At 46.5% G+C, this 576716-nt stretch overlaps 1 protein-coding gene and 1 pseudogene across 1 annotated transcript; both read left to right on the top strand.

The window, feature by feature from the left end:
- The first annotated feature begins 229878 nt into the window (after positions 1 to 229878).
- LOC123191662 (uncharacterized) lies at positions 229879 to 232231 on the top strand (annotated as a pseudogene).
- Positions 232232 to 240278: 8047 nt separating this feature from the next.
- On the top strand, positions 240279 to 247217 carry LOC100270658 (zeta-carotene desaturase, chloroplastic/chromoplastic). The gene is made up of 14 exons (XM_044600786.1): positions 240279 to 240585; positions 241994 to 242118; positions 242218 to 242352; positions 242673 to 242745; positions 243050 to 243123; positions 243960 to 244064; positions 244299 to 244543; positions 244638 to 244725; positions 245177 to 245219; positions 245307 to 245463; positions 245639 to 245767; positions 245952 to 246024; positions 246394 to 246558; positions 246740 to 247217. Exons 1-14 carry the CDS (start codon positions 240450 to 240452, stop codon positions 246896 to 246898), a joined length of 1707 nt encoding a protein of 568 aa, XP_044456721.1. The 5' UTR covers positions 240279 to 240449; the 3' UTR covers positions 246899 to 247217.
- The last annotated feature ends 329499 nt before the right edge of the window (positions 247218 to 576716 follow it).

Below are 576716 nucleotides of genomic sequence, written 5' to 3'. Positions count from 1 at the left end.
AAGTTAGCCATTGCAACTTCATGTACTTTGTTTGTGTTCAACGATCAGACCAAGATCGCTTTCGGATCCCCACATTTATCAATACTTCAACTATATTCGCAATATTCAGATTGCATTATCATATTCTTGCTTGTTCTTCGATTGCGTGCAGGAATAGACCTTCGTGGTCAGGCTGATTGTGCTTCCAACATCATCAGTAACCTCGGGAGATTAGTTTAGCAATTGCTAAGGCGCAACGTCGTGCACGTTTGTAGTCGGATTGTCAAAGTCGACTCCACCAAATCGATAGTTATCATCTAATCGAAAGATTGGGACCCTCGCCCTATCATTCGTCCTCCTAGCAAGAGGAGGAAGACGAAAGGGGAGGTGGAGATGGGCTGGGCCGGCTTCAGCAGCAGGCCAAACAGGTAGGCGCCAGGTAGGTTTTCTCTCTCTTTGGTTTTTCTATTTATTTGTGTTTTCTATTTTCTGCAATTGGTTTTGATTTGATTTAAATACCAGACCATTTCATAAACTTCTGAAAATTATTATGTGGCCTGTTAAAAAGTATTCAAGGCCACTCGCAAACTTCCAGAGTTATTGGAGTTATATTTAATATATAACAAATACATATCCAATGTAAATAATTACTGAATTGACTCAAATGTCCAAAATAAATATTTTTGTGATTCCAAAAATATTGGTCTGATTTTTACTTCTTGCCATTATTTTCAGAGATTAAGAGGAACATTTTCTGGGGCTCATTTGAAGAAATTTTTAACTTGCTCAATTTTTTAAAGATTTCTGAGATTGTGGAAATCTCCCTCATTTCAAATTTCTTCAATTTAAACATGATGCAACAACCAAGCTTGTCCAAGGGCAGGGTAAAGCTAGGGATGTGACAACTGGACCTCTAAGTAGTGCCTCATCAGGTAGATGAACAGTCAAATGTGCCATCACATCAAAGAAGGATGGAGGATATATCTTCTCAAGGTCGCATAGGATAGTTGGTATCTTGTCTCTAAGACGCTCCAAAGCTTCTATCCTGATATTTCTACTTCAGAGTTCCCTGAGAATTGTCCCAACTCTGCAACTGCTCTGTAAAAGTCAGGGCCGCCCAATCCTCGAAGGATAACAGGTAAAACCCTTTGAAGTAGGACGTGCCAGTCATGAGTTTTCAACCCTTGTACCTTGTTTCCATCTGCACTGACTCTCCTTTCAGGGTTGGAAGTAAATCCATGTGATAATCTCACACGTGATATGACCTTGCAGAATTCTTTTCTTTTTACCTTCTCCAAGACGTACACAGCTGGTACTTCATATTCCACCTACAAATACTTTCTGATACCCAGGTGTGTCAAATCAGTCCTAGATTTTAAAGTATCTTTTGTCTTGCCTTCAATATTAAGAAGTGTGCCGATAATGATGTCACATATATTTTTCTCGATGTGCATCACATCAAGATTATGCCGCAGATCCAAATCTTTCCAATACTCTGAGTCCCACAAGTGGACCTGCGGGTAAAAAATAATCTCTCTTCTGCCCTGCCACGCTTCCTTTTGCCGCTATCATTATCAGGAAGATTTCCTGGTGTCATATGCCTGACCTTCTCTAATTTAACTGGCAACTCACCCCCGGGGAGCCTCTTTGGCGCATCACAGTTTTCATGCTTTGCATTGAACACATGTCTTCGATATTTTGTAGGACACAGCTTGTCCTTGGCAAGGAAACGGTGGTGTCCAATGTAATAGATCTTGCCAAGTATTGCGTATGACAGCGGATTCTTGTCACAGCGAACACATGCATTGTAACCATATGTCGTTCGCCCTGACATAGTGCCCAAAGTCGGATAATCATGGATGCACCAAATTATAACAGCACGCAGAAAGAAATCAGCTGGTGGGCTGCTATATAGGTCTCGAGTGAGAACACCCCTCCATAGCTGTTGAAGTTCCTCCACAAGAGGCTCCATGAATAAATCAAAATCCTTTCCAGGACTTTTTGGACCTGGGATGAGGAAGGACATCATCTAGTTTGATTCTTTGGTGCAGACATTTGGAGGCATGATGTAAGGGATAACAAGCACTAGCCACATGCTATAGGTGGCCCTCTAGTGGCCAAATGGGTTAAATCCATCTGAAGCTAAGCCAAGTCTAATGTTTCTCGGGTCAACAGAAAACTTTTTGTGTTTCCGATTGAAGCTTTTCCAGTCGCTACCATGAGATGGATGGCTCATTACATTCTAATATCTGTACTCCTGGTTCCTAGAATTCCACAGTACATCCTCTCTTGTTTCAGCATCATGAAACAACTTGTACAATCTTGGTATAATTGGAAAACGTCTCAGAACATTATGAGGAATCCTCTTCACAGCATCGCCATCTTTCCATCTTGATGATTTGCATTTTGGGCATTCACTTAAGATGGCATAATCCTTTTGGAACAGAACACAATTATTCTCACAAATATGGATCATATCATATCCAATTCCAACTGCACGAAGGAAATTCTTCATTTTACTATAGGTGTGTGGCAGCTCAGATGCATCTAGGAAAGATTTGCAGAAAGCAACCAACGTCGCATCGAATGATTTGTTGGTCATCCGCTCAAATGTCTTCACCTGAAGAAAGGTGACCATAGCTGAGAATACCGATAGTTCATTTTCTTGGGTGACAGCCATGTTGCATTGTTCCAACATGCGGGCCCACCATTTTTCTTCTGCAGGGGAAAGTTCACGAACTACACGAGCATTTCTTAGCATTGTTTCAATGTTGTTCAAACTCACTGGCTCCGCCACCACCACCTCCTCCTCCTCTTCCACCTGAGCATCAGGCAGATCAAGATGGTGATCTGCTCCTTCCACATAGTGAGTAACATTGACGTTCATAGCTTCACCATGATGAACCCACCTAGTATATGTGACCAACATCCCATACAAGTGTCGATGATTTTGCATAGTTGATTGGAGTCTTGTAACTGAATTCATACAACTGCTACACAGGCAGAGCACATCTAATTTTGGACCACCATACTCAGCTATGATAAAGTTCATGAAGTTTTCAACCCCCTCGACATATGCAGTGGCGAATCTTTGAGCTAAAGTTATCCAAGTCATGTCCATCTGTTAGACATACAAATTAGTTCTTCTACTAGATATTACAGGAAAAACATATATGCTTTTTTATGAAGTCTAGAAAAAATACCTAGGTCGATGTCTAAAGCTATGGCAAGATATTTGGACAAGCAGATCTAAGTAACAAAATATATGTAACACTAATTCAGCAAACATATTTGAGTGCTAAATTATGGCAGGCTGTTTCAGCAGTCAATGAGGCCGAGCACACAACCATCAAACTATCGAAAGCCATCTCAGCAACAAAGATCATGTATAAAACGATGTAGAGCTATTCACCTAACAGATTGGCTACTAGACCATGGCAATCTACGTCACAATAGATATATGGCAGGATATGTTAGCAACTAATCGGGCTTGGCATGCCTTCTCAACTAAGCCGATTGAGTGCAGAATAGGGCAAAGAAGCTTCTTACGCAGAGCATATTGACTATAAACTACTTCGGCAAATAGTGAGATTATCAGCGTCTATCAGCTAACATTCAGCGCTACACCGACATGCACGGGGCCTCAGTCTAGAATACGCATACCGTGGGAGAAGCTGACTGCCATGCGTCTCCACATGAACATTGCCAGCGTTGGCGACGCTGACCATCGTGCGTCTCCACAAGAACGTCGCCAGTGGTGGCGACATTGCTAGAGTGATGTAGGGTGGAACCCTAGTTGGCCGATCTTTCATGAAAGGAGTGGATCCCGCAAAGGACACGAAGAACACGAAGAGGGAAACGAGGGAAATCACAAGGGGAAACACAAGAGGAACACTCAAACTAACAACAACAAGTCACACAAGTGCTAGATCCTCGAATACATAAGAGAAGATACACGATCCACGGACAACTAAGGACGATACAAGGGTAGCCGGTCTTCTCTGTGAGGAGGTCTTGAGTTCTTCCCTAAAGAAGGGTCTTGAATCCGCATGGTGGATCTTCTCCGGTGGAGGCTGGAATCTCCGGGGAGAAGGTAACCAAGTGGATGAGCAAAGCTCTCACACAAACATGAGCTAAACCTTTGCTAACCCTAGAAAGTTCGGCAAGGTGGAGTATATATAGTCTGGGGGAGAAGGGATACACGAGCCTCGGCCCTTCACTGTGCAGACAGGGGAGGCCGGATGCCCGGGCTGGTCAGGCCGGATGTCCGGGCTTTCAGGCAACGCCGGATGTCTGGGCTGGAGTGGTGGCATTTGTTGCTCTCGGGTTCGGAGGGGGCGGATTTCCGGGCTGGCAGCCGGATGTCCGGGGGCTCTGGGGAGGCCGGATGTCCGGGCTGTCACGGTCGGATGTCCGGGGCCTGTAGTTTCTGGCGGCTGAGCTGCTGTAGTGGACGACGCTCCAGGGGCCGGAAGTCCGGGGTCATGGCCGGATGTCCGGGGCCTGGGAGATGTTCTTCGCTCCTTCCGTTGGTTCTCCTCATCCGTGGACTTGGGGTCTTGTACATCTTCATGCGCATCTTCGAGAGGGCCCTCTTGGTGCCTAATCATGCACAACACCTCGGACTTAGGTAGTAGCCATGTCTCATGCATAGAAAGTGGAAGTTCGGAGAGGAGTGAGTTCACCTTATCTTCGATAGCCTTGGCTCAGCTCGTGTCATTAGTCCAAGTGGTGTCGTTGGAGGTGTAGGTGCGTCCATGGGGATGATCTTGCGATGCTCCGCATCATCTCCCCTCCCTTGGGGAAGATCCGTCCTCGGATCAAATTCTTCATCACCATGGTATGGAGCAAGGTTTTGTCATTGAAGGCGTCGCTCACGGAGTACTTGTCACGAGGGATGTCGATCTTGTATGCATTGTTGTTGTAGCATGCAATCACCTTGAAGGGTCCATCCACGCGTGGTCGAAGTTTGGACTTGCGTTCTTGGGGAAAGCGGTCCTTGCGAAGGTGTAGCCACACGAGGTCTCCAATGTTGAATATCATAGGGTGCTTGTTGAGCTTGGTCGCAAGGCATTGTACTTGGTGCTCGATGGTGTTTCTTGTATCTTCATGCAGCTTCTTGATATGGGTCGCTCGTGCACTTGCATCCAAATTGATGCGCTCTTGGAGTGGTAGAGGCAGAATGTCCAATGGTGACAATGGGTTGAATCCGTAGACGACCTCGAAGGGGGACTTGCCGGTTGTTGAGTGTCTTGCTCGGTTGTAGGCGAACTCGGCGATAGGTAGGCACTCCTCCCACTCCTTGATGTTCTTCTTGATGAGTACTCGAAGTAGAGTGGAGAGTGTGCGGTTGGTCACCTCCGTTTGGCTGTCGGTTTGAGGATGGTAAGTTGTGGAGAAGAGTAGCTTGATTCCGAGCTTGGCGCATAGGGCCTTCCAAAAAAAGCTTAGGAACTTGACGTCATGGTCCGAGACAATTGTCTTTCTCACTCCATTTAGACGCAATATTTCCCTACAAAAGTGATTAGCAACATGTGAAGCATCGTCGATCTTGTTGCAAGGAATAAAATGTGCCATTTTGGAGAAACGGTCCACAACGACAAATATGGAATCTTTCCCATTTCGAGTCCTAGGCAAACCAAGTACAAAGTCCATGCTAATGTCTTCCCATGGTTGGTATGGAATTGGTAGAGGCATATAAAGGCCATGAGATTAAGCTTTGGACTTAGCTTTGCGACATGTAGAGCATCGGTTGGTGAAATGATTGACGTCCCGAAACATCTTCGAGAGCGTGGCGAACGTCTTGTCATGTCCGAAATGTCCCATGAAGCCTCCTCCATGAGATTCCTGCAAAAGCAACAAACGAAGAGAAGACTCAGGGATGCAAAGTTTGTTAGCTCGCATAAGATATCCATCCTTGATGTAATAGCGTTCCCAAGATGTATGCGACAAACACTTGGCATAAGGAGTATCAAAAGTTACATCATGCTCATACAAGTTGATGCGGAGCATCCCAAGGTCATCCCCATGGACCTACCATTGTCTCATCAAGTGCCTAGTGGACCCATGACTCGATCACGTGCAAGAGCTCTCGAGACCGAGGTGACATCTCTCATCTCACAATTCCACTTCGATGATCATGAGACATGACTACTACCTCAAACGGAGACATTGTGCATACTCAGGTATCAAGGAGTTAGCCATGGAGACGCAAAGGAGCAAGGAGAATCCGAAGAGCAAGATGGACGTGAAGACGAAGAAGGAAAAGGGCTAAGTCAGCAGAAGCCCGGACGTTCCGGACGACATCCTCAGCCCGGATGATCCGGACCCCGGCCCGGATGATCCAGATAATATGCCCAACGACACCCAAAGCGTCAACATGAAGCTGGGTCATCCGGACCCAGGCCTGGTTCGTCCGGCCACACCCGGACGTCCGGACCAGGTCCCGGACATCCGGCCCTCCCGCAGCTGCTCCAACACAACTGGATCATCCGGACCCCTGAAGCCCGAATCATCCGGACCAACTTCCGGATCAACCGGCCACCGCCTACGTGCGTGACTTGGGCTGAGGCCCGTGTACCCGTTTCATCCCCTCACTTACCCTTTCGCCACTTGGGCTATAAATAGACCTTCTCCTCCCCATTTTTAGGGTTCGCAAAGGTTTAGCTCATGTTTGTGTGCGAGCTTTACTCATCCACTTGGTTGCCTTCTCCATGGAGATTCGAGCCTCCACCGGAGAAGATCCCCCAAGCGGATTCAAGACCCCTTTTAGGGAAGAACTCAAGACCTCCTCGCGGGGAAGACCAGCTACCCTTGTATCGTCCCTAGTTTTCCGTGGATCGTGTATCTTTCCTTATGTACTCGAGGGTCTAGAACATGTGTGACTTATTCGTGTCGGTTTAGTGTTTCCTCTCGTGTTTCTCATTGTGATTTCTCTCCGTTCTTCCCTCTGTTCTTCGTGATTTTCACGGGATCCGCTCCTTTCATGAAAGATCGGGTGATTAGGGCCTCTACCCTACATCATCTTCGTATCATGAGCAAGGTTGATCACGATTTCGGAGCCTCCCCTCTTTGTTTTCTAGCTTGATTTTGTTGTTTTTCGTCCTATTCCAAAAATACCCACAAAAATAGCCCCAAAAATTTTTCTTGTGATTTGTGAGTTTTGATGATGTTTTGTTGGTTTTGATCCGTGAGTTTGTTGTGTTGCAAGTGTATCTAGCCTTCCCCACCATCTCCACCTCGAAATCCCTCCAAAATTCGCGAAATCCCCGAATTTGTGGCAGTTTTCGAGTTCATCCCGAGCCATCCCCGAGCGAGATTGACCCACCCGGATCATCCGGCTGTTCGCCCGGATCATACAGCTCCTAGCCCGGATCATCCGGCTTCCAGTGACCAAACTGCATTTCCTGCAGTTTTTGACCACCGCCGCCTACGCCTCCGCATACCCAATTCGACCACCACCACCTAACTTCCGCAAACCCCTTCGCAAACCTTTCCAATACCCCAACCCACACCACCACTTGACCACTACCTACTCCGACACTTTTTGTCGCACTTGGTTTTGAGAATTTGAGTTGTGGCTCACCGTTTCCTTTCGTGTTTCGGCTACCTAGGGACGGTTCGACATCATCATCACCACCGCTCATTTTCGCCAAGGACTACTACGAACGACTACACCCTTGTGGTATCAACTTCCCATTGGTATCATCTTGGTATTGTGATATCATCATACTCTCTTCCATTTGCATTGATAACCCCATAGCCTTACTTTTGCATAGCTTACCCATCGAGACTAGCCTTTGAGTATTACCAGCAACGTGACTTGTGCACATTAGTGATCATACATCCAATAGCATACATACTATCATCGTGTTGCATATCTTGGAATCATCTCTTGTGTCACAAAATTGCCATCGCATACACAATTGCTATCTTGGTTCATGAAGCATCGCATGAGAAAAGAGCTCAAACATCAAAGAGCCAAACAAGTTTTTAAGCAAAGAGAAAAGATAAGCAAAGATCTTAAAAGCGAGAACCATAGCATCACACACCATATCATTTTGGATCATATCTTCGGAACATCATACTTGGGATAGAAGTCGTTGCATTTTTGCTTAGTAGGTTGTGCACAAGTTCGTATCCGCCTATTGTGCAATCTTGCTAGCGTCTCTCTAGTGTTGTGCAACAAGAGCATTTTCATGGATCCCACATTTTGGCTCACCCTTGGTTGCACGACCCCATTTATCTTTCCGTGTGTTGTGTTTCCACGTACCATATCTTGCTATTGGTCTACTTGTTGCATTTACAAGTCGTGAATCTTCTCCAATAGTATTGAATCTTGCTTATATTCACACCAAAAATTGTGCCACCATCCTAACCAAGCTCCACCATAAGCTTTTACTTGTGTAGGTGTGACAAACTGACAAGAATTCGTACCAATTGTGCTATTCCCTTGTCCTACATTGTAGTGATCATCGATCCACTTCAACTTCGGTCAAGGTACATTTGGTATTCGTTCTTCTCTTTCTACCACTCAGATTTGTCTTGGAATGATGGATAGGCCAAGTACTTCTACCAACCCACTCGTCATGGAGCAAGACGATGATGTGAACACCTTCGTCACCAATAGCCACCTCTTTGGTGCACAACGTGCTTTGCATCAAGAACAACAAGCCATGAGTGACCGCATAGACAACCTCGCCACGGACTTGCGACTCTCCGAGCAACGTACAAGGGACTTCTTCGACCACAAGCTCTACGATCACAAGCAAGAGAATGACGCAAGGATGGATGAGATTCGCGCTTTGTTGCTCAACCGCTCTTCTTCCACTTCAAGAAGGAGCCGTTCAAGTCGCCACTCCGACTTTACCCTCTCAGACTCAAGTACACCATCATTGAACACTCTTCGTCGTGCCACGCGCAACGAGCATCAAGCAAGCCTCAATCCTCTACACGACACCGACTCGCAAGACCACCGACGACGTCAAACCCAAGAAGCCTTTGCTCTAGCACGAGAACGGCAACGACAATGCCCACATGAAGAGGCAGAATGCGCGCGTCTACACCAAAATGCACAAGATGACGAGGCACAATGTCAAGAACAACAACTCCGTGACACACAAGCACTTGAGGCACAACAAGCTCTACGCGATTCAAGTCGAGCCGTAGCCGACCGAGGCCGACAAGCTCGTGAACATGACGAAGCACTTCGCGAAGAAGTCCGCGAGAGGATATATCAAGCTCGCGTCCACCGTCAAGTTCCTCCTCGAGCTCGAGAAGCTCCTCCACAAGCTCGCCAAGACCATCAAGTTCATCGAGAGCATGAAGACAATGGAAATCCTCCTCGCCAAGAGCCACATGAGGAAGACAATCCTCCTCGCCAAGAGCAACATGAGGTTGCCAATCCTCACCGACATGGGCGTCATCATCCCCAACCCCAATACAACGAAGAGCAACGATACGTCAAGCTAAAGTTCACCATTCCCAAGTTCACCGGTAGCAACGACCCCGAAGAGTACATCTCATGGGCATTGAAGGTTGACAAAATCTTCCACTTGCAAAACTATGAAGAAGAGAAGAAGATCGCAATGGCATCCCTTGAATTCCAAGACTACGTCCTCATTTGGTGGGAACAAGTCGTTGAGCGCCGAGCGCCAAGAGGTGAACCACCCATCACTACTTGGGCGCAAATGAAGGATGTCATGAGAGCACAATTCGTGCCAAATTACTACAACCAGGACCTCTTCAAGAAACTCCAACAACTCAAGCAAGGAACCAAGAGTATTGAAGAATACTACAAGGAGATGGAGATTGCAATGATAAGAGCCAATGTCATGGATGATGAGGAACAAACAATGGCACACTTCTTGAATGGACTCAATCCTCCCATCAAGAAGATCGCCGACTTCCAACCATACTCAAATCTCATCGAGCTAGTGCACCAAGCTACCAAAGCAGAACGCCAAGTGCAAGATGATTTCAACTATGCCAAGTTCTCATCCAAGTCCTACGACTTCTCCAACAACCAAGCTTCAACGACTCCAACACCGACTACAAATCCTTCTGGTACCAACATCGACAAGTCGACTTCCAAGAAAGCTTCATCAACTACAAGCCATCCTACTATGAGCAACTTCAAGCCGAGAGCTTCATCATGATCAACCCCAACCGATGAGACCGTCAAGACGAGTTCCTTCAAGTGTTTCACTTGCGGAGGCCGAGGCCACAAGTCCTATGAGTGCACCAACAAGCGAAGCATGGTCTTCAACGACGATGGCACTTATGACTCCATGAGTGAAGGCGAAATGGAAGCCCTTGAGCAAGTCGCCATGCACCGTCAAGTGAACAATGAAGAAGAACAAGTCTTTTGTGATGAAGACTCAAGTCCCGCACTTGTTGTCTCCAAAGTCTTGACCCTCCAACATCACCAAGAAGAAGACCAAAGATGCAACATATTCCACACCAAGGCCGGCATCAATGGACGATCTGTCAAGGTCATCATCGATGGAGGAAATTGTCATAATCTCACAAGTGAAGAACTTTTCTCCAAGCACCAATTGCCCAAGACGAAGCATCCACATCCATACAAAGTGCAATGGATTAGTGACTCCGGCACCATCCAAGTCGAGCACCGAGTACAAGTCTCCTTCAAAATTGGTGCCTACGAAGACACCTTGGAGTGCGACGTCGTTCCAATGTACGTTTGTCATCTTCTCCTTGGACGGCCATGGCAATTCGATAGAGGAGTCGTCCACAACGGCCGAACGAACCACTACATCTTGCAGGAATTTCACGACATTTTACCCGACGAGCTACCTCCGAGACTACCTCCACTCTGAGGCATTGAGCACCGCATCGACCTCATCCCCGGAGCACCGCTTACGAACAAAGCTCCCTACCGCGTTAACTCCGAAGAAACCAAAGAAATACAAAGGCAAGTAAAGCATCTCATAGACCATGGACATGTGCATGAAAGTTTGAGCCCTTGTGCCGTACCGGTCATTCTTGTGCCAAAATGTGACGGTAGCTTTCGCATGTGCTCCAATTGTAGACCTATCAATGCTATCACCGTTCGCTATAGATATCTCATTCCACGCCTAGATGATATGCTAGAGGAACTTAGTGGTGCCACTATATTTTCCAAAATTGATCTTAAGAGTGGTTACTACCAAATCCGCATACAAGAAGGTAATGAATGGAAAACCACATTCAAAACCAAGTTTGGTTTCTATGAGTGGTTAGTCATGCCTATGGGTCTCTCGGAAGCACCGGGCAGTTTTATGCGCCTTATAAATCATGTCTTTCGCCCTTACATTGGTATATTTTTTGTGGTTTAGTTCGATGACATTCTTGTGTTTAGAAAATCTATCAAAGAGCATGTCACCCATGTCCGCACCGTTTTGCAAACTCTCAGAAAAGAGCGCCTCTATGCTAATATGGAGAAATGCCTTTTTGGTGTTGATAAGCTCGTTTTCTTGGGTTTTGTTGTTTCTTCTAAGGGTGTTCATGTTGATGAGTCCAAGATCAATGCTATTAAGACTTGGCCGCAACCAACCAACTTTCATCAAGTGCGTAGTTTCCTTGGCCTTGCGGGTTTCTATCGTCGCTTTGTGAAGGATTTTAGCACCATTGCTTCGCCTTTGAGCAAGAAGAATGCGCCTTTTGTTTGGGGACCATCCCAAGATATCGCTTTCAATGAGCTTAAGAAATTGCTTACTCATGCTCCCGTGCTTGCCTTACCCAACTTTGACAAACCTTTTGAGATTCATTGCGATGCTAGTGGTAATGGCATAGGGGGTGTGTTAATGCAAGAGAAGCGCCCCATAGCTTGCGTTAGTGAGAAACTTTCCGGAGCGCATCTCAATTACCCCATCTATGACAAAGAGCTATATGCTTTAGTCTGCGTTTTGCATGAATGGGAACATTACTTTCGTCCCCATGAGTTTATCATTCATACCGATCATGAGACTCTCAAGTATCTTAAGGGTCAAACCAAGTTGAACAAGCGTCATGCTAAATGGAGTGAATTTATCGAGTCTTTTCCCTATGTAATCAAGTACATCAAGGGTAAAGAAAACATAGTAGCGGATGCTCTTTCCCGCATATGCACGCTTGTCACACAACTTGAGTTAAATGTCATCGGATTTGAGCATATCAAAGACATGTATGAGCATGATGCAACTTTTGCTACTCCTTATGCCAAGTGTTCGTCGAATACATCTTGGCAACGCTATTACATTAAACACGGATATCTTATGAGAGCTAACAAACTTTGCATTCCCGAGTCCTCTCTTCATTGGTTGCTTTTGCAGGAATCTCATAGAGGAGGCTTAATGGGACACTTCGGATGCGACAAGACGTTCGCCATGCTCTCGAAGAGCTACTTTTCACCAAAGAAGTTTCGGGACGTCCAAATCTCAATCTCATGGTCTCTATATGCCCCTACCAATTCCTTACCAACCATGGGAAGTGATGAGGACATAAATACCATTGTTACACCCAGAACCCCTGCTGCTATACATACTGGACCAATTACTAGAGCTCGCGCACGCCAACTGAATTATCAGGTACTTTCGTTTCTTGGTAACGATTCTAATGTTCATGAGAATACGATTCTGCCTAAATTGGATACATTTGTTTTGCTTAAAAATGAAGGGCCAAGCATGGAGATGATGGCATGCGCAAGGGGAACAAGAACGGAGTTACAAGTGATGATTCCAGGACTCTGAAGCCACCATAATGAGTGCATGAAGCATGGGACAAAATATACAAGATGCCACTTCATAAATTTCGTCCAGAGGCTATTCTAGGTGCTCCGTCACCTTATTATTGGGCCCGGCCCATGTATTTTCGAAGTACTTAAGTATAGGCTGTTTTTAGAGTCCGTATGTGTGGGGAAACAAGAGTTAGGGTTGGTTCCGGACCCCTCCACCAAGGGCCATGAAATTCCCCCTCTCTCCTCCATATATACAACCCTTAGGGCATTGTTTAGACTTTGGGTTTTGTTCAGATTAAAAGTTCGCCATAGCTGCAACTTCGCGTACTTCGTTTGTGTCCAACGACCAGACCAAGACGTCGCAGAACCCCACCTTGATGAATAAAGCTTTCATCTTATATTCGCAATATCCAGATTGCAATCTTAGTTTCTTGCTTGTTCTTCGTTTGCTCGCAGGAAACAGACCCTCGAGGTCACGTCGATTGTGCTCCGGCGTGGTCAATAACCCCTCGGAAGTTGGTTTAGCGATTGCTAAGGCGCGACGTCTTGCACGTTCGTAGTCGGATCGTCAAGGTCGACTTCCACAGAAATGATAGCCACCATATCATCGGGACATCGGGACACCTTTGCCTCTATCAAGTGGTATCAGATATTCAGGTTGCTCGGTGAGATTTTACGGTTTTTCGTAGTTTAGATCGAGTCTGTTCTTCATACCTACATTCCATGAAAAAGCAAAAAAAATTAGGGTTAGTTCATCATATCTGAACCACTCTGGGCCATTGCATAATCTTTATAGGGTTTTACATTGTTGAGTTTGCGGTCGCATCGTCGTGTCTAGTTGCTGGTCTTCGTGCCTAGTCCTTTAGAGTTTCGAGTACTGTTCACAAGTAGTCACGCCGCCGCCGCATCATCATCATCACCGCAGCCATATACCACCATCATCGTCACCGCTGCCATATTACACCATCGTCATCACTGCTGCCATATACCACCATCATCATCGCCGCTGCCATATACCACATATCCACTGCCATCACATCAATCTGAGTCCACCTGCAACATATATACGCCACCAGTCCGAGTTCCACCAGATTCATCGCCGCCATCAGTCCGAGTTCCACAAGATTCATCTCCGCCACTAGCCCTAGTCCGAGTCCAGTATTTTGTTACTCTGCTTTGGATTTCCAGATCACACGGTACTCCAAGTCGTGACAGAGTAGGACTCCCGAACTTTCGTGCTACCCGCAGAAGAAAAATAGTTCCAAACTAAAAAAAACTAAGTCTGGAAAATTCTGGCTAGGCAGTTTTTAGACCATTTGTAGATTTTTTTTGAAAAAAATTTGTTGCGGAGCAAAAAAAAGGAAAAAAAGTGCAAAAAAAATCCAGAGCATGCTCCTCCCTTGTTTACGTGCAGCGTCGTGATTTTGTTAGTGTTCTAGGCTCGCGTCTGTAGCACGGTCTAGCCTAGGACCAGCACAGTACCATCGTTGAGCATTTATTCAACTTTGCATCTCTGAATTGATTATTGTTGACCCTTTTGCTACCATATTATAAGCCTTCCCAGCTCCATATACATCCACGTCGTGCGTTTGACTCTCCCTGGTAATCGCTCTATCCAAGCTTTGAGACTTTTGACTACGACGGTTGCCGATCACCGCCTGCTGCTGGGTAAGAACTGGTAAGAATTTGAGATTTGCTTGATGGATTTGTGACACCACCACCACCTCTTGTTAGTAGTCTGTAGGATCATATTCTTGTGTGTTCCTATTGTTGCTAACCATGGCAGGATCACAAGCCAAGGAGATGGACTGGGAGAACATGACGAATAAGGAGTTGCATGATAAATTTCAGCCAATGATGAGTGGATAGGTGCAAGATGTGCTAAACAGATTTGAAGAGGCCATGGAGAAGATAGATGGCATGGAGAAGACGTTCGAAACAAAGCTCGATAACAGGTTTAATGAATTGCTCCTGCGTCTTCCACCACCACCACTGGCTGCCCCTAACGCACCTCTACAACAACAACAACAACGTCGCTTTCCAAATCAAGTAGGACGAGCACAACGCGTTACCATTGACCCTAGGCAAAATTCTGGTGCCGCTGTTGATGCTTCTGCCACTCCCGCTGCTACTGCAAAGGTGGAGGACCATTACGAGGATGAGGTTGACCAAAATCAGAACTACATGCAACCACCACCACCACCACCAGGTCGTCCTCATGCATATCATCGCAACGGTAGGGCTGCACCACCACCTGAGGTACATGACCATCTTCCTAAACTAAGATTGAATATTTCACCATTTGAGGGTAGATATGTTCCTGATATATATCTTACTTGGGAGTTAAAAACTGAACAACGATTTACATGTTTACAATCTCCTGAAGAGAGACGTGTTCCTGCTGTTGTTTGTGCTTTCACTAGCTTTGCATGTGTTTGGTGGTCTGAACATTGTAGATTATATCCTATTCCAGCTACTTGGGCTGCTTTGAAAACTACTATGTGTACTCATTGGGTTCCACCATATTATGAACGTGAAGTACTTCAAAAATTGCAGCGCTTAAGACAAGGAAAGAATTCTGTAGAAGAATATTATCAGGAATTACAAACTGGCATGATTAGATGTGGTATTGTTGAGGAGAATGAAGCTATGCTTGCATGTTTTATGGGTGGACTAAATAGAGAGATTCAGACCATTCTAAATATAAGGAATATACTAATATCACCCGTTTATTCCATCTTGCTTGTAAAGCTGAACGTGAAGTGCAGGATCGACAGGCATTGGCGCGAACTAACTTTTCTGCAGGTCGATCTTCATCATGGACACCACGTGCATCCTCTACTTCCACTCCACCAGCACCTCCATTAGGTGCCACCTCCAGCCGTGATACAAGAAAGCAGGCACAACCACCACTATCTGCCAAGAGCACACCTGCCGGGCCTGCGTAGAGCTCTTATTCTTCCATGGCATCAACAGGGCACACAAGTGATATTATTTGTCGTCGTTGTAAGGGAAGAGGACATTTTGCGAGAGAACGCCAATCTCAGCGCGTGATGATTGCTATTGAGGATGGTGGGTATGAGTCCGCTAGTGACTATGATGAGGAGACTTTGGCTCTTATTACACATGAAGAACACGATGGAGAGGATTCTGATCATGAGACACAATACATGGCTGCTGAAGATGCTGACAGGTATGAATGTTTAGTTGCTCAATGTGTTTTGAGTGTGCAGGTTACACAAGCTGAGCAAAATCAGAGGAATAATTTGTTCCATACAAAGGGAGTTGTGAAGGAACGTTCTGTTCGCGTCATCATAGATGGAGGGAGCTGCAATAACTAGGCTAGCATGGATATGGTGGAGAAGCTATCTCTCACCACAAGACCACATCCACATCCTTACTACATCCAATGGTTCAACAATAGCGGCAAGGTTAAGGTAACACGTACTATTCGTGTGAATTTTAGTATCTCTACATATGCTGATTATGTTGATTGTGATGTGGTACCTATGCAAGCATGTTACTTATTACTTGGTAGACCACGGCAATTTGATAAAAAATATGTACACCATGGTAGAAACAATCAGTATACTCTTGTTCGTAAGGATAAAAATATTACTTTGCTTCCTATTGTCGGCGTTCTCGGAACGGGGGTCCCTAGACTTGCCTGCCTGCGGCCTGCGTTGTGGCTCAAAGGGGGGCCCAGCACGGCCCATCTTCACCAACACAGACCCAAGACCCTCGCGAGGCGCCAAGCCTCGTGGTGCGGACGATGCGGAGCTTCCTCAGGCACGGCCTCATCAGGCTGGCTCGCAAGGAGGCGGATAGATCAAGGAGGGGTACCTCATGAGGTGCCCGTGACGCAAGCCATGACGACCGAAGGCGCCAGGCGGGTGCCAGCCCGCGCAACGTCCTCCTTTCCTCTTTGGTGCAAAGGGAGCAAGCGCAGCCGCGCAGTACCGAGGCATCAGGCAAAGGTTGCCATTTCGGTGCAACAAGACCAAGACCAGGAGGACTGCAAGACGGAGGTCATTGTGGAGCCCAAGACGGCGTCACCACCAGAGCTTTGTGTAGGCGAAGACTACTTTTGTCAGGATAGCTAGTACTAGCTGTCCCCTTCAAATTAGCCCGCCATTGTTGGCTCCCTTCGCGCTCGATATTTGGGAAGAGGACCAGGGCCTCTATAAATAGGACCAACCACCCACAGAACAAGATGGACGGGGGAAGAGGAAAAAGACGAGAGAAGGAAAAGAGAAGGAAAGAGAGAGAGAGAAGGGTGACTGAACTCCTCCTAGCAGTTCATATCCCCAGCCAAGAGCAGACCCTCGCGAGGATGTTCTTCTTTGTATTGTTCATCATCATCAGCCCAAGAGGCAATCCACCACACCACACACTGGAGTAGGGTATTACACCACAACGGTGGCCCGAACCAGTATAAACCCTGTGTCATTCGTGTTGTTCTTTCCATTCCTTAGATCTTAGCGAGGCGGAGGGGTGCAGGTAGGTAGGAGGCGAAATCTCCGCGCGCACCCTAGTGTTCAAACCTCAAGGGTCTGCCAGAACCCGAAATCCGACATTTGGCGCGCCAGGTAGGGGTGCGCCAGAATTCGTCTTCCACCGCCCTGTTCTCTCCGACCATCGCGCCCATGTCTGACGCTCGCTGGGCCCGCACCGAGCGCCGGGCCGCTCTCGCTTTCCGCGTCGCCCAGACGGCTCCTGTCGGCGGGCGTCCTCGCCGTTCCCCGTCACCTGCCGTCAACGCCGCCACCGGCCCGGCGGGAGACGAGCAGCAAGCATCGTCTCAGCATCCGTCCGTGCGGCAAGACGGCCGCACCGCTACTCCCTCGCTCACCCCAGTTGGTTCTTCATCCCGCGTGCTCCGTGCACCCATGGAGGCTCGAGCTGCGCTCATCACGGCAAACAAGCTCCTGCGCTAGCGTCCCGTTGACGACGTCTATGGAGAATGGCTCGACCGCGTCGTCGAGCTCGTCCGCGCCGCAGGGGGCTCTCCTGCGCCGTCCGGTCCGCTGCACCGCACCCCGCCCCGCGTAGGCGACGAAGCTCCGGCGGCGCCCCGGCCGCCTTCTCCACAAGAAGGCGCCATGGCTCCAAGGCGCGTGGCCCCTGGGCGGAACCTGCTCCGTCAGGTGCCAGCGCGGCAAGAGCAGAGCTGCCAAGAAGTCCCTCGTCTGCAAGAAGCTGCCCGAGCGCTCCCTGCTCCAGCACGTCAAGACCCAGCTGCAGCGTGTGGGGACGTTCAAGACCAAGCTCTCCGTCACCCAAGGCCTCCCGTGGCCACAGCAGGCTGCCGTGCCTTCACCACCAAGCTACGCAGCGTCGCGTGGCCCGGCAAGTTCAAGCCGGACCTGCCTCCTCGTTACGACGGCACGGCTGACCCTGCGGACTTCCTCCAGCTCTACGAGCTGGGCATCGAAGCTGCCAACGGAGACGAGAAGGTCATGGCGAACTGGTTCCCATGGCGCTCAAGGACGGGGCCCGCACCTGGCTCCTGAACCTGGCTCCAGGCACGATCTCCTCCTGGGACGAGATGCGCACCCGCTTCATTGCCAACTTCCAAGGTACTCGTGACCGGCCACCCGGGGAGACCCTGCAGAAGTACATCCAGCGCTTCAACAACGCACGCCTCAAGATTCCCAAGGTGACTGAAGAGGCCATCATCCCAGCCTTCTCCGACGGCGTGCGCGATGTCAAGATGAAGGAGGAGCTGGCGATGCATGAAGACCCGTGCACTTCCTTGGAGCTGTTCAACTTGGCGACCAAGTGCGCCAGGGCTGAGGAAGGGCGTCTCTCCCTCCTCGAGCTGCTGGCCGCAGACCCAGAAGAGAAGAAGCCCAAGGCCAAGGACGTGAAGTGCAAGGGGGCTGTCATGCTCGCGGCAGAACCAGACACCAAGCAGGGAAGAGATCAGCCCGAACCTTCCAAGGGCAGCCGATACTGTGTGTACCACGACCTCCACACCCACAACACCAACGAATGTCAAGAGCTCCGAGCCGGGCGAGAAGGAAGGATCGGCCATCGCCCCGACCATGGTGACCGGGGCTACGGTCGAGGAGGAGGAAGGAACACAGGACGCTGGGAAGACCGTGGCCCGCGCCAAGGGTGGCCCACTCAAGTGGTCGGCGTGCGCCATCACGTTCATCTCAGCAGATCAGCTCAAGTGTGCGGCTACAGCCGGAGTCCTCCCGATGCTTTGTTCCCCAATCATCAGCAACGTGGTGGTCACCAGGACCCTCATCGATGGCAGGGTAGGGCTCAACGTCTTGTCCATGGAAACATTCAACAATCTCCAAGTGCCCTACAGCCAGCTTCAGCCAACCAAGCCCTTCTCCGGAATTACCGATGGCTTCACGGTGCCGATTGGGCAAGTCCGCCTCCCTGTCACCTTCGGGGCATGCAACAACTACCGCACCGAGCTCATTGACTTCGACGTCGCTCACGTTCGCCTGCCGTACAACGCCATCCTTGGGTACCCGGCGCTGGCCAAGTTCATGGCCGTAACTCACCACGGCTACAACGTCCTCAAGATGCCAGGAAGTGGCGAAGTCATGACGGTGCCCTGTGAAGAGAAGGACGTGGTGTGTTCCCACGAACGAGCCTTTCAGGCCGCGTCACTGGAGGACCCAGATCACGGAAGCAGGAGGCTTCCGGAGACCGCCCCCAAGAAGAAGAAGACATTGTCTGGCCCGGCTCCTCAGGAGGCAGGCCCCGATGGGCCCGTGCCTGCCTAGGGGGAACCTCCTTCCATCGCATAGGAAAGCGCGCCCGGCGCCCTCCTCAGGCAGGGCTCGGGGGCTCTCCCCTGGAGGGCCACCGACCTGGCTAGGGTCATGAGGGAGGCGCTTGGGCACCACATGGAGGTGTGCTTCGAAGCATGTTTCCCTCAAGATGGAGTAAGGCAAGGAGAGCCAGACCCTCGGGAGTTCGTTAGCAAGGCCATTCAGGAGCTACAGGAGTCAAGGGTCATGAAAGGCGGCCGCCGTCTACCAGAAGTGGTTCCCCATCCAGGAGAGGGTGGTGGGCTGAGCGTCTGCATCGACATACCAGGGCTCAACCGAGTCGCCTCTCTGGAGTGCCTCTGGCCCTCGCAAGTGGGGCGCTACGGAGGTCCACCCCACAGCTGCGTTTGCATGCCTTACGGCTTGCCGAACGCGGCTGTCACGTACCAGCGCCTCATGATGGGCATCATGGAGGCACAAGAGGCCAGGCGTTCCGCAGCCCTGGCGGAGATGGAGATGGCCCGCAGGGAGCCACCAGCGCCTCCGGAGCCTCCTGAGGCCCCTGGGCCTGGGGGCTCGTGAGGATCGGCTTCCGCAGCCCATCGAGTCTGCTACACCAACACCCCTTCGTCCTCAACGTCATCAGGTGACATCTTTCAAGTTTCACTTCCAGCTGGGAGCGCCCCCCAGGGCTGCATTATTCCCAGGCCGCGTGGGTCCGTCCCTGCGGCATGTATCCCTTTTATTTCATGTTGTTAGCTTACCTTGTTGGGGGAACCCCTCGGGCTGCATGATCCCCAAGTCGCTCGGGCCAGACCCAGCGGCGTGTATCTCATTTGCAGTTATTTCCGGTTATGCGGCATACCCGCCATGCTTGATTATTTGATGCCGGCCCACGACACCTCTTCTTCTCCATGCCGACCACTTGCACGTTAAAGGGGGGTACCTGAGCATCGCGACTCAGGGCTCCTACTGGCTCTCCAGCCCTCACCCTCTGGCCTTGTCCACGGCATCGCGACCTGGCATACCAGCGATGGCTGAGACCAGCTCGAGGGCCGGGACCCGAGGACGTAGAGTGCCGGCATCTAACCAAATTTGCAGGGACACATCACAAGATTAGGCCCAGTGCCAGGTGCAACCCGCCTAGAGGTAGGGCCCCGTGAGTCCTGCGCTGGCCCACGGGTGTCGAGATACACCTCGCCAGGCCCTACCATGCCAGCCACGTGTCAGGGCGGGGCTGTACACGCCCCGGGGGCTCCTCCCGGAGGGGGGCCCCCTCCCACGTACCAGTGGAAGCACCATGCTCCGCGCTGGCTGACAACACTACCGAGGAGCGGCTATGCCCGTACACATACGGAAGCGCTATGCTCCGCACTGGTGATAAACAACTAAGAGTGGCCCCCGGGCCGCATCAACCTCAGGGAGCCCAGAGCTCAGTGTCTAGCCTCATCGTAACGCCTCCCCTCGGGAGTGCCGCGCGAGGGGGCTGGGCACGGGGGCTGCGCCTGGGTCACGCCCAGACGCATGCCGCCTAGCCAGGCCCCCCCGGGCCTGGTTCGTCGCACGTCTCTCCTCGAGCAGAGCCAAGGTACAAAGGTCGTTTGAGCATCAAGGGGGACTCCTGAGCATCGCGACTCAGGAGCCTAACTGGTCACGTAGCCCCTCACTCCTTAGTTCCGAAAGGCTAACGCTGGGTGAGGTATGCGCGCTGCCGTGCTCTGCAGACATATAATGGTAGATCGACCCACATCACACCTCCCTACTTGTTGTTCGTGCGCCAAGGGGGACTCCTGAGCATCGCGACTCAGGAGCCTAACTTGTCATGTAGCCCCTCACTCCTTGGCCCCGTCCTGGTTTCCGCTCGGGACTAACGCTGGGTGAGGTATGCACGGGGCCGGGCTCTGCCGGCGTAGAACATAAGCAAGTAGGAAGGAAAAGCGCAAATTTCAAGGAATTTAAAAGAAAATATTACAGTCCACACTATTATCTCAATGCCAAACGCAAGTTTAAACGCCTCCCCGAGGCATGATACATGTGCAGGAATTAAAGGTAGGACAGGAGCCACAATGGAGTCATTTGTCGGCGGTGGAGCATTGCGGAGTGGGTGCGCCTCATGGAGCAGTGGGGTCAGCAGTGCCTTGCTTCGGCTTGGTGCTGAAAGCCCGGAACTTCCCCAGCAAAGCCTCCGCGTGACCCTTCACAGCCTCGGCAGCGGCAGCGGCACGCTCGCCGCTTACTGGCTCTAGCAGGCCGTCAAGGTCGACGTCGGGATCGCGAAGGTAGATGTGGGTGAGCACCCGCGTCAGTGCTGCAGAAGATAGGACACGCGCTTCGGCCTCCGCCGTGGGGCCAAGGCAAAGGGCGACATCTTCAAGAGCGCGAACCAGGAAGGGAAGCAGCTTGGCGGGGCCATCCTCGGCGCCAGCCAGCGGGCTCTCTAGGCCGCTGTCGTAAAGCGTCCTCAGCGAGGAGCGAGCCTTCGCCTCCATCTCCGTGAAGGAGCGAACCAGGGCCTTGTCTTCCAGCTCGGCCTTCCTCGCCCCCAACTCCTGCTCCAGCGCACCTAGGCGGTCGCGGCGCTTCCTGAGCTTGACCTCCCTCTCCTTGACGGCCGCCTCACGAGCCTTCACACCTTCTTCCTGCTCTTGGCGAAGGCGGACCTCTTTCGCGAGCTGGTCCCGCACGCCCTGCATCTTGTCCTCCAGCGCCTTGCAGCGACCACGGACGTCGACCACCTCCCCTAGGGCTGCGTCACGAGCAGCCTTCGCCTCAAGGACGGCCTGCTTCTCCTCATCACAAGCCGTCGAGGCCTGAACCAGCGCCGCCTGAATCGAAGCGTCGGAGCGAACCCATCCGGAAGCCAGCTCCAAGCGTCCGGCCACCAAGCGAGGGTCGACGCCAAGAAGATCCTGCCATAGTCGGTCCAGCTCAGCGACAGTACGATCCAGAACGGCAGAAGGAGTCGGAGAGAAAACAGCCGGTGGAGTAGGAGGAGAAGGCGGTTGCACGGCCACAACATCCTGAGGCGGAGTCTGCTGCGCCCCAACGGCTGTAGTGGCGGCGGCAGGCAAGGACACCTCAGGAGTCACTTGGGCCGTGGGGGCCGAGCTCACCCCAGCCGGCTCAGCTAGGCCTCGCGAGGACGACCGGGCAGGAGAAGCCCGTGCGTCGCGGTCACCCTCCTTCGCGGGCAGAGGCACTGCCACGGATGGAACCTCAGGAGCTCCCTTCGACTTCTTTGGTGCGGGCGCTAGCCTGTCCAAGAGATGCGGACGTCAAGCCTTAGAAGCAGAATAAGAAATAAAGACAAGAATCAAACGCTTACGGGTCGTCGCCAGTGAGCTTGAGCGGCCTCCGGCCAAATTTGAAGCCTGAAAGCCGGCTGGAAGGGTCAACATCGGGAAGCTTGGAAGCGGAAGATGCGGTCCGCCTCGAGGCTGGGGCAGACCCGCGTGAGATCAGCCCGGTCCTGTCCTTCTTCAGGATCGGGGGCAAGCTCCCGCCGTCCTGCTCGTCATCATCCACGTCATCATCGCTCGGAGAGAGGCGGAGAACGCGGGACCTGCGCTGGGGGAGGGGAGCCCTCGACTCTCCGTCAGTCACCTCGGAGTCAGGCCCTCTTTCCCGCTCCCCTCCTTCCTCCTCTTCGTTGGAGTCATCGGAGGGCACGTCCACCGGTTCCTCGGGAGTTTCCATGGGCACGGGCCCATCCCCGTTGAAGACGGGCATGGACTCCACTACCTGCTCCCAGTCGTCGCGGAGGAACAAGGGCGTAGGAGCACCCTCCAACCTCGCCACATCGCCCCCGACCAGAGATTGGAGGACCACAGCCAGATCTCCGTCGGCCAAGGCCGCGGGGCTCGAATGGGGACTCCATGGTGCAAGCAATTATGAGAATCATGCAAAGTATGGAATGCATCAAAATCTCCTAATATGTATGAGGAAACTATGGGGGTCTCCTCATGAGCATTAATGGAAACATCACATGGAGAATATTGACAACATTCAAAACAATGCATATTTGGAGCAATGTGATCATGGCATGGCATAGTAGATGAATTGTGCAAATCATGTAAAGGAAGCATGGCAATATCATCACATGAAAAACAAAAGCCAATGACCATCATCTCGTCATCTATGCCATAAGTGCAAATGGGATTGATTTTAATGGGGCATGCATAGCTACTATGTTGAGATTGAACTTGAGGCACAAGGGATTATATGATACCGATATGATATGGTGTGTATGCAATGGGAGGTGTAGATCACTAATGTGCACAAGTAACGTTGCCGGCAATACTCAAATGGCTAGTCTCGATAGGTAAGTGACGCAAAAAGGGCTAGGGTTATCAATGGTGTCATCGAGGTTACCATCCTTGAAGATGGTGAGTGGCGGTGTTCTTGATGTAGATACGAAGATGATGGAGACTCATCCCTAAGTAGCCGGAACACCTTAGGAAACGGAAAAACCGCGAACTCAAAATCTCAAGGACAAAAGTCAAATGGTGGTAGCGGAGATGGCAATGTGGAAGTGGTGGTGACCGATGATGAAGAAGCAGCCATCCCTAAGTAGCCGAAACACCTTAGGAGACTCAAGTCACCACTCAAACAACCACAAATGCTAAATGTAGCAAAATGTGTTAGGTTGCGAAAGGCTATGTTGGGTTTTGCGGATGATATGGTGGAAGGCCTAGTTAAAGAAGCCAAAATGTCAAAACTTTTATGGAGTCAAATGGTGTTGGAGCCTATATAGGTGGATGGGGGATGTCAATAGCTACTCAACGAGCTAAAGAACGCGAAAATTGGACTCTGGATGTCGAAGTTATGGGAAAAACGGTGAAGCACTCGCGGCTGTCCTGGGGGGTCGTGCGCACGGGGGTAGGATCCCGTGGGCACGGGGTCCCGTGCGCACGGTACATGTCCGTGGGCAATGGGTGTCCAGAGACTTTTCGGGGGCCCGTGCGCACGGGGTCTCGGGTCCGTGGGCACGGGGTGGGCAGAAAATGGAGATTTCTTGGGCAAAATTGGGGAGATTTTGGGGATGGGTGGTGGGGAAAAGATGGGGGGGGGGGGCTAGATCCACTTGAAACCAAGCAAATCCATGGATCAAATCCAACAAAACATCACTGAACTAACAAATAACAAAAATAATTGGGGCTATTTTTGGTGGGGATTTTTCGAATTTAGGACGAAATCAACAAAACTAGGCTAGAAAACAAAGAGGGGGGCTCCAATTTCGTGAGAAACCTTGGCTCATGATACCAAAATGGTGTAGGTGGAACCCTAAGTGGAGATCTTTCATGAATTGGAGGTGGAATCCCCAAGAACAAGATGAACACAAGAGGGAAAACACTCAATTGACTAGATCCAATCACACAAAGAGAGATACAATGATTCAAAGACAACAAAGGAAAGGTACAAGGTGCTAGTTCATCCCAATCCTATGAGGAATGAGGTCTTGGTGATCCTATGATGGGGATCTATCCACTAGGGATCTTCTCCATGGGAGGTCTTGATCTATCCACTAGGTATCTTCTCGATAGGAGGTCTTGACCTCCAAGGGAGATGTCTCTCTCTCTCTCTCTCTGAAGAGGAGGAGTGGTACAAGGAGCAAAGCTCTCATATGTCTATCATATCCTTTGCTAACCCTAACAAATGACCTAGGGAGGAAATATATAGGTGGCTGGAGGTGAGAGATGAGTGGAGGGGGCAAAAGGGGCATCTCCCGGCCAACTCGCAGGTAGGCCCATGCGCACGGGCTAAGTCAGCCCCGTGGGCACGGGGGTCCCGTGTGCACGGGGTCTTTTTGGGCCCGTGCACACGGGGTATCCAGAAACTCTCTGGATAGACCGTGTGCACGGGGTCTTTTGGGGCCCGTGCGCACGGGGTCCTCTGAACCGTGCTTCTTCTTCCATCTTCTCACCTCCGTCTTCCTTGCAGTCTTCCCGTCCTTCTCCTTGGACTCGGCGAGCTTCCTTCTTTCGTGTGTTCTCCTCGTGGATTGTATAGTTGTACTCTTCCGATTGGGTTCCTCCTCGAAGAACGTGTAGCTCCGCTCACACCTATGCATGCACACGAGAGAGGGGTCAAGTAGTATACCATCCTCGAAGGGTACAAGTGGACACGTGTAAAGGAGACGATTCACCTTTGTAAGCATGAAGTAGATGTCACACGTGTCACTTCACAAAGTGGCTCTTGACATGGTGATGTCCATAGGATGCTCCGCATCATCGTCTCCATGACCGAAGGGAAATTCCCATGCTCGACCATCTCCCTTGAGGGACTTCCGAAGATGGAAGTGTCTCCCTCGCTCGTAGCTTATCGCCTTGGACTTGATGGTGTCGAAGTAGGTGTACTCGTGGGAAGTAGGCGAAGATGTCATACGTCCAAAGGCGATGATGCCAAAGTTGTTGTCGAAGCCGCGACCTTGGGGTCGATGGTGCTGTTCTGTAGAGCCCGTGCGCACGGGGGTGTAGGAGGCCGTGGGCACGGGGTCCCGTGTGCACGGGGGTCCAAGGCCCGTGTGCATGGGGGTGGCAGAGAAGCCAACTCTCGTCCCGAAGGTTGCTCTTCATGGTCTTGGCGGTCGCCTCGAAGATGATGATGGTGCCGCGTGGTACTTGCATCGCATGGCCGTAACGAAGACTTGCGACTTGAGCGTCTCCTCCGTGAAGAGGACGAAGTTGTAGAAGAGCGATTGACCATCATGGTTCGGATATCGTCTTTGAGGGAACTCAATGATGTGTCGAAGTAACCCTTGTACGTTGCTCGGATTGTCGTAGGTCGGTGGCGAAATTGTCTATGCGATCGCCCAAAGCAAGTTGTTCTTGATGCAAAGCTCGATGTGCGCCAAAGAGTTGTGACTTGGTGACGAAGTTTGTCATGTCGCCATCTTGCTCTAGGAAGAGTGGATTGGTAGAAGAACTCGGCCTATCCATCATGAGAAAGTGGTGGTGAGTAGGAAAAATGAGAGAACAAAACCAAAGTTACCTTTTCCGAAGATTGCGGATGTAACAAGTACGATCTCACGATGCTATAATAGGGGAATTGGTACCGGGAATTGTTTCTCACACCTACAAGTAAAAGGCTTATGGAGGAGCTCGGTTAGGATGGTGGCAAAAATTTCAAGCAAATGTTAGTCAAGATTCACAAAAATGCAAGTAAAAACAAATAGATAAAATCCAATGATATCACTAGGAGCACATACACGGAAGATAGATGGGATCCGCACAACCAAGGGGTGAGCTCAAAATGTGCAACCACGGAAAATGCTCTTGTTGTGCGAATACTAGAGAGACACTAGCTCAATTGCTCAAATGGGCTAGATACGCATGTGCACCAACCTATAAGAGAAACGTGCCGTCTTCAATCCCAAATATGCTACGTATGAGGTGTCGAAGATGATATGCAAAATGGCTCGATGCTATTTCTTATGAGCTCTTTGTTGCTCCTCTATTGCTTAAAACCTTTTCTTGTTTTTTGAAGCTAGAGCAGATGAGGACATCAATACCATTGTTACACCCACAGCCCCTGCTTCTATACATACTGGACCAATTACTAGAGCTCGCGCACGCCAATTGAATTATCAGGTACTTTCGTTTCTTAGTAACGATTCTAATGTTCATGAGAATATGATGCTGCCTAAATTGGATACATTTGTTTTCCTTACAAATGAAGGGCCTAGCTTGGACAAGAAAGATGAAACTTGGAGCAAGTTCAAGCATGGAGATGATGGCATGCGCAAGGGGAACAAGAACGGAGTTACAAGTGATGACTCCAGGACTCTGAAGCCACCATAATGAGTGCATGAAGCATGGGACGAAATATACAAGATGACACTTCATAAATTTCGTCCAGAGACTATTCTAGGTGCTGCGTCACCTTATTATTGGGCCAGGCCCATGTATTTTCAAAGTACTTAAGTATAGGCTGTTTGTAGAGTCCGTATGTGTGGGGAAACAAGAGTTAGGGTTGGTTTCGGACCCCTCCACCAAGGGCCACGAAATTCCCCCTCTCTCCTCCATATATACAGCCCTTAGGGCATCGTTTAGACTTTGGGTTTTGTTTAGATTAAAAGTTCGCCATAGCTGCAACTTCGCGTACTTCGTTTATGTCCAACGACCAGACCAAGACTTCACAGAACCCCACCTTGATCAATAAAGCTTTCATCTTATATTTGCAATATCCAGATTGCAATCTCAGTTTCTTGCTTGTTCTTCATTTGCTCGCAGGAAACAGACCCTCGTGGTCAGGTTGATCGTGCTCCGGCATGGTCAATAACCCCTCGGAAGTTGGTTTAGCGATTGCTAAGGCGCGACGTCTCACACGTTCGTAGTCGGATCGTCAAGGTCGACTCCCACAGAAACGATAGCCACCATCTCATCGAAACATCGGGACACCTTAGCCTCTATCAAGTGGTATTAGATTTCCAGGTTGCTTGGTGAGATTTTACAGTTTTTCGTAGTTTAGATCGAGTCTTTTCTTCATACCTATAGTCCACGAAAAAGCCAAAAAAAAATTAGGGTTAGTTCATCCTATCCGAACCAATCTGAGCCTTTGCATAATCTTTTTATGTATTTGCTTTGTTGAATTTGCGGTTGTATCGTCGTGTCAAGTTGCTGGTCTTAGCATCTAGTCCTTTAGAGTTTCGAGTTCTGTTCATAGGTTGTCACGTCGCCGCTGCCATATATCACCACCGCATCATCATCGTTGCTGTCATATACCACCACCACAACAACTTCATCGTCGCTGCCATATTAACCACCAATCCGAGTCCATATACACCACCACATATCTGCCGCCATCACGCCAATCCGAGTCCACCTGCAGCATATATCCGCCACCAGTCCGATTTCCACCAGATTCATCGCCGCCACCAGTCCGAGATTCCACCAGATTCATCTCCGCCACCAGTCCAAGTCCAGTAATTGTTGCTTTGTTTTCGATTTCCAGATCACATGATACTTCGAGTCGTGACAGAGTAGGACTCCTAAGGTTCTGTGCTACCCGCAGTAGAAAAATAGTTCCAAACTCAAAAAAAATACTAAGTTTGGAAAATTCTGGCTAGGCAGTTTTTAGACCATTTGTAGACTTTTTCAAAAAAAATTGTTGCGGAGCAAAAAGAGGAAAAAAAGTGCAAAAAATTGACAAAAAAAGAAAAAATTCAGAGCGTGCTCCTCCCTTGTTTACGTGCAGCGCCGTGATTTAGTTAGTGTTCTAGGCTCGCGTCTCTAGTACGGTCTAGCCTAGGACCAGAACCGTACCGCCGTTGAGTGTTTATTCAACTTTGCATCTCTGAATTGATTATTGCTGACCCTTTTTGCTACCATATTATAAGCCTTCCCAGCTCCACATACATCTACGTCGTGCGTTTGACTCTCCCTGGTAATCGCTCTATCCAAGCTTTGAGAATTTTGACTACGACGGTTGCGGATCACCGCCTACTGCTGGGTAAGAACTGGTAAGAATTTGAGATTTGCTTGACGGATTTGTGACACTCCACCACCGCCATTTTCTAGTAGTCTGTAGGATCATATTCTTGTGTGTTTCTATTGCTGCTAAACATGGCAGGATCACAACCCGACGCGATTGACTGGGAGAACATGACGAACAAAGAGTTACATGATAAGTTTCAGCAAATGATGAGTGGACAGGTGGAAGATGTGCTAAACAGACTTGAAGAGGCCATGGAAAAGATAGATGGCATTGAGAAGGCATTCCAAACAAAGCTCGATAACAAGTTTAATGAATTGCTCACACGTCTTCCATCGCCCGCTGCACCTATCGCACCTCTACAACAACAACAACATCATCTTCCAAATCAAGTGGGACGAGCACAACGCGTTCCCATTGAGCCTGGTCAAACTTCGGGTGCTGCTGTACCTACTGTTGGTGTTTCTATCGCTCCTACTGCTATTGCAGAGGTGGAGGACCATTACAAGGATGAGGTTGATCAAAATCAGAACTACCTGCAACCACCAGCACCACCACCACCAGGTCATCCTCATGCATATCATCGCAATGGTAGGGTTGCACCACCAGCTGAGGTACATGACCATCTTCCTAAACTAAAATTGAATATTCCACCATTTGAGGGTAGATATGTTCCTGATATATATCTTACTTGGGAGTTAGAAACTGAGCAACGATTTACATGTTTACCATATCCCGAGGAGAGACGTGTTCCTGTTGCTGTTTGTGCTTTCACTAGCTTTGCATGTGTTTGGTGGTCTGAACATTGTAGATTATATCCTATTCCAACTACATGGGCTGCTTTGAAAACTGCTATGCGTACTCGTTGGGTTCCACCATATTATCAACGTGAATTACTTCAAAAATTGCAGCGCTTAAGACAAGGAAAAAATTCTGTAGAAGAATATTATCAGGAATTACTAACTGGCATGATTAGATGTGGTATTGTTGAGGTGAATGAAGCTATGCTTGCAAATTTTATGGGTGGATTAAATAGAGAGATTCAGACCATTCTAGAGTATAAGGAGTATACAAATATCACTCGTTTATTCCATCTTGCTTGTAAAGCTGAACGTGAAGTGCAGGATCGACAGGCATTGGCGCGAACTAACTTTTCTGCAGGTCGATCTTCATCATGGAAACCACATGCATCCTCTACTTCCACTCCACCAGCACCTCCATCAGGTGCCACCTCCAGCCGTGATACAAGAAAGCAGGCACAACCACCACTATCTGCCAAGAGCACACCTACCGGACCTGCGCAGAGCTCTTCTTCTTCCATGGCATCAACAGGGCACACAAGTGATCTTATTTGTCCTTGTTGTAAGGGAAGACGACATTTTGCGAGAGAATGCCAATCTCGGCATTTGTTGATTTCTACTGAGGATGGTGGGTATGAGTCCGCTAGTGACTATGATGAGGAGACTTTGGCTCTTATTACACATGAAGAACACGGTGGAGAGGATTCTGATCATGAGACGCAATACATGGCTGCTGAAGATGCTGACAGGTATGAATGTTTAGTTGCTCAATGTGGTTTGAGTGTGTAGGTTACACAAGCTGAGCAAAATCAAAGGCATAATTTGTTCCATACAAAGGGAGTTGTGAAGGAACGTTCTGTTCACGTCATCATAGATGGAGGGAGATGCAATAACTTGGCTAGCATGGAGATGGTGGAGAAGCTATCTCTCACCACAAGACCACATCCACATCCTTACTACATCCAATGGTTCAACAACAGTGGCAAGGTTAAGGTAACACGTACTGTTCGTGTGCATTTTAGTATCTCTACATATGCTGATTATGTTGATTGTGATGTGGTACCTATGCAAGCATGTTCCTGATTACTTGGTAGACCATGGCAATTTGATAAAAATTGTATACACCATGGTAGAAACAATCAATATACTCTTGTTCATAAGGATAAAAATATTACTTTGCTTCCTATGACTCCTGATTGCATTTTGAAAGATGATATTAATAGAGCTAATAAAGCAAAATAGGAGAAAAATAAAAGTGAAAATCAGATTGTGGCAAAAGAATTTGAGCAACAAATGTAGCCTAATAATAAACCATCTAGTGTTTCTTCTGAAAGTAAATTGAAAAGTGCATGTTTACTTGCCAGCAAATCTGATATTGATGATTTAGATTTTAGGAAATCTGTTTGCTATGCTTTTGTGTGCAAAGAGGCATTATTTTCATTTGAGGACGTGCCTTCCTCTTTGCCTCCTGCTGTCACTAACATTTTGCAGGAGTTCGCTGACGTCTTTCCACAAGACGTGCCACTGGGATTACCACCTATTCGAGGGATTGAGTATCAAATTGACTTAATTCCCGGTGCATCATTACCCAACCGTGCACCATACTATACCAATCCAGAGGAGACGAAGAATATTATGCGTCAAGTACAAGAACTGCTCGACAAAGGTTATATACGTGAATCCCTTAGTCCTTGTGCTGTTCCTATCATTTTAGTGCCAAAAAAGGATGGTATGTCGTGTATGTGCGTTGATTGTAGAGGCATTAATAATATTACTATTCGTTATTGTCATCCTATTCCTAGGCTAGATGATATGCTTGATGAATTGAGTGGCTCTACAATATTCTCCAAAGTTGATTTGCGTAGTGGATACCATCAAATTCGTTTGAAATCGGGAGATGAATGGAATACAACATTTAAAACTAAGTTTGGATTATATGAGTGGTTAGTCATGCCTTTTGGGTTAACTAATGCACCTAGTACTTTCATGAGGTTAATGAACAAAGTTTTACGTGCTTTCATTGGATGATTTGTGGTAGTTTACTTTGATGACATATTGATTTATAGCAAATCTTTGGAGGAACATTTGGAACATTTACGTGCTGTTTTTATTGCTCTACGTGATGCACGTTTGTTTGGTAACCTTGGAAAGTGCACCTTTTGCACAGACCGAGTATCTTTTCTTGGCTATGTTGTTACTCCACAGGGAATTGAAGTTGATAAAGCCAAGATTGAAGCTATTGAGAGTTGGCCGCAGCCCAAAACGGTCACATAAGTGAGGAGTTTCCTTGTCCTCGCTGGTTTCTATAGGCGTTTTGTGAGAGATTTCAGCACCATTGCTGCTCCTCTCAATGAGCTTACAAAGAAGGATGTGCCTATGTTTGGGCTACCGCACAGGAAGAAGCCTTCACGGTATTGAATGATAAGTTGACACATGCTCCTTTACTCCAACTTCCTGGAAACTAGGGCGGCAAGAGTGGAACAAAACACCAGGCATAAGGCCGAGCCTTCCACCCTTTACCAAGTATATAGATGCATTAATATGAATAAGAGATATTGTAATATCCCAACAAAATATCCATGTTCCAACATGGAACAAACTCCAATCTTCACCTGCAACTAACAACACTATAAGAGGGGCTGAGCAAAGCGGTAACATAGCCAAACAACGGTTTGCTAGGACAAGGTGGGTTAGAGGTTTGACATGGCAATATGGGAGGCATGATAAGCAAGTGGTAGGTATCGCAGCATAGGCATGGCAAAAGAGCGAGCAACTAGCAAGCAAAGATAGAAGTGATTTCGAGGGTATGGTCATCTTGCCTGAGATCCCGCAAGGAAGAAGAATGAGTCCATGAAGAAGACAAATGGACGTAGTCAAACGGGACCTCACAAACGCGACATAATCGGAACCAACCCAAAGAAGCAACACCGGAAAGAAGCACACAACATAGTAAACAACCAACACACGAACATGGTATGATATGCGGGATGCGGTATGTGATGCATATGCATGATTTGGGAAGGAATGATTGAACCTGGCCTCAACATGGAAAACCAAGAGTGCCACTGGACAGGTGAGGTGATTTCGGTCGAAATCGATATAAATATCACCGGAATCGGATGCACGGTTTGGAAATGGCAAGCAAAACAAATATGGCACCGGTCTACGATTAACTGCAAGTAGCCTTCTAAATGCATCAAGATAAATATGCTACAGCACTCAAACATGGCAACAAAATACATGTCAGGGATCCACTCATGATGCTTGATAAAAGATGAACACTGAGCTACGGCTAATTCACTCATTAGAAAGCTCAAACAAGCATGGCAAAAGTGCAAATGATTACTGGTTTCAGACTTAGTGAAATAACACAAGTCTGGAATTTATCAGCAGGAAGCAATCTTTAGAGCATGAAAACTACATGCTACAGGAACATATCATGGCAAAGCAAGGCATGGCAGGAAGCTACTCTAAGGATATGACAAAAGTCCCTTAGTGCCTTGAGCCAAAAGAGATCATAAAATACAATTGCAAGCATGTGAACATAGCAAAAACACAAACAGATTCAGACTTAGTGAAAAACTGGATCATCCAAAACAGTTAACGAGTAGGCATGTTTACGTGCTCGGTGCACTCACTACAGAGCATGGGATGAAAAACTAAGCATACACCCATCAAGAAGACATGACATAGAAGCTAGACATGGCAAGAACAACATCATAGCATCCACGGATCAATAGCAACAACCTCGGCAAAATCGCTAAACATGTTAACAAACTGTCAGGAACATTTATAGCAAAAGTAGAGCTCGATTGACTCAAGCTAGGGTGCTCAATAAATGCCAACAAAGACATGGATGGATAGAGCACCACAATATTAACAAAACATCCTTACTGATCATGCTCAAAAGAGGGACAGATCACTAGGAAACAACATGAACATATGGCATAACAACAAAATCAGGACAATGACTTAGTGAAATTCTAAGTCCCTGAAATCAGCATCATCGAGTAAGCTACTTTGCATGCTTGTGCTAGTCACCACAAAGATCACAAAAATACATGGCATACACCCCTGTAAAGATGGCATGGCATATAACAAAACACATGTAGAGCTTAGGATCATAGCATGCACACATTAATCATGGCAAAAATGACAAAAGGCCATTTGCTGAAACAGATCTGACATAATAAGCACATAGCCCTCTTCCAACAGCATTTCGGGCCTCAAGATGAGCTCAAATGAAAATAATGCAATGAGTTGAAATGATGTACTCGTCGAGACGAACATTTTGATATGCTACACGCGCGAATCGGAGCTACGATGATGAAGTTATGATGCGATGAAAAATGCAAAATAATACTGGGATCTGGGGAGTGGAGCTGGGAGACTGGGCCGGCTTGGCACTACGCTGGGCCAGGGAGCTGGGCCGGCCCATGCGGTGGGTCAACGGAGGCGTCGTCCTCCTCCCGATCGCCCGATCGGATCGAGGAGGCAGGACGCGGCGGGCGGCGCTCGCCGGCGACGGGGCGAGCCGCGGAGGAGGCTGGAGCGACGGGAGCTGCGTCGGGCGACGGATCCGGCCAAGGACGAGGTGCCGCGATGGGGAGACGGGCGGAGCAGGGCGAGGTCGGCGACTTCGGCGAGGACTGGGAGGCGAGGAAGGTGAGGCGAGGCGGTGGAGAAGGTCCAGCGAGGCGGCGGGACTCCGGCGATGCACGGGTGGCCGGCGGGAGCTTGAGCGGCGGCGGCGGAGCGCTCGGGCTCTCTGCGCGCGGCGGCGAACCCGGTCGGGCTCGCGTGGGCCCCGGATGGGCTCCGCGGGCCGCGGCACGGTGGGGAGGCCGGATGGACACATGGCGCGCCATGAGTGGAGGGGAGCGGCGGCGGGGGTGACGTGGCAGCGCGCCATTGGTCAGAGCGACGTGGCGGCGGCGGTGGACGCATCCGTTGATGGGCGGACATGTTCGGTGGCGCGGAGGGAGTTGGATCTAGGGTTTTGTCCGCGAAAATTTCGGGGGAGGCCACATATTTATAGGTAGAGAGAGCTAGGAGAGTCCAAATTGAGCACGGTTTGCGGCCACGCGATCATGATCGAACGACCGAGATGATGGAGGGGGTTTAGGTGGGTTTTGGGCCACTTTGGAGAGGTGTTGGGCTGCAACACACATGAGGCCTTTTCGGTCCCTCGGTTAACCGTTGGAGTATCAAACGAAGTCCAAATGATACGAAACTTGACAAGCGGTCTACCGGTAGTAAACCAAGGCCGCATGACAAGTGTCAGTCCAATCCGAAAATGTTTAACGCCCGCACACGAAAAGAGGTAGAAAGGGACACCGGGTGGCATAGGAGCGCCGGATTGCAAAACGGACAACGGGGAAAATGCTCGGATGCATGAGACGAACATGTATGCAAAATAAATGCACATGATGACATGATATGCAATGCATGACACGCAAGCAATGACAAGGCAACAACAGTGAATAACTGGAAGACACCTGGCACATCGGTCTCGGGGCGTTACACTATACATACTGGACCAATTAGTAGAGCTCGCGCATGCCAATTGAATTATCAGGTACTTTCGTTTCTTGGTAACAATTCTAATGTTCATGAGAATATGATGCTGCCTAAATTGGATACATTTGTTTTGCTTACAAATGAAGGGCCTAGCTTGGACAAGAAAGATGAACCTTGGAGCAAGTTCAAGCATGGAGATGATGGCATGCGCAAGGGGAACAAGAACGGAGTTACAAGTGATGACTCCAGGACTCTGAAGCCACCATAATGAGTGCATGAAGCATGGGACGAAGTATACAAGATGACACTTCATAAATTTCGTCCAGAGGCTATTCTAGGTGCTGCGTCACCTTATTATTGGGCCAGGCCCATGTATTTTCGAAGTACTTAAGTATAGGCTGTTTTTAGAGTCCGTATGTGTGGGGAAACAAGAGTTAGGGTTGGTTTTGGACCCCTCCACCAAGGGCCACGAAATTCCCCCTCTCTCCTCCATATATACAGCCCTTAGGGCAGCGTGTAGACTTTGGGTTTTGTTTGGATTAAAAGTTCGCCATAGCTGCAACTTCGCGTACTTTGTTTGTGTCCAACGACCAGACCAAGATGTCACAGAACTCCACCTTTATCAATAAATCTTTCATCTTATATTCGCAATATCCAGATTGCAATCTCAGTTTCTTGCTTGTTTTTCGTTTGCTCGCAGGAAACAGACCCTCGTGGTCAGGTTGATCGTGCTCCGGCGTGGTCAATAACCCCTCGGAAGTTGGTTTAACGATTGCTAAGGCGCGACGTCTCGCATGTTCGTAGTCAGATCGTCAAGGTCGACTCCCACAGAAACGATAGCCACCATCTCATCGAAACATCGGGACACCTTAGCCTCTATCAAGAGCCAAGTATGATATGAGACAAGTATGTAAGATATGCACGGGAGAGACTTATGGCACTAAGATGGTAACAAGATCACTACGGTGCACAATAGCATGGCCCGGCAATTCTCAACTTGCTAGTCTCGATGGGTAAGCTACGCGAAATGGCTATCAATGCAAAAGCAAGGGTGAGATGTCGTTGTGGTTACCATCCGATCGTATGGTAAGAATGAAGTCGTTGAAGCCGGTGTGGTGTCCGAGTTGATGATCGAGTGGCGGCAATGATGATGTCCAAATGCGCCTAAGTAGCCGAAACACCTTAGGACACAAGAGAAACCACGGTCCGAAACTCAAACAACCACGAGAAATAGTGCGGAAGAAGACGAGTGTTGGTATGGAAGCAAAATGGTGCAAACAAAAGATGGCCGAAAGTTCCTGGATGGTCCGTGCGCATGGGGTAAGTGAGGCCCGTGTGGACGGGGTCCCGTGTGCACGGGGTCTCAAGGGCCCGTGTGCACGGGGGGTTCTGGGAGCGGATGACAAGCTCCGGATCCATGGGGATTTTCCAAGATAAGGACAATTTTGAGGGTTTGGAAGGTGGGGAAGCATGAAGATGGGTAGATCCACTTGCCAAACTCCAAATTCGTGGATCAAAACAACCAAATCTCACAAGATCCAACAAATTGCAAGAATTTTTTTGGCTATTTTTGTGGGGATTTTCAAATTTGGGCGAAAAACAACAAAATCAAGCTAGCAAATGGGGGGATGGGACTCCAAGATGTGAATCAACCTTGCTCATGATACCAAAATGATATAGGATGAAATCCTAGAGGGGGATCTTTTCACACTTGGAGGGGGAAAAGGGCAAACTCTCAAGAACACAAAGAGGAAATCACTCAAACAATTCCCCAATTACACATCCACTATAATAGCAATACAAGATCCACAAGTCACAAACACAATCAAAGGAAAGGTACAATGTCAAAGTTCTTCCCACTCCTAGGAGATGAGGTCTTGAAGATAGTCTTCTCCTAGAGGAGGTCTTGAAATCCACTAGGATTCTTCCCAAAGGGGCCTTGATTCCACAAGTGGGAAGGTAGAAGGAGCAAAGCTCACAAATATCTCATCTCATACTTTGCTAACCCTAAACATAGCCCTAGGTACGGTTTATATAGTCTTGGGGTTGAAGTAGACGAAGAGGGGCTCGGATTGGGGATCACAGTCGTCCATCCTGGGAGGCCCGTGCGCACGGGGTAAGTTGGGCCCGTGCGCACGGGGGTCCCATGGGCACGGTACAAGCCCATGCGCACGGGGTGCTCCAGCGTCAACTTCTTGGGTAGTCCGTGGGCACGGGGTCTCGGGGGCCCGTGCGCACGGGGTCACCTGGGACTTCCAGTTTTGCTGTTGTTGCACTCCGTCTTGGTCCGCGCGGCCTTGGGGTGGTTCCTCTTCTCCTTCGGGGTGCTGCTGAGCCTCTTGGTGGTGTTCCTCTTCGTACCTAATGAGACATAGCGTATCTTGGTGAGGTAGCAACAATGTTCCATTCGTATCCATATGCAAGCTAAGTAGGAAGGAGTTCACCTTAAGTCCGGTAGGTCCACTTGGAGCTTGATGTGCTATGAAGATGTACATGGTGATGTGCGTAGGATGCTCCGCATCATACAACGCTCAAGACATGGAGCCGAGGGATGTATAAGAAGAGACATGCGTCAACACTCTGGACCGCCCGAAACCTCCGGCAATAGCCCAGAACTTCCGGCCCCCGGACCCTCCGGCCGACCCGGAGCTTCCGGCCTCCGACGTTTTTGACCAACCCAGGCGGGCCAACTCTCTGGTTAGCCCGGAACCCGTCCCTGACCTTCCGACAACCGGAACCTCCGGCCAGCCAAGACTTTCCGGCCCCCGGATGCCAACCCAGCTCCACCCGCGCCAACTATCGGGTTAGGCCGGACCCTCCCCGGAACCTCCGGTGTCGTGAACTTCCGGTCTCGCCCGGAACTTCCGGCCCTGCCTGAGCGCAGCGACTTGGGCCGAGGCCCGTGTACCCTTTCATCACCTAGACTATAAATACTCTTCTCCTACCTACATTTTAGGGTTAGCAAAGAGATAGCTCATGTTTGCGTGAGAGCTTTGCTCATCCACTTGGTTACCTTCTCCTCGGAGATCGCACCTCCTCGAAGAAGATTCCCCAAGCGGATTCAAGACCCCTCTTTAGGGAAGAACATCAAGACCTCCTCACGGAGAAGACCGGTTACTGTGTATCGTCCCTAGTTGATCGTGGATCGTGTATCTTACTTTATGTATTCGGGGATCTAGCACGTGTGTGACTATCTTGTTGGTTTGAGTGTTCCTCTCCATTTCCCTTGTGTTTCCCTCGTTTTCCCCTTTGTGTTACTTGTGTTCATCGTAGGATTCTGCTCCTTTCATGAAAGATCGAGCGATTAGGGTTCTACCCTACATCATCTTGGTATCTAGAGACACGTTGATCATGATTTCGGAGCCTCCCCGTTGTGTTTCTAGCCTAATTTTGTTGTTTTTCGTCCTAATCCGAAAATCCCCACCAAAAATAGCCCCAATTTTTTTTTGTTCGTGTGATGAAGTTTTGTTGGATTTGATCCATGAATTTTGTGTGTGGCTCATAAATGTAGCCTCCCCACCCTTCTTTTCGACCAATTTCCATGCTTTTCCCCAGCGGATTTGGGTTTTCCTCAAGTTTTTCCGCCCAAGTCCACGATCCCCAATTCTCTGTTCTTGCCAGTTTCGCGACCACCGGACCATCCGTCCACGCCCGAACCTTCCGGCCCCCGGACCTTCCGTCTTGCCCGAACCTTCCGGCTTAGACAGAAAGTTCGCACATCTTCGACGATTTCCACTACTTCGACAACTCCGTCCACGGTGCAGCGGCATCTTCGCCAACGTACTGAAGACCGTGCACTACGACAACGACTACAATCTCATCCTTTTGAAACCTTCAACCGTAAGCAAGAACGGTAACCTCATCTTGGTATTGGACACATCACTCTTGCCATTACATTGATAGCCATCATAGCCTTACTCCTTTGCGTTGCTTACCCATCGAGACTAGCCATTGAGTATTGCCGGCAACGAGACTTGTGAACATTAGTGATCATACTTCCCATAGCTTACATACATCATTGTTGCATATATTGCTATCATCCCTTGTGTCACAAAGTTGTTACCGCATACGCAACCGCTATCTTGGTTAGTAAAGCATTGCATGAAAAAAGAGCTCAAACATCAAAGAGCCAAACAAGCTGTTAAGCAAAAAGGAAAGATAAGCAAAGAACTTTTAAGCAAGAACCATAGCATCATACAACATTAAGATTATCATACTAGATCATCTTGGATCATATCATCGGAACACCTTGCATAGAACATACTTGGGATAAAAGTTGTTACATTTTTGCTAAGTAAGTTGTGCACAAGTTCTTGTATCCGCCTATTGGGCAATCGTGCTAGCGTCTTTCTAGTGTTGTGCAACAAGAGCGTTTTTGTGGATTCAACATTTTGGCTCATCCTTGGTTGCCCAACCCCACTTATCTATTTGCATGTGTGTTTCTGTGTACCTTATATGCTTGGTCTACTTGTTATATTGCATCTTGCGAATCTTTTCCAACATTATTGAAGCTCACTTACAAATTGCATCAAATTTTGTGCCACCATTGTAACCAAGCTCCACCATAAGCTTTTACTTGTGTAGGTGTGAGAAACCGACAACAATTGGTACCAATTGTGCTATTTCCTTGTCCTACATTGGAGTGATCATCGATCCACTTTCAACTTCGGTCAACGTACATTTGGTATTTGTTCTTCTCTTTCTACCACTCCCATTTGTCTTGGAATGATGAATAGGCCAAGTACTTCTACCAACCCACTCGTCACGGAGCAATACGATGACATGAACTCCTTCGTCACTAAGAGTCACCTCTTTGGTGCACAACGTGCTTTGCATCAAGAACAACAAGCCATGAGTGACCGCATCGACAACCTCGCCACCGACTTGCGACTCTCCTAGCAACGTACAAGGGACTTGTTGGGGATATTACTACTAGATGTAAACCGGCCTTGTGTAGCCAGGTTAACTCCTTGAAGATGCAAGCATGATGGCGCTTCACGAAGGCCCAAGGCCCAAACGGCGAGTTAAAGCCTGTAAATGTAAACCGACCTAGTCATGTAACTTGTATTATAAGATAGGAAGGATAGAGACCGAACATGATACGTTTATGATCCGGCTTCGGGACTCTGTAGCCCGGCGGGCGTCAACCTATGTATATAAAGGGACGACCCGGCCGCAGTTTAGGGACAGACAACAACTCAAGAGCCAGACAAAGCGGATTCGCTCCCTGGCCTTCGAAACCCTAGCAATACCAATCACAACTATACGTACGCATTTACCTTCCTTGAAGGGGCCGAACTAGTATAAAATCCCCGTGTCCCCTTGTCCGGTTTAACCCCTTTGAGCTAACCTGTAGCGATGGCTCCACAACTAAGTCCTTTCACAAGGACATCTGCCATGACAAACCCATGACAGTTGGCGCCCACCGTGGGGCTATCGCACGATGGTTTTGAGTTCTTGAAGGGAAGCTTTGAAGGACTTAAGTGATACAATGTGGGCTGGATGACGAAGAGTCGTCGCGGCAAGCTCTACATCGACAATGCAGGATGGGGTCCCAAGGACGATTCAATCGAGTATGGGTACCGGGTCCCCTTCGGTGGGATTCACGTCTTTATCAGCAAGATCGGCGAACCGGCCCCTGAGCCGGTCATCTGCACCGACATCATCGAAACGGCTCAGCGTGCAAGTTCTTCGTTGGTTCAGCCCGAGGCAAGGCATGTCTTCGTAGGTGTCATCCATGGATCGAGATACGAGGACGGGCCGGTGTCCGATGGAGAGACCGTGGTCTATTCTGATGAGAGTCTTCTGGAGAGACCGAATCGCTTTATCAGTAGCAGGACGCCCGGATTAATGGAGGATCCGAGGGCAACAGTATTACGGATTCCCCTGATCTACCAAACCGGGCCACCATCTTCATGGCCGGCACACAATCAGCACCTCATTCATCGACCGCCGCAGCAATACTCTCCGGTTCAACAACGGCTACACCGGCAGGGGCAGGAAGTTCTGCGCTGCCTCCAGCCCGAGTCATGTCTGATTTGTTCGACGCTTTGGCAACATTGATGGCCGCAGAGGTGGATGCAGCAGCCAGGGATCAAAACAATGCGGAGATTGCAAAGGTGAAAGATCAGATAGCTCAGGCTAAAGCGGACCTGGCGACAGAGAACACTTGGATGGCTACGGAGCGGGCTAAATTGGAATCACAGGCCTACCGGATTAGGGTGGATCAGAATGCTTCAGAGGAATTCATGAGAAGAAGGTATCGATCGCGTCTCCCATCGGTTTATGAGCCGCAGAATCTCTTCAACACACCAGGAGCAGGAGCTGGTAACCAACACATGCTAAACCAGGCGGAGGCATAGTATGTACCAACACCTCCCGGGCATTATTCCAACCCATTGGACAATATTGTGGCCGCCGCTTCACGCCTGGCAGCCCTCCCAACCGACGGCGAGTCAGCAGTTGCGGTGGAAGCATGTCGAGCCAGGGATCTCGTTCAACCAGCGCTAAATCAACAGCAGGCATATTCGCACAGTCGTGAGAGGATTCATTCCACTCCCCGTCCAAGCCGAAGCTATAGCAGACACGTGGAGGACAAACCGGCTATGTCCAGCAGTGCACGTCGCCGAAATTCACCGCGAGGAAACAACCCGGCAGGGGGAGGCGCTAATGCGCAGAATGTTGTGGACCACGGTCGTGCATGTCGGGAGGCCGAGTTGGCAGCTCGACACGGAGCACGAGAACATACTCCGGTTCACCCTACGGCTTCAATAGAGCCAGGTGTGGTGTTCAGTTCCTTAGGGGTGCCGTGTCTCACCCCCGCTTTGCGTAATGTGAGACTACCCAAGGACTTCAAGGGACCTCGTAAGGTACCAAATTACACTGCCGATTTGCAGCCAGAGGCATGGGTGGAGAGCTATGAGATGGCAATGGAGATGTTAGATGTGGATGAGGCAGTATGTGCTAAATATTTCACCATGATGTTGTAAGGAACATCTCGTACTTGGTTGAAGAGCTTGCCAACTAACTCTGTCGGATCATGGGCCGAATTGAAGCACCGGTTTATCCAGAATTTCAAAAGATACTTGTAAGCAGCCAATGTTAATCGTGGATCTGGCCGCTTGTGTCCAAGAGGAAGGGGAGTCCACGACCCATTGGGTTAAATGGGTCTCAGCAATTTTGCACTCATCAGATCATATCAATGCAGGCACCGCAGTGTTAACATTAGAGGGCAATTGCCGTTTCAAGCCACACAAACAGAAATTAGGAAGGCTCAAACGTCACTATGACGATATGTCAACGCTCATGGCCGCTTTGGTTAAATACGCCGATTCAGATAATACGAAGGACCCGGATTCAGAGGAGGACAAACCGGAGAAAAGGAAGAAGAACGGCAAAGCCAAGGGTCAGCAGCATAATCCGGCATGCCATGGGAACAATGGTAGGCGTAAGGCCGACAGCAGCTTGGACTTTGTGGCTAATACCAATGCTCAGGAGAATGGCCAGCACCGTAATGGCAAGCAGCCCTAGAGGGGTGGAGGTTCAGGCCCCAATTTGGAGCGCATGTCGAAAGCATGGATCAAAGGAGAAGCCAGCATCGCATCTTTGGAAGGACTGCTATATCATGCGGGATTTCAAGAATTCCAATATGTTCCAGTATGATAATGGCCTGCCCGGCGGTTCAGGAGGTGGTTTCCACGGGCTGGGTTACGGCAGTGGTGGTTCCGGTTCAGGGTTTCAAGGCAACCAAACCAGACACATCAATCAAGGGCACCAAGGCAACCAGGGAGGTTACAACCATCAGGCGAATCATCAGCAACAGCAACAGTCGGGTTACCAGAGCAATCCCAAGCAGCTAAATAGTGGGCAATATCATGTTTTCACTACTAGTTTGTGTAAGCATGATTAGAAGCTTCACAAAAGGACGGTAAACTCTGTTGAACCGGCAGTACCTTAGTATTTACGCTGGTCTGAGCAACCCATTTTATGGAGTAGAGAGGATCAGCCACCCTGGGTGGATAATCCGAGTCACTTGGCCCTGGTGGTAGCCCCGCAAGTTGGGGGTTACAAGTTTACTAAAGTGCTCATGGATGGGGGAAGCAGTATCAACATTCTATATTATGACACATTCCGCCGTATGGGGTTGACAGATAAGAATCTTAAACCGTCAAATACGGTCTTTCATGGGGTGGTGCCTGGTAAGTCCGCATATCCTGTTGGCAAGATAGCCTTAGAGGTAGCTTTTGGAGATGATTATGATTCAAGGTCAGAAACATTGATGTTGGAGGTGGTAAAGATCAAAAGTCCGTACCACGCCTTGTTTGGACGGCCAGCTTATGCTAAGTTCATGGCAAGGCCATGCTATGTTTATCTACAGCTTAAAATGCCAGGTCATAAGGGGACTATCACAGTACATGGAAGCAGAAAGATCGCTTTGGAATGTGAGGAAGGTGATGCGGCTTATGCTGAGTCGGTTTGTGCCATGGAGGAGCTGAAATTCTATAAGGAGCAAGTTGATCCGGCAGGCATGACTTCTTTGAAAAAGCCAACTACGGAACACGATCCAGCATTGAAGTTTAAATCGGCCACAGATACTAAGATGGTTGACTTTGTTCCTAGCGAATCATCCAAACAGTTCAGCATCAGCGCGAACCTGGATCCCAAATAGCACAGCGCGCTCATTGAGTTCATCCATGACAATCGGGACATCTTTGCATGGAAACCTTCTAACATGCCAGGTGTACCGAGGGAACTCGCTGAGCACACACTCAACATTGATCCTAAGTTTAAACCGGTTCGGTAGTTTCTCCGCCGCTTCAATGAAGAAGGACGTAAGGCTATAGGTGAAGAGGTAGCCCGTCTGTTGGCCGTAGGGTTTATTGTAGAGGTCTTTCATCCAGAGTGGTTGGCTAATCCGGTGCTGGTTCTTAAGAAAAACAGCACTTGGCATATGTGTGTGGATTACACAGATTTAAACAAAGCTTGCCCTGCAGACCCCTTTGCCCTCCCTCACATTGATCAGATAAATTGATGCGACTGCAGGTTGTGATTGTTTGTGTTTTCTGGATGCTTATTCTGGTTATCATCAGATCAAGATGGCAGTTAAGGAACAGGAGAAGACAACTTTCATAACTCCCTTTGGAGCCTTCTGCTATGTTTCCATGCCTTTTGGACTCAAGAGTGCCCAGGCAACTTACCAGCGATGTGTTTAGAATTTCCTTCATAAGCAAATTGGGCGCAATGTTCATGCATATGTGGATGATATTGTTGTAAAGTCTAGAAAGGAGGAGACATTGATAGATGATTTGAGAGAAACCTTTGACAATCTCCGGGTTTACAAGATGATGCTCAATCCGGAGAAGTGTGTCTTTGGTGTCCCGGCAGGCAAGCTCTTGGGTTTTCTGGTGTCAAAAAGAGGCATTGAGGCTAATCCGGAAAAGATTGCGGCAATTACATCCTTGGCTAAACCGGCGTGTATCAACGATGTTCAACGTATGGCCGGCCGGATTACAGCCTTGAGCCGATTTATCAGTCGCCTTGGAGAAAATCTCATCCCTTTATATTAGATGCTCAAGAAAACAGATAACTTTGTGTGGAACGAGGTAGCTGATAAAGCATTCGAGGATCTGAAGAGGGAGCTAACTGAACCGCCCGTGCTTGCAGCGCCGATCGATAAGGAGCCATTATTACTATATGTGGTTGCTAATGCTTGGGCTGTTAGCGTAGCTATTGTGGTAGAGCGCAAGGAGCTTGGCAAGGAATATCCGGTTCAACGACTGGTTTATTATATCAGCGAGGTGCTCATTGAGTCAAAGCAGAGGTATCCGCATTGGCAGAAGCTGGTGTACGGAGTGTTTATGGCAAGCCGGAAGCTTAAACATTATTTTCAGGGCCATCCCATCACAGTGGTCAGTTCAGCTCCTCTGAGCGATATCATTCAAAACAGAGAAGCAACTGGCCGGATTGCTAAGTGGGCTATTGAGCTTGGACCTCATGGGCTCAAATATATACCCCGCACAGCAATCAAATCCCAGGCACTCATGGACTTCATCAATGATTGGATGGAGTTACAGGCACCTGAAGAGAAACCAGACAATACATATTGGACTATTCATTTTGATGGATCCAGACAATTGGAGGGCTCAGGGGCTTGAGTCATACTAACTTCCCCACGAGGTGACATGTATTGTTATGTCCTTCGTTTATTGTTCCCTTGTACTAACAATGCAGCTGAATATGAGGCTTTGCTCTACGGTCTTCGGATGGCTAAGGAGATGAATTTGAGCCAGGTTAAGTGCTTTGGAGATTCAGATCTAGTGGCTCAGCAGGTGTCTGGCACTTGGGATTCTAAGGACCCACTCATGGCTGCATATCGGCGAGAGGTGGACAAAGTGGCTGGTCACTTTAAGGGTTATCAGGTGGACCATATAGACCGGCAGAAGAATGAAGCGGCGGACACTTTAAGTCGTCTTGGTTCCCAGCGTAAACCGGTCCCGCCCAATGTCTTTCTTGATGTGTTGCATAATCTGTCAGTCAAGATGCCAACCGAAGAAGATTTGGCTATTCCTGATCCGGAGGGTTAATTGGTGGCAGCTCTGCATGCCATACCGGATTGGACAATCCCATATCTGGCTTACATGAACCGGGGCGAGTTACCAGACGATGAAACATTGGCCCGACAGATAATCCGGCGTTCCAAGTCCATGACCATACTCAACGGGGAGTTACATCGCTACAACGTTTCAGGAGCAATTCAGCATTGTGTTTCTCCTCAAGAAGGTTGTGAGATTTTGCGAGAAATCCATGAAGGGGACTGCAGTCTCCACGCCGGTTCAAAGTCTTTGGTTGCTAAAGCTTTTCGCCACGGTTTTTACTGGTTGACGGTGCATGCTGATGCGGAAGATTTAGTCAAGAGGTGTGACTGGTGTCAAAAATTCGCCCACCGTGCGCACATTTCGGCTCAAGAGTTGCGGATGATTCCAATTACATGGCCGTTTGCAACTTGGGGGCTTGATATGGTTGGACCCTTCAAGCGATCTAAAGACAAAAAGACCCACCTGTTACTAGCAGTTGATAAATTCACCAAATAGGTGGAGGCAGAGCTAGTCAGCAAGTGTGATGCAGCCATGACGGTTCAATTCATCAAAAAGGTGATATTCCAGTTTGGTTTTCCACACAGCATTATAACAGATAAGGGGGAGATGGAAGAATTTTGTCAACGTGAGCACATCCAGCTCAATCTAGTGTCGGTGGCTCACCCCCAGTTTAATGGTCAAGCAGAAAGGGCAAATCAAGCAATTTTACGAGGTATCAAACCCAGGCTGATGGTTCCCTTGAAGCGGACATCGGGTTGTTGGGTTGAGGAGCTACCTTCTATGTTATGGAGCATCAACACCACACCCAATAGGTCTACGGGTTACACACCTTTCTTCATGGTTTATGGAGCGGAGGCTGTTCTTCCTAGTGACATCCGTCACGACTTGCCTCGTGTGACAGCTTGTGCTGAAGCTGAGAATGAGAAGCCATGTCAGGATTCTCTGGACCTATTGGATGAAGAGCATGATCTTGCAGCAGCACGATCGGCAATTTATTAACAAGATCTCCGACGTTATCACAGCCGCCGGGTTAAAACCAGAACTTTTCAAGAAGGCAATTTGGTGCTCCGGCTCATCCAGGATTAGACTGATATGCACAAGTTATCCCCACCTTGGGAAGGACCCTTTGTGGTCAGCAAAAATCTGCACAACGGATCTTACTACCTCATTGATGTTCGAGAGCATAAAGACTCAAGTCAATCGGAGGAGGAGACCAAGCGGCCATGGAACATAGCTCTCCTTCGGCCTTACTATACTTGAAGCCATAGGCTCTTCATCTATACATATTTATGACAGTGTATATATCATATAATAAATTGGAGCCTCCGTTATAAGCGGGGTATTTGTTCTTTTTACATCCTGTGTGTGTTATACAAGTAAACTGACAAAGCGGAGTTTTATTAATCCGGTCTTAGCAGTTGCACGGATATAAAGAATATCATTAGGGGGCTTGGTCATATTTGAACTACAGCTACACCTCTTGATCGGTTTTGAAGCCACGAAGGGATATCACTAGGGGGCTTGGTTGTTATCACACCATAGCTAAACCTCTTGATAGGCATTTAGGCCACAAAGGAAAAATATGTGGAGCCAAAGAGAGTGTCGCACAAAGCATAGACTCAAACATGGGTACACACTGAGCACAGCTCACAAAGTTACTTGGGGGCTCTTTTTGCAAAGCAACAAAGAGTTTGAAAGGCCCCTTGTAATTGGCTATCAAGCCACGGCTTGGAAGCCTGGTGTATTCACCTAAAAACACGGGTTAACCTGCCTTCATCAAGTAAGCCACTCCTGTCCAGATAATCCTGGTATGACCCATTGAACGTTTGACATGTCAATCTTTTATAGACCCTGAACTTGTCAAAGTTAAAATGATGATTGGTTAATTGGAGGCCCATCTTAAAAGGCTTTGTTAAATGGTTTAACTCAGTGGCCTGGCAGCCCATGAAAAGCCTCGATTTGGAGCCTGGCAACTCGTAAAAAGCCTTGCGTATTTTCCTCTTTGAGTTTTATTTGTTGAAGTTCATTAGTATTTTTTGATAAACCGGCGTCCTTGACCCGGCTTGCTTTTCAACTACAAGTTGTCGGCACATGATCAATTACAAACCGGTGTTTGTTGACCCGGTCTTGTTTGACTAGATCACCAGTGTTATAAAGAAAACCCGGTAGTTATCCCGGTCCGGTTTAGTATATAGACCGGCATTACAAGGATGGGGTTATCAACGTTCCGGATTGGTATTAACACCTTTGCCATATACACCGTTGGTCAGCCAATGAGGCATGTTATGTATATTGCTTTTTTGTACAAACACTTTGATTATTTCATCTATGTCTTATACACTTCCTGGACATTATGACCCGTCTAGCGGTAAACCGCTAGCTACTTTTGAGTTGTTGTACCCAGGAACACAATTCATCATGGGTTATGTATAAATATATCTCAAAAGGTGGAAAAAGTCGTCATGAGGCATTACAAAACATGCTCGATGGCATGGCAAATAACGGAGTTTTGGCTATCTTATTATAAGAAGTTTTCAAAGCGGCTCCAATGGCATAATTGTTTTTCACAAAGTCGGCACACAGTAGCCAGTAAACCGTCGACCGGTTTAAGACGCTTCATCTGGATGGTTTGATGGTTGAGGGTCAGTTGGTGTGGGCACTTCTTCATCCCTCCCCAGACGCTGGAAATCAACCGTCGACCAATCGAGTCCAGTTGAAGCTTGAAATACTGCTTCCTCATGGGTAAGATTGGAGGGGTTGATATCAGGGACATAAGTGTGCTTACGAATCGGAGGCACAAGTTGTTCAAGTTCATGGATGTCGGCCGGTTGTCTTTTCCCTTCAGCATCATAAATCGGTTGAAAATGGGATAAGTCTGTATCATCGGCCACTTTGTTGGCTACTGGCCGCATCTGTTTGGTCAGCCGCCGGAGGTCATCATTATCAAAGTTTGAACCGTCTTCCTTCACACCTGGATATCCTTTAATGATATCATCCGCTTCAAGGTCTGGAATCCAGGCTTTGGCTCGAATAAGTGCGGTTAAAGCTCCGGACCTGGCAGCTACCCTCTTCAATTCGGCAATACGGGCTGGTAACATGGCCAACTTCTCAAGTGTTTCTTTAATCAAATTTGGGGCCGGTTTGTTGTAAGCTGCCGTGCAAATAGCCCGCTGAGACCCAGAGTATAGTTGTTCAACCAACGTATATGCCGCTTTGAGCTTCATGCGCATATCTGTTCCAAGATGAGCAATCCGGGTGCCTGCCACGGTTTAACATCAGCATTCTGGTCAAAGGTAAGGTTCCACAAGTTATACCAAATAAATAAAGGACACACTTACCAAAGATTGCAGAAGTCATGGCGTTAATTTGCCGTTTCAAACCAGCCAGTTCCTCCGCAACCGGTTTCAAGGCAGCCTTGGTGTCTTCGGCACTCTTTATTAAACCGGATTTCTTGATCTCCCATTCACCACGATCTTTGTTGAAAGATTCTTTGAGTTTTTCCATGGCGGATAGGGCTTTTATCAGCTCCTCTTTGGTTTTGGTGGCTTCTTCTTGTTGGGACTTCACATTGTTTTGCAAATCAATGTTTCGGGCCTCTTTATTCCTCAGATTAGACTGCAAACATTGAAGATATATCAAATGACAGGATACGTACATATTTTAAGTGCAAATCACATAACAGGCTATGCACTTCGTACTTGGGGGCTAATGCCTATTTGCTCGAAATTGCTATAGTTTATACAAGTCTCCAGAACAATGTAAACATTATCCTTGACACTTGGGGGCTAATGTATGTTGATTCAAAAATGGATGCATGTATTAAAACACGGATTAACTTGCTAGAGTTAAACCGGCCTTTGGGGGATACGCGGCAGAAAGCTATATATTTGCTAAATGGTAAATCTAGTTCTTATCAATGGCTTAAAGTGCTACGAAGACCCAGGTTATGATTCACATTATAACCCAGCCCTTGGGGGCTATTGGGGCTAGCATTTTCAGACTATGAATCAAGATACAAACGAGGAAGAAGATACCTCATATCGCTCCTTCATCAAATTTACCAAACCGGCTTCATAATCCCGGTTTGCATGCAAGCGATTCAAGAAGCCAGAGTGAAGCTCCTCTGCGTTGAGATGAGCATAACTTGCCAAATCACTGCTCCATTTGCCTTTTTCTCTAGCAGCCTGCTCTTCTTTGGCACTATGTTGAGCCAAAACTACAGGATGGCCAGGAGAGCTATGGCCTATTCCAGTAATAATAACGTCATCACCTTGGCCTTCAGGGATTTTGGTTGGTGATATTGGAATTTCAGCATCTTTCACCGGACCAGCCCGGTTTGGTTCTATCGGTTCAGCATCGGGCGCGGCAGGCTCAGTGTCTGTTGGCTCATCAGTATTTTGCCCTTCAAGGGGCGGGTCATCAGAAGTAGCTTCAGGATGAGGGCCTTCCGGTTCACAAGTTTGTTCCGGTTCACCTCTTGGTTCTTCTTCTTCGGCGACCGGGTCTTCGGGCGGATTGGTGACCCGAGCTTTCTTACTAGGTCTGGCTTTGGCCCTGCAAACAGAATAAAAGAGGATTAACATCATATTCAAAGGATTTATGATGCATTGGAAGGAAAGGTTTTTACAACTTATTCAGCCACTGTTTTCAAAGGGGGGAGTTGAGTTGCTGTCGATTCACCAGAAGATGAAGGAGGTGTCACTTGATAATTTGAATCGGACGGATTAAGAGGCTGTCTGAAATAACCTGCCTTAGGGTAAGAATGGTCAGAAGTAGGAGAGACCTCAGACCGGCGCTTCCGAACCGGGGTATGAGGTAAACCGGCTGAAGTGACTTGCTGGCCACTGTGCCAGGTTGTCCGGTGAGCTTCATGCTGCTGAGTTTTCAAAATAAATGTTGGATCCAAGTGAGCAAGAGGATGAGAAAAGCTTACTTTCTGGACTGCTTGGCGAGTTTTTTGTGTTGGCATAGAGTCTGAACTGGAGGAAAGGGTAATTACCTCTACATCATCAGCTTGACTAGCTTCTGTGTCCTCCTGAGGAAGATCATTGTTAATGAGATGCATGAAAAGAGAGCCAAGTGAGTCAAGTTCTACCTCAACTTTTGGATCATCAGTGTCATCATCAAGCTCCATGTTGATCCGGTCAGCCATTTTCCGTTTTGACGTCCGTTTTACGGCTTTGGTTTTGGGGCGGGATGGCTTGACCACTTTATCCCCAGTCGGCTTTGCCACTTTCTCTATGGTTTTCCGTTTCCAGAAGGGGTCATCACCCTACATACACAGAATAAGGATTACAGGTTGCATAAGCTAAAAACATTAGAGATGAAAAGGAAGTATAATGCTTACAGCAGGCGGTTTGTTCTTTGCATAGAAGGGACTCAGACTGGTTTGACTACAGGCCAGTTCCGATTCATTCAGAATTTTCTTTACACCTTCAGTGACTTCTTCCTCAGATAATTGAAGGTTGCAACAGCGTTGAGGGTCGTCAACCTCACCGGTATATTCACACATTAAACTGGAACACCGGCTTAGTGGCAAGATACTCCAGGATATCCAACAGCGCACAAAGTCCACACCTGTTAAACCGTTCACCATAAAGGCCCAGAGTTTGGCGAGTTGAGGGGCATATTTCGCCCTTTCTGAAGAACTCAATCGTTGTGGCATTGGATGGGTGTTGGATAGTCTGTGATCACGAAAGCCGGGGAGGGGATTTTCATCTTTAGGGGATGTATCTCTGCAATAAAACCAAGTTTCGTTCCATTCCTTTGGATGGCTGTGCAATTTGGCATGAGGAAATTCAACCTCTTTTCGCTTTTGAATTGAGACAGACCCAAGTTCAGTGTTAGGGCCATTTACAAATTCTGTGCGCCGGTTTAAATGAAAGAAGTCCCGAAACAGCTCAGTGGTTGGTTCTTCTTGTAAATATACTTCACAGAAGACCTGGAAGTTGCATAAATTGGAGAACGAGTTGGGACCAATATCTTGAGGATGAAGTTGGAAGCTAGCAAGCTCATCTCGGTAAAACTTTGACCCTGGCGGTTTGAAGCCATGGCCTATGTGGTCAACAAAGACAACCACCTCACCCTGCCTTGGGGTTGGATGATTTTCTATTCCTGGAACTCGCCATTTGATTTCAGTTTTCTTAGCCAAAGTGCCAATGCTGACCATATCATTCAATTGTTCCTCTGTGACCGGGGAATGAGCCTAGTTGCAAGCGGTGAATTTCTTGGCCATCGTGGAACAAACGAGCTAGAAAGAAAAGGCCGGTTTATAAATCACACAGGATAACATACAAGATGCAAGGGGGTAAAATATGCACTGATAGGTGACATGGCATAAACCGGAGATCAATGCAACAATGCATAAAAGGTAGTACCACGACAGGGGTACTCAGACACTGTCAAACCGGAACATAATTATGGAGGTAAAAGGCTCTTCCGGTTTATCAGAGGGCTAATGGTATAGATTGCTTATACAAAATTAAATCGCATATGATGGTGTGAGGAGAAACAGATTTCACAGAGGTATGTAGAATTTTCGGATCTAAGATAAGATAGAAAAGTAAAAATAATTGGATCTAGAAAGGGTGAAGAACCGAAGCAACTTATGAAGGACTAGATCAGTTCTTTGCGCATAAGGGTTTGTGGTGATAGCAGAAGATTAGCTACGACAAGGAGTACGTCAGGTACAAAGTGTTCACCTAAAGGCCAAAGAAGAACAACACCGAAAGCTCTGATGAACCTCAAGAACAGCGAAGAGCAATGAAACCCTAATGGATCTAGGAAAGAAGGGGGAAAGGACTTATTGTCACCGTGGAAGCAGCGGAAGGGCGCTGTGGAACTCTGGTGCAAACAGGTTGATGCAGCGATCGACGGTGAAGAAGAGGCGAGGTCTGAAGATGACGGCGGCGCTCGAGTGCGGGGTCGTCGAGAGGAAGAAGAAGAGATGAATGGGTAGCGGAAAGAAAAGAAAGGGGTCCTCTGCCCCTATTTATAAGGCAAATCGATAAAACGGCAATTGCGAGAATCGAGGATCCCAAAAATGGATAAATTAATAAAAGTGTCACCTCGGTGACTGAATACACATTAAATGAAGGTAATCGTCGACATCAACAGATAGATGATGTCAGGGCGGTTTATCATAAACTGGAAGTATGACGTCACGGCAGTTTACAAGATCAAGGTGAAGATATGAGGGAAGAATTTTCTAAGTGTAGAAGATTGACATGAACAGGTTCAAACCAATCTGAGGCCTAATGTTGGGGATATTACTACTGGATGTAAACCGTCCTTGTGTAGTCGGGTTAACTCCTTGAAGATTAGAAGCCCGTGAAGATGCAAGGATGATGGCGCTTCATGAAGGACCAAGGCCCAAAAGGCTGGTTAAAGCTTGTAAATGTAAACCGACCTAGTCATGTAACTTGTATTATAAGATAGGAAGGATAGAGACCGAACCGGATACGTTTATGATCCATCTTCGGGACTCTGTAGCTCGGCGGGTGTCAACCTATGTATATAAAGGGACGACCCGGCCGTGGTTTAGGGACAGACAACAACTCGAGAGCCAGACAAAGCGGATTCGCTCCCTGGCCTTCGAAACCCTAGCAATACCAATTGCAACTAGACGTAGGCTTTTACCTTCCTTGAAGGGGCCGAACTAGTATAAAATCCCAGTGTCCCCTTGTTCGATTTAACCCCTTTGAGCTAACCCGTAGTGATGGCTCCACGACTAAGTCCTTTCACAAGGACATCTGCCGTGACAAACCCACGACAGGACTACTTCGACCACAAGCTCGATGATCACAAGCAAGAGAATGATGCAAGGATGGACGACATTCGCGCTTTGTTGCTCAACCGCTCTTCTTCCACTTCAAGAAGGAGCTGTTCAAGTCGCCACTCCGACATCACCCTCTCCGGCTCAAGTACACCGACATCGAACACTCTTTGCCGTGCCGTGCGCAACGAGCATCAAGCAAGCCTCAGTCCTCTATGAGACACCGACTCGCAAGAGCACCGACGACGTCAAACCCAAGAAGCCTTTGCGCTAGCATGAGAACGGCAACGACAACGACAACATGAATAAGAAGAGTGCGCGCGTCTACACCAAAATGCACAAGATGCCGAGGCACAACGTCAAGAACAACAACTCCGTGACACTCAAGCACTTGAGGCACAACGAGCTTTACGCGATTCAAGTCGAGCCGTAGCCGACTGAGGCCGACAAGCTTGTGAACATGCCGAAGCACTTCGCGAAGAAGTCTACGAGAGGATTTATCAAGCTCGCGTGCACCGTCAAGTTCCTCCTCGAGCTCGAGAAGCTCCTCCACAAGCACGCCAAGAACAACCAGTTCCTCAAGATCATGAAGACAATGGAGATCCCGCACGACAAGAGCAACACGTGGTTGACAACCCTCCGCGCCAAGAGCACCACGAGTTGAGCAATCATCAACAACATGGGCGTCATCATCCCCGACCCCAACACAATGAAGAGCAACGCTACGGCAAGCTCAAGTTCACCATGCCCAAGTTCAACGGAAGCAACGACCCCGAAGATTACCGTTCATGGGCATTGAAAGCTGACAAGATCTTCTGTTTGCACAATTATGAAGAAGAGAAGAAGATCGCAATGGCATCCCTTGAGTTCCAAGACTGTGTGATCATTTGGTGGGAACAAATCATAGAGCGCCGAGAGGCAAGAGGTGAACCACCCATCACTACTTGGGCACAAATGAAGGATGTCATGAGAGCACGCTTCGTACCTACCTACTACAACCGCGGCCTCTTCAAGAAACTCCAACAATTCAAGCAAGGAACCAAGAGCGTTGAAGAATACTAGAGGGAGATGGAGATTGCAATGATAAGAGCCAATGTCACGTAAGATGATGAGCAAACAATGGCACGCTTCTTGAATGGACTCAATCATCCCATCAAGAAGATCGCCGACTTCCAACCATACTCAAATCTCATCGAGCTAGTGCACCAAGCTACCAAAGCAGAATGCCAAGTTCTCATCCAAGTCCTACGGCTTCTCCAACAACCAAGCTTCAACGACTCCAACACCGACTACAAAGCCATCTTATACTAACATTGACAAGTCGACTTCCAAGAAAGCTATGTCAACTACAAGCCATCCTACTACAAGCAACTTCAAGTCGAGAACTTCATCATCATGAACCACAACCGATGAGTCCGTCAAGATGAGTTCCTTCAAGTGTTTCACTTGCGGAGGCCGAGGCCACAAGTCCTATGAGTGCACCAACATGCGAATCATGGTCTTCAACGACGATGGCACTTATGACTCCATCAGTGAAGGCGAATGGAAGCCCTTGAGCAAGTCGCCATGCACCACCAAGTGAATAAGGAAGAAGAACAAGTCTTCTGAGATGAAGAATCAAGTCCCGCACTTGTTGTCTCCAAAGTCTTGACCCTCCGACATCACCAAGAAGAAGACCAAAGATGCCACATATTCCACACCAAGGCCGGCATCAATGGACGATCCATCAAGGTCATCATCGATGGAGGAAGTTGTCATAATCTCGCAAGCGAAGAGCTTTTCTCCAAGCTTCAATTTCCCAAGACGAAGCATCCCCATCCATACAAAGTGTAATGGCTTAGCGACTCCAGCACCATCCAATTCGAGCACCGAGTACATGTCTCCTTCAAAATCGGCGCCTACGAAGACACCTTGGAGTGTGACATCGTTCCAATGTCCGTTTGTCATCTTCTACTTGGACGGCCATGGCAATTCGATAGAGGAGTCGTCCACAACGGCCGAATGAACCACTACATCTTCAAGCAAGCCACCCATCATGGAGAGAATAGTGAGAGAGCGAGGCACCAAAAAGAGAGTGTGCGCCACAAGCCCAAATCGAACACCTCCACGATGAGCGAAAAGAAGAACTTAGTCTTATTTGCCACCAAAAGTGAGATAAGAGGAGTGTGTGAGAACCCATCAAGTGTCCTACACTACGTCCTTGTGTGCAAGGACAATGCACCACAAACTAACACTTCTCACACTCTTCCTCTAGTGTTGTCTTCTGTTTTGTAGGAATTTCACGACGTTTTCCCCGACGAGCTACCTCCGGGACTACCTCCACTCTGAGGCATTGAGCACCGCATCGACCTCATCCCCGGAGCACCGCTTCCGAACAAAGCTCCCTACCGCATCAACCCCGAATAAACCAAACAAATACGAAGGCAAGTAAAGCATCTCATAGACCATGGACATGTGCGTGAAAGTTTGAGCCCTTGTGTCGTACCAGTCATTCTTGTGCCAAAACATGATGGTAGCTTTCGCATGTGCTCGATTGTAGACCTATCAATGTTATCACCATTCGCTATAGGTATCCCATTCCACGCCTAGATTATATTCTAGATGAACTTAGCGGCGCCAGTATGTTTTCAAAAATTGATCTTAAGAGTGGTTACTATCAAATCCGCATACAAGAAGGTGATGAATGGAAAACCGCCTTCAAAACCAAGTTTGGTTTGTATGAGTGGTTACATGCCTATGGGTCTCTCGGAAGCACCGGCCACTTTTATGCGCCTTATGAATCATGTCTTTCGCCCTTACATTAGTATATTTGTTGTGGTTTACTTTGATGACATTCTTGTGTTTAGCAAATCTATCAAAGAGCATGTCACCGATGTCCACACCATTTTGCAAACTCTTAGAAAAGAGCGCCTCTATGCTAATATGGAGAAATGCCTTTTTGGTGTTGATAAGCTCGTTTTCTTGGGTTTTGTTGTTTCTTCCAAGGGTGTTCATGTTGATGAGTCCAAGATCAATGCTATTAAGACTTGGCCGCAACCAACCAACCTTCATCAAGTGCGTAGTTTTCTTGGCCTTGCGGGTTTCTATCGTCACTTTGTGAAGGATTTTAGCACCATTGCTTCGCCTTTACATGCTTTGAGCAAGAAGAACGTGCCTTTTGTTTGGGGACCATCCCAAGATACCGCATTCAATGAGCTTAAGAATTTGCTTACTCATGCTCCCGTGCTTGCTTTACCCAACTTCGACAACACTTTTGAGATTCATTGCGATGCTAGTGGTAATGGCATAGGAGGTGTGTTAACACAAGTGAAGCGCCCCATAGCTTACTTTAGTGAGAAACTTTCTGAAGCGCAACTCAATTAACCCATCTATGACAAAGAGCTATATGCTTTAGTCCGCGTTTTGCATGAATGGGAACATTACCTTCGTCCTCGTGAGTTTATCATTCATACCGATCATGAGACTCTCAAGTATCTTAAGGGCCAAACCAAGTTGAACAAGCATCATGCTAAGTGGAGTGAATTAATTGAGTCTTTTCCTTATGTCATCAAGTACATTAAGGGTAAAGAAAACATCGTAGCGGATGCTCTTTCCCGCATATGCATGCTTCTTACACAACTTGAGTTAGATGTCACTGGCTTCGAGCATATCAAAGACTTGTATGAGCATGATGCAACTTTTGCTACTCCTTATGACAAGTGTTTGTCGCACACCTCTTGGTAACGCTATTACATCAAAAATGGATATCTTATGCGAGCTAACAAAGAATATCTTCGTTTGTTGCTTTTGCAGGAATCCCATGGAGGAGGCTTAATGGGACATTTCGGACGTGACAAGACGTTCACCACGCTCTCGAAGGACTACTTTTGGCCCAAGATGTTTTGGGACGTCAATCGTTTCACCAACCGATGCTCTACATGTCGCAAAGCTAAGTCCAAAGCTCAACCTCATGGCCTCTATATGCCTCTACAAATTCCATACCAACCATGGGAAGACATTAGCATGGACTTTGTACTTGGTTTGCCTAGGACTCGAAATGGAAAAGATTCCATATTTGTCGTCGTGGACCGTTTCTATAAAATGGCACATTTCATTCCTTACAACAAGACAGACGATGCTTCACATGTTGCTAATCTCTTTTACAGGGAAATATTGCATCTACATGGTGTGCCAAAGACTATCGTCTCGGACCGCAACGTCAAGTTCCTTAGCTACTTTTGGAAGACCCTATGCGCCAAGCTCGGAATCAAGCTACTCTTCTCCACGGCTTACCATCCTCAAACCGACGGCCAAAAGGAGGTGACCAACCGCACACTCTCTGCTCTACTTCGAGTACTAATCAAGAAGAACATCAAGGAGTGGGAGGAGTGTCTACCTATCGCCGAGTTCTCCTACAATCGGGCAAGACACTCAACAACCGGCAAGTCCCCTTTCGAGGTCGTCTACGGTTTCAACCCATTGTCACCATTGGACATTCTTCCCCTACCACTCCAAGAGCGCATTAATTTGGATGCAAGTGAACGAGCGACACATCTCAAGAAGGTGCATGAAGATACAAGAAACACCATCGAGCGCCAAGTACAACGCCTTGCGACCAAGCTCAACATCAACAAGCAACCTATGGTCTTCAACATTGGTGATCTCATGTGGCTACACCTTTGCAAGGACCGATTTCCACAAGAACACCAGTACAAGCTTTGACCACAAGCGGATGGACCCTTCAAGGTGCTCGCACGCTAGAACGACAACGCTTACAAGATCGACCTCCCGCGCAACAAGTACAACATGCGCGACATCTTCAACATCAAAGATCTCTCTCCCTTCCATGGTGATGAAGAATTCGATCCGAGGATGGATCTTCCCCAAGGGAGGGGAGATGATGCGGAGCATTCCACGATCATCCCCATGGACACCACCTCAACTATCCAAGCTCCAAGTGGGCCCATGACAAGATCTAGGGCGCGTGCTATTCAATCCGAGGTGACATCACTCCTACTTGAGTATCCCTCCTCTTCAAGTGAGACATGGCTACTGCCTAAGTCCGAGATGCTATGTGTGATCAGGTACAATGCTCAAGGCACGGAGCTGAGGGCTGTAGAACAAGAGACAGGCATTAACACTCTGGACCGCCCGGAACCTCCAGCTAGAGCCCGGAACTTCCGGCCCCCGGACCCTCCGGCCGACCCAGAGCTTTTGGCCTCTGACATTTTCGACCAGCCTAGGTGTGCCAACTCTCTGGTTAGCCCGGAACCCATCCCGGACCTTCCGACACCCGAAACCTCCGGCCAGCCCAGACCTTCCGTCCCCGGGATGCCAAACTAGCTCCACCCGCACCAACTCTCGGGTTAGGCCGGACCCTCCCCGGAACCTCCGGTGCCCGGAACTTTCGGCCCTGCCTGCACGCAGCGACTTGGGCCGAGGCCAGTGTACCCTTTCATCACCTAGACTATAAATACTCTTCTCCTACCTACGTTTTAGGGTTAGCAAAGAGATAGCTCATGTTTGTGTGAGAGCTTTGCTCATCCACTTGGTTACCTTCTCCTCGGAGATCGCACCTCCTTGGAGAAGATTCCCCAAGCGGATTCAAGCCCCATCTTTAGGGAAGAACATCAAGACCTCCTCACGGAGAAGACCGGTTACCGTGTATCGTCCCTAGTTGATCGTGGATCGTGTATCTTACTTTATGTATTCGGGGATCTGGCACGTATGTAACTATCTTGTTGGTTTGAGTGTTCCTCTCCATTTTCCCTTGTGTTTCCCTCGTTTTCCCATTTGTGTTCTTTGTGTTCATCGCGGGATTCCGCTCCTTTCATGAAAGATCGGGCGATTAGGGTTCTACCTTAAATCACAACCTGACCACGAAGGTCTATTTCTTGCAGGCAAACAAAGAACAAGCAAGAAACTAAGATTGCAATCTGGATAATGTGAATATAAGAGGAAAGCTCTATTGATCAAAGGTGGGGTTCTATGACGTCTTGGTCTGGTCGTTGGACACAAACGAAGTACGCGAAGTTGCAGCTATGGCGAACTTTTAATCTAAACAAAACCCAAAGTCTAAACGACGCCCTAAGGGCTATATATATGGAGGAAGAGGGGCGAATTTCGTGGCCCTTGGAGGAGGGGTCCGAAATCAACCCTAACTCTTGTTTCCCCACACATACGAACTCTAAAAACAGCCTATACTTAAATATTTCGAAAATACATGGGCCTGGCCCAGTAATAAGGTGACGTAGCACCTAGAATAGCCTCTCGACGAAATTTATGAAGTGGCATCTTGTATACTTCGTCCCATGCTTCATGCACTCATTATGGTGGCTTCAGAGTCCTGAAATCATCACTTGTAACTCCGTTCTTGATCCCCTTGCGCATGCCATCATCTCCATGCTTGGTCTTGCTCCAGTGTTCATCCCTCTTATCCGTGCCAGGCCCTTCATTTGTAAGCAAAACAAATGTGTCCAATTTAGGCAGCATCATATTCTCATGAACATTAGAATCATTACCAAGAAACGAAAGTACCTGATAATTTAATTGGCGTGCGCGAGCTCTAGTAATTGGTCCAGTATGTATAGCAGCAGGAGCTGTGGGTGTAACAATGGTATTGATGTCCTCATCATCCTCCCCTTTGTGAAATGAAGTCATCCTCGACGAAAGCTCATCTTCCTCACCCAAATAAGGCTTCAAATCTGCAATGTTAGAAGTGGGACTTACCCCAAAATCTGCAGGCAGCTCAAGTTTATATGCATTATCATTTATTTTCTCTAACACCTTAAAAGGACCATCATCACGTGGCATTATCTTTGATTTTTGCAAATTAGGAAATCTATCCTTACGCAAATGTAACAAAACAAGATCTCCAGGTGCAAACACAACATGTTTTCTACCCTTATCTCCAGCAAGTTTATATTTAGCATTCATACGCTAAATGTTTTCCTTAGTTAACTCATGCATTTTTATAATCAATTCAGCACGTTCTTTTGCATCAAAATTAACCTTCTCCGAAGATGGAAGAGGCAACAAATCAATAGGTGCAAGAGGTAGGAAACCATACACAATTTCAAAAGGGCACATCTTAGTAGTAGAATGCAATGAACGATTATAAGCAAATTCAATATGAGGCAAGCATTCTTCCCATATTTTCTTGTTATTCTTCAAAACAGCCCTAAGCATAGTAGACAATGTTCTATTGACTACTTCAGTTTGTCCATCAGTTTGGGGGTGACAAGTAGTACTAAAAGGAAGCTTAGTCCCCAACTTAGCCCATAAACATCTCCAAAAGTGGCTAAGAAATTTAGTATCACGATCTGAAACAATAGTGTTTGGCACACCATGCAAGCAAATAATTTCACGAAAGAACAAATCAGCACCATTAACAGCATCCTCGCTTTTATGACATGGTATAAAGTGTGCCATTTTCGAAAACCTATCCACGACAACAAATATGCTATCCCTCCCCTTCTTTGTTCGAGGTAAACCTAAAACAAAGTCCATAGATATATCCTCCCAAGGAACACTAGGTATAGGCAAGGGCATATATAAACCATGAGGATTGAGTCGTGACTTAGCTTTTTGACATGTAGTGCAGCGAGCAACAAAATGCTCAACATCCCGTCTCATCTTTGGCCAAAAGAAATGTGTAGCAAGTACATCCTCCGTCTTCTTCATGCCAAAGTGTCCCATTAGTCATCCTCCATGTGCCACCTGCAACAACAAAAAACAAACGGAGCTAGCTGGAATGCATAGCTTGTTAGCACGGAACACAAATCCATCATTAACAACGAACTTGTTCCACATTCTTCGTTCTTTACAATTCTGCATTACATCTTTAAAATCAGCATCAAGCACATATTGATCTTTGATGATCTCCAAACCAAATATTTTGAAGTCAAGTTGTGAAAGCATAGTATAGGGACGAGACAATGCATCAGCATTAACATTTTCTTTACCCTTCTTGTTCTTAATAACATAAGGGAAAGTCTCAATGAATTCAACCCATTTAGCATGTCTATGATTCAGTTTAGCTTGACTTTTAATATGTTTCAAAGATTCATGATCAGAATGTATAACAAATTCTTTAGGCCATAAATAATGTTGCCATGTCTCTAAAGTTCAAACGAGAGCATATAATTCTTTATCATAAGTAGACTAATTCAGACTAGGCCCACTCAATTTTTCAGAAAAGTATGCAACAGATTTGCCATCTTGTAATAACACACCTCCTAATCCAATTCCACTAGCATCACATTCAAGCTCAAAAGTCTTATTAAAATCAGGAAGTTGGAGTAAAGGAGCATGTGTCAACTTATCTTTCAATACCGTGAAGGCTTCTTCCTGTGCGGTACTCCAAACAAAAGGCACATCCTTCTTTGTAAGTTCGTTGAGAGGTGCAGCAATGGTGCTGAAATCTCTCACAAAACGCCTATAGAAACCAGCGAGGCCAAGGAAACTCCTCACTTGTGTGACTGTTTGGGGTTGTGGCCAACTCTCAATAGCTTCAATCTTTGCTTTATCAACTTCAATTCCCTGTGGAGTAACAACATAGCCAATAAAAGATACTCGTTCGGTGCAAAAGGTGCACTTTCCAAGGTTACCAAACAAATGTGCATCACGTAGAGCAATAAAAATAGCACGTAAATGTTCCAATTGTTCCTCCAAAGATTTACTATAAATCAGTATATCATCAAAATAGACTACCACAAATCGTCCAATGAAAGCACGTAAAACTTCGTTCATTAACCTCATGATAGTACTAGGTGCATTAGTTAACCAAAAAGGCATGACTGACCACTCATATAATCCAAACTTAGTTTTAAATGTTGTTTTCCATTCATCTCCCAATTTCATACGAATTTGATGGTATCCACTACGCAAATCAACTTTGGAGAATACTGTAGAGCCACTCAATTCATCAAGCATGTCATCTAGCCTAGGTGATGCGGAGCATCCCAAGATCATCCCCATGGACGCACCCACACCTCCAACGCACCACTTGGACCAATGACACGAGCCCGAGCCAAAGCTATCGAAGGTAAGGTGAACTCACTCCTCTCCGTACTTCCACTTTCTATGGATGAGACATGGCTACTACCTAAGTCCGAGATGTTGTGCATGATTAGGTACCAAGAGGGTCCTCCCGAAGATGCGCATGAAGACGGACAAGTCCCCAAGTCCGCGGATGAGGAGAACCAATGGAAGGAGCCAAGAGCATCTCCTAGGCCCCGGACATCCGGCCCCTGGAGCACCTTCCTCTACAGCTGCTCAAAACCAAGTGCTTACAGGCCCCGGACATCCGGCCCTGCAAGCCCGGACATCCGACACTTCCCGAGGCCCCGGACATCCGGCCCCCTGCCTGGAAATCCAGATCCCCCCGAACCCGAGAGTAACATGGCCAGCTTCACCAGCACGAACATCCGGCCTCCACAGCCCAGACCTCTGGCCCTCCGCGAACGCCCGGACATCCGGCCCGACGCCCGGACGTCTGGCCTCCCTGTCTGGGCACAGTAAAGGGTCGAGGCCCGTGTACCCCTTCTACCCCCCTAGACTATATATACTCCATCCCGTACAACTTTCTAGGGTTAGCAAATGTTTAGCTCATATTTTTGAGAGAGCTTTGCTCATCCACTTGGTTACCTTCTCCTTGGAGATTCGAGCCTCCACCGGAGAAGATCCCCCAAGCGGATTCAAGACCCCTATTTAGGGAAGAACATCAAGACCTCCTCATGGATAAGAACCGGTTACCCTTTTGTATCATCCCTAGTTGTCCGTGGACCGTGTATCATTCTATGTATCCGAGGATCTAGCACATATGTGACTTGTTCTTGTTAGTTTGAGTGTTCCTCTTGTGTTTCCCCTTGTGATTTCCCCCGTTTCCCTCTTTGTGTTCCTCGTGTTCTTCGTGGGATCCGCTCCTTTCATGAAAGATCGGGCGATTAGGGTTCTACCCTACATCATCTTGGTATCTAGAGCCACGTTGATCACGATTTCGGAGCCTCCCCGTTGTGTTTCTAGCCTTGTTTTGTTGTTTTTCGTCCTAATTCGAAAATTCCCCACCAAAAATATCCCCAAATTTTTTTTGTGATTTGTTGGTGTGTTAAGATTTTGTTGGTTTGGATCCGTGGATTTGCTTTATTTTGAGTGGATCTAGCTTCCCATCCTTTCCCCCCCAATTTCCATCCACCAATTCCTCCGAATTTCGCCCGGATTTAACCTCCCCACGCGGTGTTCATCCCGTTCGTCCCCGGATCCAGAGCCCGGACATCCCGTCTGTAGAGCCCGGACATCCGGCCCCAACCGGAAATCCGGCCTTCCACCCAGACATCCGGCCCCTTGCAGCCACATATCCATCCACCGCCCCAATTTCCACCAAATTTTGTTCCGGTACTCACCATATACCATATATACTTCCGCATACCTCCACCACTTCCGCATAACACAACCATTTTTGGACCGTTTCGCTCTCCAACACAATTGCTACTTCGAGGTTTGAGAATTTGAGTTGCGGTACCGTATCCTTTTGTGTTTTGGCTATCTAGGTACGGTTCGACATCGACATCACCGCCACTCATCTTCGCCACGAACGCGTCATCAACAACGACCACCTTGACTATGACTTGGTTTTCGTGCCACCATTTTGACACCATACCGGAAGCAAGACCGGTAACCTCATCTTGGTATTGGACATAGCATTCTTGCCATTACATTGATAGCCATCATAGCCTTACTCCTTTGCGTTTCTTACCCATCGAGACTAGCCATTGAGTATTGCTGGCAATGAGACTTGTGCACATTAGTGGTCATACTTCCCATAGCATACATACATAATTGTTGCCTATATTGGTATCATCTCTTGTGTCACAAGGTTGTCATCGCATACTCATTTGCTATCTTGGTCCGTCAAGCATTGCATGAGAACAGAGCTCAAACATCAAAGAGCCAACCAAGCTTTTAAGCAAAGAGAAAAGATAAGCAAAGAGCTTTTAAGAACGAACCATAGCATCTTACAACATTAAGATTGTCATACTCGATCATCTTGGATCATATCATAGAAACACCTTGCATACAACATATTTGGGATAGAAGTCGTTACATTTTTGCTAAGTAGGTTGTGCACAAGTTCTTGTATCTGCCTATTGTGCAATCGTGCTAGCGTCTCTCTAGTGTTGTGCAACAAGAGCATTTTTGTGGATTCCACATTTTGGCACACCCTTGGTTGCACAACCCCACTTATCTTTTTGCGTGTGTGTTTCCGTGTACCTTATATGCTTGGTCTACTTGTTACATTGCATCTTGCGAATCTTTTCCAACATTATTGAAGCTCACTTACAATTGCATCAAATTTTGTGCCACCATCCTAACCAAGCTCCACCAAAAGCTTTTACTTGTGTAGGTGTGACAAACCGACAGGAACTCGTACCAATTGTGCTATTTCCTTGTCCTACATTGGAGTGATCCTCGATCCACTTTCAACTTCGGTCAAGGTACATTTGGTACTCGTTCTTCTCTTTCTACCACTCACATTTGTCTTGGAATGATGGATAGGCCAAGTACTTCTACCAACCCACTCTTCATGGAGCAAGACGACGACATGAACTCCTTCGTCACCAAGAGTCACCTCTTTGGTGCACAACGTGCTTTGCATCAAGAGCAACAAGCTATGAGTGAACGCATCGACAACCTTGCCGCCGACTTGCGACTTTCCGAGAAACATACAAGGGACTACTTCGACCACAAGCTCGACGATCACAAGCAAGAGAATGATGCAAGGATGGACGAAATTCGTGCTTTGTTGCTCAACCGCTCGTCTTCCACTTCAAGAAGGAGCCGTTCAAGCCGCCACTCTGATTTCACCCTCTCCGGCTCAAGTACACCGACATTGAACACTCTTCGTCGAGCCCCGTACACCGACCGTCAAGCAAGCCTCAATCCCCTATGAGACACCGACTCTCAAGAGCGCCGACAACGTCAAACTCAAGAGGCCTTTGCGCTAGCACGAGAACGACAACGACAACGCCAACATGAAGAGGAAGAGCAAGCGCGTCTACACCAAAATGCTCAAGATGCCAAGGCACAATGTCAAGAACAACGACACTGTGACGCTCAAGGACTTGCGGCGCAACAAACTCTACGCAATTCGAGATGAGCCGTTGCCCACCAAACCTGACAAACCCGTGAACAAGAGGAAGCACTTCACAAAGAAATTCAAGAACGAAGATTTCAAGCTCGCATGCATCGTCAAGTTCCTCCTCGAGCTCGACAAGTTCCTCCACAAGCTCGCCAAGAACAACCAGTCAATCAAGAGCATGAAGACAATGGAGATCCTCCACGACAAGAGCACCACGAGTTGCACAATCATCAACAACATGGGCGTCATCATCCCCGACCCCAACACAATGAAGAGCAATGTTATGGCAAACTCAAGTTCACCATGCCCAAGTTCAACGGAAGCAACGATCCCGAAGAGTACCTTTCATGGGCATTGAAGGTTGACAAGATCTTCCGTTTGCACAATTTTGAAGAAGAGAAGAAGATCGCAATGGCATCCCTTGAGTTCCAAGATTATGTCCTCATTTGGTGGGAACAAATCATAGAGCGCCGAGAGGCAAGAGGTGAACCACCCATCACTACTTGGGTGCAAATGAAGGATGTCATGAGATCACGCTTCGTACCTACCTACTACAACCGCGACCTCTTCAAGAAACTCCAACAACTCAAGCAAGGAACAAAGAGCGTTGAAGAATACTACAAGGAGATGGAGATTGCAATGATAAGAGCCAATGTCACGGAAGATGATGAGCAAACAATGGCACGTTTCTTGAACGGACTCAATCACCCTATCAAGAAGATCGCCGACTTCCAACCATACTCAAATCTCATCGAGCTAGTGCACCAATCTACCAAAGCGGAACGCCAAGTGCAAGATGATTTCAAGTACGCCAAGTTCTCATCCATGTCCTACGGCTTCTCCAATAACCAAGCTTCAACGACTCCAACACCGACTACAAGACCTTCTACTTCCAACATCGACAAGTCGACTTCCAAGAAAGCTTCATCACCTACAAGCCATCCTCCTACAAGAAACTTCAGGCCAAGAGCTTCATCATCATCAACTCCAACCGACGAGACTGTCAAGACGAGTTCCTTCAAGTGTTTCACTTGCGGATGCCGAGGCCACAAGTCCTACGAGGGCACCAACAAGCGAACCATGGTCTTCAACAACGATGGCACTTATGACTCCATGAGCGAAGGCGAAATGGAAGCCCTCGAGCAAGTCGCCATGCACCTCCAAGTGAACAATGAAGAAGATCAAGTCTTTTGTGATGAAGACTCAAGTCCCGCACTTGTTGTCTCCAAAGTCTTGACTCTCCAACATCACCAAGAAGAAGACCAACGATGCCACATATTCCACACCGAGGCCGGCATCAATGGACGATCCATCAAGGGCATCATCGATGGAGGGAGTTGTCATAATCTCGCAAGTGAAGAACTTTGCTCCAAGCTCCAATTGCCCAAGATGAAGCATCCACATCCATACAAAGTGCAATCACTTAGTGACTCCGGCACTATCCAACTCGAGCACCGAGTACAAGTCTCCTTCAAGATCGGCGCCTACGAAGACACCTTGGAGTGCGACATCGTTCCAATGACCGTTTGTCATCTTCCCCTTGGACGGCCATGGAAATTCGATAGAGGAGTCGTACACAACGGCCGAACGAACCACTACATCTCCAAGATGAAGGGCAAGGAGTACGTCCTCCGTCCAATGTCGCCAAGTCAAGTGATCACCGAAAAGCAAGCCACCCATCTTGGAGATCATAGTGAGAGAGCGAGCCACCAAAAAGATAGTAAGCGCCACAAGCAAAAATTGAGTGCCTCCACGATGAGCGAAAACAAAAACCTAGTTTTATTTGCCACCAAACGTGAGATGAGAGAAGTGTGTGAGAACCCATCTAGTCTCCTACACTACGTCCTTGTGTGCAAGGACAATGCACCACAAAGTAACACTTCTCACACTCTTCCTCTAGTGTTGTCTTCTCTTTTGCAGGAATTTCAAGATGTTTTCCCCCATGAGCTATCTCCGGGTCTACCTCCTCTACGAGGCATTGAGAACCGAATCGACCTCATCCCCGGAGCACCTCTTCCGAACAAAGATCCATACGTGTCAAACCCGATGAAACAAAAGAAATACAAAGGCAAGTAAAGCATCTCATAGACCATGGACATGTGCATGAAAGTTTGAGACATTGTGACGTTCCGGTCATTCTTGTGCCAAAACGTGATGGTAGTTTTCGCGTGTGCTCCGATTGTAGACCTATAAATGCTATCACCGTTCGCTATAGGTATCCCATTCCACGCCTAGATGATATGCTTGATGAGCTTAGCGGTGCAACTATATTTTCCAAAATTGATCTTAAGAGTGGTTACTATCAAATCCGCATACAAGAGGGTGATGAATGGAAAACCGCCTTCAAAACCAAGTTTGGTTTGTATGAGTGGTTAGTCATGCCTATGGGTCTTTCGGAAGCACCGGGCACTTTTTATGTGCCTCATGAATCATATCTTTCGCCCTTCCATTGGTATATTTGTTGTGGTCTACTTTGATGACATTCTTGTGTTTAGCAAATCTATCAAAGAGCATGTCACCCATGTCCGCACCGTTTTGCAAACTCTTAGAAAAGAGTGCCTCTATGCTAATATGGAGAAATGCCTTTTTGGTGTTGATAAGCTCGTTTTCTTGGGTTTTGTTGTTTCTTCTCAGGGTGTTCATGTTCATGAGTCCAAGATCAATGCTATTAAGACTTGGTCGCAACCAACCAACTTGCATCAAGTGCATAGTTTTCTTGGTCTTGCAGGTTTCTATCATCGCTTTGTGAAGGATTTTAGCACCATTGCTTCGCCTTTGCATGCTTTGAGCAAGAAGAATGCGCCTTTTGTTTGGGGACCATCCCAAGACACCGCATTCAATGAGCTTAAGAATTTGCTTACACATGCTCCCGTGCTTGCGTTACCCAACTTCGACAAGACTTTTGAAATTCATTGCGATGCTAGTGCTAATGGCATAGGAGGTGGGTTAACGCAAGAGAAGCGCCCCATAGCTTACTTTAGTGAGAAACTTTCTAGAGCGCAACTCAATTATCCCACCTATGACAAAGAGCTATATGCTTTAGTCCCTGTTTTGCATGAATGGGAACATTACCTTCGTCCCCATGAGTTTATCAATCATACCGATCATGAGACTGTTAAGTATCTTATGGGACAAACGAAGTTGAACAAGCATCATGCTAAATGGAGTGAATTTATTGAGTCTTTTCCCTGTGTCGTCAAGTACAACAAGGGTAAAGAAAACATCATAGCAGATGTTGTTTCCTGCATATGCATGCTTGTCACGCAACTTGAGTTAGATGTCATTGGCTTCGAGCATATCAAAGACTTGTATGAGCATGATGCAACTTTTGCTACTCCTTATGCCAAGTGTTTGTCGAATACATCTTGGGAACGCTATTACATCAAAGACGGCTATCTTATGGGAGCTAACAAACTTTGCATCCCCGAGTCGTCTCTTCGTTTGGTGCTTTTGCAGGAATCGCATGGAGGAGGCTTAATGGGACACTTCGGACGCGACAAGACGTTCGCCACGCTCTCGAAGAGCTACTTTTGGCCAAAGATGTTTTGGGACGTCAATTGTTTCACCAACCGGTGTTCTACATGTCGCAAAGCTAAGTCCAAAGCTCAATCTCATGGTCTCTATATGCCTTTACCAATTCCTTACCAACCATGGGAAGACATTAGCATGGACTTTGTACTTGGTTTGCCTATGACTCGAAATGGGAAAGATTCCATATTTGTCGTTGTGGACTGTTTCTCAAAAATGGCACATTTTATTCCTTGCCACAAGATAGATGATGCTTCTGATGTTGCTAATCTCTTTTGTAGGGAAATTTTGTGTCTCCATGGTGTGCCAAAAACCATCGTCTCAGACCGCAACGTCAAGTTCCTTAGCTACTTTTGGAACACCCTATGCGCCAAGCTCGGAATCAAGCTACTCTTCTCCACGGCGTACCATCCTCAGTCCGACGGCCAAACGGGGATGACAAACCGCACACTCTCCGCTCTACTTCGAGTACTCATCAAGAAGAACATCAAGGAGTGGGAGGAGTGTCTACCCATCGCCGAGTTCGCCTACAACCGAGCAAGACACTCAATAACCGGCAAGTCCCCTTTCGAGGTCGTCTACGGGCTCAACCCTTTGTCACCATTGGATATTCTACCTCTACCACTCCAAGAGCGAATCAATTTGGACGCAAGTGCACGAGCGACCCATTTCTAGAAGGTGCATGAAGATACAAGAAACACCATCGAGCGCCAAGTACAACGCCTTGCGACCAAGCTAAACGTCAATAAGCACCCTATGATATTCAACATTGGAGACCTCGTGTGGCTACACCTTCGCAACGACCACTTTCCCCAAGAACGCAAGTCCAAACTTCGACCACGCACGGATGGACCATTCAAGGTGCTTGCACGCTACAACAACAACACTTACAAGATCGACATTCCTCGTGACAAGTACTTCGTGAGCGACATCTTCAACATCAAAGATCTCTCGCCCTACCATGGTGATGAGGATTTCGATCCGAGGACGGATCATCCCCAAGCGAGGGGAGATGATGCGGAGCATCCCAAGATCATCCCCATGGACGCACCCACACCTCCAACGGCACCACTTGGACCAATGACACGAGCCCGAGCCAAAGCGATCTAAGATAAGGTGAACTCACTCCTCTCCGAACTTCCACTTTCTATGCATGAGACATGGCTACTACCTAAGTCCGAGATGTTGTGCATGATTAGGTACCAAGAGGGTCCTCCCAAAGATGCGCATGAAGACGGACAAGTCCCCAAGTCCACGGATGAGGAGAACCAATGGAAGGAGCCAAGAGCATCTCCCAGGCCCCGGACATTCGGCCAAGGCCCCGGACATCCGGCCCCTGGAGCGCCTTCCTCTACAGCTGCTCAACCACCAAGTGCTTACAGGCCCCGGACATCCGGCCCCGCAAGCCCGGACATCCGACACTTCCCGAGGTCCCGGACATCCGGCCCCCTGCCCGGAAATCCGGACTCCCCCCGAACCCGAGAGCAACATCGCCAGCTTCACCAGCCCAGACAACCGGCCTCCACAGCCCGGACATCCGACCCTCCGCGAATGCCCGAACATCCGGCCCGACGCCCGAACGTCCAGCCTCCCTATCTGCGCACAGTAATGGGCCTAGGCCCGTGTACCCCTTCGACCCCCTAGACTATATATATCCATCCCGTACAACTTTCTAGGGTTAGCAAATGTTTAGCTCATATTTGTGAGAGAGCTTTGCTCATCCACTTGGTTACCTTCTCCTCGGAGATTCGAGCCTCCACCGGAGAAGATCCCCGAAGCGGATTCAAGACCCCTCTTTAGGGAAGAACATCAAGACCTCCTCACGGAGAAGAACCGGTTACCCTTTTGTATCGTCTCTAGTTGTCCGTGGACCGTGTATCGTTCTATGTATCCAAGGATCTAGCACACGTGTGACTTGTTCTTGTTAGTTTGAGTGTTCCTCTTGTGTTTCCCCTTGTGATTTCCCCCGTTCCCCTCTTTGTGTTACTCGTGTTCTTTGCGGGACCCGCTCCTTTCGTGAAAGATCGGGCGATTAGGGTTCTACCCTACATCACTAGGAATAGGATGATGATAACGAATAGTAATATTATTAATGCCTCTATAATCAACACACATACGCGACGTACCATGCTTTTTCGGCACTAAAATTATAGGAACAACACAAAGACTAAGGGATTCGCGTATGTAACCTTTGTCGAGCAGCTCCTGTAATTGACGCATAATCTCCTTCGTCTCCTCTGGATTGGTACGGTATCGTGCATGGTGGGGTAATGATGCACCGGGAATTAAGTCAATTTGATGCTCAATCCCTCGGATAGGTGGTAATCCCTGTGGCACATCTTGTGAAAAGACATCAGTGAACTCATGTACCCCTCCCTGCCTGCGTGCAGTGCTTGTGGGCTGAGGCCCATGTACCCCTTCGCCCCTTAGACTATATATACTTCCCTTCCACCTACGTTTTAGGGTTAGCGTTGTGATAGATCATTTGAGAGATAGAGCTTCGCTCATCCATATTGGATCTACTCCACGAGAGAGGCCGCGGCCCCTCTACGGAGAAGATCCACCTTGGATTCAACACCCCTCACGGGAAGATCCCCTTGTGGATTCAAGACCTCCTCACGGAGAAGAACCGGTTGCCTCTTGTATCATCCGTTGTTGACTTTGGATCTTGTATCTTCCTTTGTGTTCATGGATCTAGTGCATGTGTGATCATTCTTGTTGGTTTGAGTGTTCTCTTGTGTTCCCCTCGTGATTTTCCCCTCGTTTTCCCCCTCGTGTTCTTCGTGTTCATCATGGGATCCGCTCCTTTCGTGAAAGATCGGGCCACTAGGGTTCTACCCTACATCATCGTGGATCAGAGCCAGCTTGTCTCTTGATACCATCATCTTGGTATCATGAGCCACGTTGATCACGATTTCGGAGCCTCCCCTCTTTGTTTTCTAGCCCCATTTTGTTGTGTTCTTCCCCAATTTTGAAAATCCCCACCAAAAATAGCCCCAATTTTTTTTGTGATTTGCTGGTTTGACGAAGTTTTCTTGATTTTGATCCATAGATTTGCTTGGTTTCAAGTGGATCTAGCATATCCCCACTTTTCCTCACTTTCCATCCACGAAATTAATCAAATTTTGCCTCCGAAATCATCAATTTCTGCCCCCAATTCGAAAATTTCCGTCCCAAACGAGATCTGGATTCGTCGGGTCGGACATCCGGGCCATCGGGCCGGACATCCGGCTCTTGAAGCACCAAATCTGCACGGTTCTGGACACTGACCCCCGGATATCCGGCCCCACCCCTGGATGTCCGCCCCCTGGGATTTCAGCCTCCCCCGTTTCACCGTTTTGTCCATAACTAATTCATCCGGAGTCTGTTTTTGACGTTCTTTAGCTCGTTGAAAAGCTCTTGACATCCCCCTTCCCACAAAAATACTACCATCATCATTTGACTCCATCAAATTTTGACAATTTTGGCATCTTTTCCTAGGGTTTCCACCACCTTACCCTCCACTTCCGCATTGCCTACTCGCAAAACCCATCATTGCATTCCCGTAATCCCATTGATCTTCCGCAACCACCACCGCATCCCGATACCACCATTTGACATTTGAGATTTTGAGTTCGTGGTTTTACCGTTTCCTAAGGTGTTTCGGCTACTTAGGGACGAGTCACCATCATCTTGATATCTCCATCAAGATCACCGCCACTCATCATCGCCAAGGACGGTAACCTCCATATCATCTCGGTATCGTGGTATCCCTCCATTGTATATTCCCTTGCCATTGCATTGTTAACCCCTAGCCCATTTTGCGTTACTTTCCTATCGAGACTAGCCATTTGAGTATTACCGGCAATGTTACTTGTTCACATTAGTGATCTACACCATACATTTGCATACATACCATATCATATCGGTATCATATCATCCCTTGTGCCTCAAGTTTGTTCCCGCATATACACAATCTCTATCTTGGTTTGTGCATTTCACAAAGTGGCCATACACAAAAAAAAAGAATAAATCTTTTAAGCAAAGAAAAAGAGTGAACAAAGACCTTGTAAGCAAGTGCCATAGCACCATACTCCATCGCATAAGATTGTCATATCCGATCATCTTGGATCATACCACCGGAACATCATACATATATAGCATACTTGGGATAGAAAGTTCATACATTTTGCATCTCATAGGTTGTGCACAAGTGTCGTATCCGCCTATAGAGCAATCGTGCTAGCGTCTCTCTTGAGTTGTGCAACACGAGCATTTTCTGTGGATTCCACATTTTGTGCTCATCCTTGGTTGCACGACCCCAATTATCTATCTGTGTGTGCGTTTCCGTGTGCCACCCATATTGCTATTGGTCTACTTGTTACACTTGCGAATTTGTGAATATCTTTCAACTTTATTTACTCTTGCTAACATTTTGCATCAAATTTTTGTGCCACTATCCTCACCGAGCTCCACCATAAGCCTTATTTGTGTAGGTGGGAGAAACCGACAAGAATTGGTACCAATTGTGCTATTTCCTTGTCCACATTGGAGTGATCATTGATCCACTTTCAACTTCGGTCAAGGTACATTTATTTGTTCTTCTCTTTCTACCACTCACATTTTTCTCTTGGAGTGATGGATAGGCAAGGCATTTCATCTTCGGTCTACAACAACAACGACGAGTTCGATGCCATGCAAAACTCCACCGACGCCAAGATGCAAGCTCAAATGGAGGAGATCAAAGCCCTCATCAAGTCCTACAAGCGGTCTTCCTCATCTTCGAGAAGACGCTCAAGAGCACATGCCTCCGAGCTACCATCTCCGGCAAGATCACATCGGCATCGACACCATCACCAACAAAGACGTGAAGGTCAAGAGCTCAACACCAACAACCGCTCAATGACTTCACCATCTCCCTTGGCATCTTTGCCAAGCGACTTCAAGGAATCTTCGCCTTCGGATATACGGAATCTTCGCCAACAGGCACCTCAAGACTACGCTCAAGAGAAGCTCCCCAAGCTCAAGTCCACATATTCCACGAGCTACTACGACCTCTACATCGACCATGCAATTCCTTTTTATGGGACTCAAGAACCTGAGGAGTATCTCGAGTGGGAGCGTTTGATGGACGACTAACTCAAGCTACACCAAGTTCCTCCCGAAGATCAAGTGAAGTGCGCCACAATGAACTTCCACGACTACGCGTCCACATGGTGGCTTCACGCACCTTCGGAGCCCTACGATATGAGTTGGCCCAAGATGAAGAGATCTTTGCGGCGAGAGTTCGTACCTCCAACCTACACGGAACAACTTCAACGCAAATTGGAGAACACCATCCAAGGATCCAAGTCCATCAACAAGTACTTCAAGGAGATGAAGATTGCCTTGCGATGAGCCGGCGTGGACGACCTCATTTCGATGAAGTTCCACTTCATGATGGGATTGCACAACGACATCTCCAAGACGATCTTCCTCGAGAACTACAAGTCCCTCGACGACAACTACATTGGTCCTCTCAAGGCGGAACAAGAACTCATGAAGGCCAAAGCTTCTCCACCCCAAGCTCACTTCACGACGACCAAGCTCCATGAGAACGAGCATGAGGCTAGTACCACCATGATGTCCAAGCCCGACGAGCTCCAAGACGATGCTCCCAAGTTCGACTTCACCGCCATCCCTCTTTGTGGAAATGATGATGCCGAGTCCTCCATGACTCTTTTTCAAGACAGTGCGGCGATGAGTACGACTACGGAGATCCTCAAGGACCATGCTTTGGAGGCGAGCGACAAGGTGGCAAGCAAGGATGATGCTTCCATCTTAGGAGGCGCGAGTTATGATGTGCCATCTTCGGCCTTCATCCACGATGACGACATCGAGATGGTTGAGCATGGGATTTTCTCCTCGACCACGGCGGCGTATGATGACTTGAGTGACTTGTGCCACCATATTGAGAGTGAGAGTGACTTCACCACTAGCCCCACAATTCCCATGTGAGGAGAGCCACCACCCCCACCACTTGAGTGAGATGAGTGACTGCACCATATGTGAGTTTGAGTGCACCTATTTTGAGGGAGTGAGTGAACCACCACCTAGAGAGAGTGAGATAGTTGATAGGTCATGTGAGGCCACTTTCAACACTAACAACTTGACCTCTACCTCTATTGTGTCTATCTATCTTCTCCATGGACTCTTCAAATCTGTTTAGCACATCTTGCACCTGTCCACTCATCATTTGCTGAAATTTATCATGTAGCTCTTTGTTCATCATGTTCTCCCAATCTGTCTCATCGGCTTGTGATCTTGCCATGGTTAGCAGCAATAGAAACATAAAAGAATATGATCCTACAGACTACTAGGAAGTGGTGGTGGTGGTGGTTTATCACAAATCCGGCAAGCGAATCTCAAATTCTTACCAGTTCTTACACAACAGCAGGTGGTGATTGCAACCATCGTAGTCAAAACTCTCAAAGATTGTATAGGGTGATTGCCAGGTGGTGTCAAATGCACGATGTAGATGTATGTGGAGCTGGGAAGGCTTAGCAAAAATGTCAGCAATAATCAATTCAGAGATGCAAAGTTGAATAAATGCTCAACGACAGTACTGTGCTGGTCCTAGGCTAGACCGTGCTAGAGACGCGAGCCTAGAACACTAACAAAATCACGGCGCTGCACGTAAACAAGGGAAAAGCACACTCTGGAACTTTTTTTCGCTCTGTTTTTTTGGCGCTCCTTTTTTTGTGCTCCTCTTTTTTTTGGTGCGAAAAAACACTATAATGGAGAGTGTCTCAAAACTCTTCCCTTGTCAAACTGACAGGATGGGATGGTGGCTATCGTTTTGGAGGAAGTCCACTTTGCCGATCCGACTACGAACGTGCGAGGACGTCGCGCCTTAGAAATCGCTAAACCAACTCCGAGAGGTTATTGACCACACCGGAGCACGATCAACCTGACAACGAAGGCCTATTTCCTGCAAGAACAAGCAAGAAACTAAGATTGCAATATGGATATTGCGAATATTAGAGGAAAGCTTTATTGATCAAAGGTGGGGTTCTATGACGTCTTGGTCTAGTCGTTGGACACAAACGAAGTACGCGAAGTTGCAGCTATGGCGAACTTTTAATCTAAACAAAACCCAAAGTCTAAACGACGCCCTAAGGGTTGTATATATGGAGGAATAGGAGGGAATTTTGTGGCCCTTGGAGGAGCGGTCCGAAATCAACCCTAACTCTTGTTCCCCCCCCCCCCCACATACGGACTCTAAAAACAGCCTATACTTAAGTATTTCGAAAATACATGGGCCTGGCCCAATAATAACATGACGCAACACCTAGAATAGCCTCCGGAAGAAATTTATGAAGTGGCATCTTGTATATTTCGTCCAAGGCTTCATGCACTCCTTATGGTGGCTTCAAAGTCCTGAAATCATCACTTGTAACTCTGTTCTTGATCCCCTTGCGCATGCCATCATCTCCATGCTTGGTCTTGCTTCAGTGTTCATCCCTCTTATCCATGCCAGGCCTTTCATTTGTAAGCAAAACAAATGTATCCAATTTAGGCAGCATCATATTCTCATGAACATTAGAATCATTACCAAGAAACGAAAGTACCTGATAATTTAATTGGCGTGCGCGAGCTCTAGTAATTGGTCCAGTATGTATAGCAGCAGGGGCTGTGGGTGTAACAATCGTATTGATGTCCTCATCACACCCGTTGTATGCGAATGTTAGAATCTATCGCACCCGATCATCACATGGTGCTTCGAAACAACAAACCTTCGCAACGGCGCACACTATGGGAACACATTTCTTGAAATTTTAGTGAGGGGTCAGCTTATTTATGCTACGGTCGTTCTAAGAAAATAAGATATAAACATGATAAACATCACATGCAAATCATAAAGTGACATGATATTGCAAATATCATCTTGCGCCTTTGAGCTCCATCTTCGAGGCGCGACATGATCAACATCTCACCAGCATGACACCATGATCTCCATCATCACGATCTCCATCATCGTGTCTTCATGAAGTTGTCTCGCCAACTATTACTTCTACTACTATGGCTAACAGTTAGCAATAAAGTAAAGTAATTACATGGTGTTTATATTGACTCGTAGGTCATACAATAAATTAAGACAACTCCTATGGCTCCTGCCAGTTGTCATACTCATCGACATGCAAGTCGTGATTCCTACTACAAGAACATGATCAATCTGATACATCACATATATAATTCATCACATCCTTTTGGCCATATCACATCACATAGCATACCCTGCAAAAACAAGTTAGACGTCCTCTAATTGTTGTTGCATGTTTTATGTGGCTGCTTTGGGTTTCTAGCAAGAATGTTTCTTACCAACAAAAAAGCCACAACAATGATATGCCAATTTCTATTTACCCTTCATAAGGACCTTGTTCATCGAATCCGATCCGACTAAAGTGGCAGAGACAGACACCTGCTAGCCACCTTATGCAACAAGTGCATGTCAGTTGGTGGAACTTGTCTCACGTAAGCGTACGTGTAAGGTCGGTCCAGGCCGCTTCATCCCACAATGTCGTCGAATCAAAATAGGACTAGTAACAACAAGCGAATTGACCAAATCATGTCCCACAACTACTTGTGTTCTACTCATGCATAGAATCTACGCATAGACCTAGATCGTGATGCTACTGTTGGGGAACATAGTAATAATTCAAAAAAAATTCTACATGTCACCAAGATCAATCTAGGAGATGCTAGCAACGAGAGTGAGGGAGTGAATCTTTGTACCCTTGAAGATCGCTAAGAGGAACCGTTGCAAGGAGTGCAGTTGATGGAGTCGTACTTGCGGCGATTCAAATCGCGGAAGATCTCTTTGTACCACATCTCCTCCTTCTTGATCCAGCAAGGGGAGAGGAGAAGTTGAGGGAGAACTCCGGCAGCACGACGGTGTGGTGGTGGAGCTCGTGGTTCTCCGACAGAGCTTCGCTAAGCTCTACGGAGGAGGAGGAGTTGGAGGGGGGGAAGGGCCGTGCCAGGGGAAGGGTGCGGCTGCCCTCCCACCCCCTCACTATATATAGGGGGAAGGGGAGTGGGGGTCGGCCCCTCCTACATGCGCCTTATGCCCTTTGGGCGGGTGCACCAGCCCACTAGGGGGGCTGGTTCCCACCCATATCCAGCCAACTTGGTCACCCGGGGTAGGTGGCCCCACCCGGTGGACCCTCGAACACCTTTTGGTGGTCCCGGTACAATACCGATAACCCCCGAAACTTTGGATGAACCACGATGTCGGGGATTCAATCAATCTCGTATACAATTCCCTTTGTCCATTGGTATGTTACTTGCTCGAGATTCGATCATCGGTATACCCATACCTTGTTCAATCTCGTCACCGGCAAGTCTCTTTACTCGTTTCGTAACATATGATCCCATGGATAACTCCTTAGTCACATCGAGCTCATTATGATGATGCAATACCGAGTGGGCCCAGAGATACCTCTCCGTCATATGGAGTGACAAATCCCAGTCTCGATTAGTGCCAACCCAACAGACCCTTTCGGAGATACCTGTAGTGCACCTTTATAGTCACTCAATTACGTTGTGACGTTTGATACACCCAAAGCATTCCTACGGTATACGGGAGTTGTATAATCTCATGGTCTATGGAAATGATACATGAAAAGCTTTAGCAAACGAACTACACAATCTTGTGCTATGCTTAGTATTGGGTCTTGTCCATCACATCATTATCCTAATGATGTGATCCTGTTATCAACGACATCCAATGTCCATGGCCAGGAAACCACAACCATCTATTTATGAACGAGCTAGTCAACTAGAGGCTCACCAGGGACATGTTGTGGTCTATGTATTCACACATGTATTGCGGTTTCCGATTAATACAATTATAGAATGAACAATAGACAATTATCATGAACAAGGAAATATAATAATAACCATTCTATTATTGCCTCTAGGTCATATTTGCAACAACTAGCGCAAGCTAGCCCTCATGTTTGGATACTTTAGAGTTATTTGAGGCCAAACTAGCTCAAAAAGGGATTCTCGACTGAACAATCAAAAAGGGGTGTGTTACATTACTGTTCATATAGTTGCATGCGCACAACATCATTTTTTATCATCATATCTTCCTACACTAGCAACAAGATTCTAGTACTGATGTATGAACCAGTTCACATGCCTAGTAGTAGGAGTACTATGTAAGTTCAAGTGGCTGTCATGTTTCGCACTCCTCTGTCATAAGAGTGGAAACGCTTGCTGTAATCAATTTTTTCTAGAAACTGTTGACACGGTCTACCATGCGGATCCTCCTCGACGGTCGTCGGGAACCTTGCTACTCACTTTCGCCGACGTGTGGGATAGCCACATCGGGGTACACTTTACATGCACCAAATTACTCCGTACTAGAGTGCACAACTGCACGGTAGACTACACTGTCAGATTTCGGGTTCCACAGACCCTTAAGAGGTTCGGACTCTGGGGTGCGTGCAAAGAACTCAACCTCCCTAGTCTGCTAACTCGCCAATCTCGCGGCCTAGCTCTACGAGCAGGAAGGAAATGGGACATAGTAGTTTACCCATTTTCAAGCCACCATGCGGTGTAAAACCCTACTCCTGCTTTGGGGTGGATTGTCCTCGAAGGGCTGAGGATGAACGAGTATAGTGGGAAACAACCTCGGGAGGAGGTGTGTTCTTGTGCTCGAGTGAGCTGGTGGGTGTGAGAATGATCTCAATCATCCCCCTCTCACGGTGGTGGTGTTGCTCTACTTATAGTGGCCTTGGTCATCTTCCCAAATGAAGGCAGGAAGGGATCCCACAACTGCCAAATTTGGAGGGAGACAACTAGTATAGGTTATCCTGAGAAAAGTAGTCTTCTCCTAGAAAAGCCTGTGGTCGTGACATCGTGGTGGGCTCGGTGATGACCTCCATCCTGGCGGTCTTGGTCTTGTTGCACGGGAATGGAAACCTTTGGATGATTCCTCAGGACTCCGCGCCTGTGCTTGCCTCTTTAGCACCAAAGATGAAACTGGTGCCCTACGCCCGCTGGCGCCCGCCTGACTTGGTCGTCATGGCTCACGTCATCCGAACCTCGTGAGGTGGGGCTTTCATAAAAATCTCCGCTCCTCAGGAGCCAGCCTGAGGAGGACGCTCCTCGTGGAGGTCCTGGTGTCATCTGCCTCACGAGGGTCTTGAGTTGTTGATGCTGAATGTGGGCCGTACCAGGTCATCGATGAAGCCAGACCATGGGCCGCAGGAAGGCAAGTCTAGGTACCCCCGTTCACAGAATGCTGACAGTAGCCCCGGGCCTAAGGCGCGCTCGAACTTGGCTTCGAGGCGAAGCCAAAGGGCAAGTGCAGAGCACCGCGGGCCCTAACCGCCTGTGGCCTTGGTCGACGTGTGGCTCTTGAAGGGACGTGGGCGTCTCCGCTTCCCCACACAGCCTCAGCAACTGCCCCGGCTTACAAAAGGCTGGCGCCTGCCGCTGAGCCTTCATTGCCCTTCCTTCATCTTGCTCCAGATCCCGTTCGCTCCCTGCTCCATGCGCCCCCGGATCTGCTGAATCTTTCCCTAAGCTCACCGCCGACAGCCACCGACATGGCAAAGTTGTCAGCCCCTGCCGCGCACTCGGCCTCCTAGTGTGAGCCTACCCTGAGCGCGCCCATCATTGCCAAGGAGAAGCACCTCGCCACCGTGCTCCCGCTGATGGCGGGCAGTGGCAATGAGGGGTGGGTGGGGACACGACGCTTCGGGCTAGCTTAGCCAATTCGGAGACCTTGGGGGAGACATTTTACCCTTTCTTTCTGCACAACGTCTTCGCGGGGCTCGTCCCCCTTTCTCCAATTTCTCATTCGCCTTTCTCGACCAGCACAAAATCCATGCACTAGTACGCGTCGGTGCTATACAAACGGTTTTTAACCCCTTTCCACGATGGCATTTGGAACCGTCGCCTAGTGAGTGACGGTGATAGGGAGGTCCCTCCCACACGACCCAGAAACCGTCAGGGATATGCCCTCCAGGCACACACGCTCGGCAAAATGAGTTTGTGTGCGACCGGCGAGCGCTCAAATACGGAAATACGTACAATAGAGCTAAAAATACAATTATACAGGTGAAATTGTTTCCGGTCGCAAGTACATCCCACACATGCAGTCCCTGCTAAACATTTCCGTTCATATGTACATCCCACATAGTAGCTCCAAGGAAAACCTTTCCGTTCACAGGTACATCACACACAATTTTTCCCGTTAAATCGTTTGTGATAGTGTTGCCATTGTAGACGATATTAACAATTTTATCGTTTGCGTCACTGAATGCATCACACACGGTCCGTAGAAGAAACTGTGTGGTGAAGGCTATTCATCACACACAATTTGTATGTGGTAAACGTTTGCGCAAGGTGGCCTAACGCAAATAGTTTTCAAGAGAAAGTCATGTGTGACTGTTCATTGATCCAACACGGTTTATTCCTAGAAACTCTATGCGTTGCCTAAGGTCATCGCCCGAATTGTTTGCAATTGCAAAACCCAATTAGCAGGCTAATTTCCCTATTATTAATAATCCATTTATTAATCTAATTGGCATTCATATTAAGCACATAATATATTTCATTTCCATATTAAGCAAGCAGAATTTCATAATTGAAATACAACAGAGTACAACATGATATAGCTTCAGCACTCAGCTACCCCATTACACAACTGCACCAGCACCAAGTTTCACATGAAACATGTAGAAACTTTCAAAATTAGCATCATAGATGGTATATAGACACATGCATCTCATCTGGAAAACTGTTGAAGCGGAAGGCGAATATTGATCCTTCATTCATTGTGAAGGTCTTTGCAACTTTAGGCTAGTGCATGTGGATGATTGACCGTTCGTCCTTTGTCCTCTTCAGAAACACTTCAATATTGAATAGTGGGTGTTGTATGAAAACCTTCCTCGCCGCCTGACCATAGTGGTTTGAAAGGTAATCATCAGTGAACTGCTTTGGAAAGGCCTGAAAACAAGGATGTGCATAAATATCTTCTCTATATTGGAAATGGGGCAAAGGAATTAAAAAAGGCAAGGTATAATAGTTAGTACCATCTTGTAGTGAACTGATGTCTTCTTCATTGTGCAGACAAAGATCTTACTGTTTTTTGTCGCTAATTTCATTATCCTAACAATCTTTCTGAGTTTCTTGACTTGATTGATATTCATGGACAACTCATTTCCCCATATGCAAAAAGGGTCGAACAGTGGGTCAAAACCTCTGACAGCAGGACCTACATGTGCAAGACCAAATTGTTAAAAACCTAAATATTAGAATGGTTCCTGAGATTGCACAATAATGTGCTATTAGACAACAGACCATGCACGTGCAGTTAACTAAACACCACAACAAATGAACTAAACATTAACGAAGCACCACATTGCACAATATAACATACTCCTAATAGAAGATCAGACAGTTAACCAAACCAAGCATGCTAGACAACTTGGAAAATTGCACCCTGAAGAATTGAACATCACATTTGCAGAATTGACCCAAACAGTTAACTGAACACCATATTGCACGACATATAGAACATATACTCTAGAGCAGAAGATTGCATGGTAAAAGTAAATAGCACAATTCACTAGAATTTGTTAAGGAAAGGCAGTAGCTAGCAAATTGAACATGGGTCCTTATAGTGATCTAATAAGACAAGCTACTCCTCATTTTCGGAGATATCGATGACGATTGGATCCTTAGACATGGAAGAGGGCAAGGCCTCCACTTCGTTTGTGCCCTCGTCGTAGTGGTGAGTTGCCTGAGCCGCTCCAGGCACCAACCTGTTGGCTCTCGAGATGAGGTAAGCACGTGCCCACTGAGAAAACACCTCGTTGTCTTCATCGAAGGCACTGGCAGTGGCCTCGAGAAAACGCCACGAACTGTCGTTCAAAGCAGCCAACCGCGTCGCGGCGTCGGAGCGTGAGGCATTGAAAATGGCCTCGACGGTGAGGTGCTACTCCAAGATATGGGGGTCGGCACGAATGGCAGCCATCGCGACCTCATCGACGCGCGCGGTCGCGATTTGCTTCTCCACTGCCAAATGCTTCTTGAGATCCTGGCTATACTGCGTGCACCATGGCTTAGGGTGGCGCTTATTTGGTGGAGGGGTCGGTGATTTGCGTGGAAGGTGTCGCGCTCGCGCCGGCGGTCGGGGCATGTGGGATGTGGAAGGAGGAGGAGGATGGGGGTCGGGTGTGGATTACCTACCTGGATAGGTGAGGCCGAGCGGCGTGAAGGAGGATCGCCGGTGACGAGGTGGTGCTGCAAGCAAGGAGTGAAGGTTTCAACTTGGAAAGGAAGGCGGAAACATGGGAAATGTGGCTTTTGGTAAGGGGGAGGGGCGGGGAGGTAAATATTTCCGTGGAAGCAGAAAATTTGGAATCGCTTCAGCGAAAAAATTAGCGCAAAGTTTCATCATACATGGTCCCTTATTTAGAACTATGTATGATATGTGAACATCACAAACGATTCAGATAGCTTAACCCGTGTGTGTTGAGTTTGACCGTCAAAAATTTTGGTTCGAATTTCCCTGGTTACAGTGGTCATCCACATCATTGCATAATTTGGGTACACAAAGGATACTACAGCACACCCACACTTCTTAAACCGGCAAGTTCAGCAATTAAACAGAGCTACCTGACCAAAACATTACTCTAACAAATTAAAGACCGGTGCTCTTTATTAAAAAGAACAAAGAGTACTACTATGACTGGTGCTCGACGATCGCCGCCTCCGCCTCCATGTCCAACTCGCGCCTGAACTCCTAGGGTACGGGCTCCATGGCATCCATCGCACCATACTCCACAAGCATCTTGCCATCCGCGTCCACCATCTGCTTGGAAAAGGCGGCCACGAGCTGGGCGTGGGCGGCCACGATCTGGGCTTGGACGGGCTCCTTCGTCACAAGGTATGCAGCGGAGGAACGGACGGCTGCTCGAATGCTCTCGCCGATTGCCAGCTCTTCAGCCATAGGTTCCCGACCATTGTCGAAGAAGCTTCGATCGATTTGTGTGGTGATCGCCAGGAGCAGGGCTTGGGCGGCGACGACATGGTCGTGGGCAGCCTCCATCAGGGCTAAGGCCGCCGCTGCGAAATGGACAGCTGTTGTGTTGCTCTCGCCAGTTGCTATCCTTGAGGCAGATGTTGCTGCCGCCACCTGAGAAGCAACAGCGGCCGTTTGGGCTGCCTTTGCCGGCTGGTCGCAGATTGCGGCCGCGCTCATGCACCTTCTTAACACGCGCCTGGCGGCTGCGGTCGTGCCCTCACCGGAATGGGCCACCGAAGTTGCCCTCACGACGCGGGTCCACGTGCCCATATTTCACCGGTGACGATTGAATAGTGAAATGATATTTGGGGAGCGAGCTAGTGTGCTTGAGACGCCGGCTGTGGACTGTAGCCGATGCACCTTCTCGCACAAGCTATAGGCGTACTATACACCAACGGTGTTCCAGGATATTTTGTGCTGCATCTCACATGGTTGGTGATAATAAACTGTGTGTGATATACTTGATTTTTCATCTTGATGTGAATTACATAATGGGGTCACAGCGGCAATGGAGGGTGTTTGAATTCCTAGACCTTTTATCTGCAGTGAACATGCAACTATATGTGTGTCATGAATGAATTGGAATTAACTTAGTTTTCTATGCATTCATGTGCAAAATTCAAATTTGAACTACATCCACAGCTCTAATGCATATAAATTGGTTGAAAATTAAAATATGTGTCCATGGTTGCATGCTTAGGTCCCAAGCAAGAAATGGGAAAGAATGTCAGACACCCTGCCACGGTTACTCGGCCGCAAACATTGAGATACCTGGTTTTTAAATTCTAGTAAATCCAAAGCTCATCTGAAATTCATGAAACTTGGCATGCTATCATGGAGCGGCATCAACATGCCGTGGTAAATTTTTTGTCCCATTTTGGGCAGGCTTGGGCATATGCTTCTCACAAACCAGAGCTTCTCACAACAAGCATGATGGTTTCGGTAGGGAACGTCCCACCTTTGGGGACGAAACAATATCCATTGCCTCTTATTGCTTTCAAAAATTTTCTCGTGTCAACATAGAACAACAGGAGTGTTGTGTCAATTTTTGGGATTTTTCGGGGTTCGTTTGGACATTTTTATGCATTAACTGAGTTTTCATTGCATTTATGTGCATAATTCAAATTTGAACTACATGCACATGATCTAATGCATATAAATTGGTTGAAAATTCAAATCTGCGTCCTTGGTTGCGTGCTTAGGTCCCATGCAAGAAATGGGAATGAATGTCAAACACCCTGCCATGGTTACTCGGCCGCAAACATTGACATACCTGGTTTTTAAATTCTAGTAAATCCAAAGCTCGTCCGAAATTCTTGATACTTGGCATGCTATCATGGAGCGGCATTAACATGTTGTGGTAATTTTTTTCCCATTCGGGGCAGGTTTGGGGATATGCTTCTCACAAACCAGAGCTTCTCACAACAAGCCTCATGGTTTCGGTAGGGAACGTCCCACCTTTAGGGACGAAACGATATCCATTGCCTCTTATTGCTTTCAATTTTTTTCTCGTGCCAACATAGAACAACAGGAGTGTTGTGTCAATTTTTGGGATTTTCGAGGTCCGTTTGGACATTTTTATGCATTAACCGAGTTTTCAATGCATTTCTGTGCATAATTCAAATTTGAACTACATACACATGCTCCAATGCATATAAATTGGTTGAAAATTCAAATATGTGTCTTTGGTTGCATGCTTAGGTCCCATGCAAGAAATGGAAATGAATGTCAAAAATCGTGCCACGGTTACTCGGCTGCAAACATTGATATACCTGGTTTTTAAATTCTAGTAAATCCAAAGCTCAGCCGAAATTCATGAAACTTGGCATCCTACCATGGAGCGGCATCAACATGCCATGGTAAATTTTTTGTCCCATTTGGCGCAGGTTTGGGGATAAGCTTCTCACAAACAAGAGCTTCTCACAAGAAGCGTGATGGTTTCGGTAGGGAACGTCCCACCTTTGGGGACGAAACAATATCAATTGCCTCTTATTGCTTTCAAATTTTTTTCTCATGTCAACATAGAACAATAGGAGTGTTGTATTAATTTTTGGGATTTTTCGGGGTTCGTTTGGACATTATTATGCATCAACTAAGCTTTCAGTGCATTTATGTGCACAATTCAAATTTTAACTACATGCACATGATCTAATGCATATAAATTGGTTGAAAATTCAAATCGGTGTCCTTGGTTGCTTCCTTAGGTCACATGCAAGAAATGTGAATGAATGTCAAACACCATGCCACGGTCACTCGGTTGGAAACATTGTGATACCTGGTTTTTAAATTCTAGAAAATCCAAACCTCGTCTGAAATTCATGAAACTTGGCATGCTATCATGGAGCAGCATCAACATGCCGTGGTAAATTTTTTGTCCCATTTGGGGCAGGTTTGGGGATATGCTTCTCACAAACCAGAGCTTCTCAAAACAAGCCTGATGGTTTCGGTAGGGAACGTCCCACCTTTGGGGACGAAACGATATCCATTGCCTCTTATTGATCTCAAAATTTTTCTCGTGTCAACATAGAACAACAGGAGTGTTGTGTCAATTTTTGGGATTTTTTGGGGTTCGTTTGGACATTTTTTATGCATTAATTGAGTTTTCAATGCATTTTATGTGCATAATTCAAATTTGAACTACACGCACATGCTCTAATGCTTATAAAAGGGTTTAAAAATCAAATATGTGTCCTTGGGTGCATGCTTAGGTCCCATGCAAGAAATGGGAATGAATGTCAAACACCCTGCCACGGTCACTCGGCCGCAAACAATGAGATACCTGGTTTTGAAATTCTAGTAAATCCAAAGCTCGTCCAAAATTCATGAAACTTGGCATGCTATCATGGAGTGGCATCAACATGTCATGGTAATTCTCTTGTCCCATTTGGGGCAGGTTTGGGGATATGCTTCTCACAAACCAGAGCTTCTCACAACAAGCGTGCTGGTTTCGGTAGGGAACGTCCCACCTTTGGGGACGAAATGATATTCATTGCCTATTATTGCTTTCAAAAAATTTCTCGTGTCAACATAGAACAATAGGAGTGTTGTGCCAATTTATTGGATTTTTCAGGGTTCGTTTGGACATTTTTATGCATTAATTGAGTTTTCAATGTATCTATGTGCATAATTCAAATTTGAACTACATGCACATGCTCTAATGCATATAAGTTGGTTGAAAAATCAAATATGTGTACTTGGGTGCATGCTTTAGTCCCATGTAAGAAATGGGAATGAATGTCAAACACCCTACCACGGTCACTCGGCAGCAAACATTGAGGTACCTGGTTTTTAAATTCTAGTAAATCCAAAGCTCGTCCGAAATTCATGAAACTTGGCATGCTATCATGGAGTAGCATCAACATGCCGTGGTAATTTTTTTTCCCATTTGGGGCAGGTTTGGGGATAAGCTTCTTACAAACCAGAGCTTCTCACAACAACCGTGATTGTTTCGGTAGGGTACATCCCACCTTTGGGGATGAAACGATATACATTGCCTCTTATTGCTTTAAAAAAAATCTCGTGTCAACGTAGAACAACAGGAGTGTTGTGTCAATTTTTGGGATTTTTGGGTTTCGTTTGGAAATTTTTATGCATTAATTGAGTTTTCAATACATTTATGTGCATAATTCAAATTTGAACTACATGCACATGTTCTAATGCATATAAATTGGTTGAAAAATGAAATATGTGTCCTTGGGTGCATGCTTAGGTCCCATGTGAAAATGGGAATGAATTTCAAACACCAGGGCGCTGTTGATTGCAGGCAAAACGTTGAGATACTTTGTTTTTAAATTCTAGTAAATCCAAAACTCGTTTGAAATTCATGACACTTGGCATGCTTTCATGGAATGGCACCCGACATGCTGTGGTATTTTTCATGTCCATTTTGGGAGAAGGCGCACTCGAATAACGGCCAACAAAGGCATTTTGAAAAAATAGCTGCCACATTAATATCTCAAACGGTTGTATAATTCAAACCGTGTGTGTTTTGTTAACCATTCACGTGATGTCATGTGTCTTCGTTTTAATGGTAGTAGGAGGTGCCGTGCGGACAGCTGCTTGACCTTGACTGAATGGGAGGTGTGCAAGCGGTGTGCTGTGCGCAGACTGACCGAGAGGCAGGCAAACTGTCCTCCAATGCGCAGGCTCACCGGGAAGCTGATACCTCTCCAACGTATCTATAATTTATGAAGCATTCATGCTGTTATTTTATCATTCTTGGGTGTTTTACAATAATTTTATAGCAACTTTATATCAATTTTTGGGACTAACCTATTGACCCAGTGCCCAGTGTCAGTTGCTTTTTTTGCTTATTTTTTACATCACAGAAAATTAATACTAAACGGAGTCCAAGCACCGCAAAACTTTTTGTGCATTTTTTATGGGCCAGAAGACTCCTGACGGGCCAAAGAAGCACCTGGGGGTGCCCCGAGGGGGGCACAACCCACCTAGGCGCGCCCAGGTGGGTTGTGCCCACCTCGGTGGCCTCCCGCACCCCTTCTTTGCACTATAAATTCCCAAATAATCTGAAACCCCTCAGGGTTAACCTATGATAGAGGCGAGGGTGTCCCGATCTTTCGATGAGATGATGACTATCGATTTGGTGGAGACGACTTTGACGGTCCGACTACAAATGTGCACGACGTTGCGCCTTAGCAATCGCTAAACCAATCTCCTGATGTTACTGACGATGCCAGAAGCACGGTCAGCCTGACCACGAAGGTCTATTCCTGCAAGAAATCGAAGAACGAGCAAAAATATGATAAAGCAATCTGAATATTGCAAATATATATGAAGTATTGATAACGGTGGGGATCCGTAAGCGGTCTTGGTCTGGTCGTTGGACACAAACGAAGTACACGAAGTTGCAATGGCTAACATTTAACTAAACAAATCCCAAGGAAAAGCTACTAGATGGATCTACTTATATAGGAGCAAGGGGTGGCGGCCAAGGAGGTGGAAGGACATCCCAAGGCAGCCTAAAACTAACCCTAGGTCGTACAAGGCTCATGGGCCCAAGTGGAGGTGGTGCAACACCTTTGGACTTGTTGTTTGACTCGGATTCTGCTGCAGCGTCAGATTGTTTCGTCGATATCTTAATGCTCCGGACGAATTTCAAGGTGATTCCAATTGGGTTGGAAAGAGCATGAAATATACTTTCCAGAAAAAAGAATCACCCAATTCGGAGTCCGTATGAAAAAGTTTTTGACGTTTTGAGTCAGGTATGTCTGTGTAGTCCGAATCTGAACACGTGAGAGACTTGGACTCTATCTTCTCTTGGCCCAAAAGTGACGTGAGAGGACTTTTTGAACATAACCTAAACTTCTCCTTTTCCCTTATCTTCATATGTGGATTGTACAAATGTCCCATACACCTACAATTAGACAAAACACAAAAGTTTGTGAAGTACTTTTGTTCTAGATAACATAAATAGATTATTGAATAGTTTGCACTAGAAATCACCTGACAAATATGCATGTATGCAATATTTTTGTCGTATTCAAGGTAGTCATGTCCACATCAACCTAGATCAGAAGTTTCGCTGTCGCGGAGCTCCATAGCCACCGAAAACCAATCTAGACCCGTTCCGGCACCCTGCTGGAAGGGTGGAATCATCTCCGGTGGCCATCTTCATCATCCCGGCGGCCACCATGATGAGGAGGGAGTAGTCCACCCTCGGGGCTGAGGGTTTGTACCAGTAGCTATGTATTTAATCTCTCTCTCTCTCTCTCTCTCTCTCTCTCGTGTTCTTGAGTGTCACGATCTTGATGTATCGCGAGCTTTGTTAATATAGTCGGATTATATGGTGTTTTCCCCTCTCTATCTTGTTCTGATAAATTGAGTTTTTCCCTTTGAGATTTCATTGTTATCGGATTGAATACTTTTATATATTTTAGAACACTTGATATATGTCTTGCAATTGAATACTCGTGGTGACCATGGAGTATCGTATTGATTCACTTGATATATGTTTTGGCACTCAACTCCCGGATTCCCGAGGTGACATTGGGGAAATCTATGCATAGGGGTTGATGCACGTTCTTGTCTTTGTTTCTCCAGTAGAAATCCTAGGGCACTCTTTGTAGTTCTTTGTGTGGATTGAGTATTATGAATATGAATATGCTATGGCGTTATTCTAGTACGAACTCTAGGATAGATCGAACCGAAAAAAACTTTGTGTTATTTTAGTACGAACTCTTGAATACATCGAGCAGAAAGAATAGCTTTGAGGTGGTATCATACCAACAAAATTCTATCTTTTGTTCTCCGCTAATAGGAACTCGGGAGTGATTCTTTGTTGCACTTTGAGGGATAATTATATGATCCAACTATGTTAGCACTGTTGAGAGATTGCACTAGTGAAAGTACGGACCCTAGGCCTCATTTTTAAGCATTGCAATACCGTTTTTGTGCTTGTTTACTATTTTCTACCTTGCTGTTTTTATTTATTCAGATTATAAAATTATATTTCTACCATCCATATTACACTTCTATCACCATCTCTTCGCCAAACTAGTGCACCTATACAATTTTCCATTGTATTGGGTGTGTTGGGGACACAAGAGATTTCTTGTATTTGGTTGCAAAGTCGTTTGAGAGAGACCATCTTCATCCTACACCTCTCACGGATTGATAAACCTTAGGTCATCCACTTGAGGGAAAATTGCTACTGTCCTACAAAACTCTACGCTTGGAGGCCCAACACGTGTCTACATGAATAAAGTTGTGTAGTAGACATCAAGCTCTTTTCTGGCACCGTTTCCGGGGAGGTGAGTGCTTGATGGTATATCATTAGATCTTGCAATTGAATCTTTTAGTTTCTTATTTTATCACTAGTTGATTTATAAAATAAAACTACAAAAAAATAGAATTGAGGTTACATCATATTATTCATCTTTATAATGTATTTCGTGAAAATGATGGAAAGGAAAATTGTGCTCACTTGATAGAAGAAGAATTCAATAGAATGTTTGGTATAAATGATGAGGATGATTGCAATGTTTTTAGTATGAATTCTTTGAATATCCATGATGCTAATGATATGCAAAGCCATAAGCTTGGGGATGCTATGTTTGATTAAGATGATATTTTTAGCCCCCGAAGATTTGATGTGCAAATTTGTTATAATGATTGCATGCCTCCTATTTATGATGATTATAATGATGAAAGTATATTTGGAGATGTCTTGACTTTATTTAATGATGAATCCACTACTTTGGAGGAGGTTTCAATTGATTATGATAGCAAAGTTGCTATCTATGATGATTATGGTGGTGACATGTATGCTATAAAGAATAATGATAACCATGAAACTTGTCATCATGATTTTAATTGTCACTCTCATGATAGTTATTTTGTTGAGTTTACTCCCACTATTATTGATGAGAATAAATTTGCTTATGTGGAGAGTAACAAAATTTCTATGCTTATGCATCATGAAATGAATGATTTATGTGATAGTTATATTGTTGAATTTCTTCATGATGCTACTGAAAATTACTATGAGGGGGGAACATATGCTTCTACATATTGCAATAATATCAAGTTTCCTCTCTTTGTGTTGAAAATCTTGAAGTTGCACTTGTTTTGCCTTCCTATGCTAGTTCATTCTTGCTCCCGTGAATTATTTGCTAAAAAATCCCTATGCATAGGAAGTGGGTTAGGCTTAAATGTGCTTGCCATGTGTTTTATGATGCTCTTGTTATGTTTCAATTCTTTACTTTTATGCGAGCACCATTGAAATCATCATGCCTAGCTAAAAGGCATTAAAGAAAAGCGCTTGTTGGGAGACAACCCAACACTTTGACCTACTGTTTTTATGTGTTCACATGATTATGCTGATGTATTGATCATGTTTTATTGCTTTTGTTTCAATAAATTGCCAAGTAAGACCTTTGGGATGGCTTACGGTGATAGTTGATTTGATCTTGCTGAAAAACAGAAACTTTTGCACTCACGAAAATAATTCTAGTTTTTAACTGAATAGTGCTTTTGAGTTGATTCTTTTTTAAGAAGATTAATATACAAATTGCTTAGGTTGTCCTAAAATTTCAGAATTTTTGGATTAGCATAAGTATGGTTTGAGTACAGATTACTATAGACTGTTCTGTTTTTGACAGATTCTGTTTTCAATGCATAGTTTGCTTGTTTTCTAGTTTCTATGGCTTATGTTGCTCAATGTAAATTGTAGAAATGATATGCTGCAGTAGACTTTGTGTGTAAACAATTACTAATCTTGTCTTTGACAGTACCAAAAGTGAAAAGGTTTGCTCTTTATCATACTAACCTATCTCACAAAGTTCCGTTAAGTTTTGTGTGATTGAACTTTTCAAGTTTTGAGTGAGATGTCGATATGAGTAGAATGAAGAATGACAATACCCTAAGCTTGGGGATGCGCAAGGCACCCCCAAGGAAATATTCCAGGAAGATCCAAGCAACTAATCTCGGTAACCTCACTTGGAGCTATGTTTTCATTCATCACATGATATGTCTTTTTCTTGGAGCGTCAATTTATTTTGTTAGGATTTGCTTGCTGTTATTTAGAATAATGTTTTGCATCTTTAATTTAAATAAAAGTGACAATGATATCTTTTGCCATGCTTATTTTACAAGTCTACATGTTGCTGTTTGAAAACAGAAAGTTTACCGTTGTGTTCTATTGACTACTTCAGTTTATCCATCAGTTTGGGGTGACAAGTAGTACTAAAAAGCAGTTTAATCCCCAACTTAGCCCATAAACATCTCCAAAAGTGGTTAAGAAATTTAGTATCATGATCTGAAACAATAGTATTTGGCACACCATGCAAGCGAATAATTTCACGAAAGAACAAATCAGCAACATTAACAGCATCATCGCTTTTATCACATGGTATAAAGTGTGCCATTTTCGAGAACCTATCCACGACAAAAAATATGCTATCGCTCCCCTTCTTTGTTCGAGGTAAACCTAAAACAAAGCCCATAGATATATCCTCCCAAGGAACACTAGGTACAGGCAAATGCATATATAAACCATGAGGATTGAGTAGTGACTTAGCTTTTTGACATGTAGTGCAGCGAGCAACAAATATGTAGCAAGTATATCATCCGTATTCTTGACGCCAAAGTGTCCCATTAATCCTCCTCCGATAGAGGCGGGGTGTCCCGATCTTTCGATGAGATGATAACTGTCAATTTGGTGGAGACGACTTTGACGATCCGACTACAAATGTGCATGACGTTGCACCTTAGCAATCGCTAAACCAATCTCCCGAGGTTACTGACGATACTGGAAACACGATCAGCCTGACCATGAAGGTCTATTCTTGCACGCAATCGAAGAACAAGCAAGAATACGATAATGCAATCTGAATATTGCGAATCTCTACTCCTAATGGAGCAGTTGGTAGTCACCGCCGGTCAATTTTCGTCCCACCTCCCCTGGGTTTTTTGGTACCTCCTCCCACCTCAGACTTAGCCACCATAAACCGACAAAACCTTGTGCTGAGGTCCCAACCCGCACCCATGCACGTACGACTGAAAAAAGATCTACAATGGTTAACCAATGAAAAAAGACCTACAAAAACTAACCAGCGACAAAAAAACCTAAACCTATTGCCCGCACGTACAATCGACGACTCCTGCCCTAGAGCGAGGTCTCCCTTCGCCGCCGCCCTTCATCCCTTCGCCACGGCCGCTCCACCCAGAGCCGCCGTCTTCCTCGCTGTCACCACCCTCTTCCCTCCCACCCCGAGCCGCCGTCTTCCCCGCCCGCGCCGCTCTCTTCCCCGTCGGTGCTGCCCTCCACTCACCTTCTGTTCTTCAAGCGGGGACGCCCCAGATCGAGTCAAGCAAGCCACATCTCCTTGATGTTGTTGTCCTCAATAGGCTAATGACTCGAGGCATGCTGCTAGCACAATTACAGAAGGCCATACAGTCAGCGGCAAAGTGCTCGCCATCGCTAATGATTAACTGCTGAGTATCTCCATTGGGGGGTACGTATTCCTCTCTCTCTCTCATCCTCCCCTTTTCTCTTAATTTCTTTTGTGCTTCATTTTTTGATCTAGTTTTTCCATGCTTATATTCGATAGATTTAGCTACCTGCTCAAATAAGATGGTCAATAGTTGTTCCTGTGATCCATTCTATGGATGAAGAAGGAGAAGACGAAGGAACACAATAATTTCTGTGTCATATTATTTGTTTCTGATGTGGCTACTCTAGAATACAATTTTTGGGCGAGAGATCAGACTTTCAGGTTGGGTGCGGTATTATATCTCATCAGATTCAGTAACCAGCATGGAATTAATTTTAATTTTGTTCTTCATCAGATAAGTAGAGCCATGCTTTACCCCAATCTTCATTTTATGAATCTCAACTTCAAAAATCATGATAGTTGCACTGTATTTTGTTGAGTCCAACATAAAGCTGAGAGCAGAGTACCTACTTTGTCTTGGTATATCAAAATAATAAGGAATATGTGAGATTAGGTAAGCCAAATAATTGGTACTTGCTGAGGCTACAAAATTATCTTAATTCTTCCATTTAGTAGTTCACTGAATATTAAACAATGATGTATCTTCCACTGGGGAGTTGTTTTATGTAGCCCGAACAACAAACAGCCTATGAACTTCTAAACCAATTCTTTTTTTATTAGGACCCTGCTCTTTTAACTGAAAAACTGGGAGCACTAGTAGTTCTTCACAAGGTAATCACCTCCTATGAATGTTTGGTGGTGCTGCTCCAATTTCTATTGCATTTCTTCTGATGTATGAATGGATTATTTTCCTCATTTGCTAATTAACACAACTGGCCTAATTCTTGAGAATAGATATTTTTGTAGTGCACAGTATGATTTTTTAGTTACCCTCCTTATGAATAGATTTTTTGTAGTGTACAGTACAATATTTTTTCAGGGTTGCATGTTGCTTGCTACTGCTACTGCTTGTACAATTGTGTTGTTTTGTAATATTTCTTAACTTATAAGAGATATGGCCATACTGAGATTTTGCTATGGGCAGGAAAGTGGATTGGACAATGCCGCTAGCTCGGATGGTGCCCCATATGGATGTCGATCATGGGCGACGTGAAGAGGGACAAGGTAGAGAAAGGGTCTGGTTGGCGCCGCATTAGAGGTGAGAGAGGGGGCCGGGGTTGCGTCGCCGCCGAGATGCGCGAGGGGATCGGAGCTGTGCCAAGCGGATTCATCAAAGCACTTCGCTCCTGCTGCCTTTGGCTTGATGCTTAGATGGATTGATGCGTAAGTTTGAATCCTTTCATTTTTCACTTCTCTAATGGGTGGCTGATGGCCTGATGCTTTGATGGATCGATGCATGCTAGAACTGGCTGATATGTGCGTGTGTGTGCACATTTTTTTCTTGTGATTTTTGTAGAGATTGGCTCATGCTTCTCTGCTTATGGATATCTTCTTTCTTCTGTACGTGTTTCTCACTCTGTTGCTGAATGATCTGGTGAGTTTTTCTTTGTGGGCTTATCTGATGAAATTTACTGCTACTTAGATCATGCACTGACGCTGCCACCAGAAGATAGCTCATAGATGCATGTGTTTGCTTTTGAACATGGTGCGTAATCTTGTGGTTTGCCAACTGTCACCTTCAGCAATTTCAGTTCAACATGTCTTGGTTTCTGCATTCTAAGTTCAGAGTTCTACATGGTGGAATGGTTAGTATATGGGAGTTTGCATCTACAGTTGCATACTGTAGTTCCATTCCGTCCTTCCTTATTCGGAGATGAACTGAACCTCTCATTTTTCATGTACTTTTGGGAGATTGTGGGGGCGGGGGGGAATCAAATGATACCACATTAGTATAGTAGAACGTACCACTTCCTCTTAAGATTTCAGAAATGACATGTCAAGGACAAGGTATAGAGCTCCGAAGAGTATTCTCCTTCCATCATCGGTTGCTAAATCAGTAATGCCCAGCGTTGTGTGCAATGGAGCCCTTACTGCTATTCACAACTGAACTATTTATTATATTTTAATCCTTCAGATTTGTTGGGTCAGGGATCCTTCAGATTTGTCGGGTCAGGGATCCTTCAGTTTTGTTGGATCAGAAGAAAGAGCATCGGGACTTCAAGGACGATGTAGATTGTCGAAGGCTAAGTTACAGAGTGCGTGGGCAGCAGTACCAGAGCAAGAACCTCGCGCGTGACGGAGTTGCTGTGGTAAAGAAGCAAAACTCAATGACTAACTCTAGAAGCTCTGGTCACTCTCTTAAACATCACTAATGTAATCATATCTCACTCCATTATGCAAATCTTATTTCTGATTTTTTTTATTCCATTTCATTTCTTGTACCTTTTTACAATGTGTTTAGTGCATATGAATGAAGTATATTGATTTATCTTCTACCTATGGTTTGCTGTGCTTTATTGGTGCTCAACGTTTTTAACAGGTTGGCATGCATATTACTAAATTTGGTCAAGCAACCCGCCAACAGATACAAAGAAGGTGAGTTTATAATGTGTAATACCCGTTTCCTTTTTCTTTATATCATGCAATGTGCAATATTTAAGTGGAATTCAGTTATTGATGTTTGTTTTATGCGGTTGAAAAAACAATCTCAAATTTGGTGACCCTATGTTGCTGGTTTGGTTATGATAAATGCTTGTTGAAATGAGCCAACTGATTTTTTTTTCTGCTGTATGTCACCCTTGCGTGATGAAAGTTATATTGTCTAAGCGACGACTTAATTGATTATAGTTCTCTTTATCCCAGAAAGGTGCTATGCAACAATACAAAATTGCTTTTGTTTGCAGGGTTATATGTCTTATGATCATCTTGATGGCATATATGAGGACCTGCAATACCGAACCTGGAAGTTAGTCGTTGAGGCAGTGGTCATGGTAGTGATATCTACTGCCAGAACATAAACATTCGGCCCTCCTTTTTGCCACGAAGGATTATGATCAACTGGACTTGCAGAACCAGTTAATGGCATGATGCTGGCAGTAGTAATGGAGGGTTGTTATTTCGGGATGGTAAATTCTGAATTGGAAATGATATTTTCTAATGTATTCATACAGTTAGATAATATCATATAGATTTTCTTCTCTTACCTAGAACGTCTGCCATGTAAAGCATGCTTCCCTTTGATTTGCTGTTGTGCTAGGAATAGGACGGATTGGCGTCCTCTTTTCATGAAAAACACTGACACAAAGTTTTTGGTTTCTGACGTACAAGGATTATTTACTATGAACAAATATTGCAATGTTCATTGGTAGTACTGTTTGTTGAGGCGATGCCTCTGCCACAGGTATGCAATTATCATTGGGCCTTCAACTATTTTTATTTGATGTATATGCTTCCAAACACTACTTGTTCCAGTACTACATACTAAACAAAAACATTTTCCTTATATGCTAGAACACGGCATGGCTAATTTAGTAATTGCACTACATTCCTAATAACTTCTAAACTTTTGGGAGGCATGGCAATGTTCTTTGACGTCGTTGTAAGGGACGAGGACATTTTGTGAGAGAATGCCAATCTCAGCGTGTGATGATTTCTACTGAGGATGGTGGGTATGAGTCCGCTAGTGACTATGATGAGGAGACTTTGGCTCTTATTACACATGAAGAACACGGTGGAGAGGATTCTGATCATGAGACACAATACATGGCTGCTGAAGATGCTGACAGGTATGAATATTTAGTTGCTCAACGTGTTTTGAGTGTGCAGGTTACACAAGCTGAGCAAAATCAGAGGCATAATTTGTTCCATACAAAGGGAGTTGTGAAGGAACATTTTGTTCGCGTCATCATAGATGGAGGGAGCTGCAATAACTTGGCTAGCATGGAGATGGTGGAGAAGCTATCTCTCACCACAAGACCACATTCACATTCTTACTACATCCAATGGTTCAACAACAGCGGCAAGGTTAATGTAACATGTACTGTTCGTGTGCATTTTAGTATCTCTACATATGATGATTATGTTGATTGTGATGTGGTACCTCTGCAAGCATGTTCCTTATTACTTGGTAGACCATGGCAATTTGATAAAAAAATTGTACACCATGGTAGAAACAATCACTATACTCTTGTTCATAAGGATAAAAATATTACTTTGCTTCCTATGACTTCTGATTCCATTTTGAAAGATGATATTAATAGAGATAATAAAGCAAAACAGGAGAAAAATAAGAGTGAAAATCAGATTGTGGCAAAAGAATTTCAGAAACAAATGAAGCCTAATAATAAACCATCTAATGTTGTTTCTGAAATTAAATCGAAAAGTGCATGTTTACTTGCCACCAAATCTGATATTGATGATCTAGATTTTAGCAAATCTGTTTGCTATGCTTTTGTGTGCAAAGAGGCATTATTTTCATTCGAGGATGTGCCTTCCTCTTTGCCTCCTGTTGTCACTAAAATTTGCAGGAGTTCGCTGACGTCTTTGCACAAGACGTGCCAGAGGGATTACCACCTATTCGAGGGATTGAGCATCAAATTGACTTAATTCCCGGTGCATCATTACCCAACCGTGCACCATACCGTACCAATCCAGAGGGGACGAAGGAGATTATGCGTCAAGTATAAGAACTGCTCGACAAAGGTTATATACGTGAATCCCTTAGTCCTTGTGCTGTTCCTATCATTTTACTGCCGAAAAAGGATGGTACGTCGCGTATGTGCGTTGATTGTAGAGGCATTAATAATATTACTATTCGTTATCGTCATCCTATTCCTAGGCTAGATGATATGCTTGATGAATTGAGTGGCTCTACAATATTCTCCAAAGTTGATTTGCGTAGTGGATACCGTCAAATTCGTATGAAATTGGGAGATGAATGGAAAACAGCATTTAAAACTAAGTTTGGATTATATGAGTGGTTAGTCATGCCTTTTGGGTTAACTAATGGACCTAGTACTTTCATGAGATTAAGGAATGAAGTTTTATGTGCTTTCATTGGACGATTTGTGGTAGTTTACTTTGATGACATATTGATTTATAGCAAATCTTTGGAGGAACATTTGGAACATTTACGTGTTGTTTTTATTGCTCTACGTGATGCACGTTTGTTTGGTAACCTTGGAAAGTGCACCTTTTGCACCAACCGAGTATCTTTTCTTGGCTTTGTTGTTACTCCGCAGGGAATTGAAGTTGATAAAGCCAAGATAGAAGCTATTGAGCGTTGGCCGCAGCCCCAAACGGTCACACAAGTGAGGAGTTTCCTTGGCCTTGCTGGATTCTTGATGCGGAGCATCCTATGGACATCACCATGTCAAGAGTCCATTTGGAAAGTGACACATGCCACATCTACTTCATGCATACAAAGGTGAATCATCTCCTTTACACATGTCCCCTTGTACCTTTTGAGGATGGTATACTACTTGACCCCTCTCTCATGTGCATATATAGGTGTGAGCGGAGCTACACATTCATCGAGGAGGAGTTGAATAAGAAGAGAACATCTACACCATTCAAGAGGCAAACCTGGAAGCGGAGAAGGAAGCGCCAAGAAGAAGGCAGCAGCTCCCAGGCGACCCCATGCGCACGGGCCCCTCCGACCCCGTGCCCACGGGCCTCCCAGGCTGGCGGTCCTGAAGACCCCGCGCGCACGGTCGTGTACCGTGCCCATGGTGATGCAGAGCATCCTTCCATCATCCCCATGGACTCTACACCGACATATCAAGCCCCACGTGGACCTATGACAAGAGCTAGAGCATGTGCTTTGGAAACCGAGGTGAACTCCTTCCTACTTAGCTTGCATATGGATACGAATGGAACATTGTTGCTACCTCACCAAGATACGCTATGTCTCATTAGGTACGAAGAGGAACACCACCAAGAGGCTCAGGAGCACCCCCAAGGAAAAGAGGAACCACCCCAAGGCCACGCAAACCAAGACGGAGTGCAACATCAGCAAAACTGGAAGTCCCAGGTGACCCCGTGCGCACGGGCCCCCGAGACCCCGTGCCCACGGACTATCTAGGGAGTTGACGTTGGAGCACCCCGTGCGCACGGTCCTGTACCGTGCCCACGGACCCCCATACGCACGGGCCCAACTTACCCCGTGTGCACGGGCCTCCCAGGATGGACGGCTGAGATCCCCAAACCAAGCCCCTCTTCATCTCTTTCGACCCCAAGACTATATAAATCGTACCTAGGGCTATGTTTAGGGTTAGCAAAGTATGAGATGAGATATTTCTGATCTTTGCTCCTTCTACCTTCCCACTTGTGGAATCAAGGCCCCTTTTGGGAAGAATTCTAGTGGATTTCAAGACCTCCTCTAGGAGAAGACTATCTTCAAGACCTCCTCTCCTAGGAGTGAGAAGAACTTTCCCATTGTATCTTTCCTTTGATTGTGTTTGTGACTTGTGGATCTTGTATTGCTATTCTAGTGGATGTGTAATTGGGGAATTGTTTGAGTGATTTCCTCTTTGTGTTCTTGAGAGTTTACCCTTTCCCCCTTCCAAGTGTGAAAAGATCCCCCTCTAGGATTTCATCCTATATCATTTTGGTATCATGAGCAAGGTTGATTCACATCTTGGACTCCCATCCCCCCATTGCTAGCTTGATTTTGTTTTTTTCGTCCAAATTCGAAAATCCCCACAAAAATAGCCCAATTTTTTTTTCTTGCTATTTGTTGGATCTTGTGAGATTTGGTTGTTTTGATCCACGAATTTGGAGTTTGGCAAGTGGATCTACCCATATTCCTGCTTCCCCACCTTCCAAATCCTCCAAATTGTCCTTATCTTGGAAAATCCCCACGGATCTGGAGCTTGTCATCCGCTCCCAGCACACCCCGTGCACACGGGCCCTCGAGACCCCGTGCACACAGGCCTCACTTACCCCGTGCGCACGGACCATCCAGGAACTTTCGGCCATCTTTTGTTTGCTCCATTTTGCTTCCATACCAACACTCGTGTTCTTCCACACTATTTCTCATGGTTGTTTGAGTTTCGGACTGCGGTTTCTCTTGTGTCCTAAGGTGTTTCGGATACTTAGGCACATTTGGACATCATCATCGCCGCCACTCGATCATCAACTCGGACACCACACCAGTTTCAACGACTTCATTCTTACCGTACGATCGGATGGTAACCGCGACGACATCTCACCCATGCTTTTGCATTGATAACTCGAGCCATTTCGCGTAGCTTACCTATCGAGACTAGCAAGGTGAGAATTGTCGGGCCACGCTATTGTGCACCATAGTCATCTTGTTACCATCTTAGTGCCATAAGTCTCTCCCGTGCATATCTTACATACTTGTCTCATATCATACTTGGCTCTCGCTTCAAAAAAACAAGAAAAGCTTTTAAGCAAAAGAGGAGCAACAAAGAGCTCGTAAACAATAGCATCGAGCCATTTTGCATATCATCTTCGACACCTCATACGTAGCATAGTTGGGATTGAAGATGGCATGTTTCTCTTATAGGTTGGTGCACATGTGTATCTAGCCCATTTGAGCAATCGAGCTAGCGTCTCAACAAGAGCATTTTCCATGGTTGAACATTTTGAGCTCACCCCTTGGTTGTGTGGATCCCATCTATCTTCCGTGTGTGTGTTCCTAGTGATATCATTGGGTTTGATCTACTTGTTTTTACTTGCATTTTTGTGAATCTTCTCAACCTTATCGATATCTTGACTAACATTTGCTTGAAATTTTTGCCACCATCCTAACCGAGCTCCTCCATAAGCCTTTTACTTGTAGGTGTGAGAAACAATTCCCGGTACCAATTCCCCTATTATAGCATCGTGAGATCGTACTTGTTACATCCACAATCTTCGGAAAAGGTAACTTTGGTTTTGTTCTCTCATTTTTCCTACTCACCACCACTTTCTCATGATGGATAGGCCAAGTACTTCTACCAACCCACTCTTCATGGAGCAAGATGACGACATGAACTCCTTCGTCACCAAGAGTCACCTCTTGGGTGCACAACGTGCTTTGCATCAAGAGCAACAAGCTATGAGTGAACACATCGACAACCTTGCCGCCGACTTGCGACTTTCCGAGAACGTACAAGGGACTACTTCGACCACAAGCTCGACGATCACAAGCAAGAAAATGACGCAAGGATGGACGAATTCATGCTTTGTTGCTCAACCGCTCGTCTTCCACTTCAAGAAGGAGCCGTTCAAGCCGCCACTCCGACTTCACCCTCTTCGGCTCAAGTACACCAACATCAAACACTCTTCGTCGAGCCGCACACACCGACCGTCAAGCAAGCCTCAATCCCCTACGAGACACCGACTCTCAAGAGCGCCGACAACGTCAAAATCAAGAGGCCTTTGCGCTAGCACGAGAACGGCAACGACAACGCCAACATGAAGAGGAAGAACGTGCGCGTCTACACCAACATGCACAAGATGACGAGACACAACATCAAGAACAACATCTCGTGACGAGCAAGCACTTGCGGCACAACAAGCTCTACGCGATTCGAGTTGAGCCGTTGCCGACCGAGGACGTCAAGCCCGTGAACAAGAGGAAGCACTTCACGAAGAAATTCAAGAACAAAGATTTCAAGCTCGCGTGCATCGTCAAGTTCCTCCTCGAGCTCGCGAAGCTCCCCCACAAGCTCGCCAACACCATCAAGTTCATCGAGAGCATGAAGACAATGGAAATCCTCCATGACAAGAGCAACATGAGGTTGAAAACCCTCCACGTCAAGAGCACTTGATGAGGACATCAAATACCCTTGTTACACCCACAGCCCCTACTGCTATACATACTGGACCAATTACTAGAGCTCGCGCACGCCAATTGAATTATCAGGTACTTTCGTTTCTTGGTAACGATTCTAATGTTCATGAGAATATGATGCTGCCTAAATTGGATACATTTGTTTTGCTTACAAATGAAGGGCCTGGCTTGGACAAGAAAGATGAACCTTGGAACAAGTTCAAGCATGGAGATGATGGCATGCGCAAGGGGATCCAAAACGGAGTTACAAGTGATGATTTCAGGACTTTGAAGCCACCATAAGGAGTCCATGAAGCCTTGGACGAAATATACAAGATGCCACTTCATAAATTTCGTCCAAAGACTATTTTAGGTGTTGCGTCACCTTATTATTGGGCTAGGCCCATGTATTTTCGAAATACTTAAGTATAGGCTGTTTTTAGAGTTCGTATGTGTGGGGAAACAAGAGTTAGGGTTGGTTTAGGACCCCTCCTCCAAGGGCCACGAAATCCCCCCCTCTTCCTCCATATATACAGCCCTTAGGGCGTCGTTTAGACTTTGGGTTTTGTTTAGATTAAAAGTACACCATAGCTGCAACTTCGCGTACTTCGTTTGTGTCCAACGACCAGACCAAGACGTCACAGAACCCCACCTTGATCAATAAAGCTTTCATCTTATATTCACAATATCCAGATTGCAATCTTAGTTTGTTGCTTGTTCTTCATTTGCTCGCAAGAAACAGACCTCGTGGTCAGGTTGATCGTGCTCCAGCGTGGTCAATAACCCCTCGGAAGTTGGTTTAGCGATTGCTAAGGCGCGACGTCTTGCACGTTCGTAGTCGGATCGTCAAGGTCGACTCCCACAGAAACGATAGCCACTATCTCATCGAAACATTGGGACACCTTTGCCTCTATCAAGTGGTATCAGATTTTCAGGTTGCTCGGTGAGATTTTACAGTTTTTCGTAGTTTAGATCGAGTCTGTTCTTCATACCTACAGTCCATGAAAAAGCCAAAAAAATAGGGTTAGTTCATCATATTCGAACCAATCTGATCCTTTGCATAATCTTTTTAGGGTTTTGCATTATTGAGTTTGTGGTTGCACCATCGTGTCTAGTTGCTGGTCTTAGTGTCTAGTCCTTTAGAGTTTCGAGTTCTGTTCACAAGTAGTCACACCGCCGCCGCATCATCATCATCACTGCTGCCATATACCACCATCATCATCGCCGCTGCCATATACCACATATCCACCGCCATCACGCTAATCCGAGTGCACCTGCAACATATATACGCCACCAGTCCGAGTTCCACCAGATTCATCGCCGCCATCAGTCCGAGTTCCACCAGATTCGTCTCTGTCACCAGTCCGAGTCCAATATTTTGTTACTCTGTTTTGGATTTCCATATCACACGATACTCCGAGTCGTGACAGAGTAGGACTCCTGAACTTTCGTGCTATCCGCAGAGGAAAAATAGTTCCAAACTCAAAAAAACTAAGTCTGGAAAATTCTGGCTAGGCAGTTCTTAGACCATTTGTAGACTTTTTCGAAAAAAAATTGTTGCGGAGCAAAAAAAAGAGGAAAAAAAGTGCAAAAAAGTGAAAAAAAATTAAAAAAAATTCAGAGAGTGCTCCTCCCTTGTTTACGTGTCGCGTTGTGATTTTGTTCGTGTTCTAGGCTCGCGTCTCTAGTACGGTCTAGCCTAGGACTAGCACAGTACCGTCGTTGAGCGTTTATTCAACTTTGCATCTCTGAATTGATTATTGTTGACCCTTTTTTCAACCATATTATAAGCCTTCCCAGCTCCACATACATCTATGTTGTGCGTTTGACTCTCCTTGGTAATCGCTCTATCCAAGCTTTGAGAGTTTTGACTACGACGGTTGCCGATCACCGCCTGCTGCTGGGTAAGAACTAGTAAGAATTTGAGATTTGCTTGACGGATTTGTGACATCCACCACCACCTCTTGTTAGTAGTATGTAGGATCATATTCTTGTGTGTTTCTATTGCTGCTAACCATGGCAGGATCACAAGCCGATGAGACTGACTGGGAGAACATGACAAATAAGGAGTTGCATGATAAATTTCAGCAAATGATGAGTGGACAGGTGCAAGATGTGCTAAACGGATTTGAAGAGGCCATGGAGAAGATAGATGGCATGGAGAAGACGTTCGAAACAAAGCTCGATAACAAGTTTAATGAATTGCTCGCACGTCTTCCACCACCACCACCGGCTTCCCCTAACGCACCTCTACAACGACAACAACAATGTCGCTTTCCAAATCAAGTGGGATGAGCACAGCGCGTTCCCATTGACCCTGGGCAAAATTTTGGTGCAGCTGTTGATGCTTCTGCCGCTCCTGCTGCTACTGTAGAGGTGGAGGACCATTACGAGGATGAGGTTGACCAAAATCAGAACTATGTGCAACCACCAACACCACCACCACCAGGTCGTCCTCATGCATATCATCGCAACGGTAGGGCTGCACCACCACCTAAGGTACATGACCATCTTCCTAAACTAAAATTGAATATTTCACCATTAGAGGGTAGATATGTTCCTGATATATATCTTACTTGGGAGTTAGAAACTGAACAACGATTTACATGTTTACAATATCCTGAAGAGAGACGTGTTCCTACTGCTGTTTGTGCTTTCACTAGCTTTGCATGTGTTTGGTGGTCTGAACATTGTAGATTATATCCTATTCCAGCTACTTGGGCTGCTTTGAAAACTGCTATGCGTACTCGTTGGGTTCCACCATATTATCAACGTGAATTACTTCAAAAATTGCAGCGCTTAAGACAAGGGAAAAAATTATGTAGAAGAATATTATCAGGAATTAAATAGAAAAGTGCATGTTTACTTGCCACCAAATCTGATATTGATGAACTAGATTTTAGCAAATCTGTTTGCTATGCTTTTGTGTGCAAAGAGGCACTATTTTCATTCGAGGACGTGCCTTCCTCTTTGCCTCCTGCTGTCACTAACATTTTGCAGGAGTTCGCTGACGTCTTTCCACAAGACGTGCCATCAGGATTACCACCTATTCGAGGGATTGAACATCAAATTGACTTAATTCCCGGTCCATCATTACCCAGCCATGGACCATACTGTACCAATCCAGAGGAGACGAAGGAGATTATGCGTCAAGTACAAGAACTGCTCGAAAAGGTTATATACACGAATCCCTTAGTCCTTGTGCTGTTCCTATCATTTTAGTGCCGAAAAAGGATGGTACGTCGCGTATGTGCGTTGATTGTAGAGGCATTAATAATATTACTATTCGTTATCGTCATCCTATTCCTAGGCTAGATGATATGCTTGATGAATTGAGTGGCTCTACAATATTCTCCAAAGTTGATTTGCATAGTGGATACCATCAAGTTCGTATGAAATTGGCAGATGAATGGAAAACAACATTTAATAACTAAGTTTGGATTATATGAGTGGTTAGTCATGCCTTTTGGGTTAACTAATGCACCTAGTACTTTCATGAGGTTAATGAACGAAGTTTTACATGCTTTCATTGGACAATTTGTGGTAGTTTACTTTGATGACATATTGATTTATAGCAAATCTTTGGAGGAACATTTGGAACATTTACGTGATGTTTTTATTGCTCTACTTGATGCATGTTTGTTTGGTAACCTCGGAAAGTGCACCTTTTGCACCGACCGAGTATCTTTTCTTGGCTATGTTGTTACTCCACAGGGAATTGAAGTTGATAAAGCCAAGATTGAAGCTATTGAGAGTTGGCCGCAGCCCAAAACGGTCACACAAGTGAGGAGTTTCCTTGGCCTCACTGGTTTCTATAGGTGTTTTGTGAGAGATTTCAGCACCATTGCTGCACCTCTCAACGAGCTTACAAAGAAGGATGTGCCTTTTGTTTGGGGTACTGCACAAGAAGATGCCTTCACGTTATTGAAAGATAAGTTGACACATGCTCCTTTACTCCAACTTCCTGATTTTAATAAGACTTTTGATCTTGAATGTGATGCTAGTGGAATTGGATTAGGAGGTGTGTTATTAGAAGATGGCAAACCTGTTGCATACTTTTCTGAAAAATTGAGTGGGCCTAGTCTGAACTATTCTACTTATGATAAAGAATTATATGCTCTTGTTCGAACCTTAGAAACATGGCAACATTATTTATGGCCAAAAGAATTTGTTATACATTCTGATCATGAATCTTTGAAACACATTAAAAGTCAAGCAAAATTGAACCGTAGACATGCTAAATGGGTTTAACTCATTGAGACTTTTCCTTATGTCATTAAACACAAGAAGGGTAAAGAAAAAGTTATTGCTGATGCATTGTCTCGTCGTTATACTATGCTTTCACAACTTGACTTTAAAATATTTGGTTTGGAGACCATCAAAGATCAATATGTGCATGATGCTGAATTTAAAGATGTATTGCAGAATTGGAAGGAAGGGAGAACTTGGAACAAGTTCGTTCTTAACGATGGATTTGTGTTTCATGCTAACAAGCTATGCATTCCAGCTAGCTTCGTTCGTCTTTTGTTGTTGCAGGAGGCGCATGGAGGAGGATTAATGAGACACTTTGGCGTCAAGAAGATGGAGGATATACTTGCTACACATTTCTTTTGGCCAAAGATGAGACGGGATGTTGAGCGTTTTGTTGCTCGCTGCACTACACGTCAAAAAGCTAAGTCACGACTCAATCCTCATGGTTTATATATGCCTTTGCCTATACCTAGTGTTCCTTGGGAGGATATATCTATGGGCTTTTTTTTAGGTTTACCTCAAACAAACAAGGGGAGGGATAGCATATTTGTTGTCGTGGATAGGTTCTCGAAAATGGCACACTTTATACCATGTCATAAAAGCGATGATGCTGTTAATGTTGCTGATTTGTTCTTTCGTGAAATTATTCGCTTGCATGGTGTGCCAAATACTATTGTTTCAGATCGTGATACTAAATTTCTTAGCCACTTTTGGAGATGTTTATGGGCTAAGTCGGGGACTAAACTACTTTTTAGTACTACTTGTCACCCCCAAACTGATGGACAAACTGAAGTAGTCAATAGAACATTGTCTACTATGCTTAGGGCTGTTTTGAAGAATAACAAGAAAATGTGGGAAGAATGCTTGCCTCGTATTGAATTTGCTTATAATCGTTCATTGCATTCTACTACTAAGATGTGCCCTTTTGAAATTGTGTATGGTTTCCTACCTCGTGCACCTATTGATATGTTGCCTCTTCCATCTTCGGAGAAGGTTAATTTTTATGCTAAAGAACGTGATGATTTGATTTTTAAAATGCATGAGTTAACTAAGGAAAACATTGAGCGTATGAATGCTAAATATAAACTTGCTGGAGATAAGGGTAGAAAACATGTTGTGTTCGCACCTAGAGATCTTGTTTGGTTACATTTGTGTAAGGATAGATTTCCTACGCAAATCAAAGCTAATGCCACGTGCTGATGGTCCTTTTAAGGTGTTAGAGAAAATAAATGATAATGCATATAAACATGAGCTGCCTGCAGATTTTGGGGTTAGTCCCACTTTTAACATTGCAGATTTGAAGCCTTATTTGGGTGAGGACGATGAACTTTTGTCGAGGGCGACTTCATTTCAAGAAGGGAGGATGATGAGGACATCAATACCATTGCTACACCCACAGCCCCTACTGCTATACATATTGGACCAATTACTAGAGCTCGGGCACGCCAATTGAATTATCAGGTATTTTCGTTTCTTGGTAACAATTCTAATGTTCATGAGAATATGATGCTGCCTAAATTGGATACATTTGTTTTGCTTACAAATGAAGGGCCTAGCTTGGACAAGAAAGATGAACCTTGGAACAAGTACAAGCATGGAGATGATGGCATGCGCAACGGGATCCAGAATGGAGTTACAAGTGATGATTTCAGGACTTTGAAGCCACCATAATGAGTGCATGAAGCCTTGGACGAAATATACAAGATGCCACTTCATAAATTTCGTCCAAAGACTATTTTAGGTGCTGCGTCACCTTATTATTGGGCCAGGCCCATGTATTTTCGAAATACTTAAGTATAGGCTGTTTTTAGAGTCCGTATGTGTGGGAAAACAAGAGTTAGGGTTGGTTTGGGACCCCTCCTCCAAGGGCCACGAAATCCCCCCCCCCCTCTTCCTCCATATATACAGCCCTTAGGGCGTCGTTTAGACTTTGGGTTTTGTTTAGATTAAAAGTTCGCCATAGCTGCAACTTCGCGTACTTCGCTTGTGTCCAACGTCCAGACCAAGACGTCACAAAACCCCACCTTTATCAATAAAGCTTTCATCCTATATTCGCAATATCCAGATTGCAATCTCAGCTTCTTGCTTGTTCTTCGTTTGCTCGCAGGAAACAGACCCTCGTGGTCAGGTTGATCATGCTCCGGCATGGTCAATAACCCCTCGGAAGTTGGTTTAGCGATTGCTAAGGCGCGACGTCTCGCATGTTCGCAGTCGGATCGTCAAGGTCGACTCCCACAGAAATGATAGCCACCATCTCATCGAAACATAGGGACACCTTTGCCTCTATCAGCACCACGAGTTGAACAATCATCTACAACATGGGTGTCATCATCCCCGACCCCAATACAATAAAGAGCAACGCTACGGCAAGCTCAAGTCCACGATGCCCAAGTTCAACGGAAGCAACGATCCTGCAGAGTACCTTTCATGGGCATTGAAAGTTGACAAGATCTTCCATTTGCACAATTATGAAGAAGAGAAGAAGATCGCGATGGCATCCCTTGAGTTCCAAGACTATGTCCCTATTTTGTGGGAACAAGTCATTGAGCGCCGAGAGGCAAGAGGTGATCCACCCATCACTACTTGTGCACAAATGAAGGATGTCATGAGAGCACGCTTCGTTCCTACCTACTACAACCGCGACCTCTTCAAGAAACTCCAACAACTCAAGCAAGGAACCAAGAGTGTTGAAGAATATTACAAGGAGATGGATATTAGAATGATAAGAGCTAATGTCACGGAAGATGATGAGCAAACAATGTCACGCTTCTTGAATGGCCTCAACCATCCCATCAAGAAGATCGCCGACTTCCAACCATACTCAAATCTCATCGAGCTAGTGCACCAAGCCACCAAAGCGGAACGCCAAGTGCAAGATGATTTCAAATATGTCAAGTACTCGTCCAAGACCTATGGCTCCTCTTATCAAGCTCCCGCGACTTCGGCACCTCCTACCTCAACTAGAGAATCACCAAGTACCGGCGATAAGTCAAGTTCCAAGAAAGCTTCGTCAACTACAAGCCATCCTCCTACGAGAAACTTCAAGCCGAGAGCTTCATCATCATCAACCCCAACAGATGAGACCATCAAGACGAGTTCCTTCAAGTGTTTCACTTGCGGAGGCTGAGGCCACAAGTCCTACGAGTGCACCAACAAGCGACCCATGGTCTTCAACGACGATGGCACTTATGACTCCATAAGCAAAGGCGAAATGGAAGCCCTCGAGCAAGTCGCCATGCACCGCTAAGTGAACAATGAAGAAGAACAAGTCTTTTGTGATGAAGACTCAAGTCCCGCACTTGTTGTCTCCAAAGTCTTGACTCTCCAACATCACCAAGAAGAAGACCAACGATGCCACATATTCCACACCAAGGCCGGCATCAATGGCCGATCCGTCAAGGTCATCATCGATGGAGGGAGTTGTCATAATATCGCAAGTGAAGAACTTTGCTCCAAGCTCCAATTGCCCAAGACGAAGCATCCACATCCATACAAAGTGCAATGGCTTAGTGACTCTGGCACTATCCAAGTCGAGCACCGAGTACAAGTCTCCTTCAAGATTGGCGCCTACGAAGACACCTTGGAGTACGACGTCGTTCCAATGACCGTTTGTCATCTTCTCCTTGGACGGCCATGGAAATTCAATAGAGGAGTCGTACACAATGGCCGAACGAACCACTACATCTTCAAGATGAAGGGCAAGGAGTATGTCCTCCGTCCACTGTCGCTAAGTCAAGTGATCACCGACAAGCAAGCCACCCATCGTGGAGATCATAGTGAGAGAGCGAGCCTCCAAAAAGAGAGTGAGCGCCAGAAGCCCAAATCGAGTGCCTCCACGATGAGCGAAAACAAGAACCTAGTTCTATTTGCCACCAAATGTGAGATGAGAGAAGTGTGAGAACCCATCTAGTGTCCTACACTACGCCCTCGTGTGCAAGGACAATGCATCACAAACTAACACTTCTCACACTCTTCCTCTAGTGTTGTCTACTCTTTTGCAGGAATTTCAAGATGTTTTCCCCGATGAGCTACCTGCGGGACTACCTCCACTACGAGGCATTGAGCACCACATTGGCCTCATCCCCGGAGCACCGCTTCCGAACAAATCTCCCTACCGCGTCAAGTTCTTGAGTTACTTTTGGAAGACCTTATGCGCCAAGCTCGGAATCAAGTTACTCTTCTCCATGGCGTACCACCCTCAAACCGACGGCCAAACGGAGGTGACGAACCATACACTCTCCACTCTACTACGAGTCTTGATCAAGAAGAACAACAAGGAGTGGGAGGAGTGTCTCCCAATCGCCGAGTTCGCCTACCACTGCTACAAGTCATTCGACGACCGGCAAGTCCCCTTTCGAGGTCGTCTATGGATTCAACCCATTGTCCCCATTGGACATTCTTCCTCTACCACTACAAGAGCGCATCAACATGGACGCGAGCGACCAAGTGAACCACCTCAAGAAGATGCATGAAGATACAAGCCACACCATAGAGTGCCAAGTACAACGACTCGCGACCAAACGCGACACCAACAAGTCCACAATGGTGTTCCAACCAGGCGACCTAGTTTGGGTACATCTCCGCAAGGATCGTTTCCCAAGGAGCGCTAATCCAAGCTACTTCCAAGAGCCGATGGCCCATTCAAGGTACTCGCATGCTACAACGACAACGCCTACAAGGTCGACATCCCACGAGACAAGTACAATGTGAGCGACACATTCAACGTCAAAGACTTGGCCAAGTACCATGGTGATGAAGATCACGATCCGTGGACAGATCTCTCTCAAGGGGGGGGGAGATGATGCGGAGCATCCTTCCATCATCCCCATACACTCTACACCGACACATCAAGCCCCATGTGGACCTATGACAAGAGCTAGAGCACGTGCTTTGGAAACCGAGGTGAACTCCTTCCTACTTAGCTTGCATATGGATACGAATGGAACATTGTTGCTACCTCACCAAGATACGCTATGTCTCATTAGGTACGAAGAGTAACACCACCAAGAGGCTCAGGAGCACCCCCAAGGAGAAGAGGAACCACCCCAAGGCCACGTGAACCAAGACGGAGTGCAATAGTAGCAAAACTGGAAGTCCTAGGTGACCCCTTGCGCACGGGCCCCTGAGACCCCGTGACCACGGACTATCCAGGGAGATGACGCTGGAGCACCCCGTGCGCACGGGCCTGTACCGTGCCCACAGGACCTGATGCGGAGCATCCCAAGATCACCCCCATGGATGCACCCACACCTCCAACAACACCACTTGGACCAATGACACGAGCCCGAGCCAAAGCTATCGAAGACAAGGTGAACTCACTCCTCTCCGAAATTCCACTATCTATGCATGAGACATGGCTACTACCTAAGTCCGAGATGTTGTGCATTATTAGGTACCAAGAGGGTCCTCCCAAAGATGCACATAAAGACGGACAAGTCCCCAAGTCCACGAATGAGGAGAACCAACGGAAGGAGCCAAGAGCATCTCCCAGGCCCCGGACATCCGGCCAAGGCCCCGGACATCCGGCCAAGGCCCCGGACATCCGGCCCCTGGAGCGCCTTCCTCTACAGCTGCTCAACCACCAAGTGACTACAGGCCTCGGACGTCCAGCCCAACAAGCCCGGACATCCGGCACTTCCCGATGTCCCGGACATCCGGCCCCCTGCCGGAAATCTACACCCCCCCCCGAACCCGAGAGCAACATGGCCAGTTTCAGCAGCCCGGACATCCGGCCTCCACAGCCCGAACATCCGGCCCTCCGTGAAAACCCGGACATCCGGCCCGATGCCCGGACGTCCGGCCTCCCTGTCTGCGCACAGTAAAGGGCCGAGGCCCGTGTACCCCTTCTACCCCCCTAGACTATATATACTCCATCCCATACAACTTTCTAGGGTTAGCAAAGGATTAGCTCATATTTCATGTGAGAGCTTTGCTCATCCACATGGTTACCTTCTCCACGGATATCCGAGCCTCCACCGGAGAAGATCCCCCAAGCGGATTCAAGACCCCTCTTTAGGGAAGAACAACAAGACCTCCTCACGAAGAAGAACCGGTTACCCTTTTGTATCCCCTAGTTGATCGTGGATCGTGTATCTTACTTTATGTACTCGGGGATCTAGCCCATGTGTGACTTGTTCTTGTTAGTTTGAGTGTTCCTCTTGTGTTTTCCCTAGTTTTCCCCCTCGTGTTCCTCGTGTTCTTCACGGGATCCGCTCCTTTCGTGAAAGATCAGGCGATTAGGGTTCTACCCTACATCATCTTGGTATCTAGAGCCACGTTGATCATGATTTTGGAGCCTCCCCGTTGTGTTTCTAGCCTTGTTTTGTTGTTTTTCGTCCTAACTCGAAAATCAAAAATAGCCCCAATTTTTTTTGTGATTTGTTGGTGTGTTGAGATTTTGTTGCTTTGGATCCGTGGATTTGCTTTATTGTGAGTGGATCTAGCTTCCCATCCTTTTCCCCCCAATTTCCATCCACAAATTCCTCCGAATTTCGCCCGGATTTAAGCTCCCCACGCGGTGTTCATCACGTTCGTCCCCGGATCCAGAGCCTGGACATCCGGCCCCACCCGGACATCCGGCCTTCCACCCGGACATCCGGCCCCTGGCAGCCACATATCCATCCACCGCCCCAATTTCCACCAAATTTTGTTCCGGTGCCCACCATATACCATATATACTTCCGCATACCTCCACCACTTCCGCATAACCCAACCATTTTTGGAACATTTCGCTCTCCGACACAATTGCTACTTCGAGGTTTGAGAATTTGAGTTGTGGTACTGTATCCTTTTGTGTTTTGGCTATTTAGGTAAGGTTCGACATCGACATCACCGCCGCTCATCTTCGCCACGAACCCGTCATCAACAACGACCACCTCGACTATGACTTGGTATTCGTGCCTCCATTTTGACACCATACCGGAAGCAAGACCGGTAACCTCATCTTGGTATTGGACATATCATTCTTGCCATTACATTGATAGCCATCATAGCCTTACTCCTTTGCGTTGCATACCCATCGAGACTAGCCATTGAGTATTGCCGGCAATGAGACTTGTGCACATTAGTGATCATACTTCCCATAGCATACATAGATCATTGTTGCATATCTTGGTATCATCTCTTGTGTCACAAAGTTGACATCGCATACTCATTTTCTATCTTGGTTTGTCAAGCATTGCATGAGAAAAGAGCTCAAACATCAAAGAGCCAAGCAAGCTTTTAAGCAAAGAGGAAAGATAAGCAAAGAGCTTTTAAGCAAGAACCATAGCATCTTACAACATTACGTTTGTCATACTCGATCATCTTGGATCATATCATAGCAACACCTTGCATAGAACATATTTGGGATAGAAGTCGTTGCATTTTTGCTAAGTAGGTTGTGCACAAGTTCTTGTATCTGCCTATTGTGCAATCGTGCTAGCGTCTCTCTAGTGCTATGCAACAAGAGCATTTTTGTGGATTCCACATTTTGGCTCACCCTTGGTTGCAGAACCCCACTTATCTTTTTGCGCGTGTGTTTCCGTGTACCTTATATGCTTGGTCTACTTGTTACATTGCATCTTGCGAATCTTTTCCAACATTATTGAAGCTCACTTACAATTGCATCAAATATGTGCCACTATCCTGACCAAGCTCCACCAAAACCTTTTACTTGTGTAAGTGTGAGAAACCGACAAGAACTCGTACCAATTTTGCTATTTCCTTGTCCTACATTGGAGTGATCCTCGATCCACTTTCAACTTCGGTCAAGGTACATTTAGTACTCATTCTTCTTTTTCTACCACTCACATTTGTCTTGGAATGATGGATAGGCCATGTACTTCTACCAACCCACTCTTCATGGAGCAAGACGACGACATGAACTCCTTCGTCACCAAGAGTCACCTCTTTGGTGCACAACGTTCTTTGCATCAAGAGCAACAAGCTATGAGTGAACGCATCGACAACCTTGCCGCCGACTTGCGACTTTCCGAGCAACGTACAAGGGACTACTTCGACCACAAGCTCGACGATCACAAGCAAGAGAATGACGCAAGGATGGATGAAATTCATGCTTTGTTGCTCAACCGCTTGTCTTCCACTTCAAGAAGGAGCCGTTCAAGTCGCCACTACGACTTCACCCTCTCCGGCTCAACTACACCAACATCGAACACTCTTCGTCGAGCCGCGTGCACCGACCGTCAAGCAAGCCTCAATCCCATACGAGACACCAACTCTCAAGAGCACCGACAACGTAAAACTCAAGAGGCCTTTGTGCTAGCACGAGAACGGCAACGACAACACCAACATGAAGAGGAAGAGCGAGCGCGTCTACACCAAAATGCTCAAGATGCCGAGGCACAACGTCAAGAACAACAACTCCATGACACTCAAGCACTTGCGGTGCAACACGCTCTACGCAATTCGAGTCAAGTCATTGCCGACCGAAGCCGACAAGCCCATGAAAAAGAGGAAGCACTTCGCGAAGAAATTCAAGAACGAAGATTTCAAGCTCGCGTGCATCGTCAAGTTCCTCCTCGAGCTCGACAAGGTCCTCCACAAGCTCGCCAAGAACAACCAGTCAATCAAGAGCATGAAGACAATGGAGATCCTCCAAAACAAGAGCAACATGACGATAAAAATCCTCCACGCCAAGAGCACCACGAGTTGCACAATCATCAACAACATGGGCGTCATCATCCCCGACCCCAACACAATGAAGTGCAACGTTATGGCAAACTCAAGTTCACCATGCCCAAGTTCAACGGTAGCAAGGACCCCAAAGAGTACCTTTCATGAGCACTCTTCATACCTACCTACTACAACTGCGACCTCCTCAAGAAACTCCAACAATTCAAGCAAGGAACAAAGAGCGTCGAAGAATACTACAAGGAGATGGAGATTCCAATGATAAGAGCCAATGTCACGGAAGATGATGAGCAAACAATGGCACGTTTCTTGAATGGACTCAATCACCCTATCAAGAAGATTGCCGACGTCCAACCATACTCAAATCTCATCGAGCTAGTGCACCAAGCAAACAAAGCGGAACGCCAAGTGCAAGATGATTTCAAGTATACCAAGTTCTCATCCAAGTCCTACGGCTTCTCCAATAACCAAGCTTGAACGACTCCAACACCGACTACAAGACCTTCTACTTCCAACATCGACAAGTCGACTTCCAAGAAAGCTTCGTCACCTACAAGCCATCCTCCTACGAGCAACTTCAAGCCAAGGGCTTCATCATCATCAACTCCAACCGACGAGACCGTCAAGACGAGTTCCTTCAAGTGTTTCACTTGCGGAGGCCGAGGCCACAAGTCCTATGAGTGCACCAACAAGCGAACCATGGTCTTCAACGATGATGGCACTTATGACTCCATGAGCGAAGGCGAAATGGAAGCCCTCGAGCAAGTCACCATGCACCACCAAGTGAACAATGAAGAACAACAAGTCTTTTGTGATGAAGACTCAAGTCCCGCACTTGTTGTCTCCGAAGTCTTGACTCTCCAACATCACCAAGAAGAAGACCAATGATGCCACATATTTCACACCAAGGCCGGCATTAATGGACGATCCGTCAAGGTCATCATCGATGGAGGGAGTTGTCATAATCTCGCAAGTGAAGAACTTTGCTCCAAGCTCCAATTGCCCAAGACGAAGCATCCACATCCATACAAAGTGCAATGGCTTAGTGACTCCGGCACTATCCAAGTCGAGCACCGAGTACAAGTCTCCTTCAAGATCGGCGCCTACGAAGACACCTTGGAGTGCGACGTCGTTCCAATGACCATTTGTCATCTTCTCCTTGGACGGCCATGGCAATTTGATAGAGGAGTCGTAAACAATGGCCGAACAAACCACTACATCTTCAAGATGAAGGGCAAGGAGTACGTCCTCCGTCCAATGTCGCCAAGTCAAGTGATCGCCGACAAGCAAGCCACCCATCGTGGAGATCATAGTGAGAGAGCGAGCCACCAAAAAGAGAGTGAGCGCCACAAGACAAAATTGAGTGCCTCCATGATGAGTGAAAACAAGAACCTAGTTCTATTTGCCACCAAACAAGAGATGAGAGAAGTGTGTGAGAACCCATCTAGTGTCCTACACTACGTCCTGTGTGCAAGGACAATGCACCACAAACTAACACTTCTCACACTCTTCCTCTAGTGTTGTCTTCTCTTTTGTAGGAATTTCAAGATGTTTTTCCCGATGAGCTACCTCCGGGTCTACCTCCTCTACGAGGCATTGAGAACCGAATCGACCTCATCCCCGGAGCACCTCTTCCGAACAAAGCTCCTTACCGTGTCAACCCCGACGAAACAAAAGAAATACAAAGGCAAGTAAAGCATCTCATAGACCATGGACATGTGCGTGAAATTTTCAGCCCTTGTGTCGTTCCGGTCATTCTTGTGCCAAAACGTGATGGTAGTTTTCGCATGTGCTCTGATTGTAGACCTATCAATGCTATCACCGTTCGCTATAGGTATCCCGTTCCACGCCTAGATGATATGCTTGATGAGCTTAGCGGTGCTACTATATTTTCCAAAATTGATCTTAAGAGTGGTTACTATAAAATCCGCATACAAGAGGGTGATGAATGGAAAACCGCCTTCAAAACCAAGTTTGGTTTGTATGAGTGGTTAGTCATGCCTATGGGTCTTTCGGAAGCACCGGGCACTTTTATGCGCCTCATGAATCATGTCTTTCGCCCTTACATTGGTATATTTGTTGTGGTCTACTTTCATGACATTCTTGTGTTTAGCAAATCTATCAAAGAGCATGTAACCCATGTTTGCACCATTTTGCAAACTCTTAGAAAAGAGCGCCTCTATGATAATATGGAGAAATGCCTTTTTGTTGTTGATAAGCTCGTTTTCTTGGGTTTTGTTGTTTCTTCTAAGGGTGTTCATGTTGATGAGTCCAAGGTCAATGCTATTAAGACTTGGCCGCAACCAACCAACTTGCATGAAGTGCATAGTTTTCTTGGCCTTACGGGTTTCTATCGTCGCTTTGTGAAGGATTTTAGCACCATTGCTTCGCCTTTGCATGCTTTGAGCAAGAAGAATGTGCCTTTTGTTTGGGGACCATCCCAAGATACCGCATTCAATGAGCTTAAGAATTTTCTTACTCATGCTCCCGTGCTCGCTTTACCCAACTTCAACAAGCCTTTTGAATTTCATTGCAATGCTAGTGGTAATGGCATAGGAGGTGTGTTAACGCAAGAGAAGCGCCCCATAGCTTACTTTATTGAGAAACTTTCCGGAGCGCAACTCAATTATCCCATCTATGACAAAGAGCTATATGCTTTAGTCCGTGTTTTGCATGAATGGGAACATTACCTTCATGCCCATGAATTTATCATTCATACCGATCATGGGACTCTCAAGTATCTTCAGGGACAAACAAAGTTGAACAAGCGTCATGCTAAATGGAGTGAATTTATTGAGTCTTTTCCCTATGTCATCAAGTACATCAAGGGTAAAGAAAACATCATAGCGGATGCTCTTTCCCGCATATGCATGCTTGTCACGCAACTTGAGTTAGATGTCATCGGCTTTGAGCATATCAAAGACTTGTATGAGCATGATGCAACTTTTGCTACTCCTTATGCCAAGTGTTTGTTGAATACATCTTGGGAATGCTATTACATCAAAGACGGCTATCTTATGAGAGCTAACAAACTTTGCATCCCCGAGTCCTCTCTTCATTTGTTGCTTTTGCAGGAATCTCATGGAGGAGGCTTAATGGGACACTTCAGACGCGACAAGAGGTTCGCCATGCTCTTGAAGAGATACTTTTGGCCAAAGATGTTTTGAGACGTCAATCGTTTCACCAACCGGTGTTCTAGATGTCGCAAAGCTAAGTCCAAAGCTCAATCTCATGGTCTCTATATGCCTTTACCAATCCCATACCAACCATGGGAAGACATTAGCATAGACTTTGTACTTGGTTTTCCTAGAACTCGAAATGGGAAAGATTCCATATTTGTCGTTGTAGATCGTTTCTCAAAAATGGCACATTTTATTCCTTGCCACAAGATAGACGATGCTTCACATGTTGCTAATCTCTTTTGTAGGGAAATTTTGCGTCTCCATGGTGTGCCAAAGACCATCGTCTCGTACCTCAACGTTAAGTTATTAGCTACTTTTGGAAGACCCTATGCGCCAAGCTCGGAATCAAGCTACTCTTCTCCATGGCATACCATCCTCAAACCGACGGCCAAACGGAGGTGACAAACCGCACACTCTCCGCTCTACTTCGAGTACTCATCAAGAAGAACATCAAAGAGTGGGAGGAGTGTCTACCCATCGCCGAGTTCGCCTACAACCGAGCAAGACACTCAACAACCGGCAAGTCCCCTTTCGAGGTCGTCTACGGATTCAACCCTTTGTCACCATTGGATATTCTACCTCTACCACTCCAAGAGCGAATCAATTTGGATGCAAGTGCACGAGCGACCCATCTCAAGAAGGTGCATGAAGATACAAGAAACACCATCGAGCGTCAAGTACAACGCCTTGCGAACAAGCTCAACGTCAACAAGCACCCTATGATATTCAACATTGGAGACCTCGTGTGGCTACACCTTCGCAAGGACTGCTTTCCCCAAGAACGCAAGTCCAAACTTCGACCACGCGCAGATGGACCATTCAAGGTGCTTGCACGCTACAACAACAACTCTTACAAGATCGACATTCCTTGTGACAAGTACTCCGTGAGCAACATCTTCAACATCAAAGATCTCTCTCCCTACCATGGTGATGAGGATTTTGATCCGAGGATGGATCTTCCCCAAGGGAGGGGAGATGATGCGGAGCATCCCAAGATCATCCCCATGGACGCACCCACACCTCCAACGGCACCATTTGGACCAATGACACGAGCCCGAGCCAAAGCTATCGAAGACAAGGCGAACTCACTCCTCTCCGAAGTTCCACTTTCTATGCATGAGACATGGCTACTACTTAAGTCCGAGATGTTGTGCATGATTAGGTACCAAGAGGGTCCTTCCGAAGATGCGCATGAAGACGGACAAGTCCCCAAGTCCACGGATGAGGAGAACCAACGGAAGGAGCCAAGAGCATCTCCCAGGCCCCGGACATCCGGCCAAGGCCCCGGACATCCGACTCTGGAGCGCCTTCCTCTATAGCTTCTCAACCACCAAGTCCCTACAGGCCCTGGACATCCGGCCCCGCAAGCCCGGACATCCGGCACTTCCTGAGGTCCTGGACACCCGGCAACCTGCCCGGAAATCCGGACCCCCCCCCCCCGAACCCGAGAGCAACATGGCCAGTTTCACCAGCCCGGACATCTGGCCTCCACAGCCTGGACATCTGGCCCTCCGCGAACGCTCGGACATCCGGCCCGACGCCCGGACGTCCGGCCTCCCTGTCTGCGCATAGTAAAGGGCCGAGGCCGTGTACCCCTTCGACCCCCTAGACTATATATACTCCATCCCATACAACTTTCTAGGGTTAGCAAAGGATTAGCTCATATTTCGTGTGAGAGCTTTGCTCATCCACTAGGTTACCTTCTCCACGGAGATTCGAGCCTCCATCGGAGAAGATCCCCCAAGCGGATTCAAGACCCCTCTTTAGGGAAGAACATCAAGACCTCCTCACGGAGAAGAACCTGTTACCCTTTTGTATCGTCCCTAGTTGATCGTGGATTGTGTATCTTACTTTATGTACTCGAGGATCTAGCCCATGTGTGACTTGTTCTTGTTAGTTTGAGTGTTCCTCTTGTGTTTCCCCTTGTGTTTTCCCTCGTTTTCCCCCTCGTGTTCCTTGTGTTCTTCACGGGATCCACTCCTTTCGTGAAAGATGGGGCGATTAGGGTTCAACTGTAGCGACCAGACCTCGAACGGTCCAATCTCTGTGCCCAGGTGTCTCCCCTGGATCAGTAATGCTGACACCACACAGTACTTGAAGGATTTCTAACAGAGTAGCAATCACACACTTATTACATCGAGGGTCTCAAAAGAGAACTTATTACAATAAATATGGCTGAAGGCCATCTAATAACGATAACAGCGGAAGGCTTGGAAGATAAGTGAGTCCATCAACTCCAACGGCATCCCTGAGTATAGAACCACGACCTAAAAGCACCTTACTCGTCGTCTGAAAAGTCTGCAACATGAACGTTGCAGCCCGAAACGGGTTAGCACATGGAATATGCTGGCAAGGTAACACATAGAGAAAATGAAAGAATAAGTCTATTCTATATGTATATTTGGCTGGTGGAAAGCTCTATGGTTACAGTTTTGCGTAAAGCCAATTTTTCCCTACTACAAAGGAATAAATTTTATTTAACTATCATGGTAGTTGTTAAACATTGAGAATGGTTGACAACATTCTCAATCCCAATTAAGCATCATCATTAAAACCCAACAAAATTAATTAGAGTAACATGGTGAGATTCACATGATAATCCAAGTACTAGATACTCAAGATGTCCATAACCGGGGACACGGCTAACCATGATTAGTTTATACACTTGCAGAGGTTTGCGCACTTTTCCCCACAAGACTCGACCTCCTCCGTTGGATTTATCGCAATACATGGTGTTTGAGAAACGGATGACCAAGACATAGTCTTTCAGAAGCGCTAGCACCTTACGAACGGGTAGACCGTACCAACCTACATCCCCTACATCTGCTAGTCTACCACTTTAAGAGTTCGCACGACTTAGTCAACTATGCTAGAGCCCATAGTAGCTTGTGGCTGCACACGGAAGTTTCTAGCATGAATAATCTCATGATCCCTTTGAGCCTGGGTGGCGGTCCAAAAGAAAACAGGAAATCACTGGAATACACAGGTGCCTCAATCCACCCAGATGTGTATTTAAGTTGCCACCTTAGATAACCATTAATTTAACAATCTCACATCTATCATGGATTTCACTCACCCAATCCACGTCTACTAGCATAGCATGGCATAAAAGCAAACGTAGAAGTAACTCCCAAGGGTTTGATAATAAACAGGTAATAGGTACTACCTCAACTACTTCCCAAACCCACAATTTAATTGGATCCTAATCATGCAATGTGTGAGGGTTGCTCTAATGCGATAAAAACTGGGTAGTAGGAGGTATGAGCAAAGTGTTACTTGCCTTGCTGATGATCCGCAAAACCTAGCGATTCGAAGTAGCAAGCGGCGCAATCCGGGTATTCTATCGCAAACAAACAAGCATACAATAAGTCTCAACTAATGCACAGGTAAAACTCAAATAAGAGATCTAACCAGATAGTTCAACTTAAGAACTCCGGTTGGGAAAAAGAATCAAATCGAACGAAGCAACGAAAGACAAACGGCAAAATAAACAAGCTTCGTTTATTGTTTTGGATCTAGGGCAATTTTTACTGAGGCCAAAACTTGTTTAAGTAGGTTAAACGGAAAGAGGGTTTTGATACGAAACTCCAGGCACTTGAATCGCCTGATTCTGATAAACGAACGAAAAGTTAAACTAAAACGATCATCGGATTAGAAATCGCGATCAGAAAAATCACGGATTTAATCCGAGAAAAAGAAAAAAATGACGAACAGGTTAACGAACGAACGAACGTTCGTTAACCGGAACTAAATGATGAATGCGTTCGGTAAAATGAACGAACGAGTGAACGCTCGCTTAATAAACAAACCGGATGAAAACCGATCTATTTAAAAAAATGAAAACTAGGGTTTTCTAAAAAAATCGAAACGGCTTTTCTCAGAAAACCGGCGGCGGCGGCTACCTCGGCTCGGGGCTCGGGCGAAGCTCCAGCGGGGCTCCGGGCAGCGGCGGTTGGTGTGGGGAGGTGGGGTGGCTGCTTCGGGTGGTGGCAGGGGCGGCAAGCAGCGCGGGACGGCGGCAGGCGGCGCGGGGCGGCGGCTGCGGCGGCGCGAGCGGCGTGGGGAGGCGGCGGCGGTGTGGGGCTCCAGGGGGTCCGGCGGGTTATAAAGGGGGGTGAACTTGGGGAAGGGGGCAGCCTCGGGAGGCGTGTCCTCCCCGGACTTGGCGGCGGCGGTGATCGGGACTCCTGTCCCGATCTGGGCGGGAGGCGGCGGCGGCTGGGCCGGCCTGCTCGGCTAGGCCCTTGGCCCAGTCGGGTGCGGGTCTCTTTTTTAAAACAATTTTGCTGAAACTAAAAAAATTCTAGAAAAATAAATAAAAATCTAAAAATGCCAAAACAAATTTTCATCGTCTAAATAAAATATTTAGAATAGGATGAACATTTTCTTGGCCCTAAATGCAATTTTTGAAAACGTGCAATTTTTCCTAAATTCAAATAAAATAGCAAATAAAACCAAAATAAAATCTTATTTGATTCTTTTATTAAATCCTCAATATTTCTTTCTTTGGGAAAGTCATTTTATTCCCTCTCTCAGAATTTTATAATAGAAATAATTGAAGATTAAATAAATAAAATCAAATGATCCTATTTTCAAAATTTGAGAAAACTCAAATATGAAAATAACGAAATCCCCAACTCTCTCCGAGGGTCCTTGAGTTGCGTGAAATTTCTAGGATCAACCAAATAAAATATGATATGAAATGATGATCTATTGTATAACATTCCAAATCGAAAATTTGGGATGTTACAAACCTACCCCCCTAAAGATGAATCTCGCCCACGAGATTCGGGTTGGCTAGAAAATAGGTGAGGGTTGTCCTTCAACAGATCTTCCTCTTGTTCCCAGTTGGCTTCATCCTCCGTGTGGTGGCTCCACTGAACTTTGCAAAACTTGATAACCTTGTTGCGGGTGACTCGGCTGGCATACTCATGAATCTTGACTGGTTTCTCTTCATAGGTCAAATCATTGTCCAACCGAATCGCTTCCAGCGGCACGGTATCTCTTAGTGGTATATCAGCCATCTCTGCGTGGCACTTCTTCAACTGGGAAACGTGGAACACGTCATGAACTCCTGACAATCCTTCGGGCAATTCCAACTTGTAGGCTACTTCTCTCATACGCTCCAAAACTTTGTATGGTCCCACAAAACGTGGTGCTAACTTTCCCTTAACTCCAAAACACTTAACTCCTCGAAGTGGAGATACTCAAAGATAAACTCGGTCTCCGACTTTGTAAACTATCTCCTTGCATTTTGAATCTGCGTAGCTCTTCTGCCTAGACTGGGCTACCTTGAGCCTATCGCAAATCAATTTTACTTTCTGTTCAGACTCCTTAATCAGATCTGGTCCAAACAACTGACGGTCTCCAACTTCATCCCACGACAACAGGGTCCTGCACCTCCTTCCGTACAAGGCTTTGAAAGGGTCCATCTGCAAACTGGATTGATAGCTGTTGTTATAAGAGAACTCTACGTATGGAAAATTCTCGTCCCAACTAGATCCGTAATCTAGCGCACAAGCTCTCAGCATATCCTCCAAAATCTGATTGACTCTCTCGGTTTGTCCATCTGTCTGCGGATGGAAAGCTGTTCTGAACTCTAGCCTGGTACCCAAACTTTCATGCAACTAATTCCAGAACTTTGAGGTAAATTGGGTTCTTCTATCTGATACAATGCTCCTTGGAACTCCATGCAGACATACGATTCTGGTCATGTATATCTTTGCCAATTTGGCACTAGTATAGGTAGTCTTCACTGGAATGAAATGAGCTACCTTTGTCAAATGATTGACTACAACCCAAATCGAGTCATAGCCTGAACGAGTTCTGGGCAATCCTGTAATAAAATCCATGCCTAGCTTATCCCACTTCCATTCGAGTATCGGCAATGGTTGTAGCAATCCTGCTGGCTTCTGATGCTCTGCCTTTACTCTCTGACATACATCACAAACTGCTGCATATTCCGCAATATCTTTCTTCATTCCGGTCCACCAGAATGTATCCTTCAAATCCAAATACATCTTGGTATTTCCTGGGTGAATCGAATATGGTGAATCATGGGCCTCTTACAGAATCAATTTCCTAATCGCCAAATCATTAGGGACATAAACACGGTCTTCAAACCATATGGTATCGTGCTCATCCTCACGAAATCCTTTAGCTTCTCCTTTGCTTATTTTCCCCTTAATAGAAGCAATCTCCTTATCAGTCTTCTGAGCTTCTCTGATCTCCTTACATAGCCTCTCGGAACTATCTCCAAACATAGGTCACGAAGATTTTTGGCTAACTCCCTTGGTAAATCTCCCATCATTAGTGTCTTGACATGACTTTTACGGCTCAATGCGCCAGCTACTACGTTAGCCTTCCTAGGGTGATAATGCAATCTCATATCATAATCCTTGATGAGCTCCAACCATCTCCTTTGTCTGAGATTCAACTCCTTCTGCATGAAAATGTACTTCAAACTCTTGTGATCTGTGTTCACCTCACAATGATTTCCAATGAGAAAGTGTTTCCAGGTTTTCAATGCATGCACTGCGGCTGCTAACTCGAAATCATGCGTAGCATAATTCAACTCATGGGGCTTGAGCTGTCGTGAGGCATATGAAACAACTCTTCCTTCTTGCATAAGCACTGCTCCAAGTCCTCGACGTGAAGCGTCGCAATACACCTCATAATCCTTGGTCTGATCTGGGAAAATCAACACAGGTGATGTAACCAAACATTTCTTCAACTCCTGGAAACTGGCCTCACATTCCTCAGTCCATATGAACTTGGTATCCTTCTTCAACAACTCCGTCATAGTCTTTGCAATCTTCAAGAAATTTTCAATGAATCTCCGGTAGTATCCTGCGAGTCCAAGAAAACTCCGGATCTCTCCAACTGTTGTTGGTGCTTCCCAATTTGTCACAGTGTCAACCTTGGTGGCTTCTACTTCTATACCTTCTCCAGATATAACATGTCCGAGAAATCCAACTTCCTTTAACCAAAACTCACATTTGCTAAACTTGGCATATAACTGATGTTCTCTGAGCTTACCAAGTACCAAACGCAAATGCTCCTTATGCTCCTCTTTATTCTTCGAGTAAACTAGGATATCATCAATGAACACCACGACGAACTTATCCAAAAACTCCATAAACACTTTGTTCATCATGTTCATAAAATATGCAGGTGCGTTAGTCAGACCAAATGACATAACGATATACTCGTACAGCCCATACCTGGTGGTAAAAGTTGTCTTACGTATATCATGTTCTCGAATCTTCAACTGATGGTATCCTGATCGCAGATCGATCTTGGAAAATACCTTAGCTCCCTGCAATCGATCAAACAGATCATTGATCATCGGTAGTGGGTACTTGTTCTTGATAGTTACTTCATTCAGTTCTCGATAATCAACAACCATCCTTAACGATCCATCCTTCTTCTCCACTAGAAGTACTGGCGATCCCCAAGGTGAAGAACTTGGGCGAATATAACCTTTATCCAGTAACTCCTTAATATGTTTCTTAATCTCTTCCAAATCCTTTGCGAACATCCTATATGGTCTCTTAGATATTGGCCCTGTGCCTGGCAAAAGCTCAATCAAAAACTCAATATCTCTATCCGGTGGCATGCCTGGCAACTCTTCTGGAAATACATCAGGGAAATCCTTCACTACTGGTACTTCCTGTTGCACAACTCCTGTTAGGCAATTTACTTGAGTCCTTTTCGGCACATGTCGGGATACATACTTGATCCTTCTCCCTTCTGGGGTGGTAAGCAAAATTGACTTACTGGCACATTCAATGTTCCCTTCATACTTCGATAACCAATCCATGCCTAATATCACATCCAATCCTTGAGATTCCAATACTATTAGGTCTGAGGGAAATACGTAGTTACCAATCCTTAATGGTAACCGATCACACCATAGACTAGCCATATACTCTGCTCCAGGTGAGGTTACTAACATGGGTGACCTAAGGGCTTGGGTTGGCAGTTTATACTTATCCACAAATCCCCTTGATATGTATGAATGCGATGCACCAGTATCAAAAAGAACGAGTGCAGTAAATGACTTAACCAAAAACTTACCTATTACTGCATCGGGTTGGGCTTCAACCTCCTCCACATTTACGTGGTTCACCTGTCCCTTGTTGAAAGGGTTCGGCTTCTTCCCTGAGCTTCCATTGCCATTTCCATTCTGGGCTTCAGGACATTCATTGGCATAATGTCCGGTCTTCTGGCACTTAAAGCAAGTGACTTGGCTCAGGTCTCTCTTGGCTGGGGTTGATGGGTTTGTACGGTTCTGGTCGTTGCTTCCTCCATTCCCATTACCATTCTTGGTGCCGTTATGATTGTGCGAGCTACCTCCTCCATGGGTATGCTGGAAATGACCTCCCGGTCTAGGGGTAAAACATGGCTTCTGCTGAGCTCCAGAATTGTACTTCCCTTGTCCATACTTCCTCTTGCGGTTCTCAATTTGCTACTGCTTCCCTTCAATCATGAGAGCACGATCTACCAACTCCTGGTAGTTGTTGAAGGTTGCTACCATCAACTGCATGTTCAACTCATCATTCAGTCCTTCCAGAAAATTCTCCTGCTTAGCTGCATCCGTAGCAACGTCATCTGGGGCATAACGTGCTAGCTTACTAAAGTCCTCCACATACTGGCCAACTGTCCGTCCTCCTTGGCGCAAGTTGTGAAACTCACGCTTCTTCATGGCCATAGCTCCTGCTGAAACATGGGCAGCACGGAAAGCCTGCTAGAACTGGTCCCATGTGACAGTGTCGACAGGGAAAGTGGCTGTGAAATTCTCCCACCATGATGTTGCAGGTCCTTCAAGCTGATGTGCGGCAAACTTCACCTTTTCCGCATCTGTGCATCCTGCCGTGGTCAACTCCCTTGCTGTCTTGTGGAGCCAATCATCTGCTACTATTGGCTCGGTGCTACTGGAAAACACCGGCGGATTCAGCCTAAGAAAACGGGCTAAGTGGTCAACAGGTGGTGGTGGTGGTGGGTTGTTGTTGTTGTTCCCCTGATTCTGATTCTGGACTAGCAACTACATCAATGTGTTCTGCTGCTGGATCAACTGGGTGAGCTCCGGTGGAAAGGTAAATCCGGGGTCACGTCTCGGAGGCATCTGAGGGTTTAGAAAAGATGAGATTTAAGAATATAGAGGGGTCTAGAGAGAAAACACTACCCATACACACATGAGGCAAAAGCAAACAATTCACTTCATTCAATCAAACAAGGGCATACAATCGATCTAGCTATCGCAAAGTGCTTGGACTACTATATTTACATGGTGGACTACTACTACTGTTGGGGTGGTCTACTAGAAATATTCTTCGGTTGCAGACTCCATGATATCTGCTCCAGCTTCATCAACATAGTCATCATCACTATTATCTGGATCTGAATCGGTGTCGTCGATGATGATATAGTCTTCCGGGCGAATCTCCTTGGGTTCTTCTTCTTCTTCTGCTGGTGTAGGGCCTCCCATAAATATTCCAATCTTCTTGATCAGATCGTCATTCTTCTCCACTAATACTTCGATTTCCTCTTCATAATCTTCACGTGTAGCCTTGAGTTCTTCCTCCAGTTCCTTGATTCTTGTCCTTGCCTTCTTCAGATCTATCATGTCGACGCACATCTGGTTCTCCTGACGTTGAATGTGTTGGTTTAACTCTTGGATAAAAGCTTCAATTGATTTATCCTTCTTGGTGATGATCATCTCCCAATGCTCATCTTGGCACCCACAAATCTGGTAGATAGAATCCTTGAGATCATTGCGGTAAACTTCTCCAATGCGTCCCATGACAATGTGAGCTTCCATGCTCTTTCCTAGAATCCATGTTGGTGCATCAAAGGAAAACTCTATGGGTTCAGTGACTGGCATGAACGTCCTTCTTGGAACTTGAACTTGAATCATCCAGCGCTCTTCTTCAGGTAATGTGGCGTTGTAGGTCCCGGTGAAGCTTGGTATTCCTATGTTCAGATATCTAGTGACTTCCTTCAAGTGACGTCCAAAGGGTGTATGTTCATCCGGTTGCGTGAACTTGTTCCTTGCATCCGCCATCCTAAAAGAGTAGAAAATATGAGGGGTCAGAAATAGAAGAGAGTAGAAATCTAGGGCTTTAGCTTAATGGTCGTGTCCTACAGTCAGCGTGTGCTCTGATACCATCTTGTAGCGACCAGACCTCAAACGGTCCAATCTCTGTGCTCAGGTGTCATCCCTGGATCAGTAATGCTGACACCACACACTACTTGAAGGATTTATAACAGAGTAGCGATCACACACTTATTACATCGAGGGTCTCAAAAGAGAACTTATTACAATAAATATGGCTGAAGGCCATCTAATAACGATAACATTGGAAGTCTTGGAAGATAAGTGAGTCCATCAACTCCAACAACATCACTGAGTATAGAACCACGACCTAAAAGCACCTTACTCGTCATCTGAAAAGTCTGCAACATGAACGTTGCAGCCCGAAACGGGTCAGCACATGGAATATGCTGGCAAAGTAACACATAGAGAGCAATGAAAGAATAAGGCTATTCTATATGCATATTTGGCTGGTGGAAAGCTCTATGGTTATAGTTTTGCGTAAAGCCAATTTTTCCCTACTGCAAAGGAATAAATTTTATTTAACTATCATGGTAGTTGTTAAACATTGAGAATGGTTGACAGCATTCTCAATCCCAATTAAGCATCATCATTAAAACCCAACAAAATTAATTAGAGTAACATGATCAGATTCACATGATAATCCAAGTACTAGATACTCAAGATGTCCATAACTGGGGACACGGCTAACCATGATTAGTTTATACACTCTGTAGAGGTTTGCGCACTTTTCCCCACAATACTCGATCTCCTCCATTGGATTTCTCGCACTACATGGTGTTTGAGAAACGGATGACCGAGACATAGTCTTTCAGAAGCGCTAGCACCTTATGAACGGGTAGACCGTACCAACCTACATCCCCTACATCTGCTAGTCTACCACTGTAAGAGTTCGCACGACTTAGTCAACTATGCTAGAGCCTATAGTAGCTTGTGGTTGCACACGGAAGTTTCTAGCATGAATAATCTCATGATCCCTTTGAGCCTGGGTGGCGGTCCAAAAGAAAACAGGCAATCGCTGGAATACCCAGGTGCCTCGATCCACCCAGATGTGTATTTAAGTTGCCACCTTAGATAACCATTAATAACAATCTCACATCTATCATGGATTTCACTCACCGAATCCACGTCTACTAGCATAGCATGGCATAAAAGCAAACATAGAAGTAACTCCCAAGGGTTTGATAGTAAACAGGTAATAGGTACTACCTCAACTACTTCCCAAACCCACAATTTAATTGGATCCTAATCATGCAATGTGTGAGGGTTGCTCTAATGCAATATAAACTGGGTAGTAGGAGGTATGATCAAAGTGTTACTTGCCTTGCTGATGATCCGCAGAACCTAGCGATTCGAAGTAGCAAGCGGCGCAATCTGGGTATTCTATCGCAAACAAACAAGCATACAATAAGTCTCAACTAATGCATAGGTAAAACTCAAATAAGAGATCTAACCAGATTGTTCAACTTAAGAACTCCGGTTGGCAAAAAGAATCGAATCTAACGAAGCAACGAAAGACAAACGGCAAAAGAAACAATCTTCGTTTACTATTCTGGATCTAGGGCAATTTTTATTTAGGCAAAAACTTGTTTGAGTTGGTTAAACGGAAAGAGGGTTTCGAGACGAAACTCCAGGTTCTTGAATCACCTGATTCCGATAAACGAGCGAAAAGTTAAACTAAAATGAACATCGGATCAGAAATCGCGATAAAAAAATCGCGGATTTAATCCGAGAAAAAGAAAAAAAACGACGAACAGGTTAACGAGCGAACGAACGTTCATTAACAGGAACTAAACGATGAATGCGTTAGGTAAAACGAATGAACGAGCGAACGCTCACTTAATAAATAAACCGGAGAAAAACCGATGTATTTAAAAAAACAAAAACTAGGGTTTTCTAAAAAACCGAAACGGCTTTTCTCAGAAAACTGGCGGCGGCGGCTACCTCGGCTCGGGGCTCCGGCGAAGCTCCGGCGGGGGTCCGGGCGGTGGCGGTTGGTGCGGGGCGGCGGCACCGGGCGGCGGCAGGGGCGGCAAGCGGCGCGGGGCGGCGGCTGCGGCGTGCGACGGCGGCGGCGCAGGGCGGCGGCTGCGGCGGCGCGGGCGGCGTGGGTAGGCGGCGGCGGTGTGGGGCTCAGGGGGGGGGGTCCGTCGGGTTATAAAGTGGGGGTGGTGAACTTGGGGAAGGGGGCGGCCTCGGGAGGCGTGTCCTCCCCGGACTCGGCGACGGCGGCGATCGGGACTCCTGTCCCGATCCGGGCGGGAGGCGGCGGCGGCTGGGCCCTTGGCCCAGTCGGGCGCGGGTCTCTTTTTTTTAAACAATTTCGCTGAAACTAAAAAAAATTCTAGAAAAATAAATAAAAATCTAAAAATTCCAAAACAAATTTTCACCGTCTAAATAAAATATTTAGAACAGGATGAACATTTTCTTGGCCCTAAATGCAACTTTTGGAAACGTACAATTTTTCCTAAATTCAAATAAAATAGCAAATAAAACCAAAATAAAATCTTATTAGATTCTTTTATTAAATCCTCAATATGTCTTTATTTTGGGAAAGTCATTTTATTCCCTCTCTCAGAATTTTATAATAGAAATAATTGAAGATAAAATAAATAAAATCAAATGATCCTATTTTCAAAATTTGAGAAAACTCAAATATGAAAATAACGAAATCCCCAACTCTCTCCGACGGTCCTTGAATTGCGCGAAATATCTAGGATCAACCAAATAAAATATGATATGCAATGATGATCTATTGTATAACATTCCAAATTGAAAATTTGGGATGTTACATCTACCCTACATCAGGACCCCCATGCGCAAGGGGCCAACTTACGCCGTGCGCACGGGCCTCCTAGGATGGATGGCTGAGATCCCCAAATTGAGCCCCTCTTCATCTCTTTCAACCCCAAGACTATATAAACCGTACCTAGGGCTATGTTTAGGGTTAGCAAAGTATGAGATGAGATATTTGTGAGCTTTGCTCCTTCTACCTTCCCACTTGTGGAATCAAGGCCCCTTTTGGGAAGAATCCTAGTGGATTTCAAGTCCTCCTCTAGGAGAAGACTATCTTCAAGACCTCCTCTAGGAGAAGACTATCTCCAAGACCTCATCTCCTAGGAGTGGGAAGAACTTTGTCATTGTATCTTTCCTTTGATTGTGTTTGTGACTTGTGGATCTCGTATTGCTATTCTACTGGATGTGTAATTGGGGAATTGTTTGAGTGATTTCCTCTTTGTGTTCTTGAGAGTTTGCCCTTTTCCCCCTCCAAGTGTGAAAAGCCCCCCTCTAGGATTTCATCCTATATCACACGGGACCCCCGTGTCCATGGGCCCCATGGACCCCGTGCGCACGGGCTCATGCGTCAAGTCTCTGGATACCCCGTGTGCACGGGCTCCACTTACCCCGTGCACACGGGGCCCCCTGTGCGTGGCTGTTGGGCTTGGTCCTTGTATCCCCATCTCGTCCCTACTTACCCCTTCTTCCCTTGGACCTATATATACTCCCCTTCCTCCTCCATTTAGACTTAGCTAAGAATAGATCTAAACACTAGAGCTTAGCTCATGTATCTCCCCTTGTGGGATTCCTCTTGAGAGAGAGACACTCCATTGGAGTTCAAGGCCTCCATTGGAGAAGATCCCTAGTGGATTCAAGACCCCCTTGAAGGAAGGATCTATCTAGATCATCAAGCCCTCATCTCCTTCATAGGATTTGGGATGAACTCTACCATGTATCTTATTTCCCTTTGATTGTTCGTGTACCTTGTGGATCTTGTGTGTTTGATTGTCTAGTGGATGTGTGATTGGACTTGTTCTTGAGTGTTCCTCTTGTTTTCCCTCTTGTGTTCATCTTGTTCTTGGGGATTCCCCCTCCAATTCGTGAAAGATCTCCACTTAGGGTTCCACCCTACACCAATTTTGGTATCATGAGCCATGGTTTCTCACGAAGTTGGAGCCCCCCTCTTTGTTTTCTAGCCTAGTTTTGTTGATTTCGTCCTAAATTCGAAAATTCCCCACCAAAAATAGCCCCAAATTTTTTTGTGATTTGTTGGTTTTGATGATGTTTTGTTGGATTTGATCCATGGATTTTCTTGGTTTCAAGTGGATCTAGCTTCCCTCCACCTTCCCCTACCTTCCATCCTTCGATTTTGACCCCAATTTCAAATTTACCCACGGATCTGGAGTAGTCCGTCCGCTCACAGAGCACCCCGTGCACACGGGACCCCGTGCACACCGGCCAGACAGACCCCGTGCGCACGACCCTTGCAGTGCGCTTCGGCCGCTGTCCCTTCGACCTCCCACCCTCCCATACCACCCCCATACCCCCAGCTACACCAAAGCAAAGAGGTCCATCCATTTGGAGCCCATATCGGGAAGAAATCCGCCAAACCCGCGTGTCCCAGGTGACCCCGTGCCCACGGTGTGTGTACCGTGCGCACGGCCCCCCTACAGCAGCCGCGAGTACTTCACCATTTCGCCCATAACTTCCACATCCGGAGTCCGATTTCCCGTTCTTTAGCTCGATGAGTAGCTATGTACATCCCCCATCCACCTAGATAGGCTCCAACACCTTTTGACTCCATCAAAATTTTGATATTTTGGCATCTTTGCATAGGCCTTCCACCATACCATCTGCAAAATCCACAATGGCCTTCCGCAACCTAACCCATTTTGCTCCATTTAGCATTTGTGGTTGTTTGAGTGGTGACTTGAGTCTCCTAAGGTTTTTCGGCTACTTAGGGACGGTTGCTTCTTCATCATCCATCACCACCACTTCCACATTGCCATCTCCGCTACCACCATTTGACTTTTGTCCGTGAGATTTTGAGTTTGTGGTTTTTTACCGTTTCCTAAGGTGTTTCGGCTATTTAGGGACGAGTCTCCGTCATCTTGGTATCTACATCAAGAACACCGCCACTCACCATCTTCAAGGACGGTAACCTCGACGACACCATTGTACATTACGCTTGCAATTGCATTGATAACCCCTAGCCCCTTTTGCGTCACTTGCCTATTGAGACTAGCCATTTAAGTATTGCCGGCAACGTTACTTGTGCACATTAGTGATCTACACCTTCCATTGCATACATACCATATCATATTGGTATCATCATATCATCTCTTGTGTCACAAGATTGTTCCCGCATATACACAATTGCTATCTTGGTTTGTGCATTTCGCATAGTGGCCATATCAAAAAAATAGAGAATAAACTTTTAAGCAAAATAAAAGAGAGCAAAGAGCTTTTAAGTAAGTTCCATAGCATCATACCACATTGCGCATAAGATTGTCATATCCGATCATCTTGGATCACCTTGAGAAGAACAACGGGAACATCATACACGTAGCATACTTGGGATAGAAAGCTCATACATTTTGCATCTTATAGGTTCTGCACAAGTGTCGTATCAGCCTATTGAGCAATCGTGCTAGCGTCTCTCTTGAGTTGTGCAACACAAGCGTTTTCCGTGGATTCCACATTTTGTGCTCATTCCTTGGTTGCACGACCCCATTTATCTATATGTGTGTGTTTCCCTGTGCCACATATTGCTATTGGTCTCCTTGTTTCACTTGCGAATTTGTGAATCTTTTCCAACATTATTGACTCTTGCTAACATTTTGCATCAAGCTCCTCCTTAAGCTTTACTTGATAGGTGTGAGGGAACAAGTCTGGTACCAATTCCACTATTCTTTCATCTCACATTGAGTGATACGAGATACATCCTCAACTTTGGGAAAAGGTAGCTTGGTATTGTTTAACTCATTTCCTACTCACCTTTGCTCGAGTTTTGTGATGGATAGGCAAGGCATTTCACCTCCAGTCTACAACCACGATGACGAGTTCGATGCTATGAAGAACGTCATCGACGCCAAGATGGACAAACACATGGAGGAGCTCAAGGTCCTAATCAAGAACGGCAAGCGGTCTTCCTCATCTTTGAGAAGACGCTCAAGTGCAAAGACTTCTGTGCTACCATCTCCGGCAAGTACACACAAGCATCGACATCGACAAGACCATGAAGAGCGACCTACTGGACGAGAGTTGGCTTCTCTGCCACCCCCGTGCACACGGGCACTCGACCCTCGTGCACACGGGACCTCGTGCACACGGCCTCCAGCACCCCCGTGCGTACGGGCCATACAGTATAGCAACATCGACTACAAGGCTACGGCTTCTTCAACACCTTTGGCATCTTCGCCAAGTGACTTCACGGCATCTTCGCCTTCGGACGTATGACATCTTCGCCTACTCCACGAGCTCAAGTCCACTACTCCCTCGAGCTACTATGACCTCGACACCAACCATGAGATTCCTTTCTATGGGACTCTAGAACCCAAGGAGTATCTCGAGTGGGAGCGTTTGATGGACGACTACCTCAAGCTACATCAAGTCCCTCCCAAAGATCAAGTGAAGTGCGCCTCAAGAAACTTCCATGACTACGCGTCCACATGGTGGCTTCACACACCTTCGGAGAGCTACGGCATGAGTTGGCCCAAGACGAAGAGAGTTTTGTGGCGAGAGTTCGTGCCTCCAACCTACACGGAACAACTTCTACGCCAATTGGAGAACACCATCCAAGGATCCAAGTCCATCGACGAGTACTTCAAGGAGATGAAGCATGCCTTGCGACGTGCCAGCGTGGACGACCCCATGTCAATGAAGTTCCACTTCATGATGGGATTGAACAACGACATCTCTAAGCCTATCTTCCTCGAGAACTAAAATCCCTCGACGAAAACTTCATTGGTGCTCTCAAGGCGGAACAAGAACTCATGAAGGCCAAGGCTTCTCCACCCCAAGCACACTTCTCGAAGACCAAGCTCCAACACGACGAGCATGAGGCTAGTACCACCACGATGTCCAAGCCCGACGAGCTCCAAGATGATGCTCCCAAGTTTGACTTCACCGCCATCCCTCTTTGTGGCATTGATGATGCCGAGTCTCCTATGACTCTTTTTCAAGACGGTGCGGTGACGAGTTCAACTACGAGACCTTCAAAGACCAAGCTTTGGAGGCGAGCGACATAGTGGCAAGCGAGGAGGATGCTTCCATCTTAGGAGGCGAGAGTGATGATGTGCCATCTTCGGCCTTCATCCACGGCGAGAGTGATGGTGTGCCATCTTCGGCCTTCATCCACGACGACGACTACGAGACGGTTGAGCATGGGATTTTCCCTTCGGCCACGGTGATGTATGATGACTTGAGTGACTTTAGCCACCATATTGAGAGTGAGAGTGATTTCACCACTCGCCCCATATATGATGTGTTTCCACTATTCCCATGTGAGGAGAGCCACAACCCCCACCTCTTGAGTGAGATGAGTGACTCCACCATATGTGAGTTTGAGTGCACCTATTTTGAGGAAGTGAGTGAACCACCACATAGAGAGGGTGAGATAGTTGATAGGTCATGTGAGGCCACTTTCAACACTAACAACTTGACCTCTACCTCTATTGTGTCTTCTCATTTGGTGCTAGGTCCCATATATGATGACGCACCGATTCACGACGACTACGTCCTACCTTTGGACAAGACGATGGCCATAGTGGAATATGATGCACCGCCCACATAGTTCCATCAAGTTGATGATGATGACCACCATTTGGTCTTTACCACCTCACCTACACCACTTGAGTGGAATGACAAAGGTAACATAGGTGAAGGTGATGCTTTTGTCCCACTAGTGGACAATCATGACATTGATTGCTTGCATGATGTTGATCAACCTATTAGTTGTGATGCCATGTTACATAGGATTTCTTGTGCTAATTCTCTCGGTCACATCATGTTTGCCAATCCACTTGACTTGTCATATGCTATGCATGAGATTGACCACATGTCATATTTGCAATCTCTTCATAGTGACTATGCATATGCCATTAAGATTAACCCAATTTACACTTATGGCATAAATGACAAGCCCGTGGTTATTGGCATTAGTTTTTCTTGTGGTGATACTGATATGCTACCTTTTCATTATTTATCTCATATGCCATGCCATAACCATCTAGCTACGGATATGCATTGTTTTGGATGTTGTCCATTTTCTCCATATGACATTTACAACATTGCTCATGAGGAGACCCCCATAGTTTCCTCATACATTTTAGGAGATTTTGATTCATCCCATCCATTGCATGATCCTTATACTTGTATGCTCAATTTGCATCCCCATCGTGTTATACACAATAACTATTCTTTCATGATGGATGACATGTTCTTATACCATGCATCAAATTTCTTTGAGCGATGCTTATCTTGTGCTAACTCTCACGTGCACATACACATCGTGATGGATGATGTGTACATTTACCACACACACAATTTCTTTCGTTTGTGTCTCCTTTGTGTAGGTACCCATGAATTCTTGTCAACCTCGCAATCCCACGAGTTGACAAAACGAGCTCTAGAGAGCAACGATGACTTGGGATCCCATGGATTGTCTTTCCCACCGCTCTCTTCACGCAAAGACTTCGCGCATTTCTTCTACATGGCCCTCCCTTGGCTATGGGTTATTATCCATTACCTATTCTATGCCCATCTTGCCATGTTCACTTTGCATGATATGTTCATTACTATGCCTTTGCCATGCATTCGTGACCCATTCTTTGCATTACACATGATGATTTATTCTCATACTTGTATGTGTATTTGCAAGCTTGGTGGAGATATTGCTTGTTATTGCCATGTTTGCTTTGTGCCCCATACCTATGATTATACTTTCATCTTGCTTTGTGTTCGTGCTTGCGATATGTCATGTGCATTGCCCATGCCTATTATTTGCTCACATGACATGATTGCCATGATTTCCTCTAGTATGTTGCATCTTTGCACTACTAGCTTGCACGACTTGTTTCCTATGATTGCTTGCCTTGTTGCATCACCAATGACTCATACTTGCTCACTTCATGCGGTTGATGACAACCATCTACATGCTTATCACATGATTACTATTGCTTCTTGTCATATATCTCCACATGTTGCCTCCCTCATGCTAGATGATTTGCCATGTATTGAATGCAACTATGCCTTTAGTCTTGCTAATGAGATTGCCCCCATAGCATTCTCGCCTATATTTGCATATTCGGACATATTTCTTGTGAAGCATGCTTGTCTTACCCCTTTGCACCATATACCTAGTGCCATGAAAATTGCCATTGTTGCATCATATTATGCATGCACTTGTGCTTCTAATGGTTATGTGCAAAAGAAGAGAACCATCATGATGGATGATGTGTTTAACTACCATGTGCATGCATTCTTTCTTTTGTTGTGTGCATGTGTAGGATACTTGGACTTCGTGTCAACTTCCACGTCACATGAGTTGAGCATTCGAGCTCCTGAGAGCGAGCCTCATACATTCGACCACGACTCGCTTCTCCAACACCTTTGCTACCTCTTCGGCATTGTGAAGAATGCACAAGGACATGCCTTCAAGGTGACATCTTTCTTGAGCATGGCTATTGCAGATCATACTACTTGTGTTTCTTGCACCATGAGACTTATTGTTCATCATGATATATATGCCTTGTGTGTTGCATCCAATTCTTGGATTACTTGTTGCTCTCATATGTTTGGTTGCAACAATGTCATCATTTCACATATGCCATGTCCCATCGATTGCTACATGCTTGCCTTGATTGCCTCACACATGATGAACACTTGCTCTTTCTATTGTGTTGAGTTCCACACTATATTCACTACACCCCATGCACATTATGCTTGGATTGTCTTGCACTTGACCCATGTTTTTAGACACTTCATTTTATTTGGTGTTGTGAATGCTCCCTATGCCTACCATAGACCTTTCATTGAGCAATTTGTGAATTCTTGCTATGATCTTGAGGTTGATGCTTGTTCACTTGTCACACATATTTGCATCATTTCCTCACAATTGCATGCTTGTCCCCATGATATCTTTTCTTGTGCTCGATTGATATGCTTACATGCCATGTCACAATCCTTTGTCACACCATATGCTTTGCATGATGACGACACTTATTTGGTGACTCACCTCTTGAATTCTTGGTTTTGCTCTTACGCCAACCACATTTGTTTTTCCAAGTGCTTGTTATCTTTGCTCCTTTTGAAGGAATTACAAGACAGTGCGACATTGGAGAGTGCCCATTTGAAACTACAAGATGATGAATGCTTGGTAATCGTCAACTTCTACACGGCAACATCATCTCTTTCCCATGGTGATTTGGATTTTGATCCGAGGTCGGATGTTTCCAAAGGGGGAGGGGGCGATGCGGAGCATCCTATGGACATCACCATGTCAAGAGTCCATTTCGCAAGTGACACGTGCCACATCTACTTCATACATACAAAGGTGAATCATCTCCTTTACATGTGTCCCCTTGTACCTTTCAAGGATGGTATACTACTTGACCCCTCTCTCGTGTGCATACATAGGTGTGAGCGGAGCTACACATTCATCAAGGAGGAGTCGAAGAAGAAGAGAACATCTACACCATCCAAGAGGGAAGCCTGGAAGTGGAGAAGGAAGCGCCAAGAAGAAGGCAGCAGCTCCCAGGCAACCCCGTGCGCACGGGCCCCTCCGACCTCGTGCCCACGGGCCTCCCAGGCTGGCGGTCCTGAAGACCCCGTGCGCACGGGCATGTACCATGCCCACGGGACCCCCATGTCCACGGGCCCCATGGACCCCGTGCGCACGGGCTCATGCGTCAGGTCTCTGGATACCCCGTGCGCACGGGCTCCACTACCCCGTTGATGTAGGGTAGAACCCTAGTGGCCCGATCTTTCACGAAAGGAGTGGATACCGTGAAGAACACGATGAACGCGAAGAGGGGAACGAGGAAAAACGGGGGAAAACACAAGGGGAAACACAAGAGGAACATCAAACTAACAAGAACAAGTCACATATGTGCTAGATCCTTGGGTACATAGAATGATACACGAATCCACGGATAACTAAGGATGATACAAAAGGGTAGCCGGTTCTTCTCCGTGAGGAGGTCTTGAATCCACAAGGGCATCTTCCCGTAAAGGGGTCTTGAATCCAAGGTATATCTTCTCCGTAGAGGGGCCACGGTCTCTCTCATGGAGTAGATCCGATATGGATGAGCAATGCTCTCTCTCAATGAGCTAAACCAATGCTAACCCTAGGAAGGAGGAGGTGGAGGAGTATATATAGTCTAGGTCCACGAAGGGGTAAGTGAGGGGCGAAAGGGTACATGGGCTTCGACCCGAGTGTGTGTGCACAGGTAGGGCCGGAAGTTCCGGGGACGGCCGGAAGGTCCGGGCGCCAGATGTTCCGGGCGAAGGTCCGGGCAGGGTCGAGTTGGCACACTCTCGGACGGCTTCGGTGCAGCAGGTCCGGAAGCTCCGGGATGGCCGGAGGTCCCGGTGGCCGGATGGTCCGGGCAGCAGCCGGAAGTTCTGGGCTTTCCAGAAACTTGTACATGCTTCTTCTTCCTTCTCTTCCACGCTTCCCTCGCGGATGGTGTAGGTGAAACTTGGCGCTTGCACTCCTCCTCGTCATCCCTGAAGCTCCGACAATACCTATGCATGCACGATGAAGGGTCAAGTAGTATACCATCCTCGAAGGGGTCAAGTGAGAACGTGTAAAGGAGAGGATTCACCTTTATGTATGTGAAGTAGATGTCGCACGTGTCACTTGCCGAATGAACTCTTGACATAGTGATGTCCATAGGATGCTCCGCATCATCCCCTCCCCCTTGGGAAAGATCCGACCTCGGATCGAAATCCAAATCACCATGGGAAAGAGATGGCGTCGCCGTGTAGTAGTAGTCGATCACCAAGTTCTCGTCATCTTGAAGCTTGAAATGGGCGCTCTCCAATGTCGCACCGTCTCGTGATTCCTTCAAAAGGAGCAAGGAGAACAAACACTTGGAAAAACAAATGTAGTTAGCGTTAGTGCTAAACCAAGCATTCAAGAGGTGATTCACCCAACAAGTGTTGTCATCAAGCATAGCATATGGTGTGACAAAGGATTGTGACATGGCATGTAAGCACATAAATTGAGCACAAAGAATGACATCATGGAAACAAGCATGTAAATGTGAGGTAGTGATGCAAATATGTGTAACAAGAGAAGAAACATCTACCTCAAGTTCATAGCAAGCATTCACAAATTGCTCAATGTAAGGTCGATGGTAGGCATATGGATCATTCACAACACCAAGTAAAATGAAGTGTCTAAACACATGGGTCAAGTGCAAGACAATCCAAGCATAATGTGCATGGGGTGTAGTGAATATAGTGTGGCACTCAACACAATAGAAAGAGCAATAGTTCATCATGTGTGAGGCAATAAAGTCAAGCATAGTAATCAAGTCGTGCAAGCTAGTAGTGTGAAGATGCAACATACTAGAGTAAATCATGGCAATCATGTCATGAGAGCAAATAATAGGCATAAGCAATGCACATGACATATCGCAAGCACGAACACAAAGCAAGATGAAAGTATCATCATAGGCATGGGGTACAAAGCAAACATAGCAATAGCAAGCAATATCTCCACCAAGCTTGCAAATACACATACAAGTATGAGAATCAATCATCATGTGTAATGCAAAGCATGGGTCACGAATGCATGGCAAAAGCATAGTAATGAGCATAACATGCAAAGTGAACATGGCAAGATGGGCACAGAATATGTAGTGGACAATAACCCATAGCCAAGTGAGGGTCATGTAGAAGAAATGTGCGAAGACTTCGTGTGAAGAGAGTGGCGGGAAATGGGATCCCAAGTCATCCTTGCTCTCTAGATCTCATTTTGTCAACTCGTGGGATAGCGAGATTGACAAGAATTCATGGGTACCTACACAAAAGAGACACAAACCAAAGAAATTGTGCGCGTGGTAGATGTACACATCATCCATCATGATGTGTATGTGCATGTGTGAGTTAGCACAAGATAAGCATCCGTCAAAGAAATTTGATGCATGGTATAAGAACATGTCATCCATCATGAAAGAATAGTTATTGTGTATAACATGATGGGGATGCAAATTGAGCATACAAGTATATGGCACAGCAATAGCATGTTTATTCATGGGAAGCATATTGTGCACATAAGTATGAGGATCATGCAATGGATGGGAGTGATCAAAATCTCCTAAAATGTATGAGGAAACTATGGGGGTCTCCTCATATGGAGAAAATGGACAACATCCAAAACAATGCATATCCGAAGCTAGGTGGTCATGGCATGGCATATGAGATAAATGATGCAAAGGGAGCATATCAATATCATCAAAAAAGAAACAAATGCCAATAACCATGGGCTTGTCATCTATGCCATAAGTGCAAATTGGGTTAATTTGAATGGCATATGCATAGTCACTATGAAGAGATTGCAAATATGACATATGATTGATCTCATGCATAGCATAGGATAAGTCAAGCGGATTGGCAAACATGATGTGACCGAGAGAATTAGCACAAGAAATCCGATGTAACATGGCATCACAACTAATAGACTCCACATGGCAATCATCATACTCATCATAAATGGGTAAATCATCGCATGGGGAAATCATACTAGCATGAAGCATGTCAATAGGGGGATCAACATCATGCAAGCAATCAATGTCATGAATGTCCACTAGTGGGACTAGAGCATCACCTTCACATATGTTACCTTGTTCATTCCACTCAAGTGGTGTAGGTGAGGTAGGAAAGACCAAATGGTGGTCAAGATCATCATTGTGATGGAACCATGTGGGGGGTGCATCATATTCCACCATGGCCATCGTCTTGTCCAAAGGTAGGACGAAGTCGTCGAGAAGCGGCGCATCATCATATAAGGGACCTAGCACCAAATGAGAAGACACAATAGAGGTAGAGGTCAAGTCGTTAGTGTTAAAAGTGGCCTCACATGACCTATCAACTATCTCACTCTCTCTATGTGGTGGTTCACTCACTCCCTCAAAATAGGTGCACTCAAACTCACATATGGTGGAGTCACTCATCTCACTCAAGAGGTGGGGGTTGTGTCTCTCCTCACATGGGAATAGTGGAACACATCATATATGGGGCTAGTGGTGAAATCACTCTCACTCTCAATATGGTGGATAAAGTCACTCAAGTCATCACATGTCGCCGTGGTCGAAGGGAAAATCCCATGCTCAACCGCCTCGTAGTCGTCATCATGGATGAAGGCCGAAGATGGCACAACATCACTCTCACTGTGGATGAAGGCCGAAGATGGCACATCATCACTCTCGCCTCCTAAGATGGAAGCATCATCCTTGCTCGCCACCTTGTCGCTCGCCTTCAAAGCTTGGTCCTTGAGGGTCTCCGTAGTTGTACTCGTCGCTGCACCGTCTTGAAAAAGAGTCATGGAGGACTCGGCATCGTCAATGCCACAAAGAGGGATGGCGTCAAACTTGGGAGTAGCATCTTGGAGCTCGTCGGGCTTGGACATCATGGTGGTACTAACCTCATGCTCGTTCTCATGGAGCTTGGTCGTCGTGAAGTGAGCTTGGGGTAGAGAAACTTTGGCCTTCATGAGTTCTTTTTCCGCCTTGAGAGCACCAATGTAGTTGTCGTCGAGGGACTTGTAGTTCTCGAGGAAGATCGTCTTGGAGATGTCGTTGTGCAATCCCATCATGAAGTGGAACTTCATCATAATGGGGTCATCCACGCCGGCTCGTCGCAAGGCAATCTTCATCTCCTTGAAGTACTTGTCGATGGAATTGGATCCTTGGATGGTGTTCTCCAATTGGCGTTGAAGTTGTTCCGTGTAGGTTGGAGGCACAAACTCTTGCCGCAAAGCTCTCTTCGTCTTGGGCCAACTCATGTCGTAGCTCTCCGAAGGTGTGTGAAGCCACCATGTGGACGCGTAGTCGTGGAAGTTCCTTCTGGCGCACTTCACTTGATCTTCGGGAGGGACTTGATGTAGCTTGAGGTAGTCGTCCATCAAACGCTCCCACTCGAGATACTCCTCGGGTTCTTGAGTCCCATAAAAAGGAATCGTGTGGTCGATGTCGAGGTCGTAGTATCCCGTGGAAGTCACGGACTTGAGCTTGGGGAGCTTTTCTTGAGTGTAGTCTTGAGGCGCTTGTTGGCGAAGATGTCGTATATCCGAAGGCGAAGATGCCTTGAAGTCGCTTGGCGAAGATGCCAAAGTGGTTGGTGTAGCCGTCCCGTCTTGGTGGTGCTTGTCTCGCGGTCTTTTCTTGTGGTCATGAAGTTTGGACTTGGCGTGAAGTAGGGCTTGTTGCGACTTGTAGGTAGGCGCATCTCCAGCATCTTCATGATGATGTTGTCGTTGTCGTGCTTGAGCTTGATATAGATGTCGTTCATCGTCGTCGTGCACATGTTGCTTGGAGGTGACTTGCCCTTCATGACGATGTGGATCACGAACGTGATGGTGGTCGCCATGGAGATGTGGACGAGGACGACTTGCGCTTGCATCATTTTTGCGCTCCAAAGACTTGTGACTTGAACGTCGTCGCCTTGAGGATGATGAAGGGGAAGAACGGTTGATCAACAAGGTCCGAATCTCCTCCATCCTTGCATCTTGCTCCTCCTTTTGTGCGGAAAGCTTGTTGTTGATGTAGCTGTACACGTCGTCATTGTTGTGGAAGACCGGAGATGAAATGCCTTGCCTATCCATCACAAGATTCGAGCCAATATGAGTGGAGAAAGAGAAGAACGAATACCAAATGTACCTTGACCGAAGTTGAAAGTGGATCAATGATCACTCCAATGTGGACAAGGAAATAGCACAATTGGTACCAATTCTTGTCGATTTCTCACACCTACACAAATAAGGCTTATGGTGGAGCTCGGTTAGGATAGTGGCACAAAATTTTTTATGCAAAATGTTAGCAAGAGTCAATAATGTTTAAAGAGATTCACAAATTCGCAAGTGTAACAAGTAGACCAATAGCAATGAATGGCACACGGAAACACACACACGGATAGATAAATGGGGTCATGCAACCAAGGAATGAGCTCAAAATGTGGAATCCACGAAAAATGCTCTTGTGGCACAACTCTAGAGGGACGCTAGCACGATTGCTCAATAGGAGGATACGACACTTGTGCACAACCTATAGGACACAAAAATGCAACGACTTCTATCCCAAGTATGCTATGTATATGATGTTCCGGTGGTATGATCCAAGATGATCGGATATGACAATCTTAGGCAATGTGTATGATGCTATGGCACTTGCTTACAAGCTTCTTGCTCTCTCTTTTTCTTTGCTTAAAAGCTTATTCTTTTTTTTTGATATGTATGGCCACTTTGGCACAATGCACAAACCAAGATAGCAATTGTATATATGCAGGAACAAACTTGTGGCACAAAGGATGATATGATATCAAGATGATACCGATATGGTGTGGTATGTATGCAATGTATGGTGTAGATCACTAATGTGCACAAGTAACGTTGCCGGCAATACTCAAATGGCTAGTCTCGATAGGAAAGTGACGCAAAATGGGCCAGGGGTTAACAATGCAATGGCAAGGGAATATACAATGGAGGGATACCACGATACCATGATGATATGGAGGTTACCGTCCGTGTCGATGATGAGTGGTGGTGATCTTGATGGAGATACCAATATGATGGAGACTCGTCCCTAAGTAGCTGAAACACATTAGGAAACGGAAAAACCGTGAACTCAAAATCTCAAATGTCAAAATGGTGGTAGCGGGATGCGGTGGTGGTGTTGCGGAAGCTCAATGGGATTGCGACAATGCAATGATGGTTTATGCGAGTAGGCAATGCGGAAGTGGAGGGTTATTGGGTTATGTGAGTTGGAGTTGGAAGCACGGTCCCTAAGTAGCCGAAACACCTTAGGAGACACAACTCACAACACAAACAAAATTGGGTTAAGTTGGGGTGGCAGAAGTGTATAGTGATCAAGCCTATGCGGTAGTGGTGGTGGTGGTTGATGAAGAAGCAACCGTCCCTAAGTAGCCTAGACACCTTAGGAGACTCAAATCACTCCTCAAGCAACCACATATGCGATGGGGAACAAAATTGGTTAGGTTGCGGAAGTCGGTGGTGGTGTAGCGGATGATGTGGTGGAAGGCCTAGGCAAAGATGCCAAAATTCCAAATTTGATGGTGTAAAAAGGTGGTGAAACCAAGGTGAGGTCCTCGGCCACGTCGATAGCTTCAAAACGAGCCAAAAAACACTCAAATCGGAGTTCGGAGCGAAAAGTTGTGATGAAAACGGTGAAGAAGGCTGATGCTGAAATTCTGTGCAATGTTTCGGGTTAGGCCGGAAGTTCCGGGCCTAGGGCCGGAAGTTCCAGGCTCCGGAAGTTCCGGGGGGTGGCCGGAAGTTCCGGGGCTCGCGGAAAAAGTTTAGGGGAAGCCGGGGGATTTTGGGTAAACTCTCTGTTTAGCCCGGAAGTTCCGGGGTTAGGACGGAAGTTCCGGGGGACGCAAGTTCCAGGGCAGTCCGGAAGTTCTGGGGGTCGTGGAATTTCTTCCGGGACGAACCCTAAATTCTAGATCTGAGAATGGGGCGGAAAAACTCAATTTTCAGGGTCAAAATTGGGAAGATTTCATGGATAGAAATGGGGGAAAAGATGGGGAATGCTAGATCCACTTGAGACACAACGAATACATCGATCAAAATCAATAAAACATCATACAAACCAACAAATCACAAAAAAAAATTGGGGCTATTTTGGTGGCGATTTTCAAAATTGGGGAAGAACACAACAAAATTAGGCTAGAAAACGAAGAGGGGAGGCTCCGAAATCGTGATCAACGTGGCTCTAGATACCAAGATGATGTAGGGTAGATGTGACGCCCCGAGACTGATGTGCCAGGTGTCCTCCAGTTATTCGCTGTTGTTGCCTTGTCATTTGCTTGCGTGTTGCATCTTGCCATGTCATCATGTGCATTGCATCATCATGTTTTAAAACTTGCATTCGTCCGGGTTCTCCGAGTTCTCTCCGTTGTCCGTTCTGAGCCCAACCACACTTGCACGCGCCCGTGGCATGTTCGAAATATTATTTTATAAGTGTCCGGAAAATGTTCTGAGAATGGGATGAAAGTTGGCGTGCGGTGTTTTTATGTTGTAGGTAGGCTGCCTGTCAATTTTCGTCGCATTCGGAATTCATTTGACGCCCCAACGGTTAACTATAGCGGTAATATAGTCGGTCTAACGTCGGACGTTTTCGGTCTCCGGAAACAGTCGTCGGGCCTCCCTCTCTTCTCTTCTCTCAGCTCGAGACTGTCTACACAGCTCACTACCTACCGCCAGGTCCAACCTAACCTCTCTCGTCAGCCCGCAGCCCCCTCGCGCGCGTCCGAAAGTTGTCCCGAACCCGACCCGGACTGTCGCCACCGTTGTATCCGGATCATCCCCGAACATCTACGAAACGTCTCCGTTTTGTTAATTGGACTTCCTAGTCTATTTTTCTCGACCGCTCGATTTATTTGGAGGGACGGTTTAGCCCCTACCCAATCCCTATCTGTGATATATAAAGCAGATGAAACCCTAGACCACTAGGTTGTCCCATCCACCAAAATCCCCTCACCCGCCGCCGCCAGTCCTCACCTCTCTTTCTCGGGATCTTCCCCGATCCATCTGCAGCGCCACCCACCTCCCTCGTTTTCTTCACCGGACCAACCAGCACCCCTCTCGCTCGACCTCAAGCCAGCGTGCCTCCCAATCGAGCTGCATGATCTGCTGCACCCGAGCGCGTCTGCAATCCTCATGCTAACATGCCTCATCACTGGAGCTTGCCGCCGGCGACAGCAGCAACAACACTGACCTCCCCTGCTCTTTTCTTTTTTCCCTTTCCTCCTTGGTCTCCCTATCTCGCATGCCGGTCCTCCTCCCTCTCTCTCAGGTACCCTGGACCACTCGATGAACGCCAAGTCCACAGCTCATCGCCCCCGGGAACGAGTCCCTCCGCCCGGATCTGACGCGGCCTGTGTCCTCGGCCTCGTTCCCGCCTCCAGGGCGCCGCGCCGCCCACAGGAGACCTCCTGCGACGCCCGCCAAATCCTGGCTGCACCTGCATCCCCTGATACGAGCAGGAGCTCGTCCGATGCCACCTCGCCTCCCCGACCCGAATGGACATGTGTTGGTTGTGCATCATGCCATGGTCATGTGTTGGTTGTTTACTATGTTGTTTGCTCCTTTCCGGTGTTGTTTCTTCGGGTTGGTTCCGATAATGTCGCATTGTGAGGAACCGTTCGACTACGACCGTTTGACTTCTTCATGGACTCGTTCTTCTTCCTTGCGGGATCTCAGGCAAGATGACCATACCCTCAAAATCACTTCTATCTTTGCTTGCTTAGTTGCTCGCTCTTTTGCTATGCCTATGTTGCGATACCTACCACTTGCTTATCATGCCTCCCATATTGTTGAACCAAGCCTCTAACCCACCTTGTCCTAGCAAACCATTGTTTGGCTATGTTACGCTTTGCTCAGCCCCTCTTATAGCGTTGTTAGTTGCAGGTGAAGATTGAAGTTTGTTCCTTGTTGGAACATGGAGATGTTGTTCCTTGTTGGAACATGTTACCTGTTGGGATATCACAATATCTCTTATCTAATTAATGCATCTATATACTTGGTAAAGGGTGGAAGGCTCGGCCGTATGCCTAGTGTTTTGTTCCACTCTTGCCGCTCTAGTTTCCGTCATACCGGTGTTATGTTCCCGGATTTTGCGTTCCTTACGCGGTTGGGTTATAATGGGAACCCTTGGACAGTTCGCCTTGAATAAAACTCCTCCAGCAAGGCCCAACCTTGGTTTTACCATTTGCACTAACAACCTATAACCTTCCCTTGGGTTTTCGCAAGCCCGAGGGTCATCTTTATTTTAAACCACCCCCCCCCCCGGGCCAGTGCTCCTCTGAGTGTTGGTCCGAAACGGGCAGCCTGCGGGGCCACCTCGGGGCAACTCGAGGGTTGGTTTTACTCGTAGCTTGACCTATCCAGTGTGCCCTGAGAACGAGATATGTGCAGCTCCTATAGGGATTTGTCAGTGCATCGGGCAGCTTTGCTGGTCTTGTTTTACCTGTCGAAATGTCTTGTAACCGGGATTCCGAGTCTGATCGGGTCTTCCCGCTAGAAGGAATATCCTTCGTTGACCGTGAGAGCTTGTGATGGGCTAAGTTGGGACACCCCTGCAGGGATTTGAACTTTTGAAAGCCGTGCCTGCGGTTATGGGCAGATGGGAATTTGTTAATGTCCGGATGTAGAAAACCTGAAGTTGACCTTATTTAAAATGCATCAACCGCGTATGTAACCGTGATGGTCTCTTCTCGGCGGAGTCCGGGAAGTGAACATGGTGTTGGAGTTATGCTTGACGTGGGTTGTTCTAGGATCACTTCTTGATCATACTTTTATCGATCGTGCTTTGCCTTCTCTTCTCGCTCTCTTTTGCGTACATGTTAGCCACCATATATGCTAGTCGCTTGCTGTAGCTCCACCTCATACCTTTTACCTCACCTATAAGCTTAAATAGTCTTGATCGCGAGGGTGTGAGATTGCTGAGTCCCCGTGACTCACAAATACTTCCAAAACCAGCTTGCAGGTGCCGTTGAACCGTGCAGATGACGCAACCAAGCTCAAGGAGGAGATCAATGAAGATCTTGTCCTTTGTGTTGTTTCGTTCCAGTTGATCAGTAGTGGAGCCCAGTTGGGGTCGATCGGGGATCTATGTAGCATTTGGGGTAGTCTTCTTTTATTTTGGCTCCGTAGTCGGGCCCTGATTGTATTTGGATGATGTAATGCTTTATTCATGTATTTGTGTGAAGTGGCGATTGTAAGCCAACTATGTATCTTTTCCCTTATTATATTACATGGGTTGTTTGCGAAGATTACCTCACTTGCGACATTGCTTTCAATGCAGTTATGCCTCTAAGTCGTGCTTTGACACGTGGGAGATATAGCCGCATCGAGGGCGTTATAAGTTGGTAATCAGAGCCTTCCCCGACTTTAGGAGCCCCCTGCTTGATCGAATAGCTGGCGTTGTTGAGTCTAGAAAAATGTTTTGAGTCATTTAGGTTTATATATCAGAGAGTTAGGAATTATTTTTACTCCTCGGTCCCTTCGTCGCTCTGGTGAGGCATCCTGATGTAGAGTTTTGAGTCTTCTCTTATCAAATTTTCACAAAAAAAATTTAGGATCACGCGGGTATATTGGAATTGTTCCAATGGTTTTGTGACGAGAACATTGTTCTTGGTGCCTCCTGTCATTTAGGGGTTGTGGCAGTGTCCCGGGGAGTTGAGCTCCAAGGTGTTGTCGTCACAATTTTATCATTGCAGTTCTGGAATACCTGAGTTAGTTTCGCCGACATCGAAAATCTCTTTTATGCAGTTGTTGGTGAGATAACCTCGACGCCACCCAGTACTGGGGCGGGAGTTCGGGAGTATTGCCATAACTCGTATAACGGATGCTTTTCGAAGGTTGAGGTAGATGATTTCCGAAGGTTTCTTGGTTATGTGTTGAAGGATGGATACAGCTGGATGTAGGATTTGCTAGTTTGGGTGAGATATTATGCTTCCCCTGTATCCCCAACACCTGATTGCATAACCGGAAAATTTCGGGAGTTTATAAGTGGGAATTCAAGTAGCTCTTAGGATATCTTTCCGACAGATGTATGATATGAAATTGGGGTTCGACGTCTAGTGGTTCGCCTATCCACGGTCAGTTTTACAGTGGTCTCGTTGTGTCTTAAAGAGTCCTTGGCTATGCCGACTCGAGGACGCTTCGTATGTCATGTGCACTGCCTTGTACATGATGGTGCTGTACGATCGAGCCCGTGTAGGCCCGACCACGAAATCTTCGGACGAAATCTCTATCATATGTTTGTTCCGGCTTATTTTGCAAGCCAATCCTTTGTTTTGCTTTTGAGTTGTGGTATTCGAGTTGCTTCGAAGTCAAGTGTTGATTCCATACCTTTCTTAAGCGGTGTTCTCATACTCCGATTTGAATACTAATCCTTCTCGATCATCGAGTTTGTCATGACAATCCTTTTCAACCAGTGTGTTTCTCTTCAAGTGGATCCGATCATTTCAACATTAGCAAGATCAATTCTCAGTTCTTCTCAACGGTGTTGTTTCAGCCGTCTCCAAGTTTCCTTTGTTTTTTTGTTTTTTTCGCCCTCCCTCCCTTGTTTTTCTTCGAGGACTCAGAATTTTTTACTCAACTATCCTTTTATTGATGGGAAGTCTCTCCATTCCTTTTCCGTCAATGTTCCTACCCGGTGTTTCTCAATGAAGATTCTAGCGGAGCTTCAAGTTCGTCACTTTCACTCGTTTCTCCTCCGGTGGATTCAATTCAAGTTTTGTTGTTGATCATATCCTTTTTTTCTCCTTTCTAATACCTTCTTATGCGGTGCACTCTTAATCTTCCACTTCTTGATATTCTTTTGTTCCGGCGTGCTCAAGCTATCTCAGAAGGCTCGTCTTGTCATTCAAGATCCGTTCAACCTATTTTCGAGGTTGTTATCGTCATTCAAGCCATTTAATTCAACCGGTGCAAACTCTCTTTAAATCCTTCTATGGTGTATCTTTTGAGTGGGCCCTAACCCACAGGTCTTTTCCCAGGATCTTACCTGACTCTTCTAATTTTCTGGAGTAACTCCCAAATTCTTTTCCAAGTTTGACGTAAGAATGATTCATCATCAGTCATATGTCTTTCTCCAAGATCTTTCAAATTCTTCATCATTGGCTCAACCTTTCTAAATTTTCATTCCGGAGTGTCTCAACAATTGTTGGTGGTGTTTCTCGTCGTAATTCTCAGATTTTGAAGACTAAAGAAGAGTTTTTCCTCCATATCTTATCCGTTCTCTCAAAGATTCGTGATTCTAGCTTGTTGCCATCCTCTCATAATTATTTTCGATTGTGGGAATTTTTTTTTCACCCATACGGTGCAATTCAGGAGTCTTTCCAGTTTGATTTTCCGGAGGCCATCTTTTCAAATATTATTCATTGCAGCTCTCAGTTCTTTTTCTCCAATCTTACCAGTGCATCGTTCAAAGTGATCTCTAATCAGTCGTGATCCCTTCGTTCTCATATATCTAGATTGTCTCAAGTATCTTCATTCATTTCATAATTCTTACCCGGTGATTCATCCCTTTATTTCGTTCATTTCAAATTCTTACGGTGGTTTGTTCAAGAGTTCTTCTCCTTCGTTATCATACAGATTCATTCATTCTTTCATCCTTACCGGTGGATCATCGAAGACCTTCTCAAGTTGGCGCTATATCTATCTTAATCTTTTCTATGATAATAAGTAATATGCCAAATCCGTTGTTTGACATCAATTTAATTGCTGAAGGTTAAGCATAATATAATTCTTATTCTTGTTTCATCCATATGTTAATCTTTTCTTCCGGAGTTTGTTCACGATAAGTAAATTCTTGGTTTCAAGTGCTCGTCTTTCTTTCCCGGAGTTCTAAGCTCTCGCAATTATGTAACCACGAAGATCTATCTAAATCCTTACAAGGTTCCACCTTGTGTTTTCAACTACCCTTTCTTTCCGTTTGATCATTCTTTTGTTTAACAGAGTTCTTCATGGAGGTTCTACATGATGGGTCATCAAGGATTTAATTCCTTCATGAAGTTTTTTATATTCTTTTTAGAGGAGCTATACTTCAAGTATTCTTCATCTTGCATCCCGAAGTGCAATTCTTTCTACCGTATCATTGGAGGTGGTATTATGTCATTCTTGATAATTTGAGTTCATGTTTCATGATTCACATGTTGTAAGAATGAGATACTTTAAATCCATCAATCTCGTCATTGGAGTTATCTTGGGTTATATTTCACCTAAAGCCTTCCCTAAGGATTGTTGCTATCTATGGTGCTTATAAAGGACCCAAGTTCTTATTTATCCTCCCGGTGAAATAATCTTCTCGTCTCCTTGTTCATATCAATCCAATTTATTGTTTCCATTAATGGCAGAAGTTCACCTCGTAGTTTTGAGATGTTTTCCATAAGCCCACAACAAGCTTACTCTTTTTGTTGTTGGTTTGTCAACAACTCCGTTCGACCCTTCTCCTAAGGATGCCTTTTTTTCAAGCTCTTTTGTGGCAGAAGTTGTCTTTTCTTCTTCGTTCTTTTGTTCCGACGATCTACCTTTGATTCTTTCATCCGGAGGCATTGTGTTACTGCTCTCTTCAAACCTTCTTCTTGTTCTTGTGAGGATAGTCTTCTTTTCGTGCTTTTCCTTTTATCCAGAGTGTTGTGTCCTCTGCTCAAGTTCTTTTTCATTTTATCAAGTCTTTCATCTCTTTTCAACCGGAGTACTTAACAGATTCTTTCTTATTCCTCTTTCTTAATGGAGTGCTTTCAACTTCGTTCATCGCCATTGCTTTCTTTCTTTCAATTTGCTCAACCTCGCAAGGTTCTTTGGTTTCCATCGTTGTCAAAGAAGCAACTTAGTTTTACCTGTTCTCTTCCTCTTCGGTTTCCCTCCGGTGCCATCCTAAATCTCGGGACGAGATCCTCTCATAGTGGTGGAGTGTTGTGACGCCCCGAGACTGATGTGCCAGGTGTCCTCCAGTTATTCGCTATTGTTACCTTGTCATTTTCTTGTGTGTTGCATCTTGCCATGTCATCATGTGCATTGCATCATCATGTTTTAAAACTTGCATTCGTCCGGGTTCTCCGAGTTCTCTCCGTTGTCCGTTCTGAGCCCAACCACACTTGCACGCGCCCGCGGCATGTCCGTAATATTATTTTATAAGTGTCCGGAAAATGTTCTCAGAATGGGATGAAAGTTGGCGTGCGGTGTTTTTATGTTGTAGGTAGGCCACCTGTCAATTTTCGTCGCATTCGGAGTTCGTTTGAAGCCCCAACGATTAACTATAGCGGCAATATAGTCGGTCTAACGTCAGACATTTTTGGTCTCCGGAAACAGTCGCTGGGCCTCCCTCTCTTCTCTTCTCTCAGCTCGAGACCGTCTACACAGCTCACTACCTATCGCCAGGTCCAACCTAACCTCTCTCGTCAGCCTGCAGCCCCCCTCGCGCGCGTCTGAAAGTTGTCCCGAACCCGACCCGGACTATCGCCACCGTTGTGTCCGGATCATCCCCGAACATCTACGAAACGTCTCTGTTTTGTTAATTGGACATCCTAGTCTGTTTTTCTCGACCGCTCGATTTATTTGGAGGGACGGTTTAGCCCCTACCCAATCCCTATCTGCGATATATAAAGCAGATGAAACCCTAGACCACTAGGTTGTCCCATCGACCAAAATCCCCTCACCCGCCGCCGCCAGTCCTCACCTCTCTTTCTCGGGATCTTCCCTGATCAATCCGCAGCGTCACCCACCTCCCTCGTTTTCTTCACCGGACCAACCAGCACCCCTCTCGCTCCACCTCAAGCCAGCGCGCCTCCCAATCGAGCTGCATGATCTGCTGCACCCAAGCGCGCCTGCAATCCTCTTGCTAACATGCCTCATCACCGGAGCTTGCCGCTGGCGACAGCAGCAACAACACCGACCTCCCCTGCTCTTTTCCTTTTCCCTTTCCTCCTTGGTCTCCCTCTCTCTCATGCCGGTCCTCCTCCCTCTCTCTCAGGTACCCTGGACCACCCGATGAATGCCAAGTCCACAGCTCATCGCCCCCGGGAACGAGTCCCTCCGCCCGGATCTGACGCGGCCTGTGTCCTCGGCCTCGTTCCCGCCTCCAGGGCGCCGCGCCGCCCACAGGAGACCTCCTGCAACGCCCGCCAAATCCCGGCCGCCCCTGCATCCCCTGATACGAGCAGGAGCTCGTCCGATGCCACCTCGCCTCCCCGACCCGAATGGACACCAGATCCGGCCGGGGACCGCTGGATCTCGCCGCCTCCGCCATGGATTCCTCATCTCTGACCTCTTCTGCTGCTTCTGACGTCCCACCGCCGTCTTCCCGGAGCCCCAGGTTCCCTCGCCGTTCTCTGCATCGCGGTGTTTCCCTGTTTCTGTATGCGAGCACGCGGGGATGACGACAAGGGTCGAGTCCTCCTTCTCCCGTTGACCGCAGCGCGAGGCCCAGCTACCTGGCCTCCTCCTCGAATTGGGCCTAGGCCCAATGTGAGCTCACCCCGCCGACGCCCTCCTTTTTTTCCTGCTGTTGGGCTGCCCAGAGTCGGCCCATTTCTATTTTTTCCCTGCGCTGCGATTTTCTCTATTATCTAGAAAACTGCTGTTTTACAGAAAAGTTCCCTAGAGAACATGCATATAATAACTCACAAACCGTGCATCGGATTAAAACAAACTTAATACGAAACTTGCTTAGAATTTCATCTAGTTTCTCAATATCCAACTTTCATGCATGTTTGAGATGTTTAAAATGATGTTTTCTTTAACTTTGCTCCTATGCCATGTTAAAATGATTTAATTCATAACTAAATAACCGTACTCGGATTCTAATAAACTTTAGATGTAAATGGGGTAGAATTTTTCCTAGTTTAACATGGTGGCTTTACTTTGCATGCTTAATAACTATAAAATTTGGTTTAGGGCAGAACAGCACCAAACCTAATTTATGCATATGGGGATTTATCGGAATTGTTGTTCGTTGTTTCGGCCTCATTTAAACTTGCCTAGATAGGTAGTTTTGTTGTGCCTCACCCTTGCCATGTTAATCAACATTTTAATATTTTTGGGTACATAAACGAGATCGAACTAAATAACTTGATGTGGTGTTTCGTCAATATGCAACTCGTTGCATATTGAGCTCCACTTAATTTGTAGGATTGCTTGTGCACTTTGCCATGCCATGCTTCATTAAACCGGACATGCATCATACTTGATTGTGCATCATGCCATGATTATGTGTTGGTTGTTTACTATGTTGTTTGCTTCTTTCCGGTGTTGCTTCTTCGGGTTGGTTCCGATAACGTCGTGTTGTGAGGATCCGTTCGACTACGCCCGTTTGTCTTCTTCATGGACTCGTTCTTCTTCCTTGCGGGATCTCAGGCAAGATGACCATACCCTCGAAATCACTTCTATCTTTGCTTGCTAGTTGCTCGCTCTTTTGCTATGCCTATGCTGCGATACCTACCACTTGCTTATCATGCCTCCCATATTGTTGAACCAAGCCTCTAACCCACCTTGTCCTAGCAAACCGTTGTTTGGCTATGTTACCGCTTTGCTCAGCCCCTCTTATAGCGTTGTTAGTTGCAGGTGAAGATTGAAGTTTGTTCCTTGTTGGAACATGGAGATGTTGTTCCTTGTTGGAACATGTTTATTGTTGGGATATCACAATATCTCTTATTTAATTAATGCATCTATATACTTGGTAAAGGGTGGAAGGCTCGGCCTTATGCCTGGTGTTTTGTTCCACTCTTGCCGCCCTAGTTTCCGTCATATCGGTGTTATGTTCCCGGATTTTGCGTTCCTTACGCGGTTGGGTTATAATGGGAACCCCTTGACAGTTCGCCTTGAATAAAACTCCTCCAGCAAGGCCCAACCTTGGTTTTACCATTTGCACTAACAACCTATAACCTTCCCTTGGGTTTTCGCGAGCCCGAGGGTCATCTTTATTTTACCCCCCCCCCCCCGGGCCAGTGCTCCTCTGAGTGTTGGTCCGAAACGGGCAGCCTGCGGGGCCACCTCGGGGCAACTCGAGGGTTGGTTTTACTCGTAGCTTGACCTATCCGGTGTGCCCTGAGAACGAGATATGTGCAGCTCCTATCGGGATTTGTCGGTGCATCGGGCGGCTTTGCTGGTCTTGTTTTACCATTGTCGAAATGTCTTGTAACCGGGATTCCGAGTCTGATCGGGTCTTCCCGCTAGAAGGAATATCCTTCGTTGACCGTGAGAGCTTGTGATGGGCTAAGTTGGGACACCCCTGCAGGGATTTGAACTTTCGAAAGCCGTGCCCGCGGTTATGGGCAGATGGGAATTTGTTAATGTCTGGTTGTAGAAAACCTGAAGTTGACCTTAATTAAAATGCATCAACCGCGTGTGTAACCGTGATGGTCTCTTCTCGGTGGAGTCCGGGAAGTGAACATGGTGTTGGAGTTATGCTTGACGTGGGTTGTTCTAGGATCACTTCTTGATCATAGATTCTCGAACGTGCTTTGCCTTCTCTTCTCGCTCTCTTTGCGTATGTTAGCCACCATATATGCTAGTCGCTTGCTGCAGCTCCACCTCATACCTTTTACCTTACCTATAAGCTTAAATAGTCTTGATTGCGAGGGTGTGAGATTGCTGAGTCCCCGTGACTCACAGATACGTCCAAAACCAGCTTGCAGGTGCCGTTGAACCGTGCAGATGTAGCAACCAAGCTCAAGGAGGAACTCGATGAAGACCTTGTCCTTTGTGTTGTTTCGTTCCAGTTGATCAGTAGTGGAGCCCAGTTGGGGTCGATCGGGGATCTGTGTAGCATTTGGGGTAGTCTTCTTTTATTTTGGCTCCGTAGTCGGACCCTTGATTGTATTTGGATGATGTAATGCTTTATTCATGTATTTGTGTGAAGTGGCGATTGTAAGCCAACTATGTATCTTTTCCCTTATTGTATTACATAGGTTGTTTGCGAAGATTACCTCACTTGCGACATTGCTTTCAATGCGGTTATGCCTCTAAGTTGTGCTTCGACACGTGGGAGATATAGCCGCATCAAGGGCGTTATAGTAGAACCCTAGTGGCCCGATCTTTCACGAAAGGAGCAGATCCCGCGAAGAACACGATGGACACGAAGAGGGGAACAAGGAAAAACGGGGGAAAACACAAGGGGAAACACAAGAGGAACATCAAACTAACAAGAACAAGTCACACATGTGCTAGATCCTCGGGTACATAGAACGATACACGAATCCACGGACAACTAAGGACGATACAAAAGGGTAGCCGGTTCTTCTCCGTGAGGAGGTCTTGAATCCACAAGGGGATCTTCCCGTAAAGGGGTCTTGAATCCAAGGTGGATCTTCTCCGTAGAGGGGCCGCGGTCTCTCTCGTGGAGTAGATCCGATATGGATGAGCAATGCTCTCTCTCTCAATGAGCTAAACCAATGCTAACCCTAGGAAGGAGGAGGTGGAGGAGTATATATATAGTCTAGGTCCATGAAGGGGTAAGTGAGGGGTGAAAGGGTACATGGGCTTAGGCCCGAGTGTCTGCGCACAGGCAGGGCCGGAAGTTCCAGGGACGGCCGGAAGGTCCGGGCGCCGGAGGTTCCGAGCGAAGGTCCGGGCAGGGTCCGGGCTATCCAGAGAGTTGGTACACTCTCGGACGGCTTCGGTGCAGCAGGGCCGGAAGCTCCGGGATGGCCGGAGGTTCCGGTGGCCGGAAGTTCCGGGCATCGGCCGGAAGTTCTGGGCTTTCCAGAAACTTGTCCAGGCTTCTTCTTCCTTCTCTTCCACGCTTCCCTCGCGGATGGTGTAGGTGATCCTTGGCGCTTGCACTCCTCCTCGTCATCCGTGAAGCTCCGACAATACCTATGCATGCACGATGAAGGGTCAAGTAGTATACCATCCTCGAAGCGGTCAAGTGAGCACGTGTAAAGGAGATGATTCACCTTTATGTATGTGAAGTAGATGTCGCACGTGTCACTTGCCGAATGAACTCTTGACATGGTGATGTCCATAGGATGCTCTGCATCACCTGTGCACACGGGGCCCCCTGTGCGTGGTTGTTGGGCTTGGCCCTTGTATCCCCATCTCGTCCCTACTTACCCCTTCTTCCCTTGGACCTATATATACTCCCCTTCCTCCTCCATTTAGACTTAGCTAAGAATAGATCTAAACACTAGAGCTTAGCTCATGTATCTCCCCTTGTGGGATTCCTCTTGAGAGAGAGACACTCCATTGGAGTTCAAGGCCTCCATTGGAGAAGATCCCTAGTGTATTCAAGACCCCCTTGAGGGAAGGATCTATCTAGATCATCAAGCCCTCATCTCCTTCATAGGATTTGGGATGAACTCTACCATGTATCTTTTTCCCCTTTGATTGTTCGTGTACCTTGTGGATCTTGTGTGTTTGATTGTCTAGTGGATGTGTGATTGGACTTGTTCTTAAGTGTTCCTCTTGTTTTCCCTCTTGTGTTCATCTTGTTCTTGGGGATTCCCCCTCCAATTCGTGAAAGATCTCCACTTAGGGTTCCACCGTACACCAATTCTATAGGTGTTTTGTGAGAGATTTCAGCACCATTGCTGCACCTCTCAACGAGCTTACAAAGAAGGATGTGCCTTTTGTTTGGGTACTACACAGGAAGAAAGATAAGTTGACACATGCTACTTTACTCCAACTTCCTGATTTTAATAAGACTTTTGAGCTTGAATGTGATGCTAGTGGAATTGGATTAGGAGGTGTGTTATTACAAGATGGAAAACCTGTCGCATACTTTTCTGAAAAATTGAGTGGGCCTAGTCTGAACTATTCTACTTATGATAAAGAATTATATGCTCTTGTTCGGACCTTAGAAACATGGCAACATTATTTATGGCCCAAGGAATTTGTTATACATTCTGATCATGAATCTTTGAAACACACTAAAAGTCAAGAAAAACTGAACCGTAGACATGCTAAATGGGTTGAATTCATTGAGACTTTCCCTTATGTCATTAAACACAAGAAGGGTAAAGAAAATGTTATAGCTGATGCATTGTCTCATCGTTATACTATGCTTTCACAACTTGACATGAAAATATTTGGTTTGGAGACCATCAAAGATCAATATGTGCATGATGCTGAATTTAAAGATCTATTGCAGAATTGCAAGGAAGGTAGAACTTGGAAAAAGTTCGTTCTTAACGATGGATTTGTGTTTCGTGCTACCAAGCTATGCATTCCAGCTAGCTCTGTTCGTCTTTTGTTGTTGCAGGAGGCGCATGGAGGATGATTAATGGGACACTTTGGCGTCAAGAAGATGGAGGATATACTTGCTACACATTTCTTTTGGCCAAAGATGAGACGGGATGTTGAGCATTTTGTTGCTCGCTGCACTACATGTCAAAAAGCTAAGTCACGACTCAATCCTCATGGTTTATATATGCCTTTGCCTGTACCTAGTGTTCCTTGGGAGGATATATCTATGGACTATGTTTTAGGTTTACCTCGAACAAAGAAGGGGAGGGATAGCACATTTGTTGTCGTGGATAGGTTCTCGAAAATGGCACACTTTATACCATGTCATAAAAGTGATGATGTTGTTAATGTTGCTGATTTGTTCTTTCGTGAAATTATTCGCTTGCATGGTGTGCCAAATACTATTGTTTTAGATCGTGATACTAAATTTCTTAGCCACTTTTGGAGAGGTTTAGGGGCTAAGTTGGGGACTAAACTGCTTTTTGGTACTACTTGTCACCCCCAAACTGATGGACAAACTGAAGTAGTCAATAGAACATTGTCTACTATGCTTAGGGTTGTTTTGAAGTATAATAAGAAAATGTGGGAAGAATGCTTGCCTCATATTGAATTTTCTTATAATCATTCATTGCATTCTACTACTAAGATGTGCCCTTTTGAAATTGTGTATGGTTTCCTACCTCGTGCACCTATTGATTCGTTGCCTCTTCCATCTTCGGAGAAGGTTAATTTTGATGCTAAAGAACGTGTTGAATTGATTTTAAAAATGCATGAGTTAACTAAGGAAAACATTGAGCGTATGAATGCTAAATATAAACTTGCTGGAGATCAGGGTAGAAAACATGTTGTGTTGGCACCTGGAGATCTTGTTTGGTTACATTTGCGTAAGTATAGATTTCCTAATTTGCGCAAATCAAAGCTAATGCCACGTGCTGATGGTCCTTTTAAGGTGTTAGAGAAAATAAAGGATAATGCATATAAACTTGAGCTGCCTGCAGATTTTGGGTGAGTCCCACTTTTAACATTGCAGATTTGAAGCCTTATTTTGGTGAGGAAGATGAGCTTTCGTCGAGGACGACTTCATTTCAAGAAGGGGAGGATGATGAGGACATCAATACCATTGTTACACCCACAGCCCATGTTGTTATACATACTGGACCAATTACTAAAGCTCGCGCACGCCAATTGAATTATCAGGTACTTTCATTTCTTGGTAACGATTCTAATGTTCGTAAGAATATGATGCTGCCTAAATTGGATACATTTGTTTTGCTTACAAATGAAGGGCCTAGCTTGGACAAGAAAGATGAACCTTGGAGCAAGTTCAAGCATGGAGATGATGGCATGCGCAAGGGGAACAAGAACGGAGTTACAAGTGATGATTCCAGGAGTTTGAAGCCACCATAATGAGTGCATGAAGCCTTGGACAAAATATACAAGAAGCCACTTCATAAATTTCGTCTGGAGGCTATTCTAGGTGTTGCATCACCTTATTATTGGGCCACGCCCATGTATTTTCGAAGTACTTAAGTATAGGCTGTTTTTAGAGTCCGTATGTGTGGGGAAACAAGAGTTAGGGTTGGTTTCGGACCCCTCCACCAAGGGCCACGAAATTCCCCCTCTCTCCTCCATATATACTGCCCTTAGGGCATCGTTTAGACTTTGGGTTTTGTTTAGATTAAAGTTCGCCATAGCTGCAACTTCGCGTACTTCGTTTGTGTTCAACGACCAGACAAAGGCGTCACAGAACCCCACCTTGATCAATAAAACTTTCCTCTTTTATTCGCAATATCCAGATTGCAATCTCAGTTTCTTGCTTGTTCTTCGTTTGCTCGCAGGAAATAGACCCTCCTGGTCAGGTTGATCGTGCTCCGGCGTGGTCAATAACCCGCGGAAGTTGGTTTAGAGATTGCTAAGGCGCGACGCCTTCGCACGTTCGTAGTCGGATCATCAAAGTCGACTCCCACCGAAAACGATATCTATCTCATCGAAACATCGGGACACCTTCGCCTCTATCAGTCCTGAAAGAAATTCCATGACCCCCGGAACTTCTGGACTCCCCCGGAACTTCCGTCCTTACCCCGGAACTTCTAGGCTAAAAGAGAGTTTACCCAAAATCCCCCGGCTTCCCCGAGACTTTTTCCGCGACCCAAAAAACTTCCGGCCACCCCCCGGAACATCCGGCCCTGGGCCCGGAACTTCCGGCCTAACCAGAAACTTTCCCCGAAATTTCAGCATCACCCTCCTTCACCGTTTTCATCACAACTTTTCACTCCGAACTTCGATTTGAGTGTTCTTTGGCTCGTTTTGAAGCTATCGACGTGGCCGAGGACCTCACCTTGGTTTCACCAACTTTTGACCCCATTAAATTTTTGGAACTTTGGCATTTTTCCTAGGGCTTCCACCACATCATCCGCTACACCACCACTGACTTCCGCAACCTAACCAATTTTGTTCCCCATAGCATTAGCGGTTGTTTGAGTTGTGACTTGAGTATCCTAAGGTGTTTCGGCTACTTAGGGATGGTTGCTTCCTCATCAACCAGCACCACCACTTCCGCATAGGCTTACCCACCATACACTTCCGCCACCCCAACCTAACCCAATTTTGTTTGTGTTGTGAGTTGTGTCTCCTAAGGTATTTCAGCTACTTAGGGACCGTGCTTCCAACTCTGACACTGTGTATAGTCCACCACCTTACCCTCCATTTCCGCATTGCGTACTCCACAACCCATCATTGCCATTCCGCAATCCCATTGAGCTTCCGACACCACCACTGCATCCCGCAACCACCATTTTGACATTTGAGATTTTTTGAGTTCGTGGTTTTTCCATTTCCTAAGGTGTTTCGGCTACTTAGGGATGAGTCTCCACCATCTTGGTATCTCCATGAAGATCACCGCCACTCATCATCGCTATGGACGGTAACCTCCATATCATCTCGGCATCGTGGTATCCCTCCATTGTATGTTCCCTTGCCATTGCATTGATAACCCCTAGTCCATTTTGCTCACTTGCCTATTGAGACTAGCCATTTGAGTATTGCCGGCAATGTTACTTGTGAACATTAGTGATCTACACCATACATTGCATACATATCGGTATCATATTGGTATCATATCATCCTTTCCGCCACAAGTTTGTTCCCGCATATATACAATTGCTATCTTGGTTTGTGCATTGTGGCAAAGTGGCCATACAAAAAAAAGAAAAATAATAAGCTTTTAAGAAAAACAGAAAGAGCAAAGAAGCTTGTAAGAAAGTGCCATAGCATCATACCACATTGCATAAGATTGTCATAACCCATCATCTTGGATCATACCACCGGAACATCATATACATAGCATACTTGGGATAGAATTCGTTGCATGTTGTCTCCTATAGGTTGTGCACAAGTGTTGTATCCGCCTATTGAGAACTCGTGCTAGCATCTCTCTAGAGTTGTGCAACACGAGCATTTTCCATGGATTCCACATTTTGAGCTCATTCCTTGGTTGCATGACCCCATTTATCTATCAGTGTGTGTGTTTCCATGTGCCACATATTGCTATTGGTCTACGTATTTCACTTGCGAATTTGTGAATCTCTTCCAACATTATTGACTCTTGCTAACATTTCGCATCAAATTTTTGTGCCACTATCCTCATCGAGCTCCACCATAAGCCTTATTTGTGTAGGTGTGAGAAACCGACATGAATTGGTACCAATTGTGCTATTTCCTTGTCCACATTGGAGTGATCATTGATCCACTTTCAACTTCGGTCAAGGTACATTTGGTATTCGTTCTTCCCTTTCTCCACTCACATTTTTCTCTTGGAGTGATGGATAGGCAAGGCATTTCATCTCCGGTCTTCGACAACAACGATGGCGTGAACAACTACATCACCAAAGTGTCAATCTTTGATCTACAACGACAAATGCAAAGCACACAATCAAGATTGCGAGAGCGCATCGAGAACCTCTCCATTGACATTCGTCACTCTGAAGCAAGGAAAAGGGACTACATCTTCCATCTTCGGAAGCCCCTCAACAACGAGGCGACCACCTACGATCGAGGGCGACACTTCCATCTTCGGAAGCCCCTCAAGGAAGATGCCTGATAGAGGCAAAGGTGTCCTGATGTTTCGATGAGATAGATATCGTTTTCTGTGGGAGTCGACTTTGACGATCCGACTATGAACGTGCGAAGACGTCGCGCCTTAGCAATCGCTAAACCAACTTCCGAGGGTTATTGACCATGCCGGAGCACGATCAACCTGACCACGAGGGTCTATTTCCCGCGAGAAAATGAAGAACAAGCAAGAAACTGAGATTGCAATCTAGATATTTCAAATAAAATAGGAAAGCTTTATTAATGAAGGTGGGGTTCTGTGACGTCTTGGTCTGGTCATTGGACACAAACGAAGGACGCGAAGTTGCAGCTATGGTGAACTTTTAGTCTAAACAAAACCCAAAGTCTAAATGATGCCCTAAGGGCTGTATATATGGAGGAGAGAGGGGGAATTTCGTGGCCCTTGGAGGAGGGGTCCGAAACCAACCCTTCCTCTTGTTTCCCCACACATACGGACTCTAAAAACAGCCTATACTTAAGTATTTCAAAAATACATGGGCCTGGCCCAATAATAAGGTGACGCAACACCTAGAATAGCCTCTGGACGAAATTTATGAAGTGACATCTTGTATATTTCGTCCAAGGCTTCAGGCACTCCTTATGGTGGCTTCAAAGTCCTGAAATCATCACTTGTAACTCCGTTCTTTATCCCCCTGCGCATGCCACCATCTCCATGCTTGAACTTGCTCCAAGGTTCATCTTTCTTGTCCAAGCTAGGCCCTTCATTTGTAAGCAAAAAAAATGTATCCAATTTAGGTAGCAACATATTCTCATGAGCATTAGAATCGTTACCAAGAAACGAAAGTACCTGATAATTCAATTGGCGTGCATGAGCTTTAGTTATTGGTCCAGTATGTATAACAGCAGGGGCTGTGGATGTAACAATGGTATTGATGTCCTCATCATCCTACCCTTCTTGAAATGAAGTCGTCCTCGACGAAAGCTCATCTTCCTCACCCAAATAAGGCTTCAAATCTGCAATGTTAAAAGTGGGACTAACCCTAAAATCTGCAGGTAGCTCAAGTTTATATGCATTATCCTTTATTTTCTCTAAGACCTTAAAAGGACCATCAGCACGTGGCATTAGCTTTGATTTGCGCAAATTAGGAAGTCTATCCTTGTGCAAATGTAACCGAACAAGATCTCCAGGTGCAAACACAACATGTTTTCTACCCTTATCTCCATCAAGTTTATGTTTAGCATTCATACGCTCAATGTTTTCCTTAGTTAACTCGTGCATTTTTAAAATCAATTCAGCACGTTCTTTAGCATCAAAATGAACCTTCTCCGAAGATGGAAGAGGCAACAAATCAATAGGTGCACGAGGTAGGAAACCATACACAATTTCAAAAGGGCACATCTTAGTAGTAGAATGCAATGAACAATTATAAGCAAATTCAATATGAGGCAAGCATTCTTCCCACATTTTCTTATTATTCTTCAAAACAGCCCGAAGCATAGTAGACAATGGTCTATTTACTACTTCAGTTTGTCCATCAGTTTGGGGGTGACAAGTAGTACTAAAAACTAGTTTAGTCCCCAACTTAGCCCATAAACATCTCCAAAAGTGGCTAAGAAATTTAGTATCACGATCTGAAACAATAGTATTTGGCACACCATGCAAGCGAATAATTTCACGAAAGAACAAATCAGCAACATTAACAGCATCATCGCTTTTATGACATGGTATAAAGTGTGCCATTTTCGAGAACCTATCCACGACAACAAATATGCTATCCCTCCCCTTCTTTGTTCGAGGTAAACTTAAAACAAAGTCCATAGATATATCCTCCCAAGGAACACTAGGTACAGGCAAAGGCATATATAAACCATGAGGATTGAGTCGTGACTTAGCTTTTTGACATGTAGTGCAGCGAGCAACAAAACGCTCAACATCCCGTCTCATCTTTGGCCAAAAGAAATGTGTAGCAAGTATATCCTCCGTCTTCTTGATGCCAAAGTGTCCCATTAATCCTCCTCCATGCGCCTCCTGTAACAACAAAAGACGAACGGAGCTAGCTGGAATGCATAGCTTGTTAGCACGAAACACAAATCCATCATTAACAATGAACTTGTTCCAAGTTCTCCCTTCCATACAATTCTGCAATACATCTTTAAATTCAGCATCATGCATATATTGATCTTTGATGGTCTCCAAACCAAATATTTTAAAGTCAAGTTGTGAAAGCATAGTATAACAATGAGACAAAGCATCAGCAATAACATTTTCTTTACCCTTTTGGTGTTTAATGAAATAAGGGAAAGTCTCAATGAATTCAACCCATTTAGCATGTCTACGGTTCATTTTTGCTTGACTTTTAATGTGTTTCATAGATTCATGATCAGAATGTATAACAAATTCCTTGGGCCATAAATAATGTTGCCATGTTTCTAAGGTCCGAACAAGAGCATATAATTATTTATCATAAGTAGAATAGTTCAGACTAGGCCCACTCAATTTTTTAGAAAAGTATGCAACAGGTTTGCCATCCTGTAATAACACACCTCCTAATCCAATTCCACTAGTACCACATTCAAGCTCAAAAGTCTTATTAAAATCAGGAAGTTGGAGTAAAGGAGCATGTGTCAACTTATCTTTCAATACCGTGAAGGCTTCTTCCTGTGCGGTACCCCAAACAAAAGGCACATCCTTCTTTGTAAGCTCGTTGAGAGGTGCAGCAATGGTGCTGAAATATCTCACAAAACGCCTGTAGAAACCAGCGAGACCAAGGAAACTCCTCACTTGTGTGACCGTTTTGGGCTGCGGCCAACTCTCGATAGCTTCAATCTTGGCTTTATCAACTTCAATTCCCTGTGGAGTAACAACATAGCCAAGAAAAGATACCCGGTCGGTGCAAAAGGTGCACTTTCCAAGCTTACCAAACAAACGTGCATCACGTAGAGCAATAAAAAAACATGTAAATGCTCCAAATGTTCCTCCAAAGATTTACCATAAATCAGTATATCATCAAAATAGACTACCACAAATCATCCAATGAAAGCTAGTAAAACTTCGTTCATTAACCTCATGAAAGTACTAGGTGCATTAGTTAACCCAAAAGGCATGACTAACCACTCATATAATCCAAACTTAGTTTTAAATGTTGTTTTCCATTCATCTCCCAATTTCATACGAATTTGATGGTATCCACTACACAAATCAACTTTGGAGAATATTGTAGAGCCACTCAATTCATCAAGCATGTCGTCTAGCCTAGGAATAGGATGACGATAACGAATAGTAATATTATTAATGCCTCGACAATCAACACACATACGCGATGTACCATCCTTTTTCGGCACTAAAATGATAGGAACAACACAAGGATTAAGGGATTCACGTATATAACCTTTGTCGAGCAGCTCCTGTACTTGACGCATAATCTCCTTCGTCTCCTCTGGATTGGTACGGTATGGCACACGGTTGGGTAATGATGCACCGGGAATTAAGTCAATTTGATGCCCAATCCCTCGAATAGGTTGTAATCCCGGTGGCACGTCTTGTGGAAAGACGTCAGTGAACTCCTGCAAAATGTTAGTGACAGCAGGAGGCAAAGACGAAGGCACGTCCTCGAATGATAATAATGCCTCTTTGCACATAAAAGCATAGCAAACAGATTTGCTAAAATCTAGATCATCAATATCAGATTTGGTGGCAAGTAAACCTGCACTTTTCAATTTAATTTCAGAAGCAACAGTAGATGGTTTATTATTAGGCTTCATTTGTTGCTTAAATTCTTTTGCCACGATCTGATTTTCACTCTTATGTTTCTCCTATTTTGCTTTATTAGCTCTATTAATATCATCTTTCAAAATGGAATCAGGAGTCATAGGAAGCAAAGTAATATTTTTATCCTTATGAACAAGAGTATACTGATTGTTTCTACCATGGTGTACAGAATTTTTATCAAATTGCCATGGTCTACCAAGTAATAAGGAACATGCTTGCATAGGTACCACATCACAATCAACATATGTAGAGATACTAAAATGCACACGAACAGTACGTGTTACCTTAACCTTGCCGCTGTTGTTGAAGCATTGGATGTAGTAAGGATGTGGATGTGGTTTTGTGGTGAGAGATAGCTTCTCCACCATCTCCATGATAGCCAAGTTGTTGCAGCTCCCTCCATCTATGATGACGCGAACAGAACATTCCTTCACAACTCCCTTTGTATGGAGCAAATTATGCCTCTGATTTTGCTCAGCTTGTGTGACCTGCACACTCAAAACACGTTGAGCAACTAAACATTCATACATGTCAGCATCTTCAGGAGCCATGTATTGTGTCTCATGATCAGAATCATCTCCACCGTGTTCTTCACGTGTAATAAGAGCCAAAGTCTCCTCATCATAGTCACTAGCGGACTCATACCCACCATCCTCAGTACCAATCATCACACGCTAAGATTGGCATTCTCTCGCAAAATGTCCTCTTCCCTTACAACGACGACAAATAATATCACTTGTGTGCCATGTTGATGCCATGGAAGAAGAAGAGCTCTACGCAGGCCCGGCATGTGTGCTCTTGGCAGATAGTGGTGGTTGTGCCTGCTTTCTTGAATCACGGCTCGAAGTGGCACCTGATGGAGGTGCTGGTGTAGTGGAAGTAGTTCTGATTTTTATCAACCTCATCCTAGTAATGGTCCTCCACCTCTGCAGTAGCAGCAGGAGCAACAGAAGCACCAACAGTAGGTACAGCAGCACCGGAAGTTTGACCAGGCTCAATGGGAACACGTTGTGCTCGTCCCACTTGATTTGGAAAGCGACGTTGTTGTTGTTGTTGTTGTAGAGGTGCGACAGGCACAGCGGGCGGTGGAAGACGTGCGAGCAATTCATTAAACTTGTTATCGAGCTTTGTTTCAAACGCCTTCTCAATGCCATCTATCTTCTCCATGGCCTCTTCAAATCTGTTTAGCACATCTTCCACCTGTCCACTCATCATTTGCTGAAACATATCATGTAACTCTTTGTTCTTCATGTTCTCCCAGTCAATCGTGTCGGGTTGTGATCCTGCCATGGTTAGCAGCAATAGAAACACACAAGAATATGATCCAACAGACTACTAGAAAATGGCGGTGGTGGAGTGTCACAAATCCGTCAAGCAAATCTCAAATTCTTACCAGTTCTTACCCAGCAGCAGGCGGTGATCAGCAACCGTCGTAGTTAAAACTCTCAAAGCTTGGATACAGTGATTACCAGGAAGAGTCAAACGCACGACGTAGATGTTTGTGGAGCTAGGAAGGCTTATAATATGGTAGCAAAAAGGGTCAGCACTAATCAATTCAGAGATGCAAAGTTGAATAAACGCTCAACAACGGTACTGTGCTGGTCCTAGGCTAGAACACTAACAAAATCACGGCGCTGCACGTAAACAAGGGAGGAGCATGCTCTGAATTTTTTTTTCACTTTTTTTGCACTTTTTTCCTCTCTTTCTTTTGCTTTGCAACAAATTTTTTTCGAAAAAGTCTACAAATGGTCTAAAAACTGCCTAGCCAGAATTTTCCAGACTTAGTTTTTTTTCGAGTTTGGAACTATTTTTCTTCTGCGGATGGCTCTAAAGTTGGGGAGTCCTACTCTATCACGACTCCGAGTATCGCGTGATCTAGAACTCGAAAACAAAGCAACAAATACTAGACTCGGACTAGGACTGGTGGCGGAGATGAATCTGGTGGAAACTCAGACTGGTGGCGAACGGTGATGGAGGTGGACTCGGATTATCGTGATGGCGGTGGATATGTGGTATATGGCAGCGGTGATGACGATGGTGGTATATGGCAGCGGTGATAACGATGGTGGTATATGTCAGCGGTAATGATGATGATGCGGCGGTGGCGTGACTACTTGTGAACAGAACTCGAAACTCTAAAGGACTAGACACTAAGACCAGCAACCAGACACGGTGATGCAACTGCAAATTCAACATAGCAAATACAGAAAAGATTATGCAAAGTCTCAGATTGGTTCGGATAGGATGAACTAACCCTAATTTTTTTGGCTTTTTCGTGGATTATAGGTATGAAGAACAGACTTGATCTAAACTATGAAAAACTGTAAAATCTCACCGAGCAACCTGGAAATCTGATACCACTTGAGAGAGGCAAAGGTGTCCCGATGTTTCGATGAGATGGATATCGTTTTTTGTGGGAGTCGACTTTCACGATCCGACTACGAACGTGCGAAGACGTCGCGCCTTAGCAATCGCTAAACCAACTTCCGAGGGTTATTGACCACGCCGGAGCACGATCAACCTGACCACGAGGGTCTATTTCCCGCGAGCAAACGAAGAACAAGCAAGAAACTGAGATTGCAATCCGGATATTTCGAATAAAATAGGAAAGCTTTATTAATGAAGGTGGGGTTCTTTGACGTCTTGGTCTGGTCATTGGACACAAACGAAAGATGCGAAGTTGCAGCTATGGCAAACTTTTAGTCTAAACAAAACCCAAAGTCTAAATGATGCCCTAAGGGTTGTATATATGGAGGAGAGAGGGGGAATTTCGTGGCCCTTGGAGGAGGGGTCCGAAACCAACCCTTCCTCTTGTTTCCCCACACATACGGACTCTAAAAACAGCCTATACTTAAGTATTTCAAAAATACATGGGCCTGGCCCAATAATAAGGTGACGCAGCACCTAGAATAGCCTCTGGACGAAATTTATGAAGTGACATCTTGTATATTTCATCCAAGGCTTCAGGCACTCCTTATGGTGGCTTCAAAGTCCTGAAATCATCACTTGTAACTCCGTTCTTTATCCCCCTGCGCATGCCATCATCTCCATGCTTGAACTTGCTCCAAGGTTCATCTTTCTTGTCCAAGCTAGGCCCTTCATTTGTAAGCAAAATAAATGTATCCAATTTAGGCAGCAACATATTCTCATGAGCATTAGAATCGTTACCAAGAAACGAAAGTACCTGATAATTCAATTGGCGTGCGCGAGCTCTAGTAATTGGTCCAGTATGTATAGCAGCAGGGGTTGTGGGTGTAACAATGGTATTGATGTCCTCATCACTACCCGAGCATGGGAAATTCCATTCGGTCATGGAGATGAGCTATGAGGTGACACATCATATTGGCCTCCAACAACAACATGGCAACAAGAAGGTCAAGCAAGGGCCATCCCCTTCGACCACGGCGACGAGCATGAACCTCTTCAACAACATGAAGACGGCGCCCATATTGGACTCATCCTCCGAGTCAAGCTACGAGACCGCACATGAGACCTTATCTTTGGTCTTAGAGGAGAGTTATGATGTGCCATCTTCGGCCTTCATCCATGGCTACGACTACGACATGATTGAGCATGGAGACATTTGCACCTACATCTCTCCGACACCCACATATGACGAGATGCCCCAATTCCCATGTGAGGAGAGACACCCCACCATGAGTGATATGAGTGACTCCACCATATGTGACATTGAGAGCATTTCCTATGAGAGGATGAGTTGACCACCACTAGCCCCACACTTGAGAGCATGCCACACATCCTATGTGAGGTTGAGAGCCATTTGAGTGACTCTACCAACCATATGAGTGAGAGCGTCCAAGAGTGAGTAAGCCACAACACTTAGTGAGTGAGGTAGTTGAGACGGCATGTGAGGCCACTATGATTTCTAACAACTTAACCTCTACTCCAGTGTGTTTTATTTGGTGCTAGGTCTCCTACATGACGACACGCCTATCCTCGACGAGTCCATACCTCCAATGGAGATGACGATGGCCATGGTGGAAGATGATGCACCCCCCACATGGTTCCATCAAGATGAAGATGACAACGACTTGGTCTTCGACACCTCACCTACAACACATGAGCGATGCTCCAAAGGTAACATAGGTGATGGTGCTTCTCTTGTCCCACTAGCAGACTATTCTACAAATGATTGCTTGCATGATGTTGACACACCTATTCCCATGCTTCATGCTAGTGCGACTTCTTCATGTCATGACTTACCTATTTATGATGAATATGATGATGATCATGTTGATTTTCCTAGTTGTGATGCTATGCTCCATAGGATATCATGTGAAAATTCTATTGGTCACATCATGTTTGCCAATCCTATGAACTTGTCATATGCTATGAGTGAGATCTCCCAAATTGCATCATTTCAATCTCAACATAGTGACTATGCATGCCCCGTTACAATAAATCCCATTTGCACTTATGGCATAGATGACGAGATGATGGTCATTGGCTTTTGTTTTTCTTGTGATGATATTGTCATCTTCCTTTACATGATTTGCGCAATTCATCTACTATGCCATGCCATGATCACAATGTTCCACATATGCATTGTTTTGGATGTAGTCAATATTCTCTGTGTGATGTTTCCACTAATGATCATGAGGAGATCCCCATAGTTTCCTCATACGTATTAGGAGATTTTGATGCATTCCATACTTTGCATGATTCCCATAACTGCTTGCACCATATGCATTCCATGAATAACAATGCTCTACATATTTCTTGTGATGCATTACACAATTTGAGCCTCCATTATGCTATACATAACAACAAACCTATCAAGATGGATGATGTGTACATCTACCACGCACACACAATTTTCCCTTTGTCTTTGTTTTGTGTAGGTACTCACGTATACTCGTCAACCTCTCAATCCCAAGAGTTGACGAAACAAGCTCTTGAGATCATAGATGACTTGGGATCCCGTGAACTACCCTTCCCACCGTTCTCTTCGTGCAATGACTACGCGCATCTATTCTACTTGTCTCTCACACGGCTATGGGCTATATATCACCTGTTACATTATGCCCATTGTCGGTGTCAAAACCGGTGGATCTCGGGTAGGGGGTCCTGAACTGTGCGTCTAGGATCGATGGTAACAGCAGGTAGTAATCCTCAGGCCAATTTTGCAAATCAACCTGAGTCTCAGCGGCTACTGGAATTAGTGGTCTTACATCATCCTTCAAGTGCATCTCGGGTTTTAAACCGATACACACGCTGAGGGTTACTGGCTATATATCTCTGCAGAGAATAAATTGCACCAATCAAAAATATTGACAAAAAATTGGCCCACGGTCGGGGTGGTGCACCACCTCGGAAGCATTCTGACATAAAGCTCGGGCGCTAGTGGCTGGCTCCATAGAGGGCATTTCCAGGATTAACCTCGGCTAAACTCCTTCAAATTTTTTGGACCAAGATGATCTATGACATCTTGGATATAGTCCGGCGTTGGAGCTTGGGCACAGTCCGGCGTTGGAGCTCAGATACATTTCGACGTTGGAGCTCGGTAGCAGTCCGGCATTCGTGCTCGACTGCAAAAGATACCTCGAATGTAGTCCGGCGTTAGATCTCGGACACAAGAGGACACTACCTCCCGGGAACAATTTCAAACCCGAGGTGTGGCATAAAAATAACAAGGCATTGATAAAGGCCGGAAACTTAAAAGGGGCTCCTCGAATACCCGACGTATAAACTTGTCGAATGCATTTCGGCGATCCTCAAGATCGAAGATGAGAAGATTTGTTGAACCAGTTTTCAAGACCGACAACTAAAGATGAAGAATAGTTCGGAAGAATCGAGGAGCGTCCCTAACTTGAAGACTGGTTCAGGGGCCTACTGACTGTGTCCTGGACTAGGGGGTACTCACCACGTCATCTCCCGATCTGTTAGATTGGGCCGAGGATCCCCATGGCCGTATACTCATGGGCCAGTTTGGACAGCTGCCGCATACATGGAAGATTACACAAGACTTGGTGATCAAGACAAGAACTCCTCCCCACCGGCGTATTCGGCTAGGACTCTTGTTATCCTAGGCCTTTGGTGCATTATATAAACCGAGGCCAGGCTAGTCGATAGAGGATATACAACAATCATACCATAGGTTAGCTTCTAGGGTTTAGCCTCTCCGATCTTGTGGTAGATCAACTCTTGTAATACTCATATAATCAATATCAATCAAGCAGGACGTAGGGTATTACCTCCATCAAGAGGGCCCGAACCTGGGTAAACATCGTGTCCCCTGCCTCCTGTTACCATCGATCCTAGACGCACAGTTCGGGACCCCCTACCCGAGATCCGCCAGTTTTGATACCGACACCCATTTTCCCGTGTTCACTTTGCATGCCATGCTTGTTTCTATGTCTTTGCCATGCAATTGTGACCCTTTCTTGCATCTACACATGATTCACCATTATGCTAGTCCTATGTGTATTTGCATGCTTGTTGGAGATCATTGTTACTATTGCCATGTTTATCATGTGCCTCATGCTATTGATGCTATTTTGCTCATTCTTGCATTCATGCTTGTGATGTGTCTTGTGCATTATTCATGACTACCATTTGCACACATGACATACTTGACATGATTCCTTCTAGTACGTTGCATCTTTGCACTACTAGCTTGCTTGCCTTGATTCATATGATTGCTTTCTTGGTCGCATCACCCATGTTCCATCATTACTTGCTTTCTTGGGTTCATAACGTATATGCTCATGCCTCTGACGTGATATATTTTTTCCATTGTCGCTTGCCTCCAATTGTTGCATCTATGATTATTGATCTTGGAGACTTGGACACTTTAATTGTGATGCATGCTTGTTTACTTGAGCCTATTGTATTTGGTTGTTCTCGCATCATATGCCTCCATACTATGAAATGCTCCCTTGTCCTTTGTTATGATGAGCATGATGCATCCATTTGTTGGGTATTTTACCACACGAATGATAGGTTTTGCATCTCCGTTAACCTCATTTGTTTTTCCGAGTGTTTATCACGTTCTTTCATTTTGAAGGATTCACAAGGCGATACCGTCATGAGACAATTTGGTCATGTGAAGGCATACACGATGTGCAACACCAACATTTGCGAAAATCTCCTAAAGGTGAACTCCTTCCCTTTGAGCCATCCTCAATTACGCATATTGGATGGGTCACTCTTTCATTGTTGTCTCCTTCTTGTTGTCTACATGATACATCTCGTGAACGGAGGAGCGACATGCGAGATTGGCTCTATGGACCTTCAAGTTGAGGAGTGCTCGAACTTAGTGGATTCACCATCGGACCACCACTTCTACCACAACATTGAGCTATGGTACAACACCACCCATAACAAATTTTCATCTTATGCATGGATTGAATCACATTATGATTGCCTTGTTGCATCTATTTCCATGTCATCCATGATATATGAGCTTGTGCATTTCCTTAGCAAATTTTTGTGATCTTTCTTAATGGCATATTCATACATCAGGATCATATTGCCTACCATCAATTGCATCATAACTCATTCATATTGAGCATCCATTGCCATATTCATGTTATTGATAAACCGTCTCACTATGACATCATTTTGCACCGTGGTTGCATTGATCATATTCACAATACATATGTGTGCACAATGATTGAATTTACACCCATGAATGCTTTGCATATCTTTATAGATAATCTTTATAAGCTTCATGCACTTTGTCACAAATAATCTTGCCGCACGGACTCTTTCTTACTTGTTGGACACTTTGTGTGTGCTAACCATTGTATTTCCGAGTGTTGTTTGTGTTTGCTATTTTTGCATGTATACCACTCCGGCGACACCTTGGAGTACTTGGATTGCGCAATGTCTTCAACTCCATCCAACTACAAGTCCATCCACCACAACCGTTTCCATGGTGATGAGGATCACGATCCGAGGTCGGATCTTTCCCAAGGGAGGGGAGATGATGCGGAGCATCCTACGGTCATCCCCATGTACACTTCGACTACTCCCTAAGCCCCAAGAGGACATACGATGAGACCTCGACCATACGCCATTGGACACAAGGCAAACTCACTCCTCTTCGAACCGTCACTTTCCACATATGAGACATGGCTACTACCTCATGCATGAACCTTGCATATACTCAGGTACAACCGAGACGACCATGGAGGATCCAAGAACCAAGGCCAAGCATGGAATAGGAGAAGGAAGAAGAAGCAGGGACAAGCTTCTGGAAAGCCCGGAACTTCCGGCCCCCGGAACCTTCCGGCCTGTCCGGAACCTCCGACCCCCGGAGTCCAGACCAGCCCCGAGTGCGCCAACTCTCTGGATAGCCCGGAACCCGGCCGGAACCTGCCCGGAACTTCCGGAGCCCGGAACTTCTGGCCCCACCCGAAACTTCCGGCCTGCCTGCGTTCAAAGACTCGGGCCGAAGCCCATGTATTATCCCTTTCCCACTTACCCCTTCGTGGCTTAGACTATACATACTTCTCCACCTTCACCAGTTTAGGGTTAGCGTTGGTTTAGCTCATTTGAGAGATAGAGCTACGCTCATCCACTTGGATACCTTCTCCATGGAGATTCGAGCCTCCACCGGAGAAGATCCTTCAAGCGGATTCAAGACCCCTCTTTAGGGAAGAACATCAAGACCTCCTCACGGAGAAGACCTGATGTAGGGTAGAACCCTAGTGGCCCGATCTTTCACGAAAGCAGAGAATCCCGTGATGAACACGAAGAACACGAGGAGGGAAACGAATGGAAAATCACGAGGGGAACACAAGAGAACACTCAAACCAACAAGAATGATCACACATGCGCTAGATCCATGAACACAAAGGAGATATAAGATCCAAAGTCAACAACGGACGATACAAGAGGTAATCGGTTCTTCTCCGTAGAGGAGGTCTTGAATCCACAAGTGGATCTTCCCATGAGGGGTCTTGAATCCAAGGTGGATCTTCTCCGTAGAGGGGTCACGGTCTCTCTCGTGGAGTAGATCCGATATGGATGAGCAAAGCTCTATCTCTCAAATGAGCTATCACAATGCTAACCCTAGAAAGTTGGATGAGGTGGAGTATATATAGTCTAGGTGGGAGAAGGGATACACGGGCCTCGACCCTTCACTGTGCGCAGACAGGGGAGGCCGGATGTCCGGGCTGGTCGGGCTAGATGCCCGGGCTTTCAGGCGATGCCGGATGTCCGGGCTGGGGAGGCCGAATGTCCGGGCTGGAGTGGTGGAACTTGTTGCTCTCGGGTTTGGAGGGGCTGGATTTCCGGGCTGGGAGCCGGATTTCCGGGTGCTCGGGAACGGCCGGATGTCCGGACTAGCGAGGCCGGATGTCCGGGGCCTGGGAGCTGTTCTCCGTCTTCTTCTATCGTCGCTTCCATGCTTCCCTCGCGGATGGTGTAGTTGTTCCTTGGCGCTTGCACTCCTCCTCAACATCCGTGAAGCTCCTACAATACCTATGCATGCCCACGGGAGAAGTGTCAAGTAGTATACCATCCTCGAAGGGGTCAAGTGAGCACGTGTAAAGGAGATGATTCACCTTTATGTATGTGAAGTAGATGTCGCACGTGTCACTTGCCAAATGGACTCTTGACATGGTGATGTCCATAGGATGATCCACATCATATCCCCTTCCTTGGGAAAGATCCGACCTCGGATAGAAATCCAAATCACCATGGGAAAGAGATGGCGTCGCCGTGTAGGAGTGGTCGATCACCAAGTTCTCGTCATCTTGAAGCTCGAAATGGGCACTCTCCAATGTCGCACCATCTTGGGATTCCTTCAAAAGTAGCAAAGACAACAAACATTTGGAAAAACAAATGTGGTTAGCGTTAGTGCAAAACCAAGCATTCAAGAGGTGATTCACCAAACAAGTGTCGTCATCATGCAAAGCATATGGTGTGACAATGGATTGTGACATGATATGTAAGCATATCAATCGAGCACAAGCAAAGAAATCGTGGGGACAATCATGTGAATCTGAGGTAGTGATGCGCATATGTGTGACAAGAGAAGAAGCATCTACCTCAAGTTCATAGCAAGCATGGGAAAATTGCTCAATGAAAGGTCTATGGTAGGCATAGGAATCATTCACAACACCAAATAAAATGAAGTGTCTAAACACATGGGTCAAGTGCAAGACAATCCAAGCATAATGTGCATTGGGTGTAGTGAATATCGTGTGGCACTCAACACAATGGAAAGAGCAATTGTTCATCATGTGTGAGGCAAACAAGGCAAGCATGTAGCAATCAATGGGACATGGCATATGTGAAGTGATGACATTGTTGCAACCAAACATATGAGAGGAGCAAGTAATCCAAGAATTGGATGCAACACACAAGGCATATATATCATGATGCATGGAACGGTGAGAATGACAAGTCGAAGAAAGATCTCTAACATGTGTGCAATCAAGTGGTCCAATATGAACAAGAAGTCTCATGGTGCAAGCAACACAAGTAGTATGATCCGTCATATCGATGCTCAAGAAAGATGTCACCTTGAAGGTGTGTCCTTGTGTGTCCTTCACAATGCCGAAGTGGTATGAAAGGTGGTGTAGAAGTGAGTCATTGTCGAATGTATGCGGCTCGCTCTCAAGAGCTCGAATTGTCAACTCACGTGAAGCAGAAGTTGACACAAAGTCCAAGTATCCTACACATGCACACAACAAAAGAAAGAACGTATGCGCATGGTAGATAAACACATCATCCATCATGATGGTTCTCTTCTCTTGCACATAACCATTCGAAGCACAAGTGCATGAAGAATATGATGCAACAATGGCAATATTCATGGCACTAGGTATATGGTGCAAAGAGGTAAGACAAGCATGCTTCATAAGGAATATGTCAAAATCTCCAAATATATGTGAGAATGCTATGGGGGCAAACTCATTATCAAGACTAAAGGCATAATGGCACTCAATACATGGCAAATCATCTAGCATGAGAGAGGCAACATATGGAGAGATATGACAAGAAGCAATAACAATTATGCCATGCAAACTAGTGGAGCGAAGATGCAACACACTAGAGGAAATCATGGCAATGATGTCATGTGAGTAAATAATAGGCATAGGCAATGCACATGACATATCACAAGCACGAACACAAAGCAAGATCATAGTATAATCATAGGCACGGGGCACAAAGCAAACATGGCAATAATAAGTGATATCTCCACCAAGCTTGCAAATACACATAGAAGTACTAGAATCAATCATAATATGTAATGCAAAGCATGGGTCACAAATGCATGGAAAAGGCATAGGAATGAGCATATCATGCAAAGTGAACATGGCAAGATGGGCATATAATATGTAATGTGATAGAGGCAAAGGTGTCCCGATGTATCGATGAGATGGTGGCTATCGTTTCTGTGGGAGTCGACCTTGACGATCCGACTACGAACGTGCGAGACGTCGCACCTTAGCAATCGCTAAACCAACTTCCGAGGGGTTATTGACCACGCCGGAGCACGATCAACCTGACCACAAGGGTCAGTTTCCTGCGAGCAAAAGAAGAACAAGCAAGAAACTGAGATTGCAATCTGGATATTGCGAATATAAGATGAAAGCTTTATTGTTCAATGTGGGGTTCTGTGATGTCTTGGTCTGGTCGTTGGACACAAATGAAGTACGCGAAGTTGCAGCTATGGCGAACTTTTAATCTAAACAAAACAAAAAGTCTAAACGACACCCTAAGGGCTGTATATATGGAGGAAGAGGGGGGAATTTCGTGGCCCTTGGAGGAGGGGTCTGAAACCAACCTTAACTCTTGTTTCCCCTGACATACGGACTCTAAAAACAGCCTATACTTAAGTATTTCGAAAATACATGGGCCTGGCCCAATAATAAGGTGACACAGCACCTAAAATAGACTCTGGACGAAATTTATGAAGTGTCATCTTGTATATTTCGTCCAAGGCTTCATGCACTCCTTATGGTGGCTTCAAAGTCCCGAAATCATCACTTGTAACTCCGTTCTTGATTCCCTTGCGCATGCCATCATCTCCATGCTTGATCTTACTCCAAGGTTCATCTTTCTTGTCCAAGCTAGGCCCTTCATTTGTAAGCAAAACAAATGTATCCAATTTAGGCAGCATCATATTCTCATGAACATTAGAATCGTTACCAAGAAACAAAAGTACCTGATAATTCAATTGGCGTGCGCGAGCTCTAGTAATTGGTCCAGTATGTATAGCAGCAGGGGATGTGGGTGTAACAATGGTATTGATGTCCTCATCATCCTCCTCTTCTTGAAATGAAGTCGTCCTCGACGAAAGTTCATCGTCCTCACCCAAATAAGGCTTCAAATCTGCAATGTTAAAAGTGGGACTAACCCCAAAATCTGCAGGCAGCTCAAGTTTATATGCATTATCATTTATTTTCTCTAACACCTTAAAAGGACCATCAGCACGTGGCATTAGCTTTGATTTGCGCAAATTAGGAAATCTATCCTTACGCAAATGTAACCAAACAAGATCTGTAGGTGCAAACACAACATGTTTTCTACCCTTATCTCTGGCAAGTTTATATTTAGCATTCATACGCTCAATGTTTTCCTTAGTTAACTCATGCATTTTTAAAATCAAATCAGCATGTTCTTTAGCATCAAAATTAACCTTCTCCGAAGATGGAAGAGGCAACAAATCAATAGGTGCACGAGGTAGGAAACCATACACAATTTCAAAAGGGCACATCTTAGTAGTAGAATGCAATGAACGATTACAAGCAAATTCAATATGAGGCAAGCATTCTTCCCACATTTTCTTGTTATTCTTCAAAGCAGCCCTAAGCATAGTAGACAATGTTCTATTGACTACTTCAGTTTGTCCATCAGTTTGGGGGTGACAAGTAGTACTGAAAAGCAGTTTAGTCCCCAACTTAGCCCATAAACATCTCCAAAAGTGGCTAAGAAATTTAGTATCATGATCTGAAACAATAGTATTTGGCACACCATGCAAGCGAATAATTTCACGAAAGAACAAATCAGCAACATTAACAGCATCATCGCTTTTATGACATGGTATAAAGTGTGCCATTTTCGAGAACCTATCCACGACAACAAATATGCTATCACTCCCCTTCTTTGTTCGAGGTAAACCTAAAACAAAGTCCATAGACATATCCTCCCAAGGAACACTAGGTAGAGGCAAAGGCATATATAAACCATGAGGATTGAGTCGTGACTTAGTTTTTTGACATGTAGTGCAGCGAGCAACAAAACGCTCAACATCCCGACTCATCTTTGGCCAGAAGAAATGTGTAGCAAGTATATCCTCCGTCTTCATGACGCCAAAGTGTCCCATTAATCCTCCTCCATGCGCCTCCTAGAACAACAAAAGACGAACGGAGCTAGCTGGAATGCATAGCTTGTTAGCACGAAACACAAATCCATCGTTAAGAACGAACTTGTTCCAAGTTCTCCCTTCCTTACAATTCCGCAATACATCTTTAAATTCAGCATCATGCACATATTGATCTTTGATGGTCTCCAAACCAAATATTTTAAAGTCAAGTTGTGAAAGCATAGTATAACGACGAGACAATGCATCAGCAATAACATTTTCTTTACCCTTCTTGTGTTTAATGACATAAGGGAAAGTCTCAATGAATTCAACCCATTTAGCATGTATACGGTTCAGTTTTGCTTGACTTTTAATGTGTTTCAAAGATTCATGATCAGAATGTATAACAAATTCCTTTGGCCATAAATAATGTTGCCATGTTTCTAAGGTCCGAACAAGAGAATATAATTCTTTATCATAAGTAGAATAGTTCAGACTAGGCCCACCCAATTTTTCAGAAAAGTATGCAACAGGTTTGCCATCTTGTAATAACACACCTCCTAATCCAATTCCACTAGCATCACATTCAATCTCAAAAGTCTTATTGAAATCAGGAAGTTGGAGTAAAGGAGCATGTGTCAACTTATCAATACCGTGAAGGCTTCTTCCTATGCGGTACCCCAAACAAAAGGCACAACCTTCTTTGTAAGCTCGTTGAGAGGTGCAGCAATGTTGCTGAAATCTCTCACAAAACGCCTATAGAAACTAGTGAGGCCAAGGGAACTCCTCACTTGTGTGACCGTTTTGGGCTGCGGCCAACTCTCAATAGCTTCAATCTTATCTTTATCAACTTCAATTCCCTGTGGAGTAACAACATAGCCAAGAAAAGATACTCGGTCGGTGCAAAAGGTGCACTTTCCAAGGTTACCAAACAAACGTGCATCACGTAGAGCAATAAAAATAGCACGTAAATGTTCCAAATGTTCCTCCAAAGATTTTCTATAAATCAATATGTCATAAAAGTAAACTACCACAAATCGTCCAATGAAAGCACGTAAAACTTCGTTCATTAACCTCATGAAAGTACTAGGTGCATTACTTAACCCAAAAGGCATAACTAACCACTCATATAATCCCAACTTAGTTTTAAATGTTGTTTTCCATTCATCTCCCAATTTCATACGAATTTGATGGTATCCACTACGCAAATCAACTTTGGAGAATATTGTAGAGCCACTCAATTCATCAATCATATCATCTAGCCTAGGAATAGGATGACGATAACGAACAGTAATATTATTAATGCCTCTACAATCAATGCACATACGCGACGTACCATCCTTTTTCGGCACTAAAATGATAGGAATAGCACAAGGACTAAGGGATTCACGTATATTACCTCTGTCAAGCAGTTCCTGCACTTGACGCGTAATCTCCTTTGTCTCCTCTGGATTGGTACGGTATGGTGCATGGTTGGGTAATGATGCACCGGGAATTAAGTCAATTTGATGCTCAATCCCTCGAATAGGTGGTAATCCCGGTGGCACGTCTTCTGGAAAGACGTTAGCGAACTCCTGCAAAATGTTAGTGACAGCAGGAGGCAAAGAGGAAGGCACGTCCTTGAATGAAAATAATGCCTCTTTGCACACAAAAGCATAGCAAACAGATTTGCTGAAGTCTAGCTCATCAATATCAGATTTTGTGGCAAGTAAACATGCACTTTTCAATTTAATTTCAGAAGCAACACTAGATGGTTTATTATTAGGTTTCATTTGTTGCTCAATTTTTTTGCCACAATCTGATTTCCACTCTTATTTTTCTCCTGTTTTGCTTTATTAGCTCTATTAATGTCATCTTTCAAAATGGATTCAGGAGTCATAGGAAGCAAAGTAATATTTTTATCCTTATGAACAAGAGTATACTGATTGTTTCTACCATGGTGTACAGAATTTTTATCAAATTGCCATGGTCTACCAAGTAATAAGGAACATGCTTGCATAGGTACCACATCACAATCAACATAATCAGCATATGTAGAGATACTAAAATGCACATAACAGTACGTGTTACCTTAACCTTGCCGCTATTGTTGAACCATGGGATGTAGTAAGGATGTGGATGTGGTCTTGTCGTGAGAGATAGCTTCTCCACCATCTCCATGCTAGCCAAGTTATTGTAGCTCCCTCCATCTATGATGACGCAAACAGAACGTTCCTTCACAACTCCCTTTGTATGGAACAAATTATCCCTCTGATTTTGCTCAGCTTGTGTAACCTGCACACTCAAAACGCGTTGAGCAACTAAGCATTCATACCTGTCAGCATCTTCAGCAGCCATGTATTGTGTCTCATGATCAGAATCCTCTCCACCGTGTTCTTCATGTGCAATAAGAGCCAAAGTCTCCTCATCATAGTCACTAGCGGACTCATACCCACCATCCTCAGTAGCAATCATCACGCGCTGAGATTGGCATTCTCTCGCAAAATGTCCTCTTCCCTTACAACAACGACAAATAATATCACTTGTGTGCCCAGTTGATGCCATGGAAGAAGAAGAGCTCTGTGCAGGCCCGGTAGGTGTGCTCTTGGAAGATAGTGGTGGTTGTGCCTGCTTTCTTGTATCACGACTGGAGGTGGTACCTGATGGAGGTGCTGGTGGAGTGGAAGTAGAGGATGCACGTGGTGTCCATGATGAAGATCGACCTGCATAAAAGTTAGTTCGCGCCAATGCATGTCGATCCTGCACTTCACATTCAACTTTACAAGCAAGATAGAATAAACGAGTGATATTAGTATATTCCTTATACTCTAGAATGGTCTGAATCTCTCCATTTAATCCACCCATAAAACGTGCAAGCATAGCTTCATTCTCCTCAACAATACCACATCTAATCATGCCATTTTGTAATTCCTGATAATATTCTTCTACAGAATTTTTTCCTTGTCTTAAGCGCTGCAATTTTTGAAGTAATTCACGTTGATAATATGGTGGAACCCAACGAGTACACATAGCAGTTTTCAAAGCAGCACAAGTAGCTGGAATAGGATATAATCTACAATGTTCATACCACCAAACACATGCAAAGCTAGTGAAAGCACAAACAGCAGCAGGAACACGTCTCTCTTCAGGATATTGTAAACATGTAAATCGTTGTTCAGTTTCTAACTCCCAAGTAAGATATATAGGAGGAACATATCTACCCTCAAATGGTGAAATATTCAATTTTAGTTTAGGAAGATGGTCATGTACCTTAGGTGGTGGTGCAGCCGTACCATTGCGATGATATGCATGAGGACGACCTGGTGGTGGTGGTGTTGGTGGTTGCACGTAGTTCTGATTTGGGTCAACCTCATCCTCGTAATGGTCCTCCACCTCTATAGTAGCAGCAGGAGCGGCGGAAGCATCAACAGCGGCACCAGAATTTTTCCCAGGGTCAATGGGAAGGCATTGTGCTCGTCCCACTTGATTTGGAAAGCGACGTTGTTGTTGTTGTTGTTGTAGAGGTGCGTTAGGGGCAGCCGGTGGTGGTGGTGGAATACGCGCAAGGAATTCATTAAACTTGTTATCGAGCTTTGTTTCGAACGTCTTCTCCATGCCATCTATCTTCTCCATGGCCTCTTCAAATCTGTTTAGCACATCTTGCACCTGTCCACTCATCATTTGCTGAAATTTATCATGCAACTCCTTATTCGTCATGTTCTCCCAGTCAGTCTCGTCGGCTTCTGATCCTGCCATGGTTAGCAACAATAGAAACACACAAGAATATGATCCTACAGACTACTAACAAGAGGTGGTGGTGGTGTCACAAATCCGTCAAGCAAATCTCAAATTCTTACCAGTTCTTACCCAGCAGCAGGCGGTGACAGGCAACCGTCGTAGTCAAAACTCTCAAATCTTGGATAGAGCGATTACCAGGGAGAGTCAAACGCACGACGTGGATGTATGTGGAGCTGGGAAGGCTTATAATATGGTAGCAAAAAGGGTCAGCAATAATCAATTCAGAGATGCAAAGTTGAATAAACGCTCAACGACGGTACTGTGCTGGTCCTAGGCTAGACCGTGCTAGAGACGCGAGCCTAGAACACTAACAAAATCACGACATTGCACGTAAACAAGGGAGGAGCACGCTCTGAAAAAAATTGCACTTTTTTTCCTCTTTTTTTTGCTCCGCAACAAATTTTTATTCGAAAAAGTCTACAAATGGTCTAAAAACTGCCTAGCCAGAATTTTCCAGACTTAGTTTTTTTTTAGTTTGGAACTATTTTTGTTCCACGGGTAGCACGAAAGTTCGGGAGTCCTACTCTGTCACGACTCAGAGTATCACATGATCTGGAAATCCAAAACAGAGCAACAAATTACTGGACTCGGACTGGTGGCGGAGATGAATCTGGTGGAACTCGGACTGATGGCGGCGGTGAATCTGGTGGAACTCGGACTGGTGGCGTATATATGTTGCAGGTGGACTCGGATTGGTGTGATAGCGGTGGATATGTGGTATATGGCAGCGGAGATGATGATGGTGGTATATGGCAGCGGTGATGACGATGGTGGTATATGGCAGCGGTGACGATGATGGTGGTATATGGCAGCGGTGATGATGATGATGCGGCGGCGGCGTGACTACTTGTGAACAGAACTCAAAACTCTAAAGGACTAGACACTAAGACCAGCAACTAGACACGACGATGCAACCGCAAACTCAACAATGCAAAAACCCTAAAAAGATTATGCAATGGCTCAGATTGGTTCGGATATGATGAACTAACCCTAATTTTTTTGGCTTTTTCGTGGACTGTAGGTATGAAGAGCAGACTCGATCTCAACTATGAAAAACTGCAAAATCTCACCGAGCAACCTGAAAATCTGATACCACTTGATAGAGGCAAAGGTGTCCCGATGTTTCGATGAGATGGTGTCTATCGTTCCTGTGGGAGTCGACTTGACGATCTGACTACGAACGTGCGAGACATCGCGCTTTAGCAATCGCTAAACCAACTTCCGAGGGGTTATTGACCACGCCGGAGCATGATCAACCTGACCACGAGGGTCTGTTTCCTGCGAGTAAATGAAGAACAAGCAAGAAACTGAGATTGCAATCTGGATATTGCGAATATAAGATGAAAGCTTTTATTGATCAAGGTGGGGTTCTGTCACGTCTTGGTCTGGTCGTTGGACACAAACGACGTACGCGAAGTTGCAGCTATGGCGAACTTTTAATCTAAACAAAACCCAATGTCTAAACGACGCCCTAAGGGCTGTATATATGGAGGAAGAGGGGGGATTTCGTGGACCTTGGAGGAGGGGTCCGAAACCAACCCTAACTCTTGTTTCCCCACACGTACGGACTCTAAAAACAGACTTAAGTATTTTGAAAATACATGGCCTGGCCCAATAATAAGGTGACGCAGCACGTAAAATAGTCTCTGGACGAAATTTATGAAGTGGCATCTTGTATATTTCGTCCAAGGCTTCATGCACTCCTTATGGTGGCTTCAAAGTCCTGAAATCATCACTTGTAACTCCGTTCTGGATCCCCTTGCACATGCCATCATCGCCACGCTTCAACTTGTTCCAAGGTTCATCTTTCTTGTCCAAGCTAGGCCCTTCATTTGTAAGCAAAACAAATGTATCCAATTTAGGCAGCATCATATTCTCATGAGCATTAGAATCATTACCAAGAAACGAAAGTACCTGATAATTCAATTGGCGTGCGCGAGCTCTAGTAATTGGTACAGCATGTATAGCAGCAGGGGCTGTGGGTGTAACAATGGTATTGATGTCCTCATCATAATGGAAAATAACCAATAGCCAAGTGAGGGTCATGTAGAATAAATGCGCGAAGTCTTTGCGTGAAGAGAGCGGTGGGAAAGACACTCCATGGGATCCCAAGTCATCATTGCTCTCTAGAGCTCGTTTTGTCAACTCGTGGGATTGCGAGGTTGACAAGAATTCGTGGGTACCTACACAAAAGAGACAGAAACTAAAGAGATTGTGTGTGTGGTAAATGTACACGTCATCCATCATGATGTGTATGTGCACATGATAGTTAGAACAAGATAAGCATCGCTCAAAGAAATTTGATGCATGGTATAAGAACATGTCATCCATCATGAAAGAATAGTTATTGTGTATGACATGATGGGTACACAAATTGAGCTTGCAAGTATAAGGCACGTCAATAGCATGTTTATTCAGGGGGGCATATTGTGCACACAAGTATTGGGATCATGCAATGAATGGGATGAATCAAAATCTCCTAAAATGTATGAGGAAACTATGGGGGTCTCCTCATGTGCAATATTTGAAACATCATACGGAGAAAATGGCAATATCCAAAACAATGCATATCCGAAGCTAGGTGGTCATGGCATGGCATATGAGATAAATGATGCAAAGGGAGCATATCAATATCACCACAAGAAAAACAAATGCCAATAACCATGGGCTTGTCATCTATGCCATATGTGCAAATTGGGTTAATCTTAATGGCATATGCATAGTCACTATGAAGAGATTGCAAATATGACATGTGATTGATCTCATGCATAGCATATGACAAGTCAAGCGGATTGTCAAGCATGATGTGACCTAAAGAATTGTCACAAGAAATCCTATGTAACATGGCATCACAACTAAGAGACTCCACATGGCAATCATCATACTCATCATAAATGGGTAAATCATCGCATGGGGAAGTCACACTAGCATGAAGCATGGAAATAGGTTGATCAACATCATGCAAGCAATCAATGTCATGAATGTCCGCTAGTGGGACTAGAGCATCACCTTCACCTATGTTACCTTTGTCATTCCACTCATGTGGTGTAGGTGAGGTGGGAAAGACCAAATGGTGGTCATCTTCATCTTGATGGAACCATGTGGGGGGTGCATCATATTCCACCATGGCCATCGTCTTGTCCAAAGGGAGGACGAAGTCATCAAGAATCGGCGCGTCATCATAGATGGGACCTAGCACCAAATGAGAAGACACAATAGAGGTAGAGGTCAAGTTGTTAGAAATGCAAATGGCCTCAAGAGACCTATCAACTATCACACTCTCTCTATGTGGTGGTTCACTCACTCCCTCAAAGTAGGTGCACTCAATCTCACGTATGGTGGAGTCACTCATCTCACTCAAGAGGTGGGGGTTGTGGCTCTCCACACATGGGAATTGTGGAAACACATCATATATGGGTCTAGTGGTGAAGTCACTCTCACTCTCAATATGGTGGCAAAAGTCACTCAAGTCATCATACGTTGCCTTGGTCGAAGGGAAAATCCCATGCTCAACCATCACGTCGTCGTCGCCATGGATGAAGGCCGAAGATGGCACATCATCACTCTCACCTCCTAAGATAGAAGAATCATCCTTGCTCGCCACCTTGTCGCTCGCCTCCAAAGCTTGGTCCTTGAGGGTCTCCGTAGTCGTACTCGTCGCCGCACCGTCTTGAAAAAGAGTCATGGAGGACTCGGCATCATCAATGCCACAAAGAGGGATGGCGGTGAAGTCGAACTTAGGAGCATCATCTTGGAGCTCGTCGGGCTTGGACATCTTGGTGGTAATAGCCTCATGCTCGTTCTCATGGAGCTTGGTCGTCACGAAGTGAGCTTGGGGTGGACAAGCTTTGGCCTTCATGAGTTCTTGTTCCGCCTTGAGAGCACCAATGTAGTTGTCGTCGAGGGACTTGTAGTTCTCGAGGAAGATTGTCTTGGAGATGTCGTTGTGTAGTCCCATCATGAAGTGGAACTTCATCAAAATGGGGTTGTCCACGCCGGCTCGTCGCAAGGCTTTCTTCATCTCCTTGAAGTACTCGTCGATGGACTTGGATCCTTGGATGGTGTTCTCCAATTGGCGCTGAAGTTGTTCCGTGTAGGTTGGGGGCACGAACTCGCGCCGCAACGCTCTCTTCGTCTTGGGCCAACTCATGTTGTAGGTCTCCGAAGGTGCGTGAAGCCACCATGTGGATGCGTAGTCATGGAAGTTCCTTGTGGGGCACTTCACTTGAACTTCGGGAGGAACTTGGTGTAGCTTGAGGTAGTCGTCCATCAAATGCTCCCACTTGAGATACTCCTTAGGTTCTAGAGTCCCATAGAAATGAATCTCATGGTCGATGTCGAGGTCAATAGTAGCTCGTGGAAGTCGCGGACTTGAGCTTGGGGAGCTTCTCTTGAGGTGCTTGTGGGCGAAAATGTCGTATGTCCATAGGCGAAGATGCGTTGAAGTCGCTTGACGATGATGCCAAGGGAGAAGGTGAAGTCGTCGAGCGGTTGTTGGTGTTGAGCTCGTGACCTTCACGTTCATGGTGGTGATGGTGTCGATGCCGATGTGAACTTGCCGGAGATGGTAGCTCGGAGGCATGTGCTCTTGAGCGTCTTCTCGAAGATGAGAAGACCGCTTGTAGTACTTGATGAGGACCTTAATCTCCTCCATTTGAGCTTGCATCTTGGCGTCGGTGGAGTTTTGCGTGGCATCGAACTCGTCGTTGTTGTTGTAGACCGAAGAGAAAATGCCTTGCCTATCCATCACTCCAAGAGAAAAATGTGAGTGGTAGAAAGAGAAGAACGAATACCAAATGTACCTTGACCGAAGTTGAAAGTGGATCATTGATCACTCCAATGTGGACAAGGAAATAGCACAATTGGTACCAATTCTTGTCAGTTTCTCACACCTACACAAATAAGGCTTATGGTGGAGCTCGGTGAGGATAGTGGCACAAAACATTTGATGCAAAATGTTAGCAAGAGTCAATAATGTTGAAAGAGATTCACAAATTCGCAAGTGAAACAAGTAGACCAATAGCAATATGTGGCACACGGAAACACACACACAGATAGATAAATGGGGTCGTGCAACCAAGGATGAGCACAAAATGCGGAATCCATGGAAAAAGCTCATGTTGCACAACTCAAGAGAGACGCTAGCACGATTGCTCTATAGGCGGATACGACACTTGTGCACAACCTATGATATGCAAAATGTATTGACTTTCTATCCCAAGTATGCTATGTATATGATGTTTCGGTGGTATGATCCAAGATGATCGGATATGATAATCTTATATGCAATGTGGTATGGTGCTATGGCACTTGCTTAAAAGCTCTTTGTTCACTCTTTTTCTTTCCTTAAAAGCTTATTATTTCTTTGTTTTTTTGTATGGCCACATTTGCACATTGCACAAACCACGATAGCAATTGTGTATATGCAGGAACAAACTTGAGGCACAAGAGATGATATGATGATACCAATATGATATGGTATGTATGAAATGTATGGTGTACATCACTAGTGTGCACAAGTAACGTTGCCGGCAATACTCAAATGGCTAGTCTCGATAGGCAAGTGACGCAAAATAGGCTAGGGGTTAACAATGCAATGGCAAGGGAATATACAATGGAGGGATACCATGATACCAAGATGATATGGAGGTTACCATCTGTGTCGATGATGAGTGGCGGTAATCTTGATGGAGATACCAAGATGATTTAGACTCGTCCCTAAGTAGCCGAAACACCTTAGGAAACGGAAAAACCACAAACTCAAAATCTCAAATGTCAAATGGTGGTATCGGGATGCGGTGGTGGTTGCGGAAGATCAATGGGATTACAGGAATGCAATGATGGGTTTTGCGAGTAGGCAATGCGGAAGTGAAGGGTAAGGTGGTGGACTATACATGGTGTCGGAGTTGGAAGCACGGTCCCTAAGTAGCCTAAACACCTTAGGAGACACAACTCACAACACTAAAAAAATTGGATTAAGTTGGGATGGTGGAAGTGTATGGTGGTCAAGCCTATGCGGTAGTGGTGGTGGTAGTTGATGAAGAAGCAATTGTCCCTAAGTAGCCTAGACACCTTAGGAGACTCAAATCACTCCTCAAGCAACAACTAATGTGATGGGTAACAAAATTGGTTAGGTTGCGGAAGTCGGTGGTGGTTATGTGGAGGTTGTGGTGGAAGCCCTAGGCAAAGATGCCAAAGTTCCAAAACTTTGATGGAGTCAAAACATTTTGGTGGTATTTTTCGGAAGAGGGATGTCAAGAGCTTTTCAACGAGCTAAAGAATGTGAAAATCGGACTTCCGATGAATTAGTTATGGACAAAACGGTGAAACGGGGAAGCTAAAATGTACAGGGGCCGGACATCCGGGGGTGGGGCCGGATATCCGGGGGCTGATGTCTAGAACCGTGCGGGTTTTATGCTCCAGGAGCCGGATGTCCGGCTTGGGGCCCGGATGTCCGGCCCGATGGCCCGGATGACCGACCTTTGGCCCGGATGTCCGGCCCGACGAATCCAGATCTCGTTTGGGGCGGAAATTTTCGAATTGGGGGCGGAAATTGATGATTCCAAGGGGAAAATTTGATGGATTTTGTGGATGGAAAGTGGGGAAAATTGGGGATATGCTAGATCCACTCCAAACCAAGCAAATCCATGGATCAAAATCAACAAAACTTCGTCAAACCAACAAATCACAAAAAAAATTGGGGGTTATTTTTGGTGGGGATTTTTCGAATTTAGGACGAAATCAATCAAAAGAAGGCTAGAAAACAAGGGTATCAAAAGAATGTTTTCCCCTTTGTGTTCTTCGTGTTCATCGCGGGATCTCGCTCCTTTCGTAAAAGATCGGGCGATTAGGGTTCTACCCTACATTATCTTGGTATCAGAGCCACCTTGATCACGATTTTGGAGCCTCCCCGTTGTGTTTATAGCCTATTTTTGTTGTTTTTCGTCCTAATCCGAAATCCCCACCAAAAATAGCCCCAAATGTTTTTTGTGATTTGTTGGTGTGATGAAGTTTTGTTGGATTTGATCCGTGAACTTTGTGTGTGGCTCGTAGACCTAGCCTCCCCACCCTTCTTTTCCACCAATTTCCTTGGTTTTCCCCTACGGATTTTGGTTTTTCCTTAAGTTTTTCCGCCCTAGTCCACGATCCCCAATTCTCTCTTCTTGCCAGTTTCGCGACCACCGGGCCTTCCGCCCATGCCCGAACCTTACGGCCATCGGGCCTTCTGGCCACCCCGGAACCTCCGGACCCCGGACCTTCCGTCTTGCCCGGACCTTCCGGCTTAGATAGAAAGTTCGCACATCTTCGACGATTTCCGCTACTTCGACAACTCCGTCCATGGTGCAGCGGCATCTTCGCCAACGTACTAAAGACCGTGCACTACGACAACAACTACAATCTCATCCTTTTGAAACCTTCAACCGCAAGCAAGAACGGTAACCTCATCTTGGTATTGGACATATCACTCTTGCCATTACATTGATAGCCATCATAGCCTTACTCCTTTGCGTTGCTTACCCATCGATACTAGCCATTGAGTATTGCCGGCAACGAGACTTGTGCACATTAGTGATCATACTTCCCATAGCATGCATACATCATTGTTGCATATATTGGTATCATCCCTTGTGTCACAAAGTTGTTACCGCATACACAGTCGCTATCTTGGTTCGTCAAGCATTGCATGAGAAAAGAGCTCAAACATCAAAGAGCCAAACAAGCTTTTAAGCAAATAGGAAAGATAAGCAAAGAGCTTTTAAGCAAGAACCATAGCATCATACAACATTAAGATTGTCATACTAGATCATCTTGGACCATATCATCAGAACACCTTGCATAGAACATACTTGGGATAGAAGTCGTTGCATTTTTTGCTAAGTAGGTTGTGCACAAGTTCTTGTATCCGCCTATTGTGCAATCGTGCTAGCATCTCTCTAGTGTTGTGCAACACGATCATTTTTGTGGATTCCACATTTTGGCTCATCCTTGGTTGCCCAACCCCACTTATCTTTTTGCGTGTGTGTTTCCGTGTATCTTATATGCTTGGTCTACTTGTTACATTGCATCTTGCAAATCTTTTCCAACATTATTGAAGCTCACTTACAAATTGCATCAAATTTTGTGCCACCATCCTAACCAAACTCCACCATAAGCTTTTACTTGTGTAGGTGTGAGAAACCGATAAGAATTGGTACCAATTGTGCTATTTCCTTGTACTACATTGGAGTGATCATCGATCCACTTTGAACTTCGGTCAAGGTACATTTGGTATTAGTTCTTCTCTTTCTACCACTCACATTTGTCTTGGAATTATGGACAGGCCAAGTACTTCTACCAACCCACTAATCATGGAGCAAGACGATGACATGAACTCTTTCATCACCAAGAGTCACCTCTTTGGTGCACAACGTGCTTTGCATCAAGAACAACAAGCCATGAGTGACCGCATCGACAACCTCGCCACCGACTTGCGACTCTCTGAGCAACGTACAAGGGACTACTTCAACCACAAGCTCGACGATCACAAGCAAGAGAATGACGCAAGGATGGACGAGATTCATGCTTTGTTGCTCAACGGCTCTTCTTCCACTTCAAGAAGGAGCCGTTCAAGTCGCCACTCTGACTTCACCCTCTCCGGCTCAAGTAAACCGACATCGAACACTCTTCGTCGTGCCGCGCGCAATGAGCATCAAGCAAACCTCAATACTATATGCGACACCGACTCGCAAGAGCACCGACGACGTCAAACCCAAGAAGCCTTTGCGCTAGCACGAGAACGGCAATGACAATGCCAACATGAAGAGGAAGAACGTGCGCGTCTACACCAAAATGCACAAGATGCCGAGGCACAACGTCAAGAACAACAACTCCATGACACTCAAGCACTTGAGGCACAACGAGCTCTACGCGATTCAAGTCGAGCCGTAGCCGACTAAGGCCAACAAGCTCGTGAACATGCCGAAGAACTTCGCGAAGAAGTCCGCGAGAGGATTTATCAAGCTCGCGTGGACCGTCAAGTTCCTCCTCGAGCTCGAGAAGCTCCTACACAAGCACGCCAAGAACAACCAGTTCCTCAAGATCGTGAAGGCAATGGAGATCCCCCACGACAAGAGAAACACGTGGTTGACAATGCTCCACGCCAAGAGCACCACGAGTTGAACAATCATCAACAACATGGGCGTCATCATCCCCGACCCCAACACAATGAAGAGCAACACTACGGCAAGCTCAAGTTCACCATGCCCAAGTTCAACGGAAGCAACAATCCCGAAGAGTACCTTTCATGGGCATTTAAAGTTGACAAGATCTTCCGTTTACACAATTATGAAGAAGAGAAGAAGATCGCAATGGCATCCCTTGATTTCCAAGACTATGTGCTCATTTTGTGGGAACAAATCATAGAGCGCCGAGAGGCAAGAGGTGAACCACCCATCACTACTTGGGCGCAAATGAAGGATGTCATGAGAGCATGTTTCGTACCTACCTACTACAATCGCGACCTCTTCAAGAAACTCCAATAACTCAAACAAGGAGCCAAGAGCGTTGAAGAATACTACAAGGAGATGGAGATTGCAATGATAAGAGCCAATGTCACGGAAGATGATGAACAAACAATGGCACGCTTCTTGAATGGACTCAATCATCCCATCAAGAAGATCGCCGACTTCCAACCATACTCAAATCTCATCGAGCTAGTGCACCAAGCCACCAAAGCGAAACGCCAAGTGCAAGATGATTTCAAGTATGCCAAGTTCTCATCCAAGTCCTACGGCTTCTCCAACAACCAAGATTCAACGACACCAACACCGACTACAAAGCCTTCTTCTAGCAACATCGACAAGTCGACTTCCAAGAAAGCTTCGTCAACTACAAGCCATCCTACTACGAGCAACTTCAAGCCGAGAGCTTCATCATCATGAACCACAACCGATGAGACCGTCAAGACGAGTTCCTTCAAGTGTTTCACTTGCGGAGGCCGAGGCCACAAGTCCTATGAGTGCACCAACAAGCGAACCATGGTCTTCAACGACGATGGCACTTATGACTCCATGAGTGAAGGCGAAATGGAAGCCCTTGAGCAAGTTGCCATGCACCGCCAAGTGAACAATGAAGAAGAACAAGTCTTTTGCGATGAAGACTCAAGTCCCTCACTTGTTGTCTCCAAAGTCTTGACCCTCCAACATCACCAAGAAGAAGACCAAAGATGCAACATATTCCACACCAAGGCCGGCATCAATGGACGATCCGTCAAGGTCATCATCGATGGAGGAATTTTTCATAATCTCGCAAGCGAAGAGCTTTGCTCCAAGCTTCAATTGCCCAAGACGAAGCATCCACATCCATACAAAGTGCAATGGCTTAGCGACTCCAGCACCATCCAAGTGCAGCACCTAGTACAAGTCTCCTTCAAAATCGGCGCCTACGAAGACACCTTGGAGTGCGACGTCGTTCCAATGTCCGTTTGTCATCTTCTCCTTGGACGGCCATGGCAATTCGATAGAGGAGTCGTCCACAACGGCCGAACGAACCACTACATCTTCAAGATCAAGGGCAAGGATTATGTACTACGTCCCATGTCCCCAAGTCAAGTGATCGCCGACAAGCAAGCCACCCCATCGTGGAGAGAATAGTGAGAGAGCGAGCCACCAAAAAGAGAGTGAGCGCCACAAGCCCAAATCGAACACCTACACGATGAGAGAAAAGAAGAACTTAGTACTATTTGCCACCAAAAGTGAGATAAGAGGAGTGTGTGAGAACCCATCTAGTGTCCTACACTACGTCCTTGTGTGCAAGGACAATGCACCACAAACTAACACTTCTCACACTCTTCCTCTAGTGCTGTCTTCTCTTTTGCAGGAATTTCACAACGTTTTCCCCGACGAGCTACCTCCGGGACTACCTCCACTACGAGGCATTGAGCACCGCATCGACCTCATCCCGGAGCACCGCTTCCGAACAAAGCTCCCTACCGCGTCAACCCCGAAGAAACCAAAGAAATACAAAGGCAAGTAAAGCATCTCATAGACCATGGACATGTGCGTGAAAGTTTGAGCCCTTGTGCCGTACCAGTCATTCTTGTGCCAAAACGTGACGGTAGCTTTCTCATGTGCTCCGATTGTAGACCTATCAATGCTATCACCGTTCGCTATAGGTATCCCATCCCACACCTAGATGATATGCTAGATGAACTTAGTGGTGCCACTATGTTTTCAAAAATTGATCTTAAGAGTGGTTACTATCAAATCCGCATACAAGAAGGTGATGAATGGAAAACCGCCTTCAAAACCAAGTTTGGTTTGTATGAGTGGTCAGTCATGCCTATGGGTCTCTCGGAAGCACTGGGCACTTTTATGCGCCTTATGAATCATGTCTTTCGCCCTTACATTGGTATGTTTGTTGTGGTTTATTTCGATGACATTCTTGTGTTTAGCAAATCTATCAAAGAGCATGTCACCCATGTCCGTACCGTTTTGCAAACTCTTAGAAAAGAGCGCCTCTATGCTAATATGGAGAAATGCTTTTTTGGTGTTGATAAGCTCGTTTTCTTGGGGTTTGTTGCTTCTTATAAGGGAGTTTGTTGGTGTCAAAACCGGCGGATCTCGGGTAGGGGGTCCCGAACTGTGCGTATAAGGTGGATGGTAACAGGAGGCAGGGGACACGATGTTTTACCCAGGTTCGGGCCCTCTTGATGGAGGTAAAACCCTACGTCCTGCTTGATTTATTCTTGATGATACGAGTATTACAAGAGTTGATCTACCACGAGATCAGAGAGGCTAAACCCTAGAAGCTAGCCTATGGTATGATTGTATGTTGTCCTACGGACTAAAACCCTCCTGTTTATATAGACACTAGAGGGGGCTAGGGTTACACAAGGTCGGTTACAAAGGAGGAGATATACATATTCATATTGCCTAGCTTGCCTTCCACGCCAAGTAGAGTCCTATCCGGACATGGGACGAAGTCTTCAATCTTGTATCTTCATAGTCCAACAGTTCGGCCAAAGGATATAGTTCGGCTGTCCGGACACCCCCTAATCCAGGACTCCCTCAGTAGCCCCCGAACCAGGCTTCAATGACGATGAGTCCGGCGTGTAGTGTTGTCTTCGGCATTGCAAGGCAGGTTCTTCTCCATATTACGAACGTTCGTAAAGAAGTGTCCAGTCCCATAATTGTTTGGATCTCTTGGCTTCTGCGCCCAATAAGGGCTATCTCCCATGCGTCGAACGAATACGAGGCGCTAGGGCGTTTTTACATTCGGCCCCCTAGCCAGATAAATAAATTGTCTATTAAACGGATGGGGATTCTTAGATCTGATCCATACCATCCTCCCCCAGCGAGAATCCATCAGAGCGCGTTTTGGAAAGATCCATTCCAGCATGGCCGACCTCCGTAGCTCCTCCTCCCGCCCCCGTAGCCCTAAGCCCGATGATTGGGAGAGGTGTTCAGTCCCACACAGTCGATTAGTCCAACCACAGACTAAGGGATTTCTCCCTCCAGCGTATATGGTGCCCGTTCGAGCTGGGCTTGCCACCTATAATGGCGGGGAGCAAGCGGAGAGCTTTCCCTGTCCCTCTATGGGGGAGCGGGTCTGCCTTGTTCCTTATCTATTAAGGGGACTCGGATTTCCAATTCATCCGTTCCTCCGCGGGCTCCTGGAGTTCTACGGCCTCCAATTACACAATTTCACCCCTGCCTCCATTCTACACATCGCCGGCTATGTTGCTCTCTGCGAGTTGTTCCTGGGCTACGAGGCTCACTTCGAGCTGTGGAAAAGGCTATTTTTCCTCGTCCCTCGCACACAGAGGGGGTCACTTTATCAAGTGGGCGGAGCCGAAATATGGCGCATCGCCGAAACCGGATATCCAAAGTCTGACCTTTGCTTGAAACCATGTCAATGCTATCTCGAAGCATGTCTGTGGTAATCCAATCTCCAATAAGAACATTTGAAGCACAATACTAAATCTTCTTTATCAATTATCCAAACACCGTTGTATGGGTAATGTCATGAAATTTCTTTCCCCTTACCTAAATGGTTTTATACTTCTATCCTGTCATGGATACCATGCTCTGCTTGTCCTTGGGAAGGATATACCCCTAAAGTATGTGTTTAAACACATTTTCCTTTCCATTGTTCTGTTTAATCTGACAATTACATTTTCCTTTCCATTGGTTTGTTTAAACCTTATTGTGATATATATTATATAAGCGGTAATATTTCCCAGCTTATGTAAACACCTCGTTGTATCACTCTGTCAGTAAGACCCTGTTACTATTGTTGATGACATTCTGGTAGACACCGATGGACGAGAACTTTGCCTAATGGCCCGCCTCATTCAACAAGCAGGAAAATGGTTCTCTTCGTCCCTTGCCCTTGGTACCAACGTTGTTGGCAACATACCTAACAGTCTATCATCTGACATGCCTTGCTATCGGCCTCCTTTCTACTTTTAACCCACATAGTGGGCCCATAACCCACAATTCCACAGGATCGAAACCTGACTCCTGTACATCCCTGTTTTCCAAAGTTGTCCCTCACGCTTGGCTTCGTATGTAAATCACGAGCCACCTTCCGAGAGACGATCTATTCTGGTATCAGACACAATACTTATTCCCATAGCTCCGAACCTCTTTCACCCTCTATTTCAGGCAACGAATGATTGCCTACCAAGTTGAAGCTTCTTATTGCACCTTCTTACCTTGCTCTCGATGGCTTTCTTGGATTTCAACTCGAGAGATGCCTCTATACCACGTTCACCGAGATAGCCCCCAGATACCTATCTTGGGTTGAGCTCTGTCCTTCCTGAGACTTTCTCCCTTACTCCAGGTCTTAAATCTCGGGACGAGATTTCTTGTAGTGGAGGAGATTCGTAACACCCCGAGAATCATGCTACAGTAATCCCCTTCTAATGATGCCTTGTCATCATTGCTATAGTTGCTAATCTTCACTTGATCCAAATCACCAATTCAAATTCAAATCCAATCTAAAGTCAAGAACTCTTATTTGTCAGACACGAGATCTAAAATGTTCATCTTGTGGCAAATAGTCATTTGTTAATATTGGTGGTGAACCAACATTTTTGCAAGGTGTTTAAATGGCCTAAAGCAATTAAAGCAATGGCTAAAACAATAGTTTAAATGGCTTTTACTTTATAAAAATTTCAACCTATTTCAAAAGCCTCACAACCTTGTTATGGCAGTGCTAACTATTGCAATGTAATTATGTGGCCAAGTCCCACATTGTACAAAATCCTTTTGGCACCCCAAATTTTACCATGCTTTTTCTGTAAAAAGAAGAGAGCAAAAGTAAAAAGAAAAAGAAAAAACCCCTGACCCCCCTGGGCCTTAGTCATCTGGGCGGCCCAACCCAGCAGCCCACCTCCCTCGGTCGCCTCCCTCCTCTCTGTTCACCCGATCCAACGACCACGCTCGCCGGTCGCTACCGAACCCTGTCGCCGTCCCCGTCGGGGAAGGGATAAGGGCGACGTCCCCTCGACCCCACATGCTCCCCACACCCACTCACTCTCCCTGGATGCCCCCTCTCCCCTCTCTCCCTCTGGCCTCGCCCCCTTCTCCAGTTTCACCTTGCCCCGACGCACTGCCGCTGCCGCGTTGCTGCGCCATCGCGGCCACCGTGCCCTCCTCGCCGCACCGATGTGCCTGTGAGCCACATGACCGTCTTTTGCTTCGTCTGCACCGACGACCTCAAGGCGGGAGCCACCCCAGCGCCAGATCCCCTTCGTCTTCCTCCTCGACGGCCACCGCGCGACCACGTCGTCGATCTGCTCCACCGGTTCTCCTCGAGCCGCTGCATAGACCCCACCCTCCCACGGTGAGCTCCTGCGCCAAACGCGCCCTTCCCTACCCCCCTTTAGTCGCATGTAGCCCATGCTCCGGTGTTAGGCCGCACCCTACAACGCCTGGCCTCATCACCGGCGTAGCCACGGCGATCATAAGGTCCCGTGCGTGCCACCATTGCGCTCACCGCACCGCGTAGGCCTCATCTAGCCGCTTGGGTTGCCCGCAAACGCACCCCAGCCCCGATCCCGACGACGACCGAAGTCCGGCGTCCGCCTCGCCGCTCGCCGTCGACGTTCCCGACCACCGCAGCCTCTGCCATCACCCCAGATCGCCTCGTCGTCGTCTTCTCGTTTGAACCGGCCCAGCCGTGCTAGAAACGACGCCTTGTGCACGAAACCCGGCCACCTCCCAAACGCCACTGCCGCCTCTGCTCGCCGTCGGCGATGCTCCGGTCGTCCCCGATGCCGGTTGTCATCACCATCGTGTGTGCGGCGACGGGCTGTGCCCTTAGGTCCAAGCCGCAGGTCCTGAGGCCCCCTATAGTGTGGCCCCGGCCAACTCCGGCGAAGCGCCGCTGCGGTTTTGGTCGCCGGAGCTCCTCGGCGCCGCCGCTGACCTGGCAACAATGGGGCCCACCCCTGTGTGGCCGACTATGGGCCCCAGCGCCTCAGTTGACCGCGTTGACTACGGTCAACGCGGGCACTGTTCACCCCCTGCCACTGACTTGTGGGCCCTCGCGCTTAATTAAGATAATTAAGTTTTGAAACTAATCTGCTAAATAGAATGCTCACTAACACATGGGGCCCACACCCCTAATTAACCCTGTGTGAATAATTAATCCATTGTTAGCCCATAGATGCTGACATGTGGGTCCCTGTTGCCCCACTGGTCAGTTTGACCTGGTCAGCGAGTCTGTTAACTGCTGACATCATCTCCATGCAATGCTGACATCATAATTCGATTTCTGTTAATTTTAAACAATTTCAGAATATGCTTTAATCTTTGAAAATTCATAAAAAATAAACCGTACCTTGGATGAAAATGTTTTCTATATGAAAGTTGCTCAGAAAAATCCAACAAATCCGAATTCACGGTCCGTTCATCTGTCACATGCCCCTAGCATGCTGAACATGGGACATTCCCACTCCGGTCATCTGTCTCACACAGGTCCGAAACCGGGAAAACTTTCCCGGTTGAATCCCCCCTTCACCTATATCGTGTAGCCATACGTTAGGTCACTCCACGTTATGCTTTGCGATGCTATATTTGCTTTATATTTACTGTTTATTCCCCCTCTTCTCTCCGGTAGACCCCGAGACCGATGCCACCCCTGTGATCGACTACGTCGTCGACGACACTTCTTCTTTTTCAGCAGAGCTTCCAGGCAAGCAAACCCCCCTTGAGCATTCCGATATCGCCCATTTCTTTCCCTCTCATGCTTGCATTAGAACTGCTACTGCTTTCTGTATGATCCTATTATGACGCATAGCCTGTTGTTGTTACCTGCTTTCATACCTTACCTGCTTATCCTAAACTGCTTAGTATAGGTTGCTTAGAGATCCATCAATGACCCCCACCTTGTCCCAGTTGCCCTGATTTATGTTCGATGACTCGATCAACGTGATCGACGTCCAGGCCCCGACACTGCACATCACTTTCCCCTTTTTGTTGCTCGACTTTGCAGAGTTACCATCGAGTGCCGAGGGTGGAACCTCATACATCACTCCTGATGAGATCTCTGTAGTGTAGATATCCGGTCATGGTCATCGAGGGTGATTTCCTCCTTAACCACTTCCATTACAGCTCTGTCGTGCAACCCCTCAAGCGTGAACCTCGAGGGTGGATCCTCTTACGTTCACGTGGATGACAACATCGGGTGGAATTCACCAGGGGTGATTTCTCGGGTTTTCCCCTTGGTGTTAGACACATAGTTACTATGGTTACTATGACTTTGCACTGAGCCATGTTATTAAAGACGGGTCGGCCCTGAGGGGTTCCCGCGCAAGCTTAATAGCGAGTGATGTGGAGTCGGGTTGACCTGGAAGGTGCCCGCGAGATACTTACGAGGCGTGGTTGGGCATTCTTAGCCCTTGACGCAAGTACTCGAGACAGAGCGACGGGGTCACATCGATCGTGAGTCTCTGCTCATTACCGCGTGCTCCTAATCCACTATGGTTTGGATATTTGATTCGAGGGGCCTCTGGCCTGATAGCACTAACCATCACATGGGCATAGTATGGGCGTTCTGCAACGTATACATCAGCCGAAGTTTAATAGATGTCAGCGACTGAGCGGGGCGCGCCGGGTTGGACTGCGTAAGCTCCTGCCTTGTTGAAGGAGGTAGCTAGGTCTACTCACCGGCCGCGTACGCAACATGCAGGAGTTACTGGGGAGATGGCCCATGACCCCTGGGGGCATAGGTTTAGACCGGCGTGCTGGCCTCTCTATTAAGCCTAGGTCGGGTTGCGCGTATTGTTTGGCCGAGGCCGGGCATGACCGAGGAAAGTGTGTCCGGCCGGAGTTAATCGAGCGTGGTGGGTAAGTTGGTGCACCCCTGCAGGGAAGAAAACATCTATCGATAGCCTGTCCTATGGTAACGGACACTTGGAGTTGTATCCCGATCGATACAACTAGAACTGGATACTTGAGATGAGAAACGGATATGAGACATGGTTATGATGAATGGATAGTATGGCTCTGGGATTGCTTTCTCACAGGGAGTCGAGAAAGGATCTCTGGCCGAGGTTGATAACACTACTGCTACTTTACTTTATGCTACTCTACTCCCTCCTGTTGCTGCAAGATTGTGGTTTCCAGAAGATGCTAGCCATCCATAGGACTAAGCCTTTCCTTTATTCTGGCATTCTGCAGTTTAGTCCACAGATACAGCCCATTTCCTATGATACATATGCATACTTAGTTTAGATCTGATGTAAGTCTTGCGAGTACTTTGGATGAGTACTCACGGCTGCTTTGCTACCTCTTTTCCCCCATACCCGATTGTTGCGACCAGATGACGGATCTCGGGAGCCATATGACACCACTGATGACTACTGCTACCCCGAGGGTGACTATTACTACGTGACGGCCGCTGACGACTTGGAGTAGTTAGGAGGCTCCCAGGCAGGCGGCCTTGCCTTTTCGGCCTTTGTTGTTTTTGTGCTAGCCTTCTTAAGGCAAACTTGTTTAACTCATGTCTGTACTCAGATATTGTTGCTTCCGCTGAGTCTTGTGTTTTTTGAGCTTATGTATTCGAGCCCTCGAGGCCCCTGGCTTGTAATATGAAGCTTGTTTTATTTTAATTTGTGTCTAGAGTTGTGTTGTGGTATCTTCTCGTGAGTCCTTGATCTTGATCGTACACATTTGCGTGTATGATTAGTGTACGGTCAAATCAAGGGCGTCACAAGTTGGTATCAGAGCCGACTGCTTGTAGGAATCCCCCTTCCACACTCCTTGGCCGAAGTCGAGTCTAGACATTACGAAACTTTTACTAACATGGATGTGTGCCTTACGGGCCCACGTCGCCATTTGGGTGGTATTAGGATCTTTTACTCCTTGTCTATACTTTGGGACTCTGATCTCTCTTCTATTCGGGTTAAATGATTTTACTAAATCTTAACAGTAGGTTCTCGTAACTACTAAATCTGACACTATGATCGCCTACTGCACAAGAAGATTTTGAAGATACCCTTCGATCGTTCCCGAGACCCTTGTGACCTCTGCCTTTTCAATTCCCAACTATCGATATATCCATATGGATAATGACATACACTTGTTGTTCATACAATTACTCTGAGATTCTCTTGTTGTTACAAGATGCATCGAATTGCTCTCTGACATTTAAGAATCCCTTGTACCAGTGCCTTGTAGTTCCTGGCCGCAGAAATTCCCCTATGGATAATTCCTCGGAATTATCGAGTATCCACTCGCTCCTAGTTGTTCTTGTGTTCCACAAAAGACTTCGAAATACTATTTGATCTTTCGAAAATCCTCAACAGCCTATTATTCTTGGAATTCTTGCATACTTGCATTCCGGTTAATTCCATTGGTCTAGCAATTTACTTTAAAAACCTTTGTGATTGTCATTTTGATCCTTTTGATTCAACATGTGTGTGAATGCACACAATCATTAGTTGTTCCCTGGAATTTATCCTTCCGACTCAGACGTCATTCTAAACATGAGCTGGATCTTGACCAATCAAATTTTGCCATCGATTGTACCCCTAATTCTATTCAACTTATCCATCCATAATCAGAGCATTGCTTCTGATCCCTTGTCTTGGAATTGATAATTCCTTTGCATTTGAACTTTGAGTGAGTCAGTTGTTTCTATAAACTGATCTCCTTGCATTCCTTCGTCCTCTAGTTGAGTACCGATACTCATATGAAATCCCTTATGGACCACCAGATCCTTTGTTGGATTTTGTCCGACACCGTCCTTCATATTCATTAAACTTTGTGAGCCTTTCATCGGATACATGATGCCTTTGGTAAATTGTATCCCCTGCTTTTGTCAACCATGCTATTCTCCTGAGCTTGAGTTATTCGCTCCTGAAGTTTGTGGTATATGTTCCTAAGAGGCCCAGATGGGTTGAACCTATGCCTTTTCGAATCTGTGTGAACCTGGAAAACTACTACGGATCATACTCTACTGATGTTATGTCAGATAAAATGTCAATATTACCACTAATGTCATTTTTGAAATATGAGAGGTGAATGAAAGGTTATGCGTTGAACAAGTGGGAGTCGACCTTGAACCCTGTGTTCATGCCCATGGACACGATGTAGATCTTCTCATTAAAGCTTCTCTTAAATTAATTATTCCCTTGGTATAAGTTCATCTTATATCTGGGTTCTGGCCTTTTGCAATCATGGTTTCGACCATGTTCTCCTCTAAATACCATTTCTTGTGCAAGTTTAAGCACTTGTCTTCTGCAGAGCAATACCCTAGTCCGACCTCTTCTTTGATCTGTTGTCGAGTATTAAACCCTGGTATCTCGAGATTGTCATGGAACCGCATAACTTCTTTTGAGCTCTTCATTAAGTACTACATTCGCACTGATTCCAATTTTTCACGGGCTCTGAGTTATTAAACACTCAAAGACACCGATAATTGAACCGAGTCCGCACTACGGTTCAACAACTTTTAGTAATCTTATTCAAGTACGATTTTGTACCCGATCACGCCATTCCTAGCCTGATCGGCTATATCATTACCATGTTAAATTTTAACTGTGCTACCTTGTCCTTATGCCCAGAGCAACTTCCGACGATGAGCTAAGCTTACATCGATCTTCCTCATCTTATCATTTCACCTCGAACAACAAGCTTGACTTTGAGCTTGTGTCGAATCTGTCGTTCTCATAGCGTTTCACTTCATCCTCCCTTTTCTGCTCGAGGGCATCTTCATGGAGTCTCTCTACAAACCTTGTCTTGATCACCGTCACACTTTGGCGTCTTCAGATATGTCTATTGAATTCATGGCTAGAAATACCATCCTTGCCTCTCAATGATTTGTGTCAGCATCAACAACATTCTTGTCTCCCCCCCAACACAAACTTGTTCATATAATTTTGGAAATACGTCCTTTTTGGCATATCGATGGATTGTGGCTGAGCCCGTCGGCCACACCCTCATCTTCACCCTGCTAAAATTGTATGACTTATTTTCTTTGTTTCCGATGGATCCTTGGTGTATCGAAAGTCTGACCTTTGCTTGAAACCATGTCAATGCTATCTCGAAGCATGTCTGTGGTAATCCAATCTCCAATAAGAACATTTGAAGCACAATACTAAATCTTCTTTATCAATTATCCAAACACCGTTGTATGGGTAATGTCATGAAATTTCTTTCCCCTTACCTAAATGGTTTTATACTTCTATCCTGTCATGGATACCATGCTCTGCTTGTCCTTGGGAAGGATATACCCCTAAAGTATGTGTTTAAACACATTTTCCTTTCCATTGTTCTGTTTAATCTGACAATTACATTTTCCTTTCCATTGGTTTGTTTAAACCTTATTGTGATATATATTATATAAGCGGTAATATTTCCCAGCTTATGTAAACACCTCGTTGTATCACTCTGTCAGTAAGACCCTGTTACTATTGTTGATGACATTCTGGTAGACACCGATGGACGAGAACTTTGCCTAATGGCCCGCCTCATTCAACAAGCAGGAAAATGGTTCTCTTCGTCCCTTGCCCTTGGTACCAACGTTGTTGGCAACATACCTAACAGTCTATCATCTGACATGCCTTGCTATCGGCCTCCTTTCTACTTTTAACCCACATAGTGGGCCCATAACCCACAATTCCACAGGATCGAAACCTGACTCCTGTACATCCCTGTTTTCCAAAGTTGTCCCTCACGCTTGGCTTCGTATGTAAATCACGAGCCACCTTCCGAGAGACGATCTATTCTGGTATCAGACACAATACTTATTCCCATAGCTCCGAACCTCTTTCACCCTCTATTTCAGGCAACGAATGATTGCCTACCAAGTTGAAGCTTCTTATTGCACCTTCTTACCTTGCTCTCGATGGCTTTCTTGGATTTCAACTCGAGAGATGCCTCTATGCCACGTTCATCGAGATAGCCCCTAGGTACCTATCTTGGGTTGAGCTCCGTCCTTCCCGAGTCTTTCTCCCTTACTCCAGCTCTTAAATCTCGGGACGAGATTTCTTGTAGTGGAGAAGATTTGTAACACCCCGAGAAGCATGCTACAGTAATCCCCTTCTAATGATGCCTTGTCATCATTGTTACTGTTGCTAATCTTCACTTGATCCAGATCACCAATTCAAATTCAAATCCAATCTAAAGTCAAGAACTCTTATTAGTCAGACACGAGATCTAAAATGTTCATCTTGTGCCAAATAGTCATTTGTTAATATTGGTGGTGAACCAACATTTTTGCAAGGTGTTTAAATGGCCTAAAGCAATTAAAGCAGTGGCTAAAACAATAGTTTAAATGGCTTTTACTTTATAAAAATTTCAAACTATTTCAAAAGCCTCACAACCTTGTTATGGCAGTGCTAACTATTGCAATGTAATTATGTGGCCAAGTCCCACATTTTACAAAATCCTTTTGGCACCCCAAATATTACCATGCTTTTTCTATAAAAAGAAAAGAGCAAAAGTAAAAAAGAAAAAGAAAAACCCCCTGACCCCCCTGGGCCTTAGTCATCTTGGCGGCCCAACCCAGCAGCCCACCTCCCCCGGTCGCCTCCCTCCTCTCCGGTCACCCGACCCAGCAACCGCGCTCGCCGGTCGCCACCGAACCCTGTCGCCGTCCCCGTCGGGGAAGGGACAAGGGTGACGTCCCCTCGACCCCGCGGGCTCCCCGCACCCACTCACTCTCCCTGGACGCCCCCTCTCCCCTCTCTCCCTTTGGCCTCGCCCCCTTCTCCAGTTTCACCTCGCCCCGACGCATTGTCGCCGCCGCGTTGCTGCGCCATCGCGGCCACCATGCCCTTCTTGCTGCCCCGATGTGCCGCGAGCCCCACGACCATCTTCTGCTTCGTCTGCGTCGACGACCTCAAGGCGGGAGCCACTCCAGCGCCGGATCCCCTTCGTCTTCCTCCTCGATGGCCACCGCGCGACCACGTCGTCGATCTGCTCCACCGGTTCTCCTCGAGCCACTGCATAGACCCCACGCTCCCGCTGTGAGCTCCTGCGCCGAACGCGCCCTTCCATACCCCCCCCCCCTTTAGTCGCCCGTAGCCCGTGCTCCGGTGTTAGGACGCACCCTACACCACCTGGCCTCGTCGCCGGCGTAGCCACGGTGACCATAGGGTCCCGTGCGTGCCACCATCGCGCGCACCGCACCGCATAGGCCTCATATAGCCGCTTGGGTTGCCCGCAAACGCACCCCAGCCCCAATCCCGACGACGACCGAAGTCCGGCGTCCGCCTCGCCGCTCACCGTCGATGTTCCTGACCACCGCAGCCTCTGCCACCACCCCAGATCGCCTCGCCATTGTCTTCTCGTTCGAACGAGCCCAACCGCGCTAGAAACGACGCCCTGTGCGCGAAACCCGGCCACCTCCCGAATGTCATTGCCGCCTCTGCTCGCTGTCGGCGATGCTTCGGTCATCCCCGACGCTGGTCGTCATCACCATCGTGTGCGCGGTGCCGGGCTGCGCCCTTAGGTCCAAGCCACAGGTCTTGAGGCCCCCTATAGCGCGGCCCCGGCCAACTCCGGCGAAGCGCCACTGCGGTTTTGGTCACCGGAGCTCCTCCAGCGCCGCCGCTAACCTGGCAACCGTGGGGCCCACCCCTGTGTGGCTGACCATGGGCCACAGCGCCTCAGTTGATCGCGTTGACTACGGTCAACGCGGGCACTATTCACCCCCCTGCCACTAACTTGTGGGCCCTCGCGCTTAACTAAGATAATTAAGTTTTGAAACTAATCTGCTAAATAGAATGCTCACTAACACATGGGGCCCACACCCCTAATCTATACCTACTAATAAAGCAAGGTGCGTTTCTCCAAATTTTTCATCCGTTCACCCATATTATATTTTTTGAGAATTTTGAAAATCCGTGGTGGTACTAATTTTCTTATATGCTATCAAAACAAAAAATATTCGCGTAGCGGGTCAAGTAGTTGTTGCGCGCTACTGTTATGGGCCATCAGGCGCGCAAGTGGACCTACTACGGCAAAACAAAGAAAACGTTAATAGGCAAAGTGGAGAATCAAACTCAAGACCTCATGTAGTAGAAGTCGCTGCAGTTGCCAGCTAGGCTAAGCATCAATTCATGTTTTCATTGGAAAGCTTCGGGAAAATATATGATGGGTGATGGACGCACAGGTTCCATAATTTATTAATACCACCTCGACTTCTTACATCAAATTCTACCAATTCTTATGCATTCGCGAGTAGCCTGGCAACAAGAAAAATCAGGAATGAACCAGGACGGAGGAGGTGCCTCGCTGTGAATGACATTAAATGCAGGAATTGTGGGTTTCCTTTAATCACGAGCATGCATGGATATTAATTGGAATAATTTCTGGGATTAAAAGAGGCTATAGGAGGTGGCATGAGAATAAACGTGGATTAAAGGTGAGTCAATTGTGGGCATGCATGGATATTAATCGGAACAATTTGTGGGATTAAATATACAAGGGCATACACCCCTCTCTATGCATTTGACATTTAAACAGGATTGTGCCTTTGCGTACCCCCTGTTGCATGCATGACATCTAAACCGGCCTATGCTAATTTTATGGGATGACAAACAATAATATGAAAGGTGCCACGTTATGCTTTGTGATGCTATGTTTGCTTTATATTTACTCTTTCTTCCCCCTCTTCTCTCCGGTAGACCCCGAGACCGATGCCGCCCCTGTGATCGACTATGTCGTCGACGACACTTCTTCTTTTTCAGCAGAGCTTCTAGGCAAGCAAAGCCCCCTTGAGCATTCCGATATCGCCCATTTCTTTCACTCTCATGCTTGCATTAGAACTGCTACTGCTTTCTGTATGATCCTATTATGATGCATAGCCTGTTGTTGTTACCTGCTTTCATACCTTACCTGCTTATCCTAAACTGCTTAGTATAGGTTGCTTAGAGATCCATCAATGACCCCCACCTTGTCCCAGTTGCCCTGATTTATGTTCGATGACTCAATCAACGTGATCGACGTCCAGGCCCCGACACTGCACATCACTTTCCCCTTTTTGTTGCTCGACTTTGCAGAGTTACCATCGAGTGTCGAGGGTGGAACCTCATACATCACTCCTGATGAGATCTCTGTAGTGTAGATATCCGGTCATGGTCATCGAGGGTGATTTCCTCCTTAACCACTTCCATTATGGCTCTGTCGTGCAACCCCTCAAGCGTGAGCCTCGAGGGTGGATCCTCTTACGTTCATGTGGATGACAACATCGGGTGGAATTCACCAGGGGTGATTTCTCGGGTTTTCCCCTTGGTGTTAGACACACAGTTACTATGGTTACTATGACTTTGCACTAAGCCATGTTATTAAAGACGGGTCGGCCCTGAGGGGTTCCCGCGCAAGCTTAATAGCGAGTGATGTGGAGTCGGGTTGACCTGGAAGGTGCCCGCGAGATACTTACGAGGCGTGGTTGGGCATTCTTAGCCCTTGCCGCAAGTACTCGAGACAGAGCGACGGGGTCACATCGATCGTGAGTCTCTGCTCATTACCGCGTGCTCCTAATCCACTATGGTTTGGATATTTGATCCGAGGGGCCTCTGGCCTGATAGCACTAACCATCACATGGGCATAGTATGGGCGTTCTGCAACGTATACATCAGCCGAAGTTTAATAGATGTCAGCGACTGAGCGGGGCGCGCCGGGTTGGACTGCGTAAGCTCCTGCCTTGTTGAAGGAGGTAGCTAGGTCTGCTCACCGGCCGCGTACGCAACTTGCAGGAGTTCCCGGGGAGATGGCCCATGACCCCTGGGGGCATAGGTTTAGACCAGCGTGCTGGCCTCTCTATTAAGCCTAGGTCGGGTTGCGGTGTATTGTTTGGCCGAGGTCGGGCATGACCCAGGAAAGTGTGTCCGGCCGGAGTTAATCGAGCGTGGTGGGTAAGTTGGTGCACCCCTGCAGGGAAGAAAACATCTATCGATAGCCTGTCCTATGGTAACGGACACTTGGAGTTGTATCCCAATCGATACAACTAGAACTGGATACTTGAGATGAGAAATGGTTATGATGAATGGATAGTATTGCTCTGGGATTGCTTTCTCGTAGGGAGTCGAGAAAGGATCTCTGGCCGAGGTTGATAACACTACTGCTACTTTACTTTATGCTACTCTACTCCCTCCTGTTGCTGCAAGATGGTGGTTTCCAGAAGATGCTAGTCATCGATAGGACTAAGCCTTTCCTCTATTCTGGCATTATGCAGTTTCGTCCACAGATACATCCCATTTCCTTTGATACATATGCATACTTAGTTTAGATCTGATGTAAGTCTTGCGAGTACTTTGGATGAGTACTCACGGCTGCTTTGCTACCTCTTTTCCCCCATACCCGATTGTTGTGACCAGATGATGGATCTCAAGAGCCAGATGACACCACTGATGACTACTGCTACCCCGAGGGTGACTACTACTATGTGACGGCCGCTGACGACTTGGAGTAGTTAGGAGGCTCCCAGGCAGGAGGCCTTGCCTTTTCGATCGTTGTTGTTTTTGTGATAGCCTAATTAAGGCAAACTTGTTTAACTCATGTTTGTACTCGGATATTGTTGCTTCCGCTGAATCTTGTGTTTTTCGAGCTTATGTATTCGAGCCCTCGAGACGCCTAGCTTGTAATATAAAGCTTGTTTTATTTTAATTTGTGTCTAGAGTTGTGTTGTGATATCTTCCCATGAGTCCTTGATCTTGATCGTACACATTTGCGTGTATGATTAGTGTACGGTCAAATCGAGGGCGTCACACCCTCCGTGATTGAATCCCACTCCGGCAGATCGCCAGAAATGGCCCCAAGATGGGATCTCACGAGAACAGAAGGTTGCGGCGGTGGAAAAGTATTTCGGTGGATGCCTCTATGGTTTTGGGAATATATGTGAATTTATAGGCCAAGGAATGGGGTTAGGGAGTCCTCGAGGGACCCACAAGCCAAGGGGCGCCCCCCTAGAGCATGCCCGTGAGGCTTGTCACCTCCTCGAGGATCTTCTAACTTGGACTCCAAGTCCCCTGGGTGTCTTCTGGTCCAAGAAAAATCATCGAGAAAGTTTTATTCCGTTTGGACTCCTTTGGTATTCCTTTTCCGCGTAACTCAAAACAAGGAAAAATAGAAACTGGCACTGGGCTCTAGGTTAATAGGTTAGTCCCAAAATAATATATAATAGCCTATTAATGCATATAAAACATCCAAAATAGATAATATAATAGCATGGAACAATCAAAAATTATAGATACATTGGAGATGTATCAACCAGCAACTCGACACGATGATGCAACCGCAAATTCAACAAAGCAAAACCCGAAAAAGATTATGCAAAGGCTCAGATTGGTTCAGATATGATGAAGTAACCCTAATTTTTTATGGCTTTTTCGTGGACTGTAGGTATGAAGAATAGACTCAATGTAAACTATGAAAAACTAGAAAACCTCACCGAGCAACCTAGAAATCTGATAACACTTGATAGAGGCAAAGGTGTCATGTCCTTCAATGGTGATTATCATTTTCGGAGGAGTGGACTTTTACGATTCGACTACGAATGTCCAAGTACGTCACGCCTTAGCAATCGCTAAACCAACTCCAAGAGGTTATTGACCACACCAGAGCACGATCAACCTGACCATGAGGGTCTATTTCCTGCAAGCAAACGAAGAACAAGCAAGAAACTAATATTGCAATCTGGATATTGCAAATATAAGATGAAAGATTTATTGATCAAGGTGGGGTTCTGTGACGTCTTGGTATGGTCGATGAACACAAATGAAGTACGTGAGTCGCGAAGTTGCAGCTATGCGAACTTTAATCTAAACAAAACCCAAAGTATAAACAATGCCCTAAGGGCTGTATATATGGAGGAGTAGGAGGGAATGTCATGACACCTTGTAGGAGGGGTTCGAAACCAACCCTAACTTTGTTTCCCCACATACAAACTCTAAAAATAGCATATACTTAAGTATTTCGAAATTACATGGGCCTGACCCAATAATAAGGTGACGCAACACCTACATTAGCCTCTGGACGAAATTTGTGAAGTGGTATCTTGTATATTTCGTCCAAGCCTTCATGCACTCATTATGGTGGCTTCAAATTCCTGAAATAATCACTTGGAACTCCATTCTTGTTCCCCTTGCACATGCCATCATCTCCATGCTTGTTCTTGCTCCAATGTTCATCCTTCTTGTCCAAGCTAGGCCCTTCTTGTGTAAGCAAAACAAATGTATCCAATTTAGGCAGAATCGTTACCAAGAAACGAAAGTACCTGGTAATTTAATTGATGTGTGCGAGCTCTAGTAATTGGTCCAGTATGTATAGCAGTAGGGGCTGTGGGTGTAACAATAGTATTGGTGTCCTCATCAGTGTGCCAACATACGGATCCAGGGATGGCAAAGAAAGCACAGAGGCACCGATCCTTTTGGGTCGGGTCGCTACAGTTGGTGATGACTATGGCTTCGATTTCCCCTCCAGGAAGGAAGTTTCCACGACAGAATCGCTTCGTCGGAGCTCCAGATTGCTTCTGCCCAGATTTCGCCTCGAGACGGCAGCGCTTCATCCCAAAAGCATTCCTCTTGTTTTTTTCCAGGTCCCCTTCATATAGCAGAAGATGAGCACGGGAGGCTGTCTAGGGGGCCCACAAGCTCAGGGTGCATGCCCCAGCGGGTAGGGCGCGCTCGCCAGGCTTGTGGCCACCTGGTGGGTCCCCTTCTGGTACTTCTTCACCCAATATTTTTATATATTCCAAAACAATTCTCCGTAAAGTTTCAGGACATTTGGAGTTGTGCAGAATAGGTATCTCAGATTTGCTCCTTTCCGGTCCAGAATTCCAGCTGCCGGCATTCTCCCTCTTCATGTAAATCTTGTAAATTAAGAGAGAAAAGGCATAAGAATTGTATCATAAAGTGAAATAACAGTCCGTAATGCAATAAATGTGAACATAAAAACATGATGCAAAATGGACGTATCAGGCTACTGCATCCATCTTGGGCCTTCGCTGTTCTCGTGGTCATCTAAACGACAGCCCAAGGTTTCCGGCTCGAGTGCTGAGGTGGAATACTGGGCAGTGGCTAACACTGTCACTGAGCGCTCTTGGCTTTGCCAACTCCTTCAGGAGTTGCTTTGCGATGTCCATAAGGCCATGGTTGTGTACTGTGACAACATCTCTGCCGTCTACCTATCCGCCAACCCTGGTGATCATCGCCGAACGAAGCACATTGAGCTCGACATACACTTTGTTCCTAAGCAAGTTGCACTTGGGCGGATACAAGTTTTGCATGTTCCCACCGCTCAACAGTTCGTCGATGTTATTACTAAGGGACTTCCGACATCCACCTTCGAGGAGTTTCGGTCCAGTCTTTGTGTCGCCGACGACATTTCGACTGCGGGGTGTGTGAACATGACTGTACCTATAGGCTAGGCTCATGTATTGCCACGCAACCTTTCTCCTCTATACAGTGGATAGCTTGGGAGACAAGTCGAGGTCATGCACCCTTATACCTTTATATGTGCATGTGCACATGATCAAACATTGTGTCGCATGCAATCCAATCTTTCCTAACAACATGGCTGGGCCTGCCCTAGAGCAAACATACAGTCCCTATGAGAGTCCATAACAATTTTTTAGAACACAAACTGCTTCATTCAGTAAGAACGATAAAGATTTTACATAATTGACTTTGTAAGGCAGAAAAATAGCAACCCCTCACATCGATGAATCGCCGTTGATGAGTACCACCCACACCAAGAGGAGCATTGCTGCAACAAGTAACCATCTACGCCGCCATGAGGAATCCACCAAGGGAATCATCCTTGAGCCTTTTTAAGCTACCTTAGCCACCCGGGTTGTCCGAGATCTGAACCGACGAAGGCATCTTGGTTGTGACGTTAAAGTCCTTGGATAAGTGAGATCTCCATTTGCAACAAGGAAACCGTTGCCCGCAACTGGTGGGAAAGAATATCATTGATCATATTGGAAAAGAACCACACGCCAACTATCAAGATCTGAAGAGAGCCCACAAAGTCAGAGAAACAAAGTATCAAATGCCCTTCGTCGGCATCAGATCAGACGGTGTCGAGGTAGGGAGAAACCCGATAGACCTTATTCCACCACTCCACCGTTGCCACCACCTCGTCAATGTTGCTAGGGAAACAAAAGCCTATGGAGGGGATCCCTACTCCTCTTGCTGCCGACGACAAGGCTGCCGGACGGGGAAGAAGAGGGGGATCGATGCGGCAACATGGGGAGAGCTCTTTCGGCGGCGAATAGTGTTGGGATTTTACATGCATACTACCTAGTTGAGGGCTTTCTTCCTTCGTATGTAAGAGCATCTACAGCCGCATACCACAAAAATGACCCCTCATATGTCCATGGACACTTCTGGGCGCATACCCACAGAGAAGGCCCGCTCGCTCCTCATTCTTCGTCCGTTGGAACCACATACCTCAAATATCACACCCTAAATCCATATTGCATCACACAACATGAAAGATACGCATTACTGCATAAATAAAACTACCCTACTACGACTCGTCGTCGGAGATATAGATGACCTCCGTGCCAGTAGTACCGGACGAACCGACCTCCTGGTCCTCTGCCCGAAGCTTTGGCTCCTCGTCGGACTCCACGTCCATGAAGAGATTGTCGCGCTCCACCTTCGCCTCTACCTCCGAGTGGATAGAGTCAAGGATGGCATGCTGCTCCACCGCCTCCTCCGCTTGGGTGACCTCAAATTTGACCAGCGCGACGCTCATGCCGAATCCTACAGTCGGAGGCGCCAAATCCTCCTCGCCTTCCACCTCTTTCTCCTCCTATGGCTAGATGTCCATGTCTGGCACCTGCTGCTCTGCCTCCTCATCCTTCGCCTGCTCCGAAGAGTCCGGAGGCAGGTCAGCTGCAATCTGAGCGGCGCGTTGGGTATGGTCTCCGCTAGGAGATCGAAACGGCGCTCCAGAGTGAGCATGTCATAGGTGGCAATCCGATGGCTTGCCATGGTTTTTGGCGGACGGCGAGCTCGGAGGGATTGGAGTGGTGCAGAAGGAGAGGGTGAAAATGGGACTGACTAGGGTTGAGGGGCCGTTGTTGGCATAAATAACCAGATTTACCCCCTCGAACAATGTGCCTCTCCAGTATTCTCATCCTACCGATGGGTCTCGAACGTGTGTCCACGTGTGTCCCGCCCACCATCCGATGTGACGAACACAACCGGGCCTCCTTGTATACGCGTCAGTGTGTGCACCTAGCACAGAACGAAGATCCCCTGCTGGTAACGTTGTATAAGCATCACTTTTGGATCGGTAAACAATTAAGAAGCAGTATAACAAAGCCATCCATGAGCCTCCACATCCATTTGAGATCGATAGCCGGCGGATCTAGCAAACGAACGGACCAGGCCGTTCTGTTGTTCCACTGTGCCCCCCAACTACACTTCGTTCTGGTTGGCCCAACATGTATGGGCAGCTGCTCTAGAGATTGACCTGGGCTTCTTCTAATCAATGGGGCTAAAAAAACTACTAAATGGGCCTCAATTCTTTCTCTACACGTATAAATACCAACTGGCAACAACACCTCTTCTTTTTTTTGTCTAAAAACACCTTTTTTGGCAACAACAGCTTGCCAACGTAAAAGGCGCAAAATCATCGTTTCGCTCGTGCAAGAGAAGTGGTGACGGGTTGGCCAGTGGGCTATTGTCAATGACCGTAAGAGGCCTTACAGTCTTTCCGCCAAATAAAAGTGACACTTTATCTTTCCTTCAAAAAAAGTGCCATTTGTCAAGTATAAATACCTTGCTTTTCACCTTCTGTTGTGTCTGACCCTACCGTTATTTGTAATTCGCCTTTGGCATGACTGTTTGAGCTTGGCGGTTGACTTCTACAGTTTTAGGCACTATATATGAGCAATCAACTATAACACCCATGATGCGGCTATATCTCCCACGTGTCGAGGCACGACTTAGAGGCATAACCGCATAGTGGTTTAGTCACAAGTGGGGTAATCTTCACACAATCCCATGTACTGAATAAGAAAGGGATAAAGAGTTGGCTTACAATCACCACTTCACACAAATACAAGTTAAACATACATCATCCAGAGTACAATCAACGTCCGACTACGGAACCAAAATAAAAGAAGACAACCCCAAATGCTAGATCCCCGATCGTCCCAACTGGGCACCACTATTGATCAACCAGAAAAGACACAAAACAAAGATCAAGATCTTCATCAAGCTCCCACTTGAGCTCGGTTGCGTCACCTACACTGGTATCATCGGCACCTACAACTATTTGGAAGTATCTGTGAGTCACGAGGACTCAACAATCTCACACCCACGAGATCAATACTATTTAAGCTTATGGGTAGGATAGGGTAATGAGGTGGAGCTGCAGCCAGCACTAAGCATATATGGTGGCTAACATACGCAAATAAGAGCGAGAAGACAAGCAACGCATCGATCGTGAACTAGAAGTGATCAAGAAGTAATCCTCAAACTACTTACGTTCAAGCATAACACAAGAACCATGTTCACTTCCCGTACTCTGCCGGAAAGAGACCATCACGGCTACACACGCGGTTGATGCATTTTAATTAAGTCAAGTGTGAAGTTATCTACAACCGGACATTAACAAATTCCCATCTGCCACATAACCGCGGGCACGGCTCTCAAAAGTTTAAACCCTGCAGGGGTGTCCCAACTTAGCCCATCACAAGCTCTCACGGTCAACGAAGGATATTCCTTCTCCCGGGAAGACCCGATCAGGCTCAGAATCCCGGTTACAAGACATTTCGACAATGGTAAAACAAGACCAGCAAAGCCGCCCGATGTGCCCACAAATCCCAATAGGAGTCGCATGTATCTCGTTCTCACGGCACACCGGATAGGTCAAGCTACGAGTAAAACCAACCCTCAAGTTGCCCCGAGGTGGCCCCGCAGGCTACCCATTTCGGACCAACACTCAGAGGAGCACTGGCCCGGGGGGAGGGTTAAAATAAAGATGACCCTCGAGCTCCGAAAACCCAACGGAAAAAGGCTTAGGTTGTTAGGCAAATGTAAAGCCAAGGTTGGGCCTTATTAGAGGAGTTTTATTCAAAGCGAACTGTCAAGGGGTTCCCGTAACACCCAACCGTGTAAGGAACACAAAATCAAGGAACATAACACCGGTATGACGGAAACTAGGGCGGCATGAGTGGAACAAAACACCAGGCATAAGGCCGGGCCTTCCACCCTTTACCAAGTATATAGATGCATTAATTAAAATAAGAGATATTGTGATATCCCAACATATCCATGTTCCAACATGGAACAAACTTCAGCTTCACCTGCAACTAACAATGCTATAAGAGGGGCTGAGCAAAAGCGGCAACTTAGCCAAACAACGGTTTGCTAGGAAGGTGGGTTAGAGGCTTGACATGGCAATATGGGAGGCATGATAAACAAGTGGTAGGTAGCACGATAGAGCGAACAACTAGCAAGCAAAGATAGAAGTGATTTCGAGGGTATGATCATCTTGCTTGAGATCCCGCAAGGAAGAAGAACGAGTCCATGAAGAAGAGAAACGGACGTAGTCGGACGGATTGTCACAAACGCAACGTTACCGGAACTAACAAGAAGAAGCAACACTGGAAAGAAGCAAACAACATAGTAAACAACCATCACATAAACATGGCATGATGCACAATCAAGTATGATGCATGTCCGTTTTAAATATGCATGGCATGGCAAAGTGCACAGACAAAACTACAAGTTAAGTGGAGCTCAATATGCAACGAGTTGCATATTGACAAAACACCACATGACTTATTTAGTTCTCTCTCGGTTATGTACCCAACAGTATTAAATGTTGTTAAACATGGCAAGAGGTGAAACATAAGTAAACTACACAATCTAAGCAATTTAAATGGAGCCAGAAACATCAAACAACAATTCCGGTAAATCCCCATATGCATTTAGCAATTTAATGCAAACACCAAATGAAACATTTTAAAAAGTTGTTAGCATGATGCGGATGGTATACAAGTTTTATGCAATTTTATGAAAATGTTGACATGAGCATGTTATGAAGAATTTGTCATCGTGGCGGAAACTAAAGGGGTGCCACGGCAACGAATCCGAAAATGATGCCACGGCAACATATCGGTTCCGGTAGCTCATGGAGATACTGGTGCAAAAGGAAAAGTGACGGGAGCGTGTCATGCAAGGATGGTGAGGTGCTCCCGGATACAGGTGATGCGGAGCATCCTACGGACATCACCATGTACACCTTCATAGCACATCAAGCTCCAAGTGGACCTACCGGACTTAAGGTGAACCCGCTCCTCTTCAAGATTTACATGATCATCTATTGGACTTGGTCGCTACCTCACCTTCGATCATTGTGCATCACTAGGTACGAGGACGACCGCCACCAAGCAGTCGGGGAGCATCCCGGAGGCCAAGGAGAAGGACCCCAAGACCACAAGGAGGAAGAAGGAGTGCAACAAGACCAACTCTGCACCTCCCAGGCGACCCCATGCCCACGGGCCTCGAAGACCCCGTGCGCACGGACTACACAGGGAGCTGGCGCTGGAGCACCCTGTGCGCACGGGCTTGTACCGTGCCCACGGGACCCCCGTGCGCACGGGCCCAACTTACCCCGTGCGCATGGGCCTCCCAGGATGGATGACTGTGATCCCCAATCCGAGCCCCTCTTCATCTACTTCGACCCCAATACTATATAAACCGTACCTAGGGCTATGTTTAGGGTTAGCAAAGTATGAGATGAGATATTTGTGAGCTTTGCTCCTTCTACCTTCCCACTTGTGGAATCAAGGCCCCTTTGGGAAGAATCCTAGTGGATTTCAAGACCTCCTCTAGGAGAAGACTATCTTCAAGACCTCATCTCCTAGGAGTGGGAAGAACTTTGCCATTGTATCTTTCCTTTGATTGTGTTTGTGACTTGTGGATCTTATGTTGCTATCCTAGTGGATGTGTAATTTGGGAATTGTTTGAGTGATTTCCTCTTTGTGTTCTTGAGAGTTTGCCCTTTTCCCCCTCCAAGTGTGAAAAGATCCCCCTCTAGGATTTCATCCTATATCATTTTGGTATGATGAGCAAGGTTGATTCACATCTTGGTGTCCCATCCCCCCATTTGCTAGCTTGATTTTGTTGTTTGTCGTCGAAATTCGAAAATCCCCACAAAAATAGCCCCAAAAAAATTTCTTGCAATTTGTTGGATCCTATGAGATTTGGTTGTTTTGATCCACGAATTTGGAGTTTGGCAAGTGGATCTACCCATCTTCCTGCTTCCCCACCTTCCAAACCCTCGAAATTGCCTTACCTTGGAAAATCCCCATGAGAGCTTGTCATGGGCTAAGTTGGGACTCCCCTGCAGGGATTTGAACTTCTGAAAGCCGTGCCCGCGATTATGGGCAGATGGGAATTTGTTAATGTCCGGTTGTAGATAACTTGAACCTTAACTTAATTAAAATGAATCAACGGAGTGTGTCATCATGATGGCCTCTTCTCGGCGGAGTCCGGGAAGTGGACACGGTGTTGGAGTAATGCTTGCGCAGGTTGTTCTCTAGTTTTCTCGCTCGCGCTTTGCCTCCTCTTCTCGCTCTCTTTTGCGAATAGGATAGCCACCATATTTGCTAGTCGCTTGCTGCAGCTCCACATATTTTTAGCTTGCCTTACCTATAAGCTTAAATAGTCTTGATCGCGAGGGTGCGAGATTGTTGAGTCCCTGTGGCTCACAGATTACTATTACACCAGATGCAGGGCCTGATGATTCCGCTCCAGGTGATGCGCTTGAGCTCAAGTGGGAGTTCGACGAGGACTCTCAACGTTACTATGTTTCCTTTCCTGATGATCAGTAGTGGTGCCCAATTGGGGGTGATCGGGACCGTTTCGCATGTTGGGTTATCTTTTATTTTGGCGCCGTAGTCGGGCCATGAGTGTTTGGTTGATGTAATGTTATTTATGTACTTGATTGACGTGGCGAGTGTAAGCCAACTATGTTATCTCCCCTTTATGATTTATATTACATGGGATGTTGTGAAGATTGCCTAACTTGCGACATATGCCTTCAATGCGATTATGCCTCTAAGTCGTGCCTCGACACGTGGGAGATATAGTCGCATCGAGGGTGTTACAAGTTGGTAATCAGAGCCTTCCCCGACCTTAGGAGCCCCATTGCTTGATCGTTTTTAGCAGCCGAGTTGTGTCTAGAAAAATGTTTTGAGTCATTTAGGAATTATATATCGGAGATTTTAGGAATTCTTTTTACTTCCCAGTCTCCTCATCGCTCTGGTAAGGCATCCTGACGTAGAGTTTTGACTTTTCTCTCCTCAAATTTCACTAAAAAAATTTAGGATCACGCGGGTATCTTGGAATCGTTCCGATGGTTTTATGATGAGAACATTGTCTTGGTGCCTCCTGTCAGGGGATTTGTGGAAGTGTCCCGGGGAGTTGAGGTCTGAGGTGTTGTCGTCATAATTTTATCGTTGCAGTTCTGGAATACCTGAGTTTAGTACGCCGACATTGAAAATCTCTTTTATGCAGTTCGTTGGTGAGATAACCTCGACGCCACCCAGTACTGGGGCGGGAGTTCGGGAGTATCGCCATAACTTGTATAACGGATGCTTTTCGAAGGTTGAGGTAGATGGTTTTCAAAGGTTTCTTGGTTATGTGTTGAAGGATGGATACAGCTGGATGTAGGATTTGCTAGTTTGGGTGAGATATTATGCTTCCCCTGTATTCCCAACACCTGATTGCATAACCGGAAAGGTTCAGGAGTTTCATAGGTGGGAATTCTAGTAGCTCTAGTTCTTCTTCAATGGATATTGGTTTGAGATTGGGATTTCTTACCGATTATTCGTTCTTGATCCGTACCTTGTTGATTTATTTCTCTACCTTAATTCTACGTGGCTTCTCAATTTATGGATATGTGACCATTTCAAGAGGAATGCATTCGTTCATTTTGTTCGGATGTGAAGACTATATGTTGCAATTTTCATTTTGTTGGTTTCAGCTTCAATATTTGTCTATCAATGTGCTAATGGATGTTAACCTCTTCAGGATGGCTCCTCCAACGCGTGCGACTCCGAATCCTAATCCGCCACCACCTCCCCCTCCTCCAGAGGCATGGCAAGCTGTGATGGCCGCAACCAATGCAAACACACAGTTGATCATGCAAATTCTTCAAGAGCGCAATCAAGGCAACCAAGGGAATCAAGGCAACAATCAAAATCACTATGCTACACTCAACCAGTTCCTTGCTAACGGGCCAAAGACTTTCAGCAATTGTGTTGAGGAAACCGATGCTGACGATTGGCTTGTGGATCTGTGCAAGCATTTTGACTGCAGTAACGTCAGGCCTGAGGACTTTGTCAAGTTCGCTTCCTTCCAACTCAAAGATCAAGCTGCAGAATGGTTCCAGCAATACAAGGACTCCAGAGGTGGACGTGTTATCACTTGGGATGAATTTCTTCAAGATTTCCGAGCTCATCATATCCCTCAGAGCGTGGTTGAAAGCAAGCGTGAGGAATTCCACAACTTGAAGCAAGGCTCTTTGTCTGTGTATGACTACACAAGTTGTTTCAGAAGCTCGCCCGCTTTGCCAAGCAGGACGTCCCTGATGAGAAGAGCATGATATACCAGTTCAGGGGTGGTCTCAGAGAAGAAATTCAGCCAGCTCTTGTTCTCTTTGAACCCTTGAGATACGATGAGTTCTACAACATGGCATTGAAGCAAGAGGCTGCTCAGTTGAGGTGTGATGCTTCTAAGAAGAGAGTCAGAGATGTTACTCCTTCTTCCTCTACTCAATTGGTCCAGCAGCAGAAGTATTGGCTTCCTTCTCCTCCGTTTCGTCAGCCGTATCAGCAGAAGAGCAAAGGTGGCAGTGGATCTTCCCACCCACCCAACCCTGGCTTTCAGAACAAGACTTCGTCTCAAGCTCCAAGATCGAGTGCTCCGTATCACCATCCTCTTTCATAGGTCACGTGCAACAAGTTCCAACAGAAGGGTCACTATGCCAACAAGTGTTTCAACCAGAGGCGTCTTCCTCCTCCTCCTCCTGTCAGATCAGCAAGTACAGCTGTGGTCAAGCATAACACCAAGTCTGCCAAGGTCAACTTGCCGAATGCAGCTCAGGCAGAGGACTCACCAGATGTGATCATGGGTAACCTTCCTGTTAATGACATTCCCGCAAGAGTTCTTTTTGACACTGGTGCATCCTTATCATTTTTATCGTAGCCTTTTGCATCTATGCATGATGTGCATACTATTGATTTGCCTAAGCCGATAGCGGTTTCTTCTCCGGGTTTGTTCATGAACACCAAAATGATGGCTTCGGATGTTACTATCACGTTGGGCAATTACAAGTTTCTTTCTTCTCCAATGGTTCTTGGTAACTCGGATATTGATCTTATTCTCGGAATGGATTGGCTTTCTAAGCACAAGGCGCATCTTGATTGTGCAGCCAGGCAGATTCAATTGACTCATTCGTCTGAGGATGTAATTGTCTTTGCCGCTCGTGATGATACTATCCGTCTGTTTTCTCTCAATGAGAAGGGTGAACTCGATGCTATCTCGCAAATTCCAGTCGTTTGCGAATATCAAGACGTCTTTCCAGAAGAGCTTCCAGGAATGCCTCCGCACCGGCCAGTTGAATTCGTTATTGATCTTGAGCCCGGCACGGAACCTGTTTGCAAGCGTCCTTACAAGCTCGGACCTGAAGAGTTGAAGGAGCTGAAGAAGCAACTCGATATTCAAGAGAAAATGGGTCTCATCCAGCCTAGTTCTTCCCCGTGGGGTTGTGGTGTTCTTTTTGTGAAGAAGAAGGATGGAACGGACCGGCTTTGTGTTGATTACCGTCCATTGAACAACAAGAACATCAAGAACAAATACCCACTTCCCAACATCAATGAGTTGTTCGAACAACTCAAAGGTGCCCAAGTATTCTCCAAGCTTGATCTCCATATGGGTTATCATCAGATTCGAATCCGTGAGCAAGATATTCCCAAGACGGCTTTCAGGACAAGCTATGGTTCATATGAATACACTGTCATGTCTTTTGGCCTCGTCAATGCTCCTCCACGTTCTCTTGCATGATGAACTTCATCTTCAACGCCTACACCAATGACTTCGTTTTTGTCTATCTCAACGACATTCTGGTTTTCTCGAAGAACAAGGAAGATCATGCCAAGCACTTGTGTTTGGTACTCGATAAGCTCAGGGAACACCAGTTCTACGCCAAGTTCTCCAAGTGTGAATTTTGGCTCGATGAGGTTCTTTATCTTGGTCATATCATCTCTGCCAAGGGCATTGCCGTGAATCCTGAGAAGGTGTCTGCAATTGTGAATTGGGAACCTCCTCAGAACGTGAAGCAACTCCGTAGCTTCCTTGGTCTCGCAAGCTATTGCCGAAGATTCGTTGAAAACTTTTCTAAGATCGCGAAGCCTCTCTCTAATCTTCTCCAGAAACACGTCAAGTACGTTTGGTCTCCGGAGTGTGACATTGCTTTCAACACTTTGAAAGAGAAATTGATCACTGCTCCAGTTCTGACTCCGCCTGATGAATCCAAGCCGTACGAGGTCTTTTGTGATGCCTCTCTCCAAGGTCTTGGCGCAGTATTGATGCAAGAGAAGAAAGTTGTTGCTTATACTTCTCGCCAGTTGAAGCCTAATGAGAAGAATTACCCCACTCATGATCTCGAGTTGGCGATAGTTGTGCATGCTCTTTTGACTTGGAGACATCTTCTATTGGGAAGAAAAGTGGACATTTTCACTGATCACAAGAGTCTCAAGTACATCTTCACTCAGCCTAATCTCAACCTCAGGCAAACTCGATGGGTCGAAATGATTCAAGAGTATAATCCGAGTATCGAGTATACTCCAGGCAAGGCCAATGTGATTGCTGACGCATTGAGCAGGAAAGCTTACTACAACAGTCTGATACTTAAGTCTTATCAACCCGAGCTTTGTGAAGCTTTCCGCAAACTTAATCTGCAAGTTGTTCCTCAAGGTTTCCTCGCCAACCTTCAAGTCTCTCCTACCTTGGAAGACCAGATTCGCCAAGCCCAGCTTCTCGATGCTATGGTGAAAAAGGTGAAGATTGGGATTGCCAAGAGTCAACCCAAGTACAAGTGCTACCGCCTTGATGACAAGGACACTCTCTTCTTCGAGGATCATATTGTTGTACCCAAAGGTGAACTTCGTAAAGTGATCATGAACGAGGCTCACAATTCTCTCCTCTCCATCCACCCTGGGAGTACGAAGATGTATCAGGACCTCAAGCAGGCTTATTGGTGGACTCAAATGAAGCGCGAGATTGCTCAATTCGTGAATGAATGTGATGTCTGCAGAAGAGTGAAGGCAGAACACCAAAGGCCAGCAGGTCTCCTCCAACCTCTTGCCATTCCAGAATGGAAGTTTGACCACATTGAAATGGACTTCGTGACTGGGTTTCCAAAGTCCAAGCGTGGCAATGATGCTATATTCGTTGTCATCGACAAACTCACCAAAGTGGCTCACTTTCTGCCTATCAAAGAGTCCATCACTGCAGCTCAATTGGCGGAACTCTATACCTCTCGGATTGTCTCTCTGCACGGTATAGCACAAGTGATCTCTTCAGACCGTGGCAGCATCTTTACATCCAAGTTTTGGGATTCTTTTCAGAAGGCCATGGGCACGAACATCCGCTTTAGCACAGCTTTCCATCGTCAAACTAGCGGTCAAGTCGAGCATGTCAATCAGATTCTTGAAGATATGCTCAGGGCTTGTGTGATCTCCTTCGGCATGAAGTGGGAGGATTGTCTTCCTTATGCTGAATTCTCCTACAACAACAGTTTTCAAGCAAGTTCGGGCAAGGCCCCATTTGAAATTCTGTATGGCAGGAAGTGCCGTACCCCTCTCAACTGGTCTGAAACCGGTGAACGTCAGCTTTTGGGTAATGACTTAATCACAGAGGCAGAGGAAATGTGCAAAGTCATTCGTGACAACCTCAAAGCAGCCCAATCCCGTCAGAAGAGCTACTATGACAGTAAGCACCGTGATTTGGCTTTCGAGATCGGAGATCATGTTTACCTCCGCGTCTCTCCTATGAAAGGTACTCGTCGCTTCGGTATCAAAGGGAAGCTTGCCCCTAGATACATGGGACCTTTCAAGATTGTCAGCAAGAGAGCGACCTCGCCTATCAACTCGAGCTTCCTTCAAACTTTGCAAATGTTCATGACGTGTTCCATGTCTCTCAGCTTCGAAAGTGCTTCAAGACTCCTGACCGCACCGTCAACTTTGAGGACATTGAGCTCCAAGAAGATCTCTCCTATCGTGAGCACCCAGTTGCTATTCTTGAAGAGACTGAACGCAAGACTCGCAACAAGTCAAGCAAATTTCTCAAAGTCAAGTGGTCACACCATTCCGACCGTGAAGCTACCTGGGAACGCGAGGATCACCTCTATTCTGAGTACCCGGCGTTCTTTCAGTCCTAGATCTCGGGACGAGATCCTTTCGTAGTGGTGGAGTGTTGTAACACCCCGGATGTAACTTTCCCAATTTGTACTCCAACTCTTGCCGTTTCCGGCGTTAAGTTATTATATTTTCTCGGATTCGGGTCTTTGTCTCCGTGTGTTTTATCGTTGTCATGCATCTCATATCATGTCATCATGTGCATTGCATTTGCATACGTGTGCGTCTCATGCATTTGAGCATTTTCCCCGTTGTCCGTTTTGCATTCCGGCGCTTCGTTCTCCTCCGGTGGTCATTTCTACCTTTCTTTCGTGTGTGGGGATTAAACATTTCCGGATTGGACCGAGACTTGCCACGTGGCCTTGGTTTACTACCGGTAGACCGTCTGTCAAGTTCGTATCATTTGGACTTCGTTTGATACTCCAACGGTTAACCGAGGGACCGAAAAGGCCTCGTGTGTGTTGCAGCCCAACACCCCTCCAATTTGGCCGAAAACCCACCTAAACCTGCTCCATCGTCTAGAGCGTTCGATCACGATCGCGTGGCCGAAAACCGCACCTTATTTGGACTCTCCTAGCTCCATCTACCTCTATTTAAAGGCCTCTCCCCGAAAATCCGGATCCCCCTCGTCTGAAACCCTAAAAATCATCTCTGCACCGGCCGGACACGTCCGCCCTGGCCGGACACATCGCCGCCGCCCACTCCCGTCGCGTCAAGTGGCGCCGCCACCGCCTCCACCGCCGCGGCCGCCAGGCCCAGCGCCGGCCCCCGCGAGCCCGCGAGCCACTGCCCGCCTCCTTCGCCGCTCCGCCCCACGCCGCCGCCTCGACCGCGCCGCCCCGCCGCCGCCGCCTCGACCGCGCCGCCCCCGTCGACACCGCGCTCCACCGTCGCCGCCCCGCCGCCGGCCAGATCCGGCATCCCCATGCCCGGATCCGGCGCCGGCACCCCTCTCCGGCGAGCTCCGGGTCCTCCCCGACGAGCCGCGCCGCCACCTCGGTTCGCGCGCTGGATGAACCCTAGATCCGGAGGTCGAAAATTCTACTAAGTCCCTGATATTTTCCGTTTCAAGTGCCCATGTTCATCGTGTCGTAACTTTGCATCCGTAGCTCCGTTTTTGGTATACAACATATCAAAATGTTCATCTCAGAGAGTACATCATTTCATTCCATTGCGTCATTTTCATTTGAGTTTATATTGATGCCCGAAATGCTGTTAGAAGAGGGCTACTTGAGATTATTGTCAGATCTGCTACTCTATTTAGCCTTTTGTCATTTTTGCCATGATTAATGTGTGCATAATATGCCCTGATGTTCTACATATGTTTTGTTAAGGGTTTTGTCATCTTTCCAGAGGTGCAACCCATGTATTTTTGTGATGTGTGTGATGACTAGCACAAGCTTGCAAAGTGGTGCACTTGGTAATTCTGTTTTCAGGGACTTAGCATTTCTACAAAGTCCTTGATCTGTTATCTCATATTGCCATATGTTCGTGTTGTTTCCTAGTGATCCGTGCCTCTTTTGAGGATGATCAGTAAGGATGTTTTGTTAATCTTGTAGTGCTCTTTCCATCCATGTCTTTGTTTGCAATTATGGAGCACCCTAGCTTGAGTCAATCGAGCTCTACTTTTGCTACTTTGTGAATCTGGGCAGATTGTCAACTTGTTTGCAATTTTGCCGATGATGTTGTAGTTAATCCGTGCATGCTATGCTATTGTTCTTGCCATGTCTAGTTTGCATTTTGTGTAATCTTGATGGGTGTATGCTTAGATTATCATGACTTGCACTGTAGTGAGTGCATCGAGCTCATAAACATGCCTACTCGATATCTGTTTTCAGCATGCTCCAGTTTTCACCAAGTCTGAAAACTGATTATGTTTTTGCTATGTTCACATGCTTGCAATTGGATTTTCTGATCCCTTTTGGCTCAAGGTCACTAAGAGACTTTTGTTAAGCTCTTTGAGTAGCTCGATGCCATGCTTTACTTTGCCATATTTAGGTCCTGTAGCATATAGTTTTGTTGCTCCGAAGAGTGCTACCTGATCTGAAATTCCAGACAAGTGTTAATTTCACCAAGTCTGAGATCTGTTTGCCATATGCATTTTTGCCATGCTTGTTTGTACCTGTTAATGGATGAATTGGCCGTAGCTCAGTGCTAGACTTTTGTTAAGCATCTTGTATGAATCCCTGCCATGTATTTTGTTGTCATGTTTGGGTGCTGTAGCATGTTCATCTCATTGCATTTAGATGGCTACTTGTTGTAAACCGCAGACCGGTGTCATATTTGAATCGCTCGCCATTTCCAAACCGTAACTCCGATTCCGGCGTTCTTTATATCGTTTTCAAGCGATTTCATCTCTTCTTTCCAGTGGCACACTTGGATTTCCAAGTTGAGGCCAGATTCTTGCATTTCCTGTCACATCTTGCATATGCATCCTGCATCGCATCCCGCATAGCATATCATCATTGCATCATATTGTTTGAGATCTTGCACGTGGTTGATTGTGTACTTTTTGCTTGTTTGTCTTGTTTGGGTAGAGCCGGGAGACGAGTTCGCTAACGAGGAGCCCGTTGAGTTTGCTTTCGAGGATCCAGTCAACTCTGACAACTGTGCAGGCAAGATGATCATACCCTCGAAATCACTACTATCTTTTCTATGCTAGTTTGCTCGCTCTTTTGCTATGCCAATGCTACGATGCCTACCACTTGCTTTCAAGCCTCCCAAATTGCCATGTCAAACCTCTAACCCATCATGTCCTAGCAAACCATTGTTTGGCTATGTTACCGCTTTGCTCAGCCCCTCTTATAGCGTTGGTAGTTGCAGGTGAAGATTGAAGACCGTTCCTTGTTGGAATATTTATTTACTTGTTGGGTTATCATTATATTATCTTGTTATCTTAATGCATCTATATACTTGGTAAAGGGTGGAAGGCTCGGCCTCTTGCCTAGTGTTTTGTTCCACTCTTGCCACCCTAGCTTCCGTCATATCGGTGTTATGTTCCCGGATTTTGCGTTCCTTATGTGGTTGGGTTATAATGGGAACCCCTTGATAGTTCGCCTTGATTAAAGCTTTTCCAGCAATGCCCAACCTTGGTTTTACCATTTTCCACCTAGCCTCTTTTTTCCCTTGGGTTTCCGGAGCCCGAGGGTCATCTTATTTTAGCCCCCCTTCGGGCCAGTGCTCCTCTGAGTGTTGGTCCAACCGAGCGATGTCCGGGGCTACCAGGGGCAACTCTGGGCTGGCCTACCCGACGTCTTGCTCATCTGAGTATGTCCTGAGAACGAGATATGTGCAGCTCCTATTGGGATTTGTCGGCACATTCGGGCAGTGTTGCTGGTTTTGTTTTAACCTGTCGAAGTGTCTTGAAGAACCGAGATACCAAGTCTGATCGGAACATCTTGGGAGAAGGTCTATTCCTTCGTTGACCGTGAGAGCTTGTCATGGGCTAAGTTGGGACTCCCCTGCAGGGATTTGAACTTTCGAAAGCCGTGCCCGCGGTTATGGGCAGATGGGAATTTGTTAATGTCTGGTTGTAGATAACTTGAACCTTAACTTAATTAAAATTAATCAACGGAGTGTGTTATCGTGATGGCCTCTTCTCGGCGGAGTCCGGGAAGTGGACACGGTGTTGGAGTAATGCTTGCGCAGGTTGTTCTTTAGTTTTCTCGCTCGTGCTTTGCCTCCTCTTCTTGCTCTCTTTTGCGAACAGGATAGCCACCATATTTGCTAGTCGCTTGCTGCAGCTCCACATATTTTTACCTTGCCTTACCTATAAGCTTAAATAGTCTTGATCGCGAGGGTGCGAGATTGCTGAGTCCCTGTGGCTCACAGATTACTATTACACCAGATGTAGGGCCTGATGATTCCGCTCCAGGTGACGCGCTTGAGCTCAAGTGGGAGTTCGATGAGGACTCTCAACGTTAGTATGTTTCCTTTCCTGATGATCAGTAGTGGTGCTCAGTTGGGGGTGATCGGGACCGTGTCGCATGTTGGGTTATCTTTTATTTTGGCGCCGTAGTCGGGCCATGAGTGTTTGGTTGATGTAATGTTATTTATGTACTTGATTGACGTGGCGAGTGTAAGCCAACTATGTTATCTCCCCTTTATGATTTATATTACATGGGATGTTGTGAAGATTGCCTAACTTGCGACATATGCCTTCAATGCGATTATGCCTCTAAGTCGTGCCTCGACACGTGGGAGATATAGTCGCATCGAGGGTGTTACACTCCCGTCCACGCCGCCGCCATTGTCGATGTCGTCGCCCTCCGCCGCCGCAGCCATTGTCGATGCCCTCCTCTGCCTCCTCTGTCTCCTCCTTCATGTCGTCTTCCAGCTCCATCCACTCAGCGCTGCGTGGCCGCTCCGTTGTTGTACCACTAATCGGGTGCCCGGATTGCGGCGAGCAGGTGAGGTTCTACCGGTCTAGCACCGATGAGCACGATGGATGGATCTTCTACAAGTGCGCCAACCACCATATAAGTGCCAGTTCAGTAGATTCATGTCGTGTCAACTCACTGTAGTAATGAAGCAGAGCACTGATTAAATTGGTCTTTAGGTTGCAAAATCAGTTGGTTAACTAATGCAGTAGTTTAGAGAAATGCAATAGTTGGTTAACTAAGTTGCCATTGATTCATTCAATCTGTAATTTTGTGGAGTTGGTTAACATGGTTAACTAATTTTGCCACTGATTAATCAGGTCACTTGTGATTTCTGGCACTGGGAGCTTGAATATGTGCAGCATCTGGTTGAAACAAGGCGTTTGGTTGGTGATGCTGCTGTAGATGCAATTGGTGCAGCTGAGGACAGGAGGGAAGAGCTTGAGAGGCAAAGGACTGAATCAATGGCAGGCAGAGGCATAGCTAGAAGGGTCATGGCTGGGAGAGGCAGGGCTGGAAGAGATAATTATGGCAGCTCCAGTGAGAATAAGTATGCTACCAAGCAGCAAATTACTATGCTTTTAGGGTTAGGCAAAGAGATTCTGATGCTGCTGAAGCTGATGATTGGTTTTGTTATAGTGCTTTGTGTGATGTGTTTCACCTTAATTATGAAGAAGTGAAGTGTTGTTAATTAAGTAGGTGCAGGTGTGTAATTGAGCATACTTAAATGGTTGCTTTTGTTTGCTCAGTAATGCTTAGTTGTAATGCTTGTTGTAATGGATAATATGTCAGTAATGTGAAGCCTGCTTGACCTACTTGCTTTGAAATGCTAGACCTAATTGATTTGAAAAAACTGACAGATGTATTTCATGTCAGAAGTGTAGTTAAACTAATTCTGACAGAAAGTTTGCAGTTCACTAAATTTTTATGGTTAACTGAATTTAGTTTGTAGTTCACTGAATTTTTATAGTTAACTAAATTTAGTTTGCAAAGTTAACTGGATTGTACTTAACCTTATTGCTTTCAAATTACTGACAGAAATTCCTGTCAGAACTGAACTAACTTTGCAAACTAATTGTTGTACTAAATGAAGTAAGTTATTCTCAGCACAACTGAACTCAAAAGCAGGCATGTACTTGCACCTGCTGCAAACACCCACCCAGCAACTTGCACTCTACATGTAGCTTTGGTCCACCACCAGTCCACCACCACCACCAGATCCCCTTCTTCTTCCTCATCTTTCATCTTCAATTTCATGCACCACCAGATCCCTTCTCTCCTCTGTCCAATAGCCCCAACAGATCCCCTTGTCATCTTCAGCTAGCAGCAACCATGGTGTCCTGGGATGATCTTCCCAGTTCTTCTGAAGATGACTCTGTGACCAGTAAGGTTAGTGTGCTCCTCAATCTCACACAAATCCAGTCTAGGGTTTCTCAGCTAGGGTTTCTCTCTCAATTGATTCCAAATGTCTCTCTTTTGTTTAGCCACCTACCACAATATCCTGTGAGGAATGGAGTGGCTTGGCTATAGATCTGCCTAGCTTTAGATGTGGGCATGGATCTTTGTGTGAGAAGCATGTGGCATTTGAATCTGTTGATACTGGCAGAAGGTTTCTAGCTTGTGCACAAAAGGTTAGTAATTTTTTTGCATTTTTAGTAGTATGTTTTAAGTTCCATCATCATGCACAGTACTGAATACTGGCAGTTATCTGAATCTCTTTTTTGTATGTTCTAAATTGTTAGGAGGTACCTAAATGCAGATATGTTGAGTGGGTTGACCCTGAGTGGCCTGATGCTCTGAAGATGAGCCTAGCTAGTATATGGACCATGTATGAAGAGGAGAAAAAACAGAGGCTCAGACAGAATGTTGTGAGTGCTGAAGAAAACTTGAAGGTTCTTGAGAAGAAGATGGAGAATGAGTTGAGGCACTTCAAGCTTGATTTTGCTAAGATGGTGGCTGAGAAGGAGCAGGCAATGAGCCAACTAGGCAGCACACACCTTGCTCTAACTGATCTAAAGGAAGAACTTGTGAAGAAGAAGATGACAGACAAGTCAGTAACCAACATTCATCGGGTATTCAGGGTTAAAGCAGAGAAAGAGAGGGACCAAGCAGTGCAGGAGAGGGACCAAGTGATTCAAGAGAGGATGACTTGAAGCATGAGAAAAGGAAGCTTGAGTACATGATTGGTGACCTATTCAAACACAAAGAGGCCACCAAGCAGAAGATAAGGAAGCTGAAGAGCATGCTGAATGAATTTGATTGAATCTGTGTCATTGTAAAAAAATCACTTTGTATCTTTCCTCCTGGATTTGTGTCAGTTGTACTTTTGTCAAATGTTAACTAAATTGGGTTAAGATAAGAAATTGAAGTGGGTTAAGATAAGAAATTGAAGTTGGTTCAGATAAGAAAATGAAGTTAACTGTCTCTGTCTTATATGACTGAATTTGCCTGAATTTATATGCCTGCAGTTGCTGTTTTATATGACTGAATTTGCCTGAATTTATATGTCTGCAGTAGCTGTTTTATATGACTGAATTTATATGCCTGTACCAAATTTTTCTTAAAGAAAAAAAATTACACAAAAAGAGTTTTGCCTAGGTCTCAAACCTAGGACCTATGATATTGAACGTTGGTGGCAATGCCAGTGTGGTAAGTAGTAGTGCTTTGATCAAGGGTAGGTACTAACCTAGCTATTTAGCAGTTGCTAGTGGCCCAATGGCTCACGCCTCTTCCGTTTCCTTGTCTGCTCTTTAAGCCTACCCACCCACCGCTCCACTCTCCACTCTCCACTCAGTCCACCGCGTCGCCTCGGTTACCCCGCACCAAACCCCCACGCAACCGTCAAGAAAACCCTTGCCGCCGACCACCACACCGCCGCCGCGGACATGGAGAACTGTCCCGCCTGGAAGAGGGTCATCGATGACCTCGCAGGCGACGACAAGGCCATGCGCGTGGACCTGACGGAGATCGGGAAGTGGTTCCCCAGCTGTTCGATGCTGCGTCACCATGCGCGTGGCCTCTTGAAGGTCATGACCGACGACGAGATGGACCGCGCCTGCCCCGACCACGACAGGATCCACCATGCACTCGTCCTCCGCTTTGCGATGCAGGAGACACGCTCCAACGACCCGGGGCAACGAGCCCGGTGGTGGATGTACCGGTCCGCCACTGCACCGCGGCAGCCGAATCCGGTGCGCATCCGCCACAATGTCGACCTGGCCGTCCCCGCACCTGTCAACACTGCCTACTGGGACCACTACCAGCCTGACTACCTCGGGCGCGACGATGTCTCCGGGTACATCTCATCCGACTCAGAGTACGACTCCGGCTCCGACGACGACTCTGGCTACGCCGCCGACTCATCCTGGTCGACTGGCTGGGAGGAGCCGGAGGTGATTGTGCTCTCTGACAACGAGCCGGAGGTCAATGTGGTGGCGCCCGTCGTCCCCGAGCCGGAGGTCCACATGGTGGCGCCGGTCGCCAGGGAGGGTGACAAGCACCGCCCCATTGACATCGAGCTGCTTCCCGATGTTCCTAACATCGTCAAGCAGGAGGTGGAGGTGGTCTTGGCCCTGCAAGCACAGGACATCGCAGCACAGCCAAAGCCTCCAGAAGATGAAGAACTGAAGATGAAGAAGATGCAGTAGCAGGCATGAAGAAGATGTAGTTAGGTATGTTGAAATATCCAGATTTTCAGCATATAAGTTATAAAAATAGCAGTATGTTAGGTGTGCTTGTATATTAAGCACATAAGTTATTTGTAATTTCTGGCTGTTGAACTGGCTATATAAGTGTTGAACTGGCTGTGATGCTATATGAGATCTCATGCTATATATATGGGCTGAACTGTGTTGATGCTATATAAGTGGCAGTAATCCAAAAGTGTTTTGTTGGTATATAATGGTGTTGATGCAGTCTTGTTGCTATATAAGGCCAACAATCCAAAATTGTCTTGTTGCTATATAAGGCAATAATTCCAAAAGAAGTAGCTGCTAAGGTTTTGAATCTTAACTGAATTTTTGTCTGAATCTTTGTCTTAACTGAATTCTCTCTTAACTGAATTCTGTCTTAACTAAATTCAGACAATTGTTAAGATTCAGTTAACTGTAAAAAAATCAGTTAGCTTTTCAAACTAAATTCGGACAACTGTAAAAAAATCAGTTAGCTTTTCAAACTAAATTCAGATATCTTTGCAAACTACATTCAGACAACTGTAAAAAATCAGTTAACTTTGAATTCAGTGAACTGTAAAAATTCAATTAAGTAGGTTGGAGGGGAGTGGAAGAATAATAAATAGGTTGTCAAGTAACACTTGAGCAAAGCACCGTTCCTATCACACTGGCATTGCACGCAGTTTGTCACACCACATGTCTTAGGTTCGACACCTAGACCAACCTTTTTTGTTTTAATTTTTAATTTTTTAAAATTGTATGCATTTAATTATCTATACTCCAACAGTGAATAAAGCAATGAACTCCAACTGATTTTGATGCAGTTTTCAAATTAAATTAACTGAATAAAGCCACTGAACTCCAACAGTTTCATTTTGAACTCCAACAGTTTTCATTTTGAATGACAATATGAAGCCACTTAATGAGTACAAGTGCAACTACATTGAATCTTCATATTTCCAATAGTTCAAAGAGTCTCATTGTAGTTTTTTCCAAAATATTACAAGTGCAAAAGCACTGAATCATCCCAACTCCAACAGTTTCAAAGAGTCTCATTGAATTTTTTTGCCAAAAAATTACAAGTGCAAAAGCACGGAATCATCTAAACTCATCAAACATGTTCACTCTCTTCAGCTTCTTGGGCACATGTCCACTTGGTCCTGCCTACTTCCTCTGCTCAGCTCTTAATCTCTTGGCCTCTTCTTGCTGTTTCTTCTTTGCTTCTTGATCTTCTTTTCTCTTTAGTGCTGCCATAGCTCTGTTTGCTTCTTGATCTTCTTTTCTCTTCAGTGCTGCCTCTGCTTTAGCTGCCATTGCTTCAAGGGCTCTGGCCTCCTTCTCTTCTTGCAATGTAGCTTTTCTTGCTGCAGCAGCTTCCTGCCTTGCTGCCCAGAGCTTTCTTCTCTTGTGCTATTCTTCTTCTTCTTTGTGAAGACTCTGCTTTCCTCCTTGCAATTTCTTGCCTTTTTGCTTCTGTCTCCTCTGCTTTCTTCTTTGCCATCTCATTCATGGCCTCAAGTGTTGCATCTCTCCTGGCTGCCATCTGTCTTTCTTTGTCTCTCTTCATCTTCAGCAACTCCATGGTCAGGTTGCCTTCATTTGTAGCTGTTGTTGTCTGTGCTGCAGTGTGAGAACTGGTTGCATTTGAGATGAATGAAGAATCTGGCAAAATGTTTCAGTTTCTTCTCTAGGAACAGGTCTAGATTGTTGCATCCTATGAAGCATTGTAAATCCAAAGTCTTGCACCTGTACAAAACAAACATCACATGATAACATCAGCACAACAAAAATGACTGGATAAAAGAGCTCAAAATTAACAAAAGCAGAGAATTTGCCTGAAAAACAACTGGTGTATCTGCTCCATCATCTTGTGTGACAATGACCTCATCATCTTGTGTGACAATGACCTCCTCATGTGTATCATGGCCATCAACATGGGCCTCCTCATGTGTAACTTGGCCATCAACATGGACCTCCTCCTGTGTAAGTTGACCATCCTCTTGTGTGACCTGAACCTCCTCCTGTGTACCTTGGCCATCATCTTGTTGTGCCAAAACAATTCATCATCTGACACATCATCAGGAATGGCCCTTGACCCCTTCTTGTTGTTCTCTCTGCTAGATTTGGCAAAATGCCAGCCTTTTTTAGATTACATCCTTTGATGTTGTGGCCTGTTTCATGGCAGTATGAACATGTTATTGTGATTCCATGTCTGCTCATCACCTTGGTTCCATCTTTCTTTTCAATCTCATAAGCTGCTTTCTCCTACTCTTGTTTGAAGGCCTCCCTACTTTTTTTTCAAAGACAGGTGGCTTGATTTCACAGCCATTCATCTTCTGCCACTCACTCCTATCTCTGCAAGGCTTAATAATGGGTTTGTATGCTAGCTTGAATGCTTCTATACTGTAACAGGAGTGCACCAAACTCTCAGGATCAATCCTCTCATGTCTGCAGCATACAATTGCATGGTGACATGGAATTCCACTAAGATCCCACCTTTTGCATGTACAGCTTTCTTCCTTCAGGTCAACAATGTATGTCCTGTTCCTGTTGTCAACCTGAAAGATGCCATCACCAGCCCCTGAAACCATGCATGTAGCTGACAGCTCTATATTCTTCCCAATTCTTTTTCTAATTTTTGGGCATATTGAGCCAGGCTAGGTCTCTGCCTCTTTTCTTTTGTTGTAGAACCTGACCATGAGCTATGTTTTGATCTTGTCAATCATTGATCTGAGATGCATCTCCCTAGCCTCAAGAATATATTTGTTGAAAACCTCACAATTGTTGTTCAGAAGGATATCACACTTGACCAATTCTCTTTGGAAGCCCCTAACCCAAGTGTTGGGTGGTAGCTGCTCAAGCCACTTGTATGCTTCTAGGCTTATGACCTTCATTTCCTCCATGCTTGCAGCCCACAGTTCTGGTGGTGTGCTCCATGCACACTTCCATAACTGGTTTTTAAGAACATCTCCTTTGTGTGTTTGCTGAAAATTTTGCCATATATGCCTAACACAGTGTCTGTGCTCTGCATCAGGAAAGTGCTGCCTTACTCCCTTGATCAGGCCCTTTTGCTTGTCTGACATTATAGTCCATGGGTCTGTGTTTACAATTCCCAAGTCACTTTTTAGATTTGACAGAAACCATTTCCATGTGTCAGTGTTCTCTACCTCAACAACTGCAAAAACTGGAGGGTAAATGCAGTCATTAGGATCCATGCCAACAGCACACAGCATAACACCTCCATACTTTGTCTTCAGGTGGCATCCATCCAAACAAATGACAGGCCTACAAGCTTGCATGAAACCCCTTTTGCAGGCATCCAGAGAGAAATAACAACTTGCAAATATGCCATTACTGACACCCACATAGAAATAACTCCCTGGGTTTGATCTTCTGAATTCTTGTGCATAATCCCACATGCCGTTGTACTGCTCCAACTCATCTCCTTCAATAACTTTCTTCACTAACCTCTTAGCCCTTCTAAGCTTGCTTCTTGTTGCTGTCATGTTCCAATCTTTCTGAACCACCCTTGCAAAAAATTTCATGTTCATGTTTTCATCTGCTCTGAAAGAATCAAGATATTTTCCAGCCATAAAAGGAGCAGTGAATGACTTAACACACCATTTCTTTATGCATGTATGCTTTGGGTTGTATTTCTTGATCATGAAGCAGTTGATTCTCTCATTAAATGATGCAGACAAGGTCCAGGGGAACCCATCTTCACAAATGGCATTCAGTCTTTTCCTATCATTTCTAGGGCATTTAATGTCAACTCTCTCCTGACAGCTGTACTCTTTGATAGCTTTCCTCAGGAACTCAACAGATCCAAAGGTCTGGCCAACTTGAAACTGTGGTTTAGTCAGGTCTTCCTCTCTAAAACTTTTGAAATTCAGCTTCACCTTATCTTCATCAGAGGATGGCAGACAAATATCCACATCTTCAGTAGGATCATCAACTTCTTCTTGGACTGCTGGTCCTTTGCCCTTCTCACAATCAACATGTTTGGCAAACAAGTCATCATCATCCTGCAGATCAATGTCTGAATCAACAATTTGTGGAATATAATCTTCATATGAATCCTGCACTACTATGTCTGCTGCATCCATGTTCAAAAACCTACAGGATTTCCTTGCCCTAAACCCAAACTGAGATGAAAGGTAAGTAGTTCTAGGCTGGGGTGGACTTGGTATGAAATCATCTTCTTCTGACTCTGCTCCACTTTCTGACTCTGCTTCATCTTGCTCATGCTCTTGATCAGAATCATGCTCTTGATCATGCTGAGCCAGCTCCTATTCCACTTGAGGGAGCTCAGCCTGCTCCTGTTCCATTAGAGTGAGTTGATCCTGCTCCTCTTGCTGCTGTTGTGTCTGCTCTGCTTGTTGCTGGTGTGCATTCTCCTTCTTTGGCCTAATGCCACTGAACCTGACAATTGGAGGATCCTCATCATCAGAGTGGACTTGAACAACAGAAATATATGATCTCATGCTCTCATCATGATCAAGAAATATCTGTTGGAAGTGGTTGCCATTTAGAACACAATCCTTCATGTTTTCTGTCATAGTGTTGTACCCTATCTTGATCTCTCTTAATCCATTCTTATACACTGTCAACCCAGGAACACACCAATAAGCCCTGATCCTGCCCTCAAACTCATATCCAATTTCCTCCACTAGACTGGCAACAACATTAGGTGTCCAATTATCTATGTCATAGTAATCATACCAAATGGAGTGACCTTTGTGATAACCCCTATGCTTGCCAGCACACATAAAGTAGCCACCATGTATGACCTCAACAGAGAAGTGGTTGCTTAAGTGACCTGCAAAACAAACAAGTTGAAAAAGTTCAGACATTTCAGACTACAGAAAGTTTCAGACATTTCAGACTACAATTCAAACATTCAGACTTTTTTACCTTTTCAGAAAGAAAAACAGAGATTCATGGCTCCAATTAACAAATGTATGATCTTACAGGTCGAAAAGCAACCATCTTTGGTCAATCTGACACAATGTAATTGTAAATTACAACAATTTTTGGTCCAATAAACACTGTGACACTAAAAGCAAACTTTACTGCTTAAACCCTACACCCCTGGACCGATGAAAAATTGGGGGGAGAAAGAACCATAACCACTCCAGATCTCCGCAAACATGACCAAACCCTAGCTCCTACTGCAAACCCCCCATGATGCAGCCCTATTTTTGGCCTGTCAGAAAGATCTTCACAAACTGCTAAAACCCTACCACCCCACACCCAATCCGTTAGAGAGTAGAACGAACGGCCAAACCCTAGCTCCTACGCGCAATTGATGCGGCCAAGAACTCTTTACGGGAGCTAAATTGCACAGATCGAGCAAAGGAGCTGCTGGCGACGGCGACGTGCCGTACACAGGCGGCGAGGCATCATCACGGCGACGCGAAGGAGCAAGAGGCACGTCGCGCAGGCCCCTCCCGAACGGCGCAGACGGCGGCGGCTCAGCGTCTGACGACGTGCTCATGGAGCCGTCGTCGACGCCGGTGAGCAAACGCACTACCTCGGCAGCGACGACGAGCAGAGAGGGTGCGGGAGCAGAGAGGTTGCGGGAGCAGAGAGGTTGCGGGAGGGAGGAGACAGGCGTGGTCCGGTGCGGTCCGACCAGGTGCAGAACGTTTAATGACCAGGTGCGCGCATTTGCAAAAAACCCCTCCAACCATCTAGTATTAACCCCCCTCCCCTTGACCAGGTGCTGCACATGTGGCGGTCAAAGCATAGCTGGCAACGGCTGACTCGGCCAAGTCAGCAAATACGTAGCTCAATTCGTATATACAGACCAAAGTGAACCCCCTGCGCAAGTACATAGACTGTATTTCGGGTATTTCGAAGTAGTGGTACTTAAGTGTCAGCCGACTCAAGTTTTGTGACCTATAATGAATTTTTCTCTAGTTAGAATGACGCCCAACACTAGATTTGTGCCAAATCTGATAGCTCTCAAGGCGACGAATCTTTTAAAAGGATTCACCTCCGACATATAGCACTCCCCTAAAAATAATTTGCATTAGTGTTTTGGTGCACGCAAGGTTCATACCAAATCGGATAGCTATTGGCTCGGCTGTAAATGAATCAAAACAAGTACTCCCTTTATAAAGAAATACAAGAGCATTTAGATCACTAATAAACGCTTTTATATTTCTTTACAGAGAGAGTATCAATTTTTTCGTCAGCAGCAGCAACAAACTGTACGCTATGATCCCGTAAGACTGCGAAGACTGAACCCTTTAGTGCGTCACTGTTAAATCCCGCATCAATATTTAGTTTGACATAGTCATATCTTGGTTTTACCTAACCAGACACTTTCGGCACAGGTTTCCGACTACATGATATAATGAAGTTGGCTGCTGCATTTTGGGTATTTTCCCCATGGGTCAATTTCTTCTTTCGTAACAAAGATATCATGCAACTGTTGCCACTTATTGTTTTCTTTTAAAATATTTTTATTGTGTTAGAGTTAGTACAAAGTTGAGACATTTATTTTGCAACGGAGGAATATTTTAATATTTGTTTTCTGAGGTAAGGGCACGCGCGTCCACTCAAACCGCACCGGTGGACGATGGTGGCACGTCCACGAGGCTGTGGCCACACGACAAATCCCCAACTCGACGGCATCTTCGCCTTCCAAACAAATTTGTGCTTTCCCTTCCCATCTTCATCGGTTCCTCCTCTCCACGCTCACACAATTTATGCTATTCCTCGCCCAGTGGCTCCATCTTCCCGGCTCCGTCCCTCACTGCTCCTCGGGTTTTGTACTGCTTTTGCATCGACGAGGCCACGGCCATGGCCGCCACGTCGTGCGCGCTAGTCTCGGCCCTCGTAGTCGGCCGGCGCCGCGGGCCGTCCTGCCAGCGCGCGGCGGCCGCCGGTGTGGTTCGATGCTCGCTCGACAGCAAGGTCTCCGACATGGCCATCAACGGTGAGGACGTCTCTTTGAGTATTTAATCCCTGTTTTGGTATCGGAATGACACAGACAAGGCGAATTAGTTCATCCTTGTGAACTTTGAGCGCAGTAAAGTTTTTTTGGACTATCAGGAGGGCAGGGGCTCTGAATTTCCTTAGTGACCGGATCGGGGAGAGGGGCAGCTCCAGAGGGGTGATCTGGCTGAGTCCAGGTCTCCTTGGAGGTGGTGCTGGTGCCGAGATAGCTTCATCTATCCGAGAGGCACCTCCCAGTGATAGTTTGGTAAGTAGTGCTTGACTGAAAACACCCTCAGTGTTTCTGTCAGCATATCTTACTTCCACCTTCAGCTGGAAGGGGGCCTTGAGGATAAAAGAGATCATCTGAGCAAAGTCCTCCATATTCAACAGAGGCCCCTCCTTGAAAAGAATCATCCTTTTTTTTATCTTCACCAGAATAAGCCACCATATCTGTTTCATGTCGATCCATAGAGCATTATCAAAGACATGGGAATTTCTATATTTCCATATGCTCCATAATACACAGACACAAACAGAGTTCAGGGTGATATGGTTTTTATGCGAGTAATTCACAAGAAAAGAAACTGGAAATGTACCTCCAAATCTGTTTTACCACAGTACAATAAAAAAATGCTTAATAGATTCTTGCTATGCACAAAGAACACATTCTGGAGGTTTTTCAATCCCTCTCTTGCTAAGATTATTGTTAGTCATAAGTTTGTTGTGGGAGAGGGGCCACATGAAGATTTGAACCCTCGGAGGAACAACAATGGACCAAATAGAGGGAATAAAGATTGGCTAGATCCCTCTAAAGTTGATGATACTATATAATGATCTAGTGGTGTATTCCCCTTTAAATTCATACTGCCAAATCAGCGAGTCCCCACAGCACTGTAATTTTTGGGCGGAGTTGTGGATGGAATCGAGAATTGGGACTTGTCTGGCACCTAAATATTTGAATTCCTTCTGTATGTCGTTAGTTCCTCTTGGGTTCAATAGCTTTGACCCGGAGTGCCATATCCACTAAGGAACTTATTGGAGAACTGGTGTAGCCGAGGAATGAGTTAATTACTCCCTCCGTCCGAAAATACTTGTCATCAAAATGGATAAAAAGGGATGTATCTAGAACTAATATACGTCTAGATACATCCCCTTTTATTCATTTTGATGACAAGTATTTCCGGACGGAGGGAGTAAATCATTATGAGCTTTTACACAGCCTAATTTGGTCAGAGTTGTGGCTGCAATCGGCTATTAGCTAATCCTATATTGCTGAATTCATGGATCAGTTGTATGCAGACCATGTGTTTTTAGTTGGTCCCATTTCGGTTCTCAACAACCTCACCCTAGTGCCATTGACTGGAAGAAATCTTGATTTGCGTATTTTGCCTTTCTGTCTGCCGCAGCACCGAAAGGACTGTTCCCGCCGGAGCCTGAGCACTACAGGGGCCCGAAGCTCAAGGTCGCCATCATAGGTGCCGGCCTCGCCGGCATGTCCACCGCAGTAGAGCTCTTGGACCAGGGACATGAGGTTTGCTGATTTGATGCCTTCAGCAATGCGAAATTGTGTTCCTCCAGGAAAAGCAGTGTCATTGTAACACTGCCAAAATTGGTTTCTTGACTTTTGCAGGTTGATCTGTATGACTCCCGAACTTTTATTGGCGGCAAGGTTGGTTCTTTTGTCGACAAGCATGGGAACCATATCGAGATGGGGCTGCATGTCTTCTTTGGTTGTTACAGCAATCTTTTCCGCCTCATGAAGAAGGTACTATTTTTTTACTCTTGGATTGTTGGAGAAACAACCAGTGTGGAGTGTGTTTTTACTATTGACTACCTTGAGTAGCTATGGAGATTCCTTGCCAAAAAAAGCAGCTATGGACATGATTGAGATATTATAACCTGAAAAGTTTGGAATTGGGTCTGTATACTTCAGAGTTAAATAAATTTAGCCTATCGCATGGAGAATCCTTTTGTCTGTATGAAGCATGTAAATTTTGTTGTGCGGCTGTGTGATTGGTACATGTGCAATATTGTCCTCACTTAACAGTATTAATTGTTGGTGAAATTTGATATTTTGTATTTCAGGTTGGGGCTGATAATAATCTACTAGTCAAGGAACATACCCATACTTTTGTAAATAAAGGGGGCATTGTTGGTGGTATGTTTATTTATCATATACTGAAGTACCTAACTATCGTAGGAGGAAACATGGTCTTAGGGTGTAATGTTAAACTCATTCTTGACTACTTACGAGTTTTTGTAATATAATTGAAAACTATAATGTTCCAATTTGTTATTAGTATAGTTGAATTCTGAACTTCAAATGCAAATGCTGTATGTTTTGCTAGCTTTGTGCCATATTGTGTGCTTTATTGGCCAAACCAGCTGAACTCATATTTTCTATGCATATTCACATTTACTTAATTTTTGGAGGTTTTCATAGTGCTTGCTTTTCTGTGTAGAACTTGATTTTCGGTTCCCTGTGGGAGCTCCATTACATGGTATCCAAGCATTTCTAAGAACCAATCAACTCAAGGTAATCACTTCAGAATTTCATTTGCTACTACCACACAGAACAATAAAATCATATGAAGTAATTTGGCTTTGCAATTTGTTTCCCTTACAGTTTGTAATTACACATTGCAACTTATTGTAACATTTTTGCCTTGTACTTTATTAATATCGTGCCCATGATTCTTGCAGTATCTCTCTATTTGAATCTGCAACTTAACTGTAGTTTTGTATGTTATTCCCTCTAAACATCTTCTGAAGTTCATCTGAAAGCATATCTTTTCAGCCCATGCCACTATTGTGAAAGTAGTAATCGGGCACCTCAGCACTCCCTTTTTATTAGGTCACAATGCAATCAGCCGAACTATGGGCAAATATTTCTCGAAAGCAGTTACAGTTGATCACTCTGTTAACTGCAGCAAGCTATTCCCTTTGAAAATAAATAGCTTGCAGCTCATGCTAATTTCAGATACAGTACAGTTTGTTACTCCCTCTGTAACATATATAAGACGTTTTTGACACTACGACAGTGTCAAAAACGTCTTCTATTAAGTTACAGAGGGAGTACAATTTGTGCGTTCTGTTATTCTTCTGTCTTATGGATAATCAAAGCATCGCAAAGTCTTCACAACTGCCTATTTGTGTAAATACCTTAAATAGTATATACCTAATTCATGACCGCCCTATCTTCAGGTTTATTGAGATCTGAATTTTCTGTCTGAACTTGTAACAAGTGAAAGATTCTATAATCATGAGCGCAAAATAAGCACTGGAAGTCTTGTCAACTTTGCCCGTCACTTTAGTTTGCTGGATATTGCTTTGTCAGATGGTTTAATTGTATATATTTAAATTGTGTTGCAGGTTTATGATAAGGCAAGGAATGCAGTTGCTCTCGCCCTAAGCCCAGTTGTTCGAGCTCTTCTTGATCCAGACGGTGCATTGCAACAAGTACGGGACTTGGATGATGTAAGAATTCCTCTTCTTTTTGTCAGTGTCATTACTGTGCATATATGCTATATATTTTAAATTCGGATAGTGGGTTCCTTGTGGACTTGCTTTTATTTCATCTTCCTTGCAAACTGTTTAGTCTAGCATGCATGTATGGGGCTTCAGAACAATTCCTTTAAGTTTTTCCCCAGCATAACTCAGTTGTAGCTGATTCCTAAATCTAAATATAGAGTTGTATATACACTTTTTCAGGTAAGTTTCACTGATTGGTTCATGTCTAGAGGTGGTACTCGAGAGAGCATCACAAGAATGTGGGATCCTGTTGCTTATGCTCTTGGTTTTATCGACTGTGATAATATCAGTGCTCGATGCATGCTTACTATTTTCACCCTGTTTGCCACAAAGACAGAGGCATCTTTGTTGCGCATGCTAAAGGGCTCACCTGATGTTTACTTAAGTGGCCCAATAAAGAAGTACATAACAGACAGGGGTGGTAGGTATGTTAACGAGACCAATAATACTCTTCAATTGTCTATGTAATAAATATTGCAGTGCGACCATTTCTTTTTATATTATAAAAAAATCCTTCAGGTTTCACTTGAAGTGGGGATGCCGAGAGGTTCTCTACGATAAGTCACCCGATGGAGAGACCTATGTGAAAGGCTTTCTCATCTCTAAGGTTAGCTTTTCGTCTACGTAGCAAGATTACTGCTAGATCATCAAAGGTATTTATGCACTGTTCCGGAACTTCTGTTAGTTGGTAGGAACCGGATCCCTACCAGGGCGTGGTCTCGGGTTGTAGGGGTGGAAGGAGGGATGGCGTGGAGGAAGGCGTGGTCGCCGGCGCTGGGGCGCCGTCGTTGCGTGCGCGCGCGTGAGAGAGAGCAGGGGCGGCGGCTAGGGTTAGGTCTCCTGGCTCCCTAAGGAAGCCGAGCAAATATGATTGCTTCTTGCTTAATCCCAAAACGGGTCCTCACACGAGTTTATATAATCCTCCTAATAAGATAATTGGGCTAAGCCCCTAATAACGATAAGATAAACTGGGCCACAACTAACTGAGCTAAGCCCCTAATATGCCGGTCATAACATTAGTACTCTCACTAACATATTGCTACATCTGGGCATTGTAGGCTACAAGTAGTGAGATAATCAAAGCAGATGCATATGTTGCAGGTTATTTTTCTTCTCAGCATTTCTTTTGTTGATTGACTCCCAACCATTCAAGCATAAAATTGATGTTTCATCTTTTGTTGGGTGCAGCTTGTGATGTCCCAGGGATCAAAAGACTATTACCATCGGAATGGAGGGAATGGGATATGTTTGACAATATATACAAGTTAGATGGTGTTCCTGTAGTCACTGTTCAGCTTCGCTACAATGGATGGGTTACTGAAGTCCAAGACTTGGAGAAATCAAGGTAATTCCAACCCTGGGGCTCTTTGTTACTTCTTTGTTTTTAATTTATATTAGACCAATTAATATTTCTGGCACATCCCTGATGTTTTCAGGAAGAGTACATTTATCTCTGCTAAAATATGCTTGTGCAAAAGCAAATCCCTTGCCGAGTGATGCTTTTCTTATCTTTGATTTAGACAACTCCAAAAAGCAGTTGGCTTGGATAATCTACTCTATACTCCAGATGCAGACTTCTCCTGTTTTTCAGACCTTGCACTGTCATCTCCTGCTGACTACTACATTGAAGGACAAGGTTCCCTGATCCAGTAAGGCTACCATCCAGCACTCTTAACAAAGTTAACTGTTTGACGTTTTGAAACTCTGATTTATGTTTACATAATCTGGACAGTTTACTTGGTGATTTGTGCAGTATAACTTCTAAAATTCATGCATTGGACCGGCTTATCTTTCTGCAAATAAATTCACCTTGCGTGTTTGCTTTATTTGCAGAGCTGTGCTAACTCCAGGTGATCCGTACATGCCATTGCCAAATGAGGAGATTATTAGCAAGGTTGAAAAACAGGTGGGTTTGTACATAATTTGTTGGTGAAAGGATCGCTATAATTGGTTGATGCAGATGATTTCTATTACCAATATCTAAGCATGTCCTCATTTTAAAGCAGTTCCGTAGAATGTGATTTTATTGTGCTTCTTGTTATGGATGCAACTTATCTCTATTTCATAGCCCATGCACTTGGACCTAATACTCCTTAGCCATGAAAATTCAAAATCCGCGTCGGCTTGTCAGGACATGTGTCGTCTGTTGATTGGCCTGCACAGTAATGCGTTCAGGGATCCCTGCAGGAGAGCCGAACCCTAATACTAATACTCCTTAGCGCTTCTGTTGATTCTATTGTCCCCTCGATGCTAATGCATTTAAAATTTTGCGCAGGTCTTAGATTTGTTTCCATCAGCCCGAGGCTTGGAAGTTACATGGTCCAGTGTGGTAAAGATCGGACAATCCTTGTACCGTGAGGCTCCTGGAAATGATCCATTTAGACCTGACCAGAAGACACCAGTTAAAAATTTCTTCTTGTCTGGCTCTTACACGAAACAGGTACAGTACACCTGAAGCATTGACATAGTCCTGACCGCTAAAGCAGACAAGTTGCATTCAAATTCTTAGTAATTTGTGGAGTCAATTTTAAACAGAGGAATGCTTGCAACATTGGATGATACATGTCGTTAGGAAATAGTAAATGTGACCAAAATCATGACCTCCTTTATTGTTTTTGTAGGACTACATTGACAGCATGGAAGGAGCAACTCTTTCTGGCAGGCGAACAGCAGCCTACATCTGTGGTGCTGGAGAGGAGTTATTAGCCATTCGAAAGAAGCTCATTGTCGATCACAGCGAGAAGGCCTCCGGGATGGTTCAAATGTTGCAAACAAGTTAAACCTTGCAATCACCAAAGCCAGAATGCCAAACTATAGGTTTCAGGGTTATAGGCGATTGTCAACAGTGATTTCTATAAATCTTGTTTGCGCATTAGATTTGGTGCTGCCTTTTTTTTAGCCGTGACACATTTGCACATCGCATGTTCCTATCTTACAATTGGCAACCAGGTGTCTAAGTGGCATATAGGAATATATCAGGCAGCGTGTATGTTCAGTTAAACCTTAGCCCGTCATTCGAATGATTGATGTCATATTGCACATTTTCCACAATTATCCTGAGAAATGCATGAGTTTTTGTCTGGGAAGATACCCACACCATTACCAGTGATCTTATACTTTATGTGCCTATTATAGCCAGTTTTTTTATATGAACTCTTATGCTCCTTGTTGATGACGTTTGGTCTTAATTGCGATTGCGATATTTGGAGTATGTGGAATTTATAGTCGAGGGGATGTCACATCAGTAGATCTAGAACACAAATAAACAGGGACACACGATATAGTTTAGATTCCCAGGAAGGGTAAATGACATACTCTTTGCTTTACTACATGTGGAGAGTAAAAAGAATTGTAAGTGCATCTAGTGCCCTTGTGGCTTTCGAGGGCTAATAACAAAATACTCAAGGGATTAATGTTGTTAGAAGGGATAGAGAGGGATTGGTGGAATCGTTGTTGAATTGCTTGAGCCTCGTGGGTATATATATAGGAGTACAAAATTATCTTGGAGTACAAGGCAAGGTAGAATAAATCCTACGCTATTCAATATTTCTTAAATAACAATGATGCGGAGGATCCCACGTTCATCCCCATGTACATTCCGACTACTCTCCAAGTTCCAAAAGGACATATGACGAGACCTCGAACATACGTCATTGGACACAAGGTGAACTCGCTCCTCTCCGAACTTTCACTTTCTACATGTGAGACATGGCTACTACCTCCAACATGTGTGCTATGCATGATTAGGTACTTAGAGGAAAGCCACGGAGCCACCACATCCAACGGACGAGCTATCGAGGACGCCAAGTACAAGGACCAAGAGAAGAAGCTGCCAGAAATCTACAGCCACCGGACGACCGGTCTGGACCGGATGTCCGACGCCTGGAGACTTCACCAGCCAGCCCAAGTCCCAGCCAGCGAGACCTACAGCGGTCGGACGACCGACGCGACCGGACGTCCGACATCCTCCAGCGCCCGGACGACCGGCCCCGTCTGGAAATCTGATGATGGCTTTCCCAAGCCAAAACGCCGGACGTCCGACAAGTACCGGACGACCGGACCCTCGCGAGCCACCGGACGTCCGGTACCCGTCGGACGACCGGCGCATGTCTTTGCGCAGAGTATCGGGCCGAGGCCCATGTATCCCCCACTTACCCCTTTGTGTCCCTAGACTATATATACTCTTCCACCTCCTAGTTAGGGTTAGCGTTTGTTTAGCTCATTTTGAGAGATAGAGCTACGCTTATCCACATCAGATCTACTCCTCGTGAGAGACTGATGATGACATCAATACCATTATTACACCCACAACCCCTGCTGCTATACATATTGGACCAATTACTAGAGCTCGCGAACGCCAATTGAATTATCAGGTACTTTCGTTTCTTGGTAACGATTCTAATGTTCATGAGAATATGATGCTGCCCAAATTGGATACATTTGTTTTGCTTACAAATGAAGGGCCTAGCTTGGACAAGAAAGATGAACCTTGGATCAAGTTCAAGCATGAAGATGATGGCATGCGCAAGGGGGTCAAGAACGGAGTTACAAGTGATGATTTCAGGACTTTGAAGCCACCATAAGGAGTGCATGAAGCATTGGACGAAATATACAAGATGCCACTTCATAAATTTGGTCCAGAGCCTATTTTAGGTGCTGCGTCACCTTATTATTGGGCCAGGCCCATGTATTTTCGAAATACTTAAGTATAGGCTGTTTTTAGAGTCCATATGTGTGGGGAAACAAGAGTTAGGGTTGGTTTCGGACCCCTCCTCCAAGGGCCACGAAATCCCCCCCTTTTCCTCCATATATACAGCCCTTAGGGCGCCGTTTAGACTTTGGGTTTTGTTTAGATTAAAAGTTCGCCATAGCTGCAACTTCACGTACTTCGTTTGTGTCCAGCGACCAGACCAAGACGTCACAGAACCCCACCTTGATCAATAAAGCTTTCATCTTATATTCGCAATATCCATATTGCAATCTCAGTTTCTTGCTTGTTCTTCGTTTGCCTGCAGGAAACAGACCTTCGTGGTCAGGTTGATCGTGCTCCGGCGTGGTCAATAACCTCTCGGAGTTGGTTTAGCGATTGCTTAGTCGCGACGTCCTCGCACGTTCGTAGTCGGATCGTCAAAGTCGACTTCCTCCAAAACGATAGCCACCATCTCATCGAAAGACGGGACACCTTTGCTTCTATCAAAGACCGCGGCCTCTTCGGAGAAGATCCCTTTGGATTCAAGACCTCCTTGCGGAGAAGAATATCAAGACCTCCTCATGGAGAAGACCGTTACCCTTTTATCGTCCTTAGTTGATCGTGTACTGTGTATCCTAGGATCTATCACATGTGTGACTTTCTTGTGTTGGTTTAGTGATTCTCTTGTGTTTCTCTTGTGTTTCCCTTGTGTTTTCCCTCTCTTTCCCCTCACGTTCTTCGTGTTCTTCGTGGGATTCGCTCCTGTCGTGAAAGATCGGCCACATAGGGTTCTACCCTACGTCATCTTGGTATCATGAGCCACGTTGATCACGATTTCGGAGCCTTCCCTAGTTGTTTTCTAGCCTAATTTTGTTGTGTTCTTCCCCAATTTCGAATATCCCCACAAAAAATAGCCCCAATTTTTTTTGTGATTTGTTGGTTTCACGAAGTTTTGTTGATTTTGATCCATGGATTTGCTTGGTTTCAAGTGGATCTAGCATCTCCCCAAGTTTCCCCATCTTTCACCCACGAAGTCTCATCAATTTTGACCCCAAAATCATCATTTTTCGCCCAAAATCGCGCCCTGGATCTCGCATCTCGCGTTGACCCCGACCCCCGGACGACCGACCTTTTACGGACGTCCGGAGCCCCTGGAACGACCGAACGTCCGACCTTTTCTGGACGACCGGAACCCCTAACCCAAGCCAAATTTATGGATTTCCAAGCCTGCCCGGACGTCCGGCCACCGGTCGTCCGACCATCTTCGGACGTCCGTAACCTGTAGATATCACTTTCGCTCAAATATTGTTTCGGCCATAACTAATTCATCCAAACTCCGATTTTGACGTTCTTTTATCTCGTTGAAAAGCTCTTGACATCCTCCTTCCCACAAAAATACCACCAACATCATTTGACTCCATCAATTTTTTGAAATATTGGCATCTTTGCCTAGGGCTTCCACCACATCCTCCGCTACACCACCACCGACTTCCGCAACCTTACCCATCTTGATACCCATTGCATGTGTGGTTGCTTGAGTAGTGATTTGAGTCTCCTAAGGTGTTTCGACTACTTAGGGACGGTTTCTTCCTCATCAACCACCATCACCACTTCCGCATAGGCTTACCAACCATACACTTCTTCCACACCGACTTAACCCAATTTTGTTTGTGTTGTGAGTTGTGTCTCCTAAGGTGTTTCAGCTACTTAGGGACCGTGCTTCCAACTCCGACACCGTGTATAGTCCACCACCTTACCCTCCATTTCCGCATTGCGTACTCCACAACCCATCATTGCCATTCCGCAATTCCATTGAGCTGTCACAAAACCACCACCGCATTCCCGCTACCACCATTTGACATTTGACATTTGAGATTTTGAGTTCGCGGTTTTTCCATTTCCTAAGGTGTTTCGGCTACTTAGGGACGAGTCTCCATCATCTTGGTATCTCCATCAAGATCACTGCCACTCATCATCGACACGGACGGTAACCTCCATATCATCTTGGTATCGTGGTATCCCTCCATTGTATATTCCCTTGCCATTGCATTGATAACCCCTAGCCCATTTTGCGTCACTTGCCTATCGAGACTATCCATTTGAGTATTGCCGGCAATGTTACTTGTGCACATTAGTGATCTACACCATACATTGCATACATACCATACCATATCAGTATCATCTTGGTATCATATCATCTCTTGTGCCTCAAGTTTGTTCCCGCATATATACAATTGCTATCTTGGTTTGTGCATTGTGCCAAAGTGGCCATACAAAAAAACAAGAATAAGATTTTAAGCAAAAGAGTGAACAAAGAGCTCGTAAGCAATAGCCATAGCATCATACCACATTGCATATAAGATCATCTTGGATCACCTTGTGAGAAACACCGGGAACCATACATACATAGCATACTTGGGATAGAAAGTTATCCATTTTGCATCTTATAGGTTGTGCACAAGTGTCGTATCCGCCTGCTAGCGTATCTCTTGAGTTGTGCAACACGAGCGTTTTCCGTGGATTCCACATTTTGTGCTCATCATTGGTTCACGACCCCATTTATCTATCCGTGTGTGTGTTTCCGTGTGCCACATATTGCTATTGGTCTACTTGTTTCACTTGCAAATTTGTGAATCTCTTTCAACATTATTGACTCTTGCTAACATTTTGCATCAAATTTTTTGTGCCACTATCCTCACCGAGCTCCACCATAAGCCTTATTTGTGTAGGTGTGAGAAACCGACAAGAATTAGTACCAATTGTGCTATTTCCTTGTCCACATTGGAGTGATCATTGATCCACTTTCAACTTTGGTCAAGGTACATTTGGTATTCGTTCTTCTCTTTCTACCACTCACATTTTTCTCTTGGAGTGATGGATAGGCAAGGCATTTCATCTCCGGTCTTCCACAACAACGACGGCGTGAACAACTACATTACCAAAGCGTCAATCTTCGATCTACAATGACAAATACAAGGCACACAATCAATATTGCGCGAGCGCATCGAGAACCTCTCCATTGACATTCGCCACTCCGAAGCGAGGAAAAGGGACTACATCGACAACAAGATTTCCGCACAAAAGGAGGATCAGGATGCAAGGATGGAGGAGATTCGGACCTTGTTGATCAACCGTTCTTCCCCTTCATCATCCTCAAGGCGGCGATGTTCAAGTCACAAGTCTTCGGAGCGCAAAAATGATGCAAGCGCAAGTTGTCCACGTCCACATCTCCATGGCGACCACCGTCACATTCGTGATCCACCTCGTCATGAAGGACAAGTCACCTCCAAGCAACATGTGCACGACGACGACGAACGACATCTACTACGAGCTCAAGTGCGACAACGCCAACGTCATCATGATGATGCTCACCAAGCACAAATGCACAAGTCCCAACAAGACCTACTTCACGCCAAGTCCAAACATCATGAGGACAAGAGAAGACCGCGAGACAAGCACCACCAAGATGGAGCTATGACCATCACCACCACTTCAACATCTTCACCAAGTGCTATCAAGGCATCTTCACCTTTGGACATATGGCATCTTCGCCTACTTCCCATGAGTTCGCCTACATCGACATCTTCACCAACGAGGCGACCACCTACGAGCGAGGGCGACACTTCCATCTTCGGAAGCCCCTCAAGGAATATGGCCAAGCATGGGACATTACCTTCGGTCATGGAGACGAGCTACGAGGTGCCACATCATATGGGCCTTCAATAACAAGATGGCGACAAGAAGGTCGAGAAAGGGCCATCCCCTTCGACCACGGCGACGAGCATGAACCTCTTCAACAACACAAAGACGGCACCCATATTGGACTCATACTCCGAGTCAAGCTACGAGACCACACATGAGACCTTATATTTAGTCTTAGAGGAGAGTGATGATGTGCCATCTTCGGCCTTCATCCACGGCTACGACTACGACATGATTGAGCATGGAGACATTTGCACCAACATCTCTCCGACATCCACATATAAAGAGATGCCCCAATTCCCATGTGAGGAGAGCCACCCCACCATGAGTGATATGAGTGACTCCACTATTTGTGACATTGAGTTCATTTCCTATGAGAGGATGAGTGTGACCACCACTAGCCCACACTTGAGAGCATCCAAGAGGGAGTGAGTGAGCCACCACACTTAGTGAGTGAGGTAGTTGACACGACACGTCAGGCCACTATGATTCCTAATGACTTAACCTCTACTCCGAGTGTGTTTTCTTCTTTGGTGCTAGGTCTCCTACATGACGACATGCCTATCCTCGACGAGTCCATATCTCCAATGGAGATAACGATGGCCATGGTGGAAGAAGATGCACCCCCACATGGTTCCATCAAGATGAAGATGACCACGACTTGGTCTTCGACACCTCACCTACAACACATGAGAGATGCTCCAAATGTAACATAGGTGATGGTGCTTCTCTTGTCCCACTAGCGGACTATTTTATGAATGATTGCTTGCATGATGTTGACACACCTATTCCCATGCTTCATGCTAGTGAGACTTCCTCATGTCATGACTTACCTATTTATGATAAATATGATGATGAGCATGTTGATTTGCCTAGTTGTGATGCTATGCTCCATAGGATATCTTGTGAAAATTCTTTTGGTCACATCATGTTTGACAATCCATTAACCTTGTCATATGCTATGAGTGAGATATCCCATATTGCATTATTCCAATCTCAACATAGTGAATATGCATGCCCCATTACAATAAATCCCATCTGCACTTATGGCATAGATGACGAGATGATGGTCATTGGCTTTTGTTTTTCATGTGATGATATTGCCATGCTTCCTTTACATGATTTGCGCATTTCATCCACTATGCTATGCCATGATCACAATGTTCCAAATATGCATTGTTTTGGATGTTGTCAATATTCTCCATGTGATGTTTCCATTAATTCTCATGAGGAGACCCCCATAGTTTCCTCATACATATTCAGAGATTTTGATGCATTCCATACTTTGCATGATTCTCATAATTGCTTGCACCGTATGCATTCCATGAATAACAATGCTCTACATATTTCTTGTGATGCATTACACAATTTGAGTCTCCATTATGCTATACATAACAACAAACCTATCATGATGGATGATATGTTTCTATATCACACATCTCATTTATTCAAGCATTGGATATTTTGTGCTAACCAACACAAGCACGTGCGCATCATGATGGATGATGTGTACATATACCACGCACACACAATTTTCCCTTTGTCTTTGTTTTGTGTAGGTACTCATGTATACTTGTCAACCTCTCAATCCCAAGAGTTGACGAAACGAGCTCTTGAGAGCAAAGATGACTTGGGATCCCATGGACTATCCTTACCACCATTCTCTTCGTGCAACGACTACGCATATCTCTCTCACTTGGCTCTCACACGGTTATGGGCTATATACCGCTTGTCGCTTCATGCTCATTTTACCGTGTTCACTTTGAATGCTATGCTTGCTTCTATGCCTTTGCCATGCAATTGTGACCCTTGCTTGCATCTACCCATGATTCACCATTATGCTACTCCTATGTGTATTTGCATGCTTGGTGGAGATCCTTCTTACTATTGCCATGATTATCATGTGCCTCATGCTATTGATGCTATTTTGCTCATATCCTCCTTTCATGCTTGTGCTATGTCATGTGAATTATTCATGCACACTATTTGCACCCATGACATGCTTGCCATGATTCCTTCTAGTACGTTGCATCTTCGCACTACTAGCTTGCTTCCCTTGATTCACATGATTGCTTGCTTTTTTGCATCACCCACGTTCCATTCTTACTTTCTTTCTTGGGTTGATGACATATATGCTCGTGCCCCTCACATGATACATCTTTTTCATTGTCGCTTGCCTCCAATTGTTACATCTATGCTTATTGATCGAAGAGACTTGGACACTTTACTTGTGATGCGTGCTTTCTTGTTTGAGCCTATTGTATTTGGTTGTTCTCGCATCATATGCCTCCATACTATGAAATGCTCCATTGTCCCTTCTTATGATGAGAATGATGGATTCACTTGTTGGGTATTTTACCACACGAATGATAGGTTTTGCATCTCCGGTAACCTCATTTGTTTTTCTGTGTGTTTGTCATGTTCTTTCATCTTGAAGGATTCACAAGGCGATACCATCATGAGACAATTTGGTCATGTGAAGGCATACATGATGTGCAACACCAACATTTGCGACAATCTCCTAAAGGTGATCTCCTTCCCTTTGAGCCATCCTCAAATATGCATATTGGATGGGTCACTCTTTCATTGTCGTTTCCTTCTTGTTGTCTACATGTTACATCTCGCAGATGGAGGAGCAACATTGAAGATTGGCTCTATGGACCTTCACATTGTGGAGCGCTCGGCCTTATTGGATGCACCTTCGAACCTACACTCATGCCATGACATCGAGCATTGGTACACCAACACCTCCATATTTGTTGATTATGCTCACATATGTCATGCTCGATGGACTTATCATACACATGAAAAATTTGCATCTTATGCATGGATTGACTCATATTATGATTGCCTTGTTGCATCTTGTATTTCCATGTCATCCATGATATATGAGCTTGTGCATTTTCTTAGCAAATTTGTTGTGATCTACCTTGATGGCATATTCATACATCATGATCATATTGCCCATCATCAATTGCATGATCACATACTCATTTTGAGCATCCATTACCATATTCATGCTATTGATCAACCGCCTCACTATGACATCATTTTGCACCGTGGTTGCACTGATCATATTCTTGCTTTTGCTCCCATGAATGTTGTGCATACATTTCCATATCTTTTGGATAAGTTTCATGCACCTTATCATGATCAATATTGTCGCACAGACACATGTTTACTTAATGGACACTTTGTGTGCGCTAACCATTGTATTTCCAAGTGTACTTCGTGTTTGCTCATTTTTCATGTACCACATACCGGAGACACCTTGGAGTACTTGGATTGCGCCATGCCTTCAACTCCGTCCAACTACAAGTCCGTCCACGACAACCGTTTCCATGGTGATGAGGATCACGATCCGAGGTCGGATCTTCGCCAAGGGGGGGGGGAGATGATGCGGAGCATCCCACGTTCATACCCATGTACACTCCGACTACTCTCCAAGCCCCAAGAGGACATATGACGAGACCTCGAACATACGCCATTGGACACAAGGTGAAGTCGCTCCTCTCCGAACTTTCACTTCCTACATGTGAGACATGGCTACTACCTCCAACGTGTGTGCTATGCATGATCAGGTACTTAGAGGAAAGCCACGGAGCCACCACATACAATGGACGAGCTAGCGAGGACGCCAAGTACAAGGACCAAGAGAAGAAGCTGCCAGAAATCTACATCCACCAGACGACCGGTCGGGACCGGACGTCCGATGCCTAGAGACTTCACCAGCCAACCCAAGTCCCAGCCATCGAGACCTACAGTGTTCGGACAACCAACGTTGACCGGATGTCCGACATCCTCCAGCGCCCGGACGACCGGCCCCGTCCGGAAATCCGACGATGGCTTTCCCGAGCCAAAACACCGGACGTCCGACAAGTACCGGACGACCGGACCCTCGCGAGCCACCGGACGTACGGTACCCGTCGGATGACCGGCGCATGTCTATGCGCAGAGTATCGGGCCGAGGCCCATGTATCCCCCACTTACCCCTTCGTGTCCCTAGACTATATATACTCTTCCACCTCCTCCTAGTTAGGGTTAGCGTTGGTTTAGCTCATTTTGAGAGATAGAGCTATGCTCATCCACATCAGATCTACTCCTCATGAGAGACCGCGGCCTCTTCGGAGAAGATCCCTTTGGATTCAAGACCTCCTTGCGGAGAAGAACATCAAGACCTCCTCACGAAGAAGACCGTTACCCTTGTATCGTCCTTAGTTGATTGTGTACCATGTGAACTATATGTATCCGAGGATCTAGCACATGTGTGACTTTCTTGTGTTGGTTTAGTGATTCTCTTGTGTTTCTCTTTTGTTTCCCTTGTGTTTTCCTCTCTTTCCCCTCGTGTTCTTCGTGTTCTTTGCGGGATCCGCTCCTTTCGTGAAAGATCGGCCACATAGGGTTCTACCCTACATCAAACAATGATACTCAACATCTCCCGCAGTCACAACGATAGCGACGTAGACGGTGAGACTATGGAAGAATCCGAAGGGAAGCCGACGGACACCCCCCCACACAGTCGTAACGGTCGATGCATCATGAAAGTCATGACTGGAGTGAAAACCGACGAGGTTGCTCAAGCAATGCGGTAACCCTTTGTGACGTTTGTCGAGGTAGCAGAGTGCGTGAGTGGTGTAGTCGTAGCAGTGTCGTAGCTAGGGGGTGGCCAGGGTGGTCCATGGACCATGCTGGAATTTTCCCATAGCTATATAGTGTAGTAAAAAATATTTCTTCAAAAATAGATAAACTTATGTAAATATTTCTATTAGTGGACCACCCTGGCATATTGGGCTGGCTACGCCACTGAGTCGTAGTCGAGGTAGCCGTGGAAGGATGTCGTGGTCGATGTCGAGTCGGGGTAGCCGGTGTCAAGGAAGTCACCATGGCGCCACGGGCGCAAGGAGGCGCCGAGTTAGTCATGGACGTAGTGGTGTCGAAGGAGTGGTGTGTCGGGAAGAAGATGTTTTTGACGACGCGTCGTGCCGATTTGCCAAGCCCTGGGACACATCATGGACGAAGGCACACGTCTGTGTTGCCAGCACCGTGCATGCATAGACGGACGAAGACGAAGTTGACGAAGTGTCGCGCCAGGCTTGCCAGGCCCGAGGACATGTCGTGGACGAAGGCACACATCGGTGTTGCCAGCACTGGGCATGCATAGACGAGGGACCTGCATGAGCTGTACACCATGTTGGAGAAGCCGTAGGGGCCAGCAGAGAAGAATTCGACGACAATTGCGCCGCCCATTGGCACGGGGCCGATGTCACCAACGGTGGTCGGAGTAGACGAAGTGGTCGGGGTAGATGACGACAACACTGGCGACAGGCTGGTGCGTGGACGAAGACGAAGGGGATGGATGAGCGGCGGCGGCTATGGAGGTAGCGGCGGCGGCTAGGTTAGTAGCGGGGCGGCAGTGCTCGAAGTAGGCGAGGAACCCGACAGTGTGACGAAGACCGTCAAGGACGATGTCGCTCCCGCGCCAAGGGAGGTGGCGTGGTGATGTAGGGTAGAACCCTATAGGCCGATCTTTCACGAAAGGAGCGGATCGCGCGAAGAACGCAAAGAACACGAGGAGGGAAACAAGGGGAAAATCGTGAGGGGAACACAAGAGAAGACTCAAACCAACAAGTATGATCACACATGCGCTAGAACCATGAACACAAAGGAAGGTACACGATACACAATCAACTAGGGACGATACATAGGTAGCCGGTCTTCTCCGTGAGGAGGTCTTGAATCCACAGGGGGATCTTCCCTTAGAAAGGGGGCTTGAATCCAAAGGGATCTTCTGCGAAGAGGCCGCAGTCTCTCGCACGGAGGAGATCCGATATGGATGAGCGTAGCTCTATCTCTCAAATGAGCTATCACAACGCTAACCCTAACCAGGAGGAGGTGGGGGAGTACATATAGTGCTAGCCCACAAAGGGGTAAGTGAGAGGGGGGATACATGGGCCCTTGGCCTGAGTCTTTTCACCAGGCAGGCCAGAAGTTCCGGGTGGGGCCGGAAGTTCCGGGCTCCAGAAGTTCTGGGCAGGTTCTGGCCGGGTTCTGGGTTATCCAGAGAGTTGGCGCGCTCGGGGCTGGTCTGGACTCCGGGGCCGGAGGTTCCGGGAAGGTCGGAAGGTCCGGGGGCCGGAAGTTCCGGGCAGAGGCCGAAAGTTCTGGGCTTTCCAGAAGCCTGTCCTTGCTTCTTCTTCCTTCTCCTCTTCCATGCTTGGCCTTGGTCCTTGGATCCTTCATGGTCGTCTCGGTTGTACCTGAGTATATGCAAGGCCCATGCATGAGGTAGTAGCCATGTCTCATATGTGGAAAGTGACGGTTCGAAGAGGAGTGAGTTCACCTTGTGTCCAATGGCGTATGGTCGAGGTCTCATCGTATGTCCTCTTGGGGCTTGGGGAGTAGTCGAAGTGTACATGGGGATGATCGTAGGATGCTCCGCATCATCTCCCCTCACTTGGGAAAGATCCGACATCGGATCGAAAACCTCATCACCATGGAAACGGTTGTCATGGACGGACTTGTAGTTGGATGGAGTGGAAGACGTTGCGCAATACAAGTACTCCAAGGTATCGCCGGAGTGGTATACATGCAAAAAGAGCAAACACAAACGACACTCGGAAATACAATGATTAGAGCACACAAAGTGTCCATCATGTAAGAATGAGTCCGTGCAACAAGATTGAGCATGACAAGGTGCATGAAGCTTATCCAAAAGAGATGGAATGGTATGCAAAGCATTCATGGGAGAAAAAACATTCATTATGCACACAATTGTGTTGTGAAAATGATAAATGCAACCACGGTGCAAAATGATGTCATAGAGAGACGGTGTATCAAAAGCATGAACATGGTAATTGGTGCTCAATGTGACTATGTGATCAAGCAATTGATGGTGGGCAATATGATCATGATGTATGAATATGCCATCAAGAAAGATCACAACAAATTTGCTAAGGAAATGCACAAGCTCATATATCATGGATGACATGGAAATAGATGCAACAAGGCAATCATAATGTGAGTCAATCCATGCATAAGATGCAAATTTGTTATGGGTGGTGTTGTACCATAGCTGAATGTTGTGGTAGAAGTGGTGGTCCGATGGTGAATCCACTAAGTCCGGGCACTCCTCAACTTGAAGGTCCATAGAGCCAATCTCCCATGTCTCTCCTTCGTTCACGAGATGTATCATGTAGACAACAAGAAGGAGACAACAATGAAAGAGTGACCCATCCAATATGTGTAATTGAGGATGGCTCAAAGGGAAGGAGTTCACCTTTAGGAGATTCTCGCAAATGTTGGTGTTGCACATCGTGTATGCCTTCACATGACCAAATTGTCTCATGACGGTATCGCCTTGTGAATCCTTCAAAATGAAAGAACATGACAAACACTCGGAAAAACAAATGAGGTTAGCGGAGATGCAAAACCTATCATTCGTGTGGTAAGATACCCAACAAGTGTATGGATCATGCTCATCATAAGAAAGGACAAGGGAGCATTTCATAGTGTGGAGGCATATGATGCGAGAAAAACCAAATACAATAGGCGCAATCAAGCAAGCATGCATCACAAGTAAAGTGTCCAAGTCTCCAAGATCAATAAGCATAGATGCAACAATTGGAGGCAAGCGACAATGAACAAGATGTATCATGTGAGAGGCACGAGCATATATGTCATCAACCCAAGAAAGAAAGTAAGAATGGAACCTGGGTGATGCGACAAAGCAAGCAATCATATGAATCAAGGCAAGCAAGCTAGTAGTGTGAAGATGCAACGTACTATAAGGAATCATGTCAAGTATGTCATGTGTGCAAATGGTAGTCATGAATAATGCACAAGACATATCACAAGCATGAAGGCAAGATATGAGCAAAATATCATCAGTGTATTGGTGAGAGTACATATGTAAATAGCGATGGGACATCATGACTCTCCCAACACAACAAGCATCAATAACATGAGGCACATGATAAACATGGCAATAGCAAGAAGGATCTCCACCAAGCATGCAAATACACATATGAGTAGCATAATGGTGAATCATGGGTAGATGCAAGCAAGGGTCACAATTGCATGGTAAAGGCATATAAGTAAGCATAGCATGCAAAGTGAACACGATAAAATGAGCAAGAAGCGAGAAGCGGTATATAGCCCATAGCCGTGTGAGATCCAAGTGAGAGAGATGCGTGTAGTCGTTGCGCGAAGAGAGCGGTGGGAAGGGTAGTTCACGGGATCCCAAGTCATCTATGCTCTCAAGAGCTCGTTTCGTCAACTCTTGGGATTGAGAGGTTGACGAGTATACGTGAGTACCTACACAAAACAAAGACAAAGGGAAAATTGTGTGTGCGTGGTATATGTACACATCATCCATCATGATGCGCACGTGCAAGTGGTGGTTAGCACAAAATAGCCAACACTCAAATAAATGAGATGCGTGATATAGAAACATGTCATCCATCATGAGAGGTTTGTTGTTATGTATAGCATAATGGAGACTCAAATTGTGTAATGCATCACAAGAAATATTGATATAGGATGAAATCCTAGAGGGGGATCTTTTCACACTTGGAGGGGGAAAAGGGCAAACTCTCAAGAACACAAAGAGGAAATCACTCAAACAATTCCCCAATTACACATCCACTAGAATAGCAATATAAGATCCACAAGTCACAAACACAATCAAAGGAAAGATACAATGGCAAAGTTCTTCCCACTCCTAGGAGATGAGGTCTTGAAGATAGTCTTCTCCTAGAGGAGGTCTTGAAATCCACTAGGATTCTTCCCAAAGGGGCCTTGATTCCACAAGTGGGAAGGTAGAAGGAGCAAAGCTCACAAATATCTCATCTCATACTTTGCTAACCCTAAACATAGCCCTAGGTACGGTTTATATAGTCTTGGGGTCGAAGTAGATGAAGAGGGGCTCGGATTGGGGATCACAGCCGTCCATCCTGGGAGGCCCGTGCGCACGGGGTAAGTTGGGCCCGTGCGCACGGGGTGCTCCAGCGCCAGCTCCCTGTGTAGTCCGTGCGCACGGGGTCTTCGAGGCCCGTGGGCATGGGGTCGCCTGGGAGGTGCAGAGTTAGTGTTGTTGCACTCCTTCTTCCTCCTTGTGGACTTGGGGTCCTTCTCCTTGGCCTCCGGGATGCTCCCCAACTGCTTGGTGGCAGTCGTCCTCGTACCTAGTGATGCACAATGATGCAAGGTGAGGTAGCGACCAAGTCCAATAGATAATCATGTAAATCTTGAAGAGGAGCGGGTTCACCTTAAGTCCGGTAGGTCCACTTGGAGCTTGATGTGCTATGAAGGTGTACATGGTGATGTCCGTAGGATGCTCTGCATCATCCCCTCCCCCTTGGGAAATATCCGAATTCAGATCGTAAACCGTATCGCCATGTACACGGTAGAAATAGATGCCTTGTTGCTCGGTGAGGTGCTCTAAGATGTTGGTGCCATGCAACGTGTATGCCTTCCCATGACGAAGATAGCTCGTGATGGTACCACCTTGCAAAACCTTCAAAACGAAAGAACATGATAAGCACTTGGAAAAACCCATGAGGTTAGCGTGAACTCAAAGCCTATCATTCGGGAAGAGAAATGCCCAACAAGTGAATTTATCATGTGTATGATAAGGAAGGGCAAGGTAGGGGGACAAGTCGTGGAGGCATATGATGCGACTACGCCCAACTATAATAAATTCAAGCAAACAAACATGCTTCACAAGTAACATGTCATGTGTGTAAATGGTGGGCATATATAATGCACATGACATAACACAAGCATGAGAGCAAGATATGAGCAAAGCATCGTCAATGTATTGGTGAGAGGGCGTATGTAAATAGCAATGGGGTATAATGACTCTCCCAACACAACAAGCATCAAAAGCATTGGGCACAAAGAAATCATGGCAATAGCTATTAGGATCTCCACCAAGCATGAAAATACACATAGAAGTAGTATAATGGTGAATCACATGTAATTGCAAGCAAGGGTCACAATTGCATGGCAAAGGCATGGAAAGAGGCATAACATGCAAAGTGAACAAGGTACAATGGGCATAAAGTAACAAGTGATATATAGCCCATAGCCTTGTGAGAGCCAAGTAGAAGAGATGCGCATAGTCGTTGCGCGAAGAGAATGGTAGGAAGGACAATCCACGGGATCCCAAATCATCGTTGCTCTCAAGAGCTCGTTTCGTCAACTCTTGGGATTGAGAGGTTGACGAGTATACATGAGTATCTACACACAACAAAAACAAAGGGAAAATTGTGTGTGCATGGTAGATGTACACATCATCCATAACGATGCGCACGGGCTTGTGTTGGTTAGCACAAAATATCCAATGCTCAAATAAATGAGTTGCATGATATAGAAATATGTCATCCATCATGAGAGGTTTGTTGTTATGTATAGCATAATGGAGACACCAAGGATGTAATGCATCACGAGCAATATGTAGAGCATTGTTATTCATGGAATGCATATGGTGCACACAAGGGATGTAATCATGCAATACACAATAATTTTCATGGCATGGCATATGAGATGAATTGCACAAGTCATGTAATGGAAGCATGGGAATATCATCACATGAAAAACAAAAGCCAATGACCATCATCTCACCATCTATGCCATAAGTACAAATGGGATTTATTTGAATGGGGCATGCATAGCTACTATGTTGAGATTGAAATGAGGCAATATGGGATATCTCACTCATAGCATATGACAAGTTCAATGGATTTTCAAACATGATGTGACCAAAAGAATTTTCACATGATATCCTAAGGAGCATAGCATCACAACTAGGCAACTCAACATGCTCATCATCATATTCATCATAAATAGGTAGCACATCTAAGAATGTAGAAGACATAGTATGTGGTGCATCCATAAGGTGATCATCATCATGCAAGCAATCGATGTCAAGGTAGTCCACTAGTGGGGCAAGAGAAGCACCATCACCTATGTTACCTATGGGGCTCCACTCATGTGGTGTAGGTGAGGTGTCGAAGACCAAGTCGTGGTCATCTTTATCATGATGGAACCATGTGGGGGGTGCATCGTATTCCACCATGGCCATCGTCGTCTCCATTGGAGTTATGGACTCGTCGAGGATAGGCACGTCGTCATGTAGGAGACCTAGCACCAAAGAAGAAAACACACTCGAAGTAGAGGTTAAGTCATTAGAAATCATAGTGGCCTCACATGCCGTCTCAACTACCTCACTCACTAAGTGTTGTGGCTCACTCACTCCCTCTTGGATGCTCTCACTCATATGGTTGGTAGACTCACTCAAATGGCTCTCAACCTCACATAGGATGTGAGGCATGCTCTCAAGTGTGGGGCTAGTGGTGGTCATACTCATCCTCTCATAGGAAATGCTCTCAATGTCATGTAGGGTGGAGTCACTCATGTCACTCATGTGGTGGTGGCTCTCCTCACATGGCAATTGGGGCATCTCGTCACATGTCGTTGTCGGAGAGATGTTGGTGCAAATGTCTCCATGCTCAATCATGTCATGGTCGTAGCCGTGGATGAAAGCCGAATATGGCACATCATCATTCTCCTCGAATACCAAAGATAAGGTCTTATGAGCGGTCTCGTAGCTTGACTCGGAGTATGAGTCCAATATGGGCGCCGTCTTCATGTTGTTAAAGAGGTTCGTCCTCGTCGCCGTGGTCGAAGGGGATGGCCCTTGCTCGACCTTCTTGTCGCCGTCTTGTTGTTGGAGGCCCAAATGATGTGGCACCTCGTAGCTCGTTTCCATGACCGAAGGGAAATTCCCATGCTCGACCATCTCCCTTGATGGACTTCCGAAGATGGAAGTGTATCCCTCGCTCGTTGGTGATCACCTTGGACTTGATGATGTCGAAGTAGGCGTACTCGTGGGAAGTAGGCGAAGATGCCGTATGTCCAAAGGCGAAGATGCCAAAGTTGTTGTCGAAGCCGCAGCCTTGGGGTCGTTGGTGCTGTTCTATAGAGCCTGTGCGCATGGGGGTGCAGGAGGCCGTGGGCATGGGGTCCCGTGTGCACGGGGGTCCAAGGCCCGTGTGCACGGGGGTGGCACAGAAGCCAACTCTCGTCCCGAAGGTCGCTCTTCATGGTCTTGGCGGTCGCCTCGAAGATGATGACAGTGTCGCGTGGTACTTGCATCGCATGGCCGTAATGAAGACTTGCGACTTGAGCGTCTCCGCCGTGAAGAGGACGAAGTTGTAGAAGAGCGATTGTCATGGTTCGGATATCGTCTTTGAGGGAACTCAAGGATGTGTCGAAGTAGTCCCTTGTACGTTGCTCGGATTGTCGTAGGTCGGTGGCAAAATTGTCTATGCGGTCGCCCAAAGCAAGTTGTTCTTGATGCAAGGCTCGATGTGCGCCAAAGAGTTGCGACTTGGTGACGAAGTTTGTCATGTCGCCATCTTGCTCTAGGAAGAGTGGATTGGTAGAAGAACTCGACCTATCCATCATGAGAATGTGGTGGTGAGTAGGAAAAATGAGAGAACAAAACCAAAGTTACCTTTTCCGAAGATTGTGGATGTAACAAGTACGATCTCACATGATGCTATAATAGGGGAATTGGTACCAGGAATTGTTTCTCACACCTACAAGTAAAAGGCTTATGGAGGAGCTCGGTTAGGATGGTGGCAAAAATTTCAAGCAAATGGTAGTCAAGATGTCGATAAGGTTGAGAAGATTCACAAAAATGCAAGTAAAAACAAATAGATCAAACCCAATGGTATCACTAGGAACACACACATGGAAGATAGATGGGATCCGCACAACCCAGAGGTGAGCTCAAAATGTGCAACCACGGAAAATGCTCTTGTTGTGCGAATACTAGAGAGACGCTAGCTCTATTGCTCAAATGGGCTAGATACGCATGTGCACCAACCTATAAGAGAAACGTGTCATCTTCAATCCCAACTATGCTACGTATGAGGTGTCAAATATGATAGGCAAAAATGGCTCGATGCTATTGCTTACAAGATCTTTGTTGCTCCTGTTTTGCTTAAAAGCTTTGCTTGTTTTTTTTGAATCTAGAGCCAAGTATGATATGAGACAAGTATGTAAGATATGCACGGGAGAGACTTATGGCACTAAGATGGTAACAAGATCACTACGGTGCACAATAGCGTGGGCTGACAATTCTCAACTTGCTAGTCTCGATGGGTAAGCTACGTGAAATGGCTCGAGTTACCAATGCAAAAGCAAGGGTGAGATGCCGTCGCAGTTACCGTCCGATCTTACTGTAAGAATGAAGTTGTTGAAGCCGGTGTGGTGTCCGAGTTGATGATCGAGTGTCGGCAATGGTGATGTCCAAATGCGCCTAAGTAGTCGAAACACCTTAGGACACAAGAGAAACCGCGGTCTGGAACTCAAACAACCATGAGAAATAGTGCGGAAGAACACGAGTGTTGGTATGGAAGCAAAATGGTGCAAAAAAAGATGGCCGAAAGTTTTTGGATGGTTCGTGCGCACGGGGTAAGTGAGGCCCGTGTGCACGGGGTCTCGAGGGCCCGTGTGCACGGGGTGTGCTGGGAGCGGATGAAATGCTCCGGATCCGTGGGGATTTTCCCAGGTAAGGCAATTTCGAGGGTTTGGAAGGTGGGAAGCAGGAAGATGGGTAGATCCACTTGCCAAACTCCAAATTTGTGGATCAAAACAACCAAATCTCACAAGATCCAACAAATTGCAAGAAAATTTTTTTTGGGCTATTTTTGTGGGGATTTTCAAATTTGGACGACAAACAACAAAATCAAGCTAGCAAATGGGGGGATGGGACTCCAAGATGTGAATAAACCTTGCTCATGATACCAAATGATATAGGATGAAATCCTAGAGGGGGATCTTTTCACATTTGGAGGGGGAAAAGGGTAAACTCTCAAGAACACAAAGAGGAAATCACTCAAACAATTCCCCAATTACACATCCACTAGAATAGCAATATAAGATCCACAAGTCACAAACACAATCAAAGGAAAGATACAATGGCAAAGTTCTTCCCACTCCTAGGAGATGAGGTCTTGAAGATAGTCTTCTCCTAGAGGAGGTCTTGAAATCCACTAGGATTCTTCCCAAAGGGGCCTTGATTCCACAAGTGGGAAGGTAGAAGGAGAAAAGCTCACAAATATCTCATCTCATACTTTGCTAACCCTAAACATAGCCCTAGGTATGGTTTATATAGTCTTGGGGTCGAAGTAGATGAAGAGGGGCTCGGATTGGGGATCACAGCCATCCATCCTGGGAGGCCCGTGCACACGGGGTAAGTTGGGCCCATGTGCACGGGGGTCCCGTGGGCACGGTACAGGCCCGTGCGCACAGGGTGCTCCAGCGCCAGCTCCCTGTGTAGTCCGTGCACACGGGGTCTTCGAGGCCCGTGGGCACGGGGTCGCCTGGGAGGTGCAGAGTTGGTCTTGTTGCACTCCTTCTTCCTCCTTGTGTCCTTGGGGTCCTTCTCCTTGGCCTCCGGGATGCTCCCCAACTGCTTGGTGGCGGTCGTCCTCGTACCTAGTGATGCACAATGATCCAAGGTGAGGTAGCGACCAAGTCCAATAGATAATCATGTAAATCTTGAAGAGGAGCGGGTTCACCTTAAGTCCAGTAGGTCCACTTGGAGCTTGATGTGCTATGAAGGTGTACATGGTGATGTCCGTAGGATGCTCCGCATCAAATATGTAGAGCATTGTTATTCATGGAATGCATATGGTGCAAGCAATTATGGGAATCATGCCAAGTATGGAATGCATCCAAATCTCCTAATATGTATGAGGAAACTATGGGGGTCTCCTCATGAGCATTAATGGAAACATCTCTTGGAGAATAGTGACAACAACAAAGCATATTTGGAACAATGTGATCATGGCATGGTATAGTAGATGAATTGTGAAAATCATGTAAAGGAAGCATGGAAATATCATCACATGAAAAACAAAAGACAATGACCATCATATCGTCATCTATGTCGTAAGTGCAAATGGGATTTATGTGAATGGGGCATGCATAGTCACTATGTTGAGATTGAAATGATGCAATATGGGATATCTCACTCATAGCATATGACAAGGTTAATGGATTGTGAAACATGTTGTGACCAATAGAATTTTCACATGATATCCTATGGAGCATAGTATCACAACCAGGCAAATCAACATGCTCATCATCATATTCATCATAAATCGGTAAGCCATGACATGAAGAAGTCGCACTAGCATAAAGCATGGGAATAGGTGGATCAACATCATGCAAGCAATCATTGGTGAGATAGTCCACTAGTGGGACAAGAGAAGCACCATCACCTATGTTACCTTTGGAGCATCGCTCATGTGTTGTAGGTGAGGTGTCGAAGACCAAGTCGTGGTCATCTTCATCGTGATGGAACCATGTGGGGGGTGTAGCATCGTCCACCATGGCCATCATCATCTCCATTGGAGGTATGGACTCGTCGAGGATATGCATGTCGTCATGTAGGAGACATAAAGAAGAAAACACACTAGGAGTAGAGGTTAAGTCATTAGAAATCAAAGTGGCCTCACGTGCCGTGTCAACTACCTCACTCACTAAGTGTTGTGGCTTACTCACTCCCTCTCGGATGCTCTCACTTATATGGTTGGTGGAGTCACTCAAATGGCTCTCAACCTCACATAGGATGTGTGGCATGCTCTCAAGTGTGGGGCTAGTGGTGGTCACACTCATCATCTCATAGGAAATGCTCTCAATGTCATGTAGGGTGGAGTCACTCATGTCACTCATGTGGTGGCAGCTCTCCTCACATGGTAATTGGGGCATCTCGTCATATGTGGGTGTCGGAGGGATGTAGGTGCAAATGTCTCCATGCTCAATCATGTCGTAGTCATAGCCATGGATGAAGGCCGAAGATGGCACATCATCACTCTCCTCCAAGACCAAAGATAAGGTCTCATGTGCGGTCTCATAGCTTGACTCGAAGGATGAGTCCAATATGGGCGCCGTCTTCATGTTGTCGAAGAGGTTCATGCTCGTCGTCGTTGTCGATGGGGATGGCCCTAGCTCGACCGTCTTGTCATCGTCTTGTTGTAGGAGGCCCATATGATGTGGCACCTTGTAGCTTGTCTCCATGACCGAAGGGAATGTCCCATGCTCGGTCATGTTCCTTGGGGGGCTTCCGAAGATGGAAGTGCCTCCCTCGCTCATAGGTGGTCGCCTCGTTGGTGAAGATGTCGATGTAGGCGAACTCATGGGAAGTAGGAAAAGATGCCGTACGTCCGAAGGCGAAGATGCCTTGAGAACACTTGACGAAGATGTCGAAGTGGTTGGTGCAGGCGTAGCTCCGTCTTGGTGGTGCTCGTCTCGCGGTCTTATCTTATGGTCATGATGTTTGGACTTGGCGTGAAGTAGAGCTTGTTGGGACTTGTGCATTTGCGCGTGTTGAGCATCGTCATGATGATGGTGTCGTTGTCGCACTTGAGCTCATAGTAGATGTCGTTCGTCGTCGTCGTGCACATGTTGCTTGGAGGTGACTTTCCCTTCATGACGAGGTGGATCACGAACGTGATGGTGGTCGCCATGGAGATGTGGACATGGACGACTTGCGCTTGCATCATTTTTGTGCTCCAAAGACTTGTGACTTGAAAGTCACCTCCTTGAGGATGATCAAGGGGAAGAATGGTTGATCAACATGGTCTGAATCTCCTCCATCCTTTCATCTTGCTCCTTCTTGTGCGCGGAAAGCTTGTTGTCTATGTAGTCTCGTTTCCTCGCTTCGGAGTGTCGAATGTCGATGGAGAGGTTCTCGATGCGCTCTCACAATCTTGATTGTGCGCCTTGCATTTGTCGTTGTAGATCGAAGATTGACGCTTTGGTGATGTAGTTGTTCACGCCGTCGTTGTTGTCGAAGACCGGAGATGAAATGCCTTGCCTATCCATCACTCCAAGAGAAAAATGTGAGTGGTAGAGAGAGAAGAACGAATACCAAATGTACCTTGACCGAAGTTGAAACTGGATCAATGATCACTCCAATGTGGACAAGGAAATAGCACAATTGGTACCAATTCTTGTCGGTTTCTCACACCTACATAAATAAGGCTTATGGTGGAGCTCGGTGAGGATAGTGGCACAAAAAAATTGATGCAAAATGTTAGCAAGAGTCAATAATGTTGAAAGAGATTCACAAATTCGCAAGTGAAACAAGTAGACCTATAACAATATGTGGCACACGGAAACACACACACACAGATAGATAAATGGGGTAGTGCAACCAAGGATGAGCACAAAATGTGGAATCCACGGAAAATGCTCGTGTTGCACAACTCAAGAGAGACGCTAGTACGATTTCTCAAAAGGCGGATACGACACTTGTGCACAACCTATAAGATGCAAAATGTATGAACTTTCTATCCCAAGTATGCTATGTATGTATCTACATGGAGTGCCAAAGACTATCGTCTCGGACCGCGACGTCAAGTTCCTTAGCTACTTTTGGAAGACCCTATGCGCCAATCTAGGGATCAAGCTACTCTTCTCTACGACATATCATCCACAAACCGACAGCCAAACGGAAGTTACGAACTGCACACTCTCCGCTCTACTTCGGGTACTCATCAAGAAGAACATCAAGGAGTGGGAGGAGTGCCTACCTATCGCCGAGTTCGCCTACAATCGAGCAAGACATTCAACAACTGGCAAGTCCCCCTTTGAGGTCGTCTATGGCTTCAATCCTTTGTTACCATTGGACATTCTCCCTCTACCACTCCAAGAGCGCCTCAATTTGGACGCAAGTGCACGTGTGACACATCTCAAGAAGGTGCATGAAGAAACAAGAAACATCATCGAGCGCCAAGTTCAACGCCTTGCGACCAAGCTCAACTTCAAAAAGCAACCTATGGTCTTCAACATCGGTGATCTCGTGTGGCTACACCTTTGAAAGGATCGCTTTCCACAAGAACGCAAGTCCAAGCTTCGACCACGAGCGGATGGACCCTTCAAGGTACTCGCACGATACAACGACAACGCTTACACGATTGAGCTCCCACGCGACAAGTACAACGTGAGCGACATCTTCAACGTCAAAGATCTCTCTCCCTTCCATGGTGATGAAGAATTTGATCCGAGGATGGATCTTCCCCAAGGGAGGGGAGATGATGCGGAGCATCCCAAGGCCATCCCCATGGACCCAACTACATCTCCTACGACACCTCTTGGACCCATGACACGAGCACGTGCAAGAGCTCTCAAAACCAAGGCGACATCACTCCTCTCAGATTTCCACTTCGATGCACATGAGACATGGCTACTACCTCATATGGATACATTGTGCACACTCAGGTATCATGGAGAAGCTAAGGAGCAAGGAGAAGAAGAAGAGGAAGGTGGACGTGAAGACGGAGAAGAAGAAGAGATGCAGGAGAAGCTACATGCTCCGGACGACCGGCCTGGACCGGACGTCCGACGACCTCCAGGCATCGGACGTCCGGCCCCCTCCGGACGACCGACGTCTTCACACCCCAGATAAGACCCACGGACGTCCGACGCCACCCGGACGACCGACAACCATCAAACGACCGACCCCGCCTGATGAGGACATCAATACCATTATCACACCCACATCCCCTGCTGCTATACATACTGGACCAATTACTAGAGCTCGCGCACGCCAATTGAATTATCAGGTACTTTCGTTTCTTGGTAACAATTCTAATGTTCATGAGAATATGATGCTGCCTAAATTGGATACATTTGTTTTTCTTATGAATGAAGGGCCTAGCTTGGACAAGAAAGATGAACCTTGGAACAAGTTCAAGCGTGGAGATGATGGCATGCGCAAGGGGATCCAGAACAGAGTTACAAGTGACGATTTCAGGACTTTGAAGCCACCATAAGGAGTGCATGAAGCCTTGGACGAAATATACAAGATGCCACTTCATAAATTTCGTCCAGAGGCTATTTTAGGTGCTGCATCACCTTATTATTGGGCCAGACCCATGTATTTTCGAAATACTTAAGTATAGGCTGTTTTTAGAGTCCATATGTGTGGGGAAACAAGAGTTAGGGTTGGTTTCGGACCCCTCCTCCAAGGGCCACGAAATCCTCCCCTCTTCCTCCATATATACAACCCTTAGGGTGTCGTTCAGACTTTGGGTTTTGTTTAGATTAAAAGTTCGCCATAGCTGCAACTTCGCGTACTTCGTTTGTGTCCAACGACCAGACCAAGACGTCACAGAACTCCACCTTCATCAATAAAGCTTTCATCTTATATTCGCAATATCCAGATTGCAATCTTAGTTTCTTGCTTGTTCTTCGTTTGCTCGCAGGAAACAGACCCTCGTGGTCAGGTTGTTCGTGCCCTGGCGTGGTCAATAACCCCTCGGAAGTTGGTTTAGCGATTGCTAAGGTACGACGTCTCGCACGTTCGTAGTCGGATCGTCAAAGTCGACTTCTTCCTAAACGATAGCCACCATCTCATCGAAACATCGGGAGACCTTTGCCTCTATCACCGCTCGGACGTCTGACTGAAGACCACCCGAGCCGAAACTACGGACGTCCGACAGGCACCGGACGTCCGGACCCTCGCGAGCCTCCGAACAACCGGTGACCCCCGGACGTCCGACACCTGTGTGCTGATTCGTGTTGGGCCGCAGCCCATGTACCCCTTCGCCCCCTCTTTCGCACTAAGACTATAAATACTCCTCCCATTCCTTCTAGCTAGGGTTAGCAAAGGATTAGCTCATGTTTGTGTGAGAGCTTTGCTCATCCACTTGGTTACCTTCTCCATGGAGATTCGAGCCTCCGCTGGAGAAGATCCCCCAAGCAGATTCAAGACCCCTTTCTAGGGAAGAACTCAAGACCTCCTCAGGAGAAGACCGTTACCATTGTATCGTCCCTAGTTGATCGTGTACCGTGTATCGTTCCATGTATCCGAGGATCTAGCACATTTGAGACTTGTTCTTGTTAATTTAAGTGTTCCTCTTGTGTTTCCCTTGTGATTACCCTCGTTACCCTCCTCGTGTTCTTCGTGTTCATCACGGGATCCGCTCCTTTCATGAAAGATCGGCCCCTTGGGTTCCTACCCTACATCATCCTCCACAAGCTCGCCAAGAACGTCAAGTTCATCAAGAGCATGAAGACAATGGAAATCCTCCATGACAAGAGCAACATGAGGTGGAAAACCCTCCTCACCAAGAGCGACACGAGGTTCACAATCATCTACAACACGGGCGTCATCATCCCCGACCCCAACACAATGAAGAGCAACACTATGGAAAGCTCAAGTTCACCATGCCCAAGTTCGATGGAAGCAACGATCCCGAAGAGTACCTTTCATGGGCATTGAATGTCGACAAAATCTTCCATTTGCACAATTATGAAGAAGAGAAGAAGATCACAATGGCATCCCTTGAGTTCCAAGACTATGTCCTCATTTGGTGGGAACAAGTCATAGAGCACCGAGAGGCAAGAGGTGAACCACCCATAACTACTTGGGCGCAAATGAAGGATGTCATGAGAGCATGCTTTGTGCCCATCTACTACAACCGCGACCTCTTCAAGAAACTCCAACTACTCAAGTAAGGAACCAAGAGCATTGAAGAGTACTACAAGGAGATGGAGATTGCCATGATACGAGCCAATGTCACGGAAGATGATGAGCAAACTATGGCATGTTTCTTGAATGAACTCAACCATCCTATCAAGAAGATCACCGACTTCCAACCATACTCGAACCTCATCGACCTAGTGCATCAAGCTACCAGAGCGGAACGCCAAGTGCAAGATGATTTTATGTATGCCAAGTTCTCATCCAAGTCCTACGGCTTCTCCAACAACCAAGCTTCAACGACTCCAACAACCACTACCAAGCCTTCTTCTGGCAACATTGACAAGTCGAGTTCCAAGAAAGCTTCGTCATCTCCAAGTCATCCTCCTACTACGAGCAACTTCAAGCCGAGAGCTTCATCATCATCCACTCCAACCGATGAGACCGTCAAGACAAGTTCCTTCAAATGCTTCACATGGGGAGGCCGAGGCCACAAGTACTATGAGTGCACCAACAAGCGGACCATGATCCTCAACGACGACGACACTTACGACTCAATGAGTGAAGAAGAAATGGATGCCATCGAGCAAGTATCCATGCACCGACAAGTGAACGATGAAGATGAACAAGTCTTTTGCGATGAAGATCCAAGTCCCGCCCTTGTTGTCTCCAAGGTCTTGACTCTCCAAAATCACCAAGAAGAAGAACAACGATGCCACATATTCCACACCAAGGACGGAATCAATGGACGATCCGTCAAGGTCATCATCGATGGAGGGAGTTGTCATAATCTCGCAAGTGAAGAACTTCTCTAAGCTACAATTGCCCAAGACGAAGCATCCACATCCATACAAAGTGCAATGGCTTAGCGACTCCGGCACCATCCAAGTCGAGCACCGAGTACAAGTCTCCTTCAAAATTGGCGCCTACGAAGACACCTTGGAGTGCGACGTCGTTCCAATGACCGTTTGCCATCTTCTCCTTGGACACCCATGGTAATTTGATAGGGGAGTCATCCACAATGGCCGAACGAACCACTACATCTTCAAGATGAAGGGCAAGGAGTACGTCCTCCGTCCAATGTCGCCAAGTCAAGTGATCGCTGACAAGCAAGCCACCCATCATGGAGATCATAGTGAGAGAGCGAGCCACCAAAAAGAGAGTGAGCGCCACAAGCCCAAATCGAACACCTCCATGATGAGCGAAAAGAAGAACTTACTCCTATTTGCCACCAAAAGTGAGATAAGAGGAGTGTGTGAGAACCCATCTAGTGTCCTACACTACGTCCTTGTGTGCAAGGACAATGCACCACAAACTAACACTTCTCACACTCTTCCTCTAGTGTTGTCTTCTCTTTTGTAGGAATTTCATGATGTTTTCCCCGACGAGCTACCTCCGAGACTACCTCCACTATGAGCCATTGAGCACCGCATCGACCTCATCCCCGGAGCACCGCTTCCGAACATAGCTCCCTACCGCATCAACCCCGAAGAAACCAAAGAAATACAAAGGCACGTAAAGCATCTCATAGACATGGACATGTGCATGAAAGTTTGAGCCCTTGTGCCGTCCCAGTCATTCTTGTGCCAAAACGAGATGGTAGCTTTCGCATGTGCTCCGATTGTAGACCTATCAATGCTATCACCGTTTGCTATAGGTATCCCATTCCACGCCTTGACGATATGCTTGATGAACTTAGTGGTGCGACTATCTTTTCGAAAATTGATCTTAAAGAGTGGTTATTGTCAAATCCGCATACAAGAGGGTGATGAATGGAAAACCGCTTTCAAAACCAAGTTTGGCTTGTATGAGTGGTTAGTCATGCCTATGGGTCTATTGGAAGCACCGGGTACTTTTATGCGTCTTTTGAATCATGTCTTTCGCCCTTACATTGGTATATTTGTTGTGGTCTACTTTGATGATATCCTTGTTTATAGCAAATCTCTTAGAGATCATGTCACCCATGTTCGAACCGTTCTACAAACTCTTCAAAAAGAGCACCTCCATGCTAATAAGGAGAAATGCCTTTTTGGCGTTGACAAGGTCGTTTTCTTGGGTTTTGTTGTTTCCTCTACGGGTGTTCATGTTGACGAGTCCAAGATCAATGCTATCAAGACTTGGCCACAACCAACCAATTTGCATCAAGTGCGTAGTTTTCTTGGCCTTGCGGGTTTCTATCGTTGCTTTATGAAGGATTTTAGCACCATTGGTTCGCCTCTCCATGCTTTGAGCAAGAAGAATGCACCTTTTGTTTGGGGACCATCCCAAGATACCGCTTTCAACGAGCTTAAGAATTTGCTTACTCATGCTCCCGTGCTTGCATTACCCAACTTCGACAAACCATTTGAGATTCATTGCAATGCTAGTGGTAATGGCATAGGAGGCGTGTTAACGCAAGAGAAGTGCCACATAGCTTACTTTAGCGAGAAACTCTCCGGCGCGCAACTCAATTACCCCATCTATGACAAAGAGTATATGCTTTAGTCTGCGTTTTGCATGAATGGGAACACTATCTTCGCCCACATGAGTTTATCATTCATACCGATCATGAAACGCTCAAGTATCTTAAGGGCCAAACCAAGTTGAACAAGCATCATGCTAAATGGAGTGAATTTATTGAGTCTTTTCCTTATGCCATCAAGTACATTAAGGGCAAAGAAAACATTGTGGTGGATGCACGTTCCTGCATATGCATGCTTGTTACTCAACTTGAATTGGATATCATTGGCTTTGAGCACATAAAAGACTTGTATGAGCATGACCCTGCCTTTGCTACTCCTTATGCCAAGTGTTTGATGCATACTTCTTGGGAACGCTATTACATCAAAGATGGATATCTTTTGAGAGCTAACAAACTTTGCATCCCCGAGTCTTCTCTTCGTTTGTTGCTTTTGCAGGAATCTCATGGAGGAAGCTTAATGGGACATTTCGGACGCGACAAGACGTTCGCTACGCTCCCGAAGAACTACTTTTGGCCCAAGATTTTTCATGACGTCAATCGCTTCACCAACTGATGCTCTACATGTCGCAAAGCTAAGTCCAAAGCTCAATCTCATGGCCTTTATATGCCTCTACCAATTCCATATCAACCATGGCAAGACATTAGCATGGACTTTGTACTTGGTTTGCCTAGTACTCGAAATGGGAAAGATTCGTATTTGTCGTTGTGGACCGTTTCTCCAAAATGGCACATTTTATTCCTTGCAACAAGATAGACGATGCTTCACATGTTGCTAATCTCTTTTGTAGGGAAATATTGCATCTACATGGAGTGCCAAAGACGATCGTCTTGGACCACGACATCAAGTTCCTAAGCTTCTTTCGGAAGACCCTATGCGCCAAGATCGGAATCAAGCTACTCTTTTCCACGACTTAGCACCCTTAAACCACGGCCAAACGGAGGTGACAAACCGCACACTCTCCACTCTACCTCGAGTACTCATCAAGAAGAGCATCAAGGAGTGGGAGGAGTGCCTACCTATTGCCGAGTTCGCCTATAACCAGGCAAGACACTCAACAACCGGCAAGTCCCCCTTCGAGGTCGTCTACAGATTCAACCCATTGTCACCATTGGACATTCTTCCTCCACCACTCCAAGAGCGCATCAATTAGGACGCAAGTGCACGCGTGACACATCTCAAGAAGGTGCATGAAGATACAAGAAACACCATCGAGCGCCAAGTACAACGCCTTGTGAGCAAGCTCAGCGTCAACAAGCACCCTATGGTATTCAACATTGGAGATCTCGTGTGGCTACACCTTCGCAAAGACCGCTTTCCCCAAGAACGCGAGTCCAAACTTTGACCACGCGCGGATGGACCCTTCAAGGTGCTTGCATGCTACAACAACAATGCATACAAGATCGACATTCCTCGCGACAAGTACTCCGTGAGTGACATCTTCAACGTAAAAGATCTCTCTCCCTTCCATGGTGATGAAGAATTTGATCCGAGGACGGATCTTCCCCAAGGGAGGGGAGATGATGCGGAGCATCCCAAGGCCATCCCCATGGACCCAACTACATCTCCTACGACACCTCTTGGACCCATGACACGAGCACGTGCAAGAGCTCTCGAAACCGAGGTGACATCACTCCTTTCAGATTTCCACTTCGATGCACATGAGACATGGCTACTACCTCATACGGACATTCTGTGCATACTCAGGTATCTTGGAGAAGCTAAGGAGCGAGGAGAAGAAGAAGAGGAAGATGGACGTGAAGACGAAGAAGAAGAACTGCTACAAGTTCCCAGGCTCCGGACGACCGACGAACACCAGACGTCCGACGACCTCCAGGCTCCGGACGTTCGGGCCCCTTCGGACGACCGACCCTCCCACACCCGAGATGAAATCTATGGACATCCAACACCCAACGGACGCCCGACGCCCGGACGTCCGACTGAAGACCACCCCGGCCGAAACTACGAACGTCCGACACGCACCAGACGTCCGGACCCTCGCGAGCCTCCGGACGTCCGGTGACCCCCGGACGTCCGACGCCTGTGCACTGATGCGTGTTGGGCCGCAGCCCATGTACCCCTTCGTCGCCCTCTTTTGCACTAAGACTATATATACTCCACCTCGTCCAACTTTCTAGGGTTAGCGTTGGTTTAGCTCATTTTGAGAGATAGAGCTTCACTCATCCACATCGGATCTACTCCTCGTGAGAGACCGCAACCTCCTCGGAGAAGATCCCTTTGGATTCAAGACCTCCTTACGGAGAATAACATCAAGACCTCCTCACGGAGAAGATCGTTACCTTTGTATCATCCTTGGTTGATTGTGTACCGTGTGAACCCTATGTATTCGAGGATCTAGCACATGTGTGACTCTCTTGTGTTGGTTTAGTGTTTCCCTTGTGTTTTCCCTCTCTTTCCACCTCGTGTTCTTCGTGTTCTTCGCGGGATTCCGCTCCTATCGTGAAAGATCGGGCTATAGGGTTCCTACCCTACATCACTTGGTCTACTTGTTGCATTGCAATCTTGCGAATCTTTTCCAACATTATTGAAACTCACTTACAATTGCATCAAATTTTGTGCCACCATCCTAACCAAGCTCCACCATAAGCTTTTACTTGTGTAGGTGTGAGAAACCGACAAGGGCTAGTACCAATTGTGCTATTTCCTTGTCCTACATTGGAGTGATCATCGATCCACTTTCAACTTCGGTCAAGGAACATTTGGTATTCGTTCTTCTCTTTCTACCACTCACATTTGTCTTGGAATGATGGATAGGCCAGGTACTTCTACCAACCCACTCTTCACGGAGCAAGACGATGAAGGATTTCATGAGAGCACGCTTTGTACCTACCTACTAAAACCGTGACCTCTTCAAGAAACTCCAACAACTCAAACAAGGAACCAAGAGCGTTGAACAATACTACAAGGAGATGGAGATTGCAATGATAAGAGCCAATGTGACGGAAGATGATGAGCAAACAATGGCACACTTCTTGAATGGACTCAATCATCCCATCAAGAAGATCACCGACTTCCAACCATACTCCAACATCATCAAGCTAGTGCACCAAGCTACCAAAGCGGAACGCCAAGTGCAAGATGACTTCAAGTATGCCAAGTTCTCATCCAAGTCCTACGGCTTCTCCAACAACCAAGCTTCAACGACTCCAACACCGACTACAAAGCGTTCTTCTACCAACATCGACAAGTCGATTTCCAAGAAAGCTTCGTCAACTACAAGCCATCCTACTACGAGCAATGTCAAGCCGAGAGCTTCATCATCATCAACCCCAACCGATGAGACAATCAAGACGAGTTCCTTCTAGTGCTTCACTTGCGGAGGCCGAGGCCACAAGTCCTATGTGATGTAGTTTAGAACCCTAATCGCCCGATCTTTCACGAAAGGAGTGGATCCCGTGAAGAAAATGAGGAACACAAAGAGGGGAACGAGGGAAATCACAAGGGGAAACACGAGAGGAACACTCAAACTAACAAGAACAAGTCACACATGTGTAACGCCCCGAGATCGATGTGCCAGGTGTCCTCTAGTTATTCACTGTTGTTGCGTTGTCATTGCTTGCGTGTCATGCATCTCATATCATGTCATCATGTGCATTTCATTTGCATACGTGTTCGTCTCATGCATTCGAGCATTTTTTCCCGTTGTCCGTTTTGCATTCCGGCGCTCCTATCTCCTCCGGTGGTCCTTTCTACCTTCCTTTCATGTGTGGGGGTTAAACATTTCCGGATTGGACCGAGACTTGCCAAGCGGCCTTGGTTTACTACCGGTAGACCGCCTGTCAAGTTTCGTACCATTTGGACTTCGTTTGATACTCCAACGGTTAACCGAGGGACCGAGAAGGCCTCGTGTGTGTTGCAGTCCAACACCCTTCCAATTTGGCCCAAAACCCACCAAAAACCTCCTCCATCATCTTGGTCGTTCGATCACGATCGTGTGGCTGCAAACCGCACCTCATTTGGAGCTCCCTAGATCCCTCTACCTCTATAAATAGACCTCTTCCCGAAATTTTCGGATCTCTCCACCTCTAACCCTAGAAAACTCGCTCTTCCGCCAGCCGGACATGTTCGTTTCCGGCCGGACAACGTCCACCGCCTCCGCTGCCCGACCAGGAGCCGCGAAGTGGCATCCCGGCGCCCACCGCCGCCGCGGCCCGCGAGGCCCGCCGCAGGCCCTCCCGGGCCCGAGGCGACCGCCGCCCGCCTGCCTCTCCACGCGCCGCCTGGGTCGTCCGCCGCGCGCCGCCGCCGCTGGGATGCTCCGCCGCCCGCCGGCGTTCACCGCCTCGCCGGCGCGGCTCCGCGCCACCGCCGCCCCGTTTTCCCGTGCGCCACCGCCCGCGAAGAGCTCTGCCTCGCCGCTCCTTCGGATCCCCGCCGCGGCACGAGTTCACCGGAGGAGCACCTCGCCGGAGTTCGCGCCACCTCGCCGGAGATTTGGTCCGGCCAGATCTGGACCGGGGTGGACCAGATCCACCAACCCTGCCATCCAAACGCCTCCCCGCGTCCCGGATCTCGCCATCCCGCACCACCTCGTCCGCCCGTTGACTTTTCGCGAAGGTATAAATTTCACCAAGTCCCCGAAATTTCCAGATTCAAATTGCCATGTTCATCGTGTCGTAACTTTGCATCCGTAGATCCGTTTTGGGCATATAGCATATCGAAATGTTCGTCTCAGAGAGTACATCATTTCATCTCATTGCATCATTTTCATTTGAGTTCATCCTGATGCCCAAAATGCTGTTAGAAGAATGCTATTTGAGATAATTGTCAGATCTGCTGCTCCAATTAGATATTTGTCATTTTTGCCATCATTAATGTGTGCATGATATGATCCTGAGCTCTACATGTGTTTTGTTATATGCCATGCCATCTTTCCATAGGTGCTATCCATGTATTTTTGTGATGTGTGTGATGACTAGCACAAGCTTGCAAAGTGGTGCATTCGTTAATGCTGATTTCAGGGACTTAGCAATTCCACTAAGTCCTAGATCAGTTTATATCAATATGCCATATGTTCATGTTGTTTCCTAGTAATCCGTGCCTCTTTTGAGGATGATCAGTAAGGATGATTTGTTAATCTTGTAGTGCTCTATCCATCCATGTCTTTGTTTGCAATTATGGAGCACCCTAGATTGAGTCAATCGAGCTCTACTTTTGCCATTTCGTGAATCTGGGCAGATTGTCTACTTGTTAGCGATTTTGCCGGGGATGTTGTAGTTGATCCATGCATGCTATGTTATTGTTCTTGCCATTTCTAGCTTGTATAAGGTGTATTCTTGATGGGTGTATGTTTAGATTGTCATGCCTTGCTCTGTAGTGAGTGCATCGAGCTCGTAAACATGCCTACTTGATATCTATTTTGCATGCTCCAGTTTTTCACTAAGTCTATGATCTGTTTATGTTTTTGCCATGTTCACATGCTTGCAATTGTATTTTCTGATCCCTTTTGGCTCAAGGCCACTAAGGGACTTTTGTTAAGCTCTTTGAGTAGCTCCATGCCATGATTTTCTTTGCCATGTTCAGGCCCTGTAGCATATAGTTTTAATGCTCCAAAGTGTGCTACCTGATCTGAAATTCCAGACAAGTGTTAATTTCACTAAGTCTGAGATCTGCTTACCAATTGCATCTTTGCCATGCTTGTTTGAACCTGTTAATGGATGAATTGGCCGTAGCTCAGTGTTCCTCTTTTGTTAAGCATCATGAATGGATCCCTTCCATGTATTTTGATTCCATGTTTAGGTGCTGTAGCATGTTCATCTTGTTGCATTTAGATGGCTATTTGCTGTAAATCGCAAACCGGTGCCATATTTGTTTTGCTTGCCATTTCCAAACCGTGTCTCCGATTCCGGTGTTCTTTATATCGACTTCAAGCGAAATCATCTTACCTTTCTAGTGGCACACTTGGATTTCCAAGTTGAGGCCAGGTTCAATCATTCCTTGTCAAATCATGCATATGCATCACATACCGCATCCCGCATATCATACCATGTTCTTGTGTTGGTTGTTTACTATGTTGTGTGCTTCCTTTCCGGTGTTTGCTTCTTCGGGTTGGTTCCGGTAACGTCGCGTGTGTGAGGACCCGTTCGACTACGTCCGTTTGTCTTCTTCATGGACTCGTCCTTCTTCCTTGCGGGATTTCAGGCAAGATGATCATACCCTCGAAATCACTTCTATCTTTGCTTGCTAGATGCTCGCTCTTTTGCTATGCCTATGCTGCGATACCTACCACTTGCTTATCATGCCTCCCATATTTTTGAACCAAGCTTCTAACCCACCTTGTCCTAGCAAACCGTTGATTGGCTATGTTACCGCTTCGCTCAGCCCCTCTTATAGCGTTGTTAGTTGCAGGTGAAGATTGAAGTATTGTTCCTTGGTGGAACATGGAGATGTTGTTCCTTGTTGGAACATGTTTACTTGTTGGGATATCACAATATATCTTATTTAATTAATGCATCTATATACTCGGTAAAGGGTGGAAGGCTCGGCCTTATGCCTGGTGTTTTGTTCCACTCTTGCCGCTCTAGTTTCCGTCATATCGGTGTTATGTTCCCGGATTTTGCGTTCCTTACATAGTTGGGTTATAATGGGAACCCCTTGATAGTTCGCTTTGAATAAAACTCCTCCAGCAAGGCCCAACCTTGGTTTTACCATTCGCCACCTAGCCTCTTTTTCCCTTGGGTTAGGCCAGCCCAAGGGTCATCTTATTTTAACCCCCCCGGGCCAGTGCTTCTCTAAGTGTTGGTCCAACCCAGAGCACCGTGCAGGGCCATCCCTTGGCAACTTAGGTTACGTCGGCTCATGTAGGCTTATCTTATCTGGTGTGCCCTAAGAACGAGATATCTGCAGCTCCTATCGGGATTTGTCGGCACAGCGGGTGGTCTTGCTGGACTTGTTTTACCATTGTCGAGGATGTCTTGTAACCGGGATTCCGAGTCTGATCGGGTCTTCCCGCTAGAAGGAGTATCCTTCATTGACCGTGAGAGCTTGTGATGGGCTAAGTTGGGACACCCCTATGGGGTTATGAACTTTCGAAAGCCGTGCCCGCAGTTATGGGTAGATGGGAATTTGTGAATGCCCGGTTGTAGAAAACCTGAAGTTGACCTTAATTAAAATACATCAACCGCGTGTGTAACCATGATGGTCTCTTCTCGGCGGAGTCCGGGAAGTGAACACGGTGTTGAAGTTATGCTTGACGTAGGTTGTTCTAGGATCACTTCTTGATCATACTTTTATCAACCGTGATTTGCCTTCTCTTCTCGCTCTCATTTGCGTATGTTAGCCACCATATATGCTAGTCGCTTGCTGCAGCTCCACCTCATACTTTTACCTTACCCATAAGCTTAAATAGTCTTGATCGCGAGGGTGTGAGATTGCTGAGTCCCCGTGACTCACAGATACTTCCACAACCAGCTTGCAGGTGCCATTGAGTCCATGCAGATGACGCAACCAAGCTCAAGGAAGAGCTCGATGAATATCTTGTCCTTTGTGTTGTTTCATTCTAGTTGATCAGTAGTGGAGCCCAGTTGGGGTCGATCGGGGACCGTGTCGCATTTGGGGTTCTTCTTTTATTTTGGTTCCGTAGTCGGACCTTGAGTGTATTTGGATGATGTAATGCTTTATTCATGTATTTGTATGAAGTGGCAATTGTAAGCCAACTATGTATCTTTTCCCCTTATTGTATTACATGGGTTGTTTGCGAAGATTACCTCACTTGCGACATTGCTTTCAATGCGGTTATGCCTCTAAGTCGTGCTTCGACACGTGGGAGATATAGCCGCATCGAGGGCGATACAACATGGGCTAGATCCTCGAGTACATAAAGTAAGATACATGATCTACGATAAACTAGGGATGATACAAAAGGGTAACCGGTTCTTCTCCTGAGGAGGTCTTGATGTTCTTCCCTAAAGAGGGGTCTTCAATCCGCTTGGGGGATCTTCTCCGGTGGAGGCTCGAATCTCCGAGGAGAAGGTAACCAAGTGGATGAGCAAAGCTCTCACACAAAATATGAGCTAATCCGTTGCTAACCCTAGAAAGTTGTACGGGGTGCAGTATATATAGTCTAGGGGGGGAGAAGGGATACATGGGCCTCGACCCTTCATTGTGCGCAGATAGGGGAGGCCGGATGTCCGGGCTGGTCGGGCCGAATTTCCGGGCTTTCAGGCGACGCCGGATGTTCGGGCTGGGGGCCGGATGTCCGGGCTGGAGTGGTGGCATTTGTTGCTCTCGGGTTCGGAGGGGCCGGATTTCCGGGCCGGTGGCCGGATGTCCGGGGGCTCGGGAGAGGCCGGATGTCCGGGCTGCCGGGGCCGGATGTCCGGGGCCTGTAGCCTTCTGCGGCTGGGCTGCTGTAGTGGAAGACGCTCGAGGGGCCGGACGTCCGGGGCCTTGGCCAGATGTCCGGGGCCTGGGAGATGCTGTTGGCTCCTTCCATTGGTTCTCCTCTTCCTTGGACTTTGGGACTTGTACATCTTCATGCACATCTTCGGGGGGACCCTCTTGGTACCTAATCATGCACAACATCTCGTACTTAGGTAGTAGCCATGTCTCATGCATAGAAAGTGGAATTTCGGAGAGGAGTGAGTTCACCTTATTTTCGATAGCTTTGGCTCGGGCTCGTGTCATTGGTCCAAGTGGTGTCGTTGGAGGTGTGGGTGCATCCATGGGGATGATCTTGGGATGCTCCGCATCATCTCCCCTCCCTTGGGGAAGATCCGTCCTCGGATCGAAATCCTCATCACCATGGTAGGGCGAGAGATCTTTGATGTTGAAGATGTCGCTCACGGAGTACTTGTCACGAGGGATGTCGATCTTGTATGCGTTGTTGTTGTAGCGTGCAAGCACCTTTGATGCGGAGCACCCCAAGATCATCCCCATGGACGCACCTACACCTCCAACGACACCACTTGGACCAATGACACGAGACCGAGCCAAAGCTATCAAAGATAAGGTGAACTCACTCCTCTTCGAACTTCCACTTTCTATGCATGAGACATGGCTACTACCTAAGTCCGAGATGTTGTGCATGATTAGGTACCAAGAGGGTCCTCCCGAAGATGTGCATGAAGACGGACAAGTCCCCAAGTCCACAGATTAGGAGAACCAACGGAAGGAGCCAAGAGCATCTCCCAGGCCCCGGACATCCGGCCAAGGCCCCGGACATCCGGCCCCTGGAGCGCCTTCCTCTACAGCTGCTCAGCCACCAAGTGCCTACAGGCCCCGGACATCCGGCCCCGCAAGCCCGGACATCCGGCCCTTCCTGAAGTCCATGATATCCCCCCCCTGCCTGGAAATCCGGACACCCCCGAACCCGAGAGCAACATGGCTAGCTTCACTAGCCCGGACATCCAGCCTCCACATCCCGGACATCCGGCCCTCCGCGAACGCCCGGACATCCGGCCCGACGCCCGGACGTCCGGCCTCCCTGTCTGCGCATAGTAAAGGGTCGAGGCCCGTGTACCCCTTCTACCCCCTAGACTATATATACTCCACCTCGTCCAACTTTCTAGGGTTAGCAAAGGATTAGCTCATATTTTGTGTGAGAGCTTTGCTCATCCACTTGGTTACCTTCTCATCGGAGATTCGAGCCTCCACCGGAGAAGATCCCCAAGCAGATTCAAGACCCCTCTTTAGGGAAGAACATCAAGACCTCCTCACGGAGAAGAACCGGTTACCCTTTTGTATCGTCCCTAGTTGTCCGTGGACCATGTATCGTTCTATGTATCCGAGGATCTAGCACATGTGTGACTTGTTCTTGTTAGTTTGACTGTTCCTCTTGTGTTTCCCCTTGTGATTTCCCCCGTTTCCCTCTTTGTGTTCCTCATGTTCTTCGCGGGATCCGCTCCTTTCGTGAAAGATCGGGCGATTAGGGTTCTACCCTACATCATCTTGGTATCTAGAGCCATGTTGTTCACGATTTCAGAGCCTCCCCGTTGTGTTTCTAGCCTTGTTTTGTTGTTTCTCGTCCTAATTCGAAAATTCCCCACCAAAAATAGCCCCAATTTTTTTTGTGATTTCTTGGTGTGTTGAGATTTTGTTGGTTCGGATCCGTGGATTTGCTTTGTTTTGAGTGGATCTAGCTTCCCATCATTTTCCCCCAATTTCCATCCACAAATCCCTCCGAATTTCGCCCGGATTTAACCTCCCCACGCGGTGTTCATCCGTTTGTCCCCGGATCCAGAGCCCGGACATCCGGCCCGTAGAGCCCGGACATCTGGCCCCACCCGGACATCCGGCCCCTGGCAGCAACATCTCCATCCACCGCCCCGTTTTCCGCCCAATTTCCACCAAATTTCGTTCCAGTGCCCACCATATACCATATATACTTCTGCATACCTCCACCACTTCCGCATAACCCAACCATCTTTGGACCATTTCGCTCTCTGACACAATTGCTACTTCGAGGTTTGAGAATTTGAGTTGCGGTACCGTATCCTTTTGTGTTTCGTCTATTTAGGTACGGTTCGACATCGACATCGCCACCGTTCATCTTCGCCACGGATGCGTCATCAACAACGACCACCTCGACTACATCTTGGTATTCGTGCCACCATTTTGACACCATACCGGAAGCAAGACTGGTAACCTCATCTTGGTATTGGACATATCATTCTTGCCATTACATTGATAGCCATCATAGCCTTACTCCTTTGCGTTGCTTACCCATTGAGACTAGCCATTGAGTATTGCCGGCAATGAGACTTTTGCACATTAGTGATCATACTTCCCATAGCATACATACATCATTGTTGCATATATTGGTATCATCTCTCGTGTCACAAAGTTGTCATCACATACTCATTTGCTATCTTGGTTCGTCAAGCATTGCCTGAGAAAAGAGCTCAAACATCAAAGAGCCAAACAAGCTTTTTAGCAAAGAGAAAAGATAAGCAAAGAGCTTTTAAGCAAGAACCATAGCATCTTACAACATTAAGATTGTCATACTCGATCATCTTGGATCATATCATAGCAACACCTTGCATACAAAATATTTGGGATAGAAGTCGTTGCAGTTTTGCTAAGTAGGTTGTGCACAAGTTCTTGTATCCGCCTATTGTGCAATCGTGCTAGCGTCTCTCTAGTGTTGTGCAACAAGAGCATTTTTGTGGATTCCACATTTTGGCTCACCCTTGGTTGCACAACCCCACTTATCTTTTTGCGCGTGTGTTTCCGTGTACCTTATATGCTTGGTCTACTTGTTACATTGCATCTTGCGAATCTTTTCCAACATTATTGAAGCTCACTTACAATTGCATCAAATTTTGTGCCACGATCCTAACCGAGCTCCACCAAAAGCTTTTACTTGTGTAGGTGTGAGAAACCGACAAGAACTCGTACCAATTGTGCTATTTCCTTGTCCTACATTGGAGTGATCCTCGATCCACTTTCAACTTCGGTTAAGGTACATTTGGTACTCGTTCTTCTCTTTCTACCACTCACATTTGTCTTGGAATGATGGATATGCCAAGTACTTCTACCAACCCACTCTTCATGGAGCAAGACGACGACATGAACTCCTTCGTCACCAAGAGTCACCTCTTCGGTGCACAACGTGCTTTGCATCAAGAGCAACACGCTATGAGTGAACGCATCGACAACCTTGCCGCCGACTTGCGACTTTCCGAGCAACATACAAGGGACTACTTCGACCACAAGCTCGACGATCACAAGCAAGAGAATGCCGCAAGGATGGACCAAATTCGTGCTTTGTTGCTCAACCGCTCGTCTTCCACTTCAAGAAGGAGTCGTTCAAGCCGCCACTCCGACTTCACCCTCTCCGGCTCTAGTACACCGACATCGAACACTCTTCGTCGAGCCGCGCGCACCGACCGTCAAGGAAGCCTCAATCCCCTATGAGACACCGACTCTCAAGAGCACGGACAACGTCAAACTCAAGAGGCCTTTGCGCTAGCACGAGAACGGCAACGACAACGCCAACATGAAGAGGAAGAGCGAGCGCGTCTACACCAAAATGCTCAAGATGCCGAGGCACAACGTTAATAACAACAACTCCGTGACCCTCAAGCACTTGCGGCGCAACAAGCTCTACGCGATTCGAGTTGAGCCATTGCCGACCGAAGCCGACAAGCCCGTGAACAAGAGGAAGCATTTCGTGAAGAAATTCAAGAACGAAGATTTCAAGCTCGCGTGCATCGGCAAGTTCCTCCTCGAGCTCGACAAGCTCCTCCACAAGCTTGCCAAGAACAACAAGTCAATCAAGAGAATGAAGACAATGGAGATCCTCCACGACAAGAAAAACATGGCGATAACAACCCTCCGCGCCAAGAGCACCATGAGTTGATCAATCATCAACAACATGGGCGTCATCATCCCCGACCCCAACACAATGAAGAGCAACGTTATGGCAAACTCAAGTTCACCATGCCCAAGTTCAACGGAAGCAACGATCCCGAAGAGTACCTTTCATGGGCATTGAAGGTTGACAAGATCTTCTGTTTGCACAATTTTGAAGAAGAGAAGAAGATCGCAATGGCATCCCTTGAGTTCCAAGACTATGTCCTCATTTGGTGGGAACAAATCATAGAGCGCCGAGAGGCAAGAGGTGAACCACCCATCACTACTTGGGCGAAAATGAAGGATGTCATGAGAGCATCCTTCGTACCTACCTACTACAACCGCGACCTCTTCAAGAAACTCCAACAACTCAAGCAAGGAATAAAGAGCGTTGAAGAATATTACAAGGAGATGGAGATTGCAATGATAAGAGCCAATGTCACAGAAGATGATGAGCAAATAATGGCATGTTTCTTGAACGGACTCAATCATCCTATCAAGAAGATCGCCGACTTCCAACCATACTCAAATCTCATCGAGCTAGTGCACCAAGCTACCAAAGCGGAACACCAAGTGCCAGATGATTTCAAGTATGCCAAGTTCTCATCCAAGTCCTACGGCTTCTCCAACAACCAAGCTTCAACGACTCCAACACCGACTACAAGACCTTCTACTTCCAACCTCGACAAGTCGACTTCCAAGAAAGCTTCGTCACCTACAAGTCATCCTCCTACGAGCAACTTCAAGCCGAGAGCTTCATCATCATCAACTCCAACCGACGAGACCGTCAAGACGAGTTCCTTCAAGTGTTTCACTTGCGGAGGCCGAGGCCACAAGTCCTACGAGTGCACCAACAAGCGAACCATGGTCTTCAATGACGATGTCACTTATGACTCCATGTGCGAAGATGAAATGGAAGCCCTCGAGCAAGTCGCATGCACCGCCAAGTGAACAATGAAGAAGAACAAGTCTTTTGTGATGAAGACTCAAGTCCCGCACTTGTTGTCTCCAAAGTCTTGACTCTCCAACGTCACCAAGAAGAAGACCAATGATGCCACATATTCCACACCAGGGCCGGCGTCAATGGACGATCCATCAAGGTCATCATCGATGGAGGGAGTTGTCATAATCTCGCAAGTGAAGAACTTTGCTCCAAGCTCCAATTGCCCAAGATGAAGCATCCACATCCATACAAAGTGCAGTGGCTTAGTGACTCTGGCACCATCCAAGTCGAGCACCGGGTACAAGTCTCCTTCAAAATTGGCGCCTACGAAGACACCTTGGAGTGCGACGTCGTTCCAATGACCGTTTGTCATCTTCTCCTTGGACGTCCATGGCAATTCGATAGAGGAGTTATCCACAACGGCCGAATGAACAACTACATCTTGAAGATGAAGGGCAAGGAGTACGTCCTCCGTCCAATGTCGCCAAGTCAAGTGATCGCCACAAGCAAGCCACCCCTCGTGGAGATCATAGTGAGAGAGCGAGCCACCAAAAAGAGAGTGAGCGCCACAAGCCAAAATTGAGTGCCTACACGATGAGCGAAAACAAGAACCTACTTCTATTTGACACCAAACGTGAGATGAGAGAAGTGTGTGAGAACCCATCTAGTGTCCTACACTACGTCCTCGTGTGCAAGGACAATGCATCACAAACTAACACTTCTCACACTCTTCCTCTAGTGTTGTCTTCTCTTTTGCAGGAATTTCAAGATGTTTTCCCCGATGAGGTACCTCCGCGTCTACCTCCTCTACGAGGCATTGAGCACCGAATCGACCTCATCCCCGGAGCACCTCTTCCGAACAAAGCTCCATACCATGTCAACCCCGATGAAACAAAAGAAATACAAAAGCAAGTAAAGCATCTCATAGACCATGGACATTGGCATGAAAGTTTGAGCCCTTGTGCCCTTCCGGTCATTCTTGTGCTAAAACGTGATGGTAGTTTTCGCATGTGCTCCGATTGTAGACCTATCAATGCTATCACCGTTCGCTATAGGTATCCCATTCCACGCCTAGATGATATGCTTGATGAGCTTAGCGGTGCCACTATATTTTCCAAAGTTGATCTTAAGAGTGGTTACTATCAAATCTGCATACAAGAGGGTGATGAATGGAAAACCGCCTTCAAAACCAAGTTTGGTTTGTATGAGTGGTTAGTCATGCCTATGGGTCTTTCGGAAGCACCAGGCACTTTTATGCGCTTCATGAATCATGTCTTTCGCCCTTACATTGGTATATTTGTTGTGGTCTACTATGATGACATTCTTATGTTTAGCAAATCTATCAAAGATCATGTCACCCATGTCCGCACCATTTTGCAAACTCTTAAAAAAGAGCGCCTCTATGCTAATATGGAGAAATGCCTTTTTGGTGTTGATAAGCTCGTTTTCTTGGGTTTTGTTGTTTCTTCTAAGGGTGTTCATGTTGATGAGTCCAAGATCCATGCTATTAAGACTTGGCCGCAACCAACCAACTTGCATCAAGTGCGTAGTTTTCTTGGCCTTGCGGGTTTCTACCGTCGCTTTGTGAAGGATTTTAGCACCATTGCTTCGCCTTTGCATGCTTTGAGCAAGAAGAATGTGATGCGGAGCATCCTATGGACATCGCCATGTCAAGAGCCACTTCGTCAAGTGACACGTGTGACATCTACTTCATGCTTACAAAGGTGAATCGTCTCCTTTACACGTGTCCACTTGTACCCTTCGAGGATGGTATACTACTTGACCCCTCTCTCGTGTGCATGCATAGGTGTGAGCAGAGCTACACATTCTTCGAGGAGGAACCCAATCGGAAGAGTACAACTACACCATCAACGAGGAGAACGCACGAAAGAAGGAAGCTCGTCGAGTCCGAGGAGAAGGACGGGAATACCGCAAGGAAGACAGAGGCGAGAAGATGGAAGAAGAAGTACGGTTTAGAGGACCCCGTGCACACGGCCTATCCAGAGAGTTTCTGGATACCCCATGCGCACGGGCCCCAAAAGACCACGTGCACACGGGACCCCCGTGCCCACGGGGCTGACTTAGCCCGTGCGCATGGGCCTACCTGTGAGTTGGCTGGGAGATGCCCCTTTTGCCCCTCCACTCGTCCCTCATCTCCAGCCACCCAAATATTTCGTCCCTAGGTCATTTGTTAGGGTTAGCAAAGGATATGACATGATCTATGTGAGCTTTGCTCCTTGTACCACTCCTCCTCTTGAGAGAGAGAGAGAGACCTCTCCATTGGAGATCAAGACCTCCTATGGAGAAGATTCCTAGTGGATAGATCAAGACCTCCCATGGAGAAGATCCCTAGTGGATAGATCCCCATCATAGGATCACCAAGACCTCATTCCTCATAGGATTGGGATGAACTAGCACCTTGTATCTTTCCTTTGTTGTCTTTGAATCATTGTATCTCTCTCTGTGTGATTGGATCTAGCATATGTGTGATTGGATCTAGTCAATTGAGTGTTTTCCCTCTTGTGTTCATCTTGTTCTTGGGGATTCCCCCTCCAATTCATGAAAGATCTCCACTTAGGGTTCCACCCTACACCATTTTGGTATCATGAGCCATGGTTTGTCACGAAATTGGAGCCCCCTCTTTGTTTTCTAGCCTAGTTTTGTTGATTTTGTCCTAAATTCAAAAATTCCCCACCAAAAATAGCCCCAATTTTTTTGTGATTTGTTGGTTTTGATGATGTTTTGTTGGATTTGATCCATGGATTTGCTTGGTTTCAAGTGGATCTAGCTTTCCCCCATCTTTTCTCCACCATCCATCCCCAAAATCTCTCCAATTTTGCCCAAGAAATCTCCAATTTCCGCCACGAAATCACAAAATTTCCGCCCACCCCATGCCCACGGACCCCAGACCCCGTGCGCACAGCCCCCCCGAAAACTCTGTGGACACCCCGTGCCCATGGGCTCCTACCCCCGTGCGCACGACCCCCCCAGGACAGCCACGAGTGCTTCACCATTTTGCCCATAACTTCAACATCCGGAGTCCGATTTTCACGTTCTTTAGCTTGTTGAGTAGCTATTGACATCCCCCATCCACCTAGATAGGCTCCAACACCATTTGACTCCATCAAAGTTTTGGCATTTTGGCTTCTTTAACTAGGCCTTCCACCATATCATCCGCAAAACCCAACATAGCCTTCCGCAACCTAACCCATTTTGCTCCATTTAGCATTTGTGGTTGTTTGAGTGGTGACTTGTGTCTCCTAAGGTGTTTATGCTACTTAGGGACGATTGCTTCTTCTTCAACCACCACCACCACTTCCGCATTGCCATTGCCGCTACCACCATTTGACTTTTGTCCGTGAGATTTTGAGTTCGCGGTTTTTCCGTTTCCTATGGTGTTTCGGCTACTTAGGGACGAGTCTCCATCATCTTGGTATCTACATCAAGAACACCGCCACTCACCATCTTCAAGGACAGTAACCTCGATGACACCATTGTACAATCACCCTTGCAATTGCATTGATAACCCCTAGCCCATTTTGCGTCACTTGCCTATCGAGACTAGCCATTTGAGTATTACCGGCAACGTTACTTATGCACATTAGTGATCTACACCTCCCATTGCATACATACCATATCATATTGGTATCATATCATCTCTTGTGTCACAAGATTGTTCCTGCATATACACAATTGCTATCTTGGTTTGTGCATTTCGCATAGTGGCCATATACAAAAAAAGAGAGAATAAGCTTTTAAGAAAAAGAAAAGAGAGCAAAGAGCTTGTAAGCAAGTGCCATAGCATCATACCACATTGGACATAAGATTGTCATATCCGATCATCTTGGATCATCTTGAGAAGAACAACGGGAACATCATACATATAGCATACTTGGGATAGAAAGATCATACATTTTGCATCTTATAGGTTGTGCACAAGTGTCCTATCCGCCTATTGAGCAATCGTGCTAGCGTCTCTCTTGAGTTGTGCAACACGAGCGTTTTCCGTGGATTCCACATTTTGTGCTCATTCCTTGGTTGCACGACCCAATTTATCTATCTGTGTGTGTGTTTTTCCATGTGCCACATATTGCTAATGGTCTACTTGTTTCACTTGTGAATTTGTGAATCTTTTCCAACATTATTGACTCTTGCTAACATTTTGCATCAAATTTTTGTGCCACTATCCTCACCGAGCTCCACCATAAGCCTTATTTGTGTAGGTGTGAGAATTGACAAGATCCGATACCAATTGTGCTATTTCCTTGATACATTATTGAGTGATCATTGATCCATCTTAAACATTGGATAAGTGAAAGTGCATTATATCGACTAGAGGGGGGGGGGGTGAATAGGCGATTTTTATGAAATTCTTCACCGAGGCATTTGCCGGAGAGGAAATTCCTTAGCGAAGAACTACTAGCAGCGGAATAAGTACTCAAAAGTAAACATAACAGAATACAAGCATAGTCATCATGATGAAATGAAGACAGACAGAGAGTACATGAAGCGTAATAACATGATAACACATGATGAAGACAAACAGACTGAATAAATTAAACTGAGGAAATTGAGAAAGTCTTCAGTCAAAGTCTTCTAACACAGATATGAACAAGCACACAACAGAGTTATGAGGAAATGAAAGAGTTGAGGAAATAGAACCAGTGAGCTTGGTGAAGACAATGATTTGGTAGACCAGTTCGGACTGCTGTCTCAGTTGTACGTCTGGTTGGAGCGGCTGAGTATTTAAACTCGAGGACACACAGTCCCAGACACCCAGTCAAGGACACTTAGTCTTAAGACACCCAGTCCTCACCGTATTCTCCTTGAACTAAGGTCACACAGACCTCGTCCAATCACTCGTGGTAAGTCTTCAGGCGACTTCCAAACCTTCACAAACTTGGTCACTCGGCGATCCACAATTCCTCTTGGATGCTCTACACCATGACGCCTAACCGTCTGGAAGAAGCACAGCCTCCAAAGGTAACAAGCGTCGGATCCACTTAGGATCAATCTCTTCAGTGATGCTCAATCACTTGGGGTTTGTAGGTGTTTGGGTTTTGGGTTTTTGGTTTTTCCTCACTTTATGATTTTCGTTCAAAGTCCTCGGAGGATGGGTTGCTCTCAAATGACAAGTGTCAGTTTCTCTCGGAGCAGCCAACCAGCTAGTGGTTGTAGGGGGGCGGCTATTTAGAGGCTGGTGCAGTGTAGTGAGTGTTTTCAGACATCCAGTCCAGCACCCATGAATTCACATCTTCAGCATCTCTGGTGATGTGCAGCGTTTCATAGAATTGAAGAATCTGTTCTTCATTCCAATCGTAGATGTCAGAGAAAAAGTTTAGCAGTCTAGCGTCGTGAAGAACACTGAGGACTGGTGCGAAGCATGACAGAGATTCCATATCCACGTGAGGAATATGCTCATGGTAGAAGATCTTCTCCTTGTTGAACAGCACTGAGGAATAGAAATTGGCTTGACTAGAAGTCCAGAAACGCCTCTTCCTAATGCGAGCAGAGTCATATGGGTTGTAGTCTTCGAAGAATACGTGCTCGCCGAAGAAATCATCAGCCTTGAACTTTTGCTTGCGTGAGAATGGATTCTTTGGCTTCGGCAGAGGAGTGTCAGTGAGTTGCATTACGACCTCAGGAATCTCAATCGCAGGTTCTTCAGGCTGAGGAATTTCTGGTTCCTCCTCAGTGGCAGTCTGCGTAGTTGGTTGATTGAAGAAAAATGTTTCTTCATGTGTTGCACATCTAAGTCATCAATTTTGCATAATTGTTAGGATGAGTGTCCTTTTCAAAGAACATTCGAAGATTCTAGGATATTTAGCTCACACCGCAACTTGCTAAATCTCTTCTCATCCAAGGGCTTTGTGAAGATATCGGCTAGCTATTCTTTAGTCTTCACATGCTCAATAGAAATGTCGCCCTTCAACACATGATCACGAAGAAAATGATGACAAATCTGAATGTGCTTTGTCTTCGAGTGCTGAACTAGGTTGTGAGCAATCTTGATGACACTCTCATTGTCACAGAAGAGAGGCACATTCTTCATGTTGACGCCGTAGTCCTTGAGAGTTTGCTTCATCCATAGCAATTGGGCACAGCAAGAACCAACGGCAATGTACTCAGCTTTAGCAGTAGATAGTGATACGTAGTTCTATTTCTTCGAGGACCAACAGACCAAAGATCATCGGAGGAAATGGCATGTACCAGATGTTGACTTGCGATCCACACGATCACCAGCATAGTCAGAGTCAGAATATCCAACAAGATCAAAAGCCGAGCCCTTGGGGTACCATAATCCAAGTGTTGGTGTGTGAGCTAGATATCAAAGAATATGCTTCACAACCTTATGGTGTGATTCCTTTGGTGCAGCTTGAAATCGGGCACACATGCAAACACTAAGCATTATATCTGGCCTAGATGCACATAAGTATAATAAGGAACCTATCATGGAGCGGTATACCTTATGATCGAAGTCAATACCATTTTCATCAGTGCACAGATGGCCATTTGTGGGCATAGGAATTTTGACGCCTTTGCAATCTTGCATGCCAAATTTCCTCAGTACATCCTTGAGGTATTTCTCCTGAGATATGAATATGCCATTGTGTTGTTGACGAATTTGAAGACCTAAGAAGAATTTCAACTCTCCCATCCTAGACATTTGATATTCTTCACTCATCATATAGGCAAATTCATCACTATAACATTGGTCAGTACAACCAAAGATAATATCATCAACATATACTTGGCACACAAACAATTCACCATCATAAGATTTAGTGAAAAGAGTAGGGTCGAGTGAACCGGGTTTGAAGCCTTTCTTCATGAAGAGTTCCTTCAAAGTATCATACCAAGCCCGTGGGGCCTGCTTGAGGCCATAGAGGGCCTTGTTGAGTCTAAAGACTTTGTCAGGATTCTTTGGATCTTCAAAACCTGGGGTTGAGCAACATATACTTCTTCCTCAAGCTTACCATTGAGGAATGCACTTTTCACATCCATTTGATATAAAATGATATCATGATGGTTAGCATAAGCAAGTAATATGCGAATAGCCTCAAGTCTAGCAACAAGTGCAAAAGTTTCATCGAAATCAATTCCTTCAACCTGTGTGTAGCCTTGAGCTACAAGCCATGCCTTATTCCTCACCACAAGGCCATTTTCATCTTGCTTGTTGCGGTAGATCCACTTTGTGCCGATGATATTGTGCTTGCGAGGATCTGGACGTTTGACCAGTTCCCAGACATTGTTAAGCTCGAACTGATGTAATTCCTCTTGCATAGCCTGAATCCACTCAGGCTCCATAAATGCTTCATCTACCTTAGTGGGCTCTGTAATAGAGACAAAAGCATACTGCCCACAAAAGTTAGACAAATGTGAAGCTTTTGAGCGTGTGAGAGGACCTGGCGCTTTGATGTCATTGATGATCTTTTCAACTTGCACTTCTTTTGCAATGCGAGGATGAGCTGGTTGTCGTTGAAGAATTTGATCAGCGTTTTCTTCAACACCATTTTCTTCAACATTTTCTTCAGGTGCATTAGCTCGATGTTCTTCATGTTCTGGAATGAATTCTTCAGCAGATTCTTCAGTAGGAATGACATCCTCAGTATCCTTGAACTTGATAGTTTCCTCAGGTGCTGGTTCATCTATCAAAGTAGGTAGGTGCTCTCTTTGCGAGCCATTAGTTTCATTGAACCGCACATCTGCAGTTTCAACAACTTTGTGAAGAACGTTGTTGAAGACTCTGTAGGTGTGCGAGTCCTTTCCGTAACCAAGCATAAAACCTTCATGTGCTTTCGGTGCAAATTTTGAGTTGTGATGAGGATCTCTAATCCAACATTTAGCACTAAAGACTTTGACATAACTTACATTGGGTTTCTTATCAATGAGGAGTTCATAGGCAGTCTTTTTGAAGAATCTGTGAAGATATACTCTGTTGATGATGTGGCTCGCAGTATCAATTGCCTTAGTCCAGAAACGATGAGGCGTTTTGTGAAGATATACTCTGTTGATGATGTGGCTCGCAGTATCAATTTCCTCGAATGAATACCAAGTCTTCACGGTCACGCCATTTTCTTCACTTTCAAAGTCTTCATGAAAGTCTTCAGAAATACCAAAATCTTTAGTCGAAGATATTCATTTTTAGGGGTCGACTTTTCCTATAAATATCAAACTCCTCATAGACTTATAGACCTATGTACACTCACAAACGCATTAGTCCCTTAACCTATAAGTCTTCAATACACCAAAATCACTAAGGGGCACTAGATGCACTTACAATAAGGTACATTGGTCTAGTTCTTTCCTTTCTTCCACTCATATTTGCTCGAGTCTTGTGATGGATAGACAAGGCATTTGATCTCCGGTCTTCAACAACAACAACGGCGTGAACAACTACATCACCAAAATGTCCATCTTCGGACTACAACACGAAATGCAAGGCGCACAATCTACCTTGTAAGAGCGCCTCGACAACCTCGCCATCGACATACACCACTCCAAAGCAAGGAAAAGGGACTACATCGAGACCAAGTTGGGTGAGCTAAAGGATCAACTGTGAGACTTGGTGGCCGACTACAAGTCTTCTTCTCCTTCATCATCCTCAAGGCGGCGGCGAGAAAATCGATCATCTTCGGAGCACAAACTAGATACAAGCGCAAGTCGTCCACGTCCACATCTCCATGGCGACCATCACCAACATCGTCATGAAGGACAAGACACCTCCAAGCATCATGTGCACAATGACGACGAACGACATCTACTACGAGCTCAAGCACGACAACGACATCATCAACATGAAGATGCTCAACACGCGCAAACGTACAAGTCCAAACAAGCCCTACTTCATGCCAAGTCCAAGCTTCATGAGCATAAGAGAACTCCGCGAGACGAGCACCACCAAGACGGAGCTACGGCTACAACAACCACTTCGGCATCTTCGCCAAGTGCTATCAAGGCATCTTCGCCTTTGGACGTACGACATCTTCGCCTACTTCCCACGAGTACGCCTACATCGACATCTTCACCAACGAGGCAACCACCTACAAGTGAGGGCGACACTTCCATGTTCGAAAGCCCCTCAAGGAAGATGGCCGAGCATGGGAATTTCCCTTCGGTCATGGAGACGAGCTATGAGGTGCCACATCATATGGACCTCCTACAACAAGACGGCGACAAGAAGGTCGAGCTAGGGCCATCCCCTTCGACCACGGCGACGAGCATGAACCTCTTCAATAACATGAAGACGGCACCCATATTGGATTCATACTCCGAGTCAAGCTACGAGACCGCACATGAGACCTTATATTTGGTCTTGGAGGAGAGTGATGATGTGCCATCTTCGGCCTTCATCCATGGCTACGACCACGGCATGATTGAGCATGGAGACATTTGCACCTACATCTCTCCTACACCCACATACAAAGAGATGCCCCAATTCCCATGTGAGGAGAGCCACCCCACCATGAGTGATATGAGTGACTCCACCATTTTTAACATTGAGTGCATTTCCTATGAGAGGATGAGTGTGACCACCACTAGTCCCACACTTGAGAGCATCCAAGAGGGAGTGAGTGAGCCACCACACTTAGTGAGTGAGGTAGTTGACATGACACGTGAGGCCACTATGATTTCTAACAACTTAACCTCTACTCCGAGTGTGTTTTCTTTGGTGCTAGGTCTCCTACATGATGACACGCCTATCCTCGATGAGTCCATACCTCCAATGGAGATGACGGTGGCCATGGTGGACGATGATGCACCCCCACATGGTTCCATCAAGATGAAGATGACCACGACTTGGTCTTCGACACCTCACCTACAACCTATGAGCGGTGCTCCAAAGGTAACATAGGTGATGGTGCTTCTCTTGTCCCACTAGTGGACTATTTTACGAATGATTGCTTGCATGATGTTGACACACCTTTACCCTTGCTTCATGCTAGTGCGACTTCTTCATGTCATGACTTACCTATTTATGATAAATATGATGATGAGCATGTTGAGTTGCCTAGTTGTGATGCTATGCTCCATAGGATATCATGTGAATTTTTTGGTCACATCATGTTTGACAATCCATTAACGTTGTCATATGCTATGAGTGAGATCTCCAATATTACTTAATTTCAATCTCAACATAGTAACTATGCATGCCCCATTAAAATAAATCCCATTTGCACATATGACATAGATGACGAGATGATGGTCATTGGCTTTTGTTTCTCTTGTGATGATATTGTTATGTTCCTTTGCAAAATTTGTGCAATTCATCTCATATGCCATGCCATGAAAATTATTGTGTTTCACATGATTACATCCCTTGTGTGCACCACATGAATACCATTCCTCACAATGCTCTAGATATTGCGAATGATGCATTACATCCTTTGAGTCTCCATTATGCTATATATAACAACAAACCTCTCATGATGGATGACATATTTCTATATCACACAACTCATTTATTTGAGCATTGGATATTTTGTGCTAACCAACACAAGCACGTGCGCATCATGATGGATGATGTGTACATCTACCACGCACACACAATTTTCCCTTTGTCTTTGTTTTGTGTAGGTACTCACGTATACTTGTCAACCTCTCAATCCCAAGAGTTGACGAAACGAGCTCTTGAGAGAAAAGATTACTTGGGATCCCGTGAACTATCCTTACCACCATTCCTTTCGCGCAATGACTATGCACATCTCTCTCACTTGGCTCTCACACGGCTATGGGCTATATACCGCTCTCTTGCTCATTTTACCGTGTTCACTTTGCATGTTATGCTTGCTTCTATGCCTTTGCCATGCAATTGTGACCCTTGCTGGCATCTACCCATGATTCACAATTATGTTACTCCTATGCGTATTTGCATGCTTGGTGGAGATCCTTGTTGCTATTGCCATGTTTATCATGTGCCTCATGCTATTGATGCTATTTTGCTCAGATCCTCCTTTCATGCTTGTGATATGTCTTGTTCATTATTCATGCCCACCATTTGCACACATAACATACTTGACATGATTCTTTCTAGTATGTTGCATCTTCGCAATACTAGCTTGCTTGCTTTGATTCACATGATTGCTTGCTTAGTCGCATCACCCATGTTCCATTATTCATTGCTTTCTTGGGTTGATGACGTATATGTTCATGCCTCTCACATGATATATTTTGTTCACTATCGCTTGCCTCCAATTGTTGCATCTATGCTTATTGATCGTGGCGACTTGGACACTTTACTTGTGATGCATGCTTGCTTGATTGCGCCTATTGTATTTGGTTGTCCTCACATCATCATATGCCTCCATACTATGAAATGCTCCCTTGTACTTTCTTATGATGAGCATGATGCATCCACTTGTTTGGTATTTTACCACACGAATGATAGGTTTTGCATCTCCGCTAACCTCATTTGTTTTTCCGAGTGTTTGTCATGTTCTTTCATGTTGAAGGATTCACAAGGCGATACCGTCATGAGACAATTTGGTCATGTGAAGGCATACATGATGTGGAACACCAACATTTGCGAGAATCTCCTAAAGGTGAACTCCTTCCCTTTGAGCCATCCTCAAATATGCATGTTGGATGGGTCACTCTTTCATTGTTGTTTCCTTCTTCTTGTCTACATGTTACATCTATTAGATGGAGAACCGACATTGGAGATGGAACCCATGAACCTTCAAGTTGAGGAGCGCTCGGACTTATTGGATGCACCTTCGAACCTCCACTCATGCCACGACATCGAGCATTGGTATACCAACACCTCCATATTTGTTGATTGTGTTCACACATGTCATGCTCGATGGACATATCATACACATGACATATTTGCATCTTATGCATGGATTGACTCACATTATGATTGCCTTGTTGCACCTATTTCCATGTCATCCATGATATATGAGCTTGTGCATTTCCTTAGCAAACTTGTTGTGATCTTTCTTGATGGCATCTCGGAGGTGATCATGCTGGTCAGTGCAATGGATCGGGGTTGCTGAGCATTTGTTGAAGTTCGTGTGCAGCCCAGAAGCCCTCTCGAAGACTTGGAGTAGGGTGCGCACGACAGCGATGTCATGGCTGTCCGGATGACAAAAAACGATGATGTCGTCCGCGTAGAGAGATATGCTGGATGCCGCGTGCCCGGTGGTGAGGCGGTGCAGGAGGCCGGTGTCCATAGCCCGTAGCATCATAGTATTGAGGACGTCGATCACGATCGTGAAAAGCATGGGGGATACCGGATCACCCTGTCTAAGGCCATGGGCATGATCAATCGGGGGGCCTGGGTGACCGTTGATGAGCACCCTCGTCGAGGCCGTGGAGAGAAGGATAGAAATCCACTCATGCCAGCGTGGCCCGAAGCCAAGGTGCGTTAAGACCTGGAGGAGAAAAGGCCAGGACACGCTGTCGAAAGCCCGCGCGATATCAAGCTTGAGGAGCATACGTGGTGCCTTGAGGTTGTGTAGGAGACGGGCCGTTTGCTGCACGAGCATGAAGTTGTCGTGGATGCACCGTCCTCCGATGAAAGCACTCTGGTTTGTAGAAACCATGGACCGTAGGTGGGGAGCCAGCCGAAGAGAGAGCAACTTCGCGACAAGCTTGGCGAAAATGTGGATAAGACTAATCGGCCGGTAGTCATAAAGTGATCTCGCATCCGCACGCTTCGGGAGCAAAGTGAGCAAAGCCTCGTGTAGCTTTTGAAAGCTGCGTCCATTCATGGAGTATAGCTTGTCGAAAGCCTCACGGAAGTCATGTTTGATCGTGTCCCAACAAGCCACAAGGAACTCGGAAGTGAAGCCATTGGGGCCGGGCGCCTTGCCGGCCGGCAGGCTTTTGACGGCGTCCCAAATCTCGTCATCAGTGAAGGGCTCGTCAAGCACAAGCAGGTCGAACTGCGGGACTTGAAGAGCATGGAGATCGAGCGTGATATCTCGCTCAGAAGCGGTACCGAGCACCTCAGAGAAGTGGTCGAAGGCGGCGTCAACCATGGCATCATGATCGGTGACAGTGTTGGGGCCCACTCGGAGGCTCGTCATGAGGTTGCACTGCTTACAGTGCGCCGCATGGATTTTGTAGTAAGATAGCGTAGCGTCATCGCTCCGTAGCCAGGAAAGGCGCACCCGCTGCCGTGCGATCGATCTCTCAAGGGAGGCGAGGCCCAGGTATGAAGCCTTGAGCCTCCGTCACAGCCAGGTCTCGAGATGGGAGAGTGGTCTATAGTCTTGCGTCGCGTCTAGGCGCGCGATGAGCTCCCGCACAACCTTGAGCTGTAGGGAAACGTTACCGATCATGCGCGTACTCCATCGCTGCAGTTGTCTCGCCGTAGCCTTGAGACGTGTCACGATCCTTTGGAAAGGATTGGCGTCAGGCACAGCGGAAGTCCACGCCTCAGAAACCACATCATGGAAGCCCTGAAGCTTTGGCCAGAATCTCTCGAAGTGGAAGCGTCTAGCCCCGGGTGGCCGCGCCGCACAGTCGACTAGAAGCGGGTAGTGGTCCGATGATGCCGAGGAGAGGCACTGCAGGAGGCAGTGTGGGTGAGCAGACTCCCATCCAGAGGTGCATAGGATGCGGTCGTTGCGGACTAGGGTCGGGTTGTCGCGCTCATTAGACCACGTATAACGGCGGCCATGCATGTATAAGTCACGAAGCTCCTCATCGGCAATAAATCGTCGAAACCTGCTCATGATGCGGTGGTTGAGATTATCATTGCTCTTCTCGGCCGCCGAGAGGATCATGTTGAAGTCACCACCAATGAGCCACAGGCCTATGCGGGATTCGCGCACGTCGTGCAGCTCGGCCAGGAACTCGAGCTTGGCCCCGTCGTCCTGTGGTCCGTAGACCCCGGTGATCCACCAATGGCCATCGCTAGCCTGGGGGGTGAGGAGTGCCATGACATGGTGCGTGCCAACGAGAGGGTTCGAGAGGGAGAGGTCCGATTGCCACCAAGCAAGCAAGATGCCCCCACGGGTGCCGTTGGCGGGGAGGAAGAAGTAATCCTCGAAGAGTGGACCAAGCGTCTCAAGCACAATGGAATCGGTGATGGTCGCTAGCTTAGTTTCTTGCAGACAAACGATGGACGGGGCGGCAGCGGTGATCACGCCGCGAACACGTTCGCTTGGCGCCGGAGTTGAGGCCACGAACGTTCCAAAAGACTGCTTTAAAGTTGTAATCCATAGAAAGAAGATGTAGGCGTTCGAGGTACAAGTTGAAGGGCGCTAAGCCTCAATGAGCAGTGCGCTTGACGCACGGGTCACCTCGGGCAGCGAAGAAGGAAGCTGCCAACCAAAGAAGTCCGCGAAGGCCTGCAGGACGTCCACTGCCAGGGGCTGCTCGAAGAGAAGGGCATATTTGTCGAGGACGTCGTTGGGTATGGGTGCATCATCGTCCGCAATGAGGCCAAGGCGCCGGAGAAGCACCCGTTTTGCCTTCATCTCGGAGCTGAGGCCAAGATCGGCGCGGGCGATCCGAAAACTGCGCCTCGGTGTAAAGTTAGCTGGCAGCTCTTTCCTTCTACGCCGTGGCTTGGGGGTAGGCAAAAGGGAAGATGCCCTGACGGAAATCGCGTCAACAAAGGCGGTGAGGGGCACGTCGCTCACGGCAACCTGCATGGATTGCATGGCCAGGTCATCCTTCCTAGCTGTAGATGGCTCCTGGTTGGGTGGCCGAGCCTCAAAAGTAGCGTCAGGCGGGGCAGAGCTGGGGCCAGGGTTGGAGGCAGCAGGAGAGGGGATGATCACCGTGCTGGGGGGCTCGCCATGCAGCGACGGGACGGGCGCGGGCCCAGGGGAAGCGACAAGGGCATGCACGTTGGCCCCAGGGGCCCGATCGGCGATAGCAGCGGTATCCAAGGCTAGTGCCTCGCCAGGCATGGCATCCGAGGCCAAGCCGGCCACCCAATACGAGCCAGGTGGGATCGGCGCGGGATCCAAGGGCGGGGAGGGGTGGCAGCTGGAGACAGGCGCGGTCGGGGGGGACACAACGGCGTGATCCAGTAATCTTCATGGAGAAGGCACGATAGCGATTGGCTCGTTTGAATCACCCACATCTCCATCCCCCTTGGTCCCGCAGGAAAGCACATGAGTGGGTGGGTGGGCCGTAGCAGTAGGCGGAGGGTTGTCGGGGTGGGCCAGCAGCGTGAACAGAGTGGTGACGATGGAGGAGCCCAGCCTTTGACGCACGGGGACCCGGTCAAAAGGTGGGATGCTGCCGGGGTGGGGTCCCAGGATCCCGGCCGAAAGACGAGCGAAGGCGCGTGCGTCCGGCGGCAACCATGCCGGCGGCCGTCCTGGTGAGGAGGAGGAGGGCGCTCACTGTCCGGTTGCGCGGGCGGGAAGTCATGCTGGCGCGGCCAACATGGGGGGAGCGGGGGAGAGCTCGGTCCCGAGCCTGCATCGCCGGTGGAGGGCGGGGGCAAAGATGGGCGGTGGTAGTCGAGGCAGGAGGTGACGTGAATGCGCACGGGGAAGCGCGCGAGCCCAAGCGCAAAGCGCTCCACACAATCCGGGTCGGCGTCGAAGTCCACCGCGTCGTCATCCTGCACAAGCAGCTCAGAGGAGTGCGGGATCACGTCGGGGTTGATGGTCCAGGCCGTGAGCTTGAAGACGGACACGTCAGACATGTCCCGTGTCTCCGGCTCGAGGTGCTCGATTTTGCAGAACGAGGAGAGCAGGGTCTCGGCGGCGGAGTGGTGCCAGGCGTGGTCCGGGACACCGAACAGCTCCACAGAGACGAGGAACCGCGCCTTCACCGGCTCAGAGCCTGCAGTCCGGCCCCAAGGGTGGAAGATCAGGCGGAAGCGGGGCGTGCGGACCCGGCTGGTGGCGACGCGGGCGCGGAGCGAGGGATCGGTGAAGCAGACAAGGAAGTCCTCCAGGGCGTGGCGGTGGACCGAGAAGTCGCCGTCGGCCAGGCCGCACTGGGAGCGAAGGGCCTCAGCAATCTCTTCGCGGGAAACACCAGTGCACCGACCCGCGACGATGACGAGGAGCGCGTGCACCACCACCCCTAGGGCAAGATCTAGCATATGTGCGATTGGATCTAGTCAATTGAGTGTTTTCCCTCTCGCGTTCACCTTGTTCTTGGGGATTCCCCCTCCAATTTGTGAAACATCTCCACTTAGGGTTCCACCCTACACCAGAATGCGCCTTTTGTTTGGGGACCATCCCAAGATACCGCATTCAATGAGCTTAAGAATTTGCTTACTCATGCTCCCATGCTTGCTTTACCCACCTTCGACAAGCCTTTTGAAATTCATTGCGATACTAGTGGTAATGGCATAGGAGGTGTGTTAACGCAAGAGAAGCGCCCCATAGCTTACTTTAGTGAGAAACTTTCCGGAGCGCAACTCAATTATCCCATCTATGACAAAGAGCTATATGCTTTAGTCCATGTTTTGCATGAATGAGAACATTACCTTCGTCCCCATGAGTTTATCAATCATACCGATCATGACACTCTCAAGTATCTTAAGGGACAAACAAAGTTTAACAAGCGTCATGCTAAATGGAGTGAATTTATTGAGTCTTTTCCCTATGTCATCAAGTACATCAAGGGTAAAGAAAACATCATAGCGGATGCTCTTTCCCGCATATGCATGCTTGTCACGCCACTTGAGTTAGATGTCATCGGCTTTGAGCATATCAAAGACTTGTATGAGCATGATGCAACTTTTGCTACTCCTTATGCCAAGTGTTTGTCGAATACATCTTGGGAACACCATTACATTAAAGACGAAAAAATTATGAGAGCTAACAAACTTAGCATTCCCGAGTCCTCTCTTCGTTTGTTGCTTTTGCAGGAATCACATGGAGGAGGCTTAATGGGACACTTCGGACGCGACAAGACGTTCGCCACACTCTCGAAGAGCTACTTTTGGCCAAAGATGTTTCGGGACGTCAATCGTGTCACCAACCAGTGTTCTACATGTTGCAAAGCTAAATCCAAAGCTCAATCTCATGGTCTCTATATACCTTTACCAATCCCATACCAACCATGGGAATACATTAGCATGGACTTTGTACTTGGTTTCTATAGAACTCGAAATGGGAAAGATTCCATATTTGTCGTTGTGGACCGTTTCTCAAAAATGGCACATTTTATTCCTTGCCACAAGATAGAGGATGCTTCACATGTTGCTAATATCTTTTGTAGGGAAATTTTGCGTCTCCATGTTGTGCCAAAGACCATCATCTCGGACCGCGACGTCAAGTTCCTTAGCTACTTTTGGAAGACCCTATGCGCCAAGCTCGGAATCAAGCTACTCTTCTCCACGGCGTACCATCCTCAAACCTACGGCCAAACGGAGGTGTCAAACCGCACAATCTCCGCTCTACTTCAAGTACTCATCAAGAAGAACATCAAGGAGTGGGAGGAGTGTCTACCCATTGCCGAGTTCGCCTACAACCGAGCAAGACACTCAACAACCGGCAAGTCCCCTTTCGAGGTCGTCTACGGATTCAACCCTTTGTCACCATTGGATATTCTACCTCTACCACTCCAAGAGCGAATCAATTTGGACGCAAGTGCACGAGCGACCCATCTCAAGAAGGTGCATGAAGATACAAGAAACACCATCGAGCGCCAAGTACAACGCCTTGCAACCAAGCTCAACGTCAACAAGCACCCTATGATATTCAACATTGGAGACCTCGTGTGGCTACACCTTCGCAAGGACCGCTTTCCCCAAGAACGCAAGTCCAAACTTCGACCACGTGCGGATGGACCATTCAAGGTGCTTGCACGCTACAACAACAATGCTTACAAGATCGACATTCCTCGTGACAAGTACTCCGTGAGCGACATCTTCAACATCAAAGATCTCTCACCCTACCATGGTGATGAGGATTTCGATCTGAGGACGGATCTTCCCCAAGGGAGGGGAGATGATGCGGAGCATCCCAAGATCATCCCCATGGACGCACCTACACCTCCAACGACACCACTTGGACCAATGACACGAGCCCGAGCCAAAGCTATCGAAGATAAGGTGAACTCACTCCTCTCTGAACTTCCACTTTCTATGCATGAGACATGGCTACTACCTAAGTCCGAGATGTTGTGCATGATTAGGTACCAAGAGGGTCCTCCCGAAGATGCGCATGAAGACGGACAAGTCCCCAAGTCCACGGATGAGGAGAACCAACGGAAGGAGCCAAGAGCATCTCCCAGGCCCCAAACATCCGGCCAAGGCCCCGGACATCCGGCCCCTGGAGCGCCTTCCTCTACAGCTGCTCAGCCACCAAGTGCCTACAGGCCCCGGACATCCGGCCCCGCAAGCCCGGACATCCGGCCCTTCCTGAGGTCCCGGATATCCGGCCCCCTGCCCGGAAATCCAGACACCCCCGAACCCGAGAGCAACATGGCCAGCTTCACCAGCCCGAACATCCGGTCTCCACAGCTCGGACATCCGGCCCACCGCGAACGCCCGGACATCCGGCCTGACGCCCGGACGTCCGGCCTCCCTGTCTGCGCACAGAAAAGGGCCGAGGCCCGTGTACCCCTCCTACCCCCCTAGACTATATATACTCCACCTCATCCAATTTTCTAGGGTTAGCAAATGATTAGCTCATATTTTGTGTGAGAGATTTGCTCATCCACTTGGTTACCTTCTCATCGGATATTTGAGCCTCCACCGAAGAAGATCCCCCAAGCGGATTCAAGACCCCTCTTTTGGGAAGAACATCAAGACCTCCTCACGGAGAAGAACCGGTTGTCCGTGGACCATGTATCGTTCTATGTATCCGAGGATCTAGCACATGTGTGACTTGTTCTTGTTAGTTTGAGTGTTCCTCTTGTGTTTCCCCTTGTGATTTCCCCCGTTTCCCTCTTTGTGTTCCTCGTGTTCTTTGCGGGATCCGCTCGTTTCGTGAAAGATCGAGTGATTAGGGTTCTACCCTACATCAACCTTGAATGGTCCATCCACGCGTGGTTGAAGTTTGGACTTGCGTTCTTGGGGAATGTGGTCCTTGTGAAGGTGTAGCCACACGAGGTCTCCAATGTTGAATATCATAGGGTGCTTGTTGACATTGAGCTTGGTCGCAAGGCATTGTACTTGGCGCTCGATGGTGTTTCTTGTATCTTCATGCACCTTCTTGAGATGGGTCGCTCGTGCACTTGCGTCCAAATTGATGCGCTCTTGGAGTGGTAGAGGGAGAATATCCAATGGTGACAAAGGGTTGAATCCGTAGACGACCTCGAAAGGGGACTTGTCGGTTGTTGAGTGTCTTGCTCGGTTGTAGGCGAACTCGGCAATGGGTAGACACTCCTCCCACTCCTTGATGTTTTTCTTGATGAGTACGCGAGGGAGAGGGGAGAGTGTGCGGTTTGTCACCTTCGTTTGGCCGTTGGTTTGAGGATGGTACACCGTGGAGAAGAGTAGCTTGATTCCGAGCTTGGCGGATATGGTCTTCCAAAAGTAGCTAAGGAACTTGACATCGCGGTCCAAGACGATAGTCTTTGGCACACCATGGAGACTATATTTCCCTACAAAAGAGATTAGCAACATGTGAATCATCGTCTGTCTTGTTGCAAGGAATAAAATGTGCCATTTTTGAGAAACGGTCCACAACGACAAATATGGAATCTTTCCCATTTCGAGTCCTAGGCAAACCAAGTACAAAGTCCATGCTAATGTCTTCCCATGGTTGGTATGGAATTGGTAAAGGCATATAGAGGCCATGAGATTGAGCTTTGGACTTAGCTTTGCAACATGTAGAACATCGGCTGGTGAAACGATTGACGTCCCAAAAAAACTTTGGCCAAAAGTAGTTCTTCGAGAGCGTGGCGAACGTCTTGTCGCTTCCGAAGTGTCCCATTAAGCCTCCTCCATGAGATTCCTGCAAAAGAAACAAACTAAGAGAGGACTCAGGAATGCAAAGTTTGTTAGCTCTCATAAGATATCCGTTTTTAATGTAGTAGCATTCCCAAGATGTATTCGACAAACACTTGGCATAAGGAGTAGCAAAAGTTGCATCATGCTCATACAAGTCTTTGATATGCTCGAAGCCAATGACATCTAACTCAAGTTGCATGACAAGCATGCATATGCGGGAAAGAGCATCCGCTACGATGTTTTCTTTTCCCTTGATGTACTTTATGACATAGGGAAAAGATTCAATAAATTCACTCCATTTAGCATGTCGCTTGTTCAACTTCGTTTGACCCTTAAGATACTTGAGGGTCTCATGATCGGTATGAATGATAAACTCATGGGGACGAAGGTAATGTTCCCATTCATGCAAAACGCGGACTCAAGCATATAGCTCTTTGTCATAGATGGGATAATTGAGCTGCGCTCCAGAAAGTTTCTCACTAAAGTAAGCTATGGGGCGCTTCTCTTGCGTTAACACACCTCCTATGCCATTACAACTAGCATCGCAATGAATTTCAAAAGGCTTGTCGAAGTTGGGTAAAGCAAGCACGGGAGCATGAGTAAGCAAATTCTTAAGCTCATTGAATGCGGTATCTTGGGATGGTCCCCAAATAAAAGGCGCATTCTTCTTGCTCAAAGCATGCAAAGGTGAAGCAATGGTGCTAAAATCCTTCACAAAGCGACGATAGAAACCCGCAAGGCCAAGAAAACTACGCACTTGATGCAAGTTGGTTGGTTGCGGCCAAGTCTTAATAGCATTGATCTTGGACTCATCAACATGAACACCCTTAGAAGAAACAACAAAACCCAAGAAAACGAGCTTATCAACACCAAAAAGGCATTTCTCCATATTAGCACAGAGGCGCTCTTTTCTAAGAGTTTGCAAAACGGTGCGGACATGGGTGACATGCTCTTTGATAGATTTGCTAAACACAAGAATGTCATCAAAGTAGACCACAACAAATATACCAATGTAAGGGCGAAAGACATGATTCATGAGGCGCATAAAAGTGCCCGGTGCTTCCGAAAGACCCATAGGCATGACTAACCACTCATACAAACCAAACTTGGTTTTGAAGGAGGTTTTCCATTCATCACCCTCTTGTATGCAGATTTGATAGTAACCACTCTTAAGATCAATTTTCGAAAATATAGTGGCACCGCTAAGGTCATCAAGCATATCATCTAGGCGTGGAATGGGATACCTATAGCGAACGGTGATAGCACTGATAGGTCTTCAATCGGAGCACATGCGAAAACTACCATCACATTTTGGCAGAAGAATGACCGGAACGGCACAAGGGCTCAAACTTTCACGCACATGTCCATGGTCTATGAGATGCTTTACTTGCCTTTGTATTTCTTTTCTTTCGTCGGGGTTGACACGGTATGGAGCTTTGTTCGGAAGAGGTGCTCCGGGGATGAGGTCAATTCGGTGCTCAATGCCTCGTAGAGGAGGTAGACCCGGAGGTAGCTCATCGGGGAAAACATCTTGAAATTCCTGCAAAAGAGAAGACAACACTAGAGGAAGAGTGTGAGAAGTGTTAGTTTGTGGTGCATTGTCCTTGCACACGAGGACATAGTGTAGGACACTAGATGGGTTCTCACACACTTCTCTCATCTCACGTTTGGTGGCAAATAGAACAATGTTTTTGTTTCGCTCATCGTGGAGGCACTCAATTTTGGCTTGTGGCGCTCACTCTCTTTTTTGTGGCTCGCTCTCTCACTATGATCTCCATGATGGGTGGCTTGCTTGTCGGCGATCACTTGACCTGGCGACATTGGATGGAGGATGTACTCCTTGCCCTTCATCTTGAAGATGTAGTGGTTTGTTCGGCCGTTGTGGACAACTCCTCTATCGAATTGCCATGGCCGTCCAAGGAGAAGATGACAAACGGTCATTGGAACGATGTCGCACTCCAAGGTGTCTTCGTAGGCGCCAATTTTGAAAGAGACTTGTACTCGGTGCTCGATTTGGATGGTGTCGGAGTCACTAAGCCATTGCACTTTGTATGGATGTGGATGCTTCGTCTTGGGCAATTGGAGCTTGGAGCAAAGTTCTTCACTTGGGAGATTATGACAACTTCCTCCATCGATGATGACCTTGACGGATCGTCCATTGATGCCGGCCTTGGTGTGGAATATGTGGCATCGTTGGTCTTCTTCTTGGTGATGTTGGAGAGTCAAGACTTTGGAGACAAAAACTGCGGGGCTTGAGTCTTCATCGCAAAAGACTTGTTCTTATTCATTGTTCACTTGGCGGTGCATGGCGACTTGCTCAAGGGCTTCCATTTCGCCTTCACTCATGGAGTCATAAGGGCCATCATCGTTGAAGACCATGGTTCGCTTGTTGGTGCACTCGTAGGACTTGTGGCCTCGGCCTCCGCAAGTGAAACACTTGAAGGAACTCGTCTTGACGGTCTCATCGGTTGGGGTTGATGATGATGAAGCTCTCGGCTTGAAGTTGCTCGTAGGAGGATGGCTTGTAGTTGACGAAGCTTTCTTGGAAGTCGACTTGTTGATGTTGGAAGTAGAAGGTCTTGTAGTCAGTATTGGAGTCGTTGAAGCTTGGTTGTTGGAGAAGCCGTAGGACTTGGATGAGAACTTGGCATACTTGAAATCATCTTGCACTTGGCGTTCCGCTTTGGTAGCTTGGTGCACTAGCTCGAGGAGATTTGAGTATGGTTGGAAGTCGGCGATCTTCTTGATAGGATAATTGAGTCCATTCAAGAAACGTGCCATTGCTTGCTCATCATCTTCCGTGACATTGGCTCTTATCATTGCAATCTCCATCTCCTTGTAATATTCTTCAATGCTCTTTGTTCCTTGCTTGAGTTGTTGGAGTTTCTTGAAGAGGTCGCGGTTGTAGTAGGTAGGCACGAAGCATGCTCTCATGAAATCCTTCATTTTCGCCCAAGTAGTGATGGGTGGTTCACCTCTTGCCTCTCGGCGCTCTATGATTTGTTCCCATCAAATGAGGACATAGTCTTGGAACTCAAGGGATGCCATCGCGATCTTCTTCTCTTTTTCATAATTGTGCAAACGGAAGATCTTGTCAACCTTCAATGCCCATGAAAGGTACTCTTCGGGATCGTTGCTTCCGTTGAACTTGGGCATGGTGAACTTGAGTTTGCCATAACATTGCTCTTCATTGTGTTGGGGTCATGGATGATGACGCCCATGTTGTTAATGATTGATCAACTCGTGGTGCTCTTGGCGTGGAGGGTTGTTATCGGCATGTTGTTCTTGTCGTGGAGGATCTCCATTGTCTTCATGCTCTTGATTGACTTGTTGTTCTTGGCGAGCTTGTGGAGGAGCTTGTCGAGCTCGAAGAGGAACTTGCCGATGCACGCGAGCTTGAAATCTTCGTTCTTGAATTTCTTCGCGAAATGCTTCCTCTTGTTCACGGGCTTGTCGGCTTCGGTCGGCAACGGCTCGACTCGAATCGCTTAGAGCTTTTTGCGCCGCAAGTGCTTGAGCATCACGGAGTTGTTGTTCTTGACGTTGTTCCTTGGCATCTTGAGCATTTTGGTGTAGACACGCTCGCTCTTCCTCTTCATGTTGGCGTTGTCGTTGCCGTTCTCGTGCTAGCGCAAAGGCCTCTTGAGTTTGACGTTGTCGGCGCTCTTGAGAGTCGGTGTCTCGTAGGGGATCGAGGCTTGCTTGACGGTCGGTGCGCGCGGCTCGGCGAAGAGTGTTCGATGTCGGTGTACTTGAGCCGGAGAGGGTGAAGTCGGAGTGGCGGCTTGAACGACTCCTTCTTGAAGTGGAAGACGAACGGTTGAGCAACAAATCACGAATTTCATCCATCCTTGCGTCATTCTCTTGCTTGTGATCGTCGAGCTTGTGGTCAAAGTAGTCCCTTGTATGTTGCTCAGAAAGTCGCAAGTCGGCGGCAAGGTTGTCGATGCGTTCACTCATAGCTTGTTGCTCTTGATGCAAAGCACGTTGTGCACCAAAGAGGTGACTCTTGGTGACGAAGGAGTTCATGTCGTCGTCTTGCTCCATGAAGAGTGGGTTGGTAGAAGTACTTGGCCTATCCATCATTCCAAGACAAATGTGAGTGGTAGAAAGAGAAGAACGAGTACCAAATGTACCTTGACCAAAGTTGAAAGTGGATCGAGGATCACTCCAATGTAGGACAAGGAAATAGCACAATTGGTACTAGTTCTTGTCGGTTTCTCACACCTACACAAGTAAAAGCTTTTGGTGGAGCTTGGTTAGGATGGTGGCACAAAATTTGATGCAATTGTAAGTGAGCTTCAATAATGTTGGAAAAGATTCGCAAGATGCAATGTAACAAGTAGACCAAGCATATAAGGTACACGGAAACACACACACAAAAAGATAAGTGGGGTTGTGCAACCAAGGGTGAGCCAAAATGTGGAATCCAGAAAAATGCTCTTGTTGCACAACACTAGAGAGACACTAGCACGATTGCACAATAGGCGGATACAAGAACTTGTGCACAACCTACTTAGCAAAAATGCAACGACTTCTATCCCAAATATTTCTTAGTGCAAGGTGTTGCTATGATATGATCCAAGATGATCGAGTATGAAAATCTTAATGTTGTAAGAGGCTATGGTTATTGCTTAAAAGCTCTTTGCTTATCTTTTCTATTTGCTTAAAAGCTTATTTGGCTCTTTGATGTTTGAGCGCTTTTCTCATGTAATGCTTGACGAACCAAGATAGCAAATGAGTATGCGATGCCAACTTTGTGACACAAGAGATGATACCGATATATGCAACAATGATGTATGTATGCTATGGGAAGTATGATCACTAATGTGCGCAAGTCTTGTTGCCGGCAATACTCAATGGCTAGTATCGATGGGTAAGCAACGCAAAGGAGTAAGGCTATGATGGCTATCAATGTAATGGCAAGAGTGATATGTCCAATACCAAGATGAGGTTACCAGTCTTGCTTCCGGTATGGTGTCAAAATGGTGGGACGAATACCAAGATGTAGTCGAGGTGGTCGTTGTTGATGACGATGTAGGACGGCGGTGATGATGTAGGACACGTCCGTGGAGAAGATGAGCGATGGTGATGTCGATGTCGAACCGTACCTAGATAGCCGAAACACAAAAGGATATGGTACCGCTCTCAAATTCTCAAACCTCGAAGTAGTAAATGTGTCGGAGAGCGAAACGGTCCAAAAATGGTTGGGTTATGCGGAAGTAGTGGAGGTATGCAGAAGTATATATGGTATATGGTGGGCACCGGAGCAAAATTTGATGGAAATTGGCTGGAAAACGGGGCGGTGGATGGAGATGTTACTGCCAGGGGTTGGATGTCCGGGTGGGAGGCCGGATGTCCGGGCTGGACGGGCCGGATGTCCGGGCTCTGGATCCGGGGACGAACGGGATGAACACCGCGAGGAGAGGTTAAAACCGGGCAAAATTCAGAGGAATTTGTGGATGGAAATTGGGGGAAAAAGGATGGGAAGCTAGATCCACTCAAAACAAAGCAAATCCATGGATCCAAACCAACAAAATCTCAACACACCAACAAATGACAAAAAAAATTTGGGGGGCTATTTTGGTGGGGATTTTTTGAATTAGGACAAAAATCAACAAAACAAGGCTAGAAACACAACAGGGAGGCTCCGAAATCGTGATCAATGTGGCTCTAGATACCAAGATGATGTAGGATAGAACCCTAATCGCTCGATCTTTCACGAAAGGAGCGGATCCCGGAAAGAACACGAGGAACACAAAGAGGGGAACGAGGGAAATCACAAGGGGAAACACGAGAGGAACACTCAAACTAACAAGAACAAGTCACACATGGGCTAGATCCTCGAGTACATAAAGTAAGACACACGGTCTACGATCAACTAGGGACGATACAAAAGGGTAACCGGTTCTTCTCCATGAGGAGGTCTTGATGTTCTTCCCTAAAGAGGGGTCTTGAATCCGCTTGGGGGATCTTCTTCGGTGGAGGCTCGAATCTCTGAGGAGAAGGTAACCAAGTGGATGAGCAAAGCTCTCACACAAAATATGAGCTAATCATTTGCTAACCCTAGAAAGTTGTACGGGTGGAGTATATATAGTCTAGGGGGGGAGAAGGGATACACGGGCCTCGGCCCTTCACTGTGCACAGACAGGGGAGGCCGGATGTCCGGGCTGGTCGGGCCGGATGTCTGGGCTTTCAGGCGACGCCGGATGTCCGGGCTGGGGGGCCGGATGTCCGGGCTAGAGCGGTGGCATTTGTTGCTCTCGGGTTCGGAGGGGCCGGATTTCCGGGCCGGTGGCCGGATGTCCGGGGGATCGGGAGAGGCCGGATGTCCGGGGCCTGTAGCCTTCTGCGCCTGGGCTGCTGTAGTGGAAGACGCTCTAGGGGCCAGACGTCCGGGGCCTTGGCCGGATGTCCGGGGCCTGGGAGATGCTCTTGGCTCCTTTCGTTGGTTCTCCTCTTCTGTTGGTTCTCCTCTTGGTACCTAATCATGCACAACACCTCGGACATAGGTAGTAGCCATGTCTCATGCATAGAAAGTGGAAGTTCGGAGAGGAGTGAGTTCACCTTATCTTCGATAGCTTTGGCTCGAGCTTGTGTCATTGGTCCAAGTGGTGTCGTTGGAGGTGTGGGTGCATCCATGGGGATGATCTTGGGATGCTCCGCATCACTATGAGTGCACCAACAAGCGAACCATGGTCTTCAACGACGATTGCAGCTATGACTCCATGAGTGAAGGCGAAATGGAAGCCCTTGAGCAAGTCGCCATGCACCGCCAAGTGAACAAGGAAGAAGAACAAGTCTTTTGCGATGAAGACTCAAGTACCGCACTCGTTGTCTCCAAAGTCTTGACCTTCCAACATCACCAAGAAGAAGACCAAATATGCAACATATTCCACACCAAGGTCGGCATCAATGAACGATCCGTCAAGGTCATCATCGATGGAGGAAGTTGTCATAATCTCGCAAGCGAAGAGCTTTGATCCAAGCTCCAATTGCCCAAGACGACGCATCCACATCCATACAAAGTGCAATGGCTTAGTGACTCCGGCACCATCCAAGTCGAGCACCGAGTACAAGTCTCCTTCAAAATCGGCGCCTATGAAGACACCTTGGAGTGCGACGTCGTTCCAATGTCCGTTTGTCATCTTCTCCTTGGACGGCCATGGCAATTCAATAGAGGAGTTGTCCACAACAGCCGAATGAACCACTACATCTTTAAGATGAAGGGCAAGGAGTATGTACTTCTTCCCATGTCCCCAAGTCAAGTGATCGCCAACAAGCAAGCCACCCATCGTGGAGAGAATAGTGAGAGAGCGAGCCACCAAAAAGAGAGTGAGCGCCACAAGCCCAAATCGAACACCTCCACGATGAGCGAAAATAAGAACTTAGTTCTATTTGCCACCAAAAGTGAGATACGAGGAGTGTGTGAGAACCCATCTAGTGTCCTACACTATGTCCTTGTGTGAAAGGACAATGCACCACCAACCAACACTTCTCATAATCTTCCTCTAGTGTTGTCTTCTCTTTTGTAGGAATTTCATGACATTTTCCCCGACGAGCTACCTCTGGGACTACCTCCACTACAAGGCATTGAGCACCGCATCGACCTCATCCCCGGAGCACCGCTTTCGAACAAAGCTCCCTACCGCGTCAACCCTGAAGAAACCAAAGAAATACAAAGGCAAGTAAAGCATCTCATAGACCATGGACATGTGCGTGGAAGTTTGACCCCTTGTGTCGTACCGGTCATTCTTGTGCCAAAACATGACGGTAGCTTTCACTTGTGCTCCGATTGTAGACCTATCAATGCTATCACCGTTCGCTATAGGTATCCCATTCCACACCTAGATGATATGCTAGATGAACTTAGTGGTGCCACTATATTTTCCAAAATTGATCTTAAGAGTGGTTACTATCAAATCCGCATACAAGAAGGTGGTGAATGGAAAACCGCCTTCAAAACCAAGTTTGGTTTGTATGAGTGGTTAGTCATGCCTATGGGTCTCTTGGAAGCACCAGGCACTTGTATGTGCCTCATGAATCATGTCTTTCGCCCTTACATTGGTATATTCGTTGTGGTTTACTTCGATGACATTCTTGTGTTTAGCAAATCTATCAAAGAGCATGTCACCCATGTCCGCACTATTTTGCGAACTCTTAGAAAAGAGCGCCTCTATGCTAATATGGAAAATGCCTTTTTGGTGTTGATAAGCTCGTTTTCTTGGGTTTTGTTGTTTCTTCTAAGGGTGTTCATGTTGATGAGTCCAAGATCAATGCTATTAAGACTTGGCCGCAACCAACCTACTTGCATCAAGTGCGTAGTTTTCTTGGCCTTGCGGGTTTCTATCATCGCTTTGTGAAGGATTTTAGTACCATTGCTTCGCCTTTACATGCTTTGAGCAAGAAGAATGCGCCTTTTGTTTGGGGACCATCCCAAGATACCGCATTCAATGAGCTTAAGAATTTGCTTACTCATGCTCCCATGCTTGCTTTACCCAACTTCGACAAGCCTTTTGAGATTCATTGCAATGCTAGTGGTAATGGCATAGGTGGTGTGTTAACGCAAGAGAAGCGCCCCATAGCTTACTTTAGTGAGAAACTTTCCGGAGCACAACTTAATTACCCCATCTATGACAAAGAGCTATATGCTTTAGTCCGTGTTTTGCATGGGTGGGAACATTACCTTTGTCCCCATGAGTTCATCATTCATACCGATCATGAGACTCTCAAGTACCTTAAGGGCCAAACCAAGTTGAACAAGCGTCATGCTAAGTGGAGTGAATTTATTGAGTCTTTTCTTTATGTCATCAAGTACATCAAGGGTAAAGAAAACATCATAGCGGATGCTCTTTCCCGCATATGCATGCTTGTTACACAACTTGAGTTAGATGTCATTGGTTTCGAGCATATCAAAGACTTGTATGAGCATGATGCAACTTTTGCTACTCCTTATGCCAAGTGTTTGTCGCACACCTCTTGCGAACGCTATTAAATAAAAAATGGATATCTTATGGGAGCTAACTTACTTTTCATCCCTGAGTCTTCTCTTCGTTTGTTGCTTTTGCAGGAATCTCATGGAGGAGGCTTAATGGGACATTTCGGACGCGACAAGACGTTTGCCACGCTCTCGAAGAACTACTTTTGGCCCAAGATGTTTCGGGACGTCAATCGCTTCACCAACCGATGCTTTACATGTCGCAAAGCTAAGTCCAAAGCTCAATCTCATGGCCTCTATATGCCTCTACAAATTCCATACCAACCATGGGAAGACATTAGCATGGACTTTGTACTTGGTTTCCCTAGGACTCGAAATGGGAAAGATTCCATATTTGTCGTTGTGGACCATTTCTCTAAAATGGCACATTTCATTCCTTGCAATAAGATAGACGATGCTTAACATGTTGCTAATCTCTTTTGTAGGGTAATATTGCATCTACATGGTGTGCCAAAGACTATCGTCTCGGACCGCGACGTCAATTTCCTTAGCTACTTTTGAAAGACCCTATGCGCCAAGCTTGGAATAAAGCTACTCTTTTCCACGGCTTACCATCCTCAAACCGACGGCCAAACAGAGGTGACCAACCGAACACTCTCCGCTCTACTTCGAGTACTCATCAAGAAGAACATCAAGGAGTGGGAGGAGTGTCTACCTATCGCCGAGTTCGCCTACAATCGGGAAGACACTCAATCACCGGCAAGTCCCCATTCGAGGTCGTCTATGGATTTAACCCATTGTCACCACTGGACATTCTTCCTCTACCACTCCAAGAGTGCATCAATTTGGACGCAAGTGCACGAGCGACACATCTCAAGAAGGTGCATGAAGATACAAGAAACACCATCGAGCGCCAAGTACAACGCCTTGCGACCAAGCTCAACGTCAACAAGCAACCTATGGTCTTCAACATTGGTGATATCGTGTGGCTACATATTCGCAAGGACCGCTTTCCAAAAGAACACAAGTCTAAGCTTCGACCACGAGCAGATGGACCCTTCAAGGTGCTCACACGCTACAATGACAACGCTTACAAGATCGACCTCCCGCGCGACAAATACAACGTGAGCGACATCTTAAACATCAAAGATCTCTCTCCCTTCCACGATGATGAAGAATTCGATCCGAGGATGGATCTTCCCCAAGGGAGGGGAGATGATGCGGAGCATCCCACGAGCATCCCCATGGACGCCAGCTCAACTATCCAAGCTCCAAGTGGGCCCATGACAAGGGCTAGGGCACGTGCTATTCAATCCGAGGTGACATCACTCCTACTGGAGTTTTCCCCCTCTTCAAGTGAGACATGGCTACTGCTTAAGTCTGAGATGCTATGTGTGATGAGGTACAACGCTCAAGACACGGAGCCGAGGGCTGTCGAAGAAGAGATAAGCGTCAACACTCTAGATCGCCCGGAACCTCCGGCCAGAGCCCAGAACTTCTGCCCCCCAGACCTTCCGGCCAACCCGGAGCTTCCGGCCGCCGATGACTTCGACCAGCCTAGGCGTGCCAACTCTTGTGTTAGCCCGGACCCTGTCCCGGACCTTCCGGCGCCCGGAACCTCCGGCCAGCCCGGACCTTCCGGCCCCCGGATGCCAATACATCTCCACCCGCGCCAACTCTCTAGTTAGGCCAGACCCTCCTCGGAACCTCTGGTGCCCGGAACTTCCGGCCTCGCCCGGAACTTCCGACCCTGCCTGCGCGCAGCGACTTGGGCCGAGGCCCGCGTACCCTTTCGTCACCTAGACTATAAATACTCTTCTCCTACCTACGTTTTTGGGTTAGCAAAGAGATAGCTCATGATTGTGTGAGAGCTTTTCTCATCCACTTGGTTACCTTCTCCTCGAAGATCGCACCTCCTCGGAGAAGATTCCCCAAGTGGATTCAAGACCCCTCTTTAGGGAAGAACATCCAGACCTCCTCACGGAGAAGACCGGTTACCGTGTATCGTCCCTAGTTGATCGTGGATCGTGTATCTTACTCTATGTATTCGAGGATCTAGCACGTGTGTGACTATCTTGTTGGTTTGAGTGTTCCTCTCCTATTTCCCTTGTGTTTCCCCTCGTTTTCCCATTTGTGTTCTTCGTGTTTATCGCGGGATTCCGCTCCTTTTGTGAAAGATTGGGCGATTAGGGTTCTACCCTACATCATCTTGGTATCATGAGCCACATTGATCACGATTTCAGAGCCTCCCCGTTGTGTTTCTAGCCTAATTTTGTTGTTTTTCGTCCTAATCCGAAAATCCCCACCAAAAATAGCCCCATTTTTTTTGATTTGTTGGTGTGTTGAAGTTTTGTCGGATTTGATCCGTGAATTTTGTGTGTGGCTCGTAGATCTAGCCTCCCCATCCATCTTTTCCACCAATTTCCTTGCTTTTCCCCTGCAGATTTGGGTTTTTCCTCAAGTTTTTCCGCCCAAGTCCACGATCCCCACTTCTCTGTTCTTGCCAGTTTCGGAACCACCGGACCTTCCGTACACGCCCAGACCTTCCATCCACAGCCGGACCTTCCGGCCACCGGACCTTCCGGCCGCACCGGAACCTCCGGAGCCCGGACCTTCCGTCCCGCCCGGACCTTCCGGCTTAGAAAGAAAGTTCGCACATCTTCAACGATTTCCGCTACTTTGACAACTCCGCCCTTGGTGCAGCGGCATCTTCGCTAACGTACTGAAGACCGTGCACTACGACAACGACTACAATCTCATCCTTTTGAAACCTTCAACCGTAAGCAAGAACGGTAACCTCATCTTGGTATTGGACATATCACTCTTGCCATTACATTGATAGCCTTCATAGCCTCACTCCTTTGCGTTGCTTATCCATCGAGACTAGCCTTTGAGTATTGCCGGCAACGAGACTTGTGCACATTAGTGATCATACCTCCCATAGCATACATACATCATTGTTGCATATATTGGTATCATCCCTTGTATCACAAAGTTGTTTCCCCATACACAGTCGCTATCTTAGTTCGTCAAGCATTGCATGAGAAAAGAGCTCAAACATCAAAGAGCCAAACGAGCTTTTAAGCAAAAAGGAAAGATAAGAAAAGAGCTTTTAAGCAAGAACCATAGCATCATACAACATTAAGATTGTCATACTAGATCATCTTGGATCATATGATCGGAACACCTTGCATAGAACATACTTGGGATAGAAGTCGTTGCAGTTTTGCCAAGTAGGTTGTGCACAAGTTCTTGTATCCGCCTATTGTGCAATCGTGCTAGCGTCTCTCTAGTGTTTTGCAACACGAGCATTTTTGTGGATTCCACATTTTGGCTCATCCTTGGTTGCACAACCCCACTTATCTTTTTTGCGTGTGTGTTTCCGTGTACCTTATATGCTTGGACTACTTGTTACATTACATCTTTCGAATCTTTTCCAACATTATTGAAGCTCACTTACAAATTGCATCAAATTTTGTGCCACCATCCTAACCAAGCTCCACCATAAGCTTTTACTTGTGTAGGTGTGAGAAACCGACAAGAATTGGTACCAATCGTGCTATTTCCTTGTCCTACATTGGAGTGATCATCGATCCACTTTCAACTTCGGTCAAGGTACATTGGTATTCGTTATTCTCTTTCTAGCACTCACATTGGAATAATGGATAGGCCAAGTACTTCTACCAACCCACTATTCATGGAGCAAGACGATGACATGAACTCCTTCGTCACCAAGAGTCACCTCTTTCGTGCACAACGTGCTTTGCATCACGAACAACAAGCCATGAGTGACCGCATCGACAACCTCACCACCGACTTGCGACTCTCCGAGCAACGTACAAGGGACTACTTCAACCACAAGCTCGACAATCACAAGCAAGAGAATGACGCAAGGATGGACGAGATTCGCGCTTTGTTGCTCAACCTCTCTTCTTCCACTTCAAGAAGGAGCCGTTCAAGTCGCCACTCCGACTTCACCCTCTCCGGCTCAAGTACACCAACATCGAACACTCTTCGCCGTGCCATGCGGAACGAGCATCAAGCAAACCTCAATCCTCTACATGACACAGACTCGCAAGAGCACCGACGATTTCAAACCCAAGAAGCCTTTGCGCTAGCACGAGAACGGCAACGTCAACGCCAACATGAAGAGGAAGAACGCGCGCCTATACACCAAAATGCACAAGATGTCGAGGCACAACGTCAAGAACAACAACTCTGTGACACTCAAGCACTTGAGGCACAACAAGCTCTACGTGATTCAAGTCGAGCCATAGCCGACCGAGCCTGACAAGCTCATGAACATGCCGAAGCACTTCGCGAAGAAGTCCGCGAGAGGATTTATCAAGCTCGCGTGCACCGTCAAGTTCCTCCTCGCGCTCGAGAAGCTCCTCCACAAGCACGCCAAGAACAACCAGTTCCTTGAGATCATGAACACAATGGAGATCACCCACGATAAGAGCAACACGTGGTTGACAACCCTCCGCGCCAAGAGCACCACGAGTTGAACAATCATCAACAACATGGGCATCATCATCCCCGACCCCAACACAATGAAGAGCAACACTACGGCAAACTCAAGTTCACCATGCCCAAGTTCAATGGAAGAAATGATCTTGAAGAGTACCTTTCATGGGCATTGATAAGGGGTGGCCCGATCTTGTCAGTGAGCGGAGGATGTCGATGTTGAACTTGCAGGATAACTTGTGAGATGCTCTCAAACTCTCTGGCTGTTCCCCCGTTGCCAATGCAACAGATCTTCAACCCTATGGATATTCGCAACACCACACACTTGCGCACGTAGCCGCCGACCACGAAGCGGTTCTTCAATCTCCCAATTCCCAGTGGAACGACAGATAGCACTTGACTTTCAGTAGCAAATACACCCTATCGAAACAAATTTGGTGTAGGTAAATATTCCTGATCGATGCAAAGAGGAATATGAGTATAAAGGAATGCTTAAAGCAATTCAGTCTGAATGAGTTTAATCAAAATGTGGTCTAACCCTAAAAGCCACGACTTACAAGGGTATATAAAGACCCCTGGACATCCAACATAGTGTTGGGGTCGAAATCCAACTTATCTCTAACTTCCCTAACTTAAACGAATCTATTTGGAAAAACTGGCAGAAACAACCGCCGTATTGTGTTGGTGACTGCAACTTGGTCACCGCGAATCGCGGGCTGCGAGTATACAATTTGGAAAGCACACGAGTCAAGCTTTCCAAATTGTACTTAAAAGCCTTATTTGGAGCACGGACATGGATTCTGCACGTATATCAATTACGGGCCTCCTGGCTGTCAATCCGAGTCCGGTTCTGATTTTCCTTCTGTTTATGTTGTGCACCTGCCTCCCTCTCCTCCCTCGTGCACTTGCTGATATTAGATATCAGTAGAAGTTCTTCTTGCTGCAATTCTTCATCTCCACGTGCCAAGCTTGCCTTCCCTTCAAATCTGATCATACAAATATGCAAAGACTTAGGCAGTATAAAATTCTGATTAACACAAATGTCAGATTCAACTAAGAGTGAATTCACCTATTGTTCAAGTAGTTTTACACGTGCTCTTCTAATTGGTCCAATTCTGATTTCATTGGACTTTTCTTGTGCAATATCATCTTTATTTCAAAATGATGGTAAAGGAATAGGGATGTCCTCATCATCCTCCCCCCCTTGAAAAGGCGTTGACCGCAACGCACCAAGGTCTTCTTCAGTATATGGCATCAAATCAGCAACGTTGAACATATTAGTCACGCCAAACTCTTCAGTCGGAAGATCAATTTTGTATGCATTATTATTAATCTTGGCAAGCACTTTATATAGTCCATCACCTCTTGGTTTCAACTTGGACTTGTGCCATTCAGGAAATCTATCTTTACGCAAGTGTACCCACACCATGTCGCCCGGCTGAAACAACACCTCCTTTCTCTTCTTATTAACACGATCAGCCGTGTACTTGCCCTTCTTTTCAATGGCTTCTTTGGTCTTCGCATGTAACGTCCTCATGAAATCTGCCCTCTTGGATGCATCCATGTTCACTCTCTCTTGAATTGGAAGGGGCAACAAATCAAGTGGTGTAATTGGCTTAAAACCATAGACCACCTCAAATGGACATAACTAAGTCGTGTAATGTAGCGCCCTGTTATATGCAAACTCCACATGCGGTAAACACTCCTCCCATTCACGCAAGTTCTTCTTTATCATGGATCGCAACAACGTGGATAGTGTGCGATTGACCACCTTTGTTTGCCCATCTGTTTGGGGATGACAAGTAGTGCTGAATAGTAACTTTGTCCCCAGCTTTCCCCAAAGTGTCTTCTAGAAATAGCTCATAAACTTCACGTCACGATCAGAAACAATCGTCTTTGGTACTCCATGTAAGCGCACGATGTCCTTGAAAAACAGAGTAGCAATGTGCGACGCATCGTCGTTTTTGTGGCAGGCAATAAAATGTGCCATCTTAGAAAAACGATCAACTACCACAAAAATTGAATCATGTCCTCTCCTGGTCCTAGGCAATCCTAACACAAAGTCCATGCTTATGTCTTCCCATGGTGTAGTAGGAGTAGGGAGAGGAGTATACAAACCGTGAGGTTTCAGCTTAGACTTTGCCTTATTACAAGTAATGCAACGCTTCACAAATCTGTCCACATCACGCCTCATCTTAGGCCAATAAAAGTGATCAGCGAGCATAAGCAAAGTCTTCTCATGTCCAAAATGACCCATCAAACTGCCGTCATGTGATTCCTGCAAAAATAGCAAACACACAAACGATTCTGGAACACTTAGTTTGTTAGCTCTAAACTAATAGCCATCATGTATGTGATATTTTTCCCATGCTTTTACATCTGAACACAATTTATATGGTGCTGAAAAATCAGGATCAGTGGCATATAAATCACGCAAACTCTCTAAACCAGGAACTTGAACATCCAATTGTGTCAACAACATGTTTTTCCTAGAAAGAGTATCAGCAACAACATTATCTTTACCCTTTTTGTATTTAATGATGTATGGGAAAGATTCAATAAATTCAACCCATTTTGCATGACGTTTGTTCAAATTGGATTGGCTTTTCAAATATTTCAGAGCCTCATGATTAGAATGTATGATAAATTCTTTTGGCCACAAATAATGTTGCCAAACCTCAAGGACACGAACTAGAGCATACAATTCTTTATCATAAGCAGGATAGTTCAATTGTGCACCATTAAGTTTTTCAGAAAAATATGCAATCGGTTTACCCTCTTGCATCAACACACCTCCAATACCAATTCCACTAGCATAACATTCAATCTCAAATTGTTTAGTGAAATCAGGAAGTATAAGCAAAGGTGCAGCAGTCAAACGACGTTTCAGCTCATCAAAAGCATTATCTTGGGCTGCGCCCCACACAAAATCAACACCCTTTTTTGTGAGCTCATTCAAAGGTGTAGCAATAGTACTGAAATCTTTCACAAAACGTCTATAGAAACTAGCAAGACCGTGAAATCGTCGTACTTGACTAACATTCAGAGGAGTAGGCCAATTTTAATAGCTTCTACTTTTGACTCATCTACCTCAACTCCATGCTTAGAACAACATATCCGAGAAATATGACCTTATCTTTGCAAAATGTGCACTTATCAAGATTACCCTATAACTGAGCATCACACAATACTTGCAAAACTTGTCGAATATGATCACTATGTTCAGATTCATTGCAGCTGTAAATAAGTATATCATCAAAATATACAACCACAAATTTACTAATGAAATGCCTCAAAACATGGTTCATTAATCTCATGAAAGTACTAGGTGCATTAGTTAACCCAAAAGGCATGACTAACCACTCATATAAACCAAACTTTGTTTTAAAGGATGTCTTCCATTCATCCCCTTCTTTCATCCTAATTTGATGATAACCACTACGCAAATCAATTTTAGAGAAAACATCAGCACCACTCAATTCATCCAACATATCTTCTAAACGTGGAATAGGATGACGATATCGAATAGTGATGTTATTTATAGCTCTACAATCTACACACATGCGCCATGTACCACCTTTATTAGGAACCAAAATTACAGGAACAACACAAGGACTTAAGCTCATGGGAATATAACCTTTGTCTAGAAGCTCGTGTACTTGTTTTTGAATTTCCTTTGTTTCCTCAGGGTTGGTGCGGCACGGTGCTCTATTGGGCAGCGATGCTCCTGGTATCAAATCAATTTGATGCTCTATACCTCGCAATGGTGGTAAACCAGCGGGTACCTCCTCCGGGAACACATCGCTAAATTCCTGCAATACATTAGAAACACCAATAGAGAGAGGGGTCATGTCGTTAGAAACCAAAATTTGACCCTTGCACAACAGCACAAAGTGGTACAGCAGTGGGATCCTCACGAAACTCTTTCAAATCAGATTTGGTGGCTAACATAACTAAGGAATTCACTCCCTCACTTTTATTTTGACCACTCATATTTGGCTTGTGGCTCTCACTCACCGGAAGTGTAGTCTCTCGCCTATCTAATCTCTCACTCTCTCGTTCAAGATTCACTTCAATTTTTTGACGAGATTCATTTACAATTTGCTGCGGTGTCATAGGCCTCAAAGTAACCTCCTTGCGACGCCAATTTAAATGATATGTGTTGGCTCTCCCATTGTGGCAGACATCTCTAGCATACTGCCATGGGCGTCCCAACAACAGGTGACACACGGTCATAGGAACCACATCACACTGAATGGTGTCTTTATATGGTCCGATCTAAAATTCCACACACACCATGTGGCTGATATTCATCTCTCCACTATCACTTAACCACTGAATAAAATATGGATTGGGGTGCGGTAAATATTTCAATTTCAGCTTTTGGCATAACTCCTTACTAGCCAAATTGTGAATACTACCACCATCAATTATAACCTTGCATGCCTTACCAGGACCAACAACGGCCTTTGTTTGAAACAAATTGCACCGCTGTTCTGCAGGACTAGGCGTAACACTTAGCACTTTGGGCGAGCAAACAATTGTAGGATAGTGTGTAGAATAAGCATCTATTGAACCATCTTCATCTTCCTCCCAAATTTCAGAATCAGGGTCAGCATCATCACCGGTTTCATATTCTGTTGTATCCTCATTAATCAACATAACCTTTTTATTGGGACAATCTCTCTTAAAATGACCCCTTCCACCACATGTATGACAACTCATGTCCCTGTTTCTTGCTGTAGAATTAGTAGAACCAGCAACACTAGCAGCAGGTTGCGCCGGTTTCTTCGCATTAGAAATCACCGAATCTGATTTGGAAGAAGTATTACCACGAAAACCAGAGTGGAACTAGGAGTAGGCTCCATACTAGGTGTTGTTCGTGGTGTAAAACGTCCTCTACTCGGTGTTGTGCGAGATGTAAACTTAGCATCCTCAGCCACTTGCAATTCAGCCTCATGTGCTTGGTGTAACAAATCTGTCATGTCATAATATTGGTGAAGACGAACAATACGCTTGATGTTATAGTTCAGACCAGAGAGAAATCACTGCATTGTTTGTTTAGGCTCTTCACACACTCTAGCACGTTGCATAATAAGCTCCGTCTCCTGAAAATATTCATCCACGGAAGAAGTACCTTGCCTCAAATTCTGCAATTTGTCATAGAGAGAGCGAATATAATTGCGTGGAACAAAGCGAGTACACATCTCTTCCTTCATAGCTCTCCATGTAACAATGGGACGTTCACCATCTTCAATTCTGGACTGTACCATATTATCCCACCAAAGCAAAGCATAGTCATCAAATTCAGAAGATGCAAGTTTTATTTTTATGTCCTCGGTGTACTCATGCATGCGTCATAATTTTTCCACCTTCAGCTCCCAATTGAGGTACTCTTCAACATCAGTAGAACCAACAAACTTGGGGACGGTGAAGTTTGGTTTTCCCAGACCATCATCATCATGGTTGGCTGGTTGTGCAAAAGCATCATTATCAAATCGACGGCGCGCACCAAGAGGAGCAAATCCACGGCCTACGGGCATTGCAGCAACACGGCCACCACCACGGCCTCCATTACCACGACCACCATCTTGACCAGCAACAAGCGGCTCATGTGGAGCTTGCTGGTCCCGATTAACTTGCTGTAATTGTGCACGACGTGCTGCAGCCCCTTGTACATTGGCAGCATTAGCAGCTGCAACACCCTCATTACCACCATGAACACTAGCTTCACCATCATCATCATCACGCCGCTGATTATGTTGGCGATCAACGGACTGTTGCAACGCAGCCATAGCTTGCTGCAAGTTAACTAGAGTCCCCTAAATTTCAGTAACTTGACGTTGTGTAGCTGTGATGGTTTCTGTGGCATCCTTGAGGTCCAACTCCATGTTCTGCACATTCTCATTTATAGCATCGGTTGCACACTGAATTTGTCGCTGAAGATGATCACGAAGAGCTTCATATTCATTCCAATGCACCACAGATTTAGGGTCCTTTTTCTGCTGTATATCAAAAGACTCGTTGGACATGATTAGGTGATTAGTACTCACAGAAAATATAGTGTATGTGGAAAACTCTCAACTCACTCAAAACCGAAAGAAACAAGGTATCTTACCGTTCCAAAGTGAATTAGAAAAGCTTACCAACTTGTATGGGCAAAACGTGCACGAATGTGATGTAGCGAATACCGAGGGTGAAAACTATCACACAACAAATAGGGTATATGGTGGAGCTTGGTTGGAATACCTATCAACACCAATTCACAAATCCTAGTGCTGATCGTATGATAGATATCCACGGAAACACACACGGTGGAGATAAGTGGGGCAAATGCAACTCTGAAACTAAGCTCAAAATTCTGGAATGTCAGAGTAATGCTCGTGTTGCAAATGCATAGGAGAGACACTAGCAAATTGCTCAATTTATACGGGCACGAGATTGCTCAATTTACTAGTGCAATGAACGTGGCAGAAAAACTGACAAACTCACCAAAAATATATGTAACTTCCAAGTATAGCTTTCTTTTCCTCCTCTTTTTTTCGTTTTCTTTTTCTTTCTTTTTTTGTTTTCCTTTTCTTTTTCTTCTTTTTCTTTTTTTGTATCAGTAACCTGAGCAATTAGTAACCAATCTGATTTTGCCAAAACAAAAGATGCACTCTCCAAATTCCTATATGAGCAGCCCGTAGAGCAAAGGATATGCTAGTCTCAATAGGAAAGTACTATGCAAAAGAATAAAGGCTAACTATGGTTATCAAATGAAACACAATCTGATTTGGATAGTTAATCAAACCAAACAAAATCTGACTCGGATCAATAGACTTGACAACAACCAAACGACTCCGACGTGAGAAAAGGAGAACCTAGACAATCTACAACGACTCAGATCAGAAAGTAAGTTACGCAAATAAAAGACTACGATCAGCAACTAAAACTTGGAACCGATGCTATCTAGGCTATGGCAAAAACTCTAAACGCTAATATTTTTGTATGGCTTTTTTTGTGTAGGACGAAAACAAAAATTAATCTAAGGGATTTGTGGATGCTCACCGAGATAACGCTGGAAATCTGATACCAAGATGATAAGGGGTGGCCCGATCTTCTCAGTGAGTATAGGATGTCGATGTTGAACTTGCAGGATAACTTGTGAGATGCTCTCGAACTCTCCGGCTGTTCCCCCGTTGCCAATGCAACAGATCTTCAACCCTATGGATATTCGCAACACCACACACTTGCGCACGTAGCCATCGACCACGAAGCGGTTCTGCAATCTCCCAATTCCCAGTGGAATGACAGATAGCACTTGACTTTCAGTAGCAAATACACCCTATCGAAACAAATTTGGTGTAGGTAAATATTCCTGATCGATGCAAAGAGGAATATGAGTACAGAGGAATGCTTAAAGCAATTCAGTCTGATATGAGTTTAATCAAAACGTGGTCTGACCCTAAAAGCCATGACTTACAAGGGTATATAAAGACCCGTGGACGTCCAACATAGTGTTGGGGTCGAAATCCAACTTATCTCTAACTTTCCTAACTTAAACGAATCTATCTGCAAAAACTGGCAGAAACAACCGCCGTATTGTTTTGGTGACTGCGACTCGGTCACCGCGAATCACGGGCTGCGAGTATACAATTTGGAAAGCACACGAGTCAAGCTTTCCAAATTGTATTTAAATGCCTTATTTGGAGCACGGACGTGGATTCTGCATGTATATCAATTGCGGGCCTCCTGGCTGTCAATCCGAGTCCGGTTCTGATTTTCCTTCTGTTTATGTTGTGCACCTGCCTCCCTCTCCTCCCTTGCGCACTTGCTGATATTAGACATCAGTAGAAGTTCTTCTTGCTGCAATTCTTCATCTCCATGTGCCAAGCTTGCCTTCCCTTCAAATCTGATCATACAAATATGCAAAGACTTAGGCAGTATAAAATTCTGATTAACACAAATGTCAGATTCAACTAAGAGTGAATTCACCTATTGTATAAGTAGTTTTGCACGTGCTCTTCTAATTGGTCCAATTCTGATTTCATTGGACTTGTCTTGTGCAATATCATCTTTATTAGAAAATGATGGTAAAGGTGTAGGGATGTCCTCATCAGGCATTGAAAGTTGACAAGATCTTCCATTTGCACAATTATGAAGAAGAGAAGATCGCAATGGCATCCCTTGAGTTCCAAGACTATGTGCTCATTTGGTGGGAACAAATCATAGAGCGCCGAGAGGCAAGAGGTGAACCACCCATCACTACTTGGGCGCAAATGAAGGATGTCATGAGAGCACGCTTTGTACCTACCTTCTACAACCGCGACCTCTTCAAGAAACTCCAACAACTCAAACAAGGAACCAAGAGCGTTGAAGAATACTACAAGGAGATGGAGATTGCAATGATAAGAGCCAATGTCACGGAAGATGAAGAGCAAACAATGGCACGCTTCTTGAATGGACTCAATCATCCCATCAAGAAGATCGCCGACTTCCAACCATACTCCAATCTCATCGAGCTAGTGCACCAAGCTACCAAAGCGAAACGCCAAGTGCAAGATGACTTCAAGTATGCCAAGTTCTCATCCAAGTCCTATGGCTTCTCCAAAAACCAAGCTTCAACGACTCCAACACCCACTACAAAGCCTTCTTCTACCAACATTGACAAGTCGATTTCCATGAAAGCTTCGTCAACTACAAGCCATCCTACTACGAGCAATGTCAGGCCGAGAGCTTCATCATCATCAACCCCAACCGATGGGACCAACAAGACGAGTTCCTTCAAGTGCTTCACTTGCGGAGGCCGAGGCCACAAGTCCTATGAGTGCACCAACAAGCGAACCATGGTCTTCAACAACGATGGAACCTATGACTCCATGAGTGAAGGCGAAATGGAAGCCCTTGAGCAAGTCGCCATGCACCGCCAAGTGAACAATGAAGAAGAACAAGTCTTTTGCGATGAAGACTCAAGTCCCGCACTCGTTGTCTCCAAAGTCTTGACCTTCCAACATCACCAAGAAGAAGTCCAAAGATGCAACATATTCCACACCAAGGCCAGCATCAAGGGACGATCCATCAAGGTCATCATCGATTGAGGAAGTTGTCATAATCTCGCAAGCGAAGAGCTTTCCTCCAAGCTCCAATTGCCCAAGACGAAGCATCCACATCCATAGAAAGTGCAATGGCTTAGTGACTCCGGCACCATCCAAGTCGAGCACCGAGTACAAGTCTCCTTCAAAATCGGCGCCTACGAAGACACCTTGGAGTGCGACGTCGTTCCAATGTCCGTTTGTCATCTTCTCCTTGGACAGCCATGGCAATTCGATAGAGGAGTCGTCTACAAAGGCCGAACGAACCACTACATCTTCAAGATGAAGGGCAAGGAGTTTGTACTTTGTTCCATGTCCCCAAGTCAAGTGATTGACGACAAGCAAGCCACCTATCATGGAGAGAATAGTGAGAGAGCGAGCTACCAAAAAGAGAGTGAGCGCCACTAGCCCAAATCGAAGACCTCCACGATGAGCGAAAAGAAGAACTTAGTCCTATTTGCCACCAAAAGTGAGATACGAGGAGTGTGTGAGAACCCATCTAGTGTCCTACACTACGTCCTTGTGTGCGAGGACAATGCACCACCAACTAACACTTCTCACAATATTCCTCTAGTGTTGTCTTCTCTTTTGCAGGAATTTCACGACGTTTTCCCCGATGAGCTACCTCCGGGACTACCTCCACTACGAGGCATTGAGCACCGCATCGACCTCATCCCCGGAGCTCCGCTTCCGAACAAAGCTCCCTACCGCGTCAGCCCCGAAGAAACCAAAGAAATACAAAGTCAAGTAAAGCATCTCATAGACCATGGACATGTGCGTGAAACTTTGAGCCCTTGTGCCGTACCGGTCATTCTTGTGCCAAAATGTGACGGTAGCTTTCGCATGTGCTCTGATTGTAGACCTATCAATGCTATCACCGTTCGCTATAGGTATCCCATTCCACACCTAGATGATATGCTAGATGAACTTAGTAGTGCCACTATATTTTCCAAAATTGATCTTAAGAGTGGTTACTATCAAATCTGCATACAAGAAGGTGATGAATGGAAAACCGCCTTCAAAACCAAGTTTGGTTTGTATGAGTGGTTAGTCATGCCCATGGGTCTCTCAGAAACACCAGGCACTTTTATGCGCCTTATGAATCATGCCTTTCGCCCTTACATTGGTATATTTGTTGTGGTTTACTTCGATGACATTCTTCTGTTTAGCAAATCTATCAAAGAGCATGTCACCCATGTCCGCACCATTTTGCAAACTCTTAGAAAAGAGCGCCTCCATGCTAATATGGAGAAATGCCTTTTTGGTGTTGATAAGCTCAATTTCTTGGGTTTTGCTTTTTGTTCTAAGGGTGTTCATGTTGATGAGTCCAAGATCAATGCTATCAAGACTTGGCCACAACCAACCAACTTGCACCAAGTGCCTAGTTTTCTTGGCCTTGCGGGTTTCTATTGTTGCTTTGTGAAGGATTTTAGCACCATTGCCTCGCCTTTACATGCTTTGAGCAAGAAGAATGCGCCTTTTATTTGGGGACCATCCCAAGATACCGCATTCAATGAGCATAAGAATTTGCTTACTCATGCTCCCGTGCTTGCTTTACCCAACTTCGACAAGCCTTTTGAGATTCATTGCGATGCTAGTGGTAATGGCATAGGCGGTGTGTTAACGGAAGAGAAGCGCCCCATAGCTTACTTTAGTGAGAAACTTTCCAGAGCGCAACTTAATTACCCCATATATGACAAAGAGCTATATGCTTTAGTCGATGTTTTGCATGAGTGGGAACATTACCTTCGTCCCCATGAGTTCATCATTCATACCGATCATGAGACTCTCAAGTACCTTAAGGGCCAAACCAAGTTGAACAAGCGTCATGCTAAGTGGCGTGAATTTATTGAGTCTTTTCCTTATGTCATCAAGTACATCAAGGGTAAAGAAAACATCGTAGCGGATGCTCTTTCCCGCATATGCATGCTTGTTACACAACTTGAGTTAGATGTCATTGGTTTCGAGCATATCAAAGACTTGTATGAGCATGATGCAACTTTTGCTACTCCTTATGCCAAGTGTTTGTCGCACACCTATTACGAATGCTATTACATCAACAATGGATATCTTATGCGAGCTAACGAACTTTGCATCCCCGAGTCTTCTCTTCGTTTGTTGCTTTTGCAGGAGTCTCATGGAGGAGGCTTAATGGGACATTTCGGATGCGACAAGATGTTTGCCACGCTCTCGAAGAACTACTTTTGGCCCAAGATGTTTCGGGACGTCAATCACTTCACCAACCGATGCTTTACATGTCGCAAAGCTAAGTCCAAAGCTCAATCTCATGGCCTCTATATGCCTCTACCAATTCCATACCAACCATGGGAAGACATTAGCATGGACTTTGTACTTGGTTTCCCTAGGACTCGAAATGGGAAAGATTCCATATTTGTCGTTGTGGACCATTTCTCTAAAATGGCACATTTCATTCCTTGCAATAAGATAGACGATGCTTCACATGTTGCTAATCTCTTTTGTAGGGAAATATTGCGTCTACATGGTGTGCCAAAGACTGTCGTCTCGGACTTCGATGTCGAGTTCCTTAGCTACTTTTGGAAGACCCTATGCGCCAAGCTCGGAATAAAGCTACTCTTTTCCACGGCTTACCATCTCAAACCGACGGCCAAAAAGAGGTGACCAACCGAACACTCTCCGCTCTACTTCGAGTACTCATCAAGAAGAACATCAAGGAGTGGGAGGAGTGTCTATCTATCGCCGAGTTCGCCTACAATCGGGCAAGACACTCAACAACCGGCAAGTCCCCATTCGAGGTCGTCTATGGATTTAACCCATTGTCACCACTGGACATTATTCCTCTACCACTCCAAGAGCGCATCAATTTGGACGCAAGTGCACGAGCGACACATCTCAAGAAGGTGCATGAAGATACAAGTAACACCATCGAGCGCCAAGTACAACGCCTTGCGACCAAGCTCAACATCAACAAGCAACCTATGGTCTTCAACATTGGTGATCTCGTGTGGCTACACCTTCGCAAGGACCGCTTTCCACAAGAACGCAAGTCTAAGCTTCGCCCACGAGCAGATGGACCCTTCAAGGTGCTCGCACGCTACAACGACAACGCTTACAAGATCGACCTCCCGCGCGACAAATACAACGTGAGCGACATCTTCAACATCAGAGATCTCTCTCCCTTCCATGGTGATGAAGAATTCTATCCGAGGACGGAACTTCCCCAAGGGAGGGGAGATGATGCGGAGCATCCCATGACCATCCCCATGGATGCCACCTCAACTATCCAAGCTCCAAGTGGGCCCATGACAAGGGCTAAGGCACGTGCTATTCAATCCGAGGTGACATCACTCCTACTTGAGTTTTCCCCCTCTTCAAGTGAGACATGGCTACTGCATAAGTCCGAGATGCTATGTGTGATCAGGTACAACGCTCAAGACACGGAGCCGAGGGCTGTAGAAGAAGAGACAGGCGTCAACACTCTGGATCGCCCGGAACCTCCGGCCAGAGCCCGGAACTTCCGGCTTTCGGACCTTCCGGCCGACCTGGAGCTTCCGGCCGCCGATGACTTCAACCAGCCCAGGCATGCCAACTCTCGGGTTAGCCCGGACCCCGTCCCGGACCTTCCGGTGGCCGGAACCTTCGGCCAGCCCGGACCTTCCGGCCCCCGGATGCCAACACATCTCCACCTGCACCAACTCTCTGGTTAGGCCGGACCCTCCCCGGAACCTCCGGCGCCCGGAACTTCCGGCCTCGCGCGGAACTTCCGGCCCTACCTACGCGCAGCGACTTGGGCCGAGGCCCGTGTACCCTTTCGTCACCTAGACTATAAATACTCTTCTCCTACCTACGTTTTAGGGTTAGCAAAGAGATAGCTCATGATTGGTGAGAGCTTTGCTCATCCACTTGGTTACCTTCTCCTCGGAGATCGCACCTCCTCGGAGAAGATTCCCCAAGCGGATTCAAGACCCCTCTTTAGGGAAGAACATCAAGACCTCCTCACGGAGAAGACCGGTTACCGTGTATCATCCTTAGTTGATCGTGGATCATGTATCTTACTCTATGTATTCGGGGATCTAGCATGTGTGTGAATATCTTGTTGGTTTGAGTGTTCCTCTCCTATTTCCCTTGTGTTTCCCCTCGTTTTCCCCTTTGTGTTCTTCGTGTTTATCGCGGGATTCCGCTCCTTTCATGAAAGATCGGGCGATTAGGGTTGTACCCTACATCATCTTGGTATCATGAGCCACATTGATCACGATTTCGGAGCCTCCCGTTGTGTTTCTAGCCTAATTTTGTTGTTTTTCGTCCTAATCCGAAAATCCCCACCAAAAATAGCCCCAATTTTTTTAGATTTGTTGGTGTGTTGAAGTTTTGTTGGATTTGATCCGTGAATTTTGTGTGTGGCTCGTAGATCTAGCGTCCCCACCCTTCTTTTCCACCAATTTCCTTGCTTTTCCCCTGCGGATTTGGGTTTTTCCTCAAGTTTTTCCGCCCAAGTCCACGATCCCCACTTCTCTGTTCTTGCCAATTTCGCGACCACCGGACCTTCCGGACATGCCCGGACCTTCTGTCCACGCCCGGACCTTCCGGCCGCACCGGAACCTCCGAACCCCAGACCTTCCGTCTTGCTGGACCTTCCGACTTAGACAGAAAGTTCGCACATCTTCGACGATTTCCGCTACTTCGACAACTCCGCCCACGGTGCAGCGGCATCTTCACTAACGTACTAAAGACCGTGCACTACAACAATGACTACAATCTCATCCTTTTGAAACCTTCAACCGTAAGCAAGAACAGTAACCTCATCTTGGTATTGGACATATCACTCTTGCCATTACATTGATAGCCTTCATAGCCTCATTCCGAGTCCACATATACCATCGCCATATACAACCACCAATCCGAGTCCACATATACCATCGCCATATACCACCACCAATCCAAGTCCATATATACCATCGCCATATACAACCACCAATACGAGTTCCACCAGATTCACCACCGCCACCAGTTCGAGTTCTACCAGATTCATCTCCGCCACCAGTCCTAGTCCGAGTCCAGTATTTGTTGCTTTGTTTTTGGTTTCCAGATCACGCGATACTTCGAGTCGTGACCAAGTCGGACTCCCCAACTTTCGTGCTACCCACAGTAGTAAAATAGTTACAAACTCAAAAATAACTAAGTCTAGAAAATTATGGCTAGGCAGTTTTGAGACTATTTGTAGACTTTTTCGAAAAAATTTGTTGCGGAGCAAAAAAAAGAGGAAAAAGAAAGTGCAAAAAAAGTGAAAAAATAACAATTTCAGAGCGTGCTCCTCCCTTGTTTACGTGCAGCGTCGTGATTTTGTTAGTGTTCTAGGCTTGCGTCTCTAGCACGGTCTAGCCTAGGACCAGCACAGTACCGTCGTTGAGCGTTTATTCAACTTTGCATCTCTGAATTGATTGTTGCTGACCCTTTTTGCTACCACATTATAAGCCTTACAAGCTCCACATACATCTACGTCGTGCGTTTGACTCTCCCTGGTAATCACTCTATCCAAGCTTTGAGAGTTTTGACTACGACGGTTGCCGATCACCGCCTGCTGCTGGGTAAGAACTGGTAAGAATTTGAGATTTGCTTGACAGATTTGTGACACCCGCCACCACCTCTTGTTAGTAGTCTTTAGGATCATATTCTTGTGTGTTTCTATTGCTGCTAACCATGGAAGGATCACAAGCCGAAGAGACTGACTGGGAGAACATGATGAATAAGGAGTTGCATGATAAGTTTCAGCAAATGATGAGTGGACAGGTGCAAGATGTGCTAAACAGATTTGAAGAGGCCATGGAGAAGATAGATGGCATGGAGAATACGTTCGAATCAAAGCTCGATAATTTTTTTAATGAATTGCTAGTGCGTCCTCCAGCACCACCACCGGCTGCACCTAACGCACCTCTACAACAACAACAACAACGACTACCTCCATGTCGCGAAACAACCCTCCGCCGAGCGAGCCGTCTCCCTCTTGCGCCTGGCCAAACTGTTGGTGCTGCTGTTGATACTTTCGTGGCTCCTGCTGCTGATGCGGAGGAGGATGATTTTGCGGGACATTACGAGGATGAGTTTGATCCAAATCAGAACTACGTGCAACCACCAGCACCACAACCACCAGGTCATCCACATGCAAATAATGGTAACGGTAGGGCTCCCTAAACTGAACTAATGGTAACGAGATCATGACCATCTCCCTAAACTGAAATTGAATATTCCACCATTTGAGGGTAGATATGTTCCTGATATATATCTTATTTGGGAGTTAGAAACTGAACAATGTTTTACATGTTTACAATATCCGGAGGAGAGACGTGTACCTACTGCTGTTTGTGCTTTCACTAGTTTTGCATGTGTTTGGTGGTCTGAACATTGTAGATTATATCCTATTCCAGCTACTTGGGCTGCTTTGAAAACTGCTATGCGTACTCGTTGGGTTCCACCATATTATCAACGTGAATTACTTCAAAAATTGCAGCGTTTAAGACAAGGAAAAAATTCTGTGGAAGAATATTATCAGGAATTACAAACTGGCATGATTAGATGTGGTATTGTTGAGGAGAATGAAGCTACGCTTGCACGTTTTATGGGTGGATTAAATAGAGAAATTCAGACCATTCTAGAGTATAAGGATTATACTAATATCACTTGTTTATTCCATCTTGCTTGTAAAGCTAAACGTGAAGTGGAGGATCGACATGCATAGGCGCGAACTAACTTTTCTGCAGGTCGATCTTCATCATGGACACCACGTGCATCCTCTACTTCCACTGCACTAGCACCTCCATCAGGTGCCACCTCCAGCCGTGATACAGGAAAGCAAGCACAACCACCACTATCTGCCAAGAGCACACCCGCTGGGCCTGCACAGAGCTCTTCTTCTTCCATCGCATCAACAGGGCACACAAGTGATATTATTTGTCGTTGTTGTAAGGGAAGAGGACATTTTGCGAGAGAATGCAAATCTCAGCGTGTGATGATTTTTACTGAGGATGGTGGGTATGAGTCCGCTAGTGACTATGATGAGGACAGTTTGGCTCTTATTACACATGAAGAACATGGTGGAGATGATTCTGATCATGAGACGCAATACATGGCTCTTGAAGATGCTGACAGGTATGAATGTTTAGTTGCTCAACGTGTTTTGAGTGTGCAGCTTACACAAGCTGAGCAAAATCAGAGGCATAATTTGTTCCATACAAAGGGAGTTGTGAAGGAACGTTCTGTTCACATCATCATATATGGAGGGAGCTGCAATAACTTGGCTAGCATGGAGATGGTGGAGAAGCTATCTCTCACCACAAGACCACATCCACATCCTTACTACATCCAATGGTTCAACAACAACGGCAAGGTTAAGGTAACACGTACTATTCGTGTGCATTTTAGTATCTCTACATATGCTGATTATGTTGATTGTGATGTGGTACCTATGCAAGCATGTTCCTTATTACTTGGTAGACCATGGAAATTTGATAAAAAAATCTCTACACCATGGTAGAAACAATCAGTATACTCTTGTTCATAAGGATAAAAATATTACTTTGCTTCCTATGACTCCTGATTCCATTTTGAAAGATGATATTAATAGAGCTAATAAAGCAAAACAGGAGAAAAGTAAGAGTGAAAATAAGATTGTGGCAAAATAATTTGAGCAACAAATGTAGCCTAATAATAAACCATCTAGTGTTGCTTCTGAAATTAAATTGAAAAGTGCATGTTTACTTGCCACCAATTCTGATATTGATGATCTAGATTTTAGCAAATCTGTTTGCTATGCTTGTGTGTGCAAAGGGGCATTATTTTCATTTGAGGACGTGCCATCCTCTTTGCCTCCTGCTGTCACTAACATTTCACAGGAGTTCGCTGACGTCTTTCCACAAGATGTGCCACTGGGTTTACCACCTATTCGAGGGATTGAGCATCAAATTGACTTAATTCCCGGTGCATCATTACCCAACCATGCACCATATCGTACCAATCCAGAGGACATGAAGGAGATTATGCGTCAAAACAAGAACTGCTCGACAAAGGTTATATACGCGAATCCCATAGTCCTTGTGCTGTTCCTATCATTTTAATGCCGAAAAAGGATGGTACGTCGCGTATGTGCGTTGATTGTAGAGGCATTAATAATATTACTATTTGTTATCGCCATCCTATTCCTAGGCTAGATGATATGCTTGATGAATTGAGTGGCTCTACAATATTCTCCAAAGTTGATTTGCGTAGTGGATACCATCAAATTCGTATGAAATTGGGAGATGAGTGGAAAACAACATTTAAAACTAAGTTTGGATTATATGAGTGGTTAGTCGTGCCTTTTGGGTTAACTAATGCACCTAGTACTTTCATGAGATTAATGAACGAAGTTTTACGTGCTTTCATTGGACGATTTGTGGTAGTTTATGCTGATGACATATTGATTTATAGCAAATCTTTGGAGGAACATTTGGAACAATTACGTGCTGTTTTTCTTGCTCTACGTGATGTATGTTTGTTTGGTAACCTTGGAAAGTGCACCTTTTGCACCGACCGAGTATCTTTTCTTGGCTATGTTGTTACTCCACAGGGAATTGAAGTTGATAAAGCCAAGATTGAAGCTATTGAGAGTTGGCCGCAGCCCAAAACGGTCACACAAGTGAGGAGTTTTCTTGGCCTCGCTAGTTTCTATAGGCGTTTTGTGAGAGATTTCAGCACCATTGCTGCACCTCTCAACGAGCTTACAAAGAAGGATGTGCCTTTTGTTTGGGGTACCGCACAGGAAGAAGCCTTCATGGTATTGAAGGATAAGTTGACACATGCTCCTTTAGTCCAACTTCCTGATTTTAATAAGACTTTTGAGCTTGAATGTGATGCTAGTGGAATTGGATTAGGAGGTGTGTTATTACAAGATGGCAAACCTGTTACATTCTTTTCTGAAAAATTGAGTGGGCATAGTCTGAACTATTCTACTTATGATAAAGAATTGTATGCTCTTGTTCGGACCTTAGAAACATGGCAACATTATTTATGGCCGAAGGAATGTTTTATACATTCTGATCATGAATCTTTGAAACACATTAAAAGTCAAGCAAAACTGAACCGTAGACATGCTAAATGGGCTGAATTCATTGAGACTTTCCCTTATGTCATTAAACACAAGAAGGGTAAAGAAAATGTTATTGCTGATTCATTTTCTCATCATTATACTATGCTTTCACAACTTGACTTCAAAATATTTGGTTTGGAGACCATCAAAGATCAATATGTGCATGATGCTGATTTTAAAGATGTATTGCAGAATTGCAAGGAAGGGAGAACTTGGCACAAGTTCGTTCTTAATGATGGATTTGTGTTTCATGCTAACAAGCTATGCATTCCAGCTAGCTCCGTTCGTCTCTTGTTGTTGCAGGAGGCGCATGGAGGAGGATTAATGGGACACTTTGGCGTCAAGAAGACGAAGGATATACTTGCTACACATTTCTTTTGGCCAAAGATGAGACGTGATGTTGATCGTTTTGTTGCTCGCTGCACTACATGTCAAAAAAGCTAAGTCACGACTCAATCCTCATGGTTTATATACGCCTTTGCCTGTACCTAGTGTTCCTTGGGAGGATATATCTATGGACTTTGTTTTAGGTTTACCTCGAACAAAGAAGGGGAGGGATAACATATTTGTTGTCATGGATAGGTTCTCGAAAATGGCACACTTTATACCATGTTATCAAAGCGATGATGTTGTTAATGTTGCTCATTTGTTCTTTCGTGAAATTGTTCGCTTGCATGGTGTGCCCAATAATATTGTTTCAGATCATGATACTAAATTTCTTAGCCACTTTTGGAGATGTTTATGGGCTAAGTTGGGGACTAAACTGCTTTTTAGTACTACTTGTCACCCCCAAACTGATGGACAAACTGAAGTAGTCAATAGAACATTGTCTACTATGCTTAGGGCTGTTTTGAAGAATAATAAGAAAATGTGGGAAGAATGCTTGCCTCATACTGAATTTCCTTATAATCGTTCATTGCATTATACTACTAAGATGTGCCCTTTTGAAATTGTGTATGGTTTCCTACCTCGTGCACCTATTAATTTGTTACCTCTTCCATCTTCGGAGAAGGTCAATTTTGATGCTAAATAACGTGCTGAATTGATTTTAAAAATGCATGAGTTAACTAAGGAAAACATTGAGCGTATGAATGCTAAATATAAACTTGCTGGAGATAAGGGTAGAAAACATGTTGTGTTTGCACCTAGAGATCTTGTTTGGTTACATTTGTGTAAGGATAGATTTCCTAATTGGCGCAAATCAAAGCTAATGCCACGTGCTGATGGTCCTTTTAAGGTGTTAGAGAAAATAAATGTTAATGCATATAAACTTGAGCTGCCTGCAGATTTGGGGGTTAGTCCCACTTTTAACATTGCAGATTTGAAGCCTTATTTGGGTGAGGAAGATGAGCTTCCATCGAGGACGACTTCATTTCAAGAAGGGGAGGATGATGATGACATCAATACCATTGTTACACCCACATCCCCTGCTGCTATACATACTGGACCAATTACTAGAGCTCGCGCATGCTAATTAAATTATCAGGTGCTTTCCTTTCTTGGTAATGATTCTAATGTTCATGAGAATATAATGTTGCCTAAATTGGATACATTTGTTTTGCTTACAAATGAAGGGCCTGGCATGGATAAGAGGGATGAACACTGGAGCAAAACCAAGCATGGAGATGATGGCATGCACAAGGGATCAAGAATGGAGTTACAAGTGATGATTTCAGGACTTTGAAGCCACCATAAGGAGTGCATGAAGCCTTGGACGAAATATACAAGATGCCACTTCATAAATTTCGTCCAGAGGCTATTCTAGGTGTCGCGTCACCTTATTATTGGGCCAGGTCCATGTATTTTCGAAATACTTAAGTATAGGCTGTTTTTAGACCCCGTATGTGTGGGGAAACAAGAGTTAGGGTTGGTTTCGGACCCCTCCTCCAAGGGCCACGAAATTCCCCCCTCTTCCTCCATATATACAGCCCTTAGGGCGTCGTTTAGACTTTGGGGGTTTTGTTTAGATTAAAGTTCGCCATAGCTGCAACTTCACGTACTTCGTTTGTGTTCAACGACTAGACAAAGGCATCACAGAACCCCACCTAGATCAATAAGCTTTCATCTTATATTCGCAATATCCAGATTGCAATCTCAGTTTCTTGCTTGTTCTTCATTTGCTCGCAGGAAACACACCCTCGTGGTCAGGTTGATCGTGCTCCGGCTTGGTCAATAACCCCTCGGAAGTTGGTTTAGCGATTGCTAAGGCGCGACGTCTCGCACGTTCGTAGTCGGATCATCAAGGTCGACTCCCACAGAAAACGATAGCCACCATCTCATCGAAACATCGGGACACCCTTGCCTCTATCAAGACACCTTTGAGTGCAACATTGTTCCAATGACTGTTTGCCACCTTCTCCTTGGACGCCCATGTCAATTTGATAGAGGAGTCATCCACAATGGCCGAATGGACCACTACATCTTCAAGATGAAGGGAAAGGAGTACGTACTTCGTCCCATGTCTCCAAGCCAAGTTGTCGCCGAAAAGCAAGCCACCCATCATGGAGATCATAGTGAGAGAGCAAGCCACCAAAAAGAGGGTGAGCGCCACAAGCCCAAATCGAGCGCCTCCACGATGAGCGAAAAGAAGAACTTAGTCTTATTTGCCACCAAAAGTGAGATAAGAGGAGTGTGTGAGAACCCATCTAGTGTACTACACTACGTTCTTTTGTGCATGGACAATGCACCACAAGCTAACACCTCTCACACTCTTCCTCTAGTGTTGTATTCTCTTTTGCAGGAATTTCATGATTGTTTCCCCGACGAGCTACCTCCGGGACTACCTCCACTACGAGGCATTGAGCACCGCATCGACCTCATCCCCGGAGCACCGCTTCCGAACAAAGATCCCTACCGTGTCAACCCCGAAGAAACCAAAGAAATACAAAGGCAAGTAAAGCACCTCATAGACCATGGACATGTGCATGAAAGTTTGAACCCTTGTGCCGTCCCGGTCATTCTTGTGCCAAAACGAGACGGTAGCTTTCGCATGTGCTCCGATTGTAGACGTATCAATGCTATCACCGTTCATTATAGGTATCCCATTCCACGCCTTGATGATATGCTTGATGAACTTAACGGTGCCACTATCTTTTAAAAAATTGATCTTAAGAGTGGTTACTATCAAATCTGCATACAAGAGGGTGATGAATGTAAAACCGCTTTCAAAACCAAGTTTGGGTTGTATGAGTGGTTAGTCATGCCTATGGGTCTATCGGAAGCACCGGGTACTTTTATGCGTCTTATGAATCATGTCTTTCGCCCTTACATTGGTGTGTTTTTTGTGGTCTACTTCGATGATATCCTTGTTTTTAGCAAGTCTCTCAAAGAGCATGTCACCCATGTCCGAACCATTTTACAAACTCTTCGAAAAGAGCATCTCTATGCTAATATGGAAAAATGCCTTTCTGGCATTGATAAGCTTGTTTTCTTGGGTTTTGTTGTATCTTCTAAGAGTGTTCATGTAGATGAGTCCAAGATCAATGCTATTAAGACATGGCCACAACCAACCAACTTGCAACAAGTGCATAGCTTTCTTGGCCTTGCGGGTTTCTATCATCTCTTTGTGTAAGATTTTAGCACCATTGCTTCGCCTTTGCATGCTTTGAGCAAGAAGAATGCGCCTTTTGTTTGGGGACCATCCCAAGATACCGCTTTCAGTGAGCTTAAGGATTTGATTACTCATGCTCCCGTGCTTGCTTTACCAAACTTTGACAAACCCTTTGAGATTCATTGCGATGCTAGTGGTAATGGCATAGGAGGTGTGTTAACGCAAGAGAAGCGCCCCATAGCTTAGTTTAGTGAGAAACTCTCTGGCGCGCAACTCAATTACCCCATATATGACAAAGAGCTATATGCTTTAGTCTGTGTTTTGCATGAATGGGAACACTATCTTCGCCCTCATGAGTTTATCATTCATACCGATCATGAAATGCTCAAGTATCTTAAAGGCCAAACCAAGTTGAACAAGCGTCATGCTAAATGGAGTGAATTTATTGGGTCTTTTCCTTATGTCATCAAGTACATCAAGGGTAAAGAAAACATCGTAGCGGATGCTCTTTCCCGCATATGCATTCTTGTTACACAACTTGAGTTAGATGTCATTGGCTTCGAGCATATCAAAGACTTGTATGAGCATGATGCAACTTTTGCCACTCCTTATGCCAAGTGTTTGTCGCATACATCTTGGGAACTCTATTACATCAAAAATGGCTATCTTATGAGAGCTAACAAACTTTGCATCCCTGAGTCTTCTCTTCGTTTGTTGCTTTTGAAGGAATCTCACGGAGGAGGCTTAATGGGACATTTTGGACGCGGCAAGACTTTCGCTACGCTCTCCAAGCACTACTAGTGGCCCAAGATGTTTCGTGACGTCAACCGCTTCACCAACCGATGCTCTACATGTCGCAAAGCTAAGTATAAATCTCAATCCCATGGCCTTTACATGCCTCTACCAATTCCATATCAACCATGGGAAGACATTAGCATGGATTTTGTACTTGGTTTGCCTAGGACTTGAAATGGAAAGGATTCGGTATTTGTCGTTGTGGACCTTTCTCCAAGATGGCACATTTCATTCCTTGCAACAAGATAGATGATGCTTCACATGTTGCCAATCTCTTTTGTAGGGAAATATTGCGTCTACATGGAGTGCCAAAAACGATCATCTCGGACCGTGACATCAACTTCCTTAGCTACTTTTGGAAGGCACTATGCGCCAAGCTCGGAATCAAGCTACTTTTCTCCACGACGTATTATCCACAAACCGACGGCCAAACGGAAGTTATCAACCACACACTCTCCGCTCTACTTCGAGTACTCATGAATAAGAACATCAAGGAGTGGGAGGAGTGCCTACCTATCGCCGAGTTCACCTACAACCGAGCAAGACACTCAACAACCGGCAAGTACCCCTTTGAGGTCATCTACGTTTTCAACCAATTGTCACCATTGGACATTCTTACTCTACCACTCCAAGAGCGCATCTATTTGGACGCAAAGTGCACGAGCGACACATCTCAAGAAGGTGCATGAAGATACAAGAAACACCATCGAGCGCCAAGTTCAACGCCTTGCGACGAAGCTCAACTTCAAGAAGCAACCTATGGTATTCAACTCCGGAGACCTCGTGTGGCTACACCTTCGCCAGGACCGCTTTCCACAAGAACACAAGTCCAAACTTCGACCATGAGCCGATGGACCCTTCAAGGTGTTCGCACGCTACAACGACAACGTTTACAAGATTGACATCCCACGCGACAAGTACAACATGAGCGACATCTTCAACATCAAAGATCTCTCCCCCTTCCATGGCGATGAAGAATTTGATCCGAGGACAGATCTTCCCCAAGGGAGGGGAGATGATGCAGAGCATCCCAAGGTCATCCCCATGGACCTAACTACATCTCCTACGATACCACTCGGACCCATGACACGAGCACGCACGAGAGCTCTTGAAACCGAGTTGACATCTCTCCTCTCACAATTCCACTTCGATGAACATGAGACATGGCTACTACCTCATATGGACACATTGTGCATACTCACGTATCAAGGAGAAGCTAATGAGAGAGGAGAAGAAGGAGAGGAAGATGGACGTGAAGACTGAGATGAAGAAGAAGCGTTGCAGGAAAAATCCCAGCCACCGCACGACCGGCCGGGACCGGACGTCCGGCGCCTGAAGCATCAGCCGAGCCCCAGCAAGCGGACGTCCGGTCCAGACCAGACGACTGGTGCCCCTGCACCCGAGGCAAAGGAGCGGACGTCCGGCCCTGACCGGACGACCGATGCGACCGCACCCGAGCCAACATCAGCGGAAGTCCGGAGCTACCGTATGTCCGGCACCCCCATCACAGAACGAATCCAGCGGACGTCCGGAGGAGACCGGACGACCGGACGCTCATGAGACACTGGACGACCGGTACCTGGTTGTGTCCAGTTTCGGGCCCGAGGCCCATGTACCCCTACTTTCGCCCCCATTTGCACTTAGAATATATATATAGCCCTCCTATTCCTTCTAGCTAGGGTTAGCATTGGTTTAGCTCATTTGAGAGATAGAGCATTGCTCATCCACATTGGATCTACTCCTCGAGAGAGAAAACGGCCTCTTCGGAGAAGATCCCTTTGGATTCAAGACCTCCTCGTGGAGAAGAACATCAAGACCTCCTCATGGAGAAGACCGGCTACCCTTGTATTGTCCCTAGTTGATCGTGTACCATGTGAACTCTTATGTATCCGAGGATCCAGCACATGAGTGACTATCTTTTGTTGGTTTAGTGTTTTCTCCCATGTTTTCCCTTGTGTTTCCCCTCGTTTCCCCCTTGTGTTCTTCGTGTTCATCACGGGATCCGCTCCTTTCGTGAAAGATCAGGCGATTAGGGTTCTACCCTACATCAGGTTGTTAATCACATAGAGATGTGAACTAGATTATCAACTCTAGTAAACCCTTTGGGTGTTAGTCACATGGAGATGTGAACTAATCACATAAAGATATGAACTATTGATGTTAAATCACATGACGATGTGAACTAGATTATTGACTCTAGTGCAAGTGGGAGACTAAAGGAAATATGCCCTAGAGGCAATAATAAAGTTGTTATTTATATTTCCTTATATCCTGATAAATGTTTATTATTCATGCTAGAATTGTATTAACCGGAAACTTAGTACACGTGTGAATACATAGACAAACAAAGTGTCACTAGTATGCCTCTACTTGACTAGCTCGTTGAATCAAAGATGGTTAAGTTTCCTAGCCATAGACATGAGTTGTCATTTGATTAACAGGATCACATCATTAGGAAATGATGTGATTGACTTGACCCATCCATTAGCTTAGCACGATGATCGTTTAGTTTGTTCCTATTGCTTTCTTCATGACATATAGATGTTCTTATGACTATGAGATTATGCAAATCCCGAATACCGGAGGAACACTTTGTGTGCTACCAAACGTCACAATGTAACTGGGTGATTATAAAGGTGCTCTACAGGTGTCTCCGATGGTACTTGTTGAGTTGGCATAGATCAAGATTAGGATTTGTCACTCCGATTGTCGAAGAGGTATCTCTGGGCCCTCTCGGTAATGCACATGACTATAAGCCTTGCAAGCAATGTAACTAATGAGTTAGTTGCGGGATGATGCATTACAGAACGAGTAAAGAGACTTGCCGGTAACGAGATTGAATTAGGTATTGAGATACCGACGATCGAATCTCGGGTAAGTAACATACTGATGACAAAGGGAACACCATATGTTGTTATGCGGTTTGACCAATAAAGATCTTCGAAGAATATGTAGGAACCAATATGAGCATCCAGGTTCCGCTATTGGTTATTGACCGGAGACGTGTCTCGGTCATGTCTACATAGTTCTCGAGCCCATAGGGTCCGCACGCTTAAAGTTCTATGACGATCGTTATTATGAGTTTATATATTTTGATGTACTGAACGTAGTTCGGAGTCACAAATATGACAACGGACATGCTGAGGAGTCTCGAAATGGTCGAGAGATAAAGATTCATATATTGGAAGCCTACATTTGGACATTGGAAGAGTTCCGGGTGAAATCAGGATTTTACCAGAGTGCCGGAGGGGTTACCGGAACCCCCCGGGGGTTAATGGGCCTTGTTGGGCCCCAATGGAGAGAGAGAGAGGGGCCGGCCAGGGCAGGTTGCGTGCTCCTTCCCCCTATGGTCTGAATTGGAGTAGGAGGGGGGGGGGGGCGCCCCCCTTTCCTTCTCCTTCTACCCCTTCCTTTCCCCTCCTAGTAGGAGTAGGAAAGAGGGGAGTCCTACTCCTACTAGGAGGAGGACTCCTCCTCCTGGCGCGCCCTACAGGGCCGGCCGGCCTCCCCCTTGCTCCTTTATATACGAGGGTAGGGGCACCCTAGAACACACAAGTTGATCATTGATCTCTCCCAGCTATGTGCGGTGCCCCCCCTCCACCATAATCCACCTCGGTCATACTGTAGCGGTACTTAGGCGAAGCCCTGCGACGGTAGCTTCATCAACATCGTCACCACGCCATCGTGCTAACAAAACTCTCCCTCGAGCTCTACTGGATCATGAGTTCGCGGGACGTCACCAAGCTGAACGTGTGCTAAACACGGAGGTGCCGTATGTTCGGTACTGAGGATCGGTCGATCGTGAAGACGTACGACTACATCAACCGCGTTGTCATAACGCTCCCGCTTAACGGTCCACGAGGGTACGTGGATGACACTCTCCCCTCTCGTTGCTATGCATTACCATGATCTTGCGTGTGCATAGGAAATTTTTGAAATTACTACGTTACCCAACAGAAAGGACATGGGACACAACAATTTACCCAGGCTCGGGCCACCTTGCGGTGTAAAACCCTACTCCTACTTTGTGGTGGATTGGCCTCGAGGGGCTGAGGATGAACTAGTACAGTGGAAGAACAACCTCAGGAGGAGGTGCGTTCTTGTGCTCAAGTGAGCTGGTGGGTGTAAGGATGTCTTATATGGATCCCATATAAGACAGAAGACTTCCTCCCATGTCCGGATGGGACTCTCCATTGCGTGGATGGCAAGCTTGGCATTCTTATGTGTAGATTCCTTCCTTTGTAAACCGACTCTGTACAACCCTAGGCCCCTCTGGTGTCTATATAAACCGGAGGGTTTAGTCCGTAGAGGCAATCATAATCATACAAGCTAGACTTCTAGGGTTTAGCCACAATGATCTCGTGGTAGATCAACTCTTGTAATCCTCATATTCATCAATATCAATCAAGCAGGATGTAGGGTATTACCTCCATCAAGAGGGCACGAACCTGGGTAAACATCATGTCCCCTGTCTCCTGTTACCATCGATCCTAGACGCACAGTTCGTGACCCCCTACCCGAGATCCGCCGGTTTTGACACCGACATTGGTGCTTTAATTGAGAGTTCTGCCGCGTCGTCACCAGAAGGTTTGATGGCTCCATCAATCATCTCCAACAACGCTGCCCTAGGGGAGGTTTTCCTCCCTGGTCAGATCTTTGTGTTCGGCGGCTTCACACTGCGGGCCAACTCTCTTGGCCATCTAGGGAGATCGACAGCTATGGCCCAGGTCACCAGATTAGTTTTAGAAACTTGGATTATGTCGCTGACATCCGAGGAGACTTGATCTTCCAAGGATTCACAAACCCAACCTGATGCGGAGCATCCCAAGGTCATCCCAATGGACCTACCATCGTCGCATCAAGTGCCTAGTGGACCCATGACTCGATCGCGTGCAAGAGCTCTCGAGACCGAGGTAACATCTCTCCTCTCACAATTCCACTTAGATGACCATGAGACATGGCTACTACCTCAAACGGAGACATTGTGCATACTCAGGTATCAAGGAGTTAGCCATCGAGACGCCAAGGAGCGAGGAGAATCCGAAGAGGAAGATGGACGTGAAGACGAAGAAGAAAAAGGGCTAAGTCAGCAGAAGCCCGGACGATCCGGACCGCCGTCCGAACGATCCGGCCTCAGCCCGGATGATCCGGACCCTGGCCCGGACGATCCGGATAATGTTCCGAGCAACACCCGAGACGGCATCTTGGAGATGGGTCATCCGGACCCAGGCCCAGATCATCCGGCCACGCCCGGACGTCCGGACCAAGTCCCGGACATGCGGCCCTCCCACAGCTGCTATGACCCAGCCGGATCATCCGGAAGCCGACCCGGATCATCGGGACCCCCGAAGCCCGGATCATCCGGACCAACTCCCGGATCATCTGGCCACCGCCTGTGTGCGTAACTTGGGGAGAGTTTCATGTACCCGTTTCATCCTCCCACTTAACCTTTCGCCCCTTGGGCCATAAATAGACCTTCTACTCCTCATTTTTAGGGTTAGCAAATGTTTAGCTCATGTTTGTGAGAGAGCTTTGCTCATCCACTTGGTAGTCTTCTCTACGGAGATTCGAGCCTCTACCGGAGAAGATCCCCCAAGCGGATTCAAGACCCCTTTTTGGGAAGAACTCAAGACCTCCTCACGGAGAAGACCGACTACCCTTGTATAGTCCCTAGTTGTCCGTGGATCGTGTATCTTTCCTTATGTACTCGAGGATCTAGCCCATGTGTGACTTATTCGTGTCGGTTTAGTGATTCCTTATCGTGTTTTCTCTCCGTGCTTCCCCGTGTTCTTCGTGATTTCCACGGGATCCGCTCCTTTCGTGAAAGATCGGGCGATTAGGGTCTCTACCCTACATCATCTTGGTATCATGAGCAAGGTTGATCACAAGTTCGGAGCCTCCCCTCTTTTTTTTCTAGCTTGATTTTGTTGTTTTTCATCCTAATCCAAAAATACCCACAAAAATAGCCCCAAAAAGTTTTCTTGTGATTTGTGAGTTTTGATGATATTTTGTTGGTTTTGATCCGTGAGTTTGTTGTGTTGCAAGTGGATCTAGCTTCCCCCCACAATCCCTCCAAAATACACGAAATCCCCGAAGTTGTGGCTGTTTTCGAGCTCATCTCGAGCCATCCCCGAGCGAGTTGACCCGCCCGGATCATCCGGCTAGTCGCCCGGATCATCCGAACCCACCCGGATCATCCGGCTCCTGGCCCGGATCATCCGGCTTCCACTGTCCAAAATGCATTTCCTGCAGTTTTTAACCACCGCCACCTACACCTCCGCATACCCACTTCGACTACCACCTCCTACCTTCCGCAAACCCCTAAGCAAACCTTTCCAATACCCCAACCCACACCACCACTTGATCGCTACCTACTCCGACGCTTTTTGTTGCACTTGGTTTTGAGAATTTGAGTTGTGGCTCATCGTTTCCTTTCGTGTTTCGGCTTCCTAGGGACGGTTCGACATCAACATCACCACCGCTCATTTTCGCCAAGGATTACTATGAACGACTACACACTTGTGGTATCATCTTGGTATTGTGATATCACCATACTCTTTTCCATTTGGATTGATAACCCCATAGCCTTACTTTTTCGTAGCTTACCCATCGAGACTAGCATTTGAGTATTGCCGGCAATGTGACTTGTGCACATTAGTGATCATACATCCCATAGCATACATACTATCATCATGTTGCATATCTTGGAATCATCTCTTGTGTCACAAAGTTGTCATCGCATACACAATTGCTATCTTGGTCTGTGAAGCATCGCATGAGAAAAGAGCTTAAGCATCAAAGAGCCAAACAAGCTTTTAAGCAAAGAGAAAAGATAAGCAAAGAGCTTATAAGCAAGAACCATAGCATCATACAACATTAAGATTGTCATACTCGATCATCTTGGATCATATCTCCGGAACATCATACTTGGGATAGAAGTTGTTGCATTTTTGCTTAGTAGGTTGTGCACAAGTTCGTATCCGCCTATTGTGCAATCGTGCTAGCGTCTCTCTAGTGTTGTGCAACAAGAGCATTTTCGTGGATTCCACATTTTGGCTCACCCTTGGTTGCATGACCCCATTTATCTTCCCGTGTGTTGTGTTTCCGCATACCACATCTTGCTATTGGTCTACTTGTTGCATTTACAAGTCATGAATCTTCTCCAACATTATTGAATCTTGCTTACATTCACATCAAAAAATGTGCCACCATCCTAACCAAGCTCCACCATAAGCTTTTACTTGTGTAGGTGTGAGAAACTGACAAGAATTCATACCAATTGGGCTATTCCCTTGTCCTACATTGGAGTGATCATCGATCCACTTTCAACTTCGGTCAAGGTACATTTGGTATTCATTCTTCTCTTTCTACCACTCACATTTGTCTTGGAATGATGGATAGGCCAAGTACATCTACCAACCCACTCTTCACGGAGCAAGACGATGACATGAACTCCTTCGTCACCAAAAGCCACCTCATTGGTGCACAACGTGCTTTGCATCAAGAACAACAAGCCATGAGTGACCGCATCAACAACCTCGCCACCGACTTCCTACTCTCTGAGAAACATACAAGGGACTACTTCGACCACAAGCTCGACGATCACAAGCAAGAGAATGACGCAAGGATGAACGAGATTCGCGCTTTGTTGCTCAACCGCTCTTCTACCACTTCAAGAAGGAGCCGTTCAAGTCGCCACTCCGACTTTACCCTCTCCGGCTCAAGTACACCATCATCGAACACTCTTCGACGTGCTGCGCACACGAGCATCAAGCAAGCCTCAATCCTCTATGCCACACCGACTCGCAAGAGCACCGACGACGCCAAACCCAAGAAGCCTTTGCGCTAGCACGAGAACGACAATGACAACGCCAACATGAAGAGGAAGAACGCGCGCGTCTACACCAAAATGCACAAGATGCCGAGGCTCAACATCAAGAACAACAACTCCGTGACGCTCAAGCACTTGAGGCACAACGATCTCTATGCGATTCAAGTCGAGTTGTAGCCGACCGAGGCCGACAAGCTCGTGACCATGCCAAAGCACTTCGCGAAGAAGTCCGCGAGAGGATTTATCAAGCTCGCGTGCACCGTCAAGTCCCTCCTCGAGCTCAAGAAGCTCCTCCACAAGCACTCCAAGACCATCAAGTTCATCGAGAGCATGAAGACAATGGGAATCCTCCATGAAAAGTGCAACACGAGGTTGACAACCCTCCGCGCCAAGAGCACTACGCGTTGAACAATCATCTACAACATGGGCGTCACCATCCCCGACCCCAACATAATGAAGAGCAACGCTACGGCAAGCTCAAGTTCACCATGCCCAAGTTCAACGGAAGCAACAATCCTGAAGAGTACCTTTCATGGGCATTGAAAGTTGACAATATCTTCCGTTTGCACAATTATGAAGAAGAGAAAAAGATCGCAATGGCATCCCTTGAGTTCCAAGACTATGTGCTCATTCGGTGGGAACAAGTCATTGAGCGCCGCGCGGCAAGATGGGAACCACCCATTACTACTAGGGCGCAAATGAAGGATGTCATGAGAGCACGCTCCGTACCTACCTACTACAACCGCGACCTCTTCAAGAAACTCCAACAACTCAAGCAAGGAACCAAGAGCATTGAAGAATACTACAAGGAGATGGAGATTGCAATGATAAGAGCCAATGTCACGGAAGATGATGAGCAAACAATGGCATGCTTCTTGAATGGACTCAATCATCCCATCAAGAAGATCGCCGACTTCCAACCATACAAAAATCTCATCGAGCTAGTGCACCAAGCTACCAAAGCGGAACGCCAAGTGCAAGATGATTTCAAGTATGCCAAGTTCTCGTCCAGGTCCTACGGCTTCACCAACAACCAAGCTTCAACGAATCCAACACCGACTACAAAGCCTTCTTCAATCAACATCGACAAGTCGACTTCTAAGAAAGCTTCATCAACTACAAGCCATCCTACTACGAGCAACTTCAAGCCGAGAGCTTCATCATCATCAACCCCAACCGATGAGACCGTCAAGACGAGTTCCTTCAAGTGTTTCACTTGCGGAGGCCGAGGCCACAAGTCCTATGAGTGCACCAACAAGCGAACCATGGTCTTCAACGACTATGGCACTTATGACTCCATGAGTGAAGTCGAAATGGAAGCCCTTGAGCAAGTCGCCATGCACCGCCAAGTGAACAATGAAGAAGAACAAGTCTTTTGCGATGAAGACTCAAGTCCCGCACTTGTTGTCTCCAAAGTCTTGACCCTCCAACATCACGAAGAAGAAGACCAAATATGCAACATATTCCACACCAAGGCCGGCATCAATGGACGATCCATCAAGGTCATCATCGATGGAGGAAGTTGTCATAATCTCGCAAGTGAAGAACTTTGCTCCAAGCTCCAATTGCCCAAGGCAAAGCATCCACATCCATACAAAGTGCAATGGCTTAGTGACTCCGGCACTATCCAAGTTGAGCACCGACTACAAGTCTCCTTCAAAATCGGCGCCTACGAAGACACCTTGGAGTCTGACGTCATTCCAATGTCTGTTTGTCATCTTCTCGTTGTACGGACATGGCAATTCGATAGAGGAGTCGTCCACAATGGGCGTACAAACCACTATAGCTTCAAGATGAAAGGAAAGGAGTTTGTGCTACGACCTATGTCTCCAAGCCAAGTGATCGCCGACAAGCAAGCCACCCATCATGGAGAGAATAGTGAGAGAGCGAGCCACCAAAAAGAGAGTGAGCGCCACAAGCCCAAATTGAGCGCCTCCACGATGAGCGACAAGAACAACTTAGTTCTCTTTGCCACCAAACGTGAGAAGAGGGAAGTGTGTGAGAACCCATCGAGTGTCCTACACTATGTCCTATTGTGCAAGGACAAGGCACCACAAACTAACACCTCTCACAATCTACCCTTGGTGTTATCTTCTTTATTGCAGGAATTCCAAGATGTTTTCCCCGATGAGCTACCTCCGGGACTACCTCCACTACGAGGCATTGAGCACCGCATCGACCTCATCCCCGGAGCACCGCTTCCGAACAAAGCTCCCTACCGCGTCAACCCCGAAGAAACCAAAGAAATTCAAAGGCAAGTAAAGCATCTCATAGACCATGGACATGTGCGTGAAAGTTTGAGCCCTTGTGCCGTACCGGTCATTCTTGTGCCAAAACGTGACGGTAGCTTTCGCATGTGCTCCGATTGTAGACCTATCAATGCTATCACCGTTCGCTATAGATATCCCATTCCACGCCTAGATGATATGCTAGATGAACTTAGTGGTGCCACTATATTTTCCAAAATTGATCTTAAGAGTGGTTACTATCAAATCCGCATACAAGAAGGTGATGAATGGAAAACCGCATTCAAAACCAAGTTTGGTTTGTATGAGTGGTTAGTCATGCCTATGGGTCTCTCGGAAGCACCGGGCACTTTTATGCGCCTTATGAATCATGTCTTTCGCCCTTACATTGGTATATTTGTCGTGGTTTACTTCGATGACATTCTTGTGTTTAGCAAATCTATCAAAGAGCATGTCACCCATGTCCGCACCGTTTTGCAAACTCTTAGAAAAGAGCGCCTCTATGCTAATATGGAGAAATGCCTTTTTGGTGTTGATAAGCTCGTTTTCTTGGGTTTTGTTGTTTCTTCTAAGGGTGTTCATGTTGATGAGTCCAAGATCAATGCTATTAAGACTTGGCCGCAACCAACAAACTTGCATCAAGTGCGTAGTTTCCTTGGCCTTGCGGGTTTCTATCGTCGCTTTGTGAAGGATTTTAGCACCATTGCTTCGCCTTTGCATGCTTTGAGCAAGAAGAATGCGCCTTTTGTTTGGGGACCATCCCAAGATACCGCTTTCAATGAGCTTAAGAACTTGCTTACTCATGCTCCCGTGCTTGCCTTACCCAACTTTGACAAACCTTTTGAGATTCATTGCGATGCTAGTGGTAATGGCATAGGAGGTGTGTTAACGCAAGAGAAGCGCCCCATAGCTTACTTTAGTGAGAAACTTTCCGGAGCGCAACTCAATTACCCCATCTATGACAAAGAGCTATATGCTTTAGTCCGCGTTTTGCATGAATGGGAACATTACCTTCGTCCCCATGAGTTTATCATTCATACCGATCATGAGACCCTCAAGTATCTTAAGGGTCAAACCAAGTTGAACAAGCGTCATGCTAAATGGAGTGAATTTATTGAGTCTTTTCCTTATGTCATCAAGTACATCAAGGGTAAAGAAAACATAGTACCGGATGCTCTTTCCCGCATATGCATGCTTGTCACGCAACTTGAGTTAGATGTCATTGGCTTCGAGCATATCAAAGACTTGTATGAGCATGATGCAACTTTTGCTACTCCTTATGCCAAGTGTTTGTCGAATACATCTTGGGAATGCTATTACATCAAAGATGGCTATCTTATGAGAGCTAACAAACTTTGCATCCCCGAGTCGTCTCTTCGTTTGTTGCTTTTGCAGGAATCGCATGGAGGAGGCTTAATGGGACATTTCGGACGCGACAAGACGTTCGCCACGCTCTCGAAGAACTACTTTTGGCCCAAGATGTTTTGGGACATCAATCATTTCACCAACCGACGTCTACATGTCGCAAAGCTAAGTCCAAAGCTCAATCTCATGGCCTCTATATGCCTCTACCAATTCCATACCAACCATGGGAAGACATTAGCATGGACTTTGTACTTGGTTTGCCTAGGACTCGAAATGGGAAAGATTCCATATTTTTCATTGTGGACCGTTTCTCAAAAATGGCACACTTTATTCCTTGTAACAAGATAGACGATGCTTCACATGTTGCTAATCTCTTTTGTAGGGAAATATTGCGTCTACATGGTGTGCCAAAGACTATCGTCTCGGACCGCGACGTCAAGTTCTTGAGTTACTTTTGGAAGACCTTATGCGCCAAGCTCGGAATCAAGCTACTATTCTCCACGGCATATCATCCACAAACTGACGGCCAAATGGAGTTGACAAACCGTACGCTCTCCACCCTTCTTCGTGTGCTAATCAAGAAGAACATCAAGGAGTGGGAAGAGTGCCTACCCATCGCCGAGTACGCCTACAACTGCGCAAGACATTCGACTACCGGCAAGTCCCCCTTCGAGGTTGTCTACGGCTTCAACCCGTTGTCCCCATTGGACATTCTACCTCTACCACTACACGAGCGCATAAACATGGACGCGAGTGACCGAGTCAACCACCTCAAGAAGATGCATGAAGATACAAGGCACACCATTGAGCTCCAAGTACAACGACTCGCGACCAAGCTCAACGTCAGCACGAATTACATGATATTCAACATTGGAGATCTTGTGTGGCTACACCTTCACAAGGAACGCTTCCCCAATGAACGCAAGTACTAGCTTCTACCACGAGCCGATGGACCATTCAAGGTGCTTGCCCGCTACAACAACAAGGCATACAAGATCGACATCCCACATGACAAGTACTCCGTGAGCGACATCTTCAACGTCAAAGATCTCTCCCCGTACCATGGTGATGAGGATTTCGATCCGAGGTCGGATCTTTCCCAAGGGAGGGGAGATGATGCAGAGCATCCCAAGGTCAGCCCCATGGACCTTCCATCATCGCATCAAGTGCCTAGTGGACCCATTACTCGATCACGTGCAAGAGCTCTCGAGACCGAGGTGACATCTCTCCTCTCACAATTCCACTTCGATGACCATGAGACATGGCTACTACTCAAACGGAGCCATTGTCCATACTCAGGTATCAAGGAGTTAGCCATGGAGACGCCAAGGAGCGAGGAGAATCCGAAGAGGAAGATGGACGTGAAGATGGAGAAGAAACAGGGCTAAGTCAGCAGAAACCCGGACAATCCGGACCGCCGTCTGGACGATCCGGACCCCGACCCGAATGCTCCGGATAATGTGCCCAGTGACACCCGAGACGACATCTTGGAGATGGGTCATCCGGACCCAGGCCCGGATCATCCGGCCACGCCCGGACGTCCAGACCATGTCCCGGAGATCCGGCCCTGCCGCAGCTGCTACGACCCAGCCGGATCATCTGGAAGCCGACCCGGATCATCCGGACCCCCGAAGCCCGGATCATCCGGACCAACTCCCGGATCATCCGGCCACCGCCTGTGTGCGTAACTTGGGCCGAGGCCCGTGTACCCGTTTCGTCCCCCCACTTACCCTTTCACCCCTTGGGCCATAAATAGACCTTCTACTCCTGATTTTTAGGGTTAGCAAATGTTTAGCTCATGTCTGTGAGAGAGCTTTCCTCATCCACTTGGTTGTCTTCTCTATGAAGATTCGAGCCTCCATCGAAGAAGATCCCCCAAGAGGATTCAAGACCCCTTTTAGGGAAGAAATCAAGACCTCCTCATGGAGAAGACCAGCTACCCTTGTATCGTCCCTAGTTGTCCGTGGATCGTGTATATTTCCTTATGTACTCGAGGATCTAGCCCATGTGTGACTTATTCGTGTCCGTTTAGTGATTCCTCTCGTGTTTCTTATTGTGTTTTCTCTCCGTTCTTCCCCGTGTTCTTCGTGATTTCTGCGGGATCCGCTCCTTTCATGAAAGATTGGGCGATTAGGGTCTCTACCCTACATCACAACCTCCACTTTGGCCTTCGAGCCGGAGCGCGTCGCCAGGTCCGAAGACAGGATTTCTAAACCCACCAGACTATCTGTGGCCACTAAGCCCAGTACGGGAGAGCCGGTTGAAGCAGTGTCGCTGGCAACCATCACAAAAGCCGGACTCTTCCCCGGACACTAGCTCCGAACTCTCGGAGTCAACATCGTGTGAGCTAGTCCAAGGAATCCCCTTCCCGCCGTACTCCACGGATTTTCTTCTCCCTGGCCAAATCTCGCCTTTAAGCGAGGCTCTGGACTTGATGCGATCCCTCGTCATTACGAAGGAGCAATGTCCAAACTACGCCTAGCCCGGACTAGGGGCTAAGAGCGGGGAATTTTACATCCCACCCACCACCCACTTCACAGCCACTATCAAGGACTTAACTGACATGCTCGACTACGGCTCCGAAGATATCGACGGTATGGACGACGATGCCGGAGAGGAGCATGCCGAAAACCCGTTGTTTACCGGACGTTGGATGTGATAGAGGCAAAGGTGTCCCATCTTTCGATGAGATGATGGCTATCGTTTTGGAGGAAGTCGACTTTGACGATCCGACTACGAACGTGCGAGGATGTTGCGCCTTAGCAATCGCTAAACCAACTCCGAGAGGTTATTGACCACGCCAGAGCACGATCAACCTGACCACGAAGGTCTGTTTCCTGCAGGCAATTGAAGAATAACCAAGAAACTAAGATTGCAATCTGGATATTGAGAATATAAGAGGAAAGCTTTATTGATTAAAGGTGGGGTTCTGTGACGCCTTTGTCTAGTCGTTGAACACAAACGAAGTACGCGAAGTTGCAGCTATGCCGAACTTTAATGTAAACAAAACTCAAAGTCTAAACGACGCCCTAAGGGCTGTATATATGGAGGAAGAGGGGGGATTTCGTGGCCATTGGAGGAGGGGTCCGAAACCAACCCTAACTCTTGTTTCCCCACAAACACAGACTCTAAAAACAGCCTATACTTAAGTATTTCGAAAGTACATGGGCCTGGCCCAATAATAAGGTGACGCAGCACCTATAATAGCCTCTGGACGAAATTTATGCAGTGGCATCTTGTATATTTCGTCCAAGGCTTCATGCACTCCTTATGGTGGCTTCAAAGTCCTGAAATCATCACTTGTAACAAAGTTCTTGATCCCCTTGCGCATGCCATCATCTCCATGCTTGGGCTTGCTCTAGTGTTCATCCCTCTTATACATGCTAGGCCCTTCATTTGTAAGCAAAACAAATGTATCCAATTTAGGCTGCATCATATTCTCATGAACATTAACGTCATTACCAAGAAACGGAAGTACCTAATAATTTAATTAGCACGCGCGAGCTCTAGTAATTAGTCCAGTATGTATAGCAGTAGGGGCTGTGGGTGTAACAATGGTATTGATGTCCTCATCACCCTCCCCTTCTTGAAATGACTTCGTCCTCGACGGAAGCTCATCTTCCTCACCCAAATAAGGCTTCAAATCTACAATGTTAAAAGTGGGACTAACCCCAAAATCTGCAGGCAGCTCAAGTTTATATGCATTATCATTTATTTTCTCTAACACCTTAAAAGGACCATCAGCACGTGGCATTAGCTTTGATTTGCGCAAATTAGGAAATCTATCCTTATGCAAATGTAACCAAAAAAGATCTCCAGGTGCAAACACAACATGTTTTCTACCTTAACTCCAGCAAGTTTATATTTAGCATTCATATGCTCAATGTTTTCCTTAGTTAACTCATGCATTTTTAAAATCAATTCATCACGTTCTTTAGCATCAAAATTAACCTTCTCCGAAGATGGAAGAGGCAACAAATCAATAGGTGCACGAGATAGGAAACCATACACAATTTCAAAAGGGCACATCTTAGTAGTAGAATTCAATGAACGATTATAAGCAAATTCAATATGATGCAAACATTCTTCCCACATTTTCTTATTATTCTTCAAAACAGCCCTAAGCATAGTAGACAATATTCTATTGACTACTTCAGTTTGTCCATCAGTTTGGGAGTGACAAGTAGTACTAAAAAGTAGTTTAGTCCCCAACTTAGCCCATAAACATCTCCAAAAGTGGCTAAGAAATTTAGTATCAGATTATGAAACAATAGTATTTGGCACACCATGCAAGCGAATAATTTCACGAAAGAACAAAATCAGCAACATGGACAACATCATCGCTTTTATGACATGGTATAAAGTGTGCCATTTTCGAAAATCTATCCACAACAACAAATATGCTATCCCTCCCCTTCTTTGTTCGAGGTAAACCTAAAACAAAGTCCATAGATATATCCTCCCAAGGAACACTAGGTATAGGCAAAGGCATATATAAACCATGAGGATTGAGTCATGACTTAGCTTTTTGACATGTAGTGTACCGAGCAACAAAACGCTGAACATCCCGTTTCATCTTTGGCCAAAAGAACTGTGTAGCAAGTATATCCTCCGTCTTCTTGACGCCAAAGTGTCCCATTAATCCTCCTCCATGCGCCTCCTGCAACAACAAAAGACGAATGAAGCTAGGTGGAATGCATATCTTGTTAGCACGAAACACAAATCCATCGTTAAGAACGAACTTGTTCCAAGTTCTACCTTCCTTACAATTTTGCAATACATCTTCAAATTTAGCATCATGCACATATTGATCTTTGATGGTCTCCAAACCAAATATTTTGAAGTCAAGTTATGAAAGCATAGTATAACAACGAGACAATGCATCAGCAAATAACATTTTCTTTACCCTTCTTGTGTTTAATGACATAAGGGAAAGTCTCAATGAATTCAACCCATTTAGCATGTCTATGGTTCAGTTTTGCTTGACTTTTAATGTGTTTCAAAGATTCATGATCAGAATGTATACCAAATTCCTTGGGCCATAAATAATGTTGCCATGTTTCTAAGGTCCGAACAAGAGCATATAATTCTTTATCATAAGTAGAATAGTTCAGACTAGGCCCACTCAATTTTTCAGAAAAGTATGCAATAGGTTTGCCATCTTGTAATAACACACCTCCTAAGCCAATTCCACTAGCATCACATTCAAGCTCAAAATTCTTATTAGAATCAGCATGTTGGAGTAAAGGAGCATGTGTCAACTTATCTTTCAATACCGTGAAGGCTTCTTCCTGTGTGATACCCCAAACAAAAGGCACATCCTTCGTTGTAAGCTCGTTGAGAGGTGCAGCAATGGTGCTGAAATCTCTCACAAAATGCCTATAGAAACGAGCGAGGCCAAGGAAACTCCACACTTGTGTGACCGTTTTGGGCTGCGGCCAACTCTCAATAGCTTCAATCTTGGCTTTATCAACTTTAATTCCCTGTGGAGTAACAACATAGCCTAGAAAAGATACTCGGTCGGTGCAGAAGGTGCCCTTCCCAAGATTACCAAACAAATGTGTATCACGTAGAGCAATAAAAACAACACGTAAATGTTCCAAATGTTCCTCCAAAGATCTCCTATAAATCAGTATATCATCGAAATAGACTACCACAAATCGTCCAATGAAGCACGTAAAACTTCGTTCATTAATCTCATGAAAGTACTAGGTGCATTATTTAACCCAAAAGGCATGACTAACCACTCATATAATCCAAACTTAGTTTTAAATGCTGTTTTCCATTCATCTCCCAATTTCATACGAATTTGATGGTATCCACTATGTAAATTAACTTTGGAGAATACTGTAGACACTACTAGGGAAAACCTTACACACAAAATATTAGCAGCAGCGCGCACAGAAAGAAGCGCTACTGCTAATTATACACAGTTGATTTGGGTTACGAAGTTGTAGCTATGGCGAACTTTTAATCTAAACAAAACCCAAAGTCTAAACGACACCCTAAGGGCTGTATATAAGGAGGAAGAGGGGGGAATTTCGTGGCCCTTGGAGGATGGGTCCGAAACCAACCCTAACTTTTGTTTCCCCACACATACAGACTCTAAAAATAGCCTATACTTAAGTATTTCGAAAATACATGGGCCTGGCCCAATAATAAGGTGACGTAGCACCTAGAATAGCCTCTGGACGAAATTTATGATGTGGCATCTTGTATATTTCGTCAAAGGCTTCATGCACTCCTTATGGTGGCTTCAAAGTCATGAAATCATCACTTGTAACTCCGTTCTGGATCCCCTTGCGCATGCCATCATCTCCATGCTTGGTCTTGCTCCATTGTTCAGCCCTCTTATCCATCCCAGGCCCTTCATTTGTAAGAAAAACAAATGTATCCAATTTAGGCAGCATCATATTCTCATGAACATCAGAATCATTACCAAGAAACGAGAGTACTTGATAATTTAATTGGCATGCGCGAGCTCTAGTAATTGGTCCAGTATGTATAGAAGCAGGGGCTGTGGGTGTAACAATGGTATTGATGTCGTCATCACTTCTCCTCCCATTACTCTCCCTCTTCTACCTACCTTTCTCTCTCTTCATTACTCCTAGCTAACTACACACCACCTCCATTAATGCATCTCCTTTCTCTTTTTCCTTGCCCCTCCACTAGTTGAAGTTGTCTCCTCTCAAATTAGCTAGCTAGGTAGATGTAGCATTTAGTTAAGTGACCTATTTGCCCCCTAACTAGATCAATCTTTGTCAAGAAGAGCTTTGTGCACTTTTGATCTCCCTACATCATCATCTCCACCGTGTGCTCGATCTCGAGATAGAGGTGATTAAAATTTTATGCTTTTGCAAAATGGAAATATGTGTATGTGTGTGTGATATGATAATTGGGCAATATGATGGAAATTGTGTGTGTGGCATGAGTTGACGCCAAATTGTGCTTTTGAGTTGCCTATGTTTTGCCGAAATGTCGATTTATTTCCGTTTCAGCGAATTTCGGGCAAACTCTAGATCTATATGTCCTATTTTTAGGGAAGGTCATGCCAAATTTTTGTATGACTTTGATGCATGCACGCATTTTTATAATCAATTTGTTTATTATTACAGTGCAGACGTTCATGATGGTCAGTGGAACGGTGGTGTACAGGTGGTTGCGGTTGGCAGTGCAGGACATGAAAGAAAATAACCGGACAGAGGTTTTATGTCCGTGTCGAAAATGCAAAGGAATAGTTTGGCTCGACCCCTATGACGATGTTCGTGTCGTAGCGCACTTGCTGATGACTGGTTTCATGGATGGCTATACTCGGTGGATAATTGAAGATGAGGATGACGATGTTGAGGACACCGACGGGGCAGGCAATGACGACACGGGGCAAGACGAAGAGATGATCGATAATGGCGGTGGGGAAGAGGACGGACATGGCGGCGGAGAAAGGGCCGAACATGGCGGAGGAGAAGGGGCCGGACATGGCAACCGAGAGAACATGGACTCCACGCAGCAGATTTCGTTGGTACTAAGTTCAATCGTGCGGGACCCTCATCTTCAAGCACTACTTCACAAGGAGACGAGTACTAAGAGAGCTGCTTCTAGAGAGGAGGCTAAGCTGGAGCAACTTGTGGTAGACTCGAACACCCCATTATATGATGGTTGCAATCCTGAGGTGACCCACTTGAGTTTCATGCTCCAACTCCTGAAGAAGAAGGCTAAAAACAAATGGACCGACACTAGCCTCGATGAGCATCTCAACTACCTAAAGGATGTTCTCCCCATGGGGAATCTATGTCCTACTAGTGTTGATGAGGCCAAGAAGATCGTGTGCCCTCTTGATCTGCCACACGTTAGATACCATGCATGCATCAACGGTTGCATAATTTATCGGAAGGAGCACACAGAAAAAACAAGCTGTCCAGTGTGCAATGCTTCTCAATACAAGAAGGCCGGGAAGAAATATCCGCAGAAAGTTGTATGGTACTTACCGATCACTCCCCGTCTCCAGTGGTATTTCGTAGATCCAAAGGAAGCAAAGCTAATGCGCTGGCACGCGGAGAGGAAGAAGCCCGACGATGGAGATGATCCGAAGCTGAGACACGTCAAGGATGGAAGCCAGTGGAGAGTGTTGAACAGCTTCTATCGGTATTTCGAATGTGATGCAAGGAACATCGTGCTCGACACGTGTACCGATGGCATGAATCCGTTTGGCAACCAGAACACCAACCATAGCACATGGCCCATGTTTGTTTGGATGTACAACCTCCCCCCTGGTTGTGCATGAAATCGAAGTACATTCACATGAGCATGTTTATTCAAGGGACGAAACAACCAGGAAATAATATTAATTTGTATCTGGGGCTACTTCAAGAGGAGTTAGACACGTTATGGAAAACACCGACCAAGACATGGGACGCCAGCAAAGGCGAGCATTTCTACATGAGAGCAACGCTGATCACGACGGTGCACGACTATCTCGGTTACGGATATGTCGCAGGCCAGGTGTGCCATGTATATTGCGGATGCACGTGGTGCATGGATGATACGATGTCTCAGCAGCTAACGTCAAGGAAAGATGGCGGGTCTGGGAAAATCGTGTACATGGGGCATCGAAGATGGCTCGAACAGGATGACCCATGGAGAAACCGTGGAGATCTATTCAATGGCCACGCTGAGCATCGAGGACCTCCACGTAGCGGAGCGGCGGCGAAATCGATGAGCTATTGAAAAACTGGAAGGAGTGCCCCGCGCCAGAAAGATGATGAAAAAGGCGCCAGAGCTGCTGCTGAAGGTATGGAAGACGAGGACTGTGTTCTGGGACTTGGAGTACTGGAACAAACTTGATACACCTCATTGCCTTGATCAAATGCATATATGTAAGAATGTCCTTGAGCGCTTGCTCGTGACACTGATGAACATGCCGGATAAGACCAAGGATGGACCGAACGCAAGAAAAGACTTGCAAGATTTGAATATCAGGGAAGATCTGCACATGCCGCCCCGTAAAAAGTCAGACGAGACAGAGACAGAGACAGAGGCGTGGGAGAAGAAGGGCAAGAAAATAAAGAAAGAGGGTTATTGCCCCCCTTCTTGCTTCACCTTAAGTCAGGTTGAGATCGATCATTTCTTTAAGTGCCTTACCGGAGTCAAAGTTAGTTCCGGTTACTTTGGCAAGATAAGAAGATATCTAGACACAGACAAAAAAAGGTTCAGCGGGACTAAGTCCCATGACTATCATGTGATGATGATGCAGATACTACCTGTTGCCCTTAGAGGGATAATGGACAAGCACGTCCGTGACACACTTATTGGTCTCTGCAACTTTTTCGACGTCATCTCTTGAAAGTCGATCAGTGTGAACCAGCTCCGAAGGCTACAGGAAGAGATCGTTGTGATACTGAATGAGCTTGAGATGTACTTCCCGCCCGCGTTCTTTGACGTGATGGTGCATCTGTGTGTCCATATTGTGGACGACATAATAGACCTGGGGCCGCCATTTCTGCACAACATGATGCCGTTTGAGAGGATGAATGGGATCATCAAAGGATTCATTCGTAACATGTCTCGTCCGGATGGAAGCATCGTCCAGGGCTATCTGACACAAGATTGCATATCATTCTGCGAGAATTTTCTATATGGCGCAGACCAGCCACCTGGTGTTAGTGTTGGTTTGCCTGTTAACAAGCACGATGGGAGGCTCGAAGGAGAAGGTCACTCCAACGGTCGCAGGGAATTGCACGTGGCATACTCAGATTGACGCAGCGACTTTGACGGAGCAAACTTGGTAGTGCTACAACACCTAGACGAGGTAGATCCTTTCGTGGCACTGCATAAAGAAGTTATCGCAAAGAAGTATCATGACCGGGGGGTATGCAGGACGGACGCCGAAGTTACTAGAGAGCACAGCTCCACTTTCCTGCATTGGTTCAAATAGCATATTATTGCTAATCCCCCGGAGGAGGGCTCTAAGGACGGATTTCTCATATACGCCTTAGCACATGGCCCCTTGCCCAACCTCGTAACCTATCAGGCATACGATATCAACGGATACACGTTCTACATGGAGGCCAAAGATATGGACAGTGATGATCAGAACTCAGAGGTGACGATGGAATGCATGACCGGCAGCGACAACGACGTAACTGAAAGATTTTACGGAAGGGTCGAGGAGATCTGGGAGCTTGACTACTCTGGACTACACAACATGACGATGTTCCCTGTCAGATGGGCTAAGAATGTCGAAAGAGAAAACTGGAATTTCACTACCATGACTATACCCGACACCAAGAGCGCTACCGTGAACGCTATCGCAAAAAACGAGCCATGGGTACATGCTAAGCACGTGACACAATGCTTCTTCATAACCGACCCGCGCAATCCCAGCCGTGTTGTCGCGAGGAGAGGCAAAAGGAACATCATTGGAATGGATGGAGTCACCAACGAGGAAGACTACGATCAGTACGGCAATCCAATGAGGGAAGATGACGATGATGATGAAGTATATGTCAAAAGAAGAATGAGTACTACATTACCTAAGAAAAATCGTACTCCATGTAAAAGGCTGATGAGGATATCAATACCATTGTTACACCCACAGCCCCTGCTGTTATACATACTGGACAAATTACTAGAGCTCGCGCATGCCAATTGAATTGTCAGGTACTTTCATTTCTTGGTAATGATTCTAATGTTCATGAGAATATGATGCTACCTAAATTGGATACATTTGTTTTGCTTACAAATGAAGGGCCTAGCTTGGACAAGAAAGATGAACCTTAGAGCAAGTTTAAGCATGGAGATGATGGCATGCGCAAGGGAAACAAGAACGGAGTTACAAGTGATGATTCCAGGACTTTGAAGCCACCATAATGAGTGCATGAAGCCTTGGACGAAGTATACAAGATGCCACTTCATAAATTTCGTCCAGAGGCTAGTCTAGGTGCTACGTCACCTTGTTTTTGGGCCAGGCCCATGTAATTTTGAAATACTTGATTATAGACTGTGTTTAGAGTCCATATGTGTGGGGAAACAAGAGTTAGGGTTGGTTTCGGAACCCTACTCCAAGGGCCATGAAATTCCCCCTCTCTCCTCCATATATACAACCCTTAGGGCATCGTTTAGACTTTGGGTTTTGTTTAGACTAAAAGTTTGCCATAGCCGCAACTTCGCGTACTTCGTTTGTGTCCAACAACCAGACCAAGACGTCATAGAACCCCACCTTCATTAATAAAGCTTTCCTCTTTTATTCGCAATATCTAGATTGCAATCTCAGTTTCTTGCTTGTTCTTCGTTTGCTCACAGGAAATAGACCCTCGTGGTCAGGTTGATCGTGCTCTGGCGTGGTCAATTACCCTTGGAAGTTGGTTTAGCGATTGCTAAGGCGCGACGTCTTCGCATGTTCATACTCGGATCATGATGAGGACATGACTACCTTGGACATTACCAAAAATATTGCATACATTCATATTTGTTAGGTGATTTCAAGGGCAAACTATTCAATAATCTATTTATTTTATCCAGAAAAAAAATACTTCACACATTTTTGTGTTTTGTCTAATTGCAGGTGTATGGGACATTTGTATAATCCACTTATGAAGATAAGGGAAAAGGAGAAGTTTAGGTTCTGTTCAAAAAGTCCTCTCACATCACTTTTGGGCCAAGAGAAGATAGAGTCCAAGTCTCTCACATTCTGGATTCAGATTAGGACTGCACAGACATACCTGACTCAAAACGCCAACAACTTTTTCATACGGACTCCGAATTGGGTGATTCTTTTTTTGTTGGAAAGTAGATTTCGTGCTCTTTCCAACCAAATCGGATTCACCTTCAAATTCGTGTACTTCGTTTGTGTCCAACGACAAGTCCAAAGGTGTTGCACCACCTCCACTTGGTCCCATGAGCTTTGTACGACCTAGGGTTAGTTTTAGGCTGCCTTGGGACGTCCTCCCACCTCCTTGGGCGCCACCCCTTGCTCCTATATAAGTAGATCCATCTAGTAGCTTTTTTCTTGGGATTTGTTTAGTTAAAAGTTAGCCATTGCAACTTCGTGTACTTCGTTTGTGTCCAACGACCAGACCAAGACCACTTACGGATCTCCACCATTATCAATACTTCATATATATTTGCAATATTCAGATTGCTTTATCATATTCTTGCTTGTTCTTCGATTGCTTGCAGGAATAGACCTTCGTGGTCAGGCTGACCGTGCTTCTCGCATCATCAGTAACCTCAGGAGATTGGTTTAGCGATTGCTAAGGCACAATGTCTTTCACGTTTGTAGTCGGATCGTCAAAGTCGACTCCACCAAATCGATAGTTATCATCTCATCGAAAGATCGGGACCCCCGCCTCTATCAAGTGGTATTAGTTTTGAGGTTGCTCGGTGAGAATTTCCAGTTTTTTCTAGATTAGATTTATTTTCTTACCTATTGTCCAAGAAAAAGCCACAAAAAAGTTAGATCTATTCATCCTTTGTCCAAGCCAGTCTGAAGCTTTGCAATTTTCTTTTCATTGCTTGCATAGTTGAATTATCGGTTGCATCGTCGTGTCGAGTTGTTGGTCTTAGTGTCTAGTTCGTTTAGAGTTTCGAGTTCTGTTCACATTAGTCACGCCGCCGCTGCATCGTTATCCCTTCCGCTATCCACCACCCATCCATCAATTTCCACCACGTGCTACCCACCGTTCATTGTCATAATAATAGTTGAGATCATTCACATCTTCGCTTGTTCCAATCTGCATCTTATCTAGTTTGTTTTGGAAAGAGTGAGAAAAAAAAGAGAGAAAAAAAAGAGAGAAAAAAGTTAAAAAAAGTCAGAAAAAAAAAGAGAGAAATAAAAAAAAGTGTGAGGAAAAAATAGAGAGAAAAAAAAACAAAATTCGGATCTATTTAGACTCAATCTCGTAGTTGAATTCGGATTGGAATCTGTTTTGTGCACTGTTCAGTAAAACATGCATAACTTCCTCATACGAAGTCTGTTTTGGCTCCGCGAGTACTCAAATGAAAGCTAGCGACGAGCCGCATCTAAATAGTTGAAGAAGCTAGTTCAATATTTGGCACCTCAAAATCGGCTTGTAAATAGGTTGTTTTGCCCTCCGAAGTTCATGAACACAGCTTATTCCAGTTTTCAGGCCCGTTTTAGAATTATTTGACTCCTCATATCAACTCGGAATTGAGTGATTCCTTTTGTGTTTGAAAGCTTGAGTCAATACCTTTCTTGAAAAAAATTATCGAAAAATTGGCACAAACTTTTCCAGAGGAAAGTTGGAGAGGAAGTTGTTGATATATCCTGCTTGGCTGTTGTTTCACATCATTATCTTTACGACTATTGTGACCTTCACTTATATTTTGCTGTCCGAAGATACTTCATATCCTTTATTGAAGTTAGTTTTTCTATGGTGTGACCTCGTTAGTGTTCTAGGCTTGCGTCTCTAGTCCGGTCTAGCCTAGGACCAGCACAATAGTGTCGTTGAGCGTTTATTCAACATTGCATCTCTGAATTGATTATTGCTAATCTTTTGCTACCATATATAGCCAGCCCAGATCCACATATTTCTATACCGTGTATACGTATGTTCCCCTAGCAATCGCTTTACACAATCTTCAGAGTTATTTGACAACGCTGGTTGCCTGTCACCACCTGCCGCATGGTAAGACCTTGTAAGATATTGATATTTGCTTTAGTGTGAGAACTTTACAACAACATCCTAGTAGTTCATACGAACATTATTCTCGAATTTTGTTTCTTGTTTCTACTAATCATGACAGGTTCCGGAGATAGAAGTTCGTGGGCGACGGACACATCTTCACCATCACGAGAGTTGGGACAACACACACATGCACATGGTCAGGTTATCTCTTCACTATCATTTGAGGGTAGATTTAATCCTGCTATTTATCTAGCTTGGGAGCATGAAGTAGAACAAGTTTTACTCACCATGATTTTTCTGAACTTGAGAGAGTACGAGCATCCACAAGAGCATTTACTGGTTTTGCTTCTGTTTGGTGGAGTGAACATTGTAAGAAAAACATTGATAAACAACCCAAAACTTGGAAAGTTTTGAAAGCTGTAATGAGACAACAATTTTTTCCTCCTTACTATCGTCGTGAATTGCTTCGCAAATTGGAACAATTAAAACAAGGAAGTAACACTGTTCATGCTTACTACCAAGAGTTCAAATCTTATATGCATCATTGTGACATGGAAGAATCTGAGGATGACACAATGAATAGATTTTTTGGTGGTTTGAACCATGATATCCGTGCAAGGTTTCAGTATATTCCTCGTTGCATTACTGGTATGTATGTTCACGCTTGTACCTTTGAGAGACAGATACAGGAGGATGCATTGGGTGACTACAACAACTACTATTCCAATTCATGCTCACCACCGCCGGTTGGTTCCTCCACCGTTGCACCTACTAGAGCAGCCCTACATCGGATTGTGAGCGCGACATCATCTCAAGAGTATGGTACATTGTCAACGTGCGTATCTACATCAACTACGTCTTTGCGACAAGGTAACAATAAAGGTATTGATGATATAACTTCACATGAGAATGATGCATGCCTAGTTAACTTGAATGCATCATGTGTTGAGTTACCTGTTGATTTGAGCACACCACCTATTTTAGAGAATCTTGTTACTGTCATGAATGCTTCATGTGATCAAATAACTGAAATACCAACAATTTTGAGTGCACCCATTGAATTAACTATTGATGCAAAAGAACCGATGTTTAATCGTTTTGATATGACCTCTAATCTTGGTGATGATTCTATGTCTAATGACTTATTGCATGTTTGCTTATTTAAGCATGTTGTAGCATGTAAATTTGATGCAAGCGAGGTCTATTCACCAATGTTAGGATGGTTTAATGATGAACATTGTCAATCTTTTCAAATGAATAAGAGCTTCACTTATATGTGCAAACTGAGTTGCAATATTTTCATGCCTTCTACTTCTTGTGATAATTTTTTGGCTTTAGATTTTATGAACTATGAAAGTTACTCATGTATACATGTGTCATATGTGCAAAAATCAAGGGAAGTAAAAATGGATGACATATACATATACAACATGTACACCTTATCTCTTTTGTTAGCCACATTTCAGATTAAGCAACACCGAGGACGGCTTTGTTTTCAAGGAGGGGAGGATGATGAGGACATGAATACCTTGGATACGACCAAAAATATTGCATGCATTCATATTTGTCACGTGATTTCTAGTGCAAACTATTCAATAATCTATTTATGTTATCCAGAACAAAAATACTTCACACGCTTTTGTGTTTTGTCTAATTGCAGGTGTATGGCACATTTGTATAATCCATTTATGAAGATAAGGGAAAAGGAGAAGTTCAGGTTCTGTTCAAAAAGTCCTCTCACGTCACTTTTGGGCCAAGAGAAGATAGAGTCCAAGTCTCTCACGTTCTGGATTCAGATTCGGACTGCACAGACATACCTGACTCAAAACGTCAACAACTTTTTCATACGGCTCCGAATTGGTTGATTCTTTTTTTGTGGGAAAGTAGATTTCGTGCTCTTTCCAACCCAATTGGGATCACCTTCAAATTCAGCCGGAGCATTGAGATATAGACGAAACAATCTGACGCTGCAGCAGAATCCGAGTCAAACAATAAGTCCAAAGGTGTTGCACCACCTCCACTTGGGCCCATCAGCTTTGTACGACCTAGGGTTAGTTTTAGGCTGCCTTGAGATGTCCTCCCACCTCCTTGGCCTCCATCCCTTGCTCCTATATAAGTAGATCCATCTAGTAGCTTTTTCCTTGGGATTTGTTTAGTTAAAAGTTAGCCATTGCAACTTCGTGTACTTCGTTTGTGTCCAACGACCAGACCAAGACCGCTTACGGATCCCCACCATTATCAATACATCATATATATTCACAATATTCAGATTGCTTTATCATATTCTTGCTTGTTCTTTGATTACTTGCAGGGATAGACCTTCGTGGTCAGGCTGACCGTGCTTCTGGCATCGTCAGTAACCTCAGGAGATTGGTTTAGCGATTGCTAAGGCGCAACGTCTTGCACGTTTGTAGTCAGATCGTCAAAGTCGACTCCACCAAATCGATAGTTATCATCTTATCGAAAGATCGGGACCCTCGCCTCTATCAGACCGTCAAAGTCGACTCCCACAGAAAACGATATCTATCTCATCGAAACATCGGGACACCTTCGCCTCTATCGAGTTGTATCAGATTTCCAAGTTGCTCGATGAGATTTTACAGTTTGTCGTAGTTTAGATCGAGTCTGTTCTTCATATCTATAGTCCACGAAAAAGCCAAAAAAATTAGGGTTAGTTCATCCTATCCGAACCCATATGAGCCTTTGCATAATCTTTTCTGTATTTGCTTTGTTGAATTTGCGGTTGCATCGTCGTGTTAAGTTGCTGGTCTTAGCGTCTAGTCCTTTAGAGTTTCAAGTTCTGTTCACAGGTTGTCACGTCGCCGCTGCCATATATCACCACCGCATCATCATCATCGTTGCTGTCGTATACCACCACCGCACCAACTTCATCGCCGCTGCCATATACCACCACGACATATTCACCGCCAATCTGTGTCCATATACGCCACCACATATCCGCCGCCATCACGCCAATCCGAGTCCACCTACAACATATATCCGCCACTAGTCCGACATAGACCAGATTCATCGCCGCCACCAGTCCGAGTTCCACCAGATTCATCTCCGCCACCAGTCCGAGTCCAGTATTAGTTGCTTTGTTTTTGATTTCCAGATCACGCGATACTTCGAGTCGTGACAGAGTAGGACTACCGAGATTCCGTGCTACCCGCAGTAGAAAAATAGTTCCAAACTAAAAAAAACTAAGTCTGGAAAATTCTGGCTCGGCAGTTTTTAGACCATTTGTAGACTTTTTTGAAAAAAAATTGTTGCGGGGCAAAAAAAATAAAAAAAGAGAATTTTTTTAGAGTGTGCTCCTCCCTTGTTTACATGTTGCCCGTGATTTTGTTAGTGTTCTAGGCTCATGTCTCTAGCACGGTCTAGCCTAGGACCAACACAGTACCGTCGATGAGCGTTTATTCAACTTTGCATCTTTGAATTGATTATTGCTGACCATTTTTGCTACCATATTATAAGCCTTCCTAGCTCCACATACATCTACGTCATGCATTTGACTCTCCTTGGTAATCGCTCTATCCAAGCTTTGAGAGTTTTGACTACGACGGTTGCCGGTCACCGCCTGCTGCTGGGTAAGAACTAGTAAGAATTTGAGATTTGCTTGACGGATTTGTGACACCCACCACCACCTTGATAGAGGCGAGGGTCCTGATCTTTCGATGAGATGATAACTATCATTTTGGTGGAGATGACTTTGACGATCCACTACAAACATGCACGATGTTGCGCCTTAGCAATCACTAAACCAACTCCGAGAGGTTGTTGACCACGCCGGAGCACGATCAACCTGACCACGAAGGTCTATTCCTGCATGCAATCGAAGAACAAACAAGAATATGATAATGCAATCTGAATATTGCGAATATAGATGAAGTATTCATAAAGGTGGGGATCCGAAAGCGGTCTTGGTCTAGTCTTTGGACACAAATGAAGTACACGAAGTTGCAATGGCTAAGTTTTAACTTAACAAATCCCAAAGTCTAAACGATGCCCTAAGGGCTGTATATATGGAGGAGAGAGGGGGGAATTTCGTGGCCCTTGGAGGAGGGGTCCGAAACCAACCCTAACTCTTGTTTCCCCACACATACAGACTCTAAAAACAGCCTATCATCAAGTATTTCAAAATTACATGGGCCTAGCAAAAAAATAAGGTGACGCAGCACCTAGAATAGCCTCTGGACGAAATTTATGAAGTGGCATATGGTATATTTCGTCCAAGGCTTCATGCACTCATTATGGTGGCTTCAAAGTCCTGGAATCATCACTTGTAACTTCATTCTTGTTCCAATTGCGCATGCCATCATCTCCATGCTTGAACTTGCTCCAAGGTTCATCTTTCTTGTCCAAGCTAGGCCCTTCATTTGTAAGCAAAACAAATGTATCCAATTTAGGCAGCATCATATTCTCATGAACATTAGAATCATTACCAAGAAACGAAAGTACTTGATAATTCAATTGGCGTGCGCGAGCTCTAGTAATTGGTCTAGTATGTATAGTAGCTGGGGCTGTGGGTGTAACAATGGTATCTATGTCCTCATCATCCTCCCCTTCTTGCAATGAAGTCGTCCTCGACGAGAGCTCATCTTCCTGACCCAAATAAGGCTTCAAATCTGCAATGTTAAAAGTGGGACTAACCCCAAATTCTGCAGGCGGCTCAAGTTTATATGCATTATCATTTATTTTCTCTAACACCTTAAAACGACCACCAGCACGTGGCATTAGCTTTGATTTGCGCAAATTAGGAAATCTATCCTTATGCAAATGTAACCAAACAAGATCTCCAGGTGCAAACACAACATGTTTTCTACCCTTATCTCCAGCAAGTTTATATTTAGCATTCATACGCTCAATGTTTTCCTTAGTTAACTCATGCATTTTTAAAATCAATTCAGCACGTTCTTTAGCATCAAAATTAACCTTCTCCGAAGTTGGAAGAGGCAACAAATCAGTAGGTGCACGAGGTAGGAAACCATACACAATTTCAAAAGGGCACATCTTAGTAGTAGAATGCAATGAACGATTATAAGAAAATTCAATATAAGGCAAGCATTCTTCCCACATTTTCTTATTATTCTTCAAAATAGCCCTAGGCATAGTAGACAATGTCCTATTGACTACTTCAGTTTCTCCATCAGTTTGGGGGTGACAAGTAGTACTATAAAGCACTTTAGTCCCCAACTTAGCCCATAAACATCTCCAAAAGTGGCTAAAAAAATTAGTATCACGATCTGAAACAATAGCATTTGGCACACCATGCAAGCGAATAATTTCACGAAACAACAAATCAGCAACATTAACAACATCATCGCTTTTATGACATGGTATAAAGTGTGCCATTTTCAAGAACCTATCCACGACAACAAATATGCTATCCCTCCCCTTCTTTGTTCGAGGTAAACCTAAAACAAAGTCCATAGATATATCCTCCCAATGAATACTAGGTACAGGCAAAGGCATATATAAACCATAAGGATTGAGTCGTGACTTAGCTTTTTGACATGTAGTGCAGCGAGCAACAAAACACTCAATGTCCCGTCTCATCTTTGGCCAAAATAAATGTGTAGCAAGTATGTCCTCCATCTTCTTCACGCCAAAGACGAACGGAGCTAGCTGGAATGCATAGCTTGTTAGCATGAAACACAAATCCATCGTTAAGAATGAACTTGTTCCAAGTTCTCCCTTCCTTACAATTCTGCAATACATCTTTAAATTCAACATCATGCACATATTGATCTTTGATGGTCTCCACACCAAATATTTTAAAATCAAGTTGTGAAAGCATAGTATAACGACGAGACAATGCATCAGCAATAACATTTTCTTTACCCTTCTTGTGTTTAATTACATAAGGGAAAGTCTCAATGAATTCAACCCATTTAGCATGTCCACGGTTTAGTTTTGCTTGACTTTTAATGTGTTTCAAAGATTCATGATCAGAATGTATAACAAATTCCTCGGGCCATAAATAATGTTGCCATGTTTCTAAGGTCCTAACAAGAGAATATAATTCTTTATCATAAGTAGAATAGTTTAGACTAGGCCCACTCAATTTTTCAGAAAAGTATGCAACGGGTTTGCCATCTTGTAATAACACACCTCCTATTCCAATTCCACTAGCATCACATTCAAGCTCAAAAGTCTTATTAAAATCAGGAAGTTGGAGTACAGGAGCATGTGTCAACTTATCTTTCAATACCGTGAAGGCTTCTTCCTGTGTGGTACCCCAAACAAAAGGCACACCCTTCTTTGTGAGCTCGTTGAGAGGTGCAGCAATGGTGCTGAAATCTCTCACAAAATGCCTATAGAAACCAGTGAGGCCAAGGAAACTCCTCACTTGTGTGACCGTTTTGGGCTGCGGCCAACTATCAATAGCTTCAATATTGGCTTTATCAACTTCAATTGCCTGTGGAGTAACAACATAGCCAAGAAAAGATACTCGGTCGGTGCAAAAGGTGCACTTCCCAAGGTTACCAAACAAACGTGCATCACGTAGAGCAATAAAAACAACAAGTAAATGTTCCAAATGTTCCTCCAAAGATTTGCTATAAATCAATATGTCATCAAAGTAAACTACCACAAATCGTCCAATGAAAGCACATAAAACTTCGTTCATTAATCTCATGAAAGTACTAGGTGCATTAGTTAACCCAAAAGGCATGACTAACCACTCATATAATCCAAACTTAGTTTTAAATGCTGTTTTCCATTCATCTCCCAATTTCATACGAATTTGATGGTATCCACTACGCAAATCAACTTTGGAGAATATTGTAGAGCCACTCAATTCATCAAGCATATCATCTAGCCTAGGAATAGGATGACGATAACGAATAGTAATATTATTAATGCCTCTACAATTAACACACATATGCGACGTACCATCCTTTTTCGGCACTAAAATGATAGGAACAGCACAAGGACTAAAGGATTCGCGTATATAACCTTTGTCGAGTAGTTCTTGTACTTGACGCATAATCTCCTTCGTCTCCTCTGGATTGGTACGGTATGGTGCACAGTTGGGTAACAATGCACCGGAAATTAAGACAATTTGGTGCTCAATCCCTCGAATAGGTGGTAATCCCGGTGGCACGTCTTGTGGAAAGACGTCAGTGAACTCCTACAAAATGTTAGTGAGAGCAGGAGGCAAAGAGGAAGGCACGTCCTAGAATGAAAATAATGCCTCTTTGCACACAAAAGCATAGCAAACAGATTTGCTAAAATCTAGATCATCAATATCAGATTTGGTGGCAAGTAAACATGCACTTTTAAATTTAATTTTAGAAGCAACACTAGATGGTTTATTATTAGGCTTGATTTGTTGCTCAAATTCTTTTGCCACGATCTGATTTTCACTCTTATTTTCTCCTATTTTGCTTTATTAGCTCTATTAATATCATCTTTCAAAATGGAGTCATGAGTCATAGGAAGCAAAGTAATATTATCCTTATGAACAAGAGTGTACTGATTGTTTCTACCATGGTGTACAGAATTTTTATCAAATTGCCATGGTCTACCAAGTAATACGGAACATGCTTGCATAGGTACCAGATCACAATCAACATAATCAACATATGTAGAGATACTAAAATGCACATGAACAGTACGTGTTACCTTAACCTTGCTGCTGTTGTTGAACCATTGGATGTAGTAAGGATGTGGGTGTGGTCTTGTGGTGAGAGATAGTTTGTCCACCATATCCATGCTAGCCAAGTTATTGCAGCTCTCTCCATCTATGATGACGTGAACAGAACATTCCTTCACAACTCCCTTTGTATGGAACAAATTATGCCTCTGATTTTGCTCAGCTTGTGTAACCTGCACACACAAAACACGTTGAGCAACTAAACATTCATACCTGTCATCATCTTCAGCATCCATGTATTGTGTCTCATGATCAGAATCATCTCCACCGTGTTCTTCATGTGTAATAAGAGCCAAAGTCTCCTCATCATAGTCACTAGCGGACTCATACCCACCATCCTCAGTAGCAATCATCACACGCTGAGATTTGCATTCTCTCGGAAAATGTTCTCTTCCCTTACAACTACGACAAATAATATCACTTGTGTGCCTTGTTGATGCCATGGAAGAAGAAGAGCTCCGCGTAGGCCCGGCAGGTGTGCTCTTGGAAGATAGTGGTGGTTGTGCCATCTTTCTTGTATACGGCTGGAGGTGGCACCTGAAGGAGGTCCTGGAGTAGTGGAAGTAGAGGATGCACGTCGTGCCCATGATGAAGATCGACCTGCAGAAAAGTTAGTTCGCGCCAATTCCTGTCGATCCTGCACTTCACTTTCAGCTTTACAAGCAAGATGGAATAAGCGAGTGATATTAGTATACTCCTTATACTCTAGAATGGTCTGAATCTCTCTATTTAATCCACCCTTAAAACGTGCAAGCATAGCTTCATTCTCCTCAACAATACCACATCTAATCATGCAGTTTGTAATTCTTAATAATATTCTTCTACATAATTTTTTCCTTGTCTTAAACACTATGATATCAACATGAATTACTTCAAAAATTGCAGCGTTTAAGACAAGGAAAAAATTCTGTAGAAGAATATTACCAGGATTTACAAACTGGCATGATTAGATGTGGTATTGTTGAGGAGAATGAAGCTATGCTTGCACGTTTTATCGGCGGATTAAATAGAGAGATTCAGACCATTCTAGAGTATAAGGAGTATACTAATATCACTCGTTTATTCCATCTTGCTTGTAAAGCTAAACGTGAAGTGCAGGATCGATAGGCATTGGCGCGAACTAACTTTTATGCTGGTCGATCTTCATCTTGAGCACCACGTGCATCCTCTACTTCCACTACTCCAGGACCTCCATCAGGTGCCACCTCCAGCCGTGATACAAGAAAGATGGCACAACCACCACTATCTTCCAAGAGCACACCTGCCGGGCCTACGCGGAGCTCTTCTTCTTCCATGGCATCAACAAGGCACACAAGTGATATTATTTGTCGTAGTTGTAAGGGAAGAGAACATTTTCCGAGAGAATGCAAATCTCAGCGTGTGATGATTGCTAATGAGGATGGTGGGTATGAGTCCGCTAGTGACTATGATGAGGAGACTTTGGCTCTTATTACACATGAAGAACACGGTGGAGATGATTCTGATCATGAGACGCAATACATGGCTGCTGAAGATGATGACAGGTATGAATGTTTAGTTGCTCAACGTGTTTTGTGTGTGCAGGTTACACAAGCTGAGCAAGAAAGCAGGTTTCTCATCATGTGTGCAGGTTTCTCATCATGGACACCATGTGCATCCTCTACTTCCAGTGCACCAGCACCTCCATCAGGTGCCACCTCAAGCCGTGATACAAGAAAGCAGGCACACCTGTCGGGCCTGCACAAAGCTCTTCTTCCATGGCATCAACAGGGCACACAAGTGATATTATTTGTCGTCGTTGTAAAGGAAGAGGACATTTTGCGAGAGAATGCAAATCTCAGCGTGTGATGATTGCTACTCAGGATGGTGGGTATGAGTCCGCTAGTGACTATGATGAGGAGACTTTGGCTCTTATTACACATGAAGAACACGATGGAGATGACTCTGATCATGAGACACAATACATGGCTGCTGAAGATGCTGACAGGTATGAACGTTTAGTTGCTTAACGTGTTTTGAGTGTGCAGGTTACACAAGCTGAGAAAAATCAGAGGCATAATTTGTTCCATAGAAAGGGCTAGCATGGATATGGTGGAGAAGCTATCTCTCACCACAACACCACATCCACATCCTTACTACATCCAATGGTTCAACAACAGCGGCAAGGTTAAGGTAACACATACTATTCGTGTGCATTTTAGTATCTCTACATATGCTGATTATGTTGATTGTAATGTGGTACCTATGCAAGCATGTTCCTCATTACTTGATAGACCATGGCAATTTGATAAAAATTCTATACACCGTGGTAGAAATAATCAGTATACTCTTGTTCATAAGGGCAAAAATATTACTTTGCTTCCTATGACTCCTGACACCATTTTGAAAGATGGTATTAATAGAGCTAATAAAGCAAAACAGGAGGAAAATAAGAGTGAAAAATCAGATTGTGGTAAAAGAATTTGAGCAACAAATGAAGCCTAATAATAAACCATCTAGTGTTGCTTCTGAAATTAAATTGAAAAGTGCATGTTTACTTGCCACCAAATCTGATATTGATGATCTAGATTTTAGCAATCTGTTTGCTATGCTTTTGTGTGCAAAGAGGCATTATTTTCATTCGAGAACGTGCCTTTCTCTTTGCCTCCCACTGTCACTAATATTTTTCAGGAGTTCGCTGACGTCTTTCCACAAGACGTGCCACCGGGATTACCACCTATTCGAGGGATTGAACATAAAATCAACTTAATTCCCGGTGCATCATTACCCAACCATGCACCATACCGTACCAATCCAGAGGAGACGAAGGAGATTACGCGTCAAGTACAAGAACTGCTCGACAAAGGTTATATACGCGAATCCCTTAGTCCTTGTGCTGTTCCTACCATTTTAGTGCTGAAAAAGGATGGTACGTCGCGTATGTGTGTTAATTGTAGATGCATTAATAATATTACTATTTGTTATCGTCATCCTATTCCTAGGCTAGATGATATGCTTGATGAATTGAGTGGCTCTACAATATTCTCCAAAGTTGATTTGCGTAGTGGATACCATCAAATTCGTATGAAATTGGGAGATGAATGGAAAACAACATTTAAAACTAAGTTTGGATTATATGAGTGGTTAGTCATGCCTTTTGGGTTAACTAAAGCACCTAGTACTTTCATGATATTAATGAACAAAGTTTTACGTGCTTTTATTGGACGATTTGTGGTAGTTTACGTTGATGACATATTGATTTATAGCGAATCTTTGGAGGAACATTTGGAACACTTACGTGCTGTTTTTCTTGCTCTACGTGATGTATGTTTGTTTGGTAACCTTGGGAAGTGCACCTTTTGCACCGACCGAGTATCTTTTCTTGTCTATGTTGTTACTCCACAGGGAATTGAAGTTGATAAAGCGAAGATTGAAGCTATTGAGAGTTGGCCGCAGCCCAAAACGGTCACACAAGTGAGGAGATTCCTTGGCCTCGCTGGTTTCTATAGGTGTTTCGTGAGAGATTTCAGCACCATTGCTGCACCTCTCAACGAACTTATAAAGAAGGACGTGCCTTTTGTTTGGGGTACCGCACATGAAGAAGCCTTCACGGTATTGAAAGATAAGTTGACACATGATCCTTTACTCCAACTTCCTGATTTTAATAAGACTTTTGAGCTTGAATGTGATGCTAGTGGAATTGGATTAGGAGGTGTGTTATTACAAGATGGAAAACATGTTGCATACTTTTCTGAAAAATTGAGTGGGCCTAGTCTGAACTATTCTACTTATGATAAAGAATTATATGCTCTTGTTCGGACCTTAGAAACATGGCAACATTATTTATGGCCCAAGGAATTTGTTATGCATTCTGATCATGAATCTTTGAAACACATGTCAAGCAAAACTGAACCGTAGACATGCTAAATGGGTTTAATTCATTGAGACTTTCCCTTATGTTATTAAACACAAGAAGGGTAAAGAAAATGTTATTGCCGATGCATTGTCGCATCGTTATACTATGCTTTCACAACTTGACTGAAAAATATTTGGTTTGGAGACCATCAAAGATCAATATGTGCATGATGTTGAATTTAAAGATGTAATGCAGAATTGTAAGGAAGGGAGAACTTGGAACAAGTTCGTTCTTAACGATGGATTTGTGTTTCATGCTTACAAGCTATGCATTCCAGCTAGCTCCGTTCGTCTTTTGTTGTTGCAGGAGGCGCATGGAGGAGGATTAATGGGACACTTTGGCGTGAAGAATACGGAGGACATACTTGCTACACATTTCTTTTGGCCAAAGATGAGACGGGATGTTGAGCATTTTGTTGCTCACTGCACTACATGTCAAAAAGCTAAGTCACGACTCAATCCTTATGGTTTATATATGTCTTTGCCTGTACCTAGTGTTCCTTGGGAGGGTATATCTATGGACTTTGTTTTAGGTTTATCTCAAACAAAGAAGGGGAGGGATAGCATATTTGTTGTCGTGGATAGGTTCTCGAAAATGGCACACTTTATACCATGTCATAAAAGCGATGATGCTGTTAATGTTGCTGATTTGTTCTTTGGTGAAATTATTCGCTTGCATAGTGTGCCAAATACTATTGTTTCAGATCGTGATACTAAATTTCTTAGCCAGTTTTGGAGATGTTTATGGGCTAAGTTGGGGACTAAACTGCTTTTTAGTACTACTTGTCACCCCCAAACTGATGGACAAACTGAAGTAGTCAATAGGACATTGTCTACTATGCTTAGGGATGTTTTGAAGAATAATAAGAAAATGTGGGAAGAATGCTTGACTCATATTTAATTTGCTTATAATCGTTCATTGCATTCTACTACTAAGATGTGCCCTTTTGAAATTGTGTATGGTTTCCTACCTCGTGCACCTATTGATTTGTTGCCTCTTCCATCTTCAGAGAAGGTTAATTTTCACATATTTCGTAGGGTAGGAACCCTATGGGCCGATCTTTCACGATAGGAGCGGATCCGGCGAAGAACACGAAGAACGCGAGGAGCGAAACGAGGGGAAACATGAGGGAAAAACAAGAGAAACACTAAACCAACAAGAACAAGTTACACATGTGCTAGATCCTCGAATACATAGGGTTCACACAGTACACAATCAACCAAGGACGATACAAGGGTAACGGTCTTCTCCGTGAGGAGGTCTTGATGTTCTTCCCTAAAGAGGGGTCTTGAATACAAAGGGATCTTCTCCGAAGAGGCCGCCGTCTCTCATGAGGAGTAGATCCGATGTGGATGAGCGAAGCACTATCTCTCAAAATGAGCTAAACCAACGCTAGCCCTAGAAAGTTGGACGAGGTAGAGTATATATAGTCCTAGTGCAAAAGAGGGGGGCGAAGGGGTACATGGGCGACGACCCAACTCAAAATGGTGCACAGGCCTCAGACGTTCGGGGGTCACCGGTCGTCCGGAGGCTCGCGAGGGTCCGGACGTCCGGTGCTTGTCGGACGTCCGTAGATTCTTCTCGGGTAGTCTTCGGTCGGATGTCCGGTCGGGGTCGGACGTTCGGGCGTCGGTCGTCCGTCGGGCGGCGGATGTCCGTGGGTTTTGGCCCGGGTATGGAAAAGTCAGCCGTCCAAAGGGGCCCGGACGTTCGGAGCCTGGAGGTCGTCGGACGTCCGGGATCTGTCGGTCGTCCGGAGCTTGGGGACTTCGATCTTCTCTTCTTCCTTGTTTCCGTCTTCACGTCCATCTTCCTCTTCCTCTTCTCCTTGCTCCTTAGCTTCTCCATGATACCTGAGAATGCACAAAGTGTCCGTATGAGGTATTAGCCATGTCTCATGTGCATCAAAGTGGAAAGGTGAGAGGAGAGATGTCACCTCGGTTTCAAGAGATCTTGCCCGTGCTCGTGTCATGGGTCCAATAGGTGTCGAAGGAGATGTAGTTGGGTCCATGGGGATGGCCTTGGGATGCTCCGCATCATCTCCCCTCCCTTGGGGAAGATCCGTCCTTGGATCAAATTCTTCATCACCATGGAATGGAGAGAGATCTTTGACGTTGAAGATGTCGCTCACGTTCTACTTGTCGCGTGGGAGGTCGATCTTGTAAGCGTTGTCGTTGTATTGTGCGAGCACCTTGAAGGGTCCATCTGCTCGTGGTCGAAGATTGGACTTGCGTTCTAGTGGAAAGCGATCCTTGCGAAGGTGTAGCCACATGAGATCACCAATGTTGAAGACCATAGGTTGCTTGTTGAAGTTGAGCTTGGTCGCAAGGCGTTGAACTTGGCGCTCGATGGTGTTTCTTGTATCTTCATGCACCTTCTTGAGATGTGTCACACATGCACTTGTGTCCAAATTGATGCGCTCTTGGAGTTGCAGTGGGAGAATGTCCAATGGTGACAAAGGATTGAAGCCATAGACAACCTCGAAGGGGGACTTGCCGGTTGTTGAATGTCTTGCTCGGTTGTAGGCGAACTCGGCGATTGGTAGGCACTCCTCCCACTCCTTGATGTTCTTCTTGATGAGTACCCTAAGTAGAGCGGAGAGTGTGCGGTTCGTAACTTCCGTTTGGCCATCGGTTTGTGGATGATACGCCATAGAGAAGAGTAGCTTGATTCCTAGCTTGGCGCATAAGGTCTTCCAAAAGTAGCTAAGGAACTTGACGTCGCTGTCCGAGACGAGATAGTCTTTGGCACTCCATGTGGATGCAATATTTCCCTACAAAAGAGAGTAGCAACATGTGAAGCATCGTCTATCTTGTTGCAAGGAATGAAATGTGCCATTTTTGAGAAACGGTCCACAACGACAAATACCGAATCCTTGCCATTTCTAGTCCTAGGCAAACCAAGTACAAAGTCCATGCTAATGTCTTCCCAAGGTTGGTATGGAATTGGTAGAGGCATATAAATGCCATGAGATTGAGCTTTGGACTTAGCTTTGCGACATGTAGAGCAATGGTTGGTGAAGCGATTGACGTCGCGAAACATCTTTGGCCAAAAGTAGTTCTTTGAGAGCATGGCGAACGTCTTGTCTCGTCCAAAGTGTCCCATTAAGCCTCCTCCATGAGATTCCTGCAAAAGCAACAAACGAAGAGAAGACTCGGGGATGCAAAGTTTGTTAGTTCTCATAAGGTATCCATCTTTGGTGTAATAGCATTCCCAAGAGGTGTGCGACAAGCACTTCGCATAACGAGTAGCAAAAGTAGGATCATGCTCATACAAGTCTTTGCTATGCTCAAAACCAATGGCATCCAATTCAAGTTGAGTTACAAGCATGCATATGCGGGAAAGGGCATCCGCCCACAATGTTTTCCTTACCCTTAATGTACTTGATGACATAAGGAAAAGACTCAATAAATTCACTCCATTTAGCATGACGCTTATTTAACTTGGTTTGGCCCTTAAGATACTTGAGCGTTTCATGATAGGTATGAATGATAAACTCATGTGGGCGAAGATAGTGTTCCCATTCACGCAAAACGCGGACTAAAGCATATATCTCTTTGTCATAGATGGGGTAATTGAGTTGCGCGCGGGAGAGTTTCTCACTAAAGTAAGCTATGGGGCGCTTCTCTTGCATTAACACGCCTCCTATTCCATTACCACTAGCATCGCAATGAATCTCAAAAGGTTTTTCAAAGTTGGGTAAAGCAAGCACGGGAGAATGAGTAAGCAAATTCTTAAGCTCATTGAAAGCGATATCTTGGGATGGTCCCCAAACAAAAAGCGTGTTCTTCTTGCTCAAAGCATGCAAAGGCGAAGCAATGGTGCTAAAATCCTTCACAAAGCGACGATACAAACCCGCAAGACCAAGAAAACTACGCACTTGTTGCAAATTGGTTGGTTGTGGCCATGTCTTAATAGCATGGATCTTGGACTCATCAACATGAACACCCTTAGAAGAAACAACAAAACCCAAGAAAACGAGCTTATCAACGCCAAAAAGGCATTTCTCCATATTAGCATAGAGTTGCTATTTTCGAAGAGTTTGCAAAACGGTTCGAACATGGGTGACATGATCTTTAAGAGATTTGCTAAAAACAAGGATATCATCAAAGTAGACCACAACAAATATACCAATGTAAGGGCGTAAGACATGATTCATAAGACACATAAAAGTATGTGGTGCTTCTGAGAGACCCATAGGCATGACTAGCCACTCATACAAGCCAAACTTGGTTTTGAAAGTGGTTTTCCATTCATCACCCTCTTGTATGCGGATTTGATAGTAACCACTCTTGAGATCAATTTTAGAAAAGATAGTGGCACCACTAGCTCATCAAGCATATCATATAGGCGTGGAATGGGATACCAATTGCGAACAATAATAGCATTGATAGGTCTACAATCGGAGCACATGCGAAAGCTATCGTCACGTTTTGGCACAAGAATAACCGGGACGGCACAAGGACTCAAACTTTCACGCACATGTCCATGGTCTATGACATGCTTTACTTGCCTTTGTATTTGTTTGGTTTCTTCGGGGTTGACACGGTAGGGAGATTTGTTCGGAAGCAGTGCTCTGGGGATGAGGTCGATGCGGTGCTCAATGCCTCGTAATGGAGGTAGTTCCGGAGGTAGCTCATCGGGGAAAACATCGTGAAATTCCTGCAAAAGAGAAGACAACACTAGAGGAGGAGTGTGAGGAGTGTTAGTTTGCAGTGCATTGTCCTTGCACACGACAACATAGTGTAGGACACTAGATGGGTTCTCACACACTCCTCTTATCTCACTTTTGGTGGCAAATAGGACTAGGTTCTTATTTGCGCTCATCGTGGAGGTGTTCGATTTGGCCTTGTGGCGCTCACTTTCCTTTTGGTGGCTCGCTCTCTCACTATGATCTCCACGATGGGTGGCTTGCTTGTCGACGATCACTTAACTTGGCGACATTGGACAGAGGAGGTACTCCTTGCCCTTCATCTTGAAGATGTAGTGGTTCGTACGGCCGTTGTGGATGACTGCTCTATCAAATTGCCATGGGCGTCCAAGGAGAAGATGGCAAACGGTCATTGGAACGACGTCACACTCCAAGGTGTCTTCGTAGGCGCCAATTTTGAAGGAGACTTGTACTCGGTGCTCGACTTGGATGGTGTCGGAGTCGCTAAGACATTGCACTTTGTTTGGATGTGGATGCATCGTCTTGGGCAATTGTAGCTTGGAGAAAAGTTCTTCACTTCCGAGATTATGACAACTCCCTGCATCGATGATGACCTCGACGGATCGTCCATTGATGTTAGCCTTGGTGTGGACTATGTGGTATCGTTGGTCTTCTTGTCGGTGATGTTGGAGAGTCAAGACCTTGGAGACAAAAAGGGCGGGACTTGAATCTTCGTCGCAAAAGACTTGTTCCTCTTCATCATTCACTTGCCGGTGCTTGGCTACTTGCTCGATGGTGTCCATTTCTCCTTCACTCATCGAATCGTAAGTCCCGTCGTCGTTGAGGATCATGGTCTGCTTGTTGGTGAATTCATAGGAATTTTGGCCTCGGCCTCCGCAGGTGAAGCATTTGAAGGAACTTGTCTTGGCGGTCTCATCGGTTGGAGTGGATGATTATGAAGCTCTCGGTTTGGAGTTTCTCATAGTAGGAGGATGACTTGGAGTTGACGAAGCTTTCTTGGAACTCGACTTGTCGATGTTGCTTGTAGAAGGCTTTGTAGTCGGAGTTGGAGTCATTGAAGCTTGGTTGTTGGAGAAGTCGTAGGACTTGAATGAGTAATTGGCATACTTGAAATCATATTGCACTTGGCGTTCTGCTTTGGTAGCTTGATGCACTAGCTCGATGAGGTTCGAGTATGGTTGGAAGTCGGCGATCTTCTTGATAGGATGATTGAGTCCATTCAAGAAACGTGCCATTGTTTGCTCATCGTCTTCCGTGACATTGGCTCTTATCATGGCAATCTCCATCTCCTTGTAGTACTCTTCAACGCTCTTGGTTCCTTGCTTGAGTAGTTGGAGTTTCTTGAAGAGGTCATGATTGTAGTAGGTAGGCACAAAACGTGCTCTCATGACATCTTCATTTGCGCCCAAGTAGTGATGGGTGGTTCACCTATTGCCTCTCAGCGCTCGATAACTTGTTCCCACCAAATGAGGACATAGTCTTGGAACTCAAGGGATGCCATCGCAATCTTCTTCTCTTCGTCATAGTTGTGCAAGCGGAAGATTTCGTCAACTTTCAATGCCCATGAAAAGTACTCTTCGGGGTCATTGCTTCCGTTGAACTTGGGCATGGTGAACTTGAGCTTGCTGTAGCATTGCTCTTCGTTGTGTTGGGGTCGGGGATGATGACGTCCATGTTGTTGATGATTGTCAAGCTCATGTCGCTCTTGGTGAGGAGGGTTGTCAACCTCATGTTTCTCTTGTCATGGAGGATTTCCATTGTCTTCATGCTCTTGATGATGAGGACATGGCTACCACAGTTACACCCATATCCCCTACTGTTTTATCTCTTGGAACAATTGCTAGAGCTCAGATACACCAATTAAATTATCAGGTACTTTCGTTTCTTGGTAATGTTTCTAGTGTTCATGAGAATATGATGCTTCCTAACTTAGATACATTTGTGTTGCTTGCAATTGAAAGGCCTAGCACGGATAAGAAGGTTGAACATTGGAGCATGTTCAAGCACAGAGATGAAGGTGCGTGTGAAGAGAACAAGAATGGAGGTTCAAGTGGAGATTTCCGGACTTGGAAGACACCATGATGACATACAAGATGATGGACGAAATATACAAGATGGCCTTCCATAAATTTCGTCCATAGCATATTATTGGTGTTGCGCCACCTTTTTTTGGGCCACGCCCATGTAATCTATTTTTGGAGTCCATATTGCAGGGAAAACGACTTAGGAGGTGTTTTAGTCCCACCTTGCCAAGGGTGGACAAAATCCCCTCTCTTTTCCCTATAAATATAGCCCTTAAGGCATCGTTTAGACTGTGATTTTATTTAGTTAAAAGTTATCCATTGCTGCAACTTCGTGTACTTCGTTTGTGTCCAACGACCAGACCAAGACCGCTTATGAAACCCCACTATTGTCAATACTTCATCCATATTCGTAATATTCAGATTGCTTTATAATATTCTTGCTTGTTCTTTGATTGCTTGCAGGAATAGACCTTCGTGGTCAGGTTGATCATGTTTCGGCGTGGTCAATAACCTCTCGGAGTTGGTTTAGCGATTTCTAAGGCGCAACATCATGCACGTTTGTAGTCAGATCGTCAAAGTCTTCTCCACCAAATCGATAGTTATCATCTCATCGAAAGATCGGGACACCCTCGCCTCTATCAAGTGGTATCAGTTTTCAGGTTGTTTGGTGAGATTTCCAGTTTTTCATAGTCTAGATTGCATATGTTCTTCATACGTAGAGTCCAAGAAAAAGCCACCAAAAAAAGAATTAGATTAGTTCATCCGTGTCCCAGACAGTCTGAGCCTTTCGCTATTATCACTTAGGTTTTGCATTATTTAATTTTCGGTTGCATCGTGTGTCGAGTTGCTGGTTTTGGTGTTTAATCTCTACTCCTAATGGAGCAGTTGGTGAATAGTATCCATAGTTTATTTTTGTTGGTTTATTTTCGTCTCCTCTCCCACTGCCCCACCGGTTTATTTTCGCATCATCTCCCAGACAACAAAAAAATCTGAACGAATCAAAACTTTTCATGCTGACACAAGCTATTATTTAGTAATATCTTTATGTGAAAGAATCAATCATGGTCAATCTTTAAAGATCTCTACTCCTAATGGAGCAGTTGGTGAATAGTATCCACAGTTTGTTTTCGTCGGTTTATTTTCGTCTCCTCTCCCACCGCCCCACCGGTTTATTTTTGCATCATCTCCCAGACAACGAAAAAATCTGAACGAATCATAACTTTTCATGCTAATGCAAGTTATTATTTATTAATATCTTTATGTGAAAGAATCAATCATGGTCAATCTTTAAAGATCAAATATAAATTAATTAACCTTACCATAAATCGCTCAATCATATTAATTAATATTTCCATACGTCAAAGAATCAATCACAATCAATCTCTAAAGATCAAATCTAAATTAATTAACCTTTTATTCTTGTCCAATCTCCGAATCTTTATTGTCTTCTCTTCTATTTCCTACCTTCCTCCTCGCCGCCTCCTCACACAAGGTCGCCATAGAAGGAGGTGAGAGGTGCGGAGCCATGCCAGAGAGATGGAGGAGGGCGCTGGGAGGCAAGGCATTCAGGAGGGGAGGGGAGCGCTCTGAGGTGGACGGGTTGGAGGGTCGGGTGTCTGGTAGCAGCAGCAATGGTGACGGAGATCTGGGCCTAGCCTTGGAGGCCACGATGATTGTCAGGCTTCAACTGCACAACTGCTGTCGAGGATCTTTCCGCCAGCATCGGCTCCATCATCTCTCGGCCGTCATCGCAGGTGCGTGCTTCTCGGTCAGTTGTGATTAACATGGTGATTTGCATCTCCCTGATTTGCAAACACATGCAGCAAACAAGGCCAGCTCTTACTTTCTCCTGATTGGATTGCCAAAGGGGAAGTCCTTTGTACTTTCCTCTTTCTTCATGTACTTGGTAGCTACCACCAACAAATAAGAAAAATGCATCACACTTAGTTTAGCCACTGCAATTTCAATAATGTTTGCAATCATAGTGAATTGTTTGTTAGAGTTTATTGTAAGAAATAGCTGCAGTTAGCATTTTATCATATTAATAGATTAATTATGTAGAGAAAAGCAATGTGATAATATTATTGGTGAAACTGCAGCTTCCTGAACTGTCGATTTGGATGTGCTTCGTACGTGGATATTCTGTACATAAAGGTTACTTGGACCATGTTTCTTCCCCTCTTCTTTTTACTCTGGACCATGTTTAATAGGTTGATTCTTCTATCTTTATGCATGTCTATCTTAAACTGATTATTAGTACTATTTCAGCTGTCCTTTTCTAGAGAATTATCACTTGTCTGTTCAAGCATTATACTGTACATTGATGCAGTCCATATAATATGAGCAGCTAGGGGCACAATTTCATTTCATTGTATATTTTATTATTTTTCATATTACAAGCTAATGAATTTACTTTCATGCAATCGACATGTACATTCAGATTAGTATGGCTTCATCACATGAGTTTCGACCGACTTCTGCAACTACTATTTTGGTGATGGAGACAATGACTAATTCTATATGGTGAATCGATGGCGATATATTCCTCGATGGCTACATAAGCACTTAGTACAAACTAATTCTTGTGGTATTTTTCAATTGTGATTATCTCACTTCATTCTGCGAGCATTTTTGTGATATAGTTAGTTTAGATTCCTCCGAGGAAGGTGGTATGTCAAACTCTCACTATGATAATACTCTATATGAAACACAATGAATCTAAACTCAGCTTAAGGCTATTGATCAGATTTAATCAAGAACACCTAACCGAGGACTGGTGTTTCATCAGAGTTCAGGTATGTATGCTAATAGGTGCCATCAAAGTGTGAACAAATCAAATGAAGAATGCCCAAAACACTCAGGTGCATTTCAAATTGTCCTATTCCTACTGAATTCTGCCAACTGCACTGTTCTTCTCCCCCTTCTCTTTGTTCTATAAAATTTTATCCATATTTTGTTGAATGAGATGTTTGCATTCTACTGTATCAAAATATGTACTTGTGTAGTTAGTCCTCTGCTGATTATAAGGAGCATTGAAGACTGAAGGAACTCTGACTGTCAAAAGTGTTTTGGAACTGGAATATTTTGGAACTGAAGTCATCCATTGTTCATCGTCTTGATTTTTGTCAGAAATTCTTTGAAGCTGGTAACTTGTCGTTTAGATGGTTTGTATGGTTTGTTTGTTGAATGAATGTTTGGCCTTGCAACATACTTCAGAGGTAATGCATGAATGCATGCTGGCAGATACGCTTGAGCCGTGGGACTGCCGACTGCATGTACATCACATGCTGCCAAGGCCGACTTCCTTGAACCGCCATCTCCCATGTGGTATTCTTGGCAACCCTTCGTGCACCCCTTGTCGGAACGGTCAGAACGTTCCCAAGAAACTCTCGCTTGCTGCAACCCATGGTGCACTATCCCATCTTCGTGTGTTGCTGCGTATGATTGACTTTGTGTGAGAATATTCAGATAGATGCACTAGCAGTGTAGATGGAAGAAATTGTGTGCCATGGTGCTTCTAAGTTGGGATGGATGTACATGTATAGTACTCCCTCCATTCCTAAATATAAGTCTTTGTAGAGATTTTACTATGGACCACATACAGATGTATGTAGATGCATTTTTGAGTGTAGATTTACTCATTTTGCTCTATATGTAGTCCATTGTGAAATCACTACAAAGACTTATATTTAGGAATGGAGGAAGTATAAGTGTTCATTGTTAAGCCTTTGCCTGGACCGGAAGTAGGCCCGCGCTATGTTGATACCTAAGGCGTGAACCTGAAAACGACTTGTTCTACATTAGTAGAGAACCAACGCTAATACATTTTTTGATAGGCAACTTGGATTTCCCGCAATAAATGGTTTATGGAGGCATACATATGTACAACACATGAGTTTGGTTTATTTCCATGGTGAAGACAACACAATATACCTTTAGGCAAGCTTGGGTTTATGGTCATCACTAATACAAATCCTTCATAGCTAATTTTGGATTCTTTCTAAAACTTGCCGTATTGAAAATGAAAACCATCTGTAATTCATCTTCTTGATAGGCCACATGCACATTAGGCAAGTCAGCGACTATTGCATGTGTACTAAATCCGGCGGCAAGAATTTAAGGCGGTGAGGCGTGTCATGAGTCCACTACCGGCGATGATACATCAGTGACTACATATGTGTTGTATAAACACGCTCACATCATGGATTTGAGAAATAGAGAGAGGGGAAAATATGATTGTGTGTGTGTGCAAAAAAGTCGTTTGGCGATTTATGGATGCGAAGTCTGACATACATCCTTTCGTACTCATATCATTCCAGTTTTCATGCTTTCTAAGGAAATTGTCACAATACATGGAATATTAAGTAGCAGAACCAACGACATAGTGCCCATGTCTAATCTTTTTCTTTTTGCAAGAAAAAGAGATTTCATTGTTCAATCCAAGGGAATACAGTCGTTCATGCATAGCAAATAAATCTCATTTGGACATGATCTAAGCCACACGATAGTTCAGATAGTGTGGTGCCCTAGCTGAGCGACACAATGAGCCACGCTGTTAACTGACCTCCGCACAGTTGAAATAATAACGTAGCAGTGGATCAAAAAGTTTATCACATAGACTCATTTTTCTTTCTTTTTGGTTCTTTTTTTCAGACAACCTCTGGGCCATCCTATAGAGGATGAAGTACATAGTAGCGTCATTGGTTTGTGCACGCCAGAGCGGTGGAGCAAACTGTATAGGACGATGTTCGAGAGGTTATCTTAGCCCATGTAAATGTCTAGATTTAGTTTTAGTTTTTAAGCTTATAGACTATACCATAGCTGGTGGAAGGATAACGTTTTAGCCGAGGATGGTGTGTGTGAATGGAGGTGAAATGGGGATTAACTACAAGTGGATGCATCATAAACACAGGTTACGAGCTTGCATAAGGTAGAAGAAGTGGGTGGAGGAATAACAGGAAGACGACTCATTTAAGGTTACAAAAATAGACAATGTCACCTCATATGCACAAGCCAGAGCCGGTGATGGTGACACCTTTGGCAGTTTCCTTCTTGGAGGCATCATCAAGGTGAAGTTCCCGTGTCTTTCCGCTATCTCCGAGGGAAACCCTTGATCAGTCGATAAGATGATGGCGACACACAGGTGTCCCACCCCCTTGGGCATGTCATTCCTCCCTTGGGGGCGTCATTCTTGGAGGTGTGCATTGGCTCGAGGGACCAGTGGACGGTTTTAGCAGTCGAGCGGCATTTCATGTCACACATCAACGATGTGGAGACTCGAAGGCATGGCGCAGCAGGGTCTCGGCGACGGATGTGTGATGATGGACACACGTAGGGAGGTGGTGTTGTCTGGTGCCATGGTGGTGTCGAAGGCAGGCCTGAAAAGGTTGATGCGCCAGTACCTGCTATGAAGATGGATCGGTGGAAGACCGCGTCAGCGGCCTCTGAGAGTGCGCCAGACCGGTGTGTGGCCCAGACTCAGCTTGGCTGGGGCCTCCAGACAGAGTCAAAGACAAACGCCATGCCCCAATCCCCATCATACCCACAGATCAACGTGCCGGCTCCGCAACTATATCATGTCGAGCGATGATGCTAGGTGTTTGGAGTCACCGTGCCACGCGCAACGAGCATCAAGCAAGCATCAATCCTCTACGAGACACTGACTCGCAAGAGCACCGACGACGTCAAACCCAAGAAGCCTTTGCGCTAGCACGAGAACGACAACGATAACAACAACGTGAAGAAGAAGAGCGCGCACGTCTACACCAAAATGCACAACATGCTGAGGCACAACGTCAAGAACAAAAACTCCGTGACACTCAAGCACTTGAGGCACAACAAGCTCTACGCGATTCAAGTCGAGGCATAGCCGACCCAGGCCGACAAGCTCGGGAACATGCCGAAGCACTTCGTGAAGAAGTCCGCGAGAGGATTTATCAAGCTCGCATGCACCGTCAAGTTCCCCCTAGAGCTCGAGAAGCTCCTCCACAAGCACGCCAAGAACAACCAGTTCATCAAGATCATGAAGACAATGGAGATCCCCCATGACAAGAGCAACACGTGGTTGACAATCCTCCGCGCCAAGAGCACCACGAGTTGAACAATCATCAACAACATGGGCGTCATCATCCCCCACCCCAACACAATGAAGAGCAACGCTACGGCAAGCTCAAGTTCACCATGCCCAAGTTCAACGGAAGCAACGATCCCGAAGAGTACCTTTCATGGGCATTGAAAGTTGACAAGATCTTCCGTTTGCACAATTATGAAGAAGAGAAGAAGATCGCAATGACATCCCTTGAGTTCCAAGACTATGTGCTCATTTGGTGGGAACAAATCATAGAGCGTCGGGAGGCAAGAGGTGAACCACCCATCACTACTTGGGCGCAAATGAAGGATGTCACGAGAGCATGCTTCGTACCTACCTACTACAACCGCGAGCTCTTCAAGAAACTCCAACAACTCAAGAAAGGAACCAAGATCTTTGAAGAATACACAAGGAGATGGAGATTGCAATGATAAGAGCCAATGTCATGGAAGATGATGAGCAAACAATGGCACGCTTCTTGAATGGACTAAATCATCCCATCAAGAACATCGCCGACTTCCAACCATACTCAAATCTCATCGAGCTAGTGCACCAAGTTACCAAAGTGGAACGCCAAGTGCAAGATGATTTCAAGTATGCCAAGTTCTCATCCAAGTCCTACGGCTTCTCCAACAACCAAGCTTCAACGAATCCAACACCGACTACAAAGCCTTCTTCTACCAACATTGACAAGTCGACTTCCAAGAAAGCTACGTCAACTACATGCCATCCTACTATGAGAAACTTCAAGCCGAGAGCTTCATCATCATCAACCACAACCGATGAGTCCGTCAAGACGAGTTCCTTCAAGTGTTTCACTTGCGGAGGCCGAGGCCACAAGTCCTATGAGTGCACCAACAAGCGAACCATGGTCTTCAATGACGATGGCACTTGTGAATCCATGAGTGAAGGCGAAATGGAAGCCCTTGAGCAAGTCACCATGCACCGCCAAGTGAACAACGAAGAAGAACAAGTCTTTTGCGATGAAGACTCAAGTCCCGCACTTGTTGTCTCCAAAGTCTTGACCCTCCAACATCACCAAGAAAAAGACCAAAGATGCCACATTTTCCACACCAAGGCCGACATCAATGGACAATCCGTTAAGGTCATCATCGATGGAGGAAGTTGTCATAATCTTGGAAGCGAAGATCTTTGCTCCAAGCTTCAATTGCCCAAGACGAAGCATCCCCATCCATACAAAGTGCAATGGCTTAGCGACTCCGGCACCATCCAAGTCAAGCACCGAGTACAAGTCTCCTTCAAAATCGGCGCCTACGAAGACACCTTGGAGTGCGACGTCGTTCCAATGTCCGTTTGTCATCTTCTCCTTGGACGGCCATGGAAATTCGATAGAGGAGTCGTCCACAACGGCCGAACGGACCACTACATCTTCAAGATGAAGGGAAAGGAGTATGTACTTCGTCCCATGTCCCCAAGTCAAGTGATCGCCGACAAGCAAGCCACACATCATGGAGAGAATAGTGAGAGAGCGAGCCACCAAAAAGAGAGTGAGCGCCACAAGCCCAAATCGAACACCTCCACGATGAGCGAAAAGAAGAACTTAGTCCTATTTGCCACAAAAAGTGAGATAAGAGGAGTGTGTGAGAACCCATCTATTGTCCTACACTACGTCCTTGTGTGCAAGGACAATGCACCACAAACTAACACTTCTCACAATCTTCCTCTAGTGTTGTCTTCTCTTTTGCAGGAATTTCACGACGTTTTCCCCGATGAGCTACCTCCGGGACTACCTCCACTCCGCGACATTGAGCACCGCATCGACCTCATCCCCGGAGCACCGCTTCTGAACAAATCTCCCTACCGCGTCAACCCCGAAGAAACCAAAGAAATACAAACGCAAGTAAAGCATCTCATAGACCATGGACATGTGCGTGAAAGTTTGAGCCCTTGTGCCGTACCGGTCATTCTTGTGCCAAAACGTGATGGTAGCTTTCGCAAGCGCTCCGATTGTAGACCTATCAATGCTATCACCGTTCGCTATAGGTATCCCATTCCACGCCTAGATGATATGCTAGATGAACTTAGTGGTGCCACTATGTTTTCCAAAATTGATCTTAATAGTGGTTACTAACAAATCCGCATACAAGAAGGTGATGAATGGAAAACCACCTTCAAAACCAAGTTTGGTTTGTATGAGTGGTTAGTCATGCCTATGGGTCTCTTGGAAGCACCGGGCACTTTTATGGACCTTATGAATCATGTCTTGCACCCTTACATTGGTATATTTTTTGTGGTTTACTTTGATGACATTCTTGTGTTTAGCAAATCTATCAAAGAGCATGTCACCCATGTCCGCATCGTTTTGCAAACTCTTAGAAAAGAGAGCCTCTATGCTAATATGGAGAAATGCCTTTTTGGTGTTGATAAGCTCGTTTTCTTGGGGTTTGTTGTTTCTTCTAAGGGTGTTCATGTTGATGTGTCCAAGATCAATGCTATTAAGACTTGGCCGCAACCAACCAACTTGCATCAAGTGCATAGTTTTCTTGGCCTTGCGGGTTTCTATCGTCGCTTTGTGAAGGATTTTAGCACCATTGCTTCGCCTTTACATGATTTGAGCAAGAAGAATGCGCCTTTTTTTTGGGGACCATCCTAAGATACCGCATTCCATGAGCTTCAGAATTTGCTTACTCATGCTCCCATGCTTGCTTTACCCAACTTCGACAAGACTTTTGAGATTCATTGCGATGCTAGTGGTAATGGCATAGGAGGTGTGTTAACACAAGAGAAGCGCCCCATAGCTTACTTTAGTGAGAAACTTTCCGGAGCGCAACTCAATTACCCCATGTATGACAAAGAGATATATGCTTTAGTCCGCGTTTTTCATGAATGGGAACATTACCTTCGTCCCCATGAGTTTATCATTCATACCGATCATGAGACTCTCAAGTATCTTATGGGCCAAACCAAGTTGAACAAGCGTCATGCTAAGTGGAGTGAATTTATTGAGTCTTTTCCTTATGTCATGAAGTACATCAAGGGTAAACAAAACATCGTAGCGGATGCTCTTTCCCGCATATGCATGCTTGTTACACAAATTGAGTTAGATGTCATTGGCTTCGAGCATATCAAATACTTGTATGAGCATGATGCAACTTTTGCTACTCCTTATGCCAAGTGTTTGTCGCACACCTCTTGGGAATGCTATTACATCAAAAATGGATATCTTATGCAAGCTAACAAACTTTGCATCCCGGAGTCTTCTCTTCGTTCGTTGCTTTTGCAGGAATCTCATGGAGGAGGCTTAATGGGACATTTCGGAAGTGACAAGATGTTCGCCACGCTCTCGAAGAACTACTTTTGGCCCAAGATGTTTCGGGACGTCAATCGTTTCACCAATCGATGCTCTACATGTCGCAAAGCTAAGTCCAAAGCTCAATCTCATGGCCTCTATACGCCTCTACCAATTCCATACCAACCATGGGAAGACATTAGCATGGACTTTCTACTTGGTTTGCCTAGGACTCGAAATGGGAAAGATTCCATATTTGTCGTCGTGGACCATTTCTCTAAAATGGAACATTTCATTCCTTGCAAACAAGATAGACGATGCTTCACATGTTGCTAATCTCTTTTGTAGGGAAATATTGCGTCTACATGGTGTGCCAAAGACTATCATCTCGGACCGCGACGTCAAGTTCCTTAGCTACTTTTGGAAGACCCTATGTGCCAAGCTCGGAATCAAGCTACTCTTTCCCACGGCTTACCATCCTCAAACCGATGGCCAAACGGAGGTGACCAACCGCACACTCTCCGCTCTACTTCGAGTACTCATCAATAAGAACATCAAGGAGTGGGATGAGTGTCTACCTATCGCCGAGTTCTCCTACAATCAGGCAAGACACTCAACAACCGGCAAGTCCCCCTTCAAGGTCATCTACGGATTCAACCCATTGTCACCATTGGACATTCTTCCTCTACCACTCCAAGAGCGCATCATTTTGGACGCAAGTGCATGAGCGACACATCTCAAGAAGGTGCATGAAGATACAAGAAAAACCATCGAGCGCCAAGTACAACGCCTTGTGACCAAGCTCAACGTCAACAAGGAACCTATGGTCTTCAACATTGGTGATCTTGTGTGGCTACACCTTCGCAAGGACCGCTTTCCACAAGAACACAAGTCTAAGCTTCAACCACGAGCAGATGGACCCTTCAAGGTGCTCGCATGCTACAACGACAACGCTTACAAGATCGACCTCCCGCACGACAAGTACAACGTGAGAGACATCTTCAACATAAAAGATCTCTCTACCTTCCATGGTGATGAAGAATTCGATCCGAGGACGGATCTTCACCAAGGGAGGGGAGATGATGCGGAACATCCCAAGATCATCCCCATGGACACCACCTCAACTATCCAAGCTCCAAGTGGGCCCATGACATGAGCTAGGGCACGTGCTATTCAATCCAAGGTGACATCACTCCTACTTGAGTTTCCTCCCTCTTCAAGTGAGACACGGCTACTGCCTAAGTCCGAGATGCTATATGTGATCAGGTACAACACTCAAGACGCGGAGCCGAGGGCTGTAGAAGAAGAGACAGGCGTCAACACTCTGGACCGCCCGGAACCTCCGGCTAGAGCCCGGAACTCCCGGCCCCCGGACCTTCCGGCCGACCCGGAGCTTCCGGCCTCCGACGTCTTCGACCAGCTCAGGCGTGCCAACTCTCGGGTTAGCCCGGAACCCGTCCTGGACCTTCCGACACCCGGAACCTCCGGCTAGCCCGGACCTTCCGGCCCCCAGATGCCAACACAGCTCCACCCGCGCCAACTCTCTGGTTAGGCCGGACCCTCCCCGGAACCTCCGGCGCCCGGAACTTCCGGCCCTGCCTGCATGCAGCGACTTGGGCCGAGGCCTCTTGTCACACCCTCGATGCGACTATATCTCCCACGTGCCGAGGCATGACTTAGAGGCATAATCGCATTGAAGGCATATGTCGCAAGTTAGGCAATCTTCACAACATCCCATGTAATAATAATAAAAGGGGAGATAACATAGTTGGCTTACACTCGCCACGTCAATCAAGAACATAAATAACATTACATCAACCAAACACTCATGGCCCGACTACGGCGCCAAAATAAAAGAGAACCCAACATGCGACACGGTCCCAATCACCCCCAATTGGGCACCACTACTGATCATCGGGAAAGGAAACGTAGTATCGCTGAAGTGTCTTCGTCGAACTCCCACTTGAGCTCATATGCGTCACCTGGAGTAGAATCATCGGTGTAATAGTAATTTGTGAGCCACAGGGACTCAGCAATCTCGCACCCTCGCGATCAAGACTATTTAAGCTTATAAGAAGGGTAAGGCAATATACATGTGGAACTGCAGCAAGCGACTGGCATATGTGGTGGCTAACTTATACGCAAAAGAGAGCGAGAAGAGGAGGCAAAGCGTGAGCGAGAATCTAGAGAGCAACCTGCGCAAACATTACTCCAACACCGTGTCCACTTCCCGGACTTCGCCGAGAAGAGGCCATCACGGTAACACACTCAGTTGATTCATTTTAATTAAGTTTAGTTCAAGTTATCTACAACCGGACATTAACAAATTCCCATCTGCCCATAACCGCGGGCACGACTTTCAAAAGTTCAATCCCTGCAGGGGAGTCCCAACTTAGCCCATGACAAGCTCTCACGGTCAACGAAGGAATAGACCTCCACCCGAGACACACCGATCAGACTCGGTATCCCGGTACAACAAGACATTTCGACAGGTTAAAACAAGACCAGCAACACCGCCCGAATGTGCCGACAAATCCCGATAGGAGCTGCACATATCTCTTTCTCAGGGCACACTCAGATAAGCAATCCGTACAACTAAAACCAGCCCTCGAGTTTCCCCGAGGTGGCGCTGCAAGGGGCTCTAGTTTGTAAGGACGCTTGCACACAGGTTCCGTGCCAGGCTCAAGTTCAATAACGAATTCAACTGGACGGTGCGGAGGCATTCCTGGGAGCTCTTCTGGAAAGACGTCTTGATATTCGCAAACGATTGGAATTTGAGAGATGGCATCCAATTCACCCTTCTCATTGAGAGAAAACAGACGAATGGTATCATCACGAGCGGCAAAGACAATTACATCCTCAGACGAATGAGTCAATTGAATCTGCCTGGCTGCACAATCAAGCTGAGCCTTGTGCTTAGAAAGCCAATCCATTCCGAGAATAAGATCAATATCCGAGTCACCAAGAACATTTGGAGAGGACAAGAACTTATAGTCACCCAAAGTGATAGTAACATCCGAAACGCATACTCGAGATGTCATTTGACGGGCCGGAGAGACGATAGCCAACGGCTTCGGCAACACTTGAGTAACAAAATCATTCTTAGATGCAAAAGGTCTCGAGATGAAACAATGCGATGCACCCGTGTCAAAAAGAACTTTAGCTGGAATATCATTAACAGGAAGGTTACCCATGATCACATCTGACGAGTCCTCTGCCTGAGCTGCATTCATCAAATTGACCTTGGCATGCTTGGGGTTACGCTTGACCACAGCTGTACTTGCCGATCTGACAGGCGGAGGAGGAGGAAGACGCCTCTGGTTGAAACACTTGTTGGCATAGTGACCCTTCTGTTGGCACTTGTTGCACATGACCTCTGAAAGCGGACGGTGATATGGAGCAGTCGATCTTGGAGGTTGAGACGAAGTCTTGTTCTGAAAGCCAGGGTTGGGTGGGTGGGAAGAACCACTGCCACCTTTGCTCTTCTGCTGATACGGCTGACGGAACGGAGGAGGAGGAAGCCAAAACTTCTGCTGCTTGGTCACTTGAGTAGAGGAAGAAGGAGTAACATCTCTGACTCGCTTTTTGGAAGCATCACACCTCAACTTAGCAGCCTCTTGCTTCAGTGCCATGTTGTAGAACTCATTGTATCTCAAGGGCTCAAAGAGGACAAGAGCGAGCTGAATTTCTTCTCTGAGACCACCCCTGAACTGATATATCATGCTCTTCTCATCAGGGACGACCTGCTTGGCAAAGCGGGTGAGCTTCTGAAACAACTTGTTGTAGTCATAGACAGACAAAGAGCCTTGCTTCAGATTGCGGAATTCCTCACACTTGCTTTCAACCACGCTCTGCGGAATATGATGAGCTCGGAAATCTCGACAGAAATCATCCCAAGTAATAACACGTCCACCTCTGGAGTCCTTGTACTGCTGGAACCATTCTGCAGCTTGATCTTTGAGTTGGAAGGAAGCGAACTTGACAAAGTCCTCAGGCCTGATGTTACTGCACTCGAAATGCTTACACAGATCCATAAGCCAATCGTCAGCATCGGTTGCCTCAACACAATTGCTGAAAGTCTTTGGCCCGTTAGCAAGGAACTGGTTGAGTGTAGCAAAGTGACTCTGATTGCTACCTTGATTCCCTTGGCTGCCTTGATTGCGCTCTTGGAGAATTTGCATGATCAGCTGTGTGTTTGCATTGGTTGCGGCCATCACAGCTTGCCATGCCTCTGGAGGAGGTGGGGTGGTGGCGGATCAGGATTCGGAGTCGTGCGCGTTAGAGGAGCCATCCTGAAGAGGTTGACCACCATTAGCACATTGACAGACAAATATTGAAGCTGAAACCAACGGAATGAAAATTGCAACATATAGTCTTCACATCCGAACAAAATGAACGAATGCATTCCTCTTGAAATGGTCACATATCCATAAGTTGAGAAGCCACGTAGAATTAAGGTAGAGAAATAAATCAACAAGGTACGGATCAAGAACGAATAATCGGTAAGAAATCCCAATCTCAAACCAATATCCGTGGAAGAAGAACTAGAGCTACTAGAATTCCCACCTATGAAACTCCCGAACCTTTCCGGTTATGCAATCAGGTGTTGGGGATACAGGGGAATCATAATATCTCACCCAAACTAGCAAATCCTACATCCAGCTGTATCCATCCTTCAACACATAACCGAGAAACCTTTGGAAACCATCTACCTCAACCTTCGAAAAGCATCCGTTATACAAGTTATGGCGATACTCCCGAACTCCCGCCCCAGTACTGGGTGGCGTCGAGGTTATCTCACCAACGAACTGCATAAAAGAGATTTTCGATGTCGGCGTACTAATCTCAGGTATTCCAGAGCTGCAACGATAAAATTATGATGACAACACCTCAGAGCTCAACTCCCCGGGACACTTCCACTAAACCCCTGACAAGAGGCACCAAGACAATGTTCTCATCATAAAACCATCCGAACGATTCCAAGATACCCGCGTGATCCTAAATTTTTTTTAGTGAAATTTGAGAAGAGAAGAGTCAAAACTCTATGTCAGGATGCCTTACCAGAGCGATGAGGAGACTGGGAAGTAAAAAGAATTCCTAAACTCTCCGATATATAATTCCTAAAAGACTCAAAACATTTTTTCTAGACACAACTCGGCCACTAAAAACGATCAAGCAATGGGGCTCCTAAGGTCGGGGAAGGCTCTGATACCAACTTGTCACACCCTCGATGCGACTATATCTCCCACGTGTCGAGGCACGACTTAGAGGCATAATCGCATTGAAGGCATATGTCGCAAGTTAGGCAATCTTCACAACATCCCTTGTAATAATAATAAAAGGGGAGATAACATAGTTGGCTTACACTCGCCACGTCAATCAAGAACATAAATAACATTACATCAACCAAACACTCATGGCCCGACTACGGCGCCAAAATAAAAGAGAACCCAACATGCGACACGGTCCCAATCACCCCCAACTGGGCACCACTACTGATCATCGGGAAAGGAAACGTAGTATCACTGAGAGTCTTTGTCGAACTCCCACTTGAGCTCATATGCGTCACCTGGAGTAGAATCATCGGGCCCTGCATCTGGTGTAATAGTAATCTGTGAGCCACAAGGACTCAGCAATCTCGCACCCTTGCGATCAAGACTATTTAAGCTTATAAGAAGGGTAAGGCAATATACATGTGGAACTGCAGCAAGCGACTGGCATATGTGGTGGCTAACTTATACGCAAAAGAGAGCGACAAGAGGAGGCAAAGCGCGAGCGAGAATCTAGAGAGCAACCTGCGCAAACATTACTGCAACACCGTGTCCACTTCCCGGACTCCGCCGAGAAGAGGCCATCACGATAACACACTTAGTTGATTCATTTTAATTAAGTTTAGTTCAAGTTATCTACAACCGGACATTAACAAATTCCCATCTGCCCATAACCGCGGGCACGGCTTTCGAAAGTTCAATCCCTGCAGGGGAGTCCCAACTTAGCCCATGACAAGCTCTGACGGTCAACGAAGGAATAGACCTCCACCCGAGACACACCGATCAGACTCGGTATCCCGGTACAACAAGACATTTCGACAGGTTAAAACAAGAGCAGCAACACCGCCCGAATGTGCCGACAAATCCCGATAGGAGCTGCACATATCTCTTTCTCATGGAACACTCAGATAAGCAATCCGTACAACTAAAACCAGCCCTCGAGTTTCCCCAAGGTGGCGCTGCAAGGGGCTCTAGTTTGGACCAACACTCAGAGGAGCACTGGCCCCGGGGGGGGGGAGGGAGGGGTTAAAATAAGATGACCCTTGAGTCTGCAGAACCCAAGGGAAAGAAAAGGCTAGGTGGCAAATGGTAAGACCAATGTTGGGCATTGCTGGAAAAGCTTTAATCAAGGCGAACTATCAAGGGGTTCCCATTATAACCCAACCACGTAAGGAACGCAAAATCCGGGAACATAACACCGATATGACGGAAACTAGGGCGGCAAGAGTGGAACAAAACACTAGGCGAGAGGCCGAGCCTTCCACCCTTCACCAAGTATATAGATGCATTAAGATAACATAGCAATATAGTGATATCCCAACAAGTAAATAAATGTTCCAACAAGGAACGGCCTCCAATCTTCACCTGCAACTAGCAACGCTATAAGAGGGGCTGAGCAAAGCGGTAACATAGCCAATCAACGGTTTGCTAGGACATGGTGGGTTAGAGGTTTTACATGGCAATTTGGGAGGCTGACAAGCAAATGGTAGGCATCGTAGCATTGGCATAGCAAAGAGCGAGCAAACTAGCATAGCAAAGATAGTAGTGATTTCGAGGGTATGATCATCTTGCCTGCACGGTTGTCAGAGTTGACTGGATCCTCAAAAGAAAACTCAACGGGCTCCTCGTTAGCAAACTCGTGTCCCGGCTCTACCCAAACAAGACAAACAAGCAAGAAGGATACAATCAACCACGTGGCAAGAACAAGCAATATGATGAAATGATGATATGCTATGCGGCATGCGATGCGGGATGCAAAATGCAAGATATGACAGGAAATGCATGAACCTGGTCTCAACTTGGAAAACCAAGTGTGCCGCTGGAAAGATGGGATGAAATCGCTTGAAAACGATATAAAGAACGCCGGAATCGGAGTTACGGTTTGGAAATGGCAAGCGTTTCAAAAATGACACCGGTCTGCGATTTACAGCAAGTAGGCATCTAAATGCAACGAAATGAACATGCTACAACCACCAAACATGACAACAAAATACATGGCAGGGATGCCCACAAGATGCTTAACAAAAGACTAGCACTGAGCCACGGCCAATTCATCCATTATGCGGTTCAAACAAGCATGGCAAAAATGCAAATGCAAAACAGATTCCAGACTTAGTGAAATTAACACTTGTCTGAAATTTCAGATCATGAAGCCCTCTTCGGAGGAACAAAACAACATGCTAAAGGACCTGAACATGACAAAGAAAGACATGGAATGGAGCTACTCAACAAGCTTAACAAAAGTCCCTTAGTGACCTGGGGCCAAAAGGGTTCACAAAGTATACTAACGGCCACACGAACATATCAAAAACATAATCAGTTTTCAGACTTAGTGAAAACTGGAACATGCTGAAATATAACTCATGAAGGCATGTAAACGAGCTCGATGCACTCACTACGGTGCAAGTCATGGCAAGGCAAGCATACATCCATTAAGAAGGAACAAAATGCTAGCTAGACATGGCAAGAACAATGGCATAGCATGCACGGATCAACTACAATAGCATCGACAAAATCGCAAACAAGTTGACGATCTTCCCAGATTCACAACGAAGCAAAAGTAGAGCTCGATTGACTCAAGCTAGGGTGCTCCATAATTGCAAACAAATACATGGATGGATAGAGCATAACATGATTAACAAAACTCCTTTACTGCTCATCCTCAAAAGAGGCACGGATCACTAGGAAACAAGCTGAACATATGGCATCATGAACTAAATAATCCTAGACTTAGTGAAAACTACTAAGTCCCTGAAAACAGATTTACCGGGTGCCTCACTTTGCAAGCTTGCACAAGTCACCACACACATCCTAAAAATGCACGGTTTGCACCTCTGGAAAGATAACAAGATGCTTAATAAAACATATGAAGGACTCACAGGCATGTCATGCACACAATAATCGTGGCAAAAATGACAAAAGTCTAAGATGAACTAGCAGATCTGACAATTAACTCATGAAGCCCTCTTCTAACAGCATTTCGGGCATCAAGATGAACTCAAATGAAAATGATGCAATGGAATGAAATGATTTACTCGTCGAGGCGAACATTTTGATATACTATATGCATAAATCGGAGCTATGGGTGCAAAGTTACGGAGCCTTGAATAGAGCAACTTGAACTGAAAATTTAAAGACTTGGAGAAAAAAACAACCCCAGATCTAGGGTTGCACGAAAACCGAGGCGCGGCGCTGCACTGTTCACTGGTCGACGCGGAAGCCGAGGACGACCGGCGCCGGAGCCGGTGGAGATCGCCGGCGAGGGAGAAGGAGGCCGGGACGGCGAGGGTGGCCGCGGGGGGCGGCGCTCGCCGTGGAGGCAGGCGGCGGAGCTCCGGCCACCGGAGTCGAGTGGCGAGGCGGCGGGGCGCTCCAGCCACCGGAGTTGATGGACGGGGCAGCGGGGCACTCCGGCCGCCGGAGTTGAGGAAGGAGGCGGCGGGGGCTCGAGCGCGGCGATGGGAGGAGCCGGGCGGCGGGGCGAAGAAGACGGGCCGCGAGGGCCGGCTTCGGGCTCCCCGGCCCGCGGCGGCGGCGAGGTGGCGGCGGCCACGTGGCGCAGCGGGATAGGGCGGCGGCGGTTTGTCCGGCCGGGTCGGACAATGTCCGTCCGACGCGAGGGGATTTAGGGTTTCGGAGAGGGAGAGAGATCCGAAAAACGGGGGGTCTATTTATAGGCATAAGTGGAGCTAGGAGAGTCCAAATGAGGTGCGGTTTTCGGCCACGTGATCGTGATCGAACGCTCTAGGATATGGAGCAGAGTTTGGTGGGTTTTGGGCCAAATTGGAGGGGTGTTGGGCCGCAACACACACGAGGCCTTTTCGGTCCCTCGGTTAACCGTTGGAGTATCAAACGAAGTCCAAATGACACGAAACTTGACAGGCGGTCTACCGGTAGTAAACCAAGGCCACTTGGAAAGTCTTGGTCCAATCCAGAAATGTCTAATCCCCACACACGAAAGAAAGCTAGAAATGACCACTGGAGGAGAACGAAGCGCCGGAATGCAAAACGGAAAAAGGGGAAAATGCTCGAATGCAAGAGACGAACACGTATGCAAATGCAATGCACATGATGACATGATATGAGATGCATGACAAAGAAAACAACACACGGAGACAAACACCCGAACCCTAGGAAATAAAATAACTTAACGCCGGAAACGACAAGAGTTGGAGTACAAATTGGGAAAGTTACATCCGGGGTGTTACACCCCTGTACCCTTTCGTCACTTAGACTATAAATACTCTTCTCCTACCTACGTTTTAGGGTTAGCAAAGAGATAGCTCATGTTTGTGTGAGAGCTTTTCTCATCCACTTGGTTACCTTCTCCTCGGATATCGCACCTCCTCGGAGAAGATTCCCCAAGCGGAATCAAGACCCCTCTTTAGGGATGAACATCAAGACCTCCTCACGGAGAAGACCAGTTACCATGTATCGTCCCTAGTTGATCGTGGATTGTGTATCTTTCTTTCTGTATTCGGGGATCTAACACGTGTGTGACTATCTTGTTGGTTTGAGTGTTCCTCTCCTTTTTCCCTTGTGTTTCCCTCGTTTTCCCATTTGTGTTCTTCCTGTTCATCACGGGATTCCGCTCCTTTCGTGAAATATTGGGCGATTAGGGTTCTACCCTACATCAGAGAGGTCGTTTCCTAAGAGAGAGTTGATAAAATAAGGGCAATTTCCGTTGGAATTTAAAAAAAAAGTTGGCTGGGTGCACACGTGAGGGAGAGCTATTGTGCCAAGCAAAAAAAGGTGTGGTGTTGATGTAGGGTAGAACACGAAAGGAGCGGAATCCCGTGATGAACATGAAGAACCCAAAGGGGAAATGAGGGAAACACAAGGGAAATAGGAGAGGAACACTCTAACCAAGAAGATAGTCACACATGTGCTAGATCCCCGAATACATAAAGTAAGATACACGGTCCACGATCAACTAGGGATGATACACGGTAACCGGTCTTCTCCGTGAGGAGGTCTTGATGTTCTTCCCTAAAGAGGGGTCTTGAATCCGCTTGGGGAATCTTCTTCGAGGAGGTGCGATCTCCGAGGAGAAGGTAACCAAGTGGATGAGCAAAGCTCTCACACAAACATGAGCTATCTCTTTGCTAACCCTAAAACGTAGGTAGGAGAAGAGTATTTATAGTCTAAGTGATGAAAGGGTACACGGGCCTCGGCCCAAGTTGCTGCACGCAGGCAGGGCCGAAAGTTCTGGGCGAGGCCGGAAGTTCCGGGCACCGGAGGTTCTGGGGAGGGTCCGGCCTAACCAGAGAGTTGGCGCGGGTGGAGCTGGGTTGGCATCCGGGGGCCGGAAGGTCCGGGCTGGCCGGAGGTTCCGGGCGCCGGAAGGTCCGGGACGGGTTCCGTGCTAACCCGAGAGTTGGTACGTCTGGGCTGGTCGAAGTTGTCGGAGGCCGGAAGCTCCGGGTCGGCCGGAAGGTCCGGGGGCCGGGAGTTCCGGGCTCTGGCCGGAGGTTCCGGGCGGTCCAGAGTGTTGACACATGTCTCTTCTTCTACAGCCCTCGGCTCCGTGTCTTGAGTGTTGTACCTGATCACACATAGCATCTCGGACTTAGGCAGTAGCCATGTCTCACTTGAAGAGGGGGGAAACTCAAGTAGGACTGATGTCACCTTGAATTGAATAGCACGTGCCCTAGCTCTTGTCATGGGCCCGCTTGGAGCTTGGATATTTGAGGTGGCGTCCATGGGGATGGTCATGGGATGCTCCGCATCATCTCCCCTCCCTTGGGGAAGATCCGTCCTCGGATCGAATTCTTCATCACCATGGAAGGGAGAGAGATCTTCGATGTTGAAGATGTCGCTCACGTTGTACTTGTCGCACGGGAGGTCGATCTTGTAAGCATTGTCGTTGTAGTGTGCGAGCACCTTGAAGGGTCCATCTACTCGTGGTCGAAGCTTAGACTTGCATTCTTTTGGAAAGCGGTCCCTGCGAAGGTGTAGCCACACGAGATCACCAATGTTGAAGACCATAGGTTGCTTGTTGACATTGAGCTTGGTCGCAAGGCGTTGTACTTGGCGCTCGATGGTGTTTCTTGTATCTTCATGCACCTTCTTGAGATGTGTCGCTAGTGCACTTGCGTCCAAATTGATGCGCTCTTGGAGTTGATGCGGAGCATCCGAAGATCATCCCCATGGACGCACCTACACCTCCAACGACACCACTTGGACAAATGACACGATCCTGAGCCAAAGCTATCGAAGATAAGGTGAACTCACTCCTCTCCGAACTTCCACTTTCTATGCATGAGACATGGCTACTACCTAAGTCTGAGGTGTTGTGCATTATTAGGCACCAAGAGGGCCCTCCCGAAGATGCGCATGAAGATGCACAAGTCCCCAAGTCCACGGATGAGGAGAGCCAACGGAAGGAGCCAAGAGCATCTCCCAGGCCCCAGACATCTGGCCCCTGGAGCGTCTTCCACTACATCAGCACAGCCGCCAGAAGCTACAGGCCCCGGACATCCGACCCCGGCAGCCCGGACATCCTGCCTCTCCCGAGCCCCCAGACATCCGGCCAGCGGCCCGGAAATCTGGTCCCTCCAAACCCCAGAGCAGCAAATACCACCACTCCAGCCCGGACATCCGCCCCCCCTAGCCCGGACATCCGCGTCGCCTGAAAGCCCGGACATCCGGCCCGACTAGCCCGGACATCCGGCCTCCCCTATCTGTGCACAGTGAAGGGCCGAGGTCCGTGCATCCCTTCTACCCCCTAGACTATATATACTCCACCCCATACAACTTTCTAGGGTTAGCAAAGGTTTAGCTCATGTTTGTGTGAGAGCTTTGCTCATCCACTTGGTTACATTCTCCACGGAGATTCGAGCCTCCACCGGAGAAGATCCCCCAAGCGGATTCAAGACCCATCTTTAGGGAAGAACTCAAGACCTACTCACGGAGAAGACCGGCTACCCTTGTATCGTCCTTAGTTGTCCATGGATCGTGTATCTTTTCTTATGTATTCGAGGATCTAGCACTTGTGTGACTTGTTCTTGTTAGTTTGAGTGTTCCTCTTGTGTCTCCCTGATGCGGAGCATCCCAAGATCATCCCCATGGACGCACCCACACCTCCAACGGCACCACTTGGACCAATGACACGAGCCCGAGCCAAAGCTATCGAAGACAAGGTGAACTCACTCCTCTCCGAACTTCCACTTTCTATGCATGAGACATGGCTACTACCTAAGTCCGAGATGTTGTGCATGATTAGGTACCAAGAGGGTCCTCCCGAAGATGCGCATGAAGACGGACAAGTCCCCAAGTCCATGGATGAGGAGAACCAACGGAAGGAGCCAAGAGCATCTCCCAGGCCCCGGACATCCGGCCGAGGCCCCGGACATCCGGCCCCTAGAGCACCTTCCTCTACAGCTGCTCAACCACCAAGTGCCTACAGGCCCCGGACATCCGGCCCCGCAAGCCCGGACATCCGACACTTCCTGAGGTCCCGGACATCCGCGCCCCTGCCCGGAAATCCGGACCCCGCGAACCCGAGAGCAACATGGCCAGTTTCACCAGCCCAGACATCCGGCCTCCACAGCCCGGACATCCGGCCCTCCGCGAATGCCCGGACATCCGCCCCGACGCCCGGACGTCCGACCTCCCTGTCTGCGCATAGTGAAGGGCCGAGGCCCGTGTACCCCTTCTACCCCCTAGACTATATATACTCCAGCCCGTACAACTTTCTAGGGTTAGCAAAGGATTAGCTCATATTTTGTGTGAGAGCTTTGCTCATCCACTTGGTTACCTTCTCCACGGATATTCGAGCCTCCACCGGAGAAGATCCCCCAACCGGATTCAAGACCCCTCTTTAGGGAAGAACATCAAGACCTCCTCACGGAGAAGAACCGATTACCCTTTTGTATCATCCCTAGTTGATCGTGGATCGTGTATCTTACTTTATGTACTCGAGGATCTAGCCCATGTGTGACTTGTTCTTGTTAGTTTGAGTGTTCCTCTTGTGTTTCCCCTTGTGTTTTCCCTCGTTTTCCCCCTCGTGTTCCTCGTGTTCTTCATGGGATCCGCTCCTTTCGTGAAAGATCGTCGATTAGGGTTCTACCCTACATCATCTTGGTATCTAGAGCCACGTTGATCACGATTTCGGAGCCTTCCCATTGTGTTTCTATCCTTGTTTTGTTGTTTTTCGTCCTAATTCGAAAATTCCCCACCAAAAATAGCCCCAAATTTTTTTTGTGATTTTTTGGTGTGTTGAGATTTTTTTGGTTTGGATCCATGGATTTGCTTTGTTGTGAGTGGATCTAGGTTCCCATCCTTTTCCCCCCAATTTCCATCCACAAATTCCTCCAAATTTCATCCGGATTTAAGCTCCCACGCGGTGTTCATCACGTTCGTCCCCAGATCCAGAGCCTAGACATCCGGCCCGCAGAGCCCGGACATCTGGCCCCACCCGGACATCCGGCATTCCACCCGGACATCCGGCCCCTGGTAGCCACATATCCATCCACCGCCCCAATTTCCACCAAATTTTGTTCCGGTGCCCACCATATACCATATATACTTCCGCATACCTGCACCACTTCCGCATAACTCAACCATTTTTGGAACGTTTCACTCTCCGACACAATTGCTACTTCAAGGTTTGAGAATTTGAGTTGCGGTACCGTATCCTTTTGTGTTTCGGCTATTTAGGTACGGTTCGACATCGACATCACCGCCGCTCATCTTCGCCACGAACGCGTCATCAACAACGACCACCTCGACTACGACTTGGTATTCGTGCCACCATTTTGACACCATTTAGGAAGCAAGACCGGTAACCTCATCTCGGTATTGGACATATCATTCTTGCCATTACATTGATAGCCATCATAGCCTTACTCCTTTGCGTTGCTTACCGATCGGACTAGCCATTGAGTATTGCCGGCAACGAGACTTGTGCACATTAGTGATCATACTTCCCATAGCATACATACATCATTGTTGCATATCTTGGTATCATATCTCGTGTCACAAAGTTGACATCGCATACTCATTTGCTATCTTGGTTCGTCAAGCATTGCATGAGAAAAGAGCTCAAATATCAAAGAGCCAAACAAGCTTTTAAGCAAAGAGAAAAGATAAGCAAAGAGCTTTTAAGCAAGAACCATAGCATCTTACAACATTATGTTTGTCATACTCGATCATCTTGGATCATATCATAGCAACACCTTGCATAGAACATATTTGGGATAGAAGTCATTGCATTTTTGCTAAGTAGGTTGTGCACAAGTTCTTGTATCCGCCTATTGTGCAATCATGGTAGCGTCTCTCTAGTGTTGTGCAACAAGAGCATTTTTGTGGATTCCACATTTTGGCTCACCCTTGGTTGCACAACCCCACTTATCTTTTTGCGCGTGTGTTTCCATGTACCTTATATGCTTGGTCTACTTGTTACATTGCATCTTGCGAATCTTTTCCAACATTATTGAAGCTTACTTACAATTCAATCAAATTTTGTGCCACCATCCTAACCAAGCTCCACAAAAAGCTTTTAATTGTTTAGGTGTGAGAAACCGACAAGAACTCTTACCTGTGCTATTTCCTTGTCCTACGTTGGAGTGATCCTCGATCCACTTTCAACTTCGGTCAAGGTACATTTGGTACTCGTTCTTCTCTTTCTACCACTCACATTTGTCTTGGAATGATGGATAGGCCAAGTAATTCTACCAACCCACTCTTCATGGAGCAAGACGACAACATGAACTCCTTCGTCACCAAGAGTCACCTCTTTGGTGCACAACGTGCTTTGCATCAAGAGCAACAAGCTATGAGTGAACGCATCGACAACCTTGCCGCCGACTTGCGACTTTCTGAGCAACATACAAGGGACTACTTCAACCACAAGCTCGACGATCACAAGCAAGAGAATGACGCAAGGATGGACGAAATTCGTGCTTTGTTGCTCAACCGCTCATCATTCACTTCAAGAAGGAGCCATTCAAGCGGACACTCTGACTTCACCCTCTCCGGCTCAAGTACACCGACATCGAACACTCTTCGTCGAGCCGCATGCACCGACCGTCAAGCAAGCCTCAATCCCCTACTAGACACCGACTCTCAAGAGCGCCGACAACGTCAAACTCAAGAGGCCTTTGCGCTAGCATGAGAACGGCAACGACAATGCTAACATGAAGAGGAAGAGCGAGCGCGTCTACACCAAAATGCTCAAGATGCCAAGGCACAACGTCAAGAACAACAACTCCGTGACGCTCAAGCACTTGCGGCGCAACACGCTCTATGCGATTCGAGTCGAGCCATTGCTGACCGAAGCCAACAAGCCCGTGAACAAGAGGAAGCACTTCGCGAAGAAATTCAAGAATGAAGATTTCAAGCTCGCGTGCATCGTCAACTTCCTCCTCGAGCTCGACAAGTTCCTCCACAAGCTAGCCAAGAACAACCAGTCAATCAAGAGCATGAAGACAATGGAGATCCTCCACGACAAGAGCAACATGACAATAACAATCCTCCGCGCCAAGAGCACCACGAGTTGCACAATCATCAACAACATGGGAGTCATCATCCCCGACCCCAACACAATGAAGAGCAATGTTATGGCAAACTCAAGTTCACCATGCCCAAGATCAACGGTAGCAACGACCCCAAAGAGTACCTTTCATGGGCATTGAAGGTTGACAAGATCTTCCATTCGCACAATTTTGAAGAAGAGAAGAAGATCACGATGGCATCCCTTGAGTTCCAAGACTATGTCCTCATTGGTTGGGAACAAATCATAGAGCGCCGAGAGGCAAGAGGTGAACCACCCATCACTGTCGGATTTCAGGTTCTGGCAGACCCTTGAGGTTCGAACACTAGGGTGCACGCGGAGATCTCTCCCCTACCGATCTATGTCCAATCTCATCGCGTGATCTAAGCTGGAGACAACGAACAACACAAGGGACACGAGGTTTATACTGGTTCGGGCCACCGTTGTGGTGTAATACCCTACTCTAGTGTGTGGTGTGGTGGATTGCCTCAAGGGCTGATGATGAACAGTACAAGGGAAGAACAGCCTCGCGAGAGGTGTTCTTGAGCTGGTGCGATGAACTGCTTGGGCGAGTTCAGCCGCCTCTCTCTCTCTCTCTGCTAGGGTTCTACCAGATCTCTAGATGATCCCCTACTCTGTGGTGGCTAGCTCTATTTATAGAGGCCCTGGGCCTCTCCCCAAATAATGAGAGGGAAGGGCGCCAACAATTGGCCATTTTGAACGGGAACATATAGTACAAGTTATCCTGACCAAAGGTGGTTCGGCTGCCAGAAGTACTGGTGATGACGCTGTCTTGGGCTCCATGGTGACCTCCATCCTGCCGCTCTGCTGGTCTTGGTCTTGTTGCACCAAAATGGTAACCTTTGCCTGATGTCGTGGCCTGTGCTTGCCCCCTTTGCACCAAAGGGGAAACAAGGACACTGCGCAGGCCGACGCCCGCCTGGTCTCGATCGTCATGGCTTGCGTCACGGGCTCCTCGCGAGGTATACCCGCCTTGATCTCTCCGCCTCCTCGCGAGCCTGCCTAATGAGTCTGCCTCTGAGGAAGCTTCCGGTCGTCTGCCCCGCGAGGCTTGGCCCCTCGCGAGGGTCTTGAGCTTGAGCTGATGAAGATGGGCCGCGCTAGGCCCCCACATGAGCCACGCCGCAGGCCGCAGGCAGGCAAGTCTGGGGACCCCCGTTCCCAGAATGCCGACAGTAGCCCCCGGGCCCAAGGCGCGCCCGGGCTTGGCCTAGCAGGGAAGCGAAGGGGCGAGCGCGAAGCACCGTAGGCCCCAACAGCCTGAGGCCTTGGGTGCCGCGTGGCGACTGATTGGATGTGGGCGTGTGCGCTTCCCCATGACGCCTTATTACGCGCCCGGCTAAGCGGACCCGTAGTTGCACACAGTTGTTCCTCCTTTCCACTACTCGCTTGCCTCCTACCCTCCCTTCTTCTTCGAGCTCCAGCCTCCACTGCCAATCCGGCTCGAGTTCTCCCTCCTCTTCTCCGCCATGGCACCGTCGAAGAAAGGAAGGGTCCGCTACGCCCTTGCAACTATCTTCAACAAGTGCGGCAGGACCACGGCCTGGCCTGCTTCCCATGCCTCCCTTGATAGGATCGTCACGGAGGTCCGATTCTTCGCCGATACCCTATGGACGGGTCTGGTTCCCCCTTTTTCGGCCTTCTTCAATGCGGTGCTCTCCCATTATCAGATCCGCATGATGCACCTCGGGCCGGAGTCCATTACTCTTCTGGCTGTCTTTGCTTTTGTTTGCGAGGCGATGATAGGCATTCCCCCTTCCGTGGCCCTGCTGCGCCACTTCTTTTCCTTGCTCCTGAGCGATCCCACTCAGTGCTCAGGGTGTGTGAGCTTCCTGGCCATGCCAGAGACGGCCGCTTCAGGTATCAACTTCGGCCTTCCTCCTTCTGAGGCCAGGTTCAGAGAGCGATGGCTGTACGTGGACATTGGAGTGCCCACCCTCTGCTCTCGCACCCGACCTCGCCTGCTGTTCCTCACGCGGGTTGGGACCATGAGGTGCTCGCGAGCCCCCGGCTTGCCTTCATCTGGCGCCGCTTCCAGAGTTTGAGGGCGCTCAATGTGACAGCGCCCAAGGTGGTGAAGGAGTTCCTCCAATGTTGCATTGCTCCTCTTCAGCGCCACTCTCGCTGGATGTGGGACTTTACGGGGCATAGAGACTGCATGCGGCTTCAGGAGGAGGACTTGGCACCTGAAGTGTTGCGGACGGTGCTCAGGGTCTTGACTGGTGATCCTTCCCCCGGCAGCCTTCGGAGCAATGGTATCCTCTTGTATCTTTGCTCTGGCCGGGCCGATTTTGTGAGGCAGATGCCCAGCTTCGATGAGTGTGGACTGCGCCCGGCTAGCTTCATGGGGCCCCGTGAGAACGCAGCCGCCGTGGTTGCTTCCCCTGCAGCCCACAGCAGTCCTTCCTCGGGTGATAGGGCGGGGAGATGAGAACCGGCGAGGGTTGAGGCGCCCGATGTCGAGGTGCCGATGCCGCGAGAAGCCTCGAAGGCGGCGTCTCCCGAGGCCCGCCCTGGAGCGGCGACAAGTGCGGAGTCGCGACCCATGGTTCCCGAGGCCGAGGCTTCCGAGCCCCCAGCTGTTCCTCGTGAGGCGACGCCTGACGGCACCCTCCAGGCTGACTCCTCCAGCGCCGATCATCTTGATGCTTCTTCCGCACCAGGGGCCGATCCCCGCACCGGGCGCTTAGGTCGGTTCTGGGTAGACTTCGAGGCCCTCCGCAAGAGGAAGGAGGCCTTGGGTGGCAACGACCGTCCTTGCCACTTGTTGAAGCGCAGGAAGCACTTCGCCATGGACGAGTAAGTCTTCTTCTTTCCTTGCTCGTTTGCTTTGCTATCACTGCGACTGATTGTGGCCCTTTCAGGCCCTACCCTACGGAACCCGCTGAGCCAGCCTTGGAGCCATCCCCCCAAGCTTTGCCTTCTCTGCTGGCCCTGGGCTGACCGTGTTGGAGCGGCACCCCTGTTGCCAGACCAGTTGGTGGAGTGGTCCGTTCCATAGGGCACCTCGAGCCTGCGCGCCCGCTGTCCTTTGTTCATGAGTCCTCCTGGGGCACATCCGACTTGCCCCGCGTTCCTCCTCTGATCATAGATGGTGAATGGCTGAAGTCTGTCTTTGGCTCCTCCCCCGTGGGTGGACTGGCGCTAGGCCGGATTCCCAAAGAGGTCCGTTCAATGGTGGCTAGGGCGCCAGCCCCCAGCCCCGTGCCGGGAGGGAGCCTGCCGCCTCGGGGTCCTCCACATGCTCCGATGGAAGAGGGTGATGCGGAAGACGTGCTCAGGCGCGCTCGGGAGCGACGCACCCTTCGCAAACAGTTCCTCCAGAGGGCGGCGGATGCGGTGAGCCGGATCGGGGCAGAGCTTGCTGACGAGGATGCGCGCCTCGAGGCCGAAGGTTTGCGCCTTGCTGAGGAGAGACGCAAACTAAAGGTAGCCATCGCCCTTGCGCGTCACCAACGTGATCTCGAAAAAGCGAAGGCTGAAGCGTCGCTGGCAGCTTCGCGAGAGGCCTTCTCCCAGGCCGTCGAGGAGGCTCAAGAAGCAGACCGACGGTGCAAGGATGCGGAGGAGCGCGCGTGGGAGCTCCTGGCCTGGGGCAACTCCGTGGAGCAGCAAGTAGAACTGTGTTAGACGGCCCTTGAGTCGATGGAGGGGGCCCATGTTGATCGGGCGGAGCTTCTGAAGCGCGAGGAGGCGCTGCCGCTGGAGGCCGCTGAGCGCAACCTTGATCTTGAGTGGTTGGAGACGAGGGAGCGCCTGGTGGCTCGGGCGGAGGATGACGTTGCCGTGCACGAAGCCCGGGCCCAGGAAGAAGTCGATCGCCGCGTGGCGGAAGCTCGCTCGGCCTTTGAGCGTGAATAGGAGGGGAGGTTGGGGATGATCAAGGCCGAGGCTGAGGGCAGGACCGAAGCCCTCAGGACCAAACTGGCCGAAGTGACACGGCGTGTGGACTCCTCCGCAGCCGCCCTCAGCGCAGCATAGGCGGAGCTGTCCTCTTCCTGGGCTGAGCAGCTTCTTCTCCAATAGAGGGTTGATGACGCCGAGGCCATCGCGCAGCGGAATGAGGACGAGATCCATCGGTGATGGGTCCTGGAGCGTGAGCATGCCCCCATGCATCAAACGCTCAAAGAAAGGGCCAACACAGCTTTGGGCAATATCTGCGAGGCTGCCGCTAAGGAGCCACACGAGGTCAACTACGCCAACAACCTCCAGTTTTTCACCGATGTGGTGACGCTTCTAGAGAACCGCTCCGAAAGGTCCCGTTTGCTTGTCGAAGAGAGGAGCCGAGCCTTGCTCGGGAGTGCATTCTCCCGCTTCTTCAGCTATCTGCTGGACAGGGACCCCCACTTTGACTTCGACGCTGCGATCGCACCCATGCCCATAGCCGCCCGAGGTGCCCTGGCGCGATGGGTGGAGGATAATGTGGACGCCCTCGTCAGGGCCTTTGCATCTGATGATGACGGCGTGGTCGTGGCCGCCAATGAAGGTAGTGTTGTGGACGAGCCTGGCGCTGACGGAGATGCTGGCGGCGGCGGCAATGTCAACGACACCAGCGATGCCTTCGAGGATGCCCAAGAAGACGCGGTGAGTGATATGTCCGACTGAGCACATGTCACTACTGTTTATCCTCCACGAAGAAGGCTCGGGCTTGGCCCTGAAGAATGTAAGAGAATTTTGGGAGGGGTAGCCCCTCATGTAAAGGTTTGCAATTAGTACCCTGGTAAGTATAATATTGCGTGTGAACTTAGTAGCTGGCCTAGTGATGAGTCAGCTGACATGTGTACCTTCTGACCCCGATGAGTCCTGAGCGGGCCTGCGGAGGCCGTCGTACCTCGGCTGTCGCCTGATTAACTTGTAGATTCCGCAATGAAGACCTCCGGAGAGGGTGCGGCAACAGCGGTCCCAGTTGTAAAACGTGCTTGGCCCGGCCCGGCTCGCAAGGGGCTCGCGAGGGGGGTGGGCAGTCGACGCTAACTTTGGAGGCAAAGCCGAAACCAGAACGCGAGAGATTGCTCGAACTAGACTAAACACCCCTTCCCCCAAAAACACGCAAGCATCGAGCTCAAATCCAACTTAAATCCAAATCAAAGAACTTGTCAACAAGGAAATGCAAAAGGAAAAGGCTGCGTCCGACACCTAGTCTAGTCTTCGACGTCTTCTCACCAGCGCGGAGCTAAGTGCTGCCACTGGGCGTGGGCGGGAGCCCCGAGGCCCGAGGGCGGCTCTCCGGAGACTCCGGGGCGTGTACAGCCGAACTCATTATTACGTGAGAGTGTCTCGGGCGGCGAGCTTCACAGGCACTGAGCGTTCTTCACAGGTACCGGCCTTGCTTCATATCGCCAGACGAGGGCCCCGCCTTGCGCCACACTCTGCCGCCATCGACGGCGACCAGAAACCAGGACGATGCCAATGAGGCAGAGCGGTCGCCAGCGGTTCCCTCAACGACCACGGGTCCCTTGCCGGGGCAGGCCCTGGGGCACCTCCCCGGCAGTGGGCCTACCTCCTGTGAATGCCTTGCTCCGACCGTCGTGGGGACAAACCCGAATCTCGACCCCTCTCCTGCAGCCCCCTGTGCCCTCCTCCTGAGGGGTATGAGACTGCAGAATTGGGGCAGCCAGCTACTGCGGAGACCTGTATCTCCTGCGACCCATGGTTAGCATAAGCTTGCTCCTGAGGGATGAGTGGTACCCGATAGTTGCCGCCGCCGGTGCAGTTGTCGAGGCTCTCCTAGGGTTCTCCAAAGAGCTCAGCTTCTGGCGTCTCCTCGCCCCATCCTGGCCCGAGGAATGAGCCATGATCTTCTTCCAGCACGCACCCCTGATCCACCATGCGGGGCACATAAGCTTCTGGGGCCACTGCCTCATGCGCCTCGCCGTAGCACCCAGTATGCCATGCAGCCTGGCTTGGAACACCGTCTTGGGGGTGATGGAGCGGTGGTCCGCCGAGGCCGAAGGCCGCGGCGTGCACCTCTTCGCTGGCCTGAGAGGGGGCTGGCATGACTTGTCGCCCGGTGCCGGCGGAGGTGTTGGCGCTGGACGGGCCCTGGAGTCCATTGGAAGTCGCGTGCATGCGCATGATGCCACCATGCAGCCCGCCTCGGGTTTGGGGTGGTAGCTGGATGCAGAAAGGAGGTGTTCCTGAGGCGGCGGCGTCCAGGAGCTCAGCTACTCGCCCCAACAACACGTCGCGGCCGCCCTCCAGCAGTCGACACTGTAGCAGCTCTCGGGCCACCGTGAGCGCGGCCCTGGAATTCACTTGCTCCTGTCGGGTGTATGGCGCCGTGGCCGCGGCATGGTCTGAGTGCCTTGCTGCGGCCCGCACCTACCGTGGTGTGAGGGCAGGCGGCGTCTGGCCGCGTCGCCCGCGCCCGGCAGCGTCTTGCGGAGCACGGGTTTCCTGAGGCGCAAGGTTGAGGTCGCCTTGGGCTGGTGCCACGGCGTGGGCGGGCCACGCTGCCCAGCGGTCGGCGTTGGCTGCCGGGTTGCTTGACATCTGAACGGCAAAGCGATGGAATGCGATGCGGAGGAAGAAGGATTCCGGCGCACCCCTACCTGGCGTGCCAAATGTCGGATTTCGGGTTTCGGCAGACCCTTGAGGTTCGAACACTGGGGTGCATGCGGAGATCCCTCCCCTACTGATCTACGTCGAATCTCCTCGCGTGGTCTAAGCTGGAGACAACGAACAACACAAGGGACACGAGGTTTATACTGGTTCGGGCCACCGTTGTGGTGTAATACCCTACTCCAGTGTGTGGTGTGGTGGATTTCCTCAAGGGCTGATGATGAACAGTACAAGGGAAGAACATCCTCGCGAGAGGTGTTCTTGAGCTGGTGCGATGAACTGCTTGGGCGAGTTCAGCCGCCTCTCTCTCTCTCTGCTAGGGTTCTACCAGATCTCTAGATGATCCCCTACTCTGTGGTGGCTAGCTCTATTTATAGAGGCCCTGGGCCTCTCCCCAAATAATGAGCGGGAAGGGCGCCAACAATCGGCCATTTTGAAGGGGAACATGTAGTACAAGTTATCCCGACCAAAGGTGGTCTTCGGCTGCCAGAAGTACTGGTGATGACGCTGTCTTGGGCTCCGCGGTGACCTCCACCCTGCCGCTTTGCTGGTCTTGGTCTTTTTGCACCGAAATGGTAACCTTTGCCTGATGCCGTGGCCTGTGCTTGCCCCCTTTGCACCAAAGGGGAAACAAGGACACTGCGCAGGCCGGCGCCCGCCTGGTCTAGATCGTCATGGCTTGCATCACGGGCTCCTCGCAAGGTATCCCCGCCTTGATCTCTCCGCCTCCTCGCGAGCCTACCTGATGACTCTGCCTCTGAGGAAGCTTCTAGTCGTCCGCCCCACGAGGCTTGGCCCCTCGCGAGGGTCTTGAGCTTGAGCTGATGAAGATGGGCCATGCTAGGCCCCCACTTGAGCCACGCCACAGGCCGCAGGCAGGCAAGTCTAGGGACCCCCGTTCCCAGAACGCCGACAGTAGCCCCCGGGCCCAAGGCGCGCCCGGGCTTGGCCTAGCAGGGAAGCGAAGGGGCGAGCGCGAAGCGCCGCGGGCCCCAACAGCCTGTGGCCTTAGGCGCCGCGTGGCGACTGACGGGACATGGGCGTGTGTGCTTCCCCACGACGCCTTATTACGCGCCCGGCTAAGCGGACCCGTAGTTGCACATAGTTGTTCCTCCTTTCGACTGCTCGCTTGCCTCCTACCCTCCCTTCTTCTTCGAGCTCCAGCCTTCGCCGCCAATCTGGCTCGAGTTCTTCCTCCTCTTCTCCGCCATGGCACCGTCGAAGAAAGGAAGGGGGAAGAATCCCGTGCCTTCGCCCCGCACACCTCCAGCAGCGACCCCTGCCGTCGCCCGGTCGATCATACTCAATCCGGAAGCTTTAGACAAGGTCTGCACTGCCCTTGCAACTATCTTCAACTAGTGCGGCAGGACCACGGCCTGGCCTGCTTCCCATGCCTCCCTTGATATGATCGTCACGGAGGTCCGATTCTTTGCCCATGCCCTATGGACGGGTTTGGTTTCCCCTTTTTTGGCCTTCTTCAATGCGGTGCTCTCCCATTATCAGATCCGCATGATGCACCTCGGGCCGGAGTCCATTACTCTTCTGGCTGTCTTTGCTTTTGTTTGCGAGGTGATGATAGGCATTCCCTCTTTCGTGGCCCTGCTGCGCCACTTCTTTTCCTTGCGCCTGAGCGATCCCACTCAGTGCTCAGGGTGTGTGAGCTTCCTGACCGTGCCAGAGACGGCCGCTTCAGGGATCGACTTCAGCCTTCCTCCTTCTGAGGCCAGGTTCAGAGAGCGGTGGCTGTACGTGGACGTTGGAGTGCCCAACCCTCTGCTCTCGTACCCGACCTCGCCTGCTGTTCCGCACGCGGGTTGGGACCATGAGGTGCTCGCGAGCCCCTGGCTTGCCTTCGTCTGGCGCCGCTTCCAGAGTTCGAGGGCGCTCAATGTGACAGCGCCCAAGGTGGTGAAGGAGTTCCTCCAATGTCGCATTGCTCCTCTTTAGCGCCACTCTCGCCGGATGTGGGACTTTGCGGGGCATAGAGACCGCATGCGGCTTCAGGAGGAGGACTTGGCGCCTGAAGTGCTGTGGACGGTGCTCAGGGTCTTTACTGGCGATCCTTCCCCCGGAAGCCTTCGGAGCAATGGTATCCTCTTGTATCTTTGCTCTGGCCGGGCCGATTTTGTGAGGCAGATGCCCAGCTTCGACAAGTGGGGACTGCGCCCGGCTGGCTTCATGGGGCCCCGCGAGAACCCAGCCACCGTGGTTGCTTCCCCTACCGCCCACAGCGGTCCTTCCTCGGGCGACAGGGAGGGGAGACAAGAACCGGCGACGGTTGAGGCGCCCGATGTCGAGGTGACGATGCCGCGAGAAGCCTCGAAGGCGGCGTCTCCCGAGGCCCGCCCTGGAGCGGCGACAAGTGCAGAGTCGCGGCCCATGGTTCCTGAGGCCGGGGCTTCCGAGCCCCCAGCCATTCCTCGTGAGGCGACGCCTGACGGCGCCCTCCAGGCTGACTCCTCCAGCCCTGATCATCTTGATGCTTCTTCCTCACCAGGGGCCGACCCTCGCGCCGGGCGCTTAGGTCGGTTCAGGGTAGACTTCGAGGCCCTCCGCAAGAGGAAGGAGGCCTTGGGTGGCAACGGCCGTCCTTGCGGCTTGTTGAAGCGCAGGAAGTACTTTGCCATGGACGAGTAATTCTTCTTCTTTCCTTGCTCGTTTGCTTTTCTATCCCTGCGACTAATTGTGGCCCTTTCCGGCCCTACCCTGCGGAACCCGCTGAGCCAGCCCAGGAGCCATCTCCCCAAGCTTCCCCTTCTCCGCTGGCCCTGGGGTCACCGTGCTCGAGTGGCACCCCTGCTACCAGACCAGTTGGTGGAGTGGTCCGTTCCATAGGGCACCTTGAGCCCGCGCGCCCGCTGTCCTTTCTTCATGAGTGCTCCTGGGGCACATCCGGCTTGCCCTGTGTTCCTCCTATGATCATAGATGGTGAATGGTTGAAGTCTGTCTTTGGCTCCTCCTCCGTGGGTGGACCGGTGCCAGGCCGAATTCCTAGAGAGGTCCGTTCGGCGGTGGCTAGGGCGCCAGCCCCCAGCCCCGCACCGGGAGGGAGCCTACCGCCTCGGGGTCCTCCGCATGCTCTAGTGGAAGAGGGTGATGCGGAAGACGTGCTCAGGCGCGCTCGAGAGTGATGCACCCTTCGCGAAGAGTTCCTCCAGAGGGCGGCGGATGCGGTGAGACAGATCGGGGCAGAGCTTGCTGACGAGGATGCGCGCCTCGAGGCCGAAGGTTTGCGCCTTGCTGAGGAGAGACGCAAACTAAAAGTAGCCATCGCCCTTGCGCGTCACCAACGTGATCTCGAAAAAGCGAAGGCTGAAGCGTCGCTGGCAGCTTCGCGGGAGGCCTGCTCCCAGGCCGTCGAGGAGGCTCAAGAAGCAGACCGGCGGTGCAAGGATGTGGAGGAGCGCGCATGGGAGCTCCTGGCCTGGGGCAACTCCCTGGAGCAGCAAGTGGAACTGCGCCAGGCGGCCCTTGAGTCGATGGAGGGGGCCCCTGTTGATTGGGCGGAGCTTCTGAAGCGCGAGGAGGCGCTGACGCTGGAGGCCGCTGAGCGCAACCCTGATCTTGAGCGGTTGGAGACGAGGGAGCGCTTGGTGGCTCGGGCGGAGGATGACGTTGCCATGCGCGAAGCCCGGGCCCAGGAAGAAGTCGATCACTGCGTGGCGGAAGCTCGCTCGGCCTTCGAGTGCGAATACGAGGCGAGGTTGGGGCTGATCAAGGCTGAGGCTGAGGGCAGGACCGAAGCCCTCAGGACCCAACTGGCCGAAGTGACACGGCGCGTGGACTCCTCCGCAGCCGCCCTCAGCGCAGCACAGGCGGAACTTTCCTCTTCCCGGGCCGAGCAGCTTCCTCTCCAACAGAGGGTTGATGACGCCGAGGCCATCGCGTAGCGGAATGAGGACGAGATCCGTCGACGACGGGTCCTGGAGCGTGAGCATGCCCCCATGCTTCAAACACTCAGAGAAAGAGCCAACACAGCTTTGGGCAACATCTGCGAGGCTGCCGCTAAGGAGCCGCATGAGGTCAACTACGCCGGCAACCTCTAGTTTTTCACCGATGTGGTGACGCTTCTGGAGAACCGCTCCGAAAGGTCCCGTTGGCTTGTCGAAGAGAGGAGCCGAGCCTTGCTCGGGCGTACATTCTCCCGCTTCTTCAGCTATCTGCTGGATAGGGACCCCCACTTTGACTTCGACGCTGCCATCGCATCCATGCCCATAGCCGTCCGGGGTGCCCTGGCGCGATGGGTGGAGGATAATGTGGACGCCCTCGTCAGGGCCTTTGCATCTGATGATGATGGCGTGGTCGTGGCCGCCAATGAAGGCAGTGTTGTGGACGAGCCTAGCGCTGACGGAGATGCTGGCGGCGGCGGCAATGTCAACGATGCCAGCGATAACTCCGAGGATGCCCAAGAAGACGCGGTGAGTGATATGTCTGACTTACCGCATGTCACTACTGTTTATCCTGCACGAAGAAGGCTCGGGCTTGGCCCTGAAGAATGTAAGATCATTTTGGGAGGGGTAGCCCCTCATGTAAAGGTTTGCAATTAGTACCCTAGTAAGTATAACGTTGCGTGTGAACTTAGTAGCTGGCCTGGTGATGAGTCAGCTGACATGTGTACCTTCCGACCCCGACGAGTCCTGAGCGGGCCTGCGGGGGCCGTCGTACCTCGGCTGTCGCCCAATTAACTTGTAGATTCCGCGATGAAGACCTCCGGAGAGGGTGCGACAACATCGGTCCCAGCTGTAAAACGTGTGTGGCCCGGCCCGGCTTGGCTCGCAAGGGGCTCGTGAGGGGGGGGGGGCAGTCCACGCTAAATTTGGACGCAAAGCCGAAACCATAACGCGAGAGATTGCTCGTACGAGACTAAACACCCCTTCCCCCAAAAACATGCAAGCATCAAGCTCAAATCCAACTTAAATCCAAATCGAAGAACTTGTCAACAAGGAAAGGCAAAAGCAAAAGGCCGCGTCTGGCACCTAGTCTAGTCTTCGATGTCTTCTCACCAGCGCGGAGCTAAGTGCTACCACTGGGCGTGGGCGGGAGCCCCGAGGCCCGAGGGCGGCTCTCCGGAGACTCCGGGGCGTGTACAACCCCACTCATTATTACGTGAGAGTGTCACGGGCGGCGAGCTTCATAGGCACTGGGCGTTCTTCACAGGTATCGGCCTTGCTTCATATCACCAGACGAGGGCCCCACCTTGCGCCACACTCTGCCGCCATCGACAGCGACCAGAAACCAGGACGACGCCAATGAGGCAGAGCGCTCGCCAGCGGTTCCCCCGACGACCACGGGTACCCTGCCGGGGGCAGGCCCTGGGGCACCTCCCCGGCAGCGGGCCTACCTCCTGAGAACACCTTGCTCCGAGCGTCGCGGGGACGAACCCGAATCTTGGCCCCTCTCCTGCAGCCCCCTGCGCCCTCCTCCTGAGCGGTATGAGACTGCAAAATTGGGGCAGACACCTGCTGCGGAGACCTGTATCTCTTGCGACCCATGGTTAGCATAAGCTTGCTCCTGAGGGATGAGTGGTACCCGATAGTTGCCGCCGCCGGTCCGGTTGTCGAGGCTCTCCTGGGGTTCCTGAAAGAGCTCTGCTTCTGGCGTCTCCTCGCCCCATCCTGGCCGAGGAATGAGCCATGATCTTCTTCCAGCGTGCAGCCCTGATCCACCATACGGGGCACATAACCTTCTGGGGCCACCGCCTCATGCGCCTCGCCGTAGCACCCTGTATGTCATGCAGCCTGGCTTGGAACGTCGTCTGGGGGGTGATGGCGCGGCGGTCCGCCGAGGCTGAAGGCCGCGGCGTGCACCTCTTCACAGGCCTGAGAGGGGGCTGGCGTGACTTGTCGCCCGGTGCTGGCAGAGGTGTTGGCGCTGGACGGGCCCTAGAGTCCACTGGAAGTCGCCTGCGTGCGCACGATGCCACCATGCGGCCCGCCTTGGGTCTGGGGTGGCAGCTGGACGCAGAAAGGAGGTGTTCCTGAGGCGGCGACGTCCTAGAGCTCAGCTACTCGCTCCAACAACACGTCGCGACCGGCCTCCAGCAGTTGGCACTGTAGCAGCTCTCAGGCCACCGTGAGCGCGGCCCTGGAATTCACTTGCTCCCGTCAGGTGTACGGCACCGTGGCCGCGGCGTGGTTTGAGGCCCTTGCTGCGGCCCGCACCTGCCGTGGTGTGAGGGCAGGCGGCGTCTGGCCGCGTCGCCCGTGCCCCGCAGCGCCTTGCGGAGCGTGGGTTTCCCGAGGCGCAATGTTGAGGTCGCCCTGGGCTGCTGCCACGGCGTGGGCGGGCCACGCTGCCCAGCGGTCGGCGTTGGCTGCCGGGTCGCTTGACATCTGAACAGCGAAGCGATGGAACGCGATGCGGAGGAAGAAGGATTCCGGCGCACCCCTACCTGGCGTGCCAAATGTCGGATTTTGGGTTCCGGCAGACCCTTGAGGTTCGAACACTGGTGTGCGCATGGAGATCTCTCCCCTACCGATCTATGTCCAATATCCTCGCGTGATCTAAGCTGGAGACAATGAACAACACAAGGGACATGAGGTTTATACTAGTTCGGGCCACCGTTGTGGTGTAATACCCTACTCTATTGTGTGGTGTGGTGGATTGCCTCAAGGGATGATGATGAACAGTACAAGGGAAGAACAGCCTCGTGAGAGGTGTTCTTGAGCTGGTGCGATGAACTTCTTGGGCGAGTTCAGTCGCCTCTCTCTCTCTCTCTCTCTGCTAGGGTTCTACCAGATCTCTAGATGACCCCCTACTCTATGGTGGCTAGCTCTATTTATAGAGGCCCTGGGCCTCTCCCCAAATAATGAGCGGGAAAGGCGCCAACAATCGGCCATTTTGAAGGGGAACATATAGTACAAGCTATCCTGACCAAAGGTGGTCTTCGGCTGCCAGAAGTACTGGTGATGACGCTGTCTTGGGCTCCACGGTGACCTCCGTCCTGCCGCTCTGCTGGTCTTGGTCTTGTTGCACCGGAATGGTAACCTTTGCCTGATGCCTTGGCCTGTGGTTGCCCCCTTTGCACCAAAGGGGAAACAAGGACACTGCGCAGGCCGGCGCCCGCCTGGTCTCGATCGTCGTGGCTTGCGTCATGGGCTCCTCGCGAGGTATCCCCGGCTTGATCTCTCCGCCTCCTCGCGAGCTTGCCTGATGAGGCTCCCTCTGAGGAAGCTTCAGGTCGTCTGCCCCGCGAGGCTTGGCCCCTCGCGAGGGTCTTGAGCTTGAGCTGATGAAGATGGGCCGCGCTGGGCCCCCACTTGAGCCACGCCGCAGGCCGCAGGCAGGCAAGTCTGGGGACCCTCGTTCCCAGAACACCGACAATCACTACTTGGGCACAAATGAAGGATCTCATGAGAGCACGCTTCGTACCTACCTACTACAACCGCGACCTCTTCAAGAAACTCCAACAACTCAAGCAATATCATTTCAAGTATGCCAAGTTCTCATCCAAGTCCTACGGCTTCTCCAATAGCCAAGCTTCAACGACTCCAACACCGACTACAAGACCTTCTACTTCCAACATCGACAAGTCAACTTCCAAGAAAGCTTCGTCACCTACAAGCCATCCTACTACGAGCAACTTCAAGCCGAGAGCTTCATCTTCATCAACCCCAACCGATGAGACCGTCAAGATGAGTTCCTTCAAGTGTTTCACTTGCGGAGGCCGAGGCCACAAGTCCTACGAGTGCACCAACAAGTGAACCATGATCTTCAACGATGATGGCACTTATGACTCCTTGAGCGAAGGCGAAATGGAAGCCCCGAGCAAGTCACCATGCACCGCCAAGTGAACAATGAAGAAGAACAAGTCTTTTGTGATGAAGACTCAAGTCCTGCACTTGTTGTCTCCAAAGTCTTGACTCTCCAACATCACCAAGAAGAAGACCAATGATGCCACATATTCCACACCAAGGCCGGCATCAATGGACGATCCGTCAAGGTCATCATCGATGGAGGGAGTTGTCATAATCTCTCAAGTGAAGAACTTTGCTCCAAGCTCCAATTGCCCAAGACGAAGCATCCACATCCATACAAAGTGCAATGGCTTAGTGACTCCGGCACAATCCAAGTCGAGCACCGAGTACAAGTCTCCTTTAAGATCGGCGCCTACGAAGACACCTTGGAGTGCGACGTCGTTCCAATGACCGTTTCCCATCTTCTCCTTGGACGGCCATGTCAATTCGATAGAGGAGACGTACACAACGGCCGAATGAACCACTACATCTTCAAGATGAAGGGCAAGGAGTATGTCCTCCGTCCAATGTCGCCAAGTCAAGTGATCGCCGACAAGCAAGCCACCCATTGTGGAGATCATAGTGAGAGAGCGAGCCACCAAAAAGAGAGTGAGCGCCACAAGCCAAAATTGAGTGCCTCCATGATGAGCGAAAACAAGAACCTAGTTCTATTTGCCACCAAACATGAGATGAGAGAAGTGTGTGAGAAACCATCTAGTGTCCTACACTACGTCCTCTTGTGCAAGGACAATGCACCGCAAACTAACACTTCTCACACTCTTCCTCTAGTGTTGTCTTCTCTTTTGCAGGAATTTCAAGATGTTTTTCCCGATGAGCTACCTCCAGGTCTACCTCCTCTACGAGGCATTGAGCACCGAATCGACCTCATCCCCGGAGCACCTCTTCCGAACAAAGCTCCTTACCGTGTCAACCCCGACGAAACAAAAGAAATACAAAGGCAAGTAAAGCATCTAATAGACCATGGACATGTGCGTGAAAGTTTGATCCCTTGTGCCATTCTGGTCATTCTTGTGCCAAAACGTGATGGTAGTTTTCGCATGTGCTCCGATTGTAGACCTATCAATGCTATCACCGTTCGCTATAGGTATCCCATTCCACGCCTAGATGATATGCTTGATGAGCTTAACGATGCCACTATATTTTCCAAAATTGATCGTAAGAGTGGTTACTATCAAATCCGCATACAAGAGGGTGATGAATGGAAAACCGCCTTCAAAATCAAGTTTGGTTTGTATCAGTGGTTAGTCATGCCTATGGGTCTTTCGAAAGCACCGGGCACTTATATGCGCCTCATGAATCATGTCTTTCGCCCTTACATTGGTATATTTGTTGTGGTCTACTTTGATGACATTCTTGTGTTTAGCAAATCTATCAAAGAGCATGTCACCCATGTCCGCACCGTTTTGCAAACTCTTAGAAAAGAGCGCCTCTATGCTAATATGGAGAAATGCCTTTTTGGTGTTGAAAAGCTCGTTTTCTTGGGTTTTGTTGTTTCTTCTAAGGGTGTTCTTGTTGATGAGTCCAAGGTCAATGCTATTCAGACTTGGCTGCAACCAACCAACTTGCATCAAGTGTGTAGTTTTCTTGGCCTTGCGGGTTTCCATCGTCGCTTTGTGAAGGATTTTAGCACCATTGCTTCGCCTTTGCATGCTTTGAGCAAGAAGAATGCGCCTTTTGTTTGGGGACCATCCCAAGATACCGCATTCAATGAGCTTAAGAATTTGCTTACTCATGCTCCCGTGCTTGGTTTACCCAACTTCGACAAGCCTTTTGAAATTCATTGCGATGCTAGTGGTAGTGGCATAGGAGGTGTGTTAACGAAAGAGATGCACTCCATAGCTTACTTTAGTGAGAAACTTTCCAGAGCGCAACTCAATTATCCCGTCTATGGCAAAGAGCTATATGCTTTAGTCCGCGTTTTGCATGAATGGGAACAATACCTTCGTGCCCATGAGTTTATCATTCATACCGATCATGAGACTCTCAAGTATCTTAAGGGACAAACAAAGTTGAACAAGCGTCATGCTAAATGGAGTGAATTTATTGAGCCTTTTCCCTATGTCATCAAGTACATCAAGGGTAAAGAAAACATCGTAGCGGATGCTCCTTCCCGCATATGCATGCTTGTCAAGCAACTTGAGTTAGATGTCATTGGTTTCGAGCATATCAAAGACTTGTATGAGCATGATGCAACTTTTGCTACTCCTTATGCCAAGTGTTTGTTGAATTCATCTTGGGAACGCTATTACATCATGGAGGAGGCTTAATGGGACACTTCGGACGCGACAAGTCCTCTCTTCGTTTGTTGCTTCTGCAGGAATCTCATGGAGGAGGCTTAATGGGACACTTCGGACGCGACAAGACATTCGCCACGCTCTCGAAGAGCTACTTTTGGCCAAAGATGTTTCGGGACGTCAATCGTTTCACCAACCGGTGTTCTACATGTTGCAAAGCTAAGTCCCAAGCTCAATCTCATGGTCTCTATATGCCTTTACCAATCCCATACCAACCATGGGAATACATTAGCATGGACTTTGTACTTGGTTTGCCTAGAACTCGAAATGGGAAATATTCCATATTTGTCGTTGTGGATCGTTTCTCAAAAATGGCACATTTTATTCCTTGCCACAAGATAGACGATGCTTCACATGTTGCTAATCTCTTTCGTAGGGAAATTTCGCGTCTCGGACCGCGGCGTCAAGTTCCTTAGCTACTTTTGGAACACCCTATGCGCCAAGGTCGGAATCAAGCTACTCTTCTCCACGGCATACCATCCTCAAACCGACGGCCAAACGGAGGTGACAAACCGCACACTCTCCGCTCTACTTCGAGTACTCATCAAGAAGAACACCAAAGAGTGGGAGGAGTGTCTACCCATCGCCGAGTTCGCCTACAACCGAGCAAGACACTCAACAATAGGCAAGTCCCCTTTCGAGGTCGTCTACAGATTCAACCCTTTGTCACCATTGGATATTCTACCTCTACCACTCCAAGAGCGAATCAATTTGGACGCAAGTGCACGAGCGACCCATCTCAAGAATGTGCATGAAGATACAAGAAACACTATCGAGCGCCAAGTAAAACGCCTTGCGACCATGCTCAACGTCAACAAGCACCCTATGATATTCAACATTGGAGACCTCGTGTGGCTACACCTTCGCAAGGACCGCTTTACCCAAGAACGCAAGTCCAAAGTGCGACCACACGCGGATAGACCATTCAAGGTGCTTGCAGGCTACAACAACAACGCTTACAAGATCGACATTCCTCGTGACAAGTACTCCGTGAGCGACATCTTCAACATCAAAGATCTCTCGCCCTACCTTGGTGATGAGGATTTCGATCCGAGGACGGATCTTCCCCAAGGAAGGGGAGATGATGCGGAACATCCCAAGATCATCCCCATGGACGCACCCACACCTCCAACGGCACCACTTGGACCAATGATACGAGCCCGAGCCAAAGCTATCAAAGACAAGGTGAACTCACTCCTCTCCGAACTTCCACTTTCTATGCATGAGACATGGCTACTACCTAAGTCCGAGATGTTGTGCATGATTAGGTACCAAGAGGGTTCTCCTGAAGATGCACATGAAGACGGACAAGTCCCCAAGTCCACAGATTAGGAGAACCAATGGAAGGAGCCAAGAACATCTCCCAGGCCCCGGACATCCGATCAAGGCCCCAGACATCAGGCCCCTGGAGTGTATTCCTCTACAGCTGCTCAACCACCAAGTGCCTACAGGCCCCGGACATCCGGCCCCGCAAGCCCGGACATCCGGCACTTCCCGAGATCCCGGACATCCGCCCCCCTGCCCGGAAATCCGGACCCACCCCCCCCCCCCCCCCCCCCGAACCCGAGAGCAACATGGCCAGTTTCACCAGCCTGGACATCCGGCCTCCACAGCCCGGACATCCGTCCTCCCTGTCTGCGCACAGTAAAGGGCCGAGGCCCGTGTACCCCTTCTACCCCCTAGACTATATATACTCCATCCCGTACAACTTTCTAGGGTTAGCAAAGGATTAGCTCATATTTTGTGTGAGAGCTTTGCTCATCCACTTGGTTACCTTCTCCATGGAGATTCGAGCCTCCACCGGAGAAGATCCCCCAAGCGGATTCAAGACCACTCTTTAGGGAAGAACATCAAGACCTCCTCACGGAGAAGAATCGGTTACCCTTTTGTATCGTCCCTAGTTGATAGTGTATCGTGTATCTTACTTTATATACTCGGGGATCTAGCCCATGTGTGACTTGTTCTTGTTAGTTTGAGTGTTCCTCTTGTGTTTTCCCTTGTGTTTTCCCTCGTTTGCCCCTCGTGTTCCTCGTGTTCTTCACGGGATCCGCTCCTTTCGTGAAAGATCGGGCTATTAGGGTTCTACCCTACATCACTCCCCTTGTGATTTCCCTCGTTTCCCTCTTTGTGTTCCTCGTGCCCTTCGCGGGATCCGCTCCTTTTGTGAAAGATCGGCCGATTAGGGTTCTACCCTACATCATCTTGGTATCAAGAGCCACGTTGATCACAATTTCGGAGCCTCCCCGTTGTGTTTCTAACCTTGTTTTGTTGTTTTTCGTCCTTATTCGAAAATTCCCCACCAAAAATAGCCCCAAATTGTTTTTTGTGATTTGTTGGTGTGTTGAGATTTTGTTGGTTTGGATCCGTGGATTTTCTTTGTTTTGAGTGGACCTAGCTTCCCATCCTTTTCCCCCCAATTTCCATCCACAAATTCTTTCGAATTTCGCCCAGATTTAACCTCTCCACACGGTGTTCATCCCGTTCGTCCCCGGATCTAGAGCCCGGACATCCGGCCCCACCCGGACATCTGACCCCTGGCAGCAACATCTCCATCCACCGCCCCAATTTCCGCCCAATTTCCACCAAATTTTGTTCCGGTACCCACCATATACCATATATACTTCCGCATACCTCCACCACTTCCGCATAACCCAACCATATTTGGACCGTTTCACTCTCTGACACATTTGCTACTTCGAGGTTTGGGAATTTGAGTGTGATACCATATCCTTTTGTGTTTTGGCTATCTAGGTACGGTTCGACATCGACATCAGCACCGCTCATCTTCGCCACGGACGTGTCCTACATCATCACCGCCGTCCTACATCGTCATCAACAATGACCACCTCGACTACATCTTGGTATTCGTGCCACCATTTTGACACCATACCGGAAGCATGACTAGTAACCTCATTTTAGTATTGGACATATCACTCTTGCCATTACATTGATAGCCATCATAGCCTTACTCCTTTGAGTTGCTTACCCATCGAGACTAGCCATTGAGTATTGCCGGCAACGAGACTTGTGCACATTAGTGATCATACTTCCCATAGCATACATACATCATTGTTGCATATATTGGTATCATCTCTTGTGTCACAAAGTTGTCATCCCATACTCATTTGCTATCTTGGTTCGTCAAGCATTGCATGAGTAAAGAGCTCAAACATCAAGGAGCCAAACAAGCTTTTAAGCAAAAAGAAAAGATAAGCAAAGAGCTTTTAAGCAAGAACCATCGCATATTACAACATTAAGATTGTCATACTCGATCATCTTGGATCATATCATAGCAACACCTTGCATAAAGAAAAATTTGGGATAGAAGTTGTTGCATTTTTGCTAAGTAGGTTGTGCACAAGTTCTTGTATCCGCCTATTATGCAATCGTGCTAGCGTCTCTCTAGTGATGTACCACAAGAGCATTTTCGTGGATTCCACATTTTGGCTCACCCTTGGTTGCACAACCCGAGTTATCTTTTTGCGTGTGTGTTTCCGTGTACCTTATATGCTTGGTCTACTTGTTACATTGCATCTTGCGAATATTTTCCAACATTATTGAAGCTCACTTACAATTGCATCAAATTTTGTGCCACCAACCTAACCAGGCTCCACCAAAAGCTTTTACTTGTGTAGGTGTGAGAAACCGACAAGAACTCGTACCAATTGTGCTATTTCCTTGTCCTACATTGGAGTGATCCTCGATCCACTTTCAACTTTGGTCAAGGTACATTTGGTACTCGTTCTTCTCTTTCTACCACTCACATTTGTCTTGGAATGATGGATAGGCCAAGTACTTCTACCAACCCACTCTTCATGGAGAAAGACGACGGCATGAACTCCTTCGTCACCAAGAGTCACCTCTTTGGTGCACAATGTGCTTTGAATCAAGAGCAACAAGCTATGAGTGAACACATCGACAACCTCGCCGCCGACTTGCGACTTTCTTAGCAATGTACAAGGGACTACTTCGACCACAAGCTCGACGATCACAAGCAAGAGAATGATGTAAGGATGGATGATATTCGTGCTTTGTTGCTCAACCGCTCGTCTTCCACTTCAAGAAGGAGTCATTCCAGCCGCCACTTCGACTTCACCCTCTCCGGCTGAAGTACACCGACATCGAACACCCTTCGCCGAGCTGTGCACACCGACTGTCAAGCAAGCCTCAATCCCCTACGAGACACCGACTATCAAGAGCGCCGACAATGTCAAACTCAAGAGGCCTTTGCGCTAGCACGAGAACGGCAACGACAACGCCAACATGAAGAGGAAGAGCGAGCGCGTCTACACCAAAATGCTCCAGATGCCGAGGCACAACGTCAAGAACAACAACTCCGTGATGCTCAAGCACTTGTGGCGCAACAAGCTCTATGCGATTCGAGTCGAGCCGTAGCCGACCGAAGCCGACAAGCCCGTGAACAAGAGGAAGCACTTCATGAATAAATTCAAGAACGAAGATTTCAAGCTCGCGTGCATCGTTAAGTTCCTCCTCGAGATCGACGAGCTCCTCCACAAGCTCGCCAGGAACAACAAGTCAATCCAGAGCATGAAGACAATGGAGATCCTCCACGGCAAGAACAACATGAGGATTACAACCCTCCGCGCCAAGAGAACCACGAGTTGATCAATCATCAACAACATGGGCGTCATCATTCTCGACCCCAACACAATGAAGAGCAACGTTATGACAAACTCAAGTTCACCATGACCAAGTTCAACAGAAGCAACGATCCCGAAGAGTAACTTTCATGGGCATTGAAGGTTGACAACATCTTCCGTTTGCACAATTATGAAGAATAGAAGAAGATCTTGATGGCATCCCTTGAGTTCCAAGACTATGTCCTCATTTGGTGGGAACAAATCATAGAGCGCCGAGAGGCAAGAGGTGAACCACCCATCACTACTTGGGCGCAAATGAAGGATCTCATGAGAGCATGCTTCATACCTACCTACTACAACTGCGACCTCTTCAAGAAACTTTAACAACTCAAGCAAGGAACAAAGAGCGTTGACGAATATTACAAGGAGATGGAGATTGCAATGATAAGAGCCAATGTCACGGAAGATGATGAGCAAACAATGGCACATTTCTTGAATGGACTCAATCATCCTATCAAGAGGATTGCCGACTTCCAACCATACTCAAATATCATTGAGCTAGTGCACCAAGCTACCAAAGCGGAACGCCATGTGAAAGATGATTTCAAGTATGCCAAGTTCTCATCCAAGTCCTACGGCTTCTCCAACAACCAAGCTTCAATGATTCCAACACTGACTACAAGACCTTCCACTTCCAACATCGACAAGTCGACTTCCAAGAAAGCTTCGTCAACTACAAGCCATCCTCCTACGAGCATCTTCAAGCCGAGAGCTTCATCATCATCAACCACAACCGATGAGACCGTCAAGACGAGTTCCTTCAAGTGCTTCACTTGCGGAGGCCAAGGCCACAAGTCCTACGAGTGCACCAACAAGCGAACCACGGTCTTCAACGATGATGGCACTTATGACTCCATGAGCGAAGGCGAAATGGAAGCCCTCGAGCAAGTCGCCATGCACCACCAAGTGAACAATGAAGAAGAAAAAGTCTTTTGTGATGAAAACTCAAGTCCCACACTTGTTGTCTCCAAAGTCTTGACTCTCCAACATCACCAAGAAGAAGACCAACGATGCCACATATTCCACACCAAGGCCAGCATCAATGGACGATCCGTCAAGGTCATCATCAACGGAGGGTGTTGTCATAATCTCGCAAGTGAAGAACTTTGCTCCAAGCTCCAATTGCCCAAGACGAAGCATCCACATCCATGCCAAGTGCAATGGCTTAGTGACTCCGGCACAATCCAAGTCGACCACCGAGTACAAGTCTCCTTCAAAATCGGCGCCTACGAAGACACCTTGGAGTGCGAGTCGTTCCAATGACCATTTGTAATCTTCTCCTTGGACGGCCATGGCAATTCGATAGTGGAGTCGTCCACAACGGCCGAATGAACCACTACATCTTCAAGATGAAGGCAAGGAGTACGTCCTCCGTCCAATGTCGCCAAGTCAAGTGATCGCCGACAAGCAAGCCACCCATCGTGGAGATCATAGTGAGAGAGCGATCCACCAAAAAGAGAGTGAGCACCACAAGCCAAAATCGAGTGCCTCCACAATGAGCGATAACGAAAACCTAGTTCTATTTGCCACCAAACGTGAGATAAGAGAAGTGTGTGAGAATCCATCTAGTGTCCTACACTACGTCCTCGTGTGCAAGGACAATGCACCACAAACTAACACTTCTCACACTCTTCCTCTAGTGTTGTCTTCTCTTTTGCAGGAATTTCAAGATGTTTTCCCCGATGAGCTACCTCCGGGTCTACCTCCTCTACGAGGCACTCAGCACCGAATCAACCTCATCCCCGGAGCACCTCTTCCGAACAAAGCTCCATACCGTGCGAACCCTGACGAAACAAAAGAAATACAAAGGCAAGTAAAACATCCTATCGACCATGGACATGTGCCTGATAGTTTGAGCCCGTGTGCCGTCCCGGTCATTCTTGTGCCGAAACGTGACGATAGCTTTCGCATGTGCTCCGATTGTAGACCTATCAATGCTATCACCGTTCGCTATAGGTACCCTATTCCACGCCTAGAAGATATGCTTGATGAGCTTAGTGGTGCCACTATATTTTCCAAAATTGATCCTAAGAGTGGTTACTATCAAATCCGCATACAAGAGGGTGATGAATGGAAAACCGCCTTCAAAATCAAGTTTGGTTTGTATGAGTGGTTAGTCATGCCTATGGGTCTTTCGGAAGCACCGGACACTTTTATGCCCCTTATGAATCATGTCTTTCGCCCTTACATTGGTATATTTATCGTGGTTTACTTCGATGACATTCTAGTGTTTAGCAAATCTATCAAAGAGCATGTCACCCAGGTCCGCACCATTTTGCAAACTCTTAGAAAAGAGCGCCTCTATGCTAATATGGTGAAATGCCTTTTTGGTGTTGATAACCTCATTTTCTTGGGTTTTGTTGTTTCTTCTAAGGCTGTTCATGTTGATGAGTCCAAGATCAATGCTATTAAGACATGGCCGCAACCAACCAACTTGCATCAAGTGCGTAGTTTTCTTGGCCTTGCGGGTTTCTATCGTCGCTTTGTGAAGGATTTTAGCACCATTGCTTCACCTTTGCATGCTTTGAGCAAGAAGAATGCGCCTTTTGTTTGGGGACCATCCCAAGATACCGCATTCAATGAGCTTAAGAACTTGCTTACTCATGCTCCCATGCTTGCCTTACCCAACTTGATAAACCCTTTGAGATTCATTGTGATGCTAGTGGTAATGGCATAGGGGGTGTGTTAATGCAAGAGAAGCGTCCCATAGCTTACTTTACTGAGAAAATTTCCGAAGCGCAACTCAATTACCCCATCTATGACAAAGAGCTATATGCTTTAGTCCGCGGTTTGCATGAATCGGAACATTACCTTTGTCCCCATGAGTTTATCATTCATACCGATCATGAGACCATCAAGTATCTTAAGGGTCAAACCAAGTTGAACAAGCGTCATGCTAAATGGAGTGAATTTATTGAGTCTTTTCTTGTGTCATCTAGTACATCAAGGGTAAAGAAAACATAGTAGCGGATGTCTTTCCCGCATATGCATGCTTGTCACGCAACTTGAGTTAGATGTCATTGGCTTCGAGCATATCAAAGACTTGTATGAGCATGATGCAACTTTTGCTACTCCTTATGCCAAGTGTTTGTCGAATACATCTTGGGAGCGCTATTACTTCAAAGATGGCTATCTTATGAGAGCTAACAAACTTTGTATACCCAAGTCGTCTCTTTGTTTGTTGCTTTTGAAGGAATCGCATGGAGGAGGCTTGATGGGACATTTCGGACGCGACAAGACGTTCGCCACGCTCTCGAAGAACTAGTTTTGGCCCAAGATGTTTCGAGACGTCAATCATTTCACCAACCGATGTTCTACATGTCGCAAAGCTAAGTCCAAAGCTCAATCTGATGGCCTCTATATGCCTCTGCCAATTCCTTACCAACCATGGGAAGACATTAGCATGGACTTTGTACTCGGTTTGCCTAGGACTTGAAATGGGAAAGATTCCATATTTGTCCTTGTGGACTATTTCTCAAAAATGGCACATTTTATTCCTTGCAACAAGATATATGATGCTTCACATGTTGCTAATCTCTTTTGTAGGGAAATATTGCGTCTCCATGGTGTGCCAAAGACCATCGTCTCGGACCACGACGTCAAGTTCCTTAGCTACTTTTGGAAGACCCTATATGCCAAGCTCGGAATCAAGCTACTCTTCTCCACGACCTACCATCCTAAACCGACGTCCTAATGGAGGTGAAAAACCGCACACTCTCAGCTCTACTTCGAGTACTCATCAAGAAGAACATCAAGGAGTGGGAGGAGTGTCTACCCATCACCGAGTTCGCCTACAACCGAGCAAGACACTCAACAACCGGCAAGTCCCCTTTCGAGGTCGTCTACGGATTCAACCCTTTGTCACCATTGGATATTCTCCCTCTACCACTCCAAGAGAGCATAAATTTGGACGCAAGTGCACGAGCGACCCATCTCAAGAAGGTGCATGAAGATACAAGAAACACCATCGAGCGCCAAGTACAATGCATTGCGACCAAGCTCAACGTCAACAAGCACCCTATGATATTCAACATTGGAGACCTCGTGTGGCTACACCTTCGCAAGGACCGCTTTCCCCAAGAACGCAAGTCCAAATTTCATCCACGCGTGGATGGATCATTCAAGGTGCTTGCACGTTACAACAACAACGCATACAAGATCGACATCCCTTGTGACAAGTACTCCGTGAGCGACATCTTCAACATCAAAGATGTCTCGCCCTACCATGGTGATGAGGATTTCGATCCCAGGACGGATCTTACCCAAGGGAGGGGAGATGATGCGGAGCATCCCAAGTTCATCCCAATGGATGCACCTACACCTCCAACAACACCACTTGGACCAATGACACGAGCCCGAGCCAAATCTATCAAAGATAAGGTGAACTCACTCTTCTCCGAACTTCCACTTTCTACGCATGAGACATGGCTACTACCTAAGTCCGAGGTGTTGTGCATGATTAGGCACCAAGAGGGCCCTCCCGAAGATGCGCATGAGGATGTACAAGTCCCCATGTCCACAGATGAGGAGAGCCAACGGAAGGAGCCAAGAGCATCTCCCAGGCCCCGGACATCCGGCCAAGGCCCCGGACATCCGGCCCCTGGAGCGTCTTCCACTACAGCAGCACAACCGCCGGAAGCTACATGCCCCGGACATCCAGCCTCGGCCGCCCAGACATCCGGCCTCTCCCGAGCCCCCGGACATCCGGCCACCGGCCCGGAAATCCGGCCCCTCCGAACCCGAGAGTAGCAAATGCCAGCACTATAGCTCGGACAACCGCCCCCAGCCCGGACATCCGGCGTCGCCTGAAAGCCCGGACATCCGACCCGACCAGCCCGGACATCCGGCCTCCCATGTCTGCGCATAGTGAAGGGCTGAGGCCCTTGTACCCCTTCTCCCTCCTAGACTATATATACTCCACCTCGTAGAACTTTCTAGGGTTAGCAAAGGTTTAGCTCATGCTTGTGTGAGAGCTTTGCTCATCCACTTGGTTACCTTCTCCATGGAGATTCGAGCCTCCACCGGAGAAGATCCCCCAAGCGGATTCAAGACCCCTCTTTAGGGAAGAACTCAAGACCTCCTCACGGAGAAGACCGGCTACCCTTGTATCGTCCTTAGTTGTCCGTGGATCGTGTATCTTCTCTTATGTATTCGAGGATCTAGCACTTGTGTGACTTGTTCTTATTAGTTTGAGTGTTCCTCTTGTGTCTCCCCTTGTGATTTCCCTCGTTTCCCTCTTTGTGTTCCTCGTGTTCTTCGCGGGATCCGTTCCTTTCATGAAAGATCGGCCGATTATGGTTCTACCCTACATCAGGAGTGGTAGAGGAAGAATGTCCAATGGTGAAAATGGGTTGAATCCGTAGACGACCTCGAAGGGGGACTTGTCGGTTGTTAAGTGCCTTGCCCGATTGTAGGCGAACTCGGCGATAGGTAGACACACCTCCCACTCCTTGATGTTCTTCTTGATGAGTACTCGAAGTAGAGCGGAGAGTGTGCGGTTGGTCACCTCCGTTTGGCCGTCGGTTTGAGGATGGTAAACCGTGGAAAAGAGTAGCTTGATTCGCAGCTTGGTGCATGTGGTCTTCCAAAAGTAGCAAAGGAACTAGACGTCGCGGTCCGAGACGATAGTCTTTGGCACACCATGTAGACACAATATTTCCCTTCAAAAGAGATTAGAAACATGTGAAGCATCATCTATCTTGTTGCAAGGAATGAAATGTGCCATTTTTAGAGAAACGGCCCACGACGACAAATATGGAATCTTTCCCATTTCGAGTCCTAGGCAAACCAAGTACAAATTCCATGCTAATGTCTTCCCATGGTTGGTATAAAATTGGTAGAGGCATATAGAGGCCATGAGATTGAGCTTTGGACTTAGCTTTGCGACATGTAGATCATCGGTTGGTGAAGCGATTAACGTCCCGAAACATCTTGGGCCAAAATTAGTTCTTCGAGAGCGTGGCGAACGTCTTGTCACGTCCGAAATGTCCCATTAATCCTCCTCCATGAGATTCATGCAAAAGAAATAAACGAAGAGAAGACTCGGGGATGCAAAGTTTATTAGCTCGCATAAGATATCCATTTTTTACGTAATAGCATTCCCAAGAGGTGTGCGACAAACACTTGGCATAAGGAGTAGCAAAAGTTGCATCATGCTCATACAAGTCTTTGATATGCTCGAAGCCAATGACATCTAACTCAAGTTGTGTAACAAGCATGCATATGCAGGAAAGAGCATCCGCTACGATGTTTTATTTACCCTTGATGTACTTGATGACATAAGGAAAAGACTCAATAAATTCACTCCACTTAGCATGACGCTTGTTCAACTAGGTTTGGCCCTTAAGATACTTGAGAGTCTCATGATCGGTATGAATGATAAACTCATGGGGACGAAGGTAATGTTCCCATCCATGCAAAACGCGGACTAAAGCATATAGCTCTTTGTCATAGATGGGGTAATTGAGTTGCGCTCCGGAAAGTTTCTCACTGAAGTAAGCTATGGGGCGCTTCTCTTGCGTTAACACACCACCTATGCCATTACCACTAGCATCGCAATGAATCTCAAAAGGCTTGTCAAAGTTGTGTAAAGCAAGCACGGGAGCATGAGTAGGCAAATTCTTAAGCTTATTGAATGCGGTATCTTGGGATGGTCCCCAAAGGAAAGGGGCATTCTTCTTGCTCAAAGCATGTAAAAGCGAAGCAATGGTGCTAAATCCTTCACAAAGCGACGATAGAAACCCGCAAGGCCAAGAAAACTACGCACTTGATGCAAGTTGGTTGGTTGCGGCCAATTATTAATAGCATTGATCTTGGACTCATCAACATGAACACCCTTATAAGAAACAACAAAACGCAAGAAAACGAGCTTATAAACACCAAAAGGCATTTCTCCATATTAGCATAGAGGCGCTCTTTTCTAAGATTTTGCAAAACGGTGCGGACATGGGTGACATGCTCTTTGATAGATTTGCTAAACACAAGAATGTCATCGAAGTAAACCACAACAAATATACCAATGTAAGGGCGAAAGACATGATTCATAAGGCGCATAAAAGTACCCGGTGCTTCCGAGAGACCCATAGGCATGACTAACTACTCATACAAACCAAACTTGGTTTTGAAGGCGGTTTTCCATTCATCACCTTCTTGTATGCGGATTTGATGGTAACCACTCTTAAGATCAATTTTGGAAAATATAGTGGCACCACTAATTTCATCTAGCATATCATCTAGGTGTGGAATGGGATACCTATAGAGAATGGTGATAGCATTGATAGGTCTACAATCGGAGCACATGCGAAAGCTACCATCACATTTTGGCACAACAATGACCGGTACGGCACAAGGGCTCAAACTTTCATGCACATGTCCATGGTCTATGAGATGCTTTACTTGCCTTTGTATTTCTTTGGATTCTTCGGGGTTGACGCGGTAGGGAGCTTTGTTCGGAAGCGGTGCTCCGGGGATGAGGTCGATGCGGTGCTCAATGCCTCATAGTGGAGGTAGTCCCGGAGGTAGCTCGTCGGGGAAAACATCGTGAAATTCCTGCAAAAGAGAAGACAACACTAGAGGTAGAGTGTGAGAAGTGTTAGTTTTTGGTGCATTGTCCTTGCACACAAGGACGTAGTGTAGGACACTAGATGGGTTCTCACACACTCCTCTTATCTCACTTTGGTGGCAAATAGGACTAAGTTCTTCTTTTCGCTCATCGTGGAGGTGTTCGATTTGGTCTTGTGGAGCTCACTCTCTTTTTGGTGGCTCGCTCTCTCACTATTCTCTCCATAATGGGTGGCTTGCTTGTCGGTGATCACTTGAGTTGGGGACATGGGACGAAGTACATACTCCTTGCCCTTCATCTTGAAGATGTAGTGGTTCGTTCGGCTGTTGTGGACGACTCCTCTATCGATTGCCATGGCCGTCCAAGGAGAAGATGACAAACGGACATTGGAACGACGTCGCACTCCAAGGTGTCTTCGTAGGCGCCGATTTTGAAGGAGACTTGTACTCGGTGCTCGACTTGGATGGTGCCGGAGTAACTAAGCCATTGCACTTTGTATGGATGTGGATGCTTCGTCTTGGGCAATTGGATCTTGGAGAAAAGTTCTTCACTTGCGAGATTATGACAACTTCCTCCATCGATGATGTAATGCCCTCAATGCGGCTATATCTCCTACGTGTCGAAGCACGACTTAGAGGCATAACCGCATTGAAAGCAATGTCGCAAGTAAGGTAATATTCACAACAACCCATGTAAATAAATAAAAGGGGAAGAGATACATAATTGGCTTACACTCGCCACGTCACACAAATACATGAATAACATTACAATCATCCAATACACTCATGGTCCGACTACGGTACCAAAATAAAGATCAACCCCCACATGAGACAAAGTCCCCGATCGCCCCAACTGGGCACCACTACTGATCATCTGGGAAAGACACATAGTAACGACGAGAGTCTTCATCGAACTCCCACTTGAGCTTAAGCGCATCGCCTGGAGCGGTATCATCGGTCCCTGCATCTGGTTTGGAAGTAATCTGTGAGTCACGGGGACTCAGCAATCTTGCACCCTCGTGATCAAGACTATTTAAGCTTATAGGTAAGGCAAAGGTATGATGTGGAGTTGCAGCAAGCGACTAGCATATATGGTGGCTAACATATGCAAAAGAGATGCGAGAAGAGAAGGCAAAGCACAGATGAATAACAATGATCAAGAAGTGATCCTAGAACAACCTACGTCAAGCATCACTCCAACACCGTGTTCACTTCCCGGACTCCGCCGAGAAGAGACCATCACGGTTACACACGCGGTTGGTTCATTTTAATTAACTTAAGTTCATGTTATCTACAACCCATTAACAAATTCCCATCTGCCCATAACCGCGGGCACGGCTTTCGAAAGTTCAAATCCCTGTAGGGGAGTCCCAACTTAACCCATCACAAGCTCTCACGGTCAACGAAGGGTATTCCTTCTCCCGAGGCATTTCGATCAGACTCGGCATCCCGGTTACAAGACATCCTCGACAATGGTAAAACAAGTCCAGCAACACCGCCCGAATGTGTCGACAAATCCCGATAGGAGCTGCACATATCTTGTTCTCAGGGCACACTCAGATGAGACTAGCTACGAGTAAAACCAACCCTCAAGATTCCCCGAGGTGGCCCCGCAGACAGCTCAGTCAGACCAACACTCAGAGGAGCACTGGCCCAGGGGGGGGGGTTAAATAAAGATGACCCTCAGGCTCCGGAAACCCAAGGGAAAAAGAGGCTAGGTGGCAAATGGTAAAACCAAGGTTGGGCATTGCTGGAGGAGTTTTATTCAAGGTGAACTGTCAAGGGGTTCCCATTATAACCCAACCGCGTAAGAAACGCAAAAATCCGGGAACATAACACCGATATGACAGAAACTAGGGCGGTAAGAGTGGAACAAAACACTAGGCAAAAGGCCGAGCCTTCCACCCTTTACCAAGTGTATAGATGCATTAAGATAAACAAGATCATAAGGTGATATCCCAACAATAAACAATGTTCCAACAAGGAACGATCTCCAATCTTCACCTGCAACTAGCAACGCTATAAGAGGGGTTGAGCAAAGCGGTAACATAGCCAAACAACGGTTTGCTAGGACATGGTGGGTTAGAGGTTTGACATGGAAATTTGGGAGGCATGAAAAGAAAGTGGTAGGTTTCATAGCATAGGCATAGCAAAAGAGCAAGCATCTAGCAAGCAAAGATAGAAGTGATTTCGAGGGTATGATCATCTTGCCTACAAAGTTGTCAGAGTTGACTTGATCCTTGTAAGCGAACTCAACGGGCTCCTCGTTCACGAACTCATCTCCCGGCTCTACCCAAACAAGAACAACAAGCAAACGGAACACAATCAACCACGTGCAATGCTCAAACAACATGATGCAAACATGGTATGCTATGCGGGATGCGGTATGTGATGCATATGCAAGATTTGACAAGGAATGATTGAACCTGGCCTCAACTTGCAAATCCAAGAGTTTCATTGGAAAGGTGAGGTGATTGCAGTTAAAATCGATATAAAGATCACCGGAATCGTATGCACGGTTTGAAAATGGCGAGCAAAACAAATATGGCACCGGTGTGCGATAATCAGCAAGTGACCAACTAAATGCATCAAGATAAATATGCTAAAGCACTCAAACATGACAACAAAATGCATGGCAGGGATCCACTCATGATACTTGACAAAAGATGAACACTGAGCTACGGCTAATTCATCCATTAACAGGTTCAAACAAGCATGACAAAAGTGCAAATGATAACAGGTTTCTGACTTAGTGAAATTAACACAAGTCTGGAATTTATAATCAGGAAGCACACTTTAGAGCATGAAAACTACAAGCTACAAGAACTTAACATGGCAAAAAAAGGAATGGCATGATGCTAGTCAAAGCACGTAACAAAAATCCCTTAGTGACCTTGAGACAAAAGGGATCAGAAAATACAATTGCAAGCATGTGAACATAGCAAAAACAGAAACAGATGCAGACTTAGTGAAAAACTGGAGCATGCAAAACAGTTAAGGAGTAGGCATGCTTACGAGCTCGATGCACTCACTACAGAGCATGGCATGACAAACTAAGCATGCACCCATCAAGAAGACATGACATACTAGCTAGACATGGCAACAGCAACATCATAGCATGCACGGATCAATAGCAACATCCTCGGCAAAATCGCTAAACATGTCAACAATCTGCCAGGATCATTTTATAGAAAAAGTAGAGCTCAATTGACTCAAGCTAGGTTGCTCCATAAATGAAAATAAGGACATGGATGGATAGAGCACCACAATTTTAACAAAACATCCTTACTGATCATCCTCAAAAGAGGCACGGATCACTAGGAAACAACATGAACATATGGCATAACAACAAAAACAGGACAAGGACTTAGTGAAATTCCAAGTCCCTGAAATCAGCATTACCGATTACGCTACTTTGCAAGCTTGTGACAAAATTGGCAAGAACCTCTATAAAGAAAACATGGCATATGACAAAACACATGTAGAGCTCAGGAGCATAGCATGCACACATTAATCATGGCAAAAAAGACAAAAGGCTATTTGCTGAAACAGATCTGCCAAATTCATCACATAGCACGCTTCGAACAGCATTTTTGGCACCAATATGAGCTCAAATGAAAATAACGCAATGAGATTAAATGATGTACTCGTCAAGACGAACATTTTGATATGCTACACGCACGAATTGGATCTACGATGAGAGAGTTATGACATGCCAAAGTTTGCAAAAAAATTAGGGTTCGGGGAAGAGGTCAACCGAGATCGAGGGTTCACTGTAGACCGGATCGGGATCTGGGGTACTGTAGCTGCCGGAGACTCGCCGGCATCTTCGAGCTCGCCGGAGAGGGAGGTTGGATCCGGCCGGAGTGGGACTTGCCGGAGGACGGAGAGGAGCGCGTGGAGGCGGCGGCGGTGCTGGAGTGGGGCGGCGCCCGAGGCGGAAGAGCGGGGCGGCGCTCCGGTGGCGAGGCGCGGACGGGCAAGGTGGCGGGGTTGGCGTCGACGATGAGATGGCGGGCGGCGGAGGCGCCGGCGTACAGAGCGAAGACGGCGGCGCGGCGAGGACCGGGCGGCGGGGAAGAGGCGCGGGGCGGCGGAGCAGATCTGGGGCATGGGGGCCGGTTGCGGGCTCCCGCGGGCCGCGGCGGCGGGCGGCGAAGTGGGGCTCCGGGCGGGACAGGTGGCGTGCAGCGATTGGCGGCGGCGGTTTCGTCCGGCGCGGGCGGACGTGTCCGCGCGTGGAGAGGAAGAGAAGCTAGGTTTAGGGTAGGGAAGACCCGAAAATTTCGGGGGAGATCTAGTTTTATAGGTAGGAGGAGCTAGGAAGCTCCAAATGGAGTGCGGTGTTCGGCCATGCGATCGTGATCGAACGCTATAGAATATGGAGGGGTTTTTGGTGGGTTTTGGGCCAAATTGGAAGGGTGTTGGGATGAAACACAAACGAGGCCTTTTCGGTCCCTCGGTTAACCGTTGGAGTATCAAACGAAGTCCAAATGGTATGAAACTTGACAGGTGGTCTACAGGTAGTAAACCAAGTCCACGTGGCAACTGTCGGTCCAATCTGGAAATGTTTAATGCCCACACACGAAAAGAGGTAGAAAGGGGCACCGGGTGACATAGGAGCGCCGGAATACAAAACAAACAACGGGGAAAATGCTCGGATGCATGAGACAAACACATATGCAATGCAATGGAATGCACATGATGACATGATATGAGATGCATGACAAAGACAAAAACACACGGAGAAAAAAACCCGACACCGAGGAAAATAAAATAACTTAGGCCGAAAATGGCAAGAGTTGGGATACAAATAAGGTAAATTACATCCGGGGTGTTACAACACTCCACCACTACGAAAGGATCTCGTCCCGAGATCTAGGACTGGAAAAACTCCGGGTACTCAGAACGAAGGTGGTCCTCGTGTTCCCAGGTTGCTTCACAGTCGGAATGGTGTGACCACTTGACTTTGAGGAATTTGATTGACTTGTTGCGAGTCTTGCGCTCAGTTTCTTCAAGAATAGAAACTGGGCGCTCACGATAAGAAAGGTCTTCTTGGAGATCAATGTCTTCGAAGTTGACGGTGCGGTCAGGGGTCTTGAAGCACTTGAGGAGAAGAGAGACATGGAACACGTCATGCACGTTTGAAAAGTTGGAGGGAAGCTCAAGTTGATAGGTGAGATCGCCTCTCTTGCTGATGATCTTGAAAGGACCCACGTATCTAGGGGCAAGCTTCCCTTTGATACCGAAGAGACGAGTACCTTTCATTGGAGAGACGTGGAGGTAAACATGGTCTCCGATCTCGAAAGCCAAATCACGATGCTTACTATCATAGTAGCTCTTCAGGCGCGATTGCACTGCTTTGAGGTTATCACGAATGACTTTGCACATCTCTTCTGCCTCCGTGATCAAGTCATTTCCAAGAAGTTGGCGCTCACCAGTCTCTGACCAGTTAAGAGGAGTACGACACTTCCTGTCATAGAGAATTTCAAATGGGGCCTTGCCCGAACTCGCTTGAAAACTGTTGTTGTAGGAAAACTCGGCATATGGAAGACAATCTTCCCAATTCATACCGAAGGAGATAACACAAGCCCTGAGCATATCTTCGAGAATCTGATTGACACGTTCGACTTGGCCGCTAGTTTGAGGATGAAAAGCTGTGCTGAAACGGATGTTGGTGCCCATGGCCTTCTGAAAAGAATCCCAAAATTTTGAGGTGAAGATGCTGCCACGATCTGAAGAAATCAACTGCGGAATGCCATGTAGAGAGACAATCCTAGAGGTATAAAGCTCTGCCAATTGAGCTGTTGTGATAGACTCTTTGATAGGCAGGAAATGAGCCACTTTAGTGAGTTTGTCGATGAAAATGAATATAGCAGCATTACCACGCTTGGACTTTGGAAATCCCGTCACGAAGTCCATCTCAATGTGGTCAAACTTCCATTCTGGAATGGCAAGAGGTTGGAGGAGACCAGCTGGTCGTTGGTGTTCTGGCTTCACTCTTCTGTAGACATCACATTCATTCATGAACTGAGCAATCTCACGCTTCATTCGAGTCCACCAATACGCCTTCTTAAGGTCCTGGTACATTTTTGTACTCCCAGGGTGGATGGAGAGGAGTGAATTGTGAGCCTCGTTCATAATGACTTTACGAAGGTCACCTTTAGGCACAACAATGCGATCCTCGAAGAAGAGAGTATCCTTGTCATCAAGGCGATAGCACTTGTACTTGGATTGACTCTTGGCAATCCCAATCTTCACCTTCTTTACCATACCACCAAGAAGTTGAGCCTCGCGAATCTGATCTTCCAAAGTAGGAGAGACTTGGAGGTTGGCGAGGAAACCTTGAGGAACAACTTGCAGATTGAGTTTGTGGAAAGCTTCACAAAGCTCGGGTTGGTAAGGCTTGAGAATCAAACTGTTGCAGTAAGCCTTCCTTCTCAATGCGTCAGCAATTATATTGGCCTTGCCTAGAGTATATTCAATACTCAGATTATACTCTTGAATCATTTCGACCCAACGAGTCTCCCTAAGGTTGAGATTAGGCTGAGTGAAGATGTACTTGAGACTCTTGTGGTCCGTGAAGATGTCCACTTTTCTTCCCAATAAGAGATGTCTCCAAGTCAAAAGAGCATGCACAACTGCCGCCAACTCGAGGTCGTGAGTGGGGTAGTTCTTTTCATTGGGCTTCAACTGACGAGAAGTATAGGCCACAACTTTCTTCTCTTGCATCAACACTGCACCAAGACCTTGAAGAGAGGCATCACAGAAGACCTCGAACGGTTTGGATTCATCAGGAGGAATCAGGACTGGAGCAGTGACTAATTTCTCTTTCAGGGTGTTGAAAGCGATGTCACATTAATGAGACCAAACGTACTTCACATGCTTCTGGAAAAGGATGGAAAGCGGCTTCGCGATCTTTGAGAAGTTCTCAACGAACCTTCGACAATAGCTTGCGAGACCAAGGAAGCTGCGGAGTTGCTTCACGTTCTGAGGTGGTTCCCAATTCACAATTGTAGACACCTTCTCAAGATTCACCGCTATGCCCTTGGCAGAGATGATATGCTCAAGATAGAGAACCTCATCGAGCCAAAACTCGCACTTTGAAAACTTGGCATAGAACTGATGTTCTCTGAGCTTATCCAGCACCAAACGCAAGTGCTTGGCATGATCTTCCTTGTTCTTGGAAAAGACCAAAATGTCATCGAGGTAGACCAAGACGAAGTCATTTGTGTAGGGGTTGAAGATGAAGTTCATCATGCGAGAGAAAGTCGGAGGAGCGTTGACGAGGACAAAAGACATGACAGTGTATTCATATGAACCATAGCTTGTTCTGAAAGCCATCTTGGGGATATCTTGCTCACGAATTCGAATCTGGTGATAGCCCATACGGAGATCAAGCTTGGAGAATACTTGAGCTCCTTTGAGTTGTTCAAACAGCTCATTGATGTTGGGAAGTGGGTACTTGTTCTTTATAGTCTTCTTGTTCAATGGACAATAGTCGACATAGAGTCGGTCCGTTCCATCCTTCTTCTTCACAAAAAGAACTCCACAACCCCACGGAGAAGAACTAGGTCGGATGAGACCCATACGCTCTTGTTCATCGAGTTGTTTCTTCAGCTCCTTCAACTCTTTGGGTCCCAGCTTGTAAGGACGTTTGCAAACAGGTTCCGTGCCAGGCTCAAGATCGATGACGAATTCAACTGGCCGGTGCGGAGGCATTCCTAGAAGCTCTTCTGGAAAGACGTCTTGATATTCGCAAACGACTGGAATTTGAGAGATGGCATCTAGTTCGTCCTTCTCATTGAGAGAAAACAGACGGATTGTATTATCCCGAGCGGCGAAGACAATTACATCCTCCGACGAATGAGTTAATTGAATCTGCCTGGTTGCACAATCAAGCTGAGCCTTGTGCTTAGAAAGCCAAGTCCATTCCAAGAATAAGATAATATCCGAGTTACCAAGGACCATTGGAGAAGCAGAAAACTTGAATCACCCATCATGATAGAAATATCCGGGACCATATGCTAGAACTCAGACGCTTAGCCGGAGAACAACTGCAATGCTCTAGGTATGCCTTAGTACAAAATTGTTCTCTCAATGCAAATGGGAATGACATGAAAGAATGTGATGCACCAGAGTCAAAAAGTCTTTGCTTGAATATCATTAACAGGAAGGTTACCCATGATGACATCTGATGAGTCCTCTTCCTGAGCTGAATTCATCAAATTGACCTTGGCGTGCTTGGGGTTACGCTTGACCACAGCTGTACTTGCCGATCTCACAGGAGGAGGAGGAGGGAGACACCTCTGATTGAAGCATTTGTTGGCATAGTGACCATTATGTTAGCACTTGTTGCACGTGACCTCCGAGAGCGGGCGGTGATACGGAGCACTTGATCTTGGAGCTTGAGACGAAGTCTTGTTCTAAAAGCCAGGGTTGGGTGGGTGGGAAGATCGAATGCCACCTTTGCTCTTCTGCTGATAAGGCTGACGGAACAGAGGAGGAGGAAGCCAATACTTTTGCTGCTTAGCCACTTGAGTTGAGGAAGAAGGAGTTGCATCTCTGACTCGCTTCTTGGAAGCATCGTAGTTCAGTTGAGCAATCTCTTGCTTCATTGCCATGTTGTAAAACTCATCATACTTCTTGGGCTCAAAGAGGGCGAGAGCTAGCTAGATTTCTTCTCTGAGACCACCCCTGAACTGATATATCATGCTCTTCTCGTTAGGGACGTCCTGCTTAGCAAAACGGGCGAGCTTCTGAAACATGATGTTGTACTGGTAAACAGACATAGTGTCTTGCTTCAGGTTGTGGAATTCCTCACGCTTGCTCTCAGCCACACTCTGAGGAATATGATGAGCTTTGAAGTCTTGACGGAATTCATCCCAGGTAATCACACGGCCTCCTCTGGAATCTTTGTAGTGCTGAAACCATTCTGCAGCTTGGTCTTTGAGTTGGAAGGAGGCGAACTTGACAAAGTCCTCAGGCCTGACGTTACTGCGATCGAAATGCTTGCATATGTCCACGAGCCAATCATCAGCGTCTGTTGCCTCAACACAATTGCTGAAGGTCTTTGGCTGGTTAGCAAGGAACTGGTTGAGTGTAGAAAACTGATTCTGATTGTTGCCCTGGCCCTGGTTCCCTTGGTTGCGCTCTTGAAGAATTTGCATGATCAGCTGCGTGTTTGCATTGGTAGCGGCCATCACAGCTTGCTATGCCTCCGGAGGTGGAGGTGGTGGTGGCGGATCAGGATTCGGAGTCGTGCGCGTTGGAGGAGCCATCCTGAAGAGGTTGACATCCGTTAGCAACTTGACAGACAAATATTGAAGCTGAATCAAACGGGTTGAAATTGCAACATAAAGTCTTCACATCCGAACAAAATGAACGAATGCATTCCAATTGAAATGGTCACATTTCCATAAATTGAGAAGCCACTTAGAATTGAGGTAGACGAAAAACAACAAGGTACGGACAAGAACGAATACTTGGTGAGGATTACCCAATCCCAAACCAAATATCCGCAGAAGAAGAACTAGAGCTACAAGAATTCCCACCTATGAAACTCCCGAACCTTTCCGGTTATGCAATCAGGTGTTGGGGATACAGGGGAAGCATAATATCTCACCCAAATCTAGCAAATCCTACATCCAGCTGTATCCATCCTTCAACACATAACCGAGAAACCTTCGGAAATCATTTACCTCAACCTTCGAAAAGCATCCATTATACGAGTTATGGCAATAATCCCGAACTCCCGCCCCAGTACTAGGTGGCGTCGAGGTTATCTCACCAACAACTGCATAAAAGAGATTTTTGATGTCGGCGAAACTCAGGTATTCCAGAATCTCAACGATAAAATTGTGACGACAACACCTCGGAGCTCAACTCCCCGGGACACTGCCACAACCCCTAAATGACAGGAGGCACCAAGAACAATATTCTCGTCACAAATCAATCGGAATGATTCCAAGATACCCGCGTGATCCTAAATTTTTTTTAGTGAAATTTGAGAAGAGAAAGAGTCAAAACTCTACGTCAGGATGCCTCACCAGAGCGATGAAGGAACTGGGGAGTAAAAAGAATTCCTAACTCTCCGATATATATAATTCCTAAAAGACTCAAAACATTTTTTCTAAACTCAACAACACCAACGATTCGATCAAGCAGGGGGCTCCTAAGGTTGGGGAAGGCTCTGATTACCAACTTGTAACGCCCTCGATGCGGCTATATCTCCTATGTGTCGAAGCACGACTTAGAGGCATAACCGCATTGAAAGCAATGTCGCAAGGTAATCTTCACAACAACCCATGTAAATAAATAAAAGGGGAAGAGATACATAATTGGCTTACACTCGCCACGTCACACAAATACATGAATAACATTACAATCATCCAATACACTCATGGTCCGACTACGGTACCAAAATAAAGATCAACCCCCACATGCGACAAAGTCCCCGATCGCCCCAACTGGACACCACTACTGATCATCTGGGAAAGGCACATAGTAACGACGAGAGTCTTCATCGAAATCTCACTTGAGCTCAAGTGCATCTTCTGGAGTAGTATCATCGGTCCTTGCATCAGGTTTGGAAGTAATCTTTGAGTCACGGGGACTCAGCAATCTCGCACCATCGCAATCAAGACTATTTAAGCTTATAGGTAAGGCAAAGGTATCATGCGGAGCTGCAGCAAGCGACTAGCATATATGGTGGCTAACATAGGCAAAAGAGATGCGAGAAGAGAAGGCAAAGCACGGACGAATAACTATGATCAAGAAGTGATCCTAGAACAACCTTCATGAAGCATCACTCCAACACCGTGTTCACTTCCCGGACTCCGCCGAGAAGAGACCATCACGGTTACACACGCGATTGGTTCATTTTAATTAAATTAAGTTTCATGTTATCTACAACCGGACATTAACAAATTCTCATCTGCCCATAACCGCGGGCATGGCTTTCGAAAGTTCAAATCTGTGCAGGGGAGTCCCAACTTAGCCCATCACAAGCTCTCACGGTCAACGAAGGATATTCCTTCTCCCGAGACATTCTGACCAGACTCGGCATCCCGGTTACAAGACATCCTCGACAAAGGTAAAACAAGTCCAGCAACACCGCCCGAATGTACCGACAAATCCCGATAGGAGCTACACATATCTTGTTCTCAGGGCACACTCATATGAGACTAGCTACGAGTAAAACCAACCCTCAAGTTTCCCCGAGGTGGCCCCGCAGGCAGCTCAGTCGGACCAACACTCAGAGGAGCACTGACCCAGGGGGGGTTTAAATAAAGATGACCCTCGGGCTCCGGAAACCCAAGGGAAAAAGAGGCTAGGTGGCAAATGGTAAAACCAAGGTTGGGCATTGCTGGAGGAGTTTTATTCAAGGCGAACTGTCAAGGGGTTCCCATTATAACCCAACCGCGTAAGGAACACAAAAATCGGGGAACATAACACCGATATGATGGAAACTAGGGTGACAAGAGTAGAACAAAACACTAGGAAAAAAGGCCGAGCCTTCCACCCTTTACCAAGTATATAGAAGCATTAAGATAAACAAGATAATAAGTTGATATCCCAACAATAAACAATGTTCCAACAAGGAACGATCTCCAATCTTCTCTTGCAACTAGTAACGCTACAAGAGGGGCTGAGCAAAGCGGTAACATAGCCAAACAACAGTTTGCTAGGACATGGTGGGTTAGAGGTTTGACATGGCAATTTGGGAGGCATGAAAAGCAAGTGGTAGGTATCCTAGCATAGGCATAGCAAAAGAGCGAGCATCTAGCAAGCAAAGATAGAAGTGATTTTGAGGGTATGATCATCTTGCCTGCAAAGTTGTCAGAGTTGACTTGATCCTCATAAGCGAACTGAACGGGCTCCTCGTTCACGAACTCGTCTCCCGGATCTACCCAAACAAGAGCAACAAGCAAACGGAACACAATCAACCACGTGCAATGCTCAAACAACATGATGCAAACATGGTATGCTATGCGGGATGCGGTATGTGATGCATACGCATGATTTGACAAGGAATGATTGAACCTGGCCTCAACTTGGAAATCCAAGAGTGCCACTGGAAAGGTGAGGTGATTTCGGTTGAAATCGAAATAAAGATCACCGGAATCGGATGCACGGTTTGGAAATGGCGAGCAAAACAAATATGGCACCGGTCTGCGATAATCAGCAAGTGACCAACTAAATGCATCAAGATAAATATGCTAAAGCACTCAAACATGACAAAAAAAATACATGGCAGCGATCCAGTCATGGTACTTGACAAAAGATGAACACTGAGCTACGGCTAGTTCATCCATTAACAGGTTCAAACAGGCATGGAAAAAAGTGCAAATGATTACAGGTTTCAGACTTAGTGAAATTAACACAAGTCTGGAATTTATCATCAGGAAGCACACTTTAGAGCATAAAAACTACAAGCTACACGAACTTAACATGGAAAAGCAAGGCATGTCATGAAGCTACTCAAAGCACTTAAAAAAATTCCTTAGTGACCTTGAGCCAAAAGGGATCAGAAAATACAATTGCAAGCATGTGAACATAGCAAAAACACAAATAGATTCAGACTTAGTGAAAAACTGGAGCATGCAAAACAGTTAACGAGTAGGCATGTTTATGAGCTCGATGCACTCTCTACAGAGCATGGCATGACAAACTAAGCATGCACCCATCAAGAATACATGGCATAGGAGCTAGACATGGCAAGAACAACATCATAGCATGCACAGATCAATAGGAACATCCTCGGCAAAATCGCTAAACATGTCAACAATCTGCCAGGATCATTTTATAGCAAAAGTAGAGCTCGATTGACTCAAGCTAGATTGCTCCATAATTTCAAAAAAAGATATGAATGGATAGAGCACCACAATGTTAACAAAACATCCTTACTGATCATTCTCAAAAGAGGCACGGATCACTAGGAAACAACATGAACATATGGCATAACAACAAAAACAGGACAAGGACTTAGTGAAATTCTAAGTCCCTGAAATCAGCATTACCGATTACGCTACTTTGCAAGCTTGTGCTAACCACCACAAATATCACAAAAATACATGGCAAGCACCTCTGTAAAGATAACATGTCATATGACAAAACACATGTAGAGCTCAGGAGCATAGCATGCACACATTAATCATGGCAAAAAAGACAAAAGGCTATTTGCTGAAACAGATCTGCCAAATTCATCACATAGCCCTCTTCCAACAGCATTTTGGGCATCAATATGAGCTCAAATGAAAATTATGCAATGAGATGAAATGATGTACTCGTCGAGACGAACATTTTGATTTGCTACACACACGAATCGGATCTACGATGAGAGAGTTATGACATGCCAAAGTTTGCAAAAAACATTAGGGTTCCGGGAAGAGGTCAACCGAGATCTAGGGTTCACTGTAGACTGGATCGGGATCTGGGGTACTGTAGCTGTCGGAGACTCGCCAGAATCTTCAAGCTCGCCGGAGAGGGAGGTTGGATCTGGCTGGAGTGGCACTTGCCGGAGGACGGAGAGGAGCGCGCGGAGGTGGCTGCGCTGGAGTGGGGCGGCGCCCGAGGCGGAGGAGCGGGGCAGCGCTCCGGTGCCGAGGCGTGGCCGGGCAAGGCAGCGGGGTCGGCGCCGACGATGAGCTGGCGGGCGGCGGAGGCAGTCGGCGGCGCGGCGAGGACCGGGCGGCGGGGAAGAGGCGCGGGGCGGCGAAGCAGATCGGGGCCGCGGGGGCCGGTTGCGGGCTCCCGCGGGCCGTAGTGGCGGGTGGCGAAGTGGGGCTCCGGGCGGGACAGGTGGCCGCAGTGATTGGCGGCGGCGGTTTCGTCCGGCGCGGGCGGACTTGTCCGCGCGCGGAGAGGAAGAGAAGCTAGGTTTAGGGTAGGGAAGACCCAAAAATTTCGGGGGAGACCTAGTTTTATAGGTAGGAGGAGCTAGGAAGCTCCAAATGGAGTGCGGTTTTTGGCCACGCGATCGTGATCGAACTATCTAGAAGATGGAGGGGTTTTTGGTGGGTTTTGGCCAAATTGGAAGGGTGTTAGGCTGCAACCCAAACGAGGCCATTTCGGTCCCTCGGTTAACCGTTGGAGTACCAAACGAAGTCCAAATGGTACGAAACTTGACAGGCGGTCTACCGGTAGTAAACCAAGGCCACGTGGCAAGTCTCGGTCCAATACGGAAATGTTTAATGCCCACACACGAAAAGAGGTAGAAAGGGGCACTGGGTGACATAGGAGCGCCGGAATGCAAAACGGGCAATGGGGAAAATGCTCGGATGCATGAGACGAACACGTATGCAATGCAATGCACATGATGACATGATATGAGATGCATGACAAAGGCAAAAACACACGGAGACAAAAACCCGACACCAAGGAAAATAAAATAACTTAGGCCGGAAGCGGCAAGAATTGGGATACATATAAGGTAAATTACATCCGGGATGTTACAGATGATGACCTTGACGGATCGTCCATTGATGCCGGACTTGGTGTGGAACATGTTGCATCTTTGGTCTTCTTCTAGGTGATGTTGGTGGGTCAAGACTTTGGAGACAACGAGTGCGGGACTTGAGTCTTCATCGCAAAAGACTTGTTCTTCTTCATTGTTCACTTGGCGGTGCATGGAGACTTGCTCAAGGGCTTCCATTTCGCCTTCACTCCTGGAGTCATAAGTGCCATCATCATTGAAGACCATAGTTCGCTTGTTGGTGCACTCATAGGACTTGTGGCCTTGGCCTCCGCAAGTGAAACACTTGAAGGAACTCATCTTGACGGTCTCATCGGTTGGTGTTGATGATGATGAAGCTCTCGGCTTGAAGTTGCTCGTAGTAGGATGGCTTGTAGTTGATGAAGCTTTCTTGGAAGTTGACTTGTCAATGTTGGTAGAAGAAGGCTTTGTAGTCGGTGTTGGATTCGTTGAATCTTGGTTGTTGGAGAAGCCGTAGGATTTGGATGAGAACTTGGCATACTTGAAATCATCTTGCACTTGGCGTTCCGCTTTGCTAGCTTGGTGCACTAGCTCGATGAGATTTGAGTATGGTTGGAAGTTGGCGATCTTCTTGATGGGATGATTGAGTCCATTCAAGAAGCGTGTCATCGTTTGCTCATCATCTTCCGTGGCATTGGCTCTTATCATTGCAATCTCCATCTCCTTGTAGTATTCTTCAATGCTCTTGGTTCCTTGCTTGAGTTGTTGGAGTTTCTTGAAGAGGTCGTGGTTGTAGTAGGTAGGTACAAAGCGTGCTCTCATGACATCCTTCATTTGCGCCCAAGTAGTGATGGGTGGTTCACCTCTTGCCTCTCGGCGCTCTATGATTTGTTCCCACCAAATGAGAACATAGTCTTGGAACTCAAGGGATGCCATTGCGATCTTCTTCTCTTCTTCATAATTGTGCAAACGGAAGATCTTGTCAACTTTAATGCCCATGAAAGGTACTCTTCGGGATCGTTGCTTCCGTTGAACTTGGGCATGGTGAACTTGAGCTTGCCGTAGCTTTTCTCTTCATTGTGTTGGGGTCGGGGATGATGACGCCCATGTTGTTGATGATTGTTCAAGTCGTGGTGCTCTTGGCGCGGAGGGTTGTCAACCTCGTGTTGCTCTTGTCATGGGGGATCTCCATTGTCTTCATGATCTTGAGGAACTGGTTGTTCTTGGCGTGCTTGTGGAGGAGCTTCTCGAGCTCGAGGAGGAACTTGATGGTGCACGCGAGCTTGATAAATCCTCTCGCGGACTTCGTCGCGAAGTGCTTCGGCATGTTCACGAGCTTATCGGCCTCGGTCGGCTACAGCTCGACTTGAATCGCGTAGAGCTCGTTGTGTCACGGAGTTGTTGTTCTTGACGTTGTGCCTCGGCATCTTGTGCATTTTGGTGTAGATGCGCGTTCTTCCTCTTCATGTTGGCATTGTCATTGCCGTTCTCGTGCTAGCGCAGAGGCTTCTTGGGTTTGATGTCGTCGGTGCTCTTGTGAGTCGGTGTCGCGTAGAGGATTGAGGCTTACTTGAAACTCGTTGCACGCTGCCCGGTGAATAGTGTTCGATGTCGGTGTACTTGAGCCGGAGAGGGTGAAGTCGGAGTGGTGACTTGAACGACTCCTTCTTGAAGTGGAAGAAGAGCGGTTGAGCAACAAAGCGCAAATCTCGTCCATCCTAGCGTCATTCTCTTGCTTGTGATTGTCGAGCTTGTGATCGAAGTAGTCCCTTGTACGTTGCTCGGAGAGTCGCAAGTCGGTGGTGAGGTTGTCGATGCGGTCACTCATGGCTTGTTGTTCTTGATGCAAAGCACGTTATGCACTAAAGAGGTGACTCTTGGTGACGAAGGAGTTCATGTCATCATCTTGCTCCATGATGAGTGGGTTGGTAGAAGTACTCGGCCTATCCATCATTCCAAGACAAATGTGAGTGGTAGAAAGAGAAGAACGAATACCAAATGTACCTTGACCGAAGTTGAAAGTGGATCGGTGATCACTCCAATGTAGCACAAGGAAATAGCACAATTGGTACCAATTCTTGTCGGTTTCTCACACCTACACAAGTAAAAGCTTATGGTGGACCTTGGTTAGGATGGTGGCACAAAATTTGATGCAATTTGTAAGTGAGCTTCAATAATGTTGGAAAAGATTTGCAAGATGCAATGTAACAAGTAGACCAAACATATAAGGTACATAGAAACACACACGCAAAAAGGTAAGTGGGGTTGGGCAACCAAGGATGAGCCAAAATGTGGAATCCAGAAAAATGCTCTTGTTGCACAACACTAGAGAGATGCTAGCACGATTGCACAATAGGCGGATACAAGAACTTGTGCACAACCTACTTAGCAAAAATGCAACGACTTCTATCCCAAGTATGCTCTATGCAAGGTGTTCCGATGATATGATCCAAGATGATCTAGTATGACAATCTTAATGTTGTATGATGCTATGGTTCTTGCTTAAAAGCTCTTTGCTTATCTTTCCTTTTTGCTTAAAAGCTTGTTTGGCTCTTTGATGTTTGAGCTCTTTTCTCATGCAATGCCTGACGAACCAAGATAGCGATTGTGTATGTGGTAACAACTTTGTGACACAAGGGATGATACCAATATATGCAACAATGATGTTTGTATTCTATGGGAAGTATGACCACTAATGTGCACAAGTCTCGTTGCCGGCAATACTCAATGGCTAGTCTCGATGGGTAAGCAACGCATAGGAGTAAGTCTATGATGGCTATCAAAGTAATGGCAAGATTGATATGTCCAATACCAAGATGAGGTTACCGTTCTTGCTTACGGTTGAAGGTTTCAAAAGGTTGAGATTGTAGTCGTTGTCATAGTGCATGGTCTTCAGTACGTTGGCGAAGATGCCGCTGCACTTTGGACGGAGTTGTCGAAGTAGCGGAAATCATCGAAGATGTGCGAACTTTCTGTCTAAGCTGGAAGGTCTAGGATCTGGAGGTTCCGGGGTGGCCAGAAGGTCCGGGGGCCGGAAGTTCTAGGCATGGCCGGAAGTTCCGGTGGTCACGAAACTGGCAATAATAGAGAATTGGGGATCGTGGACTTGGGTGGAAAACCATGAGGAAAAACCCAAACCCGCAGGGGAAAAGCAAGGAAATTGGTGGAAAAGATGGGTGGGGAGGCTAGATCTACGAGCCACACACAAAATTCATGGATCAAATCGAACAAAACTTCATCACACCAACAAATCACAAAAAACAATTGGGTCTATTTTTGGTGGGGATTTTCGGATTAGGACGAAAAACAACAAAATTAGGCAAGAAACACAATGGGGAGGCTCCGAAATCATGATCAACGTGGCTCTAGATACCAAGATGATGTAGGGTAGAAACCTAATCGCCCGATCTTTCACAAGATACGAAGAACCCAAAAGGGGAAACGAGGGAAACACAAGGGAAATAGGAGAGGAACACTTAAACCAACAAGATAGTCACACATGTGCTAGATCCCCGAATACATAAAGTAAGATACATGATCCACGATCAACTAGGGACGATACACGGTAACCGGTCTTCTCCGTGAGGAGGTCTTGATGTTCTTCCCTAAAGAGGGGTCTTGCATCCGCTTGGGGAATCTTCTCCGAGGAGGTGCGATCTCCGAGGAGAAGGTAATCAAGTGGATGAGCAAAGCTCTCACACAAACATGAGCTATCTCTTTGCTAACCCTAAAACATAGGTAGGAGAAGAGTATTTATAGTCTAAGTGACGAAAGGGTACACGGGCCTCGGCCCAAGTTGCTGTGCGCAGGCAGGGCCGGAAGTTTCGGGTGAGGCCGGAAGTTCCGGGCGCTGGAGGTTCCGTGGAGGGTCTGGCCTAACCAGAGAGTTGGTGCGGGTGGAGCTGGGTTGGCATCCGGGGGCCGGAAGGTCCGGGCTGGCCGGAGGTTCCGGGTGCCGGAAGGTCCGGGACGGGTTCCGGGCTAACCCGAGAGTTGGCACGTCTAGGCTGGTCAAAGTCGTCGGAGGCCGGAAGCTCTAAATCGGCCGGAAGGTTCGGGGGCCAAAAGTTCCAGGCTCTGGCCGGAGGTTTCGGGCTGTCCAGAGTTTTGAAGCTTGTCTCTTCTTCTATAGCCCTCGGCTCCGTATCTTGAGCGTTGTACCAGATCACACATAGCATCTCGGACTTAGGCAGTAGCCATGTCTCACTTGAAGAGGGGGGAAACTCAAGTAGGAGTGATGTCACCTCGGTTTGAATAGCACGTACCCTAACTCTTGTCATGGGTCCACTTGGATCTTGGATAGTTGAGGTGGTGTCCATGCGGATGGTCGTGGGATGCTCCGCATCAGGTGTGCTATTTGGAGAAATACTAGTTTGCCACGTTTGGATTTTGGAGGAAAAACAAACGTAGCGCTTGGTTGTGCTAGTACTTGGTTGTAAAAAAAGGTGTGTTGAAGGAGACATGTACCAACATGTGGTGTTGACATCATCTATATATTATTGAAAGAAGAATACGAGTGGTGCTTGGTTCCATCAGGCAGAGTTTGAGAGGGTTTGGTCCACGTGGAACAAGGCAACTTTTCTGATTCAAAAAAGTGACACGGTTTACTAGCATTGGTCATTTTGCGTGCCTCTTCCTTTGATTCGGTGCTCAATAAAAGAAAGAAATCCCCAGTTTGAGTCAGTGCGTGAATTTCGTCTGTGTCTTAGGCTTGCGTCTCTAGTACAGTCTAGCCCAGGACCAACACTCAATCACTTTGAGCGAATTTTTAGCTTGCATTAACTATTGTGGTTATAGCATTTTTCCCACACATATAAAGCCAACCCAGCTCCACATATTTCTACACTGTGTATACGTCCGTTCACCTGGCAATCGCTTTATCAACTTTTGGAGTTATTTGACACCGCTGGTTGCCGATCACCTCCTGCTGCATGGTAAGAACTTGTAAGACTTTGATTTTCTATACTGTGAGCGTTTTACCACCACTTCCCAATCGTTCATCGGAACATTATTGTTGGATTTTGTTTCTTGTTTCTACTAATCATGACAAGATCCAGAGCCAATTCATGGGCTTTGTCGATCGCGGGAGACGTGCCACCACCTATGCAAATATGACAACCGTAACGAGAGGTGCACAAACATCCAGATGCACATGATCGGGTTAATGTTTCTATACCACCATTTAATGGCCGTTTTAGACTTGCTTTATATATTGAATGGGAGTTTGATATAAATAATATATTTGCTCGTGTTGCACAACACTAGAGAGACGCCAGCACGATTGCACAATAGGCGGATACAAGAACTTGTGCACAACCTACTAATAAAAAATGCAACGACTTCTATCCCAAGTATGCTTTATGCAAGGTTGGTGTAGGGTGGAACCCTAAGTGGAGATCTTTCACGAATTGGAGGGGGAGTCCCCAAGAATAAGATGAACACAAGAGGGAAAACACTCAATTGACTAGATCCAATCACACAAAGAGAGATACAATGATTCAAAGACAACAAAGGAAAGATACAAGGTACTAGTTCATCCCAATCCTATGAGGAATGAGGTCTTGGTGATCCTATGATGGGGATCTATCCACTAGGGATCTTCTCCATAGGAGGTCTTGATCTATCCACTAGGGATCTTCTCCATAGGAGGTCTTGATCTCCAAGGGAGAGGTCTCTCTCTCTCTCTCTCTCAAGAGGAGGAGTGGTACAAGGAGAAAAGCTCACATAGATCATGTCATATCCTTTGCTAACCCTAACAAATGGTCTAGGTACAGAATATATAGGTGGCTGGAGGTGAGGGACGAGGTGGATGAAGAGGAGGCCCAAACAGCAATCACAGCCGTCCATCCTGTAGGGCCCGTGCGCACGGGGGTCCCATGGGCATGGTACAAGCCCGTGCGCACGGGGTGCTCCAGTGCCAGCTCCCTGTGTAGTCCGTGCGCACGGGGTCGCGTGGGAGGTGCAGAGTTGTTCTTGTTGCACTCCTTCTTCCTCCTTGTGGCCTTGGGGTCCTTCTCCTTGGCCTCCGGGATACTCCCCAACTGCTTGGTGGCGGTCGTCCTCGTACCTAGTGATGCACGTTGATCCAAGGTGAGGTAGTGACCAAATCCAATAGATATTCATGTAAATCTTGAAGAGGAGCGGGTTCACCTTAAGTCCGGTAGGTCCAATTGGGGCTTGATGTGCTATGAAGGTGTACATGGAGATGAACGTAGGATGCTCCGCATCATCTCCCGTCCCTTGGGAAAGATCCGACCTCGGATCGTGATCCTCATCACCATGGAAACGGTTGTCATGGACGGACTTGAAGTTTGACGGAGTTGAAGACATGGCGCAATCCAAGTACTCCAAGGTGTCTCCGGAGTGGTATACATGCAAAAAGAGCAAACACAAGAGACACTCAGAAATACAATGGTTAGCACACACAAGGTGTCCATCAAATAAGCATAAGTCCGTGCGACAAGAGTGAGCAAGACAAGGTGCATGAAGCTTATCCAAAAGATATGGAATGGTATGCAAAGCATTCATGGGAGCAAAAACATTCATTATGCACACAAATGTGTTGTGAATATGATCAATGGAACCACGGTGCAAAATGATGTCATAGTGAGACGGTTTATCAATAACATGAATATGGTAATGGATGCTCAATATGAATGAGTTATCATGCAAGTGATCGTAGGCAATATGATCATGATGTATGCATATGCCATCAAGAAAGATCACAACAAATTTTCTAAGGAAATGCACAAGCTCATATATCATGGATGACATGGAAATAGGTGCAACAAGGCAATCATAATGTGAGTCAATCCATGCATAAAGATGCAAATTTGTCATGTGTATGATATGTCCATCGAGCATGACATGGGTGAGCACAATCAACAAGTATGGAGGTGTTGGCGTACCAATGCTCGATGTCGTTGCACGAGTGGAGGTTTGAAGGTGCCTCCAATAAGTCCAAGCGCTCCTCAATGTGAAGGTCCATAGAGTCAATCTTCAATGTCGATCCTCCGTTCGCGAGATGTACCATGTAGACAACAAGAAGGAAACAACAATGAAAGAGTGACCCATCCAATATGCATATTTGAGGATGGCTCAAAGGGAAGGAGTTCACCTTTAGGAGATTCTCGCAAATGTTGGTCTTGCACATCGTGTATGCCTTCACATGACCAAATTGTGTCATGACGGTATCGCCTGGTGAATCCCTCAACATGAAAGAACATGACAAACACTCGGAAAAACAAATGAGGTTAGCGGAAATGCAAAACCTATCATTCGTGTGGTAAGATACCCAACAAGTGTATGCATCATGCTCATCATAAGAAAGAACAAGGGAGCATTTCATAGTATGGAGGCATATGATGCGAGAACAATCAAATACAATAGGCTCAATCAAACAAGCATGCGTCACAAGTAAAGTGTCCAAGTCTCCATGGTCAATAAGCATAGATGCAACAATTGGAGGCAAGCGACAATGAACAAAATATATCATGTGAGAGGCATGAACATATACATCATCTACCCAAGAAAGCGAGTAAGAGTTGAACATGGGTGATGCGACAAAGCAAGCAATCATATGAATCAAGGCAAGCAAGCTAGTAGTGCGAAGATGCAACGCACTAGAAGGAATCATGTCAAGTATGTCATGTGTGCAAATAGTGGTCATGAATAATGCACAAGACATATCACAAGCATGAAAGGAGGATATGAGCAAAATAGCATCAATAGCACGAGGCACATGATAAACATGGCAATAGCAACAAGGATCTCCACCAAGTATGCAAATACACATAGGAGTAACATAATTGTGAATCATGGGTAGATGCAAGCAAGGGTCACAATTGCATGGCAAAGGCATAGAAGCAAGCATAACATGCAAAGTGAACACGGTAAAATGAGGAAGAGAGCGGTATATAGCCCATAGCCGTGTGAGAGCCAAGTGAGAGAGATGCGCGTAGTCGTTGCACGAAAGGAACAGTGGTAAGGATAGTTCACGGGATCCCAAGTCATCTTTGCTCTCAAGAGCTCATTTCGTCAACTCTTGGGATTGAGAGGTTGACAAATATACGTGAGTACCTACACAAAACAAAGACAAAGGGAAAATTGTGTGTGCGTGGTAGATGTACACATCATCCATCATGATGCGCGCGTGATTGTGTTGGTTAGGAAAAAATAGCCAATTCTCAAATAAATGAGATGCGTGATATAGAAACATGTCATCCATCATCATAGGTTTGTTGTTATGTATAGCATAATGGAGACTCAAATTGTGTAATGCATCACAAGAAATATGTATAGCATTGTTCTTCATGGAATGCACACGGTGCAAGCAGTTATGAGAATCATGCAATGTATGGAATGCATCAAAATCTCCTAATATGTATGAGGAAAATATGGGGGTCTCCTCATGAGCATTAATGGAAACATCACATGGAGAATATTGACAACATTCAAAACAATGCATATTTGGAGAAATGTGATCATGGCATGGCATAGTAGATGAATTGCGCAAATCGTGTAAAGGAAGCATGACAATATCATCACATGAAAAATAAAAGCCAATGACCATCATCTCGTCATCTATGCCATAAGTGCAAATGGGATTGATTTTACTGGGGCATGCATAGTTACTATGTTGAGATTGAAAATATGCAATATGGGATATCTCACTCATAGCATATGACAAGGTTAATGGATTGTCAAACATGATGTGACCAAAATAATTTTCACATGATATCCTATGGAGCATCGCATCACAACTAGGCAACTCAACATGCTTATCATCATATTTATCATAAATAGGTAAGTCATGCCATGAAGAAGTCACACTAGCATGAAGCATGGTTATAGGTGTGTCAACATCATGCAAGCAATCATTCATAAAATAGTCCACTAATGGGACAAGAGAAGCACCATCACCTATGATACCTTTGGAGCATCGCTCATTTGTTGTAGGTGAGGTGTCGAAGACCAAGTCGTGGTCATTTTCATCTTGATGGAACCATGTGGGGGTGCATCATCGTTCACCATGGCCATCATCGTCGTTGTAGGTATGGACTCATCGAGGATAGGCGTGTCGTCATGTAGGAGACCTAGCACCAAAGAAAACACACTCGGAGTAGAGGTTAAGTTGTTAGAAATCATAGTGGCCTCACGTGCCGTGTCAACTACCTTACTCACTAAGTGTGGTGGCTCACTCACTCCCTCTTGGATGCTCTCAAGTGTGGGGCCAGTGGTGGTCACACTCATCCTCTCATAGGAAATGCACTCAATGTTAAAAATGGTGGAGTCACTCATATCACTCATGGTGGGGTGGCTCTCCTCACATGGGAATTGGGGCATCTCTTTATATGTGGGTGTCGGAGAGATGTAGGTGCAAATGTCTCCATGCTCAATCATGTCGTGGTCGTAGCCGTGGATGAAGGCCGAAGATTGCACATCAACACTCTCCAAGACCAAAGATAAGGTCTCATGTGCGGTCTCGTAGCTTGACTCGGAGTATGAGTCCAATATGGGCGTCGTCTTCATGTAGTTGAAGAGTTTCATGCTCGTCGTCATGGTCGAAGGGGATGGCCCTAGCTCGACCTTCTTGTCGATGTCTTGTTGTAGGAGGTCCATATGATGTGGCACCTCATAGCTCGTCTCCATGACCGAAGGGAAATTCCCATGCTCGGCCATCTTCCTTGAGGGGCTTCCGAAGATGGAAGTGTCGCCCTCACTTGTAGGTGGTCGCCTTGGACTTGATGAAGTCAATGTAGGCGTACCCGTGGGAAGTAGGCGAAGATGCCGTACGTCCAAAGGCGAAGATGCCTTGATAGCACTTGGCGAAGATGCCTAAGTGGTTGTTGTAGCCGTAGCTCCGTCTTGGTGGTGCTCGTCTCGCGGTCTTCTCTTATGCTCATGAAGCTTGGACTTGGCGTGAAGTAGGGCTTGTTCGGACTTGTATGTTTGCGCGTGTTGAGCATCTTCATGTTGATGATGTCGTTGTCATGCTTGAGCTCGTAGTAGATGTCCTTGGTCGTCGTTGTGCACATGATGCTTGGAGGTGTCTTGTCCTTCATGACGATGTTGGTGATGGTCGCCATGGAGATGTGGACGTGGACGAGTTGCGCTTGTATCTAGTTTGTGCTCCGAAGATGATCGACTTGCTCGCCGCCGCTTTGAGGATGATGAAGGCGAAGCAGACTTTTAGTCGGCCACCAAGTCTCGTAGTTGATCCTTTAGCTCTCCCAACTTGGTGTCTATGTAGTCCCTTTTCCTTGCTTCAGAGTGGTGTATGTAGATGGAGAGGTTGTCGAGGCGCTCTCGCAAGGTAGATTGTGTGCCTTGCATTTCTCGTTGTAGATCGAAGATGGACGCTTTGGTGATGTAGTTGTTCACGCCGTCGTTGTTGTCGAAGACGGGAGATGAAATGCCTTGCCTATCCATCACAAGACTCGCGCAAATATGAGTGGAAGAAAGGAAAGAACTAGACCAATGTACCTTATCCAATGTTGAGGATGGATCAAAGATCACTCAATAATGTATCGATGAAATAGCACAATTGGTACCGGATCTTGTCAATTCTCACACCTACACAAATAAGGCTTATGGTGGAGCTCGGTGAGGATAGTGGCACAAAAAATTGATGCAAAATGTTAGCAAGGGTCAATAATGTTGGAAAAGATTCACAAATTCGCAAGTGAAACAAGTAGACCAATAGTAATATGTGGCACACGAAAACACACACACGGATAGATAAATGGGGTCGTGCAACCAAGGAATGAGCACAAAATGTGGAATCCACAGAAAACGCTCGTGTTGCACAACTCAAGAGAGACGCTAGGACGATTGCTCAATAGGCGGATACGACACTTGTGCACAACCTATAAGATGCAAAACGTATGAGCTTTCTATCCCAAGTATGCTATGTGTATGATGTTCCCATTGTTCTTCTCAAGTTGATCCAAGATGATCAGATATGACAATCTTATGTGCAATGTGGTATGATGCTACGGCTATTGCTTACAAGCTCTTTGCTCTTTCTCTTCTTTTGCTTAAAAGCTTATTTTTTTTTTTGATATGGACACTATGCGAAATGCACAAACCAAGATAGCAATTGTGTATATGCGGGAACAATCTTGTGACACAAGAGATGATGTGATACCAATATGATATGGTATGTATGCAATGGGAGGTGTAGATCACTAATGTGCACAAGTAACGTTGCCGGCAATACTCAAATGGCTAGTCTCGATAGGCAAGTGACGCAAAATGGGCTAGGGGTTATCAATGCAATTGCAAGGGTGATTGTACAATGGTGTCGTCGAGGTTACCGTCCTTGAAGATGGTGAGTGGCGGTGTTCTTGATGTAGATACCAAGATGATGGAGACTCGTCCCTAAGTAGCCGAAACACCTTAGGAAACAGAAAAACCACAAACTCAAAATCTCAAGGACAAAAGTCAAATGGTGGTAACGGAGATGGCAATGCGGAAGTGGTGGTGGTGGTTGAAGAAGAAGCAACCGTCCCTAAGTAGTTGAAACACCTTAGGAGACTCAAGTCACCACTCAAACAACCACAAATGCTAAATGGAGCAAAATGGGTTAGGTTGCGGAAGGCTATGTTAGGTTTTGCGGATGATATGGTGGAAGGCCTAGTTAAAGAAGCCAAAATGTCAAAAGTTTTATGGGGTCAAATGGTGTTGGAGCCTATCTAGGTGGATGGGGGATGTCAATATCTACTCAACGAGCTAAAGAACGCGAAAATCAGACTGCGGATGTCGAAGTTATGGGCAAAATGGTGAAGCACTCGCAATTGTCCTAGGGGGGTCATGCGCACGGGGGTAGGAGCCTGTGGGCACGGGGCCCATGCGCACGGTACAGGTCCGTGGGCACGGGGTGTCCAGAGAGTTTTCGGGGGCCCGTGTGCATGGGGTCTGGGGTCCGTGGGCACGGGGTGGGAGGAAATTTTGTGATTTCGTGGCGGAAATTGGGGATTTCTTGGGCAAAATTGGGGAGATTTTGGGGATGGAAGGTAGGAAAAGATGGGGGAGGGCTAGATCCACTTGAAACCAAGCAAATCCATGGATCAAATCCAACAAATCACAAAAAAATTTGGGGCTATTTTTGGTGGGGAATTTTCGAATTTAGGACGAAATCAACAAAACTAGGCTAGAAAACAAAGAGGGGGCTCCAATTTCGTGAGAAACCATGGCACATGATACCAAAATGGTGTAGGGTGGAACCCTAAGTGGAGATCTTTCACGAATTGGAGGGGGAATCCCCAAGAATAAGATGAACACAAGAGGGAAAACACTCAATTGACTAGATCCAATCACACATATGCTAGATCCAATCACACAAAGAGAGATACAATGATTCAAAGACAACAAAGGAAAGATACAACGTACTAGTTCATCCCAATCCTATGAGGAATGAGGTCTTGGTGATCCTATGATGGGGATCTATCCACCAGGGATCTTCTCCATAGGAGGTCTTGATCTATCCACTAGGGATCTTCTCCATAGGAGGTCTTGATCTCCAAGGGAGAGGTCTCTCTCTCTCTCTCAAGAGGAGGAGTGGTACAAGGAGCAAAGCTCACATAGATCATGTCATATCCTTTGCTAACCCTAACAAATGGTCTAGGTATGGAATATATAGGTGGTTGGAGATGAGGGACGAGGTGGATGAAGAGGAGGCGCAAACAACAATCACAGCCGTCCATCCTGTAGGGCCCATGCGCATGGGTAAGTTGGGCCCGTGCGCACGGGGGTCCCGTGGGCACGGTACAAGCTCGTGCGCACGGGGCGCTCCAGCGCCAGCTCCCTGTGTAGTCCGTGCGCACGGGGTCTTTGAGGCCCGTGGGCACGGGGTTGCCTGGGAGGTGCAGAGTTGGTCTTGTTGCACTCCTTCTTCCTCCTTGTGGCCTTGGGGTCCTTCTCCTTGGTCTCCAGGATACTCCCCAACTGCTTGGTGGCGGTCGTCCTCGTACCTAGTGATGCATGATGATCCAAGGTGAGGTAGCGACCAAGTCCAATAGATATTCATGTAAATCTTGAAGAGGAGCGGGTTCACCTTAAGTCCGGTAGGTCCACATGGGGCTTGATGTGCTATGAAGGTGTACATGGAGATGAACGTAGGATGCTCCGCATCAAAGGTGTTGCTATGATATGATCCAAGATGATCGAGTATGACAATCTTAATGTTGTATGATGCTATGGTTCTTGCTTAAAAGCTTGTTTGCCTATGTTTCCTCTTTGCTTAAAAGCTTGTTTGGCTCATTGATGTTTGAGCTCTTTTCTCATGCAATGCTTGACGAACCAAGATAGAAATTGTGTATGCGATGACAACTTTGTGACACAAGAGATGATACCAATATATGCAACAATGATGTATGTATGCTATGGGAAGTATGATCACTAATGTGCACAAATCTCGTTGCGGCAATACTAAATGGCAAGTCTCGATGTGTAAGCAACGCAAAGGAGTAAGGCTGGTGTAGGGTGGAACCCTATGTGGAGAACTTTCACGAATTGGAGCGGGAATCCCCAAGAACAAGATGAACACAAGAGGGAAAACAAGAGGAACACTCAAGAACAAGTCCAATTACACATCCACTAGACAATCAAACACACAAGATCCACAAGGTACACGAACAATCAAAGGGAAATAAGATACATGGTAGAGTTCATCCCAAATCCTATGAAGGAGATGAGGGCTTGATGATTTATGTAGATCCTTCCCTCAAGGGGGGTCTTCATCCACTAGGGATCTTCTCCAATGGAGGCCTTGAACTCCAATGGAGTGTCTCTCTCTCAAGTGGAATCCCACAAGGGGAGATACATGAGCTTCTAGTGTTTAGATCTATTCTTAGCTGAGTCTAAATGGAGGAGATGAAGGAGTATATATAGTCCTAGGCAAAGAGAGGGATAAGTGGGGGCGAAATGGTAAAAGAAGGGCAAAGCCCGTAGCATCACATAGGGGGCCCCGTGGGCACGGGGTAATTGGAGCCCGTGCGCACGGGGTATCCAGAGACCTGACGCAAGGGCCCGTGCGCACGGGGTCTGTTGGGGATATTACTACTGGACGTAAACCGGCCAGGAGTAGCTAGATTAACTTTATGAAGATGTGAAGATGATGACGCTTTACGAAGGCCCAAGGCCCAGAAGTGAGTTAAGGCATGTAGATGTAAACCGACTTAATCATGTAACTTGCTTTGTAAGATAGGAAGTATAGAGACCGAACCGGAAACGTTTATGATCCGGCTTCGGGACTCTGTAAACCGACGGGCACCACCCATGTATATAAGGGAACGACCCGGCAGCGGTTCAGGGGACAAACAACAACTCGAGAGCTAGACTGTAACACCCCAGATGTAATTTACCATATTTGTACTCCAATTTTTCCCGTTTCCGGCACTAAGTTATTTTATTTCCTCGTTGTCGGGTTTTTGTTTCCGTGTGTTTTTGTCTTTGTCATGCATCTCATATCATGTCATCATGTGCATTGCATTTGCATACGTGTTCGTCTCATGCATCCGAGCATTTTCCCAGTTGTCCGTTTTGCATTTTGGCGCTCCAATGTCCTCCGGTGTCCCTTTCTTCGTCTTTTCGTGTGTGTGTATTAAACGTCTTCGAATTGGACCGAGACTTGCCATGCGGCCTTGGGTTACTACCGGTAGACCGCCTGTCAAGTTTCGTGCCATTTGGACTTCGTTTCATACTCCAACGGTTAATCGAGGGACCAAAAAGGCCTTGTGTGTGTTGCAGCCCAACTCCCTTCCAAACTGGCCCAAAACCACCTAAACCCCTTCCAACAACTAGAGCGTTCGATCACGATCGCGTGGCCGAAAACCGCACCTCATTTGGAGCTTCCTAGCTCCCTCTACATCTATAAATAGGTCTCCCCTCGAAAATCCCGGATCTCCTCTTCCAAACCCTAGAAAAAATCCCCTCTCCAGCCGCCGGACAATGTCCGTTCCGGCCGGACATTTCGCTGCTGCCGCCCTCGTCCAATAAGGACGCGCCACGTGTCCCCACGGTGCCCACATCCCCGCCGGCCCGGGCGAGCCCGCACCGGGACCTCCACGCCCATCGGGGGCACGCCGCCCGCCTCGTTCGCCCCGACGTCGCTCCTCGCTCCCGCCGCCGCCTTCTTCCGCTCCGGCGACCGAGCCGGCCGGCACCGCCGCATGCCACCTCCTGCGAGCTCGCGCCACCACCGCCCCGGCGCCTGCCTCTTCTTCCCGACACCGTGCGTCTCCGCTCGCGCCGCCCAAGTAAGGCCACCGCCTCTTCCCATGCGCCGGCGAGCGACCTCTCCAAGTCCGACGACGAGCTCCTGTTCCGGCGAAGTTTCCGTCGATCCTCGAGATCCGCGCCAGATCTGGATCTGAGACAAGGGGTTGACTTTTTCGTTCCTAACCCTAGCATTTTTGCATACTTTGACATGCCATAACTTCCTCATCGTAGCTCCGATTCGTGCATGTAGCATATCAAAATGTTCGTCTCGATGAGTACATCATTTCATCTCATTGCATCATTTTCATTTGAGCTCATCCTGATGCCCGAAATGCTGTTGGAAGAGGGCTATGTGATCATTATTTCAGATCTGTTTCAGCAAATGCACTTTTGTCATTTTTGCCATGATTAATGCGTCCATGCTATGATCCTGAGCTCTATATGTGTTTTGATGTATGCCATGCCATCATTATAGGGGTGTATGCCATGTATTTTTGTGATCTCCGTGGTGACTAGCACAAGCATGCAAAATAGCTCACTCAATGATGCTGATTTCAGGGACTTAGGATTTCACTATCCTTGTCATGTCATTATTTTTATGCCATATGTTCATGTTGTTTCCTAGTGATCCGTGCATATTTTGGGCATGATCAGTAAGGATGTTTTGTAGATATTGTGGTGCTCTATCAATCCATGTCTTTGTTTGAGATTATGGAGCACCCTAGCTTTAGTCAATCAAGCTCTACTTTTGCTATAAAATGTTCCTGGTAGATTGTTAACATGTTTAGCGATTTTGCCAAGCTTGTTGTTGTTGATCCGTGCATGCTATGTTGTTGTTATTGCCATGTCTAGCTTCTATGCCATGTCTATTTGCTGGGTGTGTGCTTAGTTTGTCATGCAATGCCTCGTAGTGAGTGCATCCAACTCATAAACATGCCTACTCATTAATTCTTTTGCATGCTCCAGTTTTTCACTAAGTTTGAATCTGTTTATGTTTTTGCTATAATCACATGCTTGCAATTGTATTTTCTGATCCCTTTTGGCTCATGGTCACTAAGGGACTTTTGTTATATGCTTTGAGTAGCTTCATACCATGCCTTGTTTTGCCATGATATGTTCCTGTAGCATGTAGTTTTCATACGCTAAACATTGCTTCCTGATGATTAATTCCTGACTTGTGTTATTTTCTCTAAGTTTGAAACCTGTTATCTTTTGCACTTTTGTCAAGCTTGTTTGAACCTGTTAATGAGTGAACTAGCTGTAGCTAAGTGTTCATATTTTGTCAAGCATCTTGAGTGGATCTCTGCCATGTATTTTTTTGCTATGTTTGAGTGCAGTAGCTTAATTATCTTGATGCATTTAGATGGCTACTTGTTGTTTATCGCAGACCGGTGCCATATTTGTTTTGCTTGCCATTTCCAAACTGTGCATCCGATTCCGGTGATCTTTATATCATTTTCAACCGAAATCAACTCCTCTTTCAAGTGGCACTCTTGGATTTCCAAGTTGAGGCCAGGTTCATTCATTCCTTTCCAATTCATGCATATTCATCACATATCGCATCCCGCATATCATACCATGTTTTGCATCATGTTGCTTGTGCATTGCACGTGGTTGATTGTGTTCCTTTTTTCTTGTTGTTCTTGTTTGGGTAGAGCCGGGAGACGAGTACGTGAACGAGGAGCCCATTGAGTACGCTCACGAGGATCAAGGCAACTCTGAGATCTTTGCAGGCAAGATGACCATACCCTTGAAATCACTTCTATCTTTGCTTGCTAGATGCTCGCTCTTTTGCTATGTCTATGCTACGATACCTACCACTTGCTTATCATGCCTCCCACATTGCCATGTCAAGCCTCTAACCCACCATGTCCTAGCAAACCGTTGTTTGGCTATGTTACCACTTTGCTCAGCCCTCTTATAGCGTTGCTAGTTGCAAGTGAAGATTGGATTTTGCTCCTTGTTGGAACTTGTTTATTGTTGGGATATCATCATATTATCTTGTTTATCTTAATGCACCTATACACTTGGTGAAGGATGGAAGGCTCGGCCTTATGCCTAGTGTGTTGTTCCACTCTTGCCTCCCTAGTTTCTGTCATATCAGTGTTATGTTCCCGGATTTTGCGTTCCTTACACGGTTGGGTTATAATGGGAACCCCTTGATAGTTCCCCTTGAATAAAACTCCTCCAGCAAGGCCCAACCTTGGTTTTACCATTTGCCACCTAGCCTCTTTTTCCCTTGGGTTTCGCGGACTCAAGGGTCATCTTTATTTTAAACCCCCCCCCCCCCCGGGCCAGTGCTTCTCTAAGTGTTGGTCCAACCCAGAGCACCGTGCGGGGCTGTCCCTTGGAAACTTGGGTTACATTGGATCCTGTACTCTTAGCTTATCTGGTGTGCCCTGAGAACGAGAAATGTGCAGCTCCTATCGGGATTTGTCGGCACAGCGGATGGTCTTGCTGGACTTGTTTTACCATTGTCGAGGATGTCTTGTAACCGGGATGCTGAGTCTGATCGGATTGTCTTGGGAGAAGGAATATCCTTTGTTGACCGTGAGAGCTTGTGATGGGCTAAGTTGGGACTCCCCTGCAGGGATTTGAACTTTTGAAAGTCGTGCCCATGGTTATGGGCAGATGGGAATTTGTTAATGTCCGGTTGTAGAAGACTTGAACTTAACTTAATTAAAATGAATGAACTGAGTGTGTAACCGTGATGGACTCTTCTCGGCAGAGTCCTGGAAGTGAACACGGTGTTGGAGTAATGGTTGGCGTAGGTTGTTCTAGGATCACTTCTTGATCATAGTTCATCGATCGTGCCTTTTCCTTCTCTTCTCGCTCTCATTTGCGTATGTTAGCCACCATATATGCTAGTCGCTTGCTGTAGCTCCACATCATACTTTTACCCTTCCTATAAGCTTAAATAGTCCTGATCGCAAGGGTGCGAGATTGCTGAGTCCCCGTGACTCACAGATTACTTCTAAAACCAGATGTAGGGACTGATGGTACCGCTCCCGGTGATGCGATTGAGCTTAAGTGGGAGCTCGATGAAGACTCTCGTCGTTGCTACGTGTCTTTCCCAGATGATCAGTAGTGGTGCCCAGTTGGGGCGATCGGGGACTTTGTCGCATTTGGGGGTTGATCTTTATTTTGGTTAAGTAGTTGGACCTTGAGTGTATTGGATGAATGTAATGACTTATTTATGCATTGTGTGACGTGGCGAGTGTAAGCCAACTATGTACCTTTCCCCTTTATTTATTTACATGGGTTGTTGTGAAGATTACCTCACTTGCGACATTGCTTTCAATGCGGTTATGCCTCTAAGCCGTGCTTCGACACGTGGGAGATATAGCCGCATCGAGGGCGTTACAAGTTGGTAATCAGAGGCTTCCCCGACCTTAGGAGCCCCCTGCATGATCGAGTCGTTGGCATTGTTGAGTCTAGAAAAATGTTTTGAGTCATTTAGGAATTATATATCGGAGAGTAGTACTTCTTTTTACTCCTCAGTCCCTTCGTCGCTCTGGTGAGGCATCCCGACGTAGAGTTTTGACTCTTCTCTTCTAAAATTTCACTAAAAAAAATTTTAGGATCACGCGGGTATCTTGGAATCGTTCTGATGGTTTTGTGACGAGAACATTGTTCTTGGTGCGTCCTGACATTTAGGGGTTGTGGCAGTGTCCCGGGGAGTTGAGCTCCGAGGTGTTGTCGTCACAATTTTATCATTGCAATTCTGGAATACCTGAGTTTCGCCGACATTGAAAATCTCTTTTATGCAGTTGTTGGTGAGATAACCTCGACGCCATCCAGTACTGGGGCGGGAGTTCGGGTGTATTGCCATAACTTGTATAACGGATGCTTTTTGAAGGTTGAGGTAAATGATTTCCGAAGTTTTCTTGGTTATGTGTTGAAGGATGGATACAGCTGGATGTAGGATTTGCTAGCTTTGGGTGAGATATTATGCTTCCCCTATATCCCGAACACCTGATTGCATAACCGGAAAGGTTCGGGAGTTTCATAGGTGGGAATTCATGTAGCTCTAGTAATTCTTCCACGGATATTTGGTTTGTGATTGGGTAATCCTCACCAAGTATTTGTTCTTGCCCGTACCTTGTTTTTCTTCTACCTCTATCTAAGTGGCTTCTCAACTTATGGAAATGTGACCATTTCAATTGGAATGCATTCGTTCATTTTATTCGGATGTGAAGACTATATGTTGCAATTTCAATCCGTTTGATTCAGCTTGAATATTTGTCTGTCAAGATGCTAATGGATGTCGCCCTCTCCAGGATGGCTCCTCCAACACGCACGACTCTGAATCCTGATCTGCCACCACCACCTCCACCTCCGGAGGCATGGCAAGCTGTGATGGCCGCTACCAATGCAAACACGCGGCTGATCATGCAGCTCTTGCAAGAGCACAACCAAGGGAATCATGGCCATGGCAACAATCAGAAAGTTTGCTACACTCAACCAGTTCCTCGCAAATCAGCCAAAGACCTTCAGCAACTGTGTCGAGGCCTCAAACGCTGATGATTGGCTCGTGGATATCTGCAAGCATTTCGAGTGCAGGAATGTTAGGCCTGAGGACTTTGTCAAGTTTGCCTCCTTCCAACTCAAAGACCAAGCTGCAGAATGGTTTCAGCAATACAAAGATTCCAGAGGAGGCCATGTGATTACCTGGGATGAATTCCGTCAAGACTTCAAAGCTCATCACATTCCTTAGAGTGTTGTTGAAAGCAAGTGTGAGGAATTCCACAACCTGAAGCAAGGCACTTTGTCTGTTTACCAGTACAACATCATGTTTCAGAAGCTAGCTCGTTTCGCTAAGCAAGACGTCCCCGACGACAAGAGCATGATATACCAGCTCAGGGGTGGCCTCAGAGAAGAACTCTAACTAGCTCTCGTCCTTTTTGATCCCAAGAAGTACGATGAGTTTTACAACATGGCGATGAAGCAAGAGGCTGCCGAACTGAAGTGCGATGCTTCCAAGAAGCGAGTTAGAGATGTGACTCCTTCCTCAACTCAAGTGGCTTCTAAGCAGAAAAAGTATTGGCTGCCTCCTCCTCCGTTCCGTCAGCCTTAGCAGCAGAAGGGCAAAGGTGGCAATGGATCTTCCCACCCACCCAACCCAGGCTTTCAGAACAAGACTTCATCTCATGCTCCAAGATCAAGTGCTCCGTATCACCGTCCGCTCTCGGAGGTCACGTGCAACAAGTGTCAACAGAAGGGTCACTATGCCAACAAATGCTTCAACCAGAGGCGTCTTCGTCCTCCTCCTCCTCCTGTGAGGTCTGTCAGTACTGCAGTAGTCAAGCATAACCCGAAGCACGCCAAGGTCAACTTGTTGAACGCAGCTCAGGCAAAGGACTCGTCAGATGTGATTATGGGTAACTTTCCAGTTAACTCTACTCCTGCAAAAGTCCTTTTTGATACTGGTGCATCGCATTGTTTCATGTCAAGATCATTTGTTTCCAAGCATGACTTCGTTTCGCAAATGTTGGGTAAACCTATGGGAGTGGTTTCTCCGACTATGTCTATGAGGGCTACTTCGATAGTCCCGAATGTTTCTATCATTATGGGCGACTTCAAGTTTCTGGCTTCTCCAATGGTCCTTGGTAACTCGGATATTGATCTTATTCTTGGAATGGATTGGCTTTCTAAGCACAAGGCTCAGCTTGATTGTGCTGGCAGGTAGATTCAATTGACTCATTCGTCTGAGGATGTAATTGTCTTTGCTGCTCGTGATGATACCATTCGACTATTTTCTCTCAATGAGAAAGGTGAGCTGGATGCCATCTCTCAAATTCCGGTCGTTTTCGAATATCAAGACGTCTTTCCAGAAGAGCTTCCAGGAATGCCTCCGCAACGGCCAGTTGAATTTGTCATTGATCTTGAGCTTGGCACGGAACCTGTTTGCAAACGTCCTTACAAGCTTGGACCTGAAGAGTTGAAGGAGCTGAAGAAACAACTCGATATTCAAGAGCGTATGGGTCTCATCCGACCAAGTTCTTCTCCATGGGGTTGTGGTGTTCTTTTTGTGAAGAAGAAGGATGGAACGGACCGACTTTGTGTCGACTACCGTCCATTGAACAAGAAGACCATAAAGAACAAGTACCCACTTCCCAACATCAACGAGCTGGTTGAACAACTCAAAGGTGCTCAAGTATTCTCCAAGCTTGATCTCCGTATGGGCTATCATCAGATTCGCATTTGTGAAGAAGATATCCCCAAGACAACATTCAGAACAAGCTATGGTTCATATGAATACACTGTCATGTCTTTTGGCCTCGTCAACGCTCCGCCAACTTTCTCTCGCATGATGAACTTCATATTCAACGCCTACAAAAATAACTTCGTCTTGGTCTACCTCGATGAAATTTTGGTATTTTCCAAGAACAAGGAGGATCATGCCAAGCACTTGCGTTTGGTGCTGGATAATCTCAGAGAACATCAGTTCTATGCCAAGTTTTCAAAGTGCGAGTTTTGGCTCGATGAGGTTCTCTACCTTGGGCATATCATCTCTGCCAAGGGCATAGCGGTTAATCCTGAGAAGGAGTTTGCAATTGTGAATTGGGAACCACCTCAGAATGTGAAGCAACTCCGCAGCTTCCTTGGGCTCGCAAGCTATTGTAGAAGGTTCATTGAGAACTTCTCTAAGATCGTGAAGCCTCTTTCCAACCTTCTCCAGAAGCATGTAAAGTACGTTGGTCTCCTGAATGTGACATCGCTTTCAACACCCTGAAAGAGAAGTTAGTCACTGCTCCAGTTCTGACTCCTCCTGATGAATCCAAACTGTTTGAGGTCTTTTGTGATGCTTCCCTTCAAGGTCTTGGTGCAGTGTTGATGCAAGAGAAGAAAGTTGTGGCTTATACCTCTCGCCAGTTGAAGCCCAACGAAAAGAACTACCCCACTCATGACCTCGAGTTGGCGGTAGTTGTGCATGCTCTTTTAACTTGGGGACATCTCTTATTGGGAAGAAAAGTGGACATCTTCACTGACCACAAGAGTCTGAAGTACATCTTCGCTCATCCTAATCTCAACCTCAGGCAGACTCGTTCGGTCAAGATAATTCAAGAGTATAATCCGAGTATTGAATATACTCCAGGCAAGGCCAATGTAATTGCTGACGCATCGAGCAGGAAGGCTTACTACAACAGTCTGATTCTCAAGCCTTATCAACCCGAGCTTTGTGAAGCTTTCCACAAACTCAATCTGCAAGTTGTTCCTCAAGGATTTCTGGCCAAACTCCAAGTCTCCCCTACTTTGGAAGATCAGATTCGCGAAGCTCAACTTCTTGATGCTATGGTGAAGAAGGTCAAGATTGGGATCGCCAAGAGTCAACCCAAGTACAAGTGCTATCGTCTTGATGACAAGGAAACTCTATTCTTCGAGGATCACATTGTTGTGTCTAAAGGTGACCTTCGTAAAGTCATTATGAACGAGGCTCACAATTCACTCCTCTCTATTCACCCTGGAAGTACAAAGATATACCATGACCTCAAGCAGTCGTATTGGTGGACTCGAATGAAGCGCGAGATTGCTCAGTTCGTGAATGAATGTGATGTCTGCAGGAGAGTGGAAGCAGAACACCAACGGCCAGCTAGTCTCCTCCAACCTCTTGCCATTCCAGAATGGAAGTTTGACCACATTGAGATGGACTTCGTTACTGGATTTCCAAAGTCCAAGCGTGGCAATGATGCTATCTTCGTTGTCATCGACAAACTCACTAAAGTGGCTCATTTTCATCCTCTCAAAGAATCTATCACAACAGCTCAGTTGGCAGAGCTATATACCTCCAGGATTGTCTCTCTGCACGAAATTCCGCAGTTGATATAGTCGGATCGTGGCAGCATTTTTACCTCCAAGTTTTGGGATTCTTTTCAGAAGGCCATGGGCACCAACATTCGCTTCAGCACAGCTTTTCATCCTCAAACTAGTGGCCAAGTCGAGCGAGTAAATCAGATTCTTGAAGATATGCTCAGGGCTTGCGTTATCTCTTTCAGTATGAAGTGGGAAGATTGTCTTCCATATGCCGAGTTCTCCTACAACAACAGCTTCCAAGCGAGTTCAGGCAAGGCCCCATTCGAAATTCTCTATGGCAGGAATTACCGTACTCCTCTTAACTGGTCAGAGACTGGTGAACGTCAACTTCTTGGCAATGACTTGATCATAGAGGCAGAAGAGATGTGCAAAGTCATTCGTGATAATCTCAAAGCCGCGCAATCGCGCCAGAAGAGTTACTATCATAGCCAGCATCATGACTTGGCTTTCAAGATCGGAGACCATGTCTACGTCCGCGTCTCTCCAATGAAAGGTACTCGTCGCTTCGGTATCAAAGGGAATCTTGCCCCTAGATACGTGGGTCCTTTCAAGATCGTCAGCAAGAGAGGCGATCTCGCCTATCAACTTGAGCTTCCATCCAACTTTGCAAACGTGCACGACGTGTTTCACGTGTCTCAACTCCGCAAGTGCTTCAAGACTCTTGATCGCACCGTCAACTTCAAAGACATTGATCTCCAAGAAGACCTGTCTTATCGTGAGCACCCCGTTCCTATTCTTGAAGAAACTGAGCGCAAGACTCGCAACAAGTCTATCAAATTCCTCAAAGTCAAGTGGTCACATCATTCCGACCGTGAAGCCACCTGGGAACACAAAGATCACCTCCGTTCTATGTACCAGGAGTTTTTCCAGTCCTAGATCTCGGGACGAGATCCTTTCGTAGTGGTGGAGTGTTGTAACACCTGGGATGTAATTTACCTTATTTGTACTCCAACTCTTGCCGTTTCTGGCACTAACTTATTTTATTTCCTCGTTGTCGGGTTTTTGTCTCCGTGTGTTTTTGTCTTTGTCATGCATCTCATATCATGTCATCATGTGCATTGCATTTGCATACCTGTTCATCTCATGCATCCGAGCATTTTCCCCGTTGTCCATTTTGCATTCCGGCGCTCCTATGTCCTCCGGTGTCCCTTTCTTCCTCTTTTCGTGTGTGTGTATTAAACGTTTTCGGATTGGAGCGAGACTTGTCATGCAGCCTTGGGTTACTACCGGTAGACCGCCTACCAAGTTTCGTGCCATTTGGACTTCATTTGATACTCAAACGGTTAACCGAGGGACCGAAAAGGCCTCGTGTGTGTTGCAGGCCAACTCCCTTCCAAACTGGCCCAAAACCCACCTAAACCCCTTCCAACAGCTAGAGTGTTCAATCACAATTGCGTGGCCGAAAACCGCACCTCATTTGGAGCTTCCTAGCTCCCTCTACATCTATAAATAGGTCTCCCCTCGAAAATCCCGGATCTCCTCTTCCAAACCCTAGAAAAAAATCCCCTCTCCAACCGCCGGACAATGTCTGTTCCGGTTGGACATTTCGCCGCCGCCGCCCTCGTCCAATAAGGACGCGCCACGTGTCCCCATGGTGCCCACATCCCCGCCGGCTCGGGCGAGCCCGCATCGGGCCCTCCAAGCCCATCGGGGGCGCGCCGCCCGCCTCGTTCGCCCCGACGCCGCTCCTCGCTCCCGCCGCCGCCTTCTTCTGCTCTGGCGACCGAGCCGGCCGGCACCACCGCATGCCACCTCCGGCGAGCTCGCGCCACCACCGCCCCGGTGCCTGCCTCTTCTTCCCCGACGTCGTGCGCCTCCGCCCGTGCCGCCCAAGTCCGGCCACCGCCTCTTCCCGCGCGTCAGCAAGCGACCTCTCCAAGTTCGACGACGAGCTCCTGTTCTGGCGAAGTTTTCCATCGATCCTCGAGATCTGCACCAGATATGGATCTGAGACGAGGGGTCGACTTTTTGTCCCTAACCCTAGCATTTTTGCATACTTTGACATGCCATAACTTCCTCATCGTAGCTCCGATTTGTGCGTGTAGCATATCAAAATGTTCGTCTCGACGAGTACATCATTTCCTCTCATTGCATCATTTTCATTTGAGCTCATCTTGATGCCCGAAATGCTGTTGGAAGAGGGCTATGTGATGATTATTTCAGATCTATTTCAGCAAATGCACTTTTGTCATTTTTGCCATGATTAATGTGTGCATGCTATGATCCTGAGCTCTATATGTGTCTTGATGTATGTCATGCCATCTTTACAGGGGTGTATGCCATGTATTTTTGTGATCTCCGTGGTGACTAGCACAAGCATGCAAAATAGCTCACTCAATGATGTTGATTTCAGGGACTTAGGATTTCAATGTCCTTGTCCTGTCATTATTTTTATGCCATATGTTCATGTTGTTTCCTAGTGATCCGTGCATATTTTGGGCATGATCAGTAAGGATGTTTTGTAGATATTGTGGTGCTCTATCCATCCATGTCTTTGTTTGAATTATGGAGCACCCTAGCTTGAGTCAATCAAGCTCTACTTTTGCTATAAAATGTTCCTGGCAGATTGTTAACATGTTTAGCGATTTTGCCGAGCTTGTTGTTGTTGATCCGTGCATGCTATGTTGTTGTTATTGCCATGTATAGCTTCTATGCCATGTCTATTTGCTGGGTGTGTGCTTAGTTTGTCATGCAATGCCTCGTAGTGAGTGCATCGAGCTCGTAAACATGCCTACTCGTTAACTGTTTTGCATGCTCCAGTTTTTCACCAAGTCTGAATCTGTTTATGTTTTTGCTATGTTCACATGCTTGCAATTGTATTTTCTGATCCCTTTTGGCTCATAATCAATAAGGGACTTTTGTTATATTCTTTGAGTAGCTTCATACCATGCCTTGTTTTTCCATGATATGTTCCTGTAGCATGTAGTTTTCATACTCTAAACATTGCTTCCTGATGATTAATTCCTGACTTGTGTTATTTTCTTCAAGTCTGAAACCTGTTATCTTTTGCACTTTTGCCATGCTTGTTTGAACCTGTTAATGAGTGAACTAGCCGTAGCTCAGTGTTCATATTTTCTAAAGCATCTTGAGTGGATCCCTGCCATGTATTTTGTTGCTATGTTTGAGTGCAGTAGCTTAATTGTCTTGACGCATTTAGATGGCTACTTGCTGTTTATCGCAGACCGGTGCCATATTTGTTTTGCTTGCCATTTCCAAACCGTGCATCCGATTTCGGTGATCTTTATATCGTTTTCAACCAAAATCAACTCCTCTTTCCAGTGGCACTTTTGGATTTCCAGGTTGAGGCCAGGTTCATTAATTCCTTTCCAAATCATGCATACGCATCACATATTGCATCCCGCATATCATACCATGTTTTGCGTCATGTTGCTTGTGCATTGCACGTGGTTGATTGTGTTCCTTTTTGCTTGTTGTTCTTGTTTGGGTAGAGCCGGGAGACGAGTACGTGAATGAGGAGCCCGTTGAGTACGCTCACGAGGATCAAGGCAACTCTAAGAACTTTGTAGGCAAGATGACCATACCCTCGAAATCACTTCTATCTTTTCTTGCTAGATGCTCGCTCTTTTGCTATGCCTATGCTACAATACCTACCACTTGATTATCGTGCATCCCCAATTGCCATGTCAAGCCTCTAACCCACCATGTCCTAGCAAACCGTTGTTTGGCTATGTTACCGCTTTGCTCAGCCCCTCTTATAGCGTTGCTAGTTGCAGGTGAAGATTGGAGTTCGTTCCTTGTTGGAACTTGTTTATTGTTGGCATATCATCATATTATCTTGTTTATCTTAATGCATCTATACACTTGGTAAAGGGTGAAGGCTCGGCCTTATGCCTAGTGTTTTGTTCCACTCTTGCCGCCCTAGTTTCCGTCATATCGGTGTTATGTTCCCGGATTTTGCGTTCCTTACACAGTTGGGTTATAATGGGAACCCCTTGACAGTTCGCCTTGAATAGAACTCCTCCAGCAAGGCCCATCCTTGGTTTTAGCATTTGCCACCTAGCCTCTTTTTCCCTTGGGTTTCGTGGACTCAAGGGTCATCTTTATTTTAAACCCCCCCCCCGAGCCAGTGCTTCTCTAAGTGTTGGTCCAACCCAGAGCACCGTGCGGGGCCGTCCCTTGGCAACTTGGGTTACGTTGGCTCCCGTATGCTTAGCTTATCCAGTGTGCCCTGAGAACGAGATATGTGCAGCTCCTATCGGGATTTGTCGGCACAGCGGGTTATCTTGCTAGACTTGTTTTACCATTGTCGAGGATGCCTTGTAACCGAGATGCCGAGTCTGATCGGATTGTCTTGGGAGAAGGAATATCCTTTGTTGACAATGAGAGCTTATGATGGGCTAATTTGGTACTCCCCTACAGGGATTTGAACTTTCGAAAGCCGTGCCTGCAGTTATGGGCAGATGGGAATTTGTTAATGTCCGGTTGTAGAAGACTTGAACTTAACTTAATTAAAATGAATCAACTGAGTGTGTAACCGTGATGGTCTCTTCTCGGCGGAGTTCGGGAAGTGAACACGGTGTTGGAGTAATGTTTGGCATAGGTTGTTCTAGGATCACTTCTTGATCATAGTTCATCGATCATGCCTTTGCCTTCTCTTCTCGCTCTCATCTGCGTATGTTAGCCACCATATATGCTAGTCGCTTGCTGCAGCTCCACATCATACTTTTACCCTTCCTATAAGCTTAAATAGTCTTGATCGCGAGGGTGCGAGATTGCTGAGTCCCCGTGACTCACAGATTACTTCTAAAACCAGATGCAGGGACCGATGATACCGCTCCAGGTGATGCGATTGAGCTCAAGTGGGAGTTCGATGAAGACTCTCGTCGTTACTACGTGTCTTTCCCAGATGATCAGTAGTGGTGCCCAGTTGGGGCGATCGGGGACTTTGTCGCATTTGGGGGTTGATCTTTATTTTGGTTCTGTAGTCGGACCTTGAGTGTATTGGATGAATGTAATGACTTATTTATGCATTGTGTGACGTAGCGAGTGTAAGACAACTATGTGCCTTTCCCCTTTATTTATTCACATGGGTTCGTGTGAAGATTACCTCACTTGCGACATTGCTTTCAATGCGGTTATGCCTCTAAGTCGTGCTTCGACACGTGGGAGATATAGCCGCATCGAGGGCGTTACACAGACAAAGCAGATTCGTTCCCTGGCCTTCGAAACCTAAGCAATACCAATCTCAACTAGACGTAGGCTTTTACCTTCATCGAAGGGGCCGAACTAGTATAAACTCTCCGTGTCCCCTTGTCTGGTTTAACCCCTTTAAGCTAACCCGTTGAGATGGCTCCACGACTAAGTCCTTTCACAAGGACATCTGCCGTGCCAAACCCACGACAGTTGGCACCCACCGTGGGGCTATCGCACGATGGTTTCGAGTTCTTAAAGGGCAGATTTGATGGACTGAAGGGATACACTGTGGGCCGGATGACGAAGAGTCGACGTGGCAAGCTCTACATCGACAACGCGGGATGGGGTCCCGAGGCCGATTCAATTGAATATGGGTACTGGGTCCCCTTTGGTGGTATTGAAGTCTTCATCGGCAAGATTGGCGAACCGGCCCCTGAGCTGGACACTTGCACCGACGCCATCGAAATGGCTTAGCGTACAAGTTCTTTGCCGATTCATCCCGTGATGAAGCATGTCTTTGTAGGTGTTATCCATGGAAGCAGAAAGATTGCTTTGGAGTGTGAGGAAGGTGATGCGGCTTATGCTGAGTCGGTTGTGCCACGGAGGAGTTGAAATTCTATAAGGAGCAAGTTGATCCGGCAGATATGACCTCTTTGAAAAAGCCTACTACGGAATATGATCCAACGTTGAAGTTCAAATCGGCTACAGACACTAAGATGCTTGATTTTGTTCCTGGCGACTCATCCAAGCAATTCAGCATCAGCGCTAACCTGGATCCCAAATAGGAAAGCGCGCTCATCGAGTTCATCCGTGAGAACCGGGACATCTTTGCATGGAAACCTTCTGACATGCCAGGTGTACCGAGGGAACTCGCTGAGCATAAACTTAACATTGATCCTAAGTTTAAGCCGGTCCGGCAGTTTCTCCGCCGCTTCAATGAAGAAAGGCGTAAGGCTATCGGTGAAGAGGTAGCTCGGTTGTTGGCCGCAGGGTTTATCGTGGAGGTATTTCATCCAGATTGGTTGGCTAATCCGGTGCTGGTTCTTAAGAAAAACGGCACTTGGCGTATGTGTGTGGATTACAAAGATTTAAACAAGGCTTGCCCTGCAGACCCCTTTGCCCTCCCTCGCATTGATCAGACAATTGATGCTACGGCAGATTGTGACCGTTTGTGTTTTCTGGATGCTTATTCTGGTTATCATCAGATCAAAATGGCCGTTAGGGACCAGGAGAAGACAACTTTCATAACTCCCTTTGGAGCCTTCTGCTATGTATCCATGCCCTCTGGACTCAAGAGTGCCCAGGCAACTTATCAGCGCTGCATTCAGAATTGCCTCCATAAGTAGATTGGGCGCAATGTTCATGCATATGTGGATGATATTGTGATAAAGTCCATAAAGGAGGAAACATTGATAGATGATTTGAGAGAAACCTTTGACAACCTCCGGGTTTACAAGATGATGCTTAATCCGGAGAAGTGTGTCTTTGGTGTCCTGGCAGGCAAGCTCTTGGGTTTTCTGGTGTCAAACAGAGGCATTGAGGCTAATCCGGAAAAAATTTCAGCGATCACGTCTTTGGCTAAAACGGCGTGTATCAATGACGTTCAACGTCTGGCCGGCTGGATTACAGCTTTGAGCCGTTTTATCAGTCGTCTCAGGGAGAAGGCCATCCCTTTATATCAGATGCTCAAGAAAACAGATAACTTTGTCTGGAGCAAGGCAGCTGATAAAGCGTTCAAGGATCTGAAGAGGCAGTTAGCTGAACCGCCCGTGCTTGCAGCATCGATCGATAAAGAGCCGTTATTGCTATATGTGGATGCTAATGCCCGAGTTGTTAGCGTGGCTATCGTGGTGGAGCGCAAGGAAGTTGGCAAGGAATATCAAGTTCAACGGCCGGTTTATTATATCAGTGAGGTGCTCATTGAGTCAAAGCAGAGGTATCCACATTGGCAGAAGCTGGTGTATGGAGTGTTTATGGCAAGCCGGAAGCTTAAACACTATTTTCAGGGCCATCCCATCACAGTGGTCAGTTCAGCCCCTTTGGGAGATATCATTCAAAATAGAGAAGCAACTGGCCGGATTGCCAAGTGGGCTATCGAGCTTGGACCTCATGGGCTCAAATATATACCCCGCACAGCGATAAAATCCCAGGCACTCGTGGACTTCATCAATGATTGGACGGAGTTATAGGCACCGGAAGAGAAACCAGATAATGCGTATTGGACTATTCATTTTGATGGATCCAGGCAGTTGGAGGGCTCAGGGGCTTGAGTCATACTAACTTCCCCACGAGGTGACAAGTTTTGTTATGTCCTCCGTTTAATGTTCCCTTGTACTAACAATGCAGCGGAATATGAGGCTTTGCTCCATGGTCTTCGGATGGCTAAGGAGATGAACTTAAGTCGGGTTAAGTGCTTCGGCTATTCAGATCTGGTGGCTCAACAGGTGTCTGGCACTTGGGATTCTAAAGACCCACTCATCGCTGCATATCGGCGAGAGGTGGATACAGCGGCTGGTCACTTCAAGGGTTATTAGGTGGACCATATAGACCGGCGAAAGAATGAAGCAGCAGATGCTTTATGTCGCCTTGGTTCTCAGCGTAAACCGGTTCCACCAAATGTCTTTCTTGACGTATTGCATAATCCGTCAGTCAAGGTACCAACAGAAGAAGAGTTGGCTATTCCTGATCCGGGGGCTCAATTAGTGGCAGCTTTGCACGTCATACCGGATTGGACAATCCCATATCTGGCTTACATGAACCGGGGTGAGTTACCAGACGATGAAACGTTGGATCGATAGATAATCCGGCGTTCCAAGTCCATGGCCATACTTAATGGGGAGTTACATCGTTATAGGGCAAATCAAGAAATTTTGAGAGGTATTAAACCCCGGCTTATGGTTCCTTTGAAACGGACACCGGGTTGTTGGGTGGAGGAATTACCTTCTGTGTTATGGAGCATCAACACCACACCTAACAGATCGACGGGTTACAGACCTTTCTTCATGGTTTATGGAGCGGAGGCGGTTCTCCCTAGTGACATCCGTCACGATTCGCCCCGGGTGGCAGCTTATGTTGAAGCGGATAATGAGACAACACGTCAAGATTCTCTAGGCCTGTTGGATGAAGAACATGACCTCACAGCAACATGTTCAGCGATTTATCAATAGGATCTCCGACGATATCATAGCCGCCGGGTTAAGACCAGAACCTTTCAAGAGGGCGATTTGGTGCTCCGGCTCATTGAGGATCAAACTGATATGCACAAGTATCCCCACCTTGGGAAGGACCTTTTGTGGTCAGCAAGAATCTGCACAGCAGGTCATACTACCTCATTGATGTTCGAGAGCGCCAAGACTCACGTAAATCGGAGGAGGAGACCAAGCGTCCGTGGAACATAGCTCTTCTTCGGCCTTACTATACTTTAGCCATAACCTCTTCATATGTACATATTTATGACAATGTATATATTATATAATAAACCGGAGCCTCCATTCAAGTGGGGTATCTGTTCTTTTTACATCATGTGTGTGCTCACAAGAGTTTATTGACCAAGCGGAGTGTTTTGTTAATCCAGTCTCTGCAGCCACACGGATATAAAGAAAATCACTAGGGGGCTTGGTTATATCTGAACCATAGCTACACCTTTTGATCGGTTTGAAACCACGAAGGGATATCACTAGGGGTCTTGGTTGTTATCACACCATAGCTACACCTCTTGATAGGCATTTAAGCCACAAAGCAAAATATGTGGGGCCAAAGAGAGTGTTGCACAAAGCACAAACTCAAACATGGGCACCCACTGAGCACAGCTCACAAAGTTACTTGGGGGCTCTTTTTTGCAAAGCAACAAAGAGTTTGAAAGGACCCTTGTAATTGGCTATCAAGCCACGACTTGGAAGCCTGGTGTATTCACCTAAAAACCCGGGTTAACCTTGCTTCATCAAGTAAGCCACTCCTGTCTAGGTAATCCTGGTATGACCCGCCGAACGTTTGACAAGTCAATCTTTTGCAGACCCTGACCTTGTCAAAGTTAAAATGACGATTGGTTGATTGGAGGCCCATCTTAAAAGGCTTTGTTAAATGGTTTAACTCAGAGGCCTGGCAGCCCATGAAAAGCCTCGATTTGGAGCCCGCGAGCTCGTAAAAAGCCTTGCATATTTCCTTTTTGAGTCTTATTTGTTGAAGATTTTTTACTTTATAAAAGTTCATAAATGTCTTCTGATAAACTGGTGTCCTTGACCTGGCTTGCCTTTCAACTACAAGTTGTCAGTATATGATCAGTTATAAACCGGTGTTCATTGTCCCGGCCTGGATTGACTAAATCGCCAGTGCTATAAAGAAACCCGGTGATTATTATATCCCGGTACGGTTTATTATCATAATCCGGCACTATAAGGATGGAGTTATTATTACTCCGGATTGGTGTTAGCACATTTACCAAACAGTTGGTCAACCAACGAGGTATGTTGCACATATTACTTTTTATACAACAACTTTGATCATTCATCTAAGTATTGTATATATGTTGAGCATCATAACCCGTCCAGTGGTAAACCACTAGGACACTTTGCAAATTTTTGTATTCAGGAACGAAACTATTCCTGAGTTAAGGATAAATCGATCCCAAAAGGTAGGGCAAGTTTTCACATCAGCAAAGTGTCACAAAACATGCTTGATGGCATGACAGATAAAGGAGTTTTCTGCTATCCTATTACATGAAGCTTTTAAAACGGTTCCGTCATATGGCTGGCACACAATAGTTGTTTTTAAGATGCTTTGTCTGGACGGTTTGATGGTTGAGGGTCAGTTGGTGCGATCACTTATTCTTCATCCCTCCCCAGAAGCTGGAGATCAACCGTCGACCAATCGATTCCAGTTAACGCTTGAAACACGGCCTCTTCATGGATAAGGCTGGAAGGGTTGATATCAGGAGCTTAGGTATGCTTACGAATTGGAGGTACAAGTTCTTCAACTTCATGGATTTCGGCAGGCTGTCTCTTCCCTTCAACGTCATAAGCCGGTTGAAAATGGGACAAGTCTGTGTCTTCGGCCAGCTTGCTGGCTATTGGCGGCATCTCTTTGCTCAGCCGTCGGAGGTCATCATTGTCGAAGTTTGAACCGTCCTCCTTCACGCCTGGGTATCCTTTAATGATATCATCCGCTTCAAGATCTAGAATCCAGGCTTTGGCTCGAATCAGTGCGGTTAAAGCTCCTGCTCTTGTAGCTGCCTTCTTCAATTCGACAATCCGGGCTAGTAACATGGCTAGCTTCTCAGGTGTTTCTTTTATCAGGGTTGGTGCCGGTTTGTTGTAAGCCGCCGTGAAAATAGCCCGCTGAGACCCAGAGAATAACTGTTAGTCAAAGTATACGCCGCTTTGAGCTTCATCCGCATGTCTATACCAAGATGAGCAATCCGAGTGCCTGCCAAGGGTTTATGTCAATATTCTGGTCAATGATAAGGTTCATTGAATTGCGCAAAACACATAAGGAGATAATATTATGTACCAAGATAGCAGAAGTCATAGCTTTGATTTGTCGTTTCAAGCCAGCTAGTTCCTCTACAATTGGTTTCAGGGCTGCCTCGGTGTCTTCAGCTCTTTTGGTTAAACCAGATTTTTCGGTTTCCCAGTCAGCACGATCTTTGTTGAAAGATTCTTTCAGATTTTCCATTACGGCCAAGGCTTGGGTCAGCTCCTCTTTGTCTTTTGCAGCTTCTGCTTGTTGTGACTTCACATTCTCTTGCAAGTCAGAGTTTTGGGCATCTCTATTCTAAGTACAAAGCGTATAACAAGTTTGCACTTCATACTTGGGGGCTAATGCCTACTTGCTCTAAAGTACTACATTTTATACAAGTCTCCAGAACAATGCAAGCATTATCCTGGACACTTGGGGGCTAATGTATGTTTGTTCTAAAATGGATGCATGGATTAAAACCCGGAATAACTTGCAAAGTTAAACCGACCTCTGGGGGCTACGCTGCCAAAAGCTATCTAATTGTTAAAAGATGAGTCTTGGTTCTTATTAGAGACCTGACATTTTGAGGATCAATGACGAGAAACTTAAAGTGCTACACAGACCCGGTTTATGGTTAACATCATAAAACGGCCCTTGGGGGCTACTTGGGCTAGTATTTCAACTTTGAATCAACGAACAAAGGGAGATGAAAATACCTCATATCGCTCCTTCATCAAATTCACCAAACCAGAGTGAAGTTCTTCAGCATTGAGATGAGCATAATTTGATAAATCACTACTCCATTTGCCTTTTTCCCTAGCAGCCTACTATTCTTTAGCACTATGTTGAGCCAAGATTACGGGATGGCCAGGAGAGCTATGGCCCATTGCAGTAATGATAACATCGTCTCCTTGGCCTTTAGTGTTTTTGGCTGGTGATAATGGAGTCTCAGCTTCTCTCACCGGACTAGCCCGGTTTGGCTCTGCCGGTTCAGTGTTAGGCGCGGCAGGTTCAGTGTCTGTTCGTTCATCAGTGTTTTGGCCTTGAAGGGGCGGGTCGTCAGAGGCGGCTTCAGGATGAGGGCCCTCTGGTTCACAAGTCTGGTCAGGGTCACCTCTTGGTTCTTCTTCAAAAGTGGCTGGTTCTTCGGGCGGATTGTTGACCCGAGCTTTCTTGCTGGGTCTGGCTTTGGCTCTGCAGACAAAATTAAAAAGAGGGTTAACATTTTATTCCAGATTTACAACACATTGAGATGAAAGGTTACAAAGCTTACCCAGCCACAGTTTTCAGAGGGGGGAGTTGAGTTTCTGTCGATTCACGAGAGGATGAGGGAGGTGTCACCTGATAATTTGAATTAGACGGATTAAGAGGTTGTCTGAAATAACCTGCATTGGAATAAGAATTGTCAGCAGTAGGAGAGACCTCAGACCGGCGCTTCCGAACCGGGGTGTCAGGTAAACCGGTTGAAGTAACCTGTTGGCCACTGTGTCGGGTTGTCCGGCGAGCTTCATGCTGCTGAGTCTTCAAAATAAATGTTGGATCCAAATCAGCAAGAGGATGAGAAAAGCTTACTTTCCGGACTACTTGACGGGTTTTTGGTGTTGGCTTAGAGTCTGAACCGGAGGAAAGGTTAATTACCTCTACATCATCAGCTTGACCGCCTTCTGCATCCTCCTGAGGAGGATCATTGTTAATGAGATGCATGAAAAGGGAGCCAAGTGAGTCAAGTTCTACCTCAACTTCCAGATCATCAACATCATCATCAAGTTCTATGTTGATCCGGTCAGCCGTTTTCCGTTTTGATGTTCGTTTGACGGCTTTGGTTTTGGGGCGAGATGGTTTGACCGCTTTATCCCCGGTTGGCTTTACTACTTTTTCTACGGTTTTCCGTTTCTAGAAGGGATCATCACTGTAACGCCCCGAGACCGATGTGCCAGGTGTCATGCAGTTATTCGCTGTTGTTGTGTTGTCATTGCTTGCGTGTCATGCATTGCATATCATGTCATCATGTGCATTTCATTTGCATACGTGTTCGTCTCATGCATTCGAACATTTTCCCCGTTGTCCGTTTTGCATTCCGGCGCTTCGTTCTCCTCCGGTGGTCATTTCTAGCTTTCTTTCGTGTGTGGGGATTAAACATTTCCGGATTGGACCGAGACTTTCCAAGCGGCCTTGGTTTACTACCGGTAGACCGCCTGTCAAGTTTCGTATCATTTGGACTTCGTTTGATACTCCGACGGTTAACCGAGGGACCGAAAAGGCCTCGTGTGTGTTGCAGCCCAACACCCCTCCAATTTGGCCCAAAACCCACCTAACTCTGCTCCATCATCTAGAGTGTTCGATCACGATCGCGTGGCCGAAAACCGCACCTCATTTGGACTCTCCTAGCTCCTCCTATGCCTATAAATAGGCCCCCCTCGAAATATCCCGGATCCCCTCATCTTCAAACCCTAAATTTCGCCCCCGCACCGGCCGGACACGTCCGAATCCGGCCGGATGCGTCCGCTTCCCCGCCGCCGCGAATCGCGCGTCACCATGTGGCACGGCAGCCGGCCGACGCCGAGGCCCGTTCGGCCCAGGACGGGCCCCCGCCGCCGCCTACCGGGCCGCCGCCTCCTCAGCCGCGCCGCCCGCCGCCCTTCTCCTCCCCAGCCGCGACGCGCCGTCTGCCGCCAACCGCGCCGCGCCGCCTGCCGCGCCGCCCCACCGCTTGCCGCGCCGCCCCGCTCCGCCGCGCGCCGCCTCCCGCCGCCCTGCCAAGCTCCGCCACTACGGCGACTCCTCCTCCTTCCCCGACCGACTCCGGCGAGCTCCGGGTCAGCTCCGGTGGGATCCCGGCGATCCTTGATTTCTGTTCCCAGATCCCGATCCGGTGAACAGTGAAACCCTAGGTGGTGATTTTTTCCCTAAGTCTCGTAAATCTCAGTCCATATGCACATGTTCGTAGCCCCGTAACTTTGCATCCGTAGCTCCGATTCATGCATATAGCATATCAAAATGTTCACCTCAGAGAATGCATCATTTCATTCCATTGCATCATTTTCATTACAGTTCATCTTGATGCCCGAAATGCTATTAGAAGTGTGCTACTTGAGTTAATTGTCAGATCTGCTACTCCGTTTAGCACTTTTGTCATTTTTGCCATGATTATTGTGTGCATGATATGCCCGTGAGTTCTACATGTGTTTTGTTAAGCGTTTTGTCATCTTTCCAGAGGTGCAACCCATGTATTTTTAGGATGTGTGTGGTGATTTGTGCAAGCTTGCAAAGTGGTGCACTTGCTAATTCTGTTTTCACGGACTTAGCGATTGATGCCATATGTTCATATTGTTTCCTAGTGATCCATGCCTCTTTTGAGGATGATCAGTAAGGATGTTTTGTTAATATTGTAGTGATCTATCCATCCATGTCTTTTTTTTCAATTATGGAGCACCCTAGCTTGAGTCAATCGAGCTCTACTTTTGCTACTTTATGAATCTGGGCAGATTGTCAACTTGTTTGCAATTTTGCCGGTGATGTTGTAGTTGATCCGTGCATGATATGCTATTGTTCTTGCCATGTCTAGCTTTCATTTTGTGCCTTCTTGATGGGTGTATGCTTGTCTTGCCATGACTTTCTCTGTAGTGAGTGCACCGAGCTCGTAAACATGCCTACTTGAGTTATATTTCAGCATGTGTCAGTTTTTCACAAAGTCCGAAACTGATTATGTTTTTGCTATGTTCACATGCTTGCAATTGTATTTTCTGATCCTTTTTGGCTCAAGGTCACTAAGGGACTTTTGTTAAGCTCTTTGAGTAGCTCCATGCCATGCTTTACTTTGCCATGTTCAGGTCCTGTAGCATATAGTTTTGTGGCTCCGAAGAGGGCTACCTGATCTGAAATTCCAGACGAGTGTTAATTTCACTAAGTCTGAGATCTATTTGCCATTTGCATTTTTGTCATGCTTGTTTGAACCTGTTATTGGATGATTTGACCGTAGCTCAGTGCTAGACTTTTGTTAAGCATCTTGTGTGCATCCCTGCCATGTATTTTGTTTTCATGTTTGGGTGCTGTAGCATGTTTGTTTCGTTGCATTTAGAGGCCTACTTGCTATAAATCGCAGACCGGTGTCATATTTGAATCGCTTGCCATTTCCAAACCGTAACTCTGATTCCGGCGTTCTTTATATCGTTTTCAAGCGATTTCATCTCATCTTTCTAGTGGCACACTTGGTTTTCCAAGTTGAGGCCAGGTTCATGCATTTCCTGTCATATCTTGCATTTTGCATCCCGCGTCGCATCCCGCATAGCATATCATCTTTGCATTGTGTTGTTTGAGTTTGCACGTGGTTGATTGTATCCTTGTTGCTTGTTTGTCCTGTTTGGGTAGAGGTGGGACACGAGTTCGCTAACGAGGAGCCCGTTGAGTTTGCTTTCGAGGATCCAGTCAACTCTGACAACTGTGCAGGCAAGATGATCATACCCTCGAAATCACTACTATCTTTGCTATGCTGGTTTGCTCGCTCTTTTGCTATGCCATTGCTATGATGCCTACCACTTGCTTGCAAGCCTCCCAAATTGCCATGTCAAACCTCTATCCCACCATTGTCCTAGCAAACCGTTGATTGGCTATGTTACCGCTTTGCTCAGCCCCTCTTATAGCGTTGCTAGTTGCACGTGAAGATTGGAGGCCGTTCCTTGTTGGAACATTTATTTACTTGTTGGGATATCAATATATCGCTGTGTTATCTTAATGCATATATATACTTGGTAAAGGGTGGAAGGCTTGGCCTCTCGCCTAGTGTTTTGTTCCACTCTTGCCGCCCTAGTTTCCGTCATATCGGTGTTATGTTGCCGGATTTTGCGTTCCTTACGCGGTTGGGTTATAATGGGAACCCCTTGATAGTTCGCCTTGATTAAAGCTTTTCCAGCAATGCCCAACCTTGGTTTAACCATTTGCCAGCTAGCCTTTTCTTTCCCTTGGGTTCTGCAGACTCAAGGGTCATCTTTATTTTAACCCCCCCGGGCCAGTGCTCCTCTGATTGTTGGTCCACCCGTCAGCTACCGGTGGCCACCAGGGGCAACTCTGGGCTGGCCTACCCGTACCTAGGACAATCTGAGCGTGCCCTGAGAAAGAGATATGTGCAGCTCCTATCGGGATTTGTCGGCACATTCGTGCGGTGTTGCTGGTCTTGTTTTAACCTGTCGAAGTGTCTTGAGTAACCAAGATACTGAGTCTGATCGGAACATCTTGGGAGGAGGTCTATTCCTTTGTTGACCGTGAGAGCTTGTCATGGGCTAAGTTGGGACTCCCCTGCAGGGATTGAATTTTCGAAAGCCGTCCCCGCGGTTATGGGCAGATGGGAATTTGTTAATGTCCGGTTGTAGATAACTTGAACCTTAACTTAATTAAAATGAATCAACCGAGTGTGTTACCGTGATGGCCTCTTCTCGGCGGAGTCCGGGAAGTGGACACGGTGTTGGAGTAATGTTTGCGCAGGTTGCTCTCTAGTTTCTCGCTCGCGCTTTGCCTCCTCTTCTCGCTCTCCTTTGCGAATAAGTTAGCCACCATACTTGCTAGTCGCTTGCTGCAGCCCCACTCATATTTACCTTGCCATACCTATAAGCTTAAATAGTCTTGATCGCGAGGGTGCGAGATTGCTGAGTCCCTGTGGCTCACAGATTACTATTACACCAGATGCAGGGCCTGATGATTCCGCTCCAGGAGACGCGTATGAGCTCAAGTGGGAGTTCGACGAAGACTCTCAACGTTACTATGTTTCCTTTCCCGATGATCAGTAGTGGTGCCCAGTTGGGGGTGAACGGGACCGTGTCGCATGTTGGGTTCTCTTTTATTTTGGCGCCATAGTCGGGCCATGAGTGTTTGGATGATGTAATGTTATTTATGCACTTGATTGACGTGGCGAGTGTAAGCCAACTATGTTATCTCCCCTTTATTATTTATATTACATGGGATGTTGTGAAGATTGCCTAACTTGCGACATATGCCTTCAATGCGATTATGTCTCTAAGTTGTGTCTCGACACATGGGAGCTATAGTCGCATCGAGGGTGTTACAATCACCCTATACATACATACACAGAAGAAGGATTACAAGTTGCACAAGTTAAAGATATCAAAGATGAAAAGGAAGTGTAGTGCTTACAACAGGCAGTTTGTTCTTGGTATAGAAGGGATTCAAGCCGGTTTGACTACAAACTAGATCCAATTCATTCAAATTTTTTTTACACCTTCAGTGACTTCTTCATCAGTCACTTGAATGTTGCAATGGCATTGAGGGTCTTCAACCTCACCGGTGTACTCACACATTAAACCGGGACACCGGCTTAGCGGCAAGATGCTCCAAGATATCCAACAACGCACGAAATCAACACCTATTAAACCATTGGCCATAAAAGCTTGGAGTTTGGCGAGTTGAGGGGCATATTTCACCCTTTCTGCGAAACTTAAGAGTTGTGGCATCGGATGGGTGTTGGAAAGCCGGTGATCACGAAAGCCTGGGAGGGGATTCTCATCTTCAAGAGAAGTGTCTCTGCAGTAAAAACAAGTTTGGTTCCATTCCTTTGGGTGGCTGTGCAGTTTGGCATGAGGGAATTCAACTTTTTTCCGCTTCTGAATTGAGACACCACCAAGTTCAGTGTTGGGGCCATTTACAAATTCATTGCACCGGTTTAAGTGAAAAAAGTCTCGGAATAGCTCCGCAGTTGGTTCTTCCTGTAAGTACTCTTCATAGAAGACCTGGAAGTTGCATAGATTGGATACTAAGTTGGGCCCGATGTCTTGAGGATGGAGTTGGAAATTGGCAAGAACATCTCGGTAAAACTTTGACCCTGGCGGTTTGAAGCCACGGCCTATGTGGTCAACAAAGACCACCACCTCACCCTGCCTTGGGGTCGGAGGATTTTCTGCTCCTGGAACTCGCCATTTAATTTCAGTCTTCTTAGGTAAAGTACCAATGCTAACAATATCGTTCAATTGTTCCTCGATGACCCGGGAACGAGCCCAGTTGCAAGCGGTAAATTGCTTGGCCATTGTGGAGAAAAAAAAACTGTGGAAGAAATGCCGGTTTACAAATCACTCCGGATGACACACAAGATATAATGATATCAACGTATACTGGTACATAAGATTGAATAAACCGGAGACTCATATAATAATTATGGACAAGGTTATATCAAGGATATATGCATATTGCTAAACCGGAGTTGGCAATTCCATACAAGAATTTATTAAATAAAGGCTATAAGAGGAAGTACATTGGCGGTTCAACAAGGGGACTAATGGTGTATAACGGATTGTCATTCTTGCAAAGTTAAACCGCCTATATTGGTGTGAGGAGTACAGATCTAAAAATATCTAAGTAAGGGGAAACAGATTTCACAGAGTTATATGAAAATTTCGGATCTAAGGAATGACAAAAAATGGAATATATTCAGGTTCAAGCTTCAGATATTTAGATAGTTTAGAAGATTCAGATAAGTTGTTCTTCGTATAAAGAGAGAGTCTAATGAGGAGAATACGATTATGGCTACGGTCGCGCAAAGATAACAGGTCCAACCTAGCCTGGGATGCTACAGAGAAGAGAAGAACAATACTAAGTTTTTCGATGAACTCCGACGAGCAGTGAAACCCTAAAAACAAGATCTAGGGTGGAAGGAAAAGGGGTTACCAGTATCACAGGAATGGCGGAGAGATGCCGTAGTATTTTGGTGCGTTCAGGGTGATGCAGCGGCCGGGGTCGGAGCAGAGGCGACGGTTAACGGTGGCGGCGGAGCTCTGGAGGTTGAGCAGCGCAAGGAAGATGATGCGAAGAGGCATGAGGGGGGAAAAGTGAAAATGCCCCCTCGGTCTTATTTATAAAGGTAGGGGATAGGTGTCAGGCGCGAAAATCGAGGAGCCAAAACATAGAAGTGAGGCGGAGCTGTCGCCTCGATTGTCGGAGGACTATTAATGAAGATGGGTCATACACAGTTTTACAGATGACGTCACGGCAGTTTACCACGATCCGAGAAGATGACGTCACGGCGGTTTACCAAAGTATGAGAAGATGTGGAAGACAAAGTTTTTACTAAGGATTGACATGAAACATGTTCAAATCAATATGGGGCCTAATGTTTATTACTACTCGACGTAAACCGGCCAGGAGTAGCCGGATTAACTTTATGAAGATGTGAAGATGATGACGCTTTACGAAGGCCCAAGGCCCATAAGTGAGTTAAGGCATGTAGATGTAAACCGACTTAATCATGTAACTTGCTTTATAAGATAGGAAGTATAGAGACTGAACCAGAAACGTTTATGATCCGTCTTCGGGACTCTTTAAACCGACGGGCACCACCCATGTATATAAGGGAACGACCCGGCAGCAGTTCAGGGGACAGACAACAAATCGAGAGCCAGACAAAGCGGATTCACTCCCTGGCCTTCAAAACCTAAGCAATACCAATCACAACTAGACGTAGGCTTTTACCTTCATCGAAGGGGCCGAACTAGTATAAACTCTCCATGTCCCCTTGTCCGGTTTAACCCCTTTAAGCTAACCCATTGCGATGGCTCCACGACTAAGTCCTTTCACAAGGACATCTGCCTTGACAAACCCACGACAGGGTCCGTCAGGCCCGTGGGCACGGGGGTCCCATGGGCACGGTACACGCCCGTGCACACGGGGGCTTCAGGACCGCCAGCCTGGGAGGCCCGTGGGCACGGGGTCGGAGGGGCCCGTGCGCATGGGGTTGCCTAGGATCTGCTGCCTTCTTCTTGGCGCTTCCTTCTCCGCTTCCAGGCTTCCCTCTTGGATGGTGTTGATGTTCTCTTCTTCTTGGACTCCTCCTCGATGAATGTGTAGCTCCGCTTACACCTATGTATGCATACGAGAGGGGTCAAGTAGTATACCATCCTCGAGAGGTACAAGTGGACACGTGTAAAAGGAGATGATTCACCTTTGTATGTATGAAGTAGATGTGGCATGTGTCACTTGCCAAATGGACTATTGACATGGTGATGTCCATATGATGCTCCGCATCATCCCCTCCCCCTTGGGAAAGATCCGACCTCGGATCGAAATCCAAATCACCATGGGAAAGAGATGATGTTGCCGTGTAGTAGTGCACGATCACCAAGCATTCATCATCTTTTAGTTCCAAATGGGCACTCTCCGATGTCGTACAATCTTGTAATTCCTTCAAAAGGAGCAAAGATAACAAGCACTTGGAAAAACAAATGTGGTCGGCGTAAGAGCAAAACCAAGCATTCAACAGGTGCTTCACCCAACAAGTGTTGTCATCAAGTAGAGCATATGGTTTGACAAAGAAGTGTGGCATGTCATTTAAGCATATAAGGTGAGCACAATCAAGGACATCATCGAAACAAGTATGCAAAATGGGAGGTAAAGATGCTAATATGTGTGACAAGTGAACAAGCATCAACCTCAAGATCATAGCAAGAATGCACAATGTGCTCAACAAAAGGTCTATGGTAGGCATAGGAATCATTCACAACACCAAGTATAATGAGGTGTCTAAACACATGGGGCAAGTGCAAGACAATCCAAGCATAATGTGCATGGGGTGTAGTGAATATCATGTGGCACTCAACACAATCGAAAGAGCAATTGTTCATCATGTGTGAGGCAATCAAGGAAAGCATGTAGTAATCTTTTGAACATGGCATATGTGAAGTGATGACATTGTTGCAACCAAACATGTGATAGGAGCATGTAATACAAGAATTGGATGCAACACACAAGGCATATATATCATCATGCATGGGATTGTGAAAATGACAAGTTGAAGAAAGATTTCTAACATGTGCGCAAGCAAGGGGTCCAAGATGACAAATAAGTCGCATGGTGCAAGCAACACAAGTAGTATGATCCACAATATGCATGCTCATGGTTTGGGGGTTCTCAAAAGAGAAGGATATCACCTTGAAAGCATGTTCTTGTGCATCCTTCACAATGTCGAAGTACAAGCAAGTGCGATGTAGAATCATCGTGGTAGAAGGTGGTTCGCTCTCAAGACCTCGGATTGTCAACTCACGTGACGTGGAAGTTGACACGAAGTCCAAGTATCCTACACATGCACACAACAAAAGAAAGAACGTATGTGCATGGTAGATAAACACATCATCCATCATGATGGTTCTCTTATCTTGCAAATAACCATTAGAAGCACAAGTGTGTGAAGAATATGATGCAACAATGGCAATATTCATGGCACTAGGTATATGGTGCAAAGAAGGAAGGCAGGCATGCTTCACAAGAAATATGTCAAAATCTCCAAATATATGTGAGATTGCTATGGGGGCAAACTCATTATCAAGACTAAAGGCATAATTTCACTCAATACATGGCAAATCATCTAGCATGAGAGAGGCAACATATGGAGATATATGACAAGAAGCAATAACAATCATGTGCAAAGCATGTAGATGGTTGTCATCAACCGCATGAAGCAAGCAAGTTTGAGTCATCGGAGATGCAACATAAGCAATCATAGTAATCAAGTTGTGCAAGCTAGTAGTGCGAAGATGTAACATACTAGAGTAAATAATGGCAATCATGTCATGTTAGAAAATAATAGGCATAGGCAATGCACATGACATATCGCAAGCACAAACACAAAGTAGGATCATAGTATCATCATAGGCATGGGGCACAAAGCAAACATGGCAATAACAAACAATATCTCCACCAAGCTTGCAAATACACATACAAATATGAGAATCAATCATCATGTGTAATGCAAAGCATGGGTCACGAATGCATGGCAAAGGCATAGTAATGAACATATCATGCAAAGTGAACATGGCAAGATGGGCATAGAATAGGTAATGGATAATAACCCATAGCCAAGGGAGGGCCATGTAGAAGAAATGCGCGAAGTCTTTGCGCAAAGAGAGCGGTGGGAAAGACAATCCATGGGATCCCAAGTCATCGTTGCTCTCTAGAGCTCATTTTGTCAACTCGTGGGATTGCGAGGTTGACAAGAATTCATGGGTACCTACACAAAGGAGACAAAAACGAAAGAAATTTTGTGTGTGGTAAATGTACACATCATCCATCATGATGTGTATGTGCACGTGAGAGTTAGCACAAGATAAGCATCGCTCAAAGAAATTTGATGCATGGTATAAGAACATGTCATACATCATGAAAGAATAGTTATTGTGTATAACACGATGGGGATGCAGATTGAGCATACAAGTATAAGGATCATGCAATGGATGGGATGAATCAAAATCTCCTAAAATGTATGAGGAAACTATGGGGGTCTCCTCATGAGCAATGTTGGAAATGTCATATGGAGAAAATGGACAACATCCAAAACAATGCGTATCCATAGCTAGATGGTTATGGCATGGCATATGAGATAAATAATGCAAAGGTAGCATATCAATATCATCACAAGAAAAACAAATGTCAATAACCATGGGCTTGTCATCTATGCCATAAGTGCAAATTGGGTTAATCTTAATGGCATATGCATAGCCACTATGAAGAGATTGCAAAATATGACATGTGGTCGATCTCATGCATAGCATATGACAAGTCAAGCGGAATGGCAAACATGATGTGACCAAGAGAATTAGCACAAGAAATCCTATGTAACATGGCATAACAACTAATAGACTCCACATGGCAATCATCATACTCATCATAAATGGGTAAGTCATCGCATGGGGAAGTCACACTAGCATGAAGCATGGAAATAGGTTGATCAACATCATGCAAGCAATCAACGTCAAGAATGTCCACTGGTGGGACTAGAGCATCACCTTCAGCTATGTTACCTTTGTCATTCCACTCATGTGGTGTAGGTGAGGTGGGAAAGACCAAATGGTGGTCATCTTCATCTTGATGGAACCATGTGGGGGTGCATCACATTCCACCATGGCCATCGTCTTGTCCAAAGGTAGGACGAAGTCGTTGAGAATCGGCGCGTCATCATATAAGGGACCTAGCACCAAATGAGAAGACACAATAGAGGTAGAGGTCAAGTCGTTAGAAATCATAGTGGCCTCACATGCCCTATCAACTACCTCACTCTCTCTATGTGGTGGTTCACTCACTCCCTCCCTCACAATAGGTGCACTCAAACTCACATATGGTGGAGTCACTCTTCTCACTCAAGAGGTGGGGGTTGTGGCTCTCCTCACACGGGAATTGTGGAAACACATCATATATGGGGCTAGTGGTGAAGTCACTCTCACTCGCAATATGGTGGCAAAAGTCACTCAAGTCATCATGCGTCGCCATGGTCGAGGTGACATACTCAACCATCTCATCGCCGTCGCCATGGATGAAGGCCGAAGATGGCACATCATCACTCTCGCCTCCTAAGATGGAAGCATCATCCTTGCTCGCCACTGTGTCGCTCGCCTCCAAAGCTTGGTCGTTGAAGGTCTCCGTAGTTGAACTCGTCGCCGCACCGTATTGAAAAAGAGTCATAGGAGACTCGGCATCGTCAATGCCACAAAGAGGGATGGCGGTGAAGTCGAACTTGGGAGCATCATCTTGGAGCTCGTCGGGCTTGGACATCGTGGTGGTACTAGCCTCATGCTCGTCGTGTTGGATCTTGGTCTTCGAGAAGTGAGCTTGGGATGGAGAAGCCTTGGCCTTCATGAGTTCTTGTTCCGCCTTGAGAGCACCAATATAGTTGTCGTCGAGGGACTTGTAGTTCTCGAGGAAGATAGGCTTGGAGATGTCGTTGTTCAATCCCATCATGAAGTGGAACTTCATTGACATGGGGTCGTCCACCCTGGCACGTCGCAAGGCATGCTTCATCTCCTTGAAGTACTCATCGATGGACTTGGATCCTTGGATGGTGTTCTCCAATTGGTGTAGAAGTTGTTCCGTGTAGGTTGGAGGCACGAACTCTCGCCGCAAAACTCTCTTCGTCTTGGGCCAACTCATGTCATAGCTCTCTGAAGGTGTGTGAAGCCACCATTTGGACGCGTAGTCATGGAAGTTTCTTGAGGCGCACTTCACTTGATCTTCGGGAGGGACTTGATGTAGCTTGAGGTAGTCGTCCATCAAACACCCCCACTCGAGATACTCCTCGGGTTCTAGAGTCCCATAGAAAGGAATCGCGTGGTTGGTGTCGAGGTCGTAGTAGCTCGAGGGCGTAGTGGACTTGAGCTCGTGGAGTAGGCAAAGATGCCGTACGTCTGAAGGCGAAGATGCCTTGAAGTCACTTGGCGAAGATGCCAAAGGTGTTGAAGAAGCCGTAGCCTTGTTGTCGATGTTACTGTACTATATGGCCCGTGCGCACGGGGGTGCTGGAGGCCGTGTGCACGGGGTCCTGTGTGCACGGGGGTCTAGGGCCCGTGTGCACGGGGGTGGAAGAGAAGCCAACTCTCGTCCAGTAGGTTGCTCTTCTTGGTCTTGTCGATGTCGATGCTTGTGTGTACTTGCCGGATATGGTAGCACAGAAGTCTTTGCACTTGAGCGTCTTCTCGAAGATGAGGAAGACCGCTTGCCATTCTTGATGAGGACCTTGAGATCCTCCATTTGCTTGTCCATCTTGGCATTAATGACGTTCTTCATAGCATCAAACTCGTTGTCGTGGTTATAGACCGGAGGTGAAATGCCTTGCCTATCCATCACAAAACTCGAGCAAAGGTGAGTAGGAAATGAGATAAACAATACCAAGCTACCTTTTCCCAAAGTTGAGGATGTATCTCATATCACTCAATGTGAGATGAAAGAATAGTGGAATTGGTACTGGACTTGTTCACTCACACCTATCAAGTAAAGTTTATGGTGGAGCTCGGTGAGGATAGTGGCACAAAAATTTGATGCAAAGTGTTAGCAAGAGTCAATAATGTTGAAAAAGATTGACAATTCGCAAAGTGAAACAAGTAGACCAATAGCAATATGTGGCACACGGAAACACACAAGCATATAGATAAATGGGGTCGTGCAACCAAGGAATGAGCACAAAATGTGGAATCCAAGGAAAACGCTCATGTTGCACAACTCAAGAGAGACGCTAGCACGATTTCTCAATAGGCAGATACGACACTTGTGCACAACCTATAAGATGCAAAATGTATGAGCTTTCTATCCCAAGTATGCTATGTGTATGATGTTCCCGTTGGTCTTCTCAAGGTGATCCAAGATGATCGGATATGACAATCTTATGCGCAATGTGGTATGATGCTATGGCACCTGCTTACAAGCTCTTTGCTCTCTTTTCTTTTGCTTAAAATCTTATTCTCTTTTTTATATGGCCACTATGCGTAATGCACAAACCAAGATAGCAATTGTGTATATGCAGGAACAATCTTGTGACACAAGAGATGATATGATGATGCCAATATGATATGGTGTGTATGCAATGGAAGGTGTAGATCACTAATGTGCACAAGTAACGTTGCCGGCAATACTCAAATGGCTAGTTTCGATAGGCAAGTGACGCAAAATGGGCTAGGGGTTATCAATGCAATTGCAAGTGGAATGTACAATGGTGTCGTCAAGGTTACCGTCCTTGAAGATGGTGAGTGGCGGTTTTCTTGATGTAGATAAAAAGATGATGGAGACTCGTCCCTAAGTAGCCGAAACACCTTAGGAAATGGTAAAAACCGCAAACTCAAAATCTCAAGGACAAAAGTCAAATGGTGGTAGCGGAGATGGCAATGCGTAAGTGGTGGTGGTGGTTGAAGAAGAAGCAACCGTCCCTAAGTAGTCGAAACACCTTAGGAGACTCAAGTCACCACTCAAACAACCACAAATGCTAAATGGAGCAAAATGGGTTAGGTTGCGGAAGGCTATGTTAGGTTTTGCGGATGATATGGTGGAAGGCCTAGTTAAAGATGCCAAAATGTCAAGATTTTGATGGGGTCAAATGGTTATGGAACCTATCTAGGTGGATGGGGGATGTCAATAGCTACTCAACGAGGTAAAGAACGTGACAATCGGACTCCGGATGTGGAAGTTATGGGCAAAACGGTGAAGCACACGCAGCTGTCCTAGGGGGGTCGTGCGCACGGGGTAGGAGCCCATGGGTATGGGGTCCCGTGCGCACGGGACAGGTCTGTGGGCACGGGGTGCACGGAAATTTCACGATATGGGCTCCAAGTGGATGGATCTCTTTGCTTTGGTGTAGAGTGGGGGTATGGGGTGGTATGGGAGGGTGGGAGGTCGAAGGGACAACAGCCGAAACGCACTGGAAGGGTCGTGCGCACGGGGTTTGTCTGGACCGTGTGCACGGGGTCCCGATGGCTCGTGTGCACGGGGTGCTCTGTGAGTGGATGAACTGCTCCGGATCCGTGGGTAAATTCGAACTTAGGGTCTAAATCCAAGGATGGAAGGTAGGGGAAGGTGGAGAAAAGCTAGATCCACTTGAAATGAAGCAAATCCATGGATCAAATCCAACAAAACATCATCAAAACCAACAAATCACAAAAACATTTGGGGCTATTTTTGGTGGGGAATTTTTGAATTTAGGACAAAATCAACAAAACTAGGCTAGAAAACAAAGAGGGGGAGCTCCAATTTCGTGAGAAACCATGGCTCATGATACCAAAATGGTGTAGGGTGGAATCCTATGTGGAGATCTTTCACGAATTGGAGGGGGAATCCCCAAGAACAAGATGAACACAAGAGGGAAAACAAGAGGAACACTAAAGAACAAGTCCAATCACACATCCACTAGACAATCAAACACACAAGATCCACAAGGTACAGGAACAATCAAAGGGAAATACGATACATGGTAGAGTTCATCCCAAATCCTATGAAGGAGATGAGGGCTTGATGATCTAGGTAGATCCTTCCCTCAAGGGGGGTCTTCATCCACTAGGGATCTTCTCCAATGGAGACCTTGAACTCCAATGGAGTGTCTCTCTCTCAAGAGGAATCCCACAAGGGGAGATACATGAGCTAAGCTCTAGTGTTTAGATCTACTCTTAGCTGAGTCTAAATGGAGGAGATGAAGGAGTATATATAGTCCTAGGAAAAGAGAGGGATAAGTGGGGGCGAAATGGTAAAACAAGGGCAAAGCCCGCAGCATCACATAGGGGGCCACGTGTGCACGGGGTAAGTGGAGCCCGTGCGCACGGGGTATCCAGAGACCTGACACAAGGGCCCGTGCGCACAGGGTCTGTGAGGCCCGTGGGCACGGTGGTCCCGTGGGCACGGTACACGCCCGTGCGCACGGGGGCTTCAGGACCGCCAACCTAGGAGGCCCGTGGGCACGGGGTCGGGCCCGTGCGCACGGGGTTGCCTGGGAGCTGTTGCCTTCTTCTTGGCGCTTCCTTCTCCGCTTCCAGGCTTCCCTCTTGGATGGTGTAGATGTTCTCTTCTTCTTGGAATCCTCCTCGATGAATGTGTAGCTCCGCTCACAACTATGTATGCATACGAGAGAGGGGTCAAGTAGTATACCATCCTCGAGAGGTACAAGTGGACACATGTAAAGGAGATGATACACCTTTGTATGTATGAAGTAGATGTGGCACGTGTCACTTGCCAAATGGACTCTTGACATGGTGATGTCCATAGGATGCTCCGCATCAAAGGCTATGATGGCTATCAATGTAATGGCAAGAATGATGTATCACGATACCAAGATGAGGTTACCGGTCTTGCTTCCGGTATGCTGTCAAAATGGTTGACCGAAATACCATGATGTAGGCGAGGTGGTCGCTGTTGATGACGATGTAGGACATGTCTGTGGCGAAGATGAGTGGCGGTGATGTCGATGTCGAAGCGTACCTAGATAGCCGAAACACTAAGGATACGGTGCCGCAACTCAAATTCTAAAAGCTCGAAGTGGTATCACGTGTTGAAGTGCGAAATAGTCCAAATGGTGGTGGTATGCGGAAGTGGTGATGGTGTAATGGTGGTAGGAGTGCGTATGCAGAAATGTGGGGCGGTGGTGCTGATTACACTAGAAAAAAATCAGTTTCGGCAGGGGCGGTCAGATGTGCGGGCTGGGCCGGTCGTCCGGTCGTCGTCGGATGCCCGGCCGGGTCGGACGTCCGGTGCCTGGGCGATTTTCGGGCACGGGATGAACAACACGAGGGTGAGGTGGTGGATGTGAAAATCGTCGATTTCGAGCGGATTTGTGGAAGGAAAGGGTGGGGAAAGGGGTGAAAAGCTAGATCCACTCAAAACAAAGCAAACCCACGGATCCAAACCAACAAAATCTCAACACACTAACAAATCACAAAAAAATTGGGGCTATATTTGTGGGGAATTTTCGAATTAGGACGAAAAACAACAAAAACAAGGCTAGAAACACAACGGGGAGGCTCCGAAATCGTGACCAACGTGGCTCTTGATACCAAGATGATATAGGGTAGAACACTAATCGTCCGATCTTTCACGAAAGGAGCGGAATCCCGCAAAGAACACGAAGAACACAAAGGGGAAACACAAGAGGAACACTCAAACTAACAAGAACAAGTCTCAAAAGTACTAGATCCTCGGATACATGGAACGATAAACGGTACACGATCAACTAGGGACGATACAATGGTAACCGTTCTTCTCCGTGAGGAGGTCTTGATGTTCTTCCCTAAAGAGGGGTGTTGAATCCGCTTGGGGGATCTTCTCCGTAGGAGGATTGAATCTCCGAGGAGAAGGTAAGCAAGTGGATGAGCAAAGCTCTCACACGAAATATGAGCTAATCCTTTGCTAACCCTAGCTAGAAGGAATGGGGGGAGTATTTATAGTCTTAGTGCAAAAGAGGGGGCGATGGGGTACATGGGCTGCGGCCCAACACGAATCAGCACACAGGCGTTGGATGTCCGGGGGTCACCGGTCGTCCGGAGGCTCACGAGGGTCCGGACGTCCGGTGCCTGTCGGTCATCCGTAGTTTCGGCTCGGGTGGTCTTCGGTCGGACGTCCGGTCGGGGTCGGTCGTCCGATGGTCGTCGTTCGTCTGGGTGGCGTCGGACGTCCGTGGGTTTGGTCTCGGGTGTGAAGACTCCGGTCGTCCGGAGGGGGCCGGATGTCCGAAGACTGGAGGTCGTTGGACGTCCGGTCCAGGCCGGTCGTCCGGAGCCTGTAGATTCTCCTGCATCTCTTCTTCTTCTCCCTCTTCACGTCCACCTTCCTCTTGTTCTTCTCCTTGCTCCTGAGCTTCTCCATGATACCTGAGTATGCACAATGTATCCATATGAGGTAGTAGCCATGTCTCATGTGCATTGAAGTGGAAATCTGAGAGGAGTGATGATGCGGAGCATCCCATGATCATCCCCATGGACGCACCAACACCTCCAACGACACCACTTGGACCAATGACACGAGCCCGAGCCAAAGCTATCGAAGATAAGGTGAACTCACTCCTCTCCGAACTTCCACTTTCTATGCATGAGACATGGCTACTACCTAAGTACGAGGTGTTGCGCATGATTAGGCACCAAGAGGGCCCTCCCTAAGATGCGCATGAAGATGTACAAATCCCCAAGTCCACGAATGAGGAGAACCAACGGAAGGTGCCAAGAGCATCTCCCATGCCCCAGACATCCGGCCAAGGCCCCGGACATCCGGCCCCTGGAGCGTCTTCCTCTACAGCAGCCCAGCCGCAGAAGGCTACAGGCCCCGGACATCCGGCCCCGGTAGCCCGAACATCCGGCCCCTTCCGAGCCCCCGGACATCCGGCCACCGGCCCGGAAATCCGGCCCCTCTAAACCCGAGAGCAACAAATGCCACCGCTCCAGCCCGGACATCCGGCCCCCCAGCCCGGACATCCGGCGTCGCCTGAAAGCCCGGACATCCGGCACGACCAGCCCGGACATCCGGCCTCCCCTGTCTGTGCACAGTGAAGGGCCGAGGCCCGTGTATCCCTTCTCCCCCCTAGACTATATATACTCCATCCCGTACAACTTTCTAGGGTTAGCAAATGATTAGCTCATATTTTGTGTGAGAGCTTTGCTCATCCACTTGGTTACCTTCTCCTCGGAGATTCGAGCCTCCACCGAAGAAGATCCCCCAAGCGGATTCAAGACCCCTCTTTAGGGAAGAACCTCAAGACCTCCTCACGGAGAGGAAACGGATACCCTTTTGTATCGTCCCTAGTTGATCGTGGATCGTGTATCTTACCTTATGTACTCGAGGATCTAGCCCGTGTGTGACTTGTTCTTGTTAGTTTGAGTATTCCTCTTGTGTTTTCCCTCGTTCCCCTCTTTGTGTTCCTCATGTTCTTCGCGGGATCCGCTCCTTTCGTGAAAGATCGGCCGTATAGGGTTCCACCCTACATCATCTTGGTATCTAGAGCCAGGTTGATCACGATTTCGGAGCCTCCCCGTTGTGTTTCTAGCCTTGTTTTGTTGTTTTTCGTCCTAATTTGAAATTTCCCCACCAAAAATAGCCCCAATTTTTTTTGTGATTTGTTGGTGTGTTGAGATTTTGTTGGTTTGGATCCATGGATTTGCTTTGTTTTGAGTGGATCTAGCTTCCCATCCTTTTTCCCCCAATTTCCATCCACAAATTCCTCCGAATTTCGCCCGGTTTTAACCTCTCCTCGCTGTGTTCATCCCGTTCGTCCCCGGATCCAGAGCCCGGGCATCCTGCCCGTCAAGCCCGAACATCCGGCCTTCCAACCGGACATCCGACCCCTGGCAGCAACATCTCCATCCACCGCCCTGTTTTCCGCCCAATTTCCACCAAATTTTGTTCCGGTACCCACCATATACCATATATACTCCCGCATACCTCCACCACTTCCACATATCCCAACCATTTTTTGGACCGTTTCGCTCTCAGACACATTTTCTACTTTGAGGTTTGAGAATTTGAGTTGCGGTACCATATCCTTTTGCGTTTCATCTATCTAGGTACGGTTCGACATCGACATCACCGTCGCTCATCTTCGCCACGGACGTGTCCTACATCATCACCGCCGTCCTACATCGTCATTAACAACGACCACCTCGACTACATCTTGGTATTCGTGCCTCCATTTTGACACCATACCGGAAGCAAGACCGGTAACCTCATCTTGGTATTTGACATATCACTCTTACCATTACATTGATAGCCATCATAGCCTTACTCCTTTGCGGTGCTTACCCATTGAGACTAGCCATTGAGTATTGCCGGCAACGAGACTTGTGCACATTAGTGATCATACTTCCCATAGCATACATACATCATTGTTGCATATATTGGTATCATCTCTTGTGTCACAAAGTTGTCATCGCATACTCATTTGCTATCTTGGTTCGTCAAGCATTGCATGAGAAAAGAGCTCAAACATCAAAGAGCCAAAGAAGCTTTTAAGCAAAGAGGAAAGATAAGCAAAGAGCTTTTAAGCAAGAACCATAGCATCTTACAACATTAAGATTGTCATACTCGATCATCTTGGATCATATCATAGAAACACCTTGCATACAAAATATTTGGGATAGAAGTCGTTGCATTTTTGCTAAGTAGGTTGTGCACAAGTTCTTGTATCCGCCTATTGTGCAATCATGCTAGCGTCTCTCTAGTGCTGTGCAACAAGAGCATTTTTGTGGATTCCACATTTTGGCTCACCCTTGGTTGCACAACCCCACTTATCTTTTTGCGTGTGTGTTTCCGTGTACCTTATATGCTTGGTCTACTTGTTACATTGCATCTTGCGAATCTTTTCCAACATTATTAAAGCTCACTTACAATTACATCAAATTTTTGTGCCACCATCCTAACCAAGCTCCACAAAAAGCTTTTACTTGTGTAGGTGTGAGAAACCAACAAGAACTAGTACCAATTGTGCTATTTCCTTGTCCTACATTGGAGTGATCCTCGATCCACTTTCAACTTCGGTCAAGTTACATTTGGTACTCGTTCTTCTCTTTCTACCACTCACATTTGTCATGGAATGATGGATAGGCCAAGTACTTCTACCAACCCACTCTTCATGGAGCAAGACGACGACATGAGCTCCTTCGTCACCAAGAGTCACCTCTTTGGTGCACAACGTGCTTTGCATCAAGAGCAACAAGCTATGAGTGAACGCATCGACAACCTTGCCGCCGACTTGCCACTTTCTGAGCAATGTACAAGGGACTACTTCGACCACAAGCTTGATGCTCATAAGCAAGAGAATGATGCAAGGATGGATGAAATTCGTGCTTTGTTGCTCAACCGCTCGTCTTCCACTTCAAGATGGAGTCGTTCAAGCCGCCACTCAGACTTCACTCTCTCTGGCTCAAGTACACCGACATAGGACACTCTTTGTCGAGCCGCGCACACCGACCGTCAAGCAAGCCTCAATCCGCTATGCGACACCGACTCTCAAGAGCGTCGACAACGTCAAACTCTAGAGGCCTTTGCGCTAGCTCGAGAACGGCAACGACAACGCCAACATGAAGAGGAAGAGCGAGCGCGTCTACACCAAAATGATCAAGATGCCGAGGCACAACGTCAAGAACAACAACTCCGTGACGCTCAAGCAATTGCGGTGCAAGAAGTTCTACGCGATTCGAGTCGAGCCGTTGCCGACCGAAGCCGACTAGCCCATGAACAAGAGGAAGCACTTCACGAAGAAATTCAAGAACGAAGATTTCAAGCTCGCGTGCATCGTCAAGTTCCTCCTTGAGCTCGACAAGCTCCTCCACAAGCTCGCCAAGAACAACAAGTTAATCAAGAGCATGAAGACAATGGAGATCCTCCACAACAAGAACAACATGATGATAACAACCCTCCGCGCCAAGAGCACCACTTGTTGCACAATCATCAACAACATGGGCGTCATCACCCCGACCCCAACACAATGAAGAGAAACGTTATGGCAAACTCAAGTTCACCATGCCCAAGTTCAATGGAAGCAACGATCCCGAAGAGTACCTTTCATGGGCATTGAAGGTTGACAAGATCTTCCGTCTGCACAATTATGAAGAAGAGAAGAAGATCGTGATGGCATCCCTTGAGTTCCAAGACTATGTCCTCATTTGGTGGGAGCAAATCATAGAGCGCCGACAGGCAAGAGGTGAACCACTCATCACTACTTGGGTGCAAATGAAGGATGTCATGAGAGCACGCTTCGTACCTACCTACTACAACCGCAACCTCTTCAAGAAACTCCAACAACTCAAGCAAGGAACAAAGAGTGTTGAAGAGTACTACGAGGAGATGGATATTGCAACGATAAGAGTCAATGTCACTGAAGATGATGAGCAAACAATGGCACGTTTCTTGAACGGACTCAATCATCCTATCAAGAAGATCGCTGACTTCCAACCATACTCAAATCTCATCGAGCTAGTGCACCAAGCTACCAAAGTGGAACGCCAAGTGCAAGATGATTTCAAGTATGCCAAGTTCTCATCCAAGTCCTACAACTTCTCGAACAACCAAGCTTCAACGACTCCAACACCGACTACAAAGCCTTCTTATACCAACATCGACAAGTCGACTTCCAAGAAAGCTTCGTCAACTACAAGCCATCCTCCTACGAGCAACTTCAAGCCGAGAGCTTCATCATCATCAACCCCAACCGATGAGACCGTCAAGATGAGTTCCTTCAAGTGTTTCACTTGCGGAGGCCGAGGCCACAAGTCCTACGAGTGCACCAACAAGCGAACCATGGTCTTCAACGACGATGGCACTTATGGCTCCATGAGCGAAGGCGAAATGGAAGCCCTCGAGCAAGTCGCCATGCACCGCCAAGTGAACAATGAAGAAGAACAAGTCTTTTGTGATGAAGACTCAAGTCTTGCACTTGTTGTCTCCAAAGTCTTGACTCTCCAACATCAACAAGAAGAAGAACAACGATGCCTTCCACACCAAGGCTGGCATTAATGGACGATCCGTCAAAGTCATCATCGATGGAGGGAGTTGTCATAATCTCGCAAGTGAAGAACGTTGCTCCAAGCTCCAATTGCCCAAGACGAAGCATCCACGTCCATACAAAGTGCAATGGCTTAGTGACTCCGGCACCATCCAAGTCGAGCAGCGAGTACAAGTCTCTTTCAAAATTGGCGCCTACGAAGACACCTTGGAGTGCGACGTCATTCCAATGAATGTTTGTCATCTTCTCCTTGGACGGCCATGGCAATTCGATAGAGGTCGTCCACAACGGCCGAAAGAACTACTACATCTTCAAGATGAATGGGAAGGAGTACGTCCTCCGTCCAATATCGCCAAGTCAAGTGATCACCGACAAGCAAGCCACCCATCATGGAGATCATAGTGAGAGAGCGAGCCACCAAAAAGAGTGTGAGCGCCACAAGCCAAAATTGAGTGCCTCCATGATGAGCGAAAACAAAAACCTAGTTCTATTTTCCACCAAACGTGAGATAAGATAAGTGTGTGAGAACCCATCTAGTGTCCTACACTACGTCCTCATGTGCAAGGACAATGCACCACAAACTAACACTTCTCACACTCTTCCTCTAGTGTTGTCTTCTCTTTTGCAGGAATTTCAAGATGTTTTCGCCGATGAGCTACCTCCGGGTCTACCTCCTCTACGAGGCATTGAGCACCGAATCGACCTCATCCCCAGAGCACCTCTTCCAAACAAAGCTCCATACCGTGTCAACCCCGACGAAACAAAAGAAATACAAAGGCAAGTAAAGCATCTCATAGACCATGGACATGTGCATGAGAGTTTGAGCCCTTGTGCCATTCCGGTCATTCTTGTGCCAAAACGTGATGGTGGTTTTTGCATGTGCTCTGATTGTAGACCTATCAATGCTATCACCGTTTGCTATAGGTATCCCATTCCATGCCTAGATGATATGCTTGATGAGCTTAGCGGTGCCACTATATTTTCCAAAATTGATCTTAAGAGTGGTTACTATCAAATCCGCATACAAGAGGGTGATGAATGGAAAACTGCCTTCAAAACCAAGTTTGGTTTGTATGAGTGGTTAGTCATGCCTATGGGTCTTTCGGAAGCACCAGGCACTTTTATGCGCCTCATGAATCATGTCTTTCGCCCTTACATTGGTATATTTGCTGTGGTCTAATTTGATGACATTCTTGTGTTTAGCAAATCTATCAAAGAGAATGTCACCCATGTCCGCACCGTTTTGCAAACTCTTAGAGAAGATCGCCTCTATGCTAATCTGGAGAAATGCCTTTTTGGTGTTGATAAGCTCGTTTTCTTGGGTTTTGTTGTTTCTTCTAAGGGTGTTCACGTTGATGAGTCCAAGATCAATGCTACTAAGACTTGGCCGCAACCAACCAACTTGTATCAAGTGCGTAGTTTTCTTGGCCTTGTGGGTTTCTATCGTCACTTTGTGAAGGATTTTAGCACCATTGCTTTGCCTTTGCATGCTTTGTGCAAGAAGAATGCGCCTTTTATTTGGGGACCATCCCATGATACCGCATTCAATGAGCTTAAGAAATTGCTTACTCATGCTCCCGTGCTTGCTTTACCCAACTTTGACAAGCCTTTTGAAATTCATTGCGATGCTAGTGGTAATGGCATAGGAGGTGTGTTAACGCAAGAGAAGCGCCTCATAGCTTACTTTAGTGAGAAACTTTCCGGACCGTAACTCAATTATCCCATCTATGACAAAGATATATATGCTTTAGTCCGTGTTTGGCATGAATGGGAACATTACCTTCGTCCCCATGAGTTTATCATTCATACCGATCATGAGACCCTCAAGTATCTTAAGGCTCAAACGAAGTTGAACAAGCATCATGCTAAATGGAGTGAATTTATTGAGTCTTTTCCCTATGTCATAAAGTACATCAAGGGAAAAGAAAATATCGTAGCGGATGCTCTTTCCCGCATATGCATGCTTGTCACGCAACTTGAGTTAGATGTCATTGGGTTCGAGCATATCAAAGACTTGTATGAGCATGATGCAACTTTTGCTACTCCTTATGCCAAGTGTTTGTCGAATACATCTTGGGATTGCTATTACATTAAAGATAGATATCTTATGAGAGCTAACAAACTTGCATTCCCGAGTCCTCTCTTCGTTTGTTGCTTTTGCAGGAATCTCATGGAGGAGGCTTAATGGGACACTTCGGACGCGACAAGACGTTCGCCACGCTCTCGAAGAACTACTTCTGGCCAAAGATGTTTCGGGACGTCAATCGTTTCACCAACCGATGTTCTACATGTCGCAAAGCTAAGTCCAAAGCTCAATCTCATGGCCTCTATATGCCTTTACCAATTCCATACCAACCATGGGAAGACATTACAATGGACTTTGTACTCGGTTTGCCTAGGACTCGAAATGGGAAAGATTCCATATTTGTCGTTGTGGACCGTTCTAAAAAATGGCACATTTTGTTCCTTGCAACAAGATAGACGATGCTTCACATGTTGCTAATCTCTTTTGTAGGGAAATATTACGTCTCCATGGTGTTCCAAAGACCATCGTCTTGGACCGCGACGTCAAGTTCCTTAGCTACTTTTGGAATACCCTATGTGCCAAGCTCGGAATCAAGCTACTATTCTCCATGGCGTACCATCCTCAAACCGACGACTAAATGGAGGTGACAAACCGCACACTCTCCGCTCTACTTCAAGTACTCATCAAGAAGAACATCAAGGAGTGGGAGGAGTGCCTACCTATCGCCGAGTTCGCCTACAATCGAGCAAGACACTCAACAACCGGCAAGTCCCCCTTCGAGGTCATCTACGGATTCAACCCTTTGTCACCATTGGATATTCTCCCTCTACCACTCCAAGAGCGCATAAATTTGGACGCAAGTGCACGAGAGACCCTTCTCAAGAAGGTGCATGAAGATACAAGAAACACCATCGAGCGCCAAGTACAACGCCTTGCGACCAAGCTCAACGTCAACAAGCACCCTATGATATTCAACATTGGAGACCTCGTGTGGCTACACCTTCGCAAGGACCGCTTTCCCCAAGAATCCAAGTCCAAACTTCGACCACGCGCGGATGGACCATTCAAGGTGCTTGCACGCTACAACAACAACGCATACAAGATCGACATCCCTCGTGACAAGTACTCCATGAGCGACATCTTCAACATCAAAGATCTCTCGTCCTACCATGGTGATGAGGATTTCGATCCGAGGACAGATCTTCCCCAAGGGAGGGGAGATGATGCGAAGCATCCCATGATCATCCCCATGGACGCACCGACACCTCCAACGACACCACATGGACCAATGACACGAGCTCGAGCCAAAGCTATCGAATATAAGGTGTACTCACTCCTCTCCGAACTTCCACTTTCTATGCATGAGACATGGCTACTACCTAAGTCCGAGGTGTTGTGAATGATTAGGCACCAAGAGGGCCCTCCCGAAGATGCGCATGAAGATGTACAAATCCCCAAGTCCACGGACGAGGAGAACAAATGGAAGGAGACAAGAGCATCTCCCAGGCCCCGGACATCCGGCCAAGGCCCCGGACATCCGGCCCCTGGAGCTTCTTCCTCTACAGCATCCCAGCCGTAGAAGGCTACAAGCCTTGGACATCCGGCCCTGGCAGCCCGGACATCCGGCCCCTTCCAAGCCCCCTGATAGCAGCGAAGGTGTCCCGATGTTTCGATGAGATGGTGGCTATCGTTTCTGTGGGAGTCGACCTTGACGATCCGACTACGAACGTGCGAGACGTCGCGCCTTAGCAATCGCTAAACCAACTTCCAAGGGGTTATTGACCACACCGGAGCACAATCAAGCTGACCACGAGGGTCTGTTTCCTGCGAGCAAATGAAGAACAAGCAAGAAACTAAGATTGCAATCTAGATATCGCGAATATAAGATGAAAGCTTTATTGATCAAGGTGGGGTTCTGTGACGTCTTGGTCTGGTCGTTGGACACAAACGAAGTACGCGAAGTTGCAGCTATGCCGAACTTTTAATCTAAACAAAACCCGAAGTCTAAACAACGCCCTAAGGGCTGTATATATGGAGGAAGAGAGGGGGATTTCGTGGCCCTTGGAGGAGGGGTCCGAAACCAACCCTAACTCTTGTTTCCCACACATACGACTCTAAAAACAACCTATACTTAAGTATTTCGAAAAATACATGGGCCTGGCCCAATAATAAGGTGACGCGGCACCTAAAATAGCCTCTGAACGAAATTTATAAAGTGGCATCTTGTATATTTCATCCAAGGCTTCATGTACTCCTTATGGTGGCTTCAAAGTCACGAAATCATCACTTGTAACTCCGTTCTTGATCCCCTTGCGCATGCCATCATCTCCATGCTTGAACTTGTTCCAAGGTTCATCTTTCTTGTCCAAGTTAGGCCCTTCATTTGTAAGCAAAACAAATGTATCCAATTTAGGCAGCATCATATTCTCATGAACATTAGAATCATTACCAAAAAACGAAAGTACCTGATAATTCAATTGGCGTGCGCGAGCTCTAGTAATTGGTCCAGTATGTATAGCAGCAGGGGCTATGGGTGTAACAATGGTATCGATGTCCTCATCACCTACACTACTTCCTCGTGTGCAAGGACAATGCACCACAAACTAACACTTCTCACACTCTTCCTCTAGTCTTGTCTTCTCTTTTGCAGGAATTTCAAGATGTTTTCCCCGATGAGCTACCTCCGGGTCTACCTCCTCTACGAGGCATGGAGCACCGAATCGACCTCATCCCTGGAGCACCTCTTTCGAAAAAAGCTCCGTACCGCATCAACCCTGAAGAAACCAAAGAAATACAAAGGCAAGTAAATCATCTCATAGACCATGGACATGTGCGTGAAAGTTTGAGCCCTTGCGCCGTCCCGGTCGTTCTTGTGCCAAAACGTGACGGTATCACCGATTGTAGAACTATCAACGCTATCACCGTTCGCTATAGGTATCGCATTCCACGCCTAGATGATATGCTTGATGAGCTTAGTGGTGCCATTATCTTTTCCAAAATTGATCTTAAGAGTGGTTACTATCAAATCCGCATACAAGAGGGTGATGAATGGAAAACCGCCTTCAAAACCATGTTTGGTTTGTATGAGTGGCTAGTCATGCCTGTGGGTCTCTCGGAGGCACCGGGCACTTTTACATTGGTATATTTATTGTGGTTTACCTTGATGACATACTTGTGTTTAGCAAAACTATCAAAGAGCATGTCACCCATGTCCGAACTGTTTTGCAAACTCTTAGAAAAGAGCATCTCTATGCTAATATGGAGAAATGCTTTTTGGTATTGACAAGCTCGTTTTCTTGGGTTTTCTGTTTCTTCTAAGGGTGTTCATGTTGATGAGTCCAAGATCAATGCTATTAAGACTTGGCCGCAACCAACCAACTTGCATCAAGTGCGTAGTTTTCTTGGCCTTGCGGGTTTCTATCGTCACTTTGTGAAGGATTTTAGCACCATTGCTTCACCTTTCCATGCTTTGAGCAAGAAGAATGCGCCTTTTGTTTGGGGACCATCCCAAGATACCACATTCAATGAGCTTAAGAATTTGCTTACTCATGCTCCCGTGCTTGCTTTACCCAACTTCGACAAGCCTTTTGAGATTCATTGCGATGCTAGTGGTAATGGCATAGGAGGTGTGTTAATGCAAGAGAAGCGCCCCATAGCTTACTTTAGTGAGAAACTTTCTGGAGTGCAACTCCATTACCCCATCTATGACAAAGAGCTATATGCTTTAGTCCGCATTTTGCATGAATGGGAACATTACCTTCGTCCCCATGAGTTTATCATTCATACCGATCATGAGACTGTCAAGTATCTTAAGGTCAAACCAAGTTGAACAAGCGTCAAGCTAATGGAGTGAATTTATTGAGTCTTTTCCTTATGTCATCAAGTACATCAGGGGTAAATAAAACATGGTAGCGGATGCTCTTTTCCGCATAATCATGCTTTTTACACAACTTGAGATAGATGTCATTGGCTTCGAGCATATCAAAGACTTGTATGAGCATGATGCAACTTTTGCTACTCCTTATGCCAAGTGTTTGTCGCATACATCTTGGGAACGCTATTACTTCAAAGATGGATATCTTATGCGAGCTAACAAACTTTGCATCTGTGAGTCTTCTCTTCGTTTCTAGCTTTTGCAGGAATCTCATGGAGGAGGCTTAATGGGACATTTCAGACGCGATAAGACGTTCGCCACGCTCTCAAAGAACTACTTTTGGCCCAAGATGTTTCGGGATGTCAATCGTTTCACCAACCGATCCTCTACATGTCGCAAAGCTAAGTCCAAAGCTCAATCTCATGGCCTCTATATGCCTCTACCAATTCCATACCAACCATGGGAAGACATTAGCATGGACTTTGTACTTGGTTTGGCTATGACTCAAAATGGGAAAGATTCAATATTTGTCGTTGTGTACCGTTTCTCCAAAATGGCACATTTTATTCCTTGCAACAAGATAGACGATGCTTCACATGTTGCTAATCTCTTTTTTAGAGAAATATTGCATCTACATGGTGTGCCAAAGACTATCGTCTCGGACCGCAACGTCAAGTTCCTTAGCTACTTTTGGAAGACCCTATGTGCCAAGCTTGGAATCAAGCTACTCATCTCCACGACTTACTATCCTCAAACCGACGGCTAAATGGAGGTGACAAACCGCACACTCTCCGCTCTACTTCGAGTACTCATCAATAAGAACATCAAGGAGTGGGAGGAGTGCCTACCTATCACCAAGTTCGCCTACAACTGAGCAAGACACTCAACAACTGGCAAGTCCCCCTTCGAGGTCGTCTACGAATTCAACCCTTTTGTCACCATTGGATATTCTCCCTCTACCACTCCAATAGCGCATCAATTTGGATGCAAGTGCACGAGCGACCCTTCTCAAGAAGGTGCATGAAGATACAAGAAACACCATCGAGTGCCAAGTACAACGCCTTGCGACCAAGCTCAACGTCAACAAGCAACCTATGATATTCAACATTGGTGACCTCGTGTGGCTACACCTTCGCAAGGACCACTTTCCCATAGAATGCAAGTCCAAACTTCGACCACGCGCGGTGGACCATTCAAGGTGCTTGCATGCTACAACAACAACACATACAAGATCGACATCCCTCGTGACAAGTACTCCTTGAGCGACATCTTCAACATCAAAGACCTCTCGCCCTACCATGGTGATGAGGATTTCGATCCGAGGACGGATCTTCCGCAAGGGAGGGGAGATGATGCAGAGCATCCCAAGATCATCCCCATGGACGCACCTACACCTCCAACGACACCACTTGGACCAATGACACGAGCCCGAGCCAAGGCTATCGAAGATAAGGTGAACCCACTCCTCTCCGAACTTCCACTTTCTATGCATGAGACATGGCTACTACCTAAGTCGAGGTGTTGTGCATGATTAGGCACCAAGAGGGCCCTCCCGAAGATGCACATGAAGATGTACAAGTCCCCAAGTTCACGGATGAGGAGAACCAACGGAAGGAGCCAAGAACATCTCCCAGGCCCCGGACATCCGGCCCCTGGAGCGTCGTCCACTACAGCAGCACAACCGCCAGAAGCTACAGGCCCCGGACATCCGGCCGCGACAGCCCGGACATCCGGTCTCTCCCGAGCCCTCGGACATCCGGCCGCCAGCGGAGAAATTTGGCCCTCCGAACCCGAGAGCAACAAATGCCACCACTCCAGCCCGGACATCTGGCCTCTCCAGCCCAGCCATCCGGCGTCGCCTGAAAGCCCGGACATCCAGTCCAACCAGCCTGGACATCTGGCCTCCCCTATCTGCGCATAGTGAAGGGCCGAGGCCCGTGTATCCCTTCTCCCCCCAGACTATATATACTCCACCTCGCCCAACATTCTAGGGTTAGCAAAGGATTAGCTCATATTTTGTGTGAGAGCTTTGCTCATCCACTTGGTTACCTTCTCCTCGGAGATTCGAGCCTCCACCGGAGAAGATCCCCCAAGCGGATTCAAGACCCTCTTTAGGGAAGAACATCAAGACCTCCTCACGGAGAAGACCGGTTACCGTGTATCGTCCGTTGTTGACTTTGGATCGTGTATCTTCCCCTTTGTACTCGAGGATCTAGCACATGTGTAACTTGTTCTTGTTGGTTTAGTGTTTCTCTTGTGTTTCCCCCATGATTTCCCTCGTTTCCCTCCTCGTGTTCTTCGTGTTCATCGCGGGATCCGCTCCTATCGTGAAAGATCGGGCCACTAGGGTTCTACCCTACACCACACTTAGCCATTACTATGCATGGCTCGAATGATGTAATATATATGTTCCTATTTTTTATACACACTTAGCCATTTTTATAGTAGCAGCGCTTTTGTGAGAAAAGAGCTACAACTAGTCAAGATAGTAGTAGCGATTTCTACACGAAAGCGCTATGGCTACCTGAAGTAGCTATAGCGCGTTTTGCCTAAATGCGCTACTGCTATGCCCACTTAACCCCCAAAATCCCCGCTCCTCCCTTCATCCCGCCTCTTTTCCCCCAAATCCCCATGCTCTCCTCCCCGTCGCGCTGCCGGAGTCCTGCCCTCGCCGCACATCTGCGCTCGCCCCCGACCGACCCCGGCATCGGCTCCGGCCCCGACGCCGACCTCGACCTGCACCGACCCCGACCACGGCCCCGGCGCTCGACCCTGACCCCGACCCCTCCCAACCCGGCCGTCGTTGGGCCTTCACCCTCTGTAAGCCCCCCACCGCTCCTCCTCTCTCTAGTAGCTAGGTTTTTTGGTTAATTTACTTAGGTTTTAGTTAGGGAAGAAGGATAATTAGGTTATATATTTAGTTAGGGAAGATGTGATATGTGGACATGTGATGTTTTGGACATGTCATATTTGGAACTTGGACATGTCATTTGGACATGATGTTTATGTGCAGGTTAAATGATCCTAGTGGCCTATGTTACGCCAGAATGTTGATTCATTTCTGTTCTGGTGAATTTCAGGCCCTCAATATGTCCTTTTTTAGTGAAGGTAATGCCGAAATTTTCCATGAATTTTGGCATGATTTGTGCTAGATAGATTTATTTTTATGTCATTTCTCATTTTTTTCATAGTTTTATAATTAAATGAGGAAACTTAATCATAGGAAATATGTCGAACAATGAAGAAACTGGGCCTTCTGGCCAAGATGCAAACAAGATGGATTATGAGGGTGAACAAGAGTACCTCGACTATTTGACTGCTAAGGCGAGATTGTTGCAAAGTCAAGGTTTGTAGGTCATCCTCGATGATGGTACTTTCCCCGACATCGACACCAACGGCGCCGACACCGATGGCAGCGTCGAGACCGGTGGGGAAGATACCGGCGGAGAAGGTACCTGCGCCGATGCTGCTACCGAAAAGAAGAAGCAGAAGAAGTAGAGGATACGAAAACCTAACAAACTAGGGATTGGATGACCGGTGATCACAAAGATGGCACCTGGCAAGTTTGAGCCATTAGAGCCGGAAGAACCTCGCAAGTGCTATGGGAACCAAGTAGGATGCATCCTACGGGAATGCACGAGCATCAATGACGATGACTTAAGGAGTAAAGAACATTTGACGCAGTTGCTCCTGACTAAGTTGCACAAGAGATTCAAGTTCCCCGACCGGGATGATAACATAGAACAACCATGGGATGATCCGAAGATGAAAAAGATTAACAATCACGCCATGGGCATGTTCAGTAATGATTTGGCCTCCTAGAAAGGGAGGGTGAAACGAGCTATTGAGGCTGAGGAACTCCTGTCCAAGACTCTGGAGGAAACTCCGACACTTACGGAAGAGGAGTTCGAAAAGTTCAAGGACACTTGCGCTACCGAGGCAACCAAGGCTAAGGCTACGAAACTCAAGAGCCTTCAGGAAAGGAACACAGGGAAGCATCACCTCGGAAGCCGTGGGTACCTCGGTAAAAGGCCTATATGGGATAAGGAGGACACGGGACATGAAGCCGCGGGTATCCCAGACCCCTTTGCGAAGTTCACCAACCCCTTGGAGCATGACTTCATCAGGGCCCGCTACAAGTGGGAGAAGGAAAATAAGGTTTTTTATGCGGACCAGATCATGAGGAAATTGATTAGACTACTGGTAATTATTCTTTTGCCACCTTACATTTAGCTCCCGATCTAGTCGACTACACATTCCTAAACGGTTCACACTCCTTTTGCAGGAGAAGCAACACCAGCTTGCAGCCGAAAGCCCTACTTCTCCGATGAGGCCCAAGTGGGACACCCCTCTCAATCGGGCCCTGAACAAACTTAAGGGACTCCCTTTGGGCCATCGGCCGCAATATGGTCATGTGCACGGCGCTGGAGACAGCGCCACATGGAAGGTGTTTTACAACGAGGGCCCGAAGGCCAAGAAGCAGAAAAAGAAGTTTAGTCAGGCGGACATCGACGAGAAGGTGAAGCTTGCGGTCGAGAAAAAAGCAGCCGAGGACGCAAAAAACAGCCGAGGAGAAAAATGAGTTGCTACAACAGGCAGTCAATGCAGGTGTAACTGCCTACAGAAATGATTTCGCTACTCACATGGTTCCAGCTATCATCAACTGGATGAAGGAAAATCTAGACAAGACGGTACATGATTTCCCATTGCCCAGTTTCGTCGGGAGCAACTCTGTGAACAACAACACCACCACACCATCACTTGCTCAGTTGCTCCCGCTCATAGCAGCTCGTCTTGAGTCTTTGGCACGCTAGGTGGGCCTTCGTCTTTAGCTGAGCTCGATGCCCTCACGGTAATTACATGTCGCACCGACATATATATATATAGAATATTCCATTTTCGTTGCTTTTGGATGTTTTACGCCACACACATGTGTTTGCAGGCCGAAGAAACCCCGTGCACCATACTCTACTTGATCAAAGGCCAGAAGGTGGACGTGGGAAAGGGGATGATAATGAACCCCTTGCAACCCACGTTCCACAACCATCTAATCCCCGTCGGGCACTTCAGGGTTAAGTTGTCCAGTGTGAAATCGGGGCACGAGGATTTGTGATGCGGAGCATCCTACGATCATACCCATGACACGAGCACGAGCTAGAGCTCTCGAGAACGAGGTGACTTCTTTCCTTAGTGATATCCCATTTGATCCTCTCGAGGCATGGCTACTACCTAAGTCCGGAATGTTATGCATGATTAGGTATCAAGAGGACCCTCCCGAAGATGCACGTGAAGTCGGACAAACCACCAAGTCCACGGATAAAGAGAAACACCGAAAGGAGAAGAAGGCACCTCCACGACGCGGACATCCGGCCCCAGGCCCGGACATCCAGTCGCTGGTGGCGACCACTGTTGTGGTTCTAAGCCTGACGGTAGAATAGGGGGGAGGAATGTAGAGGCAAGATCCTAGCTATGGAGGAGTTGTACACGCGAGTTTTACGAGTTCAGGCCCTTCTCGGAGGAAGTAACAGCCCTACGTCTTGGAGCCCGGAGGCGGTCGACTGGATATATGCGTGTGAATTACAGAAAGTGCGAACCCTTGCCCCAAAGGAGGGGAGTGGCTTATATAGAGTGCGCCAGGACCCCAGCTCCCCTCCATTACACAGGGTTCAATGTTCATAAAGGAGGAGCGTTACTGGTAACGTCCGAAGTAAAGTGCTATAAATGTCCATAAAGCTCTGAGTTAAACCCCGGTCGTTTCGTAGTGAAGGACTTCTCATCTTCTGGTGGTCGAGTGTCTTCAAGGTGGTCGAGTGAACACATCTTCATGGTCGAGTGGATGATGGTTTCTCTTTGACTGCTTCTGATTCTTTTGTAGAGATGTCCTTTGGGAGGTTATGTTGGACAGATCCATGACCCTACCCTAGGTACATAGCTTCATCATTACCCCCAAATGGATCAGGGTTTCAGTGAGGAAGGAGTTGGGAAGACTTCCGACTCATTCTTTGTGCTATAAGTATATCTTGTTCTGGAACAATGAACTGAGGAGACGACGTCGACTCCTTTTTCAGTCGCCTTGGTCCATTCTTAGTTTTTTTGTCGAGTGAACTTTCACGGTAGAATTCCGAATGATAATGTGGAGGATGTTTTCGGTCTGGCAAGTTGCTCCGCTCTCCGCGGATTTTAAGGGATTCGAATTTCGGGAAGCGTGCCAGACGGGCGAGACCGTGGTAATCGTGAGAGATTAGGCAAGTCTCCTCGATTTCCGTGCCACCTTTTTCGCCACGTACTGCACGCACGACTGTTGCGGGATTTGTTTAGATCTTCTGGGTCCACCAGTCAGTCACTCGGGGAATGACCTTATAAAAGGCACCGGACCAGGCCTCTGCCCCGTGCGCTCCCATTCTCTTTTATTCTTCCTCCGATCTCTCCGCCACTCTCGCTTCTTCTCTCGTCACCGGACCCTCGCTCGAACTCGATCCGTCGCCACGGGGAAAGAGAAGACGGTGGCGCTGGAGCGCGCGAAGAAGGCGACCGCCAAGGCGAAGGGCAAGCCGGGGCGGATCCTCGTCGAGATCCGACCTGCCGCCGGGCTGGGTCCAGGACGACTGGATCTGCTCGACGATCAGCCAAGACCACCTCGACGACCTGGTGGAGGGGGACTGATCCCCCACAAGTCGGCATGGCTCCCGGGGAACGAGACCGAGCCGCAGCCAAGGGAGGGGGAGTGCGTTCTCCTCGCCACCCACGTAGATCGCGGATTCTCACTGCCTCCCCATCATTTCTTCCAGGGCCTTTTGAACTTCTTTGGGGCTCAGCTCCACCATTTGACTCCAAACACCATAGTCTATCTGGCTACTTTCGTGTCAATGTGTGAAAATTTCTTGGGCTGTCGACCGCACTGGGGTCTTTTCAAGCACATCTTCACCTGCCGCTCCCAGTCGGTCAAAAAGGCCAATCGAGTGATGAGAGGACGCACGTGATCCAGATGTGCGGGGGGCTGGGGATCCAGATGAGGAACAAGAGCACCTTCCTAGCAATGATCCTTCCCGACTCGGTCCGGGGTTGACAGTCGACTTGGTTTTACTGTAAGGACCAGCCGACCCCGGGTCAGTCAACTAGACTTCCTCCCTTTATTTTGGATCGAGTGGAGAAGCCCTCCCCTATGAAGGTGGTCCCAGAAGAGAAGGTGCAGGTCAAGGTGTTGGTCGAGCGGGTCGTCCAACTCGTCCGTGACGGGGTTACTGGGATGGACCTGCTGGAGGTCTTTCTCGGTCGACGCATCCAACCGCTTTAGGCACGTGATCATCCGATGTGGATGTACTCTAGGCTCGAGGACTCCACTCGGATCCACCCGGAGGACGTTAGTGAGGACACCTTGGATAAGTGGCTGATGGGAATCACCAGCAACAAAGACAACCCTCAGGGGTCTGGGAGGGTGATTCCATTCGACCACTCGCATCAGCCAGGGCAGGTACGACTCTGTTTTATCAAGTATCTTTCCGATTTACTGTGTGACATCTTGTTGATGGTCGACTGAATTTCTTTTGATCGTTGTGTTTTCAGGCCCTCATCGACATGTACTCAATGCCCAACGGAGTGCAGGAGCAAGACGTCGAGGAAGGAGCGAGCGGGGGCTAGAGCGGCGAATGGCACTCGGATGCCGAGGAGGACGAGGAGAGCGACAAATCGACTGATGATGAAGAGGTCGACTCGCCTCCTCACAGGGAGAGGAGATCCAAACACGCTCACGACCCGGCGAGCGCTCCGGGCCTGGTGGCCACGCCGATTGGGCAGTCTTTGAAGCGTCCTAGGATGTCTTCCCCAATGCCGATTGAGAAGGCTCCGAAGCAGCCCAAAGTTGTGCTGCCTCCAGCGCCAAAAGCACCGAAAGAAACCTCCTCCAAACCGCCAATGGCTTTGCCCAGGATCAAAGTGACCGTCCCTACTATCTCCGGGTAATCATCTGACTTGTTCTTTTCATCGACTTGAGTAACAGAACGTAACCGACTGGATGCGGGCCTTTGCAGTGCCACTACGTCGGGAACCTCTTCTCTCCAATACCGAGACGAGGAGATGGAAGACGCGGTTACCTCTAACCCAGGTAGAATCTCTTATGATCTTGTTCTTGATTCCTTGGTCGATTGCATTCTAGTGGTTTACTTGGGGTCGAATGACCTGTGTTGCAGCTCCACCCAACGTCATCAATCTTCCAGATGACGATGAAGATGTGGCTCTTAAGCTCAGGAAGAACAAGAAGGTAGCAGCTGGCAAGATGTCTCAGCAAGGGCCAACAACAACACCACTCGTCCGTCAACCTGAAGATGCGGGCAGGGCCTCTGTAACCTTCGCTACACCCTTGTCGAGTGAGCACCCCGCACCATCGACTGCATCGGTGATTCCTTCAGTCGTCCAACTCCACGCCACGGAGCTCCAAGCTGCCACACCTAGGTCGTCTGCTCTCTTTTTCACCAGCTACCCCGTCCCGGACAACCAGTCAGAAGCGGCTGCGGAAGCCATCCGACAGGCTGACGTGATGATGGAGCGGGTGAAGACGGTGCATGAGAATAGCCAAGCTGCCTACGACGCCAGTGCTGCTCTTCGGGCCAATGTACAGGTAAGTAGACTTTCCGACTGCTGTTGTTCTATGAGGATATGCTACCCGAAATTTTTTCTTCTACACAATCTCCTGTTGTTTGCATCGAATCAGAGCACCCACTGGGTGTTTTGCTGTCTTTGGTAGTTGCATTCTTCCACTCGGTCTGGGCGAGTAGGATCTGAACCGGTGGGGGCACGCTAAGTGCACCCACTGGGTGTTTTGCTGTCTTTGGTACTTGCGTTCTTCCACTCGGTCTGGGCGAGTAGGATCTAAACAAGTGGGGGCACGCTAAGTGCACCCACTGGGTGTAGTCCCCGAGACTGCGGTCGACTGCTGGCAGTCGACTGCTGGCAGTCGCTGGGGTCTGAGTTCTACCTTCCTTTCTTTTCTTCCACTCGACTCGGGCAGACCGATCGAGTAGGATCTGAACCAGTGGGGGCACGCCAAGTGCATCCACTGGGTGTAGTCCTCGAGACCGCAGTCGACTACTGGCAGTCAATTGGGGTCTGAATAGCCTTTTTTTGAGTTGGGTCTTAATCAGCGGGGGCACACCAAGTGCACCCGCTGGGTGTAGCCTTCGAGACCGCAGCCGACTGTGTGCAGTCGGCTGGGGTCTAAGCAAACTTCTTTAGGTTTTATTCACTCGGAAGTAAAAAACCTTTGATCTTGTCGACTGACCCGTCTTTTGCCTTCTACAGAAGTCTTGTACTCTTATTTCCAAGTTTGCTGAACTTGAGGAGAAGCAGAGGCAACTCAACCTCGACTTGGAATTGGCCCAGCAGAATCTGAAGAAAGCCCAAGACGAAGCTGCTGGTATGGAAGGTAACTGCCTGTCGACTGTCTTTAATATATTTCTTTGATCTCTTGTTTGATTTGATTGGTTCTTTTGCAGTGAAAATGAAGTTGGCTCTGGAGAAGAAGGACTTGGACCTCGCCGCCGCACAAAAAGCAGCCCAAGATAAAACTGCTCTCACAGACCAGAAGCTGGCTTCAGTCGGAACGCTGGAAGAGGAGGTGAACAGGCTGAAATCTTGCCTCAATGAAGCTAACCGTGAAGTGACTAGTCTGAAGAAGGACAAGGTTGCCCTGAATGAAAAGCTGGAGTCCGCGGTCTGCAAGAGGAATGACAGGGAAGCTTATCTGAAGTCTCTTGCCAAAAAGCTGTATCTCACTCTGGAAGGTATTTATTTTAAACCGACTGTGTTGATGCTTGCAAACAGATCCTGCTCGGTCGACTCATTAATTTTTGGTTGCAGAATTCTGTCAAGACTTTGACGAGGAAACTAGAAAGGTCGAGACGGGTCTGGACCATATCGCTTCTCAAGTTTGCGACGAAACTGCAATGCATGTGCTCCGACTGGAGTCCTGTATCGCCAACGCCACAAGCTACCTCGTGCGCCTGAAGGAGGTAGTCTCCCGTATTGACTCATCGCTTTGGCCAAGGGCGACACTTCAAAATGACCTGGAATCCCTGATGGCTCGACTGAACGAGATCCTCGACCGAGTGCAAGAATGGAAGAAGTCCTCCGCCTGGTGTGGTGTTAACGTGGCGCTGTCCTCGGTGCGAGTCCACTGCAAGGAGGCTCATGAAGACAAGTTGGCTGCGATCAAGGTTGCTAACACAAAAAAGCATGACTTCCAGTCCTTCATGGAAACTTTCATCGCTGCTGCTACTCGGGTCGCGGATGGGATCGACCTGGACGAATTCGTCGAGCCTGCCAGCCCTCCTCCTGCCGAGTGAACAAACTTATGAGACTTGAATCTGCTTTAAATTTGCCTCGGAATGCCGAGTGATTGTTGTAACCGTTAAACTCCTTCGGGCTTGATGGTCGAATACTTTTGGTTTGCTGCTTGGAACTTTAGGATTTATCTGAAATTGGTTTATCTCTGAATACGCTTGCGTTTTGCCTTTCAATGGACTTTGTTCATTGCTCGGAATAGTCTTTGCGCTGGAGATGTAGTTCTGAAGTGGTGGCTCCAGTCAACCTGCGCTTTCTCATCCTTGTGGATAGGGATGGAGCGCACGTTGTACTTGTGTCGTAGCTCCGAAGGAGAAGGTTGCAGTCGACCTGCACCTCATCGTCCTTGCGGATAGGGATGCAGCGCATGTTGTACTTCTGCCGTAGCTCCGAAGGAGAAGGTTGCAGTCGACCTGCACCTCGTCGTCCTTGCGGATAGGGATGGAGCGCACGTTGTACTTGTGTCATAGCTCTGAAGGAGAAGGTTACTATCGACCTGCACCTCGTCATCCTTGCGGATAGGGATGGAGCGCACGTTGTACTTGTGCCGTAGCTCAGAAGGAGAAGGTTGCAGTCGACCTGCACCTCGTCGTCCTTGCGGATAGGGATGGAGCGCATGTTGTACTTGTGGCTTAGCTCCGAACCTCAGAGTGGGAGGTTCGCTCCCCACTCGGTAGGATTTTACAAACGTAGGCGAGTACTGGACTACAGCTAAGCCTCCAAGTGGGAGAGCTTAGGCGAGTACTAGACTGCAGCTAAGCCCCCGAGTGGGAGGGTTGCTCAACACTCGGTAGGATTTTACAAACATAGGCGAGTACTCGACTGCAGCTAAGGACTCCGAGTGGGAGAGCTTAGGCGAGTACTAGACTGCAGCTAAGCCTCCGAGTGGGAGGGTTGCTCTCCACTCGGTAGGATTTTTTAAACTTAGGCGAGTACTGGACTGCAGTTAAGCCTCCGAGTGGGAGGGCTTAAGCCTAGGCGGATACCAGACTACAGCTAAGCCCCCGAGTGGGAGGGTTGCTATCCACTCAGTAGGATTTTTTCAAACTTAGGCGAGTACTGGACTGCAGTTAAGCCCCCGAGTGAGAGGATTGCTCTTCACTTGGTAGGATTTTTTCAAACTTAGGCGAGTACTTGACTGCAGCCAAGCCCCGAGTGGGAGGATTGCTCTCCACTCAGTAGGATTTTTTCAAACTTAGGTGAGTATCGGACTGCAGCTAAGTCTCTGAGTGAGAGAACTTAGGCGGGTACTGGACTGCAGCTAAGCCCCCGAGTGGGAGGATTGCTCTCCACTCGGTAGGATTTTTTCAAACTTAGGCGAGTACAGGACTGGAGCTAAGTCTCCGAGTGAGAGAACTTAGGCGAGTACTGGACTGTAGCTAAGCCCCCGAGTGGGAGGATTGCTCTCCACTCAGTAGGATTTTTTCAAACTTAGGCGAGTACCGAACTGCAGCTGTGTCTCCGAGTGAAAGAACTTAGGCGAGTACTGGAATGCAGCTAAGCCCCCGAGTGGGAGGATTGCTCTCCACTCGGTAGGATTCTTTCAAATTTAGGTGAGTACCCGACTCTAGCTAAGTCTCCGGGTGAGAGAACTTAGGCGAGTACTGGACTGCAGCTAAGCCCCCGAGTGGGAGGATTGCTCACCACTCGGTAGGATTTTCTTTTGAACTTAGGCAAAACGGATTTGCGGCTAAGCCCACCCACTAGGGGATTTTAGAGGTAAATAAAAGTAACAACAATCATGCGAGCAGACTAAAAAGCTCTTGTCTTTGACGAACAAATTACAAAGGTACTTCTTATTACATTTTATTCGAGTGAGTGCTTAAGTATAAAAGGGGCGGAGCAGCTCCGCGTTCCAAGCTCATGGCTCGTCTTTCTGATGCTCAACACTGTCAAGATGGTATGCTCCATTGTGAAGAACTTTGGTGATGATGAAGGGGCCTTCCCAAGCTGGGGCGAGCTTGTGCGGTTTCTGTTGATCCACTCGAAGAACCAGGTCTCCTTCTTGAAAGGCTCGACCCCTCACATTTCTGGCGTGGAATCGACGCAAGTCTTGCTGATAAATGGTCGACCGATCAAGGCCATCTCTCTTTCCTCCTCTAAGAGATCGGCTGAATCTTGCTGGGCCTGCTCTGCTTCCTCTTCGGAGAAGAGCTCGACTCGGGGTGCGTTGTGGAGCAGGTCACTTGGCAGAACAGCTTCGGCTCCATAGACCAAGAAGAAAGGATTTCGTCAGGTCGACCGATTAGGAGTTGTCCTTAAACCCCACAGAACTGACGGAAGCTCATCAACCCAAGCGTCTGCTGCATGTTTGAGATCACGCATCAGTCGGGGTTTCAGTCCTTTGAGAATTAGGCCATTGGCTCTTTCTGCTTGTCCGTTCGACTGCGGGTGAGCGACTGAAGCATAGTCGACTCGTGTGCCTTGAGAAGCGCGGAAATCTCTAAACTCATCAGAATCAAAGTTCAACATGTTGTCCATGATGATGCTGTGTGGAACTCCATATGTTAATGTCAATTCTCTGATAAAAACGACAGCGGTGCTGGCCTCAAGGTTCTTGATAGGTTTAGCTTCGATCCATTTGGTAAACTTGTCGACTACAACGAGCACATGAGTGAAGCCGCTCCTACCAGTTCTCAGTGGTCCAACCATATCCAGTCCCCAAACAGCAAAGGGCCAGACGAGGGGGGTGGTCTTCACAGCTGACGCTGGCTTGTGAGACATGTGGGAGTAAAACTGGCAACCTTCACATCTGTCGACTATATCTTTCGCCATTTCATGTGCTCGTGGCCAATAGAATCCAGCTCGGTATGCTTTAGCCACGATGGCCCGAGAGGACACATGGTGGCCACAGGTCCCCGAGTGGATGTCGTTGAGGATCATTCGACCTTCTTCTGGTGTTACAGATTTCTGACCGACTCCAGTCACGCTTTCCCTGAACAGTTGTCCTCTTATCACAGTAAAGGCCTTGGATCGATGGACAATCTGTCGAGCCTCTTCCTCGTCCTCTGGGAGTTCTTTCCTGAGGATGTACGCAATGTACGACACTGTCCAGTCGGGAGTAATGGCCAGAACTTCCATGATCAGGTCGACAACGGCTGGGACCTCGACTTCAGTCGGGTCTCTGGCGCTCTTAGGCTACGGGGGCTCATCAGTAAAAGGATCTTCCTGAACTGTCGGCGTGTGAATATGCTCCAAAAACACATTGCTGGGAATGACTTCTCTCTTGGAACCTATCTTTGCCAAGTCATCGGCTGCTTGATTTTTCAGTCGGGGTATGTGATGGAGCTCTAACCCCTCAAACCTCTTTTCCAGCTTCCTCACCGCGTTGCTGTAACCAGTCATGGCTGGGCTTCTGACGTCCCACTCCTTCATCAGTTGATTGACTACCAAATCTTAGTCGCCATAGACCATGAGGCGACAGACGCCGAGTGAGATGGACATGCGCAAACCATACATGAGTGCTTCATATTCTGCTTCATTGTTGAAGGAATCAAAGTGAATCTGGAGGACATATCTGAGCTTGTCTCCTCGGGGGGATACCAGTACTACCCCTGCACCAGAACCATTCAGCATTTTGGATCCCTCAAAGAACATGGTCCAGTGCTCCGAGTGAACTTGAGTCGACAGTTGCTGTTCGATCCACTCGGTGAGGAAATCTGCTATTGCTTGGGACATGATAGCTTTCTTTGCCTCAAACTTGATATCCAAGGGAAGGAGTTCAATCGCCCATTTTGCCACTCGACCAGTTGCATCTCTGTTGTGCAGAATCTCTAACAATGGAGCATCGCTGATGACTGTAACAGAGTGATCAGAAAAATAGTGTGCAACCTTCTTTGTGGTCATGTAAATCCCATAGATGAGCTTCTGATAGTGCGATTATCTCTGCTTTGACGGCGTCAGGACTTCAGAAATATAATAAACTGGGCACTAAACTTTATAAGCTTTTCCTTCTTCTTCCCGCTCGACCGTAAGTACTGTACTGACGACTTGTCCAGTGGCTGCTATATAAAGCAGTAAAGGCTCTTTGCTGATTGGAGTAGCAAGCACCAGCTGGATGGAAAGCAGGGCTTTTAGCTCTGCAAATGCTGCATCAGCTTCTGGGGTCCACTCAAACTTATCTGATTCTTTCAGCAATCGGTAAAGAGGCAGCACCTTTTCACCGAGGCGAGAAATGAATAGACTTAGGGTGGCCAAGCAACCAGTAAGCTTCTGGACGTCATGCACACGCACAGGGCGTTTCATTCGGAGTATAGCACCCACTTTCTCTGGGTTAGCATCGATCCCTCGTTCGGAAACGAGGAAACCGAGTAATTTTCCGCCCGGAACTCCAAACATGCACTTTGATGGATTGAGCTTGATATCATACCTTCTGAGGCTGGAAAAAGTTTCAGAAGGAAAGTCAGTAGGTCGGAACCTTTACATGACTTGACCACAATGTCATCCATGTATGCTTCCATATTCCGACGGATCTGAGTGAGCAGGCACTTCTGAATCATCCGCATGAATGTGGCTCCAGCATTCTTCAAACCGAATGGCATTGTGACATAACAGAAGCACCCAAATGGGGTGATAAAAGCTGTCTTTATCTCGTCAGGTCCGTACAGACGGATCTGGTGGTACCCGGAGTAGGCGTCCAAAAAGGACAAACACTCGTATCCTGCAGTCGAGTTGACTATCTGGTCGATGCGAGGGAGAGGAAAGTGATCTTTGGGGAAGGCCCGATTGATATGCTTGAAATCAATGCACATATGAAGTGAGTCGTCCTTCTTTGGGACCATGACAACATTGGCTAACCACTCGGAGTGGTAAATCTCTCGGATAAACTAAGCTGCCAAAAGCCGAGCCACCTCTTCACTGATTGCCTTTCTCTTCTGTACGGCGGACCGTTGAAGATGTTCTTTGACTGGTTTCACTTTTGGGTCGACTCACAAACGATGCTCAGCCAGTCCCCTGGGAACACCCGGCATGTCAGAAGGCTTCCATGCAAAGATGTCCCAGTTCTCATAGAGGAACTGGATGAGCGCTTCTTCCTATTTGGAGTTGAGTGTGGTTGAAATGTGAGTCGGAGCAGCATTGGGGTCTGTCGGGTGAATGTGAATCGACTTTGTTTCACTAGACGACTGGAATGTTGAATTTGTGGCTGGCTTCTTGGCTCACAACAAATCACTCGGATCTGCATTTTTCTGGTATTCTTGCAATTCTACCACGGCCATCTGAGCATCGGCGATCTTTGAGCCCTTCTGGAAGCACTTTTCTGCCTTCTTCCGATTACAAGAGATAGTGATCACCCCTTTGGGACCAGGCATCTTTAATTTGAGGTACACGTAACATGGTCGAGCCATAAAATGTGCATAAGCTGGCCTGCCCAGAATGGCATGATAGGCACTCTGGAAATCCACAACTTCAAATGTCAACTTTTGTTTGCGGTAATTTTTGGAATCACCGAAAACCACGTCGAGAGCAATTTGACCGAGGGATGTGGCCTTCTTGCCTGGAATGACCCCATGGAAACTCATATTGCTTTCACTGAGTCTGGACATCAGAATGCGCATTCCCTTCAATGTATCTGCATACACTATGTTCAGGCCACTGCTACCGTCCATCAGGACCTTTGTCAGTCGAGTGCCTTCGACCACCGGGTCGACCACCAGTGCTTGCCTCCTAGGGGTGGATATGTGTGCTGGATGATTAGAATGGTCGAATGTAATGGCAGTCTGTGACAACTTCAAGTAACTGGGTGTCACCGGAGCGACCATGTTCACTTCTCTGTTGATGACTTTCAATCGACTTTTGCTCCCAACATCAGCAAAAATCATCAGAGTGGAATTCACATGGGGATAACCATCATCATCCCCTTCCTCATCCTCAGCCTTGTCTGCTTCCTTCTCCTTCTCCTTGGGCTATTTCTCTCGGAATTGCTGGATTAGGAGCCGAGACTGCCGAGTGGTGTGCTTCTGGTAAACGAAATTACCCTCATCATCTTTTTTGGTGTGGATGTGGCACGACAGATCCAACACGTCATTTCCATCTTGATCTTTCACTTTCTTGGGGTTCCACGGCCCTTTGGGCTTCCCCTTGAACTTTCCTTGAACCACAGCCAAGGCTTCACCCGGAGCAGCTAGCTCGGCCTTGCGCTTCTGTTTCCGACCGGAGTTTCCTCCTCCGACTTCGTGGGCGACTGCTTTGTGCTTGCCACTCCAGAGTCGTTCTTCTTCTTCACCATTGGCATACTTGGTGGCAATCTCCATCATCCGAGTCAAAGTCATATTTCCTGTCCGACCGAATTTCATATTCAACTCCCGATACCTAACACCTTCCTTGAAGGCACAAATTGCCTGATGATCAGACACATCCTCTACCGTGTGGTGTAGGGTGATCCATCTCTGGATATAATCCCTCAAAGTTTCATTCGGTTTCTGAACACAACACTGTAATTCTGTCAAACCTGCCGGCCGTTTGCAAGTGCCCTCGAATGTTCTGACAAACACTCGGGCGAGATCTTCCCAAGTATAAATACTACCAGGCGCCAACTGATTCAGCCATGCTCTAGCTGAACCCTACAACATTAGAGGAAGGTGTTTCATGGCCACTTCATCATTGCCGCCACCAATCTGGACAGCCACTCGGTAGTCTTCGAGCCAAGTGTCAGGCTTGGACTCACTAGTGAACTTATTGACTCCAGTTGCCAACCTGAAGTTGGGGGGAATCACCGCAACTCTGATAGCTCTGCTGAAGCACTCTGGACCTGAGACATGCACCCTGTTGCTAGTTTGCAGATCCCTGTCATGGCCCTCTCGGTGAGCTCTGTTTCTGTCGACCAAGCCCTCAACGAGAATAGATCTTGCATCAAAGCCTGGCTCCCTGGGGTCGACTGGAATACCTCACCCAACACTGTGAGTGCGTCTGTCTTCATGTTGCCGAGGCACGTACGACCCACTCCTTGGGGGAGGCGTGGGCACTCAACGACGATCATCACGATCAGCTCGGTGATCATACTGCTCATGGTTTATGTACTAATCTCGTCGATCTCCACATCCCTCACGCCTCGGGGGTGATCTTGGGCTATGGGCCGACTGAACTATGTCTGCAACCATGGATCCTCTATGGATCCTATTCCGCGACTGATATACAACCGTATTCTGCTCTCCCGCCGCCCGGAGCAAGGCTCGGATCTGCACCAGACCTCGGCCAGCTTCTGACTGGGAAGGTTGGATCGACTCTGCTATCCGGGCAGTAGCTGCTAGATTCTGGATCGGGGTTCGGTATACCCGAGTCGGAGGTGGAAAAAGTTGGCGTCGACTGGATTCGGGAGCACGCTGCCGAGCGCGATCGTCGAGTGCGCGCTGGAGGTTCTCTAGTCGAGTGCGCTCCGCCAAGTTGGCCAAGCGCGCCTGCTCCATGGCCTGGGCCTTAGGGGTTTCTCCAACTATAGGAGTATGCAGTGCATCCATGTTCCGACGGCGAAGTTCCTCCCTCTGCTGTGAAGAGAGGGGTTCGGGGCGGTACTCTTCATGAACGCGCGACGGATCTCCGTTCCCGTCGCCTCCGTCTTCATGGGTGAAGCCAGGAGGACTGCATGGTCCATTGACCATCAAAACTTCAGCCGCTGGGTCGCTGCTGTCGCACTCAGATGCGATCTCTATGGAGCCAGTCGACAGATCGAACAGGCCGTAGAGAGTTTCGTCAGGCTCGATCGCCGCGACTTGAGGGGTGGCCGACTGGTGGGCCACCGCATGCCTCACCACCGCTGAAGCCTCGACCGACCGAAACGTTTGCTCCGGCAGGCCGCAGGGAGGGGGAAATCTGCTGGAGTCGACCCATACTGGGTCGACAGCTGCCGCAGGAGGACGTCGCGGACGCACGCGCAAAAGTGCGTCGCCCTGCAGGCGGGGAGCGCGTCGACGTCGAGTGGAGCCTCCTGAAGCCAAGCAGAGTCGTCGGCGACAAACACGAGCGCACCAAGACGGATCTCGCGGCCCTCAGCCAATCCTCCGCCTAAAACCATGATGAAGGGGATCGGAAAAATTGCAACTTCTCCAACAAGTCGCTAAGACACCTGCCCCACAGTGGGCGCGAACAGTCGTGGTTCTAAGCCTGACAGTAGAATAGGGGGTAGGAATGGAGAGGCAAGATCCTAGCTATGGAGGAGTTGTACACACGAGTTTTACGAGTTCAGGCCCTTCTCGGAGGAAGTAACAACCCTACGTCTCGGAGCCCGGAGGCGGTCGACTGGATATATGCGTGTGAATTACAGAAAGTGCGAACCCCTGTCCCAGAGGAGGGGGTGGCTTATATAGAGTGCGCCAGGACCCCAGCTCCCCTCCGTTACACAAGGTTCAATGTTCATAAAGGAGGAGCGTTACTGGTAACGTCCGAAGTAAAGTGCTATAAATGTCCATAAAGCTATGAGTTAAACTCCGGCCGTTGCGGAGTGAAGGACTTCTCATCTTCTGGTGGTCGAGTGTCTTCAAGGTGGTCGAGTGAACACATCTTCATGGTCGAGTGGATGATGGTTTCTCTTTGACTGGTTCTGATTCTTTGTAGAGATGTCCTTGGGGAGGGTATGTTGGACAGATCCATGACACTACCCTAGGTACATAGATTCATCAACCACTACAACAACAGCCGCCCAGCCACCAAGTGCACCAGACCTCGGACATCTGGTGTCAACCCCGGACATCCGGCGCCTCGCCAAGTCCCGGACATCCGGCCTCGCCCCCGGAAATCCGGCGCCCTCCAAATAGAGAGCAACAAAGTTAGCTCCTCCGGCCCAGACATCCGGCCGTGCCAGCCCGGACATCCGGCTCTCCGTGAAGCCCCGGACATCCGGCTTGTCGCCCGGACGTCTGGCATCCCCTGCCTGCGTGCAGTGCATCTGGGCCAACGCCCATGTACCCCTTCGCCCCTTAGAATATATATACTCCCCCTCCACCTACGTTTTAGGGTTAGCAAAGGATTAGCTCATATTTTGGGTGAGAGCTTTGCTCATCCACTTGGTTACCTTCTCCTCAGAGATTCGAGCCTCCACCGGAGAAGATTCGACCCTCATTAGGGAAGAACATCAAGACCTCCTCACGGAGAAGACCGGTTACCATGTATCGTCTTTTGTTGACTTTGGATCGTGTATCTTCCCCTTTGTAGTCGAGGATCTAGCACATGTGTAACTTGTTCTTATTGGTTTAGTGTTTCTCTTGTGTTTCCCCCGTGATTTCCCTCGTTTCCCTCCTCGTGTTCTTCGTGTTCATCGCGAGATCCGCTTCTATCGTGAAAGATCGGGTCACTAGGTTTCTACCCTACATCATCTTGGTATCATGAGCCACGTTGATCATGATTTTAGAGCTTCCCCCCTTGTTTTCTAGCCTTCTTTTGTTTGATTTCGTCCCAATTTCGAAAATCCACACCAAAAATAGCCCCTTATTTTTTTTGTGATTTGTTGGTTTGACGAAGTTTTGTTGATTTTGATCCATGGATTTGCTTGGTTTTGAGTGGATCTAGCATATCCCCAATTTTCCCCACTTTCCATCCACAAAATCCATCAAATTTTTCCCTTGGGATCATCAATTTCCGCCCCCAATTCGAAAATTTCCGCCCCATACGAGATCTGGATTCGTCGGGCCGGACATCCGGCTCCTGGAGCATCAAATCTGCTCGGTTCTGGACATCAGGTCCCGGATTTCCGGCCTCGAGCCCGGATGTCCGGCACGTGACATCTCAGCCATCCCCGTTTCACCGTTTTGTCCATAACTAATTCATTTGGAGTCTGATTTTCGCATTCTTTAGCTCGTTGAAAAGCTCTTGACATCCCCCTTCCAACAAAAATACTACCATAACTTTTTGAATCCCTCAAAGTTTTGGAACTTTGCATTTTTTCCTAGGGCTTCCACCACAACCTTCGCATAACCACCACCGACTTCTGCAACCTAACCAATTCTGTTCTTTATAGCATTTGTGGTCGCTTGAGTAGTGATTCGAGTCTCCTAAGGTGTTTAGGCTACTTAGGGACGATTTCTTCTTCATCAACCACCACCACTACCACAACTCCCACATAGGCTTGCTCACCATACACTTCCACCACCCCAACTTAACCCAATTTTGTTAGTGTTGTGAGTTGTGTCTCCTAAGGTGTTTCGGCTACTTAGGGACCCTGCTTCTAACTCCGACACCGTGTATAGTCCTCCACCTTACCCTCCATTTCCGCATTGCGTACTCCGCAACCCATCATTGCATTTTCGCCCGCAACCACCACCGCATTCCCGCTACCACCATTTGACATTTGAGATTTTGAGTTCACGGTTTTTCCGTTTCCTAAGGTGTTTCGGCTACTTAGGGACGAGTCTTCATCATCTTGTTATCTCCATCAAGATCATCACCACTCATCATCGACACGGACGGTAACCTCCATATCATCTTATTATCATGGTATCCCTCCATTGTACATTCCCTTGCCATTGCATTGATAACCCCTAGCCCATTTTGCGTTACTTGCCTATTGAGACTAGCCATTTGAGTATTGTCGGCAACGTTACTTGTGCACATTAGTGATCTACACCATACATTGCATACATACCATATCATATTGGTATCATCATATCATCTCTTGTGCCTCAAGTTTGTTCCCGCATATACACAATTGCTATCTTGGTTTGTGCATTGTGCAAAAGTGGCCATACAAAAAAAGAAAAAGAATAAGATTTTAAGCAAAAGATAGAGAGCAGAGAAGCTTGTAAACAATAGCCATAGCATTATACCACATTGTCATATCCAATCATCTTGGATCATACCACCGGAACATCATACATATATAGCATACTTGGGATAGAAGTCGTTGCATTTTTGTCTCCTATAGGTTGTGCACAAGTGTCGTATCCGCCTATTGAGCAATCGTGCCAGCGTCTCTCTAGAGTTGTGCAACATGAGAATTTTCCGTGGATTCCACATTTTGTGCTAATCCTTGGTTGCACGACCCCATTTATCTATCCGTGTGTGCGTTTCCGTGTGCCATTCATTGCTATTGGTATACTTGTTACACTTGCGAATTTGTGAATATCTTTCAACATTACTGACTCTTGCTAACATTTTGCATCAAATTTTTGTGCCACTATCCTAACCGAGCTCCACCATAAGCCTTATTTGTGTAGGTGTGAGAAACCGACAAGAATTGGTACCAATTGTGCTATTTCCTTGTCCACATTGGAGTGATCATTGATCCACTTTCAACTTCAGTCAAGGTATATTTGGTATTCGTTCTTCACTTTCCACCACTCACATTTTTCTCTTAGATTGATGGATAGGCAAGGCATTTCATCTCCGGTCTTCCACAACAACGACGGCGTGAACAACTACATCACCAAAGCGTCAATCTTCGATCTACAATGACAAATGCAAGGCGCACAATCAAGATTGCGAGAGCGCATCAAGAACCTCTCCGTTGACATTGGCCACTCTGAAGCGAGGAAAAGGGACTACATCGACAACAAGCTTTCCGCACAAATGGAGGAGCAAGATGCAAGGATGGAGGAGATTCGGACCTTGTTGATCAACCGTTCTTCCCCTTCATCATCCTCAAGGCGGCGACATTCCAATCACAAGTCTTCAGAGCGCAAAAATGATGCAAGCGCAAGTTGTCCACGTCCACATGTCCATGGCGACCACCATCACATTCTTGACCAACCTCGTCATGAAGGGCAAGTCACCTCCAAGCAACATGTGCCTTACGACGACGAAGGACATCTACGATGAGCTCAAGTGCGACAACGCCAACATCATCATGGTGATGCTCACCAAGCGCAAATGTACAAGTCCCAACAAGCCCTACTTCACGCCAAGTCCACGCTTCATGAGCAAAAGAGAAGACCGCAAGACGACCACAACCAAGACGGCACTACGGCTACTACCACCACCACTTTGGCATCTTCGCCAAGTGCTATCAAGGAATCTTTGCCTTTGGACGTACGACATCTTTGCCTACTTCCCACAAGTACACCGACAACGACTTCATCAAATCCGAGGTTACCACCTACGAGCGAGGGCGACACTTCCATCTTCGGAAGCCCCTCAAGGAAGATGGCCGAGCATGGGAAATTCCCTTCGGTCATGGAGACGAGCTACGAGGTGCCACATCATATGGGCCTCCTACAACAAGACAGCGACAAGAAGGTCGAGCAAGGGCCATCCCCTTCGACCACGGCGACGAGCACGAACCTCTTCAACAACATGAAGACGGCACCCATATTGGACTCATACTCCGAGTCAAGCTACGAGACCGCACATGAGACCTTATCTTTGGTCTTGGAGGAGAGTGATGATGTGCCATGTTCGGCCTTCATCCACGGCTACGACCACGACATGATTGAGCATGGAGACATTTGCACCTACATCTCTCCGACACCCACATATGAAGAGATGCCCCAATTCCCATGTGAGAGCCACCACCACATGAGTGACATGAGTGACTCCACCATATGTGACATTGAGTGCATTTCCTATGAGAGGATGAGTGTGACCACCACTATCCCCACACTTGAGAGCATGCCACACATCCTATGTGAGGTTGAGCGCCGTTTGAGTGACTCCACCAACCATATGAGTGAGAGCATCCAAGAGGGAGTGAGTGAGCCACAACACTTAGTGAGTGAGGTAGTTGACACAGCACATGAGGCCACTATGATTTCTAACAACTTAACCTCTACTCTGACTGTGTTTTCTTTGGTGCTAGGTCTCCTACATGACGACACGCCTATCCTCGACGAGTCCATACCTCCAAAGGAGACGACGATGGCCATGATGGAAGAAGATGCATCCCCACATGGTTCCATCAAGATGAAGATGACCACGACTTGGTCTTCGACACCTCACCTACAACACATGAGCGATGCTCCAAAGGTAACATAGGTGATGGTGCTTCTCCTGTCCCACTAGTGGACTATTTTACGAATGATTTCTTGCATGATGTTGACACACCTATACCCATGCTTCATGCTAGTGCGACTTCTTCATGTCATGACTTACCTATTTATGGTGAATATGATGACGAGCATGTCGAGTTGCCTAGTTGTGATGATATGCTCCATATGATATCATGTGAAAATTCTTTTGGTCACATCATGTTTGACAATCCATTAACCATGTCATATGCTATGAGTGAGATATCCCATATTGTATCTTTTCAATCTCAACATAGTGACTATGCATGCCCCATTTACATAAATCCCATTTGCACTTATGGCATAGATGATGAGATGATGGTCATTGGCTTTTGTTTTTCATGTGATGATATTGCGATGCTTCCTTTACATGATTCGTGCAATTCATCTACTATGCCATGCCATGATCACAATGTTCCAAATATGCATTGTTTTGGATGTTGTCAATTTTCTCCGTAAGATGTTTCCATTAATGCTCATGAGGAGACCCCCATAGTTTCCTCATACATATTAGGAGATTTTGATGCATTCCATACTTTGCATGATTCCCATAATTTCTTGCACCATATGCATTCCATGAATAACAATGTTCTACATATTTCCCATGATGCATTACATAATTTGAGTCTCCATTATGCTATACATAACAACAAACCTATCATGATGGATGACATGTTTCTATATCACGCATCTCATTTATTTAAGCATTGGATATTTTGTGCTAACCAACACAAGCACGTGCGCATCATGATGGATGATGTGTACATCTACCACGCACACACAATTTTCCCTTTGGCTTTGTTTTGTGTAGGTACTCACGTATACTCGTCAACCTCTAAATCCCAAGAGTTGACGAAACGAGCTCTTGAGAGCAAAGATGACTTGGGATCCCATGAACTATCCTTCCCACCGCTCTCTTCGCGCAACGATTACACGCATCTCCCTCACCTGGCTCTCACACGGCTACGGGCTATATACCACTTGTCGCTTCTTGCTCAATTTACCATGTTCACTTTGCATGCTATGCTTGCTTCTATGCCTTTGCCATGCAATTGTGACCCTTGCTTGCATCTACCCATGATTCACCATTATGCTACTCCTATGTGTATTTGCATGCTTGGTGGAGACCCTTGTTGCTATTGCCATGTTTATCATGTGCCTCATGCTATTGATGCTATTTTGCTCATATCCTCCTTTCATGCTTGTGCTATGTCATGTGAATTATTCATGCACACTCTTTGCACCCATGACATGCTTGCCATGATTCCTTCTAGTATGTTGCATCTTCGCACTACTAGCTTGCTTGACTTGATCCCCATGATTGCTTGCTTTGTCGCATCACCCATGTTCAACTCTTACTCACTTTCTTGGGTTGATGACATATATGCTCGTGCCTCTCACATGATACATCTGTTAATTGTCGCTTGCCTCCAATTGTTGCATATATGCTTATTGATCTTGGAGACTTGGACACCTTACTTCTGATGCATGCTGATAGAGGCGAGGGTGTCCCGATCTTGTGATGAGATGATAACTATCGATTTGGTGGAGACGACTTTGATGATCCGACTACAAACATGCACAACGTTGGGCCTTAGTAATCGCTAAACCAATCTCCCGAGGTTACTGACGATGCTGGAAGCACGATCAGCCTGACCACGAAGGTCTGTTCCTGCACGCAATCGAAGAACAAGAAAGAATATGATAATGCAATCTGAATATTGCGAATATATATGAAGTATTGACAATGGTGAGGATCCGTAAGAGGTCTTGGTCTGGTCGTTGGACACAAACGAAGTACATGAAGTTGCAATGGCTAACTTTTAACTAAACAAATCACAAGGAAAAAGCTACTAGATGGATCTACTTATATAGGAGCAAGGGGTGGCGGCCAAGGAGGTGGAAGGACGTCCCAAGGCAGCCTAAAACTAACCCTAGGTCGTACAAGGCTAATGGGCCCAAGTGGAGGTGGTGCAACACCTCTGGACTTGTTGTTTGACTCGGATTCTGCTGCAGCGTCGGTTTGTTTCCTTGATATCTCAATGCTCCAGACGAATTTGAAGGTGATTCCAATTGGGTTGGAAAGAGCACGAAATCTACTTTCCACAAAAAAAGAATCACCCAATTTGGAGTCCGTATGAAAAAGTTGTTGACGTTTTGAGCCAGGTATGTTTGTGTAGTCCGAATCTGAATCCAGAACATGAGAGGCTTGGACTCTATCTTCTCTTGGCCCCAAACTGACGTGAGAGGACTTTTTGAACAGAACCTAAACTTCTCCTTTTCCCTTATCTTCATAAATGGATTGTACAAATGTCCCATACACCAACAATTAGACAAAACACAAAAGCGTGTGAAGTAGTTTTGTTCTGAATAATATAAATAGATTATTGAATAGTTTGCAGTAGAAATCACCTGACAAATATGCATGTATGCAATATTTTTGGTTGTATCCAAGGTAGTCATGTCCTCATCATCCTCCCCTTCTTCAAAACAAAGTCGTCCTCGGTGTTGCTTAATCTGAAATTTGGGTAACAAAAGAGACAAGGCGTACGTGTTGTATATGTATATGTCATCCATTTTTGCTTCCCTTGATTTTTGCACATATGACACATGTATACATGAGTGACTTTCATAGTTCATAAAACCTAAAGCCAAAAAATTATCACAAGAAGTAGAAGGCATAAAAATATTGCAACTTAGTTTGCACATTTAAGTGAAGCTCTTATTCTTTCAAAAGATTGACAATGTTCACCATTAAACCATCCCAACATTGGTGAATAAACCTTACTTGCATCAAATTTACATGCTACAACATGCTTAAATAAGCAAACATGCAATAAGTCATTGGACATGGAATCATCACAAAGATTAGAGGTCATATCAAAATGATTAAAAATTGGTTCTTTTGTATCAACAGTTAATTCAATGGGTGCACTCAAAATTGTTGGTATTTCAGTTATTTGATCACATGCCACATTCATGATAGTAACAAGATTCTCTAAAATAGATGGTGTGCTCAAATCAACAGGTAACTCAACACATGATGCATTCAAGTTAACTAGGCATGCATCATTCTCATGTGAAGTTATATCATCAATACCTTTATTGTTACCTTGTCGCAAAGACGTAGCTGGTGTAGGTACGGACATTGACAATGTACCATACTCTTGAGATGATGTCGCGCTCACAATCCGAGGTGAGACTGCTCTAGTAGGTGCAACGGTGGAGGAACCAACCAGCGGTGGTGAGCATGAACTATAATAATAGTTGTTGTTGTCACCCAATGCATCCTCTTGTATCTGTCTTTCAAAGGTACAAGCACGAACATACATACCCAATGTTGGGGATATCGCTTATCGGGAACTTATCGGTCGCCCTATGATAAGGGGTAAATCGGCCATTTTATCGGCATATCGGCCGATTTATCGCCATATCGGCTGATTTATCGCCCGATTTATCTTATCGGTCAAACCACGGTAAGCGATAAATTGGCCTACTTATCGGAATATCGGAAGATGTCTTGAACTGTGTACATACCAGTAATGCAACAAGGAATATACTGAAATCTTGCACGGATATCATGGTTCAAACCACCAAAAATCTATTCATTGTATCATCCTCAGATTCTTCCATGTCACAATGATCGATATAAGATTTGACCTCTTGGTAGTAAGCATGAACCGTGTTACTGCCTTGTTTTAATTGTTCCAATTTGCGAAGCAATTCACAATGATAGTAAGGAGGAAAAATTGTTGTCTCATTACAGCTTTCAAAACTTTCCAAGTTGTGGGTTGGTTATAAATGTTTTTCTTACAATGTACACTCCACCAAACAGAAGCAAAACCAGTAAATGCTCTAGTGGTAGCTCGTACTCTCTCAAGTTCAGAAAAATCAGGGTGAGTAAAAACTTGTTCTACTTCAAGCTCCCAAGCTAGATAAATAGCAGGATTAAATCTACCCTCAAATGACGATAAAGAGATAACCTGACCATGTGCATGTGTGTGTTGTCCCAACTCTCGTGATGGTGAAGATGTGTCCGTCGTCCAAGAACTTCTATCTCCGAAACCTATCATGATTAGTAGAAACAAGAAACAAAATTCGAGAATAATGTTGCTATGAACTACTAGGATGTGGTTGTAAAGTGCTCACAGTAAAGCAAATATGAATATCTTACAAGTTCTTACCATGCGGCAGGTGGTGACTGGCAACCAGCGGTGTCAAATAACTCCGAAGATTGTGTAAAGCGATTGCCAGGGGAACATACGCATAAACAGTGTAGAAATATGTGGAGCTGGGTTGGCTATATTTGGTAGCAAAAGATTAGCAGTAATCAATTCAGAGATGCAATGTTGAATAAACGCTCAACGAAGGTACTGTGCTAGTCCTAGGCTAGACCGGACTAGAGACGCGAGCCTAGAACACTAATGAGGTCTCGTCGTAGCACAACTATCATCAATAGAGGATATGAACTAGCTCTGGATAGCAAAATATAAGTGAAGATCACAATAGCCGTAAAGATAATGATGTGAAACAACAGCCAAGCAGGATATATCAACAAATTTCTCTCCAACTTTCCTCTGGAAAAGTTTGTGCCAATTTTTTGATAATTTTTTCAAGAATGGTATTGACAAAAGCTTTCAAACGCAAAAGGAATCACTCAACTCCGAGTTGATATGAGGAGTTAAAAAAATTCTAAAACTGGCCAAAAAAAACTGGAAAAAGTTGTGTTCGTGAACTTCGGAGGGCAAAAAGACCTATTTAGAAGCCGATTTTGAGGTGCCAAATATTGAAAAAGCTTCTGCAGCTATTTAGATGCGGCTAATCGCTAGCTTTCATTTGAGTACTCACGGAGCCCAAACGGACTTCGTATGAGGAAGTTATGCCTGTTTTACTGAATAGTGCACAAAACAGATTCCAATCCGAATTCAACTACGAGATTGAGTCTAGATAGATCCGATTTTTTTATCCTCTCTTTTTTTTCTCACACTTTTTTTTCATTTTCTCTTTTTTTCTCTGACTTTTTTTTTACTTTTTTCTCTTGTTTTTTTCTCTGTCTTTTTTTCTCTCCCTCTTTCCAAAACGAACTGGATAAGATGCAGATTGGATCAAGCGAAGATGTGAACAATCTCAACTATGATTATGACAATGAACGGTGGGTAGCACATGGTGGAAATTAGTGGATGGGTGGTGGACAGCGGAAGGGATAACGATGCAGCGGCGGCGTGACTAATGTGAACAGAACTCAAAACTCTAAACGAACTAGACACTAAGACCAGCAACTCGACACGACGATGCAACCGATAATTCAACTATGCAAGCAATGAAAAGAAAATTGCAAAGGCTCAGACTTGCTTGGACAATGGATGAATGGATCTAACTTTTTTTGTGGCTTTTTCTTGGACAATAGGTAAGAAAATAAATCTAATCTAGGAAAAACTGGAAATTCTCACCGAGCAACCTGAAAACTGATACCACTTGATAGAGGCGAGGGTGTCCCGATCTTTCGATGAGATGATAACTATCGATTTGGTGGAGACGACTTTGACGATCCGACTACAAATGTGCACGACGTTGGGCCTTAGCAATCGCTTAACCAATCTCCTGAGGTTACTGACGATGCTGGAAGCACGACCAGCCTGACCACGAAGGTCTATTCCTGCACGCAATCGAAGAACAAGCAAGAATATGATAATGCAATCTGAATATTGCGAATATATATGAAGTATTGACAATGGTGAGGATCCGTAAGAGGTCTTGGTCTGGTCGTTGGACACAAACGAAGTACACGAAGTTGCAATGGCTAACTTTTAACTAAACAAATCACAAGGAAAAAGCTACTAGATGGATCTACTTATATAAGAGCAAGGGGTGGCGGCCAAGGAGGTGGAAGGATGTCCCAAGGCAGCCTAAAACTAACCCTAGGTCGTACAAGGCTCATGGGCCCAAGTGGAGGTGGTGCAACACCTTTGGACTTGTTGTTTGACTCGGATTCTGCTGCAGCGTCAGATTGTTTCGTTGATATCTCAATGCTCCGGACGAATTTCAAGGTGATTCCAATTGGGTTGGAAAGAGCACGAAATCTACTTTCCAAAAAAAAGAATCAGCCAATTTGGAGTCCGTATGAAAAAGTTGTTGACGTTTTGAGTCAGGTATGTCTGTCCAGTCCGAATCTGAATCCAGAACGTGAAAGACTTGGACTCTATCTTCTCTTGGCCCAAAACTGACGTGAGAGGACTTTTTGAACAGAACCTAAAGTTCTCCTTTTCCCTTATCTTAATATATGGATTGTACAAATGTCCCATACACCAACAATTAGACAAAACACAAAAGCGTGGGAAGTATTTTTGTTCTAAATAACATAAATAGATTATTGAATAGTTTGCAGTAGAAATCACCTGACAAATATGCATGTATGCAATATTTTTGGTCGTATCCAAGGTAGTCATGTCCTCATCATCCTCCCCTTCTTCAAAACAAAGTCGTCCTCGCCATTGCTTAATCTGAAATGTGGCTAACAAAAGAGACAAGGCGTACATGTTGTATATATATATATGTCATCCATTTTTGCTTCCCTTGATTTATGCACATATGACACATGTATACATGAGTGACTTTCATAGTTCATAAAACCTAAAGCCAAAAAATTATCACAAGAAGTAGAAGGCATAAAAATATTGCAACTCAGTTTGCACATATAAGTGAAGCTCTTATTCATTTCAAAAGATTGAAAATGTTCACCATTAAACCATCCCAACATTAGTGAATAAACCTTACTTGCATCAAATTTACATGCTACAACATGCTTAAATAAGAAAACATGCAATAAGTCATTGGACATGGAATCATCACAAAGATTAGAGGTCATATCAAAATGATTAAAAATTGGTTCTTTTGTATCAACAGTTAATTCAATGGGTGCACTCAAAATTGTTGGTATTTCAGTTATTTGATCACATGCCACATTCATGATAGTAACAAGATTCTCTAAAATAGATGGTGTGCTCAAATCAACAGGTAACTCAACACATGATGCATTCAAGTTAACTAGGCATGCATCATTCTCATGTGAAGTTATATCATCAATACCTTTATTGTTACCTTGTCGCAAAGACGTAGCTGGTGTAGGTACGGACATTGACAATGTACCATACTCTTGAGATGATGTCGCGCTCACAATCTGAGGTGAGACTGCTCTAGTAGGTGCAACGGTGGAGGAACCAACCAGCGGTGGTGAGCATGAACTATAATAATAGTTGTTGTTGTCACCCAATGCATCCTCTTGTATCTGTCTCTCAAAGGTACAAGCACGAACATACATACCCAATGTTGGGGATATCGCTTATCGGGAACTTATCGGTCGCCCTATGATAAGGGGTAAATCGGCCATTTTATCGGCATATCGGCCGATTTATCGCCATATCGGCTGATTTATCGCCCGATTTATCTTATCGGTCAAACCACGGTAAGCGATAAATTGGCCTACTTATCGGAATATCGGAAGATGTCTTGAACTGTGTACATACCAGTAATGCAACGAGGAATATACTGAAATCTTGCACGGATATCATGGTTCAAACCACCAAAAATCTATTCATTGTATCATCCTCAGATTCTTCCATTTACAATGATCGATATAAGATTTGACCTCTTGGTAGTAAGCATGAACCGTGTTACTGCCTTGTTTTAATTGTTCCAATTTGCGAAGCAATTCACAATGATAGTAAGGAGGAAAAATTGTTGTCTCATTACAGCTTTCAAAACTTTCCAAGTTGTGGGTTGGTTATAAATGTTTTTCTTACAATGTACACTCCACCAAACAGAAGCAAAACCAGTAAATGCTCTAGTGGTAGCTCGTACTCTCTCAAGTTCAGAAAAATCAGGGTGAGTAAAAACTTGTTCTACTTCAAGCTCCCAAGCTAGATAAATAGCAGGATTAAATCTACCCTCAAATGACGATAAAGAGATAACCTGACCATGTGCATGTGTGTGTTGTCCCAACTCTCAAGATGGTGAAGATGTGTCCGTCGTCCAAGAACTTCTATCTCCGAAACCTATCATGATTAGTAGAAACAAGAAACAAAATTCGAGAATAATGTTGCTATGAACTACTAGGATGTGGTTGTAAAGTGCTCACAGTAAAGCAAATATGAATATCTTACAAGTTCTTACCATGCGGCAGGTGGTGACTGGCAACCAGCGGTGTCAAATAACTCTGAAGATTGTGTAAAGCGATTGCCAGGGGAACATACGCACACACGGTGTAGAAATATGTGGAGCTGGGTTGGCTATATTTGGTAGCAAAAGATTAGCAGTAATCAATTCAGAGATGCAATGTTGAATAAACGCTCAACGAAGGTATTGTGCTAGTCCTAGGCTAGACCGGACTAGAGACGCGAGCCTAGAACACTAATGAGGTCTCGTCGTAGCACAACTATCATCAATAGAGGATATGAAGTAGCTCTGGACAGCAAAATATAAGTGAAGATCACAATAGGCGTAAAGATAATGATGTGAAACAACAGCCAAGCAGGATATATCAACAAATTTCTCTCCAACTTTCCTCTGGAAAAGTTTGTGCCAATTTTTTGATAATTTTTTCAAGAATGGTATTGACTCAAGCTTTCAAACGCAAAAGGAATCACTCAACTCCGAGTTGATATGAGGAGTCAAAAAAATTCTAAAACTGGCCAGAAAAACTGAAAAAGTTGTGTTCGTGAACTTCGGAGGGAAAAAAGACCTATTTAGAAGCCGATTTTGAGGTGCCAAATATTGAAAAAGCTTATGCAACTATTTAGATGCGGCTCATCGCTAGCTTTCATTTGAGTACTCACGGAGCCCAAATGGACTTCGTATGAGAAAGTTATGCCTGTTTTACTGAATAGTGCACAAAATAGATTCCAATCCGAATTCAACTACGAGATTGAGTCTAGATAGATCCGAATTTTTTTCTCCTCTCTTTTTTTTCTCACACTTTTTTTCTTTCTCTCTTTTTTTCTCTGACTTTTTTTTACTTTTTTCTCTTGTTTTTTTTCTCTGTCTTTTTTTTCTCTCCCTCTTTCCAAAACAAACTGGATAAGATGCAGATTGGATCAAGCGAAGATGTGAACAATCTCAACTATGATTATGACAATGAACGGTGGGTAGCACGTGGTGGAAATTTATGGATGGGTGGTGGACAATGGAAGGGATAACGATGCAGCGGCGGTGAGACTAATGTGAACAGAACTCAAAACTCTAAACGAACTAGACACTAAGACCAGCAACTCAACACGACGATGCAACCGATAATTCAACTATGCAAGCAATGAAAAGAAAATTGCAAAGGCTCAAACTGGCTTGGACAATGAATGAATGGATCTAACTTTTTTGTGGCTTTTTCTTGGACAATAGGTAAGAAAATAAATCTAATCTAGGAAAAACTGGAAATTCTCACCGAGCAACCTGAAAACTGATACCACTTGATAGAGGCGAGGGTGTCCCGATCTTTCGATGAGATGATAACTATTGATTTGGTGGAGACGACTTTGACGATCCGACTACAAATGTGCACGACGTTGGGCCTTAGCAATCGCTAAACCAATCTCCCGAGGTTAATTACTGACGATGCTGGAAGCACGACCAGCCTGACCACGAAGGTCTATTCCTACACGCAATCGAAGAACAAGCAAGAATATGATAATGCAATCTGAATATTGCGAATATATATGAAGTATTTACAATGGTGAGGATTCGTAAGAGGTCCTGGTATGGTCATTGGCAACAAACGAAGTACACGAAGTTGCAATGGCTAACTTTTAACTAAACAAATCCCAAGGAAAAAGCTACTAGATGGATCTACTTATATAGGAGCAAGGGGTGGCGGCCAAGGAGGTGGAAGGACGTCCCAAGGCAGCCTAAAACTAACCCTAGGTCGTACAAGGCTCATGGGCCCAAGTGGAGGTGGTGCAACACCTTTGGACTTGTTGTTTGACTCGGATTCTACTGCAGCGCAAATTGTTTCATTGATATCTCAATGCTGCGGACGAATTTGAAGGTGATTCCAGTTGGGTTGGAAAGAGCACGAAATCTACTTTCCAACAAAAAAACAATCACTCAATTTGGAGTCCGTTTGAAAAAGTTGTTGACGTTTTGAGCCAGGTATGTCTGTGCAGTCCGAATCTGAATCCAGAACATGAAAGACTTGGACTCTATCTTCTCTTGGCCCAAAACTGACGTGAGAGGACTTTTTGAACAGAACCTGAACTTCTCCTTTTCCCTTATCTTAATATATGGATTGTACAAATGTCCCATACACCTACAATTAGACAAAACACAAAAGCGTGTGAAGTATTTTTGTTCTGAATAACATAAATAGATTATTGAATAGTTTGCACTAGAAATCACCTGAGAAATATGCATGTATGCAATATTTTTGGTCGTATCCAAGGTAGTCATGTTCTCATCACATGCTTGTTTGATTGAGCCTATTGAATTTGGTTGTTCTCGCATCATATGCCTCCATACTATGAAATGCTACCTTGTCCTTTCTTATGATGAGCATAATGCATACACTTGTTGGGTATTTTACCACACGAAGGATAGATTTTGCATATCCGATAACCTCATTTGTTTTTCCGAGTGTTTGTCATGTTCTTTCATTTTGAAGGATTCACTAGGCGATACCATCATGAGACAATTTGGTCATGTGAAGGCATAGACGATGTGCAACACCAACATTTGCGAGAATCTCCTAATGGTGAACTCCTTCCCTTTGAGCCATCCTCAATTTCGCATATTGGATGGGTCACTCTTTCATTGTTGTCTCCTTCTTGTTGTCTACATGATACATCTCGCGAATGGAGGAGCAACATGGGAGATTGGCTCTATGCACCTTCAAATTGAGGAGCGCTCGGACTTATTGGAGGCACCTTCGAACCTCCACTCCTGCCATGACATCGAGCATTGGTACACCAACACCTCCATATTTGTTGATTGTGCTCACACATGCCATGCTCATTGGATATATCATACACATGAAAAATTTGCATCTTATGCATGGATTGACTCACATTATGATTGCCTTGTTGCATCTTGTATTCCCATGTCATCCATGATATATGAGCTTGTGCATTTCCTTATCAAATTTGTTGTGATCTTCCTTGATGGCATATTCATACATCATGCTCATATTGCCTACCATCAATTGCATGATAACTTATTCATATTGAGCATCCATTGCCATATTCATGCTACTGATAAGCCGTCTCTCTATGACATCATTTTGCACCGGGGTTGCACTGATCATATTCACAACACATTTGGGTGCGCAATGAATGCTTTTTGCTCCTATGAAGGCTTTACATCTCATTCCATATCATCTTTCTAAGCTTCATGTATTTTGTCATGAACATTCTTGCCGCACGGACTCATAGTTCCTTGATGGACACTTTATGTACGCTAACCATTGTATTTTCGAGTGTCGTTTGTGTTTGCTCTTCTTGCATGTATACCACTCCGGTGACACCATGGAGTACCTGGATTGCACAATATTTTCAACTCCGTCCAACTACAAGTCCGTCCACAACAACCATTTCCATGGCGATGAGGATCATGATCCGAGGTCGGATCTTCCCCAAGGGAGGGGAGATGATGCGAAGCATCCTACGATCATCCCCATGACACGAGCATGAGCTATTGCTCTCGAGAACAAGGTGACTTCTTTCATTAGTGATATCCCATTTGATCCTCTTGAGGCATGGCTACTACCTAAGTCCGGAATGTTATGCATGATTAGGTATCAAGAGGACCCTCCCGAAGATGCACGTGAAGTCGGACAAACCGCCAAGTCCACGATGAAGAGAAACACCGAAAGGAGAAGAAGGCAGCTCCAGGACCCGAACATCCGGCCGCTGGAGGCGACCACTACAGCAACAGCCGCCCAGCCGCCAAGTGCTCCGGACCTCGGACATCCGGCGTCAACCCCGGACATCCGGCGCCTCGCCAAGTCCCGGACATCCGGCCTCGCCCCCAGAAATCCGATGCCCTCCAAACAGAGATCAACAAAGTCACCTCCTCCAGCCCGGACATCCGGTCGTGCCAGCCCGGACATCCGGCTCTCCGTGAAGCCCCGGATATCTGGCTCGTCGCCCGGATGTCCGGTCTCCCCTGCGTGCGTGCAGTGCATCTAGGCCAAGACCCTTGCACCCCTTCGCCCCTTAGACTATATGATGTGGAGCATCCCAAGGTCATCCCCATGGACCTACCATTGTCTCATCAAGTGCCTAGTGGACCCATGACTCGATCACGTGCAAGAGCTCTCGAGACGGAGGTGACATCTCTCCTCTCACAATTCCACTTCGATGACCATGAGACATGGCTACTACCTCAAACAGAGACATTGTGCATACTCAGGTATCAAGGAGTTAGCCATGGAGACGCCAAGGAGCAAGGAGAATCTGAAGAGGAAGATGGACGTGAAGACGGAGAAGGAAAAGGGCTAAGTCAGCAGAAGCCCAGATGTTCTGGACCGCCGTCCGGATGATCCGGCCTCAGCCCGGATGATCCGGACCCCGGCCCAGACGATCCAGATAATATGCCCAACGCCACCCAAAGCGTCAACATGAAGCTGGGTCATCCGGACCCAGGCCCAGATCATCCGGCCACACCCGGACGTCCGGACCAGGTCCCGGACATCTGGCACTCCTGCAGCTGCTCCAACACAATCGGATCATCCGGACACCATCCCAGATCTTCCGGACCCCTGAAGCCCGGATCGTCCGGAAAAACTTCCGGATCATCTGACCACCGCCTGCGTGCGTGACTTGGGCCGAGGCCTATGTACCCGTTTCGTCCCCTCACTTACCCCTTCACCCCTTGGGCTATAAATAGATCTTCTCCTCCCCATTTTTAGGGTTAGCAAAGGTTTAGCTCATGTTTGTGTGAGAGATTTTCTCATCCACTTGGTTGCCTTCTCCACGGAGATTCGAGCCTCCACCGGAGAAGATCCCCCAAGCGGATTCAAGACCCCTTTTAAGGAAGAACTCAAGACCTCCTCGCGGAGAAGACCGGCTACCCTTGTATCTTCCCTAGTTGTATGTGGATCGTGTATCTTTCCTTATGTACTCAAGGGTCTAGACCATGTGTGACTTATTCGTGTCGGTTTAGCGTTTCCTCTCGTGTTTCTCATTGTGATTTCTCTCCGTTCTTCCCCGTGTTCTTCATGATTTTCGCATGATCCGCTCCTTTCGTGAAAGATCGGGCGATTAGGGCCTCTACCCTACATCATCTTGGTATCATGAGCAAGGTTGATCACGATTTCGGAGCCTCCCCTCTTCGTTTTGTAGCTTGATTTTGTTGTTTTTCGTCCTAATCCAAAAATACCCACAAAAATAGCCCCAAAATTTTTTCTTGTGATTTGTGAGTTTTGATGATGTTTTGTTGGTTTTGATCCGTAAGTTTGTTGTGTTGGAAGTGGATCTAGCCTTCACCCACCATCTCCACCTCGAAATCCCTCCAAAATCCGCGAAATCCCCGAATTTGTGGCCATTTTCGAGTTCATCCCGAGCCATCCCCGAGCGAGATTGACCCGCCCGGATCATCCGGCTGTTCGCCCGGATCATCCGGATCCGCCCGGATCATCCGTCTCCTAGCCCGGATCATCCGGCTTCCACTGATCAAACTGCATTTCCTACAGTTTTTGACCACCGCCGCCTACACCTCCGCATACCCACTTCGACCACCACCACCTATCTTCCGCAAACCCCTCCGCAAACCATTCCAATACCCCAACCCACACCACCACTTGACCGCTACCTACTCCGACACTTTTTGTTGCACTTGGTTTTGAGAATTTGAGTTGTGGCTCACCGTTTCCTTTTGTGTTTCGGCTACCTAGGGACGGTTCGACATCAACTTCACGACCGCTCATTTTCGCCTAGGACTACTACAAACGACTACACCCTTGTGGTATCAACTTTCCATTGGTATCAGCTTGGTATTGTGATATCATCATACTCTCTTCCATTTGCATTGATAACCCCATAGCCTTACTTTTGCTTAGCTTACCCATCAAGACCAGCCTTTGAGTATTGCCGGCAACATGACTTGTGCACATTAGTGATCATACATCCCATAGCATACATACTATCATTGTGTTGCATATCTTGGAATCATCTCTTGTGTCACAAAGTTGTCATCGCATACACAATTGCTATCTTGGTTCGTGAAGCATCGCAAGAGAAAAGAGCTCAAACATCAAAGAGCCAAACAAGTTTTTAAGCAAAGAGAAAATATAAGCAAATAGCTTATAAGCAAGAACCACAGCATCACACAACATTAAGATTGTCATACTCGATCATCTTGGATCATATCTCCGGAACATCATACTTGGGATAGAAGTCGTTGCATTTTTGCTTAGTAGGTTGTGCACAAGTTCGTATCTGCCTATTGTGCAATCGTGCTAGCGTCTCTCTAGTGTTGTGCAACAAGAGCATTTTCGTGGATCCCACATTTTGGCTCACCCTTGGTTGCACGACCCCATTTATCTTTCCGTGTGTTGTGTTTCCGCGTACCATATCTTGCTATTGGTCTACTTGTTGCATTTACAAGTCGTGAATCTTCTCCAACATTATTGAATCTTGCTTACATTCACATCAAAAATTGTGCCACCATCCTAACCAAGCTCCACCATAAGCTTTTACTTGTGTAGGTGTGAGAAACCGACAAGAATTCGTACCAATTGTGCTATTCCCTTGTACTACATTGGAGTGATCATCGATCCACTTTCAATTTCGGTCAAGGTACATTTGGTATTCGTTATTCTCTTTCTACCACTCACATATGTCTTGGAACGATGGATAGGCCAAGTACTTCTACCAACCCACTCGTCATGGAGCAAGACGATGACATGAACTCCTTTGTCACCAAGAGCCACCTCTTTGGTGCACAACGTGCTTTGCATCAAGAACAACAAGCCATGAGTGACCGCATAGACAACCTCGCCACCGACTTGCGACTCTCCGAGCAACGTACAAGGGACTACTTCGACCACATGCTCGACGATCACAAGCAAGAGAATGACGCAAGGATGGATGAGATTCGCGCTTTGTTGCTCAACCGCTCTTATTCCACTTCAAGAAGGGGTCGTTCAAGTCGCCACTCCGACTTTACCCTCTCAGGCTCAAGTACACCGTCATTGATGAGGACATCAATACCATTGTTACACCCATAGCCCGTGCTGCTATACATACTGGACCAATTACTAGAGCTCACGCACGCCAATTACTAGAGCTTGAGCATCACGGAGTTGTTGTTCTTGATGTTGTGCCTCGGCATCTTGAGCATTTTGGTGTAGACTCACTCTTCCTCTTCATGTTGGCGTTGACGTTGCCGTTCTCGTGCTAGCACAAAGGCCTCTTGAGTTTGACGTTGTCGGCGCTCTTGAGATTCGGTGTCTCATAGGGTATTGACGCTTGCTTGACGGTCGGTGCGCGCGGCTCAGCGAAGAGTGTTCGATGTCGGTGTACTTGAGCCGGAGAGGGTGAAGTCGGAGTGGCGTCTTGAACGACAACTTCTTGAAGTGGAAGACGAGCGGTTGAGCAACAAAGCATGAATTTCATCCATCCTTGCGTCATTCTCTTGCTTGTGATCGTCGAGCTTATGGTCGAAGTAGTCCCTTGTACGTTTCTCGGAAAGTCGCAAGTCAGCGGCGAGGTTGTCGATGCGTTCTCTCATAGCTTGTTGCTCTTGATGCAAAGCACCTTGTGTACCAAAGAGGTGACTCTTGGTGACGAAGGAGTTCATGTCGTCGTCTTGCTCCATGAAGAGTGGGTTGGTAGAAGTACTTGGCCTATCCATCATTCCAAGAAAAATGTGAGTGGTATAAAGAGAAGAACGAGTACCAAATGTACCTTGACCGAAGTTGAAAGTGGATCGAGGATCACTCCAATGTAGGACAAGGAAATAGCACAATTGGTACTAGTTCTTGTCGGTTTCTCACACCTACACAAGTAAAAGCTTTTGGTGGAGCTTGGTTAGGATGGTGGCACAAAATTTGATGCAATTGTAAGTGAGCTTCAATAATGTTGGAAAAGATTCGCAAGATGCAATGTAACAAGTAGACCAAGCATATAAGGTACACGGAAACACACTCAAAAAGATAAGTGGGGTTGTGCAACCAAGGGTGAGCCAAAATGTGGAATCCACAAAAATGCTCTTGTTGCACAACACTAGAGAGACGCTAGCATGATTGCACAATAGGTGGATACAAGAACTTGTGCACAACCTACTTAGCAAAAATGCAATGACTTCTATCCCAAATATTTTGTATGCAAGGTGTTGCTATGATATGATACAAGATGATCGAGTATGCCAATCTTAATGTTGTAACAACGCGTTTGGTTGGCGATTTTTGCGCTGTCTTCCGATTACACCGGCTCCTGATTACGTTACCGGTGTTTGTTTAGATCAGGCCAGTTCCAGATCCCCTGTAATCAGAAACAGATCTTCGCAAAACCAAAAACGGGCCATATGGACTGGTAAGGGAAAACACCGCTCCTCTGGTAACGCCGCATGTTCTGGTTTTTCCCCAGCACGAGCACCCCGCAACCGCCAGCAGTGACGTAGATCTTCCTTCGCCTCCAAGGACAATAGCGCCGGCGATCTTCCTCTGCCGTGACCCCGTGAGCAGCATCACCGCGATCTTCCGTCGCTGCCATTGGCAGCAGCGCCGTGATGTTCCGTCGCCACCATTGGCAGCAGCGTCTGTTTCCTTTCGCCGCCGTGAGGAGCAGCGCCGGAAATATTCCCCACCGTGTGCAGCAGCGCCAAAGATCCCGCCGCCATCATCAGCAACAGCGTGGCTGATTTCCCTCCGTCGTTTGAGCAGCTGGCACCCTCTTCTCTCGTTGCAACCCAACCCTCTCTGTTGGCGGCTGTAGGCCACCGTTTCCTCTTCCCTTGCTCGAACCGAACACATCTTGCATTCGCTTAGTTCCCGATCTAATACAGCGTATTCTCATTACAACACTGAATACGTTACCTGTGTCCCAACCAAACACGTCGTAAGTTTCTATGGTTCTCGCTTACAAGCTCTTTGCTTATCTTTTCTCTTTGCTTAAAAGCTTGTTTGTCTCTTTGTTGTTTGAGCTCTTTTCTCATGCAATACTTGACGAACCAAGATAGCAAATGAGTATGCGATGACACTTTGTGACACAAGAGATGATACCAATATATGCAACAATGATGTATGTATGCTATGGGAAGTATGATCACTAATGTGCACAAGTCTCGTTGCTGGCAATACTCAATGGCTAGTCTCGATGGGTAAGCAACGCAAAGGAGTAAGGCTATGATGGCTATCAATGTAATGGCAAGAGTGATATGTCCAATACCAAGATGAGGTTACCGGTCTTGCTTCCTGTATGGTGTCAAAATGGTGGCACGAATATCCAGATGTAGTCGAGGTGGTCGTTGTTGATGACGATGTAGGACGGCGGTGATGATGTAGGACACATCCGTGGCGAAGATGAGCGACGGTGATGTCGATGTCGAACCGTACCTAGATAGCCGAAACACAAAAGGATACGGTACCACAACTCAAATTCTCAAACCTCGAAGTAGCAAATGTGTCAGAGAGTGAAACGGTCCAAAAAAGGTTGGGTTAGGCGGAAATGGTGGAGGTATGCGGAAGTGTATATGGTATATGGTGGGCACCGGAACAAAATTTGGTGGAAATTGGGGCGATGGATGGATATGTTGCTGCCAGGGGTCGGATGTCTGGGTGGAAGTCCGGATGTCCGAGGGGCGGATGTCCGGGCTGGACGGGTCGGATGTCTGGGCTCTAGATCCGAGGACGAATGGGATGAACACCGCGAGGAGAGGTTAAATTCGGGCGAAATTCGGAGGAATTTGTCGGTGGAAGTTGGGAGAAAAAGGATGGGAAGCTAGATCCACTCAAAACAAAGCAAATCCACGGAGCCAACCCAACAAAATCTAAACACACCAACAAATCACAAAAAAAATTGGGGCTATTTTTGGTGGGGAATTTTCGAATTAGGACGAAAAACAACAAAACAAGGCTAGAAACACAACGAGGACGCTCCGAAATCGTGATCAAGGTGGCTCTGATACCAAGATGATGTAGGGTGGAACCCTAATAGGCCGATCTTTCACGAAAGGAGCGGATCTCGCGACGAACACGAGGAACACAAAGAGGGGAGCGAGGGAAATCACAAGGGAAAACATGAGAGGAACACTCAAACTAACAAGAACAAGTCACACATGGGCTAGATCCTCGAGTACATAAAGTAAGATACACGATCCATGATCAACTAGGGATGATACAAAAGGGTAACCGGTTCTTCTCCGTGAGGAGGTCTTGATGTTCTTCCCTAAAGAGGGGTCTTGAATCCGCTTGCGGGATCTTCTCTGGTGGAGGCTCGAATCTCCGAGGATAAGGTAACCAAGTGGATGAGCAAAGCTTTCACACAAAATATGAGCTAATCCTTTGCTAACCCTAGAAAGTTGTACGGGATGGAGTATATATAGTCTAGGGGGAGAAGGGATACACGGCATCGGCCCTTCACTATGCGCAGACAGGGGAGGCCGGATGTCCGGGCTGGTCGGGCCGGATGTCCGGGCTGGGGGGCTGATGTCCAGGCTACAGGGGTGGCATTTGTTGCTCTCGGGTTCGGAGGGGCCGGATTTTCGGGCCGGTGGCCGGATGTCCGAGGGCTCGGGAGGGGCCGAATGTCCGGGCTACCGGGGCCGGATGTCCGGGGCCTGTAGCCTTCTGTGGCTGGGCTGCTGTACAGGAAGACGCTCCAGGGGCCGGATGTCCGGGGCCTGGGAGAGGCTCTTGGCTCCTTCCGTTGGTTCTCCTCATCTGTGGACTTGGGTACTTGCACATCTTCATGTGCATCTTCGGGAGGGCCCTCTTGGTGCCTAATCATGCACAACACCTCGGACTTAGGTAGTAGCCATGTCTCATGCATAGAAAGTGGAAGTTCGGAGAGGAGTGCGTTCACCTTATCTTCGATAGCTTTGGCTCGGGCTCGTGTCATTGGTCCAAGTGGTGTCGTTGGAGGTGTCAGTGCGTCCATGGGGATGATCATGGGATGCTCCGCATCACACCACCACCAGGTCATCCTCATGCATATCATCGCAACGGTAGGGCTGCACCACCACATGAGGTACATGACCATCTTCCTAAACTAAAATTGAAAATTTCACCATTTGAGGGTAGATATGTTCCTGATATATATCTTACTTGGGAGTTAGAAACTGAACAACGATTTACATGTTTACAATATCCTGAGGAGAGACGTGCTCCTACTGCTGTTTGTGCTTTCACTAGCTTTGCTTGTGTTTGGTGGTTTGAACATTATAGATTATATCCTATTCCAGCTACTTGGGCTCCTTTGAAAACTGCTATGCGTACTCGTTGGGTTCCACCATATTATCAACGTGAATTACTTCAAAAATTACAGCGTTTAAGACAAGGAAAAAATTCTGTAGAAGAATATTATCAGGAATTACAAACTAGCATGATTAGATGTGGTATTGTTGAGGAGAATGAAGCTATGCTTGCACGTTTTATGGGTGGATTAAATAGAGAGATTTAGACCATTCTAGAGTATAAGGACTATACTAATATCACTTGTTTATTCCATCTTGCTTGTAAAGATGAACGTGAAGTGCAGGATCGACAAGCATTGGCGCAAACTAACTTTTCGGCAGGTCGATCTTCCTCATGGACACCACGTGCATCCTCTACTTGCACTCCACCAGCACCTCCATCAGGTGCCACCTCTAGCCGTGATACAAGAAAGCAGGCACAACCACCACTATCTGCCAAGAGCACACCTGCCGGACCTGCGCAGAGCTCTTCTTCTTCCATGGCATCAACAGGGCACACAAGTGATATTATTTGTCATCGTTGTAAGGGAAGAGGACATTTTGTGAGAGAATGCCAATCTCAGCATGTGATGATTGCTACTGAGGATGGTGGGTATGAGTCCGCTAGTGACTATGATGAGGAGACTTTGGCTCTTATTACACATGAAGAACACGGTGGAGAGGATTCTGATCATGAGACGCAATACATGGCTGCTGAAGATGCTGACAAGTATGAATGACAAGTATGAATGTTTAGTTGCTCAACGTGTTTTGAGTGTGCAGGTTACACAAGCTGAGCAAAATCAGAGGCATAATTTGTTCCATACAAAGGGAGTGGTGAAGGAACGTTCTGTTCGCGTCATCATAGATGGAGGGAGCTGCAATAACTTGGCTAGCTTGGACATGGTGGAGAAGCTATCTCTCACCACAAGACCGCATCCACATCCTTACTACATCCAATGGTTCAACAACAGCGGCAAGGTTAAGGTAACACGTATTGTTCATGTGCATTTTAGTATCTCTACATATGCCGATTATGTTGATTGTGATGTGGTACCTATGCAAGCATGTTCCTTATTACTTGCTAGACCATGGCAATTTGATAAAAATTCTGTACACCATGGTAGAAACAATTAGTATTCTCTTGTTCATAAGGATAAGAATATTACTTTGCTTCCTATGACTTCTGATTCCATTTTGAAAGATGATATTAATAGAGCTAATAAATAAAAACGGGAGAAAAATAAAAGTGAAAATCAGATTGTGGCAAAAGAATTTGAGCAACAAATGCAGCCTAATAATAAACCATCTAGTGTTGCTTCTGAAATTAAATTGAAAAGTGCATATTTACTTGCCACCAAGTCTGATATTGATGATTTAGATTTTAGCAAATATGTTTGCTATGCTTTTGTGTGCAAAGAGGCATTATTTTCATTCGAGGACGTGCCTTCCTCTTTGCCTCCTGCTGTCACTAATATTTTGCAGGAGTTCGCTGACATCTTTCCACAAGACGTGCCACCGGGATTACCACCTATTGAAGGATTGAGCATCAAATTGACTTAATTCCCGGTGCATCGCTACCCAACCGTGCACCATACCGTACCAATCCAGAGGACGAAGGAGATTATGCATCAAGTACATGAGCTGCTCGACAAAGGTTACATACGCAAATCTCTTAGTCCTTGTGCTGTTCCTATTATACTAGTGCCTAAAAAGGATGGTACGTCGCGTATGTGTGTTGATTGTAGAGGCATTAATAATATTACTATTCGTTATCGTCATCCTATTCCTAGGCTAGATGATATGTTTGAGGAATTGAGTGGCTCTACAATATTCTCCAAAGTTGATTTGCGTAGTGGATACCATCAAATTTGTATGAAATTGGGAAATGAATGGAAAAGAGCATTTAAAACTAAGTTTGGATTATATGAGTGGTTAGTCATGCCTTTTGGGTTAACTAATGCACCTAGTACTTTCATGAGGTTAATGAACGAAGTTTTACGTGCTTTCATTGCACGATTTGTGGTAGTTTACTTTGATGACATATTGATTTATAGCAAATCTTTGGAGGAACATTTGGAACATTACGTGCTGTTTTTATTGCTCTATGTGATGCACGTTTGTTTGGTGACCTTGGAAAGTGCACCTTTTGCACCGACCGAGTATCTTTTCTTGGCTATGTTGTTACTCCACAGGGAATTGAAGTTGATAAAGTAAAGATTGAAGCTATTGAGAGTTGGCCGCAGCCCAAAACGGTCACACAAGTGAGGAGTTTCCTTGGCCTCACTAGTTTCTATAGGCGTTTTGTGAGAGATTTCAGCACCATTGTTGCACCTCTCAACGAGCTTACAAAGAAGGATGTGCCTTTTGTTTGGGGTACCGCATAGGAAGAAGCCTTCACGGTATTGAAAGATAAGTTGACACATGCTCCTTTACTCCAACTTCCTGATTTTAATAAGACTTTTGAGCATGAATGTGATGCTAGTGGAATTGGATTAGGAGGTGTCTTATTACAAGATGGCAAACCTGTTGCATACTTTTCTGAAAAATTGAGTGGGCATAGTCTGAACTATTCTACTTATGATAAAGAATTATATGCTCTTGGTCATACCTTAGAAATGTGGCAACATTATTTATGGCCCAAGGAATTTGTTATACATCCTGATCATGAATCTTTGAAACACATTAAAAGTCAAGCAAAACTGAACCGTAGACATGCTAAATGGGTTGAATTCATTGAGACTCTCCCTTATGTCATTAAACACAAGAAGGGTAAAGAAAATGTTATTGCTGATGCATTGTCTCGTCATTATACTATGCTTTCACAACTTGACTTTAAAATATTTGGTTTGGAGACCATCAAAGATCAATATGTGAATGATGCTGGATTTAAAGATTTATTGCAGAATTGTAAGGAAGGGAGAACTTGGAACAAGTTCGTTCTTAACGATGGATTTGTGTTTCGTGCTAACAAGCTATGCATTCCAGCTAGCTCCGTTCGTCTTATGTTGTTGCAGGAGGCGCATGGAGGAGGATTAATGGGACACTTTGGCGTCAAGAAGACGGAGGATATACTTGCTACACATTTCTTTTGGCTAAAGATGAGACGGGATGTCGAGTGTTTTGTTGCTCGCTGCACTACATGTCAAAAAGCTAAGTCACGACTCAATCCTCATGGTTTATACATGCCTTTGCCTGTACCTAGTGTTCCTTGGGAGGATATATCTATGGACTTTCTTTTAGGTTTACCTCGAACAAAGAAGGGGAGGGATAGCATATTTGTTGATGTGGATAGGTTCTCGAAAATGGCACACTTTATACCATGTCATAAAAGCGATGATGCTGTTAATGTTGCTGATTTGTTGTTTCGTGAAATTATTCGCTTGCATGGTGTACCAAATACTATTGTTTCAGATCGTGATACTAAATTTCTTAGCCACTTTTGGATATGTTTATGGGCTAAGTTGGGGAGTAAACTTCTTTTTAGTACTACTTGTCACCCCCAAACTGATGTACAAACTGAAGTAGTCAATAGAACATTGTCTACTATGCTTAGGGCTGTTTTGAAGAATGACAAGAAAATGTGGGAAGAATGCTTGCCTCATACTGAATTTTATTATAATCGTTCATTGCATTCTACTACTAAGATGTGCCCTTTTGAAATTGTGTATGGTTTCCTACCTCATGCACCTATTAATTTGTTGCCTCTTCCATCTTCGGAGAATGTTAATTTTGATGCTAAAGAACGTGCTGAATTGATTTTAAAAATGCATGAGTTAACTAAGGAAAACATTGAGCGTATGAATGCCAAATATAAACTTGTTGGAGATAAGGGTAGAAAACATGTTGCGTTTGCACCAGGAGATCTTGTTTATTTACATTTGCGTAAGGATATATTTCCTAATTTGCGCAAATCAAAGCTAATGCACATGCTGATGGTCCTTTTAAGGTGTTAGAGAAAATAAATGATAATGCATATAAACTTGAGCTATCTGCAGATTTTGGGGTTAGTCCCACTTTTAACATTGCAGATTTGAAGCCTCATTTGGGTGAGGACGATGAACTTTCGTCGAGGACGACTTCATTTCAAGAAGGGGAGGATGATGAGGACATCAATACCATTGTTACACCCACAGCCCCTGCTACTATACATACTGGACAAATTACTAGAGCTCGCGCACGCCAATTGAATTATTAGGTACTTTCGTTTCTTGGCAACGATTCTAATGTTCATGAGAATATGATGCTGCCTAAAGTGGATACTTTTGTTTTGCTTACAAATGAAGGGCCTAGCTTGGACAAGAAAGATGAACCTTAGAGCAAGTTCAAGCATGGAGATGATGGCATGCGCAAGGGGATCAAGAACGTAGTTACAAGTGATGATTTCAGGACTTTGAAGCCACCATAAGGAGTGCATGAACCTTTGACGAAATATACAAGATGCCACTTCATAAATTTCGTCTAGATGCTATTTTAGGTGCTGCGTCACCTTATTATTGGGCCAGGCCCATGTATTTTCTAAATACTTAAGTATAGGCTGTTTTTAGAGTCCGTATGTGTGGGGAAACAAGAGTTAGGGTTGGTTTTGGACCCCTCTCCAAGGGCCACGAAATTCCACCCTCTTCCTCCATATATACATCCCTTAGGGCGTCGTTTAAACTTTGGGTTTTGTTTAGAATAAAAGTTCGCCATAGCTGCAACTTCGCATACTTCGTTTGTGTTCAACAACCAGACCAAGGCGTCACAGAACCCCACCTTGATCAATAAAGCTTTCATCTTATATTCGCAATATCCAGATTGCAATCTCAGTTTCTTGCTTATTCTTCGTTTGCTCGCAGGAAACAGACCCTCGTGGTCAGGTTTATCGTGCTCCGGCATGGTCAATAACCCTCAGAAGTTGGTTTAGCGATTGCTAAGGCGCGACGTCTCGCACGTTCGTAGTCGGATCATCAAGGTCGACTCCCACATAAAAGGATAGCCACCATCTCATCAAAACATCGGGACACCCTCGCCTCTATCAGTCATCGAACACTCTTCGCCGTGCCCCACGCAACGAGCATCAAGCAAGCCTCAATCCTCTACGCGACACCGACTCACAAGAGCACCGACGACATCAAACCCAAGAAGCCTTTGCGCTAGCACGAGAACGACAACGACAACGCCAACATGAAGAGGAAGAATGCGCGTGTCTACACCAAAATGCACAAGATGTTGAGGCACAACGTCAAGAACAACAACTCTGTGACACTCAAGCACTTGAGGCACAACAAGCTCTACGCGATTCAAGTCGAGCCGTAGCCGACCAAGGCCGACAAGCTCGTGAACATGTCGAAGCACTTTGCGAAGAAGTCCGTGAGAGGATTTATCAAGCTCGCGTGCACCGTCAAGTTCCTCCTCGAGCTCGAGAAGCTCCTCCACAAGCTCGCCAAGACCATCAAGTTCATCGGGAGCATCAAGACAATGGAAATCCTCCTCGCCAAGAGCAACATGAGGAAGACAATCCTCCCGGCCAAGAGCAACATGAGATTGCCAATCCTCACCGACATGGGCGTCATCATCCCCCACCCCAACACAATGAAGAGAAACGATACGACAAGCTAAAGTTCACCATGCCCAAGTTCACCGGTAGCAACGACCCCGAAGATTACATATCATGGGCATTGAAGGTTGACAAAATCTTCCGCTTGCACAACTACGAAGAAGAGAAGAAGATCGCAATTGCATCCCTTGAATTTCTAGACTACGTCCTCATTTGGTGGGAACAAGTCATTGAGCGCTGAGCGGCAAGAGGTGAACCACCCATCACTACTTGGGCGCAAATGAAGGATGTCATGAGAGTACGATTCGTGCCAAACTACTACAACCGCGACCTCTTCAAGAAACTCTAACAACTCAAGCAAGGAACCAAGAGCGTTGAAGAATACTACAAGGAGATGGAGATTGCAATGATAAGAGCCAATGTCACGGAAGATGAGGAGCAAACAATGGCACGCTTCCTGAATGGACTCAATCATCCCATCAAGAAGATCGCCAACTTCCAACCATACTCAAATCTCATCGAGGTAGTGCACCAAGCTACCAAAGTGGAACGCCAAGTGCAAGATGATTTCAAGTATGCCAAGTTCTCATCCAAGTCCTACGGCTTCTCCAACAACCAAGCTACAACGACTCCAACACCAACTACAAAGCATTCTTCTACCAACATTGACAAGTCTACTTCCAAGAAAGCTTTGTCAACTACAAGCCATCCTACTACGAGCAACTTCAAGCCGAGAGCTTCATCATCATCAACCCCAACCGATGAGAACGTCAAGATGAGTTCCTTCAAGTGTTTCACTTGCGGAGGCCGAGGCCACAAGTCCTATGAGTGCACCAACAAGCGAACCATGTTCTTAAACAACGATGGCACTTATGACTCCATGAGTGAAGGCGAAATGGAAGCCCTTGAGCAAGTCGCCATGCACCGCCAAGTGAACTATGAAGAAGAACAAGTCTTTTGCGATGAAGACTCAAGTCCTCCACTTGTTGTCTCCAAAGTCTTGACCCTCTAACATCACCAAGAAGAAGACCAAAGATGCAACATATTCCACACCAAGGCCGGCATCAATGGACGATCCGTCAAGGTCATCATCGATGGAGGAAGTTGTCATAATCCCGCAAGCGAAGAGCTTTGCTCCAAGCTTCAATTGCCCAAGATGAAGCATCCCCATCCATACAAAGTGCAATGGCTTAGCGACTCCGGAAGCATCCAAGTCTCCTTCAAAATCGGCACCTACGAAGACACCTTGGAGTGCGACGTCGTTCCAATGTCCGTTTGTCATCTTCTCCTTGGACGGCCATGGCAATTCGATAGAGGAGTCGTCCACAACGGCCAAACGAACCACTACATCTTCAAGATGAAGAGCAAGGAGTATGTACTTCGTCCCATGTCCCCAAGTCAAGTGATCGCCGACAAGCAAGCCACCCATCTTGGAGAGAATAGTGAGAGAGAGAGCCACCAAAAAGAGAGTGAGCGCCACAAGCCTAAATCGAACACCTCCACGATGAGCGAAAAGAAGAACTTAGTCCTATTTGACACCAAAAATGAGATAAGAGGAGTGTGTGAGAACCCATCTATTGTCCTCCACTACGTCCTTGTGTGCAAGGACAATGCACCACAAACTAACACTTCTCACACTCTTCCTCTATTGTTGTCTTTTCTTTTGCAGGAATTTCAAGACGTTTTCCCCGACGAGCTACCTCCGGGACTACCTCCACTCCGCGACATTGAGCACCGCATCGACCTCATCCCCGGAGCACCGCTTCCAAACAAAGCTCCCTATCGCATCAACCCCGAAGAAACCAAAGAAATACAAAGGCAAGTAAAGCATCTCATAGACCATGGACATGTGCGTGAAAGTTTGAGCCCTTGTGCCGTACCGGTCATTCTTGTGCCAAGACGTGATGGTAGGTTTCGCATGTGCTCCGATTGTAGACCTATCAATGCTATCACCGTTCGCTATAGATATCCCATTCCATGCCTAGATGATATGCTAGATGAACTTAGTGGTGCCACTATATTTTTCAAAATTGATCTTAAGAGTGGTTACTATAAAATCCGCATACAAGAAGGTGATGAATGGAAAACCGCATTCAAAACCAAGTTTGCTTTGTATGAGTGGTTAGTCATGCCTATGGGTCTCTCGGAAGCACTGGGCACTTTTATGCGCCTTATGAATCATGTCTTTCGCCCTTACATTGGTATATTTGTTGTGGTTTACTTCGATGACATTCTTGTGTTTAGCAAATCTATCAAAGAGCATGTCACCCATGTCCGCACCGTTTTGCAAACTCTTAGAAAATAGCGCCTCCATGCTAATACAGAGAAATGCCTTTTTGGTGTTGATAAGCTCGTTTTCTTTGGTTTTGTTGTTTCTTCTAAGGGTGTTCATGTTGATGAGTCCAAGATCAATGCTATTAAGACTTGGCCACAACCAACCAACTTGCATCTAGTGCGTAGTTTCCTTGGCCTTGCGGGTTCTTATCGTCGCTTTGTGAAGGATTTTAGCACCATTGCATCGCCTTTGCAAGCTTTGAGCAAGAAGAATGCGCCTTTTGTTTGGGGACCATCCCAAGATATCGCTTTCAACGAGCTTAAGAAATTGCTTACTCATGCTCCCATGCTTGCCTTACCCAACTTTGACAAACCTTTTGAGATTCACTGCGATGCTAGTGGTAATGGCATAGGGGGTGTGTTAACGCAAGAGAAGCGCCCCATAGCTTACTTTAGTTAGAAACTTTCCGGAGCGCAACTCAATTAACCCATCTATGACAAAGATCTATATGCTTTAGTCCGCGTTTTGCATGAATGGGAACATTACCTTCGTCCCCATGAGTTTATCATTCATACCGATCATGAGACTCTCAAGTATCTTAAGGGTCAAACCAAGTTGAACAAGCGTCATGCTAAATGGAGTGAATTTATTGAGTCATTTCCTTATGTCATCAAGTACATCAAGGGTAAAGAAAACATCGTAGCGGATGCTCTTTCCCGCATATGCATGCTTGTTACGCAACTTGAGTTAGATGTCATTTGCTTCGAGCATATCAAACACTTGTATGAGCATGAAGCAACTTTTGCTACTCCTTATGCCAAGTGTTTGTCGCATACATCTTGGGAACACTATTACATCAAAGATGGCTATCTTATGAGAGCTAACAAACTTTGCATCCCTAAGTCTTCTCTTTGTTTGTTGCTTTTGCAGGAATCTCATGGAGGAGGCTTAATGGGACATTTCGGACGCGACAAGATGTTCGCCACGCTCTCGAAGAACTACTTTTGGCCCAAGATGTTTTGGGACGTCAATCGTTTCATCAACCGATGCTCTACCTATCGCAAAGCTAAGTCCAAAGCTCAATCTCATGGCCTCTATATGCCTCTACCAATTCCATACCAACCATGGGAAGAGATTAGCATGGCCTTTGTACTTGGTTTGCCTAGGACTCGAAATGGGAAAGATTCAATATTTGTCATTGTGGACTGTTTCTCAAAAATGGCACATTTTATTCCTTGCAACAAGATAGATGATGCTTCACATGTTTCTAACCTATTTTGTAGGGAAATATTGCGTCTACATGGTGTGCCAAAGACTATCGTCTCGGACCGTGACGTCAAGTTCTTGAGTTACTTTTGGAAGACCTTATGCGCCAAGCTCGGAATCAAGCTACTATTCTGCACGGCATATCATCCACAAACCGACGGCCAAACGGAGGTGACAAACCGTACGCTCTCCACCCTTCTTCGCGTGCTAATCAAGAAGAACATCAAGGAGTGGGAAGAGTGCTTACCCATCGCCGAGTACGCCTACAACCGCGCAAGACATTCGACTACCGGCAAGTCCCCCTTCGAGGTTGTCTACGGCTTTAACCCGTTGTCCCCATTGGACATTCTACCTCTACCATTACACGAGTGCACAAACATGGACGCGCGTGCCCGAGTCAACCACCTCAAGAAGATGCATGAAGATACAAGGCACACCATTGAGCTCTAAGTACAATGACTCGCGACCAAGCTCAACGTCAACAAGCAACACATGATATTCAACATTGGAGATCTTGTGTGGCTACACCTTCGCAAGGAACGCTTCCCCAACGAACGCAAATCCAAGCTTCTACCATGAGCCGATGGACCATTCAAGGTGCTTGCACGCTACAACAACAACGCATACAAGATCGACATCCCACGTGACAAGTACTCCGTGAGTGACATCTTCAACGTCAAAGACCTCTCCCCGTACCATGGTGATGAGGATTTCGATCCGAGGTCGGATCTTTCCCAAGGAAGGGGAGATGATGTGGAGCATCCCAAGGTCATCCCCATGGACCTACCATCGTCTCATCAACTTCCTAGTGGACCCATGACTTGATCACATGCAAGAGCTCTCGAGACCGAGGTGACATCTCTCCTCTCACAATTCCACTTCGATGACCATGAGACATGTCTACTACCTCAAACGGAGACATTGTGCATACACAGGTATCAAGGAGTTAGCCATGGAGACGCCAAGGAGCAAGGAGAATCCGAAGAGGAAGATGGACGTGAAGACGAAGAAGGAAAAGGGCTAAGTCAGCAGAAGCCCGGACGTTCCGGACCGCTGTCCGGACGATCCGGCCTCAGCCCAGATGATCCGGACCCCGGCCCGGACGATCCAGATAATATGCCCAATGACACCCGAAGCGTCAACATGAAGCTCGGTCATCCGGACCCAGGCCTGGATCATCCGGCCACACCCGGACGTCTGGACCAGGTCCCGGACATCCGGCCCTCCCGCAGCAGCTCCAACACAACCGGATCATCCGGACGCCATCCCGGATCGTCCGGACCAACTTCCGGATCATCCGGCCACCGCCTGCGTGCGTGACTTGGGCCGAGGCCCGTGTACCCGTTTCGTCCCCTCACTTACCCCTTCGCCCCTTGGGCTATAAATAGACCTTCTCCTCCCCATTTTTAGGGTTAGCAAAGGTTTAGCTCATGTTTGTGTGAGAGCTTTGCTCATTCACTTGGTTGCCTTCTCCATGGAGATTCAAGCCTCCACCGGAGAAGATCCCCCAAGCGGATTCAAGACCCCTTTTAGGGAAGAACTCAAGACCTCCTCGCGGAGAAGAATAGATACCCTTGTATCGTCCCTAGTTGTCCGTGGATCATGTATCTTTCCTTATGTACTCGAGGGTCTAGACCATGTGTGACTTATTCGGGTCGGTTTAGTGTTTCCTCTCGTGTTTCTCATAGTGATTTCTCTCTGTTCTTCCCCGTGTTCTTCGTGATTTTCGCGGGATCCGCTCCTTTCCTGAAAGATCGGGCGATTAGGGCCTCTACCCTACATCACTATATATACTCCCCCTCACCTACGTTTTAGGGTTAGCAAAGGATTAGCTCATATTTTGTGTGAAATCTTTGCTCATCCACTTGGTTACCTTCTCCTCGGAGATTCGAGCCTCCACCAGAGAAGATCCCCCAAGCGGATTGAAGACCCCCCTTTAGGGAAGAACATCAAGACCTCCTCACGGAGAAGACTGGTTACCGTGTATCGTCTATTGTTGACTTTGGATCGTGTATCTTCCCCTTTGTACTCGAGGATCTAGCACATGTGTAACTTGTTCTTGTTGGTTTAGTCTTTCTCTTGTGTTTCCCCCATGATTTCCATCGTTTCCCTCCTCGTGTTCTTCGTGTTCATCGCAGGATCCGCTCCTATCGTGAAAGATCGGGCCACTAGGGTTCTACCCTACATCAGTTTGCCTCCTCCAGTATAGCATGTGGGAGAGGACGACGAGACCCCACCTCGGATTGGAAGCTGCAAGGGTTGGGTTCTGCTATGGCCGAAGAATCTTATTCGTCTGGAGCCAGCCGAGAGCACACCAATAACCACACATCAACAAGGATGTGTGGAGACCATCACCCCGCCTACGCAATTACCAGCTCCTGTAATGCCGGGTGTGAGTGGCAGACGACGTGATGAAGGGGGTGCAATAGTACTGGTTGATGTAATCGGTCCTGTAGAATAGAGAATGGATGATGAGACAGAGGTCGACCCAATGGGTTTCCTAAATACAAACGCGTATGAGTGTGACTTAGATATGATGACTCAACCATATGACGAATCGGGCTATCAGCATGCTAATGAGGATATGGATGATCTGCCCGGGCAGGAAGGTCGTAGCAGGGATTGCAAAAAGTCTTTCTTCATGAAATCCTCACAGGACACGCCAGAAGATGCCGTCTCAACACAGGCTCAACTAGCTGGGGGTCGTACAGTGCTTAGCCCGGGAACACTGGGGCAGGGGTTAAGGAAGGGTCTGGATGGTGTGCCCAAGAAAAAGGACAGGAAGAGATCGGGGAAGATAGCTGCCTCCAAACAAGCCAGAGCACATACCAGCCAGACGATGGATTCTGAAGAGCGTGTACCCGTGAAAGGTGAGTCCATGTTCCATCTCACGGGCGAGCCAATGCTACCGTCGAAACAGCTAGAGGCACTATCAGGGGATCTCAGGAGACTGCACGACCATGTGCTGTCGACAGAGAAAAGCCTACAAGCCTCGAAGGATCTAGGATATCCGACATACGCGGCTCATGTGCCTAAGGGGAAGTGCTACGCCGACACACGGCCCGCGGAGGTGTTCTTCCTGCGGTTGACCATATCTTTGACATGTTTCTGACAAGGTGGCTCGATTTTACAATCGTCCACATTTTTGCACTACATATGAGCTCTGTCATGAAAAGACAAGAAGTCTCGCATATCTGTGTGGCCGATCCATACTACATGCACGAGTCTTTCTTGAGTCTCGGCGACTTTAAGTGTTAAACTGCTAAGGACTACCTCCAAAACTTCATGGTACAGAATAAGGACCAGGAAATTGTCTGATAGAGGCAAAGGTGTCCCGATGTTTCGATGATATAGATATCGTTTTCTGTGGGAGTCGACTTTGACAATCCGACTACGAACATGCGAAGACGTCGCGCCTTAGCAATCGCTAAACCAGCTTTCGAGGGTTATTGACCACTCCGGAGCACGATCAACCTGACCATGAGGGTCTATTTCCTGCGAGCAAATGAAGAACTAGCAAGAAACTGAGATTGCAATTTGGATATTGCAAATAAAAGAGGAAAGCTTGATTAATGAAGGTGGGGTTATGTGACGTCTTGGTCTGGTCGTTGGACACAAATGAAATATGCGAAGTTGCAGCTATGGTGAACTTTTAGTCTAAACAAAGCCCAAAGTCTAAATGATGGCCTAAGGGCTGTATTTATGGAGGAGAGAGGGGGAATTTCGTGTCCCTTGGAGGAGGGGTCCGAAACCAACCCTAACTCTTGTTTCCCCACACATACGGACTCTAAAAATAGCCTATACTTAAGTATTTCGAAAATACATGGGCCTGGCCCAATAATAAGGTGATGCAGCACCTAGAATAGCCTCTGGACGAAATTTATAAAGTGACATTTTGTATATTTCGTCCAAGGCTTCATGCACTCCTTGTGGTGGCTTCAAAGTCCTGAAATCATCACTTGTAACTCCGTTCATTATCCCCTTGCGCATGCCATCATCTCCATGCTTGAACTTGCTCCAAGGTTCATCTTTCTTGTCCAAGCTAGGCCCTTCATTTGTAAGCAAAACAAATGTATCCAATTTAGGCAGCATCATATTCTCATGAGCATTAGAATCGTTACCAAGAAACGAAAGTACCTGATAATTCAATTGGCGTGCGCGAGCTCTAGTAATTGATGTCCTCCTCATCCTCCCCTTCTTGAAATGAAGTCGTCCTCGACGAAAGCTCATTTTCGTCACCCAAATAAGGCTTCAAATCTGCAATGTTAAAAGTGGGACTAACCCCAAAATCTGCAGGTAGCTCAAGTTTATATGCATTATCATTTATTTTCTCTAACACCTTAAAAGGACCATCAGCACGTGGCATTAGCTTTGATTTGCGCAAATTAGGAAATCTAGCCTTGCACAAATGTAACCAAACAAGATCTCCAGGTGCAAACACAACATGTTTTCTACCCTTATCTCTAGCAAGTTTATATTTAGCATTCATACGCTCAATGTTTTCCTTAGTTAACTCATGCATTTTTAAAATCATTTCAGCACGTTCTTTAGCATGAAAATTAACCTTCTCCGAAGATGGAAGAGGCATCAAATCAATAGGTGCACGAGGTAGGAAACTATACACAGTTTCAAAAGGGAACATCTTAGTAGTAGAATGGAATGAACGATTATAAGCAAATTCAATATGAGGCAAGCATTCTTCCCACATTTTCTTATTATTCTTCAAAATGAACGATTATAAGCAAATTCAATATGAGACAATGTTCTATTAACTACTTCATTTTGTCCATCAGTTTGGGGGTGACAAGTTGTACTAAAAAGCAGTTTAGTCCCCAACTTAGCCCATAAACATCTCCAAAAGTGGCTAAGAAATTTAGTATCACGATCTGAAACAATAGTATTTGGCACACCATGCAAGCGAATAATTTCACGAAAGAACAAATCAGCAACATTAATAGCATCATCGCTTTTATGACATGGTATAAAGTGTTCCATTTTCGAGAACCTATCCACAACAACAAATATGCTATCCCTCCCCTTCTTTGTTAGAGGTAAACCTAAAACAAAGTCCATAGATATATCCTCCCAAGGAACACTAGGTATAGGCAAAGGCATATATAAACCATGAGGATTGAGTCGGGACTTAGCTTTTTGACATGTAGTGCAACGAGCAACAAAATGCCAAAGTGTACCCTCTGTCTCATCTTTGGCCAAAAGAAATGTGTAGCAAGTATATCCTCCGTCTTCTTGATGCCAAAGTGTCCCATTAATCCGCCTCCATGCGCCTCCTGCAACAACAAAAGACGAACGAAGCCAGCTGGAATGCATAGCTTGTTAGCACAAAACACAAATCCATCATTAAGAACGAACTTGTTCCAAGTTCTCCATTCCTTACAATTCTGCAATACATCTTTAAATTCAGCATCATGCATATATTGATCTTTGATGGTCTCCAAACCAAATATTTTAAAGTCAAGTTGTGAAAGCATAGTATAACGAATAGACAAAGCATCAACAATAACATTTTCTTTACCCTTCTTGTGTTTAATGACATAAGGGATAGTCTCAATGAATTCAACCCATTTAGCATGTCTACGGTTCAGTTTTGCTTGACTTTTAATGTGTTTCAAAGATTCATGATCAGAATGTATAACAAATTCCTTGGGCCATAAATAATGTTGCCATGTTTCTAAGGTCCGAACAAGAGCATATAATTCGTTATCATAAGCAGAATAGTTCAGACTAGGCCCACTCAATTTTTCAGAAAAGTATGCAACAGGTTTGCCATCTTGTAATAACACACCTCCTAATCCAATTCCACTAGCATCACATTCAAGCTCAAAATTCTTATTAAAATCAGGAAGTTGGAGTAAAGGAGCATGTGTCAACTTATATTTCAATACCGTGAAGGCTTCTTCCTGTGCGGTACCCCAAACAAAAGGCAAATCCTTCTTTGCAAGCTTGTTGACAGGTCCAGCAATGGTGCTGAAATCTCTCAGAAAACGCCTATAGAAACCAGTGAGGCCAAGGAAACTCCTCACTTGTGTGACTGTTTTGGGCTGCGGCCAACTCTCAATAGCTTCAATCTTGGCTTTATCAACTTCAATTCCCTATGGAGTAACAACATAGCCAAGAAAAGATACTCGGTCGGTGCAAAAGGTGCACTTTCCAAGGTTACCAAACAAACGTGCATCACGTAGAGCAATAAAAACAGCACGTAAATGTTCCAAATGTTCCTCCAAAGATTTACTATAAATCAGTATATCATCAAAATAGACTACCACAAATCGTCTAATGAAAGTATGTAAAACTTCATTCATTAACCTCATGAAAGTACTAGGTGCATTAGTTAACCCAAAAGGCATGACTAACCACTCATATAATCCAAACTTAGTTTTAAATGCTGTTTTCCATTCATCTCCCAATTTCATACGAATTTGATGGTATCCACTACGCAAATCAACTTCGGAGAATATTGTAGAGCCACTAAATTCATCAAGCATGTCGTCTAGCCTAGGAATAGGATGACGATAACGAATAGTAAT

Source organism: Triticum aestivum, chromosome 2A (assembly GCF_018294505.1).
Source record: "Triticum aestivum cultivar Chinese Spring chromosome 2A, IWGSC CS RefSeq v2.1, whole genome shotgun sequence".
NCBI lineage: Eukaryota > Viridiplantae > Streptophyta > Magnoliopsida > Poales > Poaceae > Triticum > Triticum aestivum.
This window is presented reverse-complemented; position numbering and strand designations above follow the sequence as displayed.

Coding starts and splice junctions, on each gene's coding strand:
- LOC100270658 (XM_044600786.1), top strand. CDS start 240,450: ATGGCCGCCACGTCGTGCGCGCTAGTCTCGGCCCTCGTAGTCGGCCGG. Junction 242,119..242,217: donor TCTTGGACCAGGGACATGAG/GTTTGCTGATTT, acceptor TGACTTTTGCAG/GTTGATCTGTATGACTCCCG. Junction 246,559..246,739: donor CTGGCTCTTACACGAAACAG/GTACAGTACACC, acceptor TTGTTTTTGTAG/GACTACATTGACAGCATGGA.